The sequence below is a fragment of the Delphinus delphis genome, chromosome 3 (assembly GCF_949987515.2).
Source record: "Delphinus delphis chromosome 3, mDelDel1.2, whole genome shotgun sequence".
NCBI lineage: Eukaryota > Metazoa > Chordata > Mammalia > Artiodactyla > Delphinidae > Delphinus > Delphinus delphis.
This window is the reverse complement of record NC_082685.1, coordinates 152501889-153078604: the sequence shown is the minus strand read 5'-3', so window position 1 is coordinate 153078604 and position 576716 is coordinate 152501889. Positions and strand designations below refer to the sequence as shown.

The window sequence follows — 576716 nt, the reverse complement described above, 5'->3', positions numbered from 1 at the left end:
AGAGAGTCAGGTACCCAGCACCTCAGAAAGAAGTGCCATAATTCTGAGCCTCTTAGATTTATAGAGGTAACCTTTATCAAATACGTGTGTGTTGCTTTGAACCATTTACTGAGAAAGCCCATAACACAACTACTTTTGAGTAGGGACCAGAGCCATAAGTACTTGTTGATAGTTCAGTCTGCAGTGCGAGTCACTCCACCACTTGTGCTTTACTTTTTTTTTTTTTTTCTAATTTTTTTGTTTTTGTTTTTGCGGTACATGGGCCTCTCACTGTCGTGGCCTCTCCCTTTGCGGAGCACAGGCTCCGGACGCGCAGGCTCAGCGGCCATGGCTCACGGGCCCAGCCGCTCCGCGGCATGTGGGATCCTCCCGGACCGGGGCACGAACCCGTGTCCCCTGCATCGGCAGGCGGACTCTCAACCACTGCGCCACCAGGGAAGCCCTCTTGTTCCATTCTTGATGGACAGGAGTCAGTGGAAGAATACGGTCATGATAGATTCCATACTCACTCCTTCCTGACAGAAAATTTCATTGACTTGCACTCTCACCTTGTTCATTCTTTGTCTCTTGTTGCTTAACCACTGACAATAAGCCTTCAGAACAAAAAGAATAAATTCCTGACTTACTGCTTATTCTCATTCCTTAACTGTACTCACTCAACACACACACACACACGTGCACACATTTTCCTTCTCAGAGCTAGTAATTTTCCACCTCTCAACCAAGATATAAAGATATATAGATAGATATAGACATACAGATAGAGACATAAGTGGCTAAGAACAAGCTTTTTCAGGACTCAAATTAGGCTGCTAGATTTCCTACTAGCTAAGAGTTATGAAGTTTTTTTCAAGACTGACAGAAGAAATGTTCCTATAATAAATTCAATAATATGAAAGTCGTTCCAGTTCTATGATTAGCAGTAGAAATTTGTACAATGCATGTGCCAAATGTTTCCCAGAAAAAAATACATAAAATAATTGAGCAGAGTATTTTGTTTTGTTTTTGTTTTTGCATTCCCCAATTTGATTAACAAGAGAGTATAGTGTCTTATAATTCCTAAATCTCATAATACCACCACACATTTAAGTCAGTGTCAATATTTGAATGTTATTTGTGCATTGTAAATTAATTGCATTAGTTAAAATTAAAAATTATTGAAAATCTAGAGGCATATCCATGTAAATGGTTTAATGTTTTGTTAGCACTAACAATAAACTGTCTTTATTTCAAATAGATTTCTTTACCACATGCTGGAATCAATACAAATTCATTAATTCATGACTTAAAAGTAAACAAATTTTAATTTATTATTCTTTTTTGCGGTACGCGGGCCTCTCACTGTTGTGGCCCCTCCCGTTGCGGAGCACAGGCTCCGGACGAGCAGGCTCAGCGGCCATGGCTCACAGGCCCAGCCGTGGCATGTGGGATCTTCCCGGACCGGGTTACGAACCTGCATCCGCTGCATCGGCAGGCAGACTCCCAACCACTGCGCCACCAGGGAAGCCCAGTAAACAATTTTTAAAAGCTCTGTTTTGTGAAACAAGCCACCTGTTTTCCCATTTAATTAACATTTTCTTTCATGCACTACATTCAGCACACAATACCTAAGAACACATTAAAACTCCTGATTATAAAAACATGGAACTTTAAATCGTTAATGCAAATTGGGTTATTAATTTCATTTTACTTCATTTTTGTGGTATGTGTAATTTTTGTTTTGTGTTTCTAAACATTGTGCATGATCTTATTTCCTCTTAGAATGATTACAGTTGTAAGTAAATAATTTGTACAATTGTTGAAATCTATCACCATCCCGTGACAGCAGCAGAGTTTGTGTTTTGAAGACTGCTGTTATCACCAGCACAAAACAGTGTCTGGTAGAAACACTGTTTGTTGCTTGTGTACATGAAATAAAGGTTGATTCACAGGAGAGTAACACCACAAAACACATGTAGTAACGTTTAATTAGGTGAATCTTTTTGCCTACAACAGTCTCAGTTCTCAGTTTACCCTTTCTTTCTCAAGGCGTCCCTGTCTGGATGACAAAATAGTTTATCTCCCTAATCTATCTCTAAGCCATTCTGCATTCTATGTGTTTTATATTTATCAACTCATTTAATTTTTAACAGATCCTTCACAGCAGGGACTATTGGTATCCCTGACTAACAGGTGAGAAAGTTGTTAGAGAAGTTAGCTCATCCATACTTTTTGAACATGGAGGACCTCGGATTCAATCTCATGCTGTGTGGCACCAGAGCCCTTGCTCTTAAATCGCTACACAATGATGATCAAAATGTGTTATAGACATTATCCAGGGTACTGATATATAATGCCAATACAATCACAATGAAATTTTGAATTATGTTAGAACAAGAAGTGGCCTAGCCCCATAGAGGTGACATGTGGTTAGTCCACATGTGTGACATATTCCTTGCTGCCCATTCTTGTTATTCTAGCATTCCTCCAAGCTAGTGTATAATCTCCCTTATAGACTGTAAAGAAACAGTGTGTGTACGTTAGCATGCCAACCTCAAGAAAGGATTGTTTAAATTTCCTCACATCTCGTACTCAAAAATATCAAGTTCAAGAAAATAAACAAATTAAAATCACCCTACCTCCAAATAGACCATGATTTCCCTAAAAAAAGTGATGCACAAGCATCAGCCTTCTAATGCCTTAGTTAGCCTGCTTTCTATATGAAAGTCTTTAAAATACACCACTTTGATATCATTTTAGACAATCCTTTTTGATGCAAAACATTCGAGAATATATGTTTTACTGGAACTTTTTGCTGAAATTATTATGAGTTGACTTTTCAGTAATTAGCTTTGATTAAAAATATCAATTTTTTGTTGTTGGTGGTTGTGGATTATATCCAATGTTAACAGTCAGGGGGTCTGAAGGACAGTTGGAGCTTAAATTTCTGATCAAGAAAACTGGAATTTCTAATTTTCTAATGCCATCATTCATTAAATTGAAAGTTAGCTTAAAACTAAATTATGTTAAAGGTGGTATGATAGTACCATGCTAAATGTTTGGTAATTATGTCTGATAATTCTTTATTCTAGATTTTGATTAAATAATATCCTTCATCCTTATTGCTAACATTTTAGTTCATACATTCCTCTAATATCATATTGTCTTGAAAATGGTTATAGCTTCCTCATTGTTCTTTTATCACTCTGTATATACTCGCTCCAAGCCATTTCCTTTATTTACATAGTTATCATTCTGAAGTGCCAATCTGATTTTGTATTTTCATGCTTGAACTGTACATAGCCTGAGGATAAAGTTAAAAATGCTTAGCTTGTCAGAAAACCCTTCTGTGTCCTCCATTAAATTTCAGTAGCTTTTTCTCTGTGTACTTATTTAGTATTGTGTCCATATATCCTTTAGGGTGACCATATTCTGGATTGCCCAGGAGAATCCTAATTTGTGCCTGTTTTCCAAGTTTCCTGGCTGGTTTAGCATATCTCTTAATTTTTCTTTTTGTAAATGAAATATTATTTTGAAATTTGTATTAAAATAGCCTCAGTAGGTTAGAAAAACATTTAAATTTTATTTTCAGTTACTTCCAGGTAATCATCTAGTAGTAACTGAAATGCATATTCAGTAAACAGAGTATCACTAGAAAATGACTGGTGATAGCTCTGCTCTCTGGATCCATTCTGAAAGCAACATAACTAATGCTTCCCTTTCAAGGTCAGTATGTAGGGCATGTTACTAAAGCAAAATGCTCGGTTACACATGGTTAAGGACATCTTATCCCTTGCAGTAAGAGAGAATCTTCTGTTTTATTTCTGGCCATTTGATATATCAGCCTGCAATGCTCGGTTACAAATGGTTAAGGACATCTTACTCCTTGCAGTAAGAGACAGTCTTCTATTTTGTTTCTCTCCATTTAATATACCAGCCTGCAGTGCTATGGTTCATGGCATATCCAGCAAGATTCAAGAAGCCACTGAGTCACTAGGTGGCAAGGGTTGTCAGAATCATGGGGAATTATAAATTAGGTGTAAAAATAGGAAACTGTACTCACCTTGTCAAAGGTAACCCTACTTGAAAAATAAATTATATGGTTACTGGAACAGATTTCATTTTCTAAATATAAGTATTTTTCCATCTTCTTGAGTCTGGGCAGATTAAGAGACTGTTTTGACCCATAGTATATGGCATTTCAAGGCATACATTTTACATAGTCGGGTACTTTTCTGCTTCCTGGTTTTGGAATGCTCACTCTCAGAACCCAGCCTCCATGCTGTGAGAGGTCCAAGCCACATGGAGAGGCCGCACATTGGTGTGCTTGTCAACAGCTGCAGCTAAGCTCCCAGACAGCAACTCAGTACCAAATGCCATTTTGGATTTCCAGCCCAATTGAGCCTTCAGTTGATTCAGCCCCTTCCAATATCTGGCTGCAATTGTGTGAGAGAATCACTTACTTGATTCAAGTCAAACAAACAAGCAGAATAATGCTGCTGCTGCTGATGATAATAATAATAAAAATAAATTGTTTTTAACCACTAAGCTTAGGAGAAGTTTGTTACTCAACAACAAATAACCAGACTGGCTACTCTCTCTACAATAGCCCTTTCACATTTTACGTGCATTTTTGAATAAGCTTTTCTGTCCATTGGGCTGTAGGTTTTGTGAGAACAATCCATGTTCAGTTTATTCATCATTTGACCCCTCCCCCAAACCTGTGTAGCTAACTGGATGTTTGTTGAACAGGTGAATAAAGAAATTATGTGGAACTTGCATGCAACTCCAGATTTTTATTTGAAACATTTCTACCGCTTAACTCAGTGAACCATCAGTAGCATGCTTTTAAAGTTCTCTAAACACATAATACAGTCCCAGCCATGCCACTCCCATTGCCCGCATATCTTGTTTTTTCAAACTGCCTGGTGAATTCATCGCACTTTAGAAACAATAGTGTACAACTCCCTAAACATCAGTCAATGTAACCTCCTCCTTTTTAAGCGTACTGCTGCATGGTATACATAGATCCATTTTTTTTAACCCAACACATTATATTTTAAATGTTTATATTGTTATATCTCTTTTACTGTGTAGAGAGATTGAGACAGGTACTATATTTTAATAATTTTTAATAAACAAAATTCAAGTTAAGGGATGAATGAATACATAAAATATCCAAAAATCATCACCTTAAATATGTCAAGAGAGGTTCTCAGTACTTTAAAAGATTGTAGTAGAATGGTCCCTGAGAACTTGTCCCCAAAGACTGACACTTTATGAATCTGCTAATTAATACAATATTATTTATGTTGTTAAATATTTTAAGTTCTTTTTGGCCTCACAGTTTCACATAAAGTGAAGAAAGAGAAAAGAAAATTACTCCATTTCCATACATTTAATTTACACTTTAAGGGCTATGAAGGAGAAAGGAATTTCTATTCATTTAATAGAAATGCATTATAAGTTTTTTGATCCCTTATATTAGAATTTAATCTAAATTTCATGCAAAATGAAAAAATAATGAAAATGATCTACATACAAAGAAAAAAGTAGTAAGTTGCCTATCTCAAGATTCTGTTGCCATTTTATTTTGGAAACATGCACTTAGAAGTTTTTCTGAGGGTTTTTTTTTCCCCTTTTTAAAAAAAATGTTATCAATACACTTAAAACTGAATCATCATAAACAAAAAGTCAAGCTTTTCTGGATTTCTTTTTTTGTATTTTGATTTATTTTAGTGTTTCATTTAATTTGGTTTTAAACTTTTTTTTTTCCTTTGAGATACGGCAAGAATTTGTACTGTTGACTTGAAAAAAAATAGAATGCCAGGTATTTCTCCAACAAAGATGGGTTAATTGGGGATCAGCAGAGAATCATAATTCAGGGTCTGCAACCATAGTGTGCAATGTACAAGTCCCCACAGACAAGGGAAGGCAAACGCTAAAGAGGGGAAAAGGAAGTTGGGAGGACTATAGTAAACGAAGAGTCCGTGGCTTTTCATTGGTTGAGTCCTTGCCAGGAAAGAAGAGGAATCCTTCTTCCTATTAGACTCCACTATTGTCACAGGGTGTGAGAGCTCCCCCTGCTGGTCTCCCAAATCTTTAATTGAGGTTTCTGTTTATTAATTTTTTACAGTTCTTATACTGTGATAATCTTCCTGTTTAAATTTTAGTTTCTTGATGTAAACACATTAAAAGTGTGATGCAATCTCTGCATGTAAGTATGAATTGTTTTATGTATTAGCCAAATAAAAATTGCCATTTTAAATTTCATTAGCCTGTATTGAATCTTCATTTTTTTTTTTCTGGACTAGACCTCAGTTATCGTATATATTCTTTTTAGAATTTTGGGATCACAGTGAAGATATACAGAGTCTTTCATGGGACTAGCTTTGCAAGTTTACATTTTAAATGATACTAGCTTTTAAGTTTTCTGTCAAGAATATGTTTTCTCAAAAAGAATCAGCAATATGCAAACAGCTCTATTATGTTAAATGATACATTATGTTACTGGGGACAAAAAAAGGGCTCTAATACAAACATCTAAGGACTAGCTAAAAACATTATATAAAGGGAATTATTCTTTATGGGGGGACTATTCGTTAAAATATAGCATCTGTTAAATTATGTTTCTTTTGATTTCTTGTATAAATAAATACAATTTCCAAGTTCAAGATATTTTATTACTAATAAAATAACCCACTTAGAAAACAAAACTGCTACTTTATTTTGGATCATAAACATAGCTGGAATCTGAGGAACATCTTCAGAGACATCTGCTTTTGTCTAGTTTGTTACATTTTTGTGCCTGAGACAGAAAGCATTAGTTTATTGTAAATGAGTATGCTGCATTATAGGAAATTATAGCCCTTTCAGTGGCCAGAAATTCCAAAATACTGGAGGAAATAGAATGCTTTTATCAAGAAATATTAATGATAAGACAAATGAATTATGAACAAAAATTTAGGAAAAACATGTTCCAAGTAAAAATATACATATGCTAAAATATAACACATGATAATGTCGCAGAAGTTCATACAAGGTGACTATTTATAAGTAACTATATCCATGGAAGATATTTAGTTGGAAATAAGCAAAACAAAACTAAGAAAAATCCCTGAATTTATTTTTTTTAATCAATCTTTTCTTATAACCTTAGGGGAATTGTGTCATCAAGCTTTAAGGAAACTTTAGTAATATTTTAATCAATTCAGGGTATACAATGAAATGAATGAGATTTACTTTTATCAAAACCAAAAGTAAATTTTTAAGTTTTACTTATTTATGACAGTTTGTGTCAATGTGTCACATTTGTGTCACATTTGTGACAATATGAGTCAATTTATAATTATTTTACTGTACTACATAAGATAAATGCTTTGATATAGTTCACAAGCATTTATCAAGGACCTACTATAGTCTAAGCATATATATTTTCATTCAGTGACATTTAATTAGCACCTAATATGAATCAGGAAATGTTCTAGTTCCTTAGGATACAGCTATGAACAAAGCACACACACACACACACACACACACACACACACACACACACACAACTGCCTTCATGTCACATATTCTAATGAAGGAAGGCAGACAAATAATAAGTAAAATACATAGGATGCCAGATATTAATAAGTATATGAAGCTAAGTAAGGATGAGGGGGTACAGGAAAATGGGTTTACTTACTACTCATTGAGATTCAGGAGATTTAGAAGCTGTGAATAAAGAGCATCCCAGAAACCCTGAGTTTCTTGTGATAGACAGAAATAAATGGCATGATGAATGACGTGGACCTTCTGGTTTCTCAGTCTGAAACTTTGAATGAGGTGGGAGGGTAGAATATTTCCAGGCCATCTAGAGTTTGACGCCCCCTCTTCTGACAGTGGTGATTCAGGAGCAAGGGAAATGATGGGTCTTCCCTGACTCATACCGATGGAGGCATGAATACAAAGGAAGGTAGTTGTATAGAACAGCAATATAATAATAATAAAACTAGATCCCTATGGTTCAAAAGTACAGTAGACAAAGATTTCAAATAGTAATCTATAAAAACTAGTAAAATAAACTTTCATGATATAATAAGAGAACACAAACAGAGGAAAAAAGAAGTGTTCCTAGGGATGTTTGGAAGATTTCAAAGAGAAGGCAATGTTTGAGGTGGACCTCTGTAGATGTCTAGTCATTAGTCAACAAGATGAAGGCAATTCCCAGAGGGAAGAACAGAGAGTCATAGAAGCCTGAAATATCCTGATTTGTTCTCTAAAAAAGAACTCTTGATGCCTATTGTAAGTGACAGAGGGAGGGCCTAATTTTTAGGAGGAGGCTGCAGTATGTCCCATATTCTACATACCCCAGGGTCTGGCAAAAGGGTTTTATTCACTGCAGTTTACTATTATTTCAAACCCTTAATCTTTTTTTATCTTGTAACCTCTTCAGTATTTACGTCTTTCCTTCTATGCATACCAGTCACCCTGGGGAGAAAAGGTATAAGGCATCTCAATTAAAGGACAGGGTTGGATTTTAGCAAAGACATTGGAATTTAAAAAGCCAAAGAGAATTTCCTTCAGCGGCCACACTGTATGGGTATACATTAATTTTGGAATGTTGATATTACTCAAAACAAATAGGAAATTCTGATTTTCGAGTCGTCTTTCAAGTCAACTTACAAACCAGACCAAACTTTGTTCATTTAGTTGTTCATTCTTTCATTCATTCTGTTCTTCGACAAAACATTTGTAAACCCTTTATCTGCAAACATGGTGCTTCTTGCTAAGAGTCTGTCAATAAAATAGAGCTATTGTTTTCCTTTGAGCTGGAAAATAAAAAAGATTTATGTCTCTCAAGTAAGATGCTCTCTTCACCTATGTGTTCTTGTAATCAGCATACTTCCTGGAAAACCGTTCCTCAGCCCAGCCCTACCCTTTCCCCCAAACTCTCAATGAATCTAACCTCATCAGAGTGGAAAGCACATTTTACTGTATTTACTTAGATAACGTTTTTGATTGTTCTAATTCTGTAAACTCTTTTAGAAAGCATTCAGTGTCGCCAGTTTTAATCTGTCTGATTATACCAGGAAGCACAGTGATTTTAATACTATCTGTCTTCAAAAGCTGTGGAAAATGCTTTTATTTGTGATAGGTTGTGTGATTTAATAATCCATAACAAATTAAAAAATACATAAAGGTATTTGCATTCCAGGCAAAACTTCCTCAGAAGGCTACCACCATTATCCCCCACTCCCTCCCCAAGCCCTTCACTTTGTTAGTCTGGGCAAGTCCCAACTTTCCCTAAGGTTTCTATGAATTCTCACAGAGTTTCAGAATCTCCTTTTATTTCCAGTCCTAGAGTTTCCATCTGCTATCTCTACTTTCTCTGTCATTTAGCTGAATAACTCATCCTCTCTTTATTATTTTATGCAAGAATAGTTTCACCAAACATTTTGTTATTTAAAAGTTTTTAATAAAAGAGATTAGTCAAAATGCAAACTTTTTGAATCTTTGTCCTTGTTTTTGGACTATCAAGGAATCATCACAGATTTCTTTTAAAATAAATTATCAAATGAACTAAGAAATATATATATTTAATTTCCTCTATATTTTTATATAATTGAGAAAGTGGGGAAATAAGAACTGAACAGTTATTGATGAAAAAGTTCTTATAAAGGTCCAGAAAAGAATGATCATAGTATATTTACATCTATGAACTCAAATATAATTTGGAAGATGGATGTTATAATATATATTAATGTACTTTACCATCTATGATGGACTGAGATGTGGTCCGCCAAATTCATGTGTTGAAGATCTAACCTTACCCAGTAGTTCAAACTATGACTATATTTGGAGACAGAACTTTTAAAATGTAGTTAAGTTAAAATGAGGGTACCATTAGTGTACATCCCAATCCAATCTGACCAGTCTTTTTATAAGAAGAGGAGAATAGAACAGAAAGACTCCAGAGGCCTGAGTACACAGAGGGACAACTGTGTATGTTGCAGCTTATACAGTAAAGATGCTACAAAGGCTGACCATGTGCAAATCAAGAGGGAGGCCTGAGAGGAAGCCAGCCATGCTGGCACCCTGACCTTGGACTTCTAGCCTCCAGAACTGTTAGAAAGTAAATTTCTATTGTTTAAGCCATTCAGTTTGTAGTTATTATTTTTTTTTAATGGCAGCCCTAACAAACTAATACACCATATAAATTGTTTTTTTCTCTAAAGGTATCTGTGCTAAAATCACAGTTTATCCATGAACTATTTTCAAAAATCTTTGCAGAAGAGAAGAGAGAAGTCAAGTTAAATATTTCCAAGTATAATCCAAATACGTTTATATGAAAAAAATATAATTTGATAGAAAATGTTCAGCCTTTATTAGCCATCCAGTTTTTGTAATGATTGTAGACCATGAGTTAAAACTATATGACGTTTAATTATTTATTACTGAATATTGGTTTTCTAAATTTAAAAAATTGTGGCAATTAGTTTTCTTACTTGTCCCTAGGATTAATATTTCCATTAATATATAAAGAAAAGTGACACCTATATTTAAAAGGTTGAAGGACATTTGCGGATTGGAGTCAATAATTTATATTTGTAAAATTTTATTGAAAAAGGATGGGGAGAATAACAGTGTTTTTAGAATGATAGATTCTAAAGAAATGATATTTTTATCCTTTATAATAGTAACAGTTCTTTTTTCCAATATACCTTTTTGAATTAACAGAATTCATACAGGTCCTTGTACTAATTTCCTATTTCTATTACAACAGATTACCACAAAGTGACTTATAACAGCACAAATTTATTATTCTGCCGTTCTCTGGTTCAGAAGTACAAAATCAGTCTTAGTAGATGAACATCAAGGTGTTGGCAGTGCTGTGATCTTTTTTGGAGACTCTAGGGGAGGATTTTTCTTGTCTTTTCTAGCTTCTACAAGATACCTGCATTCTTTGGCTCATGGCCCTACATCAATCCAACCTCTGCTTCCATTGTCACATCTCCCTTTCTCCCTCTGTTTCTGTCATCACATCACCTCTTCAGAGAGCATTCTGTGTGATTGAACACTCCAGCATTTTGACACTTTGGAGACACTATCTAAAGATTAAGTGTCTCTCAAGACAACACTTTTCTGACAGTTAATCTTTTCATTTTAGAGGCCTTGGCAATTTGAATAGGCTCACAATTTCCCAAATCATTAAAGTCTGGTTCCTTTCTGCTTAACGGTTCTTCCCTCAATTCCTCTCTTTCCTCTAGAATTTTATTCTAAGCAGTAAGAAGAAACGATACATCTTCAACACTTGGAAATCTCATCTAAATACACAAGTTCATTACGGAAATGTTCTGCTTTCCACGTATCCTTACCATGCAATTCAACTAAGTTTTCTGCCACTGTATAACAAGGATCACCTTTCCTCCAGTTTCTGGTAACATTTTCCTCTTTTCTTTTTGAACCCTCACTTCCAAAAGTCTTGATAAGATGATTTAGGTATTCTCTATGATGAAACAAGTTTTCTCTATCATGCTCAATTCCTTCTGAGCCCTCACTCACAATGCCTTTAATGTCCGTATTTCTACTAGTAATCTGATCAAATAAATCCAGGATTATCAAAATTATTCTATCTTTCATCAACTTCCAAATCCTGAAGCTGTTTCCATATTTTCGGGAATTCTTTTGGTGCAGTACTCCACTCTAGGTACCAAAATCTGTATCAGTCAGGGCTCAACCAGAGAAACCAAACGAATAAGAGAAATATATTGAGAGATCTATTGCAAAAAAACTGGCTTCTTTCTGTAGAGGCCAAATAGTTAGGCTGAATGGGAATATGTTAGTATCACTGCTCCCGAATCTTTGAAATGATAGTGCTAATCTCTGCAGTCCTTCCAGAAATGCAGCATTGCTTTGGGTTACCGTTTTTGAAGGGAGAGGCTGTTCTAATGGCTTGCACTTGAGCTCTCCTACCATAAAAGCCCAGAAAGGATTACTTTTTAATTGGGCAAAAATGGCTTTACAAATAAACATGAACTTTTACCTAAAGCCTATGAATGCCGGAATTTTATCCCAGATGTTATTCTGAGTCACCAAAAAATAATAAGTATAGTAAAAAGTGTATCTTGTCACAGTGTGAAAATGAACTAAGTTCAACTCACATAATTATTAGTCCCTCTCTACCTTTCCTTTCCTACCATAAAATCCCCAAAAGAGGTCAGAGAATCATGTGGGAATTATGCTAGTTGCTGTATATGTCTATTCCAGTTATACATTCTGTAACTGAAGAAATATCATACGTTAGGCTCATGGGATTCACTGAACCCACTGTGAGATGGAGCTGAGCTAAAACTCTATTGAGCACCTGACCTCCATAAACCCCTTCTCTGACTGGTGGACCACAATAAGTTCTGAGGTGTCCTGGAATTAGTGTCATTTCAGTGCCAGTGTTCAGGAATCCCTAAAAAGACTGATTTCCCAATGTAAAATTGTCCTGGCAAATTGTCATATGTCCCTCTAGAGAATACTGGGAGAAATATAAGTAGTATAAACATTTACCAGTGTTGCAAGTTTCTTTTTCAAGTGGACTCAGCCTCCCCTTCATTCAAGGGATTCTAGGTCTATAAACTGGCCCAAGTCTGAGAATTTATTGAGGGTCTATGATTCTCTGTTTTGGTGATTCACGTTAGAATTCTGCTCACATAACCTAGAACTCTTCTGCGTGTAGGAATCAAGTAAGAGATTAGTGAACTGTTCATCTACTTATTTTCTAAAAATACTATGATCAATTAGCTGTTTTCTTTAAATCTGTCCCTATCCCTACACTGGCTTCTACAAATGTTAAGTGCCTGACGTTTTTTGTTTTTTTTTTTTCTGGATGAGAGCCTCGACTAAAGGCCAGGGGTTACCTTGTGTACAGAATGTGATCTTGCCAAAGAGAAGATCTGGTCTCTGCACAGAAAACAGAGAAATCAGTTTTAGAGAATGACAGTGGATTATTATAAACTTAAACAGGTGGTGGCTCCAATTGCAGCTGCTGTTTCAGGTTTGTTTTATTGCTTGAGCAGATTTACCTGCCCATACTCTGATTTGGATATGCAACTAGTGATCTAAAAAATTTTTTTTCTTGGTAGCTGCTTCTAAAGACCAGCAGAAGCAGTTTTCTTTCAGCTGGTTTGAGCAGTAATCCTACCTCAAGGGTACATCAACTCTCAAGCCCTACACAAGGAAATTGATCACCTCTTTTTTTCCACGAGATATGCTGGTCCATTACATGGATGACATCATGCTGATTGGACATAGTGAGCTAGAAGTAGCAACTACTCTAGACATATTGGTAAGATATTTGTGTATCAGAGGATATGAAATAAACTTAACTAACCTTCAGAGGCCTTACACTTGAATGAAATTTTTAGGGGCCCAGTGATGTGAAATTTTTAGGGGCCAACATATTTTTCTAGAGTGAAGGATAAGCTATTGCATTAGATCCCCTATTCCAACGGAAGTAGAGACACACAAGTCTAGCTGGGATGCTTTGGATTTTGGAGGCAACATATTCCTCATGTGTGTTTGACACTGTGGCTCATTTACGTAGTGACCTGAAAGACTGATAGTTTTTTGTTTTTTTGTTTTTAATTAATTAATTAATTTATTTATTTATTTATTTTTGGCTGCATTGGGTCTTCGTTGAGGCAAGCAGGGGCTACTCTTCGTTGTGGTGCATGGGCTTCTCATTGCAGTGGCTTCTCTTGGTGTGGATCACGGGCTCTAGGCATGTGGGCTTCAGTAGTTGTGGGACACAGGCTCAGTAGTTGTGGCTCGTGGGCTCTAGAGCTCAGGCTCAGTAGTTGTGGTTCACGGACTTAGTTGCTTCTCGGGATGTGGGATCTTCCTGGACCAGGGGTCGAACCCGTGTCACCTGCATTGGCAGGCGGATTCTTAACCACTGCACCACCAGGGAAGCCCAAGACTAATAGTTTTGAGTGGGGCCCAGAATATGAAAAAGCTCTACAGCAGGTCACCTCGCTACCACGTATCCTTAGTTGCCCATTTGGTATAGATATCACAGTCTACAGGTTTATTTAATGCAAAAGAAATGAGATCTAACAAGCTCATGCTAAAAGCAAAACAGGAAATTTTAATATGCATTTTTTGGTGAAAAGTTAAGAACAATATCAACGATTATGTATTCTTGAGCCACGGGGAACAAGTTTAAGAACCACATAGGTTTAAGCCAATGATTTAATCCAAATATAAGTTTATATTAACAGTGCAATAAGCCCTTGATTATTTCTAGTTTTATTTGTTCACATTTAATAGTTTGATCAACATCCTCCCTCAAGGTTATTACCATGAGAGAATATTAAGCCCTTTAATTGCATTTTATTGCCTCTCACTGAGCTGGCAACATTGAAGATGGCTTGGCAGATAAATCATATATATTTTTTTCTTCATAAAACAGTTGAGGACAAAAATTTTAATCTAGCCTATTTTTCCCCTGTTTTAATTTCATTTGGTTAGTATATCAGGCAGAAACCATTAAAAGCAAATAGGGTCATTATCTATTAGTTAGACACAGGGTAAGTAATATCATATCGAATAATCAGATAATTGCAGAAAATAATTTTTTCAGTTCTATAATTGGGAGAATGAATTATCATGCAATATATGGAAATATATTGTTAACATTTTATCTCTGATATGGAATTGGTATCCCCTTCAATAAAGGGTTTGTGAAAGATTTAGAAGATAAATTAACTTCTGTTACGCACTCTGTGCCCAAATAGCAAATAAAATAGTTTAAAACCTTTGCCAAATATCATATTACACAGTTATTAGCAATTATTAATGTGTAATTCATGGCAAAGTGTAATGGTCAAAATGTTTAACCTAAGGTACAGTAAAATTTGGTGATTTTGTTTTTGCTTTAAATTGTGTATTAACTTACTTATGGTACATAAAGTATTTGTGTAATCAGACACTATGGGATTTTTTACTGCTTTATTACCTAAGTTTATTGTTCAATCAAAAAAAACATATATTTTAGGGCCCTTGTTGACAGGAAGTAATTCCAAGTCCTTCATGCTGAACTTCCTCTTCATATTTTCTCCTCCTGCCCTTAGTAAAAGAGAGAGGAGCCAGTCAGCAGTTTTTATCTTTTCTCAGTTCATTTTCTCTTTTCACTTTATCTAAGCTGGGTCGATATTATGCACATGCATAATGTTTTGACTATTCTGAACATAAGGAGAGAATTATTCAGCAAATGTAAATATTGTAGAATTTTGTGTGAGGTACACATTTTGAAATCTCTGACTACATTTACAAATTAGAAGTGAGAAAATGTAAACTACAGAAAATTGAACGGAGAGAAATATGAAGTTTCTTTGCACCAGAGTCATTTCTCAATAATGTAAAATACAAGCAAGGTTAATTCACCTTTATGTTTCAGTAAATCAAGAAGATTAAAGTTTGAAAATTATGTGTGTTTGTTAAAATTATATTACACTTTAAGTTCACCTTCACATTAAAATCTATCATGTAGTTATTAGAGAAGGTATTTTTATGAATGAGAAAATAACAGTTTTTAATAGATAAAGTGTTATTTATCCTTCTCATTGTTTTACTAAGAAATTTTTTAAAAGGTTATTATGTTATCTGGTAAATTCTGATTCACGTTCATCAAACAGTCATTCATTGAGCACTGAGGGTCTGAAGCCATATATTGCCCAGTAGATATGGCCAGGTAATTGTCATGACAATAACTGTAATAATGAAATCTCAGTGGCATACCACACACAGAAAAAACCTTTATATTTTTCATGTGCTAATGCAATACAGATCAGCTGGGAGATTTTATATCATGCATCTGGTCTTTCAGTGACCTAAGCTCCTTTGCCAGTAAAACCAAGATTAAGACAGTAAAAATCAACAATGTGATAAAACATATCACAGTTTAAATTATATATAGCATATAGTTAAAATCACTTTATGATCAGAATTTACCATTTTATAGCCATAATTATTTCTCCTCATTAAATCTTTGCAAACAGATTAGATAATAAAACAATCAGAGGGAAAAATCAGAACACTTTTTAAAGATTAAGTTTTCAATATTTTGACTAGCAATTATTACTCATCAATACTGGAAAGTTAAATCACCATTCAGATATATCACTTATTTCTTATGATGCAAAAACTCCACTAACTTATTCTTTAAGCCGTCTTTTGAAAACTCTATAATGAGTTCCATATTTCTCAGATCAAAATTAGGTATATTCATGTACGTCAATGTGCAGCGTGGGGAACACAGCCACCAATAATGTGATATCTTTGTATGGTGACAGGTGGTAACTAGACTTATTGTAGTGATCATTTGTAATGTATAGAAATATTGAATCACTATGTTGTGTACCAGGAAGTAGATAGAAAATGAAAGAATGAAAGGAAGGAAGGGAGGGAGGGAGAAAAACAGTCAGGTATATTCAGACATGTTACACATTCTCTGCAATGTTTACTAGATTTTCTCATTCTTTTTGCATTCAATTAGACTTTGTTTCGCTCAAAAATATGCCTGTCACACATCAGTGTGTATAGTTGGCCACATTTATTTGACTGCTCCATTTCCCTGTGTGGCCATTGCCTATCCATGCTGGCCTTAATATCACTCAGGCCCTTTATACCATCCTGCAATATCTAACTTACTGCTTCTTGTCACTCTATCGTTAACCAATATGGTGACTTTATGTTAATCAAAGCACTTTACTGGTTTTGCAAGGAAGGGTTTCTAATAGCTATCTGTACCCATGTTGACTACAATGAGAATAGTATCCCCTGAAGTGGCAAGAAGCACAACATGCACAGTCATACTTGCACTAGCTCCACTGATGTCCTTCTGGATTCCCATTTGATAGCTAAACCTCTGTCATACTCAATTTTCACACTTCTGTCCCCTCTGTCTCTACCTTTAGTCTCATTAGAAGTAATGTTGCTTAGCTTCAAAAGATCTCTAATCTTACAATTATTTTTTCTTCTTTAAAATTTCTGTCCAGTATTCGAAGAAGGGCCAATTACCCAATGTCTTTCTAAAAGTCTTTATTATAAGAAATGATTTACATTTTCTCTCTCTTGTAAGGCAGTCTGCAGTCTCTCTCCTTTCAAAGTCTCTAACCATTAATCTCAAAGATTCTGCTGGCTCTTTTTCTTTTGGCTTCAAACATATTCAAACATTTGGTAAAGCAAATATTTTCAAAAATACAAAAGTAGAAAGAATCATACAATCCTGACTTCTCCTACAATTAAAATGATATATTTGTCTTTTTTCTCCATATTTCAAAGCTCTGTGATCTATAACCACAGCTTTATCACTGTACCTACTCACTATTCAGTCTCTAATTTAACATGAAAAAACACCCTGAATAACCAAATGAGAATATTATAACCTTTGAGTAACTGACATGTTAATTAGAGAAATATTACACTTCAGTGTTTTGCCACCAATTTTTGAGTATAATCTTTGGAATCAGCAAAAACGAGAACACCTTAGAAAAGTCTGTGGTTAATCATAAACACATGTTTAATAAACAATTTATAGAAAAAAGGCATTAAATGAGCTATTCGTTTTTAAGGTTGAAGTATATTTTTATTGAATTAATTATGATATTCTTGGCTCCTATTTCCTGAAGTTATTATTTTCTTTTTCCTCTTTAATAATGTCTGATCATGCTCTTTTCTGAATCTTCTTTATACTTTTATATTCCTTTACAGAAAATGGAATATCCCAACTGTATATAAATGTATTAATATTTTTTCTTATATTGGTCACATATTGCTAGCACGAACTATGATTGGATCTTATTAGTGTTGCCCATAGAATACTTCATATAGTTGATACTCAATTAATGTTTGTATATACATATATTTCTCCACTAAATTAATCAAGATTTAAAAAGTTGTACTAATTCTTCCCTTTCTTTAAGTAGATGGAAACAGCTTATTTTATGCACAGGCTCAGAGAATTTATAAGCGACCAAAGCTTGCTATTCTCGATTTGAGCTTTTAAATGGTTAAATGTAAGTGAAATTAGTGAAGTGTTACAATATATCCTTTAAGTTAAGGACTTTTGTTAAGGGATTGAGATGGTAGATCTGTGAGACAAAGTTTTATATTACAAGACCTGTATCTGACATAAACTGTAAACTGATATAGAATTAGAAATATGAAAAATATCTCCATATCTAAGCTCCAGTTCCTATGACTGTATTATACCAGATGGAAATATGGATGTCTGTTTATTTAAGAGTGAGAAAGAAGTAGTACACTTTCTTAGTTGTTACTTTTTAATACTAACTCATCTGTCTTCCTATCTCTAGAGAGCTATCAATTTAATGTAAAGACTAAGTATAGGACAAATTTAATAACAGAGAAATTAGGTTCTAGGTTACCAGACAGCTGCATATCATATTTAAAATATATATTTTATAGTATAGCACTTTGAATAAGCAAACATTCATGTTACTGAATTCAAATATTGTAGCTACCTATGAGGTGCCCCATCCCTAACTTATCTCTGTTAGATGAAGATACCTGTCAAGATGGTCTGATAATTGGTGTTTTAATAAATTTTGCAGATGATTCATATGCTCAAAATTTTTTTTAATCAAATTTTTAAAAATATAATTTACATGGACTAAAATGCACACATTTTAGGTCTACAGTTCACCAGTGATGGATATTTGGGTTGTTACCAATTGGAAGTTACTATGAATTTAAGCTTCAGTGAACATCAGCATACATGTTTTTGTCTAGCCATATCTTTTCATACCTTTTGGTTAAATATCTAGGAGCAAGAGTGTTGCTACATGTGGTAAATATATGTTAACTTGATAAGGAGCTACCAAATAATTTCCAAAAATAATTACACCTTATATCACTGCCTGGAATGTAAGAAACTCTCTGTTACTCCACATACTTGTCAACACTTGAAATAGTCAGACTTTTAATTTTTGGCCTTTTTAGTGCATGTATAGTATTCTAGTCCATTTGGGCTTAAATAACAAACATTTATTTTGAGAGCCTGCATCCTAGATCATTGATGGCCTTTTTCTCACTGTGTCCTCACATGATGACAGAAAAAGGGCGAGAGAGATCTTTGGGGTCTCTTTTATAAGGACACTAAACCCATTCATGAAGACACCCACCCCCCCAGCACCTAATCACCTCCAAAAGGCCTTACTTCCTAATACCATCACATTGGGGGTTAGCATTTCAACATATGAACTTCAGGGGGACGCAAACATTCATTCCATAACATAAATTCTTACATTTTTGTGATTTTAGTTTGAATTCAACTGAGGACTAATGCTTTTGATTATCCATTCATGCATTTGTTTTATTTAATAACAGTTTTTTTTTTTTTTTTGGAAAGTTTCTCTTCTCTTTTATTTTCTGGAGGAGTTTACTAGAATTAGAATTATTTCTTCCTTACATGTTTGGTAGAATTCATCACTGAAGCCATTCAGGCCTAAATATATATATATATATATATATATATATATATATATAATTTTTTTTTGATGGCTTTAAGTCAAAATCTCAATTTATTTAATGAATTTAGAATTTCAGTTTTTTTCTTGGGTTAATGTTGGTCTTTCAACAAATTGTCATCTCATAAAAATATTGAAGTTAATTGGCAAAAAGCTTTATAAGACTCCAGTGATTTCATTTGAATACCAGTAGTATTTTTACTGATATCTCCTTTTTCACTCCTGATAGTGATAATTAATCTTTCTCTCTTCTTTTTCTGTATCACTCTAGATAGAGATTGGTCAATTTCATTGGTATTTTCAAATAACTGAGTGTGGTTTCGTTGTTTTTCTCTGTGCTTTTTCCCTCCCATGTTCTCTTTCACTGATTTACCCTCTTATAATTAATATGTCCTTCCTCTCTGCACCCTTACACTTCCAGGATTTCCAATACACTGATATTTAGACAGCTTAAAATTTCACACAGGTAACTTAGTCTCTGTTCATTATTGTTGTACCTTTCTTCTTTGTGTGATTCAGGTAGAATAGCTTTCCTTCCCTTATCTTCAAGTTTACTGATCTTTTATGCTGCAGTATCAATCTGCTATTAGAGCCATCTCGTAAAATTTATTTCAGATTTAAATATTTCACCATTAGAGACTAGTTTGGTTATTTTTTCATAGTTACCATTTCTCTCATTATTATGTCCATATTTTTTTTCAATTCTGAAATATATTTATAATAGCAGTTTTGAAATTTGTCTGCTAATTACATCATCTCTGTCATTTTTGTTTCTATTGATTGATTTTTTTTTTCTCCTGTTATGTGCCACATTTTCATTGTGTGGCAGAAATTACGTGTTACATTGATTGTCAGATTTCGTTGTCTTCTTTTAAACAATGTTGATGTTTTTCTGGTAGGCACTTACTCTATCTGTAGATCAAGTAAATTTTTGTGGGACTAGAGTAGCTTTTACTTTAGGGCTCATTTACTTGTTCACCTAAGGAATGGTCTTTCTAAAATGTCTACTGAAATACCCAGGGACTCAGCAAATTCAATACAGTCTGGATGTTTGGATATCAGACTTCCCCCTTGTTGGGGAAGCTAGTAAAGTAGTCTTGTTCAGGCTTCAGAGGCAGCACTAGGCCTGTCTCTGACCGGACAATGACAATGGCAATAAAGCTGGCTGCATGCCAAACTGCTGAGCTACACTGAGGCGGGCAGGGGTGGCGCCAGCACACCTTGTAAAGCCTTAGATAAGATAGGGAGTAAGTCATGGAACTTCTTGCACCTTGAGGGCCTGGCCAGCCCCTGGGGATCAAGAACATTCCAAAACTTATGAGTTAAGACCAAGGCATTTATGACAATAACCAGAGCTGCAAACTTGCAAGTAGGCTGATTGTTACCAGCTTGTGGCCTGGTGCTAAAAGCTGGGCTCCTTTGCGTGGCAAACTGAAGTCTCACCCATGGGGTGGATGCACCACCGGAACCTTCCCAACTGGGACTCCAGATTGCCGTTCAAGGGACTTCTCAGAGCTGCTTGGATCTGGACGTAGGAGCTTCCCCAATTCAGTGATGTATAAACCTGTCTTTACTATTCTTTCTTAGTTATATGATTCTTTTCTTAATTAGTATACTGTAATCTTTGTTGATTCAATAAACTCTCTCTAAATTCTTGTTTAACTGAGTATAGAGTGGTTATTTTGCCAGAGAATCCTAACCTTGAAACCGAAAGTAAGGCTTTTGGCAAAACACCCCCTATATAGTGTACCTTGCTGTCATTGTTTAGTTTAGAGCTACCTGAAGTTCTTCGTTCCCTGGTAGTTGTTCTTTACTCAGCTTTATGAAGTCTTAGCCTAAATATGAGACCTTAGTCATTACCCAGGGACTCTGGTGGTCCCTTATGGAGATTTCTGTAGCTCCTTTTCTGCATAGTGTTAAAATGCAAATTTGTGACACATTAAAAATGTATTTTAAAATTTATTTGAGCAAGCAACTGTTGGAATGGGAAAGCACCAAACCAAATGTGGTTATGAGCTCTCTGGGCAAGGGCTAGAGCAGAGAAATTTATTGGCACACAGGGAAGCAAAGCAATTAGTCAATTGGCTATAACTTATTTGTTTGCTTTATTTGGAAACATTTAGTTTTTGGCTGCTGTGAAATCTGTTTGTCATTTTCTCAGAATGAAGAGAATCTAGTTAACTCTTCATGAGTAGTTATTCTTGAGTTGCATTTTCTCAGATTCAAGAAGGCCTTAGCTAACTGGGTTTAGTTTGTTTACATATGTTACCAAAGGCACTACAGTTGCCCCAGTCTAATGACCCTCTTGCTTAACTACATTATCCACAGACGACTCCTATCTGCTATTGCACCCAATAGATTCCATCTGTCTTAGTTCCACGAATACTGGTCTATGACTCTTCAGCTCAGTAAGAGTAGCATGCTCTGCTGGGTTTCCCCTCCCTAAAGATAGAGGGTGCCTCCACTCAGACCTCACAATGCCATGTGTCCTGTTGTCTAATGTCTGAAAACAGTTACTTCTCTCATCCCGCCCAGTTTTCTAGTTGTTTACAGTGGGAGGGCTTTCTGGTACCATCAGTCCTTCATAGCTAAAAGCAGAAGGCCCTTGTTCACTGAACTTTGAAAACTATTAACTTAAAAGAAAAAACCCCAGTAACAAATTCGGTATTGTTATCACACTCTTTCCAGTCACTTTGTCTCTGCAATTGCATTTACTATTCTTGACCACACTTTCCCTTTTTTCATAGACTTTCTCTTTTCTTTTCCATAATTTATCAGAATGGCATGCTACAAACCTAGGTTAAATTATCTCTTGAATCCCTTCTCTGACTCCAGTCTTTAACTTTCCAATCCATTAAGAATTCAATGTTTAGATAGATTATTCTTAAAAATATTTTGATTGATCTTCTGATCAAAGCTTTAAACGGTCTCATCTTTCTAACTTCAAGAAGTTATATTTCTCTGCCTAATATTTAATGCTGCTCAGATCTGGATTTCTATCTCTCTAAGTGTATGTTTCTCTGTTTACAACATATACCTTCACCCCAATATCTATGTGACATGTTTATCACACCTAACTTTACTGTTGTGGTTTTCCTTGTTGGGCTGCTAATTTCCTTTAAATCTCGGGTTGCCAGATAAAAATACAAGCTATTCAGTTGCATTTGAATTTTAGATAAATGATGGGTAAGTTTTAGTATAAAAATATACAAAATATTGGGACTTCCCTGGCGGTCCAGTGGTTAAGACTTCGCCTTCCAATGCAGGGGTTGCAGGTTCAATCCTTGATCAGGGAGCTAAGACCCCACATAAAACATAAGCAATATTGTTACAAATTCAAAAAAGACTTTAAAAATGGTCCACGTCAAAAAAAACACACACACACACACTGAAATATTATGTGGGATATACTTATAGTAATAAATTATCCATTATTAATCTGAATTCATACTTAACTTTTTTTTTTTTTTTTGCCAAGCCTGGCAACACTATTTAAATTGCTTCCTATTTTCAAGTCCAGACTTATGTTATAGATCATATGAAAACTTTCCACTTCTCTAATAATCACTTTTTCATCTCTGAACATCTACCTATGTTGGCTACCTATGTTCTATCCCATCTGACTGTGCAATCGATATGTACAAAATATACATGCAACATTAAATAACTGTATTTTTAATTTTCATTTATTTAATTCCTACTTACAGGCAGAAATTTTAACTTATATTTATTATGTATTCTTTCAGCAGTTGCAATATAAATCTTTTTTTTTTTTTTTTTTTGCTATACGCGGGCCTCTCACTGCTGTGGCCTCTCCCGTTGCGGAGCACAGGCGCCGGACGCGCAGGCGCAGCGGCCATGGCTCACGGGCCCAGCCGCTCTGTAGCATATGGGATCTTCCCAGACCGGGGCACGAACCCGTGTCCCCTGCATCGGCAGGTGGACTCTCAACCACTGCACCACCAGGGAAGCCCGCAATATAAATCTTAACTATTACCAATTGCTTATTCATATTGTTACAGTGTGCTAATATGTTACCCTACATATTGCTTTTAATTCTACTTCAAATGAATAATTTCCAGAAGGAACATTTTCTGTGACCTAATGCTTCAGTTTTAAAGTGATAAATGTTACACTTAAACAAAACATGAAAACGGAGTACAAAGACCTCATGTCCCTTTCATAGAATAAATTTCCAAATTCTCCTTTCTGCGTATGCAGTTTTCTACCTCAGTCCCTACCCTCTGTTTCCTTCACAGCTGTCATTGATCTAATTTATGCTTTCATTATCTGGGTTGTTGCAAGTCTTCCAAATGGTCCTTTAACTCTAGTCTTTCATAATTTTAATCTATTTTTTTTCTTAGAGCAGACAGTGGCATCTGTCCAAAACTATACCTGATTATTCAATAGAACGGCTTAAAATTTTAGTGATTTTGTACAGCCTTCATGAGAATTTCAGTCTACTCAACACTTTTTCTAAGACCCACTATGACAACCACTTGCCTTTCAACCACATCTTCCACTATTCCTTCCTTACTGTTTACCTTTTGAAACTGATCTGAATTGGGCACTGCACTTGAGAACATTTTATCTGTGTAAAGGAATCCATTCCAGATAACAAGAAGAAATGAAAGAGAAAGAGTAGAGTCTAGTCTCTATGTGGATCACAAGCTTTGGTCACTTTTACTAAAAAACAACATCCCAAGAGAATATTGAGGGTAGAATAAGTTGTAGACATAGGTATAAAGCAATCTTGTTTTTAATGAGCAATATATAAAAAACATTAGAATGAAATATATCACTAGGTCACTTAATGAGAGTTACTCCTTGAGAATCTATTCATTATATATATGCTTATTAAAATTTGCATTTTCTACAAATAAAGGATAAAAAATTTATACCATTTCCTTTTTCCAACAATTTGAAATACAAAGTTGTAATTTCAAAAGAAGAGGGCATATTTTAGGAATAACATAACTTTTAATTATGATAAATTCTTTTCTCTTAAATGATCAAACCCATAAGTTAAAATAAAAATCAAATCAGTGGAACTAAAAGATCTCTTAATGGTCTTGAGAGCTTCAGGTTAGTGATCTCAAACTGATTATTATTAAATATTTATTTCTCAGGCATTAGAGCTTCTGGAAGCATACATGTATATGTGAATGTTACTTTCATGCTCAATAAAAGTATAAATACTTGAAAAAGATATGGAATTTTAAAAATTTGCCTTAGAGGTGTAAAAAAAGAAATAATAGTTTCTTCCATCCTGTCAAAAATCCCCTTGTAGCACATGTATTGAATACACTTTCTGTGCCAGATATCTTCAAACATGATTTTATAGCACATGTACAGTAAATCTAACCACTTTTTTTCTTACTAAACTGAGACAGCAGATTGACAGAACTGTGTTTGAATGCAGCTGTGTCTAGTGTCAAAGACAAGCTGATGCTCTTTACACATCACCATCCTGACTCCCATACGTCATATTCTAAAAAGGAAACACCTGGGAGTTTCCTGTTGGATATCTAGATAAATCTTAGACTTTTAAATTCAACATGATGTAAACTAAATTTTTTCTACTACCTGGTCAGTATCAACCAAAACTCGTTTTGAATCTTCTCTTACGCTGTTTCAGCATTTTTCTCGTGTAAAGAAATCTCTTTTCATCCAGCTTTATTCCATTTTTGAATGATCGAATCAGGAAAATAAATGTTGTTTATGTAACTCAGATCTCCGTTATGATGAATTCCCATCAGCAATTTTCAAAAGCTATCTTCATTTACTCCTCCAAGTGCTTCTAAAACTCCCAAAATGGTCATTGATTTCCTTAGTCACTAACAGTAATCTAGGCAATGTGTCTTTTCCAATTGCCAATAATGCGGATTTATATGTTCTGTTTGGAGTTTTCCTTGTTACAATCAAATAGCAATTTTATTTAACTGAACAGTAACTTGCTGAAAATTAATAGAATTTGCATACACTTATCCTTGTATAACATTACATACTTTAAGCAAGAATGTGTTTGAAAGGAGAAAAATATATTTTACTTACCAACCTGCATTCAGTCAGTTTGTGAGACTAATACTATCACCCTGATTAACTTGAAAATCTATTAGCCTCATTAGTGTAGAAGTAAGACTTTTTAGTGTGACAGGTAGATGGTGGGTGTTGATGTCCGTACCATTTTTTTAAAACATGAAACTTTATGTCTGTGACAATCCACAGGTCACAGTTATCTTGGAATAATGTATATGAATCGATACAACTGGGCTTGAGAAAAGTGCAAGAATTCCGTATTTTTCACTACTAAGAATACTGTACATTTGTTCTGAGAACTTATAAGTAGGTTTTCCCCATAAGGATGTTAACAAATTCAGAAATAATTCCATGAAGAAGAATTTCCTCCAAATAATTTCTAAATGTGATAAGGTTTAATGTGCCAGGAAATGTATATATTTTGGCCTCAAGTCCTGATGAGATGTTGATGGCAGTTGGGAGAGATCCTTATGGCAAGTCAGGTACATTTTAGTACTCAAATAATTATCCTCTCACTGTGAAATATGTGGGGAAATATTGGGGGGTGGGGAAAAAGTATAGTTCTTAAAAATTCAGAGTGAAAATTTCAGTAATATAAAAGAAATATTTTTCTTTTTAGTGAAGACTTAGTTTACAATTATGGAAAATAAATTTGATTTTCAAAGTCACTAATTGCTTTCCATAGAATACAATTAAATCAAGTATGCAAAAATCCAAAGACCATATGTGACTATGATTATTGGCCATAGCAGGGCTCACCTAGTGTGCATTTGCAATCAGAGGATAAGTAATGGGAAAGACTTAGACGTCACCAAAAGCAAATAACCTGCCATCTCTCCCTCTTTGTCATCTAATCAGGGAAAGGACTCCTTGCCCCCTGCAACTGAATACTGTGGGGCATGTACTATATTGGATTTTATGTCAGGTCATGCAGAGCTGGTAATGAACTCTGAGCAAGTACTACTGACACGACAGAGAACATAGCTTCACATCATTAAATTAGTTTTCTGTCATCGAAACCCATACTCAGTGACACTTGTTTTTTCAAAGTCTTTAAATAATTGATAGTCTTGTATAAAATACACAGAAGGAAGTGTAACTCCTCTAATTGACTACATGTATTAGAAATAACATGTTTTCTCTCTCTCTCTTAATAAACACTGAACGTGTGACACTGGAAAATTACACGTTACATATATGTCAAAACATTGGATTTAAGAACCTCACCACTATGAAAGCAGCTATTATTTATTCTATGTACTAACTATGGATACTTATACTGTACATGTTCTATACTATAGGTAAATCATAAAATAATCTGAAGAACTTTAAATTTTTTATTATAAAATTATTTTCAAAAACAAAGAAAAACATAAAGAATTATACTGTGAACACTCAAGTATACCAATGCCTACGTTCAATAAGTTTTCAATTTTGCTAATTTGCTTCATCTGCACACACATAAAAATGAATACTGAAGAGCTAAAATACCTAAAGTTATTTACAGGTGCCATAACACTTTATCTTTAAACTTGTGAACAAATATGCTCAAATCGTAAGGAAAACTTTGCATACTTCACTGCAATTTAATTTTCATGCTAACAAAATTAATATTATCTATTATACATTCCATTTCTAATTTCTCCAACTCTTTTTGAAAATTTCTTTAGTAGCTGTTTTTTGCCCCCAAACAAAATATATAACCAATGCCCACACATTTCATTTTCTTGTTATGTCTCATCGATCTATTTAATTTAATATAATGCCTGCCTTCATCCTTTTAAAGAGCTTGCCTCTTTAATACCAATTTTCAGACTAAGAAGCTGATTTATTAGAGACATCTAATTGTGATACGTGTTTTTTTTTTAATTTGTTAGGTTTTTGTCTTTCTTTTATTGGAGTCTTCCTGTGGAGTCATCGATTTTTATTTATTCAATCTGTTCCAATCAATTAAAATAATTAAAATTTTGATGCTCCAATTTTTACAAATTTAAAAAGTAATGGAGGGCTTCCCTGGTGGCGCAGTGGTTGGGAGTCCGCCTGCCGAAGCAGGGGACACGGGTTCGTGCCCCGGTCCGGGAAGATCCCACATACCGCGCAGCGGCTGGGCCCGTGAGCCATGGCCGCTGAGCCTGCGCGTCCGGAGCCTGTGCTCTGCGGCAGGAGAGGCCACAGCAGTGAGAGGCCCGCGTGCCGCAGAGAAAAAAAAAAAAAAAAAGTAATGGAATCTTCAGGTTGACTTCTATAGAAGTCAAGGCTAAGTGAATCATTAGCCTTGGAATTTCTTTACTTCTGGTGCATCATAAAATATGATGCACAACTTGTACTTGACTTGAGCCAGGTCTAGCATTAGCTATCATCCACACATTTAGTGGGAGCCCCAGTAGGTTGTGGTCAGAGTGATCATTGTTACTGGGATATCAGTGCTTTAAAATACCTTTATGGGAGAGATATAAATTAAGTATTGATAAAATTGTGACTTTGTTTTAATATTTGAAATTTCCAATGCGTATTTAGTGTTGCAGACAATTTATATAAGATTTTTTAAAATATTCTATTTCACTTAAACATCAGTTTTTAACCTTAGTTTTCACCTGAATATATGCCAGAAAAAATATTTCTAAAGCATTAAAAATGACTGAATAAAGTTTGTTTATTTATAGTAGTTCTTATCCAGTACAAATAGTAGCAGAATAGTCCTCTCTCTGTCTCTCTCATATACACACCAGCATTGTGTATGTCGTATTTTAAATATTTTACTTTAAGGATATGTTTGCAGAAAGATTCTTTGGTTAAGTATATCGGAATTCATTATATACCAGATTCTATTAAATGTTAAGAATACTATTTTTGGACTTCCCTGGTGGCACAGTGGTTAAGAATGCACCTGCCAGTGCAGGGCACACAAGTTCGTGCCCTGGTCCAGGAAGCTTCCACATGACGCGGAGCAACTAAGCCCATGCACCACAAATACTGAGCCTGCACTCTGGAGCCCACGAGCCACAACTACTGAGCCCACATGCCACAACTAATGAAGCCCACGCACCTAGAGCCCATGCTCCACAAGAGAAGCCACCACAATGAGAAGCCCATGCACCACAACAAAGAGTAGCCCCGGCTCGCCACAACTAGAGAAAAGCCTGTGCACAGCAACGAAGACCCAGTGCAGCCAAAAATTAATTAATTAATTAATTAATTTAAAAAAGAATACTATTTTGAGCATTATCTTTGTTGATAGGGCTGCCATAACAAAATGTTATGAACTAGGTAGTTTAAACAACAGAAACTTATTTTCTCACAATTCTAGAGGCTAGAAATCCAAGATCAAGGTGTTGGCACGTTTGGTTTCTCTTGAGGCGTCTCTCTTTGGCTTGCAGACTGCTGTCTTCTGACTGTGTCCTCACATGGCTTTTCCTCTGTGCATGCATCCCTGCTGTCTCTTTCTCATCATATATGGACACCACCATATATGATCTCATTTAACTTTAATTACTTCTTTTAAGGTTCATCTCCAATATAGTTAAATTCTGAGGTACTGGGCTTTGGGACCTCAACATATGAACTTGTGAGGAGCACAATCCATCCCATAATAAGCAAGCTGAATTACATAGTGAAAGATTCACTGTGTGTGGCCCGGTAGGCTGCAGGTGAAATTCTGGGTGTGGCGTTTGTTGACCTGTGATAAGTAATTTAATTCTTTAACCCAGGTTTTTCTCTTGTCTAAGGGGATGTAAGTGGAATTGTAATAAATGGCTTGTTCTGAAAATTAGAGATAGTATTTGTGGTGTGCCGGGCACATAATATGTCAGTAAATATGTTCTCTGTTGCAAAAATTAACATTCCTCTTGTTTCATGGAGAACAAATTCAATAATATGTATTATTTTCTTGCTATAATTTTGAAAACAATATCTAATTCTATTAAAATTTTAATATTTGTGTTTACATCTAACATTGAGCATCTCCACTGGTGTGCCAAGGATGACTTTCAGGTTTCTGACAGATTGAGCCCCTCAGTTCCAAGCCTTGGACAACCCCCTTTTTCTCTCTTTATCATTTTTTGTGGGTTTGCTTTGTCGTATAAAAGTTTAAGAAGCTATGTGTTCACAACACATACACACACTTAAGATGATGTCAAAGGGCACATCATATTAAATTAGTGGTTTCTTTCACCATCATATACAAATTACAAGCAATGAGATATTTTTAAAAGTAATTTTCATAATAATTTTAAGAGGCTCCTCTCCTGTATTTTGTTTAAACTTTTGATAATAATAATGAACCTAAGATAATCCTTAATTTTGATATGTGGAATTATTTTCTCATTGAAATACATTTGTGACAGTATTTTACATAAAATTGAATTAAATATGTTTTTGCATTATTAGCATAAACAAAAATACTTGCATGGAAGTATATAGAGAGAGAAAAAGCAAAAAGATAACTTTAGTAGGTAGAATCTATACTTATAATTTATGAAGGCAGAACAAAGGTTTTTAATTTTATAATAGCCAACAAACTGTAAATAACATGATACAAAATTCGTTAATACACTTTATCTTTTGAATAAAAGCCTATTTTAACTTTCTCCAGCTGCAGTTCATTAATTTCTGAATTTATAACAGAGAAACAGCAGCAACTGTTTTAGCCTTTTGCTCTTCTGATTACACAGGAGTGCCATCTAGTGTCAAAACAGTAACTGCATCCTTTCTGTCCTATGGAGACTCCTGGTTGCTTATGGAGTGGAAATAATACATTTTATACTACCTTTCTGTAAAATACGCTTTAAAGAAATATATCACAATGAATAGTTGGGGACTACCTCTGTATAAATTAACAGAAGAATGTCATCCAAGTAGCCTTTAGCTATTTTTGGTTTTTTCCTATCATAAAGTGAAAATTTAATTTAATGCAAAGCAAATTCATTAAGGCATTCTTTATAAGCAGTTGTATTAAGGAAAGAAATTCAGAAAGGTAATTACTACCCAAAAAGCTCAATGATATATCAATTTATTTTTAAATTTTAAGTTAAATTAAATTCAGAAATGCATAAAATATACTCTTTTTTGTTGTTCACAATTAATCTGTTATAATTAAAATCTACTGAAAATGAGGAAAACACTGAATGCAAATCCAGTTGAAAGATTGTCTGAGATTATAGTAATTTTATCTATTGCTGTTTATTAAATGCTTATTATAAAAACGATAACTTATCTATAAAATTTTAACATAAACTTCTCGTGCTCTACTAGTTTGCTATTGAAAATTCTTCTTGAATTTCACTTAAATTGAGTACTGAGATAATCCAAATGAAAGTGAAAAACAAGTTTATTAAATTGTTTTATTAGCTTCTGCCTTTGTAGTTGAGTTTTATTATAAATAAGAGAATTTTCAGTTATTTCATTTCTTCTCTAGGAAGACAGTTTCGTTTTACAAGTGCAATGAAATATCACCTTATCAATTAATTTTCTATCATGTAGAACAGTGCTATACAAATGGTAGGAGGCACTTGAGTGGAATTCGGTAATAAAAAGTAGAAGATAAAAGTGCAAGTAGAAGGGAACTTGGTTGAATGAGAGAAGTTGTGGAAGAAGAGGACAAGAGGCAGTAGATACTGTGGTGATTCAATTCCAGCAGCCACAGTGGCTTATTTTTCTGGATCTGGATGACACACTCGCATATACCATCAGTGGAGGTCTGGCTATCAACTCGTGGCCCACACAAGGCTTCCTACTCTAGCTCCAACATTGGGCTGCTGCAAAAAGGAGCAGCCTCAAGCCCTGGCACCTTAAGAGAACCTAGCCCACAGTTAAAGCCAGTTAGCACCATGCATCCTGAGACTGACATTTATATTTTTCAACAGATCTGAAAAGTAGAATCATTGTTTCAAAGCACACATAGTAACTAGCGTCTGTACTTCTGACTACCAGTTCCAGCTTAACTCAACCTGACATATCAGAAGGCAGGGTTAAAGCTCAGTTGTGAAATCAAGCATACCTGGTTGTTATTTGTGTCTTTCCTATGTCCTATGTGTAATCTGAAGTAATCAGTCTACCTTTCAGATTTGTTGGAAAAAATTAAATGACTTTACTATCACATTCAGGGGTAAGTGTTATTATAACAAAGAATCTTAGATGAATTCATGTATGAATAGGAGAAAAAAAAAACAGGATCAAGCCTCGGTCTGACTGGTTTTAAAATCCACACTTTTGCTGTTGTAACACGATACATCTCTAAACCAAGTTCTGTCAGTAACTAATGACATATACATTTGAGAAAATCACGTTAGTCATCGTCCTTGTTGGCAGAATATGCTGGTGGTATTGTCTATGTATTTTTTAACTCAAATAGTTTTGCTTGCAAAACAAAATGTTTGTTATGATTTATTCCATCGTCATATTGCTAAAAGTTCAGTAGGGAGGTGAATGATTTAAAAAATATTTTAATAAAGCTTTAGAGCTTTTATTAATGGTGGGGAGTAAGTTAACACTAACATCTGAAGTGGCAGCAGAACATATAATAGAGGAGGTAATAAATGAACAGAGCCTTGGAGGATAAGTCGATATTCACACAGCAGACAAGAGGAGGGGGATGCCACAGCATGTGGAGGAAACAATAAGAAATTGAGGCACTTGCATTAGCTAAATACACTCAGTGTATTGCCAGTAGTTTATTAGGCTTGTAAGCGTGTGAGGATTACATGAAGTAACCCGTGTAAATCAACAACTTGGACACTTCCTCTACTGGTAAATAGCAAGCAGTCCACAAATGTTAGTTATGCTATATAATAATGGTCTCATGTAGGAAAAATAGAGCAAGAGAGAAGGCCAGCAACATAAGCAAGAGAATGATCCCCAAGTACCTGTTACATGGCACCATAAGTACTTTTTTTCTGTAGATGATGGAAAGCCACAGAAGAATACTAAGTTTGGAAGAGTCAGGATGACGTTTTAATATTAGGATGACCACTCTATTAGCTAATATGTGAAGGATTGATTAAAAAATAATATGAGGGAGTCAAATTTAAAGAATGATGCTCATGGCAAGAACATAGGCGATAGTAGAGGGATAAAGAGGACACACTCATAATTGAAACTTTACACGGCAGTGTAGATAGGACTTTGCCAATGGCAAGGTACAGGGGGAAGTCCAGGATGACTCCCAAATTTCTGACCTGGTTACTCTGGTGATGGTGTTTCCAAAAAATTTAGATCCAGAGCAACAGTGTTCATGAGACACCGACTTGAAAATACTACCATCATTTCAGTACTCAACAAAAATCTCATTCCTCCCAAGAGGAAGCACCTTGTCAAAATTCGTTTTTCAAAGCTGCCAACTGTTGCAGGTTAGCTTCCCAGGGACACAGACTCCATGACAGAGAGGAAGATACTGGAATTTCATTAGGGAGTGTGCTTAGGATTTGTGGAAGAACGGGAGAAGAGCGGCGTACATGGAGACAGAGGTTTGTGATTCAGTCAGTAAAGGCTTCACAGCTCTATGTGGATCTCTGAGGCTGAGATAACTCTTCAGGTTTTCACTCGTTCTGGCAACTTTATGTCTTTATATATTACTGTACAAATTGGGCAATAGTTTGGGCTGCACCAGAAAGGTCCATGACTTCACACCAGGCAGCTTCCAGCCAAGGCACCTCCCCAAGAGAGCTGACAGGTGAGGGATATCAGGGGCCAGCATCCCCAGGACCAAGGGGGAAATTGTCTTTATTCCTGAAGGGGGGTCTCTGTGGTGCATGACAGCATCTCTTCCACGAGCTTTTTGAATCTCACATTCTTTCAATTGTAGAAACCATTTTAACTAAGCTCTTGTCTTTATTGCTTATTGTCACTTAGTGCTCAAACTCAGTCATTTTTCCCTTGACTGCAACTTTTTTTATCCCCCCCTTTCTGTCCCAATACTACTAATTAGGAACACTCCTTCCCTGCCCTACTTGGAGTACATTCTCTATCCATCTCTAAGAGCTACGTTAAAATCTATCTGTAGCTCGAGAAGAAAGCTTAGTTTCCCCAAAGATGTTTCTGCCTCCTAATATGTCTTATATCTTAGTGGGTCGTGATTGGCTGATTTTGAAGGTGATTCTTACACAATACTGTCTCAACTTACGGCTTTGCAGTTCTTGCAGCCGTCTCTTCTTGTTTTGAATATAAATGTGTTTAAGCAGCCTATAACTATCTTTAGAGCTTCTCTATCCCACATTGGTTTCACTCATCTTTAAATTCTGGTAGACTTACACAGGGTACCATGGAGAGGCTAACTATTAGAGAGGCAGTTAAGAATACTTGCACAAATGCCTAGGTTTAAAGATTGGCTCTTTCCTTTACTAGATCTCTGAAATTGATTTTTTACTCATTATTCCTTGGTTCACCAATTTTTAAAGTAAAAAGATAGTGTTGGTACCTGTTTATAGGCTTGCTATAAAGTTCTGAGTGACAGGATTTCATGTGGAAGAATTTTAAATAGTGCTGCCTCTTAGTAAGTACTCAGTACATTTTAACTATTATTTTTATATTACTCCTCCTAAATAGATGGATCAGACTTACTTTTTCACAGTTATATCCCCCCCAAAATTTGCATGATTTGTATTGTATTTGAACAAATAGATATAATACAATGTGGCAGGCACACATCATATAATATAAGCAATATATATTTGAAACAATGTGTTCTTACTATGTGTATGCTAAAAGTGAGTGATTTAATTTAACAAAATATGCTGTGTGTTATTTAGTTATAACTTCTCAGGCTACAAAATTACTGGGGCCATAAATATTCGATAAACTTTTAAAAGGTATTTTTAAAACTTTTTAATTTTGAGATAATTGTAGATAGACATGCAGTTGTAATAAAAAATACAGAAATATCTGATATCTTTTGACCCAGTTTCCCCAATGGCAACATCTTGCATAACCATATTACAACACCATGTCCGGAACATTGACACCAAGGCAACCTGCTGACTTATTAAGATTTTACCAGTGTACATGCACTCATGTGTCTGTGTGTCTGCACATGTGTGATTTATTTTTATGAAATTTTATCACATGTGTAGATTCCTGCGACCACCAAGGCACAGAACAGGTCATCACAAGTATCTGTCATAGCCACAGCCACCTTCCTTTCTCCCCTGCAACCACTAATGTGCTTCTCTCTAATCCCTGGCAACCTCTAATATGTTCTCCATTTCTGTAGTTCTGCCATATCAAGCATGATACATAAATGAATTCATAAAGCATGTAAACCTTTTAGACTGATTTTGTTTCCCATTCAGAATAACTCTCTTAAGAACCATCCAAGTTGTTGTGTGCATCAACAGTCTGTTCCTTTTTATTGGTGAACAGGACTACACAGTATGTATGGACCACAGTTTATTGAACCATCGCCTGTTGATTATTAAGAATAAAGCTGCTATGGACATTCACATACAGTTTTTTGTACATTTACAGGTTTTTGTGTGAACATATATTTTCATTTTTATGACATAAGCACTTAAAAGTGCAATTGTTGAGCCATATATGAACACATGTTTAGTTTTGTAAGAAACTTTTCAGCTACTTTCCAGAGTGACTGTTGCATTTTAAATCTTTACCATCAATGTATGACTGGTTTAGTTTCTCTGCATCTTTGCCAACATATGGTGTTTTTATTATGAATTTTATTTAGCCATTCTAATAAATGTGTAATGATAGCTCATTGTGGTTTTAGCTTACATTTCCCTGATGGCTAATGATGTTGTAATAAATACTTGTGTTTTATTTTAAACTAGTTTTGCTAAAATAACCACTACCTTATTATATATAAGGTGTCATATAATAATTGTGCAAGCATGCTTATATCTAAATCTATATAGCTAAACTTACATTTAAGGGAGATCACTGCATGACAACAGTGTCACTGGTCATGTATCGTGGATGAGCAAAGAAATAAACTGTTGTTTGTTTGAAGCCAAAAAAAAAGTTTTCAAAACTTACTAAGAAGCTATAGTAAATAAGTTAACATGGTGTCAACATAAGAAAAGACAAGGGGAGGACCTTCAAGATGGCGGAGGAGTAAGATGTGGAGATCACCTTCCTCCCCTCAAATCAAAAATACATCTACATGTGGAACAACTCCTACAGAACACCTACTGTATGCTGGCAGAAGACCTCAGACTTCCCAAAAGGCAAGAAACTCTCCACGTACCTGGGTAGGGCAAAAGAAAAAAAAAAAAGAGACAAAAGAATAGGGACGGGGGCTTCCCTGGTGGCGCAGTGGTTGAGAGTCCGCCTGCCGATGCAGGGGACACGGGTTCGTGCCCTGGTCCGGGAAGATCCCACATGCCGCTGAGCTGCTAGGCCCGTGAGCCATGGCCACTGAGCCTGCGCGTCCGGAGCCTGTGCTCCGCAACGGGAGAGGCCACAACAGTGAGAGGCCCCGCGTACTGCAAAAAAAAAAAGAATAGGGACGGGACCTGCACCTCTGGGAGGGAGCTGTAAAGGAGGAAAGGTTTCCACACACTAGAAGCCCCTTCACTGGCGGGGACAGGGGGTGGCGGGGGGAAGCTTCGGAGCCACGGAGGAGAGCGCAGCCACAGGGGTGCGGAGGGCAAAGCGGAGAGATTCCCGCACAGAGGATCTGTGCCGACCAGCACTCACCAGCCCGAGAGGCTTGTCTGCTCACCCGCTGGGGCGGGCGGGGGGCTGGGAGCTGAGGCTCGGGCTTCGGAGGTCGGATCCCAGGGAGAGGACTGGGGTTGGCTGCGTGAATACAGCCTGAAGGGGGCTAACGTGCCACAGCTAGCCAAGAGGGAGTCCGGGAAAAACTCTGGACCTAAGAGTCAAGAGACCGTTGTTTCAGGGTGCATGAGGAGAGGAGATTCAGAACACTGCCTAAACGAGTTTCAGAGACAGGTGCGAGCTGCAGCTCTCAGCGCGGACACAAGAGATGGGCATGAAACGCTAAGGATGCTGCTGCAGCCACCAAGAAGCCTGTGTGTAAGCATAGGTCACTCTCCACACCTCCCCTCCTGGGAGCCTGTGCAGCCCACCACTGCCAGGGTCCCATGATCCAGGGGCAACATCCGCGGGAGAACACATGGCGGACCTCAGGCTGTGGCAATATCATACTGGCCTCTGCCACCACAGGCTCACCCCGCATTCTGTACCCTTCCCTCCCCCTGGCCTGAGTGAGCCAGAGCCCCGTAATCAGCCGCTCCTTTAACCCTCTCCTGTCTGGGCAGAGACAGACGCCCTCAGGCAACCTACAAGCAGAGGCAGGGCCAAATCCAAAGCTGAACCCCAGGAGCTGTGCAAACAAAGAAGAGAAAGGGAAATTTCTCCCAGCAGCCTCAGGAGCAGCAGATTAAATCTCCACAGTCAACTTAATGTACCCTGCCTCTGTGGAATACCTGAATAGACAATGAGTCATCCCAAAACTGAGATGGTGGACTTTGGGAGCAACTATAGACTTGGAGTATGCTATCTGCAACTGACTAATTTCTGATTTATATGTTTATCTTAGTTTAGTTTTTAGCACTTGTTATCACTGGTGGATTTGTTTATTGGTTTGGTAGCTCTCTTCTTTTTTTTTATTACTTTTAAAATTTTTTATTTTAATAATTTTTTTAATTTTTTAAATTTTAATAACTTTTAATTTTTTCTTTCCCCTTTTTTTATGAGTTGTGTGGCTGACAGGGGCTTGGTTCTCCAGGTGGGTGTCAGGCTTGCGCCTCGGAGGTAAGAGAGCCGAGTTCAGGATATTGGACCATGAAAGACCACCTGGCCCCACGTAATATCCATCAACGATAACTCTCCCAGAGATCTCCGTCTCAACGCTAAGACCCAGCTCCACTCAACGACCAGCAAGCTCCAGAGCTGGACACCCCATGCCAAACAACTAGCAAGACAGGAATACAGCCCCCACCCATTAGCAGAGAGGCTGCCTAAAATCATAAGTTCACAGACACTCCAAAACACACCATCGGACTCAGTCCTGCCCACCAGAAAGACAAGATCCAGCCTCATCCATCAGAACACAGGCACCAGTCCCCTCCACTAGGAAGCCTACACAACCCACTGAACAAACCTTATGCACTGGGGGCAGACATCAAAAACAACGGGAAATATGAACCTGCAGCCTGTGAAAAGGAGACCCCAAACACAGTAAGTTAAGCAAAATGAGCAGACAGAGAAATACACAGCAGATGAGCAAGCAAGATAAAAACCCAGGCAGGATAGGGAGTGGTGATGGAGACGCAAGAGGCAGGGGATGTGGGGATATATGTATACGTGTAACAGATTCAGTTTGTTATATAGCAGAAACTAACACAAAAATGTAAAGCAATTATACTCCAATAAAATGTTAAAAAAAGAGCCATGTCCAGCCACAGAATAGAATAAAAATATAGAAAGAGACATGCATATATGGTCCCTTGATTTTAAATGAGAATGCCAAAGTAATTCAGAGGGGAAGGTTGGTCTTTTCAACAGATAGTACTGGAACAAGGAAACCCATCTGCAAAACCAAACCAGAACCTCATTTCCCAGTTAATACCTTAAAATTAGCTCTAAACGGAGCACAAAAATAATTGTAAAGGTTAAAACAATAAAACCTTTTAAGAAAACCTTGGTGAATATCTTCTGTAACTTTGGGCTAGGTAAGGAGTTCTTAGATATGACAATAAAAGGAAATGATTAATTAGTCTTCATCAAAATTTTAAAAATTTTCTCTTCAAAAGACAACATTAAGAAAATGAAAAATCCAGCCATAGCTGAGGGGAAAACAATTTGAAAAGATGTGTTCGATAAAGGAGTTGTATCCAGAATATTTTTTAAATGTCTAAAACTCAATATGGAAGACAAACAGCCCAATAAAAATAAAACTGTGCAAAGAATTTGAATAGATACTTTTTCAAAGAATGTTAAGTAAGCACATGAGTCTGATGTACACTACAGTGAATATAGTAGTGTATTATATAGTTGAAAGTTGCAAGGAGCGTAGATCTTAAATGTTCTCACCACAAACAAGGAATGTATTATGTGATGTGATGGAAATGTTAGCTAAGGCTATGGTAAGAATCATGTTACAATATATAAGTGTATCAAATCGGCACATTGTTTACCTTAAATTAATACAAAATTATATGTCAATTATCTCTCAATAAAGCTGGAAATAAAGAGGCTCAACATCATTAGTCATTTTGGAAATGCAAACAAAACCACTAAACATCCACTACAATGTCTAAAATTTTTAGAAGTGTTAGCAAAGATGTAGCCAGTGGAGATGTAAAATGCTATAGTCATATTGGAGAACGCTTGGACAGTTTCTCAGTAAGTTAAACATACATTCGCATTAAAACTCTGCACTTTCTCTCCTAGATAGCTATTTAAAGATATAAAAACATGTCCAAACACTTATACACCTATGTTCATAGAGGCATTATTCAAAATAGACAAAAATTGGAAACAAGCCAAATGTTCATCAACTGGTTAAAAGATGTACAAAATGTAGTATATCCATAGGATGGAATAGTACTCAGAAACAGAAAGGAATGAACTACCGATAAATGCAGCAACATGGGTGAATCTCAGAAACATCGTGCTAAATGAAAGAAGTCAGACACAGAAGATAACATATTATACAATTCTGTACATTTGGGATTTCTTGGAAAGGCAAAACTATATATAGAGAAGGCTGATCAGTGATTGTGTTAAAGAGAGGCAGCAGGGATCTACTGTGAATGTGCACAAGGAAACTTCTGGGGAATGGAAATATTCTAAAACTAGACTGTGTTGATAGCCACACACTGAATAAGTGTACTAAATCTAATCATTTCTACTCCTAAATGGGCATGTTTTACCATAATTTGAAAAGATACATGCACCCCAATGTTCGTTGCAGTACTATTTACAATAGCCGTGGCATGGAAGCAACCTAAATGCCCACCATCAACAGAGGAATGGATAAAGAAGATGTGGTACATATACACAATGGAATGTTACTCAGCCATAAAAAGGAACAATATTGTATCATTTGCAGAGACGTGGATGGACCTAGAGACTGTAATACAGAGTGAAGAGAAAAACAAATATATTAATGTGTATATGTGGAATCTAGAAAAATAGTATAGATGAACTTATTTTCAAAGCAGAAATAGAGACACAGACATAGAGAACAAATGTATGGATACCAAGGTGGGGGGATGAACTGGGAGATTGGGATTGACATATATATACTACTATGTATAAAATAGATAACTAATGAGAACCTACTGGGAACTCTACTCGGTGCTCTGTGGTGACCTAAGTGAGAAGGGAATCCAAAAAAGAAGGGATATATGTATACGTGTGGCTGATTCACTTTGCTGTACAGCAGAAAGTAACTCAACAGTGTAAAGCAACTATACTCCAATACAAAAATTAAAAAATAATAAAATAAAATCAACCTACATTTGACCTCACATTCATTAGGATGGCTATCATAAAAAATAAAAATAAAAAACAGAAAATAACAAGTGTTAGCAATGATGTGGAGAAATTGAAATCCTCGAACACTGTGCAACCACTATGGAAACAGTCTAGTGGTTACTCAAAAAATTAAAAATAGAAATAGCATATGATTAAGCAATCCTGCCTCTGGGTATTCATCCAAAAGACTTGAAAGCAGGGTCTTGAAAAGATATTTGCAGAGTCGTGTTCATAGAAGCATTGTTCAAGATAACCAAAAGGTAGGGGCAACCCAAGTGTCCATGGATGTATGAGTTAATAAGCAAACTGTAGTATATACATACAATGAATATGATTCAGCCTTAAAAGGGAAGGAAATCCTGTCAGACTACAACGTAGATGAACCTGGAGGACATGATGCTAAAAGAACAAACACTGCATGATTCCATTTATATGAGGTATTTAAAATAGTCAAACTCATAGAAACAGGAAGTAAAGTGGTATTTGTCAGAGTATGAGGGAAAGGGGGAAAGGGGAATTGCTGTTTAATAGCTATAGAATTTCAGTTTTGCAAGATGAAAAAGCTCTGTTGCACAGCAGTGTGAATCTACTTAAGACTATTATGCTGTACACTTAAAACGGTTACAATGGTAAATTTTGTGTTATGTGTTTTTCACTACAATTAAAACTTTTTAAAGGAAAAAAATAGGGGTGTTTTAAAATATTAAAAGAAGTTAAAAAACAAACAAAAGAATGAATGTATGGTGTGGTAATTGACACTAAGTAAGGAGAATTATACCAAAAACTATGGTTGTAAAAAGAGAGATTGTTTAAAGCCAGTCAGAGGAACAGAAAGATTTAAGAAAAAGTCTTTTTCTTTGCTTATTTTTTTCACTAGAGGTGTAACAGACTTTTCTTACAGCCACACTGAGACAGCTCTAGGCTTATTTCCAAGAATACCTCAAGGTCAATACCAAACATTATACCATAAGGACAAGATGGGCTGTCTTGGGATGTATACCATGCTCTTTAGAGTCTGAAACTCTTCAGCATCAGCTGACTTAGATTAGTTAGACATGTATATAGATTAGTGCCCTAAGCCTGCTGTAACCTGGTTTTGTCTGCTTTGTGATCAGGGAGATATAAAAGACCCTCTGGAAAATTTTGCCTGGGGTCTCCTGAAACCAAGACTTCTCTTACAGACTCTGGGAGTTCATAATCCAGAGACAAAGCACATTCTCTGCAACTGAGAAGGAAACTTGGGGAGCTGTACCTGGGAATCTAGTTGGTCCCCCAGACATGCTTATGGCTTCTTACTCTTACTGTATCGTATCCTGTATCTGTCTTAAAGACTTGTGTGAACACCCTGAAGGGTCTTGTGAGTCCTTTCAGTTTTCTGATCCTATGTAGTCAATGCAGAGAAGACGTAAAGATTGAGACATTTTGCATTTATTTTATAAAAATTTAAATCATATGATTTAAAGGTTTTCTTTTAATCTTACATATAGACTACTTTATAGCAGTGGCTCTCAACAGGCATGATTCTGCCCCCAGGAGATATTTGGCTATGTCCGGAGGTACTTTTGGATGTCGTGAGTCATTTTTGGTTGTCACACGTGGGAATGGGTGCTACTGGCATGTAATGAAAATAAGCTGAGGTGCTGCTGAATATTCTGCCTTGCACACAACAACCACTGACCACAAAGGATTGTCTGGCCCAAACTGTCAATAATGACAAGGTTGAGAAAACCTGTTTGGCAGAGTGTAGGAGTTCAATAACCAAAATGTTTAACATTACTGATGCAGAAAACTTCATGATCCAGTATTATAGCAATGTTTAAGTCTAAGAAACAGAGTTTGACCAATGCAATTTCAAACAACCAAAGATTTATTTAAATATAATACAGGTACTTTTCTGTGTTTCTTGAACACCAATGCACAGAAACACTACTTCAAATTGCTTTTATTTTTCCAACTACTTGCATTACAACTCACAGCTACTGTTGTGCTTTCTCTTCAAGTAGTTTTTCAGCCTATTTGAGAGTTAAAAGGTAATTAATAATTAATAAATAATTGATGATTTATTGAAATTGATAACAAAATATATTTGGGAAATCCCCAAATTTGGTGATTAAACAATATGATTCTAAATAACCCACATGTCAAAGAGGAAGACTTAAAATGAAATAAAAATATTTTTATGTGAATAAAATGAAAACACAATATATTAAAATTAGTTGAATGTATCAAAAATAGCAACTCAGGGGAAATTTGTAACATTAAGTGTTTTTACTAGAAAAAATATGGCTTCAAATAAGTAATCTATATTTCCATCTACGAAAGTAGAAAAAAGAGCACATTAAATGCAAAGCAAGTAGAAAGAAGGAAATAAAAATATAAGAATAGGCATCTATTAAATTAAAAACAGCAAAATAATACACAAATTCAATGAAAGCGAAAGCTACTTTGGGGAAAGGGTTTTTAAAAATTTAATCACTCTCTAGTGATTAAATCACTCTCTAGTCAGATCAATCAAAAAAAGAGAAATGACGCAAATTAGCAATATCATAAATGAAAGAGGGGACATCACTACACGCCATGTAGAAAGGAAAAGGAAGAAAATATAATACTTTATGATCATAAATTTGAATCATTGAATAAAATTAGCACTGTCTCATATACACAGACTAAGAAATCTCATTAAAAATATATTCTCTTGGGCTTCCCTGGTGGCGCAGTGGTTGAGAGTCTGCCTGCCAATGCAGGGGACACAGGTTCATGCCCTGGTCTGGGAAGATCCCACATGCCAAGGGGCGGCTGGGCCCGTGAGCCATGGCCGCTGAGCCTGCGCGTCCAGAGCCTGTGCTCTGCAATAGGAGAGGCCACAACAGTGAGAGGCCCACATACCGCAAAAAAAAGAAATAAATTATATATATATATATATATATATATATATATTCTCTTTACAACCATAGTTTTTGAAATATTTTTACTTGTTGTCTTAATTACCATGCCACACATTCATTATTTTTGTTTTTTAACTTATTTTAATGTTTTAAATATCTTTTGTCAGGTATACTTTGTTAGATGTGGTTTGCAAATATTCTATCTCAATCTGTGGACCTGTAGATATGTATTTACCTAAAAGAAAATATAAGCAATAGTATGAAGTCAAAAATTTCAACACACAATTCACCAGAGAAGATATACAGATGGCAAATAAGCACATGAAAAGATATTCAGCATCATTAGTCATCAGGGAAATGCAAAGTAAAACCCAAATGAAATACTCTTACCCTATACACATCTACTAGAATGGCTACAATCAAAGAAAAGAGAAAAAATAAAAACTTGCCAATTCCAAGTGCTGCCAAGATGCAGAATGGCTGGCACTCTGATACATTGCTATGGAAATGTACAACAGGACAGCCATTTTTGACAGTGTTGGAAGTTTCATATAACATTGACCATACATTTATATGACCCAGAAATCTCACTCCTCAGTATTTATCTAAGGGAAATATAAAATTATGTTCATACAAAGTCTGTATAGGAATGTAGCATCTTAATTAATAATCATCAAAATCTGGAAACAAAGCCCAAATAATTTTCATCCAGTAAATGGCTTGAAATAAACAACAAATCCATACTGTTCAGCAATATAAAATAATGAAATATTGGTACACACAACATCATGAAGTCCTCTCAAATACATTTTACTAAGTAAAAGAAGCCAGAGGCAACATGCTATATATTTCCATTCATGTGGCATTTTGGGAGGGGCACATAAGTGGTTGCCTATGGAAGAAGATTGACTAAAAGGGGCAGTATGAGGGAATTTTGTGGTTGTAGATACATGAATTTTGCATATATCCAAACTCATAACACTCTATACCATAAAGTGAAATTTAACCTATATAAATTAAAACGTAAATTATTTTTGTTTTTTATTAATGTGACTAGGCGTAGGTGTACTAAACAAATTATCCATGTTTAAACGGGTTAATGTCATTTCTGTAAGGCATTCTGCAGTGGGCCTTTAGTGTTTTTTATTTCTCTTATGCAAATTTTAGTACAGTTTTTATCTTCCTCTTTGTCATTGTATTCTTTTTCTCAATACTTCCAGGTATGTTCGTAATATATTATATCTTTCAATTTTCTATTCTCTTTCTTAGATAAATGCATTCATTCATTCAGACTTACCATCAGGCAATTTGAAGTTTTCTCTTCTTTATTTTTCTTTGTTTTAATTTCACCCCTGCTTTTTAATTACTTTGCTGTTGTTGCTGCTGTTGCTGTACTTCTGTTTGATTCTTTGTTTATTGTAATGATCTAAATCATTTTATTTTGATTTCTTGAATTATTTGTTTAATCTCTTCTGAGAATAATAATTAAAATGTATTTTGCTTTCCAAATCAAAAATAACAAAGTAATTCTAGCCAAGAATATGCAAGTGTATTTATCTTTAGAAAACATGTTGTCTCAAATAATTATATTAGAGGTTAATGTTAAAAATTTCATAATTCAAAATGATTCTCTAAAATCTTCTTGCCTAAAATTTTCCCCAAGTATTAATTAAACACTTTAATGAAATTTTAAGTAATATAAGTAGTCTAAAGGGTTTTATTACCCCAATTGATTTCTTTATTATCTAAAAATATATATAATAAAATGGATAAATATGCATATAACAAGAAAGAGTTGTTACTGTTGACCTTACCTCTTTCATGTGTTCTAGGTTTCCTTTAAATGTCCTTCTGAGAGTTTTCTCAGATAGTTCTGCTTCCCTCTGATTTCCCTTGTGATTCAATTTTATTTGATTAAGCAATAGCACTCATTTACCAAAAGATACTAAAGATGCATAATTTTCTTTATCATCCTCTCTTCCTTAGGCAATGTTTTAAGTTCTATAATCTCATTAACTGGAGTACAAAAAAAGATGCAAAACTCTTCAAATAACTCCTTTAGCAGTTATTAGAGGACATCATTTTCAAAACAAATGTGTCAACTCTTATTTTCAACAGCATATCAGATCTATTTATTTTGTTGTTGCAATTTAGTTTTGCAGTTTGGTCTCTGGTTTATTATCCCTGCCAAGCCCCATCCCTCTATTCTGTTCTATTTTGCTAAGGCCCTCTTTTGTTAATATTTCTTACAAGCCCAATTTATGAAACATACTTTAACTTCCCAGCAGTGAATGACTCAATTCAATACCTTTCAAAATGTGAGTCAAACACAGGCCATAGAATTTGAATTATTTAATAAAAATGATTAGATTCCTCTGTATCCCAAGGCATGATTGATCATGTCTGTGATGAGTTTCAGTGCATGTAAAAATACCTTCAGCACTTGTTATTTCTCTGATCTCTTGCAAAAGGAACAATCCACATCTGTGCCAATGGCTCTTTTCATTAGCCTCTCAGTGATCTGACTCTAATCACTCTCTTCTGCTGGGTAAATTATATTTACTATAGATAAAAGCTGACATTTTATAATGTCTACCAGTTACATTTCTGTAACTGCACTAAGGCAGCGTTTGAAATCATTTGCCACACTTTTTCTATATTTGCAATTCTCTTTCTAAATCCCATTCTTTTTATCATAAGTAGGACAAGTTGGAAAATTATGTAAATGTATGATTACTTTCATGATAAAATTAAGTTGTATAATTTTGCTGAAGCTGTGTAATATTCAATATATGTTTCAGGTCATGAAATTAATTTTGCCCTTGAAAATAAGAATATTGATATTTCATCTGAGGATGTATGGAGAATCAATAGCTATAATATTTGTATCTACTTGTTCCTTTTTATAGTTAACAAATGTTTTAACATCAAAAGACTCTGATCATTTTTAATAATGTTGGACATAGATGAAAGATCAAAAATATGTTGGAAAGAGAAGGGGGAAAGTGAAAATTTTATCTTGATACTGTTGAAACAGAAACTCCCAAAGTAGTTTTATTGGTAAAATTTTCAATCATATTTTGATGCCCAAACCATTATAATAACTTTTCTTCTTTTCATCCAACATGATATTTTTACTGTGATACTGATAATATTAATCATATCCCATCATTAACTGTAAGTTCCTAAGGCTGATCACCTACAAATTAACATTCAATGACAAGAGTGTTTTCAATCTATAACAGAAACACTTACTTAAAAATATTATTACAGAATAAAATACTCATTGTTAATGAGAGTATCACATTCAGTAGTTCCTTCTGACCTGACCTAGGTTTATTTATATCAGTTTATCACTTAATAAAGCAAAACTGATAATGCAGTTTGTCTCTGTTCCCTAGATGAACTTTTATACTTCTCCATGACCAAAAGGGTCCAAGAACCCTCAAACGATAAACTGTCATTGGCCCAGAAGATGGGATGCATGATAAGTCACAAATTAATGCCAGATATTTCAAAAGATACAGTGAAAGTAATATTTTGTAATATTCTGTAAAAAAAATAAACAGAAAATGGTTTTGGGTGGCCAAGCTCTGGCAAAAACTGGTAAAAATGAGACTATTGAAAAAAATTAAGAGCAACAAAATTGGTAGTTTTATTTAAACATGTCTTCTGTGTGCAAAATAGAGCTAGATGAAAATTTTTGTAACACTCTGAAGTCACTATACGTGCCTTGCTGCTGATATACTTTGCATTCAATAATTATTGTTTTGGATTTTATGTACATACTTGATCTTTAGTGCCATCAGAATTATGTTTTGTGTGAGGGCAATTCTCTCACACTGAGCAACTGTGTCATCCTCACTCTGCTATTAGGGGTGCTCTCAACAGATATTTGGAGGTATTTGTTTAAGAAAAAGTTTGAAAATTACAGAATTTGGCTATTAACTCAAGAAGCTAGCAAAATAAGTGTATATCCCTTTAAAATAATAATGATAATAGCATAAAACAATGGAATGGAAAGCAAAGAGAAAATAGAGAGGTTATATAACAGCTATTCTTTCAGAAGGCTACAAAACAAAAACATATCTAACTTGAAAAAGAAGAAACCAAAAAATAAATATGAAAAAAATTACATTAGTAATGGCAAAGATTACTAATATAATTTGTAACTAAGTCAAATATGTGGATTCTATGAAAACCTTTGTGCCAATAAATTTGAAATATATTTGGGGAAATTTAAAAACAATTAATACTACCAAGTAACCGTAACAGAAAACAAAATTTTAATAAACCAATAACTCAAAATGTATATGGTAGACAGTAAATAGGGGTGAAGCATTCAGTGCTTCACTGTAAATTATGATATTAATCATGGATTTTTCATAGATGCCTTTTATTGTGTTGAGGAGTTTCTCTTCCATACCTAGTTTGCTGAGTATCTTTATGATGAAAGGGTACTGCATTTTGTCAGATACTTTTTTTCCAAATCTGTTGAGGTGATCATGTGATTTTTGCCCTTTATTCTGTTGGTATGATCTATTGCATTTGTTGATTTCTTTACACTAATCTTCATTCTAGGGATAATTCCTTCTTGGTCATGGTGCATAATCTCTTTTATATACTGCTAGATTCAGTTTGCTAGTATTTTGTTGAGATTTTTTTTGTTTCTATGCATAGGAAATATCAGTCTGTAATTTTCTTTTTTTGTCATGTCTTCCTCTGGTTATGGTATTAGGGTAATACTAGCCTCATAGAATGTGTTTGTAAGTGTTCCTTCCTCGAATATTTTTCAGAAGAGTTTGTGAAGTATTGGTATTAATTCTTTAAATGTTTGGTAGAAATCACCAATGAAGCCATATAGGCTTGGGTTTTCTTTGTGGATAGTTTTGTTTCATTATTATTAATCTAATACCAATTAAATGCAGACTCTTTTGCAGGGCTTGTTCTTGAGACAAATCTCTGAGGTGTTGTGTTTTGGTTTTTTTCCCACCCCAGGAAGGCTTTTCTTAGCTGTTTCTCCATATTTCTTTCTGGAAAATTACATGGGCTGTGGTTTAACTTGTATCTTTCGTGAAGCTCCCAACCTCTTCTTAGTTACATACCACCAAATTCTCCTTCATTTTTTAGAGCACATTTAGACTTGAACTTCTCCACAATCTGTTTTAAATAAAGCCAATTCCATTGGGAAATTTTCAAAGCTATCTTATGGCCTGGCTTTTCCCCTAGGAAAAACTTCTAAGCCATAGTTCTGGAGCTGTGGGCAGAAACAGTGGCCTACTTCTCTCTAAGTGACATCCCTGCTTTAGGAGCAGGGCACTCAGTCGGTGTGTAGCCTCTGGCCTTTTCAGCCTGTGTTTGCCAGCATAGATGCTCTACCCAGCAAGCAAGCTGTAGGGATGTGGTGGTAGAAGCTCCAGTATTCTTTATTCTCAACAGCTGTGCCTGAAGAGTGTATATATATATATATATATATATATATATATATATATATATATATATATATATGTGTGTGTGTGTGTGTGTGTGTGTATGTGTTTTATGAATATATATGATAGATAATGGTATTTCAACTGTTCTAACATTGTATATGGGAATTCCATGTCCAGAAAGGTACTGCGAGATGTTCTGTGGAGTGAAACAAGCAAAGGTGGTCAGATTTCAATAAAAAACCATTTGAAGTCTCTGGAAACTCTTCTAAGGTCATACAACAAATAAAGAAACGTATATTTTAGAAAATCTACTAAAACTTGGTAGGAACAGCAAAAGTCAGTGTAATATGAACCACAACTCCCTCCCCTCCCCAGCCCAACCCCCAAGTTCAGCTTGACTGAATCTCCACTCCAGACAGGTATACCCTCTCTCCCCTATTTCTGATATCTTTCTGGGAGGATTGGACTTATTATTAGATCTTTCTCTACATATTTTTGGTTCTGTTTTAATTAAAAACTAAATATGTTTTTTGCACTTTCTATGCTTTAAAGTCCATTACATTATTATATCTTTGTGTGTTTTACATTATATATCTAATTATTCTTGTAGAATACTGTATGTGTATATATTTATGTATATACACGTATACAGATATATATATATATAACCTGATTTGCATTCTCATTCCATATTTAATTCCTTTCATTTTAGATGTTTTTATTTTACCTTATTTTACACATGATTGTCTTGGTAATATTTTTATTTTGTGTTTCCTTTGAGTCAAATTGGTAGTAGATAGAAAGTATTACCCTTTATGTGGTAAATTGCATTTTGCTGAGATACCAGCTTTAAAAATTAGGTCTCCCATTAGCAGTTAATATGTGTGAAATACTTTCCCACAAGGTCTGGCAAGAGAAGGTCAATATACAGAAATGAGTTTTTGGCCATGATAATATGTTATACATCTTTAATTCACTGATTAGTTGTTACTCTACAGCCTTTTCTGAAACTGACTTTCTATCACCTCCCATTCACTAGAATCATAGGTGATGAGTATGAGGTTCAGCCACTAGCAATGACTCTATGTATGAATTGAATTAAGGTAATAGTGATATTTGGAAATGCTATTCACTGAAGATTCTATTAACTCTCCAAAATGTTCTTATTGATTTAATCATTAGTGGTTTTATTGCTTCTAAAAGTAAATTCTCTGTAGAGCAGAAGAGGAAAACTTTAGTCAGATATTTGATGCGTTTTTCTACCTCCATTTTTTCTAGAGAGTGTTGAGTGTTTTCAAATGCTTTCCTTTTACATAAGAAATAATTTTGAAAACAGAGACATCATTTGTTTATAAAATTCTATCTGAAGCACTATATATTGTATCACAGGGAAAACTTTGCAGACAAAAATTCTTCTCTGAAATGTACTTAAGGTTTTCATTCTTTTTAATTTATCAGATTACCTATGCTCACTTTAACTTTCAATAGTTGATAATGGCTTTAGTTGCATTTATAGCTAAATAACTCATATTTCACAATTTTTAGAGGCAGGTAGGGCTAGCACATAAAACATTGTTATTAAGAGTTGTCTACTGTATGTACCTACTTTGATTGATTTTCTCCCTCATCTCTACCTGTCAAAATTCTATATCTGGTGAAAGACAATGTTACAGAGGGAAAACTTATGTACATCCCTACCCCCAAGATTCATATGTTGAAGCCTTAATGTCCAATGTGATGATATTTGGAGGTTGGGCTCTTGTGAGTTAATTGGGTCATAAGGGTGGAGCCCTAATTATGGGATTAGTGCCCTTATAAGAAGAGACATGAGAGAGATGATCTCTTTCTCTCCACCATGTGAAGACATAGAAAGATGGCCCTCTGCTAGCCAGAAATGAGCTCTCACCAGGTACTGAATAGGTCAGCACCTTGATCTTGGACTCCCCAGCATTCAGAACTATGAGAAATAAATGTCTGTTCTTTAAGCCACACAGTTTATGGAATTCTGTTATAGCTGCCTAAGCAGACAAAGTCAGACAACTTAAATATAATATCACAAGAAATCTTAACTAATTCTTTCTCAAATTAATCAGGGACATTGATCACATTCTTCCTTCTTTTGCATTTATTTGTAAACATGTCTCCTCTCTCTTACAAGATGGTATATTCTTTTATGTTGAGAAGTTTTTAACTGACCCTTTATTACACTAGAGTTCTAGAATAGTGTTTTGCACATATTAGATGTGACAATTATGTTGTTGAATTCAATTAGGAAGAATAATTTCAATATGACTTATGCAAACAGTATTATAGCAAAGTTAAATTCTGATTAGTTTTATTCCCTCTGTTTTTCCAGTTAGTTAAAAAATTTAAAAAGTTTTTTAAATGATATAGTTTTAATAAAGATAGAAAACATAGTATATTGGATTTCATTTTTGATAAGAGATCTGATGAAGAGAGTTGATAATTCATGGTAGCTAGATGAAATATTCTCAATTAAATATACTTTATTATATATAACTTATTATAGATAAAAATGTTATAAACTACACAGGATTATAAACATCTTTGAGTTACCACATAACTTCTCATAATATTCTAAGGCTGCCCTTTAGGATGTCTGTCTTATGGCTTTCTCAATGGAAGAGACTATAATAAAGAAAGGGTGTACCGAATTTTCTTTCAGGAGCTCTAAGCCTTCAAGCATTTTAAGAGATTTATGTTAAAGAAAATGTATGTCATACATATAAAAAATGTAGATTATAGATTATATATCAATATTAAGTATTCATACATATGAAGTATAAATGCAAATTTTGAGATCCCTGTCCAGTGAATTATCTTAATAGAAAATATGTATAGGAAAGCAAAATGAAATAGAAGATTGCTTAGCTAACATTTAATTGGAGCAAATAATTTTAGTATGGTGATCAATGTAAAAAATTATAACACAAGCACATAGTTTGATTTTTCTTCTAAAAATCTACAGAAATGTGAAAGCATATGTTATATAACGCCTCCTCTATACACACGTTTGGGTAATTCTCTTCCAGTCTGACTCTGGGCTTGGCCATATGACTTTCCTTGTTCAATTGGTTATCTGCAAACATAAGGAAAGCAGAGAAATGTAAAGTAATTGTATGTTGGGGCATTTCCTCTCTTGCTTATAGAATGTCTTCTTCTACCATGCGAACTAGCCATGACAGATTAGCTGAACGAGAGACCAAGTAGAGAGTGGTTCCAGACATCCCTGTTACTCCACCTTTTTCAGCTGAGAACCCACATATGTGAGTCAGATAAGTTAGCCCCTACTAGATCAGCCAGCCCCAGGTTGGCCAACTCAGGCTAGAAGCATGCACAGGCAACACACAGAAATATGAAAGTGATAAATGCTTTTAGGGGGCAGGGCACTAGGTTTTGCAGTGATTTGTTACAACTGATATTTACATTCCCCATCATTATTAATTTTATTCTGCCTAACTGTATTCTACCTCGATTGTTATTTTGCATGATGTGACATAAACAGGACAAACACATAACCTAGATTCCAAGATCAGGCATTCCTGATATGGGTTGGCCAGTGACTAAATTAGTCACTTAGGCATCATTTATGATTTAACTGTAATTTTAAATTTATTTTTTATTTATTTTATTTTTGGCTGCGTTGGGTCTTCGTTTCTGTGCACAGGCTTTCTCTAGTTGCAGCAAGCGGGGGCTACTCTTCATTGCGGTGCGCAGGCTTCTCATTGCAGTGTCTTCTCTTGTTACGGAGCATGGGCTCTAGGTGTGTGGGCTTCAGTAGTTGTGGTGCACAGGCTTAGTTGCTCCGCGGCATGTGGGATCTTCCCGGACCAGGGCTCGAACCTGTGTCCCCTGCATTGGCAGTCAGACTCTTAACCACTGCACTACCAGGGAAGCCCTTAACTGTAACTTTTAGATTGTTGTTTTCTTTGTCTGTCAACATATAATCAGGCCAAAAAAATCTGACTAGTTAAAATTTACCATTTGCTGAAAGCAGTACTGGGAGTGAATAAAAAAAGACAGAAGGTGTTTCAGCAGCAACAACCCTAAAGTGATAGTAAGTGTTAATATTATTCATTCATAATGGATTCCTTTCATACTGAGAGAATGTTTCCTAATCTGTCAATAAATACTGTTTATTGTAACTGTTCATATGCGAACAGTTATTCTAATGGTGTGGATTTACAGTGCCATATTTAAGGAGCTAGCCATACAGAATGTATTAATATAAACTTGTTAAAAGTTATGATAAAACAATCTTTAAATTTTAAGTTGATACCATAATCAGGTAACAGTTCCTTTGATAGTCTCCATTCCTAAGAAGATATTTTTATCAATGGCACCATTAGCACATGAGTATTATTAACAAAAAGACTATTGCTGAAAAGATTCTGGAGGAATGAATGCAGCAACAGAAAAGGTTCAATTGCCAAAAAAAAACGAAAGCCATTCTAGTTATTTTTAACCAAGAGATATTTTGATGCATGGAGCTGGATGCTTATAAACTTTGCTTTCATTTCTAGATATTTTATTTGTTTCTTTATCAAAATGATCTGTTCTTTTAAAAATGCGATCCCATTTTATTCCGGGGCGGGGAGAGGGACTTTTGTATAACTTAAAACTACATGTACTTATGCTAGTTTTCAGTTTGTTATTTAATTTTTATTTCTTTAAGTAAAGTTTTTCTGTGTTCTGTCTATAATTTTTCATCACAATGCTGCTTTTTCTTTCTCTTGATATGTGTTATTTTTTTTAGCAAGTGTGGTTTACATGAATTTGTTTGGTTGCCTGCCATTTGTTTTGATGGGGTCTTCTACGTTTAATGGACAAAACTTTTTTTCCTGTAGAGTAGATGTAGATTTTCTTTGTACTCTCACAGGAGATTTTTAACAACTCTGGACCACTTTTTGTTAATTTCTCATCATTTGAATCCTGCACCTGGGGGTGGCATAAATTTTGGTTCACTACCTCCTGCACAGATTTGAGATTTTTACTCCACACAAAGGAATTTTTTTTCTGTTTTTTTTTCTTTTTTTTCCCGGAGTTCTGTGTGTATGATATACCTTCTTCATCCTTCACCAGATCCACTGAGTAGGGGTATTTTAGTTCCTATTAAATGGATGGTAGTGCATTTTGGAGATCCAACTTTTATGGAGGATGTAATTTGTTCTGTGACTTATCCTGACCATTAGCTGAATCTATAGTCTCTGTGCTCAAAATTCCTACTCCCAGTTATCAGCTCCTCGGCACTGTGGTGTCAGCTTCTCACTTATTCATCTCTGAGTTCCCAATTTAATTTTATACCTAAAATTTTTAATTATAAATTATCTTAAATAGTATTTCTATTTGCTTGTGGATAGAGATGGCATGCTGCATCACTTTATTTTTCCATTTTACAGAAAATTTTCTTACTTGCTCTGAAAATATTATGTAAATGTAAAACATGTAAGTGTATAACATTTTTTCTAAATCCTCAGTGTATAATTTTTATACACAAATTATAAAACTCTATATAAAGTTCCAATAGAATCAATACAAATTGATTAAATGCACATTAAAGAAATTCAAATCTGTGTCTAGAGTGTTGAACAATCAATGACAATACGTAATATATTAACCCTGACCTCAAAGTGATAAAGATAAATTAACCAAATATAGCAGATAAAACATAAACATAAATCAAAGTATTTTTATGTATACCTTTTGATCTTTACCACTTCTCAATGTGAAAATTTTCAAATCACACAGAGTAAAATTTCAAAATAAGTCTTCTTCACAGTCCATAGAATGAATTGACCTTATTTGAACATTTTTTAGTAAAAGAAAATTCACTATTCTGCTATGTTATGCATTTTATTGTTGGTTAGCTCTCATTTTAGAATTCTCAGAATAAGTTTTTATATACCTCCCTACAACAGTCATCCTAATTCTGCCTTGTGGATAAAAAAGGAACGAGTCTGTTTCTTTCCCACATAAAGATTATTCAAAAATTTGGAGAAAACTATCCTTATTCTAAATATTAAGTTCCCTAACCCTCTCATAATTCCTCAGATAAAATTGTTTCCAAAGTTTTATCCATCTGCTCACTTGTCCAGTTTCTTGAGTTAATTTTAAATTGCAGTATCTAAAATTAATAAATAAATTTAAAATAAAATAAAATTAATGCAGTTCTCTGTAGGTAGCTCAGTCTACACAGAAAGTAATTTTACCTCCTTTGAAGTAGACACTATTATATCAAATTACATTAAATTTGCATTTTCTCTTTCAATGACTTTTCATTTGAGCAAGCTATCTTCACACAGGCCTTCTTATTCTCTCTTGCTATTGATCCTAATGCTGAAATCCCTCTCTCACTCTCTGTCTCTGTCTAGTGCTTATTTTGTGCTTCATCAGATGAAAGAATGAGTAAAACATAATTTATTTCTTATAATTCTGGCTATCTTCTCTAGTATGTCTTCCATTATATTTTTAATTGAACTTTTATTTGCAACCTTCTTCTACCTACTCTTAGCTTTTATTTTTTCAAAATGATTTAAACCTACTTAAAATAATTATTTCAATAAATATTATTTATTTTCTTTTTTGGCTGCTGAAATTGATTTTGTAAGGATAATAATAAAGTAAAATGATACCATTATACTTATAATCCCATATTATTGGGCAGAAATTATGTCTAGAAGCTAGTTTTATGACCTCCTAATCTGCCCTTGCAATTATTTCAGTTTGTTATTATTAACATTATTATTTTCACTACCATTACTAATTGTATTATCTTTATCAGGAAATATCTATAATTTTACCATGTTGGAAAAAGTCATTATTTTGTTATACATTAAGTCTTTACATTTTTCCCCATTTAACATATGTTAAATAAACTACTGTTGAAGTTTTTCTCAGTAATAGATTATAAGTGGCATATTTGGGGCTATGTATGTCTTGATACATGAATTTTTTCACTTTATGTTATCTCACGCTCTTTTAGGTTTCAGTTCTATATAAATGCCTGATAAGTCCATATGTGAAAAAGACTCAAAATATGTATCATATATGTTCATGTATCCTGTAATAACCTGAATTTTTAGTTTTTCCTTCTAAAAGTGCTAAGTATGAGAGTTGTAATTAGATAGAAAACATTTTACTCAAGTAGATTACATTTCTATACAAAATATAGTCTCACATATGTGCTTTTTCTAAATCATGTTGACTCTAAGAACTTAAATCACAACTGAGATATGATTACATTTCTTGATGTGATTTTTGACAAAGGCTGTGGCTCTTCCCACAAGCTAGGATTTGGTCTTTGCTGCATTTGTCTGGTTTCTTTTCACTGAAAGTAACAGAATACCAATACAACCAGAAGAAGGAGCAGGAGACACAATGTTATTTTTTGTACATATTTAGAGTGCATTGTTGGATAAATAGATAGAGTGATTCTAAGATTGCAAACAGATATTGCTAAAGAGGAGCAACTAAAGAGGAATATTAAAAAGCAGGCTGCAAGTTGACATTGTGCAGTGAAGGGCACTTTTGAGCTCTCCCTTGTTGAAATTCCACTACTGTTATACCCAAACATTACATTTTCTAGGTCTTCTTTGTAATCATTTTACCATTTTAATCAATCTTCTCATTGTTTCCACTTCATTCTGGACTTGGTCCATTTCTTCTTTCAATCTAATATTATCCTAGAGTAATGTAATTGATGTTCCACCCATATACTGATGAATCTTCATAAATGTTTAGATCCTTGAAAGCAGAGATGATTTCCTCTTAGTCTTTCCATCTCTCTTTCTTTGACTAGAATATTCTACTTGCTCAGTAATATTCATTAAATTAAACTAAATGGAATTGAAATATGACTCATAGACCCTTTTCTCTCCCTCTGCTTCAGACATACATTCAATTGTGTGTCGTACACATCCATATAAATATTCAACAGACATTTCAATCTAAACTTACTCAAAGCATCTACTTCTATCCAGTCTTTCAAATCACACTCCAGCCTTTTTATGTTTGCATCTCCTCTCTCAGTTAAATTTAACATCACCTGCACAATCATCCTTCATCCCTTACTTATTTTCTGTACCTGATAAGACATCGATTCCTAGAAATTTTAATCCCTGTATCTGAAATACATTCCCCTTTCTGTTCACAGCTGTATCTATCGTAAGTCAGACCCTGACATATTTCACACACAATTATCTCTAAATGATTTCCCAACCTCTAGTCCTAAATCATCTTAAAATTCCCCAGCACAAGACTATCAGATCTTAAGTCTCTGCCTTACTGTGTTGTATTAATACCAACTTTAACAAAATGTTAAATGACTAAATGAAATAATTAGGATAAGGTGAATTTACTCAGTTCACCATTACCTGTTTATTAATATGCTAAGAGTGTTGGCTCAGGATTCAGGTTGCCTGGGTTTTCAATCCATCTCTTCTGCCATTAGCTTTGTGATGCTGTGCAAGTTACATGACTACTCTGAGCTTTGGTCTTCCCATCTGTAAAATTGGTATAATAATAGGACCACCTCATAGAGTTGTTTTGAGGATTTAATTAATGCTTCATGTAAAGTGCTTAGAAGAATGTCAACCACAGAAAGCAATGAATAAATGTTAGTTTTTATGATAGTCACTCTTTGATTAGGTAGTGGCCTTTCTAACTTATACTCATCTTCAAAGGCTCAGACATGTATTAATTTCACAAAGACTAAAAACGTTTGTATTCTCTACATGTAACATTATACAAACAGCAATATCTTTAAACAGCTGTCTATACTATTGGAGGAACAGGGGATGAGTCTATTTAATCTCAGTGTTTCTCACACCCACAAGAGTGCCTAGTGAATTGTGGCTTTTTATTTAATGCTTCCTGAACAGAACTAAAATGATTTTATATTTCCCAGTCCTCAACAGCTTAAAGATAAAAATAGAGCCATGAAATAATCACTAACATTTTGAACTTCCAGTCTCACTTACTCTTCAAAAGTTCCAGCCTCTTTCAAGTCAATATGAAATACAAGATATTATCTTTTCCTTTGAAAAATTGTTCTTTTTAGATATTTAATGATATCGGCCACTTTCCTGTATCCATCTGTATCATTATCTGGTGGCATTTTCAGTCACTACAATTACCCAAAGCAACATCTATGCTGCTGAAACCAATGTTACTGCAGATAAATTATGGAATTCACACTGAGTTTTTAATGTTTGATATAGAGAGTACTGATATTTCCCCCCAAAATGGTATAATACTTGATCTTCTTGCCTTGTCAATTATTTGACACGAATATGCGCTGACTGGTATTCTTCCTGCCTTTGACATGTGTCTGTAAGTAGCTGTTGGCTAATATCAACAGAATTGCTGCATATGTCAAAGTTTTGGTGTCCAATTTTTATTGAAGCTATTGCTGACACTACTGCTGATGCTTTGAACTCATGATGCCATGGAAATTCTAGAAAATTCCCTTTCATTATTTTGTGTGTGTGTGTGCACGCACGCACGTGCATGTGAGTATGTGTGTGTAATTGCAACCCACATGCCATTTTACCACATTATGAATCATTGGGGACTGGACAGAAAATAAATACATGAGAGGCATATAGCAATGATGCAGACATATTTATAACTTCCCCTAAAACCTGGTCCATGTTCCTTGAGCCAAACTGAAATATTTTACTATGCCTCTACAGTTTTTTATGCAAACACAGCATTGTTGTGTCAACCACCCGTTTCAATCAGGTGTGTACTGATTGTATCTCAGAATAAATAAAACTTTTGTTTAGATGATAGACATTAATAATTAATAGATAACAGGTAATTAAAACTATCATATGTGTATTCCAAGCTCAATATTTAGCTAGAAATAGACTATTAAGAAATTAGGGATATAGTTATTTGTACAAATTCTAAAAGCAAACCATGGTCTTTGTCAGTTTGTGAGACACAAAGAAATAAAGAATAATATCTATATAGAATTAACATATTTTGGAAGAAAACAAATGTGTAAGATGTAGAACTAACAATTTAATGTTGTCTGTGATAAGAACTAAAGCAATGAGTACAGTAAGTGGTATAGAACTTGAGAAGGGGAAAATTTCTGAAGAGCATATATAAGTAATAATAGGTAGTATAACATGTTACATTCATAAATCTAGGAAAAAACATAATGTAGTTATATAAAGTCTATAAACTATTGCTGTTTTATTCTGAGGAGCCCAATGCATTGTCAAAAATGATCCCAATTATTATGTCAGAAACGTTCATATTTTAACTAAGGAGAGAAAATATCTAACTTTCAAAGAAATATACATACTTCTAGTTAGCAAACATATCAGAATAAGTTAAAATTCACAAATTGTTTTCTGGTATAACAATTTTCAGACACATTCAAATACACTTTAATAGGAAGTGTTTCCAACTCATTCTAACTAAGTTTTTCATTTGCAAATAAATTTGAGTCTTTTCAGCCTTGACTTAAATTGTAGATAAAAGAGATTTGTGCAGCATATAATAAAGGGCTTTTAAGAGGTTTAGAATATTTACAGATCAAAAATATCTCATGCAGAACACTGTCATGTCCCCATCTCAAAAGCTAATCTCTCCCACTTGTACCCTGCGTCTGAGAACTCACATCTGCTCAAGGTTTACCCGCTCATTGAGCCCCTTTCTCTCCAGCTGTATTATTTCCATCAATAGGCAACTATGTTGTAGAATTCTTATCCTAAAGCAACAACAAAAATCCTCCCATTACTTACATTCTGTTTTATATCCTACCTCATTTTTCAGCTCTTCTTGGGAGCTTTCCTTTGCTGTCAAAATGTTTAAAAAATAAGAGATAATTTCTTCCCTCACTAATGTATATTTTTTTAAAAAGAATTGTATTTCCTCCAGTTCTTCATTTACCACCCACTTATCAACCCACTTCTATCTGGATTCCACTCCCGGAAGTTCACTGAAACTACTTTTTTTAAGGATACTAGAGGAGTTTGAATTGGAGTTTGATACAGCTGATCACTCCTTCCTTCTCTGAAATTTACATGCTCCTGACTCTTAAATAGTTGGCTTCTCCTTCACAGTCTCCTTTGCTGAATCCTTCTCCCTCACTAAACCCCTAAATGATAGACTCCTTCAGATCTTACACTCTTTCTGATGTCTTCTCTTTCTCTGCTCTTTCTAGTTTATCTCATAATCCCCATGGTGTAGCTTCTACAGGTGTGCTGTCAACTCCCATATCTATATTTCCAGAGAGACTTCTCCACTAAGTGCCAGACTTACATCGTATCCAATTTCTTCCCTGACATCTCAACCTGAATATCTTACCAACATTTCGAATTTAAAATGTTCAAAACATGAAATGAAATGAAACCTGGTTCTCACCTACAGCCCAAGGCTTCCCTGTCTCAGAAAATGAAATTACAATATACCCAATAGCTCACATCAAAAACTCTGAGTCATAATTGATTTCTCCCTTACCCATACTCTCTATATCCAATCTATTCTTCCTCTAAGATAGATCATCACCCTTCCCACCTCTCCATATTCCTCTATTATAAATAATCTATTATAGTGACTTGTGGAATTATAGTCTCATTCAGTTACACTGTGATGTTTATAAATATAATCCCATGTAATCTTCATAATAATCACATGATGTGGAGTAGAGAGAAAATGGACTCTTATTCAAGGTAATTAATTTGACCAAGTTCCCACAGTAAGTGGTAGTGGTGCAGATGAAACACAAAACTAGCATTTACAAGTATGTGAACAAATGATAACTAACATTTAATTACCTGCTGTGTGTTAAGCATTTTCCATATTTTGTCTCATTTAGTGCTTAGAAAAAGAAGGTATAATTGTTATCATTTCTTAAATAAAATTCAGATGCATTACAAAAAAACAAACAAAGAAAAAACAAAACATTGTCATGAGATAAGTGTAAAGAATTCGGTACCATATGGATTAATTTTCCTTTAAAATACAAACTGAATATGGAAACTTGAGAAAAGCCACTTAGAGTAAAAGTAGATCACAAAAATATTAAAAAGTATTTTCAAATACTTCCATATGTTGCTCTTAATGACTTAAATGGATTCATCTAAACATGTACTTTATTTTAATGTCTCTTAGTCACAAATGATAATTTCTTTTTATAATATAAACGTGTTTCTCAAATAATTACAATCAATTTTGCAAATTTTTTATGGTCTAAAATTTGCATAAACATTTCCCACAAGCCTTGGTTATTTTCCAAATATCTAAACACAAAGACTAAGTGAAAACAAAACATTAAAACAAAAGATTAAACACAGATAGAAAGCAATGTGCTAGGATGGTTTCTTTTTGGTTAATAAAAGCATAGTGGCAGGCCATTCTACCTTGTTCTGTTGATTTTTTCTTCCTTTATATCCTCCCATCACCTCCTTAAAATATGTCTCTCCAATCTATGTTGAATGTACTCATATTTCTTTGCTATTAGGGAAAATGTGCTCGCCACCAACCAGATGCACTACTCAGCTATATTCAAGCTCTGTACTTTATCTTCCCACATTCTCCACAAAGAAATAGCTTGAAAGAATAAACCACAGCTATTGTCCATACTTTCTCTATATTCCAATTTAATTTCACTTCTACCCCATACACCCGTCCTAAATTTAAATATAAAATAATTTCAAAAACAAATCACTTTTATAAATGATTTACAAATGTATTTATTATTACTGGCCATTCTTGTATTCTTAAGATGCTATCATCTGCACCTATCCCTAAGTAACAGCAATTCTTAAGTTTTGATTCTAACTCTCTTCCATTTTCTACTGTGCTCTCCCATAGCAATCTCATCCACCGTCGTATTGTCAAAAGTCATCTGTGTAATATGATTTGTAAATTAATGTTTCTTGACTAGATTTTATTCTTGAGATTTTCTCGTATAACCAGTTTTTTTACCTTGCTCCTTCATCTGCTGAGTATTTCTCTGTCTTCTCATTTTGCTTAACTTACTGTGTTTGGTGTCTCCTTTTCGCAGGCTGCAGGTTCATAGTTCCCGTTGTTTTTGGTGTCTGCCCCCAGTGGCTAAGGTTGGTTCAGTGGGTTGTGTAGGTTTCCTGGTGGAGGGGTCTGGTGCCTCTGTTCTGGTGGATGAGGCTGGATCTTGTCTTTCTGGTGGGCAGGACCATGTCCGGTGTGTGTTTTGGGGTGTCTGTGAACTCAGTATGATTTTAGGCAGCCTCTCTGCTGATGGTTGGGGTTGTGTTCCTGTCTTGCTACGTTTTTGGCATGGGGTGTCCAGCACTGGAGCTTGCTGGTTATTGAGTGGAGCTGGGTCTTAGCACTGAGAGAGAGACCTCTGGTAGAGCTCTTGCCGATTGATATTACGTGGGGCCGGGAAGTCTCTGGTGGTCCCATTTCCTGAACTTGGCTCTCCCACCTCAGAGGCTCAGGCCTGATACCCGGCCAGAGCACCAAGATCCTTTCAGCTGCATGGCCGTGAATGTGGCAGTCTCCATTATGAAGTCAGATTATGAGGGTGTACAATAGCTGTTCAGCTAGAGCAGGCTGACTTGGGAGCACTTCGTCTACAAGGCTGTCTCCAGCAGCCAGTGGCTGAAAGAACAGGTCTCCGCATGTGCTGCCAGAATCTTAAACGTTTATATAGAGGTCTTCACTGGGTTCAGTCACAGTTTCGGTACAGATGGTCTGAAGAACACCTTACTCTCTCAAGGTTGTGTGTGTAGACCCTAAACCTGAGGGTCTACAAGCTGCAGGAAGGCGAGACCTCTTGGCGCGGCCTGCAATCCATGATTCTTGCCATGAACCCTGCTGCTGCCATCGTGGAATCTGGCTTTCCCCACCACTCTGCAATGAGTTTTCAGTGAAGCTTTCTCTCTGTGCTGATGAGATTCATACTACCTGAGTTGCCCAAAGCCGCAGTGCTCTTAAATGCTGGGGCTTGGGTACAAACCCAGCAAATCCGGCTCCAAGGTCTGTGTTACGTCACCCAACGAAAGTGGGGAGGCCATGCACCTAAATGCCTCACCTCCGCGAACCATCTCCTGAAACCCGCACCACCACAGGAAGTGTCACCCACGCCGGAGCTTCTGCACAGCCGCACAAACCCCTCTCAGCCTTAGAGACTCATGTTTTCAACACTATATACTCTTTTAAAAACACTACTAGAGAGACCAAAGTAGATACACTTTGATGATTAGGTGTCCACATGGTCTCCATTATTTCAAAGGAAAAAGGGATTTGGAATGCAAAATGCAGTGGCTATCAACTATGTTAATGAGAATTTTTTACCTACACATAACATTCAAGGGGCATAGAGACCTGATTGCTCTAAGGCAAATAATTGATTAGAGACTTTGTTATAAATTCTCAAGGTAACTTAAAATAAAGCAGGTTGTGGGACTTCTGTTTGGGCATAGAATGATTTAGACTTTGACGTGGAAATGCCTTTCTAATATTTTGAAATTATATTTGAAACATGTTTTTCAGTGATGTTACAACCCACAAAGATTACAGTCTCCTGCACAATAATTATTAATATTCATAGATTAAGTAACCATATAAGTGTGGGCTTATTTCTTGGCCTTCATTGATGTATGTATCTGTTTTTCTGCCAGTACCATACTGTTTTGATTACTGTAGCTTTGAGTATAGTTTGAAATCAGGGAGTGTGATACCTCCAGCTTTGTTCTTTCTTGTTAAAATTGCTTTGGCTATTCAGGGTCTTTTTTGGCTCCAAACAAATTTTAGGATTATGTGTTCTAGTTCTGTCAAAAATGCCTTTGGTATTTTCATAGAAATTGCATTAAATCTGTGGATTGCCTTGGGTACTATGCACATTTTGGCATTATTAATTATTCCAATCCATGAGCAGAATATATCTTTCCATTTGTTTGCACCATCTTCACTTTCTTTCATCAGTGGCTTGTAGTTTTCATAGCATGGGTCTTTGACCCCCTTGGTTAGATTTATTTCTATGTATTGTATTCTTTTTGATGCAGTTGTAATAGGGATTGTTTTCTTACTTTCCCTTTCTGATAGTTCATTATAGTGTATAGAAATGCAACAGACTTCTGCATATTAATTTTGTATCCTGAAACTTTACTGAATTTATTTATCAGTTCTAATAGTTTTTTGGTGGAGTCTTTAGGGTTTTCTGTATATTGTACATCAATTATATTTTAACAACAAAAAAGAACTATTAATATTTTTGCACACTTAACTTCGGACTTTGCCTCTTCCTCTAACTCAGCAGTCTTCTTATACTTCTAACATCTCAAAAATTTTGGTCTGTAAAGGTATTTCCCTTTCCTGCTCACATATGCAAAGAAATTAGTTTGAAATTTGATTTTTTTTCCTTTTTCTAAATTATTGAGTTTTATCATCATTTTACTTGAATCTGAGCAGTAAGCTAGAAATGAATATATCAGCCACTGCTTTATTATTAATGCATTTTTCAATACTTGTTTTCTTTTTTCCCATGTAGTCAGATACGTTTTCCCTTAATTTTTAACATACATTGATGTTTGTCTAAACACACATTTTAGATCTGTTAAGGTTCTCAGCTCTCATGAAATTGATTTTTATACAAGATTTATAAATAAGCTCTTGGGCTTTCTTTCAAGGTTTTCCCTGACTTCAGAGTATATTTTTCATATTGTAAATTAGTTGAAATGAGCTATGCATTATAAAAATAAAAGTAAGCATTTCTTTAGATATATTCCCATTTTAACTTTCACATAATAGGTGACCAACAAACAGAAATCTCTTATTTACACATTCTTGACCTGTGTTAAGAATGCAGCTTCTCAAAACACAGACAAACAAAAGACAATAATAGACATCTCATTCGGAAGATAGAACAATCCATTCACAGCATAGCCAAGGGTTATTCTTGAGGGAGTAGGCTCTGAGGACTTGCCAGTTCAGGTTTCTACAATAGCGTCCTTACATAATGAAGGACATATGTTAGAAATTCTACAGAATTCTCCAATCTCTCAAGCTAATATTGAACCTTACCTACCTATTATCTCTGCTCCCAGACAGCCTCTGTGCAGTGCATTTAGTGATGTCTTACTAAGAGCTTTGGAGTGATTTCTCTCATCCCTCATTTGATATCAATTACCAAGTTAATTATTATTTTGTAATTCGAATTCAGTACTTTCTTAGATGTCATCCTTTTTTCAGCCATGTTGTTCATCTTTCTCTTTATTTTCATTAACATTAATTATAATTATTTTTAAATCCATTTCTTTCAATTCCAATATCTAGAACATTTGTCACTCTTCTCCTATTGTCTCTTTGATTATTATCCACACCTTGCATTTTAGATGTACCCTGTTACTCTATTTTATATAAAAGGACCTAAGAATGTCGGTGATGTTAATGAGAGATGGTTAGCTGTGTTATAATTTGAAGAACTGAACTTTTCAATGTGGTCAGTAAAAGAACTGGATTTGTACTGGTTTGAGAAGATAAAAGTAGACTTTAAACAGAAAAAAGAAACAGAATAATAAGAGTATAAGAGAATTATTTGTAGAAATCTAAGAAAGTCTATCTTTATATAAAGATGAAGTGCACGATTTCCTAGGAAAATACAATTTAGCAAAATTGACCCTGTTCAACATACAAAAATTAAACAAAACTATATCAGTAGAAAACTTAGAAAAAGTTATCAATCAGTTATCTCCTGTGAACACATTTGTATATCACTTGGGTATAGGAAAATGCATTCTAACTATGTGTCAAAATTCAGATGCAATAACAAAAAATGTTTATACATTAGACAACCAAAAATTCATATGAAAAACAAAAGCTTTAAGCAAACCAAAAGATATAAAACAAACTGGGTAGAAAATGTTTGTGGAATGTATTACATATAAATAAATAATACCCCCTAAATCTTTTAAAGCTCCCTCATACCTGTTTACAATTAATCACATATATACACATACACACATGCACACACACACACACACACACACACACATATATATCTCACCATATATAACATAATATATATTATATATATGTAATATAATATATATAACCTCCTGTTTGTTTTGTTTCTCTAGAGAACCCTAATAAAATTCCTCCTAGCTTTCTACTGGTAAGAAATTCACTGAAAGTTCACTCAAAGGGCATATTTCTCAATATAATTTTCACAACTGGTCAAGGACAGTCAAGGAGGGTTATGGAAAAGAAATGGATATCCTATAGGACAGAGCCAAGAGTCATTTTGTCCAGTGAAGTGGGGAGTTAATCTCAGGGAGCGGAAGCAGGGTCTATTCAGGAGATACATCCTACCATTGGTGTACCACATGTGGCAACAATTGCCCAGTGGCATTGAAAAATTGCTATTGAACAATGTTGCTATGTACCTACCATTCTTCTATGTTTCAAACAAGAGAGTTTATTACAGTTGTTCACCACTGCTTGCTGCATGTTGAAGAGGACATCTTGTCCTTTTAGTTTGTAGATCTCCAAATCAAGAGAGACTGTACCTGTAGCTGATGTAGATCATACCCAGACTGTGACATTGATGAGTGATGGATGAGATCATTGGGGCCTCTGAAATACGGAAAGACTATTTTGCGGTGTGGGAGGGGCATGGATAATTTCAGCTGAGGTCTGACTGTGGTATTTTAATGTCCCTAAATTTCACCCTCCCTGCAATCATACCACTTGCCTTGTAAATGTGTGGTGCTCTTCCACTTTGACTCTGGCCTGCTCTTGTGACCTGCTTTGGGCAATGGACTATTGGTCAGATGTGTTCTAAGCACAGACTTTTTAAAGGGCTTGCACATTTGTGCTTGTGCAATTACTGTCTGCCATTGTTATGATATGGGTGTTCTCAAAATATCCCAGTGGTGCCAGGAAGGAGGAAGATAACAGAACTGAGTTTCCCCAATTCTCTGAGCCATCACCATCCTAGATTACTTGTCAGCCAGCCAATTTCTAGACTTGATCAAATCCATTCAAGTTCAGCAGAGCCATCTAGCTGATCTCCCTAGATGTGTTCCCAGTACATTCTTATTTCTTAAAAAACTGAGGTTTTGATACTATTTGTTAATGGTCATCATCATATATTTATGTACAGAACCACCTTACTCTTAGATCATATTGCATTATTGGAAAAGCGAGTAACTTTGTCATTATTCTAAGTATATATAAGTAGTTCATTCATGAACGGTTGTTCTATTTCAGTTTAATTAGCTTGTATCATATATTGACTTTACAAAATAACCAATATTTTAAATGACTGCTAGTTTTTAGACAGTACATTTCTTGCCATTTAAGTGTACAAAGTAATGAATTTTGAATAGAAAAATACTTACCCAAGCATGAAACTATTTAGCAAAATATTTATATAACCATAGATATTTTTGTTTCCTAGGAAAGGTCACGACTATAAATATGACATTTTGAAAAGTGTGACTGTGGTGAAACAAAATCAATTTTAATCCATATATCACACAGTAATAAAAGTCCATGTTTATTCTCATTATCAGTTAATTCAGTCATGTCTGTTACATCTGAATATGACCTTCTTACTTTTCCAGGCAATTAACTTTTTTTCTGTGTACTTGTGCATGAGATGTGGACCTTTTAAAAAATATACGTTGAAATGCATATTATTTTAGGAAAAATTCTATAGTCTATGTTTAGCATATAAAGCATATTTCTTTGTTTGCATTTAATTAATGAATATTGTTATGAGTTTTTATTTTGCCTTTCAGAGCATGGATTCATGACATATTTATTGCATACTTTCTGTAGACCAAGGCCAACTCTAATGGTATTTCTGATGAAAAAATGCAGTCTCTGCTATCATAGTCTTACTTTTTCTGCTTCTGTTTTAACCAAAAAACTCATTATTATTACTTCATGGGAAGCCCTGAGGTTTCTTTCTTTCTGTACCCATTTCTACCCTCACATTCTATCCAGCTGAGGAACACCAAGTAATAATCCTCCTGCCATCAGGAATGTCCAGGAGGAAACGGAGATTACACTCTGTTCGCAAAAGGTCTGTGACTTAAAGGGAGCTGTATCAAGTTCTGAAAAATTCCTTTGAAAATGCTGTCCCAAAGATGGAATGTTTAGTTTCTGCAACTCACCACACAGGTAGTAGAAAGGAACACTAGTGTCTCCTTCAGACACCACAAATCTTTATCCATGAGTTTCTTGATTATTACAATGGGAGGCATATCTCCTATCCTCAGCTCTGTATCCTAGTTGCCAATTTTGGAGCAAGAAGAAAATTCTCTCACCATGCATGCTTGTGTAAAAAGCTGAAATTCCATGCAGTGTTTACTGTAAAGATAAGATGGATACTGATGTTAGGGTTTTTTTGGTTTTTAATACAAACTAAGAGATCCAACTAAAAATAAACATGATAGTTGTTAAAGTGAAGTAATATATAGATTAGAAAGACAGCATATTAGTTTTCTATTGCTGCTGTTACAAATTACCACAAATTTAGTAGTTTAAAACAACACACATTTAATAACTTACAGTTGTGGAGGTTAGAAGGATAACACAGATCTCACTGGGCTAAAAGCAATGAGCAGGCAGGCCTGCATTCCTTTCTGGAGGCTTTATGGGAAAATTCATTTCTTTGCCTTTTCCAGTTTCTTGAAGTCACCTCATTCCTTAGTTTGTCCCGCCCCATCATCTTCAAAGTCAGTCATGATTAAATTAATAAATCCCACTGACTTCCTAACAAAGTCACAGCTCCCTCTGACTATATGACCACAGCTCCCTCTGGCAGTTCTCTGCTTTTAAAAACTCATGTGATTAGGTTGGACCCAACTGGGTAATTCAGAATAATTTTCCTATTTCAGTCTCAATCTTAACCTTAATCTCAATCTTAATCACATCTACTTAAGTCTCTTTAACATGTAAAGTAACACACTCACAGTTTTAGGGAATTAAGACATTGGCCTTTCGGAGGGCCATTATTCTGCCTACCACAGACTATTAAAGAAAGCACTGGTTTTCCACACAGTGCATCAAAATACACTACAGGGCTTCCCTGGTGGCACAGTGGTTGAGAGTCCGCCTGCCGATGCAGGGGACACGGGTTCGTGTCCCGGTCCGGGAAGATCCCACATGCCACGGAGCGGCTGGGCCCGGGAGCCATGGCCGCTGAGCCTGCGCGTCCGGAGCCTGTGCTGCGCAACGGGAGAGGCCACAACAGTGAGAGGCCCGCGTACCGCAAAAAACAAAACAAAACAAAACAAAAACACTACAGAGCTTTAAACGTGTATATATAGAGAGGGGAGGGATCTCTGCCTTAGGATTTTCAGTGATGAGTCCTTCCATGTTCATTTTACATATTACTGAGCTTCTGCCATTGACAAGCATAGGTGCAGAAGTATGATAATGTTTAAAGAAAGACAGTGTTTTTAAGAGAAAGCACATAATGAATATATCACATTAACTCACTCAAAATATTAGTCCACTCTAAATTGCTACAAAAAATCATATGTGGCCACAAAATACCCATATACGTATCCCTGAACTTAACATATGTGCATGGGTATTAAAACATGAATTCAGTGACACTTGCAAAAATGCAGATTTGTCACATGTGTAGAGATGTACACATGTAACAGGAGCTGTCCTGGCAATCTAAGAGAAACTTGGACTTGCCCATGGGTATAGATGAAATATTAACATCCGGACACCCACTTCAGTGAGGTTACTTGCACTAGAACTTCAGTTTTTCAGTGAAATATGGAGGAGTGATTGGACCTAAAGAAATCCATAGCAAGAATTGATGAGGATTATGAGGGAATGTAATAAAATCTGTTCCAGTTCTGTGCTGTATAGATGGATATTTGAACCCTGACAGAGAGAAGTGCTATGGGCAGAAGATAAAGGGCCTGAGGAACAGTAGAGCAGGAAATACTATCTTTAGGAAAATGGCTGCGTTTAAATCTTAGCCTCAAAACCACTAGCTGTGGAACACAAGATACGTTATATAACCTATAGTTTGTGCCTCATTATTTGCATCTATGCATGGGATAATAACTCATCTGTAGGAAAGGAAGCTGCTAGCTACAGTGTAGCCTCAACAGTTAGAAAAATCAGTGCTTCCTTCACTCTGAAGAGAGAAAATAAATTGAAAAAAAATTGTGTACAGCAGCCAATTAAGAATCATCCCTGTGACAAAAATATTAAGAGTATTTCCCCCACAGGGCTTCCCTGGTGGCGCAGTGGTTAAGAATCCATCTGCCAATGCAGGGGGCACGGGTTCGAGCCCTGGTCCGGGAGGGAGGATCCCACATTCTGCAGAGCAACTAAGCCCATGTGCCACAACTACTGAGCCTGCACTCTAGAGCCTGCGAGACACAACTACTGAGCCCACAAGCCACAACTACTGAAGCTCGCGTGCCTAGAGCCCGTGCTCCACAACAAGAGAAGCCACCGCAATGAGAAGCCCACGCACCACAATGGAGATAGCCCCCGCTCACCACAACTAGAGAAAGTCTGTGCACAGCAACAAAGACCCAACACAGCCAAAAATAAATAAATAAATTTAAATTTTTTAAAAAAAAGAGTATTTCCCCCACAAATCTGGATTGTCTCAAGGTAGCAGTAATTTGTTTGGAAAAGAATTAGAAAGAAATCAAAACAAGGAAATGAATTGTATTTCAGAAATTTGTCTAATACAGAATTTCAGTATGGTTACTGGTGTAAGCTACTGACTAGAAACAAATCAGAAGCATACTATTCTTATGAGGGGATTATAATACCAACAAAACTAGCAACTAGAACTAAAATATATTTTGACTACACAGGTTTTAAAGGTACTCTCAAGTTCTCAAATTTTCATGCATAGTCTGTGGAAATCTTACATCCCACAAGAGGCAGCCTTCTGCCTCAATACTCACTTTATGTGCTCTCGAAAAGGGCAAAGTCTGTCCCAGAAAGCTGAGCAAGGGACTCCAAAAGACAACAGACAAGAAATTTTTATCCAGAGAGTAGAATTAGGTTGTAATCAAGGGTCTTCCTCCACTTTTCACTACATCATTGCTCCTGGTACATAGTCTCCATACTTCATTTTCAGAATAGGGAAGTTGATTATGATGATATTACTTCTGCCCCACCTTTGTCTATTGTATAAGCTGAGAGTGAATTACTTGCCTTTTTGGTTCATATGTTCTAGTGCCACAGCTTCATCTAATGGGGTGAAGAAACTTGATGGAAACACCTTGGATCTTCATCAGGGAAAGAATGAGAATATTTTATATGTTGAAAGAATGGTGAAAATGTTATTTGATGAATAGAGAGACAAACTGTGGTAGAGACTGGTAGCACAAAAAAATACCATTTTCCCTGTGCTAATAAGGTTCCCTGTTTCTGAAGCCTTAACGTGTGACATATTTAGATGGCTCTAAATGGAATGTGAACAGAGTCTGGCTCATCATAACCTCCTGTGTGTGATTCTCTCACTTTTCCCCATCTGCTGACTGGATGTCAATCCCCATGGCAATATTGTGTTAAAGTGGGAAGAGCTCCTATCAACCTGGTTCCCTGAATGACTGAGTGGAATTGGATCCTAATCAGGAAACCCTCATTTAGACTTCACATGAGTAAGAAGTCAAATTCTATTTGTGCTAACTAAGCTATTGATACTCAGGCCCTGATATCTTACAGAAGCTCGCATTTTTAAACTAATCACTGCCTCATGGGACTGTTGAGAGAATTACCTGAGCTAATTTATGTAAATCCTCAATAAATGTTAGCTCTTACACTTTTACTAAAATGTGTGTGATATTTTAAACCTTGGGGCACATGCTGTGCTGCTTTGGTTTTTCAATGAAATATAAAGACTTTATTAAAGTCATATGTAATCTACAATTAATAAAATAAGGAAAAATAACATTTCTATCTAGCAAAAAATATGAACTCATGAATCTAGCAAGAATTCGTTAGACATTAAATTGTGATGACGGCCAATTTTGGAATTAGCCCATTTACATTACTTCTGGTTTCTGAGCATCTCTATAGCACAAGAATAAATAAAGTTGAAACTATCAATTCACAAATTATAAATTCTTCCTATACTTTTAGTATAAAATTTCTTTTCTCCTATTTATGTATTATTAATATATCAGTAATTATTCACTGGAACAGGAACATCTGATTTTCCAAATATATGAAAATAAGGTTGAATTTTGCAAAAGAAATTTTATATATACACTCTAAGAATATGTGTTCACAAATATCATGTAAATAGGCAAATGTGATTGTAGAAAAATATTCTCAAATATTAAGCAATTTTCTACATGTAAAACTTGATTGTCCTTTAAAACACTTCAGAGGGTATGTTATGAGTAACATGTTAGCTTATTTAATCAAAATAAGTGTAGCTTAGGTATATTAATATTATGCTCCAAGAGAACACCGTAGAGTGAGATTTATTGCTTAAACTGTGAAAAGGTCACACATTTATAGCATATTATCATGCTTCAAAAATAATTACATTTCCCTTGTCAGTTGGGAAAGTAGAAAGATAAGATCTATAATACATGCAATTAAATTTGACCTTCTTAATGGAATATTAGTGATCTGGGATTTACTTTCAATCTTTATTAAAAAGGTATACCTTATATACATATTTGTCAAAATTATTCAATGTGAGAGAAAGATTGTGACCCATTTCTTGAGTTCTGGACATCAGTTATCACATGCTTTTCAGATAGGTCCATGTGAATTTCCAAATGTCAACTTATACATAACACATAAAAATGGAAATTCATTAGTTTCCTCTTTACATTATTGATTGCATTTACCTTCCCATTCACAATCGTTTTTAACACATCTCTTTCTTGCAAAATGTCTTTTTCTTGGATGATGTATATGGACTGGAGAGAAAGGCACAGTTCAAATGAACCGTCCACCACAACTGTATTAGTGTAATTGCACTTGACCTGGTCAAAATCTTATTTCCATTTATCAAATGTATCTTAAGAAAGATAAAATAGTTTAACTCAAAATACTTAGTTACCTCTATCTACAACTACATTCCCAGAGAAAGTCAATCCACCAGAAGTTATCCTTGAGAAAAATACAATGGTGAGAATTGATCTGCAGAAATAGAAGGGCTCTTGAATGTTTAAAGATTCACTCAACCCTACTTGCAATGTGGTTATCCCCACTAACTCCAATAGGGTTTCACTTAAAAACAATACAAAAGAAGAAAAAATAATTAAAGAGGACCTTTATTCTGTACTTCTGTTTCCACTCTGCCTTGAAACAAATGTGTCAATAATATTAGCTATACTAGAAAGTGCAGTTAAAACAATTGACTGAAATAACTACCTGAACTATATGAAAATGATGGCATTGCTACATAAACTTTGAGTGTCATTGATACTGACAGTTTTTATATTGGCATTTCTATCCTGGGAGGCCAAAGTATTACTACATTCAATGAATTGAGAGTATAATACCTGCCTTAAGCTTTCAGAATTGCATTTCAACACTACTGTGCAAAACTCCGTAACTACTCCAATGTAGAATTTGATATGGCAAAAATTAGCTGAAGGAAGAATGAAATGTGTTAGAAGAAACTAAACTCAGAGGCCGCATATACAAGATTAAATTTTATGTCAGTGTGAGTATGGTATAACGAGCTGTAAACTGGCTGTGGAAGGTGTACTTTAGATAGCATAATATTACATGAGGGCATCTTCAGAGGAGTAGTTTCAACTAGCACTAAAATGATTTGATAGAAGATGATCTTGTACGAGTAGAAGTGAATAGAGTAAGATCTGATTCCTTTCAAAAGACTAGAACTTTGTGATTGTTTGTTTGGCATTACACCTCCATGCCACAACATGATACTCTGAACATCTTCTCCATATCTTTTCCATCCCTGAGAAAGAAGAGGTGGAAGATGAAAGGAAGTCCTTGCTGTAGAGTTAACATTTGTGAATGTTCCATGTGTGCTTGAAAAACTTGTGTGTTCTACAGCAAGGTCACTTAATGTTACATGATAAGATTATCAATGTCTCTATACAGTTGTACATCTTATATAATTTCTATTGTCCTCACAACCTTCTAATACTGTTTTCTGTCAAACTTTGCATAATGTTGTTCATGGTATTGTGTAACTTAATATTGGAATGCAGGTTGAAAGAAACAGTTTTGGGGATCTTCCTACTTGTACAACTAACTTATTTGGTTAATTGTCCCTCAAATTCTAGGTGCCTCAAGAACCCCAATCTCTGATCTTTATTTATTTTACCCATTAAGAACATTGCTTTGTGATTGAGTTTCATTTCCTTTGCTGTGATTTGAAAAGTGCCCCCAGGCATAATATTGTGTGGCGCTTACTTCTTGTGATTCCTATCCCTCTAGGATCACAATCTTCTACCTTCTATTGCCTGAGGGCTGAAGCCAGTGGATGCATAAATTTTATACAGTATTGTGGTTGATACTTTTGTAGGAAAATAAGTCACTTGCCTATTTACTTCTCCATGGTCAAAGCTGGAACTAGCTTAAGCCTTGCTTTCCTTTCCATTGGAAAAGCAAAAGCATGTGAATTTTGTGTATTAGGATTCTCTAGAGAAACAGAATCAATAGGAGGGGTGTGTGTGTGTGTGTGTGTGTGTGTGTGTGTGTGTGTGTGTGTATGTGTGTGTGTGAGAAAGAGAGAGAGAGAGATTTATTCTAAGGAAATGATTCAAGCAGTTGTGGAAACTGGCAAGTTCAAATATGTAGCATGGGCCCATGGGCTGAAGACCCAAGAGAGTTGATAGTAAAGTTCCAACCTGAAGGTCAGCAGACACAGACCCAGAAGAGTCAACAGTCCACATGAACTCCAAAGGCTGGAGAATGCCCCTCTTACTCCAGGAAGGGTCATTTTTTTGTTGTTCTCTTCAGGTCTTCAACTGACTGAACGAGTCCCACTCACATTATGGAGGATAATCTGCTTTATTCAACTGATTAAATTGTTAGTCTCATCCAAAAACTTCTTTGCAGAAACACCAAGAATAATGTTTGACCAAATATCTGGGTACTACATGTCATTAAATTGATACATAAAATTAACCATCCCCTTTCATAAGTCTATACATTGTTTTGTTGTAAGTTTCTATTTATATTTATTGAAATTTTTGTTTTCAATGTGACTTTCACCTTGTAATGTTTTTATTTTCCTATTCTATTTGTTTTCTTGAAAACTTCCACCTTCCTATCGATCTCCCTCTTCCTCTCTCTCTCCCTCCCCCTCCCCCTCCTCTTCTCCTCCTCCCTCTCCTTCTTTTTCCTACTGCAATATCTTCTCCAGATTATTGTATCTCTTACTTTACCTCTTATTTAGGTTTAGTAAAATGGTCTGTACTGTCTTGATTTTGTAGAAAAGTATTTTTTTAGTTTATGCTTTTTTGATGCTCAGTTTCTATTTTCCAAGTGTCTTTTGATTTTTTCCTTTTCTCTTTGTTTTGTATCATCTCTTTTTTAACAAACAACTTTTTGTCTTGTAACTTTTTTGTAAAATTTTGTAGCTGTGAACTCTTATTTATCACAGTTCAATTCTATCCATTTGCCTTTTATATGAGCTAGGTTGTAAGCAACAAAAGTGAAATGTCAGACTCATTTCTCCTTTAGCATCTTTTCCACTCTTATTCTTTACAACCTAACTGGGTGGTAATAGGGAAATTTGCTCGCAGACCCCTAGATCACACATCTCAAATTAAAAGACCTGTGACATTTACTTTTTGGAAAATCCATGTGCTTCTCCTGGGTTCAGTGGCCAGTTTTAAACCACCAGCAAGACCTTCTTATCTCAGTCCACTTTATAATATCTGGCTGTTATGATTTAGGTTTTATGTGTAATATTTATGGTTCTGTTTTGTCCATTTTGAACAGTAAGTACCCTTCTCTTTTTGAAGACTTACTGAACATCATAGAACATCTATTCTAAACTTTCCCAACCCTGCTAAATTTGTCAATTTTATTTGATTATCTACCATTCTATAAGTATTATCTTATTTTCCATTTTACCATCAAAATCATTGCATCTTTGATGATAGATGTTAACTAAATCTATTGTGGTAATCATTTCACTTTATTGTGGTAATATATGTAAATCAAACCATCATGCTGCACACCTTAAACTTATGCAGTGATGTATACTAGTTATTTCTCCATAAAACTGGAAAAAATATCTGCCAGGTACATGAGAAAAAGTTAATATCCATAGTCTATACATAATCCCTTCATATCAAGATTAAATTGATGACTGACCAAAGAACATGAAAAGACAAATCATGAAATGCAAATAGCCAATAAACTCCTGGCATAACTATCTTCTCATCACTAATACACTTAAAATGACATGTCATTTGTCACCTAAGATTAGCACTATTAAAAATAACCACTGTTGGCAAGAGCATGGAGAAATAAGCACTGTAATACACTTAGGTGGAAGTGTGAAATAGTAGAATTTTTGACCTTTTTAGAATGTAGTTTGCCAACGTTTATCATAATTTAAAATATGAATTCTAGGGACTTCCCTGGTGGTGCAGTGGTTAAGAATCCGCCTGCCAATGTAGGGGACATGGGTTCGAGCCCTGGTCTGGGAAGATCTCACGTGCCATGGAGCAACTAAATCTGTGTGCCACAACTACTGAGCCTGCGCTCTAGAGCCTGTGAGACACAACTACTGAGCCCACATACTACAACTACTGAAGCCTGTGTGCCTAGAGCCCATGCTCCACAACAAGAGAAGACACCGCAATGAGAAGCCCATGCACTACAATGAAGAGTAGCCCCCACTCGCCACAACTAGAGAAAGCCCGCACGCAGCAACAAAGACCCAACACAGCCAAAAATAAATAAATAAGAAATAAAAATAAACTAAAATATGAGTTCTAGCAATTCTATTTCTAGAAATTTATCCTAAAGAATTACATAATTGCCTATAATGGGATAAAACTAGAAACAACCTAAATGTCCAACTAGAGGGGAATGTTAAATAAATTATGATACATCCATATGGAGGATGCTTACTGTATTGATACGTTATCACTGTATAACAAAATTATTGAAAACTTATGGCTTAAAACAACAATGAACGTTTATTATCCTTATCAAAAAATTGCATCTTTTAAGAAATATTCCTTAAAATCAACATCTCTCACACTACTGTGTTCTACAATTAAAAATGTCTGTTTTCTTCAGACATAATCTCAGCAGTTTTCTCAATGAGACACACAGCTTTTCTCCCACATTCCCAAATTAACTGTTTCTTTGAGAGGCAAATTAGAGCCCTGGGTAAGCAAAAAGACTCTGTAGTCACATTCTGTATTGTCACATCCTTGACTTATTACTTGTGTAATTTTGGATAAATTACCTTATATCTCTTTGCCCAATCCTCAAGAAGAAAATTTAACAATAGTGCTCGTCATTCAGTGGTTTTTCATTATTAATTAAATTAATTAATTAATGGAAAATACTTAGAACCAGGTTTAGCATATATTAAATACTCAGTATATGTGAGGTATTTTACAATAACTATTTTCTAATTTCACTCTGTTGATTGTTTCCTTTTCTGTGCAAAAGCTTTTTAGTCTGTGTGGTCTCACTTGTCTATTTTTGCCTTTGTATCTTGTTTCATGACCAATGTCATGAACTTTTTTCCCTTATGTTTTCTTTTAGGAGTTTTACACTTTCACTTCTTACAGTTAAGTCTTTAATCTATTTTGAATTAATTTCTGTGTATGGTGTAAGATAAGCATCCAGTTTCATTCTTTTGCATATTAATATCCAATTTTCTTAACACCGTTTGTTCTTCAGAGTATAAAGTCTCCATTGTGTATTTTTGACACCCTTGTCAAAGATTAGTTGACAGTATACACGTCACTATTTTCTGGGTTCTTTATTCTGTTGCATTGGTCTTTAAGTCTGACTTTATGCCAATATCATACTGTTTTAATTACTGTAACTTTGTAATATATTTTGAAATCAGGAAATGTGATGCCACCAGTTTTGTTCTTGCTGAAGATTGCTTTGGCTATTCAGGGTCCTTGTATTTCCATATGACTTTTAAGATTTTCTCTATGTAAATTATGCCATTGGGATTTTGATAGGTATTGCATCGAATCTATAGATAGGTTTGGTTAGAGGAAACATTTTAACAATGCTAAGTCTTCTGTTCCATGGACACAGGTGTCTTTCCATTGATTTGTACCTTCTTTAATTTGTTTCATCAGTGTTTGGTTGTTTTCATTTATACAAGTCTTTAATGTCCTTGGTAAATTGTATCCCTAAGTAATTTATTCTTTTTGGTGCTATTGCCTAATTGATTTTCATATGTTGACCTGTTCTTGCATCCCAGTAATAAATCCCACTTGGTTATGGTTCTGACCTTCTCCCTTAAAAGCTCACCTGACAGTCTCATTCAGAATCATCTCTCTTTTGATTAACTTACTATCAAATGCTTAAGAACATTTATTGCATCAGCAAAATCCATTTATCTTTTTTTTTTTTTTTTCCTGTATGTGGGCCTCTCACTGCTGTGGCCTCTCCCGTTGCAGAGCACAGGCTCCGGACGTGCAAGCTCAGCGACCATGGCTCACGGGCCCAGCCACTCTGCGGCATGTGGGATCTTCCCTGATAGGGGCACGAACCCGTGTCCCCTGCATCGTCAGGCGGACTCTCAGCCACTGCGCCACCAGGGAAGCCCAAAATCTATTTATCTTTAACCTAACCATGAACATGAGTCCATCACATTCACTGGCCCCAACCTCACTTAAAGAGAGAGGATTATACAGGGAATGTACACCATCTGAGCTTTCTGCCTTCCACACTCAGATACAACATTTTTTGTTAAAAAATATAAACATCGTGTAGTCAATTTCACTTCATAAATTTTGCTGAAATAAATGACTACTATTATCGTAATTTTGCTAGGATCAAAATTGTAATGGGTTATTATTTTTTTCTTTTAGTAAATTATAGCATCAAGAATTCCAATAGTGATTGAAAGATGTAATAAGTTTACATTTCCTTTAGAATCTAACCTTCTGTGATTCTAATCACATGAACTGTGGATTTTACTCAGACTTGTGCTGTCCAAAACAATAGCCATTGGCCACATATGGATTTTTAACTTTAAATAAATTAAAATTAAATAATATTAAAAATTAGTTTCTGGGGACTTCCCTGGTGGCACAGTGGTTAAGATTCTGCCTGCCAGTGCAGGGAACACGAGTTCAATTCCTTGTTCGGGAAGATCCCACGTGCCACGGAATAACTAAGCCTGTGCGCCACAACTACTGACCCTGTGCTCTAGAGCTCGCGTGCCACACTACTGAAGCCCATGCGCCTAGAGCCCGTGCTCCACAACAAGATAAACCACTGCAATGAGAAGCCTGCACACCACAACGAAGAGTAGCCCCCACTTGCTGCAATTAGAGAAAGCCGGTACGCAGCAATGAAGACCCAATGCAGACAAAAAAAAAAAAAAAATTAGTTTCTGGTCATACTAGCCATTTACTGGCATAGGTAGCTACTGGATACTGCATTGGAAAGTGCAGATATAGAACAGTTCCATCATCAAAGAAATTTCTATTACACAACCCTGACTTCTCGACCTTCAGTATGCTCCAGAATCACCCGAAAGGCTTCTAAAACAGTGTGCTAAGACTAAAGTGAGGTCTGTGAATTTGCATTTCTATTAAGTTCCAAGACTGAAGTTACTCCTCTGGGAACCACAATTTAAGAGCCATTAATTTAGCGTTATTGACCCATTTGCATAAACTTACAGAAAAAAAAAGTAACTCTATCCTAAGGAATAGACAAATCTTGCATCTAAGCATGTATTTTATAGTAAAAGTCCTGATAGCAAAGAAGATAATTGTTCCCAGTTAATTGTATTTTGCTACTACCTGCAGGTAAGAATAGATATAAACTATTATAATAATTTCAGTCTTTTAGACAAACTGAATACTATGGTCAGGAAAATGTGTTAAAAAAATAAAAATCAGTGTGTAGAAAATAGTTGTATTCCTTGTCAAGAATTTCCTGTGATAAGAGAATGGTAGAGTAATAATAAACAATGGTATTTAATTATAATCTATTTTCTATCTCATAGAAGAGATAATTACCTAAAATGATATTTATTCAAATACAATATAGTTTCTGTTTTAGGAACAGAAACCATAATGGATAGTAATATTCCTTTTCATTTTAATTATGTTCTGCTTATTGTTAAAACTAATTTACCTTTAATTAGCAGTCAGACGTGCTACCATTACGCCACGAGGTCCTGCGGGTAATTTGCTTTAATCAAATAAAAATTTGAAAGACAGAAATTAAAAGTATTCTATAAAAAGTATTTAATAAAAAGAGTAGATATCCGTGGCTTAATAGTGTCTTTTTGAAGGAAAGTCTGGAGATATTATTCTGAATTTGAACTAAGTATGACATATATGTACCAGCTGCGTGTATGATCTTATTTAAGGATAACCCTAGAAATTATAATATGTATATCTATAAAATTTTAAAGTTTTTTTTTAACTTTTTTCTTTCAGACAGTATAAACCATGTGAGAAAGATAATGTAAGAGTGAAATTCCTCATGACATATTTTCAACATATTTCCCTATTGCCTAGCTTAGAGCTTTCATTGATGTGTGAGCCCCTTCATCTATCTTGATTAAAAACAATCAACCCAACCATTCAGTTTCTTCCCCTCAGCTTTGAGTTGGCTAAACAGTATAGGTAATAACATTCTAATTGATAGGATCTCACCCCAAAAGCCCTACATATTATTGCCTTCAATCCCCACTTCCCCCCAGTATTTGGGTTTACTACTGTTTGTAGGTAACTCAAAACTACTCTGTTACATCTAAGGTTCCTTACTTTTCTGACTTTCTTTTCACTTTCAGTAATAAACTTGTTTTGCAGAAAAATGTAAAAACATCAGGTGTGATTCCGTCAATTTATTGCAATATCAATTACAAATTGCTTACACCTGCACACACTCATAATTTCATTCTTTCTTCTCAGGATGGAAGAAAGAGTCGCCTCCAACTCTCATGACCAAACTCTTCACTCATATCACAGGTTTGCTCTCATCTCTTCTCTTCAAGTATATTATCTTCCCATTCAGATTCAGTCTCTCTCCCTCTCTCTGTCTCTCTCCCTCTCTCTCTATCTCCACACATATATCTTTTCAATGAATATTTAAACCTCTGAAATGTCTTCCACTACAAAAAGAAACCAACAAAGCTAGATTGACCACACATCTTTCAACTTACCTGTAGTGTCAGGATTCTTACCAAAATATTCTAAACCTGCTATCATTAACTCCTTGCTGTTCTATGATGTACTAGTGAAGATTTAGCAACTGGTTCTTTGAGTTTTAGTGTAAGTGTTGGTTGCTATTACTGTCTATGTTGGTGAGTAAAACAAAACATAATGCCAATCTATGTTGGAAATTCACTCACTTGTCAATGATGCAAGTGACTACTCTGTTGAATCAGAAGTGTTTGAATACGGGATTACTATTTTCTCAATTTTTTTTTTGTTATTTACAAAGTAACTGCAGACAAAACATATTTAAGTGTGTTATCTCAATCACACTCTTTAGTCTAGAGATTTAACAAAACCATAAGCAAAGTCCTGATTAGTATTGTTTGCTAATGTATGTGGGGTAAATATGCTTATCATGGTCAGTTTCCAGTTACCATTATGATGTCCCTAAGTACAAAGTTGGAAAGAGATGTGCAGCAACACATCATTAGTATTATGTAGTATTTCCACCACATAGATAATATAGAGGCAAATAACTCAAGAGCATGAACAGTAGGAAAATGCAGTAAAACAATTAGGAAGCAATGAGTTTTGTGTGTATATTAAATATATTTGTTAAGCTTGTATGACTTAGTGTTAGTACAAACTGTGTATAGCAGTTAACTCTCAAAATTCTTAAAAATGTAACAAAAATGTAACTTTGGCTCTTGTGAGCTGGTACAAACTGGCTCCAGCCTGCCATTGTGATGATCCCAAGAGTTCTGCAAACTACATTCTTTCCATGTGTGGCAACTTTGAGGGATCCAAATAAATAATAAATATCTTTTTCTACATGAATTCTGAACAAATTGAGAAGTGGAAAATATATTTACGGGAGCCAAAAGTAAACCATTTTGATGACAATAACTAAATTGGAGAATATGGCTTCAGGTTTGATGGCTAAAACTGAGCACCAACATTAGGAAGACTTCCCACAGTTATGAGTTGAATCATCCTCCCAAAAGATGTTGAAGTCCAAACCCCCAGTACCTGTGAATGTGACTTTATATGGAAATAGAATCTTTGTATATGATCAAGTGAAGTTAAGGACGTTAGAGTAGACCCTAGTCCTGTATGAGTGGTATCCTTATAAAAGGGGAAATTTGGACACAGAGATACACAATTACAGAGGCAAGACTATGTGAAGTCTCCAGTAGATGGGAGAACACCATCTACTAGCCAAGGAAAACCTGAGATTACCAGAAGCTGGGAAAGAGGCACGGGACAAATTCTATCTCAGAGCCCTCAGAAGGAACCAACTCTGCTTACATCTTGATTTCAACTTCTAACTTCCAGAATTATAAGTCAATAAATTTCTGTTGCCACTCAGTTTGTGGATTTTCCTTTTTTTTTTTTTTTCTTTTCATTTTTTTTAACATCTTTATTGGGGTATAATTGCTTTACAATGGTGTGTTAGTTTCTGCTTTATAACAAAGTGAATCAGTTATACATATACATATGTTCCCATATCTCTTCCCTCTTGCATTTCCCTCCCTCCCACCCTCCCTATCCCACCCCTCCAGGCGGTTACAAAGCACCGAGCTGATCTCCCTGTGCTATGCGGCTGCTTCCCACTAGCTATCTACCTTACGTTTGGTAGTGTATATATGTCCATGCCTCTCTCTCGCTTTGTCACAGCTCACCCTTCCCCCTCCCTATATCCTCAAGTCCATTCTCCAGTAGGTCTGTGTCTTTATTCCTGTCTTACCCCTACGTTCTTCATGACATTTTTTTCCCTTAAATTCCATATATATGTGTTAGCATACAGTGTTTGTCTTTCTCTTTCTGACTTACTTCACTCTGTAAATCTGTAAGTATGCCAGACTCTAGGTCTATCCACCTCATTACAAATAGCTCAATTTCGTTTCTTTTTATGGCTGAGTAATATTCCATTGTATACATGTGCCACATCTTCTTTATCCATTCATCCGATGATGGGCACTTAGGTTGTTTCCATCTCCAGGCTATTGTAAATAGAGCTGCAATGAACATTTTGGTACATGACTCTTTTTGAATTATGGTTTTCTCAGTGTATATGCCCTGTAGTGGGATTGCTGGGTCATATGGTAGTTCTATTTGTAGTTTTTTAAGGAACCTCCATACTGTTCTCCATAGTGGCTGTACCAATTCACAGCAGTCCCAGTAAACTAATGCACCCGTCCCATCATGGTGTCATTTGATAAGGGTAGCACTCTCCCTCTTGAGGAGGAAGCACCACTACGTAAGAGCACTGGAAAGTCATATGAAAGTCACTCATTCTCAAAGTGAAGAAGGGCATAGGTAAGCTAAAGCTCAATTACTCATTCCAAATGTAATAATCAAATAAGTCACTGTATAGTCTTATGCAGAGTGAATAAAGGTGTGAAAGACAATAAGTGTGCTTAGGAAAAAACAATTATTATCACATAAACTATGAATGCTTCTTTAACACCCCAAAATCCATGAGAAATTCTCTTGCATAGATAAAAAAAAAAAAAAAACTTCTATAGACACATTTTTTTAGTTAATTTTTATTGGAGTATAGTTGATTTACAATGTGTTAGTTTCTACTGTACAACAAAGTGAATCAGTTATACATATACATATATCCACTCTTTTTTACATTCTTTTCCCATATAGGCCATTACAGAGTATCAAGTAGAGTTCCCTGTGCTATACAGAAGGTTCTTATTAGTTATCTATTTTATATATCATAGTGTGTATATGTTAATCCCAGTCTCCCAATGTATCCCTCTTCCCCCTTCCCCCTTGGTAACCATAAGTTTGTTTTCTACATCTGTGACTCTATTTCTGTTTTGTAAATAAGTACATTTGTACCTACAGACACATTTTGACCCAATGTTACCTGAGTGTCCACAACCTTGGGCACTTTTAAATATTTCCTCTCATAAATTATTTTTCAGATATTTCATAGTACTAATTTTCCTTCTTCTCTCATTTTGCAATTGGTATCTTATAAGGACATCTCTCTTTAGCTATCCTGTTACCCATGATGCTCCCTTCATTTATATATCTCCAATATGCTCTCTGGATGACCTTGTTTGTTCCCTTGTGTTCAGTTAGCAAACAAAATGGACGTAATTCTCTGTATCTGAGGTCCAGATGGTTTTAATGAGCTCATAAGCATGATGTTGCTGACATTTGATCCTTTCTCCTCATATATACAGAGGAAATATCAACTTTAACAGTATCTACAGCAGGCATTATCAACAGTATGTATCTCCAACTCTATATTTTCATAATTGAATGATCAAATTTCTCCCTAATATTTTCCTTTTCTCTCTTCTCTAACTTATTTTAGGGTACCATTGTCTGTGTACGGAGGACTCATATCTAAGGATCATTCTCTCTCCCCTCTTCCTAAATCAACCATCAAGCAAAAATTGCCAACAGACCTTAATAATTCCCCAAATAGACTCTTCACTGGTTCTTTCTCCCAGACTGCTTCCCTTCATTCAAATTTCTATACTGGAAAAGAGGATCTTCATGAAACAAAAATTTTATCATGCTCTTCCCCTGCTTAAACATCTTTAAAGGCTCCTGAAGGACCTCAAAGAAAAGTCTAAATTTCTAAGAATCTTGTTTAAATTTTTGCTTATGCCTAGATCTCATTTTATCATATATATATTGATACATTGTATTGAGATTTACTATAAATTATCTTCCCTTTGGGCCTGTACACTGGCTAGTCTCTTCTCCCCAACTTTCCTCTGTAAATTATTTTCCTTTTTAACATTTGACCTTTTATCAGAAAATAATATTTGGAGACAGAATCAGCAATCCAAAGAACCCCTGTGCTCAGACATTCACATCTAAGTTAGGGAAATGGGGGGCTAGGCCCTCAAATCTGATGCTAATAACCCTCAACCCAAAGAATTAAGGTCGCACTTTACATTTTTAACAATTTCAACTTTTCTTGTTTTTCAACTCTATTGAGGTATAATTGACATATGATATTGTGTAACTTTAAGGTGTACACCTGTTGACATGCTTACATAATACAATATGATTACCACCCTAGTGTTACTAACACCTCTATCATGTCGTAACATTACCATCTCTTTTTTGTGGTGAGAACATTTAAAATCTACTCTTATAGCAACTTTAAAGTATATAGTACAGTATTGATAACTATAATCACAATGCTTTACATTAGATTCCCAGAAATTTTTTATCTTCTAACTAGAAGTTTGCACCCTTTCACCAACATCTCCCATCTCCCCCACCTACCAGCTCCTGGTAACCAGAATTATACTCTCTGTTTCTATGAATTCAACTTTTTAGATTTCACATGAAAGTGGTATATATCATACAATATCTGTCCTTCAGTGCCTGCACTGTTCAGCACAGTCAGAGCTGAAAAAGAAGTAAGAGAGTTGGGTTGATCTAAAGTTAACTTTTTAATCAAGGTAGATGAAGGGACTCCCATATCATTGAGAACACTAAGGAGGCAGTGCTCAAAGGGCAACGTCCTACTGTCCAGCCTGAGGAGGAAATAAACTAACAACAGAAGATGACTAATGACTGGAAGAAAGGTGAGGGCCAGCCATAGGGCACAGAAGAAAGTGAAAAAGTATTTGTTGGGGAAATGACAAAGTGAATAAAAATAAAATATTTTATTAATTATATTCTTGATGTTACCTATCTTTCTAATCTTTGTATCTTGGTTTTTCCTTTTAATTTCCTTAGCTTTTCTTACAACTCTCTTTGAGCTAAAGAATAAAGATATTACAAATTTACTCCTTTTATTGGCAAATGTAAAATTAAATCACTAGAATTATATTTCAGTTGAAAACATAACAATATTGCAAGGCACACAATATCCTTGAATACTTTCTTCCTGTTAAGGCTAATTATCAGTGAGATAAGGAAACGGTAAAATAACTTTCTTTTAGCTATTGGAGTTTGGGGGAATCATTTATTGGAGTTTGCCTTTTCAGATGAGAGCATTGACTGTACATATTGATATTATGTCTCTTTTCTGATTTATATTTTAATGAAATGTTCAAGTTATGAAATGCTTTTTTCTCCACTTAGGATACTTTATGTACTGACAATGGCTATGGAAGGATGAAATCAATAAGATCAGAATTATATTCTCTTATTGATTATGTTCTAAAGAATTTATACTTGGATTATAATTCAATATTCAAATTAATGTATACAAAAATGCTTATATTTTATTAACATATTATTTCTAGTATCTCCAATTGTCACTTTTAAAAGTAAAGGTAGAAGCTTCGTAATATGCAGTATACACATATGATGTTTAATATGTTAGGTATCTGTTTAAGAGAACCTGTGTATTGCATCTTCTAAAACAATTATGGAATTTGTATAATCCAGAAGATGGTGCTGTTTACATTTCTACTGCATTTTGAAACTGCAGAGAAACAATTTATTTCCAATTCAGCCATTGATGGGTTGTAAATTATTGAGCATACCTTCACAATAGGAACAGTTAATGTAGCTTTGCTCTTGAGGGTTTTACATTTACAAATAATTTGCATAACATTTCCACGCGAGATATTAGAAAATGTACTACTTTACAAGCAATCTCACGTTAATGGAACCTGATCAGTTGCACCTCTCCCAGTTATCTTCTGCCAGGAGTACATTCAAATGTGAAAATATGTATTAGATAAAAGACCTATTTAATTTTCTGGTTACTTATATGGCTATTAAAAAGCAACATGTAGACCATTAAAGTGGTGATTATCCTTATTTAATGGAATATGAATTTATTCTTCTAAGTAGTGAACAGTTTTATACTAAGTTTTTGTGACATGTTAATTATGTACTATACAGATACAAAGCTTTAGTCAGTTAACATAGATAAATGAGATACGAGATATTTACAGTATATTGGAACTATTATTCCACTTCATCCGAAGTTTGGTAATGGATCTTGCAAGCAGCCTTATCACTGCTTGTAGTGCTTTGGGAAATAGATAGGAAGGTTCACCACATGCATCTACCAAGACTGACACTTGCAATACTTAATTATGATTAATTACTTACATTGTCCCTTATTGCTACTTGATTTTTTAAAACATATTATTATATTTTGTGAAAAGTAAAAGGTATACCCGGGAAAACCAGTACAAAGACTTCAAAGATTGTATTTCAAACATATGAGAATCATTTTGAGTGTCTTTTGTTTCTCTTTGTTTTGTAGCTGTTGTTCTTTGTTATTTTTAGAGTAGCTTTTTCTGGTTTCCCCTCAGAGCTGCTGAATCAGACTTTTAGAGTTGGGCCTTGAGAGCCTGGATCATTTATAAACTTCTCAAATAACTGATACATAGCAAAGTTTGCAGACTCTTCAAAGTCTGAAGCTGGAGAGGAGTTGTACAGTGGGAGGAGAATGAAAAAGATGAGTTCTCAATAAACACAGGACAACATTATGAAGTAAACAAGCAACATTATTAAATAAAACAAGAAAGTACATAGAAGATTTATGGATATGATCCCTTAGAACTTAGATAATACAGACTTTTAGTGGAACATGCCCTCTTACTAAATGACTTTGTAATTTTTCTTTTTCCTGTGCTACAATAAGCTTAATGCAACAATTAGTTCTTATTTCATTTTCTTGGATCACCTTCCCAAAAGTAGTTCTAAGATTTAAATTGCCTACAGCAAAAATCTGAGGAGTATAGTTGCAGCTGGTGTTCCTGATGATGGTAATTTAGGTAAATAGTCAGTGCTTCCGGAAATATAATTGGTTTTTTTGTTGTTGTCTTTGTCAAGGTCTTTGCTGAACTAATTTGCAGATGCTATGCCTTTTCTAAAATTTTTAAATTAAAAGTTTTTGGAGATCTTATATACTACTTTTGAATGTGGAATATTTTTTAAAAACTGTTCTTTTGAGCAGGATGATATTCTGTCTCCAGTGGTCAAAAAATATTTGCAGAGAGGAAATAGTTTGAAAGAAAGTTCTTGATCCTATCAACTTTTTCCTTGTGCAGGATATGCTTTTCTTTATTGAGTGTATGCTTTTTTATATTACCAAATGTTCGTACCATTTTAAACAAACCAAAAGACATTTTTTCTAGAAATTTCTGTCACATGGGAATGTTGCCAAAGTAGTTGTATTAAATAATTCAGTTTCTACTGAACTATTTTGTGATGCAATCCCATAGAGAATGGACTTGAGGACACGGGGAGGGGGAAGGGTAAGCTGGGACAAAGTGAGAGAGTGGCATAGACTTATATATGCTACCAAATGTAAAATAGATAGCTAGTGGGAAGCAGCCACATAGCACAGGGAGATCAGCTTGGTGCTTTGTGACCACTTAGGGGGGTGGGATAAAGGAGGGTGGGAAGGAGATGCAAGAGGGAAGAGATATGGGGATATATGTATATGTATAGCTGATTCACTTTGTTATAAAGCAGAAACTAACACACCATTGTAAAGCAATTATACTCCAATAAAGATGTTAAAAAGAATAAAAAATAAATAAAAGCGTTCACTTACTAAATAATAATCCTATTCTTACATTGGAGAGTTTTCACACAAGCGGTGCTTCAACATGTAGCCTCTTAGCTATCGAATGTAATACTGAGACAGGTGACACACATAGAAAATATAATTCTTGGAATTTATGAACTGAATCTATACTCACAAAGTAGTATGAAAAACACTATTATATGTAGGAAATCAAATTAGATTTTGACTGTACTTTTTAAAATATTTTTTATTGAAGTATAGTTGATTTACAAAGTTGTGTTAATTTCTACTATACAGCAAAGTGATTCAGTTATACATATGTATACCTTCTTTCTTTTAATATTCTTTTCCATTATGGTTTATCATAGGATATTGAATATAGTTCTCCATGCTATACAGTAGGACCTTGTTTATCCATTCTATATATAATAGCTTATATCTGCTCAGCCCAACCTCCCACTCCAACCCTCCCCCCACCCCTCCCGCTTGGCAACGACAAGTCTCTTCTCTATGTTCGTGAGTGTGTTTCTGTTTCATAGATAAGTTCATTTGTGTCATATTTTAGATTCCACATAATAGCGATATCATATGTTATTTGTCTATTTCTGACTTACTTCAGTTAGTTTGATCATCTCCAGGTCCATCCATGTTGCTGCAAATGGCATTATTTCGTTCTTTTTTATGGCTTTTCTATGGTATTCCACTGTATTATATGTACTACATCTTCTTTATCTATTCATCTGTTTATAGACATTTAGGTTGTTTCCATGTCGTGGCTATTGTGAATAGTGCTACAATGAACATAGGGATACATGTTTTTTTTTTTTTACATCTTTTTTGGAGTATAATTGCTTTACAATGGTGTGTTAGCCTCTGCTTTATAACAAAGTGAATCAGTTATACATATACATATGTTCCCATATCTCTTCCCTCTTGTGTCTCCCTCCCTCCCACTCTCCATATCCCACCCCTGCAGGCGGTCACAAAGCACCGAGCTGATCTCCCTGTGCTATGCGGCTGCTTCCCACTGGCTATCTACCTTACGTTTAGTAGTGTATATATGTCCATGCCTCTCTCTCGCTTTGTCACAGCTTACCCTTCCCCCTCCCCATATCCTCAAGTCCATTCTCCAGTAGGTCTGTGTCTTTATTCCTGTCTTACCCCTAGGTTCTTCATGACATTTTTTTTCTTAAATTCCATATATATGTGTTGGCATACAGTATTTGTCTTTCCCTTTCTGACTTACCTCACTCTGTATGACAGACTCTAGGTCCATCCACCTCATTACAAATAGCTCAATTTCGTTTCTTTTTATGACTAAGTAATATTCCATTGTATACATGTGCCACATATTCTTTATCCATTCATCCAATGATGGGCACTTAGGTTGTTTCCATCTCCGGGCTATTGTAAATAGAGCTGCAATGAACATTTTGGTACATGGCTCTTTTTGAATTTTGGTTTTCTCAGGGTATATGCCCAGTAGTGGGATTGCTGGGTCATATGGTAGTTCTATTTGTAGTTTTTTAAGGAACCTCCATACTGTTCTCCATAGTGGCTGAACCAATTCACATTCCCACCAGCAGTGCAAGAGTGTTCCCTTTTCTCCACACACTCTCCAGCATTTATTATTTCTAGATGTTTTGATGATGGCCATTCTGACTGGTGTGAGATGATATCTCATTGTAGTTTTGATTTGCATTTCTCTAATGATTAATGATGTTGAGCATTCTTTCATGTGTTTGTTGGCAGTCTGTATATCTTCTTTGGAGAAATGTCTATTTAGGTCTTCTGCCCATTTTTGCATTGGGTTGTTTGTTTTTTTGTTATTGAGCTGCGTGAGCTACTTATAAATTTTAGAGATTAATCCTTTGTCAGTTGCTTCATTTGCAAATATTTTCTCCCATTTTGAGGGTCGTCTTTTGGTCTTGTTTATGGTTTCCTTTGTTGTGCAAAAGCTTTGAAGTTTCATTAGGTCCCATTTGTTTATTTTTGTTTTTATTTCCATTACTCTAGGAGGTGGGTCAGAAAGGATATTGCTGTGATTTATGTCATAGAGTGTTCTGCCTATGTTTTCCTATAAGAGTTTGATAGTTTCTGGCCTTACATTTAGATCTTTAATCCATTTTGAGCTTATTTTTGTGTATGGTGTTAGGGAGTGATCTAATCTCATACTTTTACATGTACCTGTCCAGTTTTCCCAGCACCACTTATTGAAGAGGCTGTCCTTTATCCACTGTACATTCCTGCCTCCTTTATCAAAGATAAGGTGACCATATGTGCATGGGTTTATCTCTGGGCTTTCTATCCAGTTCCATTGATCTATCTTTCTGTTTCTGTGCCAGTACTATACTGTCTTGATTACTGTAGCTTTGTAGTATAGTCTGAAGTCAGGGAGCCTGATTCCTCCAGCTCCGTTTTTCGTTCTCAACATTGCTTTGGCTATTTGGGGTCTTTTGTGTTTCCATACAAATTGTGAAATTTTTTGTTCTAGTTCTGTGAAAAATGCCCGTGGTAGTTTGATACAGATTGCATTGAATCTGTAGATTGCTTTGGGTAGTAGAGTCATTTTCACAATATTGATTCTTCCAATCCAAGGACATGGTATATCTCTCCATCTGTTTGTATCATCTTTAATTTCTTTCATCAGTGTCTTATAGTTTTCTGCATACAGGTCTTTTGTCTCCTTAGGTAGGTTTATTCCTAGATATTTTATTCTTTTTGTTGCAATGGTAAATGGGAGTGTTTTCTTGATTTCCCTTTCAGATTTTTCATCCTTAGTGTATAGGAATGCCAGAGATTTTGGTGCATTAATTTTATATCCTGCTAGTTTACCAAATTCATTAATTAGCTCTAGTAGTTTTCTGGTAACATCTTTAGGATTCTCTATGTATAGTATCATGTCATTTGCAAACAGTGACAGCTTTACTTCTTCTTTCCGACTTGGATTTCTTTTATTTCCTTTTCTTCTCTGATTGCTGTGGCTAAAACTTCCAAAACTATGTTGAATAAGAGTAGTAAGAGTGGGCAACCTTGTCTTGTTTCTGAACTTAGTGGAAATGCTTTCAGTTTTTCACTATTGAGGACGATGTTGGGTGTGGGTTTGTCATATATAGCCTTTATTATGTTGAGGAAAGTTCCTCCTATGCCTACTTTCTGCAGGGTTTTTATCATAAATCGGTGTTGAATTTTGTCAAAAGCTTTCTCTGCATCTATTGGGATGATCAAATCGTTTTTCTCCTTCAATTTGTTAATATGGTGTATCACGTTGATTGATTTGCATATATCGAAGAATCCTTGCATTCCTGGAATAAACCCCACTTGATCATGGTGTATGATCCTTTTAATGTGCTGTTGGATTCTGTTTGCTAGTATTTTGTTGAGGATTTTTGCATCTATGTTCATCAGTGATATTGACCTTTAATTTTCTTTCTTTGTGACATCCTTGTCTGGTTTTGGTATCAAGGTGATGGTGGCCTCGTAGAATGAGTTTGGGAGTGTTCCTCCCTCTGCTATATTTTGGAAGAGTTTGAAAAGGATAGGTGTTACATCTTCTCTAAATGTTTGATAGAATTCACCTGTGAAGCCATCTGGTCCTGGGCTTTTGTTTGTTGGAAGATTTTTAATCACAGTTTCAATTTCAGTGCTTGTGATTGGTCTGTTTCTATTTTTTCCTGATTCAGTCTTGGCAGGTTGTGCATTTCTAAGAATTTGTCCATTTCTTCCAGGTTGTCCATTTTATTGGCATAGAGTTGCTTATAGTAATCTCTCATGATCTTTTGTATTTTTGCAGTGTCAGTTGTTACTTCTCCTTTTTCATTTCTAATTCTATTGATTTGAGTCTTCTCCCTTTTGATAAGTCTGGCTAATGGTTTATCAATTTTGTTTATCTTCTCAAAGAACCAGCTTTTAGCTTTATTGATCTTTGCTATTGTTTCCTTCATTTCTTTTTCATTTATTTCTGATGAGATTTTTATGATTTCTTTCCTTCTGCTAACTTTGGGGGTTTTTCGTTCTTCTTTCTCTAATTGCTTTAGGTGCAAGTTTAGGTTGTTTATTCGAAATGTTTCCTGTTTCTTAAGGTAGGATTGTATTGCTATAAATTTCCCTCTTAGAACTGCTTTTGCTACAACCCATAGGTTTTGGTTCATTGTGTCTCCATTGTCATTTGTTTCTAGGTATTTTTTTATTTCCTCTTTGATTTCTTCAGTGATCACTTCTTTGTTAAGTAGTGTATTGTTTAGCATCCATGTGTTTGTATTTTTTACAAATCTTTTCCAGTAATTGATATCTCGTGTCATAGCGTTGTGTTCGGAAAAGATGCTTGATACAATTTCAATTTCCTTAAATTTACCAAGGCTTGATTTGTGACCCAAGATATGATCTATCCTGGAGAATGTTCCATGAACACTTGAGAAAAATGTGTATTCTGTTGTTTTTGGCTGGAATGTCTTATAAATATCAATTAAGTCCATCTTGTTTAATGTATCATTTAAAGCTTGTTTTCCTTATTTATTTTCATTTTGGATGATCTGTCCATGGGTGAAAGTGGGGTGTTAAAGTCCCCTACTATGAATGTATTACTGTCGATTTCCCCTTTTATGGCTGTTAGTATTTGCCTTATGTATTGAGGTGCTCCTATGTTGGGTGCATAAATATTTACAATTGTTATATCTTCTTCTTAGATCGATCCCTTGATCATTATATAGTGTCCTTCTTTGTCTCTTCTAATAGTCTTTATTTTAAAGTCTATTTTGTCTGATATGAGAATTGCTACTCCAGCTTTCTTTTGGTTTCCATTTGCATGGAAAATCTTTTTCCATCCCCTTACTTTCAGTCTGTATGTGTGTCTACGTCTGAAGTGGGTCTCTTGTAGACAGCATATATATGGTTCTTATTTTTGTATCCACTCAACCAATCTGTGTCTTTTGGTGGGAGTGTTTAGTCTATTTACATTTAAGGTAATTATTGATATGTATGTTCCTATTCCCATTTTCTTAATTGTTTTGGCTTCGTTATTGTAGGTCTTTTCCTTCTCTTGTGTTTCTTGCCTAGAGAAGTTCCTTTAGCATTTGTTGTAAAGCTAGTTTGGTGGTGCTGAACTCTCTCAGCTTTTGCTTGTCTGTAAAGGTTTTAATTTCTCCATCAAATCTGAATGAGATCCTTGCTGGGTAGAGTAATCTTGGTTGAAGGTTTTTCTCCTCCATCACTTTAAATATGTCCTGGCAGTCCCTTTTGACTTGCAGAGTTTCTGCTGAAAGATCAGCTGTTAACCTTATGGGGATTCCCTGTGTCTTATTTGTTGTTTTTCCCTTGCTGCTTTTAATATGTTTTCTTTGTATTTAATTTTTGACAGTTTGATTAATATGTGTCTTGGCGTATTTCTCCTTGGATTTATCCTGTACGGGACTTGCTGTGCTTCCTGGACTTGATTAACTATTTCCTTTCCCATATTAGGGAAGTTTTCAACTATAATCTCTTCATATATTTTCTCAGTCCCTTTCTTTTTCTCTTCTTCTTCTGGAACCCCTATAATTCAAATGTTGGTGTGTTTAATGTTATCCCAGAGGTCTCTGAGACTGTCCTCAGTTCTTTTCATTCTTTTTCCTTTATTCTGCTCTGCAGTAGTTATTTCCACTATTTTATCTTCCAGGTCACTTATCCACTCTTCTGCCTCATTTATTCTGGTATTGATCCCATCTAGAGTACTTTTAATTTCATTTATTGTGTTGTTCATCGTTGTTTGTTTCATCTTTATTTCTTCTAGGTCCTTGTTAAATGTTTCTTGCATTTTCTCTATTCTATTTCCAATATTTTGGATCATCTTTACTATCATTATTCTGAATTCTTTTTCAGGTAGACTGCCTATTTCCTCTTCATTTGTTAGGTCTGGTGGGTTTTTATCTTGCTCCTTCATCTGCTGTGTGTTTTTCTGTCTTCTCATTTTGCTTATCTTACTGTGTTTTGGGTCTCCTTTTTTCAGGCTGCAGGTTCATAGTTCTCTTTGTTTGTGGTGTCTGTCCCCAGTGGCTAAGGTTGGTTCAGTGGGTTGTGTAGGATTCCTGGTGGAGAGGACTAATACCTGTGTTCTGGTGGATGAGGCTGGATCTTATCTTTCTGGTGGGCAGGTCCACATCTGGTGGTGTGTTTTAAGGTGTCTGTGGACTTACGATTTTAGGCAGCCTCTCTGCTAATGGGTGGGGTTGTGTTCCTGTCGTGCTAGTTGTTTGGCATAGGGTGTCCAGCACTGTAGCTTTCTTGTCGTTGAGTGAAGCTGGGTGTTGGTGTTGAGATGGAGATCCCTGGGAGATTTTCGCTGTTTGATATTATGTGTAGCTGGGAGGTCTCTTGTGGACCAGTGTCCTGAAGTTGTCTTTCACACCTCAAAGGCACAGCACTGACTCCTGGCTGCAGTACCAAGAGCCTTTCATCCACACAGCTCATGACATACTCTCCTCACTGGACCGACCCTGCAGGTCGGTCCAGCCACCAGCATCCACACAACATCTCCGGGGCCAATGTCAAACCATCACTGGGTTCTCACGCACACCACATCACCGCATGTATCTTTTTGAATTAGGGTTTTGTCTGGATTTAGCTTTATTCTTAAATGTTATTTGCAAACTTATGTGGACTTGCTGTAGCAAAATGTGTGATTTAATGTACTACATCATATATTATGATTAATCACTATACACTACACAGTATTTAATTGTTCTCTTTTAATGTGACTTTATGGGAGGAGTGAAGAATCATGTAATTGATGCCTCATCTCTGATATCCTGATATTTTAACCTGTGAATTGATTTCCTGCATACATTATATAACTTAGCATTTTTTCTATCTGTAAATTTTCACTCCCTATTTTATATTTCCTCTATCTTTACTATGATATAACTATATTAAATGCATAGTTTTCTCTTAGTTTTTAAGCATCAATGTACATAATAATTTAAAATGAAATGTTTGAAAAATGTAATGGTAATGATAAACACACTAGGCCTGTTGGTACTATTTGCATGTGTGTGTGTATGCGTGTGTGTGCATGTGTGTGTGTGTGTATGTGTGTGTGTTTCTGTCTATCAATATATGGGCAGGACCTTCTATCCTACTCTCCCACAAAATGACTTTTAAATAAACATTGCACTGCCTTCATGTTTTTTATTTGTTTAGGCTTCTGGATAAAGCTTTGTTTGAAGAGATTGTTTCAAGGCTATAAAAAAAAGAGAAAATTCTTGCTCTAAGATATTAATACAAATGGAATGTCTCAAGTGCATTCAAGTGTTTCTTATTCAGCATTGTAAAAAATTATTTCTGAACACTGGCCTGCTTTTCTTTTTTATTGTATGCCTTATCTTTCCTTTTCAATTATTCATAGTCTCCTAAGGACCACTTTCAATATAAAATAGTATCTATGGGAGATAAAAACAGCAAGAAATGTACTTCTGAATGGATTACAGGGAAAAGGTCTATTTAGAAATTTAAATGTATGTTGTCAACATTGAAGAAGATATGCACACCTGCTTAATAACTGTTTTACCCAACAGTTTTCTGGTTATAGCCTATTTTAACCTTCTGATTTTCTTTCTGGGAAGTGTGTGTTTCTGTGTGTTTTTTTCCATTTTATTTCCTTTTATGTTTAATTTTATGTTCTCTAATTTGATGTGAATTGAAGGGCATTGTTTCTGAGTATATTTGGTTTTTTGTATTATATTTAACAATACTCTGAAATGACTTAAAATACGTGTAGCCCCTGTTTATTTTTTGACCATCCATTGAAAAAATGTGTTACTACCCTGCTCTTTCTTCCTAATCCATAAAAATATTTTTAGTGTTTGTAGCTCTTTACCCAGCTATTCTTAAAATATAATTCTGCCCTTATATGTTCATAGTCTACTTTTTCAAAATTTTAAGTTGTATTTTTATTTGTAAATAATTTCAAACATACAAAGAAATACAGAAAATAGTATAACAGAAATTTATTTACACTCAAAGTATAGTTTAGACATACACCAAATTGATTTTATTCACAGATAACACTGATATAGGAAACATTCCCCCATTGCAATATTCAAATGTTATAGACAACTATCTTTTTTTTTTTTTTTTTTTTTTTTTTTTTGTGGTATGCGGGCCTCTCACTGTTGTGGCCTCTCCCGTTGCGGAGCACAGGCTCCGGACGCGCAGGCTCAGCGGCCATGGCTCACGGGCCCAGCCGCTCCGCAGCATGTGGGATCTTCTGGGACTGGGGCACGAACCCGTGTCCCCTGCATCGGCAGGCGGACTCTCAACCACTGCGCCACCAGGGAAGCCCTAGACAACTATCTTTTAATAAAGTTTCATTATTTTTAAAATTTATTATGGAATTAAATCTCTCCTCAAATCAAAATTTAAATTAAAAGAAAAGTTTATGAAAAATCCCACAGAGAACATCATATACACAGGCTCTCTACTGTAAGTTTGCTTTCACCAAATAAAGCCTGTATTCAAGTATCTAGCTAATACAAAACTACAAAATGTTTTGTTTGTCTGCTTGTTTTGTTTTTCCTAAAGCCTTATAAGAAAAGTCAGTGATTTTTTGTATATCTATGAAGCAGTCCTAAATAATCCAAAATGTGTATGGCTTGAACTAAAAATAACTTTAAAGTTTGTGTAGTTCAAACACCTTATTTTAATAGAAGAATCTGAATCTCAGTGAACTTAATTCTTCAACTCCAAGGTGAGACCTTTATTCATAATGTAAGTAAGGTGACTGCACACAATTACACCATTTCTGAGGATGTATCTTCTCTCAAAATAATAGAACAGTTTAGAGAACCACAATGTAAGGAAATTGGGAACTGATCCTCAGTCTAGTATGTGTTGTGGATTTCCTGAGAACTAATCAGGAAAACCTAAATATAAATTATAGGTCACTGGGATGTTTTTGAAGTATATCATCCAATGATGGATGGGTCAATGCTGACACTGGCCCTGAAAGATTTCCTTTTATTCTGGAAAGACGAAACCTTCAAATAGAAAGGAAAGGGTTATGTGACCTTTTGCAGGCATCTTGATGCATCTCTTGAAATACACAGTACCTAAAGAGAGGTAGAAGGAAAAATTGGAAAAGCTTCCAAGGAACAAGGTATTGGTGAAACAGAAACTAAAATTGGGAAGTATGTAAAAAGGCATGCATTTCTCTCATAAATATTGATCCCGCAGACAGAGTACAGCTATTAAGAACACTGAAATTCCAATCCCAGCTAGAATTCAATCCCAGGTATGCAACTGCCTATCTTTGGAATCATTTGCAAACTGTTCGGTCTCAGTGATTCAGCACTTTAAAAATAGGCTCCCGCCTAAATTTTTTATGGATATTCAATGGGTTAAAAATATAGAGTTTGGGTAATAATTGGCTGCTGGAAGTTACTTAACAGTTTAAATATTATCCAAATACAATGTTTTGGAGACGAGATCAAAGTCTATGTCCATGACTCCTCTGTTCAGCTATGATCTTGTCAAGGTGCAGGCTTAGCATGTTCACATCACTGGGAACTTTAAAAAGAAAATAAGAGCCTAAAGCATAAAAGGTAGGACATGGGGGCTTCTTAATAGGATGCTTCCCTGCCTTCTGCTTTTCTTGCATCATGTGGCAAAAACCAGTGTACTTCCAAGCACCAGGAAAGCTCCACATTACTCCTACCTCACTGGCCCTGACTGATGGGCCTGATTTCTTAACATTCAGATAGAAATCACTTTCCCTTTAATGCCATCTATTCATGTTCAAAGTTCTTATTCCTTACCTCAGAAGCTTATCTCTTCTCACAGGAAGAGGGCTGAATCATCTATCAATTTAAAAACTATTTTTGCCCACAGGATTTGTTATCTAGCTTTTGGCCCTGGGTAGGACCATTACAATATATTAAATCCATTCCGGGAAATATTGAATGATCTAGATTTCAGGCCAAGGAGCTCTCTGGATATTGGCCATATGTCAATGCTTTCTTTGCCTACAAAGAGAAAGGATTGATATACTGTCACTAGTAGTTCTGAGGTTTAGAACTGAGGGTGACCACACCTTCTCCGGGAAAAAGAGATACATGTGAGAACAAGGAAAGGAAAGCAGTGCACGCAGTTTTTAGAGGATCCACATGATACTTCTCTTTCTCTGAAACAGATATGCTTTTTACATTTTAATATTTTGACAGCAAAGTAAAAGTCCTCCTCTCAGTGTTTAGTAGGGTAAGAAAATGTATAAATGGATATTGGCATTATTGATCATTACCATTTCCAGAAAAAGATATAAAATGAGGTCAACATATTTTCCTCTTTGAAAAATTCTTCCTATTTTCTGAAAGAACTTGGTTGTAAAGAAAAATAATTTTGCATATTCTCTACCTGCCCCACAACTGCGGAGATAAAGGAATAAAAGAAGAAAGACAGAAATGAGAAGAGGGAGAAAGATATGAAAGAAGGAAGGAAGAAAGAAATAGGATGAAAAAAATCTAAAAATCTCATTAGCAGAGTACAGAAACAAGTTTAAAACATGAAAGATTATTTTAAATAAAGATTAAAGGGACACTAGAAAAGGTTTGTTACCAGTCTCTTTTTTGGTGTCCTAAAATTTACCTCATTGCCCTTTTTGTAATAAATTCAACCTAGTTCAAAGAACAGAGTTAATTCCCTTTATGAAATATGCTAAAATCAATAGCAAATAATATGAGACAGAGAAATACATGTCCAGCCAGTTCAACGACCAAAAAAACACCCAAATAGATGTTGACTTGGAAAAGTTTCCATTATAGAAACAAAGCAGACATTACTAGTCTGCTAATATTGGTACCACCTCATTTATTTGTCAGTAACCCACAGCTAATCTGCAAACAACATACCTTTGCTGGAACTTGACAAATTGGGCATTTGAAACAGAAAACAGAGGCAAATAACTCTTAGCTTGTCTGATTACACGATTAAAGTAGCAAATTCATTTACTCTTCTCAGAAAGAAGAGCTGTTTCATAATGTACTGAGTCAGAGAATTTCCAGAACCCCAGTTTTTAATGTCCTCTTGCCAGTTATCTCTGAAATAGGGGCTTTTTCTTTCCCCAGGATCTTCTAATAACACCTTCAGCGCAGGTTTTCGTTGTTTTTGCTTTTGTTGCTTCTTATTATTTTTTAACTTCCTCTGTAAGGGTGGCAGCTCACCAGTAAGCCAATATAATGTATTGTCTCCCATGAAACACACACACAGACACACACACAAACATACACACATCCTTGACCTCACTATTCTGGCTATCTACCACTTCCTTCTGCTTCCCTTTAAAACAAAAATGTCACAAGAGATGTCATTACTCAATGTATTTACTTTCATTCTCTGTTGAACACTGAAATTAGCCCTTAACTGCCACACAAGACTGAACCTTTTATTACAAATTTTTTAATCAATTACTATCAATAACTTCAGTGTACCACATATAAATGTCAATTCTCAGTATTCATCTCCCTCAACCTGTCTGAATTTGGTGGAGATGCCCACTCTTCCTTACAATACTTATTTTTCCTGGATCTGAAAGAACACTCTCTTTTGGTTCTCCTAATACCTTTTAGGTTTTCCCTCTCACATAACTCTGTTAATTTCTCTTCTGTTACCAATTTCTTGATTTTTGGAGTACTCCAGGAGTCAGTTCTTACAATTCTTGTTTCTATCTATAGTCATCTTCAAATGTGCCTTCTTCAGTCTCATGGCTTTAAATATAATTGTATAACTTTTCAACAAATTACCCCCAAATGGGTGGCTTAAAGCAATATAAATGTATTCTCTCACAGTTCTGAAGGCCAGAGGTCTGAAATTAGGATGTTGGCATGGTTATACTTCATCTCTTCTAGCTTCTGGCCGTTGTCACCATTCTGTGACTTATGGCTGCATGACTCCACTCCCTGCCTCTGGAGTCATTTCACCTCTCTCTGCATGTCTATTCTCTGTGTGTCTCTTATAAGGACACTTGTCATTAGATTTTTGGCTCATTTTGATAATCAATGATACTCTCTGTATCTTAAGATTTGTAACTTAAGTCCATCTGTAAAGACCTTCTTTTTTCCAAATAAGTTATTATTCACAGGTTCCAGTGGATATTTTTTGCAGGATCATATTTTAGCCTAACTCAGTGATATGTAGACTAATAACTCCAACATATAGTTCTCCAGCCTACACATCTTCCATGATATTTTGATTTTGTTTTCTGATATTTGGCTGATATCTTCATTTGTGAGATTCATAGGTATCTCAAGATAAAAAGCAAGCAAACAAACAAACAAAAAAAAACCCACTGTGTAGCTTTATCAGTCAGGGATCAACCAGAGAAGCAAACCAGAAGATATACATGAAGAGACATACTGCAAGGAATTGGCTTATATAATTGGCTTATATAAGCTAGCTAGGACAATTTCCAAATTGTAGTGCAAGCTGTAGGGGCAGGCTAAAATTCCAGAACTCAAGCTGAAGTTGCTGTCCAGAAGTAGAGTTTCTTCATCAGGGAAGACTTAGCTCTGCTTTTAAGGGCTTTCAATGAATTGAATCAGACTCACCCAAATTATCCAGGATATTGTCACTTCTTTAAAGTCAACTGATTATGGACTGTAATCACATCTTCAAATTACCCTCACAGCAACACCTAGATTCCTGTAGTCCAGCTCAATTGATTCATCAAAGAAAGCACCACATCACCCTTCAGTCTGTTCATTATTAAATCCACTCAATCTCAAGTTTTAGAACTCTTTCTGTTTCTAAAAAAGGTGGTATCATGCTTGTCACTTGTCTTTCTCTCAATCCCACATCTGTAATTAGCAAATGCAAAACATATGTAGAAATATTCAACTTCTCAGCATCCCCATCAATACCTCTCTAGTTCAGCACACCATGATTACTCTCTTGAATTATTTCTGTGCCTTTTAAATGATCTACAAGCTCCCACAGATTCTACTACACTCAGCAGCTATTGTGCTTCTTTCCATTGATTTTTATCTGTTGGTTTAAGAACCTCTAAGTGTGTCCCATTTCACTCAAAACTAGATCTCTGACTGACCTCCTGCTCCTCTTATCCTCCCCAAACCAAATAAATCTGAACAATATTCTGTTAAGCATTTTTCATTCCTTCATATTAATTTCTTATCTGATACTTCTTTCATATACATTTTTTCTGACACTTTACTTATAAAATTGCTTGCTTCATATGTCTCAGATCTAGAATATAATCATGATAACATCTGGGTCATGCATGCTTTGGGTAAAAAAATATTAAGAGGCATTAGCTGTTTTTTGACCTGAATTTTAAAACCAAACCATGGTTGATTAATTTAAACTTCCCTTTGAATTTACAAGACATTTTAATATCCACGATGACTTTAGGCATTATTGACTTTTTAATACTGCCTTCTGCATTATGTTTTGCACCTTAGACATTTTTAAGCAAGAAATTGAAAGTAGTCAATAGCTAATTTGTGTAACATTTAAACATATATATCTAAGTAGAAAATTACAATACTATAACTACTCCTTTAAAATTAAATTGAAAAATAGAACCTAAGACACATTCATCTATTCATCAAAGAGTCATTGACTGTGTATAAAAATTCTCTTCATGGATAACTCTGTACACCCCTATCCATGGTTTGAGACAGATGAAATGAATGATGTAAGTGCTGTGATGAACATCAGATACCATGTTGTGGTTAAAAGTAAAAATGATAGGCGACATAAACTGTCCAATTGGGGTTGTTATTTTATGCAAAATGATCAGGGAAGACATCTCAGATATAGTGACTTGTGATCAGGAACCTCAAGGAAGTGAAGGATTGAACCATCACGTATCTGGGGTCAGGAACAGTCATGAGATCAGTGTAACTGGAGGGAATGTTCAATCACAATTAGGTGTACTGAGACATTTATTAAACACCCACGTTGCTGTCTTTAATAAACCTTCTCTGTCTGTATATATTAGTAGGTTAATAACTCAAAATAATAGTTATACAGAATCAGGAACAATTTGAAATATTACATTCTATAGCAACAGAATAGCAGATTTATTATGACAGACTGCTTAGTAGAGAGTGAAATCATATTGCCACTACATTCGATGTTATAAATTATTTTCACTATACTTTAAATGAGTACATCCAAATGATTAGAGTGACTAGTGGAGTAAATTGATAAATGAGGGAATTTCTCCACCATCACCAAAGTTCCTCCTTATGCTTCAGTACTTAGAGGTCTCTAAGCAGTGTACACTCTTTTGTAATCATAACTTAATTGACTCTGTTGAAGGTTCACTTTGGTTTCCAAAAATACTAAGATTGAACAAAAGAAATATTACTCACATCCTTCCAGTATATGAGGTACTCCTTGAAAATATATAAATATATTTACAAGTTGTTTTCAAATATTTGAGTTAAGAGGACATCATTAAAAATAATTGTGTAAGTGCAGAAATGTTATCTTTATGCTTGAGAGAATTAAGCTATCTCTTAAACCATTAACCTTTCTGACGGGAAGTGACTCATAACCAGAAAAAAAAAATACTCTGACTGAAATAAAGTACCTTATAAAGAGATTTTAAATTAATTGAATATACACTCCATTTTTTTTTGTTTGTTTCTTGCACATTATCCTTAAGGATAAATATAAGATATTGAGAGTCTATTACTACTAGTAATGACAATAACTATAGTATCAATTATTATGATGTTCATTATTAGTACATGTACCAGATATGATGGTAAGCAATACATACATATGCCTGTGTGTGTGTATACATGTTAAAAACATGTTTAATTCTCACAGAATTGAATGAGGCCCTATACTATCTTTATATTAAGATAAGAAAAATGGTTGAATCCTGTGATTTGCCCAAGACCATAACTTTAATAATTGGCAGCTCTCTAGATGGATCAACTTTATCTGATTCAAAAATTCTTCTTCTGAGCACTGTCTAAAATGTATTGCATGGAAATTGGAAAGACATTTCTGAATATCTTCTTTTTCTAAGGTCAAACCCTTAATTGGTGACCTACCTGAGAATATAAACTATCTATTTTTAAAAAGAACAAATGATTAAACTTTTATAAACTGCAGTGAAGGAGCTTGCTCCTAATAACTTATCTATGAGGGACATTGGGCTAAAGATACTTAGGAAGGGCAAATAGTGTTTCTTAAAACTTGAAGGTTTTCTCAAGATTTCTCTCTGAAGAAACTGTTCTAAAATTGCTTATGCAAGTGAGCTGAGTTAGTAAAATGGATTATCATTTGCACCAACAAGGATACATAAATACTAGGTTTATTATAGTTGCCAATAAATAATTGTATTAAAAAGATCTTACCTGACTCTAAAGTATACTGAATCATTTACTTATAAACATTTAGCCTATTGAGCAGCCTATAAGAAATCCTTGATCTAGATATAGAGGTTACATGTGAAAAATAATCTGTGAAATATTAAAATGTGTGCACTGCTTTCTGAAGATTTGGATTATAATCATAGCCTTTTTCTTCTCCATGCTTTGTTGCTTATCAAAGGAATATCTTCTTAGCTGGATACCTAAGCAAGAAGAAATTTATGCTACTTTTGAACCACTAGGGAAAATATGAAACTTTCAAGCTCTCAGAAACAATAACATTCATTGGAACTTGGCACATTTGTCATCTATGATTGGAACTTTGAATATATAAGAATTTAAGTTACAGGGAATAACAAAGTAGTCTATAGTCTAATTATTAAACATTGAAATTAGCAAATTTTTTTGAAGTATCTTTTTACTTGTACTTGATAAATTGTCTAAAATGTAGTCTTAAAAATAATTTGAGAAAAAATTTTATCTTATACTAACTCCTTATGAATGTAGGTATACTTTCTTGATATGATGAGGAAAAAACCCTTTGGATTTTAACTTTTTAGAAGAATCTTGTTCTCATTGGTTTTGTTTTGGAAGAGGATCTCCACTAGTTTAAAAGGGACAATATAAATAGCAAAATAATAATTTCAGTGGGTTGATAAGCATGAAAATAAAAATTCATAACTTCATGATGATATAAAAAATATTTGAAGGCTACTAGGGAACCATTTTCTGCAAATAGATAAGTATGAATAAGAGAAATAATTAGGTATGTATCATGTCTTTACTGACTGTATCTAAGGGAACAAAACATTTGATAAGAGATAGTTGCTTTATATTTAAAAGAAGAATCATGAATTATAAATTTAGGAAAATTGATTAGAAAGGTAATATTTTACAACCCTTGATAAAAATTAATGGAACCAGGCAACGGTCATCAACATTTGCCATATCATTTGGTGAAAGGTTGAGCTGAACATTTTAATGAATAGATTGGACAAACATCACCAGAACTCCATATTCTGGGATATGTTTCAGATAAACCTTTGGATTTAAAATCTTGATGATCAAACACTCTTTTCTCCAGAAATTACCAAAATAAGAGAAAACTAAGGAAAAAAATCTAACATCACTATTTAACAAACTGGGAAATATCTAAAACCAGTGGTCCAATATGTCATGAATGAATGAATGAATGAATGAGCAAATAAATAAATAAATCCCAAATGAAGTAATAGTAAAGCATGAGGAGAAGGAGTGTTTCATTTTTATACCCAGCAGCAAGCATGGTTGCCCTCCCAGGAATTTATTTGGATGTCAAGAGAGATGACACAACCCACTCATCCATGAATATGAATAAAGTATATTTAGTACTGACAAACTGGAAACTCCCTGTAGGTGAAGGGCTCATGCAGGGGGCAGATTAAAAAGGAGAACAAGAAGCACCTGGCTGGGGGAGTTCCCACAAACAGTTTGGAGTTTGCAATTAGTTGAAATCTCCACAGATGAGCAAAAGCAAAGGACATGTGTAGGGCTTCTTTCCTGTATTGCCCAGATGTGGAACATGCAGGGGATTTGAAAGCTATTCATGGTAAAATATCAAAAATAGAGTAAGCCTCTTAATTATAAGGAAATTCCCTAGAATACCTCTTAATACTCTCATGGCTTATGACTAGAGTCAAGAGAAAAGTACAACAACCCAACAATCAAGGCAGGACAAATAATGGCCTTTAGGAACGAATGTTTCAGTAACCTTACCAGGCAATAAATCACAGCCAACTGAGGAATTGCTAAGTGTGTAAGAACTATGAAAGGAATAGGATGGACATTAGTTATAATGTGAATTATGTAACCAGTTCTAGAAACCAAGACTATAATAGTTATAAGCACTTTTTAAAATTTTGATTTGAATGTATGTGTGTGTTCTTTCCTTCTCCTTCATCTTATTATATAATATGCTTAGTAGTTAACTTTGTATCATGATATTTATATTACAGGAAATCAAAATGAATCAGCTGATAACAAAGAAAATCACCCAAAGATTAAAAGGGATTTGTATTCTCCTTTGGGAACAAAAAAGAATAGTTTATAATTTTTGTTTGTATATGGGATTTGTGTATCATGTTAGGTGAAAGCATGACATTGTTATTGTCCTTATTTGGTTATTAAGTATAGTTTGAGATGTTTATGGGTGCTGTTGGCAAGGGGTGGGACATAGTATCTTTGCAATATGTTTGCTTGCAAGGCTGGGCTAGGTTTCCCAGATTTCTCATCCATGTATGTTTCTGGTTAGAGTGGGCTACCATGAAAAAATTGCTTTGTGAGATTTGGAGTGTGGAAGTGAAACAGCAGCCTTTTTTGTAGCACATGAAAGCATGTTGTCATTTGTCTGCTGGCTCACCCTCACTGGCATGAAGCAGTGGCCAGGGCTGCAACTATCCATCTCCCCAGGATACACCTTCAGTTTCTCCAAATCTTCAACCAGGTGTATGTGTTTATCTCCATATTGTAGTTCTCTGGATTCTGTAGGATGCACATGCCACATAGGCCAGAGGCAACAAGAATTGACATGAATTTCAGTCCATACTCACAAACTTCAGCTTATACTGTGGGTTCCAGGTTTTCCTTGCTCTCCTGAACTTAACAGCAGTCTTCCTTTCTGACTGGCTTATCTGTGGATTTGAAGTTTTGGCAGCACATGCTAAGAAAGACCAAGATCTAAATGTAAATGCTAAATCTATATTTCAAAAAGAAAACATGGGAAAAAATTCTTCAGTAACTTGGGATAAGCAAAGAATTCTTAGATGTCACAACTCTTAGGCAAACTATTAAAAATTTTTAAAGTGACTTTAGTGTAGTTAGTCAAACATGCTGCTTGTTAAAAAGCACCATTGATAAAGAAAAAGGCAACTAAATACTGGGAGAAAATAATTGTAACACATATATTTTATAAAAACTCCATCTCAAAAATACATAAAGGAGACTTGCAACTCAATAATGAGAAGACAGCCCAACTAAATTAAAAAGAGCAAAATATTTCAATAAATAATTCACAAAGAAGACAGAAAGCCAGTAGTTATAGAAAAAAGATACGTAAAATAGTTATTTAAAAAATACATTTTAAAACCACTAGATACCACTACACATTCACTACAATGGCTAAAATTTAAAAAGAGCAACAATACCAAATGTTGGCAAAATATTGGTCGCAAACAGTTCCTAGAAATGTAAAATAGTATAGGCACTTTGGAAAACAATTTGGTACTTTCTTGTGAGTTACACATATACATACCTTGTGACCCAGCAACTATTTCTAGATATTTATTCAAGAAAAAAGAAAAAGTTCACAGATCTGTATGCAATTTATAAAAACAAAGTTCCATTGTCCATTGGTCAAGAAAGTGAGTTAATTTTTTTTAATTTTTAAATTTAATTTAATTTATTTATTTCTATACAGCAGGTTCTTATTAGTCATCAATTTTATACACATCAGTGTATACATGTCAATCCCAATCACCCAATTCATCACCCCACCACAACCAACCCCCCACCACTTTCCCCCCTTGGTGTCCACACATTTGTTCTCTACATCTGTGTTTCAACTTCTGTCCTGCAAACAGGTTCATCTGTAAAATTTTTCTATGTTCCACATATAAGCGTTAATTTACGATATTTGTTTTTCTCTTTCTGACTTACTTCACTCTGTATGACAGTCTCTAGATCCATCTCAACAAATGACCCAATTTCGTTCCTTTTTATGGCTGAATAATATTCCATTGTATATATGTACCACATCTTCTTTATCCATTTGTCTGTCAATGGGCATTTAGGTTGTTTCCATGACCTGGCTATTGTAAATAGTGCTGCAGTGTACATTGAGGTGCATGTGTCTTTTTTAATTATGGTTTTCTCTGGGTATATGCCAGTGGGATTGCTGGATCATATGGTAATTCTATTTTTAGGTTTTTAAGGAACCTCCATACTGTTCTCCATAGTGGCTGTATCAATTTACATTCCCACCACCACTGCAAGAGGGTTCCCTTTTCCCCACACCCTCTCCAGCATTTGTTGTTTGTAGATGAAGAAAGTGAGTTAAGGGGCTCACCTGGTGGCACAGTGGTTGAGAGTCCGCCTCCTGATGCAGGGGACACGGGTTCGTGCCCCGGTCCGGGAAGATCCCACATGCCGTAGAGTGGCTGGGCTCGTGAGCCATGGCTAGTGAGCCTGCGTGTCCGGAGCCTGTGCTCCACAACGGGAGAGGCCACAACAGTGAGAGGCCCGTGTACCACAAAAAAAATAAAGAAAGTGAGTTAAATTAGTTGTAGTAAGGGCGTGGCATCCCAGGGCACTCAAAGTTGATGGCTCCTTTCATATTTCAGCTGGTTAAGGCCAGTTTTGATAAAACAATACAGTAAAGTTTTCATATTCCTTGGACAAGTGCTCCTATAATGGGAAATTTTCCTTTACAAGATAATCTTAATTTTGTACTGAAAATTTGTTTCAGAAAAGGTTTTGTGTAATTTGAAATTGATTTAGTCAAACATAATACCCATTAAAATTCTTTACTTATAACACTTTGTTCTTATTAACTTTTTTTTTAATATATCTTTATTGGAGTATAACTGCTTCACAATACTGTGCTAGCCTCTGTCCCACAAAAGAGTGAATCAGCCACATGCATACATACATCCACATATCCCTTCCCTCTTGAACCTCTCTCCCACCCTCCCTGTCCTACCCCTCTATGTCACTGCAAAGCACCAAGCTCATCTCCCTGTGCTATGCTGCTGCTTCCCACAAGCTAACTATTTTACCTTTGGTAGTGTATATATGTCCATGCTACTCTCACTTTTCCCCAGCTTCCCCATCACCTCCGTGTCCTCAAGTCCATTCTCTATGTCTACCTCTTTATTCCTGCCCTGCCACTAGGTTCATCAATACCATTTTTTTTTTTTTTAGATTCCATATATATGCATTAGCATATGGTATTTGTTTTTCTCTTTCTGACTTACTTCACTCTGTATGACAGACTCTAGGTCCATCCACCTCACTACAAATAACTCAATTTCATTTATTTTTATAGCTGAGTAATATTCCATTGTATATATGTGCCACATCTTCTTTATCCATTCATCTGTCTGTGGACATTTAGGTTGCGTCCATGTCCTGGCTATTGTAAATAGTGCTGCAATGAGTACTGTGGTACATAACTCCTTTTGAATTGTGGTTTTCTCAGGGTATATGCTCAGTAGTGGGGTTGCTGAGTCATATGGTAATTCTATTTTTTAGTTTTTTAAAGAAACTCCATACTATCCTCCGTAGTGGCTGTATCAATTTACATTCCCACCAACAGTGCAGAGGGTTCCCTTTTCACCACACCCTTTCCAGCGTTTATTGTTTCTAGATTTTCTGATGGTGGCCATTCTGACCAGTATGAGGTGATACCTTATTGTAGTTTTGATTTGCATTTCTCTAATAATTAGCAATGTTGAGCATCTTTTTATGTGCATCTTGGCCATCTGTATGTCTTCTTTGGAGAAATGTCTATATAGGTCTTCTGTCCATTTTTTAATTGGATTGTTTGTTCTTCTGATATTGAGCTCCATGAAATGTTTCTATATTTTGGACTTTAATCCTTTGTCTGTGGTTTCATTTGGAAATATTTTCTCCCATTCTGAGGGTTGTCTTTTCATATTGTTTATGGTTTCCTTTGCTGTGCAAAAACATTTAAGTTTAATTAGGTCCCATTTGTTTATTTGTTTTCATTTTCATTACTCTAAGAGGTGGGTCATAAAAGATTTTCCTGGTTTATGCCAAAGAGTGTACTTCCTATGTTTTCCTCTAAGAGTTTTGTAGTGTCTGGTCTTACGTTTAGTTCTTTTAATCCATTTGTGTTTATTTTTGTGTATGGTGTTAGGGAGTGTTCTAGTTTCTTTCTTTTACACGTAGCTGTCCAGTTTTCCCAGCACCACTTATTGAAGAGGCTGTCTTTTCTCCGTTGTATGTTCTTGCCTCCTTTGTCATAAATTAGGTGGCCGTGTGTGTGGGTTTATCTCGGGACTTTCTGTCCTGTACCATTGATCTATATTTCTGTTTTTGTGGCAGTACCATGCTGTCTTGATTACTGTAGCTTTGTAGTATAATTTGAAGTCAAGGAGCCTGATTCCTCCAGCTCTGTTTTTCTTTCTCAAAATTGCTTTGGCTATTCGTGGTCTTTTGTGTCTCCATACGAATTGTAAAATTTTTTGTTCTAATTCTGTGAAGAATGCCATTGGTAATTTGTTAGGGATTGTATTGAATCTGTAGATTGCTTTGGGTAATACAGTCATTTTCACAATATTGCTTCTTCCAATCCAAGAACATGGTATATTTCTCCATCTGTTTATGTCATCTTTGATTTCTTTCATTAGTATTTTATAGTTTTCCGAGTACAAGTCTTTCGCCCCCTTAGGTAGGTTTATTCCTAAGTATTTTATTCTTTTTGTTGCGATGGTAAATAGGATTGCTTCCTCAATTTCTCTTTCTAATTTTTCATTGTTAGTGTATAGGAGTGCCAGAGATTTCTGTGCATTAATTTTGTATCCTGCAACCTTACCAAATTCATTGATTAGTTCTAGTAGTTTCCTGGTGGCATCTTTAGGGTATTCTATGTATAATAACATGTCATCTGCAAACAGTGACAATTTTACTTCTTCTTTCCCAATTTATATTCCTTTTATTTCTTTTTCTTCTCTGATTGCCATGGCTAGGATTTCCAAAACTATGTTGGATAAGAATGGCAAGAGTGGACATCCTTGTCTTGTTCCTGATCTTAGTGGAAATGCTTGTTCTGTTTTTCACCATTGAGTATGATGCTTTTTGTGGGTTTGTCATATATTGCCTTCATTTTGTAGAGGTAGTTTCCCATAGAGCCCATTTTCTGGAGAGTTTTTATCATAAATGAGTGTTGAATTTTGTCAAAAGCTTTTTCTGCATCTGTTGAGATGATTATATGATTTTTATTCCTTAACTTGTAAATATGGTGTATCACATTGATTGATTTGCGAATATTGAAGCATCCTTGCATACTGGGTTAAATCCCACTTGATCATCGTGTATGATCCTTTTAATGTGTTGTTGGATTCTGTTTGCTATATTTTGTTCAGGAATTTTGCATCTATGTTCATCAGTGATGTTGGTCTATAATTTTCTTTTCCTGTGATATCTTTTTCTGGTTTTGGTATCAGGGTGATTGTGGTTTCGTAGAATGAACTTGGGAATGTTCTTCCCTCTGCAATTTTTTGGAAGAGTTTGAGAAGGATCAGTGTTAGCTCTTCTCTAAATGTTTGATAGAATTTGCCTGTGAAGCCATCTGGTCCTGGACTCTTGTTTGTTGGAAAATTTTTAATCACAGTTTCGATTTCATTACTTGTGATAGGTCTGTTTATATTTTCTAATTCTTCTTGGTTCAGTCTTGGAAAATTGTACCTTTTCAAGAATTTGTCCATTTCTTTCTGGTTGTCCATTTTTTTGGATATAGTTGTCTGTAGTAGTCCTTTATAATCCTTTGTATTTCTGCAGTGTCATTTGTGATTTCTCCTTTTTCATTTCTAATTTTATTGATTTGCATCCTCTCCCTTTTTTCTTGATGAGGCTGGCTAAGGGTTAATCAATTTTGTTATCTTCTCAAAGAACTACCTTTTATTTTTATTGATCTTTGCTATTGTTTTCTTCATTTCTGTTTCATTTGTTTCTGCTCTGATCTTTATGATTTCTTTCCTTCTACTGACTTGTAGTTTTCTTCATTCTTCTTTCTCTAGTTGCTTTAGGTAGGGTTAGATTGTTTATTTGAGATTTTTCTTGTTTCTTGATGTGAGATTGAATTGCTATAAACTGCCCTCTTAGAACTGATTTTACTGCATCCCATAGGTTTTGGGTTATCGTATTTTCATTGTCATTTGTTTCTAAGTATTTTTTAATTCTTCTTTAATTTCTTCAGTGATCTCTAAGTTATTTAGTAGCACACTGTTTAGCTTCTTTGTATTTGTGTTTTTTTACAGTATTTTTCCTGTAACTGATTTCCAGTCCCATAGCATTGTGTTCAGAAAAGATTCTTGATACAATCTCAATTTTCTTAAATTTTCTGAGGCTTGATTTGTGACCCAAGATGTGATCTATCCTGGAGAATGTTCCATGTGCACTTGAGAAGAGATTGTATTCTGCCACTTTAGGGTGGAATGTCCTATAAGTATCAATTAAATCTATCTGGTCTATTGTGTCATTTATAAGGAAACTTGTGTTTCCTTATTTATTTTCTGCCTTGAGGTTCTGTCCATTGGTGTAAGTGGGATGTTAAAGTCCCCTACTATTATTGTGTTACTGTCAATTTCCCCTTTCATGGTTGTTACAATTGGCCTTATGTACTGAGGTGCTTCTATGTTGGGTGCATAAACATTTATAATTGTTATATCTTCTTCTTGGATTGATCCCTTGATCATTATGTAGTATCCTTACTTATCTCTTGTAACACTCTTTATTTTAAAGTCTATTTTATCTGATACGAGTGTTGCTACTCCAGCTTTCTTTTGATTTCCATTTGCTTGGAATATCTTTTTCCATCCCTTCACTTTCAGTCTATATATGTCCCTAGGTCTGAAGTGGGTCTCTTGTAGACAGCATATATATGGGTCTTGTTTTCGTATCCATTCAGCCAGTCTGTGTCTTTTGGTTGGGGCTTTGAATCCATTTACATTCAAGGTTTTTATCGATATGTATATTCCTATTACCATTTTCTTAATTGTTTTGGGTTTGTTTTGTGGGTCTTTTACTTCTCTTGTGTTTCCTGCATAGAGAAGTTTCTTTAGCATTTGTTGTAAAGCTGGTTTGGTGGTGCTGAATTCTCTTCACTTTTCCTTGTCTGATTTCTCCATTGAATCTGAATGAGATCCTTGCTGGGTAGAGTAATCTTGGTTGTAGTGTTTTCTCTTTCATCACTTTAAGTATATCCTTCCACTCCCTTCTGGCCTGCAGAGTTTCTGCTGAAAAGTCAGCTGATAACCTTATGGGATTTCCTTTGTGTGTTATTTTTTGTTTTTCCCTTGCTGCTTCCCTGAGGGCACCTTAGTTGTGGGGAGACGCAAACTCCACGTCTTTCCACACCGTCATCTTGACACCACCCAACAATCTCTTTTCTTATTAACTTTAAAACAAATGATTAAACAAATTAAATTAAGAAAAAAATACTGCTACTTAAATGACTCCTAGGGCAATTTATAAATTATTATCTAAAATATTTACTATTTCATTTAGTGTTTATTATTCTTTCTAAATGTACAAAAACTTGAGCTTAAATTTAAATATTGAGCATAGATGTATACAGTTAGAGCCAGGTAGATATATGTTGATAGTTTTTCTAAATATTCTATTAAGTGACATTGTATAAGCAAAAGGAAAATAAATATACCTAGTTTTCCCTTTGTTACCTATTTGATTTCTTAGATTTAGCTTATTTATGAGTATATATTAAGCTTGACTGAGAAACATAAAATGGAGCAATATTTCCAATTTTTACTTATAGCATTAAAAATAGGCCATCATGCAGTACCCATATTTGAATATTGGTTCAAATACCTCTAAGTGTATCATTTGGAACTTATCGAATTCTCACAAAGTTTAGTTCACTACTTAGATATTCTGAACAGATTAAAATGACAAACTATAACCAAAAGTTCATTGTATATTTAAATGTAAAGTTAAATTAAATGCAAGATTTTTTTTAAATTTGGAAATGTCATACGCTCTTAAGATAGTACATAAGAATTAAAATGTTTAATGTATCAGGTATAATCAGAATGTATAATGAATGAGTTGGAAGGAGTTATAATTGATTTAATTAGATTTTTGTAAGAATCTGTATTTGAAGATCATTTGTACACTATTTTAATTTCAAAGCAAGAGGCTATATTTGGAGTTGTCTATATGCTTTTGTGTTTTCATACCAAGGGTACCTGTATAGATAAGAGGGAAATATCCAGGTTTTGACACAGTACCATTGTGCTCCTTTTCATGTTTCTCCACTCTTTCTTCCCTGGGAGGGTTCTGAGAGTATGTATATTTCACTCCCATCTATGACAAAATGCACATGATAGCTCACAGGTCACCAGGGTGAAGTTACTCACAGGGCAGTCTTAGTAGTCATGACAGGGGTGCCACTTCTCTTGAGCAATTGGAGAATAAAATTAATGGACTCAGCTCATCAGGAATGAGATTCAGGAACTTATGTGGTGGAAAAATAAATAGGTAGTGAAACTTCAAGGAGAAGTAACCACTCAGTCTATGTACATTTTCTGTACTTCATATGTATTTTTCTCAAGGCACTAGTGATGGTACATTACCCTCTCTATTTAAGTGTCTATCTATGCCTAATGATCAGTGAGAAGCTAGAGAATAGTCTTCTTGTTGGTGGTTTTTATTTTATTTTATTTCATTTCATTTTTTTAGTTTTAACCTTTCCTTGTAATGCAGTGCCTGGCCTATAGTTATACTCAATATATCCTTTGTTAATTAAATAAAAATTTAGGTAACTGAATAAATACACAGGTTCTCCTTCAATCTAAATACAAATTTTACCTATTGAATAATTTTTAAAAGTGATTTGCTCTACTACTTCATTTGTAGGACTTCAAAAATTACAGAAATATTTTCTCTTAAAAAGTAACTTTATAATAAGTAATTTTAACTAGTGTTAGTATATTTAAGTTTTATAAAAGTATCTGAAATCAGGCTTAGCTGTTTGCTAAATATTGTCTCTTACAATTTCTGTGGGGTTGGAATGAAATTAGAAATATACATCCCCCGGATTTATATTTATCTTAAAAATTTCTATTTAATTATTTTGTAAATTTAAGTATCGATTCTGAAATGCTTTGGGATATCATGCAAACACGATAGTTTATGCTGCAATATATACCATGAACATATAATTACTTGAAAGGATGTTTTTATATATGTTGTACAAATGCCATCACGGTTGGACATTAAAACAAATTATTTGGGCTTCCCTGGTGGCGCAGTGGTTAAGAGTCCGCCTGCCGATATGGGGGACGCGGGTTCATGCCCCGGTCTGGGAGGATCCCGCGTGCCGCGGAGCGTTTGGGCCTGTGAGCCATGGCTGCTGGGCCTGCGCGTGCGAAGCCTGTGCTCCACGGTGGGAGAGGTCACAGCAGTGAGAGGCCCGCGTACTGCAAAACAAAACCCCAAAAACAAAAAAAAAAAAAAACAAATTATTTAATTTTTAGGCAATTGAGGGTAATTAGGGATATTAAAAGAAAAAAAGTTTCTTTTAAAGACATATATTAAACCTCTGATTATACTTACATAATCACTTCCTGTTTTATGTATACTGCAAATTTCTAAAAACTCATTTTTCAGGCACCCTGATGCTCTATTATAGTTATCTTTGCAATCAAAAGAGTTTTTTAGACTATGAGAGCTGTAGTTGATCACATAATGACTACTCCATGAACCCACATATTCACTGTGTTGTCAAGTATAACATGCAAATCTGTAAGTAAATAGATTATAGCACTCAAAATAATGTAACTGACAAGATGTCAAATCTGTTTTGTATATCTGGAAATGTGTAAGATGCCTTCAAATAGTTTTTTTGGTGAAAGTTTTGTTTTAACAGATTGTCGTTATAAATACAGATGTGATGCAAACCATTAGATTTATGTATAAATAATAAAACTGAATTTTCTGACCACATTTAAGGTTTATGAAATGTCAAAAATTTCAATTGTTTTATTTATGAACTTAAGGTGAAAACAATCCAACATCTAATACAAACTCATGAATAAATAGAGTCAAGTACCCAGAACTCAAACCTTTAGTGTAGCATCAATCAATCAATCAATCCAAACATTGATAGAAATATAGAATGAGAGATTTATGTGTGAGGGCTTCTAACATATAGAGAATCAAGAATAAGGGCCACGATGGATTTCTCGACAGAAACCATGCAAATAAAAATAGAGTAGAATAAAATATTGAAAGTATTGAAAGTGAAACCGATAAGGACCCTATGGGGCTCCTCAGCATGGAAGCCTTTTTGTCCCCCGTTTCTTGTAGCAAGACTCCAGCCTCCATGACCTTCCCTGGGTTCCAAAGGTCAGATTCAAAAGTTGCTAATCAAGGGAGGAGCATCCAAGAAACCCCCTGAGGCGAGATTAAAGGGACCAGAAGAAGCTCATCAAGATTAGGAAACCAACCACCTGAGACTAGATTAAAGGAGTGCAGGCCCTGCAAACACCCTAATCTTGTCAGCAACCGCACCCTTGAACTATAAATCTCATCAAATCCTCCTGGGTGGGGACACATAGTTTTCGAGGGCAGGAGCCCGCTGTGTCCCCCTTTGCCTGGCAAAGCAATAAAGCTATCCTTTTCTACTTCACCCAAAACTCTGTCTCCGAGGTTTGATGCGGCACCAGTGCAGAGAGGCCAAGCTTTCAGCATTAAAAGAAAACAACAACAAAACCCTAGAATTCTTTAGCTAGCAAAATTATCCTTCAGGAGTAAAGGAGAAATCAAAACTATCCATATCTTGAGTTTAAACTCCATGAAACAAGAAATCAAGTCATGTGGTCCAATAAAACTCCAGTGTATAGAATTGTACACACAATGCATACTTTGCTCTAAAAGTTGCTTCTGGAAGGAAGGAGGTATTCAAGGTGACAAGGAAGGAAGGAATGAAGGAAGGGGGGAAGGGGGAGATGGAGGGAGGAAGGGAAAAAATATAACCATACAAACGAGCTCTCTTGAATTATGACCTCTCCTTTGTTTTAGCCACGGGGAATCATCAGCTAGAGATCAGAGGATGAAAGAACAGAATTTGAGATAATTATTCCATAACTTTTCTCCTTACAGGTCCATAGGTTGGTGGGAGTTCCTCTTTCAAAGTCCTCAAATCATTTGCATTGGTTCTTTTTTACAGCTATAGCTCTTACTAGTTCCAGTATCACTGCCTTATCTAACTCTTCAGGCCTTGGAGTGGGAATTTCTTCCTGCTGTTGCTAGCCCCAGAATGCTTCATTATCCCTAGCTGATTTTCATTACCCTTCTCACTCCTTGGTACATAGTCTGTTCTGTATTATTCTATTTGAGTATGCATTCTGTTTCTACCTTAATGCCCTAAATAATATTATATTTCAAGATTTAAATAGCAATGTATAGTGATAAACAGGAGTTTCCTGCTAGAAAATCTAATAAGGAAATATCTAGAGAAAAAATATCAGGAAGAAAGAAAAATTGACATGATATGAAAGAAAAATTGATACACAAATACATTTAGAAACTTTTTGTAAATCCTCTGGATAAAGCCTAGTGTCTGTAACAAAATAATAACAATATTAATAACAATATTAACAAGAACACTCAATATTTTTATGAAGGTAGAATAACTCAAACACTGGCTGAAAATACTAAGGTATTTGGATAAATATGATCATAGTTAAAATATTCCAACATTTTTATAACTAAGGAGAGGGGTTTAGCTTTGTTAATTTAAATAAACATGACAAAAGTCTGCCTTTATTACTAGACATATTATGTACAAACTATAAACAGTAGCTATAAATAAATAAACAAAAAGAAAAAAAATACCTGCAAGGTTCAATCATCTCAATAAAATGAAAGGAGGAAAAAGAAGTATAGACAAAGGATGGCAAATAAGCCAGTAACAAAAAGACATAAAGTTTTAAAAGTTATATATTATCTAAACAGATATTAAACAAAATAGAAATAATTCAATAAATTCACTATATATTAAAGAATATAAAGCAGAACTTAAAATCAACTCAGACTGAAAATACCAGTTGTGGATAGTATGAACGGGGTCCTTTATGGAAAAGTAACAGAGAGAGGGAGGGGATGTTACTTTTTTTTTTCTGACAACATTAGATAGAGTCAGAAGTTAAAAATGATAAACTAGATATGTAGTAAGTATTCTCTAAAAAAAGAAAAAGAAACAAGAAACTTTATTTTGGACAGAAGATATCAAAGATGTAAAGAGATTGTCAGGATTCCACGGATTGTAAATATGGATTCAGTCAAATGGGAGGATGTACCTGAGAGGAATATGATTCATCTTTATTAGTCTTCAACAACCTGACTCCCTGAGTCCTCTTTATTTTTCTGGAAAACTAGATTGGACACAGGTAACCCCCATATTCAGTGGGCTAGAAAGGTGACTGTCTTCATTTTGTCAGGCAGTCAGCAAAGGGGCAGTGTGCCTGTATTGGTGGAGGCGAACACAGAGCGGCTATGATTCTTAGAAAGTCTCACTACTGAATCTTAAGCAAAATAATCATTCCACAGATCTTGACCAATACTGATGTTTATCCTTACGTTGCAGATGTGTCTGCGTTAACTACCTTGTAGACTCAGCTTTAGAGTTAATTCAGAGTCTCTGAAGGCAGAGAAGCAAGAAAAGATATGGAGACTTACTGTTGGACTCACAAAACACATAAATTATGTTTCACACACCACAGCTGGAAACCTTTAAACAATTCAAGAGGAGTGAATATCCTTAACTTAAAGAAATGAAAACTTAACTAGACAAGTTATTCTTGGGCAGGTTCTCTATGTACTAGTTTGCTGATATAATCAAAGACATGATTGCAAATTCAAGCAGTACTTATTTTAACCCTAATCCTCTGAAGTATTTAAAGTACCCAGGAATTGCTTATGTAGGTCGTGCAGATAATTCAAAATCTATATGGCAGAAACTTTAAATTGCTCACTTTAATTTTTTCCCTTGTTTATTATACCTGCCTCATTCTAAAAAGAATTTGAGGCAGCAATGTATTGTTCGGTTACTAGTATTTTAAGTTCTGAATGACAGTTCAGCTGCTGGGGACTTTACAATAATAGCAAACCAAGAAATGAATGGTAAGGATTTTCCTCCACACATGTACCCATAAATAATTGTTTCTAATCCACTTGGGTGAAATGAGAACTTTTAAAGAGCAAAAACACAGTTCTATTTTTATGATCTTTTAAACACTGATTTTGACTTTTTAAATATCTCCTTTATATATACTAATAAAATTGAGTCAAAATTCTATTATCTGCAGTAATAGATATTTACAATGGCACTACTTTTTACAGTGCATTTCCATGTATTAGATTTTAAAAAGTATAAATTTTTCTCAAGGACTCTAAAGAGGTAAATAAATATTTTATATGACATATATCTTACAAAATAACTTTCTTAAAATTTCATGTTTTTTACCTAATATCCTATTTATAAGATATATATGTATATATATAAAGCTCTTTTGAATGTTTTTATTAAAATTTTTTATATTAAACTAATTGCTATTTTGTCTCATTAATGTGTGTTATTTTATTGATATGATGTAGTTGTAATTATCATATTACACTTACCGTAGTGTCTTAAGAGCTAGTTGTTGGCTTTACAATATCAGAAACTCAGCTTTATCTGTTTAGCCAGAATTATCAATCTCTATAAAAGAGGAAATACACCAGTGAAATTAATTTGAGACTGGCTGATAAGTCAGAATGGCAATTTGTCCACTTACAATATGTTACAAGTATCATCTGATCACTAGAATCGAGAGGTAGTAAATTTATGATCCCCAAAAGTAGAATAAGTAAGAAGATATTTTAGTATTCATTGGGAAGAAGAAACAAATGTGATTTATCTTAAGGCAAATTTCCATTGACTTATATACATTTGGTGAATTTCCCTTCTCTATGTCAGGGAGAAAATCTGTTGCCGAAAGGACAAACTTGTGGGTGTAAGGTATCAAAGAAACCTTATTTGAGACACAAAGACTAATACATGATTTTTTAGCTTACCTTTTCTGATACATTAGAAAGCCCATTATTTTTCTCTCTGTAGGGGTAAAAAGTATATTAGAGTTTTCAGGATTATATATTATTTTGCCTCAGTTATAGTTAGCTGTATAATTCTATTTTAGAAAAACATATGCTAAAAAAAAAACATAGCTAAAGATATATTAATTTCGGAGAACTAATTTAGAGCTTTGTTGTGTCTGGGACTTAAAGTTAATAATGATTTAACTTCATTCATATTTACTTGATCTTTTAGCTTTACAATGAGACAGAAAAGTTGTACAATTATTTTTCATCTTAAGGCACGTAGATTACCTCAATTTATAACTGGTTTATTGCTATGCAGACAGCTAGATTTTTGTAAGTTGATAATATGGTGAATTACACCTGTAGAGAGAGTAAGCAAAATTAAATGAAATGCAGTCTCTGTAGGCTTATTCATGGCTTTAGTGATGGATATGTTTTTTAGGTTGAGAGGGATGATTATTTCACAATATAATGTATATGAAAACATCACATTTGATACTTGCACACCTTAAATACATACATTTTTACCTATCATTTTACCTCAGTAACAATGAGGGGAAAAAATATAGGATATCTTTAGAAGAGTCATAGAAGGCATCCTCATGGAATCTCTCCCTTTGGTATTAGTTCAGATGTGAATAAAATACTTAATTGGTACAAACTACCAATTGATGACTTTCAATTTCTTCAAACCCAACGTTGTAAAACTGAATAGTAGAAAGTTTCAAATTAATGTTGTATATTTACAATGCTTTCTTCCTCTGCGGGCATTTTTTTTTTTAATCCAAATATTTTACTCAGCTATAGGTTTAAAATCATTTAACATTTGTCACTACAGCTAGGAAACTGTCTTTTCTCATCAATAATAATTTTAAATTGTGTGATTCTCTAAAGAGAGCTATGACCAGCTATGATGAGGTAAATCAAATGATAGCATGAATTGCATAGGTTAGTTACATCTGCGAAGGAAGATGTAACGCACTTTTATTCTGAAATGTAGTCAAATAAGCATGGTCTGTCCTAGACCATTCTTTGGAATAGGAAAAGAAAGTTTTATTGTATTTCTATTTTAAACTCTGGCTTAACGAGTCTCAAGGAAAAAAACCAAAAAAACCAGACTGTCTTCAGCTGATAAAAACTGATGCAAAACAACATATTTTTTAAAGTAATACCTTCTAATACTTTTCAGAAATAAAGATAAAGCATGGAGAGATGAATAGGATCCTTTGAGTAGGAAAGAACCTGTTAAACAGATTTTTAAATAATGATTCATCATCTATCACATTTCCACTAAGTTATAACCCTTCCTCTACTCAGTGTTTTCTATATTGATGTAGCCCATTCCCGTTCCAAGGCAAATTATTTCCCATGTAGAATCTTCAGACTATTTAAAGAGATTAACTAATTTACAAAAGATCCAAAAGGAAAATTAGTATTAGAATTATTACATATTAATCCTAAATAATTCATTTCAATAAAGAGTAATTATGGAAAGTTAATTTTTAATACTTTAATTTCACATACTGTATTTACTTGGAAGATGTAATAATTTAGCTTTGGACTGAATAAAGATAAAGCAATTAATTATTTTAATAAAACCTCAAAGTATACATAGTCTAGTCATTTTATGTGAAAAAGGATTTTAAAAATAATCTTGAAACTTCTCAGACCATTAGCTGTACTACCAAAAAAAGCATCTTTTATCTATTTTCACAGATGCTTGCCCTTTCATTTAAACATAGTGTTGTTTTTATCAAAGTTACTATTTACAACCTTGCTGACTGAGCAGTAAATCTTTAATTTTAAGTTAGAGCAGCTTTCTGTTGATGCAATGTATCACCTTATATTGAAAACCTTAATGTGTTACTGTAACCTGTCTTCTGCATTATTTGTATATAATTCTAGAGTTTCATGAGGGAACAAGCTATGTCTATTACTACTCATGAAACTCTGCATACATTCTGTCGTGTGGATATAGGCTGCTATCATCTTGGATAACAGTTCTGTTAATAATCATCATCACTTGATAAATAACAGTTGAAAAGTAATTCTGGTAAAACTAAGCAAGAAGTCACCTGTAGTGATGATCCCACAGCCATAAATTTTCCATGATTCTCTAACTCTCTCTCTCTTTCTGTTTCTCTTCCCCCTCTCTATCTTTCTCCCTCAGCAAGACTGATTTATTTGCCGATACAAACTCTACATTAAATAAAATTACATACTTCTACAAGTACAGATGCGGTCTTGAAAAAAATAAGGTAAATAAATGAAGGACAGAAAAAAAAGATAATTAAAAACCATGTGATAAACCAGAATTCTTAAGGATTTTAGATATGGATAACTAGTGTCTTGAATTTATATTGAAGTCAGAGATCAATTCTTTGGTTCATGTTATATTTTTATTTGGAACTGAGATGCCTGGTTAATGTTTGAAACTTCAAATGAAAATGTCTGTGCATTTTTTTCAGATGAGTTAGACTGGAAAAAAATCTTTCCATTGGTAAATTGAGTAGACAAATATTTAATCTATTAATAATAAGAGGGAAAATCAGTGGCTTCTCAGAATTCTTAATTTTGGATCTTTCCATCCACTACCTTGGGTTCAAATACACTTATGCCAGTGAGGTAAAAAATGAAATAAATAAAATATTATCTTAGGAAAGCATTACCTGTGTTTTCCAGGCAGAAACAAATGCAAAATCCTTTCAGGAAAGATGCAAATTTGAGTCAAAATTTTTAAAACCCACATATAAAGCTTCTCAAAAAATGAGCTCACAATTCAGAACTAAAAATATGATAGTAATTATTACATAATAAATGAGAGTCAACATCTACCAAAAAAAAAGTGAGATTCAATTCTTTTGCATCTTTACATAATAAAACTATTACATAGACCTTCTAGGAAAATTCTGTTTAAAATATGGTTACCTAGGACACTATTAAAATAGTCAAGAAAGCATCAAAAAGAACCAGTAAGAACTCCTATAAATGATACATATAGTTCATTTAATTTTTAAAGTAAATGTTACATTTTAAATGTTCTAAATTAAACTTTGAGAAGTTTAATGAACTGGAACATCAATTTAAGAAAAGTACCCACAATGCACCATGCAGAGAAAAAGAGATACAAAATATAAAACAGGTGATGAGACTTGGAGGATCAAATGAGAAGTTGCAACATATGTCTAATATGAGTTCTAAAAGACAGAATAAGGTGAGGTGTAATAATCTAAAAAGTAAGGCTAAAATTTTTCAGAGGTGATAAAATCACAAGACCTTTGAGTTCCAAACATTTCAACCATTTTTATAGAGCTAGAAAAAGGGAAAAGATTTCAGACATTATTTTTTTTTTTAGTTTAAAGGAAGCAAACAAACCAAGACCAGGACAATTTTCTTAGGGGGTGGGGGGCAGGTAGCAGTAAAACTTTTTGAAATAAGTACTACAGCATCTATTTCAAGTAGAAATAAATTGAACCCAGAAGAAAAAGTGAGCTCAAGGAAGGTCATTTATCAGGTATAGGCAAACATGTTGGTGGTGGTTCTTTATAACAATTGTTAGAATATTATTAATACTCCTGTGTTCTAATCAAGAATACATTTGCATGAACATATGATAACTCTAGCTAGGGTGTCTGAGCCTGCACATCACAGCATAAAATTATTTTGGGGTGGAGTTAATGCTTGACAACTCAGATTTTCATTCAGAATCTAACCTTAGGTGTATGCATGTTGGCATCTTGGTGAAATACCTCAGTTATCCTACCCTGAGCACTGGCAACAACCCTTTCCGTACACAAGGAAAATATATAAATATAGAAACCACAGCAAATTTCAGATGCTAAGGCTAATGTTTTTCCTCAGATTCAAGAGCTTGCTTTTATATTAATAAGATTTTTCTGGTTTCCTGCTTTGGGCATGTGCCCCTTGTTTACCTTCTGGTTATCCCAGAACTTCTGGGAATAAAACTGCAGAGAACCAACTGAACATTCTAGAATTAGACATTGGCCATCCTATTATTAAACTAGATATCTCTCTCTCACACAAACACACACATTTACAAACTCTTTTGCCCTTCTTCACCCACCTATGTAATATTGATAATATCCTTGTCTCCATTTTTCCTGATAGCCAATGTCAGACAAGACTGTAGCTAGACACCCTCTCCACCACATTCACAGCTTCCTGTTAGACCTCTGTGACATCTACCATCCTGATAGCTGAGTATGTCCATAATTACCTTTGAATACACAAACCACATACATGTACAGCTTATCCCTATTTTGTGTTGGTAGGAGTCTCCTGGAATCATTCCTCACACCCTGATTAATGTCAGCCTGTAACTCTCTGCCATCCTTGAGCTGTCTAAGCTTTTGCCAGTGGTGCCCTAGGTCTGTCAATATTATAGAAACACTGACTTAATTCCAGAAGTAAGAACGGGGAAACATTTTGAAAAACAAACATCAAGAAGAGTCTGGAGGAAAGGAGTTGGTGAATTCATGCATAGTACTCCCTACTCATTTTATTCCTAATCTTATAAATGGACCTCATTTGTGTCCTTATTTTAAAAAAGGAGTAGCTCCAGTTAGATGGGTGAAAGAAGAGTATGTTAAACATTATGAAAATGGAGATTGATGTGTTCTCTTTTAGGTTTGCTATGTTGATAGATATATATTCGTACCTTGTAGCTAGAAGGAAAAAAGAATAGCCCAGGCTTTTAACTAATTGTAAAGTTGTGCACTTCCCTCCCACCCTAGAAAACAAATCAGGGATAAGACAGGGAAAATGAATGCACTGAAGGAAAACTTAGGTTAATATCTCTAGTACAAAGAAATGTTCATTTTCCCTCAATGTGCCTAACTTTGAGGATGAATCTCCTTGTCTTATAGCTAATATTATAATAACTGAGGTTGTAATGTGGACTGGGTAGCACACCCTAGGAGGACTCTGGGCCTGTTTAGGCTCAGTCTTACATCTAGGCCACCAGATGAGTGTTTGTAATCACAGTGGTCTAGCCTGTTTATTAGGAATAAAAATATAGTAGTTTGAGGGCATAACCCAAATAGTTAAATCGTAGATTGTATCATTGCCTAGAATGCCATCTGGTTATCCTAGGATGGTAGCAGATAACAAACCAAGGATTCAATATTTGGAATTAAAGGTAAATACCTTTCATCACTGGACTTCTAAGCAGAATTACTTTTTTAAAAAGTACTTAAAGCCAGTGCTATTTTGACTGTTGGAAGACACATCAGAGAGATCATTGGAAAAACAAATGGAAGCTTTTTCTCATTTGTTTTTTGTTGCTATGCCAAATATTGCCTTCCTGGAAAAAAACTAAGTCTAATTGTACCAGAATAGGCAATCCAATTGACATTTTTATAGACATTTACTCAGCAATATCTACTTAAGAAATCACTTTTGAAAATGAAAAAACTAATTTGCATATGTAAATTTCATATATGATAAAGCTGCAGGCTCAAATTAGTAATGGAAAGGGTGGTATTTTACATAAGTGGTTCTGGAATAACTACAGAATCATGTAGAGAAACTTAAAATTGGATCTGTTCCTTGTAACATACATCAAGATATGTAGTTCAAGTGGATCAAAGATTTTAATTTGAAAATAAAGCCCGACAAATGATGGAAGAAACTGTGAGGGAATCCCACACCAAGTGGGGAATATATGCTATTACTCAAACTTCTAGGTGATTAAAAAGAAAATATGGATACATTTAATCATATATAATTTAAAAAACTGTATGTTAAAAAAAATTATAACTGAGTAAAAACGCAAACCGCCCACTGGGAAAGTATTTGCAAAGCATATTCTAAATATGTAAGAGATTCTTAAAGCTAGAAAATAAAATCAAAAAATATGCTGCAGCTATGAACAAACATTTCATAGAAAAATAAATTGTTATACATATATACATATCTATATATTCACACTTGGAATAACATAAATTCATATTAAAACAACACCGAAATAATCTAAGATAACTACAAATGCATTGATTTTGGCAGAAAATGAATTAACTCAAAGAGAAATTTAGAAAGTTTTGAGCAACATTAATCACAATAAGACCTCCCTTTAATAGACATTTTGAAAATTAAATCTCTTTGACAATTACTAGCAGAGCAGTGAATAAATGAAAATGGAACAGGTTTTAGACATACTACATATCCATAGTAGGAAGACTTCACCATGCAAAGCACTGGAAGTATTTAAGAATGTAGTTTTGGGACTTCCCTGGTGGGGAAGTGGTTCCTGCCATTGCAGGGGACACGAGTTCGATCCCTGGTCCAGGAAGATCCCATGTGCCGCGGAGCAACTAAGTCCTTGCGCCACAACTACTGAGCCTATGCTCTAGAGCCCTTGAGCCACAAATACTGAAGCCCGCACACCTAGAGCCCATGTTTCACAAGAGAAGGCACTGCAGTGAGAGGACCGCATGCCACAACTAGAGAAAGCCCGCATACAGCAGCAGAGACCAGTGCAGCCATAAATAAATAAATTTATTTTTTAAAAATGTAGTCTTAAAAGATTTATACTAGCATAAATAATTCCAGTATATATTTATGTCAAAACTCTAACATGATAATAGACATTATATATTATTTTCTAATTTAAAAAACACCTAAGAAACTGACCACAGTCTTCTTGAAAATACATTCACTATGACTGCAGCATTCACACTTAAATATTCATTAGAAGAAAAAGTATAACTTGCCTCTTATATTTGAATTTTTATTTTACTGTAGAGCAAAAAGGGATTTAAATATAAGTTGCATCCAATTATTTTAAATTATCTGGTACCCAGAGAACAGCTTGTTTAAATTTCCACAAAGAAACATTTGCTAAATTCGGATTAAGGCATCCTAGCCCTGTGGATTCCTTCTGTCTTCCTCTTCATTACCTAGCTTGCTTCCTTTCATTATCTACTTGCTTATGTATCCTTAAACTCATTTTGATATATTGTGTTAGTCATATGTATCTCTTGTGCTTTTGTGGTAAAGCTCTTCTGAAAAAGTTCTTGTCTAGTGATATCACCATTTGAGTTTGCACATAATTGCCCCTTTTCTATAAACAAAATTTAATATCAGTAGAACATTACTACATTAATTCCATCCTTCTCCCATGAAATTGATACTTTTTCATTGATATTTTTCTCAAAGGTACAACATGTGAAGTCATAGCAAATTTTGAAAATTACCACAATACTTATAATAGTATGAAGCAAAGATTCACTGAGTGCCATCCGATGGATATTCGGTTTTTGGAACATTGAACTGGAGCACATAGGATGACAACATCCAAAAGGAAACAGTGTAAGACTGAGATCACTCATCTTAAGTTCAATTGCAAATGATTTATTCTCAACTATATTTTTCTTAAGATTTTTTCTTTCTTCTTCAGTGACAAACATGAATCTTAATGTCTTTCATTTATTAGTATATGTTTAAATAAATACCATATTAAACAAATTCTCAAATAAAAATCAGGGGGCTAATAAAAGATTTGCCTACTTTCCTTATTTGAAACTCAGGCTATATAATAAAAATCTCCTGCCACATTTCATATATCAAAAGTCAATGAGATTCTTAGAATTGATGACAAAACACCACGATATTAATTCTGACATCAACTGCTGCCTTTAAGCAATGAATTTCCACTTAGCCAACCATTACCTCTACTTAATCAAAATAATTACCTCTGCAAATCCCAAATACTAGAACTGGTTGGAAGGAAACAGAACAGGATTTTTTTTAACTTTTATTACAGCAGATCTTAAAGATATTTTAAAAGTAAGGAGAATTTTAAAAGTAAAGATATTTTAAAATATCTTTGAGGATCTTAAAGATATTTTAAAATATCTTTGAGGATCTTAAAGATATTTTAAAAGTAAAGATATTTTAAAATATCTTTAAGGATCCTTAAAGATATTTTAAAAGTAAGGGCTACATATAGTCAGTACATATGTAGCAATTTACTGTTTTCTGCAATTATCAACTCATGATCAATTTTGTTTTATTTATACTCCACATATTTCTTCTAACATCCTGATGGATTATTTTGAAGCAAATTCCAGAATCATATAATTTCATTTATAAACATGTTAGTATATATCTGTAAAAACAAGGACTCATGAAATACATACCTAAACACTATTAATAAACCTAAAACAAAAAGGATAACTTCCTAATATTATCAAAATCCACCCTCATTATTTATATCCATCACAATTTATTTATTGAATAAACTATGTACAGCATTACCCACATTCTGGATTTCTTCTGATTGCATCCCTGTAGAATTGTTAAACAATTGCCCTTGTCATCATATTACTTCTAAATTGGCAATTGTATTTAGAGAACTCGTTGGATTTTCTCTCTCTCTCTCTCTCTCTCTCTCTCTTTCAGCAACAATATTTCATAGATATTCTTTTTTTCTCAGGAGGCACATATAGTTTATTTTTCTTTTATTTGTGATATCAGAAGCTATTGATTATCATACTTTAGTTCTTTTATCTTTTTAGTGATTGCACAATGATGATATTCTAATTCTAATTTTTTTAATTTATGAGCTGAAATAATACCATAAGGATAGGCTTATTGATCTAAAGTATCTATGCATTTCAATCATTTGCATTATTACTCTTATTGATTCTCAAAATGTCCCATTGTTGACCTGTTAGAACTTCTTCAAACTGACTCCTGAGTCCTTTATAAACAAATCTGGTAGTCTTTGATAATTTCTTTGCTTTCTTCTAGAATATTTGTAGGGATCTAAGCAGTCTGGAACATTTTAATATTAAAATTTACATTATTAGTAATTAAGTCAGGAGAAGAGACATAAATCAGAAGTCTCCTGAGCTATCCAAGATTGTCACTCTTACAATCACAATCACATTAACTTTTCTAATTTTTTATATCTTTGTTATGACCTCAATGTTTTTCAATTTGTTTAAGTGTTCTTTATTTCTATATTTTTTTCCCCTAACATCATCTTTGGCATGTGAGGGACTATATATCTGGGTTGTAAATACATTCACAACATACTCAGAATAAGCAAAGGGAATATCTTTTTCCTTTTTTATAATTTATTATCATAAGCGTCTGCCCAGTGGGTAATGGAAAAGAAACTGACTTTATACCTATCAACTTCAAAACTGGGTCTGATGATTTAAATAGTTCTTTAAGTAATAGTCTCTCCAATTTATACCTGCCCTTCATCTACTGAGCCCTTCTCTGAGATAATGCTGGTTTTCAGAGACTGTGCAATACATAGTAAAGGGCTTCCTGATTCATATGACATACAGCTCTGGCCTCCATCACTTTTTGATCCTGAGACCCTGCTATAGACTAGATTGTGCCACCGCCCCATCCCCCCAAAGTTCACACGTTGAAGCTTTCACCCCCAAGGTCACAATAGCTAGAGATAGGCTCTTTAAGAGATAATTAAGGTTAAATGAGTTAATAAAGGTGGGGCCCTACTCTTACAGAAGCATGGCCTTATAAGAAGAGGAAAAGAAAGAGAGAGTAAAAGAGAGGGAAATTTCTCTCTCCCTGTCTCTTTGTCTCTCTCTCCCATGTAAGAACATGGTGAGAATGTGGCCCTCTGAAAGCCAGGATGAGAGCCCCCAACAGAAATGAAACTCTGAGAGACCTTGGACTTGGAATTTTCAGTCTTCAGAACGGTGAGAAAACAAATTTAAGTTGTTTAATCCACTCAGTCTATGGTAAAGTCCATCTGCAGTTTGGGAACTGTAATCAAATTGAGAACTAAGCATCATCCCACTGTCCCATTGCAGAGTTAAAAATATGAGGATTATTACAAAAAAAAAAAGAAAAAAAAAGGGAGACAGCAGGATCCAGCTGCTCAAATAACTTAGCCTCACTCATGAAAACACTGTGTGAATAGTCCTATCATAATTCCAGAATAATAAAGATACATTTTCATGTGGTCTTTAAAAAATAACTTTAGAACCAAACAAAAGGATGAATATTTAGAAGAGTCAGATCAATGTAATATATTCTTGAGTAAAATACAAATGATCTACAAAAGATTTAGCATTCTTATCAAAGAATGTGACTCTATAAAACAGTAACAGGGTGAGTTGAAATTGCATCAAGGTGAAAAGAAAAGAAAGATAGAAAAGAAAAAATAAATTTAAAAAATAGAATTAAGAATTAAATAAAACCAATGAAGAGCAGAATTGGGGTATAAAACAAGATTGGAACAAAGTTCCAAAAGGGAAGACATAATATGATTTTTAAAAATCAATTTTCCAAAATTAAATATATTAAGGCAATATAATTTAAATGGAATTCCAATAAAGTTTATTTGAGGGACTGAATACAATGATTTTAATGTCCATATGAAATTATCTGAGAGTAATTTTTAAATATCTTGAAAACAATAACAAGGCCTATTCTAAAACAGATATTGAAAAAAATCTTGTAAGACAATTCCAATAACAAGATTTCAGTAATAACTCAGAAACAGACAAACAGATCAATGGAAAATAATAAAATACTCAAAAACATACACTACTTTATAGGGCCTGGTTATATGACCATAAGTGTTTTATTTTTTTCTCCATTTGGGAAAAAAGTTAAAATGTGATTATACCTTTAATTCACTTTATAAATTCCAGGAGATTAAAATTCAGAATGTAAAACATAAAACAGGGCTTCCCTGGTGGCGCAGTGGTTGATAGTCCGCCTGCCGATGCAGGGTACACGGGTTCGTGCCCCGGTCTGGGAAGATCCCGCGTGCTGCGGAGCAACGGCCCGTGAGCCATGGACGCTGAGCCTGCGCGTCCGGAGCTTGTGCTCCGCAATGGGAGAGGCCACAACAGTGAGAGGCCCGCGTACCGAAAAAAAAAAAAAAAAAAACCATGAAACAATATAACACTTAGCAAAGGATATAGAAGATTATGCATACAGGCATACTTCGGGGATATTGCAGGTTTGGTTCTAGACCATTGCAGTAAAGCAAATATCATAAAAAAGTGAGTCACATGCATTTTTTGGTTTCTCAATTCATATAAAAGTCTACATTATACTGTAGTCTATTACATGTTCAATAGCATTATGGCTAAAAAATGCACATATCTTAGTTTAAAAACACTTTAACGTTAAAAATTGCTAAACACCATCTGAGTCTTCAGAGAGTCATAATCTTTTTGCAACAGTAGCATCAAACTTCACTGATCACAGATCACCAGAACAATATAATAATAATGAAAAAATTTGAAATATTGCAAGTTACCAAACTGTGACACAGAGAAACAAAGTGAGCCAATGCTGTTGGAAAAATGGCACAGATAGTCTTTTTGAAATGATGAACTATATCTGAACTGCCCAATATAATAGCTAATAGCCACATTTTGAACACTTCAATTGTCACTGTGGCTAGGAAACCACATCTGGCCAACAACTGCACTATTGGAAAACTTGGCCTATGGACAATACTACTGCTATATTAATAGGAAACAATCACATGGCATATTGTCTATCTAGAATCAATGAATATTCATTTAAATTGGTAACAAAATTTACAATGAAATATGGTTAATGCCAGTTATTTGAAAAGAGAAATCTCAGAAAAGCAAATCTAGGTGGCAAATAAAAAAATGAAAAGAGGATGAACCTTTCTAGGACTCACGTACATCAAATTAATTATTAAACATCATTTCTTACCCAGCAAACTGGGGAATAAGAAAATAGTATTTATGGTAATATCCATAATCAACTGGGATTGGAAGAAAGTTTGTACTCTCAGTTATTTATTTTTCAGATGGTAATTCTTTCAACTTCTTAGAAAACAGCACGTTGTTGTTTAACATAAACAGGAATGTAACCTTGACCCAGGATTCTCACCAATCCCACACTCAGGAATCCATCTCGAAAGGAAAAACATCAGGTATAGTGGCAAATACAGAGCTGTCTCTAGCATCAAGAGGTCAAATCAAAACAAAATAAAATTTTAAGAGTGAATATTCATGTTACCTAAGTTTTGAACTAAGGGTACATTAATATAATTTAAAATTGAGGTTAATCTATGCCATTTGAATTGGGAGAATGTCCATTGGGAAACCAATTAAAGAAGAAAAAGTAAGACTCAAAGTAGTATATAAAACACATTCCTAGTTTTTGAAACAAACACTGGTGAAAATAAAATGGCTACAGTAGGCTCTTCAGAGCCCAGCTTAAAAACTACTCTCTGCAAGATATAAAATAACCCCAACCCGGAATTTGTGCTTCTCACAAGACTCTCTTGCACTCCCCCCTCCAAAATCTCCTTCTTTCACTATTACCATTGACCAAAAGTTGTCTCCAGAATAAGACCAATTATCAGAATTTTCAAAAACACTATCAGGAGAAATCTCATTACATCCTACAGATGTGTTTTTCTTTTTTTTTTTTTTATTAATTAATTTATTTATTTATTTTTGGCTGCCTTTGGGCATTGCTGTGCGCGGGCTTTCTCTAGTTGTGGCGAGCAGGGGCTACTCTTCATTGCAGTGCACAGGCTTCTTATCGCGGTGGCTTCTCATGTTGCGGAGCACAGGCTCTAGGCGCGTGGGCTTCAGTAGTTGTGGCATGTGGGCTCAGTAGTTGTGGCTCGCAGGCTCTAGAGCGCAGGCTCAGTAGTTGTGGTGCACAGGCTTAGTTGCTCCGCGGCATGTGGGATCTTCCCGGACCAGGGCTCGAACCCATGTCTCCTGCATTGGCAGGCAGATTCCTAACCACTGCGCCAACAGGGAAGCCCAAATGTGTTTTTCTTAATCATTGAAGTAGTCTCCATCTCACAGGACTTTCGCATCAAGTGACTTTGCACATCCCTTATTCTGACACTAACTAATTCTCATCCCTCCCTGACATTCCACCCTCAAGACCACCCAATGTGATCTCTGAAATTCAAGTTCTGTAACTAGAGAAATCCCCATCTCCTCAAATCCTTCTTTTAAAATATTCTTCACTTTCTTGCCTTAAATGTCAGAATTAAAAAAAAACCTTTCAAGAGGTAGCTGTTAGTATGCGTGTGTGTCTGTATGTGCTTTGGCAAATCCCACAACACACTGAACCTCTCCTGAGAACCTCTATCTCAGTTACAGAATTTCCATTTTATTCTTTTTTTCTTAATAATTTTCATTTTTATGCTCAGATTCTCAGTCCTTCCATTCATCACATTCATCCCCTTTGTTAAATATTTGTTTTAAAACTTTTTCATTTTATAATTATGTAACATCTTCATCATCTATGAATTTTCCCCTTTGGTTATGGAACACATCTTCCTGTGTTTTTATGTATCTAGTACTTTTTATCATATACTGGAAATTGTCAACGTTACATTGCTTAGTGTATAGATTTAGTGTTGATTTTAGCTCTAGGGGTCAGTTAATTTACTGGCAGATCAGCTTGATCTATTAGATGCTTGGATTTGTCTTTTGTAGGCCTGTCTAGAGTAACTCTTACCATACGGATAGAGTAGCCGTGCAAGTAAGGCAGAGCCATTCTTGTGTATGAACTGAATTCCTTGAGTGTTCAGTGAGGTGACTTCATTCTGGCTGATTGATTGTCTCCCCTCTTTGTGCAGCATCTGGACCTCTGTGGAGTACACCTTTTATGTGTAACTTACTCCAACAATCACAGACTAGGGCTGCTGTTGTCCAAATCTTGAAAACAGTTGCTTCATATATTTTCTATGATTTTAAATTTATTCTCAATCAGGAGGATAGTTTGATACCCATGAATCCATCGTGGTAGTCTATTATTATACAGAGAAACTTTTGAAACAAAGTAAAATAATAATTACTATAATAAATAAGATCATTTTCATTTGTAAAATGAAAATTAATATCTCATATACATTTTAATAAGGTAAATGTTGCTTTTTATTTTTAAACCATGTATTTTTATCCAATGGACATTTATTTTAGTACTATGATATTTCTAGTAAGTTCAAGTTTCTATTCAAAACTTGTCATCTGTTATCTATTCTTAGCACTAGTATCATTGTTTTTGCAGAATGAAAAACTTGATGAAATGTCAAATACAGCTTGGTTTCAGAGTAACTTAAAATACCAAGTATAGTACAATTAATATACACTTCAATCTTTTATTTTTATTAGCAAATTTTTTTCTATTCCATGCAGTGACAGGAATGTATCAGGTGTCTATTTAAATAATCAAATTTCTGACAACATAACACAATAATTAATTTTAGTTCATCACAAAGAGATACAGTTCACAGTTTACTGTTTCCTTCTAATTCTCTTAAAAACTTTAATTTCTTTAATTTTAATATAAGTATAATTATCAATTTTCCCTACAGCATGCATGGATTATCTAAAATATATTATGAAAAATGTAAATCCCTAAATTAATTGTATTTAAACTACATAATTATTGTATAGAAAAGCACTTTTTAAGAATTGAGATTAATCTACAATATGTCTAAAGAACTAATATATATTATCTGATCTTTAAGGACTATCACTACTTCTGGGTCCTAGAAATCCTTAAGTAGCTGAGGCATTTATTTATAAGAGATATATAGAGATATAAGGAAATACATTACAGATTAGAGCTTTCTTATTTAGTAGTTCATGATAGATGAGTTTAAATTTAGCCATACTTTAAAATTCTTAGGATAATATGATTTGTCCCTCATTCTGTGTAGCAATAAACAGTAGTCACCACACATATGTTACATTTTTAATTTATATACCATATGTCTCTGAAAGAAAAATAAAATTGTTTGGTCATGCACATTCTCTAAACTTTACTGTTATGTAGTGATTTTTTGCATAACCATAAAATAACTTAAAATATATTCTAAAATTTTCTCTCGCTATGTGGGTTGTAGAAAAAATATTTTAAAATTTTAAATGCTTGAACAAGTTGTCCTACATTTTATATTTCCTTACTCTGTGTTCTGTTAAATAATTTATCATTAGTTACTTCATATTTCACGAAGTTTCTTAAATCCTAACAAAATAGAAAACTTGTCGAAGAAGTTTAGCTAATGAATTCAAATACATTTGCCCTTATGGTGGATACTTCTACTGGATCATGTCAATTAGCTGGATATGGACTTGGGTTTACTTTTATGTTCTATGGCTACCCTAATTATAGTTACTATTGCAGGTCATATTTAAAAGTAAAAGATGTCCTGAGTTATTTATTTTAGTAATTATTTTCTCAGTATTTTGATTATTAACTAATTTTGAATTAGTTGATTTGAGTATATGATAACAGTTGATTGTTTATCTTTTAAGTTTGAATCAATTATAGAATATTTGTAGTTTTAAGTAATTAACATTATAATAGGAGGCATTATAATTCATTAGGTTTGAGAAATAAACTATAGAATGGAAGCCATTAATTTTATTAAATAAAAATAAATCTGGTAAGAGGGAACTAGAGCATATTAGGAGGAAAAGAGAAAGAGAAAGGTATCTTTGGGGTTGAATTAACATAATCTATGGAAAGCCAGAGAACTTTGAAATATGCACTTGATACTTGATCCAGAATTGTGAAAATAGAAAAGGAGAAATTCAGGTCCAAATTGCTTGAGGCTATGGATTTCTACTATTTTACTGACAACAAAGTATAGAGACAATTGCAAGAGAGTATAGATTTTATTATTAGTACAGATTTTTTCTTCTCTCTAGCTATTATAATTATTAAAAGAACTAATTTTGACAGCAAGTCCAGTTATAAACTAGTTTCTAATTTCTATACTTCTGGTCCCAGAAAGATGACATAGATTCACTCGTCTCTTTTTCTATCCTCTAAATACAGCAAAATGCTTTAGGAATAATTTAACAATCATAAAAGTACTTTGAAAGGTGGAAAGAAGACAGACTGGCTAGGGTCCTTAAGTCTTGAAGAAATACTTTGGTGAGTTCCCTGAGTTTTAGTTTTACCCAGAACTCCCAGCAGGCATTGGAAACACACACAGAGAAAAAAACCTGCTCCCTGACCAAAAGACTAGAAAGGGTGAGCTCAGTAGAGCCCTGGTAGGGAGATTCATCAACTGACTCACACCCAGTGGCAATGACAGCACCCAGTGAGTCAAGCAGATGGACTCATCCATCACCCAACACCTCTGGCAGCCGCAGAACTGATTTGCCCATATCCAAGCTCCAAAAAGTCAGGTGTTTTGTGGTTTCTCCACACAAAAGCAGAAAACTGAACTAGTCGCAGGATTTCCTGATTTTCATCAAGTGACAGAAGGCTAACCAGACAGATATTTCCTTACCCCAATAGCACTAGCAAAGATAAACTAGAAGCTTATGGCACCAGGTATGTGGTGAACAGTCCAGAGGAAACATTCTCCACCCAGCTTCCTCACCACCTACATAGCAACATGGGCAGCACTGGCAAGGGTAGAGAGTGAGCTTTCCTGGAGCCAGAAGAACAAAGACCAGACCAGCACTACAAGGGCTGAGCGAGATAAGATGTCAGTGGAACCACAGTTTACAAATTTAGGGCAGAACCTACATGCTAAACCTCAGTAGGGCAAATGCTTGATGAAATAGAAGATTTAAATAGGATCCTAATACAATATCCAAAGCAATAACAATCAAAAATCACTCCTTATACCTAGAACCAGAAAAAATCACAACTAAAAAGCAAGTGATGCCAAGTCTGAGATAAATACAGATGTTGAACTACTTGACAAAGATTTTTAAACATCCCTCATAATGATGTTTTAACAAAGTGATTAGTTTCATTTTTACTGAGTAGCTCTCTTACGTGATGTTCTTTTGTGTTTCAATAATTATATAGAAACTGGGAGTTTTGAAGAGACCTTAACTCACATCTTCTCTTTTTAATAATCTCACTGAAATTCCAGTTCACAAATAGATCTCCCTTGTATTGGGGTAATGGATAGAAAATCTTATTATCTAGTAAATGTTAATTTCAAATACCAAACCTGGCCATTTGATTTTAATTCTAGGCAGTTCTCAAACTTGTCTGTACACTTGAATTATCTAATGAGTTTTTAATATAGCACAAATGCCTAGATCTACCCCCAGATGAATTAGAGCAAAATCTGGCAGTTTTTTTCAATATCTATATTACTTTCAAAATTCACCCAAGTGATTCTAATGTTCAACTATGATACAAAAAGATAACAAATTATTGTAAAAGCAGCACTAAGACAGAAAGTATATCTTGTTCCACTGAATTTCTGACATGGAAAATCTAGAGAATGAAACACAATATTTAGAGCTTGAATATTTAGATTACAAACCCTACTTTAAAAGTAAGAATATTTTAGCATAAAGCTTTTCTTCTGTTTGATAAAGGAATAATTTGCAGATCTGCTTCCCCAAACTAGTATCTTTTACTGCTGACAATACTTTCAAAAGGGAAACTTTCTTAGGTATCTCACCACCATAACATATTTTGGTGCAGTAATTTTTTAAAATATATGAATTGAATTGTGAAAATACTCCCTAATATAATCCCTCTTTCCTAATCTTTTGTTTGTTTGTTTGTTTGTTTTTTTAGGAAAACAAAAAATTAAAGAGCAAGGGATGTCTGTCCATCCATCTGTCTGTCCATATATCTGTCTGTCCATCGACCAATCCAGGATAGGGAGGACAGTTTGAGGCTGGAGGATAGCAAAAGACACTCCAAATTTATCTTTAATGCTCTTTTATTTTAATTAACTAAAAAAGTTGTGATACAAAATTCAAAAACTATTCAGTAAACTAGAAAATTCAATAAACTAGAAAGTTTACCTTTCTCTGGGAGATAAGGTACTTTACTATTATACTATTCTCTATATATGATTTTTGGAACCTGTAACAAAATTCATCATGAAGAATATGTACTAATCGCTTAGGGAAGAAGAGTTGGGTCATAGTGGAAGTAGATTCTAGCCCTTTATTCAATTCTGTAATTTCTTATTTCATACATTTTTCATTATTCTTGTCCTTTTTTGTTAAAAAAATGAGAACCAGTTGTTTCATTTTTAAAAATCTTTCATTTTAAAAATAGTGCTTCACTGATTATAAGATTTTGATATATGAAGCATATACATTTCTCCTAGTGGCCTTCTTGGGAGGGAACAGGATTTGCTTCCTTTTCACCTGAATCTTCGATTTAGATAATGCTATGCTGTTAGATAGAAGAGTTACATTTTATATTGGACATGTATTAATATAATGTACTCTAACATTAGGTGTAATATTTTGCAATCTATTGTCTTGTATGTTCAGGTTGTGTACTGATATTCAGAAAAATCCTGCTAAGTGTTGCTCTCTTCAGCATTATGCTTTTATTTATTTTTCACTTACAACACAGTTTACAACTGTCAGCAAGCTGTTCAATAACAGGCATAGTGCACAGTGAGGCCTTGTTCATCTTTTTGACATTAATGGAAGGTTTTATCTCTGTAATATTTCTGTAGATTTATTCTGTTCCTAGGAATGCAAATCTATGAAATTCATCTTCTATTTTTAGGTTTCTAAGTCTTTATTCAGGAATAGATTTTGAAATTTAATCAACTTTTTGTCATCAACTGAGAATAATATATGGAGTTGAAATAATGAATAGCCTTAACAAACCAAGTACTTAGTTGGGTATGATTTTTCAGGCACTTTGAATAGATTTCTCCACCTTTATTAATAAGGGAGATGAAAGATTTCAGTAACGTCTTTTACTTTCCTTTGCTTTTTTCTTCTTTTTAGTCATATTAATTTTTTAAGTGTTTGGGGATTATCTTATCTTTCACTGTACTTCAAAACAATGTATATGATAACAGATGAAATTCAGTAAATTTTAAAAGAGACATAGATCTCAATATATTTTAATTCTTACAGTGACATTATGGACAATTCAAATTTTTAGTCACTTCTTGAGTTAATTTTATCAAATTATATTTCATTCAAATTATCAAGCTTATATTGTATTTCAAATGAACTCTGTGTTTGTGTGTACATAAACCTACCCAGTGTATGCAGTTATTATTTTAATTTCTAATGAGTTTACTTGTGTGTTCCTTATTTGAGGCTTCACTATACTTGTCAAATGTTCATTGCATTGTTGGTATTTTCAAAGAAATAATTCTTGGTTTTAGTAATAAAGTTTGACATTTTCCTATTTCTTTTTTATTACTTCTCATATATTTAATAATTTCACCTGTAGGGTAGCTGATTACTCCAATATGATTATCTATCATTCTTCAAAATTTATAAATAAGTAAAAATTGCCACAAATATAAAAACTAATCTGCATAAATTATGATATCTATTTTATAAATATATTAAAACATAGAGACTCTGGCAATATTGATATTAACTTTTAAGGAAAAACTTGAATTCTGTTTAACTATTTTAATACTTAAATGCCTAAGCCTATTGCAGATGATACCATTTTACGTATAATACATATTAGTGGAATCTAGTTTAGTATATATAATATATACATATCCATTTATCTATCTCTCATTCTCTGTGTGTGTATGTTTTACATACATTATACAGCAAGCAAAAACTCATCAATTTTTATGCACAATTCAAGTAAAATCAGTGGAAAATAATCTCTCAGTAAATAAAGAAAAGAATAAATTATGCTTTTCTTGGATCTGGTTTAAATTGAAATGACTGGCTAGTTATTCAGGGCTGCTAAATATTTTTAATGATAGTAGGAATTTCATCCAAAGAGTTTATATTAACTAAAATCTTTCTCTAGGTATTACCACAAAAATGTGTGCTTTTATGTCATTTTAAAAACATAAGAGGGGAAAAACAGAGCTTATTTAGAGATAAAGAGATTAGAGGAAATAGAATAATAATGAAGTGGAGGATTTAGGTGAAAGATGATAAATTAAAAGTCTAAGTTCTTCATGTTATAGGCAAAAAAGGATCAACGCATATAAAGGCCATTTAACACATAAAAGAGTGGGAAATCAAAGTTTGAAATAAAGGAATAATAATGTCAGCTAGTTTAGAAGAGAATTCATGTTGAGCTATGATAACAATATTGTCATCCAAAATTCGCATTTAAAAGAGAGGAAAGTTTAATACATTATATAATTTAAAACTAGAAAAAATATATGAATACATCAGGAGAATCTATTTGAAACTCAATTTCTCATCTAATCATAAAGTGGAAAACGTCCTTTTGTTTGAAATGTTCTTCACTTGGTATACCAAGATATTATAAGAAGCTAAAGGCAAAAAATATTTAAGGGATTATGGTAATAGCATTTGAAATAGAATGAAGAAATGGTAGAATTATCATGAATAAAAAATGTCGTGAACTGTACTTGGAATTCTATTTCTTATTTTTTGCGAGTGTTGAGTGTTTTATAATAACGAAGTATACTTTGAGTGGAATATTTAAGGAACTGCACGTGATTGGAATCGTTACAGAGAATTGTTTGACAGATCCTGTTTTTGAATACTGATTCCTTCCATTTTCAGTTATATTTATGCATATATTTTTGCTTCAAACCTATTCTTTAGCTATCAACTGAGCAATTTTTGTTGTGTATTATAGCAGTCTCAAATGATTGGGATAAAAATCAAATGTGTTAGGTAAAAATATAAAGAAACCAAATCAATTAGGCTTTATCCATGTTTGTGATTGAGTTAAAGAAAATAGATTAAGATCTTAAAATGGAAAGACTCATTTTATTTTTTCTCATGTATATGCATAAGGTATATGTATATATATGAATTCTGAAACAAATGTATGGTTAACTATTTATTTTCCATTGACATAAGTCTTTTATTTTCTAAAACCCTTAAAAAATTAACTTTTTAGAAAATTGGTGTGAATTTATTCTTGGTTTGTGGGAAGATATGATTTACAGATGAATCTTATATATTATTATATTATTGTTAATAATAATTTTACTAGCTGGTGAGAGGTGGAAAGGCCCTCACACATTTTGGGAAGATAATCCATCCATGCTACTTAGTATCTGATATCTCTGAGCCAAAGTAAGAATAAATAATATCATTATGTCTAATAAGTGTGTCACTTCTGAACATGTGAGCCAAGAGCTATGTTAAACATAAAGTGTGACTTGCAAATATTGAATTTGCATTATTTGTAGAAAATCACTATTTTTAGGGTTAATAAAGCTTTAAAATTTTCACTTAAAGGTAAATATCTACTAAAGAGAGCTGAAAGTGACTGATATAAGATGGTTGGCTAAAACATGGAAAAAAGTGAACTATACATCCATTTTTTAAAAATATGTTGAAATAGAAGTAACTTCAATGCCAGATACAAAGATGTGTATTGGGAAAACCCAGATAAATATGACATATCAATTGCCCTCCCAGATCTCATTGTCGAAGAGTAGTTACAGATTTTTAAAATAATACTTTCTATATTGTAGAAGCCTTAAGAAGATTTAAGGAATGAGTCAAATTCTGACCACAAACCTAAAATTATAAAAACAAGGGGTTGAAAACAGAAAAGGGGCACCCCATCACAGACCAGAGTTGAACACACAGATTTGGATACAAGAGAATCTGGAAGATAGAAAATGAAACACGAATATGTCACCGTAGACATTTATTTTAGCTATAATCAATTATTTCCACAATGGCATATTGGAGAAAATTAAAAATAAAAATTTTAATATGTGTTAATTTAGTAAAAAATATTTATATAAATACTATTACATGTTCTCTGTGTTAAATAATACTTCTAGTTTTTAAGGATGCCTCTGGCTATCAAAAGTGGATGAAACTTGCTCACAACCAATACTATGTTTCTCAGATCAAATAAAATTAAGAACTTAAAGAATGCTGCTTAAATAAAGGTTATTTGTTCCTGGGATGCTAAATTATGCATTGTACATACTAGATTGAAAATGATTATGTGAAGTGATATTGCTAAAATATATAATGAAAAAAGTGCGTATGTGTATATGTGTGTATACATGAAAACAGTTACCTTCATACACACACTCCCTTAACGCCATCTCCTCTTCAATTGTGACAATACTGCGTTCCTCTACTTCACAGCCAAGATTTTTGAAAAATATTATTTATGCCTTTCTTGTTGTTGTTTTATTTCTCCTTTCCAGGAGACCTGTGTCATGCTCTTTTGACCATGCTTATCAAACCAACAGACATTCTCCCATCCCCTTCTTATTAATAGGATACTAAATAACATGTTTTTAAGTACTGGGTGAAGACACTTTGATTTCAAGAAGTTCTTAGCTCCTTTTGCAGTATCAAGCATTGTCCATGAAAAACTAGGGAAATTCTTCTGGAAGCTTACAGAGAATTTCCCCCCTTATAAAAGGGACATGCATGAGAGAAGTGTTCACATTTGCCACTGTGTTTCTGTCCTCCTGTCATGAATGTAACAGTAGATCTGAGGCTGTAGCAGCTATCTTGTGAACAAACGCAAGCAATGAACAAAAGGGTAAAGTGCCAAGACACCGAAGACAAGAGAGCAAGTGGAAGTTGTTAAATTGTTGCTGATATTGATAACCTGCCAATCCTGAGACCACCTATCTCCAGACGACAGGTTGACTAGCTCTGAATCTTTCTCTAGAAAGCATTTCTAACTGTTGTAGAGTACATTCAAATGCATACGTTTTAGTGTTGTTTTAATGAGTTGGATTTAGATAAGCAAGTCACTCAGAAATAATTATAAGTAAAAATAGAAAGAATATATCTAAACCAAAATTAAAGATTTGTTTACCAACACAGGGCAGAACTGTGGCTGAATATCAGAGACTAAATTATGAGCTAGGAGGAAGCTAGGTTGAAAATGGAATGTAAGCAGTGTACATTTAAGATTTGGGGTGTGTGGAGGAATTCCTTAAGTTGCTTTTGCATGTCACCAAACTAATCTTCAGCCATATCATTAATCCTTCAATTGATTTACATTTGTATTACCCCTATTTGTTTGTGTGTTTGTTTTGAGAATTTTGTTCTAGTTTGTTGCCTATCTAACATAGTAATTTTTCTTAAATTTTTGATGACTTTAGACTACTTGTTTATATTTCGAAAATATGTTCAAGGTGACTCAATATTCATTGCTTGGATTGGTTCCTTCACTCATGTAAAATCACAGTTCCTCCAGAGTGAACACAGATGAGTACAGGAGTCCTGGTCACCATGAGTGTTTGGGGATTCACAGTCAAGCTGTCTGTTCTCTGTTTGTAGAATGGTTACCTTCCAGCTTTAGAAGACCTCTGTCTCAGTATCACATAATATTATATGTGGCATTGTTCTTTTTTTTTTTCCATAACCAAATGCCCAGAGTAGAGTCTTCCTACACTAAAATGTTCCCACAAATTTTATTGATAAAGCTTTTCTTTCTTCCTATTGGACATTATTTTAGAGAAAAATGCTGCAGCCATTCAGCTGCCAGCTAGGGATGGGTCATTATTCTATATTCCTACTGCTAATCATTTCAACAGTTTTCCTACTAGTTGACCCTGAACCACAGCTCTTTCTATTTCTGATCTTGACAATATTTTTCTGTGTTTCTAAGAAAACAACAAAAAAGCACTTGTCAGATTTTCACTCATTTATGCTGCAATGGGATTATTTGTTTGTTTGTTACTTATTCTATCTTGCCATGGAATTTTGTCGGGAAAGAAAGATGCCATGGACTGAATGCTTGTGTGCCCCTAAAATTCATATGTTGAAGCCCTACCCCCCCAACCATGTGATGATATTTAGAGATGGGGTTTTTAGGAGGTAATTACATTTAGGTTTAGATGAAGTCATGAGGATAGGGAATTCATGATGAGATGAGTGCCCTTATAAAAAGAGATATTAGAATGCTCTCTCTCTGTCTTCCTCCTTCTCTTTCACTTTCTCTTCCTCTCTGTGTGTACACAGAAGACAGGTCATGTGAGCACACAGAGACACGCAGCTATCTAAAAGCCAGGAAGAAAGTTCTCACCAGAACCTGTCCATGCTGGCACTATGATCATGGTGTTCCAGCCTCCAGAATAGTGAAAAAATAAATCTTTGTTACTTAAGCCATCCAGTCTATGGTATCTTGTTATGGCAGCCTGACTGAGCTGACTGACACAAAATATAAATTGTTTAGTCAGTCATCTTGTTCTAGAAGCCACAAAGGATTTTTACACCAACCACCATTTCTTTCTTAAAATACAGTTGCTGCTGCCACCTTCTCCATCTCTTTCTCCTGTTCCACCTCCTTATTCTTCTCCATAAAAATATCCTTTTGTGTTTCCTTCTTAACTCTATTGGTTTTCTTACTCATTGTCCTTCCACAGTATTTCTTATAATCACATTTTTAATGTTAATACATTTAAGAATATTCATTGCTTACAAGTCACTCTTTCTGTAGCCAAACACGTTCATTAACCTGGCTTCTCTACTGACTTGTTCTGAATCTAACCCATATGATCATTTTTCGCCAAAGTAAAGTGTTCATATTTTATTCTCAGTCTACTGGGAAGGCACTAAAGAATCCTACGCATCCGAGTGCTGTGATCTATCCTTTATTTTGTAGACCATTACTCTGATTTTTAGGTGGTACAACAATAATAAGTGCTATAAAAATAGGAATAGAAGAGCACTCCGCAGAAAACAAAACTCACAAAATTCTACTTTCTCTACATCTTAACCATATTCCCAGGATGAAAACTCACTGGTTCTGATTTGCAGAATTGTACTCATTCACTGACCTTTAAACAAACCCTGCCCTATGGGAGTGTGATAGTCTGAATTTTATTAAGCCAAGTAGACCTCCATCTTTAAATGGGATTGGCATTAATGTGGGAGCGGCTGGGCCCGTGAGTCATGGCCGCTGAGCCTGCGCGTCCAGAGCCTGTGCTCCACAATGGGAGAGGCCACAACAGTGAGAGGCCCGCGTACTGCAAAAATAAATAAATAAATAAATAAAATAATAAAAAAAATAAAAGAACAATCTTTAAGATTTTTGTCTATGCAACAGAATTATGAGGCAATTGTCACGCTAACTTGAGAGTGGTGAGGACTGAGTTTTCTGTTCATTGTATGATAAAAGAGTATGAAATAAATTTCTATGATGATTCAGCAGAGTGAGAAATGCAGAGATACTTTCTATCATATAGACAGTTGGCTTTTCATTCTTCAAGTGTGTAGTGTCTGAGAGAGTTAAGTACCACCGAGTAATAAGGCCAGGTCATTAAATATCCTGTCCAGAGACTGCTAAAAAGCAAATGAATTACATGGCAATGTAAGCTTCTTGGCACAAAATCTACTGAAGGATCCTGTTGAAATGCAAATGCCTTTATTATGGTGAATCACCTTAAACTTCGTAAATAGTATAATGCACATAAATCCCATGAAAACTGTGTTGAGAAAATAAAATATATTAGTATGAGCATGCATACATTAGATAGTGCCCATAAAGGCAGCTTTATAAAAATACTGCATTTTATTTGCCATTTAATATTTGCATTTTCCTAGTTTCTTATAAAATACTCTATTCTAGGGACATGAACTAGCAATGGTCAGGTTCAGTCTGTATTCAGACATGAGTAGGTAAGAGTGCTTAGGTTGATGTTGTGTGAAATCCCTTATGTTCAACAGGAGAATACCAAAGCCTAGCTGTGAGTGCCAGACCAGTTCATAGCAATGCCAACTCGGAGCTAAAACTACCAGGCTGTCTCCTTTCTAAAGGCTGATAGGAAATAACTACTCATGACTAGCTCCTCTATAAATCTAATAAATAGTTGACAAATATATATACATATATATGTGTGTGTGTGTGTGTGTATATATATATATATATATATGTATATAGAAAATGATCAAGATAGCAACCATGATCAACAGCAAAAGGTGCCATTAGAGTGAGAAAATGTAAAGAATCACCTGTGATCAGTATGATTGAGAAATAGACTAAAACTCACTAAAACGAAACACTGCAGCAGAGAGAGTGACAGTAAAAGAAAGGCAACATCGGAGACACTGAGGTAATCGGGAAAATTAATTGAAGAATTTGAGGTACTTGAGGTAAAATTGACAAGTTATTTTTAATATTTGTGGAAATGCAAAACAACAGAATAAACAGAACAATCCTGAAAAAAATACAGCTATTTCTAGACATTATAATTATTAAAAAGTTACAATAGCTAAAACAATATGCTGTTGGAACAATGACAGGAAAATAGACAAATGGAACACAATGAAGTCCAGGAATAGTCCCATCTGTGTACGTGTGGCACTGTCATGCAATGTGGAGACAATGGTCGTTTCCTGAATGTCACTGGACCAACTGACTATCCAAATGGAAAAAAAAAAAAAGATATATACATATATCTGTGTGTGTATATAGATATATACATATGAATATACTTATATATGTATATATATGTAATGCTATATATATTTATATCTTGACTTATAACTCACAATATACACAAAAATACATTTCAAATGTAATCTAGAGCCTACATGAAATTTAAATAATAAACATCATAGAAAATAACATAGGAGAATATCTTTGGGGTCTTTACATATTTTTTTAATGACACACAGGCACTAAGATAAAGGATATAGTAGTGATATTAAGGTATATTACAACTATTAACTTTTTTATACATTGCTCTTTGGAATTTGAATTTTTGCAACTACTTAGGATGACTGGAAGTTTTTAAGGAAGCTGGATATATACATACCCTGTAAATCAGCAATTCCACTTTTTTTTTTTTTTTTTTTGGTGGTACTCAGGCCTCTTACTGTTGTGGCCTATCCCGTTACGGAGCACAGGCTCCGGATGCGCAGGCTCAGCGGCCATGGCTCACGGGCCCAGCCGCTCCGCGGCATGTGGGAGCTTCCCGGACCGGGGCACGAACCCGTGTGCCCTGCATCGGCAGGCGGACCCTCAACCACCGCGCCACGAGGTAAGCCCAGCAATTCCACTTTTAAGTATAAACTCAAGAAAAACATGCACATATTTCCCCAAAACAGCGTACAAGATTGTTCCTAGAAGTTTGTTTCATAATAGCTAAAAACTAAACTCAATTACGCCTCTACTTTAAGATGGATAAGCCAACAGTGATATACTCGTATAGTGGATGCCGTAGGCAGCCTCTAAGATGGCCACCAATGACTCCTGACTCCTGGTATTTACATTCTGCATAATCACTTCCCTTTCAGTGTGGACTGGAACTAATGACTCACTTCTAACCAATAGAATAAATGAAAAGTGATAGGATTTCTCTTTTGAGATTAAGGAACAAAAAAACTAAGGCTTCTGTTTTAAGTGTTCTCTCACTCACATTGAGGGAAGCCAGCTGCCATGGTATGAGTTACCCAAAGAAGGGGCTCACAAGGCACCAAACCCAAACCTCTATGCAACAGGCAGAGGGGACCATGTGAGTTAGCTTGGAAGCAGATTTTCCTTCTTTAAATCTTTGAGTTGATTGTCACCCTGGCTCCTACCTCCCGGTTCAGGGCAGACCCTGAGCCAGGATTACTCAGCTAAATTCTGTCTGGATTCCTGACACACGGAAACTGTAATATAGTAAATGTTTGTTTCTTTAAGCTTTGATATTTGGGGGTAATTTATAGCAATAGATAACTAATTCAGTGAAACATGAGAGAGCCATGAGAATGAACAAGCCTCAATTACATGAAAAAAATTGGGTAAGTTTTGAAAACAAATATTGGAACAATATAACCAGACACAAATGGTACATACTATGTGACTCCATTTATAAACAGTTCAAAAACAGGCAAAGTGAATTCATATCATTGGAAGCTCAAATAATATATCCTTGGGGAAAGAGGGTGGCTGAAAGTTCTCATGAGGGAGATTTGTGGGTCTATTTCTTCTTTTTATAGAAATGTATCAAGCTGTATACTTTTGATTTGTATATTCTTCTGCATGTATGTTATATTTGGATATTGATTACATTAAAACATCACTTTCATGTTTTTTTCTTTTCTTTATTTGACCCACTTTTTCTATAATTTTATGTTAAGATTTCCATGTCTTGTATTTTTAAATGTGCCTGTGGAAATAATATATTGAATTATTTTTAAATCAAATTGTAGTTTCTCTACTTTTAATCAATTACTTTAAACCTTTGCATTTATTGTAATTACTGATAATTTAGGATTTGTTTCTACCATCTTGCTGCTTGTTTTCTAATTACCATATTGTCTTTTGTTTTCTTCTACTGACCGGATCAATTTTCTTTTGTTCAGCATCTCTGCCAATATGAATGTTATAACTTTTATATTGATACTTGGTGTTGACCCATAGTACTAAAAATTTATCTCCCATATCCTAGTCCAAAGCTTGGTAAATTAGCAAGATTAATCAGTGGGAGACTATTGATGGTAAGATATTGGTCAAAAGAATGGAACATATATATTCAAAAAATTTTAAATGCAAAACTAGTAAGCTATGTAAAAGTATAGAAGTCAGGAATATCCTGTGGATATATACATATATGCAATTGTGGGCTTCTTTGCCTTTTTTATAACCGTAAATGTGAGTGGGCCACAAATTCAGCATTTGAATAAGTAGACTTGAAGTTCTATAAAAGGCTGCACTGTGCAGATATCACTTCCATTTACCCTGATAATGGGTTTGCAACCCATGCATTGACAATATAAAGAGAAAATCCATTTGCAAGTGAAGTAAATAGCTCTTGGAAATGTAGCCACATGTGGTAGAGCTAAAATCTATTCAGGGAAAGTCTGTAGATGATTTTAGGACTAAAGTGAGGAGTAAAACGGACCATAAACATACTAATGTATTCAAGTTCAATTTTTAAAAAATATATAACCAGGGCTTCCCTGGTGGCGCAGTGGTTGAGGGTCCGCCTGCCGATGCAGGGGACACGGGTTCGTGCCCCGGCCTGGGAGGATCCCACGTGCCGCAGAGCGGCTGGGCCCGTGAGCCATGGCCGCTGGGCCTGCGCTTCCGGAGCCTGTGCTGTGCAACGGGAGAGGCCACAACAGTGAGAGGCCCGCGTACCGAGAAAAAAAATAAAATAAAAAAATAAAATAAAAATACATACATATATATATATATATATATATATATATATATATATATATCCGTAGTTATTTATAAAACTAAAAAAATTAAAAACATAACCAAGTTCCTAAGGGCAGTGAAAACAATAAACAGATGGGTCAGTTTGACATTAACTGGTGTACATAAGAGATAATAGAAAGTAATTGCTTGATACTTTGAAAAATTTGCACCAGGGAAACTTAAGATGGTTGTACCACACTGAGAAGAAAATCAGGTAACTTTAGACTTATCATCCAGGAAAGACTTCCCAGTTGCTGTTACCCACATAGATTCTCTATATTACAGTGGGAATGTAATGAAGGGAGATGAGTTTAAGAGCCTGATTTAAGTACAGAAATGGAAAGTTTATAGAATTGTTCTGGGGTAGCACATTCTCTCTGGGGTGTTATTGTGAATCAGCAGGGGAAACAAATGATGGAGGGTGACTGTGTTTAGCAAAATTGGATGTATGAAAACATCTAGTGGTACGTTAGACCTTGTTCTCTTTTGGGTCTGTGTTAATATATCAGTGTTAAAAGATTTCAATTACTTTGCCACCTCTTCTTCTATTAGCAAGCTAATTTTCCTTCTTCCATGAAATAGGAAAATCCTTTCAATCCTGGATCTTGTAAATTAAATTAGTTGTTAATTAGGATTTCAGCCGTTTATTGTAACCAAATTATTCTCTCTATCCCTTAAGCTCAAAAAAAAAGCAGGTGCCCACCAACGGGGAAAGAGTATTGAGAGGGTTTAGTTTAAAAAGAACAAGGTCTACTGAGGTCAGAGGATTAAATTACAATGGAATACCTGTATATATGGTGTTAAATATACATATATATGTTTGCGTGAGTTTTTTTGAAATAAGTATGTATGCAAATGTGTGTGTTGGTGTGTGTATGTGTGTGTGTGTGTGTGTATATATATATATATATATATATATATATATATATATATATATACAATTGAGTCTTAAATTAGCTTGTTACTTGTACCTGATGTTCTGATGTTTCTCTCACTTAATTTGGTCAGCATCATTCTACTGCTTTATCTTATTGCATAGTCACATTGTTTTAGAGTTTTTAGCAACTGATATCTAAGAAAGAAAACTGATACCTTTATGGGAAAACTGCAGAGGTTGATACTCTTTGATCAGAAACATTTTTAGCAGACTAGCTCTTTCCTAGGGTAAGTTATAAAATGGAAGAGGGATCCCCTAATACTCATTAATATCTATATTGTCCCCTAAATACAAGCTTGGCATATTGTAACTTTCCTTAGGTCTCTGAAATACCCCCTGCTTATCATGTGGTGTTTTAACAGACATCTTTAAGGTCTTTTTTGACATCACTAAGGTTCTTTCCAGCAAGAAGCTGGCTGGCATCCCTGGGTTAATTCACCATTTGGGCCAAAACCAGTAGCCTGCTTGTATACTTTGTTGTTAACTGCAAATTGTTTGTAAGTGATTAAATAGTTAAATAAAGGGACTCTTTTTTTTTTTTTTTACCGTATAGACTTCCTAACTTTATCTATGTGGCTAGAGTTAGTAACTTTAGCAAGCTATACAGTTCACATTCCTTATAAAATGGTTGTAGCCATTTTTATAATATGATGATGATGGTGATGATAGAAAGCAAATGCACAAAATATACGATGCTATCATGTGCCAGACACTGCCCTATATACTTCCCATATATTAATTCATTTAAACACCGCAACAAAACTTAGAGGTAGGTACTAGTCTAATGACATCTGGGAGGTGAAGTACCAGGAACATAAGAAAAACTAGGGTCTCATAACTGTTAAATGATAGAACCAGGACACACACCCAGGCAGTCTAATTCCAGTAACCATGATCTTAAACCCTACTTATTCTGCCATTCTTTGTCTATTATTACATGATATTAATCCCTACATTATCCTGTTTCTTATTATGCACTTCTATGTAGTATGAAAAATGTTAAATCACCCACCAATGTTTTAGTTATAAATTAACACACTATGTGTATCAAAATTTTAGATATTTTAGTTTTGAATTTTTGTTACTAAAATTTAGTGAGACATAAACAAGTGTGTGTGTGTTGTATGTGTAAGATAAAGATGAAATAGTCTATAAATAACTTTACCTTAATATTTCACAAACTAGTGGAGGAAAAGTGTAAATCTATGAATATTTTTTCTATTTCTTTTTCCTATGATCTTACTGAGGAAACAATAATACGTACCATGAATGTTGAACTCATAAATTTTTAAATTATAGCTTATACTTTATAATCTAGATGATACAAATATGATTTTAACTTTCACATTCAACTTATAATTGTTTTTCAGAGGGAAAATGAATACTTTTTACACTTCTGAAACCATGATTATATTGAATTATTTTACTGAAATTAACTCAATACCTGTTTGTAATTATCAACAAAATAATTACTTTTAAATGGAAATTTTTTCTTTTGGATGAGCTTGGATTGGGCTTTTGGTTTGCGAGTAATAACCCATGTATCTGTTACATGAGTTGGTTGCTCATTAGCATAAATCCGTGAGTTTGAAAATATACTTTTACTACATTGTTATCTACATATATATATATGTCTACATATCTATCATCTGTCATCATCTGTAGTCTTTAAGCATATAACAACACTTAACCCCTTTGTATTGCACAAGAGTAGAAATATCAATAATTGAGAAAGATATTTACATAAATTAGCTCCTAAATATCGTTTTGACTACTTTATGTTCACCATCTGAAGGTCAAGTAAAAAATTAACCAAAAGGCAAAAAAGAAAATGGGACAAATTTGTTGCTTCAGTTACAACTTCATGTGACCCTATAGCTCTTATTAATGGAATAATTTGGTAGTTAGATTAGCATATTAAAATATAAACTGGAGAAAGTAGTTGTTTAAATGGTATATAATGAAACAAATTGTTTTTTGAAAAGCTTTTGTACAAAATGGTTTCAAAGAGATGCTTCTTTCTGATGGCAGGGGATTGGCCTTATTAAGATGCCTGGCTAGACTGAATGCCTATATATTTCCAACCTAATTCTCTAAATGATTTTGTGCGATGGCAGTTAGGAAAATATAAAGACCACAGGGGGCTTGATCTTGTGACCTCAACTTCATTAGCTGAATACATTGAATGAACTGAGTTAGCAGGATCCTAGGAGTCGATGGAACACTTGTCATCATTACTCATCATTCCATATATAGACATTTCACCATGATGAAAGAAAAAGCCACTTTGGTGATTATGTCCCTGAGTTTAAAAAGGATAGCTTGCCTCTGCCTCTTTTACTTTATTTTTCGATTTATATGAAACTATCACCAACATCCTCTGGTCTTTTTCAGCTGATTCTTATCTCATTATTTCATAAGTCACAAATATGTAGCCTTTAATGACCCATAAATGGAGTATACACACTGAAGTAGAGTGTTTTATCAGCTCTTTCAGATTCTTTCTTTGTATGATATGAAAAGATACAAGTTGTGCTGTCCTCATTTTGATATCCAGACATCAAAAAGTTTGTGTTATCCTACCATCACAATATTGTCAATGTTAAGTTCAAGTTATTATATAGAATGTCTTCATCAGATAGAGTCTTCTCAGATATAAACTATCAAAACCCCAAATGCCTTGAAACATATCCTATGTGACCAATTCAGATAGTCATTGCCAGATAGTAAATATAGTATGACCATTTTTGAAATTTAATTCCTTTTGTACTGTGAGAATGAAAATCTGCTATATAATATTAACCAAGCAAAAGCAAACTATAGGCCTATGATATCACCAAGTTCAAAGGTTCCTGACAAGTTACATTCATTTTTTTAAATAAACGTTTAATTTTCAGATAATGCTAGTATTTAAGCAACACCTTAAAGGATCTACTTTTCAGACATAGTACTTCATACTTACACTGTGTAGCAAACCAATTTCTCCTTCATAGCTAAAATCAATCTCCCCCACAAGTACAGTAAGTAACCCCCTTCTTTGGCTGTTAATTCAATGGCATCCCTAAGAGAATCCCTAAGAGGCTACAGTTTCAACTTGTAGTTCAAGGGAATCATTTTTCTGTTCCCTGGTGGAATAGTCCTCCCTTTGGAACAAAGACCTCTAGACCAGTCAAGCTTAACATAATGGGGACAGAAAGCAAAAAATTTTGTTAGTGGATCAATCTTACTTCTATAAATGGGTTTTCTGTCATATTTGATGGACTTACATTTTTACATCATTAATTTTTGTTCCCTTGGATCAGATGAATTGAGACATATAGGTATCGCCAGAGGGACGATAGGCAGTCCCTCTGAAAGACAAAAAACACATTTTGTCAATGGAATGATTATAGTTGCTGAGCTTTCGCTATCTTTCCTTTTACTCACTAAGGAAGACATCTCTTCCTCAACCTGCATTGTTTGGGTAAAGATAGGGGTGAACATTTCTACTCAGAATAATTACAACAGTCGTTATGGGTTGTGGCAGAAACTCATATCCAGCAACAGGTTTGAGCATTGATCGCTAATCTCTAAATTGTCAGTCTTAGATATTATCTTTTTTTTTTTTTTTTTTGCGGTACGCGGGCCTCTCACTGTTGTGGCCTCTCACGTTGCGTAGCACAGGCTCCGGACACGCAGGCTCAGCGGCCATGGCTCACGGGCCCAGCCGCTCCACGGCATGTGGGATCTTCCTGGACCGGGGCACGATCCCCTGTCCCCTGCATCGGCAGGCGGACTCTCAACCACTGCGCCACCAGGGAAGCCCTTAGATATTGTCTTTGATGGTGCCAGAGATGTTTTTGAGGATGTACCATACCACTTCAGCTTCCTAGCAGAGCTATAATCTTGACTGTCACTCCACAGACCAGAATTAGAGGAATAAGTAAACACTGCATGGATGAATTGGAGCAGAGTTCTTCAGCTGCTTAAGGTAGAAGTACAACACCCAGTTATTACTACAAGGCGGGCATAGCTGTTTTCAGGCAGTGGAGTTACTGGAATCAGCCACATGAGGCTCATGATGGTTTTGGCTTTTGCAAGAGTTCTTTGTGATACTCATCCTTTGAACAGAGGTTAGGGAACTGAGCCTCTAAACGATAATATGAAGCCATATCATGTGTTGCACAGTGGAACACAGCTGACTCTGGCAGGAAGGATGGAAGAGGAAAATTAAAGGCTTTCTGAAGCAGGTGTGAATAAAGGATTATTGAGTTGGGCCTTCACTGGAGTCTGTTCTGTAAGCCTGAAGTAGCTGAGTTATATGGAAGCAGAAACAGTGGGTCAATCCTCATCAGTTTGGTAAGCACGTGAAGACATTATCACTCTCTCTGGTGGTGGCTCTGATGATTGTTCTTCCTTCCAGAAAGGGTTAGATGTCTTTTGTGTATAGATCTGATTTCTTCTTCTAGAAGAAGTATTGAGCAAAGCATCCTCCATTTGCTCCTTGTCTATGTTGACATTACTGGAGATCCAACTGTCACTGCAAGTGGGACAGACACTCAAGTTCTTCCTGCCCCAGTTTAAGGGGTAGGATCCAGTCCTTTAGCTCATAACAGGCCATAGTGTACCAGGAGCTCTACATCTGAGTATTTTCACAGGGCAGCTTTTTGTAGGACAATGTACTAGGTAGTTGGACCTTCAAGGGGCTTCTGACACTCAGGGATCCCAGAGCCCAGGAAGTCCAGAATTGCTCTAACCAGTGGTTGGAACTTGAGATGATCCTCCAAAACCCTCTTGCTATTTCAGGAGGATCATCTTGGTGGTACTGCGTGTCCTGTAGGAGGTGGCTTACTATTCAATTGCTTGCCCATCTCCAGAATAGCCTTACCGCTGTGCTGATAAAGAAACCAAGATCATTCTATTTCTGTTGCCTTCGACCTGTCCTCCTGAACAGGGATAATCCAGCCTTACTTGTGGCTTTTCCTTTTTCTGCCTTTCCTTTACTTGCCTCCCTTCCTTCTGTTCCCCACAATATTTCCGTGTGAAGTCCCTTTTCACATGCGCATGTAAGTAAAACTATGCATGTAGGAACTTGCTGTTTTATACCAGAATCACTTATTGTATGTGACTCTCTACACTGCAAACAGTTTTCAGGAAGTTGACTAGTTACTAAGGCTACTTATGGGAAAATTATACAGGGTTTAACATTTTTATAAGGAAAATTAAGGTTTATATCTTCTGTTTTGGTTGGATTATATTTTTACTGTTTTGATTCAAAAAAAGAATTGCATTTTTAAAAAACCAACAAGAGAAAATTTGTAAAATTTAATGATAAAAAATTTGGGAAAGTGGAACTTCATATTACTATAAATGATAAATACACTTTTTACCATAATTCTAAAATATCTCTAAAGTTGTATTATTTTGAATACATATATCAACAAGTTTTATTAATATTCTGGTTTCTTTTCTATAATGCCACATAACATGCGTTATCCTACAAGTCTGCCCTTTCAGAGGATTTTATCTCTTGTTAGCTTTCAAGGATTTCCAGGTTCACAGCAGCTGACTTTTTACTACAAGTTTTATGACTCTAAAACCTTTAGAAGAACATCAGTGCTTACCTAAATTGTTTTTTTGGAGAAAATGTAATATGTTTGATGAATTAAAATAAAAAATGGAAACATAACAGCATATTGGATTACTTGTTAATTTTTCTGTCTCATGTTTTATATTGAAGGGGATTGATTTGTGGAATACATTTTCAAACCAATTTCACCTTTGTTTCTAGAAAAACTACACTTTGTCCTAGAAAGCTATTGACATTTCATCAGAGGAAATAGATTCAGAATTGCTGCCCAGTAAAATCTTTTTTAGTGACAGTTTCTATCTTTCACCAAAGACAATGCAATTGACCTTGGGTCAGAGGATTAAAAAGCTACCATTATGAAGTGACAGAATAACTGGTTGTCTTCCTGTACTAAATTTTTGCCATCACAGAGTTATTTGAGTCATGCTTTCATATAGAGAAGGAATTAATCCAATAACGACAACAACCTAAATTATGCAATTAGTTTGTCTTTGTCAATTTAAATTGGTAATTTTTTCAGAAATAAAAGCAGAACTTCAAACATATTCAGAGATCATAAACGTGAATGAAATAGGACTTAAAAGTATCTTGCCATCTAAAATGTCACAAGTCAATTTCATATACCTCAAATTGTTTATCTTTTGGCTCTGCCTTATTTAAGAATAGAAGGCTAGAATCCATTTAAATTATAATCGTCTCCCAATAGCAATTCAAAAACAAATCCATTAATTGTCTCTTTCCAAATAATTATTTGAAATAAGCTTCTTAAATGGAAAACATCTGACACCAAGTAACCATTTAGTTCCTTCAAAGGGGGAGAAACTGTTGTTTTAAATACAATTATTTCTATTATCACATTATATTAAATAGTTAAGATCATGCAAATGTCTTGAAAGTTCTTATCTCCTTTTTAGGAAAGTACAGACGTAAGATAATCTTATAGGAAAATTCACAGTAACACAGATTGATAAAAGGAAAGTGTTAGGAGCTAAGGGTATTGAGATATTTTCTATTTATTCTTTGGAGGCTACTAAGTAGCTAGATTAAAAGACACCACCTCAGACATTAAAGATAGAAATGAGCCATCGTTCTTGTTTCAATTGTGTCATTGATTAATTGTGCAATCATAGACAGGCCACTTATTTTTCTGAATCTTTGCTTTCCGGGCATTACAATGGAGGATTTAAACTATTTTTTCCTCCAAAGAGTCTTCTAGTAGTAATTATATCATTACCTATGTTATTTGTATTATATGAAGCAATTGAAATTTCCAGGTTTATTTTATTTGAAAAATTTGTACTATTTGATCACTAGAAAAAAGTTCTCTGAAATGAATATTACTATTTGATTTAGCACATTCACCATGCATCAGGGACACCATTAGTACTTATACCCAGCCGTTAGAGGTGACAGTTTTGTGGAATTCTGCCTGGTGTCTATCTTTCACTCAATGAGATGGCTTATTGTATTGGGGCAGAAAATCATGGTAGAATCCCAAGGATGTCCATGTCCTAATCCCAGGAATTTGTGAATATGTTACCTTACATGTCAAAAGAGACTTTGAGGCTTCCCTGGTGGCGCAGTGGTTGAGAGTCCGCCTGCCAATGCAGGGGACGTGGGTTCGTGCCCCGGTCCGGGAAGATCCCACATGCCGCGGAGCGGCTGGGCCCATGAGCCATGGTCGCTGAGCCTGTGCGTCCGGAGCCTGTGCTCCGCAACAGGAGAGGCCACAACAGTGAGAGGCCCACGTACTGCGAAAAAAAAAAAAAGAGAGACTTTGAAGATGTGATTAATTTGAGGATCCTAAGATGGGGATATACCCTGGATTATGCAGGTGTGGCCAATGTAATCAACAGTGTCCTTATAAGTGAAGGGGGGAGCTGAAGGATCAGAGAGGGATACATGATGATGGAAGGAGAGGTCCGAGTGATGTGATTGTTGGCTTGGAGGATGGAAAGGGGCCACAGGCCAAGGAATATGGGCAGCCCCTAGAAACTCAAAAAGACAAGAATATAGATTCACCCTTCGAGCTTCCAGAAAGAACCTGGAGGGTCAATAACCTGTTGGCACATTTATTTTAGCCATGTGAGACCAATTTGGGTCCTCTTACTTCCAGAACTGTAAGATAAGAAATGTGTACTGTTTTAAGTCATGGTGTTTGTGGTAATTTTTTTTTTTTTTGCAACAATAGGAAGCTTACTGTTATATTTTCATCTCTACCTCTTTTTTTCTCACCTGGAAGCAATAAAATATATCGTGAAACTTCTATTACGTTTCACTGTATGATTGCTTAGTTTTTATAACATAGTATTTCATTATTACAAAGTCTTCCTAATTCATATGTAAACAGACACTGGATGTATTTTTAAGGTGGGGCCTACAGGATTTGCTGATGGTTTAAATGTATGATAAGTCAAATACCAATCTGAGGATTTGTTTTTGGTTTTAGCCTTATCAATAGTAAGAATGGGGTTCTTGGGTTTGGTGGAGTAGAAGAAGACTGAGATGGAAAGATCCTTAGTGCAGTGAAGCATATTATAAGTTTGAAATGCCTAGTAGATGCCCACATGAAAGTGTTTTCTGAGTAGTTGTATTCATCTGGATTTTAAAGGATCAACATATAAACTTGGAACTCATGAGATACAAGGATTATTTAAAACTATAGAACATGATAAGGTCACCTAAGAAGTAAGTGTAGAATGGAAGAGAAGGGGTTTCTTGAGCTTGCTTGGCAATATGAAGAGGAAATAGAAAAGGAGAGGAGAATGAGTAGTTAGTGAAACAGGTGATATGCTAATTGAATGAACTGTTTCAAAATACTGTAGTAATCAACTGTGCCAAATGTTGTTGATGGGTTACACGAGAACTGAGACTTGAACATTTAATAGAACAAGGTAGAAATTATTGTTGACTTTGGCAAAAATGGCATTAGAGGCAAACAACAACAACAAAAAACTTTTGGAGTATATTCAAGACAAAATGAAAAAAAGTATGGATAAACACTTAATTGGAAAGAGATGTGGGTCAAAGGAGTTTTGTTCCTTTTTCTTTTGAATATGGATAAATTACAGTTTGGTGCTATAAGAATGTTTCCAATTGGTGATCTGAGAGATGAAGGGGATGATCACTGGAGTGAAGTCACTGAATAGGTCAGAGGAGATGGGATCTACAGCACAACTAAAAGAATTAGTATAAAGCATAGTTAGTCCAATAATTACAGAAAGGAAGAAAGACTCATGGATAGAGTTGGTCATTTTGTTCCTCTTTGCTCTGGTGTTTCCTGGTCTCACTGAAACCCCCTATCAGGAGTCTATTTCCCTGATATCCCATCAAGTGCCAATATTCTAGGAAATGTCCCACAGTTTAGACTCTCCTTCTAGAAATACCCCATTGTGAAAGAAAGTTTTTTCTGCAATTCTCTTTCACCAAAGCTGTCATATAGGAAGATTGTATCCCACTGTGGTTAAGGCCAAAGGTCCAAAGGTTGTTTTTGTTTAATTACTTTATGCATTAGACTTCTTACCGAATGCAGGTTGACGTGCCCAATGCACTGTGAGGTCAAACAAACCGAAAGCAAAACGTTAGAGTTTGGAGCACAGAAAGGTTTTTTGCAGGGCCATGCAAGGAGACGGGTGGCTCACACCCAAAAGTTGTTGCAAACTTCTTGGTAGAGGAATCCTTTGTCCTTTCAGCTGTCCAGGTAGGTCAGGTCACGATGTTCCCATAAAGCTCCAACAGGACAAATGTTATTCTCTGTTCTGCAACTTTTTATCTCTATATGAATGGACTTTTAAAGGTTGGAGCCCAGAGAATAAGCTATTCTGTATATTTCAAGCTATAGACAGCATTCTTTTACAGAAGGCGCAGAGCCAGCATGACTAAGCACAGGAAACAGAGCACAAAAGTCAAAATAAAAGGAACAGATCTAACATGGAGTCATATTTGTTCTTCTCTTTTCCAGTTTCTTAATGCTTAGAAGTATATTTTGAATCTAGTGAGATCTATATAAATGTTAGTTTTTCTTAGCTACTATAATCTGTTAAGTACAACAACATACATAAATAGACTTTAGAAGAATTAAATATTTATCAACACATTTCATATCTAATGTTTGATAATTTTTTTTTCTCTTCTTCTCTTTGTAATTTTGATGTTAGTTATATGATTTAATTCAAATGCTTGGTTTTTCTCCTCTATCCAACCTATAAATATTCTGTATTTCACAGCTAATTTTTGCTCCTCTTCTCTTTCTAGATTTTTTTCCCCAAGTGATATCACCAATTCCTATGGATTTAAATATTGCCCTAGCACAATGACTCCCAAAAGTATAGATCCAGAGTAGAATGCTCCTCTAAAACCAGACCCACACATGCAACTTTGCACTGACATTTCTATATCGATACCTCATGGCTTTCTCAAAATTAACTTGTGCAAAAAGTATCTCTTACTCTCCCACTCCAATTTTCCCTTTGCCTGAGCCTACTATGTCTCAGTAAAGAACAACACAGTCTCCTTAGTTACTCAGTCTCAAAACCTAGAAATCATTTGTACTTTTCCATTCCCTTCATAACCATCCTATTATTCAGAAGCCTTATCAATTCCATCTCCTAAGTGCAGCAACATAATCTTTTCCTTCTTTTTTCATCTCATGACATTTTCATGATAACACCTCAGTCTTAACTGCAGTCATCTCTCACCTCTATTAATAACAGCCTTCTAACCAGATTAACTGGTTTACTCCTTCTCAGGCATTTATTCTCACCCCTTACAGAATAATAATCCTCCTTAAAATGCATGTTTAATCACATTCGGTGCTTCTTAAAGCATGCTAATGGTTTTTCACTGCTGCTAAAATAAACTCTAAACCCTGCCATAGTCCTTTGACTATCTCCGATCTCTCTCTTTATTACTCTGCTACAGCCAAAGAAGATATTCTCAGTTCTTCATAAACAAAAAAAATTCTTTCCTTCCTCAAGGCTTTTGCACATGGTGTTTTCTCAACCTGTATTGTTCCTTCCCCCAATCCTCACATGACCAGCACCTCATTCCTTGGGTCTTGGTTTAAAGGGCATCTCTTCAGTAAGATGGCTTCCTTCAATATCCTGTTTCCCACACCTACTGTTCATCTTGACCCTTTATGTGTTCCCTTTAAAGTGTTAATACAACAAGCAAAATATATTAATAGTCTATTTGTAAAAAAAGAAAAAAAAAAGAGGGGGGAGGATATCTGAGATTCTGTTTTCCTGGCACAATGACTAGCACCATTTCTGCTGCAGAGTAGGTATTCAATTTTAAAATAATAATAAATTCTACTTTAAAATTTTATTAATGCGTTTTGTTGTAATTTTATAAAACAAAGCTGATTTAAGAAATGAATTAATAAACTTTATTTAACTGAGAATATCTACATTTATATGTTACTTAGCCTATGAAATATTTTATTCCATTTATATGACTAAGGATAAAATGGCATAAATAGAATTAGTGAAATTATGCTTATGTGTTATAAATTGAAAGTCTTCATTTAATCAAAATTATAAAATTAAAATATAAATAGATTTATCTGATGTCATACACTTCAGTGGCTTTACTGGAATGAAAATAGTGCTTGAAGCAGAAGAACAGACTGTCTTACATCTTGAATTTTCAAGTTTTGACCAATGTCTGTGTGGCTTGAGGCTGCTAGACATCTGGTAAATTTCATTCCTGTATTTTGGCATATATTTCTTTGTTATGTTTGGGAAAAAAATAAATGCTTGCAATGGGTGACTGAAATATTTGTGAAAAATTCATCCTTGCATATTTTACTTTACCTCTTTTAATAGTTTACTAATTCTCATGTTTTAAACTGATGAAAACACAGGTAAAATGAAAACCATTTAATTGTGGTGATCAGTGCCCAAATATTGACAAAGGAATTTTGTAAACAATTTACTAATAAAAAAAATAATTAGCAAACTATGTGATTTAAACTGGTATTTTTTCTGTAGTTTTGTTGTTTCATTCTTATATTTCCTTTCAATTACAACAAGATGGAAAGAGTGAAAGAAGTCAGATTTGAGATTTAACTCCAATTTCACAAATTGAATCATCTTTATTTCCCTTCTCTCTAATGTTTCTTCTGATTTTACCTTTAATATATGGATTTCTATGTCACATAGAGCACTAAGCATAGTCTCTTTCAAGAAATTCACAAGTGTGTTGAAAATGAGACCTATGGAGATGTAACCAGGAAGACAATTCAGGAAGTGATGAATGCCAGGGAAGCAGTTGTTCCCCATAGCTCTGACAGTGCTGAAAGGTCCAAGGACACAGAACTCAAGTCCTGAATAAATAGATGAACTGTGTTCTCCATGTCCTGAACATTCCAGCTGATGCATGCAAAAATTGCCTTAATGATAGTGTGCCCATACATCCCAATTTACACCCATTGTCCAGCCTAATTATTAATAGCATTTCTTTTCACTCCCAAAATAGCTGGTTTAAATGAGTTGATCCTCCTATTTAATGCTCTCATGAGTGCGAGGGGTACAGCAGCAAAATAGGTTAAATTACTCTCCCTTCCTCCCTTTTCCCACCACTCTATGAAGTACACACACTTATTCCCTTCTCCACCTCCTGATTCCACCAGACCTAGCTTGACTCAAGGTGCAGACTGGATTGGAAGAACTGATCTTCATTTCAGGAATTCACTCAATACATTAAAGGAAACTTTTCTTTACAGAAGATCAAGATCCAGGCTTGTAATTTTATCTTTTATATAAATCTGACCTTTGAAAACAATTTTTTAATGCTATGTTGTAGAGTCTGAAATGATTCCTTTGAACCGCAGCTCCTGCCATCCTGGGAACATGCACAATTGCAACTTCAGCATTATCATAATCTCTATGCATGGCCTCTCTGGACTCATTGTGAAGACTTCTGATCCTTCTAATACATGCCCACCTTCTAAACTCATCACGTATGTGTGAGAGCTATTGAGTCATGAGTCATTGTCCTCACACATTATGCATGCTTCTCAACTATGACCATAGCTCCTCTTCCGAAATAATCTAGGCTGTTTCCACATGTACATACCCTTATGTGTAAGTTGTTGGACCAGCCTCTGGGAACCCCTATTGTCCTATTCTGTCCAGTTTCCTCTGAAGTATGGGGTGATTCAGTACTCTGTGAACAAATCAGACCCATTATAAAATTCTTTTACTTACCAGAAGTTTCTGAAAAGTATTGCTTCTCCTCCCTCCTCCAAAATAAAAAACAACTAATGAGCCTAGGAGAAATCTAAGCCTCCTTTCAAATTAAAGTGTTGGGAAATGCAAGATAAGAGCCTTTGTTCAGAATCCTTTTGGATTCATTCCCAAATATCTAAATGCAAATATCCATTGCCAGTCTATTTATCTATCAAAATATGTCATTTCACCATGGTTTCCATGGCAATTAATCTTTGTTTCTGAGTATCACGGAGAACATAAGGAAGGACTCAGATGCAAGCATTTTGAAAAGAAATATTCACAGCCGACATTAGCAGTTAGCACCAACCACAGATGCTGCAGTAATAGCTGTCACTTTTATATGGTCCCAAGACAAAAGCAACTTTATTCTTTGTGATTTCCACTGGAAAAAAACTCTCATCTACACTCCCTGTATGGCTTCTACCATGGACCAAACTCCTTTGCTCCACTGCTTCGTTAATCTCCTTTCTCCTCTTGCCTCTGCTGAAGGGTGATTTGTCTGAGGAAGCCATCATAACCACAAACGCCAGCAGAACTGTCCAGGTTCTCAGGTGTTCTGAGGCACCACTGAACTTATAACTCACAGTCATAATTCACAAATGCACCCACCTCATCCAAAGGTTTCCTCTGAATCAAAACCTGTGTCCCTCTTATTTCACTTACGTTATCTCATTTCCTGTTATGTCTATATGCCAGTGTGTATTATGCAGGTAACCAAGGAGTTATACATACACTAAAATGAGGTTGTGGTTAAATCATAGTGTCACAATGGACTTTTCAATTTAATTTTAATTAAAGATTTAACATTTTCATTTGTATTCATTTACTTATTTTCTGACTCCCTTCTCTTATATCTTCTGAATGAAGGGAACCATTTCTTCTACCTACCTAGGCATAACTTGATTTATAATACAGGTTTAATAGATTGCTTCTTTTCTTTATTAAAATTGGCTTATAATTACAAAAATGTTGCAAATGTGTAATCAGACTCAGATTAAGAAACAGAACCTGACCAATCCCAGCCATAAAAGTAACCAACTTCTAACACCATAAATTCATTTGGAACATTCTCATTTTACAGATGTAGGAACTGAAGCTCTGTTCTTCTGACCACAACTCAATGTTTCAGTGCACTCTTTCTAAGAAGCACTAACAAGAAGAAAAAAATAGTTACTGTCTTAGGCCTGTGACTTCATCAGGGAGGAATGGGCAGGGAGAGGAAGGGGGAGGAAGGAAGTGTGTATTTTTATTATATTACACTCTTGTGAAATAGCTCAGTTGGGAGTGTGTTAGACTAAAATCCAAAGGTCCTTGCTTTGTTTTCAGATTTCACAGAGACCACTTGTCAATCACTCCAGTTGGGCCTCCCTAACTTTATTCTAATTCTTCACATCTCATTGGCCCTCACCAGCACCATGGTCCAGGCCAAAGTTCTAAAAGTTTGATATGATATTAAGTTAATATTCAAACATTTGGGAAAGATACGTGCCCGAGAGAAGATGAAGCATCTTAAAAATGTGTCTGATGCTTGACCTTTTAAAAAGCCAAGCTAGCTCATAATTTATATATAAAAATATTCAATGCATTATTTCCTAGTTACCCAATATTGTTTTTATGAGATGAATGCTTTTGAAATAAAAAAATAAACTTTCTATGACAAAAAAATGAATCCAAACCTGCTTGTTTAAATAAGAAAATGAATAACTGTCCAAATTCAAATGACTGCATCATCAATTCATTGCTCTTAGCTAGTTTGTCTCATTTTTGAAATCCAGGTCTTCCTTGGCCCCTAGGCAAAGATGGAGCAGCTGTTGATGCAAGTTGTTGTCCAGCTGGGAGAAAATTGAAACTGTTACAGTTTCATTCCTGTCCAGGAAGTTGTTTACATCACAAGAGTTTGATTGTCATCTGGAAGATATTACAGCAGTCACTTCTAATTTTAAGGAAATGCAAAAATCTTCTGTTACTCTACATTTTAAAATGTTTACAGGATTCTGTACACTTAACCCTACAATTTAAGGAAATTAATAGTTCTCATATTTCTATTTGCAATAAAGATATATTAATTTGTGAAAATTTCAAGTAAATACTATTGGCATTAACTTTAAAAGAAACGTTTTAAAGCTATGACATTTGATTTTCTATCAAAGACTCAAATGGATTTAGAAAATAGCAAAAAGACTGAAAAACATTTTTAGTTATGAAAACTAGAGCATTTAAAACTTTCACCTAAATTAGAGTTTAGATAAGAAATTTTAAGTATACCTTCTGTTTGAAATAGACTACATTCCTTTGTCCATCAAAGGTTATTTAGAAATCTGATTAATATATGTAATAAATGTTAACCCAGAATTCGTTTAAAATTTTACCTGCTACTTTTAAAGACAATACCTGTAAAAAAAAATTAGTAAAGCACACAAAAACATCTAAGGGTTCTTTCAAGTAGTCTTAGTCATTCAAAATTTTAAAAATATATGTCCCCTTCAACTTGCCCCTTAAGTACTCGTTACTAGGCATTAATCCACCATAAAAGAAAAAGAACTACTGAAAGATTTCAAAATACCATAGCGAACAAGGCATTTGATATTTTTACATTTCCTATATTAGGCAAAAGATAAAATTTTAAAGTTACCTTTTATCATCTTAAATAACCCTTTTAGTAAAATCCTTTACTGAAACTCCTTATAAAAACAGTCCACAATTTGCCATGACTATATGTATATTTTCTGATGTATATTACAAGAGAAACTAGAATATTTCCTTCATTTGAATCCTGATTGTTAATGAAGGTCATAAAATATTTCTTCCCCAAACGAACAAAATATTATTTTGTATTTTGGGTTTTTTAGAGTAAAATATGTTCTGTTGGTAGAAACAAATACATGCATTTCCAAAAATAGGTACTATGTTATATTCATTCTAGAATGTCTGATTATTAAAAGTCATCTGGCAAAAACTGTACACTATTAATTTTAAAAATAATTAGAAAGATAATTCAGCATTTCTGTATAGTTTGTATTAGCAGTTCTCAATGTGGTACCAAACTGGACTCATAGCCATTGAATTCTTCACCATTACCCACTCAGTTAAGAATGTATATATATATTTCACTTCAAATTACTCTTGACAAAGTCCTAAAAATTACTAATTTTGTTTAATCTTGACACTTGAATACACATACTTTTCACTATTTTGCATGAAGAAATGAGGAGGCTTCCATAAGGCACCACAGCTGTCTCAAGGAAGCCAGTTGTGTCAGTTGCAAGCTCAACTATCAACTCTTTTCAAGGAAGAGCATTCTTATTTGAAAGGCTGTCTAATAGAAAATTTATGGTTATTCAGGCTTGATTGTTTGGCAGATTTTCTTAAAAATGCATGCAATGAGCATGAAATTTCTTTCATTTCAAAGAAATCAATTCACACTATCTGATGCCAATGATGAAATTCAAGTTCCGAAAAGAAAATGGTAAATTTGGAAAACTTGTACCTGTAGCTATGAACTTGACACCCTCCTGACACTTACAGGCTTTCTAATGAAGTCAGAGCTGAAATTAAAAATATGATATGATATACAGAAATTTTACACAATGTGTTAAATTTTGGAAAATCTGCACAATGCAATAGACAAATATTTTCAAAATGAACAATGCATGGTATTACAAAATCTTGTGTGGTAAAAGATACATTCAAAGTACAAGATAAGCCATGAGATTTTCATATAACAAAGTGAAATAAAAGGGTCAATATGCTTCTAGATTCCACATTACAACTAACCTTCCTTGACAAGTGTTGGGCTACATCCCGCAGGCCTATAAGTCCTGCACTTGCCCAGCTTTAAGACCAAAGAAGGAGCCCAGAATCAACAACAGAGACATCAATGGTTTAATGGATGGGGGAGCTTACACGGAGTGACCCCCCCCACCGTGTGCAGCTGATGGCGGAGGGGGGAGATTGCCAGTTATAAGGGGAATTGACATCAAGTTGGCTCATGAGTTACCAAGGAAACTAGCAGAGGGACGACCCTCACTGCCTCTTTGATAAGAACAATCACTAACTGGGGCCTGGGGCCAGGATGTAGGAAGGTCAGTCATGTGCCTAAGGTATAGGTGAAGCAGGCACTGGTGGATCAGCAGATGTACAGAGAGCAAGAGAGCAGCTATCTTGAGTGGCCTGACCATACAAGTATTGGTGTAATATCAAAAAACGACAGCCATAGTTACATGGAAAAGCTATTAAAATCCTCTTCACTTTTAAAACTCCTACTTCTTCACAAAAAATGTGTGAGGCCCAATTTTCTTTATCTATGACAACTCAAGCTTCATACTGAAACAGCTTAAATACAAAAACAAATACAGGAATCCAGCTGCCTTCTATGAAGCCAGATATTAAAGTCATTTGCCAAAATGTAAAATAAAACCACTTTTTTCCATAAAGTGCTTTAAATTTTGTTAAACATAGTTTCATAAAATATGTTAACATGCAATGATTTACCATTGTTTTCACAAGCAAGTTATTGAATAAATATTCTAACAGTTGCTCAGATTCAGTTTCTAAAATAGTAAACATTAATAAACATTGCCACATTAAAAAAAGCTTCTTAGGTTATCCAATAACTTTTTCTCTAATTTTTTAAAAAAATTTTAAACATGGAAAGGAAATCTGAAGCCAAACCTGTAAGAACTACCCGTCTATACAATTATATTTATACCAATTTATATACACCAGATTTTCTAGGGGTGTGTGTGTGTGTGTGTGTGTGTGTGTGTGTGTGTGTGTGTGTGTGAAATGAGAGCATATACAAAATACATGTTTGTGTTTTAACAAAAGGATACGTGAACATCAAGAGCTTCTTAACATAATGGATATAGAAGCATGACATAATATAAAAGTCAGAAAAAGACTGAAGATTTTTTGCTGTTTTTTTGTGACAGTTTGAGAAAAAGTATCTCACTCTCCTACTTGAAACTCTTGGATTTGTTCCATAGTCCCTTAGAATAAAAATTCAAAGTTTTACCATGCAAAGCTCTTTAACATGAATTTCTTATTTATTGGTCCATTACCATTTTTTTGCTTAACTTTTTAAATTGCTTTTGTATTACTGATAAATCAAATTATTTAAGGGAAAATGTAACTTTCCTTTGCTAATCCCATATTCACTCCTATAAAGTGACTATTATTTCCAACTTGTTTAGCTAATACTTTGTATACTTATGATGATACCTCCAAGTACCAAGTTCAAACAACATTTTGATTTTTAAAATATATGCATTATGAATTGACTTGCCATTATGAAAATGAATATTTGGTTCTGTTACGTCTCCATGCACATCACATGTGGACACTCCTGTGATTCTCTCATGCTCTCATATTTACATCAAAATTTAAAATCAATATTCATTTTTAATTTTATGACTAAATTTAATTCAGCCATGTTTCCATAGTTTTCTTTTCCCTATAAAATATTTGTCTATTTGTTCACTTTGCTTGCTCTATACTTGTCACTGTTCCAACCTCATTGATGCCAACATGCCCATTTATCTTCTCAAGACAATTGAAAATTTCAACTCTTCTATTAATTTTTCTACTTAGAGATATTGCTCCCAGAGTTTATGATCTGTGTCAATGTAGACTCGTCCATCTCTAAGAATGAGATCTTCTTTCTCCATACTCCAGGAGATTAATTTTATCTTTTGCAGTGAATGTTCTATGTCCTGCCTCAAATTTCTGATTCCATCATTTTTGGTGTAAAAGTTTTCTGACTATGTGCATTGGGGAAAAAAATGTCTTTATTTTATCCTAAATTTAACAATTGTTAGATGGTTTGATTGGGTGTAGAATAAGAGATTGGAAATAATTTTAATGATATTTAATGCATTGTTGAACTGATTCTAGATTTCAATGTTACCCTGAAAAATCTGCAGCAATCCTAATTCTAGATCTTTTCAATATGGTCCACTTGCTCCAGAAACTTGCGGGATTTTCTCCTTGTCCATAGTGTTCTAAACTTTCAAAACAATATGCCTTCCGTAAAGAAGGTAAACAACACAAGAATAATATCCCTGTCCAGAGCACAAATCCATAGTGTATCTCTGGGCATACCCAGACCTGGCCTTTTTGTTGGATAAGAGAATGGAGAACTATGCACATGACTGTGCTGGCATTTGACTTGTAAGCTTTCCTAATAAACTCCATTCACTTAACTCTTTCTCCAAAAAATAATGTGCCTTTGTTGGACCTAATTCCATCAATTTATTCTTCATTGGGCTTTTTACCCTAGAAAACCATTTCATATCTGGGAATCTACTTCTTTTTCAATTTTCTCCAAAACTTTATTCCTCGCAACTTTTTTAGTTTTGTTTCTGGAACTTGATATGCTACATGTTAGACTTTTTGTACAGGCCTTCTGATTTTCTTAGATGTTATTTCCTGTTCTTTATCTACTTTTCTTTTCTCAATTTTATTTTCCTTTCCTCTATTACTATTTTGTAAAAATTCTATTGCATTTTTATTCTGATAACTTTAATTTTGAGAAATTTTTTATTCTCTATATTTTCAAATTTTATAACAGCATCTGAATCTTGCTTTACTGTTACAAAATCTTCTACTATATCAGTGATATTATCGTTTTTAATTTTCTTCTTTCTGTATTGATTTTGTCACATCCCAGATGCTTTTGTTTTTTGTTTGTTTTAATTTATTTTAGTTTAGATTACTAAAATTTCAGCTTATTTTTGGTTATATTTTCCTATTTAGTCATCACAGAGACTAAAATATTGTTTGGAAACTTTAAGTACATTGATGTGGCTTGTTGACTGTAAGTTTCATTGTAAGAAAATCTGGCTGGGTCCATGTTTTAGAACATGCTTAAAGTATGATTTCATGTTTTTCTTTTTCTGGGTTAAAATTTTTAAAGCAGAATTTTCTAGAAGTCTCTAGGTGGCAGAAGAAAGCTATTGGAATCAGCATCCAATTTGCGTGTGCATACTTAATTCCTTTGCTTCCAGTATTTTATTCCATGGCTCTCTTTCCCCAACAATGAGCCTCCAGTCTTTTCCCAATGAATGGAATAGTAAGTTGCTATTGATTTTAAATAATCAAGGTAACTCTGGTACACATTTCATCATATTGTATGTTTCATTATCACTCTGTTACTTCAAGATAATTAAAATATAGTAATACTAATAAAATATTTTCTTGGAATAATGGCCAATGTATAAATACATAAAGCAAAGCTTGTTTCTAAAGCCTCAGAATGAAATGACTTTCAATCTTCTTGATTTTCATATAACAAGAGAAAAATGATCATTGGAGGATCAAATTAATAAAATATACACTTGTGTTAAACGTGTGGAAGGAAGATATGAGTGCATGAAAATATTTGCTCCAAAGGTCTTATTAAAAAGCTTAATAAAGCATTCTTTACCTCTGCCAAACAAATTTTAATGCAGAGTTTGGAGAAATAAGGCCTGTGGGCCAAACACAGTGAGCTGTCTCTTTTTAAAAATAAATGTTTATTGGAATACAGCTATGCTCATCATTTATATATTGTCGATAGCTGCTTTTGTCCACAAGGGCAGAGTTAATTAATTTCTACAGAGACTACATGTGGACCTCTGTGAGTAAACTACTAACTGATCCCTTACAAAAAATATCCAGACCCCCTTTCTAGTGAAGTATCTTTAAGTGAAACACTTTATAGCTTTAGTTCAATATCACATATTTGCAAACATCCAAAGACTGAAATGGTATGTAGTTTGATACTAATAAAACTTAAAGCAAAAATAAATTCTAAAATAGTTAGTAAGTGTGCTGCCTGACAAAAGTATTCATGTATAATAATTATTAATCAAAAAATTCAAAGTGCTTTTTGGAAGCATTTCAGCTAACAAATCCTAATCAGTAATCAAATGTATAATTACTAGAAATCAGTGTCTTCCCAGAGGCATTTGTGACATGATCAGAAGGTAGTCAGGCTCCTATCCAGTAAATCCTGTGGAAGATATAGTTTCAGAATTACATGGCTGCATATATAGTTTTATATGTATAAGTGCAATGATATTAGAGAACAAACCCACTACCAGTGGCCTTCCAGTGTTAGAAATTTTTTTTTTGAAAATGTGCTTATTTACTCAACTGTGGTAGATTATCCTAGCCTAAACCATTTGAGATTAGTTTAATGGCCTACAATTTCAAGTCAAAAGTAAAGTATTCACACAATGACGAGGTGAAAATATCAGAAGTTCTCGTGTTTGAAACCTTGCTTCCTCCACGACTGACTACCTTGACATATCCAGCACTTTAGTTCGTCTGCAGACTCAGTTTTCCCAGCTGCAAAATGCAAGTGAGAGCGATGCCTCTAGACCAGTTTTGCTTCATGGACTCAGCAGTGGTAAAAGCACTAGCACCAGGTCCAGTTGGAAGTGGGGGCTTGGACTTTAATCCATTGGAACATTTTCCTGTGGATAGTGTGAGCTCTGTGGCTGACAGGGTCTTGGTGCTCTGGCCGGGTGTCAGGCCTGTGCCTCTGAGGTGGGAGAGCCAAGTTCAGGACATTGGTCCACCAGAGACCTGGCTCCATGTAATATCAATTGGTGAGAGCTCTCCCAGAGATCTCCATCTCAATGATAAGACCCAGATCTACTCAACGACCAGCAAGCCACAGTGCTGGACACCCTATGACAAACAACTAGCAAGACAGGAACACAACCCCACCCATTAGCAGAGAGGCTGCCTAAAATCATACTAAGGTCACAGACACCCACAAACACACAGCCAGATGTGGTCCTGCTCACAAGAAAGACAGGATCCAGCCTCATCCACCAGAACACAGGCACTAGTCCCCTTTACCAGGAAGCCCACACAACCCAATGAACCTACCTTAGCTACTGGGGGCAGAGGGCAAAAACAACGGGAACTACAAACCTGCAGCTTGTAAAAAGGAGACCCCAAACACAGTAAGTTAAGCAAAATGAGAAGACAGAGAAACACAGCAGATGAAGGAGCAAATTAAAAACCCATCAGACCAAAGAAATGAAGAGAAAATAAGTAGTTTACCTGAAAAAGAATTCAGAGAAATGATAGTAAAGATTATCCAAAATCTTGGAAATAGAATGCAGAAAATACAAGAAACATTTAATAAGGACCTAGAAGAACTAAAGAGCAAGCAAAGAATGATGAACAACACAAAAAATGAAATTAAAAATTATCTAGAAGGAATCAATAGCAGAATAACTGAGGCAGAAGAACGGATAGGTGACTTGGAAGATAAAAGAGTGGAAATTACTACCACAGAGCAGAATAAAAAAAAAAGAATGAAATGAGGACAGTCTCAAGAGACCTCTGAGACAACATTAAATGCACCAACATTTGAATTATAGGGGTCCCAAAAGAAGACGAGAAAAAGAAAGGGACTGAGAAAATATTTGAAGAGATTAGAGTTGAAAACCTCCCTAATATGGGAAAGGAAATAGTTAGTCAAGTCCAGGAAGCACAGAGAGTCCCATACAGGATAAATCCAAGGAGAAGCTTGCCAACACACATATTAATCAAACTATTAAAAAATAAATGCAAAGAAAAAATATTAAAAGCAGCAAGGGGAAACAACAAATAACATACAAGGAAATCCCCATAAGGTTAAGAGCTGACCTGTCAGCAGAAACTCTGCAAGCCAGAAGGGAGTGGCAGGACAAATTTACAGTGATGAAAGGGAAAAACCTACGACCAAGATTACTCTACCAAGCAAGGATCTCATTCATATCTGACAGAGAAATTAAAACCTTTACAGACAAGCAAAAGCTAAGAGAATTCAGCACCACCAAACCAGCTTTACAACAACTGCTAAAGGAACATCTCTAGGAAGGAAACACAGAGAAGGAAAAGACCTACGATAACAAACCCAAAGCAATTAAGAGAATGGTAATAGGAACATACATATTGATAATTGCCTTAAATGTAAATGGATTAAATGCTCCAACCAAAAGACATAGACTGGCTGAATGGATACAAAAACAAGAGCCGTACATATGCTGTGTACAAGAGACCCACTTCAGGCCTAGGGACACATACAGACTGAAAGTGAGGGGATGAAAAAGATATTCCATGCAAATTGAAATCAAAAGAAAACTGGAGTAGAAAATCTCATATCAGACAAAATAGATTTTAAAATAAAGACTATTCCAAGAGACAAAGAAGGACACTACATAATGATCAAGGGATCAATCCAAGAAGAAAATATAACAATTATAAATATTTATGCACCCAACATTGGAGCACCTTAATACATAAGGCAAATGCTAACAGCCATAAAAGGGGAAATCGACAGTAACACAATCATAGTAGGGGACTTTAAAACCCCACTTCACCAATGGACAGATCATCCAAAATTAAAATAAATAAGGAAATACAAGCTTTAAATGATACATTAAACAAGATGGACTTAATTGATATTTATAGGGCATTCTATCTAAAAACAACAGAATACACTTTCTTCTCAAGGGCTCATGGAAAATTCTCCAGGAAAGATCATATCTTGTGTCACAAATCAAGCTGTGATAAATTTAAGGAAATTGAAATCGTATCAAGTATCTTTTCCGACCACAACGCTATGAGACTAGATATCAATTACTGGAAAAAATCTGTAAAAAATACAAACACATGGAGGCTAAACAATACACTACTTAATAACCAACAGATCACTGAAGAAATCAAAGAGGAAATTAAAAAAAAACCTAGAAACAAATGACAATGAAATCACGATGACCCAAAACCTATGGGATGCAGGAAAGGCAGTTCTAAGAGGGAAGTTTATAGCAATACAATCCTACCTCAAGACACAAGAAACATCTCAAATAAACAACCTAACCTTATACCTAAAGCAATTAGAGAAATAAGAATAAAAAAAACCCCAAAGTTAGCAGAAGGAAAGAAATCATAAAGATCAGATCAGAAATAATTGAAAAAGAAATGAATGAAACGATAGCAAAGATCAATAAAATTAAAACCTGGTTCTTTGAGAAGATAAACAAAACTGATAAACCATTAGTCAGACTCATCAAGAAAAAATGGGAGAAGACTCAAATCAATAGAATTAGAAATGAAAAAGGAGAAGTAACAACTGACACTGCAGAAATACAAAGGGTCATGAGAGATTACTACAGGCAACTATATGCCAATACAATGGAAAACCTGGTAGAATGGACAAATTCTTAGAAAATCACAACCTTCCGAGGCTGAACCAGAAAGAAATAGAACATATAAACAGACCAGTCACAAGCACTGAAATTGAAACAGTGATTAAATTCTTCCAACAAACAAAAGCTCAGGACCAGATGGCTTCACAGGCAAATTCTATCAAACATTTAGAGAAGAGCTAACACGTATCCTTCTTAAACTCTTCCTAAGTATAACAGAGGGACGAACACTCCTAAACTTATTCTACGAGGCCACCATCACCCTGATACCAAAACCAGAAAAATGTCACAAAGAAAGAAAACTGCAGGCTAATATCACTGATGAACATAGGTGCAAAAATCCTCAAAAAATACTAACAAACAGAATCCAACAGCACAGTAAAAGGATCCTACACAATGATCAAGTGGGGTTTATCCCAGGAATGCAAAGATTCTTCAATAAATGCAAATGAATCAATGTGATACACCATATTAACTAACTGAAGGATAAAAACCATATGATAACCTCGATAGATGCAGACAAAGCTTTTGACAAAACTCAACACCGAATTATGATAAAAACCCTCCAGAAAGCAGTCATAGAGGGAACTTACCTCAACATAATAAAGGCCATATATGACAAACCCACAGGCAACATTGTTCTCAATGGTGAAAAACTGAAACCATTTCCACTAAGATCAGGAACAAGAGAAGGTTGCCCACTCTCACCACTATTATTCAACATAGTTTTGGAAGTTTTAGCCAAAGCAATCAGAGAAGAACAAGAAATAAAAGGAATCCAAATCGGAAAAGAAGTAATAAAGCTGTCACTCTTTGCAGATGACATGATACTATATATTGAGAATCCTAAAGATGCTACCAGAAAACTACTAGAGCTAATCAATGAATTTGGTAAAGTAGCAGGATACAAAATTAATGCACCGAAATCTCTGGCATTCCTATACACTAATGGTGAAAAATCTGAAAGAGAAATTAAGAAAACACTCCCATTTACCATTGAAACAAAAAGAATAAAATACCTTGGAATAAACCTACCTAAGGAGACAAAAGACCTATATGCAGAAAACTATGAGACACTGATGAAACAAATTAAAGATGATACAAACAGATGGAGAGATATACCATGTTCTTGGATTGGAAGAATCAACATTGTGAACATGACTGTACTACCCAAAGCAATCTACAGATTCAATGCAGTCCCTTTCAAATTACCAATTACATTTTTCAAAGAACTAGAACAAAAATTTTCACAATTTGTGTGGAAACATAAAAGACCCCGAATAGCCAAAGCAATCCTGAGAACGAAAAATGGAGCTGGAGGAATCAGACTCCCTGACTTCAGACTATACTTCAAAGCTACAGTAATCAAGACAGTATGGTGCTGTCACAAAAACAGAAATATAGATCAATGGAACAGGATAGAAAGCCCAGAGGTAAACTCACAAACATATGATCACCTTATTTTTGTTAAAGGAGGCAAGAATATACAATGGTGAAAAGAGAGCCTCTTCAATCAGTGGTGCTGGGAAAACTGGACAGCTACATGTAAAAGAAGGAAATTAGAACACTCCCTAAAACCATACACAAAAATAAACTCAAAATGGATTAAAAACCTAAATGTAAGGCCATGCACTATAAAACTCTTAGGGTAAGCATAAGCAGAACACTCTATGACATAAATCACAGCAAGATCCTTTTTGACCCACTTCCTAGAGAAATGGAAATAAAAACAAAAATAAACAAATGGGACCTAATTTAACATAAAAGCTTTTGCACAGCAAAGGAAACCATAAACTAGATGAGAAGACAATTCTCAGAATGGAAGAAAATATTTGCTAATGAAGCAATGACAAAGGATTAATATCCAAAATTTACAAGCAGCTCATGCAGCTCAGTATCAAAAAAACAAACAACCCAATCCAAAAATGGGCAGAAGACCTAAATAAACATTTCTCCAAAGAAATATACAGATTGCCCACAAACACATGAAAGAATGCTCAACATCACTAATCATTAGAGAAATGTAAATCAAAACTACAATGAGGTATCGCCTCACACCAGTCAGAATGGCCATCATGAAAAAAATCTACAAACAATAAATGATGGAGAGGGTGTGGAGAAAAGGGAACCCTCTTACACTTTTGGTGGGAATGTAAATTGATACAGCCACTATGGAGTAGAGTATAGAGGTTCCTTAAAAAAGTAAAAATAGACGTAACCTACATCCCAGGAATCCCACTATTGGGCATATAACCTGAGAAAACCATAATTCAAAAAGAGTCATGTACCACAATGTTCATTGCAGCTCTATTTCCAATAGTCAGGACATGGAAGCAACCTAAGTGTCCATCAACAGATGAATGAATAAAGAAGATGTGGCACATATATACAATGGAATATTACTCAGCCATAAAAAAAACGAAATTGAATTATTTGTAATGAGGTGGGTGGACCTAGAGTCTGTCATACAGAGTGTAGTAAGTCAGAAAGAGAAAAACAAATACCGTATCCTAACACATATATATGGAATAAAAAAAAATGGTTTTGAAGCACCTAGGGGCAGGACAGGAATAAAGACACAGATGTAGAGAATAGACTTGAGGACACGGGAGGGGGAAGGGTAAGCTGGGATGAAGTGAAAGAGTGGCATGGACATATATACACTACAAAATGTAAAATAGCTAGCTAGTGGGAAGCAGCCACATAGCAGAGGGAGATCAGCTTGGTGCTCTGTGACCACCTAGAGTGGTGCGATAGGGAGCGTGGGAGGGAAACGCAAGAGGGAGGAGATATGGGGGTATATGTATAGGTGATTCACTTTGTTATAAAGCAGAAACTAAAACACCATTGTAAAGCAGTTATACTCCAATAAAGATGTTAGAAAAAAAAAATGATGTATTCATGGGTAGAGAAGTTAGAAATTACTTCTAGCTTCTTATTAAATTTTTACTTGAACTCATACAAACATATCTACCATTAGCAGCAGTTATTCTTAATATTACAAATACTCTGTGGATAATAAAATTGAATGTTTATTAGAAATAATAAAAAAATATAAGCTTAGTTTTATCAAAATGTAAACAATTATTTTGTAAGAGAAGTGAAATTATTTCATTCAATTCTTATTAATATTAAAAGAAAAACTATATATGTCACCTCAGAATTTAAATTACTTTCTATGTTTTAATATTAAAACTAAAATAAAATTTTATTCTATTTAATTCATTCCTATGAATGAAGAAAAATACAATCCGTAAAACACTACAAAACCTAATGGGAGTATTGAATGTTTTATCTGTAGTTAGTTCTCTTCTGACATTGATTCTTCTTTCATTTACAAATTGATTGATGCTTTTTTTTTTTTTAGTACATATTCTCTTAAAGAACTGTTGATTAGAGGCCCAGTAGCCACAGGGTTTTAAAATATGCCAAGTGCTCTATCAATAAATAAATTGAGGTAATACTGCAAGAATAATGTGTCTCACTGAAAACCACAAGTTTTTGTATTAATTGTGAGGAGCCGATTATTTTTTAGTGAAACTGTGAAGTATCTTCCCCAATCAACAGAAAAAAAGAATATTTACTGTTTAATCTTAAAATCTATGATTTTAAGCCTTATATTTGTCATGAATATCTGCAATAATCACTTATTTTAATGTCAGTCATGACCAGAATCTTGAGATATGGCTATTTGTACAGAAATAGGTAATGCAAGGTCAATTACTTAATAGGAGGGTGAATGATAGAAGCAACTCTCTAATCATTATGCCTTTCTTAAAATGAATTGTCCAGTTTTATCTTTTACCTCTTGGAGGAATACCCTGCAACAATTCTTTCATTTTTGTTGTGGCAAAGTGTTTCAATGGTTTCTCAGGTACCAAGAAGGGCAATGCCTTTGGGGAGTTCAGGAATTTCCATCGACCCCTTCAAAAATCTACAGATCCCTGAATTTCAGAGGACAGAAAATAGAACCCTCTCTGAGGCACATCTCTTTGTTTTCCCTGAACTGGTTATTTCCACTCCTCACAAAGGTGTTGTCACTTGGATGAGTGTCAGAAACTGAGAAAACTCTTCTGTTAGATAAAACCTCACAGAAACTTTCTCTCCATTTGTATCTTAAGTGTTTTGTTCTGACAAGAGTTCTAATATGAAGTAGTTTCCTGTGACTCCCTCCATTTTGCAGGCTAGTTACTGTGCAAATCAGGTCCCAGTGAGTTCCAAAACCTCAGGAAAACTCTAAGAGATTATATTGGCTGTGTAGCATTTGTCTGTAGTATATCACAGCAAACTAACACTCATCTTCCCCAAGGAGCAGAAGGTCAAGACAGATTGACTTTCACCAAAGTATTATCCGTAAATAGCTTATAGGATAAGAAGAAAGGAAGTGAATTGCTTCATAGGAAGTTATTGATAAATCATGAGGCCACGTTTTGTGCTTTGGGGCTCTGAAATAATGGTTTAGTTGGGGAGACCTGTGAGAATGCAATTTTCTTTGGATTCTCCCGAAGGCCAGATTTGGGTGCAGCTGTGAATTTCTGGACACTTTTATGTATGTAGCTTTAGTCCAGCTAATCTTTAGGGCATGAATAAAATATTTCAAATCTCCACTTTTGTGGATTATCAAAATCAATCTTAGAACTGATTTGCCATTACTTAGGGGTAACATAAAGTTTAATTTTATGCTATTTAATATGTTTAATAACTCAGGAGAAGGGAGGGACACAGTCAAGAAAAAGATATTAAAAATTTACAACACAAAAGGAATTTATAGGTTTCCACTCAAGAGTCATTTCATGCCTTAATGTGTCCTGAGTGCGTTCCGTGTATATTTTTTCTAATGAAGAAAAGCCCATTTCTTAAAAAATTAAAATTATCCACATTATGGATATTCTTTACTTTTATTATAAAACTTTTTATCCATATAGGAGAGATCGTAAAATCTAAATGTAAGTTACGTTAAATTATTTATAACAAAATGATATTCTGACCCAATAACATGAATTCTAATATAAAACATTATTAAAACTCTGATACCTGTTGTTCTGTTGTTGTTTCTTAATGTAGCCACTATTTTTATTTTTTATTCTTCTTTGATTCTCATGATAATATCACATATTTAGTTATTCCTAAACAGTAGATCGTTATTGTTGTTGCTATCGATCTTGTTAAAAAATACTGTTGAGATAGATCCATGTATTTCCCAAATAGCCAGATGTTCACCCACATTTCCCCATACCCCTGACTATTTCTGACCAATGGCTGGATGTCATGTGTCCCAGACCAGAGCATAGAAGAGTAAGCTATCTATGTGCATTTGCCCTTTTTGTGGCAATAATGAATACCACATTTTGAGTAGTAAATCCATAAATTAGAAACAGCTGAGATTTCTGAGTCACTGCATGGAGAAGAGATGCTCTAATGCATTGCTTGACTCACATAGGACTCTGTACAAGAAGAAATAAACCTTTGTTTTGTTAAGTGATTTTTGTTTCAGGACAAATTTATCATCATGGCCTCTCCTCACATGTGCAAGTATTATGCTAAATGTGCTTTTCTGTGCTTTATTTCTTTTCTCCTCAATACTATTTTCTAGTATCCACCTACAGTAATGTTGTAGCTAAAATTCATACCCTCACCCTGCTTCACATTATCCTCTTGCTATTCTGAACAATGTTGCTGTAAACTGCCTTATAAGGTCTGCTGGTCCTTGTGTACATCTGGGAACAGTACACAGGGTTGTGGGGCATGGGAATGTTCAACACTACAACATAGTGCCTGAATGTCCTCAGGGTTATGGCAATTCATCTCCATACCGGTTGTGTATGTGTCCCCCATTTGCTCCAAATACTCACCATTAATGGGATTGCTAGATGTTTTAATGCAGGGTATGTAAAATAGAATCTCAGTATGATTTTAGTTTTCATTTTCTTCATTACAAAGAGATTGGACATGTCTTTGTATGTTCAATTCATCAAATGTTTAATTGGACCAATATGATACTTCTATGAAATACTCATTTATAGGACTTTCTTGGTGGTCCAGTGGCTAAGACTCGTGCTCCCAATGCAGGGAACCCTGGTTTGATCCCTGGTCTGGAAACTAGATCCCACATGCTGCAACTAAGAGTTCATATGCCACAACTAAAGATCCTGCATGCCACAACTAAAGACCTAAATAATTTTTAAAAATACTCATTTATGTAATTGGCTCATTTTTCTATTGGATTTTTTTCTTATACATTTATAAGATTCTTCACATATTCTGAATGCCAGCTTTCTCTTGATTATATGTTCAGCAAGTGTCTTCTATTTTGTGGCATATGCTTTCATTCCATTTATTATATTATTTGATCAAAAAATATTAACTTTAGAATGGTTGACTATTTCAATATTTTCCTGTATGTTTGGAGCTTTCATATATTATATTTTTAATACTGGCTTAATTAAGGTGATGAAAATATTGTCGTGTTTTTCTAAGTTTTGTAATTTTTCTTTTCCTATTATGCCTTTAATTTTTCTGGTATTAACTTTTGTCTGTGATGTGTGGTAACAATCAATTACATTTGTGTATGTGGATAATCAGTTTTCTGTCTTATTTCTATAGAATCCACTATTCTATACTTAACCTAAGTGCAACATCTATCATGTATCAATGTTTTTATAAACAGGTTTCTTTTATGGCCTTTACTCTGTACACTTGGCCTACATATTATTTTGTGTGTTATTATAAAAAAACTTCTTAATTACTGTAAATTTATAATAATTCTGGACACCTGACAGGGCAAATTCACTCACCTAGTTCTTCATTCAGAACATTTTGAGAAACTCTTTGCTTTTACTCTATGTAACTTTTAGAATCAGACTGTTAAATTTCATGGAAAATGTTGGTTTATTTATTTATTTAGGATTTGCATGTAATTTATCACCCAATTCATGGAGACTTTACTTTTTTTCTACATACCCTTTTTGTTGTTATTATAAATAATATTTAAAAATATATTTTAAATACTTTTATGCTTTTGTATATAGATGTAATTTGTTTTCAGTATTCATTTTTACCTAGTAACTTTGATAAACTCTTATTCTTTTTTTTTTTTTTAAGTAATACAGCTAATTTCTCAAACTATCTTTGGTGGAATTGTTATCTCTTAAGTTTAAATAAGCATAACTGCATGTTCAGATAAGAAATTTGAATTCTGAAAAGGTTGGGCAATTGTAGCATCACATGCTTGTAAGCAGTCTATCTGGGTCCAGATTCCCAGTCTTCAGACACCTAGATCATTGCTCTTTCACCTAGAGAAAGGCAAGATGGAAAGTATCAGCTTATCACAAATTCCAGAGATTCTTGTTTTTGTCAGATGGTAGTGTGCTTGTTATATTTCCTAATGTTTACATTTTACCTGAAACAGAAATAAGAAAATTTAAAACCACAAGTTGGCATTAACATGGGAGCAAAGGGGCAATTTGAAGAACGGTTGATTTAAGAAAACAAAAAAGTATCTTTATGAAATTGGTCAGTGTTCAGTAAAGTGACAGAGACTATTATTATTAAAACTCTTATTTGAAATAGGTTTACGTTTGCGGAAGAGTTATAAAGAGTTTACGGAGTTCCTGTATATCCCTCATCCTGCTTCCCCTAAAGTTAACATCTTACCTCACTGTGGCACATTTGTCAAAACTAAGAAATTAACTTTAATACAATAGGATTAACTAAACTACAGACTTATTCATATTTCTCCAGTTTTTACACTAATATCCTTTTTTTTCTCTTCTAAGTTTAGTCCAGAATATTGTGTTGCATTTAGTTGTCACAGTGTCCTTAGAAACCTCGTATCTGTGATTTCTGAGTGTTTCCTTGCTTTTCATATTCTTGAAATTTTGAAGGAACTAGCCCAATATTTTCTTGAATGTCTTTCAATTTGGGTTTGTCTGATATTTTTTCATGGTTAGATAATGTTATGAATATTGGAGACAATGCCAGAGAGGTGAGGTGCCCTTCTAATTGCAGTCTATCAGGAGGTAGATGATATTGAATATCATCTGTGATATTAACTTAGACCATTTGTTTTACAGTGGTGTCTGCCAGGTTTTTCTATTGTAAAATTATATTTTAAAAATTATTTTGCCTCTATCGTTCATTACAAGGAATTTAATAAGTCCAACTTACACTCAAAGGGGGGACAATTAAACCTATCTCCTGAGGGAAGAGTAGCAAAGAATTTGTGAACATATGTTAAAATCACCAGAGTAATTAAGAAGTATTTTTGGTGAGATATTTTAGGAGACTCTCGATTTGTACCTCATGCTCTTCATCTCAAAATATATTTGTGTGACTGAACCACTTGCAATCCAAATTTTCTAAAGGCAAGTGACGATTGTAATTGTTAAGCATATTTTTGTTACTTCAAGTTTACAATGCTGATAAATAGACAAAAATAACAACAGTAAACTAAAACAGCCACAAGTTTGAGTGCTCCAGGTAGGACACAACTTATGCCAAGAGATATAAGAAATCATGGAATTCTGTGGGTATATGAGAAGTTTGTTTTTTTAATTCTGTCCTGAAAGAAATTGCAACATGAAAATGGCAGACCTCTATGAGGTTAAAGGTTGGAGTCATTCTTTATACTTATGTTACCCAACATAGGGTCTGACACAAGCTAAGTTGTCAAAATGTTGAATGAAAGGGAAAATGCAAGAACAAAACAAAACAAAAACAAAACCCAAAAAACTTCTGATACAGAAATAATAAACTCAACACATTACGGATTTAGTACCTTGAAGATTAAACAGAGAAAACAGATAACCAAGAAAAATAAAATTCAGAAGGAATGAACTTTATTCTGAAAGAATAAAATTCAGAAAGGCAAGGTTGTTAGAATTCCCCCTCCCCACACAAAATCAGTGTTTTCTTTTTAACATAGAAACTATGTGCTTTCTCTTATTAAAATCAAGCTTACCAGCAGATTACAATAGCCCTGAATAATGTGTGCAGGACATTGTGAGTATCTATGTGCATGCGTGTTCCTGCCTTGGAAGGAGGGAGTTGGTTAAGAATCCTTGGTGTCAGTAAAACAGTGGTTTTCAAATGTCCATTTCTTCACCATATATTTATTGAACATTCATGATGCAAAATATTCCATATGGTATAGAAATGATAGTAAATAACAGGGTACAGCCCAGCCCAGGATTTCATAGAACTTCATTTCCCATTTACTTCAATATAGTTGGTTAACATCTAAGTTAAAAATAAAATGTCATTGCTTTTCCAAGCATAACATTAAGTTTGTAATGCTTTAACTAAAATTGGTTTGTGTGAATACTCTTCAAGACTTTCGGTTGTTGTGCTCATCTACCACGGCTACGGTAAAAGATAGAATGATATTTCCATTGTTAAAGAGTTTGAGGTAGTTAATTTTTTTTTTTTTTTTTGCGGTACGCGGGCCTCTCACTGCTGTGGCCTCTCCCGCTGCGGAGCACAGGCTCCGGACGCGCAGGCTCAACAGCCATGGCTCACGGGCCCAGCCGCTCCACGGCATATGGGATCTTCCCGGACCAGGGCACGAACCCGTGTCCCCTGCATCGGCAGGCGGACTCTCAACTACTGCACCACCAGGGAACCCCAGAGGTAGTTAAATTTTAAAATTACAAATTATTTGGCTTTAAGCAAACTATGTCTATGTTCCGTTCCTCAGATTCTTGGGCTAGAAAATGTTAATCACAATGGAGAAAAACTTGCAGATGAGTTGGTCCCTTAGTTCAAGCAGTCTTAGTACCTATGCCTAGATAGAAAGATGTTTAAAAAAAAAAAAGCCGTCCTTTTTTGGAAAACATTGATCTTTGGCGAAGAGACCTTCTTCTGGCATTCTTGGCTTCTTGGAGGAAAAGATGAAAAACAAAAACCAAATCTAGAGTATTACAAGCTCTCTAAACACAAACATTAAAAAAAAAAGATTTTTATTCTATTATTTCCTGGAGTTTAAAACAGCACGAAAGACTGAAAACAGTGATTCTTAAAGCTGGTCGGGATGGAGATGGAGGCTGTACTCCTGAAACCCGAGGTGCCTTTGGGAATTTTTGCCATAGGCAGCCACTGCTGCGTATTAAATACTTAATGAGAGCCTGAATATACAAGTGGGCAGTGACCAGACCATCTATGACAGGAGAACTCTGACCCACAGTCTCTGCAGCAACCAGCCCAGGAAGCCAAACCACAGCCTCGGAAGCCACCCGTCCAAATTTGTCAGGACACGGTCAGTGTCTGCCAGCTTCCCTCCTCCCTTTTCGTGTTTTTGCCCCACTTTCAACTTCGGACCGACAACAAAAAGTCAAATATGCCTCCCAAACCTACCACAAAAGATGCCCCCGCTTCTCGTTAGCCCCTTTCCAACTTCTGTGTGACAATACCTTTCATTCAGAGCATAAGCAGAACTCTGTCCTTATCTTCCCCTGTAAAGCTTTCCCACCCCCTGCCTGCCTTTGAATCTCGGACAAACTCAAAGGATCACAGCTGACTTTTCGCCATAGAAGACTCAGTAAATAGCCTGTTTGATCTCCTTTGGGAGGTCTGCATTTATTTCAACATTAAGGTACTTTGGGGTAGGGAATAAAACAACAACTGTAGATTAAGAGAAACAACAAAATATTGTAGTAATGGCATTATCATCTTATTTCAAGATAGTTTGAAATTAGTGGTTTGCAGAAGTCATTTGTGAGCAAAAATACATCAATTGACTCATTCATTCTGTACACATGACACCCAAGTATGCATACTGATATATATATATATGAGAGAGGGAGAGAAAGAAAGAGAGAGAGAGACAGAGAGACAGATTTTACTTAGAAGAATCACTTTTACACAGCTCCCACAGCAGTTTTCAGCCAAGGGGGCAAGTGATGGCTGAAATTTTGCTTGTGCTCTAGTGTGGAGCCATCTCCTAATTCCTTCTATCCAGAGAGGCGATTTTATGCAATTCTAACAAAAACAAGTACGTGCCAGCAGTGCCTCTGCACATTAGCATACTGCATTGCCACCAGCAAAGAAAATATTACATCTTAATTAAGAAGGTATGTTCAGAGTAAATTCATAAAAAGAAAATATACAAAATACATTTTTAAATGTAAAAAATTCTTTATAAGCCACTGTTTCATGTGTGGGCTTCTCTGCTTTGGTGTGTGGGGGGGATATTAGTTGTGGTGATGTAAAGCGTCCAATATTGAAATGCCTGAACACTTGAAAATATATTACTTTGGAAACTTTGTAATATTACCTGTGTCCTCATCTCCATAAAATAGCAATGACCATTTGGGAAACACTGTAAAAGCTGATGTTCCATACTGTTCTCTCTACACTAAAGTCCTCCCCTGGGGGCTAAATAGATTTGCTAAACCACATGTTGTTTACCCAATTTTTGTGCCAAAGCATTAATGAGACTCCTATGGGTAACGATGCTTTGCCAAAATATTGGTTCTTTAGTTCAATATCACCTTTCTTCTTGGCAATATATTTATTTGTTGAATATACATTTTTTAAAAATCCAGGATATAATTCAACATACCACAAAATACTTAGATGGTCTTGTTGGATTGCATCACTTTACATGTAATTTACGAAAAAATCTATTTCAGAGACACTATACTAAGGGAAAAAATATATAAACATGGTAAACTTTGACCCATTATATTCAGTGTGGATGAGAAAAAATAACCTGACACCTTTGTCTAGATTCTATATATTTTTTAAATGTATAAAGGAATTTAAATTGCCTGTATATTTGGATTACAGAGAATGTTTACTTAAGTTTGAATGATCAAACATCACTTTAAATGGTAAGAAAAGAGGGAGTCTAATAAAGTTTAAATCTCCTTTTTAATAATACATCTCTCAATATCCTATTAGTAATTCCACAAGGTGTAACGATTCATGTTTTCAGTAATAGGAGAAATTTGATTACAGACTTTAGCCCTGGATCTTGATACATCTGTGATATACAGGCTACTTATTTATGTTAAAATCCAAAACCAATCTGCATTCTGAAACATATGTGACCACAAAAGTTTGGAGAAGGAATTGATAAGGAATTCTTAGAATGTAATAGAGATGTAACTGGACAAAGGAATTAAACAAACTAACAAAAGATAATGATCTCCAGGGACTTCCTTAGACCTACAGGAAAGTAATTTTTAAGGCTAACTTTCCATGAAGAGACACCAATAGGAAAGAAGTCCTGCCTAAGAATGTGATATTGTTGACTGTGTTGGGCTGACTTATAATCTCCTTTAATAAGTGCCAAATCCTCTTCATCTGACGGAAATGATTTGGAAAATGTAACTCTGTATATTCACAGGGATAGTAGAAGAAGAGGAAGGTTACCACAAGACTGGGAATGAGTACCCATGACATTGTATCTGTTTTTGAAAGAAAGTTAAAAAAAGTCATTTGATCAGCAATTCCTGAAAAGTTCCAAATGTTATTTTGACATACAAAGAGAAGCACTTAGCAAGACATTAATTTTTTAAAAGAGGGGGAAAAAGCCTTTAAACTGGGAGTGATAAATAAGATTTATCTAATTTGAGTAATTAAGGGGGCTATCTGGAGTACTGCACACCATATTTAGTTTCTGACGCCATATTTAGGCTCAACCAGAAGGAAAACAAGCATCATCAGAGCAAGAGGAGATAGTGTTGGCACTTATACATGTGATTGCTGACATTTTTTTTTCTCAGTTGACGTTCTTCTCTAGTTCTTCTTTTCTACTTATTTCTTTTCTGTTTCTACCCCCCACCCTGTAGTGTGTACATTCTTCCATTTCCTTTGTCCATTGTTTTTCCTTTCTCCTGTAGCTGCCTTAACTCCACGTCACTAGCAAAGACTTCTCATTGGTCCACTTACAAAGTAGAAAGAGGAATGCAACAGAAGGGTCAAAAGCACCACTATAAGTTTAATTATTTCTATATATAAGGCAAGATGTTATGATCCCCCAATGCACATTTTTAAAGGCTACACAATATTGACTCACTCTACTGCCTCCATAAAGTAAGCTTCATTTCTTTATGATTTGAATTTACTTTAAGAATATCCAGGATAGTTCCCTTTTTCTACAATTCCCTCAAAAAGTTTTAAGTAGCAGTTCTATTTGGCATAGTTGATGTGATGTGAACACTCGAAGGCCAAGTATCAATTTGATGTCTCTTTGATTGCTTACATTCTAAATAAAACTCATTGTCTTTGCTCTCTGTACACTGCAAATATGAATTCTATTCATGTCACCAAAAATAAATTTGCCCTTCCTTTTTGTCTTAACACAGAAGAAGATTCAAATGATGAAAAATAGTGGAAAGTTTAAAATATTGCATTTCTTTTGGATAGAGGAGCATATTATAGCAATGTAATATTGGGTTATATGATACTGAGGCAAAATTAGCTCTCAGAATTTTGGTGTTTCTGAATAAATGATTTCAAGCTACTATACTATATATTCTTATATCAATGTACATTTTAAAGGGGCCTATTTATTGGTCACTAAGACCTGTGAATGGAGTTAGCATGCCCTAATGATTTAGAGCCTGCCATAAATATCACACAGGCCAGTTTTTGCAGTATATTGATTTTGTAATTCAAGATAAATACTTACTTAGTCTATGCTTAATCTGGGTTTCCTTATCTAAATATTGGTTATAACCTCATCTATCTCACTGCTTTTTGTAAATATTAAATATATACATTTATAAATATTATATATGTAGTATTTAGCGCAATGCCAGAGTATGTAGTTAACATTAAAAACGTGGTCACTGCAATTAATATTATTTTTCATATTATGAATTTGCTATACTGACATCTTATAGGATAAATAAGAAAAATATTATTGTTGAGTATAATCTAGCCCAACAATTTTAAATGAGTAAAATGTAAATTAAAAAGACAGACTGTGTATAAAGAAATCAAGAAATAAAAAGACACAAGAATTAACAATTTTTCTGATATTTGGCTTATACTGAAAATTAAAGTCTGTGAAATTTTGCCATTAAGGAAATTACATATCATAATGATACTGAGAGCTGCAGAAGACAATATTTCTAAAAGACATAAAAAGGTGAAAGACAAAGTATGACCTTAATGTTGAAGAGAAATAAACATTGAGTTTTCAAGTTTTTATGAATTAGAGTATTAAACAAAGAACATCTATTTAAAAATTCAATTTAGCAAAAATGTTCTTGTAATTTAAGACAAGAGATGTGAAAGAAGAGGAGAGTTAAGAGAAAAATACACGAAAACACATACAACTCATGTTAGAAGTGAAACAAAGTCTTAGTTATTCAGCATCTTCATGGTGACATTATTGCAGATCTTTTTAAAAAATGGTGAAAAGTAACATTGCCATAATTCCCTTATAATGGAAACCTGATCAGACCAAGATGACCTCTAGTTTTTGCAACTGGCTCCTCCTGTTTGATAAAGAATATGCTCATCAAGCTAGTGCTACTGTTACAAAGGGATGACATTGAACCTCACCTCCAAAAGCCTGGATATAATGGAATTTAGGTTGAGCTCTGGAAGTCAAAATAGAAAAACCCAAACCAATGGATGTGCTTAACCATCTGTGTGATTACCTCAAGCAATTCTCTGTAAAGATGTGAATGAAGATAGTCTCTCCTCCCATGATTCCATACTCACAAAGAATCTTTGTAATTTGAGTGCGGCTTCCAAGGTAGCCTAACTTCAGAAAGAAAATACACTAAACAACTGAAGAAAGAATGTGATCCGTTTGGCAGTCACATTCTTCATGTTGATAAATAAACAGGCAATGCTTTAAATAGGCCAGTTGAATCTACTATTATCTACCTGTTTGAATCTATATCTATATTCTTATCTCTGTATCTAATATTAATCTATCCATCCTCATTGTGGATAGAACTATCTATCACAGTAGATAGTTCTCTTTCCACTCATTTGCCCTTACTTCTATTTATCCAGGTTCATATGTATGACTTGGCTAATGTGAGATTGGATCCCAAAGTTGGAATCATTTATTTTCTGTGCAGGTAAAGTTGAGAATTAATGACCATTCAGTGGTTAAATTACCAAAGTGATTAACACTTCAAGCACTTTCTGGATCATCAGTCTAATGGTTGTGTTCATACAGAAAACTCCACTGAGTCAAACAAGACACACAAATCTGATTTTTTAGAAAGAGTATCTTGAGAGATGACCATAGTATTCACAAAAGGTGTTCTTTGGATCTCCCTTGCATTTGAAATAGAACTTTATATGGTAGCCAAATAAAAGTTTCGGCACAGAACCATTTAAATGGGAATTTTTGCCATTTATATTTGGGGTTTTATTTTAAGGAATGTCTTTAAATTGCTAATGCAGGTACCATGTATAAGTACCAGCAGGGTTGGAGTATCTGTTATTGGCTCCAGGAACACTGTTCCAACAAGAAGTTATATCCTTGGCCCAAGTCCTCATCAAAAGCTGGAAGTGGCTGCAGGACCCTTGGGGACTCCCCCAAAGGGAGAAAGGAGAGGAAAAAGGAAAAGCAAAAAAGAGAGAAAAAGAATTTGACGATTCACACTGGAAGCCAGAGGCAGGTCTTTACCAAGGAAAAGATGAGGAGAAGAACCTAATCACTGTTATCCTTTCTGGGATGTAGAGAAGGTACCTGACCCTGTGCCAGCAGCTCTATTTATATTATTTCATTTATTATTCTTCACAGCTCCTTGAAGTGATTATTGTTATTACCTCCTGCAGAAACCCTGTCTGAGTTTTCTTAGGCTCAACCAATCAATTAGACTTGTAAGACCCAAAGAGACAGTACTTGGCACTGGCTTCACCTAGAAGGTTGGAAGGACGTATGTCATCAGGGGCTTTTCATCGGAGAGTTCTCTTGGGAGACCACACAACCCTCCAGCAATTTTCTTGTGGGCCCATATGATAACCTAGGTGCAAGAAAAGTAGACCACAAAGGGTGAGACCTTCTTGGCTTGGCAGCCCCATGTCTCAAATAAGAATCAATAGCTCCTCTGACACTATCATGTGTAAGGCTTTCAGGATCCTAACAAGGGCAATGCCCAGTTACAGGATTCACTGCCCTTGGGGCAATCCCAATGCTTCGGCTTTCCACTAATTATTTATGGTCCATTCATAGCTTTCTTGTTCAGATGTCATTTACCTATTTGAGGTCATGTTTACTATAAACAATGCTACCTAGTAATACAGCTGGCATCCCACCTTTATAGGATAAGCACGATAAGGATAGGAACATATCTGTCTATAGAGTAAGAAAAAGGATTTTGTTAACTCTTTACTCAACATTCCCATAGAGCAATGAGGAAGTTGAAGGTCAAGGGGAGCAGTGCCTTTCCCAAGATCACACAGCTACTATGTGGCAGAGAATTATTTAATTCTTTATCAGATCCTCAAACCTCTGCTGAGATTAAAACCTGTTTGTCTCAACTCCCTGCCTGTCTCAACTCCCTGCCTGTCTCCACTTGCCCACCCCAGAGTGTATGAGTTAAAATTGCATCACTTTCACATAGGCTCAAATGTCTTATCCCTCATAGGGAATTAATGTTTTTGTGAATTTATGAATAAGTCCTACCTATTCCCTATGGAACTGGACAGAGTTATTGAAGACTCTGCCACCATCCATGATATGTCAACATTTATAATATACATAGCATTTTAATCAGTAGTATCTACTCCAAGGAATTCATCTTAAGGAATTAATCAGATTAAAGCAGAAAAATTATTTTAAAAAATAACAAAAGTTAGAGAAGCACCGATTATCCAGCAAATTATACATAAAAGAATAATTTTAAAATAAGAGTCCCATGGAGTTGTTATTCCAATAATCTTCAAACCATATTATTTTCTGTGAAAATGTATATTACCCCAAAAAAGAAATGCTAAAGCTGAACACTTTATAAATATAAAACTAACTAGAGCCAAACATACTACAAATAAAAAGGAACAACAAGAATATTATGTTTGTATCCTAGGGTGAAGGAAGATTTCCAAGTATACAAAATTTGTAAAGAAAAATACTGATATGTTTGTCTAGATCAAAATTGAGACTAAAAGCCAAAGTCATACACATTAGAAAAAAATCCACAAATGACTGATGAACATCAGAAATTGTTTTCCATCATAATAATACATGAATAACAAGTTACAAAAATAAACAGTTTTGCCAACCATTAGATGGACATCATTTTAACATTTTGATCAAATCATTTGTCCAAAGAATTAGAAAACAAGCACAGTCATTTACTGCTGTAGGAGTATAATGCTATGGCTAATTTGGAAGGCAATTTGGTAGTAATATCCAAAAAAAAAATGGGAAAAAAGAACAACAGCAAAGCATACTCCCTCAAGAACCAAATGAAAAAATGTACAAAAATGCACTAATCAATGAATTGTTTATAATAATTATAGCAATTAAATTGAAAAAAAATCTTATATGTACACAGTAAAAACTGACTAATTAAACTTAGTTCAATTTATATTTGTAAATACAATATGGAAGTTAAAAGAAAATTTAAATCTATAGGTACTTGTCTTAGTCTGTTCAAGATTCTCTAACAGAATATCATAGAAAGTGTGGCTTATAAACAACAGAAATTGATTTCTCACAGTTCTAGAGGCTGGGAAGCCCAAGATCAATGCACTGACTGATTCGATGTCTGATGAGATCTGACTTCCTGGTTCAAAGACCAGCATTGTTGCTGTCTTCACATGGTGGAGAGGTTCTCTGGGGTCTCATAAAGAACACGAACCTTCTTGATGAGGGCTCTGCCCTTGTGACCTAGGTACCTCCCAAAGGCCCCTCATCCAAATACAATCACATTAGAGGTTAAGTTTCAACATACGAGATGTGGGGTGACACAATCATTCAGTCTATAGCAGTACTGAAATAGATTAGCTTTAAGATGAATAACTTATTGAAAAAAAATTAGACAAATACTGTATATAATATCAAAACAACCACATGATGCTACTAAATAGTTCTTTATCAACTAAAAGTAAAAACTAAATTGTCAGAGATGGAAAAGCATAAAAAAAATTACATATATGTACACTCTGTGAAATACTGACTGTGAAATACACATTTCAAATGAAACAAATAAATCAAACAAAATATCTATTTATAATAGAATCTTAAATTTAAGGTGTTATATGTATATCTATATCAATATGAAAAATATATATACATGCTACAGAAAAACGTATTATTAATCTGTCTCTAAAATTCTAGATTTTATGAAATTAGGGAAACAGGTTAAAATACAGCTTACTAAAATAAAGCTAAAATCATTTCCTTAGCATTTATAAAATGAAAAAGCAGATATATTTTCAAACCTTAAAATGTAATTGGTAAAATAAATATACTTTCTCTAAGTAGCAGCAAATAAGCCATTTTTTTAAAAGAGGAACAGACAAATATTATTATGTAAATAAATAAATGTCAAGAATAAAGAAAATTGTCTGCCACACTTGTGTTACTTTTGTGCCTCAAAAATGAAACTTTAGGAGCTTCCCTGGTGGCGCAGTGGTTGAGAATCCGCCTGCCAATGCAAGGGACACGGGTTCGAGCCCTGGTCCAGGAAGATCCCACGTGCCACAGAGCAACTAAGCCCGTGCACCATAGCTACTGAGTCTGCACTCTAGAGCCCGCGAGCTACAACTACTGAAGCCCGCGCACCTAGAGCCCGTGCTCCGCAACAAGAGACGCCACCGCAATGAGAAGCCCACGCACCGCTGCTCGCCACAACGAGAGAAAAGCCCGTGCGCAGCAACGAAGACCCAACTCTGGCAAAAATAAATTAATTAATTTTTTAAAAAATGAAACTTTAGATATTTTTATCCTTTAAGAATTTTATGTTCTATGTGGTTTATCTTACAATTGATCTATAAATTTTTTATGATCGATTTCCTATATAAAACTTTCCATATTTGTTCCAAAGAAATATTACTTTAGTACTGTAAACCAGGGCACATTGTTAGAAATTTCCACTTTGTTATAATATTAAATTTTATTGTCTATTGAATATTAAGTATTATTTATTTAATTCTTCAGAAACCTTCTCTTCATATCTGTATTCCCCAAAATAAAATACTGTAACTTTTTAATTACTTTTTCAAAATGAGATTTATATCTGTAACATAAACGTACTAAGTTTCACACAAGAAATGCAGTGTTCAAGCTATGAATGGTTTAATATAGCATCTTGCAAAATACAAATAACTGGTAAATTTTTAGAATATTATGCAAGGTAATATGTATTAGGATACTCAAAGATACAGACGGACTATTTAAGAAATTAAATGCTCATTTTAAATTAAAAATAGAAAGAGTATTTCAACATTGTGGCAAATTAAACAAATGAGATAATAAAGATAGAGAGGACAATTTTTAGAGAAAAGAAGGAAAATATATATATTTGTAGAAACAATTATAATAGAACTGATACAATTATAGACTGATGAAAGCATTAGCTTTCACAATACTTTGGTAGCCAATGTGATATGAAATATACTTTTTACATATTAAGCTCTTTTCTGTAAGTGCATCTAAGCAAATTTATTCCACAGATGAAAAAATATATGAAATATTATATACCAGCAAAAATTTTAAGTAAGCCTATATATTTGGATATATGCAGCAAGTTATATTATAATAACTCAACTGGATGGAATTACCTATAGTCGTGTAAAATGGTAATAATAAATGTAATTTAGAAGCATAAGTATGTATGATATAGTAAGAATACAGAATATAAAACTACCTTTCCTTTGATAATAAAAATATCTTGACTGTTATATAATATTTAACCATAAAACAATATTTTGAATTGCATGTGTGTGTGTGTTTTTAAGAAATGTCTCACAGTATTTTTAATATGGGAAAATATTCAACTACTTCATGGTGACAAAAAATTTTGGTATCAATTCCCTTTTGTAACTTAAGAGCAATATTTTGATAAATTTATATCTAATATGTGATAAAATTCTAACATTTTAATAAGCATGTATATAATTTATGTATAATCAAAGAATAAGGATACTAAAACAACTTATTTGTAAGAATGCTTGGAGTTCTAAAAACACACTAATAATGAAAGGAAATTGAGAAGTGAAAATAATGATTTTTTAAAATAAAAATAAATATGAATACATTGAATTATATGAAGGGTAATAATAATTTCATTTTTGTGATTATTTCATTAAATTATAATTCATACACAATAAACTAGATGTTGATTATGATCTAAACATTTGATTATAATTACTCTCAAATTCTATAAAAATGAAGACCTATAAAAATGCCTTTTCTGCATAATAGAAGATTGTATCTATAGTAAACATGAGAAAACCAGACATGAAAAAATATGCACAGAAACTAAATTTTTTAAAAATCACATATAACTTGGAATTGCTAATATCTCATTGTAAGACAATAATTAGAAATATCTATTGAAGTTATTTTCATCATTTTTAAGTGATAAGAACAATAACTGTCAGTAATCAGCAAGATATAAGTGAAGACAATTTTCACCCAGAGCCACATTTCCTGTAAATGACTTAATTCAGCATGATGTCATTATTCATCACTTGAATTTTAACAAACCATATATAATTTATTCTCTTCATTGTTACATCATTTGAAATATTTTACTCTAGAAATTTGTAATAAGGAAAACAAGTAGGCCCCTAGATCTTTCTCACTTGGCAGGGATTAGGAGTCATATTGCTAAATCTTTGATGTGAAATTTATTTTTCCATTTTAGATCCTCAGCTCAGTTCAAGTGCACAGTTTTTATTAATTATTTAGCCATCTTTTTTTTTTTAACTTTATATAGCCAGTAAAGGGAGTTCATAATAGTTGTCTTAATAGTTAAAGACAACTGAGTTCACCCATTTTCATACTCCAAATTAAATTTATAATCTAATAACTTGACCAATGAATCATGGACTTATTGAACTTTGGGTTTAGAAGGTGATGGTGGCATTATTGTCTGAAGACATTCCTTTAGCTTCTTCAACATGTTTAGATTCCTTCAACATCCTTCTGTAAAGGATGTTGCTATACAATGGGGACCCATTTGTTTATCAATGAGTATTTATAAGGAGGTGACTTAGTTGGTTTCCCCTGAAAACAGAGAGAAATTTGGGTGCAGGCAGGTGGAGGTGAACCCAGCAAACTAGAGCAACACATAAGGGAGTGGAGGTAAGGGAAGAAGAAAAGGCATCTTAGGAGGGTATTTTTACTGTGTAGTTGCTATTGACAGCACAAATTTGGGTCCTCTTTGACTTTCTGAGAAGCATAATGAAAATGCCTCCTAGAATTATACATTTCACAAGAGAATTGTAATATCTATTCACTAGCTCCCTTCCCCAATTGTTTGAGCACTCTCCCCACTGACACTAACTCTTCCACAATCCAGAGGATGCTTTTCCAGGCTGAGTGAGTTCCTGTAGTTTTGGAGAAGACGCCAGGGCAGACAGCAGAGAGTTAGGGCATATGTATCACAACAGCAGGTAAAATCAAAGGGGCCAGAGGATGTGAACTCTGGGCTCCAGAGGTGCATCCTACAACGGAGCTACTGCATGTCACGCACAGTTCTAGGGCTTTGGAATTCATTGAACAGCTGAATTCTGTGGTTAAAAGTACAGAGATGTAAAGTACAGGTACTAACCTTGATGAGTTGATTATCAAGTGTATGATTGAGTGAAAGGCAGGCCTCCATAAATAGCAATGCAAGATATCTGACTTAGATAAGGTTGGTAGGACCTAATTTGCTTAAAATCTACCTCCTAGGGGCTTCCCTGGTGGTGCAGTGGTTGAGAATCTGCCTGCCAATGCAGGGGACACGGGTTTGAGCCCCGGTCTGGGAAGATCCCACATGCCGCGCAGCAACTGGGCCCGTGAGCCACAATTACTGAGCCTGCACGTCTGGAGCCTGTGCTCCACAACAACAGAGGCCGCTATAGTGAGAGCCCCGTGCACTGCGATGAAGAGTGGCCCCCGCTTGCCACAACTAGAGAAAGTCCACACACAGAAACGAAGACCCAACACAGCCATAAATAAATAAATAAAAATTTAAAAAAAAAAAAAAAAAAAAATCTACCTCCTAACCAGACTAAAGCCTTCTTGTAGGCAGGGGGCATTTACAGCTTGGTATTATAAAGGTCAAGTACATGGGATGTACTCAGTATATAAATATATATTCCAAATGAAAGAATAAAGAATAGAGGAATACAATGGAAAAAAAAGAGCCAGTGAAGTTTAGAGCAGTTCAGGAAAACGTGCTTTGGAAAGGAGCTATTTGTGATGGGCTTTGCAACACATAAAATACTGGAAATTTATCTGTTATGTTTATGACTGTCTGTTAGCTTGATATACTGTCACCTAACATAACATTTTAGAAGAGAAAATTGTTCAAAATATTACTGAATGGACATGAAATAATTTAACTACCTGAATACAAATTAATAAAACTACCTGAACTTTTTAATCATATTTGGAAAAAATTGTAATAGGTTAAATAATCTTATCAATTTCAGACCTAGATCTTGATTACTGAAAACAAAATTTATTATAAAAAATTGTTCAAGGTTATTACAAGGAGACAGGTATTGTTTGTTTCTTTTTCTTTAATTTCTTCTTTTACTGTTTAAAATGCTACAATGTGCATTCTCTGGGTTTTCTCTATGACATTGGTCCTGACAATTAGCAAATCCTACAATAAAAGTTAACAGCATGAACTGTATCTGAGTGACTATTCTTGAAGTATTTTATTTGGCAGGTAAGCCAGAGACATTTTACCTCATGGACAACTAGATCTGTAAAATCACAGTCTGTGTCAAGTGCTTTACAATTTCCAAAGAATGAATATTTTATAAATACCCTTAAAGATCAAGAGCTATAAAAGTAAAAGTTTACAAAATTCAGGCCAATAAAATAAATGTCTGATTTGGGACAGGTACACAACAATAGGATCTGATTGGCTCTTGAGTTAAATGAAAGATGCATGCCTTTCTAAGTACATCCTTTCAAATCACATTTTTTTAATCTTATGCTGGTCAAAAACAAAACAAAAACAAACAAAAATAACCTTGTTCATTTGTGCATTAGTTACCTACTACCACAATTATGCTAGCTGGCCTGACCTTCAAATAACCTAAAATAACCTCTTCTGGGAAGACTCTGTGGTCTGTCATCCTCCAGTGGGTAAACGTGGGCATATTCTTATGTCATTCCAAGAGAAACAAGAGGGAAAATGAACACACATTTTCAAGCCTCTTTATGCATCACATATTTTAACATCCCGTTGGCCTAAGTGAGTTACATGACTGAACTCAGAATTCGGGACTGGGCAAATAGACTCAAGGTTTTTAGTAAGAGAAACTGCAAAGTCATATAGCAAATAACGTGGATATGAGGAAGAAGAGTGAAGAATGTTGGCCATCATTGCAATCAATCTACTATACCTTGCATGTTATCTCTAATAAAAGTACATCCATCCTTGCCCTCTGCTATAGACTATAATTGTATATATTGAAGAATCACTTATATTTGCATCTTATGGCTGGGTGAAAATAGAAAAATTAGTCAAATTTTTCATAGACGAATGATCATGAAGTTCCTGGCTCTGTTGCTGATAAAAACAAACAAGCAAACAAACAAAAACAAATTATGAAGTTAAATTGACATTTTAGCTCATGTAATTTTAAATTTCACAGCACCCACAATGGATATCTATATGAGATTTATCTCACTACCCTACCATTTGTGATTAAGAATTGCATCTTTATATTGCGTCCTCCTTAACACCCAACAGTACTCATTAGTTCCTCAGTGTTTGCTGAACTGAGCGGGATGAAATTTTGACAATGTAAGTTCATTAGTAATTCTCTGGTGCTTTATATTTTTCTAAAGTCTTAGCTGAAGGAAAAGGAGAGTGTGCCTAATCCCTTCCTTTTAATCCATGATTCAATTTGGCAGTTCCTGCTCAGATTTTATCAAAGATTATGGTGAAAAGCTAAGAAGATAAAATGAGATTAAAATATAAAAGCTAAGAAGACCAATTCTTTCTGGAATTCCGACATAGAAGAGAATTGGCTAACCCCCATTTCAGGGGTTCAAATGTATGTGAATACATTTGAACATATCAGCTGGCTCTTATTTTTCTATTTGACTGTGTGCATGTGTGTGTTTAATTTAATTATTTTAATATCAAGATTTTGACTAACCGTGAGGGTCGTCTGTAAATCTGAGGGTAGACGATTCCACTCTCAGGCTAGTCTAACCTTCTCACATGACATATTCAACCCCAAAGAAACATATATTTCTTTTTACTCAGAATGATTATTAAGATTGTTACTCTCATGAACTTAATATTCTGGTTACCATAATATTGTCATCTCTAACAAATTTGTAGGAGAATCTTGATATATTTAAATGTAATAAAATGTAAAACATAAATAAGGTATCATTTAATGATTGAAAGGCATTCAGTTCTTACAATTCCTCAGGATCATTATAATAGTAAGGTATAATAAACTAAGCAAAGTCTATATCATTTTCATATATATTGTTAAATACCTGTTAGAATGAACCTCTATTATCTTATTTTTAATACGTTATTATCATCACCAGCATAAGGAGTTTATACATTAAGATTAGAAATATAACTTCAATCCACAGAGAAGAAAATTTTGTGAATGCTTTCTTGCACTAACTGTATGTTTACAAAAAAGATTCTTATTAATAATTCAGTATATAAAACTGTTTAGTAGATTTCTAAAATACAGTTAAGTTCTGAGGAATTCTTCATTTCACATAGGGTTCCAAGTCCAGCAAACACCTTTTTTATCACCATTTCTACAGAGGAAAGAAACACTTTGCTTAAAAAATAATTCATACTGAGGAGAAAAGGATTAAGAAAGTGGCTACATTTTCCCTGTTGAGAGCTGCTTTGACCTGTTACTATTGCTAATACTGATCAACCATTGCACACTTAACCTTCAACACATTGATACACTGCTGAGTTTATATCCATGCAACATGTGCATGCAGGTGTCAATTTATTGAATTTTATATTCTTCTTGTTATATTATTATAATTGTAGAGCAAAAGTTGTAAAACGTTATGAAAGCACTGCAGAGTTTAAACAGATCACTGATGAAATAATACACTAGTGTGACATCATTCAACAGATATGCACAAGTGGAGTTCCTGGCCTCCTGATACAATTTTTCCAACATACGCACTAGAGAGTCATCAAACGTTCTTTTTCCAAACTATGTGACTAAATTTAAAAGACCTTTCAAGGACCTAACTGCTTACTTAGCCTGATTGCATTTATACTCTAAGCGCATTTGCTTTTGTGATGGCCACAAGTAACAGTGAAATATCGAGGATGTTTAAGTTATTCAAAAGAAAGGTATTGCTGTGGCATCCATTCAAATACATTCACAGGGGATGTATTTTGAGAAAGGGCAGATGGTAACATTTCCCAGAACATCTGTTACCCATCATTCTTTCACCGAGCGACCCAGATGCTGTTGACAACTTGTATGTAAATCATGCTGACAATTTGTTCAGTGTCTCTCCTGCTGAGACTGAGGTTGTCCTGGTCATACCATTTATCAGATATAGGAGATACTGCAGTCCTACAAGTACAGTTCCAGCTGTGTCTGGGCCAGAAAATAAAACAGCCATTAAATCAATGGAACGATTTATCTACCTTGAAGTTATCTCCATATTACAGCAAAGATTTCCTACCTCAACTTTCCTAGTCTTATCTGAAGGTGTACATTAGATATTAAATGCTCTACAGAATAGGAGAATGCCATATTGCTTCCTGATTCTCATCCTTAACTTCTCTTATTATTTGTTAGGGGTAATCATTTCTTTGACCTTGCATTTTAAAATTACTTTCATCTCAGGGAAATGACATATAAGAGGGAAATTATGCATGCACTGCTATATAAATGTCAGATTTTTTAGTTTGCAAATGCCTGCTATAAAATATTCACAGTACAGTAGTTGATTTACAATCCATTTCAGTCTGTAATCTATCTTATTCTAATTTTATACCTTGTATCAAGTGCATTTTTCACATTGATGAAAAGAAAACAAATAGAAAAAAAATCATATCTTTAATTAATATACCTATGCAAAGGATAAACTAAAACAACCATTGGCATTTATTAAATGATTATAGCTTTTCTAAACAAACTTAACTAGGTCATAATATAGGTTGTAAAGAGGGAAAGTGCATAGTTAAATTTCAAAATACCTAAACCTATAAAGGCATTATATATAACCAAACTTCCTATTATAATAATGAAGATAAAAAAATAAAAATTGAGTTAAATAACTTTAATATAAATTTGCACATCAAAATACCCATTTAATTTGTAAAGTAAATAAACTTTACTTTGGAATGTTGATTAATCTCCTTCAAAAGTAATTGATTTTATCGCAAGCATTTTTGTTATACAATTATAGGTTAACTGGGACAACTGGGAAAAATACATTGAGCTATAAAATATCACAAGTATGTTTTATAAATAGCTTTAAACTTATTATATATATAAAAATTCCAAAGTAAAACCAGTAACTGTTAGATTGGCCCTCTACCTTATTAAAACGTGCTCTGAACAGAACAATAATTTTTGCACTCTAAATGGAGGTAAAGATACTTTCACATGCATTCTCTTTCAGGTAACCAGCCTATTAAATTATAATTGTTTTAGACAAAAAGCAATGTTAAATCTCAGTTGCACCTAAGACTGAGTTTCCTGGACACATAATTTGGGATACCTAATCTACGTAAAATGTCATAGAATTTTAACCAACTTCTTGGATGAGGATTTCTTTTTATATATATATATATAAATTTATTTATTTAATTTTATTTATTTTTGGCTGCATTGGGTCTTCATTGCTGCACGCGGGCTTTTCTCTATTTGTGGCGAGCGGGGGCTACTCTTCGTTGCGGTGCATGGACTTATTGCTGTGGCTTCTCTTGTTGCGGAGCATGGGCTCTAGGTGCACGGGCTTCAGTAGTTGTGGCACGCAGACTCAGTAGTTGTGATGCACGGGCTTAGTTGCTCTGCGGCATGTGGGATCTTCCCGGACCAGGGCTCGAACCCGTGTCTCCTGCATTGGCAGGTGGATTCTTAACCATTGCACCACCATGGAAGCCCAGATGGGGATTTCTTTAAAAAAATCTTTTGGCAATGGGTGGTAGAAGTAAAAGATTCATCTATAATTTAGGTTTATATGCACTAGAATTTGTGCATATGTGTAACATCTGGAAATAGTACTCATTATTTGTCACTTGCTTAAATATAAATAGTATGATAAAATCAAGTTTAGCAAAACAGTATTTTTATATTATTATAATATATTTGGAACAATATAAATTTTCTAACAAAACATCCCAAATATTATGGCACCATAACAAAGTATTTATTAAGCAATATTAATGTGTGTTCCCATATAGGTCAATTAGTTAAGTTAGTTACGTTAGTTAAGTGGATCATAGAGTTAAGAAGTGCCACGTCTGGGGTTTTAATTTCTTACTAATCAAGTAGTTTCAGAACAAGAAAATCTCTGCTCATTACTGTATGTGTATCTACTAATTAACATACACATGTGCATGCACACACACACACTTTTACACTACTGGATCAAACCAAATAGATCTAAGAAGAATCTAAGGGGCAAACATAGTCTTGTATACTCTGAGTAGCCAAGTTTGTCCAAGTTAATCTGTATTGAGTAGCTCCAGCACTGTACCTATAGGACAAGATCATGTTGTAAAAGTAACTTTGACCTAAAACTCTTGATCTGAGTTATATTTCTTCAAGACCTTATGGATCTGTCCGTTGAAACACTAAGCTCATCAGAGACCTCGTCCTATTGACAGATTTCGTGAAGTCACAAACTAGTGAGCATATATTATAGTTTGCCTAAGACATTTCCATTATGGTTGTTTTCCTGAACAGTTAATAATGCCCCCATTCTCTCCAAAATGTTCAGGTTTGGGTGATAAATTGTGTGGTCACAACACTTACTAACTGTCCAAGTGCATCATGGTGCTGAAACAAATCTCTATCAGTTCATATCTGGGAATCTTTTGAAGCAGCTTTGTTTCTGATTTATGAATTATGCATCCTGAGTGTTTGGGTCAGTTTCCCCACAACACATTTAAGTGGTTCCTTGTTAGGTGTCTTTAAAAGGAACTGTAGCATAGTCCAGTTAATATTAACTTTCACACTGTGATTCTAAAAGAAAACTATAGTTAGCTCCTCATATACTGGCAAGCAGGGATACTTACTGTTTTTAGCACCCTAGAAAGCATTACATAAAGGGAAGTCTGTTTTCATCTGTGGCTGACAACTTGACTAGTCTCAGACACAGAGAGAAAATAACAAATGTGAAAAGTGTTTAAGTGGGAGATGCTTCTCTGCATTCCAATTTGTCAGGACCTTTCACTAATAAAAATGCAAGACTCCAGGAAACTCAGGGGACAAGTTATTGTTCATAGTTGGTCCCCAAATGTATTCTGATATGAAGAGCAAATCACCTTCTTAAAACGTGGTCAGGTGCACATCCTCTGTCTTACGTATATATTAGAGCAATAGATCTTATTTCATTCAATACAGAAATACATTTGTCTTGCTGGCTCAAAAGTACAAAATACATTTGCTTTAAGTCGAACATAAAAAAGTCAAGATCCTCTGAAAAGCATAGATGTCAATAATTAAGTCAACTAGCTATGAAAAGAATAAACTCTTTTTAATTGGTAATTTCTCTCTTTCCAACCAAGATTACATCCATGGACATTAGTGCTATATGAAATTCAGCAACATCACTTTGTACTACAAAACACACCTCTGCTGAGTCAACTTGAGAGTGTGTTAAAATACCAAGAGATGGAGCTGGTGACAAGATGCCTCTGAAATGATAGGCTCAGGATAAAACCAGATTAAAACTGGTTTTAACACATACCTATCCCAATCCAAGCAGTCATAGTTTATGACATTCATCAAATTCTGGAATCTTTCTAGGAATTATTATTTTCAGAAAGGTGAGCTGAGTATACATTATCTCTCCTTTGTGCATCAAATCCAATACATTTCTGAAATATTAAAAATTAATAAAAATATAAAATATATATCTATATTCAAAAGCGAGAAGGAAGAAATTTGTTTGATCAGAAACTGTGAGAAATGCCTCAAAGTTTAAATATAAAGAGGAACAGAATAAAGATCAGAATTATAGTTTGGGAGGCCTGCAAGGATATTTCTATATCCTTTATAACCCTTTATATTCTTTCCCCTTCTACCAGGTCTAAATATATTTTTTGACCAAAGTAAAAATGGGTAAATCACATCAATTTCTTTGAATGCCAGGGAGATGATCTCTGAGACTGTTCATAAAATAGAATCTGATTTCTCAAAATTTTGGATACATGTTCTAATACAATGGAGAACAATATGCTGTAACATTCATGGTTTCCTCAGAACTTGCATGAAATCATTTTAGTTGCCTGACTTTAAACTGGAAATCTTTCAATGTCTGTAGAGTCTATGCACCCAACAACTGATACTTCAGCAGCAGAACCCTAGATGTACATAGCTTTTCAGAGTTTCATCCATATATAATCCAAATTAACAGGATCCTTCCACTGTGTGGCACTGCTTAAGTACTTCCTGGTCAAATTATTTTATGATCAGATTCGTGAGTCAAATCTAGAGGGAAATTTCCTTATATTCCCTAAGGATGATACTATTGGTGACTTAATGTTTGGTATTTCCTAACCTGTAAGCATTCTTGACAGAAAAGTACTAGAACATTTGAAGATGATCACACTGTTTCCCTCTCCAAGCATATTTATTTATGCAACTACAATGTTAAATAAGAGGCAAAAAAAATTAATAACTCCTCTATATCCCAAGCAATATTCTATTACCTAAAAAACAGATAATGCCTCCATCTGAATTGTTCCTTCTGTAAGTTACAAAAACAAACAGATATTAAGTACAATTTCATTACCACTTACCACTGTTATTTTTTGTTTTACCTCCATTCTTATGCTAATATAATCATATATTCAACAGATATTTAATAAGGAACTAATAGGTAATTTTATAGAAAAATCAAAGAATAAACTACATTTGTCTTTGTTTTAACAGAAATAATTTATAAGTAGACCATATCAGATATGACTATTTACTAATCTTTGTCAGCCTAAGAATTAGTATAAGAGAAATGGCTTCTTGACAAAGCATGTCATGATCTGAAACATTTTAAAGAGGATTGTGGGGATTTTGTGTGATATCTTTTCATGTAAGAACATGAATTCAGGCATTTTAAAGACTGAATTAAATACAAACATCAGCGAAAAAGGAAGACATGGATTCTCTATTCTACTCATGTGCTTTTATTATAATGGAACAAGAACCAACACAAAAAGCAATCTTCCTAGGAATGTAACTAGCATAAAAGAATAAAAGTCCCGGGCTTCCCTGGTGGCGCAGTGGTTGAGAGTCCGCCTGCCGATGCAGGGGACACGGGTTTGTGACCTGATCCGGGAAGATCCCACATGCCGTGGAGAGGCTGGGCCCGTGAGCCATGGCCGCTGAGCCTGCGCGTCCGGAGCCTGTGCTCCACAACAGGGGGGGCCACAACAGTGAGAGGCCCACGTACCGCAAAAAATTAGTTTTAATTAAGTGAACATATCCTTAGCCAGAAATATTAGTTTCTTAGTGCTGCCGTAATAAAATTCCACAAACTAAGTGGCTTAAGCAATGTAAAAGTGTTGTCCTACAGTTTTGGAGCCTGGAAGCCTGAAACTCTGGTGTCAGCAGGGCCATGCTCGCTCTAAAATCTGCAGGGACTCTTCTGGCTTCTGTTGGTTTGCCAGCCGTCATCGGTGTTCCTTGTTGCAGCTGCATAACTCCAATCTTTGTGTTTATCATCATGTGGCATTCTCCCAGCGTTTCTCTGTCTTCACATAGTGGTCTTATAAAACACTTGTCATATTGGATTAAGAGCCCACTTTATTCCTTAACCAACTACACGTTCAAAGACCCTATTTCAAAATAAGATGAGAGGTACTTGGGGTTAGGACTTCAATACATCTTTTTGATGGAATGCAATCCAACCCATAACATTTGATATTCTTTATTATTAACAACAACAACAACATAAACTAACTCAATTTATCTAGAATATTTTGGATACATTTGCCTGCAAACTTTTTTGCTGGAGAATCAACCAAGCATCTCTGCCATCCAGGGATATTATTGAATTGTTATAAGGGTAAAGAGCATGAATGCTCTGAAAATTTTGCAAATTAAATTGTATTGCCATAGGCAATGATTTATAATTATGGTATTTCAATCAAACGTTTGCCCAAGTTGAGGGGTATGTATAACTACTTGAAGAAAACCCTGGTATGCTCTACTAATGCTGGAACTTTTCTCTGAGTAGAGAAGAGAAAACTCTGCAACTGAAAGAAAATATAGCTTTCCCTTTCTAACCTTCAAAACACAATGATTTAACTCATGCCTTCTTTTGGATCTGAGATAACTCAATGGCGTTGACCATAAAACACGGAATGCCGTCATGAACACAGTTGTCTTGACTTAAGTGTAAATTCTCCTTATGTGGTAAAGAGAACTGTCCCCCGAGTTGATCACAGTACAAAGCCACTGACAGACTCAGTGATTATCTTCTTGAACTAGCAGGAGATGGGAGCCTACATGATGGAATTCAAAATGAAATACAGATGAAAACATCTCTAACATTTCATGGTAATAGCCAAATTCAGCAAAGATATTCAAAATATTTAACAACCATTCAAGAAGAAGCACAGGCCAATCAGAATAAATACTGCCCTTAAATAAACAGTATGTCTTTACCAATGCAGACCAGCTGAATGTCTCTCCTAGGCAACAATAGCAATTGTATTTGTTATTTCTGTGACTTTATATAACATTCTTCTGCAATAGGGATTTCTTGAATAGATTAGTAGATTAATAAGAAAATCTATTAAAATTTTAATTTTAATACATGATTAGTGATTCTTTTTGAAAATGTTTGTATTATTGGATGCTTTTAATTTGTTAGAAATTTTAGAATACCTTAAAATAGGAACTGTAAGACACTTGCAAAATTAGTATCATATGAATCTTGTAGGGGAGCAAAATCTGCCATGCCAAAATGTGTCTCTTTGTCGCAAGCATTATTTTAGGGTGATTTTTTTTTAAATTTATTTTATTTTATTTATTTATTTTTGGCTGCATTGGGTCTTCGTTGCTGCACACGGGCTTTCTCTAGTTGTGGCGAGTGGGGGCTACTCTTCATTACAGTGCACAGACTTCTCATTGCAGTGGCTTGTCTTGTTGCAGAGCACAGGCTCTAGGCATGCAGGCTTCAGTATTGTGGCATGCAGGTTCAGTAGTTGTGGCTCACAGGCTCTAGAGCACAGTCTCAGTAGTTGTAGTGCACGGGCTTAGTTGCTCCGCGGCATGTGGAATCTTCCCAGACCAGGGATCAAACCCGTGTACCCTGCATTGGCAGGTGGATTCTTAACCACTGCGCCACCAGGGAAACCTCTAGGCTGATTATTTTTCAGAAACTGAAGACTCTGGAAGTTTTTCTTTTTACCTTCCCCCTTAACTGCCTACAAGAATTTAGATAGAGGAAGAGAGTTATCACCAAAGATAACTACAAAGATTATGAGCTGCTTTTGGTAACCTCGGTAGAATTTAGCAAGGATTCTTTGTTCAAAGTCTTCTCTGTGTGCCATTATCTCTGCATGGAAGGAAAGCATTTCTTTACCAAACATTTGCTCTTCACATCTTCCTGCCAGTTATCTTCCTTCCCTTTGAAGACCCAAGCCCTGCCCCCTTCTTAGCTCAGGATGGCATATAAACCTCAATTGTCTGTCCTTGAGCCTCTTATCTTCAGGGTTTCTGTATGTACAAAATTAAATTAAATTCATTTTTCTTTTGTTAATGTGTCTTGTATCACTTAATTATTAGAGCAGCAAAAGAACCTAGAAGAGAAGAAAGAAAAAGTTTTCATTCCTTACAATCTCTATTACATTCTTGAGCTTTTCCAAGATAATGCCAGGACATGATTTCAAGTTAGTCATATTCTAATACATTCAATGAAATTTACATTATTTGTAATTTGAATATTAAAGGCAATTATTATGTGTTTATATAATATATTATATATATTATATCAATTGCACTGTAGTTTGCCAAGGTAGTTTTTCTTCCTTTGATTGGTCCTTACTAAGTCTATTAAACATCCTCACAGTTAGCAATAAACTGTGAGATATAGGCAATACTATCTTCCTAATTAAAGGAAAGAAAGTATTCCTTGTCCTTTTTCCTGCGTTTTTCTTAAAGGAGTATTACTCAAGAATAAAGATACAATAATGTCATTGTTTGTTTTAAAATCAGTTTAATGTATGACTAAGGTACGAAAATGGAGATTTTTTTCTTTTTGTATAAGGTATTTTTCCTAAAGGTATTTATTTGGTCCATCTAATCTGCTTATTTCTCTAAGCCCAATTATGCCACCTTTAGTGATAAAATATTTAAATATTTATTGGGTGCCTTTATCATGAGCTTATAAAAACATTTTGTTGTTATTGTTGTCATTATTGTTTGAAAGTAATATCACTCATTGCTTTGGGGAAAAAAGAGTCAGTTTTAAATAAAATGAACATGTAACAGAATCTAGATCTTATTTCTAAAACACAGAAGAACTACCTATTTTCTAAGTTTGTATTTATACATTATTGTTGTGCTAAAACATTGAGTGCTACTCTAGTAGAATTTGGAGCATTACAAAAATCCTAAATCATGCCAGACAATGGTTTGTTCTCAAAGTTGCACACATGGTTAGTAAACAAAATCCTATTTAATCCACTGCACCGAGTAAGAAAAAGTGTGTGAGTGTTTTGTTGTTTTCTGCTCTGGTTATTACTGGCATTGCTTTTGCTCCAGGAAGCTTTTCACCCAGTTTTAGTATTTTATTTTATTTTATTTTTTGACTTGTGGATTCTTTTTTATTGTATTTACTTTGATGACGTGGTATAGACCAGTTCTAGTATTTTAAAATGAGCTGTTACTAGATTACAGGAGCAGTTGTGTCTTTCCATTCAAGGTTAGCAGGACATCCTAGCCTCTATCCTCCTTCTTTCATCTCTAAGGATATTCAAACCAACAGAGGTGGATTTAAAAGAGAGCATGATGCTGCCAGAAAACTAATAGAGCTAATAAATGAATTTGATAAAGTAGCAGGATACAAAATTCATGCACAGCAATGTCTTGCATTCCTATACACTAATGATTAAAATTCTGAAAGAGAAATTAAGAAAACATTCCCATTTACTATTGCAATAAAAAGAATAAAACACCTAGGAATAAACCTACCTAAGGAGACAAAAGACCTGTATGGAGAAAACAATAGACATTGATGAAAGAAATTAAAGATGATACAAACAGATGCAGAGATATACCATGTTCTTGGATTGGAAGAATCAACATTGTGAAAATGTCTATACTACCCAAAGCAATCTACAGATTCAATGCAATCCATATCAAACTACCACTGGCATTTTGCACAAACTAGAACAGAAAATTTCAAAATTTGTATGGAAACACAAAAGATCCCAAATAACCAAAGCAATCTTGAGAAAGAAAAATGGAGCTGGAGGAATCAGGCTCTCTGACTTCAGACTATACTACAAAGCTACAGTAATAAAGACAGTATAATACTGGCAGAAAAACAGAAATATAGATGAATGGAACAGGATAGAAAGCCCAGAGATAAACCCATGCACATATGGTCACCTTATTTTTGATAAAGGAGGCAAGAATATACAGTGGAGAAAAGACAGCCTCTTCAATAAGTGGTGCTGGGAAAACTGGACAGCTACATGCAAGAGAATGAAATTAGAACAGTCCCTAACACCATACACAAAAATAAACTCAAAATGGATTAAAGACCTAAATGTAAGGCTAGATACTATAAAACCCTTAGAGGAAAACAGGCAGAACACTCTATGACATAAATCACAGCAAGATCCTTTTTGATCCATCTCCTAGAAAAATGGAAATAAAAACAAAAATAAACAAATGAGACCTAATGAAACTTAAAAGCTTTTGCACAGCAAAGGAAACCATAAACAAGATGAAAAGACAACCCTCAGAATGGGAGAAAATATTTGCAAATGAAGCAACTGACAAAGGATTAATCTCCAAAATTTACAAGCACCACATGCAGCTCAACATCAAAAAAACAAACAACCCAATCCAAGAATGGACGGAAGACCTAAATAGACATTTCTTCAAAGAAGATATACAGATTGCCAACAAACACATGAAAGAATGCTCAACATCACTAATCATTAGAGAAATGCAAATCAAAACTACAATGAGGTATCATCTCACACCAGTCAGAATGGCCATCATCAAAAAATCTACAAACAATAAATGCTGGAGAGGGTGTGGAGAAAATGGAACCCTCTTACACTGTTGGTGGGAATGTAAATTGATACAGCCACTATGGAGAACAGTATAGAGGTTCCTTAAAAAACTAAAAATAGAACTACCATACAACCCAGCAATCTCACTACTGGGCATATACCCTGAGAAAACCATAATTCAAAAAGAATCTAATAAGAACCTGCGGTATAAAAAAAATAAACAAAATAAAATTCGAAAAAAAATATTGATCACTTAGACTTGTCACTATGAGCCACAAAGGTTTTTAAACCCTATGAATAAGTGTCTGTTGGTCTCCTTGTACATGACCAAATTTCATAGGGTTTGTGTGCCCTTTAACAAGCTCCTGGGAGGAGGTGGGTTCTTGGTGTCAGATTGTAGAGCTATTGCAAAAAAAAAGAGGTATATACCACAATGTTCATTGCAGCTCTATTTACAATAGCCAGGACATGGAGGCAACCTAAGTATCCATCGAAAGATGAATGGATAAAGAAGATGTGGCACATATATACAATGGAATGTTACTCAGCCATAAAAAGAAACAAAATTGAGTTATTTGTAGTGAGGTTGATGGACCTAGAGTCTGTCATACAGAGTGAAGTAAGTCAGAAATAGTAAAACAAATACCATATGCTAACACATATATATGGAATTAAAAAAAAAGAATGGTTCTGAAGAATCTAGGGGCAGAACAGGAATAAAGACATAGACGTAGAGAATGAACCTGAGGACACGGGGAGTGGGAAGGGTAAGCTGGGATGAAGTGAGAGAGTGGCATGGACATATATACACTACCAAATGTAAAATAGATAGCTAGTGGGAAACAGCCACATAGCAAAGGGAGATCAGCTCGATGCTTTGTGACCACCTAGAGGGGTGGGATAGGGAGGGTGGGAAGGAGATGCAAGGGGAAGGAGATATGGGGATGTATGTATATGTATATGTATAGCTGATTCACTTTGTTATAAAGCAGAAACTAACACACCATTGTGAAGCAATTATACTCCAATAAAATGTTAAAAAAAATAATAAAATGAAAAAAAATAAAAGAGATCATGAGATATTTTCCTGTATGAATTTTAAAAAGTATGTTGGTTTATGTTGATATGTTTAAAAATATCCTGGCTAATACAAATTAATTTCTCCAAATATTTTGTTTCATTTATTTATTTTTGATTCACTAGGCATATAATTTAAGTTGTTGATTCCTAAATAACAACTCAATGTACTTTTAGTACATTCTTTCAAGGTGATAACTAACAGTATTGATTGTTTCACTTAAGGCAATTATCAATTCTTAAATGATTTAAGAAGATTAGCACTGACTCCACCCATGATCTTGCCCTGGGAGTCCCAATGTCACCAAATGCTAAGACTGACATTATCTTAGAAAAAAATTCCCTCAGCCTCTCCGCCACCTGTCTTTGTGTCTTGTTATCCACTTTACCATTCTACCATCTGCTGCACCACTGAAGTGACCTATAATTAAGAACTTTGAAGAAAATCCACTCTGAATTATGATTGGACACAGTCTTTCATGGCCCTTAAAATATAACATTGTTTCTGTTTTTGCTATTAGTCAAGAATTCCCTTGCATGGGAACATCGAGAAGACTGGCATGTGTATGGAATAACCTTACTGTCTTAATGACCACTAATTATGCATTTTGTTTTTCAAACAATACAGATATATGAAAACACACAGCTGCTTCTCCAAGAAAGAAGATGAAAGATTTTATCTGGTGGAGATATTTTATTATATTTCCCTGCTGGGAATATGATATGTATTTTTGGTTTTTCTTAAATAATTTCTGTACCATGAAGATACTTTTAATTTTCTTTAAAAGCTGTATTATAATTCTCTTATTAGTATATTTTAAATATAATATAGAATGTTTTGGCCATATAAAATATGTGTTTTGCAAGGAAAACAAGAACAGCTAATCTGGAAAACCTGCTTTAAGAGATCAATTATGTAATGTGCATAATATTGTAAAATTTCATGAATTTTATTTTAATATCTGCATTCCAAGTGCCAGATGTTCCCATAATGATAAATCCTGTGAGAAGAGGAAACTTTCTCACTTTATTTTTAATGATTTCAAAATTTATTCAACTCACAGATTTGCAAAACACACTGCAGATATGTTCTTGAATTTCCATATTTTCTGCTTCTTAAGACAACACATTGCCATTTGGAGTAACTTTTATGGCAAATTAAACTATATCATTTGGAAGTATAATGTCAAACATTACTAAGTAAAAGGGAGATGAAAAAAGTGTTTAGATTATTAAAAACAATTGAGTGAATTCACTCTTATAAACCCTTCTCATCTAGAAATATCATGGCAGATATTCTTAACAGATCTCTAAACATGTTCAACTATGTAGGTGCTGTTTGAAGCCTCACCACAGTCTCCAGGCATGTCCTTCAACACCTCTAGGCTTACATCCCAAGCCCTTCATCCACTGTTGGATAACTATCACTGCTAGGGTGATCTTACATACCAGCGAATCAAAAACTCTTTCCAAACTCCTATTTCTTATGTTGAAGTTTTAGACCTTTGGGAAATACATCGCGAACCAAACTCTCCTTCACCTCCCAGTCCATCAACAATGTGAACATAAGAACATAAGTTCTGCTTTCCAAACTAAATATTTCTTTTTTTTTTTTTGGTACGCGGGCCTCTCACTGCTGTGGCCTCTCCCGTTGCGGAGCACAGGCTCCGGACGCGCGCAGGCTCAGCGGCCATGGCTCACGGGCCCAGCCGCTCCGCGGCATGTGGGATCTTCCCAGACCGGGGCACGAACCCATGTCCCCTGCATCGGCAGGCGGACTCTCAACCACTGCGCCACCAGGGAAGCCCCAAACTAAATATTTCTAACTCTTTTTTATAGATCCTGAAATAACAAGAATTTTGTAATACTTTTAACATCCTAGTGGTACTCTAAGACATACAATACTTATTTTAATATGCTGATGAATTGTCATGTTGTATGAAATAAATGGATCTTTACCCTCTTTAAGCCATTACTGCTGATCATCTGAGTGAATAATGAAGAATGTTATGGTCAATAAGGCATATGAGGAGTGGAGAGATAACTTAGTGGACGCATCTAATTCCTCAGTGCCTTAAATATGTATATGTGTTTTTATATATGGTATTAAAATCATGTTGACAGACAGCTATCATAGTTATTTACCAGCATCTGTGCATATAGTTATGCTATGTAATCTTGCTATATAGTCAAGAGGGACAGACAGTAAATTATACATTTAATAGATTGTCTCTACTTTTCAAAATAATTGTAACAAAATATATGTGTATGTATGTATACACATATACAAAATATATACATATATAAAATAATTGTAACAAAATATATGTGTATGTACACAGGTGCACTTATATGCATATACAAACACACACAATTACACACACATACATACATTCATATAGTACATGATATATGAAGACTGTTGTCTGAGGAAGTTTCTGAGATATGGTCCAAAATATTCACTATGATATTCAAATTTACTGATCTTTGAATGACAAAAATAATTAAATTTAACCCCAGTAGAGTGAAAACACTATAAAGATACTATTGTCCTCCTTTTCTTATTGTTTATTCTTCCTCACTCATTTTAGATAAATCAATGAGCAGAAATGAAACGAATATGTGAGACTTTTTTTTTGCGATACTCAGGCCTCTCACTGTTGTGGCCTCTCCCCTTGCAGAGCACAGGCTCCAGACACGCAGGCCCAGCGGGCATGGCTCACTGGCCCAGCCGCCCCGTGGCATGTGGGATCTTCCCGGACCAGGGCACGAACCCAGGGGACTCTCAACCACTGCGCCACCAGGGAAGCCCAACATGTGAGACTTTTAAAGGCCAGCTGCTACTGTTGGCATGTATTTGAAGCTAATGGCTCATCTTCAAGTACAGTGCCTATTTTGCTAAAACTGAATCCTCTTTCATTCTGATAGCCTATGTTTCTGAGCCAAAATCAGGGGACAGTTCTTGGATTCCAGAATCTCTTATTTGAGAGCATTGCAGGATAAACAGATGCAGTGTAGGGGAGAAGGAACATGTTTTTATCCTCATTCAGATCTGAATGATGCTTCATCTTTAGTTCATGCTATTATTTTAAAAGAAAATTACAGGAAAATGTTACCTATAAATTATCAAAGATATGCTCTATGTTTAAATACTGTATACATTTTTACTTTATTATTTTATAACTGAACCAGAAATATTTGAAATTAAATATACTTACACCACTCTAAAACATTTCAATTATATGTATATAATATTTGCTTGTTGATGTAATTTGGCATTCTAGCATTTTGCCTATTGATATTTGTGTTATTTTTCAATAATTTCCAAATGGCATAATTCACAAAATGTAACAGGGAGCTTCATTTTAGGACAGTGCAAGCGATACTTTGCCAGTTACAAAACTGATGTCTTTTATTTTGTTAAAATGGTGATTTGACCTTCGTTTCCAATTTTTCTGAATTTTAGAAAACATCCATTTAACAGTGTTCAAATGAACAAACTGAAATAAACAAATTGGACAATTTAGTGACAATGTAGTTAAATAAACTGCTCAAAGTGATGGCTTCTTTAATTGAACAGCAATCAATTTGATGAATTATGTCATTATGTTAGACTGTTTCACAGTCGACCTGTCGTTTTACTTCTCTTGAGGATTTACATCACTTGCCAAAACTAATTAAGAAATACAGGTTTTGTATTAATTACACATATATTATATATATTATATATACATGCACACACATATTTATGTCCACTTAAGTGTCTCTACATATGTACATGTAAACATATATGTCTATGTATTTGCACCACATATAAAAAGAGTTGACAACAATAGAGAAGGAGGACATACTGCATAGTTCACACACACATATGTATTCATACACATTTACATATGTATTCATATATAAAATTATACATATATAATTTATGTGGTGAGAAAATGTAAAAACTATTCTAATTCTTTAAATTAGTCCTCAATCTATTCCATCATAAGTCTTTTCTGACTATTCATTTCCCAGACACAATAACACATTATGAAATTAATGTATAGATAAGTCTGAATAAATTTTTCTCCTTATTAAAAATAATAAAAAACATAATGAAATGTGATTGGAATACACATGAAACATTAGAGTAGATGCATTTCTATTAAGGCCATCAGGTATATAATTATGATGATAATGATGATGATGGTGATTTTTCAGTACAGTTAGTCCAGAGAGATGTAGAAGATATAAGACAACTGGAAAGAAATATGCAGAAGTATGATTTTTTTCACAAAATTTAATTTCATATCTGTAAAACCCATGAGAATAATTCAAGAAAATTAACAATTAGAAACTTAATGAGACAGCCTTCCTCTGTCCTCCAAACCCTTCTATCATGCTTGGTTACTTCATCCACAGAGATGAATCAACCAAACTCCTAGACAATCAGTTCCCTCATCTGCTTATTTACCTTCTCCCAACTCCTTAGCATCTCCTAATGTGACACTGAACTCTCCCCAGAAATCTCAGTTTACTCCTTCCTTTTCTTCTAGGTCAATTACATTCACAGAAATTCTTTTTATCTCTTTGAGACTCGAATCCACTTTCATGTTCTATCTTCCTCCATCTCCCTGTAAACTTAATTCTATTTTTCATAATTAGAACTTGTCACATTAATATTTTCTACTGCTTTTTCCTTCCCTTTTTCTAACATACTCACTTGGCAAACTACCAAACTTGGATCTATCTTGTAATCCAGGCCTACATGCAAACTTTGAGAAATTTCTGGAATAAATTGCACAACCAAATTGAATGAATACAGTAATTTTAAAATAAAAATAAACACTCTAACTAGCACTCAATACCAACAATTACCTTTTAAAAGAATGTAGTATAGAAAAGAAACATTTATAATAACAATAGTTAAGGAAATGACAAACAACTAGGGTACGCAAGATTTGTTAGATAATTATAAAGTTGAACTGGAAATGAAAAACAACTTCAAAGAATGGAAACACATAATTTTTTTCTTGAATATATATACTCAATGTTGTAAGTATTATAAATAGAAAAAATTCTTTTAGCTATTATTTAAGCTCAAAGCATCTATAAGATGATCATTAAATTAGGAAAAATTCTAAATATTACACAAATAATAAATTATAATTGGCTATCTGAGAAAATTATTTAAAAATGAATAGCAAAATGATTAAAGTTATAATAATTAGACGTTTGACTTTAATTTACAATTATGCAGATTAATGGAATTTAGTGAATAGTAATAGACACAAATATAATGGATATTTAGTATATAAAAAGGACCCATTGAAAAGCAATACAGAAAAATAAACTACTAATTAATAGTGTTGATACATAAGCCCAACTATTTTTAAAAAATAATCTAAATACTAACATAAGCATTCATCAAAATAAATTCTCAAGATATCAGAGATTTAAATTTTAAAAAGTGAAGCCAGAGGAGTATGTGAAAAGGAAGGCAAGAATAAGACAAAAAATAAGATTACAGGACAAATCCAAACATCAAATTTGTCTATCATTATTGTGAATTAATTAAATCACCTTTCAAGTAAAATATTAAACATGAAATTTTAAAATATCAAAATACATCTATGTGCTATTTATTTTTAAAAGAACTGAAAAAATTATGCAGTGAAATTGCATCTGAGAAGCTTTAATATAGAATGCTCTTAAAGACAGATTTTTTTGACATGGAGAAACCAAGTCAAAATATAAGCAAAATACAGAGGATTTGAGTAGCTTAATATAATAAGTAAATTTGTACTCAACAAAACTATAACTGATTTTCTTTCCAAAGACATGTAAACCATAAAGAAAATTTGATGGTGTATGAGGTTGCAAAATAAAGGCCAAAACTTTTAAAATCCACCTTCTTACAGATCATGCTCCCTAAAGACAATGCAATAAAACCAGACATCTACAAAAAATGAATGTTAAATTATAAGTATATCTTCTTGTAATAATGAAATGAAAGTGAGATGAAAGACCATTCTTTTAAAGAGAGCATATCCAAGAAACAGAAAAGCTGTTTTGCCAGAAAATGTACAAAACTGAAAATGTATCAGTTAAGTTTTCTCCTCAGGAAGTTATTTAAAAAATGGAAGAAGTAAATTACTAAGCATTAAATATGAATTATAAAATTGAAAAAAATGGTAAAATTTTTGAATAACATGTACAAAACTTAGGCAATCCAAATCAAGAAAAAATGTGTAGGCATCCATTTTAAAAGCATACATAAAAGAATATAACTAGATAAATTATAACTTCTTATCTCAGTAAATATTAAAATGACAAGATGTAAAAATCCCTCCCAAAATGTGTTGACAATTTTCTTGCAGAATCACAAAAACCTATAAAATAATCATAAAAATAGTCAAAGGTTACCCTATAGTAAGGAACATAGCCAAGGTGGTCTTTTAGCTTTTAGCTTCCTCTCTGTCTTATAGCTTTCCCACAGCCTATACCCTCTCCTAGGATTTGTCATTTTCCCCTCAGATCGGCAACGGATTGCCCAACATCATAAATGTTTTGTCCCACGACTGGGCTCACTGTGGATATTCGCATCTGTAACAGGTGTTGGGGGTGAACTGGCATATGTTGGCTTTTATTCCTTCAGTGAATGTGGTCTCATCAAGGCCTTCAAAGACAGGCGCATAGACAGCCAGTCTCATTCCCAACTCCCTAAGAGTTTTTGTACCTCCTTTATAGATTTATAGGGCCCCATGTACCCAGGGAGATCCCCCTCATTGGGCCCAAACTCCCAGAGGCTAGAATAATCAAATCTATGAGGCGGTGAGAACCTTGAGCTCCCAAGCACCATGTAGGCACTGCTGGAGGGCAGGGTGTGTGGTGATGTTGCTTATTTTCTGTGCCTCCTGCCCAAATCAGAGAACTGCCATCACCACCCCACCCCACCCCCGCCCAGTATCCTATAGCCTCACAAATGATGCCTGGATACTTTCCCTGACCTTTTACTGAAAGCTGGCAGGTATATCAACAAGCTCAGTGTGAGTATATTCTCTCATCATGAACGTTTCCTGAATTGGGGACTGCCCCACTTGCTGGGGTTGTTGTTGCTGTGTTTTAGTTTTCCTTTGTATTAGGGGTATTTTGTCCATTTCACTGTCAATCATCACAACATCTTCCTCTTTGCTTTCCTCACTTTCCCAGGGATCCCACCTCTTAGGGTCTCACAGGCTTTGCAACAGTGCTCAGACCTTAATTCGAGGCAGCTTGTACTCTCCTAACTTTGCAAAACGGCAAGCTGAGGTCTCCAACTTATTATCCTGCTCTCCCATCTTGTTTGCCAGCCCTGAAGCTAGCAGAGTAGTGGACCTCTGCACTTTCTTCTCTAATCTCATCTCTTCTTCCAAATTTCTAACTCAAGCTTCAACCTCCAGTTGGGGATCGGTGGCCAGCTGACTGCCCATGGCAGAGGCCAGCCCACTGTGCAGCCCTTCGTTTCCTTGCTTTGTTGCAGTACACTATGCACAGTTCCTCACACAAGGCCATCAAACCAACCGGCGTTTTCAGGGCATTCCCATAGTCTACAAGCATTTCTTATGGGTCACACCTCCCCACGAAGAGGTTGATGGCCTCTTTGGGATTTCCCCTGTGGATGCCTCTTTCCTAAGACCCATTTCTTTGGTCTCCTGGCTAACTTGTCAACTGTTGGGTGAAATTTGAAACTGGCCGCTGTACAAGGAGAGGAAGAGAGACCAATGGAAGAGGCAGACCATTCCAGATTAGTAAATGGCAGATTTAATAAGCAAGGGAACTTACATATGGGGCTTGTTTTGGTAGCCACAAGACAAGTGGATCTCTGAACACGCCCGTCAGAATCTTAAAAGTTTATTCAGAGGCCTTAACTGGGTTTGGGCACATGTTCAGTCCAGATGGTCTCAACAGCACTTTACTCTCTCAAAGCTGTGTCCTTTAAATAGCTCCTAGCATTGGAATGATGGGCAGAACATACATTTCGAGGACAAGGGATGGGTTGAGAAATCTCTGATCACCTGGGTCCAGCCTGCAGGTCAGCCAGCAGTCAAGTCCTCTTGATGACCTCCTCCAACAAGAAGTTTTGAAAATGATGAAGAAACCGAGGAAGTAGGAACTCCAGAAGATAACATTTAAAATGAATACAAGTAGTTCAAAAATGTGCAATTGGTGCAGAAATAAATTAAACATAAATGAAACAGAATATAGAGCCCCAAACCAGTATAATGTTCATTAACTAACGTTCATTAGTTTATTCATTAATTAATATTCTAACTTAAAATGTCAAACCTGTGTCTTTGTTCATAGCATGTTATCATCAGTGGGCCAAAACTGGACAATTCCTTTCTTTCATTTTTTTTCCCCTCTATGCTGAATCTCCACTGCTATTTCCCTAACTCCAGTAGATATGCTACTAAAATAATGTTACATGTCCTTGAGTATAGGCATTGAACACATACATTTAGTTGTGTTTTTTAGCCTGTGTACATAACATTTAATTTACATGAATATTTTGCCAGGTACCTTTTTCATTTTTCACTTCTTGATTTTTCTCACTCATCATTATGTGTGTTAGTTCAACCTATGCTGCTGTGTATACATCTAGTTTGTTGTTGACTATATTCCATAGTGTGTGTCTGATAGTTCCATATAATGAAAACTTAGGTTATTTCTAAACGCTCTTGATACCCTCAAATACACTACAGTTACCAATGTGAAGTGTTTTTATGTACCTTTGCAATAACTTCTCTTGTATGTATACAATGGAGATAGATAGATACATAGATACGTAGATAGATAACCTAGGTGAGTCTTGTGGTATACAAATAATTACTTTCATCATGTACTTCCAGATGGCTTTCCAGGTTTGTTGACAAATTTACACTCCCATCAGAGATGCAGAATACTTTCTGCTTTCCAAATCCACATCAAACTTTTGTATTACTTAACTTTTTAGTGTTTGGTCAATGTCATGAGTGTAAAGTCTTCTCTTTTCTTAAATTTGCATTTCTCTGATTACTTGTGAGTTTAAAGAGTTTTTATACTCTTCATCTATTCATAAATGATGAGATACCAAACAATTTAAGACCCACTTCTCCATTAATTATGTACAGCTTAAACAGTCTGTCAATTAAATCACATGAAACAATAACTGTAAGCTACATGCAAATTCCAGAGATGATAAAAAGTAAAAATAATAATTTCATATCCTTTAAGTCTGATATGTTTTACTTATTAATTATCTGTTTCCCCATCAATGAATTGCTTAATTATATCTGTGACCATATTTCTATTTGTTGTCCTGTATTTATCTTACTGAATTTTAAGTTTGCCTTTGATGATCTAAATTGTATGCCTTTGTTGGTAAAAGATGATAATACAAATAATAAAACTTAAACTAATAGATCACATTTTAATGCATATTAATATCTATATTTATTTAAATGTTATTATATTCCATGCATTGTTTTCATCTTATTCTGTGTATGAACTTGATTAATCTTCATAAAAATGCAATGATCAAAATAACACTGGAACAAAAAAACAAAAAAACCTGATACACAAAGACATTAAGAAATATGCCATTGACAAAAAAAAAAAACCAACAACACAACAAAAACCAGATATGTGCCAGTATTTGAAAACAGGAAATCTTGACTCTATAGTCTGTGCCCCTATGCCCTCCCTTCCAATTATTCGTAAGCATCATACAGATGCTTTCTATACCATATAAATTGTGTGAATATCTGGCTTTAATTAACATCCTATAGAATTATACATTGAATACAATCACTGGTTTTTATACACTCAAATCATTATGTTTTCCCTTTATGAATTATCCCTTTTATCTTTCTAAAGATCTATTTACCTGACTCAAGATTACACAGTTATTTATCAATTTATCATCTGGCATTTTCTATAATTAGCTTCACAATCTTAATTCATTTTATGTATTTTTATAACAAAATATGGGCCATTTTTTTTCTTGCATGTGGTGTGCCAGATTTTTCTAAACCAGCTCCTAAATATTCCACCCCTTCTCATTTATTTCAGGTACCATCATTGTCATATCTGCCTATGTATATCTATTTATGAGCTTTCTAGTGTGTTCCATTAGTCTTTTATTTTCCTGATTTTTTGGCAAAAAAAAAAAAAGGTTTTAAAATATATGGCTTTATAGTATATTTGTATACCTGCTAAGTTGATTTCTACTTTTATGCTCTTAAGAAATTAATTAGTAATGGACTTTTACTCTTTTAAAATTACAAGTATGTAGAGTTGCTAAAAATACATAGATAAGTTTTTTCCCTTGAATGTAAACATATTTATCTATTACTGGAAGAAAGAGTGATTAAAAACTTTACAGTACTAAAATTTGTAATTCATGAGCTGATTTAGCTCTTTATTTTTATTCAGATCTTCTTTATGTTGTTTATTGACGTAATTTTTTGTATTGTCTTGTGACTTGTTTATGTATTAATGCTTAGAAAATTTACTTTCTTGATTTCTAATTAGTAATGTTTTTGGTTTTTATACTAAGTACTGTTCTAAATAAAAATTCTTAAATTTTGTAAATTGATATTATATTTAGCAATTATGATGAAGTCTTATCAGTTTTTAGTTTCAGATTCTGATGTACTTTTTAAGACTTTTTTTTAAAAGATAAGTTTAGTTTTACAACAAAATTGGAAGATACAGAAATTTCCCATATAACCCCTGCACCCACACACATACATAGCCTTCTCCATTATCAACATCACTCACCACAGTGTTAATTTTTTACCAAAGATTAACCTACATTGACATGTAATTATCACCCAAAAAACATTAGGGTTCACTCTTGGTATTGTACATTCTGTCGGCTTGGATGAATGTATAAGGACATATATCCGTCATTATAATATGAAACAGAGTATTTTCACTGCCTTAAATATCCTCTGTCCTCTACCCATTCATTTCCCCACTCCTCCACCCATGGCAACCATTGATCTTTTTATTATCTCCATAGCTTTGCCTTTTCCAGAGTGCCATATAATTGGTATCATACCATACGTAGCCTTTTCAGATTGGCTTCTTTCACTTGGTAATATACATTTAAGGTTCCTCCATGTCTTTCCATAACTTCATAGCTCATTTCTTTTTAGTGCTGAATAATATTCCATTGTCTGGATGTACCACAGTTTATCTATCCATTCACTTACTGAAGGATATCTTGGTTGCTTCCAAGTTCTGGCAGTTATAAATAAAGCTGCTATAAACATCCACGTGCAGGTTTTTGTATGGACACAATTTTTAACTCCTTTGGGTACATATAAAAGAGCTGATTGCTTAATTGTATGGCAAGTATGTTTAGTTGGTAAACAAACAAATAGACACCAAACTGTTTTCCAGGGTAACTGTGCCATTTTTCATTCCTACCAGCAAAGAGAGTTCCTGTTGTTCTACATCCTCACCAGCATTTTGTGTTGCCAGTGTTCTGGCTCTGAACTATTCCGATAGTGCTATCTCATTGTTGTTTTAATTTGCATTTCCTTGATGGCACGATGTGGAACATCTTTTTTTGTGCTTATTTGCCACCTGTACATATTCTTCGGTGAGATATATGTTGAGATTTTTAACCTGTGTTTAATGATTTGTTTTCTTAGTTGATTTTGAGTTCTTGTATATTTTGGATAACAGCCCTTACCAGATGTGTCTTCTGTAAATATTTTCTCCCAGTCTTGGCTTGTCTTCTTATTCTCTTGATATTGTCTTTCACAGAGTAGAAGTTTTTAATTTCAGTGAAGCCCATCTTATTATTTCTTTCATGGATGATGTCTTTGGTATTGTATCTAAAAAGGCATCCTCATACCCCAAGTCATCTAGGTTTTCTCTGTGTTATTACTTTCTAGGAATTTTAGAGTTTTGTGTTTTACATTTAGGTCTGTGCTTAATTTCAAGTTAATTTGTGAAGGGTGTAAGGTATGTGTCTACATTTATTTTTTTCATGTGGAGGTCCAGTTATTCCAGAACTATTTGTTGAAGAGACTGTCTTTGTTCCATTTCATTACCTTTGCTACTTTGTCAAAAATCAGCTGACTATATTTATGTGGATCTAATTCTGGGGTCTTTATTTTGTGACATTGACTAATTTGCCTGTTCTTTCATCAGTGCTACACCATCTTAATTACTATAGCTTTAAAGTACATCTGGAAGTAGGCTGGCACATGTCCTCCAACTTTGTTCTCCTTCAATATTGTATTGGCTATTCTGGGTCTTTTCCTTCTCCATGTAAACTTTAGAATCAGTTTGTCAATATCCACAAAATAAATTGCTGGGACTGATGGATTTTTAATGTGGCTGAAAAAATTTTCAAATAATAAAAAAGTTAACTCTCTTCTCATTCTAACAGAAATCACAGCATTCTCTTACAGCATTTTTTTTTCTTGTTTTAAAGCAGTCACAGGTTTTAACTTAAACAACAGCAGTAGTGGCAGAAGTGTTTTATAAATTGTTTTTTCAAAACAATTTTTTTAAAAGAAATGAATTTTGGTTACTCCATGAATTTTGATGATTGTTTTAAGTGTGTGTAATATAGGCATCATAAGGTAGAATGTTCCTTTCCATTCCTTACTATAGAGTATATTTTTTAAAGTCACATATATGAAATGAAATTTATCAAAATATTTTCTGAATGTATTGAGTTTATTATCACTCCAATATTCAATTAATGTAACAAAATAAATAAAAGATTACAAGTGGCAATAGAACAGTCCAAGATTTAAACAGTGTATAAAAGATTTTCCATTATCTATTACCTTCCTTTGATAGTCCCTCAAACACATATACTATATCCTGGGATGATATTTTTTTCTAAAATGTCTTCTATTTCTAAACAGTTTTCACACAGATTTTTATGTCAGCTTTCTAGATCTACAAACTCCTCTCTCTTCTCACGTCTGAAGTATCCCCATTTTTGGGAGGGAGCCAACAACTCATATAGTTATTCTATTTTTCCCCACATGGAAATTTATTATTATCATAAATCTGACATTTAAAATCTGTGGGGTACATATTAGCTATTCAAAAATTTATGTGTAGTAGCTTCTGCACATAGGAAATTGCACTTAGATTTTGCATACACGAAAGTTAATCAATTAAAGAGCTAATAATCATAAACAGCAAAACTCAAAATGTACTGGAAAAAATGTGCTGATAAACACATCCCAAAATTAACTATATCAATATTAAAATAACAGTATAAAACAAAGGACTTACATATTCAAAGATTTAAAAATCTATACTGGAAGAAATAATTTGCAACATATATAGTATTGACAAAGGATTACTATCTTGGCCAAAGGTAAAAAAAGGAAAATATATCATGAGTCATATATTAGTAACTCTAATAAGTAACAGAGTTAAACTCCCAATAGCTACAGATTATAGATGTATTTGATAGCCTTTTAAGCAAGAATGTTTCATTGATTTAAAATAAATTAATTAAACATACAAGAAAATCAAACATATAAAAATCCAAAAGAGAAAAGATCATTTTAAAATTATTTATGACCTCTCTAAGCGTGTTACTGAGCTTAAAACTTAGACACTTATTAAATTTTAATCAGCAGATTCAACTCAGCTGAAAAAATAGAAAGACCTGAGATTGTGATGTATATTAACGTACAGACCCATAGAAGGAAAAATATAAAACAGACTATAATGAACCAGGGAATAATCTAGCAAGTGTTATTGGAATTGGAAGTGGAAGGAAATAGAAAGAATGGAGAGAAGGCAAAGGAATAACTTGTTGAAAGAAATGACTTCTCAGATTCAAAAGGCATAAGAATTCAATAGGATAAATCTGCATGTGGGTACATCTTAGTGAAACTGCAGGTAATGAAATATGAGAAGTTTTTAAAAGCTGTTAGATCCTGGTATATCAATATGTAGAGTAGTTATTGAAACATTAATAAAGTAGCTTAGGGATAGCTGAGGATCCCTAAGATCAACTGTATTGTATCCACATCTGTGCTGCCCTGGAGTAGATTATTTTGGATTGTACATATTATTTTTGAAATTTGTTAACTCTAGGACACAGAATAAAATTTCAAAATTAGAAAAAGAATAAGAGAAAAGAATGAGTATATAAATTTTAAACCAGTATGTGAATGGGTGGGAAAATAAACATCCAAATCCAAAGATATTAGAAAAAAAAGCTTAAATGACCGAGTAAAGGAACGTGCAAATTATGATGGTAGAAATTAGTCCTAATATATGTACTGAAAAGTATAATCAGTAAAATGGTCTAAACTGCCCCATAGAAGATAGAGTTATTTTAAAAATATGATACCAGCAAAATTCTAAGTAAGGACACTTGGCATGGTTATAATATCATTAGAAAAAGCAACTTTAAAGAAAAATCTGTTAAAAGGTAAACTGAGCAATATTAGAATTTATAAGATTTTATAATATGGAGAATCTTAAAATATAAGATTTTATTTATGGAGAAGACAAGAAGGCAAAGCAAATAAATTATTTGATTAGCTATTGCTTAAGCAGTTGCCTTATTTAGGAAGGTCTAGTTAGCTGTTTGTATTAGTTGTTCTTAAGTTTTGTGTGCTGAGATTTGAGTGTATTGACTCTGGCTTAGGTTTTGTTTACATAAACTACCAAGGGATAAGAACCACTTCAGCTTAATGGCCTCCTTGTTTAATTACCTTAACATGCATTATTAGGCAAAAGAGTATTGTATTCTATTAATAAACCAGACTGGAATATGAATAGGAAAGAAAAATAATGATTTAATCTCACTTATGAATTCTGATACAAAAGTCTTAACAATAGTTAAAAAACAAACACCATCTTATTGCGAGAACAATTTAACACTAAACAAACTTGTAATGCAAATTACCACATTAACCGATCTCTAGGAAAAAATAACTTATGATCATCTCAAAATATGTAGAGAAGGCATTAAAAATATCCAAGCAATGAGTTATATTAAAATATCTTATGAGCTAGGAATAGAAGGGAAATTCATTACCTTGATAAGGAGAATCTACCAAACCTTACAGCAGACAGTTAATGGTGAACATTTGTAAGTTTTTCCCTGTTTAGAGTAATCGGTGACACTATTCAGGTGCCCTCTCTCATCATTTCTGTTCACAATGGTAGTGGACATCTTGGCAGTGCTGTTAGATACCCCCTGTGTCAGCACCTCCTTACAAGCATCCCACACATTCACATATATACCCCAATGACACCTAAGAATTAGAAACAAATAACCCAAGCTGTCTTTTTGATAGACTATATCAATACATTGGATACAATCAGCAAACCATTAAATATAACCAGAGTCCCATATATATTTATTATAGGAAAACCAATTTTATTCCTATATATCAGTAATATACAATTAAAATGTGAGCTGAAAAGAATACCATTTCAAATAATATTTAGAAATATTTCAAACAAAAGCTAGTGGACAAAATAAGATAGAAACAGGGTGTTAACAATCTTTACAGTTAGAAGGAGTTTTTTATGTACAGGCAGACACTGACAATTTAAGAGAAGAGATAATATGTAACTAGAATTTACATGCACAGTGAGTAAATCAAATTTATTCAAAAAAAGAAGACAATGTAGGGTTAGAAATTAGAAATTCAGATGAGAGTAATGTCATGAATGGTTTGTTATATCAAGTTACAGAAATGGACTTTATTTTCCTGTCAGTACTGAAGGAAATGGAACTTCAGCAACTCAGAAGACTGATTTAATACATTCAAAGCAATATCTTAGGAAGAAGAGGATTCTAGTAGACAGACTGAAGCAGAGAGAGCCTGATGACAGGGAGACCATTTAAGTATATCTTCTCTGTATCATTTTAACTTTAAATTTATTAGACACTAAAATTTTCCAGTGAAATTAATTTTGTAATCCATAACCATTCAGGCAGTGCCACTCTTGGAATATGCATTATGACAGTGTTTTCCTTCAGCATATTTATTTCTTTCATAGCCTATAAATTTCTTCATATATCTTCTTAAAATGGCAATCACCACTATGAAAATTCTTTCATACCCTATTAATATTGCAATAACCATAAGACTATGCAACATATATTCCAGTAATATAGGAATAACCATTAGCTTATTTTAATGCTAATAAAACATATAAACATGTCACTGTAATATATACTGCTAAGTTCATACACATTCATTGGTTGATGACTTTAATAGTATAATGGAATAGAAGATAAGTCCTAGAGGGAAAGGCATGGCCTTTGGAGTCAGGCCTGAACTTAATTCCTGACTCTACAGTTGAGAACCTGAGTGAGTTTTTTTCTTCTCAGATTTAGCTTTTAATCTTTTTACAAACAAGGATGGTAATGTTAACCAGTGTGTTGGGAGGACTAGATGAGATGACACATATGAGATTCCTAGCCCAGTTACAACACATTATAGGCCCCAAATAAAATGAGTTCCTTTCAAACTTCCCTTAACCTTACATAATACAGTGAGAGGGAACAGAATGTATGATAACAAAGACTCTGCTTCTGCATGTGTGTGTGCATGTGTGTGTGTGTGTGTGGGAGTAAGAAACTTCTGTAGGCTGGATAATGAAAAATATTAAAATGAGAACAAAAATTAATTATTCATGCCCAATATATTCTAATAATTGAAAGCATACCAATGATTGACTAAAGGTTTTAGCAGTTTTATAAATCATCATTAATATCACTGTGGATTAAATGAAGTTCCTAAAAATAAAATCTGCAAAAGGATACAAATACTGAAAGAAGTTGTAATTTTTCATGCCTATATTACTCACATGGTAATATACAATCAATAAAGTATATATCCACTTTTGTGTAGCACCTGATTTTTATGGTAAATACAGTATTTATCTTTAGAATCATCTTTGTTTAAATTCCACAGAAACTTTAAGAGAATACATGCTGTGATTTTTTTTAACATGTTTATTGGAGCATACTTGCTTTACAATGGTGTGTTAGTTTCTGCTTTATAATAAAGTGAATCAGCTATATGTATACATATATCCCCATATCTCCTCCCTCTTGTGTCTACCTCCCACACTCCTTATCCCACCCCTCTAGTTGGACATAAAGCACTGAGCTGTTCTCCCTGTGCTATGCAGCTGCTCCCCACTAGCTATCTGTTTTACATTTGGTAGTGTATATGTGTCCATGCCACTCTCTCACTTCGTCCCAGCTTATACTTCCCCCTACCCGTGTCCTCAAGCCCATTCTCTACGTCTGTGTCTTTATTCCTATCCTGCCCCTAGGTTCTTCAAAACCAGTTTTTCCTTTTGGATTCCATATATATGAGTTAGCATACGGTATTTGTTTTCCTCTTTCTGACTTAATTCACACTGTATGACAGTCTCTAGATCCATCCACATCACTACAAATAACTCAATTTTGTTTCTTTTGATGGCTAAGTAAAATTCCATTGTATATATATGCCACATCTTCTCTATCCATTCATCTGTTTATGGACACTTAGGTTACTTCCATGTCCTAGTTATTGTAAATAGAACTGCAATGAACAGTGGGGTACATGACTCTTTTTGAATTATGGTTTTCTCAGGGTATATGCCCAGTAGTGGGATTGCTGGGTCATATGGTAGTTCTATTTTTAGTTTTTTAAGGAACCTCTATACTGTTCTCCATAGTGGCTGTATCAATTTACATTCTCACCAACAGTGCAAGAGGGTTCCCTTTTCTCCACACCCTCTCCAGCATTTATTGTTTGTAGATTTTTTGATGATGGCCATTCTGACTGGTGTGAGGTGATACCTCACTGTAGTTTTGATTTGCATTTCTCCAGTGATTAGTGATGTTGAGCATCTTTTCATGTGTTTGTTGGCAATCTGTATATCTTCTTTGAAGAAATGTCTGTTTAGGTCTGCCCATTTTTGGATTGGATTGCTTGTTTTTTTGATATTGAGCTGCATGAGCTGCTTATATATTTTGGAAAGTAATCCTTTGTCAGTTGCTTCGTTTGCAAGAATTTTCTCCCATTCTGAAGATTGTCTTTTTGTCTTGTTTATGATTTCCTTTGCTATGCAAAAGCTTTGAAGTTTCATTAGGTCCCATTTGTTTATTTTTGTTTTTATTTCCATTTCTCTAGGAGGTGGGTCAAAAAGTATCTTGCTGAGATTTATGTCATTGAGTGTTCTGCCTATGTTTTCCTCTAAGAGTTTGATAGTGTCTGGCCTTACATTTAGGTCTTTAATTCATTTTGAGTTTATTTTTGTGTATGGTGTTAGGGAGTGTTCTAATTTCATCCTTTTACATGTAGCTGTCCAGTTTTCTCAGCACCACTTATTGAATAGTCTGTCTTTTCTCCATTGTATATTCTTGCCTCCTTTATCAAAGATAAGGTGACCATATATGCATGGGTTTATTTCTTGGCTTTCTATCCTGTTTCATTGATGTATATTTCTGTTTTTGTGCCAGTACCATACTGTCTTGATTACTGTAACTTTGTAGTATAGTCTGAAGTCAGGGATTCAGATCCCTCCAGCTCTGTTTTTCTTTAACAGGATTGCTTTGGCTATTTGGGGTCTTTTGTGTTTCCATACAAATTGTGTGATTGCTTTTTCTTGTTCTGTGAAAAATGCCATTGGTAGTTTGATAAGGATTGCATTGTAACTGTAGATTGCTTTGGGTAGTATAATCATTTTCACAATGTTGAGTCTTCCATCCAAGAACATGGTATCTCTCCATCTCTTTGTGTCATCTTAAATTTCTTTCAGTAGTGTCTTATAGATTTCTGCATACAGGTCTTTTGTCTCCTTAGGTAGGTTTAATCCTAGGTATTTTATTCTTTTTGTTGCAATGGTAGATGGGAGTGTTTCCTTAATTTCTCCCTCAGATTTTTCATCATTAGTGTATAGGAATGCAAGAGATTTCTCTACATTAATTTTGTATACTTTACCAAATTCATCAATTAGCTCTAGTGGTATTCTGGTAGCATCTTTAGGATTCTCTATATATAGTATATGTCATCTGCAAACAGTGACAGTTTTACTTCTTCTTTGCTGATTTGGATTCCTTTTATTTGTTTTTCTTCTCTGGTTGCCATGGCTAAAACTTCCAAAACTATGTTGAATAGTATTGGTCAGAGTGGGTAACCTTGTCTTGTTCCTGATCTTAGAGGAAATGGTTTCAGTTTCTTACCAGTGAGAATGATGTTGGCTGTGGGTTTGTCATATATGGCCTTTATTATGTTGAGGAAGATTCCCTCTATTCCTACTTTATGAAGAGTTTTTATCATAAATGGGTGTTGAATTTTGTTGAAAGCTTTTTCTATATCTATTGAGATTATCATATGGTTTTTCTCCTTCAGTTTGTTAATATGGTGTATCACATTGATTAATTTGCATATATTGAAGAATCCTTGCATTCCTGGGATAAACACCACGTGATCATGGTGTATGATGTTTTTAATGTGCTGTTGGATTCTGATTGCTAGTATTTTGTTGAGGATTCTTCCATCTAAGTTCATCAGTGATGTTAGACTGTAGTTTTCTATTTTTGTGACATCTTTGTCTGGTTTTGGTATCAGGGTGATGGTGGCCTTGTAGAATGAGTTTGGGAGTGTTCCTCCCTCTGCTATATTTTGGAAGAGTTTGAGAAGGACAGGTGTTAGCTCTTCTCTAAATGTTTGATAGAAATCGCCTGTGAAGCCATCTGGTTCTGGCCTTTGTTTGTTGGGAGATTTTTAATCACAGTTTCAATTTCAGTGCTTGTGATTGGTCTGTTTATATTTTCTATTTCTCCCTGGTTCAGTCTTGGAAGGTTGTGCTTTTCTAAGAATCTGTCCATTCTTTCAGGTTGTCCATTGTATTGGCATATAGTTGCTTATAGTAATCTCTCACGACCCTTTGTATTTCTGCAGTGTCAGTTGTTACTTCTCCTTTCTCATTTCTAATTCTGTTGATTTGAGTCTTCTCCCATTTTTTCTTGATGAGTCTGACTAATGGTTTATCAATTTTGTTTATCTTCTCAAAGAAACAGCTTTTAGCTATATTGATCTTTGTTATCATTTCCTGCATCTTTTTCATTAATTTCTGATCTGATCTTTATGATTTCTTTCCTTCTGCTAACTTTGGGATTATTTTTGTTCTTCTTTCTCTAATTGCTTTAGGTGTAAGGTTAGGTTGTTTATTTCAGAATTTTCTTGTTTCTTGAGGTAAGATTGTATTGCTATATACTTCCCTCTTAGAACTGCTTTTGCTTCATCCTGTAGGTTTTGGGTCATCGTGTTTTCATTGTCATTTCTTTTTAGGTGTTTTTTTATTTCCCCTTTGAGTTCTTCAGTGATCTCTTGGTCATTTAGTAGAGTATTGTTTAGCCTCCATGTGTTTGTCTTTTTACAGATTTTTTTCCTATAATTGATAACTAGTCTCATAGCATTGTGGTTGCAAAAGATACTTGCCACAATTACAATTTTTTAAAATTTACCAAGGCTTGATTTGTGACACAAGATATGGTCTATCCTGGAGAAGTTTCCATGATCACTTGAGAAGAAAGTGTATTCTGCTGTTTTTTGGATGGAATGTCCTATAAATATTTATTAAGTCTATGTTGTTTAATGTATCATTTAATGCTTGTGTTTCCTCATTTATTTTCATTTTGGTTGATCTGTCCTTTAGTGAAAGTGGGGTGTCAACGTCCCCTACTATTATTTTGTTACTGTCAGTTTCCTATTTTATGGCTGTTAGCATTTGCCTTATTGAGGTGCTCCTATGTTGGATGCATAAATATTTACAATTGTTATATCTTCTCTTGGATCTATCCCTTGATCATTATGTAGTGTCCTTCTTTGTCTCTTTTAATAGTCTATTTTAAAGTCTATTTTGTCTGATATGAGATTTGCTACTCTATCTTTCTTTTGATTTCCATTTGCATGGAATATCTTTTTCCATACGCTCACTTTCAATCTGTATGTGTCCCTAGGTCTGAAATGGGTCTCTGGTAGATAGCATATAGATGGGTCTTGTTTTTGTATCCATTCAGCTGGTCTATGTCTTTTGGTTGGAGCATTTAATCCATTTACATTTAAGGTAATTATTATTATTATTATTATTTTTTGCAGTACACAGGCCTCTCACTGTTGTGGCCTCTCCCGTTGAGGAGCACAGGCTCCAGACGTGCAGGCTCAGTGGCCATGGCTCACGGGCCCAGCCGCTCCACGGCATGTGGGATCCTCCCAGACCGGGGCATGAACCCGTGTCCCCTGCATCGGCAGGCGGACTCTCAACCACTGCGCCACCAGGGAAGCCCTAAGGTAATTATTGATATGTATGTTCCTATTACCAATTCCTTAATTGTTTTTTGTTCCTTTTTGTAGGTTTTCCTCTCTTGTGTTTCCTGCCTAGAGAAGTTCCTTTAGCATTTGTTGTAAATCTGCTTTGGTGGTGCTGAATTCTGTTAGCTTTTGCTTGTCTGTAAAGGTTTTATTTTCTCCATCGAATCTGAATGATATCCTTGCTAGGTAGAGTAATATTGGTTGTAGTTTTTTCCCTTTCATCACTTTTAATATGCCTTGCCACACCCTTCTCGTTTTCAGAGTTTCTGCTGAAAGATCAGCTGTTAACTTTATGGGGATTCCCTTGTATGTTATTTGTTGCTTTTCCCTTGATGCTTTTAATATTTTTTCTTTGTATTTAATTTTTGATAGTTTGATTAATGTGTGTCTTGGTGTGTTTCTCCTTGGAATTATCCTGTATGGGACTCTCTGCACTTCCTGGACTTGATTATTTCCTTTCCCATATTAGGGAAGTTTTCAACTATAATCTTCTCAAATATTTTCTCAGACCCTTTCGTTTTCTCTTCTTCTTCTGGGACCCTTATAATTTGAATGTTGGTGTATTTAATGTTGTCCCACAGTTCTCTGAGTTTGTCCTCAATTCTTTTCATTCTTTTTTCTTTATTCTGCTCTGCAGTAGTTATTTCCACTATTTTATCTTCCAGGTCACTTATCCATTCTTCTACCTCAGTTATTCTGCTATTGATTTCTTCTAGAGAATTTTAAAATTTCATTTATTGTGTTGTTCATCATTGTTTGTTTGTTGTTTAATTCTTCTAGGTTCTTGTTAAATGTTTCTTGTATTTTCTCCATTCTATTTCCAAGATTTTGGATCATCTTTACTATCATTACCCTGAATTGTTTCATCTGGTGTGTTTTTACCTTGCTCCTTCATCTGCTGTTTATTTCTCTGTCTTCTCATTTTCCTTAACTTACTGCATTTCGGGTTTCCTTTTCACAAGCTGCAGGTTCATAGTTCCCATTGTTTTTGGTGTCTGCTGCCAGTGGGTGAGGTTGGTTCAGTGAGTTGTTTGCACTTCCCGGTGGAGGGGACTGGTGCCTGTATTCCGGTGGATGAGGCTGGATCTTGTCTTTCTGGTGGCAGAACCGAGTCCAGTTGTGTGTTTTGGGGTGTCTGTGAGCTTATTATGATTTTAGGCAGCCTCTCTGCTAATGGGTGGGGTGTGTTCCTGTCTTGCTAGTTGTTTTGCAAAGGGTGTCAGCACTAAAGCTTGTTGGTCATTGAATGGAGCTGGATCTTAGCAATGAGTTGGAGATCTGGGAGAGCTTATTCCATTTGATATTACATGGGGCCGGGAGGTCTGTAGTGGACCAATGTCCTGAACTCAGCTCTCCCACCTAAGAGGTTTAGGCCTGACAACCAGCTGGAGCACCAGTACCCTGTCAACCACATGGCTCAGAAGAAAAGTGAGGAAAAAAAAGAAAGAAAGAAAAATAAAATAAAGGTATTAAAATAAAAAAAAATTTTAAATTATTAAAAATAAAAATATTTAGGGCTTCCCTGGTGGTGCAGTGGTTGAGAGTCTGCCTGCCGATGCAGGGGACACAGGTTCGTGCCCCGGTCCGGGAAGATCCCACATGCCACAGAGTGGCCGGGCCTGTGAGCCATGGCTGCTGAGTTTGCGCATCTGGTGCCTGTGTTCCACAACGGGAGAGGCTGCAACAGTGAGAGGCCCGCTTACCGCAAAAAAGAAAAAAATAAAATAAAATAAATAATTTAAAAAAAGAAAGAAAGAAAGAGGATAGCAACCAAACCAATAAACAAATCCACCAATGATAAGAAGAACTAAAAACTATCCTAAAAAGAGAAAAGAAAACAGACTGACAGAACCCTAGGACAAATGGTAAAAGCTAAGCTACAGAGACAAATGCACACAAAGAAGCATACACATACACACTCACAAAAAGAATAAAAGGAAAAAATATGTATATATATAAAAAGGAAGAGAGCAACCAAATCAATAAACAAATCTACCAATGATAATAAGCTCTAAATACTAAACTAAGATAAACATAAAACCAGAAACAAATTAGATGCAGAAAGCAAACCCCAAGTCTACAGTTGGTCCCAAAGTCCACTGCCTCAATTTTGGGGTGATTCGTTGTCTATTCAGGTATTCCACAGATGCAGGTACACCAAGTTGAATGTGGAGATTTAATCCACTGCTCCTGAGGCTCCACAGAGAAATTTCCATTTCTCTTCTTTGTTTGCACAGCTCCTGGGTTTTGGCTTTGGATTTGGCCCTGCCTCTGCATGTAGGTCACTTGAGGGTGTCTGTTCCCTTTTGGGAAATCTGAGGTCTTCTGCTAGTGTTCAGTATGTGTTCTGTAGGAGTTGTTCCACATATAGATGTATTTTTGATGTATTTGTGGGGAGGAAGGTGATCTCCATGTCTTACTCCTCTGCCATCTTGAAGGTCCCCCCAATGTGACTTTTTAAAAAGAGGGTGCTTGAGCCTGAGTGTGTGCATGTGTGTTTCCATTCAGAAGATAAGAAGAATGAAGTTGGAAAAGAAGACCATTGCAGTTAACAAATAAGATGGTAGTGTGGAATAGTGGCAATAGAGATAACAATAATAAGTAAAACTACTGACTTTTGTTCTAAGCAAGGCTTGCAGGGTAAGGGGACCAGTGAGACAGTGAAATCCTGTGTTCACCAAGCTCATTCCTACATACTGCTTTATGCCCCCGTTCTATGTAGCCTTACTTTCCTGCTGGTCAGGAGTAGTCACCACTCCATGACAGTGATTCCTATTTTCACCTGCTGGTTCCTGGACACAAGAAGTCCAAAGTGTTCCAGCAGCAGCCATTGTTTATAGTCTAATGAGACCCTTGCTTTGTCTTTTGCTAATATTATGTCCTTCTTGGGGACCAGAGTCTCCAACCTGGCGGCGAATACAATTCCAGTTACACAGAGCACAGAACACCCCAGAGTTATGGTAAATGGAACCACTGCTGTTTCTCCCCTTTGGTTCTAGGACCTGTGCATTCTTCCTACTGGTGGCACATTAAGGTTTCCGATTTAATGCATTTACTACATCCTAAAGGATGGTAGCACATCTATTCATAGTATGGAGTTTTAGCTTTAGAAGTTTGCTCTAGGTCTCTATGAGGCAGGCTTCTTCTGGACAGTTCCATATATGCATTGACCAGTGGAGGCAATTTCCATCACTCCTTTGCTGTCAAGTAGTCCCCCAGGTCAGATGCTACACTGTGTGGGATTATATGAGTATGGACCAGGCAATTTCTAAGCCCCTAAGTAGTCAACTAGTGCAAGCTCTTTAGGCAGGATACACAAAACCTATGTAAAGACAAACATTTGTCTTGTCCAGGTCAGATGGAGCCCAAAGTAGTCAACTTGCAGCATGTGGCTGGTTGGTCTCTCCTGTTTTAAAGAGGTACTGCTTTCATTTTTGGAGTTTTTATTCATCTCACAGTGAAGGTATGAACATATACCCTTAAATAAACATTTTTCTCAATTAATTTTAGCCAGTTAAATTCAGCATTGCTAAAAAATAATTTAGTAAAACATTATTTGAGGTGTGTGTCCATATCAGCACTTTGAGATAAACGGACTTCAAAAATAAAAGTGCAGTCACTTTGAAATAAACCACTTTTAAAATGTTAGTCTTTTTTCTCTTTTTTTGGTCAATATTTTATCTAAACCAAATTATCTATCACACTTTTTTTTTTATTTGCACAGAATAGTCTTTGTTAGTGCTTATCTAGTAAAGAACTGTGATCTACCATATGTAATCATGCTGGGATCTTCATATTAAATCACTCTTAAATATTGTGTTTGTTTTCATTCTAAAGGCAATATTTCCAACTTCAAAAAGATAAAATAGGCATATTTAGAAAGTTTAATATTATGGGTTTCAGTTGAATATGAATGCTATCATATGATCTACAGTAGGGTACATAAATAGGTGTTTTTTAAAATAATTTTGTGATTGACCTTTTTTCAGTAAATTTATTAAATTATACAGTGTCTACAGAAAAAAATGCACATGTCATCTTTTTCCAGGCTTCACAAAGTGAACTTACCACTGTAACCAGCACTCAGACATAAAAATATTACCAGTCTCGGGTTTCCCTGGTGGCTCAGTTGTTGGAAGTCCGCCTGCTGATGCAGGGGACACAGGTTCATGCCCTGGTCCGGGAAGATCCCACATGCCGCGGAGCGGCTGGGCCTGTGAGCCATGGCCGCTGAGCTTGAGCGTCCGGAGCCTGTGCTCCGCAATGGGCCTGCGTACCACACACACAAAATATATATATATATATATATATATTTATATATATATATAAAACCAGTCTCCCAAGGACTCTGCTCTTGCTTCCTTATCGTGGTCACTCCCTATCTCAACAAGTTTTACCACTATTCTCTCTTAAACAATATTGTTTAATTTTGCATTGCTTTTCAACTTCAGATAAATTAAATAGTGCATGATGTATTCCTTTGTGCTGGGTTGTTAACTCAACATTATGTCTGTGAGGTTTATCCAAGTTGTTCTGTATAGTTATATGTTATTTATTTGCATCTCTGGTAAGTATTTAATCATATAAATATACTGCAATTTATTTATCCATTCAATAGTTGATAGACATTTATTAATTTCCAGTTGGGAACTATTAAGAATAAGTTCCAAAGCAATTATACCCCAATAAAGATGTTAAAAAAAAAAAAAGAATAAGTTCCTATGAACATTTAGGTTCAAGTTTTTTAGTGAACACATATTTACATTTGGGGAGTATAAGCCTAGAATTAGAATTACTGAATTGATGTTCAGCATTATTAGATACTGCCTATGGAGATTTACAAAAATTATAACTATGAAGATTTATCAAATGTTTTAATCTTTCCAAAAGAAGTGATTTTTCTCTGCCATATGTTTTTATTTATTTGATGGGTTCTTTATCTTTATTTCTTTCTACTCTCCTTGTGTTATATTTATTTTTCCTGTACTTTTATGAGAATAGAATGTTAGATCACTGATTTTTAGTTTTCCTCCTTTTTTAATATATTCATTTATAACAGTAACCTTCCTGTTAAGCACTACTTTACTTGCATCTCCAAATTTTTATATGTCATATCTTTACGGTCATGCAGTTCAAATTATTTTCAACCTCCTTTGTGATACATTCTTTTATCCAATGCTTATTTAGAGCTCTGTCACTTTATTTTCAGACAGAAAATATCTAGTAATTATTAAATCCACCAAGATTAGAGAACAACCTCTAATAGATATTGAATCTTAAAAAAATAATTTATGGGGCTTCCCTGGTGGCTCAGTCGTTAAGAATCCACCTGCCAATGCAGGGGACACGGGTTTGAGCCCTGGTCCGGGAAGGTCCCACATTGCCACGGAGCAACTAAGCCTGTGAGCCACAACTACTTAGCCTGCACTCTAGAGCCCATGTGCAGCAATGAAGACACAATGCAGCCAAAAAAGAAAATAAATAAGTAAATTTATATAAAAAAGAGCTATATCTTCTACATTTATTTCAATTATTCATAAAAAAATAAGTTATGTTAATCTATCATATGATCAATTTTGGTAAATATTTTATTTTCACATGAAAATAATGTGCATTCTGTCACTATTGGGCACAATGTTTTATATCTGAATTGTAGCTCAAGTTAATTATGTTGTGCTAATCTTCTATATCGTTACTGATTGTTTTTGTCTGCTGGATCTGTAAATTAATGAGAATTAATGTTTCCTGCATTTATAATGGATTAGGTTATTTTTCTTTTAGTTATACCAATTAATGCTTTATAAATTTTGAAGTAGTGCATATAGATTTTAAATCAATACATCCTTCTGGTAGATTCTTTCACTGTATAACACACCCTAAAGAAGTTAGTTCCTTCTCAAAACGTCCCTTTCTCGCATTTTCTATCAACCGTTGTGTTTATATGGCCCTTTCTTTCTTACCTCAACTCCTGCAATGGTTTCTTTAACTTCTCTAGTCTTCCTTATTCCCTTCAGTTCATCCCAAACATTACTTCCTAAGGTTTATCTCTACTTAAATTGTTTCTGCTCAAAGCTCCCTCAGTGGCCCCCCTCCTTCCCATGGGATAGCATCTTGATTCCTATGTGGGGCATTCAAGACCTTCCACTTTGGGGACCTATGATAAAGCAGGTGCTCCGTTAAAACCAGATTGTCCTTTCACCTACAAATTGTCATGCGTGTTCCTGCCCAAGTATTTGCTTTTACTGTTTCCTTTCCCTAGAATGCTAGCTGAATCCCATCCCTGCTCAAAATCCAGTCTCTATCAAAGGCCTGAAGAACAACAACTTTTATCTTCATTCCTTTCCGTAACTGGTGATTTTGATCACACATTGCCTTGTGTTATGGTTATTTGGTCCATTTTCACTCATGCCATAGTATTTTCTTCCTTAAAGGTGTGTATGTGTGAGTGTGTGTGTGTATATGTATATATATAAATGACACCACATCCAGGAATATGCCATTCATAAAGGAACTCAAAAATCAAAAACTTTGTTAATGACTTAATATTTACAAAGTAACAAAGAAAATGAATCTCCATTTACTTTAGGGCTGTTGCACGTACACTGACTGAAGGTTAAAAAGCAGTATTAACAGGACAGGTGACCTGAGAATAACTTCTCTGCATTTTACTGATGAAAACACTGTCTGACTGGAATAAAAGGAGCAGTGAAGTGAGTTCTCCACAGCTGAACTGAAGCTCACCCACCCAACCCTGGCAGGCGCTTATGGCTCCACCCTAACACCCAAATTGGGAAGAAAGACTTTTAAGTTGGCCTCTCCAGAGATCAGAGAGCCAGGCTCAGGACTGGAGACCAGAGGGGCTCCCTCAGAGAGGAAGGTTTCTCGACCCTTCCCGGGAACACAAGGCAGAACCGCTCCTAAACTTGCACAGGCGCAGAGTCCCTGGATTCCGTGCCTCCCCCCCTCCCATCGTCACTGTGTCCTGATCCCCTTATCTTGAAGGCAAGAAATATTGTTCTATTTAACTAAAACATCAGGGCCAGGAGATGCTTTAAAGATTACTTGGTAATAGATCATGTTTGGAAATAGATCCACATATAACATAAATGGTAAATGCCACCTTATTTGGAACGGATTTACAGGAAGATTTAGTAACATATGTTCACAATTCAATCAATATAAAATATAAAATTCAATATAAAGGTTGAAACTTATGAGAGAACTCTCCAAATTTGGACTCAATTAGTATTTGGTATGCTGTAATGGACATTAATCTAATCCAATTCTTATTAAAATAACTGATGATAATTATATTCTGTAAGCACAATAATATTCTATATAGTCTGTTTAGAGTACTGAGCAACTTTTTCTTTTTAATAGCAGAGTACTGGAATTTATTGAGAAAAACAGACAAGCAATGTTTTAAAATAACCCATTTTGCTTATTTCTAGTTTGAATCAGAATCTATGATTACTTCACAGACCACTGAAAGTGTTATATGGTGGAAATTTCTGTGCATAGGAAGGGATTGGACAAGTTTAAATTTGATATGGTTACCATATCCAAAATGCTTCCAGATTGCTGTGACAATATTAATCCACAATATTGTTAAGGTGAAAATGATCTTTGACATTCATATTTAGGTTTCACACATTGAAATTGATTTATTAGTCTAAGAAAATTTGGTTTTCTGTTTGTTTTGTTTTATTCAATCTCCCTGTCTTATATTTTTTAAAATATAGATAACTATTAAATGTAAAAATTATATTGGGTCAGATCTGGTTGACAAATAGGAAAGGTGATAAGTGGACAAGGGAAAACATTTTAATACTTAAAGGAATAAACTCTGCTCAAACATCATCTTTTCTTCAGCAGTGCGTGTTAACGTTCATTCAAATGTATAACAAATATACTCAATATTTTATTATTCTTTTCTGAAGTCTTCAATTTTTGACACTTGACTATAATTTCTTCATCCAGATTTGTGAGAGAATGGCAATGGAGTTAGGTTACTGCAGTGATTCAAGACACATGCCAAGTGTATGTCTTATGAGACATATTCTCCATAGAGAGAATCACAGAAGCATGGAGCATGGTGATATACATGAGTGTGGCACCAAAGTTCTACAGATGGATGCAGATATATAGGGTTAAGCACTTAAAGCAATTGCTTTCAGTCATCTCAGTGATAAGCAGTCACAGATGAGATGTGTGCATTTGAGATGAAAGAGCTTGGTGTAAATTTAAATCAAATCCAAACTCTGACATTTACCTCATTTTGGTTGGAGAGGAAAAGCATATACTTAGGGCTGAGAAACAAATTTAAATACTCAAGATGAGTTGAACAGAGTTAGAAATTCTGCCACAGAATCTTCACTTAGATTCACTGTAGAAAAATAGTTGATGACTGCCTCATACATTTGTAGTTAGTTAAATAAAAGACTTCTTTGATTATGGACGGATGTAAGATTAATGTGTGAAGATAAAGGGCAGTCATTTGATTGCTTAATTATGAAAGACAATCAAGAAGGGGGTCCATGTTTATAAAGAAATATGCATAGTGTTCTAGGTCCATTCAATATAAATCACAAAACACACAGAGTAGAGAGAACACTGTGATCATAAAAAAAAAAAAATACTGAATCCTACTGAACATAATATATAACAAAACATAAGCTTCTGCTCATCATAAACCACTTAAAGGATACTGGTGACATTTTATATGAAAGGGTCGCATTTACAATTTAAAAAATACAAATTCTTTTGCAAAGGTAAATTTAGACTTTGCAAAATAATTTGTATTTTTTTAAATTATAAATGTGCCCCTTTCATACAAAATGTCACTGGTATCCTTTAATAGGTAAATCAGAAAAAAGCAGGCCAATGAAACAAGAAATAATCAGAAATATTGATGTAACATTTTAGTTGGCTATTGAATAATTTTGAAGATTTTTGTCTAACCCAAAAATGTGCCATTAGGAATGATTACTCAATATCAGAATGATTATTTACTCAAAAAATTTTAAATACTAAAAAATAGATGGGGTGGAGTTCTTTCTATTATTCACAGCACCTAAGGAAGGACTTACAGTTAATATCCAACCAACTTCTTCCATAGGGCAGAAGGCTTTCAGGGTCTGGACATTGACCTTCATGATGAATGTGGCTAGAGACAGAGGAGATGATAATGACCAATACTCAGCAGTAGTTTTGACCAACACTGGGAACTCTTCTTCAGCTGTTTGTTCGAAATGCGAAATAAGGGAGAAATTTTGATTTAAGATGTTATCTGAAACAGCGGACTCTGCAGCAATCCCTGAAAATCATCCGTTTAATTTTAGCTTAGGTTTCCTACAGTAAAGGACACCCCTCACCTTATTAGAAAAACAGAGGTCTATTCATTTTTGGCCATTGACAAACATTGTCCCTTCAAAAGTAGATACTTTTTGTTATCTTGTTTAGCCAAAATACCTCTTATTTAAAAACAAGGACTTTCTTACTCAAAGAGGATATTTTTGAAATATTTAATATAACATTCTTCAGTTACATTCAAAAGGCTATTACTTCTGCTTTATGTCATTGAGTTTGCAGGTTTTAAATGGACCCTGTATGTGTTCTACTTCCTGTGATTCCTCAAAATGAATAATCACAAAAAGAATTTGCCATTACAAATGTAAAGAACTGTGAAGTGAATCTGCCACAGTTTCACAGATTCCGGCAGAGGACATGTGACTCCTGGGCCACAAATAAGGAAGTTTATCATTCACTGAACAATAGGCAGCATGATTTTATATTTACATTGGCTTCTACTTGCCTCCGAAGTCCCATTACGGCAACTGGGAAGTAAGCTCAGTTGTATGCTGCACACAGTGGATTTGTGCGGTAGCTGAGGAACCCCAAGCTTAACAAACTACCAATATTAGGCTTCCCTGGTGGTGCAGTGGTTGAGAGTCCGCCTGCCGATGCAGGGGACACGGGTTCGTGCCCCGGTCCGGGAAGATCCCACATGCCGCGGAGCAGCTGGGCCCGTGAGCCATGGCCACTGAGCCTGCGCGTCCGGAGCCTGTGCTCCGCAACGGGAGAGGCCACAACAGTGAGAGGCCCGCGTACCGCAAAACAAAACAAAACAAAACAATATCATGAGGAGGTTGCTAGCAAACGTTCCAAAACTAGCCCCAGATGGAGTCATTATCTTTATCAGACTCAGGAAACATATCTACGGGCTACCCACAAAGGGTATTTCTATCTATTTCTATCTTCTAAGTCTCTTTGCTGTACAAACATCCTTGAAAATAGAATAGGCAACAATAGCTATCACAAGATATGTAAAAACACCAGTGAGAATTGCCTTCAAAATAAACAAAAATCAAAATATTTGAGAATTAGCTAAGAGATAAAGCAGTAGAGGTAACAGCTCAGAAAAAAACAATGTGAAATTAGAATGAGAAAGCTAAACGCTCTTTAGTATTGCAAGTGCCAGTTAACACTGGATGGTAATCATTATCTTCTCAGTAGCAGGCTTTTTCTTATGCCTTTTTCAAAAAAGTGCTCCTGCTTCTTCTCCATTGCCAGAATATCTGAGGGAGGTTTATTCTGCACTGTTGACCTTTTGTTTAATTCATTAATCATATTTTTCAACAGACACCATTTATCACCATTGAAATATTTTGTGACTAATACATGCATGGTAATGGTGTAGATGTTGTAAACCAAAAAAATACTAATCTAAATCATTTTTCAAAGGAACTTTATTTTCCTTAAAAAAATAAAACACAGTTACAGGTATAAAGACATAAACATTATAGAATATACACAGAATAGAAGATTCAGATACAACAGAAGCAACAGAAAATAAGTTCTCATTAAGTCACAGATTTCCTCACTTTTTAAAAAGATTTTATCTTTTACAATAATACAAAACAAGCTCTTTTTTTTCTTTTCAATGGGAGACATTACCTGTTTTTCTTGGCTTGAGTTTGCTATAGATTTGTAGCCCCGACAAAAATATATGGTCTATTTAACTTTCATCAGCCTTATTGCAACTTGTCCCCATGGTGCCCCAGAATAGATTTTCTAAAACTTACAGCCACTGTGCTCTTGGTGTATTGAAATTGGCACAGTGTACAATATCTCAAACTGTAATTCCCTTTACCTAACAGTACAGACCTAAAGTAAAACAAATCCATTGTCCCAACTGGGCAAGACCTCTCAGGCAGCTCATGACTAACTGACAGTTCCTGGGGCTTCATGTTTCTCCCCACCATGGCCAACATTTGTAACAGTATTCTACTCCCTTTTTTTAAAACTGACTGTACAATCAGCAAAAGAAAAATATTTGCTTTTTACATCTTAAGAGGTTCTGTTGGAGAATTTATAGTACGTCATTTATTTTAACATTTGGCACAAATATTTTTTGTCCTTAAATAGCAAGCTAGCACATTCAATAAATTCCACTTACTACTCTTGTTACACTGTGTGCTTGTTTGTTTTTTTTCCCTTAGTAGTTAATTGATCTTTATGTTGTCTTGCTCTTTGCTCTCTTGACTCTCATCCGGAGTGTAGAATACAAAAGTATTTTGTATTTCAATTTCTGAAAACAAATATTGATATAATTTTTGGTGGATTGATTTCTATATTGCTAAAATAACTATATTATCTACATGGTATGAGTTTACAAGATACTAGATCTACTTTTATTTTCTGTTGTCTCAATCTGATTTTGAGGGACTTTATTAATAATCCCTGAAAATCTTTTATAGATATCTCAAATGTCTACGTCTACACTGCTTTAGATTAAAGACAAAATAGAAAAACAAAGCAGCCCAATTTATTAACCAGTAATTCTATTTGAAAGTAATGTCAACCATCTAGATTTTTTCTTTTTCTCTTATTTCCCATTTTCCATCTACTCCATTTTTGCTTGATTTGCATATTCTTCCTAAATTGTTGATTTTAAAATATTGATTAATTACTTCCAATATGTCAGACAATGTGCTACATAGTGAGCATACAATCTGGGCAACAGAGACATGATCCTTTCCTTTTTCCAGCTTATACTACAGTGGAGAAAAAAGACAATAATAAAATAAACAAATTCAATGCAGTGAAGCATATGCTAGTGGTTATATAGTAGCATGTACCAGTTTTTAAAAGATCAGGAAAGAGAGGTCTAGGCTGAGACCTGAAGACTGAAAAATTCAGTCTCTCCCTCATCTACTCTTTCTCCTTTATCATCAAATAATCCTCTTAATATTTATTACCATTGACATAGTGTTTATATGTCGGTCTCTACAATGGAGTTATGAGCTTATCATTATTTTTAATTTTATTTAAGTATATTTATTCATGTCTCATTCATACTCAACTCCTGATACTTTCAGCAAAAGAAAAATTATACAATTATTAAATTGTGATTAGTTTTAAAATAATAATAGAAAAACTCAAATTTTTCTATTAGAACATTTGTCATGGTGGATACTGCAAACATTTAATTTCATGTATCCTAATTGGATATAACTACATGCAAGCAATCTATAGTGCTTCAACATTTATGTAATACAGGAATTCTTTACTGCAAACATCAAGGGAAATTGGCTTTCCATTTGATGACATACTTCATACTCATGTAGTACCTCTCTCCACATAACTTTATTTATAAGAGTAACCTTTCTATTATGCAAGCTTATTGTAAAGGTTTTGAAATTAGAGTTTGAAAAATATTACACAAAATTATGCTTCCCAGAAATAAATATAGACAACAGTCTGATATTTTAGAGTTGCACTTAGTTTATAATGAATATATGTGTGTTTATATACGTAAATTTGTATATATATAAGTATATAAATACATATAATTTACATGTGACTTTTTTCATGCAATTTTCCCACAATACAACTTAATAGTTGTATAGAATTTCACTCAAGGAATTTTTCTATAAAATTAGTAAATAATTTTGTGCACACCAAACCTTATTATTTCTAACAATTCTCTTTAACAATATTGCCACAATAAATGTTTTTACATGACTCTTTAATTTTGTTATGATATATTCTTCAGATTGGTGAATGAAATAAATAAACTTAAACGATATGATGTAGCCAAAGATCCCAATTTTAAACATTCTACTTTTGATCCAATTTTGCTAAGTTTCACTTTACTTAGACAAGTATTTGTATTAATACAAAGAATCTTGTTTCTGATGAGTTAAAATTGTAGTTGAATTAAGCAGTTACAAGTGACACCACCACTTCTTATACAATAACCTGAAGGAAAAGAGACCAGTGAAGAGATGATATCTGGTTCTGAGATCTCTGGTCAGAAACACTAGTCTAAATATCCTGAAACCAAGATCCAGTCTAAGACTACTTCACTGTATGTCCTTTATCTTAGTTTGGACTGACATCACAAAATACCAAAGATCGGGTGGCTTGAACAACTGATATTTATTTCTCGCAGTTCTAGAGGCTCTAAGTCCAAGATGAGGGTGCCAGCATGATTGGGTTCTGGTGAGGGCTTTCTTCCTGGCATGGAGATGCCCACCTTCTCATTGTGTTCTCACATGGCAGAACAAGAGATTGAAAACAATCTTTCTGGTCTCCTCTTATAGGGACACATACCCCATTCATGAGGACACCACCCTCATGACCTCCTCTGAACCTAATTACATCCCCAAAGCCCCATCTCCAAATGCTGTCACATTGGGAATTAGGGCTTCAACATAGGAACTGGGGGAAGGGAGGACACAATTCAGTCCATAGCCTCCTGCTTCCTCAAATCATCCAGCTGAAAATCGAGTTTTCATCCTCCCAGTTGCCTGTGACAGGAGGAGCCACTGCCAACATATTATGAGCCACATGTATCCCAAGAAGGAAGGTTGGACTGTTCTTAAGAATTAGTTGCCCAAAGAAAAGGTGTGGAGGAATGGGCAGAAGATTACTTGAAGACACTGCTTCTTTCTTCATTTCTTCACCTTCTGTTTTAAGAATCTGAATGAAAATATCAAGAAAAGCCATTTGTTTGCCTTTATTCTTCAGCTTTATTCAAGAATCATCTGCAACATCAAACTCAATCCCATATCTTGTCTCTGAATTTGTCAAGAAGGCTTGAATTGAGATGTCACCTTTCTCTAGCACAAGTGACTTGCACTCTCTCTCTCTCTGAGTCCTGTTACCTTATCAGGATTCCTTTAAAATGAATCTTAAAAATATGATACAAATGAACTTATTTACAAAGCAGAAATAGACTCACAGATGTAGAAAACAAATTTATGGTTACCAAAGGGAAGGGGAGGGATAAATTAGGAATTTGGGATTAAAATATACACACTACTAGATATAAATAGATAACCAACAAGGACCTACTGTAGAGCACAGGGAACTATACTCAATATCTTATAATAACCTATAATGGAAGAGAAGATAAAAACAGAATTCAGTTATATGTATGTATAACTGAATCACTTTGCTGTATACCTGAAACTAACACAACATTGTAAATCAACTATATTCCAATAAAGATTTCTTTAAAAATGTACTGCTTCAGCCTCAGCCTTCTGCAGAGTTGTTTGGTGATATTTGGATTAAATCAGCTCATCTGAGGAATTTATGACTTGTTCTCCTCCTCAAAAAAGTCTTTCCTCCAAGCATACTTTTCACAATACCATTCTCAAAATTTAGCATAGTATATACTTCTAAACCCAAGTTTAAAAAAAAACAACACATTTTTCAGGGAAATTCAATAAATGTTCTTTTTTTCATGATTTTTTCATCCCTTATACTTCACTTTTTTGGGGATAAGTACTCTGGGATAATATCCTATTTTTTAACAAAAATCATAGAAATTACATTGTTAATAACATTAGCAATATAAATGTAGTGTTTCATTATTTTCAAAGCACTTTCATAGGGATTAATATTTTGACATTCATATCAGCTCTGTGAGATTTGAAAATAATTATTCTCATCCTTGTATTACAGATTATGAAATAGAGGCATATTAAGGACATAGTGTAAGCCTTAAGCCCAGAAATACCAAAGGAAAGGGTCAGAAACTGAATTTGGGATATTTAAATTAAAACTTAAAAAAAATCATACTCTTGACAATACTCCATAGGGCTTTCCTTTATTATTAGTGGTTCCATGCATTTATATTTTCACTAATCAATTGAAATTAAAAGAAAATTAGCAGTTTATTTGCCTGCAGAATCTCAAATCACTATGCACATTCATACCCCCCAAAATGTGCATTTTTCCACATGTAAGAGGGTTTTAATTTGTGTCATATGAAGAAGTAACCAAAGTTGTCAGACTTTACATGCTGACGTTCTGTTTGATAACAACCTGTATTTCATACTTTCTTTTATAACTGCTATGGAGTCCTTATATTTGCACAAATCCATTTCCACTTTTTGGAATAACTAGGCTTACATAAAGTAGCTCATTAGTATCTGAATTTTATGCTTATATAATATAATTGACTCACTGTATTTAGTGGGATGCTTATTTTTGCCTGAAGTTAGACATTTTCATTTTTCTTCCTTTTGACTCTTGGGTCAGAGATACAAAGCTAAGTAGAAATTTGTATAATTATCCTGTGTATTTCAAAAGTTCTAGAATGTCTAATCAATTTAAGTCATGAAATAGTTTTTCTCTTTCTTCAAAATCTGTAAATTCCAGAAAATATAAAGCCCTTCAGATGTAATTCAATCAGGAAATCATATTTTATTTCACTTTACCTACCTAGTTCTCGTTATCAACGTTCTTAGCTTATACATTATAAAAATTAATCAAAATTTTATTTTAATTATTACATTGCTGGCATTTTAAAAAACAAGACTTTTTTTTTTAACTTTACACCTTTTGTTCCCAAACTCACTTCATTCCTGCATTCATTTATCAAATGTTCATTCTATGTGTCAGATATTCCACTGTGTAATTGAATAGAAAGATAAATAGAGCATGTCCTTGTTTTGACTTTATATATTACAGATTCTAAAGGATCAGGAAAAAATACCTTCAGTAGAATATAATAAATGCCATAATAGAGGTGTATATGTGTTACTTCCATAACACAGAGGAAGCAGAGGACGCACTCCATCTTCAGGTAGATTGGTTGTCAGGGGAGCTTTCCAAGAGAAGGTTGCTTTTAATCAGAATTCTACAGTGTTTGAAATAGTTTGCCAGATGTACCAGATAGGAAAGAGAGAAAAAGCACAAAAAATCAGATATCTTAAAGTGCATGGATTTTTCAAGCAGGGTGAGTAAAATATTTTTTGAAGAAAAGGAAAGTGAAGGGTATGGACCAAGTGGAGAAAGACTTTTAAAAGTTAAATTTGAAAGGGGCATTGAAGTATGGATGAATTGTGGGCAATGGAGTAGGCAGAATTTGGCTTGAATCCTGCTTCTACCCCATAATAACTGTGTCACCTTGGACAAATTACTTGACAGCTCTAAGACTTGGTTTCCATATTTGAAATATGGGGATAAATAAATATATACATATACTTTTTGTGGGTTTGTCAGGTTTAAATAAAATAATAAAATTCATGTGATGAACATAGTGCCCAATTTTACTCAATTATCAATGCTGTTGTTACCTGTTTTCCTATTAATATTATTAAGGCTTTTTTTCCATAGGGAGATCATTCCTGCAGCTGTGTAGAGGACTCACTGGGAGAGGAAGACACTGCAGGCTAAGGAACCTCTTCATAGAATCTTTTCATAGAGTGCAAACATCCAGTGTACAGAACAAAGTTGGCAGAATAATAATATTGATAACAAAAAGAAAAACATTATCTGAATTTATTTAGTGCCTCATACTAGAAAAACAGGACCAATAGAATGTATATATATATATATATATATATATACAGTATAATATATATAGGTACTGTATTTTATGTATAAATTTAGAGAGACAGAGAGAGACAGAAAAACAGAGAAAGACAGAGGCAGAGAAAGAGACACAGATACAGACAGATAGAAAGGGACAAATAGAGGACAGAGACAGAGAGGAAGGGAGAGAGAAATTTAATTTAAGGAATTGGCTCTCCTGATTGTAGGGGCTAGAAAGTCTGCATCTGTAGGGTAGCAAGCAAGCTAGAAATGCAGGAAGAACTTCTGTTACAGTTTCTGGCAGAATTCCTTCTCCTTCAGAAAACCTGCTTTGGCTCCCAGGTCTTTAACTGATTGGCCTTCACATTATGCAGGATATTCTGCTCTATTCAAAATCTACTGATTATAGGGCTTCGCTGGTGGTGCGGTGGTTAAGAATTCACCTGCTAAGGCAGGGGACACGGGTTCGAGGCCTGGTTCGGGAAGATCCACATGCACCGGAGCAACTAAGCCAGTGCGCCACAACTACTGAGCCTGCGCTCTAGAGCCCGCAAGCCACAGCTACTGAGCCCACAAGCCACTACTACTGAAGCCTGTGTGCCTAGAGCCGGTGCTCCGCAACAAGAGAAGCCACGGCAATGAGAAGCCCATGCACCAGAACGAAGATCAGCCCCCACTCGCCTCAACTAAAGAAAGCCTTTGAACAGCAAAAACCCAACGCAGCCAAAAATAAAATAAATAAATAAATTTATAAAAATTATCTACTGATTATAAATGTTAATCACATCTAAAAAAATGACTTCACAGCAACATCTAGACTGGTACTTGACCAAAAAACTGGGCAACACAGTCTAGCCAAGTTGGCACATAAAATTAACCATCACAATAGGGCTGATGAAACCAAGATCATTACACTTAATTGATAACATATGAATGTCTGAGAGGTTCTGGAAGGTGAAGTTAGCATTCAAGCACCAGGATATCTGATTCCATACTCGAATGTGTCACCCATATGTGGTAACATCTCCTAATAGAAAAAGATGTGACGGAGAGGAAACATGTGAGAGCCATGTCTATATGTGGGAAATGCCTCACGATATGTGGGAAAGAAGAGGGACGATAAAAGTGTTTCCTTTAGTTTATTTTAAATCATTAAGCAGCTGGTAGAGAGATTCTGTTAAGAAGTGATTGTGTAGGATGAAGAAATGGTCTATTTTGAATCAGGTAAGTTTTAGTTTTCAGGACATTAAGCAAAGATCAACATGTTACTTCCCTGAGTAAAAATTTTCCGTAAAAAAAAAAAAAATCATTGTTCCTTGCCTCCTTCCTTTTCAAATGTCATCCATGCTGCGTGAAATGTCTTTCCACATTTATTCACTCACAACACCCAACTCCTCCAAGTTTTAAATGGACTAGCGTCTTCCTTGTGAAGCCTTCTGTGAGTTTCCAGGCACCTGTAGTCATCATTCCCTGTGCTTTACAGGACACACTCTACAAAGAACTTGAGGTGAGAACCCTGGTCTGACCCAGCTTCAAATACTCAGAAACTAACAAAGTACTTGGACTCCATCACTGGGCAATAAGTTACTGCTGAATGAATATAATCGCTTCATTTTATTAGTATCAATATGCCTGTGGTTCTTCTGGAGTATAAGATACTGTGACAGCTTTATGGACCCTTTTAAATATCCAGCTTAAGGATGAACCAACAAGTGAACTGTCTTGTAAAGTAAAATTGACTTTGTGAAATGTTGTTCCTGGACTCATCCATATCTTTCTCTGTTTGGTTTGTCTTGATGTTGACTCCAAATTATATATCATTCTTATGCCTATGTATTCATCTGATTAGATGTGTCAGAAAAAATACCATTGATATATGTCAGTGCTGATTATGGTATAACTTGAACTCAGCCTAAAAAAAACAATTAAGGGGGTAAAAGAATAAGTATATACCACATTACTATATCAACTTTATTTTTTTTTTGGATTCATCAATTTTATTCATTTACTAATTATTATTAATGACTGATTCATCTATATCAAAAAGTCAGAAAAAATTTTTTCCAGTGAAGAATACAAGTTTAAGGATTTTTTGGCAAAGAACAAGAAACCAGTATGTTTCAGTATTTTAGAACTATGAGGAATCCAATATCAGTAAAACATAAAACATGGATGACTTTCAGAAATGCATTACAAATATTTGCTTCAGTCTTTGAATATCATATTAAATAACTGATCTTGAGACTGTGGAAAATATTATTTAACAAGTGATTGTTTAATATATGTATTTAAGGAATCTCAAACAGATCAGATTCTACATTAAAAAAAATTACTGTATGGATTTCTAGATTAGCTCTCTTTTCTGAGTTTCATTGGAATTTTCAGTAGGAAAAGAAGTCAGTAGTATCTCATTCTGCAGTCAGTTCACAGGACCACCCTGGAACTTGTCTCTCAAGGCAGCTGGAACCCCCTCCCGATGTTTCCCAGGTGTTTCAGGAAGTGATATATATCAATAGCTTTGGTTCTTCCTCACGATAAGGTCCTGGTGGTCTGGGAAAATATGTCTTGCTTGTTGGCCCCTTGCTCTGTATCTTCTTCTGTCATCTCTACCTACTTTTCCTTTCTCCTGGCATTAATGATAAATAATACATTACAAATGCATTTTGATATGCACTGTTTCTCATCACGTTCTCAGTAAATTAAATGCTCATGACAGACTAAACTTGATATTCCAAGACGTGACACATAGGGCCCAGGAGTGGCTTGACTTCTGAATAAAGAGGCCTTTGGTTGCTGATGAGTTTCAGACAGACAGTAGGCTTTTTTTTTTTTTTGGCGTTACGCAGGCCCCTCACTGCTGTGGCCCCTCCCGTTGCGGAGCACAGGCTCCGGACGCGCAGGCTCAGCGGCCATGGCTCTCGGGCCCAGCCACTCCGTGGCATGTGGGATCTTCCCGGACCGGGGCACGAACCCGTGTCCCCTGCATCGGCAGGCGGACTCTCAACCACTGCGCCACCAGGGAAGCCCCAGACAGTAGGCTTTAATTTCTCTCATATTGAAACAGGCAATAAAATTAGCCTTATGTATTTTCCTTTTTCTGGCTTCTAACCCATGTATTCATTCACTGTATTTCTGTTCTTTTTTGGGGGGTGGGGGCAATCAAGCCATTTTATTGAGGGGCTTCAGGGGAGGGTCGAAGACTTGGGAGGACAATGAGATCTCCTGGCCAGGACCTCCCCCGTCTCACAGTTCCTGAAAGCCCTTCATTGTATTTCTTTAATTCAGGAAAATAAAGTGACTCTCTAATACCGTGATATAGTTATATAACACTGTGCTACAACTTAAAATTTTATAATCATATAATTGATGCCAATTCTCATAATTGAAATTTAGTACTGATGGCAAATTTAGAAATATATACTTTGCTCAAACTATAATGTACATGAATTTATTTTGAAGGAAGAACAAGTGCATATGAAAGCTGGTTTATATTCACTTTGAGACCCTGAAATCCCACCTTCCTGTGCGGCATTGGGCCACATCATAAGTAGGTCAGACTCTTTCAGGGGCACATATGTGTTTAGTTAAATTGTGCCTGGTAGGCTGCACACCCAGTACACACATCAATGACTGAACACAGGTCTCTTCCCTCAGTTAGAGCCAACTTCTTATTCGTGTTTGCATCTGTATATAGTTTCAGGCCAAAAATGAATAGGTGAGCAGTGACTATGACTAATGAAGACACATTAGGTGTAGGTATAGGATTATCTTTTGTATTATCTTAAATTTGAATAATGCTGGCATACAAAATCCAAGAAAAAGAAATACAATAAAATCCTCTCTTTCATTAAAAAATCAATTCATTTTAAATAATAAAAATGCACAGATATGTTAATTTATGACAACTTACTTTAAAGAGGCATAAAAAGTCCTTTTTTCAGATAGAAGGATGTTTTTAATTTAAAATAGCATGCAGCATATTCTAGCGTTAAGATCTATATTGACCTAGTCACACTTGACCTAAACTGATATAGGTGAAATATTTGTGTCTGTATTCTTCTGTTCTTTCACTGATCCCTTGTGTAGCATGAGTGTACTCGATTTTAAGTCTCTAAATAAAATGCATTGCTAACTTAATAACAAGCTATGAAATACAAGATATTTTCTATTCAGATCAAAACCTCACATTTGCTCTATTATGCTAAATCATTAAATTATGTGGAAAAATTACAAATTAATTAGGTTATTTTACCTACTTCTTAAAATGAATGTGACATTTGGATTAGCAGGTCGTATTCTTAATCTCCTTTCAGTTTTAAAGAGTCAAGAAATTTGTAATAACCTCTAGGAGAATGTTCTTAAAGAGTGCCTTCAGGAAGCTTCTAAGGTGCCAGCCCCTTCTGTCATTCTCAGCTACAGCTTTAAGCATTTTAAGGTGCTTTACGTACTCTGCTGATGCTGCCTTGATTTCTTTCTCTCCTTTAGTTTCACAACGTAATTTAACAAGCATTTAGTGAGTGTCCACTAGGTGTCAGACAATCCCCTAATATTTGCAATAGAAATGATCTTTACACTTGTGGAAAGAATGACATAGGAAGAAGACAGTATGAGAAAGAGGTGATTTTCTGCTATTTTCTCTTAGAAAATGTTGAAGTAGCCTACTTCATAAATACTTTCCAATTGGAGCTGACTTCACAATTGATTTGATTATAACAGTATTTCTTTAAAAAATGGTTTCGAGTAACAAATTAGCACAATAAGATAATTATTCCCTCAAAGTCTCATTTGTAGATGGTGTTGTATTGCTCACACAGGAGAAAATATTTTGAAGAAGTTTGTAAATAATCATTGTTTTCATTCATTCATAAAACATTGTTGGAATATACACAAAAAGGTAGATTCTGTGCACAATTTCTGTGAAAAAACGCAAATGAAAAATGATTCCTATCCTCAAGGAATTTACACTTAGCGAAAGAGAAATTAACAACATAATCATATTCAGAGATGCAAGTTGGAATGTGAACTCTCCATACTCAATCAGCAAAGACAGAAATTAGGTGCCAATATAAAGCTTAATATTCCGTTCTTACACTTTTGCGCAATTTTCACATCAAAAAGATCAACAGGGCTTCCCTGGTGGTGCAGTGGTTGAGAGTCCGCCTGCCGATGCAGGGGACACAGGTTCGTGCCCCGGTCCGGGAAGGTCCCACATGCCGCGGAGCGGCTGGGCCCGTGAGCCATGGCCGCTGAGCCTGCGCGTCCAGAGCCTGTGCTCCACAACAGGAGAGGCTACAACAGTGAAAGGCCTGCATACCGCAAAAAAAAAAAAAAAAAGATCAACAGCATGAACTACAAGATTTTGTTCATTTTAACTAAGCACATGTAATCTTAAAACAAAATAAAACTTCAAATTAAAAAAACTGTTAGGTGTCTTGACATTGTATTATAAAGAAGGTCCATTTCTTAGCCTTATGCAACATTGTTTTGAAAATACTTAGGCATGCTCCTAACTGAAAATTAGCTTCAAGAAAATATAAGGTAAAAGCAACCACTTTATAAAGTAATTTATAAATGTTGTCCATTAAAAGAAGATGATGATTTTAAACTGAACAAAATGCTATATATAATGGGAATCTGCATTATTTTGGAAATAAGAATGCAACCTCCAAGTTCATTGTTTTCTTCTTTTTATATATGCAATATCCAAAGACATCTCCTTGAGGATTTTTTTTATTATATCCATCTTAAAATTTCCTATTTTCTATCTTCTTTCTGTTTAATTCAATTTGTTTAATTTGTTGCTTTAGTCTCATTGTAAAAGTTTTTTCAATATTTGCTGACTCATTTAATTTATTATTATGATTATTGTTATTATTATTTATTACTATTTGAAAATCCTGTTCCAGCTGTAATTTGCTGTGGTCGTTCCCAGGTGTCATATAAAATGGACATTATGTACCGCTACTACTGAGAGGTATATGCCAGAGTCATTTCATTTCGATATGAGCCCTTCACTCTCTCCTGGGTATAATGGGCTCCCAAGAACATTTCTCTGTCTCTTCATTCTCAAGGCTGACACTCACTTCTCCAGCTCAAAATCAAGTGGCATTACTGCTAGTTCTGAGCAGAAATGGGAGGAACTTGAACAGTCTAGCTCTTCCAAATCCATTTTTCCCATTAGTCGCCTTGACAACAAACGTTTCCAAGTTCATTGCTGCATCTTGTGTGCATTGCCTCAGCTTGGCACTCTGATGCTGCTCCTACTTTTTTTTTTTTTTTTGCCGTACGAGGGCCTCTCACTGTTGTGGCCTCTCCCGTTGCAGAGCACAGGCTCCGGACGCGCAGGCTCAGCGGCCATGGCTCACGGGCCCAGCCGCTCCGCGACATGTAGGATCTTCCAGCACAGGGCCACGAACCCATGTTCCCTGCATCAGCAGGCAGACTCTCAACCACTGTGCCACCAGGGAAGCCCCTGCTCCTACTTTTGAAGCAATTATCTGCTGTACAAGTTCTGGGAAGTGGTTTCTTCAGGTTTGAGATCTGAGCCTCTCTACTTTCTAAGTTTTAGGCTTCCCTTCCATATTTCTGTCAAGGAACATCACTTTTTCTTGTCTTTTTGAACATCTATATATTTATTCTTATTTATGAAATAATCTTTTTGGTCCATTCATGGGATATTAAGTGAAAGACAGAGTGTATGTTTTTCTCACTTCATTATTTTGTCCCAATATTTTAACAATCTCCACTGTTCTATTGTCCATGCTGTAAGCTCATATTTATCTTTCAATACCTTAAATAATTTACTCTTTTTTACACAATTTGTTACTTTAAAAGAGAGATTTTTATTTGAAAATGTGTTTCTTTCCTTGATTTTTGTTTCTTTTCCCCAGGGAATGGCAACAACATACCCTCATTTCTTACACAAAACTGCAAAGTCTTCTTTGCTTTCTCTTTTAAACCTATTCCCTCCATGTAAACTATCCACTGAGGCTTTCTTAATCTATTTATTTTAACTGTTTTTTTTCCCTGATACTTTATACTAAATATTTTCAAATTTCCCTCACTCTTTATTTCCACTACCACTTTTGGTTCCACATCCATCATTTCTTGACTGGCCAATTGCATTCACCTCAGTGGCCATTGCCTTTCTTTTTTTTTTTTTTTTTTTTTTTGCAGTACGTGGGCCTCTCACTGTTGTGGCCTCTCCCGTTGCGGAGTACAAGCTCCGGACGCGCAGGCTCAGCGGCCATGGCTCACGGGCCCAGCCGCTCCGTGGCATGTGGGATCTTCCCAGACCGGGGCACGAACCCGTGTCCCCTGCATCGGCAGGCGGACTCTCAACCACTGCGCCACCAGGGAAGCCCACCGTTGCCTTTCTTTACCATGCCTAACTAATCAATTTATTTCACAGCAGATAAAATTACTTCTAAAGCATAAATCAGATCTATTTTCCCACGAATTCCCAATCCTTCTGAAGAATGACCTATCATCCTAGATGGAGCATAAGAGTCTTCATGATTTTCTGCTCATCTCTCTCTGATTCTTGGGATACATTAAATTTGGAGTCCTTTTTTTCCTCTGGCTCCCTATGTTCTTTCTAGTATCTTTGTGCATAAGTCTCAATTGAGACATCTCATAACCCTAGTGTGTAAAAGGGTGCCTCTTCAGAAAGATATTCTCTAAATATTGATTACAGAAATCAAATGCTGAACCACTGGATTCTTGGTGCCATAATCTAAACGCTTCCTCTATTTTAATTTTTCAAGAATTTCACCTCTGGCCTCAGTCTTCCATATACTTCTCAGTAATCAAAACCAAAACCAAACAAAACCAAAAAAAACTCTCTCATCAAAGGACAAATAGTCCACGGGACTCATCCTTCTTTGAACCATTTTATTGACCACCTAGAGAAATCACATTGGTGCTTCACCCTCCTATAAAAACACAAATCAACATTAACTTGCCAATATTAGATTGTGCCACATGAAATTAAATTTTTTTCTTGGTCAAAAAAGTCAGATTTGAGCAACTTTTTGTGATTTAACCTAATATATACAGTATTACATTCTAGAAAATACTAGCAAATATATTTTTCTCTACCTTGTTACATTTCCAGTGATGATGTGGTACTGCTCAGGACTTGGTATATCAGACAACTAACATGCTGATCCACCCCTACATGTGATATTTTCTCTGGCTGAAATGGCTTTACCATGTTTTAAAGAAAAATAGACTTAATTTTTTAGAGTAGTTTCAAATTCACAGCAAAATTGAGCGGACGGTACAGAGGTCCCATATACCCCTTTATTCCATACAGCACAGCTTCCCCCATTGTCAACATCTTTTGACCAGAGTGGGACATTTGTTACAATCAATAACACTACATTGACACATCAAAATTGCACAAAGTCCACAGTTTACATTGTGTTTCACTCTTGACGCTGTAAGTTCTATGGGTTTTTGACAAGTGTATAATGACGTGTATCTACCATTATAGTAACATATGGAAATATTTCACTGTCCTAAAGATCTTCGGTGCTCCACCTTTTCATCCCTCCCTCCCTCATTCCAATCCCTGGCAACTGCTTATCTTTTTACTGTCTCAATGGTTTTGCCTTTTGTCATATAGAGTCACACAGTATGTAGCCTTTTTGGAGTGGCTTCTTTCACTTAGTAATATGCACTTAAAACTTTTCTATGTCTTTTCATGACTTGATAGCTCATTTCTTTTTAGTGCTTAATAATATTCCATTGTCCAAATGTACCACAGTTTATTTTTTCATTTACCTACTGAAGGACATCTTGGTTGCTTTCAAGTTTTGGCAATTATAAATAAAGCCTCTGTTAATTTCCATGTGCAGGTTTTTGTATGGACATAGGTTTTCAACTCACTTGGATAAATATCAAGGGCATGATTGTAGTACTGTATGGTAAGAATATATTTAGTTTTATAAGAAAATGCCAAACTGTCTTCCAAAGTGGTAGTGCCATTTTGCATTCCCAGCAGGCTTTACAACTTCTCATTGCTGAGAGGATCTTACCCACTATTCAGATGGAGGACAATTCTCATTTTCTTTATGAAACCCTCCTCATCTCCTTTAAAACTAGAAGAAGTTTTGCTCTCCACTTTACCATAAGTCTTAATGTCTTAAAGCATATGTTAAGTAGACTCCAAATGTGGCCAAATCTAGGAAAGAAGGACATGTGTCCTTCCAAGGGTCAACTCACGTTGCAAAAGGTTATGGTATGTGATGGTGACTCAAGTCAAACACTGGAGCTGAGCAATCGGAGAAGATATGTTTTAGAGCAGAAAAAATGTGAGTATTGCTGGTGTCTTTCTAGACTCTACCATACGGCTTCATAAAATGAATTTAATTACAGGTTGCTTAGAGCTTTGACCGTGGGAACCCCGATCTCCTTTGGCATGAAGCTCCTGTCTGAGCACCACACTGGGAAGAGAGACTTACTCCTTTTAACACTGAAGTAGGATTTGGCAGATTAGAACAGCAGAGTGCTCTAACACATGGTGCTTCCTGTTGGGGACAGGACTGCATAGATGACAGAAATCTGTAGGGGTCAGGATTCTGACTGGAGGAAGGGACTCCCTCATCTCAATTTTATCCTGTCTTTGAAACTATGACCTTAAGGGAATTGAAAAGAACTTAGTGGTGTCTAGAAATCAGGTGATTTATAAAGGATTAAGGATTGACAAAAATTACTTAGGAAAGGGAATCAGTACGGGAATAAACACCTCAAAATCAGAATAAGGCAGATGCCACTGAAATATGACTAATAAAATAAGTATGATATAGGATCTACCAGTTATAGGAATAGAGATCAAATAAAATAATGCATATTATTGTACTTTGGAATAACATGCTATACAAGGTAAAGTTTTATTTATCATAGAAATAAGTATCTTTTAACTCTCCTGTGAAAATAATAATTTAAATAACTGCATTTTAATTCTGTTACTATTCTTTATTAGGTGAGATTGATTTCATTTAGTATGAAAATACAAATGTATTTATTTCAATTTTGTATTTTCTGTAATATTCTGATGTTTTTTAAAGGAAAACATGTGTTCACAAACTAAAGAATTCAATGAAAGTCCTCAAGAGGGCTGACCTGTTACAATTTTTAACTTTCCATGTTGAAAAAATGATTAACATCAGGTTTTAAAAATGTATTCACGTGTTTAAATGCTTGCCAAACTGACAGTGAGTCTTTAAATATTATTGTTTTTCTCATCATTAAACCAAGTGAAGTTGACAGGAATGAGGATCTCTGCCAAGAAGGGACATTTGTTTTTTCTTGCTTAAGAATGTTAATAGTGATTAGCCATCTTAATTCTCTAAATACTCATATTTAGAGGAGATTTTAAAAAGATTTTGGCCTTTAGTGTATTGTTGTATTATTTGAGTTTTCAAAATGCTTATATATTTTTATTTGTAATATAGATTGGTATCATATATATTTCCTATAAGAGTATTAAGTGAATGTATTCAAGTGGCTGATTAGAAAAGATTATTGTTAAATATAGTAATGGCTAAGAGCATAGATTCAGGTGTTAAACTTACAGCGTCAAACCTTATTATGACAAATTATTATCTGAGCGACCTTGGGTAAATTAATAAGAGCTCTCTCACTGAGGTGTTATAAGGATTGAACAAGTTGACATCTGTAAATGACTTAGAATGATGTGTTTGACATTCAAAATTAACCAGAGTAATTTACAGCATTAAAAGAATAAAAAATAAAATCGATATAATCATCTTAATACATGTACAAAAATTATTTGACAAAATTCAATATCCAGTCCTGAGAAACATCTTCAGTGACTTAGGTATAGAAGGGAACATCTTTAATATAATGAAAGATCTCCATGGAAACCCATAACTAACTTAATACTTAGTGTATGGACCACACATTTCTTAAGATGGGAAAAAGGCAAGGATGTCTGCTCTCAGTATTATTTAACATTTTGTTGGAGTTCCTAGCCAATGCAAAAGGGAAAGAAAAAAATTTGTTTAGTAAAGAATGGAAGAAGAAATTATTTTGTTTTCAGAAAATACAGTTGCCTTTATATAAAATATAAGTTAATCAGGAAAAAAACCTAAGATTACTAATAAATAAATTTAACAACATTATAAGACTCAAGTCAACATAAAAGAATTAATTGTATTTTAGTACACTAGTAACAAACTATTGAAAATTAAAGCCATTTAAAAGCAATGCCATTCACAGCCACTTCAAATGAAAAAATACTTGCAATAAATATGGCAAGCTTAATACAATGAAAATTATAAAATAGAGCAGACAGATATTAAAGATTTGAATAAATGGAGAGATAGCTCATGTCATAAGTTTAAAGAATTTAAACAATATATTATGTAAATCCTTCCAAAAATAATACACAATTCAAGGTCATCCCTGTAAATAGTCCAACAGGTTTTCTTGGTAGAAATTGATAAGTTGATTCTAAAATGGACATAAAAATGCAGAGGACCCAGACAGAAGGCTTATACAGCTTGACTTTAATATCACAGTTACTATTAATCTATTGTTATTAGGAGAATGTAAGGGTACACAAAAGATCAACGGGACAGAATATAAAGCCCTGGGGTAGACATAACCATACATGAACAATTAGATTTTGATTCAAGTACTAAGGTAATTAACTGGGGAAAGGCTTTTCTCTTCAAGAAATGTTCTAAAACAACTTGGTATCTGCATAAGGGAAAATGAGAATCAATATCCCTACCTCAAATGATTTACAACCATTAAATTGAAATGGATAATTGAATTGAGCATAAATATTCAAACTATGATATCTTAGTTGAAAATTTAGGATTATATCTTTGTGGCCTCTAAGTAAAGATTCCTTATTAAATGCATTAAAATCATTAAATATAGAAAAAAATGGATAAATTAGACTTTATTGAAATTATACATTTCAACTCCTCAAAATAAATATTGAGAAAATAAGAGGGCAAGTTAAAATTTATACAAAACACTTAATAAATGTAAAAGCTGTCTAAAGACTTGTATCCAGAATATTTATGTATGTGTGTCTATGCTTGTATGCATATCTAATAATTCAATAATAATAATAACAGTTTATAAAATGTGTAAAAGCTTCACAATCACATGAAATGATTCTCAACATATTATCCTTCAGGGAAACATAAATTAAAGTCACCAAGAAAAATTACTTCATACTCAATTTTATTGACTAAAATTAAAGTCTGATAGTATCAAATGTTAGCTAGTATGTGGAGCAATTAGATCTTACACACATTCCTTCTAGGAGTATATGATGCTACAATCACTTCAGATCACAGTTTTGCAGGGGTTTTTTGTTTGTTTTATTAAACAAGACCTAAGCTATGAACCATCAATTCCAATCCCCTAAATATATGTCTCAGCAATTACTCTCAAGAAAATATTCACAAAAACTTCTTTCATAGTAATCAAAAGGGGAAAATGACACTAATATAATAATTTATTAATCCATTAATAGATAAAGAAATTATGGCATTCATACAATTCATATCCAGCAATAAAAGGGACAAACAATTGATGCATGCAATGACATGGATGAATTTCACAATTTCATGATAAGTGAAAGAAGCCAGTTACAAGATAATACACATTGTATAATTCCATCCATATTAAGTATTAGACCAACAGAACAAATTGATGGTGATAGAAGTCAGGAACCTGTTTTGCCTTGGGGGACTTGGGAGTATAGCTTTACTAAAAGAGGACATGAGAAATCTACGACAATGACGAAATGTTCTATAGGTTAATTGAGGTGGGGATTATACTTTGTACATATTTGGTAAAAATTTTGATACTTAAATTACACCTTATTTAAAAAAAAATCGCCTACCTCAAAGCAAAATAATGGATTTAACCTACGAATACTGATCTATTAACAACAAAAATAACTGCTACAAAGAAGTATTATGTGTAAAATCACATACATAATATCTGTGTAATTATACAGATATATACAATTACATGTGTGCATATAGCAATTTTATATGTATACATATAACAGCATTAAATATGTGTTTAAAACTGTTATATGCATATATGTAATTGTATGTATATACATATATAAAAGTGTGTGTAACATATGTATGTATTTCTCAGGATATATCAATAAATGTAAAAAGATTTTTAAGAATAAACAATTCAGTATATATTTAAATACATTTTAAAGCCTGGATATTCTCCAGTTATTCGACCACATGTTGAAAAGTTCATTTGAATATCAATATATTCAACTACATCTTAAAAAACATGTTTACATGTTTAAATATTATAGTCATTATTCCTCCACAGCTAGGTCAGCCCTTTCTAATTATATAAATTAAAGCTTATTATTAATACTTGGTGATTTTGTTTATGCAGATAATTTTAAGAGACTTGGTTTTAACTCTTAATTTAATATTTTTCAAGAAGCAATTTCTCTTTTTTTTGCTCTTTATTATAATAACAGAATAATAGTTTTTTCCTCCCTTGTGAAACAATCCTAAAATAGTCTTAATAATTATAGTCTTAATCATAAACATACTTAAAAACTTGGTGGGTGGACTTCCCTGGTGGCACACTGGTTTAGAATCCACCTGCCAATGCAGGGAACACAGGTTTGATCCCTGGTCCAGAAAGATCCCTCATGCTGTGGAGCAACTAAGCCCAGCCACCACAACTACAGAGCCTGTGCTCTAGAGCCTGCAAGCCACAACTACTGAGACCACGTGCCACAACTACTGAAGCCCATGCACCTAGAGCCCGTGCTTCACAACAAGAGAAGCCACTGCAATGAGAAGCCCGTGCACCACAACGTAGAGTAGCCCCTGCTCTCTGCAAGTAGAGAAAGCCTGTGCACAGCAAAGAAGACCCAACACAACCAAAAATAAATAAATAAATAAACATTTAAAAAAAAAACTTGGTGGGTAAATGTAAGTCTTTGCTTCTTAGTCTCTTTTTTTTGCAAAACAAAAGAGAGGATTGACTAATATTTCCTTTAATCTTATTTTCCTATAATTTAAAATCCATTTTTCTCAAATAATTGAGAAGATATGAGCCAAGATAAAAGATGATAAAATGTGAAAATTAAGAAATACTTGAGCCAGCCCTGACGATTCTGACCAAATGTAAAACAAGCATCAGCTCCTGAACTCCACCCTGAACCCATGAGAAAGAGGGGGATTGAAGGAACTGGAGTTCACAAGTACATGAATTCTGAAAACTCTCTGGGACTACATAGGGATCCTATGTGGGAAGAACGGGAGGAATGGAACCCAGCACTGGAGAAATCACTGCCCTGAACTGGGACAGAACAAGAGGCTACACATTAATGTTAAAACAGGTTGGAGAAATACTTGTTTGCAGGTCACAAAATCATCTTAGTGGGCCACAATGAGTGTGTTTAAATGAAATTAAAGTGGATTGAAACATCAAGATGTATCCCATGAGCGATGCTAAGTATGTTTTCTTAAAATATTTGTAAGTTAAACCTTTGAAATGCGTGTATATCTACAATATCTATATATCTATTTCTATCTATATATCTGTGTGTATGTGTGTGTGTATGGATAGGCCACCATATATTTATTTTCTTTTTCTTGTGTAAAATGTTACCTCCCTGAGGACACAGCTATTGGTCTGTTTTATTCAATCCTGACACCTTGAGTCAGATTGCTCCAATACCTGATATTTAATAGGCAGTCAATAAACATTTTTAAAATAAATACAAGTATGTACAACTTTATTAGAATACACCATGAAAAATATATTTCCATGGTAGTTTGCAATAAAACAAAAGTTTGAAACAAGATAGGACTTAGACTTTGACGCTTCCTCCAGCCCCAGTTAGATATTATTAGCTAGAGTAAAACATGAGCATTAAGATGGGCACATGACATATGAGAAAGACAGCCACAGTGAAACACCATGAATAATGTAAATCACCAATAAAAGAGAATCAAAACTAATGTGTGTGTGTATGTGTGTACTATTGAAAAGAAAAAGGAAAAAGAACATATTGAAAACATGAAGCAGGAATAAAAAGCAATTCTAGTAATAGAAAGCAACCAAAGATATTGAGTATAAAACTACAATTATTGAAATAGAGATCATCTAGTTCAAAGCCTTTATTTAGAGATAAATTGGGACTAGAACGTGAGATAGAAAATAATTATTTCATGTCTCTGCATGACATTTTGATTAATATATGAAAATATGAATTTGCATATGACATATTTTGTTTTGCCTTTTTGCTGTTTTTGAGATATTCTAGTAATAGCAATTTTATTTAGTTCTAAAAACCATATTTTTGCTTTCCTAAATAATTTTATTTTAGTTTTATTTTAGCCAGTCTTATGTCTCAACAATTATTTAAAGGTTACAAAAATAAAAGGTAACAACATAGAAGGATTTGTCCCTTAGAAAACATTAAAAACCCTGTTAAGATTCATCTTTACTAGTATACTGTAGTTTTAAGCAAAGAGATGCATGGCATATATACTTTATCAGACAGAATGCTAGCTTTTTAGCTGTAAAGAATAGCACACAAGAGAACTTCGACTCTGAAAGACAGTAGTGTTTGCTTGAATCTGATTTTCTCTATGCATTCTTCCCCATACACACTTTGGCCATACCTTAAGCATTACTAAGAAACAGAGCATACCATAAAAAACTGTATTACCTGTGAGTAAAGATATAACCACTAAGTTTTCATAGCGCTCTCACTTTGCTGCAAGCCTGCTGGTAAACAGAGAGAAGGTAGCTATGTGGGGAGAGGAAATTTAAGAGACGTCTTGAAAAATTAGAAGGGAAAGAGGAGAACAACAAAATCATAAACTAAATTACCTTCAGTTAGAGAAATTCCAGTACTAAAACCCAAAAGACTGAACACATATCTGGGATTTGGTAGCTCATACCAGCTACAGCAAGGTAGCTTGAAACAGAACAGGACCAGAAGTGAGAGACATGCAGAAACATTTCCCTGGAGGAAAAGATAATAAATCAAGAAGAGGAAAAAGAAATGGAGGGGTGGAATATTAAGAATCCTACAGAAATAAATAGAAACAAGACTCACTAACTGCTCACCTTCACCTGCTACATCCAACATTGACAACATCATCACTTGAATAATATATAGTTCACTAAACTGACAGAAGTGGATGCTTTTGAACTTGAAACCTGTGTAGGCAGAATAATGGCACCCTTAAGGTTAAAACATCCTAATCCTGAAAACTGTGCATTATGTTTCTTTACATGACAAGACGGAGTCAAGGAGGCAGATGGAAATGAGGTTGCAAATCAGTTGACCTTAAAATAAGAGTTTATCCTAGATTTTCTAGTTGAACTCAAAGTAATCATTAGGTTCCTTAGCAACGGTGATAGAAGAGAAAGTCAGAGTCATGTGATGTAAGGACTTAACCCACCACTGAGGGATTTTAAAATACAGAAAGGGGACTCTGACAAAGGACTGCAAGTGACCTCTAGAAGTTGAAAAAGGCAAGGAAATGGATGCCAGATGCCATAAAGGAACTGAATCTGGTAGACACATTGATTTTAGCCTTGTAAGACCAGTGTCAGACTACTGAACTACTGAACTGCAAGGTAATAAACACTTGCTGTTTTTAAGCCACTGAATTTGTGGTAATTTGTAACAGTAACAATAGAAAACTAATACAAACTTTTCCCATGTAATGCTTAAGGTTAGAAAATATGTCACACAAGCTCTATATAGAGCTATGGTAAAAAGAGAAAATACAAATCAAAATATATTTCATCGAATGATTATTTTACACCTAAAAGAACACACACACACAGAGCAGAAGTAAATTTTATTACTGCTAATTGAAGTAAATATCCAAAATAAGCATTCTGAGATTTTAAAAAGTAACACTAAATCCCCTAAAGCTAGATATCCAAAAATTAAGAATAATAGATATAAAAAGGGGTAGCAATAAATGCAAAGGAATTTGACTGGAGTCAGGAAGTTACATGAAAGGAAAATATCAGAAATAAAAAACAAATTACAAAGTTGTCAAGTGAAAATAGATAAGAATAAAATCTAATAAAGCAAATTTATGAAAGAAAATAAAATGACAAAGAGAAATGAAAAATTGGGCTATGAAAAATCAATCCTGAGGTATATTTCAGTAAAAATTTTAGACTTTAAGACAAAGAAAAAAATTCCTGGAGACTTTAAGAAAAATTATCAAACTACTTAGAAGTGAATGAAAACTATGCTGTCATTCATTAGATTTCTCAGATGCTGTGTACAAAACTGGCAATGGGGTAGTAGACCTTTTTAAGAAACTCAGGAAACAAAGTGCATGCCAAGGATTTTATATTCTGCAATAATGTCCTTCAAATATAAAAATTCAAAAGAAACATGTTGAAAGGACAAAAACTCAAGGATTGCCCATTTTTAAGAGTTAAGCTAAACTACTCCATAATATTGCTGTCTCAAAGTCTATTTTGTGTGACCAAATGTCTTACTGGTACCTTGAATTGAAATTAACCCCTGAGGGGGCAGAGTCAAGATGGTGTACTAGGAGGACATCTCCTCACAACTAAGGCACCTACCAGGCACCGGTGGGGGACCACGGACACCTAAGGGGATGGGAAGAATCCTCAGTGACCAGGTGGGATGTGGGGCATAGCGGGAGTGAAAAGGAAGGAGAAGTGGAGGCAAGACAGGACTTCTCGCTGCCTCAGGGGCAGCTGAGCGGGGAGAAGGGATTCCATGCCCGAAGGGGAAAATTGGGAAACCATTGGGAGAACAGAGGATCAGAAGGGTGCATGGCCAAGTTTCCCCTGCCCACTTGGGTCCCCAGGAGACTGTTGAGATCCCGGGCCTGATCTCTTGCCCACCAAGGCCCCCTCCAGCCACACGGGTCCTGAGGGAGTGGGAGGGAGGGAAGGGGGAGCAAAAGTAAAGGCCGGACCACCAGGACTGGCACCCCTGAGGAGTGGCTGGGGGAGGGGAGGAGTTCCTACACCCAGCAGGACCCATCCACGGTTAGGGGTCCAGCAGGGATGGGAGAGACCCTGGGAAATATGGTGGGGGGGCCATGGAAGAATGGAAGGGAAGCGGACAGCGCTTTCACTGTCCGCTTAGGCAGCAGGGAGCCTGTTGGGCTCCCGGACCTAATCCTCTGTCCTCAGAGCCTCCCTCCTGCCGCACAGAGCCCAAGCCCCACCCCTATACCCCCACCCAGGCCCCTACCTCTACAAACGGAGACGCACTCTGAGACCCCCTCAGACTGCGCTGGGCCTAAACCCGACCCACACACCCTCACCCAGGGCCTTACCTCGAAACTCTGAACACCACACTCGGAGGCCCCCCTTTGGATGTGCTTCCTCTCGCCTTCTGCACAGGTCCTAAGCAGAGGCCCAGCCCCACACTTGAACGTAGCCTGGCCTAGGCCCCGCCCCCAGGGTCTTCTCCTGCTACATGGGTCTTGAGCCTAGGCACAGCCCCATGCTCAAATGTCACCCCCTTCACCTGCCTAGGTCCCGCCCCATGCTAAACCCTGCCCCTGCCTATTTCAACCCCCCCAAACTCCACCCCTATAGCCAAACTCTTTTTCTTTTTCCTCTTTTAGATTGGGGTTCTGTTTTACCTTGTTGATTCTTTTATATTTTTATTTTTCCTAATAAATCTTTTATTTTTCTAATTTTATTTTATTCTTCATATTTGTTATTTTTCTCTCCTTTTGTCTTGTTCCCCTACCATTTTTTTTTTCTTTTTTCTGTTGTGGTTTTATTTTACCTTGTTGCAGTTGTTTCAATTATACTTTTATTTTTCCTAATACATTTTTTAACTTTCTAATTTTGTTTTGTTTTTTATTCTTTGATATTATACTGCTCCTTTTTTTCTTGCTTTTTTTTTTTTTTTTACCACACCACGAAGCTTGTGGGATCTTGGTTACCAGGTTGGAGGTCAGGCCCGAGCTCCTGTGGTGGGAGCTCCAAGTCCAAACTGCTGAACTAACAGAGAACCTCAGAACCCAAGGAATATTAATTGGAGTGAGGCCTCCCAGAGGGCCTCATCTCAGCACAAAGAACCAACTCTATCCAACTGCCTGCAAACTCCAGTGCTGGAAGTCTCAGGCCAAACAACCAGTAAGACAGGAATACAGCACCACTCAAAATGAAAAAAATAAATAAACAAATGACAAAAAAGTATGTCACAGATGAAGGAGCAAAGTAAAAACCTATAAGACCAAATAAATGAAGACAAAATAGGCAACCTACCTGGAAAAGAATTCAGAGTAATTATAGTAAAGAGGATCCAAAATCTTGGAAACAGAATGGAGAAAATACAAGAAACATTTAACAAGGATCTACAAGAACTAAAGAACAAACAAACAATGATGATCAACACAATAAAAGAAATTAAAAATACTCTAAAAGGAATCAGTAGCAGAATAACTGAGGCAGAAGAACGGATAAGTGACCTGGAAGAAAAAATGGTGGAAATAACTGCCAGGGAACAGAATAAAGAAAAAACAATGAAAAGAATTAAGGACAGTTTCAGAGACCTCTGGGACAATTAAAATTATAGGGGTCGAATTCTAGGTGTCCCAGAAGAAGAAGAGAAAAAGAAATGGTCTTAGAAAATACTTGAAGAGGTTATAGTCGAAAACTTCCCTAACATGGGAAAGGAAATAGTCAGTCAAGTCGAGGAAGCAGAGAGAGTATCATACAGGATAAACCCAAAGAGAAACACACTGAGACACATATTAATCAAACTATCAAAAATTAAATAAAAAGAAAAATTATTAAAAGCAGCAAGGGAAAAAAAACAAATAACATACAAGGGAATCCCCATAAGGTTAACAGCTGATTTTTCAGCAAACACTCTACAAGCCAGAAGGGAGTGGCAGGACATATTTAAAGGGATGAAAGGGGAAAAGCTACAACCAAGATTACACTACCCAGCAAGGATCTCATTCAGAATTGATGGAGAAATTTAAAACTTTACAGACTAGCAAAAGCTAAGAGAATTCAGCACCACCAAACCAACTTTACAACAAACACTAAAGGAACTGCTCTAGGCAGGAAACACAAGAGAAGGAAAAGACCTACAAAAACAAACTGAAAACAATTAAGAAAGTGGTAATAAGAACTTACATATCAATAATTACCTTAAGTGTAAATGGATTAAATGCTCCAACCAAAAGACATAGACTGGCTGAATGGATACAAAAATAAGACTTCTATATATGCTGTCTACAAGAGACCTACTTCAGACCCTGGGACACATACAGACTGAAAGTGAGGGGATGGAAAAAGATATTCCATGTAAAAGGAAATCAAAAGAAAGATGGAGTAGAATTCCCATATCAGACAAAATAGGCTTTAAAATAAAGACTATTCCAATAGACAAAGAAGGACAGTACACAATGACCAAGGGATCAATGCAAGAAGAAGATACAACAATTGTGAATATTTATGCACCCAACATAGGAGCACCCAATACATAAGGTAAATGCTAACAGCCATAAAAGGGGAAATTGACAGTAACATGATAATAGTAGGGGATTCTAACACCCCACTTTCACCAATGGACAGATCATCCAAAATGAAAATAAATAAGGAAACACAAGTTTTAAATGACACATTAAACAAGATGGACTTAAGTGATATATACAGGACATTCCACCCAAAAACAACAGAATTCACTTTCTTTTCAAGTGCTCATGGAACATTCTCCAGGATAGACCATATCTTGAGTCACAAATCAAGCCTTGGTAAATTTAAGAAAATTGAAATCATATCAAGTATCTTTTCCAACCACAACAAGTATCTTTTCCAACCACCACTCTATGAGACTAGATATCAATTACAGGAAAAAAACTGTAAAAAAAAAATACAAACATGGAGGCTAAACAATACACTACTAAATAACCAAGAGATCACTGAAGAAATCAAAGAGAAAATCAGAAAGACCTAGAAACAAATGACAGTGAAAGAAGATGACCCAAAACCTGTGGGATGCAGCAAAAGCAGTTCTAACTGGGAAGTTTAGAGCCATACAATTCTACCTCAAGAAACAAGAAACATCTCAAATAAACAATCTAAACTTACACCTAAAGCAATTAGAGAAAGAAGAACAAAAAGTACCTAAAGTTAGCAGAAGGAAAGAAATCATGAAGATCAGATCAGAAATGAAGGAAACAATAGCAAAGATCAATAAATATAAAAGCTGGTTCTTTGAGAAAATACAGAAAATTGATAAACCATTAGCCAGACTCATCAAGAAAAAAAGGGAGAAGACGGAAATCAATAGAATTAGAAATGAAAAAGTAGTAACAACTGACACTGCAGAAATACAAAGGATCATGAGAGATTACTACAAGCATTTATATGCCAATAAAATGGACAACCTGAAAGAAATGGACAAATTCTTAGAAAAGCACAACATACCGAAACTGCACCAGGAAGAAATAGAAAATATAAACAGACCAATCACAAGCACTGAAATTGAAACTGTGATTAAAAATCTTCCAACAAACAAAAGCCCAGGACCAGATGGCTTCACAGGCAAATTCTATCAAATATTTAGAGAAGAGCTAACACCTATCCTTCTCAAACTCTTCTAAAATACAGCAGACTCCCAAATTCATTCTACAAGGCCACCATCACCCTGATAACAAAACCAGACAAAGATGAAACAAAAAAAGAAAACTGCAGATCCATATCTCTGATGAACTTAGATGGAAGAATCCTCAACAAAATACTAGCAAAAGGAATCCGAAAGCAGATTAGAAGGATCATACAACATCCTCAAGTGGGGTTTATCCCAGGAATGCAAGAATTCTTCAATATATGCAAATCAATAAATGTGATACACCATATTAACAAATTGAAGGTTAAAAACCATATGATAATCTCAATAGATGCAGAAAAAGCTTTAGACAAAATTCAACACCAATTTATGATAAAAACTCTCCAGAAAATAGGCATAGAGGGAACCTACCTCAATATAATAAAGGCCATATATGACAAACCCACAGCCAACATCGTCCTCAATGGTGAAAAACTGAAACCAATTCCTCTCAGGAAGAAGACAAGGTTGTCCACTCTCACCACTATTATTCAACATAGTTTTGGAAGTTTTAGCCACAGCAATCAGAGAAGAACAAGAAATAAGTGGGATCCAAACTGGAAAGGAAGAAGTAAAGCTGTCACTGTTTGCACATGATATGATACTATACATAGAGAGTCCTAAAGATGCTACCAGAAAACTGCTAGAGCTAATTAATGAATTTGGTAGAGCAGCAGGATACAAAATTAATGCACAGAAATCTCTTGCATTCATATACACTAATGATGAAAAATCTGAAAGAAAAATTAAGAAAACACTCTCATTTACCATTGTAATAAAAAGAATAAAATATCTAGGAATGAGACAAAAGACCTGTATGCAGAAAACCATGACACTGATGAAAGAAATTAGAGATGATACAAACAGTTGTAGAGATCTACCATATTCTTGTATTGGAAGAATCAACATTGTGAAAATGATTATACTACCCAAAGCAATCTACAGTTACAATGCAATCCTTATCAAACTACCAATGGCATTTTTCACAGAACTAGAACAAAAATTTTCACAATTTGTATGGAAACACGAAAGACTCCAAATAGCCAAAGCAATCTTGAGAAAGAAAAACAGAGCTGGAGGAATCAGGCTCCCTGACTTCAGGCTCTATTACAAAACTACAGTAATCAAGACAGTACGGTACTGGCACAAAAACAGAAATATGATCAATGGAACAGGATAGAAAGCCAAGAGATAAACCCATGCACATATGGTTACCTTATCTTTGATAAAGGAGGCAAGAGTATACAAGGGATAAAAGACAGCCTCTTCAGTAAGAGGTGTTGGGAAAACTGGACAGCTACATATAAAAGAATGAAATTGGAACACTTCCTAACACCGTACACAAAACTAAACTCAAAATGGATTAAAGAACTAAATGTAAGGCCAGACACTATAAAACTCTTAGAAGAAAGCATAGGCAGAACACTCTGACATAAATCACAGCAAGATCCTTTTTGATCCATCTCCTAGAGAAATGGAAATAAAAACCAAAATAAACAAATGGGACCTAATGAAACTTCAAAGCTTTTGTACATCAAAGGAAACCATAAACAAGATGAAAAGACAACCCTCAAAATGGGAGAAAATATTTGCAAATGAAGCAACTGACAAAGGATTATCTCCAAAATATACAAGCAGCACATTGAGCTCAATAACAAAGAAACAAAAACCCAATCCAAAAATGGATAGAAGACCTAAATAGACATTTCTCTAAAGAAGATATACAGATTGCCAACAAACCCATGAAAGGATGCTCAACATCACTAATCATTAGAGAAATGCAAATCAAAACTACGATGCGGTATCACTTCACACTGGTCAGAATGGCCAACATCAAAAAATGTACAAACAATAAATGCTGGAGAGGGTGTGGAGAAAATGGAACCCTCTTGCACTGTTGGTGACAATGTAAATTGATAGTCACTATGGAGAACAGTATGGAGTTTCTTTAAAAAACTAAAAATAGAACTACTGTATGACACGGCAATCCCACTACTGAGCATATACCCTGAGAAAACCATAATTCAAAGAGTCATGTATCAGAATGTTCATTGCAGCACAATTTACAATAACCAGGAAATGGAAGCAACCTAAGTGTCCATCAACAGACGAATGGATAAAGAAGATGTGGCACATATATACAATGGAATATTACTCTGTCATAAAAAGAAAGAAATTGGGTTATTTGTAGTGAGGTGGATGGACCTAGAGTCTGTCATACAGAGTGAAGTAAGTCAGAAAGAGAAAAACAAATACCATATGCTAACACATATATATTGAATCTAAAAAGAAAAATGGTTCTGATAAGTCTAGGGGCAGGACAGGAATAACAACAGAGATGTAGAAAATGGACTTGAGGACGTGGGGAGGGGGAAGGGTAAGCTGGGGCAAAGTGAGAGAGTGGCATTGACGTATATACACTACAAAATATAAATTAGAAAGCTAGCAGGAAGCAATTGCATAGCACAGGGAGATCAACTCAGTGCTTTGCAACCACCTAGAGGGGTGGGATAAGGAGGGCGGGAGGGAGACACAAGAGGGAGAGGATATGTGGAAATACGTATGCATATAGCTGATTCACTCTGTTACACAGCAGAAACTAACACAACATTGTTAAGCAATTATACTCCAATAAATATGTTTAAAAAAAAAATTAACCCCTCCTATGAGTACATGCCTTATATAACAGCTCCCAGAGTCACAAGTAAATGTATGTTTCTAACTACCCCCTACTTCCCTTGGGATAAGCATTCCCCCTGTTCCCAGGGCCTTCCTCTTGTGCACCCTTAGGTAAGACCCTCTCAGAAGCATATCAAAACCCTGTTCCTTTTAGTTTGAATTGACCAATACTTGCTTAGCCTAGGAACCCAAAGCACTCCACCTATGACCTTAATAAGTGCATGGGCACAGGTCCTGCCCTACTCTCTCTACTTGTAACCTGCCATGAGCCTGTGTGGCCCCTCAGGGCATGCTATTTACTTTTTTCATGACCTATGTGTAATGAATTTCTCTATTTCACTTCCCTGGTTGAAGCGTGGCTCACCACCCAATTCCCTAGGGCTTTTAGCAAAGTCACAATTGGCTTTATGAATGGGATGGATTGTAACTGACTTGCTATAACTGTTAGAAATGCCATTTAGCTGCAAATGGCTTACTGACTGGCTCTCCCAGGTGGGTAATTCTATCTGGAAAAAGTCTACCACATACTAACCTACAGTTGTGCTATTTTTCACTGCATTGTATTGATTCTGTTGAGTTTTACCTTGGCTTCCCTTTCCAAAGTGCAAGCTCTGAAAAAATCACCAGAATCCTCCTGAACCTCAGAGCGTTGATAACTGGAGCTGACTTGAGGTGCTACAGATGTGTTTTCTACCTAGAAATACCCCACAGGAAGGGGAGCAAATTCCCCCAGCAGGTATTAGGCTTTGGGTGTGTTTCCCAACTATAAACATGAACCCAGCTACCGACTCTTAGGAGAGTTGGCTAAGTTTTCACAAGGTCCAGTCATGTTAGTTAATGGCCAGGAGAGGAAAGCGACAGCCCCCACCCGGGTGTGGTCTACTGTATAAATGTGCCAGGCAGTGACCTTAGAAAGAGGAGGGAGAGGCTCTCCTTCCCAGGCCATTGTGTTTTCAGGCTGCATCAGGACACTGAGCTCTAAACCATGTGGTTGGGACATTGTCATTGGGAAAGTCATGGCCCAGGGCAAAGGCACATGTGGCTGGGGCCCAGGTCCTTCTGATGCTGCATACCTTGCTGCTGTCCCATCTCAAGTCTTCTGATCCCATGAATATCATCTGTCCCACTCTAGGCTTGAGGTGGCACAAGATCAAATGGTTCAATACAAATGTCCAGAACACCTATTACTGCCCCCACTATAATGCCCAAGGAAATTAAACTCCTTACTATGCCCATAGAAATGCCCATAGAAGCAGCCTTGGCACTGCTCAACACCCAGGCATACCAACATACCAAAGCCCCGGTTCTTCACTCTCATGGTCTAGGTCTGAATGATCCTGGTACCATTGCTCTAGCAAAGGCTGACCCCATCTCAGTGAGGTCTATTAGAACACGCTTCAGAGGGAACTGACTACTTGTCCCACCACCAGGGGATGTCAACTGCATATCTTTTAAGGGACAATTCATTAGGTCAAATCAGTGGCAGATATAGAGAATTAGAAACTGAAACTCAAAATTTTATCTGTCTTCAGATTCAAAATATTTTAAAAGACTTGATGCAGCAGGAGAGAAAAAAAGTGTGGGGGAGTGCTGACTGACTCTTCATAGTGTTTAATAATAGCTCTGAGCTATTACTCACTGCCCCAGAAATGAGGCAACTAGCTGGTTTTTCCAAGAACTGGAAAACATATAACCTTTTAAAAGACTCCCAGAGCCTGAGGCCAAATTCTTAAGAGACACTGGTGATGCCATCCCCCCACCCATGAGGGGCCACACCAGGATCAAGCCAACCTTAAAGCAAAGGCTGCTGCCACCAATAATCCCAATGCTATAACCAAGGCTTCGATGGAGGAGGGAGAGGCCAAACCCAAAAGCACAAGCCCTAAGCATATAGAGGGAAAATCCCTTCCCCTGCTTACTAGGATTTTTATGGCTTGCATGAAGCTCACTCTTCTATTGCAGTTATTACCTCCAAGGCTCAAGGCCAAAGGAAGACACTAGATGAAGCCTGACTCTCCTTGGATTGGTATGGTCCAGTGGATCTTTCACTTCTTTTAAGATAGCAACCCAGATGAACTGGATTTCACCTCCAATGCTGAGGAGGCCCCAACTGACTTTAAATCCAAAGAATTCTTCTTACAGGAAGCCCTCCTTCCAAGTTACAGAGCTTGTAATCCTCCACTTTGTGGGGACTTCCTACTGTATTCAATGAGGCCATGGAGAGAATAGACAAGGTGGCCCTCCGTGAAGGAGGCGTTCACCTAGACTTTCAGATTGTATAGTACCAAGGATTGTATAGTACCAACCCACAACCTCAAGGTCAACCCTGGGTGCCAGGCCCCACATCCCACCTTGAAAAGCACCCTTCTCACCTCCTGGTCCTGGAGCCTCCATGCCAGCCCTGTTGGGATTTAATGCCTGGAACAATTCCAAACAGCTGAGTATCTTATACTACATCTCCACCAATTGGGGGTCCCCAGTGAGCTTACATCTTCAGGATCCCTGCTAGAGAGTCCAACCTCAATGGCCCAGAGGCCTTCAGAGGGTCCTGGGACTCCCTCTGCCCTAAACAACCTCTCTAGAACATTACCCTAACAAATGGGCAGCTCCCTGGAGCTTGTCCCACCTTCCAGTGATAATTGCCCATTGACGACTCTGGTGGTCCACTGGGACAAAAGCAAAGATAACCAGAGATTCTTGGTTCTATGAGCACAGGAATGCACGTCACAGTGACTCCAGGCAACCCTTCCAAATTCTTCAAGGGAACTTTCTGCAGCCTATAAGACACAGCAGGTAAAACTATAAAAGGAGTACGAGTTAAGCTAGGTGTGCCTATTGGCACCATGTTTCTAAAACAGTTGCCAGTGTTGGTGGTCCCCTGACTCTCTCTTTTCCTAATATGGGCATGGAGGCCCTTACTCAGCTATACACTAGGTGGAATAAACCCAAATTCCTGGCCTTTTCCGTGGGAGCTGTGAAATGAGAACCTGTCCAACAGCCTTCTCCAGTGAAAACAGTAAATACACCACAGTATTGACTGAAACAAGGTACAGAGGGCCTCCAGCCCATCATTAGAAATATGCTTGACACTGGGGTCATTAGGTCCATGGTCTCACCTATTAATAGCCCCACCTAGCCAGTGTTAAAACTGGCCACCAATAGATGGAAACTAACAATTGACTATCAAAATTTCAATGCACCATTAAGGTTTCCACCATTAAGGCCTCCATTCCCAACGTTATAGAGATGATAGATGATATCCAAAAAGCCTGGCCGCCCATGGGTTATCTGAATGGAACATAACGAGGTAGCAAGATCTAGATTCACTCACACTAACCACTGCCACCCTTGCAATTACATGGATGACACTCTACTAGGGGGATCTCTGAGGATGCAGCCCAAGAAGATTTACATCTAGAAATACAATATTTACAGCAGAGAGGATGGACCATTGCCCCACATAAGATCCAAGGACCAGCCTCTGAAGTCAGCTGAGGGCCTCAAAATTCCTATCGCTGTAAAACCTCAACTTACAATCAAGCCTCCTGTCACATTACGACAGGCCCAGCACATGTTAGTTCTGTTCACATTTTGGAGGCAACACGCTTGTTCATTCTACTTAAGGCTATTTATGCTGTTACATGCAAATCAGCTTCTTCCCACTGAGGAGCGCCTCAACAGACTTCCTTGCAGCTGGCCCAGCAAACCAGACAGCAGCTCCTTCCTGTAGTCCCTCTACAGCTCAGAATTCCTAGTTGAGTCACTGCAACACCCCGTGGGGTCTCTAGACTCAGCATGGCTCTACCTGGGGTTCTGGGCATGGGACCTTGGACCAAACGCCTGCCCTAGACAGCAGCCTGGGACATGACACTCACATGTCAAATGTTGGCAGCCTCCTGGGCTCTTTTAGAGACAGAGGAATCATAGGGCTCACAGTCCGAACTACTTCACACAAAAGTCCTTGAGTCAGGGATTCAATCCAGCAGAGTCTTGGCATGGCCTCTGAGGCCTCACTGTTAAAAAGAAATGCGGCACCTTCAGGAAAGGACTAAACTGACGTCAAGGGCCTTTCCCTTGCAGGAAAATGAGGCAGCCCCCATGCTCAGCCTCTTGCCCACTGACACTGAGGTACAGCTACTGGTACCTCCACTGATGGGCCCTCTAGCAATTTGGGGATCCCCTTGGGACCAACTGCATGGAAAGAGAGTGGGTGTTCTTCCTGAATGGCAGTGCCCATTGTATGTGGTGCAGCCCACTGGAAGGCCGCAGAATTTCATCCTTCTGGCAGCATATCCCTAGACCAGGAGGGCTCTCCTGGCTTGGGTCAGCTGGCAGACATGGTGGCAGCCCCCCTGGCTCTACAACAGGCCATAAAAATGGGACTCCCAAGGGCACACATTTTTACTGGCTCCAGGATCGTAGCCAATGGGCTCGTCCAGTCTGGTCTGGACAAAGGCAAATGGATAATTTCAAGATTCAGAAAAAGCTTCTGTGGAGTGTTTCCATTTGGAAAGAGAGAGCCGACTCACATAGGCTGATTACGGTCACTCATGTCTCTGTGCACAAATGCCAACAAGCACATTATAACATTGCGACTCCTTATCCAAATGGCATGCTTGTTCCAAGGCCCCACATGAGCTACCTCCTAGAGTACCACACACAACTATTCTCCAGAGGTGCCATGCACACTAGCAGGGTGGGCCCGTATTACACCCCAGCACAGGGGAGTGACAACACTCACAGATGGAGCGTACAGGTGCGAATTCCCCCTCACCACAGGTCTAGCCAAAGTAGTGGTAAATAGTTGCCCTCTTTGCTTCCAAATAAAACTCTGGAAGGCTCCCAGGTGGGGACATGTGCCCCTAGGTGACAGATCCTATTCAGGAAGGCAAATTAATTTTATCTGACCACTGCTGCCCTCTGCTGGAGCTAGTAGGTATGATACTTACAGAGGACTACTGCTGGCGGCTTTCCCCAGAAATGCTGCGTCTCATCACGAAATCTCCTTCTTAACCAGGTGCGTGCTCATCCCCTTGGGTCCACCAGATAGTGTAGATGCAGATCAAGGGACTCATTTAACCTCCCAAGCTGTTTAGTCATGGGCTCTAGACCATGGACTCTTGTGGAATTTCCACCTAGCTTACAGGTCCCAAGTGTCCAGACTTATAGAGAAGCACAGCAGTTTACTCAAAGATATGCTCCTCAAGCTTTTAAACCATAAGTGGTCCCCCAAATGGACAGATACTTTACACTAAGCTCTAATACTGCTTAATTCCTGGCCCTCAGCTCTCCAGCTCCCTCACACCTAAGACCAGTCTTATCCAGGGACTCCCTTGTTGGTACTTAAAGGGAACCCCCATTCCATCGACATTAGAGAGGACATCATTCACATCCACTCACCAGAGAAATGCTCCCTTTACCATTTTGATATTTTGATCATCTCCCCATCTTCCACACACTCGTGGCCCAGTAGAGGGTAGATTATACAATATGACCCTCACGTTAGAGAGTCCAAGGAGACAATCCCCAACCAAACTGAGAGACCAGGATTACACAAATTCTACTGACCTAGATGATAACCCAGTACCAACTGTGAAGCTAAGGCCAAATGTGTGTTTTAAATACAACTACATATTTTTTAATTAAAAAATTCATTCTCTATAAGCAACTCTGTTGATAGAGGTCTCCTCACTATCATTACTAACCCTGAGATATAAAGATTTGTTGTTTTATTCTTACCAGGAGTAGGCTTGGATTACAGAGCATTAACCTTATAGCTGAGCAAATTGTGTTTCCGAACTCCTTTGTGAAGAAAGAGTAGAAACTTGGACAATTTTATTTAATCCTCACTTGTATTTCCTCATATGTAAAATGGAGATAATAATAGTATTTACCTTACAGAGTCATTGTGACTATTAAATGTATTAGTATATGTAAGACTTTGAACAAACCCTGGAATATTAGGCACATAAATGTTACTTATAATCATCACCATCATCATCTCTATCATCTTACTCAACACTATTATCATAAATTAGATATAGCCTTACCATGCTGTGTATAAGAACACACATTAAAGTTATTGCTAATCAGTGATATTTTAGGTACTTACGTTTACTACTTAAAAGATGCATCATTATATTTTAAGTGATTTGGAGAATAACTTTGGTGTTTGTCTTCATTTTTTTTACTTTTCAATAAAATTGAAAAATTTATACTAATGAAAGTATCTAGGCACAAAATTAATTGTGTTCAATGTTTTGTGTTAATAAAGCACTGAGATATTAGTTTCACAGATAGGGAAATTGAGACATAATATGATTACTTTTAAATAAATTACTCATTTTGACAATGAATAAACCAGTAATTGAATTTTACTTTTTCTATTCTTATCTCAAAAATAAGTTTATAAAAGTGTGCATCGAGTTTGCATATCCTTCCATCCAATCACCTAAACTCTGTCTACCAGGCTATCACTTTTGGGAAGATGATGTAAGAAAGTTTCAAAATATAACTGGCATAATTGTGCATAGCTACTGTCAAGAATTCCTAGGCAGAGACTGTCATCTTAAAAGGTTACTGTGACATTTCTAGAATATGCCTTTTCAAATATGAATGAAACATGTTGCCTTTTTGGTTGAGGGTAAGGAAGGCATGGAACCTGAAATTTTCCACAGTGCCAAAATTAGAAAACAAAGTATTAGAATGCCAAGATTAATCAATCACTCAACAAGTATTTATGTAATACCTACTTAGGTGTCCAATGCATTGCTTGGAACCAGCATTTTATCAGGTTTAAGTGTTTAACCAAATGCAACCTAAAAATTAAGGAGCTGCCTTAATCTAAATTATATAGGTCTGCCAATAGAATGTTCCATGTGTTGGTGCTACTAAAGTACCTACACGCTTTTGAATGAATATTTTCTATGCTCAGAGTTATTACAAAGGCAGAGACAAATTCTACGTGTAATAAAATTTAACTCTTTGAAGAAACAAATATGAAAGTTATGTAGTTAAGATGTATACATATATCATCATGTTGTACACGTTAAACTTATACAGTGTTATATATCAATTATATCTCAATAAAGATGGGAAATGATAAATAATAATTTCAAACAAATAACTTTGTAGTGCTAAAGTCCTGCTCTTCTAAAAGAAAAGTTGAATATGCCAGAAGCAGAGTCAATCACTGGCTGCTTTTCACAAAGGTTCATTGACATTAACAACATCATTTAGGAAAGATTTAATTTAAGCTATATTAATAGTGGGGATAATGGAAGTAAATGTAAACTGTAACACAGTGGCATAGATTTTACGTATTGATTAAAAAGTCATTTAAATTCCTCTTGACTGTAAAAGGAGAGAGGCAAAGATCATGGAAAGAATCTTAAGAATGCTTCTAAATATTTCACATTGTGCAGGTGGTTTCAGATAAATTTGGGAATGAAGTTGCTGTGCTATCCTTCCTGGGGAGTTGTAAATATCATGTTCCAAATTCAGGATAATTCCACAGCTGGAAAAGAGCTTTCACATAGTGTCTACCAGTTTTCTGTTATGCTCTTATTAATCATTAATTCTTTCCTATATAAATCATTTAATTTAATAAAGAATGTTCACTGTGCTACTAATGTATTAATAACTTAAAATAATCCATTTATAATAATAGTAGAAAATAAGGTTAAACAAAGTAACTTTATTTGCCTTTTTTTTGTTTTTGCCCTTACTAATTAGAGTTGTGAAACATGCCTTTTCTCCTCTTTTTTTGCTTAGCTGGTTTCCAGATCTTCAAATGACTTAGCTAGCTCAGCACGGGAGTAAGTATTATATTTGTAGCATTAAAGAAATAAAGAGATTTTCAGGGAAATTGGACGCAAAATGTAATACGTATAAAAAAATGTTAGAGTGGATGAAAATAAATTATAGATAGATAGATAGATAGATAGATATAGTTTTGCTGGCTTTCCTTTTTTTGGAGCCCATATTTGCTTCTGTTTTTATTTTTTTAATTTTTATTATTTTCTAATTTTGTCTGCGTTGGGTCTTCATTGCTGCATGCAGGCTTTCTCTAGTTGCAGTGAGCGGGAGCTACTGTTTGTCACAGTGCACGGGCTTCTCATTGCAGTGGCTTCTCTTGTTGTAGAGCACAGGCTCTAGGTGCGAGGGCTTCAGTAGTTTTAGCTCACAGGCTCTAGAGCACAGACTCAGTAGTTGTGGTGCACGAGCTTGGTTGCTGCATGGCATGTGGGATCTTCCTGGACCAGGGATCAAACCTCTGTCACCTGCATTGGCAGGTGGATTCTTAACCACTGAGCCAATGAGAAGTCCCTTGTTGTTGTTTTTAACCATCAGTGTACCTTTTGGCTCCAAGAATCTTTGCTCATTCACATCAATTCTCTCAGCTCGTTTCCTTTTTTTTTTTTTTTTGTGGGTTCTTGATTCAAGGTTGTCTCTAGAGTCCATGCATAGGTAAATATGCAGGCTGTTCTCTTTGCATATCAATATCTTCATATATTTGGCAATCTCAACAAGTCAGGCTTTTTAAAAGTAATCAAGAAAATACACATGGGGCGGGAGGGAGGGAGACGCAAGAGGGAAGAGATATGGGAACATATGTATATGTATAACTGATTCACTTTGTTATAAAGCAGAAACTAACACACCATTGTAAAGCAATTATACCCCAATAAAGATGTTAAAAAAAAAAGAAAGAAAATATACATCAAACTCTTTATACCCAGTTATCACAGCCTGTAAGGAAGAAAACAAGAAAAGAATACAAGAAGGACATCAATTCAAACATTGAACCCCAATGTTCTTGGAATGGAAGAGTCAACATTGTGAAAATGACTATACTACCCAAAGCAATCTACAGATTCAATGCATCCTTATCAAACTACCATTGGCACTGTTCACAGAACTAGAACAAAAAATTTCACAATTTGTATGGAAACACAACAGACTCCAAATAGCCAAATCAATCTTGAGAAAGAAAAACGGAGCTGGAGGAATCAGGCTCCCTGACTTCAGACTATACTACAAAGCTACAGTAATCAAGACAGTATGGTACTGGCACAAAAACAGAAATATAGATCAATGGAACAGGATAGAAAGCCCAGAGATAAACCCATGCAAATATCGTTACCTTATCTTTGATAAAGGAGGCAAGAGTATACAATGGAGAAAAGACAGCCTCTTCAGTAAGTGGTGCTGGGAAAACTGAACAGCTATATGTAAAACAATGAAATTAGAACACTCCCTAACACCATACACAAAAATAAACTCAAAATGGATTAAAGACCTAAATATAAGGCCACACACTATAAAACTCTTAGAGGAAAACATAGGCAAAACACTCTATGACATAAATCACAGCAACATCCTTTTGGACCCACCTCCTAGAGAAATGGAAATAAATATAAACAAATGGGACCTAAAGAAACTTAAAAGCTTTTGAACAGCAAAGGAAAGCATAAACAAGATGAAAAGACAACCCTCAGAATGGGAGAAAATATTTGCAAATGAAGCAACTGATGAAGGCTTAATTTACAAGCAGCTCATGCAGTTCAATACCAAGAAAACAAACAACCCAATCCAAAAATGGGCAGAAGACCTGAATAGACATTTCTCCAAAGATGGCCAACAAACACATGAAAGAATGCTCAACATCACTAATCATTAGACAAATGCAAATCAAAACTACAATGAGGTATCACCTCACAGCGGTCAGAATGGCCATCATGAAAAAAATCTACAAACAGTAAATGCTGGAGAGGGTGTGGTGAAAAGGGAACCCTCCTGCACTGTTGGTGGGAATGTAAATTGATACAGCCACTATGGAGAACAGTATGGAGATTCCTTAGAAAACCAAAAATAGAACTACCATACAACCCAGCAATCCCATTACTGGGCATATACCCTGAGAAAACCATAATTCAAAAAGAGTCATGTACCACAATGTTCATTGCAGGTCTATTTACAATAGCCAGAACATGGAAGCAACCTAAGTGTCCATTGACAGATGAATGGATAAAGAAGATGTGGTACATATATACAATGGAATATTGCTCAGCCATAAAAAGAAACAAAATTGATTTATTTGTAATGAAGTGGATGGACCTAGAGTCTGTCATACAGAGTGAAATAAGTCGGAAAGAGAAAAACAAATACCTTATGCTAACACATATATATGGAATCTTAAAAAAAAAAAAAAAAAGAAATGGTTTTGAAGAACCTAGAGGCAGGACAGGAATAAAGACACAGATGTAGAGAATGGACTTGAGGACACGGGGAGGGGGAAGGGTAAGCTGGGCCTAAGTGAGAGAGTGCCATGGAGTAATATATACTACCAAATGTAAAATAGATAGCTAGTGGGAAGCAGTCGCATAGCACAGGGAGATCAGCTCGGTGCTTTGTGACCACCGGGTGGGATAAGGAGGGTGGGAGGGAGACGCAAGAGGGAGGAGATATGAGGATATATGGATATGTATAGCTGATTCACTTTGTTATAAAGCAGAAACTAACACACTATTGTAAAGCAATTATACTACAATAAAGATGTTTAAAAAAAAAAGAACGAAAAGAAAAATAAATATTTAAAACAATAAATAAACCCTCAAAAAAAAAAAATTGAACCCTAGTGCCTTTTGGCAAGGAAGCAGGAGCATCTTCCTTGGGGCTCTGGTCTTCTGTTCCCTTTCATCATAATCTTTTTCAAAACTTTCCCTGATCAACTGCCCCTTTATCTGACCTTTTTGCAATATTAAATTCCCATCATGACCCAGACCCCAACCACACCAGAACAGAACCTGAAAAGTTAGTCATTCTCTGACTGTAGTATTTATTTTATGTCAATTCCCACTATTATAATTTTCAACACTTTGTAAATATTCTAAGCACATTTACTATGTAACTTCGTTTAAATCATCGTTTTGACTTTCTCAGATTTGTGTGCCCTTCAGAATATATCTCTAATTTCCTAAAGCAATTAGTCAAAATAATTTTTGGCTAATTAACATTTATCCTTAAAACAATACCCAAGTACTATATCAGTCTGGAAGTAAAATCGTTCCTGGTAAATGAGCAAAATAATCACTAAGATATAACTTTGAGTAGTTCACTATCTGAATAAAGGAAGAAGCAGAAATATCATATGCATAATATGTATACATACATATTTAAAATTAAGTATAATATGTGATAAATCCAAAAGTACAATATTTATGAATTCTTCCAATACGTGTTTGTTGAATACCTAAACAGATAGACATGATTCTGTGTATTGGACATCACAATGAAAAAACACAAAATCCATGCTCTCATGAATTTTACACTCTATTTGAGGGAGAGAGAAAATAATCACAGTAAACAAATAAGTCATATAACATGTTAAAACTGTGGTAGTGTTAGGGAGAAAACAAATGCAGTGTAAGAGCAACGGGTTAGTCTAGGGAAATTCTATAAGTAAGGTGGACAGTGTGGACTGTAATTAAAATAGCATTTTATAGAGAACTTATAAAATAGCATTTTATAAAGAAATGAGGACATGGCTGGAGATAGAAGGAATGGTCAGTATAAACACATGAAGTCAGAGGGGAACAGTAAAGGGTGAGAAGTTGGAGCAGAGTAAATGGGAGAAGAGGTCAAAGCGTTCTGGACAGGCCTTCAGGATATTATAAGGAGTTTGCCTTCTACTCTTGAGTAAAATGAGGAAGTAGAGTTTAGAACCAGGGAGCAATCAGATGGGAAATTCGTTTTGAAAATATTTCTCTGACCTCAGTGCTGACGGTGGAGTATAAGTGGGGCAAGGTGCAAGAGAAAGGCCAGTTAGGGAGTTAATTGCGCCTAACAATGGAGAAAACAGGTGTTGATGGTTTGAGTTGGGTAATGGAAATGGTGAGAAGAGGTGGGATTCTGTGTATGGTTTTTTTTTTTTTTTTTCCGGTACGTGGGCCTCTCACTGTTGTGGCTTCTGCCGTTGTGGAGCACAGGCTCAGCGGCCATGGCTCACGGGCCCAGTCGCTCCACGGCATGTGGGATCTTCCTGGACCGGGGCACGAACCCGTGTCCCCTGCATCGGCAGGTGGACTCTCAACCACTGCGCCACCAGGGAAGCCCTCTGTGTATGTTTTAAAGATGAAATGAATCCAATTGCTTGCATGGGGGATTTGCTAGGAATAGTATGGTCACAACAGTTAAAAAGTCTTGGTGTTGGGCTTCCTTGGTGGCGCAGTGGTTGAGAATCTGCCTGCTAATGCAGGGGACACGGGTTCGAGCCCTGGTCTGGGAGGATCCCACATGTCGCGGAGCAACTAGGCCCGTGAGCCACAACTACTGAGCCTGCGCGTCTGGAGCCTGTGCTCCGCAAAAAGAGAGACTGCGATAGTGAGAGGCCTGCGCACCGCGATGAAGAGTGGCCTCCGCTTGCCACAGCTAGAGAAAGCCCTCGCACAGAAACGAAGACCCAACACAGCAAAAATAAATAAATAAATTAATAAAGTCCTACCCCCAACATCTTCTTAAAAAAGAAAAAAAAAAGTCTTGGTGTTGAGCAAAACATTGGAGTAAAAAAGGAAAGACTCGGCTCTCTCCTGCACCCTCAGCAAAAGTAACTAGATGCTTCTATCTTACACTATTTTCAACTTATAGGATGTCCAAGCAGGAGCCCTGTACCCCTCTCTGTGGGTGAAACCTGCACTTTTTCAGAGCAATGGGAAGGTCCAGCAGCCAGGTGCAAAAGGACACCAACAGTCTACTTTATTTCAAGCTTGGGAACAGAGGGCATTTCTAATAGATCTGTAGTAGATTTGTAGTAGATCTGGAGGGGCAGCATGGGAGTCAGGGAGGTTCCCTTTGCAGCCACCAGCAGCTGCAGCTTACTTAGTCCTGCAGCACTGCCCAGGGGTGCCCAACCATGTGCAAGGCCACTGGACAGGGAGCTGCAGCACAGGGTCAGCACTGCCAGCAGGGAGGGGGGTGCAGCTGGTGAAAGCATGGTGAAGCCATTATATATAGATACTTAGGTAGATGTGTTGATAAATGAACCCAAATATGTAGATATCCCTAAGTCTCAATTCTACACCTTAAGTTTATTTATTTTAGAGTATCCTAAACATCTAATTACTCATAGTTTATGTCTGGAACTCTTGCAGTTGTGTGACAGTATCTACTTAACATATACAGAGAAACCTCAGTCTAAGAGCATTACTTTATCATTATATAAACGTTCTTTGATATTTCATTGAAAATAGAACCAATGAGAATTGATTAACTTAATCACCATTTCTAATGACCGAAGGTTTATAAATCATTTTATTTCCCTTATCTGAATATTTAAAACATAAAAAAGGGGCTTCCCTGGTGGCGCAGTGGTTGAGAGTCCGCCTGCTGACGCAGGGGATACGGGTTCGTGACCCGGGCCGGGAGGATCCCACATGCCACGGAACGGCTGGGCCCGTGAGCCATGGCCGCTGAGCCTGCGTGTCCAGAGCCTGTGCTCTGCAACAGGAGAGGCCACAACAGGGAGAGGCCCGCATACCACAAAACAAACAAAGAAAAAAAAAAACATAAAAAAAGGATGGCAGAATAATTTCTTTTCACTGTACTTTAAAAAGTTAGTACAAGTTAGGTATTTTGTTACAAATTCTGAGAGTTTTGGTAATTATTTTGCCTTTCCCCCCCCCATTGTCACTAATAGAATAATTATGTACATATATATAAATTATATATGATTTATTATTACATCTCTAGGATCTAGAATATTCTTTGATTTTTATAATAACTGCTCAAAATAATTGATAAATGAATACATGGATGCATAAATGAAAAGTCCATGGTTGTATGATAAAATCAACATGTTACTGAGTGACATTTTTCCCCACTCCACATATAATAGAAATTGTGGACATAGAATAATCTATATATTGGGCCTGCTTTTGGGAGAGTATAATGTAAGGGAAACTTACAGTCTGAGCAGGTCCTTATAGGTGTATTTTTAATTTCAGGATCTCCAAAAAATTAATTATATAACATATCACCGTCATTATCAAAAAATATTAGGATATCTGATACCAAGGACTGTTTCAGTACTCTGAAAAATGATTTCTGTACAATATAGATTTTATATTGCCAAAGAAGCCTGCTAATCAATCTCTTTAAGGAGAATTTTTGGAAACCTGATTTGAATAATGCAAAAGCTCACTGATTCTTTAAATATCTAAAAGTTGGATGACAAAATAAACGATAGAGCAAGTTAATGCCAGTCTAAAATTATCTGTATGAGGATAATTAAAAATATTTAAATAAGAATTCCAATTACTGACATCTAATATTAATAAAAATAACTAATGCTGGAAAATTTTTAACTAATTTTTACTCAAATGAATATTATAGTTTTTTTTTGTTGTTTGTTTGTTTTTTGCGGTACGCGGGCCTCTCAGTTGTGGCCTCTCCCATTGCGGAGCACAGGCTCCGGATGCGCAGGCTCAGCGACCATGGCTTACAGGCCCAGCCGCTCCGCGGCATGTGGGATCTTCCCGGACCGGGGCATGAGCCCGTGTCTCCTGCATCGGCGCGCGGACTCTCAACCACTGCGCCACCAGGGAAGCCCGAATGTTATAGCTTGAATCATAACTAATGTGAAATGCTCGTGAGATATACCTTCTTTTATCTTTTCCATTTGTTGATGATTTTATTTGAATAAATAAACCTTCTAGCATACTGAGGGTTTTCTCAATCTTTTGGGTGGGTGCATGGGTTCTTGGAATATACGAAGTTGACCAAGTTAGGTTTTACTGTGGTCTGATGTGTCAGCCTTGTAACGTGACTGTAATTTTAATTAGACCACATGGGTTGTTTTTCTTTCATGACTAGATTACTATGCAAACTTAAATGTCTGTGGTCAGAGGGATATGTGTCTTGCAGCCTGGAAGCTGGGGAACAAAAAGCATTCAAGAAGATTGAAATAATTAATTCTGCATTAAGGATATGTCAATATTGCCCTCTGACTCACTCCAAGAGCATACCATTTTCACTAATTGGAAAGTACACAAATCTTTGGTATTGTTTACGATAAACTCAGCAGGGAATGTGACTTCCTAGTGTAGGCCCAACAAAGTGCTCCATTTATGAATAAATCATGTTTGGATCTTGAGAAAAGAGGCATCAGTTAGTGGCAGTTGGCTTCCCTGAATATCAGGAACTCTGGATAATTAACTGCCAGTACTTTTTTATTCCTTTCTATTGAAACATTCATTGACAGAAAAACAGACTTTGTTACCAATATGCAATATGTAATGCATTTTGGGAAACATTACATAATTCCATTGCTGTATCTTAATGGAATATTCAGCATTATTACTGTCATTACTAGGCATTTCAAAGTCACCATGGGAGGTAAGCCTATTTTCCATTAAAAGATTATTTCAGTATGAAATCTGTCTGAACTATTATTGCCCATAAACCTGAATAGCACAAATGCCATACAAAAAAAGAAAACGTTTTATTCTTTCAGATATTATTTTAGTGAATAAAGACAAAATGAAATTACTGCATTGCTGGTGTTTGGGGATATTTAGCATAAGGCTGGTCATGTTTTACATTTGCTTATATGGTAAATTTTTAGGTGATCTGTAAATGACTATCCCTCTTAATGTGAAGAGTTTTTCACATATCACAGCATAGCAAGACTCATTGGAAAAATAATTCTTCCTTAAATCATATTAATTTGGTTAGAGCTCTCAATAGTAATGATAATGATTTTGTGTTCTTACCTGTATTCAGTGGAATTTTGTACCAAGATATTTAGTCTGTGGAGAAACTTTTTCTCCCTAGAGAAAAAAGAAGCTAGAGACAAGGTAGTTGTAAAAACTGGTTTATTTTTTTTAAAAAATAAATACAAAAATATAAATATAAAACATTAGCAGATAGAATTTGATGAAATGAAATTGCACAAACGTTTGTATACCAGGTTGCATATCACACCTACTAACACCACATGTACATTTTATTTTTTAATTTAACATACAGAACAGGATATACCTTAAATTTTTTCTTCACCTTTAAGAAACGGAAGTGGCTTGTTTGTGAGGCTGCTTAAGGGAGAACTATCCTGTTCATGTTTCTGAAATTATCTTTTATTTCCTAAGAAGGACAACACTGAATTTCCATAGCTTTGGCTCTTGGAAGTGATTAAATAAAATGTCGTATATATTCCATGAGACATCCTACAGGGAAGAATTAATGTAATTAATGAACAAATTAAAAAGGAAATGGGAAAAAAAATTGTGCTGAGTGGCAGGAAAATTTTCCTGAATATCAAATATTATGAAGTGGAGACGGTGTCGGTAAAGTTACTTCCTCTTGCTTGAGCAGAACATATATCCTAGGTTAAGAGTCTTTGTCACTTTCCCCGCCACCGTACATTTCCGCCAGCTTATTAAACCGAGGCCCCCATTCTCGGAGGTAATCGTAGTTTTGGTCTCCGTCAGTGGTACCTGATTCTAAAGAACTCAGAGATTCCGCGATGGAATCGTTTCCTTCGTAGGCATACGTTGCAAGTGAGTCGTAGGGCGGTGCGGTGGGATCCAGATCGTGCTCTTTTAGCCTTTCATTAATGAAATCCCGGACATCCGTGTTATCCGGAGCTGTCGGAGTCCTCCGTGGGATAAATAAAGTTTCCGGAATAATATCTCGCCGCAGCTTTTTTTCCTCGATAGCTGCAGGATTCCTCAGGGTGCCGATATCAAAGGCCTGGGTGTCCTCCTCTCCGCCACCTTCATCGTTATAGCTCACAATGTTGTCTCTGATATCTTCTTTAGACAAGATCAGAGGCTCTTTTTTCCGCTGTCTTTTCAGAGCTGCAAACAGTACTACTATAACTTGAAAAAAGAAAAAAGATGCATTAGAGGTCCATCTGAAACACATATTAATAAATAACGAGTGGAAGTACTATAAACGAGTTTGTTATTTAGGTTTTCTGGAACTGGTTAGAATTTAGGGTTAATTTTGTATTTCCATAATTTTTTTTTTTTTTTTGCAGGGCTTGTGGGGAGGGGGAGGCGTGAGAGGAGAGGGGAGTGTTGAAGGATTTAGCCAGGATGGTTAGAGTTTAAGAACAGTGGTTCTAATTTACTTTTAAAGCAATGTGAAAGGTTTTTTCAAATACAGTGACTTATTTTATCTATTTTTCTAAGAACTGTTTAAAGATAGTTCCTGATTGTACAGACGTTATTTATACTTTGCATTAAATAATGACATAAGATGTTGTTTAAAAAATAGACACAAATCAAATTCAGCTTCAAATAAAACAATGAAGAAGGGCAAAAATACGCCCATATTTTTACATCCTTATGCAATATTAAAAAGGCAGCTTTCTTCACAAGATATGGAGTATCCATATCTGTTAAATAGCTTTGTGGATGGATTTACATATTTTTTTTCCTTACATTGTTACTAGAAGGTCTTAATTACTGGGAAAAAAGATCACATTATTTAGACATTATTAGTTTAGAAATTTATGAGGTTTTCCATGGAAATATATATCACTCATGAGATCAAAAAAAAAATTGCTGGATCACATGATGGCAAAGAGTAAATTCAAATTACTACACTGAATTAACTACAAAAATTATGTATGAATTTCAGCTATATGTATCTTAATGAGTATAGATCCACAAGTAGAAATGTGTATCATTCAGACAGGACATTTCCCTACTTCCATGGGAAGATATCAGTAATAATAATAATATGCTTATTATTTTAGTAATCATAATAATGGTAATAGCATAAAAGATAGGAGAAAGCTAAAATCATTTTCCCTCTGGTTGTATTAGTTTTCCACCCTCATTCTTTATCCCCAAACATTTTGGTCATAATCCTTTAAAAATGATGATTTAGAGAAACAGATGTGAATTCAGTTAGATGAGGAAAGGAAGGGAAAATATCTTACCAGGTATATGTATGAAGAAATATCTATATTTATTTAGCCTCATTAGAACAAACATTTAAAGGATATGGGATTTATTACTGGTCTTGACTGAATGTGTCCCCTAAAAATTCATATGCTAAAGCCTAAATAAATTCCCAATGTGATGGTGTGTGGAAGTGGAGTCTTGGGGAAGTAATTAGGTCATGGAGGTGGAAGCCTCATGAATGGGATTAGTGCTCTCTTGACATGACACAGGAGAGAGGATTGCTTTCTGCCCCTTGAGGATACAAGAGAAGACAGCCGTCTGTGAAATAGGAAGTATGCCCTTGCAAAACATGAAATCCACCAGTGCCTTGATCTTGGACTTACCTGTCTCCACACTGTGAGAAATAAATTTCTGTGGTTTAAACTACCAGTCTATGATATTTTGTTACAGCAGCCTGAATGAAGGCAATTATGTTATTATGTAGAGTGGTATTATGTTTTCTGTTTTATTAACTCAGAACAGTAAGACTTCTTGCCCTCAAGCTTGTGTGAGAGGGCAGACAAGGGACTTTTTTTTTTTTTTTTTTTTCTGCTGTACGCGGGCCTCTCACTGTTGTGGCCTCTCCCATTGCGGAGCACAGGCTCCTGACGCGCAGGCTCAGCGGCCATGGCTCACGGGCCCAGCTGATCCACGGCATGTGGGATCTTCCCGGACCGGGGCAAGAACCCGCGTCCCCTGCATCGGCAGGCAGACTCTCAACCACTGCGCCACCAGGGAAGCCCGGGACTTTTATTAATGCAACAAAAAAGAAAGTTTTAATCCATTGACAACTGTTCTTGACCTTCAAACTGATTAAAAAATAAATAGGCCACCACGAAGAGAAAGAAAATGTTTATTCTTCAAGTTTTTAAGAAAATGTGACCTTTTCTTTTGGCTAAATTCATGATTTGTGCACACACATAAACTTGTGATGTAACGATTTTAAACCTCAGATTGCTTATGATCAGCTAAAGGATCTTAGCCAGTAAAAAATGTGCTAATAATGAGGATAATGAAACTTACTAAGATTGGCTTCAAAATCCCAGTTCATTTCACTGCTTCTTAAAATATCAGATACAGTGTTTTTTGATTGGAGTCACAAGAATACTCCCAATAGTTTTAAGATAATGCAACTAGAGAGTAAACAATCTGATTTTTAACTCAAAAGCAGTTAAAAAGCAATTTGTTCTGGGTTATAAAATCAAGTATTGTTTTCGGGACAAGTGAACGAGGTAAAGGGCTATGTTAACATTACATAAGTGAAGAGGTAAGATAGTGAGGCCATTGTCTAGCTGTAATAAGAACCAAAAACAGTGGAAATACTTTAGATTTACTGGAAAACTACATATAAAGACTGACAGCAAGGTGCCTTGCCTTAGCTCAGCCACTCAGAAATTGTGTAACCTTGGAAAACGTTTAGAACATCTCTAACTTTCAGTTTCATTATTTAAAAAGGGAAGGTAATGACTCTGTCTGATCAGATAAAATATTTTAATACAAACAACATTCCACTGTTAATTGATGTCTGTCTTAAATTTGGGGGTTAGTTTTAGGGGAAGTATTTTAATAGTAACATTTCCACTTACAAACACTGTGAAGTAACCATCTAGGAAATAATCACGGTTTCTTACCCAGCAGAATAATGATGCAGAGGAGAATGGCGACCAAGGCCCCTGTGCTGAGGCCGGCGGGAAGGAGCAGGGCCTCAGCGCTGCAGGACTGCATGTTGCCTTGGCTGTCACATGCGCACACTCTGATGGTGAGTGTGCCAGTGCTGCTCTGAATCGGGTAATCGTTGTCCGATATCACCACAGGCAAGAGATAGGTGCTTATTTCATGTCTACTGAAGCCATTTTTTCTGGTTAAAATTCTGGCAGTATTATCTAAAATAAATTTTAACATATTACAAATGGCTTTGGGGACAATACATTTGTCTCATCCTGATCAACGTGGTTTGACACAAAAATAAAGAGTTGTTTGTGTAAAATACAAAATTGATATCAATTTCCCTATCAAATATATACAAGGCAATTCAAATATAGATAAGATAAATAAGACAGTTTGAAGAATCTAATACCATTATTACTTATTAGATTTTTAACTAATTTTCAGATGCTTTCAAAATGGTGATTTTTTTATAAGTGAATCATTTATCAAGACTATAGAGATGGTAGCATATTGTTTACCACAGTTTTCGAAAAACATAAATATTACGCATACCAAAGAAAAAATTATAGTAAATGTTTTTTATTTACAAATGTATGTGTGTGCACATACACAAAACACACATTAATCCAATATTCATGAAGAAAAATATGATTGGGTAAATTTTAACTATAGTTGTATTTTTAAAATCAATTAAGCATTCAAAAACCTTCAAGAGTCCCGATGTATGAAGAACAGTTAGCAAGTTACTTAATATTTTTGAACTTTGATTTCCACCAATTAAAATGAATACAGTGTGTAACTCAAAGTATTGGTGGAAGACACTAATGTGGAGTGCCTAACAGACACACAGAAAGAAGTAGGGACTTAATCAAGGCTAGCATCCTCCTACCTAGAATATTGCTACTGATATTTCCTTTATCCAATAACTCACCCAGTATCCTTAAATGTGGGTTGTGCATCTATATAATGATATTGAAAAATAAAATCAATATATACTTGGATGATAATTTCCTATTCTGTTTGTCCAATGTGCTGGGTCTTGTTTAGCCAATCCCATAAGGATGCTTAAAATGCCAATGTAGGGAAGGGAGTGAGTTAGGCAATTGCTAAATCAAACCAACAGGATAGCAAAATTTAAAAAAAAGAAAAGAAAATGACAATCTTTTTGCAGGTGTAGTGGTTGAACATAAAGTAATCATTTCCTAAATTTTAGCAAGAAGTTAAATCTTAGTATATCAGTTAACTACCACATAATCTAGAATAGTAAATTAGCAAAATAGAAGATGTGCATAAGCAAATTTAAAAAATAAAATGTAATCCTGATAATGTTGCAATTCTGACTTTTCTTCCAAGGAGTATTAGGATACAATTCTTCCTTTCTCAAACCTACACTAAAACAAACATTTACATGCATATGGGTATTTTCAGAATCTTCTTGCCTTACTTTTAACTTTTCAAAAATTTCTAAATCTTAATTTTGCCTGCAATAGCTTTGATACATTGAAGAGCCAAAAGAAGTTTTACCCTAAACTAACAATTCTGTTTGAATCATTTTATTAAATATTCAGAAAGTCATCATATAATTATGCTTTTGACCTGTAAGTTAGTGAAAAGTGAGGCATCTTTAACAATGTGATACTAACTGTGGTATCACAGAAGCAGGAAATGTATTTGAAGAAAGATGTAGAATTAAAGATTTTTAAGATGAACATATAGACAAATGCGAGGGTATTTTCTCAAGAAGGTCAACTTTAAGGTGATGTCTATGTCATTGGAATTTCTTTCAAAATTCACCCAATAACAGAAAATAGTGAATTTATGAAAGATTAGATCAAATATTCCATCAGACTTTACTGGTAGTCTATTTAGTGTATGTTCAGGTTTGTATTCATATGGCTTCAGTCCTTGCTTTGAGTAACTTATGTAGGATCAGGAACTCTACCCAGTATAGGAAATTGCTACTATTTATCAAAAATTAATTAAGATTAGCTTGAGTTGTTTCCCCAGTAACTGTGAAGTGCGGTGATAAGATAGTACTATTTCAAGTCTCTATTACTTTTTAAAATTGAGAGGTGGTTGTTGAGATCCGGGGCTCAGTTTAACAAGAACATAAAACAAATTAAAATACAATTAGAAAGTGGTACAATACAATACGATATTTCAGCTCAGTACTAAGAATGTCCTGTCTAAATTCTATGTTTAGGTTACCAGATTCAGCGAATTAAAGTGATGGGTCCTTTTCTAATATTCAGATATTACATCTGATATTGGGCATTTTGTATTTTATTTGCCAATTCTACGTTAATATTTCTAATCACAACTATTTTAGGTGTCCAGAGGGACAGAAAAGATAGACATTTCAGAAGCTCATTAGTAAATAGATGTTACCAACCGATGCCTCCCTTCAGCTGATGTGTGCAAAGATCATACTATATCAAATATCTCAAGTAGTAGTTGCTCAGTGTAAAACTATCCATTATCTTAAACTGCTTTCTGACATTCTGAAATCCACCTAGATATGCTATAGCAACCTGGCTCTGCCAGTGTACATACACAGTTAGGAAGGTGTTGTAAATATGCCAATGTAGTTATTAGATTTATTTTAAGAATAATTACATCTATAGTAGCTCTAAAACAACTATGCCTTTTTACCAAAAACTACCTTATATAATTAGTTTTAACATAAATTTGTTGAAGACAGAAAACTCTGATTACATACTTTTGTTTAGCCTAGAATAATTACCATACATATTTTCCAAAGAATAAAGCTCTTTGACTTTTTGAAAATAGTGACCCATTTTTGTATTTTTCCTCAAAAATATGTTTCTTCTTTTTTTGAGAATGCAAGAAATATGTTTAGTATTTTTGATCACAGAGTCATTATAAGATTCATATGTTACACAGAAGAATAGTGCATCTTGTCATTGAAACTATGTTTTTGCACCCAATCCCCTCATAGGCTAATGTGGCTACTTTTATTTTTTCTTTGTCTCTTCTATGCCTTTTTGGCTTTGGTGAATCTGCTGCTGCTAAATCTCACTGAAGTTTACACAAGAGTCTCATTGAGCCATTCATTTCTCTGTGTGTCCTACTATTTTGTTATAGGAACTGATTATTCCGGCCTTTCTAATGTTTGCAAGATTCAGTCTTTGCATTAGAACCCATATAGAGTCTTCTTTCACATATTTTATAATCTTAAAATTCAAGAAAGTAACCACTGTTAAGAAATTACCATAATAGCGCATTAAAAATATAATGAAGCCAAAATTTTGTAACACAGATCTATAAATGAATATATCATGTATATGGTAATTGTTACTTTGGGGAAAATTTCTTGTTAATGTCACCTTAAATCATAATGAACACGTTCTAAAATTTACCTTCATTGTCTTGTACTGTGAAGTTTGGATTGACAGCTGCTAAACTGAAGAAAAATTTTTGTCCACCTAAGGGATCATCTTTGTCTACTGCACTTATAGTCTGTATTAGCTGCAGAAGAGAGAAAAATGTATATTTATCAAACTTCCATGGGTAGAATCTGCTTTACAATATATAATTTTTTAATATCCAATTTTGTCTAACATTTTTTAAAGGACAATTGATTTTCTTCCTTGTGCATGTACCTTTGTTTGAGTTATTCCATCTTTTTATTATTACTTAGATTTAAACAAAGTCTCTCTCTCTCCCTCCCACTAGTAATTAATTTAATACTAAATCAATTAAAGTTAATTATAATTAAAATAATAAATAGTAACATTGTATTCTTTACAGTTTTATTAGATATAGCATTTGAAATAAGTAGGTATTTCATGTATATTTAAACATTTATCTAGAAGATAAATGTATCTAATGTAGGAAAATTTAGAAAATTATTGTGATTAGGGCTTTCCTCTTCATTAAAAGTAAAGTGAAAACTATTCAAAGAATTTAGAGATTTTATAGACAATTACATATAACTTTATAAAGGAAAGACAAACATTACAGTATTATCTAATTTAACAGTAACTGTTCACTTCATTTGCACTGTCAACAGAATTATATATTTTTAAATTCAACATATACGTATAATACTACAGGGATTGGTTATTTTAAAAAGGTCAACTCTGATTTATTTTAGGGTAAGAGAATATAAGAAGCTATCTAGTAACAAAGTAGAAAATTTAACACCTTATACTATAAACAGATGACTGCTTTGAACATATTATACAATTAATTAATATTATACAAATATATATGTAACAGATAGCTATGTATTTTTTGCATATATATACATTTTGTCCTTAACATATTTATACAATACCATTTTATGTATTTTTGCATATTTTAATTTTGCAAGAAGATTTCAGAAGTTGTTAAATATGTGTTTCAATGCCTAGTAAATGGTCAAATTTATGTTTAACTGAAAGGAATATACTTTTTACTGCATTAACTCAATTTTATATTGTCTGGATATTTGATGTAAGTATTTGTTACTGATGTTTTATTAATTTAGAAAAGATTCTTAAGTTTAAAACACTATGTAAAATAATTAGAAAAAATTAAGGAAATATTTTAAGTATTCCATATTAAATTATTTTTCTTTTAAAGTGTTCTATAAAAATTTAAATGTGGGGTTCCCTGGTGGCGCAGTGGTTGAGAGTCCGCCTGCCGATGCAGGGGACACGGATTCGTGCCCCGGTCCGGGAAGATCCCACATGCCGCGGAGCGGCTGGGCCCGTGAGCCATGGTCACTGAGCCTGCACGTCCGGAGCCTGTGCTCCGCAACAGGAGAGGCCACAACAGTGAGAGGCCCGCGTACAGCAAAAAAAAAAAAAAAAAAAAAAAATTAAAATTAAAATGTGGTAAAGTTGCGGTACTCCTTAATCATTTATTTCAAAATGATACAAGAAATATAATTGGACCAAACAAAGATAAATGTTAATCGTCTAGAAATAAGTAGCAAAACAATCATTTAAAACTTTAAATAATTTAAAATATATATTTAAAAATCTAACATTATGAAATTTTAGTGGTTATTTAAGATTAAATATAAGCAAGAATTTATGGCTAATGGCTTATCCAGTCAATCAAAAACAAAAAGGTGGTATATATATAAAGGAATTCAAGAGAAAAATGTTAAAATAATTTTAACTAATACCCTTTAAGATGTATCTATTCAGTTACAAATATATTTCTTGACTGACTCGTTTGAGGAGCAGTCTAAAAGATTTTATTTTCAAATAGTGATTTATAGAAATAAGTTGAAGAGGAAAAAAATGGCATAAATGAAATAACATATCAAGAAAGATAGTAGACTAATAGAAATTCTTATGTCTATATATATCAATATTAATATATTAACTCACATACAGATGCATAAAATTATAGAAATGTAAAAGTAGAGCTAATGGTCTTTTAAAATAAAAACTACAATGTCTCATAATAAATTTACATTTGCAACTGTGATTACAAATTACAATTCCAGTTCATTTTTATGGACAAAATAACATAGTTCAGAGAATGAAATGGCCACATCTTTACATATAACTATAAGAAATTATAAAGGTTTACATAAAAATTCTCAATTAAGATGTATTATTTTAATAAAAGACAGTAGCACTGTATATGGTAACAATACTTCAGCGATTTGCTAATGTATCTTCATTAAATGTTATAAAGGGAATAAGTAAACTCATTTAACAATGCAGACAAAATAGAATGACATGCTGCAAATCAATATCATATCACAACATACTTTTATGACCAGAAGACTTCTCTATGCAGATGGAGACACTTACTTCCTTTACAAGATAGATTTTTTTTCTCTTTGAGATATAACTTGGCTTCTAGCATTCAACTTCCCCATATTCAGCATTTACCTTTTAATACAGTCTTCCTTTGCATTTCCAGTCATACGTTAAAAAGTCACATTTTACTTCGGTATTTGTACCATAAAGAGTTGCAATAGAAATCAGAAGATGGCAACAAGAAGGAGGTAAAACTGCTTCTCCTGTCTCTCCCTATAAGACCTCACTATTTTATTTCGACTAGAGACAAATTCATTTTGATCCACTGCCAATAAAAGAAGTTGCCACAGTTAGGAAAAAAAAAAAAAAAAGGTGATGTCCAGTATCCATTTTGAGCATATGAAAACTAGACACAGACAAGTCATTTATATTTTATCTCCTTAGCAATTATATAATTGGCTTGCATGTTCACTGAGCTATTCTAAAATAATCTTAAATGAACTTGAAGGGTGTTTCAGGGATAAGATAATGAAGTTTGGAATGACAAATGGATTTTAAGATGTTTAGTTAGAAAACTGGTCACTGAGTTTTAACATTTTAGTTTTTTTGGTGAAAAGACTAGTAGTTTCCACTGATGCGAAAATTCCCTTTGCTCTGGTAAAAAAGCACCCTTTTTAGTTGTTAGGGAAGTAACTAAACACTGTTCTATGGAAAATATGTAATAGGATTTTGGGGGTTGATAAGGGCCTGGAGCTTAGATACTATCAATGGGTAAATATAAGCAGCCTGTCTCCCTGGAGAGACTCCCTGGGAAATCTCTTGTGAGACTGAAATGCTATTGCCCCCTCATAGAAATTAAAAATTATTAAAATATATTTTATTGACTAAAGGAGTAAAGCCTGTGTGAGAGAAAATGGAAGAAAGAGAAATAGCCAGTCCTCTCTTCTGCCCTTTCCCAAGGTCCCTTGACTCTGTCTGAGATGGAAAAGATGGGAGTCTAGTTGCCTAGTTCAAGCATAAGACAGGACTATTCATACTACATCACTTGTAAATTGCATCCCTTTCCCCGGGGGAAAATCTTCTACCCTTAGGCCAGGGAAAAGGCAAGAAAGGTGGAGAGGGTGGCAATTAGCTTTATTTCTGTCTCATTGAGTCCACACACCAAATGAATCAGAATTAAGTTCTATGTTGTTCTAAGTGCTGCTCTTAAAGAGCACTTAATTCAGAGGAGTACTGGGTGGACTAAACTACTCTATAAATAACTAAAGCACACTCAGAAGTTCCAAAAAGCTCCTATTTCCCGGGAAGGAGGGAAGACAGACTTAACAAATTAATTTCAAGAAAGGCTCAGTGAAGAAGGACTTTATCAAATAACTATTTTGATTTTGCCTGCTAGGATGTCATAACCTAGAATTCCATCAGTGAGTATATTACAGTTCAGTTCAAGCAACAATTTTTCAGCATATGAGACCAAAATGACATCTAACAAACGAGTCTTATTAAAAATAACTACTATGGGAGGCTTTTGCACATGCCGCCAATTAGACAAAAATTATTAATCATGTTCTTCTTGTCAAATTTGTCAAAATAGACTACTTTTTTTAATTAAAATCAACTTTGATTTGATTATTTTCCCTCAATATACTAACTTGTTTTTAAAAGTTCAAAAAATATGAAATTACTGAGCAAGATATAGGTTAAAAGAAAAAAGGCATAAGAAAAATAAACAAACATAATCCCTTATTTTGTGTATTTTGAATACATTTGGGAATGAGTATTTATAATGACTCAAATGCTCTGAAAAGATATCTCTTGAAAATCAAATAGAATAACCATAGAGCGAGCAATATATGCAGCAGTTGCAAAGTGGGTAATTCATCTCCTAGAGAAAAGGCTTCAACTCATATCATGCTGAGCCTGCCAAGCAGAGGACTATTTGGAATTGTATTTTTAGGGCACACTGTTTCATTAAGAAGTAGGTTGGAAGCCGCTTAGTCCTTTAAATATTCCAAATTAAACATTTCCATAACACTTTCAAATAAAAAAATGAATCCAATTGCAGCAATTTTACCATTTCGAACAATAGACAGGCTATTGAATTCCTGTTAGAATCTTCTGAAGGAAGAATTTGAGCTATTTCACAATCTAATTTGCATAAAAATGTACCAATCACATCGATGTTTATAAAGAGCATCAAATGATGTCAAAACGCAATACAGTTTCGCGATGGCTTCTCTTTCTTGAATAAAACACATTTGATTCCCAATTATTATTTATAACATGCAGCTTCCTTCTGTGAAGATGGCATTCAAACCAATTAAGAGCATCTCTTTCAGCCATACAGGCTGGGGCTCTTCAAACAACAAAATGAGTCCACTGAGGAAAAGACTTATAAACAAATCTGGTATAGGAAGAATGTTTTAAAGGACGAAAACGAAGTCATTAAGCACTTTATGTGTTGCTACGATGATGAAATGCAAGTATAAGTCTTAAGAGTGAACTCTGCGGTCCTGCTTCAAAACCGTATTTGCATACATTGGAATATTGATGGAATGCTTTGATGATCCCAAGTATTTGTCTCTGTTTTCCCCAACTTTCATTTCCCATCTTGTGAGCTGTTACCAATATTTATCTAATGGCACAGCAGGATTTATTTTTTCTTTTGTTCGTTTATTTTTGTTTTTGAAAGTTTAAGAAGTTATTTCTTCTTACACTTTAACTTTTGTGGCGACAGTAAAATCTCATATTTACATTAGAACTTTACGAAGGACATATGAAATGTGTTTACACTATTATTTAAAACATTTTTAACCCTAAAATCATCAGCCTTTGCTTTTGTTTTTTGTTTGCTTTTAATCATACTACTGGGACTTTATATGAGTGATTTTATCTCTGTTCACTCACTCCTCTCAAGATTGGGAAAAGAAAATACTTAACGTCCCTGTTAAAATCTTCCTACACTTTAAAATTCTATGGGTGCTTACCTGTCCTGGTCTGGCATTTTCACATACAAAAGTGTCATAGAACACAGCAAATTGTGGGGCATTGTCATTAACATCCAAAATTCTCACAAAAACAGCCACCCGAGTCATCTCTTTGGGATTGTCTAGAAAAAGGAAAGGAAAAAATCTGTTTAGGAAGACACATTTGTACACCAGATTTAATTTATATAAGCCTCTTGTGGATATTAAGTGCTCACATACAAATAAGCATCACCTTCATTCTACTAACGTAATGAGCAAATGCGATAAAGAAAATTACTGCAGAGCCTAATTAGGTAGTCATGAATTCAGTTATTAATGGGCCCAAGAGTACTATTAATATTTTGAAAAATCTTTTTAAAAGCACAATCCAGTATAATTGAGTTCATATTATATTTGTGTCCTTATTCTCCAAATACACAATATAAGAACAAATATTTATTAAATCTTTATTATATTTCATTATATTTCTTAATTTATACCATTTTTTTTGGATGAAGAGTGGTTTTAAATAAATTAGTAACTTGCCCGAGGTCATCTACGTGGTAGTTGTTATATTACAACCTACCCTTCTGACTACTTCTATCACTAAAATGTATTCCAACAGCTACTCTCATCCCTCCTTTTGGAAATTTTAATATATAGCTACTAACTTTACAAACTGGATGGAAATTTACAATGAAATACAAGATTTTAAATGTTTCATTAATACAATTGTTACTGGTACCATTTCAACAATCCAGGTTCAATTTTGTATAACAAAATTAGTTCAATAGTAACATGTAGTGTAATAATAATGATTTTTTTTTGGCTAAAATCAAGGGCATCAAAGTTTTCACATAAAATATGCATTTAAAAATATGTTTTGATTTGTAAATGGAATTTTAAAATATATCTTAGCCTTGGGTAACAACCGCATATTAGTCATAATTGCATTATCTCCACCAAGAATTTTTCTAGGCACTTGCACTGATATCTGAGGTGTTTGGAGATCTTAAATTCAGGTTTATATTCATCAGCCTTTGTGATGTCAAAACCTCAGTCTCTGGATATAGTTTAACTTCTTTGTGAACTTCGGTAAAGTCAAGGTCAAGATCAATATAAAAGGAGAAAGGAGATAATTCACTAAAAATAAAGCAAAAAAAAAAATAGCAGATAAGCTGAGGGACAGTAGCCATCGTACTAAATGGCCTCTACCAACTTTGGTTATGAATAATATGATTTACCCTTGTGAAATTTATATGATTTTCTTATTTTATCTAAATAATTTTCAGATACAAGTGTTAAAAAATATTGTCAGGTACAAACAGGGAGTATATCACTACTCAAGAGAATTTATTTCTCCTCCCTTCTCTCCATGTAATTGTAATGTTACTAAAATAATTAAATCAGCATTTTAAAAAAATAACATGTAAGAACTGATTACTTGGCAGGGGCGTTTACAAGACTGAGTAGTATGAAGCAAGGCAGGCACTTCCACCTGAAGTGTATTTACCTTACTGTACTCTTTTCAAGGGAAACTTTAAAGTGCATCTCCTCTTTAACACTCTTGTTTAGTCTTCCTTCAGTCTTCTTAACCCATATGTGTTCAGTTCTCAGGCTCTGATTTCATATTTGCTAAGCTATTGCTGCATATTATTCACTTCTTAGTATGTCAGGTGGTTAGAGTTTAGATCCTGGAGTCAAACAGAATTGACCTGATTCCCAGGTCTACCACTTATTCATTGTGTGACTTTGGCCAGTTTACACTCTGTCTCTAATGCCTCAGTTTACTCAAAATGAATCAAAATAGAACTTCTGATCTTATACAGTTATTTGAATAATTAGGTGAGCTAATGCATGGAAACTTCTTATTGAAGTATCAGTTTGTTGGTATACACACAAAACAAATACATGTTGACTATTGTTATTAGGATCCTTTATTATCATTGTCATATCTTCCTTTTTTGAAATTTATCTATTATTTATTTTTGTCTGCATTGGGTCTTTGTTGCTGCGTGCAGGTTTTCTCTAGTTGCAGCGAGCAGGGGCTACTCTTCGTTGTGGTGTGTGGGTTTCTCATTGCGGTGGTTTGTCTTCGTTGTGTAGCACGGGCTCTAGGTGTGCAGGCTTCAGTAGTTGTGGCACGTGGGCTCAGTAGTTGTGGTTCACAGGCTCTAGAGCGCAGGCTCAGTAGTTGTGGCGCATGAGCTTAGTTGCTCCGAGGCATGTGGGATCTTCCTGGACCAGGGCTCAAACCTGTGTCCCCTGCATTGACAGGGAGATTCTTAACCACTGCGCCAACAGGGACGTACCACTGTCATATCTTATTTCCTTACATTACTTAAAATCTTAAGCTATCTTTCTCCACACAAAGCATGTACACAATAAAAATGTGTTAACTAGCTTTCCTGCAATTCATGTGGGTCTCAAGAGGAGTACATTTGGGAAAAAGTGAGGAGAGGAGAAAAAAATGAGAAAAATGTTATTCTGCTATTTTCCTACCTCCCTCACTCCTAAACAACTTGCTAAAACCCAGAGGCATAGTCTTCACCTCCAAATGAATCCTCAACTGCCCCGAGTTACTTGATGCTATGGGGAAGAGTGGGAAGGCATGATTCTTCTGTATTTTCTAGAATGTGCTCTTTAACCTTTTATAGTTAATGGACATAATCTAAATGTTTTCCTTCAATACAAAGTCTTGACATAAAAATAACTCTTGGGCTTCCCTGGTGGCGCAGTGGTTGAGAGTCCGCCTGCCGATGCAGGGGACGCGGGTTCGTGCCCCGGTCCGGGAAGGTCCCACATGCCGCGGAGCGGCTGGGCCTGTGAGCCATGGCCGCTGAGCCTGCGCGTCCGGAGCCTGTGCTCCGCAATGGGAGAGGCCACAACAGTGAGAGGCCCGCATACCGCAAAAAAAACCAAAAAAAAAACTCTTTTGTTGGTAGCAATTCAGTTTCTACCTGTGCCACAGAAGCCAAGAAAGACAAAAGTTTCACATCTAAAAAACTGCATTGTCAGTCCCTTCCCTAGCACAATATGGAGATTCTCCAGCCTCTTTACACATAACTCAAGGCTCTTCAAATCAAAAGCTAAATCCACCGGGATAAACACGTTTTGTAAAGCATCAGGCCTGGAGTCACCTATTCAAAAAACAGTGCTTACACTAATCTTTTTACTGGCAGATGCGGCTGCTTAGGTAGAAATAAGAATATAAAGCCTTCCAAGTAAGCATCCTACTGAATAGGAGCTGGCATATATTTACCACCTGAGACTCTTGGTCATCCAGCAAACTCTACTGTAGTGAGAATGTGTGAGCAGCAAAGGATCTTAAAATGTATGTCCTAAGGTAAAACCACGCCACGTATTCACAGGCTTTTCCATACCTCCAGGAAGAAGAAAGTATAAATCGTTATCTAGAAATCCCAGGCTTTAGAAAGAGATATCTTTTCTACCTACTTAAGGCAAGGATTTCTACTAATGAGGAAGCAGGTATAGAAAATGGAGTCCTTCAGTCATAAACTTTGCTCTACTGTTGTCAGAATATATTGCAATGCTTATAATTTAATCTTCAGATGTGGTTATAGGAACTCATTGGTTTCTACATCAAAGTGTTTTACAATCCCTGATTATGACCTTAATTTTAGATTTTATATTCTCCACATGGGATTTTAAAATACTTTTTAAAGAAGAAAAAGAGAAGTTATTCCATGGTATAGTGCATTAAATGATTACCTGGAGTAATACTTTCCATACGATGGGATACACTGATATGAATGTAGAATTAAACTGTTAGAGGCAGAGCCTGGAAACATTGGTAAGAAGTACATTTCCAGGCCATTCTGCACTACTCTGGGCTTGGTGTATGGCATGCTTACCACAAACCCAGTGTTTAAAATCTAGTGAAAACTATTCCTTACATGCTGTTTCCCTCTCCCCCTCATTCCATTCGATAATCGGAACAGTATGATGGGCCCCTGACTGTTTGTGGCTTTGCAGGTAGGCATTTCCAGCAGTTACTCCATAGATTGATTTTATTTACGGGCAGAAAGTAGGTTTAATTCTTAAAAAGAAGAACATAATTGACTTAGCTTTTTACAGAATTGTCATTACTTCAACTAGCTTTAGAAGTTAAATTTCTCAAAGGATCTGAAATGGAAAATGCAATTCCGAGGTCATTAGGCTTGAATAAGGACCTTGAATAGAGCCTAGAGCACAAACAATCATGATTCTGGAGTAATCAGACTGGATCCTGTCGGGCACATCTAAACACTGTGATATGGATACAGATAGAGAAATAAAACTTTCCTTGAGAAAAACTAAACAATTCTTCAGTTCACCCTGAGAGACACAGCTATTTATATCTCATTATGGAAAAACTGGATTGTTTGGATGGTGGGGTTAATCTATATTTCAGAGGCAGATTTAAGAAAAAATTAAATCTAGTACTTTCTCTTGAGGCATTAAGTTCATTGCTGATGGTCAGTCTAGCCCGGTTCCATCCTTCTGAGACTCTTCGTAATTCAGCCCCAATGCCCTGCTTTCCAAATCTTGGAATGATTACTTCGAATAACTTGACCTTGATATATGTTTGTGGATTCAGCTTAGTTTTTCAGATCTGAAATGTATAGGCTTAGTTTTTTTTTGTTTTTTTTACCGTGATTCAGTCCCTAATTTATGCTTCTTTTTAAAACAAAGAGTTGCTCTATTCCATGCACATATCATAATGCGGGAATCAGAAACCATGAACAGGTTTGTGTGTGTGGGCAGGGCTGGCTCATGGCCATGTCTAACTGAGCAGGGCCTCACACTCAGAAGGGCCCCACACACCCTTATTTAATGCTCTGCTGTGGCCATCTTTTTTTTTTTTTAAACATCTTTATTGGAATATAATTGTTTTACAATGGTGTGATAGTTTCTGCTTTATAACAAAGTGAATCAGCTATACGTATACATATATCCTCATATCTCCTCCCTCTTGCGTCTCCCTCCCACCCTCCCTATCCCACCCCTCTAGGTGGTCACAAAGCACCGAGCTGATCTCCCTGTGCTATGCGGCTGCTTCCCACTAGCTAGCTATTTTACATTTGGTAGTGTGTATATGTCCATGCTACTCTCTCACTTCATCTCAGCTTACCCTTTCCCCTCCCCGTGTCCTCAAGTCCATTCTCTACGTCGGCGTCTTTATTCCTGTCCTGCCCCTAGGTTCTTCAGAACCTTTTTTTTTTTTTTTTTAGATTCCATATATATGTGTTAGCATACGGTATTTGTTTTTCTCTTTCTGACTTACTTCTCTCTGTATGACAGACTGTAGGTCCATCCACCTCACTACAAATAGTGCAATTTTGTTTCATTTTATGGCTGAGCAATATTCCATTGTATATATGTGCCATATCTTCTTTATCCATTCATCTGTCGATGGACACCTAGGTTGCTTCTATGTCCTGGCTATTGTAAATAGAGCTGCAGTGAACATTGTGGTACATGTCTCTTTTTGAATTATGGTTTTCTCAGGGTATATGCCCAGTAGTGGGATTGCTGGGTCGTATGGTAGTTCTATTTTTAGTTTTTTAAGGAACCTCCATACTGTTCTCCATAGTGGCTGTATCACTTTACATTCCCACCAACAGTGCAAGAGGATTCCCTTTTCTCCACACCCTTTCCAGCATTTATTGTTTGTAGGTTTTATGATGATGGCCATTTTTACAGCTGTGAGGTGATACCTCATTATAGTTTTGATTTGCATTTCTTTAATGATTAGTGATGTTGCGCATCCTTTCATGTGTTTGTTGGCAATCTGTATATCTTCCTTGGAGAAATGTCTATTTAGGTCTTCTGCCCATTTTTGGATTGGGTTTGTTGTTTTTTTGATATTGAGCTGCATGAGCTGCTTATAAATTTTAGAGATTAATCCTTTGTCAGTTGCTTCATTTGCAAATAATTTTCTCCCATTCTGAAGGTTGCCTGTTCGTCTTGTTTACGTTCTCCTTTGCTGTGCAAAAGCTTTTAGTTTCATTAGGTCCCATTTGTTTATTTTTGTTTTTATTTCCATTTCTCTAGGAGGTGGGTCAAAAGGATCTTGCTGTGATTTATGTCATAGAGTGTTTGGCCTATGTTTTCCTCTAAGAGTTTTATAATGTTGCCATCTTAAATTTCTTAATCATGTTTTAACATGAGGCCTGATACTTTCATTTTATAATAGGCTCTAAAAATTATGTAACCAGTCCTGTGTATGGACAAGAACTTTTGCAATTAGAGACAGATATGATTTTGAATGCTGGCTTTGTCTGTTACTAGCTGGATGAAATTTTGTAAATTTGGTATAGAATTAAGTCATTCTAGAAACAGAATGACTAGTTTAAAATCCCAGTTTTACTACTTCTGGCATTGTGACTTTGGACAAGTTACTAATATCCCTGGAGTCTTATTTCCTTCTCTGTTAACTAAGGTCAAGAAAAATATTAGGAGGAAAGAATTAATTTAAAATTCTTAGAATAATACCTTCACCGAGTGTTTAATGTTAGCTCTTATTACTAATACCTTTGTTTCTTCACCTGTAAAAAGGAAGTAATAATATCTATCTCTGTGTTTATTGTTAAATAATGGACTCCCAGCATTTTAGCATAGATTTTAATTCATGGCATCCAAGCAACAATTTTAATACATTTCCCTTTCTCCCAAAGAGAATATCTTTAGTTTCCAATTCTAGATCATTTTTATGAGTTAATATTAAATGTAGATTTGTGGATGCCTACAGCTATTTCTCAGTATATATAGAAACTATTGAAAAAAATTATAGGTGTAGAGAAGCCTTTTAAAACCTTAGATTGAAATTACAACTCATGTGTGCAATGAGAAGAAATTATTCTTAATACAAAATAAAACCTAAAATTATGCTAAATATGATATACATAAAACTCATCTTACTGATTTCAGCAGCGATAACAGTAAGATTGTGCCACTGAGATAGTTCACGGTCAAGTGGCTTTGATGTATAAAGGGATCCATTTCCAGAATGTATGTTAAAAATCCTGTCGAGGTCAGTGTGGCGATCCAAGGAAAATCTGAACATCGAGGGCAGAGAAAAACACATGGCAGCATTACTGATGGTTTGCAGGAGAAAATGGTGAAATGTAAAGACACATATATAGTGATATATAATAATTTCAGGAAAGTACATAGTACTGATCCAGGATGCAGACTGTCTCATGGATTTATCACAAACACACACACACACAAACTGACCCTCTCCCACCCTCCCAAAACCTCTTCCCAAGACCTGAATTGACCTTTGTTCTGCATTCAAATGCTGGTCTTCTGAATGTTTGTTTAATTAAATCATTGTCTATTGCATATTCAAGTAACCTTGAGGTATTTTTCCACAAAACTTGGAATTACAATTTTACATTACCAACGGACATTACCTAGTGATTGAGAACTCTGTTGAAGAATTATTACAAGGATCAAATGCAAAATATCATTCCCACTAGTAAAATCTTTTAGTAAGAATACTGGAGACAGCATTAGTTCCCTCAGAGTAGTAGATCATCAATTTATGATGGTGTTCAGCAGCTTCGAAGTATGATACCCAGGTAGCTTTGGTTTCTTACCCACATGTATCATTATAAAATGTATACATTTTAACTAGAAATGTTTTAAAAATAGAAAAGTTTGGGATAGGAGTTCTTATATGTTTGTATCAAATTAAATCTTAGTATATATATTACAAAACCAACTATTCTGCAAATTGATTAAAGGCATTGTGTCGGGTGTCATTCCAAAGCCCAACTACAGGTTTATCAATCAGGATGATGTAGTTGGGATAAGTTCCATTATTTGGGGGGTTGTCAGCCAAGGTTTAAAAGAGCTGTACATTGGTGGTTCCTGCCACTTCACAAGCCTAGCTGTTTACAAACGTTTCATAATTCTTGAGTTAGCAAGCATAATCCCTCAAGTTATCTTTAATGTTCCCTATTTAAAAACTTAAAAAACAAATCAAAATAAACATGACAAAACTAGGAGTAATATCTAGTTATGGCATATATTTTCCTAAGCCACAACTGTCATTTATTTGAAGGAACAAGATATGAAATATTATTTTTAAATAGTATTTTGTAAGTAATAACACAAAATAATTTTGAAAGTGCCGTAAAACTTTTTTCTTTTAGTGTTCCAAACTTGTATAATATTTCCAAAAATCAATTGAAATTTATGATCTTTTTGTGGGGTTTTTAATAAATTACACTAGAAGAATAACTTAACATTTTGATACAGTTAATATGATTTTATTTTTGAGGATTGCTTATTTTAGATTTTTATTTTAAATCAGTTCTAAGTAGAATCGACCAGTAATTTGCAAATTTCCTTAATAAACCCCATCCCTCTCTATTAACACAATATAGATTTAGTTTTGTATTCAAACTACATGCTTTAGCCATTCACAAATAAAGCAAAACATTGTATCTCTATATCTGGAATAATTCACAAATTACATCCCAAGTTGACATAATTATTTTACTACTGAAAGAGTCAACGTAAATTTTACCTCCTCCTTGGACTGTTCCATGATTACCTGAAGGAGAAGCTATTTGTCCCCTTCCATCCTAAAGCACCTTGTACCATCATCTCTGCCATTTACCACATTGTATTAGGAATTCATCTCATCTCACATCTCAAACAGGAAATCAAGCATGAAAACAGCAAGCATCATACTTGGAATCTAGTAGATACTCAATGAATCTTATTTCTCATACTGAATCTTCTTTCCTAACAGACTGAGAATTCCCTGAGAAACAAATTAGTAACTGACATGGTGACCTACAAATATTTGTTGAATGACTTCTTTGGCATTTTGGCAAATGATAAGTATCCTTATTTCTACAGAAATATGACAGGAAGTTGCATTATGTAAATCAATATAGAGCATCATTGTCTTTTCCAAATCCATTTTATGTGTGTTTTGTCTTTTTTCTTGTAGTTCAGTTTAAAAGCTAGTGACAAAATTTAAAGGATTATGTGAAATTATCTTGAAGATACAGAGAGATCCTGGTTCTTTTTCAAACCTGATATAATTATAGTTGACACTTGAACAACATGGGTTTGAATTTCCTGGGTCTACTTATATGCAGATATTTTCAGAAAATATAAACTAGAGTCTGTGTTTATTGAATAAATAAATGTGAGGTTGAATCCTTGGACATGGAACCGCGGATGCAGAGGGCCAACTATAAAGTTACACTCAGATTTTTGACTGTGGGGAGGGGGCGAGGGGAGATTTGCACCCCTAATCCCTGAGTTGTTCAAGGGGCAACCGTTTATTTTTCAATTCTCTATCGGTAAATTATGTTTATTACCTAACATTTTCATTTAAAAAAATCAGTTCCAAAAGACATATTTTAGGTAAATACCTTTGATTATTGCATTAACATCTACAATACATGACACGGACAGTTTATAACATGACCAGTATTATCCGATTATCCATCTGTAAATACATTGCTTTAGTAAAACTACTTTACCTCTTTGATTATATATATACATCTTTTTAATCTGCATGGCCTATCAAGATTAACATCCAAAAATATTCATTTTCTTTTTCTACATCAAGTTAGTATAAATTCAAATATACAACAACGATCTTAGCTAGACTCTGTCATTAATAAGCAATGAAGTCATTAATTCTGTTGCTTAGTACACATAAATGGATTCTTTTCTCCTGGTCCTGACATTTGCATCCTGATGAAAAATTTAACTTAAGAAAGAATCCACAGACATATTTTAACATGTAATAACCATTAGTCTATGAGAATATTTAGAATCTATCTCACTGTGTGGACAAATATATTGCCTCTTAATAATGCCACGATTTAAACTGAACTTTTTTTAAATATTATTTTATTTTATTTTAAGAAGGCCATTTTAAAACCAGGAACACAGAACACAGGCTATTAAAATCAGTTAGGAGCTCTGCCAAGGGAATGCTTGGTAGTATGCAATGGGGAAGAATAAGAGTGTATGTTCAATAAATGTCTACCGAAGGAATGACAAGAAAAAAAAAAAGCTTTAAAGGAAAAAAATCCAAAGAATGCAGCAATTTCAATGAAGATAAATGGATGGGAGAGGCATTTATGGGAAAATCATGCTGACAGATGGGAGCTGTACTTGACTACCATATGCAGGTTTTGTCTGCCAATATGTAACCTGTCATGTATGTGACATGTATGTGACTATAAGAAAATATTTAGGTAAAATTATATAAATCAAATAATAATTTTAATATATATGCATATAAATATAATATGAAGTCACTTGGTGATACGGCAGAACCTACAGAATTTTAAACTTTGAGCTAGAGTCACATGGTGCATAAAAGTAGAGGTTCTGACATTCCACTGCTGCATAGTTAGGAGTCAGAGAAGTGTGTACTTGGAAATTGTACAACCACTTGAACTCCTACTAGACTGGCCCACATTGTAAAAAGGATAAGCAAAATCAGTCTGCTGAGGATAAGGAAACAAGTGAAATCCAAAATAATTGATGGACTAACAGTTTAAAGTGAGCAGTAATTTTGATCCTGAATATTGTATATAGATATTTGTACTTTTTTAAAATGAGAGAACAAATGTCAGTGAAAACTTTGTCTTTCTCATTTGTATGTTTTTGTCACATCTTATATGTTTTTAGGTGCCATAAGAAAACAAAGCAAAACAAAAATTTGAAATGACTCTGATCTTTCTGGAATGTTCTAAACTTTTTGATATAGCCAAAAGAACACCAAAAAAACTTCCCCCTTTGCTGGTAGGATATAGAAGTTTGTAAAATCATAACTACATTGTAACATTGTTATGATTATATAATTTTTAATTATCAAAACTCCTCTCAACCTCATATTATTTAAGAACCCAAAAGCACAGAGAAATTGATTTTGTTACATTGCAGATGCACAGCTGAAATAGTCCCCTTTATCTGTACCAGGCGTCAGAACAACAAATATCTTAAAGAGCCAGGCAGATGATACAAGCCAAGTTTCAGTAACTGGCATGATTAAAATGGAATCAAACTATGAAATGTGTGCATACCCTGCCACAGAACACAGACAATTTATTTTAAATACTTGTGCTCACCCAACATATGCACAGCTCTATCCTTTTTTTTTTTTTTTTTTTTTTTTGCTGTATGCGGGCCTCTCACTGTTGTGGCCTTTCCCATTGCGGAGGACAGGTTCCAGATGCACAGGCTCAGTGGCCATGGCTCACGGGGCTAGCCACTCCGCGGCATGTGGGATCTTCCCGGACCGGGGCACGAACCCATGTCCCCTCGTGTCCCCTGCATCGACAGGCGGACTCTCAACCACTGCGCCACCAGGGAAGCCCAGCACAGCTCTATCTTTTAATGCATTAAACGCTTTAAATAGAATCTCATGCTCTCTACATTTACTTCAATTCCCTTTCTTTTCATCCTAAGCATAAGCATAATTACCTAATGGGGCTAGAAGTAGAATCTGGGTCCCTTGCCATCACAGTACCAATGATTGTACCCACTTCAATATCTTCATGAACCTCAAACAGATAGGAGGATCTGCTGAAAACAGGTGGTTCGTCCACATCTTCAATAGAGATTTTCACAATTGCCGTATCTTTAAATGGTCCTAGGTAATAAAAACGTGGATCCACATGGGTATTTTCTGCTTCAACCTTCAGAGTGTAAAGCCTTCGGCTCTCATAGTCAAGTGGCTGTATTAAAAATAATTAAGTAAATAAATCATCAAATTAGATTGAGGGAAATTGAATTATATGTTCCTTCCAAGTTACAGTATGATTTTTAAAGCCTAGTTGTCAAGTTGTTTATAAACTGTAAATAATTAAAATTAATAAAAATATATAATCTTTACACATCAGGTAGAATTCAATTTTTACTTCTTATATACTTAAAATGTAGTACTTCAGAACAAGGAAAATGAGATTTTAAATCTTAGAAAAATTGAAAAGGATATTAAGACCTGTCTCATATAGTGGAAACTCATTACAAAACATGGCCTGGTGGATTGTGTGTGTGTTGTGTGTACGTATGTGTGCTGAGCTGTTGGCTACTGCTAAGCTTTTCTAAGTAAAAAATTCAGCAATCTTTTAAAATATATGTTGTGATACATCCATTCCATTCAACAGGCTCATGGCACTACATAAACTTGATGAAATTTTGAAGACTAATACAAAACTTTTCAGCAGTTATATGAAACATTGAAAATAAGAAAAACCTTGGGTAAAGAGAAAAATTTTGATAGCTAATTGGGAATTAGGTTACATTATGAAACAAAAAGGAACTTAAATATTCAGTAGGTCACTCCTTTGCTTGTCATTGTCTGTTTAAAAGTGGTTGTGTACCTTGAACTTCGCAATAGACTCTGAGGAGAGTTCCGTGATTAAGTGACGGTTACTTCATGCAAATAGAGTGTTCAGGACATTTCATTAGGACATACATTTTACTGGGCCTTATTTTTTCTTATAAGGATGGTACTGAATGTACAATAAAAAACTAGTTACCTTTAAATCATATCACTGAGCATATGTTAGCAGAAAAGTTTAATTTATGTAGCAGAAGGGAAAATGTGAACAATGAAATTATTTTCCAATCCATGCTGTCTCTTTTTATTAGCAACTCTAATTATTGCTTCATACATCTGGATAGATGGCATGTTACCTTTTATGCCTCCAACTGTGATGATATATTACTATTATTAGTTATTAACTATTTTTTAAGGAAACGATGTTAATAAGGGGATTTTATTAACGTGGCTCAGAAATACAATCACATGTATATTAACTTGCCTTTTAAATTTTGTAAAATGTCAGGTTTCATGTTTTAATTAACAAAAACATTTGGTCAAAACATTCAAGGAGATCTTTGGCTTTATGTCTCTCATACTTATGCTTTTTTTTTTTTTTTTTTTGCGGTACTCGGGTCTCTCACTCTTGTGGCCTCTCCCGTTGCGGAGCACAGGCTCCGGACGCGCGCAGGCTCAGCGGCCATGGCTCACGGGCCCAGCCGCTCCGCGGCATGTGGGATCTTCCCAGACCGGGGCACGAACCCGTGTCCGCTGCATTGGCAGGCGGACTCTCAACCACTGTGCCACCACGGAAGCCCTACTTATGCATTTACATTGGAACATGGTAGAGATATTTCTTAATGGACAGAGCATGAGTGGATAATACATATCGAAATCCCTACTTCCTAAACAGTCAGATGATTATTTCTATTGATGTTCTGCACCTTTTTCACAGTGATGATGCCTTCCTGTGTGTCCTTCTCAGTTCTGATGTCAAACATATCAATCCCATCACCATCAATAATTCGGTATTCTACTTCAGCATTTTTCCCAGTATCAGCATCAGTTGCTTTTACACTTCCAATGGATGTGCCAACTGGGGAGGATTCAAGAACTCGAAGATGGATGGTGTCTGTAAAGATTACAGAAAAGAAGAGAGAGAGAAAGAGATTTCTCCATAGAGTATTCTAAGGTAAAATGTGTATGAGAGAATATTATAAACCTTAAACTCTACATTAGATGTTGACTAATAAGTTGAATACACACAACATGGATAATATAAAGTCTAGGAACAGAAAAAGTGGAAATCTGGGGGATTTGGTCTGTGCCTATTATAAATAGTGAGACCAAATCTCTAATTGTATCAAGAGTTCTGTTTTTAAAAATGAGCATGTTGTCTGTTTTTGCATTTGCACAAGTAACTAGATATCAGCTTTGAGTGCACATATGTACCTGTGTGTGTTTATACAATCACAACAAATCACAGAATATACTGTGAATATTTATATGTTGCAGTGAACATATTTGAAAATTGTTTTTCTTTTGTTGTTTTTAGTTATTTACTACTCAGTTTATTTCAGCTGCAGGGCAGAACATTACAAAATTCCATGAAATCAGCCATAGTGGGGAAGAATCCCACTTCTATTTGTGACAGGAGACACAAAGGATACTCTGTGGGAGAAATACAAAGATGCCCTTCACAGTGTCAGTGTAAAAACACTAAATTCTGACCAATTCCCTTACATTTCAGAGCAAAACAAGAATTTATCTAAGCCCCTGGTACACCTACTCGTGCTTCAGCATGAACAACCTCTCCTGCTAATGAGATTTATATTTTAGTACCTGATCATAAACTACATGCTACTGACAGATTAATCGACCTGAGGGACACTTCTGGTTAGAGCACCTTCTTGCTCATAAACCTTAAGTAATTCTCTTTAATATACATAAAAAAGTCCAGACCTCTTAGCTAGTCATGCTCTTGCCTGACTATATCTTTCCTAATGTGTCTTTCTGTTAGCCACTTCCAGGAAAGATCTGCACCAAACTGGACTTTTCAAAGCCTTCTTGTCAAAAATTAATTTCCTATATCTCTATAGTTCACATACTATTTCCCTCACATAAAATTCTTCCCCCCTCCACGAACCTCAAATAACCATGACCCAATTTATCAAATCTGAGAAAGTGGGTCTATTATGTGCTGAGTGTTTAGGGGGCTATGGCCCTCAAAATTCCTATGTTGAATCCCTAACCCCCATTCACTACCTCAAAATATGACTGTACTAGAAGATAACGTCTTTAGAGAGGTAATTAAGGTTAAATGAGAACATTAGGGTGAGCCCTAATCTAACATGACTAGTGTCCTAATTTGGACACAGACAGGCACAGAGGAAAGCCCATGTGAAGACAGGGAGAAGATGGCCATCTACATGCCAATGAGAGGCCTCAGAAGAAACCACCTTGATCTTGGGCTTCCAGCTTCCAGAACTGTGAGAAAAGAAATGTCTATTGTTTAAACCATACAGTATGTGGTACTTTGTTATGGCAACCCTAACAAACTAATACAGGCATCTATATCTGCTCAGTTTGAAAAGTCCTCTTCTAGGAGACATCATTAAGACTCAGTTTCTACCACATTCTGGTTAGTCACTTAATGCGTACTTTTTAATTCTTTTTGTACATTTTTTCTCTCCATTAATCTCTGGTAACACATTGTTGAATGCAGCTCTCAATTCGTTCCTTAGCTACTGTCTTGTTGGCTCTCTTTGCCTTTGCTATTTCTTCTGCTAGAAACAGCTGTTCCTAGATATTCAGATGGCTCATTCACTTTCTTCCTGCAGATGATTGCTCAACTCTGACCCCTCAACTCTGACCCCTCACCAATAACCTTACTGAAAACAACTTTATTGAGAAGACCACTCCCAATAACTTTTCATATCCCTTGTCACTGTTAGGCATTATATTATTTACTTGTTTATTTGTATGTACCATGAGGATGTTGTATTGATACATGACAGGGAGGACTTTGTATTTTTTCACCTTTATATTCCCATTGTATTTCTTTGAATGTAGCAGCCTCTACATACTTATTCTTTTTTTTTTTTTTTTTTTTTTTTTTGCGGTACGCTGGCCTCTCACTGCTGTGGCCTCTCCTGTTGCGGAGCACAGGCTCCGGACGTGCAGGCTCAGCGGCCATGGCTCACTGGCCCAGCCGTTCCGCGGCATGTGGGATCTTCCCGGACCGGGGCACGAACCCTTTTCCCCGTGCATCGGCAGGTGGACTCGCAACCAGTGCACCACCAGGGAAGCCCCATACTTATTCTTATATTGGATAACTGAGAAGCTTCCGAACTAGTCTACCAGGTGCTATTCTTAGCCAAATCCACTCAAATCTCAGCTACTCTCAGTACACACTGCATCCTGCATCCATATTATCCCTTCGAAAACAATAATTAAATCAATAATTATTCAGAACTTCAAAACCATTTGATAGCTCTCTTTGTACTTAAAACATACAGAGGCTGGCCCTCCACAGATTGGCTCCTTTTTATTGTCATTCCCTCCCTTAATTAATAGTCTCCATAACACTCCTTTAGGTTTAGGTCTCCTTTAGGTTTTTAAAATATGCTTTTCTTCTTCAATTTAATACACTTTTCTCCCTCATGAAAGATTTTCTACACAATGCGTTGCCTGGCAACCTCTAGCTCTTTCTTTTGATATACATTTATTTTCACTATGCTTCTACCTCAGAACATCATCAACTCTAGCCTACTTACTTCAACAACTTTCTTTTAAATATTAAATGTTAGAGAAGTAGCATCTCAATGAATTGATTTATTACACTGGAGCCGAAGTAGCCTTTCTAAAAGACAGAAATGATTTAACTTCTCTACTGAAAGCACTTTTTATTGATGTTAGAATAAATTCTTAATTTCTTCATTTGGTTTATAATGTCTTATAAAATCCGGGTTTTAAAAAAAAATCTTTAGTACCATGCTTATCTATTCTCAAACCTAAAGTATATGTGGAATACAGCCAAAAATAAGTTTTTTCAATAAATGATCAGTCAACCAGACTAGAAACATTATAAATACATGGAATACTTAACAAAATAAATGCAAATAATATGGACGTTTCAACTGACATTTATATATATAAAACCTGTATGCACCATCTAGAGAATATAGATTCTTTTCAAGCAGGCATGAAACATTGAACCCAATTTGATCAAGTATTAAGTTATTAGACAAATTTGAATACATTTTAATAAATCAGTATCTACTAAATTCTCTGACCAGGATACAATTAAGATAGAGGTTAAAACAAAAAAGATAATCCCCCAAATACTCATATTCTTGAAAATTTAGAAGAATTAAGAAAAACTTCAATGCAACTGATGGTTCAAATAAAATACAAATTGGGAGACAAAAAAATTGGAAAAAAAATTAAAAGGAACTCAAATATGTGGTGAAGAGAAAATGATTCTACTTAAAGAAAGTAACTTACAGCTTTATGTGCAAAGTCTTCTGGAGAAAAGAAAAATGAGGACTGTTTTCCAACTCATTATGTGAGATCAGTACTGTATGCCCTTGATACCAAAACCAGACAAGAAAAGTCCAGTGGTTATATAGTGTGGGTTAAAACTCAAGCTGTACCATACCTGACTGTATAATATTTAGCAAGTTCATTTTAAATTTTTAATTCATAATCTCCTATATAGTATAAAGTTTATATGTGAGAAACACTATTCTAATCACTTTACTATTAACAAAATCCAGACTTTGTTTTAATTTCACCAGCTATTCCATTAAAGTCTTTTCAGAGATCCTACTTTGTATTTAGTTGTCATGCCTATTTATTTTCCTCCAATCTGTGAGAGTTCTTCAGTATTTCCGTGCTTCCTATGACCTTGACACCTTTAAAGAATACTGGTCAGTTATTTTATAAATAATCTTTAAAATTAGGTCTGTCTCATATTTTCTCATGATTAGATCGAGGTCATGCATTTCTTTTTTTTTGTCAAGGATATCATAAGAGTGATCTGTTTTCAGTGTAGCATTGGATGCAAATATGTCTTATGACTGTTGATATTAACCTTGATCTCTTGGTTAAGAAGGTGTTTCTGCCAGTCTTTTTCATTTGTTAAGTAAATATTTTTTCTTTATAATTAGTATATATTTTGGGAAATATACTTCAAGATTATGCAAATATCCTATTTTTCCTCAAAAGTCTGCTCATTAGTTTTATAATCAATCAATGATCTTCCTTGCAATAATTAATGGTACAATTATTCTAATGCACCATTAATGGTGATCTTCTATTTTCTTTCTAATGGTGCTTCTAATGGTGATCTTCTATTTTCTTCATTATTTCCACATATATTAATTGGAATTCTTCTGTAAGGAAAAGCTGCCCTTTCTCCCTTACTTATTTATTTATATCAGTAAGGACATTTATTTTATTCTATGTGTTATAATCTAATAATATGGCTATTTATTATTTTGTGCAAGTTCTTACAGGCTTGGTCATTGGGTGATCTTCTAGGTTGGTTCTGGTGTCTTTTCAACATGCCTCCATTATTTATTTACTTTTTGGGGGGGGGGGAAGTACTTCCTTAATTCCCAGCATCACAAAATGTTGTGGGTTCATCTTATATTTTCCCTGCCCAAGCCCTGAAATCAACCATGTCTCCAAGTTGAGCCCTGACTTCTTTTAGTGAAGAAAGAACCATGATTTTTTTAATATAGTGTAGTATTCAAAATTTTAGTAAATGGAGCAACTCTTCTTTCATAACATGCAAATATGTCAAAAAAGGCAAAAGGAAGCTATTTGTATTTGAAATGTAAGTCTAATTATGTTTTTGATATAAAAATTTAAATAACAGTAAGTTATTGCCTGTTAACATATTAATTGATCTTTGTTTTAGAAATAAAATATCTGTAAACTTCAAAGCAATTTAGAGTGTTATGATTTAAAATATTAGTATTTAAGGCTTTTCAGCATAAGAGAAAACCCTGTAGTACAATAGAATAAAAATATTTAAATAGAAACACTGTAATATTAGAACTGAATACACAAATCTTTATTTATAAATTCATACTTGTAAAGTAGTTGCACATTTTTGTTTTAATCACAGTCACTGAAAAAGGCCTAGAATTCCATTCCACTAGAAAAAAACAAAACCCTAATGGCCAAACACTGGTCACTAATACAGTGTTTTTCTATAATATAAACAAATTCTTCTTGGAGATTTACTGTCTGAGGAATAGAAAGGAAAGTGAAATTAGAATTCCTTGAGATAGAAGTTAAATGAGGTATCAGACATTATTGGGATCATAGAAAAGTACAAAGAACCCAATCAACTTGCTTCTACTGTACAGCATTTTGAAAATTTGATCCTTGATAAGAAAATAATTATTTAGTTGATTAAAACACATAAAATCAGATTAGGTTTCTGGAAATATAACTTAATTCAGTTGAACTTTTTAGCTGAAAAACAATATTATCTCTGTGGATCACAGAGATAGAGATACACATTTGAAGGTATTAAAAAAGTATAAGCTCCAAATTGAATGGAAAATGAGAACCTAGAGAAGTAAGTAGAAAACTGAAGCTCACTTTTGGTCTGAAGATATTTGCCATTTTCAAAAATTGATCCTTATTTTTATGGCCTCTTGAAGCAAGAAGAATACATATCAAACTCCAAGCTATCTGCAGGGTAGTTACACAACAGCAAATAGTCTCCACAATAAGTGTTTTGCATTCAGTGGAAGGGTGATCTAGACACAAGCCATGTTTTATGACATTTTGCATTCATTGTGTGGATTTGGATGATCTGGAAGAACTCTATTTTTACAGATATAAGCAACTTTAACCACTAGGGGAGAAAGATGACACTGTGGCCTCCACAACACAAGGGGTGAAGGCTCACAAGGCAGGCTACAATTATTTGGCCAAAAAGTTCGTTCATGTTTTTCCCTAAGATCTTACAGAAAAACCCGAACGAAATTTTTGGCCAAGCCAATACTTCATGGAGAATCTATGTGGACAAGAAAACCACTGAGATTATGATACTGGGAGGACCCTTCCTCACTACCTCTCCTCATACCTTTCTCCCTCAAGTGCCTTTTCCAAAAGTGAGAGACATTAATAGCCCTGGAAAGATGTATTACATAGCTCAATGAAAATACAGTTGTAAATACTTGGCTCATAAAGACACAAAGGAAGAAAAATGATGGAGTCAGGTGCTATAAGATACAGAACAACATGCCAAATGCCTGTTGGAGTATACACACACATATACATACATACAGATGTATGCATATAAGCTAGTAGAAAATTTAGTCAAGGATGTAAATGGAAAAGGGTTTACAGTAGAATAAACAAGAAAGACAAATAAACATAGAGAAATATACTGGATCTTAAGCAATGCAAATTAAATTAAGGACATGATGTGATATCATTTTACACCTACTAAACTAACAAAAATAAAGACTGACAAAACCAACTGTAAAAAGTATGTGGTCTAAGAGGAACTATTATGCAGAGCTGATTGGTGTTAAATTTGACACAATGATTTTGGGAAATTTTCATTTCCTGGGTTACTATGACAAAGTACAAAAATCTAGGTGGCTTTAAAGAGTAGAAATTTATTGTCTTACAGTTTTGAAGGCTAGAAGTCTGAAATCTATGTATCTGGCAGGGCCATTCTCTCCTTGACAGCTCTAGAGAAGATCCTTCTTTCCGTTCTATAGGTTCTAGTGTTTGCCAGCAATCCTTGGTATTCCTTGACTTGTAGATGCATCATTCTAGTTATATGGCCATTTTTTTCCCTGTATGTTCACATTATACTCCCTTAGTGTGTGTCTCTCTGTGTATCCAAATTGCCCCCTTTTTTTAAGGATATCAGTCATATTGGAAAAGGGTCCCAACCCTAATGATCTCCTTTTAACTTGATCACCTCTAAAGACCCTATTTCCACATAAGGTCACATTCTGAAATACTGTGGGTTAGGACTTAAAAGCATATTTTGTGGGGACTCAATTCAACCCATAACAGGATTATATGTTATTAAATATTAGCATAAATAAAATCCAGCAATGTGCATGAGGAAAATAGCTGCAGAAATGCCATTGTTTGTAAAGTTATGTAAAGTTAAACATGGAATTATTGTTTGTAAAGTTAAAAAAAAAAAAAAAGAGGAAGGGAACCAAATGTCAAACAGCACGAGAATAGGTAAATAAATTGTTACATTATCACACATCCCAACATAATCCAAAATTGAAAACCATGAGCTATAGTTACATCAGAAAAAATGTGGATGAATCTTAGTTGTATCATATTAAGTGGAAAAAGACAAATTTCAGAAAATTATATATGGTGTGATACTATTTTTATAAACCATAAACAAGAACTCAACAATATTTTGTTTAGAAAAACATAAATACTATGTATATATATTTATATATGTGAATAATCTCTCTTGAACATGTACATATATGAGCACAAAATTCAAGGATCATGCATGTGAATGCAAAATATTTTTAAAGTCCTTGTAATGTGTTAAAGTGGTACAACTTATATTTTCTTGTTGTTATTGCATACTTCATGAAAACGTAAAACAAACAAGCAAACCGATATACCTCATAAATAATTGTCAAATTAAGCATTACTTAAAAGTGTTTTTAGTGTTCCTGGTACTTGATGGAAGTAAACATCTTCTGTTTAAAATTCAACTTCAGGAAGAACCCTCTAAGTAGGGCACCTGCCACCTGCGGTGGGAGACCCTGAAGCCCAAGGAGACAGGAGGAAACACCAAGTGAACTGGTAAGACGTGGGGGACTGAGGGGGGAGGAGAAGTGGAGGTCAGACAGGATTGATGCCCCTGAGACCAGGGACATCAGGTGGGAGGGGCCCTCTGGGAGGAGTGGGAGAGGAGTAGAGGGCATTTACCCTGCCCACTCAAGCCCAGGAAGCCTGTTGGGCTCCAAGGTAAGGTGCCCTGTCCTCTGAGACCAGGGGTGGGGGGCACACCTGGGCCCCTTCTGTTCCTTGAGCCTAAGCTCCACCTCCCACAACCCCAGGGCCTTTCCTAGTTTGTGGGTCCTAAGCATAGGCCCTGCCCACTGCCCAAACCTCGCCTTTGCTTAGGCCCCACCCTCCACAGCCAAGGTCTCCCCCTCACTTTTTTTTCTTTTCCCTCCTCCTCTTTTTTACTATTGTGGTACTGTTGTACCCTCCAGTTGTTTCATCTATATTTTTATTTTCATATTCTTTCTAACATATCTGTTAGTTTCCTAGTCTAATTTTATTTTTTACTTTGTTATTGTTCTCTTTTTTTTTTTTTATTGCCACCCCACATTGCTTGTGGGATTTTGGTTCATGAGCCAGGGGTCAGGCCAAAGCTCCTGCAGTGGGAGCTCTGAGTCTGAAACACTGGACTAACAGAGAACCTCAGACCAGAGGGAATATTCATCGAAGTGAGGTCTCACGGTGGTCCTCATCTCAGCACCATGACCCAACTCTACCCAACAACCAACAAACTCCAGTGTTGGAAGCCTCAGACCAAACAACCAGTAAGACAGGAACACATCCCACTCGTAAAAAAAGAAAAAAAATCACATGGCAAAAAAGTATGTCACAGATGAAGAAGCAAGGTAAAACCTACAAGACTAAATAAATGAAGAGGAAATAGGCAATCTACTTGAAAAAGAATTCAGAGTAATGATAGTAAAGATGATCTGGAATCTCGGAAATAGAATGGAGGCATGGATTGAGAAAATACAACAAATGTCTAACAAAGATCAAGAAGAAATAAACAACAAACAGAGATGAACAACACAATAACTGAAATGAAAAATACATTAGAAGGAATCAATAAAAGAATAACTGAGGCAGAAGAATGAATAAGTGAGCTGGAAGACAAAATGATGGAAATAACTGCCAAGGAGCAGAATAAAGAAAAAAGAATGAAAAGAATTGAAGATAATCTCAGAGACCTCTGGGACAACACTAAACGCACCAACATTTGAATTATAGGGGTGCCAGAAGAAGAAGAGAAAAAGAAAGAGTCTGAGAAAATATTTGAAGAGATTATAGTTGAAAACTCCCCTAATAGGGGAAAGGAAATAGTCACCCAAGTCCAGTAAGCACAGGGAGTCCCAAACAGGATAAACCCTAGGAAAAACATACCAAGATACATTTTAATCAAACTAACATAAATTAATTACAAAAGAAAATATTAAAAGCAGCAAGGGAAAAACAAAAATAACATACAAAGGAATCCCCATAAGGTTATCAGCTGATTTTTCAGCAGAAACTCTGAAGGCCAGAAGGGAGTGGCAGGATAAAGTGATGAAAGAGAAAAACCTACAACCAAGATTACTCTACCCAGCAAGGATATCATTCAGTTTCGACAGAGAAATCAAAAGCTTTTCAGACAAGCAAAAGCTAAGAGAATTCAGCACCACCAAACCGGCTTTACAACAAATGCTAAAGAAACTTCTCTAGGCGGGAAACACAAGAGAAGAAAAAGACCCACAAGATAAACCCAAGGCAATTAAGAAAATGGTAATAGGAACATACATATCAATAATAACCATGAATGTAAATGGATTAAAAGCCCCAACCAAAAGACACAGACTGGCTGAATGGATACAAAAAGAAAACCCATATATATGCTGTCTACAAGAGACCCACTTCAGACCTAGGGATCCATACAGACTGAAAGTGAATGCATGGAAAAAGATATTCCAGGCAAATGGAAATCGAAAGAACGCTGGAGTAGCAATACTCATGTCAGAAAAAATAGACTTTAAAATAAGACTGTTACAAGAGATAAGGAGGGACACTACATAATGATCAAAGGATCAATTCAAGAAGAAGATATAACAATTATAAATGTTTATGCACCCAACATAGGAGCACCTCAATACATAGAGCAAATGCTAACAACCATGAAAGGAGAAATCAACAGTAACACAATAATAGTAGAGGACTTTAACACCCCGCTTACACCAATGGACAGATCATCCAAACAGAAAATAAATAAGGAAACACAAGCTTTAAATGATGCAATAGAACAGATAGATTTAATTGATATTTATAGAACATTCCACCCAAAAGTGGCAGAATACACTTTCTTCTCAAGTGCACATGGAACATTCTCCAGGATAGATCACATCTTGGGTCACAGTCAAGCCTTGGAAAATTTAAGAAAATTGAAATCATATCAAGCATCTTTTCTGATCACAATGCTATGAGATTGGAAATCAATTACAGGAAAAAAAACTAGAAAAACTCACAAATACATGGAAGCTAAACAGTGTGCTACTAAATAACCAAGAGATCACTGAAGAAATCAAAGAAGAAATAAAAAAAATACATAGAAACAATTGACAACAAAAACACAACAATGCAAAACTTATGGGAATCAGGAAAAGCAGTTCTAAGAGGGTAGTTTGTAGCAATTCAATCTCACATCAAGAAACAAGAAAAATCTCAAATAAACAATCTAACCGTAACTTAAAACAACTAGAGAAACAGGAACAAAGAAAACCCAAAGTCAGCAGAAGGAAAGAACTCATAAAGGTCAGAGCAGAAATAAATGAAATAGAAATGAAGAAAAAACAACAGAAAAGATCAATAAAATTAAAAGCTGGTTTTTGAGAAGATAAACAAAATTGATAAACCCTTACCCAGACTCATGAAGAAAAAAGGGAGAGAAGGCAAATCAATAAAATTAGAAGTGAAAAAAGAGAAATCACAACTGACACCGCAGAAATACAAAGGATTATAAGAGACTACTACAAACAACTATATGCCAATAAAATGGACAATCATGAAGAAATGGACAAATTCTTGGAAAGGTACAATTTTCCAAGACTGAACCAGGAAGAATTAGAAAATATAAACAGACCTATTACAAGTAATGAAATTGAAACTGTGATTAAAATCTTCCAACAAACAAAATTCCAGGACCAGATGACTTAACAGGCGAATTCTATCAAATATTTAGAGAAGATCTAACACCAATCCTTCTCAAACTCTTCCAAAACATTGCAGAGGGAGAAGCACTCCCAAATTCATTCTACGAAGCCACCACCACCCTGATCCCCAAACCAGAAAAAGAATCACAAAAAAGAAAATTTAGACCAATATCACTGATGAAGATAGATGCAAAAATCCTCAACAAAATACTAGCAAACAGAATCCAATAGTACATTAAAAGGATCATACACCATGATCAAGTGGGATTTATCCCAGAGATGCAAGGATTCTTCAATATATGCAAATCAATCAATGTGATACACCACATTAACAAATTAAGGAAAAAAAAACATATGATCAACTCAATAGATGTAGAAAAAGCTTTTGACAAAATTGAACACCAATTTATGATAAAAACTCTCCAGAAAATGGGCCTAGAGGGAACCTGCCTCAATAGAATAAAGGCCATATATTTCAAACCCACAGCAAGCATCATACTCAAGGGTGAAAAATTGAAAGCATTTCTACTAAGATCAGGAAGAAGACAAGGATGTCCACTCTTGCCACTCTTATTCAACATAGTTTTAGAAGTCCTAGCCACAGCAATCAGAGAAGAAAAATAAATAAAAGGCATACGAATTGGAAAAGAAGAAGTAAAACTGTCACTGTTTGCAGATTACATGATACTATACATAGAAAGTCCTAAAGATGCCACCAGAAACTACTCGAACTAATCAATGAATTTGGTAAGGTTGCAGGATACAAAATTAATGCACAGAAATCTCTGACATTCCTATACACCAACAATGAAAAATCAGAAAGAGAAATTAAGGAAACACTCTTATTTACTATTGCAACAAAAAGAATAAAATACCTAGGAATAAACCTACCTAAGGAGGTGAAAGACTTGTACTCAGAAAACTATAAAACAATGATGAAAGAAATCAAAGATGACATAGCAGATGGAGAAATATATCATGTTCTTGGATTGGAAGAATCAATATTGCAAAAATGACTATGCTACCCAAAGCAATCTAAAGATTTAGTGCAATCCCTATCAAACTACCAATGACTTTCTTCACAGAATTAGAACAAAAAATTTTACAATTTGTATGGAAACACTAAAGACCCCGAATAGCCAAAGCAATATTGAGAAAGAAAAATGGAGGTGGAGGAATCAGGCTCCCTGACTTTGAACTATATCACAAAGCTACAGTATTCAAGACAGTATGGTACTGGCACAAAAACAGAAATATAGATCAGTAGTACAGGATAGAATGCCCAGAGATAAACCTATGTACACATGGTCACCTAATTTATGACAAAGGAGGCAAGAACATACAATGGAGAAAAGACAGCCTTTTCAATAAGTGGTGCTGGGAAAACTGGACAGCTACATGTGAAAGAATTAAATTAGAATACTCCCTAACACCATACACAAAAATAAACTCCAAATAGATTAAAGACCTAAATGTAAGACCAGACACTGTAGAACTCTTAGAGGAAAACATAACAAAAACACTCTTTGACATAAACCACAGCAAGATCTTTTTTGACCCACCTTCTAGAGTAAGGAAAATAAAAACAAAAATAAACAAATGGGACTTAATTAAACTTAAAATCTTTTGCACAGCAAAGGAAATCATAAACAAGACAAAAAGACAACACTCAGAATGGGAGAAAATATTTACAAATGAAATAACAGACAAAGGATTAATCTCCAAAATATACAAACAGCTCATGGAGCTCAATATCAAAAAAACAAACAACCCATTTAAAAAATGGGTGGAAGGCCTAAACAGACATTTCACCAAAGAAGAGGTACAGATGGCCAAAAGGTACATGTAAAGATGCTCAACGTCACTAATTTTTAGAGAAATGCAAATCAAATCTACAATGAGGTATCACCTTGTGCCAGTCTGAATGGCCATTATCAAAATATCTAGAAAGAATAAATGCTGGAAAGTGTGTGGTGAAAAGGGAACCCTCCTGCACTGTTGGTGGGAATGTAAATTGATACAACCACTTTGGAAAATAGTATGGATGTTCCTTAAAAAACTAAAAATAAAACTACCATATGACAAAGCAATCCCACTACTGGGCATATACTCTGAGAAAACCATAATTCAAAAAGAGACATGTACCACAGTGTTCACTGCAGCTCTTTTTACAAGAGCCAAGGACATGGAAGCAACCTAAATGTCCATCAACAGATGAATGGATAAAGAAGATGTGGCATATATATAATAGAATATTACTCAGCCATAAAAAGATACAAAATGGAGTTATTTATAGTGAGGTGGATGGACTTAGAGCCTATCATACAGAGCGAAGTTAGTCAGAAAGAGAAAAATAAATACTGTATACTAACGCATATATATGGAATCTAAAAAACAAAAGTACTGATGAACCTAGTTGCAGGGCAGGAATAAAAATGTAGACATAGAGAATGGACTTGTGGACACAGTGTGGGAGGGGGAACCTGGGGCAAGGTGAGAGTAGCATCGACATGTATACTCTATTGAATGTAAAATAGTTAGCTAGTGGGAAGCAGCAGCAGAGCACAGGGAGATCAGCTCGGTGCTTTGCAATGACCATGTAGGTGGGGTCAGTGAGCCTGTAGGTGTGGGATAGGGTGGGTGGGAGGGAGGCTCAAGAGGGAGGGGAGATGGGGATATGTGTATGCATGTGGCTGATTCGCTTTGTTGTGCAACAGAAACTAACACAGTATTGTGAAGCAATTATATTCCAATAAAGATTTATTTAAAAATATAAAGTAAAATTCAACTTCAGGTCTCACAAATTTCAATGATTATTAATTAAATATATATATATATATATATATATACACATAATAACAACAAAAGGAAATATAAGTGAGTGTCAGCAGGAAAACAAAACACTGAAAAGCAACAATAAAATAAAATTCAAAAGCACAAAACAAAACAAATTAAGCATTTTAGCTGAATCATATCAACAAAACAACTAATGTGGAGTCATCACATGAAGAATATTTTAAAAATATATTCATTATGTTTTAAGGAGTAAAAGTTATAATATTTTTACTAGACAATGAAAAGTGGCTGGCTATATTGATATGAAGCCAAATACAAAACATAGATATTAACAATATAATAGTTGAAGTCAAAACAGTTAAAAAATAATGGATGGGTTAAACAGAAAATTAAAATCACCAAAGGACAGAATTGGTGAACTAGAGGACAATGGAAGGAAGTACACACAATTAAAAATTAATATATAATTGTGTGGTTGGAAAAAATAAAAGGCACGGATCAAAATGTCAATGGACCTTTCAAGGTAACCTCTGATCCTAGAAAGATATTGAGCAATGTCATCAAAATTTGATGATAAAGTTATTTTGAACCTTGAATATTCACTATAGGCACCATATTAATCAAGTATGATAGCCCAATAAAGATAATTTTAGACTCAGCAAATTTCTCTGCCTTTGGGCTTTTTAAAAGAAACTAATGAATGTATTCCAGGAAAATAATGGGCTAAATCAAGATACAGGAATACAGGAGATCTACAGAGCTACGTATCCAAGTTACAAAAGTGAAAAAGAAATGTCTGGGATGGCAGATTTTCTTGAGCTATAGAGATTAGCCAGCCCATACTGGAAGGGGAATACTGAGGAATCTAGGTTTGCAACTCTGAATGTTGCCAAAATGAAGCTAAGTGCTATAGAGTTTTTCACTAACAAATTTTGAACAGCTGTACCCACTGCACATCTAAAGCACAAACCTGTAACATCTCAGAAAATACAACTTTGCTAAAGAGGATCTTTAATAGTCAGTAGTTGAAATCATTACATTGGAAATAAAATGTCTGGCTTTTCTCCTCTAAGACTTTTGAGAGCCAGTGTATGCTTTTGTATACATTTTTGGACTAAAGATCAAACTTTTACAGGTAATAGTATAGTACTTTGAAAAGTGTATTTTAAAAATTGTAGAGCTTTTTCTTAAGACAGTTAAACGGTTCTTAAATACATTTAGTGCTTCAGTGAGAATGCCGTTGGGACAGAAAGACAGAGAGGAAGGCTGAGAATGGTGGATATAAAAGAAATTTCATAACAATTAAATTTTCTAAGAAAACCAATAGAGAAATTTTTAAAAGTGTTATAATTATATTAAGGGGAGCATAGACTGAGATGCTACTGAACTCCATTTTCATGAATAATGAAATGTAAAAAATATTTTAAAAATAACAAGAAAATATTACTTAGAGAATTACAGCTTAACCTAGATGAACTAAAAAGAGTAAGAGTTTAAAGTTGTTTTCTGTGATGATTAGAGCTATGGGTGAGGAAGAATGGAATGGGTGGCTTATTTTTCATTTAAAAATTTTATCTATGAATTTAATACTTTGAAGAAAATTATTTATTATTATTATTATTTATTTATTTTTTGTTTGGCCAGGGTACACAGCACATGGGATCTTAGTTTGCCGACCAGGGACTGAACCCACGCCCTCGGCAGTGAAAGCACCGAGTCCTAACCACTGGACCACCAGGGAATTCCCTGAAGCAAATTATTTTTTAAAAAATTAAATAGAAAATTGACCTGATATTATTGGAGATTATCAGGTTATGGTAAAAAGTTTCTGTATCATGGATCTTTTTAACATGGAGAGAGAGAGAACAAAAGAAAAAAAAACAGTTTTTTGGTTTCATTAATTTTACTGTACATAGATTTCACTGGGAGAATTCTCTGGGAATTTGTTCTCCCACTTTTTATTTTTAGCTTGGACTTTTATGAGACTACTTGGATTTCTAGACACAGGCTTAGATTCTGAAAATATGTCTGCTTTGAACTTGTCATAATAGTTCTGGTCAAGGATCCAAAATCACTTATTACTTCATTTTATTTCTTGGTTGGCGCAGAGACGATCTCCATCACAAAGTTTATATCATTTTGATGACAGTAAGCATTATCCATGTTAATTTTCAGTACTTTCTGAGGTTTACCAGGGAAGGGATCATGCTCCATTGATTCACATTATAATAAGCCTAAATCATTTTATAGATAAGGGATACACACACACACACACACACACACACACACACACAGTGAGTGTGTGTATATACATGCACAAAAGTATATTTATTTTTCCTTGAAATACTAATAAAAGTGTTTTCAAGGAGTTCCATACTTTGCAGAACAGCAATGATTAAGATTGAGGTCATTCATCAAAATAGCATAGATTTAGTTCTTCTGTTAAATAATTCAGATAGCTATATTAAAGGTATATATGTTGTATACACATATAGAACACACATATTCATGATCGTTTTGATTATATGGTAACTTCAGTAGTTAAGTCATCCAATAAATATTTATTCAGTGCCCAAGATATATAATTGGATAATGCTTTCTCTGGAACTGCGTTTATGCTCAGAAACCTATTCAGGGACGAGATTTAGTGGGTTTACTTCAAAGTTTAAAAACTGCATTTCTATATTTTAAAGGTATGAAAGAGCTATTCACTCATGCTTTTAAATTTTTTTCCAAGACTCGTCTGTTGAACACAAGTATCTTAGTTTGTCAAGCAAAGTGAAATTGCTTTCATTAAGAGCATGCAAGGGTGTTTACCATGTAGGGGGAGGGGATCCAGAAAGGAGACAGATTGTACTGCACACACTGACAAAGGCAAAGTAGCACCTGTCACCCATCTTACGTGTCATGTTTCCTTAAAGACGTCTATTTGTATGCTCCTTATTTTTTATCTTACAGTTGATGAAGCTTTAATTATGTGGTATGCTTTCCTGTCAATTCCAATTTATAGTTGTTTGAAATTCATTCCCAGGTGTCTGATTGAACCATTTGCTTCTCTTTTAATGTTTAGGGCAGATAAATATTTCTTCCCAGTTGGTATGTTCTTGGTTTGGTTATCGACTTAAGTGCAAGGCACAAATGCAAGGAGGAGAAAGGTAATTGCCACTTCCATATCACCTATGAAAAATTGTATTAGAAATAAAAATCTAAATGGTAATATTGCAAAGAATACTTCCTAAGGACTGGCCAAAAGATAAGACTACTTAAGTAAGTGTATTCTGAGACTATTAACGACAACCTCACATAACATCTAAATATTCATTATTAAAGACTTAAAACAATTTTAATGCATTTGTTTTCTTTTGTTTTTTTTTTTTTTTTGATTCAAGATTAAGTATTCCAGGTCACTTTTTCCACCAAAAATTTGATCAATAGGACCTTTGCACTTGAGTATTAAAAACACTGCAGATTTGTGTACTGGAAACAGAAGTAACTGACAGCTCAATGTAAGAGACTTTGGAGGAAAGGCATAAGATGGGCACAGTAAGAGATGTGACAGCGTGATTTCCTCAGGAACAACAAAATAGATGCCAGAAAACAAATGGGAGAGCTAAGAGGGCAAACATAGCTTTGGAAGCTTGACAACAGATAGCTGCCGTTTTGTTTTGTTGATAAAAAACAGTAAGGTTCCAGGAAATATAATTGGACTCTTTCCTTTGTTCCCTGTCCTTGTTTCTATTCACATTTACATTAACTCTCTACTTTTCCAGAGTTGTGAGAAAAAAAGCACCACATATGTGAATAACAAAATAATTTAACATTAGTTTAATTTTTTTATTTGCTTTTTGTGTAATCTTATTGTCACATCTCTACGCTGCATAATAATCTCAAACAACACTTGCTCTAAGAAAAATGACACAATTATGCACGTTTATAAACCATTCCATTGTATAATGTTTAAAAGATGTTTTTTAATGAGCTTAACAGGAAGAAATTAAAAACAAGATAAAGCTCCTGAGAGGAAACTGCGGAGCAGTTAAGGAAATTATGCAATGCTAAATGGGCATTTAGGAAAAGGAGCGGAGAGCTGAAAGTCACACCAGAGACTGACGGAGGATTGAGGGTTTGGAATTGAAGACTCCCACCAGAGGAGAGGCAGAAACCTATTCTGTGAGCACTGGAGACATGATCACCAACTTAGCTTTGGGCATTTAAGTTAAATTAGAGCAAAATGAGATGCTGCAAGATGTCTTAGTTTCCTGTTCATGCCATTGAAGAAAGCAAGAGGACAAAGCTTTTAGAGAAGCTGCCATTGATTCCCAGAGACTAGGGAATCCATCGTGATTCATTTCTTTGAAATTGTCTCGAAGTTAACTGGCATCAATAAATACACACAATTGCAATGTGTAAGAACATAAAAAGTATATAGAATCAGGGGAGGTTAAGATAACCTTAGAGTCATTCATAAACATATTACATTGTACTAGGTACTCAGTCTCTGCAATGCGTCTTCCCTGGAATTGTAGGCTTACTAAAAACTCTGTAACAGCGGCTTAACTGAGTCTAAATATATTTGCACAGCTAGTTCTGTTTCTATATATCTCTCTCTATACTTACCCAGGGGTATTTTCCAAGTGTGTTCTAGAGGATACCATAACACAAAGGGACTTCGAATCCCCTGATGCAAAAATGCTAAATCGTTTAGTCTAAGGCAACTTTCCATGGGAATAACTGGAGAGCTCCAAGTGGATTTTTGTATAATTTCTATTTTTCTTAGAGAAGTATATATTTCATCATACTTGGGAATCGTACATTTCCTCAGTTATGTCACTCTAAACGTTTAGCTTAGCTGAGATCATCATGTCTGTTCTCACTTATATATCGTGTTGTGTACATCAGATCAACATAGTTCACCGTCTCCTAGGTATTTAAAACCACTATCTTTCTGCAAGAATCTTAATTTAAAACGTTCGAATCAAACTGAAATCCCTGTCTCTCTTCAAACAAGCTCTTCTGGTAGAAAACTAGAAAGTATCTTTTGCTCTCTTTCTCCCTCGAACCTTTTATCGACCTAATTACTACGTCCTACGGCTCAACTACTTAACTATATCTCAAATCCCTCCTCTCCTCAGCTTCAGTTCAGACTCTCATCAACCTTTGCTCTTCCGATCCAAGCAATGTGCTTCGCTGCTGCCAGAATAATTAGACAAAATGAAGAACTGTGCCTGGTGCTCTCCTAAAAAATACTCCCTTACATAATATATGTAGCATTTTATTTTTGTATCCAACCCTTTTCATGATGCTGACTCTGCTACATTTCCATTCTCATCTCTCACAACACCTGCTTCAAGCCCTGGGATCCAGCCACACCAAATCACACGCATTTCTCTGAATGTCACCTGTGTTCATTCCGTCCTCCCTAACAAAAATGCTCTCCCCCTCAATGCCTGTTTTCCTGCCTGGAAAACACTTAAATGTTTTTCTCTTTCTTGGTCCCCTTACCTCTGAAGGGTTGATCATTTTATGATTTAGGCTTTAATTGACAATTATAGTGTGAATGTTATTATATCATTCTCCAGTTATATGTGTGTGTATAAGTTTACATGCATATGTGCATATATGTGTGTATATGTACATACATGTGCATATATACTTACATTTATGCAACCTATATACAAACTCCGCCTATATACAAAAGCAAGCAAAAGAGTGAAGGAGACTATGTGTGAGGGAAACTACAATATAATAAAATAAAAGTGTATATATGTTTATTTGTGTGTGTGTATGTGTGTGTGAGAGAGACAGAGAGAGAGAGGTGTTGTGTTTTATAATCTTTCAAACGGCAGACCATTTATGTATGTATTCTGTTTTTTATTTCTCTCTATAAAATTATTACTTTATTATTATTTCCTATCATACATCCTTCCACATAGTACGGCTTCAATCAGTGTTTAAAAAATCAAAGAATGCTTCAGTAACATTCTTTCTTTATAATTCTTACAAATTCTAAGTACTAGGACCATGGGGAAAAATCCTACAAATATTTGAGGCTATTTTTGTGATCACGGTAAAAATCAGAGCTATATCTAACCTATGTAAATTGTAGAACAGTGCCTTTGAATATAAGAATATTCATTTTCTTTAGATTAAAAAAGGGAGAAAAGAAACATTTTTAATTTCATTCCCTTCTTTCTCAGGCTAAAGCATCTTCCTTGGGACATACCTGACTGTTTCTCTACTTGAAATGTGCTTGATAATTTTAAAATATGCAGATCAGCCTGGGGCCTACATTACCTTAGAATTCCCAGTAGAGGCAAGGTTGACTCTATTTACAAAGCGAAAATCAGCACTTATTAAATCAAACCTCCCTTGTACCAGGCAGGGATAATGGTAGTCTCACAGCTCACTGAAAGTACGTGTCTTAAATCCCTGTGTACATCATATAGACATCTCCTTGAATGACCTTGTTTCATGTAAACTTGTTTATCTATCCGCCAAGCAGCATGAGGATCCCAGCAAAGCAGTCACTCATGTTTGGTCCTTGGGTAATGCAAAAGCACTAACAAATAAAGCTTTGATTTTCCCGGGTTTGTATGAAAATGCATGGACATTGTAAGAATTCAGTATGTCCTATTTAAAGTTGTTTCTGTAATCTATATACAAGTAGTGAATCACCGAATTAACTAAAGGCAAGATGTACCACGGAAGATAAAGAGAGTCTTTGATGTACCAATTTCTTTCTTGGTGTAGTGGTTAGAAGCACAGATTTTTGAATCATCGAACCTGGATCCTCAACCTGGCTGTTATTTCTTTTCCAACTGTAGAATCATAAACAAGTGATTTAAGTTTCATGTTTCAGTTTTTCTTGAACTAATATAAAGGGGTAAATAAATATATGTTATATTATAATTATACAGGTATGAAGATTGAGTTAATTTTATATTTTACCGTGTTTAGTCCATGCTGTAACACTGTGCCTGTTACTATTATTTTTATACTGTTGCTTTATTTTATTTAAATGTGGGCAAATCAGACAATCCATATTTATGTAATTTAATGAGCTAAATAAAGTTAGTAGCGAATAAAGGTCATGCAGTTAAAACAAACAAACAAACCTAGGCACTGAGTGATTCTACAATTGCATAGTATGGCATCTGAATTAGCTATATTTGTGTATAATCTTTAAATATAATTTGATGGAAATATAAAGTGTTGGCATCAAAATACTCAGGAAATTAGAGTCTCATTTAATTTATTTGTAAACCCAAGTGCCCATCATCTATAATTTATCTTAAAAAAATACTTTCCTATAAGTGAGAAATTCTGTGTTAATTTTCGGAACTGAAAACCAAATGATGAAAAACGGATTTTTGTTACCATTCTCAATAAGTCATGGCGAAAAGATATAGTAAGCAGCAATAACTTCACTCTTCTGAGTGCACTTGGGCTAGATCTGTAATCTTGCATAATAAATATCATATCAAATTCTCATAAATTTGATATTGATTACCTATATACATAATATTCTGAAACATCTTAAGAGGTCAAAGATAAATAAATACAAATAAGACCACCACTCAATCATATTATATTTTTTAGCAGTTTATAAATTTTCTCTCCTCATGAAATCCCAGCTCAGCTATTATGTAAATGTGTTCGTTACTGCTTCCTGACTTCCACTTGTCCACCTAAGCTGTCTGCAAACATGTTTGTGACTCAGTACTAAGTAGATCAGGGGCATGGTTCTATGAGAGCTGGATTTCTCTGGAGGCCATACTCACTGTTAAGTAGGATGAGAAAAATAATCTCCTCTCTCTTTTCTGTGATACAATGTGTGGGAGAGCAGCTACATTTGAATAACAAGCTGTGGTCTTCTCAAACTATGTTCTAGAGTTGGCTCTTTTTGTGGGTTGGAATTTTTTGCCTGATCTCAGATGTTTAGTCTTTCTTTCTTCTTGAGTCCTAGTAACTGTCCCATCCAAGTACTAGAGCCAAGTCCTAGGCACCAGCTGGTTGACTGGGACCCTGACCATCGACATAACCGCTTTCATAAACTCTTTTATTCTAGGCCTGGACCTTCCTTTCTGATGTCTATTTTTTGTTTTGTCTTTCTTTTTCTTTTCTTCTTTTTTAGGAACAGATTTGAGAGAGTCTTACCATACAACATTCTCTTCTGTATTGAGACAAAGATGTTGGGAGCTGCTATTCAGTGCTCATCTCTGCAGATCAGCTATTCCTTAATCACTGATTCTTGTCTAGATGAAAATTAGTATCATAGCATTTTTCCAGAGCCACTTTTTTAAAAGGCCATTTGGGCACAAATTCCATTGTTCCAGGTGTTTTTGCCAAGCCCTACAACGATCAGGTTCCAGTAATTTAATCTCTTCATAGACCTTTTCCATGGAGCCTATTTTGTTTTTCTGATGTTAGGGAAAGAAGGAAGGATGTGACGTAAAAGAGACTAAAATATTCAAGTGAAAATACCAGGTGGATAGAATACAGGTGATGGAGTATAACTTTTGTCTCTGTTAGCACAATGAAACATAGTGAAATTCAAGGACCATTGAACATTGACTGCTTGGAGAGCAGGAACATTTGCTCTGGAGTCCTCATCCATGGATGTTCATTTGTTCATATGAGGTACATCGCCGAGATTATAGGTATCTCCTGGCTTAAGGCACTTTTATCTCATCTCTTGTGGGCCATTAATGAATAGCAGCACAGCATCAGAGCAATAAAGACAAGATTTGAAACACTGGTCATACTCCTTGAGAAGGAAGAAGGAAGGGGAGAAAAACCCTTGTGTATGGAGAACCTTTATATGTTACAGTTACTACTGAAAACATTTTATATATGACCTTATTTCTTAATTGTAGCATTCTAAGTACTGTACATATAGAAACTGATGTCTAGAGGAGCTGAATTGTCTAATTTTATGCATTTTCAGTTTTTAAAATTATTCAGGCCTCCTTCGAGAAGTCTCCCCTATTCATGCTTCCTAAAATAGCACCCCTGTCATTCTCTAGTCCTTTATTCTGCTTTCTATTCTGCATGCACTTACCCCATTGCCAGACATCATATTATGTATTCATGTGATTGTCACTTTATCTTCTACACCTTCCTCCGGTAGTCCATGTCCTTGGTTGGCCACTGAAGCCCTAATTCCTGCTTTGAGCCTGGACAAAGGAGGCTCTCAAAATTATCTACTGAACCACGCTTAATCCAGGATTTATTTTTAACTATTACAATATATTCCTTTTCTATTTAATTTTCTTGTTCACCTCAGCTTCTTAAAGTGCAGGCATTATTTCTTTGATCGTCTTCCTGACTTTCTTTTATTCCTCAATTTACTACCCTCCAGCTTCTTTGAAATGATTTCTACTAAAACCGATTGGGAAAGATCATCCACAATTACCCCCATTTTGCTATTCAGCACTCATTTTATCTGACTTCGAAGCAATTGTCACATTTGTCCTTTTCTATCCTTTGTTATTCTGGTTTTCTTGTATCAAGTTACAAAAATAGATAAAAAATAGAAAAGCAAACATTAAAGGCATCACCAAAGATAACCCTCACGACCGCTTTGAAGCAGTCCTTTACCATTTTTTTTTTTACCTGCACAGAATATGCCCTTTGCATATCCTACATTGGTAATTTTGCTAATTCCCAATTTCATGAACTTTCCTTCCTTTCCTGCCTTTATTGCTTTTAGTAGTCTGAAGAAAGGATTTATATCAAAAGAGAAATTCTCCAGAAAACCTTTCACTGCAAAAGATGCACTCAATCCTCCTTCCCCATATTTAGAAAAGTGCTGCTCTTCCATACACCCATTAAATTCTGTCAGACATGTCATTTCATATTGAAATATTCTCTCCCCTCCTCGACAGTAAGCCACTTGTAATCAGGAATCAAGATGTTAGGGAACTGTTGACGGAAACTGCCCGCCCTGTCCAGGCACAATAATAACTGCTTGCATTGGTTGTTTCACAACAGGAGATCTCAGTAAGGAACAAGGTGCTGCCACTGAAAACTAAGTGGGAGAATTCAAGAGGGGCCGAAAGGAAGGAGGAGATGTCAGCCCATAATATGTCCTGCCAACCTCCCAGAAACCCTCATACTAAAACCCATCTTTGTTGAGATGCGCGCACCACCAGGAAGTACCCTGAGTCAGAGCAAATATGGGCACAAGCAAGATGATTGACCAGAGGCAACCGGGAAAGCTAACCCCATTACCATGAAACCTGAGACAGCAAGCCACATGGCAGAGCAGTTCTCCTGGGTTCTCTTACCCTGCTGCTCTCCGCCCGGATGCCCCTTCCCAATAAAGTCTTTTGCTTTGTCGGTATGTGTGTCTCCTCGGACAATTCATTTCAGAGTGTTAGACAAAGCCCATTCTTGGGCCCTGAAAAGTAGCCCCTTCTGGTAACAAAACTTATTAACCTTCATGGGCTTAATTGCAAGCACAGTGCTTATCAGTGGAAGGTAAGCAATAGATTTTTGTCTTCACTAATTGTTTTTAAAATTAAAGTCACTTGAAATAATCCAAGATTCTGAAATAATTTCAACAGAGATATTGTTTTGGTAGTGAAAATACAATTTAATACCTGGAGCAAAAGAACCTAAAAGACTTTTGGAACTCAGTTTTCAGGTGCACCCCAGCCTTCTAATCCATTACCTCTCTTTTAGAATCATACTAAGGTGTACATGTCCTATTAGTGTTCACATACTTATATACCTCTAAAATCACAAGAGTATGATGGTAACTTAAGCACACAGTTATGCGTTTGTTAATTCCAACAATAATTGACTATTGCCAATGTTCCTGTGAGTGTAGGGCTCCCTGATCTAATCTCCCACTAACCTCCTTTTTGTTTGGTAAGATCCAACCACTCTGGTCTTCATTTCTTGATATTCAACTTCTATTCAACATCATTCAACTTCCAACTCAGGGTTTCCCATATTCTGTTCCCTCTGCTTGAAGGACTTTCCCATCTCTTTGTATGGTGAGCCTATTCCATCTTGCAGTGTTTGGATTTAGTATCCCTTCTTGAGCAAGACCTTCCCTTATCCTCTTCCTTGGAACACTTGTGTTCCTCTTTTTAACCAGAACTGAGCCAATACCTTGTATGTATAGAATTGTTTTCTTATGTGTCATCTGCCTCCCCTGCTTTAATGAAAGGTCATAGGGACAAAAAAAAGTTGTTTTTTTTTTTTTAACAATATTCATATGTCTTTTTTCTAAAATAATGTTTGGTGCAAGAGTGTTCTCAATAAATATTTTTAGATAAAAAAATTTCTGATTTCACTTGAACAGTTCCTCAGATAATATCAAAGTTTCTCAACCTCACCTCTGATGACATCTTGGGCCAGGTAATTCTCTGTCATGTGAATTGTAGGGATGTTTAGCAGCATGCTTGCTTACACCCAATAGATGCCAGTAGTACCCACCAGTTGAGACAAACAAACATGTCTCAAGACCTTGCTAAATGTCCTTTGGGGGACAAAACTGTCCCTGATTGAGAATGATTGTTATAGACCCACACAATAAATAAGCTAAACAATGAAGGAGGACATGTGGGCTTTCACTTGTCCTTGTCCCCTCCAAATGATGGAGATTTTTGTCTTCCGCAGATGTACCATATTGGGAAATGTGGAATTTGGATCAATCTGTATGAAAGTTTAAGTTTTGACTCTACTTTTATAATATTGAAAAATAATAATAATACAGCAGTACTTGCACAAATCAATATTACTGAGCACATAAATACACTAGTGCCAGCCACTGAGTCAAGCATTTCATATAACTTAAATCAGCGGTCTCCAACATTTTTGGCACCAGGGACCGGTTTCATGGAAGACGATTTTTCCACGGATGGGGTCGGGGGGATGGTTGAGGCAGTCATGCGAACGATGGGGAGCAGTGGGGGGCGGCAAATGAAGCTTTTCTCGCTCACCCAATGCTCACCTCTTGCTGTGCGGCCTGGTTCCTAACAGGCTGCGCACTGGTAGGGGGTTGGGGACCCTGATTTAAATTATTTAGTCTTACCACTCCATGGGGTAGGCACTGCCATCCAGTTTTACTGAAAGGCACTGAAATGGCACCTTTCTACTAAAAGGTCAGTTTAATGGAGCAAGGTGAAAAAGCTACTAAGTGAAGAAGACAGCATTGGGATTCAAGAGGATGACTCCACAGTCTGTCCTGAACTGTCCCATATGGCAGCCACTAGCCAAGCCACTAACCCTCATGCAGCTATTGACTAGAAGTGTCATTAGTCTGACTTGAGCCTTGATGTAACTGGAAAATACTTAATGAAAGAGGATATTTCAAAGAATTATGGAACAAGAGAATGTAAAACATCTGAATAAGTTTTATATTGATGATATGTTTAAAGAATAATATTGGGTTAAAATATATGATTAAAATAAATGTCTCTCCTGCTTATTTTATTTTTTTAATATGGCTTATAGAAAATTTACAATTACTATTGTGGCACACATTTTTGTTTTGCATATTTCTATTAGGCAGTACTAGTTTGTCTTCTTTATTATTTCCACTCTGAACCTCCTTTACTTCTTCCGTATATTGGGTATAAGGATAATAACAATGAGTCTACACGAGTTAGTTGCAAGTTTCAGTGATATGCTACATATGAAGGTCTTCATAAACTGTGGAACTCCCTCCAAACCTCGGCTATTTAATGAAATGATATGAGAAATTAAAAACTAGTTTTCCGCATGTTAGGTGACTTAGACTATCAAGTAACATTTTAATTGCCATGACTGAGTGTTCCCAACAGTAAGATATGGTTGCAAATGTTCATAGGAGAAAAGATAATTGAGAAAACAAAGATCCATAAATTATGTTTCCATCTATAATTAAACAATAATGAGACAAGATACAGGATGCTCTAAAACTTTTCATAATATATTGTGTTGTGCATCTGGAGTTGGTCATGGACTTCAAACCACCTCTGCTATTACTTGCTGTTGGCCTTAATGTCTATAATGTTCGTTTTCTCATCTGTAGAATGGAGATCAGAATACTGACCTCAATGAGTTGTTTTGATAAAATAAAGTAGGTCAGTAAATAACTGATACCGGGTGACATAAAAACGCCATTCAGAAAACATGTTATGCTATTGCTGTTTCTTTTTTTAATTATTATTACTATTATTATTATGTCAGGCTTGTGTAATATGCCTACCAGATACCAACCACAAATTCTGACTTAACAAAAGAAAAGAAAGTAATTAGTGAATGAATTAATAAAGGTGTTACAGTAGAAGAAAAATGATAAAATGAATTTTTATCAGATATTTTCATCTTTCAAATGTCTAGTTTTTCCATTTAATTAGAATCTATTAATTTGCTTATCAAATGCATAATTTTTAAATGGACTGTATTTTGGACACATGTATATATGTTCCTGAGAATTTAAACTATAATAATCCTCTTAATGGTCATTTATTACTCATAAAATACTTTTTTCACAAATAGTTTTGCTCATTGTGGATTATGCAACCACTTAACAGTTTGTTCTCCTATATTTGCATGTCCATTCTCCTGGTAACAGGATCATGCTAAGAGGTGGTTAGAAATACATATAAAATGTGAAATTTAAATTGTAGTGCAACGAGGCATGTCTTTAGACCTGTTCTAAAAGAACTATAAAGATTTATTATTGGTTTGCCTTTCCCTGCTGATGCTAAAGGTAACCTGAAGTTGAAACTTGATAATTTGAAAACAGCATAAGCAAACACCCTTCTCTGTGTTTTGGGCCAAACACCACAGTAGCAATCCTGAGGAGCATGTACCTTAAATATCTAACAAAATATCATAAAAACACATAAGCATATGATTAGTCCACTCAAGAATATTCTCTCTGAATTTTGTAATCTTTCCACACATGTGATTTTAAACAATTCAACTAAAATCATGCACTATTAATAAAGTTAGATAAAAATAGTACAAGAAAAGAGGTGAAATGCTTTTAAAGAGTCAAAATAATACAGTGAATTCTTAGACTGTAATTCTTTCTGTGTAATGGTCTTTAGTATAAAGATATAAATATCACGAAAAGCTATTGCTTTTTACACTTTAATACTTTATCACAAAGTTATTTAAGGCAAAAAACAAATAAACTAAAATTGGGGGATCAATTTAGAAGTTAATACACAGCAAATGTTAAAAATTAAAAACACAGATCATACTAAAGCCTGTGTTTTATGCCACATTTCCTAACAACGTGAGATTCCATCTTGAAGTAAAGGGTCTTTTAGATTAGCAGGAAATTGGCTGAGTCTTGGCGGTGTCCATTGAGACCCAATATCATCCTCTCTAGCTGCATGTCTACCAAATTTGTATAAGAAAGGAGAATAAATAAATGTAATTATATGGTCAGAAGCTAATGGTTCTTAACCTCTTCTTGACTTATTTTGAGAATTTGAAGGTTTCATTCTAAACCACAAAATAAATCTATAAATAAATCAAAAATACAAAATGCTTTAGTATGACTGCCATTCCAAACACAGATATTACATGCAAGTCTGACACAGTGATATTAAATGGAAGTCTGATTAGTTTGTAAGGTTCCCCCTATGTAGTTCTTTCTGGCTAAGTTCTTACAATATGGCAACTTAGTTATTTTATTGAAAAATTTTACCCTTGGGTTAGAATCTTCCTTATTAAATTCTAAGTAGAAATAAACACATTCATTGTAGAAGTATAATTTAGTTTTTATTTTAATAAAACATTTCCTTTGCTGACAGAAATAGTTCTTAGATGATAGACTATATATATGTATATATATATATAGAGAGAGAGAGACAGTACATATGTAAACTTGCATGTGTATATATATATATATATATATAGAGAGAGAGAGAGAGAGAGAGAGAGAGAGAGAGAGAGAGAGTGGTTTTGTGATCATAGATCCCTCTGTCTCTGAATGAACTATGTTTGAAATATTTAACTTCTATCTTTTGATAACAGTGAATTCATTAGCATATACATCTATTTTTTTTCTTCATTTTTGTAGCACAGTTTTGGTCTGTTTTAAATGAAATGATTGACAATTGCTTTTTCTCCTCTTTTCTGTTTTTACTCTAAAGCTTTTGCCCTGCAGAAACACCATTAAAGACAGCTTACTCTGGGGGAAGCGTGGTGGATTGTCATTGACGTCTGTCAGCGTGATGTTGACCGTGGTGGTCCCTGATAAGCCTCCCATCTGGCCACCCATGTCTTTGGCCTGGATTACCACTTGATATTGCTCCCTGTTTTCTCTGTTCATGTTTGGTAAAGCAGTCCTGATGATACCTTGAAGAAAATGGAAAAACTTTTATTATGCTCATTAAAATCTCAATTATTAGTTGATTAAGCTCACAATTGTAAATCCAAAATAGTAGTGATTTTTGAAAGATGAAAACGCTTTTGCTATTAATTTTTATTGTCTAGAAATTGTAAAAATGATTCTATGTAAATATTTGATGATTTGTGTTGTTTTTCTATTTCCTAAAGAATATCGTATGCACTGTCTACTGCCCTAAACCCAGATGCAAAAACATAAAAGCAGGTATATTCCCATTAGCTCGCTCGATCATTCAACTCTGAGTTCTTAAATCTTTAACTGTGGCATCATCATTCTTCTGTGAGTATTAATGTTAGGATTTTGTTATTTTCCCACTTTTTTTTTTTTTTTTTGCAGTACACGGACCTCTCACTGTTGTGGCCCCATGTCCCCTGCATCGGCAGGCGCACTCTCAACCACTGTGCCACCAGGGAAGCCCTTTATTTATTTTTTACTTATAAATATCATAAAGACTACTAAATGAACAAACACTGATTCATGATTCCTGACCTGTTTCAGGTTCCACAGAGAAATATGGCTGCCCTTGAAGTATGCTGTAAATGACTCTGGCGCTGTTCCCATAGGAAGGGTCATCGGCATCTGTAGCTGTGACTTGCACCACAGAAGTACCTGAAGTATCCAAATTCAGCTTAGTTCTGCACAGTACCAGAAGGAGGAGCAAAAGCACTGGTTTTCATGGAAGACTTCAATGATTTTTGGCTTTAATAATGACCTCTTAAAGAAACATTCATATATAATTTAGATGAAAATAATATATATATAGTGTATTGTAGGTAAACTTTGAATTCAACAACATATTTTATTTAGCCAACAGGTGTATTTTCATACATGCAATAGATAATGCTACAGTGTATCAGATTATAATAAATGCAGACACTTTACAAATGCTCGGGTTTGATATTTAAATTCATTTTCACATAACAGATTTGTGTAAAGGGCATATCTAATCACAAAGGAGTAAGTATGCTCTTTTCTCTCTCTCTCCACTAATTAACTATAAAAATAATTAACATCTGTTCTAGAATACGATTTTATGAATAGATTAAATTCTAAATTTAGAAACAATCCAAGATGATCCCAAGTCCCAAGAACTATTAGAAGCTATTTAATAAAGTTCAAAATATATAAAAGGGCTTTATATTAAGGTGATTGCCAAAAGTCCTTGGGATTTAGTGAAGTAAATATTAAATAATAATCTCTGAGCAATGCTTTTGAGAACTGCAGTTGGAAATTTTCTATTAAAATTGTTACAAGGAAAAAAATGTATCAGAATTTTTTCATCAGTTTATACTTCTCCCACATTTGAGAAATGATCTATTCTACTAAATCCAAATACATTATCTCTAAAAATGTTATTGTTTTTTGATGTTTAATTTTCTGTGATTCTCTATTTAGCAAAAACATGAAATCAATTTTAACTTTCTTTGCCTACAAATACACCCTCCATTTATTTACATCGAAAAAGGAATTCTATTTTCTTGAATGTTATACTTCCAGTTTTTTCACGCCTTCTGTCTTACTGCTTCTGCAACCTAACTTTAAATTCTGTATCAGTTTGTGATTAGCTGTTGATTTTTAACTGGTTTATTTGAATAAGAGATTTATATCAGCAGAGTTTTATATATAATGGTTAAATTGAAAGGATGTTTTAAAATATTTAATATGAAGTAATAGAAAATCTAATTAATTCCAATGTTTATAACATCTAGATAATCCAGACAAACTCTTTAGGCAGATTACGACTAGAGTATATATGTAGACTCTAGATTACATTTATGGTGTTCTAAGTGTACTTATAATATATTTGGAGTCAGGACTTTACACAGCTGTTCTCCAAATCCATGTGACAAAAATTTGCATTTTCATAGTTTTCTACTGAAGGTCAATGGTATTTTCTTGGATTTTTGAAGGAAGTGTCTATTTATTGTACTGTAGAAACTTACAAACCCATAGGAAATTAGAAATGCATTAATCCTTTTTTTTTCCTGACTCGTTTCATAATTCAGAAAATTAAACACGTACTCTTAGCAGGGAATCAAATATGATTTCAAGTAATTGATTATAATATTTTAAGAATTTCTTGATAATTATTTTTTATACTTTTTGAATACCGTCATAAACACTGTAAATGAACTTACCTACAACAGACATTTCAGGAACACTCGCCGTATAAATTTCCTCTGGGAATGTTGGCTCATTGTCATTGATATCATGGATTTTGATCACAAACTCAGACTCCGGTTCTACCGGCCTCAAAGTTCTTCTGTTTATAGCTTGTGCGCGTAGAGTATAAAAGGCCTTTTCTTCCCTATCAATTCTTCTTGTGGCATGAATGTCACCTGTTTTTTCATCAATAATGAAAAGAGTACCAGCTCCATCTCCAGACAAAATATATTTGAGGGATCCATCTCCTTTATCTTGGTCTGAATGAAGCTAGGGGGAATAAAAATGAGCATATCCATAATAATGTCTAAAGATACATAATGCAGAAAGAATTCAAAGAAGGTCTCTCAGGTCATATCTTTGAAAAATGGGGTCAGTTATCTTAGTTCTTGAAATGAGAGTTGAATAAGTATGATCACACTCATCTATATACTTTAAACAATAGGACTAGCCTTTTACATATCAGTGTGATTTTTATTCTAAATGGAAAAAAGTAATAAAAATAAACCAAACACAGCTCCTTTCTTTGCTTTGCTCGGTAAATAACAATTTCCGTAGGCAAATAACTCCTGACAAAGACATAAGTCATTAGTCTTGATATGCTGGTGTAAACATTGCTTCTCTCATCTCTTTCTTTGAGTGGAAAATACTTTTACTCTCATATTATGCAAGAAATTTATTTCCTGTAAACTTATTTTTAATTATTGTATTTCTGTTGGGGAATTAGCAATATTTTAAGAACTGTAAGACAGGCAAAGTTGCATGAGACATGGCTTCTATGTTAGAAGCCCTACCCATCATTCTCTGATTCACACAAACGACAACAACTGCCCCAGAAATATTTGTGGGGTTCAGAATAGACGTCGATATAACACCTGCCTATATATTTTAAGTTATAAATCAAATTAGTAAACTATAAAATAAAATATGCTCTATCTAGTCTCCTACCTTGTCAAATCTATCTTCTTAACAACTGCAAACAACAAGTTCTGTGTAGAAACAATGCAATGTAGGGCAAGCCTTTTTCTTGCCCCCTTGCTTATGCCCACAACACTAATCTTCCACAATCTAGTCATCATGTCAAAGAGCTTGGCATGCATTCATGTGGATATATCAGCCTAGCCCACATCCCATCCCAGTGCTAATGCTTGCCCAGGAGCCCATGTGTCATGGGCAAATTCCATCTACAATTGCCCTGTGGTATCTGTGGGGGATTGGTCCCAGGACCCCCGTGGATGCCAAAATCTGAGGATGCTTGAATCCCTTACATAAAATGGCATAGTGTAGTAAGCCCTCAGTATCCATGGGTTCAGCATCCATGGATTCAACCACCCATGGATTGTGCACTATGTTTACCACCTGTGGTTGGTTGAATCTACAGACACTGAGCCCACAGATGTGGCGGGGTGATTGTATATAGTTTTTTAACAGATGCACACTAGGCCAGCCCTCAGGATTAAGGGTACATATAACAATGGGTAAATCTGGCCGTTGGTAGACTGACTTGGAGAAGAGACTCTCCCGGACCTAGAAGCAAGTTCAAGGATGTTTGGGGGGGAAATAATGGGTCCCAAGTACTTCAAGGATCGTCTGGAAATGGATGTGCAGGTTCCAGATGTGAATATCCCCATGCCTGTCATGGAATTCATACCCTGAGGGAGAGACTTAGCCATAGGAGGAACAGAGCATGGCTTTGTAAAACACAAGGATTGTAAGTTTTTCTCTAATTGTACCATCACACCAATAAATTTTTTTTTAATGCTAAAATCATGTTTCCTTATTTGCAGTAAGAGATTATGCTTTAAAATTTTTATTTTGCTTTTTATCTGATAAGAAATAGAAAAAGAATGTGTAGATTTTCCAAGTTTTGATAAAGCATGTATTATAACTTAGATATCATCATGCACATGTTGTCTTTTTTAAATTTGAGGTATAGTTTTACAATATTGTGTTAGTTTCAGGTATACAGCAAAGTGATTTTGTTATATATTCTTTTTTAAAATTCTTTTCCATTATAGGTTATTCCAAGATATTGAATAAAGTTTCCTGTGCTATACAGTAAACTCTCATTGTTTATGTATTTTATATAGAGTAATGTGTATCTGTTAACCCCATACTCCTAATTTATCCCTCTTCCTCCTTCCCCTTTGGTAATAAGTTTGTTTTTTATGTCTGTAAGTCTGTTTCTGTTTTGTAAATAAGTTCATTTGTAGCATGTTGTCTTTTTTAATATTCATACAAAATATAGTCATAAATTGGAATAGGCATACTGACCTGTAGCCTAGAAAAATAAAAACTGGAGACAATGTCCTTCCAGTATGCAAAATGTTATAGAGTTAGATATTTATCTGAGTAGGTTTGACTTTTGCTCTTTAGATTATTTAAATCAACAAAAATTTTCATCTATTTACCTGTAGAAGTATTACCCTGATTATATTCTCTTTAAAGTAGAATTTTGTTTCTTTATTTGAAAGTTTCTTTTTTCTTTATAGGTGCTTATATCAATGAACTTGGCTGTGAGAACAGTTTTATGTGGATATCAAAAATGTTTAACTGAAATAAATATTTAACCCCTCCCCAATATATTTTATTACTGGGTAGGTAATACAATATATAGGTAATACAATATATTATATACAACTGCTGGGTTTACAAAAGCAGTCTATATTTTTGTTAATGGTTTGTAATAATCAGCATTTAGCCATTAAATTTGGATCAAACTCCATTTTTCTGATTTTTGGATAAATAACTCAGTATTACAGATATAATAGGAAAAAAAACCTCCAAATAGATATGTACTTTGGAGAAAAAGATATAGAAGTCAGGCAACAAATAATTTTTTACTGCATTTTTAGTTATTCATAAACAACAAAGTAAGGTTGAGAAACAAGAAATATCTGCTTTTAACTAAACAGCTCTCAGAAGTAACATATGACTGTGTTGTCCAGGGAACTACTCTCAAAAAGTCACAAGAGGGGCTTTCTTGGTGGCGCAGTGGTTGAGAGTCCACCTGCCGATGCAGGGGACACGGGTTCGTGCCCCGGTCTGGGAAGATCCCACATGCCGCGGAGCGGCTGGGCCTGTGAGCCATGGCCGCTGAGCCTGCACGTTCGGAGCCTGCGCGTCCGGAGCCTGTGATCCGCAACAGGAGAGGCCACAGCAGTGAGAGGCCTTCAGTCTTGTGACTTTTTTTTTTTTTTTTTTGCGGTACGCGGGCCTCTCACCGTCGTGGCTTCTCCCGTTGCGGAGCACAGGCTCCGGATGCGCAGGCTCAGCGGCCATGGCTCACGGGCCCAGCCGCTCCGCGGCATGCGGGATCCTCTGGGACCGGGGCACGAACCCGTGTCCCCTGCCTTGGCAGGCGGACTCTCAACCACTGCGCCACCAGGGAAGCCCAAGATAGAAGCTTTTTAGTCACTGAAATGCACATAGTTGCTGGGAAATTTTCCAATTATATAAATGTACAATAATGTGGCAATTTTCCAAATGACAGATATAAGCATTGCATATTTCTTATTCTGTCCAGGAATCAAAATAGTTCAAGAAAAGATTATTGATATTATCAATCATCTGATCATATAACTTTGTGATTTGTACTGGACAGTTATGATGTTTATTGTCTATTCATTCAACAATTTTAATTGAGAAATATTTATTTACTCTCATAAGAATCAGGTAGTTCTAAAAGTAAATGAACAATTCCATCCTAGTGCTATGGAAGATTCAAACACAGTGTGTAATGGAATTTCACAGGATAGTCCCTAAACTAGCCTACAGGAATGAGTGAGGATTTCCTTAAGCATATATCACCTAAGTTACGTGATAAAGAAGGAGTAGAGGTTAAAACCTGGGAATTTTTTTTTGCATTTTACAAATTTTACACCTCATAAAGGACACTGGATGAATATAGAAGGTAGATTCAGAGTGGAGAAGGAAATAAGACAAGATGGGAATCATTAAGACCAGTTCTCTTCTAGTCGGTTAGACATGCAAAAAAAAAAGTTGCTAGTATAGTGATATTTTAATTTTTATAAAGCTCTGTTTTGGAATATGAATCACAGCAGGATTTTTACCTTCACTTATACTACAGAGAGTGAAAATTAAATCTTGTAATTGGACCACATAGGGTGGCAGTTTCCGTTGGATTAGAAAATTGAACATGATAGTTGGAAATCAAAGTGATGAGGGTTGGAAACTGGACTGTTGGTTTCGTGAGTCGGAAATGAAAAGATTTCTACCTTATAATTAAGAGAAACAAATTAGATCTATGAATTTATGTGTTTCTTTTAAGAAATCAGACGTAATAATTTTTTCTTGAACTGTGTGAGAGCCTGCATAAAAGAAAAGAAAAAGCATTTTCTTTTCTTACAGAGGAAACAATGGAACACTAACACTAGAATAAAAGGACAAAAATGACCATATTTGGGGGCTTGACATTAGTCTATGTTTATTGAAATATTATTTAAATAAACATATTTGAGAATTGGACAAGGAAAGAGACTGCAATAGATATGTACTATGAGGCAGAGACATGCATTTCTAGATGTCCTAAGACTTGGGAAGTTGCTTTCTGCCCTAGATGAACCTGATGGGAGACAGAGTTAACTACTAAGGGGTATGATGATGATGTTGATTTTCTAAAAGTTACAGAAAGAGAGCAATGGACAAAGTTCTTTAATTATAGTCCTCCACCTAAGCTCCCTCTCTCTTTTTCAAGTTTCTCTTTATTATTGTAATTATTTCTTCTTTTGCATACTCTTCCCTCCTTATCCTGTTATTGTCTCTCGCCGTCATTCCTTGTGTGTGTGATAAAATTTTATTTTACATTCCAACTCATTTACTAAGCAATGATCAGACAGGGGTTAGTCCTTATAACTGTAGCTTTCTCACTATTCTTCCTTTTTTCATTTGGATATTAGTTATCAATACTTGGATTTATTAAATATTTAATTAAACAAAATCAGCTGTTTGTGTTATTGAGAAGTGGGATTATGGATCAAGTGCTAAATGACTTAAAGCGTCTACTCTGAAATAAATTTTATATTGATTTGACCTTGTGCTATTTTATTATGTGAGATATTAAGGTTTCTTTAAACATAGAAAAAAATATCAGATTATTGTGGCTTTAGTTCCTCAGTAACCCCTGTTCTCCTGTGTGAAACATTTGGGCCACAAATCCTCAAGAAGAATTTTATGTTAATACTGACCTTTTCTTTCCTTCAAGAAAGCCTATTAAAAATTCACAACCTGCTGTGTTCCTTGTAAATTCACAAGCAGATAAAGGACATGGCAAGGTACATGACAATTAATGAAAACAGAACAACTGGTACTATGCTGAACATTTAAAAGTCATTTTCCTATTATTTAACTTTTTAAATTTGGATGTGGTTAGTTGTAACTCATTTGCTTATATTGATTAGTTTAATAATTAAAACTAAACAATCCACTGAATTTAAATAAATATTTTAACAACAAATTATTTAATGAAAGCCTAGTAATTTTAAATCTGGCAAGTTTTTATAACATTTCATGTAAAGCATTCATTTAAATATATTTGTCTAAAACGAAGTTTGTAAGCTAAAAGGGGTCTTGTGTCTTATATAGTCTAAGGCCATCTTTACTTTTAAGAGGAAGAAACTGAGATTCAATCAATTTTTTATCACACAGGAGTTAAATTAAGATTACACTTGAGGATCAGTGCTTTGTTGGTGGAACTTTTTCTTCTAAATATCAGTTCATTTTTATTTTTCAGTTTCTCACATTAAGTTTGGAAATACTATAAAAGCAATCAAAGTATTGATCTATGAAGTACAGGGAATTTAAGTAATTTGTTACCAAAAGGATAACTGATAAAAGATTTTATCTTATACTTTCCCCCTTGGCTGGAAGAAAAATGAACAAGTTTTAAAACGTAAAAAAACGTATCAATACTGCCAGTAAAAGTCTGATTACTAGTTCAGAGGAATTTATGTTGCTGTGTGAGATTCTTTCTCATTCAGAATACTGATACACTTTTAGATATTGGTCATCGTTGGTATTTGGTTTGATCCCCAACACTGGGAAAAGACAGTAGAAAAATCAGAATTATATTTGTAGAATTATATTAGGATTGTATTTATAATGGTTAGACTAGTTCTTTGAAGGATACATTTTGATAAATGAATCCAAATAACTATAAGATACACAATCTGAGTTTAACAATATCTGGTTTGTGTGTGTTCATTAACTTCAGAATATCAGAAATTGTTGAATAGATTTTCTAATGTACAGTGATAATTTTATGCCTGCTGTTATTTCAAACAGCCAATATAGTCTGTATTTGTTTTTTTTAAAAATCCAGAAAATGGCTAATATGCTATGCTATTCTGATACCATCATCATTAGTATTTTGCTCTAATTGCTCTAGTGACTAACATAATATCAAATGGAAAATAAGGCATTGAATCAAGTAACTTTAAGTTTGCATCCAATAAAAAAATACCAGTGAAGATGGTCTAGCACCAGAAAACAGCTGAAAGCATGTAAAAGCAAATAAACACAATCTGGTCAGAAATACATAAGCAGTTACTCATTTTGTTGAGACTAGAGGAAAAAAGGGAGGGGGGGCAAAACTTGAATTGGAGTGTGTGACATTTACACAGTAAGATGGAGCATTATTTTAATATTAATGATATAGAAAAATATACATCATTTTTTATGAATTGGAGAAAGTAGGCACAGACGGAACTTTCCTCAACATAATAAAGGCCATTTATGACAAACCCACAGCCAACATCATCCTCAGTGGTGAAAAACTGAAAGCATTTACACTAAGATCAGGAAAAAGACAAGGTTGCCCACTCTCACCACTCTTATTCAACATAGTTTTGGAAGTTTTAGCCACAACAATCAGAGAAGAAAAGGAAATAAAAGGAATCCAATCAGAAAAGAAGAAGTAAAGCTGTCACTGTTTGCAGATGACATGATACTATACATAGAGAATCCTAAAGATGCCACCAGAAAACTACTAGAACTAATCAATGAATTTGGTAAAGTAGCAGGATACAAAATTAATGAACAGAAATCTCTAGCATTCCTATACACTAATGATGAAAAATCTGAAAGGGAAATCAAGAAAACACTCCCATTTACCATTGCAACAAAAAGAATAAAATATCTAGGAATAAACCTACCTAAGGAGACAAAAGACCTGTATGCAGAAAATTATAAGACACTGATTAAGGAAATTAAAGATGATACAAATAGATGGAGAGATATACCATGTTCTTGCATTGGAAGAACCAACATTGTAAAAATGACTCTACTACCCAAAACAATCTACAGATTCAATGCAAACCCTATCAACCTACCACTGGCACTTTTCACAGAACTAGAACAAAAAATTTCACAATTTGTATGGAAACACAAAAGACCCAGAATAGCCAAAGCAATCTTGAGAACGAAAAACGGAGCTGGAGGAATCAGGCTCCCTGACTTCAGACTATACTACAAAGCTACAGTAATCAAGACAGTATGGTACTGGCACAAAAACAGAAAGATAGATCAATGGAACAGGATAGAAAGCCCAGAGATAAACCTACGCACATATGGTCACCTTATCTTTGATAAAGGAGGCAGGAATGTACAGTGGAGAAAGGACAGCCTCTTCAATAAGTGGTGCTGGGAAAAATGGACAGGCACATGTAAAAGTATGAGATTAAATCACTCCCTAACACCATACACAAAAATAAGCTCAAAATGGATTAAAGACCTAAATGTAAGGCCAGAAACTATCCAACTCTTAGAGGAAAACAGGCAGAACACTCTATGACATAAATCACAGCAAGATCCTTTTTGACCCACCTCCTAGAGAAATGGAAATAAAAACAAAAATAAACAAATGGGACCTAATGAAACTTCAAAGCTTTTGCACAGCAAAGGAAACCATAAACAAGACCAAAAGACAACCCTCAGAATGGGAGAAAGTGTTTGCAAATGAGGCAACTGACAAAGGATTAATCTCCAAAATTTATAAGCAGCACATGCAGCTCAATAATAAAAAAGCAAAAAATCCAATCCAAAAATGGGCAGAAGACCTAAATAGACATTTCTCCAAAGAAGATATACAGACTGCCAACAAACACGTGAAAGAATGCTCAACATCATTAATCATTAGAGAAATGCAAATCAAAACTGCAATGAGATATCACCTCACATCGGTCAGAATGGCCATCATCAAAAAATCTGGAAACAATAAATGCTGGAGAGGGTGTGGAGAAAAGGGAACCCTCTTGCACTGTTGGTGGGAATGTCAATTGATACAGCCACTGTGGAGAACAGTATGGAGGTTCCTTAGAAAACTACAAATAGAACTACCATATGACCCAGCAATCCCACTACTGGGCATATACCCTGAGAAAACCATAATTCAAAAATAGAATAGAACAAAAATGTTCATTGCAGCTCTATTTACAATAGCCCAGAGATGGAAACAACCTAAGTGTCCATCATCGGATGAATGGATAAAGAAGATGTGGCACATATATATACAATGGAATATTACTCAGCCATAAAAAGAAACGAAATTGAGCTATTTGTAATGAAGTGGATAGACCTAGAGTCTGTCATACAGAGTGAAGTAAGTCAGAAAGAGAAAGACAAATATTGTATGCTAACACATATATATGGAATTTAAGAAAAAAAATGTCATGAAGAACTTAGGGGTAAGACAGGAATAAAGACACAGACCTACTAGAGAATGGACTTGAGGATATGGGGAGGGGGAAGGGTAAGCTGTGACAAAGCGCGAGAGAGGCATGGACATATATACACTACCAAACGTAAGGTAGATAGCTAGTGGGAAGCAGCCGCAGAGCACAGGGAGTTCAGCTCGGTGCTTTGTGACCGACTGGAGGGGTGGGATAGGGAGGGTGGGAGGGATGCAGACACAAGAGGGAAGAGATATGGGAACTGTATATGTATAACTGATTCACTTTGTTATAAAACAGAAACTAACACACCATTGTAAAGCAATTATACTCCAATAAAGATGTAAAAATAAATAAATAAATAAAGACATCTCCTGCTAGAACTGCTGCTAATTCACATCTTACAGTGTCTCAACTCATACATTTCTTTTCTGGTACTGTAAAGATACCAAGACTACATTGAAGGCATTTATTTAAGCTTTCCATAAACACAGTTTTATAGGGCATTATCTGCTTCTCGACCATAAATGGTATGCATAATACACAGTAGACACATTCTTTCTAATTATTGTATTAGTTTTCCTTTCCAAAGAGAGTTATTGGGGAAATATTTTAGAGAAGGTTCATATTCTTTTAGAAGCCTGGCATCTTCCTTCTATAGTTTTGAAGATCACTAAATTATGCAGAGTATTCCCTTGCAGTGTGAAAATGACATTGAACATTTCACACCTTATTTTCCCCCAACTTGAAGTCTTTTTAAGCATCTTGGATTTATAATATGGGATTATGCGTAAATACATGTCTAAAAATTGTTAAGTAAATGCAAAATATTTAAAATCAAGAGATTCATTTTTGATTAATAAGGTCTACAGAAATCAGAGAAGAAAAAATAAAGGGTGATCATCTCTTTTTATGGGCTTCACAGGCAGCTGAGAATCCTTCCTTCCTTCTTTTAATCAAGAAAGGTATAATGATAGGAGGTATGAAAGGAAGGAGAGGGCTAGGGATATGTATTCACTGAAGGAGTTTATTTAAATAAGCATTTTTTGAATTGGATTGAACTAAACTAAATTGAGGAGGGTAATGAGAATTCTGTGTGCCATTTTAGGACTTAGAAGTTTCGGAGATTTTGCTACAGAGGAAGTATTTGAAGCTGTTGGGTTTCTAAGTCTTATTCATAAAGATGCTTCTATCTTGAAAACTATAGACAGACAAGTACATAATTGGATGCCCAAAGGAGAAGGACTAAGCAGCTGCCTGCTGTCGCTAGGGGTTATGGTCAAGACGGGGAAAATGAAAAGAGGTTTGGATCTTTACATTTGTTGGATTTTTTTAAGACACTGGCTGAAATGGGAATCTGAAAAAGGGCTATGAACGCTACCCACCCCACCCCGCTCCAAATCGTGCGTGTGTGTAAAATACAAAAAGAATGTTACTATGCGGTATCAGGGAGTACAAATATAGCCCTAGACCACTAAATTAAAAACTTCTATTCTAGGTAGATTTTATATGTTTTTCCATATACTCACACACACACATACAAAAGGAATTGAGAAATCAAGGTAGATGTTCTTCTTATGAAAGGGGATTGCTCATTTGGTGGAGGAATGTTCATATCTTCATCAAATAAGGAAACATAGCCCCCAAACTTATCTGACAATATCATGCCCCTACAACTTGTGTCCTTCCCCACTACCTTGATTTATCCACCCTGAAAATTCTTACTCATCGATAAAGATCCTATTTATATCTTATCTCCTATATGAGGCATTTTTTCAAACTCCTTTGTAAGGCTGAATTGACCTCTTTTTCCTTAGTGCCCCAATTATCATGTGCGTCTGTTTGTATGAATGTGTATATAGGTATTATATATATGTATATACATATAAAATTTTATAACCACTTCAAATTTTGAACTATTATTTTCATAAGTCTTTATGGAACTACAAATATATTTTGAGGATGAGAACCGAGTTTTCTATTCTTATGGACTCCTAACATTTCACAGTACATAATAAGGAATTATTTACTTGTAAAAGGAAATGGACATCAGAGTCAAATACCACAGACATGAGGAATAAAGAGTTCATTTTGTGCTACTTCTTTGGAAAGAAGTGAAATTCTTCTGAATGGAGTGAAATGGAATTAGAAGTCCGTAATGAAAAGTGGGGATCAGCGTTACTCTACAGTGAAAGTATAAATGTACATAAATAAAATCTTATTCTTCATACTGAAAAAGATTGGGGCTATAAATTAGCTATAAATTCCACTTAACTATGAGATGGTATCAGTGGGATATGATATATACATGGATTACCAGGAGACATATTTACATTTTTCAGTGAAGAGCCAGGGATAGAAATGCAAATCCAAATTTATCTCTAAAACCATATGGTAAGTCATTGTAGACGTCTGTAATTTAATTAAGAGTAGGATAAGGTAGTTAGGTAATAATAGCAGGATGACATTCCCACTGACAACATATAGAACATCCAGCTGGACTACAAAAAAAGAAAAAACTCACATTGCTAATGCCAAATTGCTGTGTAAACAATAGGAACTGAATGGATTAAAACCTGGGAGGAGAGGATTGTTCAGAGGTGAAGAGAAGACTTGCAGCTGCATTTTCCCCAGGGGAATATGCCAGTTCCGAGCCTGGGTTTGGAGGTAAGAATCTGTGATTGTCCCAAGAGGAAGGTAGTTCTGGAACACGAGAAGTCAGAAAAGAGTTTAGAGTTCACATGGTAGTGGAGTGAAAATACTGGGGAAGTGAAGGTCCCCAAATGCATTGCCAGTCTTTCCATAAAACATTTGTTGAATTATGAGTCTGTAGATGGCTAAGGGCCAGGCTGAAAGCTTCTGAAAGCTAGAATGTAATTGTCACATTCCCAGAGACTGGTGGTTCTTAGGTTCAAAAAAAAAAAAGACTCATGAGGAGGTGAAATTTGAAAGCCCTCCAGGGAATGTCAGACTGAACCTGAGGATCTACAGGGACTTTGCACCTAGGAGTGTTCAACAATTCTTAGTGCCTCTATAGGCTAAAAATACAGACTCACAGACTTGGTCCCTTGAAAAACGGTCACTGCCAGAGAGAAAAGAAAGCAAGAAATGTGTTGTTCTTCATGCAAAGTAGCAAAACATACAGATTATTCCCTGCTGGAGAATTCTGTCAATTGTTGAAGGAGCATCAAGCAAACGATTAAAGATCTAAACTGAGAATTTCTGAAGGGCAAAACTAAATATCCTGAGGAATTGGGGGGCAAAAGAGACAGGACCCACTCTCACTGGGAGGATTCACCTTCTTGGTAAAGGGGTAAACAGTGGTAGACGTAGGCTTACCAAATGGCAATTCAATCTGATCTTCCTCAATCCTTGATTGAACTGTAGTGATATATCATTTGTCTTCTAACCAAAGAAACAGAACCAATAGGAAATCTATATTTTTATATATATTATATATATATATATATATATATATATCCATCTATTTTTCTACATATCTATGTATTGTTTGGAGAATTTTAAGGAATTGGCTCATGGGATTGTGGAAGATGCAAAGTCTGAAATCCATCGGGAAGGACAGCAATCTCAAAATTTGTAAGAGTATATGTTGCAATTTTGAGTCATAAATCCACAGGGCAGGCCAGTAAGCTAGAAACTCAGGCTGGGTTTCTTTGTTACAGTTCTGAGGCAGAAGTCATTTTTCTTTGGGAAACTTCATGTTTTGCTCTTAAGGTCTTCAGTTGATTGGATGAGGCCCACCCACGTTATGGAGAGCAATCTGCTTTAATTATAGTTTACTGATTATAAAGGTTAATCACATCCAAAAAAAAAAAAGCCTCCATAGCAACATCTAGATTACTGTTTGACCAAACAACTGGTCATCATGTCCTACTTAAGTTGACACATAAAATTAATGATCACAGATGATAAGCAAATAATCCAAAAAACAATCAAAAAATTCTTTCCAGGGCTTCCCTGGTGGCACAGTGGTTGAGAATCTGCCTGCCAATGCAGGGGACATGGGTTTGAGCCCTGGTCTGGGAAGATCCCACATGCCGCGGAGCAACTAGACCCGTGAGCCACAACTACTGAGCCTGCGCATCTGGAGCCTGTGCTCTGCAACAAGAGAGGCCGCGACAGTGAGAGGCCCGTGCACCGCGATGAAGAGTGACCCCTGCTCACCACAACTAGAGAGAGCCCTTGCACAGAAACGAAGACCCAACACAGCCAAAAATAAATAAATAAATTTATTTAAAAAAATTTCTTTCCAGTGAAAAATAACCCATTATACATAATGTATGGTAGGAAAGGTTACTATTCATGCAAAAAGGCAAGATCGTATAACCAATATGAGAGTAAAAACAGAATAGAAACAGACTGTATATGATTAATATATTGTATTTAGCAGACAAAATTGAAAGATAACTATGCATAATATATTAGAAAATGTAAGGAAATAGTGGAAAGAGCAGATGAAAAATGGAGATTGAGAAAAAAATCAAAAGAACATTCTAAACCAAAAATACAATGCCTGGGGCTTCCCTGGTGGCGCAGTGGTTGAGAATCTGCCTGCTAATGCAGGGGACACGGGTTCGAGCCCTGGTCTGGGAAGATCCCACATGCCGCGGAGCAACTAAGCCCGTGTGTCACAGCTACTGAGCCTGCACGTCTGGAGCCTGTGCTCCGCAACAAGAGAGGCCGCGACAGTGAGAGGCCTGCACACCGCGATGAAGAGTGGCCCCCGCTCGCCATAACTAGAGAAAGCCCACGCACAGAAACGAAGACCCAACACAGCCAAAAATAAATAAATTAATTAATTAAGTAAAAAAAATACAATGCCTGACATTCATAAATCTATAGATAGTTTTTACAGCAGATTGGATATATAGTAAAACACAAGGTTAGTCTGTTGAAAAGTAAGCAGAGATTGCCATCAAGGAGTTAGGTATATAGAAAATACAAATCTGAAATGCAGAGAGAAAAAATTATGAGAAAAAATAAATAAGATCACTGGATACCTGTGAAACAGAATCAAAAGTTGCAACACACATGAAATTGGATTCCCAGAAAGAAAGGAGAATGGAATGCAAATTATATTTGAAGGAAAAAATGGGTAAGAATTTTTAAAAACTGATGAAAGATACCAAGAAACAGATTCAGTAAAATCTGAGAAACTCCAAAAGCATAAATAAAAGTAAAACAACAAATAATCCCATTATAGTCATATTTTTGAAATTTGAAAACATAGAGAAAACTGTAAAAGTATTTGGGAACAAAAAAGATACATTAACTTCAAAACAGCAAGTCTGCCTGTTTCTGAAAAGATATGATGGAAGCCAAAACATGATGGAAAGACATCTTAAAGCAGTGATGGAAAATAATGAGCTACCTGAAATTCTACACTGTGCAAAAATAGGCTTCTCAAAGGAAGTTGAAATAAGTATGTTTCTGGACAAAAACTAAGGGTATTTACCCCAACAGGTATTCAGTAAAAGGAATATTAAATTGGAGTTTTCACAGAAGAAAATGATCCCAAATAAAATTTGTGGAGGGAATGAAAACACCAGAACTATAATTGTGTGGTAAATATAAATAATTACTGAATATACAAAACAATAATAGTAATACCTTTGGATGCTAGAATAAAGTACATGACAATAACATAATAGAAATAAAGAAGAGGGAATAAAATTTTAAAGGATTCTAAATTTAAACTGGTTTGTGAAAATACATTGAAATGTGCAGTTCTGATATGCACACTTTTCTGTATGATTATTATTCCTCAATACAAAGTTAGCATAATTTATCTTGATGTCTTCCCACCTTCCATCGGACCCCACCACCTTCACCCACTACAACGTTAGGCTTGTAAATCTGGCTATAATTCCCAAAGGAAATGGATGCCAATATAATGGAATATAAAGAAAAACAGAGAATAATAAAACAAACAAGTGAGTACCAGAGTTCCATAAATGTCAATATTTTGTAAATTTATGTTGGATCTTTTTGCTTTAAGAAAGAAAATAAAATTAAAATAAACTGTGATTCATTAGTTGAAGTCTTCTTTGCCCTTTCATTCCTTTCCTTACATCTTTATACACATCATCATCTTGAAGACTGTGTGCCTCTTTTCCTTCCGTATTTTATGTTTTTGCAATGTGAGTAATAGCACTTATCCTAAACAGAATGCTTCATCTCCACCTTTCCCACAAATCAACTCTTATTTTAGTAAACTGCATGATTATCAAGCCAGTTTTTCAAGCTAAAATCCTAGGGGCCATTGATTCCCCCACCCCAACTCTACCTATTTATTCCATAAGCAAATCTTTTGGACTTCAAATGTTTTTCCAACTACTTCTCACAGCCTCCACTGCTGTCATTCCAATACAAGTCACTGTAATCTGTCACTTAAGTTTCCACCTAGTCTCCCCACCTCTATTTCCATCCTTCCATGGTTACTCTCCACCCACTAGTCAGAGTGATCATTTAAAAATGCAGATCGGTACAGCCACTACTCTGCTCAAAATCCGCCTGTGGCTTCCCATTACATTTAGAACACAGTCTGAACAACGCCTTACCCTCATTTACAACATTCATTGTGAAGTAGTCCTGGCCTGTCATGCTGGCCTCAACTCTTTCCATTCTTCCTTTAACCACTTGAACTCACACTGACCTTCCTATTTCTTGAACATGCTAAGTTTATTTCTACCTCTCGCTTTAGCACTTGCTATTTCTTTGAATGATACACACTTCCTCACTTAATATTTATAGGTGATTTTGTGTATTGCTTTTGTGCTTTCATATCTTTTTTCCCTTTGTTTCTCTCGCTCTGTCATTTTCTTCTCAATTTGTTAGAAATTCTTTATATATCTGAATATTAATAATCTGTTGTTATATCATTGCATGTTTCTTCTTTTAGTCTGGGATGTTTCTTTTAACATAGGTAATAGTTTCTTTTGTCCTAGAGAATGTTTAATTTCAATGTAGTTAAATTTATCAATAATTTTATGCTTATTCCTTTTTGTACCTTATTCAAGAATTATTACCTAACCCAAAGTCATACTTATGTTTTCATATAATCTGTTCACTTTTAATATTTTTAAAGCTTTTCTTTGACATGTAGCTCACTTTTACCATATACACACATTGTTGTGTGTATGTATGTTTGTGTGTGTGTGTGTGTGTGTGTGTGTGTGTGTGTGTGTGTGTGTGTGTGGTGTTAGGAACAGTTCAACTTTTTCTAGTAAGGATTTACAACAGATATTTATTAAACCACTGATCTTAATTCCAACTCATCTAAAATTTTTCTATATAAGCACAGGTGTGTTTTATTATTTATTTATTTTGACCATTATGTCGACAAGAAGAGCATGGCCAAGGCCTAGCGCAGGCTGCATCACGCTGCTAATGGTGACTGCCTCCCAGCTGAAGACCATCATGGAGCAGGGCCTCAGTTCACTTTCTCCAACTGCCTAGTGCTGCAGACTTGCATGGGCACGGTATTCATCTTCCTCGTCAAGTACGACCTCAACAACCTGGCTACTGGCCTGGTCTTCAGCATTGTCGTGGTCAACTCTCCCTCATGGCCTTTGGTGTCTAGAAGCCCATGATGGATGTGGTACCCCTGGATCATGCTGGGCCATAGACATCCAGTCCCCAGAAGCTGCCTCGTCCTTGGGGCCAACCTCTCTGCCCGACAGTCTCCAAACCCCCAGAGCCAGGCAGGCTCCCACTGGACTGCACCCCAGGATGAGCCACATGTGTCCGGCCACCCCAGGCAGCACAGGCCTGATCCGGACCTTGGTTGTTCCTCCTGGATCATGGTGAGGTGAGGCCCAGAGGCGGGACTGGAGAGCCCCTGAGAAAGGTTTTGGCCACTCACAGATATGCTGCAGGTTCCAAGATGGGCCGCCAGGGATCCACGGCTGGCCTGGGTCTCAGGACATTTCCAGAGGGATGAGAGACAAACAAAAATTTCTATATAACCACGGGTATACTTTAGAGCCTTCTATTTTGTTCCATCTGTCTAATGTCACAAATATAGCATTATTACTAATAACACATTCAATTTCTGAAGCTCTGCAATGATTGTTAATACCCATTCAAATAAGTACCCTTCCTTATCTGTCCTTTAAAAAATTGTCTTGAGAGTTCTTGGTCCTTACCACATGTAGTTTTATATCAGCATGTTACTTTCTACTAAAAAAATAAAGAACAAAAGTCTTGCTAAAAATCTGATTGGAATTGCAATGAATTTACAGATTAAATTGGAGAGAGTATCATCTTAAACATGAACACCTCCTATTCTCAAAAATTGTGTATATGTCCAGAGCCTTAGCTGCACAGTAGAAATACCTGATGGAGTTTTTAAAAACCCTGATGCCTGTACCATACCCTAAGTCAATTAAATAAAAATTTCTGGGACCTTTCCATGGGTCCTGAAGTTAACATGGCAAGCTTCAGCTTCTTCGGATACCTGGGCTGGGGGGCTATAATAATTACCATACTAATCTCTGATTGCTGATCTCTTAGGTGCTTTAATACCTCACTGAAACTACAAGCTCATGTCCACAGTGGTTTCATGTTGACAGACTGTATATTTCCGAAAGCTTAAGGTATTTTATAAAGAAAAATGCCATGTGGGAACTTTGAAGCATAAATCTGCCAAACATCTGAATAAAGAATTCCTCACCTGGTATGTAAGGGAACTCCTCACCACCACTATGACAAACCAGGAAAAATGGTTCCACCTCAGCCCCTCAGAATTTTCCCGGCTTCAGAAATATGCTGACTGGGGGTGACTTGTACTCGGTTTTCAACGCTTCACTTGTGTCTGCTGTTTCTTAAAAACAACCAGCTTAAAATAATCAACAAGCCAATGAGGTATATTTTGGGGTTGTACATTTTGTTCCTATTCAGCTCCCTTCTAAAACTCAACTTTCATTTCCTTTAAATGAAAGGTATGTGACAATGACCTCCAAATGTATATATGTAACCCAATCCTCTCCCCTCAACTTCAGCTCTAAATATGCAGCTGTCTAGTTGACATCTTCAGTGGGATGGCTTATTGATATTTCACATTTAACAGATCCAAAACAGAATTCTTGTTTCCCTTCTGTTCCATCAAAATAAAACAAAAATTAAATTAAAACACATTTATGTTACTCCCTTAAAGAAAAAAAATTTTATATATCTCCATTTATTAAGGACATATAGCTGCCCTTCAGTATAATTTTATATTTGTTTTGATATCTAGCTCACTTTTTCCATCTGAATTTGTGGGACTCATTGTTTGGTCTCTAGAGACCTAAGGGCACTAGTTGGACAAGTCTATAAAGCCTTTGGAACTAAACTTCGATGGGTACAAACAAGTGTTATCCACTAAAGACATGAGATTGAGATATGGGGCATTCAAATGCTCACCCCAAAGCTCCTTGAGTCCATTTTGTCCATCCCTCTCCCCCAAACGAAAAAAGTTACATAAATTTCTAGGAGTAACTGGTTACTACAGCCAATGGATTCTTGATTTTGCTGCCCTTGCCAAACGTCTGATGCCCTCCTTCCAGACACCACCCAGAGCCAATTTCCTGAGTTTCAGAGGCATTAACCTCCTTTGAAGCCTTAAAATTAACGTTATCCACACCCCTAGCTCTCAGCTTACCTAATTTTGACAAACCTTTTCATCTTTACTGCCATGAAACTAATGGGATTTTAAGACAATCTTTTGCCTCTCAGATACATCCTATATTTCTCATGCCAGTTAGACCCTGTGGCATCAGGTGTCCAAACATGATTTCAAAAGGGGTCAATCCATGTCACCTATTTGGAGTATTTTGGAATTTTATAAGGGCCAGGAGTAATGCTTCTGGCTATTTAAGTCCAGTTTCATGACAGATCTTTCCTAAAGTCCTTTATATGCCTAAATTTTTATGCTTACTGGCATCACTAAACCTTCTATTCCTGGGTTAAGTGAATATTGTGGGAATTTACATGAATGATCTGATGCTGTGACCAGCTAATAGAAGAACTAACTAGTATCTTGGAGCATACGGCCAACAGGTGAAAGGGGCATGATCTCCACCGACTGATAAGCCTTCCATTCCTCTCAACCAGGAGACCAAGTGTACATCAAGGTATTTAGAGGAAAACACTCACTGTCGACCAGCTGGGAAGGACCTTACAAGGTATTGCTAACCACCTAATCTGCCAACAAAATAAAAGAAAAATCCTCCTGGATTCAGACAAGCCACACCAAAAAATACCCCATATCACCTGACAATTGGGAGACAAACCCTACAGGTGATCGATCTTAAAGTAAAGCTTTTCTAGAACCAATCCCCAGTCTCCAGAAGCAGGTGGCATTATGAAGTAGACAACTTTCCCCTAGATCAGGGATCAAGAAACTTCACTTTTACCTATTCCCCACCTTTAAAGACTCCCCATACACAAACCAAAAAAATAAATAAAACAAAGAAAAATCACTTTTTCTTATTAATGAACATTTTTTTCTTCTACATTAATTAACCATTTATTAGAAGGCTGACTAGAGGTTGCTTATTTCTATCTACTGTCCCTCTACGCTTCCACTATGGCTCTCTTTCAACCTATGTCTTGCTCTTATTAGCACTTACTTTTTCAACAGGTCAGGGGCAAACCAGACACTCCCTTATGCCAGTTTACCAAACCCTGGTCATGTTAACTAATCAAGCTGACTGTTGGTTATGTCAGCATCTATAGTGCAAAAGAATCTGAACTAGTTTTCATTCCTTCCAGTATGGAAGGTGGAGGAACAGGGTATGGTATCCCATCAGTCTGCCTCTTCTTCTAGTGAGTTATTTGGGCCCAGGAAAACCTCTCTAGAAACTCAAGGACTGTTTCTTGCCCTGATAAAGACAATAGGTGAAATCTTTTCCCTTGGTATTGAAAACAGATGTGCCGCTGGACCTTTCCTGGTGACATATCAGGGCAATATTGCAGTCAAACTCTGTGGTTTGATTCCATGGATGGCATATTCAAACCTATCAAGGAGATGAAAAGTGGCTCCAGCACTACCTTTTATGGCACAGATGTTTGCCAAATCACCCTTGCACGAGTTGGGGGTATCTCAGCTCCTCCTCTGATTAGACTGTCCAATACCCCAAACTATACATGGATAGACCAAAAATCTGGATGAACTTGGCCAGATGACAAAACTAAGCTTTATAGTTGCCAAAGCCAAACTGCAGGCCTCCTCTATCAAATATTCCACAGCTTGTTCTGCTCTTATGAACTGACAGGAGTACATGGAAAGTAGAGATATGCGGATGCTAATTGTCCTAGTAGCATGTAATCCCCTGATCTAGGAAATTATAGATTCCACTCTTGCTTTTGAAGCACACTGATCTTTTCATCTTATGTGGTGATAAGATATGTAAAAGGTTCCCACCTAAATGGTCAGGATGTTATGGACTCAGATACTTAGCTTTTTCTGCCACCAGAAAACTCTACCTTAAATACCAGCCAAATTACAAACTTGAGCTCCTTTGTCCATAAAGGTATGCCACATAAATGGATTAGATGAGAAATCATAGAAAATCTGCTTGTGTATCAACAATCCAAGTTCTTTGTAGTGCTGAGGACCTTATTCCCAAGCTTTGGAACTCATGCATTGGAAAAGACGACCTTAAAACTTTTTACAGTAACAGAACCAGAGTTCAATACCACTACGTGAACTTTAGCACTGCTCCAGTCAGTAGTGAACCGCTTAGCCTCTGTTGATCTCCAAATCACCATGCCCATAATAGATACACTGACTGCCCAGCAAGGAGGGAATTATGGGGGAAAATGCTGCTTCTATTAATTCAAACGGGACAAATAGTATCTAACTTACATCTGTTGAAAGATAAGATTAACACTTTCCATCAGATAAATGAAGCAGAGCCATTTTATTGGACTGATCTATTCCTAGCATTGGGAAGCTGGTTTAATGGGGTGTGAGGAAATGTGCTTCCATTGGATCCTTTTTGTTTTTTCATTCTCATTTTAATCTATGTTCTTTTCTCCCTTTGCAGATCTCTTACCTTTCAGCTACTAAACCAATTCTGCTCTCCACAGTCATCAGCTAAGCTTTAAATATGTGAAACTTCCAGGGAAGTTTCAGAGGAGGGGCCTGATGGGGGTCAGGGCAGGCTGCTCCCAAATATGTCACTTTGGTATATTGATTATTCTGAATTAAAGTTACTCAAGAAACAGTTGTTGCAAGAAGGACACTCGGGCCCTCCGTTGTCCCCCTGAAAGCTGGAAATAAATCCCGCATGTGAAGCCTGCCCTCCCTGAACCTGGAGGGTAGAAGGCATCCTTACTGCCAGAGATAAGGAATTCAGGACCAAGAAGGCTGTGTAAACAAACCTTGTTACTTCTTCATTAATTTACTACCCAGAGCCCAAGCCCCTTTGTTTTTGCCAATTCTTCACAAATTATTGTTTCTTTGTCTAAAAAGTATAAAAGCTGTTTGCTTCAGTCACATCTGTGAGCCTCATATCTTTAGGACTCTGGTACATCCAAAATTAAACTTGTTTTTCTCTCGTTAATCTGTTATATGTCAATTTAGTAATTAGGCCAAAGATCCTAGGAGGGAAGAAGGGAAATGTTTTCTTACCCTAAATATTAGTTTCAAACTTTCTTTGTAAATATAATTAAGGTAGTCTTTTAAAAACACAGAGTTGATTTTGGTTCTATTCCTCCAGCCCCACAATGATTAATTTTCCTTTCCAACACAATATCTTTGACCCCACTCTTACTTTCTCCTTTCTTCACAAACACGAATTGTCTAAATTCGTTATTTTCTGTGTGTTTTTTTAATTCAACCACAAACTCTTCCACAACTGCCTTAATTTCCTCTCAAGCTGCTAACATTAAACAGCTTTCATCTTTCTGAAGACAATCTCCCAGAACCTTCTGACATGTTCCAAAAGGAACTGTTTGAGATTCAAACTTTGCTTACAGCTGTTAGCCTCTGATTTTTCATCAGAATCCTTTGCCTCTCCAGTCTTTAGTATGTTTTCTTTTTTTGGTTGTTTTTCACTCTGATTTTTGATGTGAAATCCAAATACTGAATTGTACATGTATTCTCTTGTTGGACAATAATATCCAAGGCTGGATATTATTTTTCTTGAGGATATGGAATACAATACTCCATCATCTTCTTCATATTAATATTGCTGTTAAGAAATCTGTAGTCTTTCTGATGCCTGATCTTCTTATAAGATCCATGGATCTATTTTTCTCTGGGAGCTTGTAGAATCTTTTGTTTGTCCAGATTTCTGAAAATGCATGGTATCGTTCTTTGGTGTTTGTATATTTCTATCAAAATTGCAGGTTACACACCAGGCCTTTTCATTCTTCAATCCCATACCATTCTATTCTAGAATATTTGAATGAACTTTTCATTGATATGCCCTCTCTTCCATTTTTCTTATTCTGGAACTATTATTATTCAGATATTGATCCTCATTGTTTTTCCCTTTAATTTCATTATCCTTTAGCTCTGATTTTCCGTCTCTTTGCCTTCTTGCTTTACCTTCTAACTTACGTTCTGAATGTTATTCTCCACATCATCTATTGAGATTTTTATATTTATCATCCCTTTAAATTCCAAATACAATTTTTTTCTTCTATGTAAATTCATTTTTTTAAAAAAATTCTTTGTATGTAGCTGATAGTATTTTCCACAGGTGATTACAACAATATTTCCATTCTATATCCTATTCTAAGAACTTGCTACTCCCTAATCCAGAGGAAGTGCCCAATAGCCTTCCTCTTGAAGCCCCAACAAGAGGTAGAATCTAGTTCCTTGCCTCTTGAATCTTGTAATAGACAGAATGTAGCCAAGGTGATAATACATGATTTTCGAGACTGAGTCAGAAAATGTGAAGAGACATCTGCTTTGTGAGCTATAACACTTGGACTATACCCCTGAGCCACTGAGTAAGCAGTCCAGCTGTTCTGAAGTTACTAGACTCTGAGGAACCCCTCAGAGTAGAGGAGAGACCACATGGAGAAACACAGAGACTAACAGAGAGAGAGAGAAAGGTCCAGCCCACTCAAGTACTCTATTTTTCCACCTACCATTTGCCTGGAACTTCACAAGAAACTCTAAGCCAGACACACCAAGCCAAGTCCTTCTGAACATCCTGAACCACAGGAACTATACCAAATAATAAGATCACCGTTGTTGTGGTAAGTCATTAAATTTTATGGTGTTAGGCAGCAATGGCTAGCCAGAAAGGTAATCTATTTTATCAGTGAAACATATGTTAATTAATATTGAATTTTATATTAATCCTACATACCTGGAAACTGGTGCTTGTTCATGAGTTTTTTCACTACATATTCTCTAATTCCTTCAAACTGCTTTTTCTCCCTATTTTTCTGTGATTTATAGTAACAGCTTTCTTCAAATGTCTTGACTGATACTTCAACTAGATATATAATGTTTTGTACAAATAATTTTTCTCTCAGAAAATTTTAGAAATTTTGACATTCTTTTAACACCCAATATTGTTATTGAAAAGTCTACTCAGAACCTGATTTTCATTTGGTTATAGTAAAAAAAAAAAAAAAATCTGGTTATATAGTATTTACACTGAAGATCTTGTCCTTGCAGTTTTAAAGGCTTGTGATAATAATTCTAGAAATTAAGCTCCTTCACTTTAATGTTTTATGGAGTCCTTTCAGTCTGATCATTGATGTTTTTCCTCAGCTTGGGGAAAAAAATATTATATTGTTTAATATTTGATTATCTCTACATTTTCTGATTTCTTTCTCTCTCTCTTTCTGTCTCCCTCCTTCCTTTTCTTCCTCTTTTTCTACGTTTTCTATGAGAAGCTTATTAGACATTCTGGATTAATCTTTGAGTGTTTGATTCAGATACAAATTTTAAATCTGCTTTGATTATTTATAATTTGAAATAAAATTTTTGTTTCAAGTAAGTCTTTTTTTTTTTTTTTTTTTTGCAGTACGCGGGCCTCTCACTGTTGTGGCCTCTCCCGTTGCAGAGCACAGGCTCTGGAAACGCAGGCTCAGTGGCCATGGCTCACAGGCCCAGCCGCTCTGTGGCATGTGGGATCTTCCCAGACTGGGACACAAACCCGTGTCCCCTGCATTGGCAGGTGGACTCTCAACCACTGCGCCACCAGGAAAGCCCTCAAGTAAGTCTTTTTATAAAAATGTCCTACTTTTTTTCACTTTCTTAGAAGATATAATTTCATATCCTAAAGTTCTTTACTTTTCTCTGACTTATTTCTTGTTCCCCAGAGAGTGATGCTCTATTTATTAAATGAAGTTCTTCTCTTTTCCGTGTGCTGTGGGATTTTCTAAAGTGCTAGTGACATTTTGTTATTCTCTTAAATTTGTGTAAAATGTTCATTAGAAGCTTAAATGACTTTTCTTCTTCCTTACAAGCCTAACTATTAAATGACCCTGAGGACTACACGTTGTCCAAATGGGATTGTCAAGCAGCCAAGCAGTTGGTTGCTGCTAGGCTGACTTGCCCCACTTCCATAGATTTGTCCACTAAAGACATAATAAGCCAAAATTGATTTAGACAGTTTATTACTGTAAGCAGAGCAGGCACCTTAAGCTTCATGATTGTATGGTTTCCCTTGCTTCCCAGATCCCAAGGGCTGATGCAGCATCACAGATCCACTGTGTGTATTGTGGATCTATGTCACAGGAAATCCCCAAGGGAATTTCTAGCACTACCTTAATTTCCCTGGGATGCAAGCTAACCCTCATCAGGAATCAAAGGGAGAGGTTTTCAATCTACTGTCCTGGAACATTGCTGGTGAGTGAGCTATTTTCTATTTGTACTATTCTGGAATGTAAATTAACCTAAGCAAATTGGCTGTTAATACCTGAAAGTGAAGAAATGTGAGAGATTTATGAAAAACTGTCTTCCAACAAGGATAGGATCTGTCTATGGGGATTGAGAACTTCAAAATAAACTGTGCAAATGAGATGCATGATGATGATAAGCTCCCATTTCCACTACTGTACCCAAATACTGGATATTAGTAACACCCAATATGAGAGCCATAATCACTTCTAGGAAGATATCTGATTGGATGTTTTGCTTATACTTAGTCGAGGTGGGAGGTGGAGGAGTAGGAAGGAGAAGATATCAAGGTGGTAGATTGTTGAGGAGGAAGTAAACTAAACAACCAATGTGTACGAATTAAAGTTGAAAATAATACAGACTTGCAAATAATACTCACTTTCATCTCAGCTTTCTCCCATACTACTCTCATTAATGTCCACATCTATTCTGTCAATGGGTGGAACTATCACCGTGACCCACTGCACTTTTAGTTGCCCGTAAAATCTTCATAATTTTTGTTCATCTGAAATCTCATCAGTTTGTTCCCTGTGCTTCTTATCTATACATATCATTTTCTTCTTCTTTATATGGTAAAGGAAATAATCAAGAGTGAGCTCCCTCATATGTAGGGGACTTACTGTATTAAATAAAATATAACTGTGAAGTTGTGTTTTTATTCTTTTGCTGTAGAATCTCCAAATTTCAAGGATATTTAAAATCTACAAAATGTAGTAGTTGTTTTGTATGATTAGATCAAGAGGTCTTTTTCATAAGGTTTAATTAAAATCACTATGCTCCATACTTGCTGAAAAATCTCTCAAAGGTCCCTTAACCACTAACGGTTAAAAAACATTTTGATTGAACTACCCATTAAATGTAATTACTTGGATGATTTTTTTAATTTAATGAATAGAAAATTATAAGGAATAGATTTAAAATATTAATACAATTTAATAGAATATTTAATACATCTTTATTACAAAGCAGCCCACTGGTCTATAATAGAGATCAATGAATGACAGTATGTATGACAATCTATTAATAATTGAACATAATTTCTTATTATTATTATGCATTGATAATTACTACACAAATTACTATTTTGTTGTTTGCAAAAATATTTTTATATATGCTTTCATATTCGAAATGATTTAAAACCAAGTTGATAAGTTTTTTTGTGTGTTTGTGGGTTTGTCGTATATGGCCTTTATTATGCTGAGGTAGGTTCCCTCTTTGCCCACTTTCTGGAGAGTTTTTATCATAAATGGATGTTGAATTTTGTCAAAAGCTTTTTCTGCATCTGTTGAGATGATCATATGGTTTTTATTCTTCAATTTGTTAATATGGTATATATCACATTGATTGATTTGCATATATGAAGAATCCTTGCATCTGTGGGATAAATTCCACTTGATCATAGTGTACGACCCTTTTAATGTGTTGTTGGATTCTGTTTGCTAGTATTTTGTTGAGGATTTTTGCATCTATATTCATCAGTGATATTGGTCTGTAATTTTCTTTTTTTGTAGTATCTTTGTCTGGTTTTGGTATCAGGGTGATGGTGGCCTCATAGAATGAGTTTGGGAGTGTTCCTTCCTCTGCAATTTTTTGGAAGAGTTTGAGAAGGATAGGTGTTAACTCGTCTCTAAATGTTTGATAGAATTCACCTGTGAAGCCATCTGGTCTTGGACTTTTGTTGGAAGATTTTTAATCACAGTTTCAATTTCTTTACTTGTGATTGGTCTGTTCATATTTTCTATTTCTTCCTGGTTCAGTCTTGGAAGGTTATACCTTCCTAAGAATTTGTCCATTTCTTCCAGGTTGTCCCTTTTATTGGCATAGAGTTGATTGTAGTAGTCTCTTAGAATGCTTTGTACTTCTGTGGTATCTGTTGTAACTTCTCCTTTTCCGTTTCTAATTTTATTGATTTGAGTCCTCTCCCTCTTTTTCTTGATGAGTCTGGCTAATGGTTTATCAATTTTGTTTATCTTCTCAAAGAACCAGCTTTTAGTTTCATTGATCTTTGCTATTGTTTTCTTTGTTTCTATTTCATTTATTTCTGCTCTGATCGTTATTTCTCTCTTTCCTTCTACTAACTTTGGGTTTTGTTTGTTCTTCTTTCTCTAGTTCCTTTAGGTGTAAGGTTAGATTGTTTATTTGAGATTTTTCTTGTTTCTTGAGGTAGGCTTGTATTACTATAAACTTTCCTCTTAGAACTGCTTTTGCTGCAACCCATAGGTTTTGGATAGTCGTGTTTTCACTGTAATTTGTCTCTAGGTATTTTTTTATTTCCTCTTTGCTTTCTTCAGTGATCTCTTGGTATTTAGTAACGTATTGTTTACCCTCCATGTGTTTGTTTTTTACGTTTTTTTCCCCCGCAATTGATTTCTAATCTCATAGTGTTGTGATCAGAAAAGATGCTGGATATGATTTCAATTTTCTTAAATTTACTAAGGCGTGATTTGTGACCCAAGATGTGATCTATCCTGCAGAATGTTCCATGTTCACTTGAGAAGAAAGTATAATCTGCTGTTTCTGGATGGAATGCCCTATAAATATCAATTAAATCTATCTGGTCTATTGTGTCATTTAAAGCTTATGTTTCCTTATTAATTTTCTGTTTGGATGATCTATCCATTGGTGTAAGTGAGGTGTTAAAGTCCCCCACTATTATTGTGTTACTGTCGATTTCCTCTTTTATAGCTGTTAGCAGTTGTCTTACATATTGAGGTGCTCCTATGTTGGGTGCATATATATTTATAATTGTTATACCTTCTTCTTGGATTGATCCCTTGATCATTATGTAGTGTCCTTCCTTGTCTCTTGTAATATTCTTTATTTTAAAGTCTATTTTATCTGATATGAGTACTGCTACTCCAGCTTTCTTTCAATTTCCATTTGCATAGAATATCTTTTTCCATCCCCTCACTTTCAGTCTGTATGTGACCCTATGTGTGAAGAGGGTCTCTTAGAGACAGCATATATATGGGTCTTGTTTTTGTATCCATTCAGCTAGCCTGTGTCTTTTGGTTGGAGCATTTAATCCATTCATGTTTAAGGTAATTATCAATATGTATGTCCCTAGGACCATTTTCTTAATTGTTATGGGTTTGTTTTTGTAGGTCCTTTTCTTCTCTTATGTTTCCCACTTAGAGAAGTTCCTTTAGCATTTGTTGTAGAGCTGGTTTGGTGGTGCTGAATTCTCTTACCTTTTGCTTGTCTGTAAAGCTTTTGATTTCTCCATCAAATCTGAATGTAGAGTAATCTTGGTTGTAGGTTCTTCCTTTTCATCACTTTAAATATCATGACACTCCTTTCTGGATTGTAGAGTTTCTGCTGAGAAATCAGCTGTTCACTTTATGGGAGTTCCCTTGTATGTTATTTGTCGTTTTTCCCTTCTTGCTTTCAATAATTTTTCTTTGATTTTTGTCAATTTGATTGCTATGTGTCTCAGCATGTTTCTCCTTGGGTTTTTCCTGCTTGGGACTCTCTGCACTTCCTGGACTTCGGTGGCTATTTCCTTTCCCATGTTAGGGAAGTTTTCAAATATAACCTCTTCAAATATTTTCTCCGGCCCTTTCTCTCTCTCTTCTCCTTCTGGGAGCCCTATAATGCAAATATTGTTGCATTTAATGTTGTCCCAGAGGTCTCTGAGGCTGTCTTCATTTCTTTTTATTCTTTTTTCTTTATTCTGTTCTGCAGCAGTGAATTCCACCATTCGGTCTTCCAGGTCACTTCACTTATCCGTTCTTCTGCCTCAGTTATCCTGCTATTGATTCCTTCTGGTGCTTTTTTCATTTCAGTGATTGTATTGTTCATCTCTGTTTGTTTGTTCTTTAATTCTTCTAGATGTTTGTTCTTTAATTCTTCTAGGTCTTTGTCAAACATTTCTTGCATCTTCTCGACCTTTGCCTCCATTCTTTTTCTGAGGTCCTGGATCATCTTCACTATCATTATTCTGAATTCTTTTTCTCGAAGGTTGCCTATCTCCACTTCATTTAGTTGTTTTTCTGGGGTTTTATCTTGTTTATTCATCTGGTACATAGCCCTCTGCCTTTTCATCTTGTCTGTCTTTCTGTTTATGTGGTTTTTGTTCCACAGGCTGCAAGATTGTAGTTCTTCTTGCTTCTGCTGTCTCAAGTTGATAAGTTTTTAATCTCAAGATTTTTTCATGTCTTTACTTTAAAAGCATTAATATAAACTATATTTGAAGGTATTCTTATTTTCAAGTTTGCCTAAATCACCTCATTTCCTTTGCCTAGATTCTATGAAAAATATTAATGTGTATGTGTGGTGGTGATGTTGCGACAGAATGGATAGCTTTCTGTTGTTAGTACTATATACTACAACTCTGAACACAGACAAAAATGGGGTTATTAAAATCTATTCCTTTTTTATTTTGTATTTACTATTTTATTTTCTATACTTCAATTTAGATGCTTTCCATTTACCACTAATATCCTGAAAATTTTTTAAGTTGAAATTTTCTGCTCTTTTTGCATTACTTGTAATTTTATTTTATTGCCAACTGTGAAAGTCTTAATATTTTCCTCCTATTTTAATACCTTAAAATAATCATTCTTATTTCCCATCGTATCATTTTCAATTCAGAGCCATTCTGTTTTTAGTAAAATAGAACTGAATGCTGGTTGAAAAAAAAAAAGGTTCAATATATGTCCATGTAATTTTGTGTTTAATTTCATTTGTGATCCTCTTCACATAAAAATAAAGACAACACATCATTAAAATTCCATAGCTTAATTTCATTCTTCAGCTAAATTGTTTGCTTGCATCCTTTAGTCATTAGTCAAGGGAAAAGAAAATGAGATAATTTCACAGAGCTTATTTCCAGTCAGTTAATAAAGAAAATAAAAAAGACCCGAGGATGCCAATAAATATCTCTGTCTATAAAAACAAATAACGACTTCTACTTCTGCAGCAACTAGATGATGTTCCAACTAAACCCTCCCTGATGAATTGAACAATTACTTAAAAATTGTTATAGTCACTAAACAAAATAAGGTGAATGGAATGGATTGAAGATGCAACTAATGATGCTTAGCAATTTTCTCAAGCAATAATTTAATTTGTTTTTAACTCCTGTGAGAAATCATTACATAAATTTTATATTTTGCTTAAAACTTAACCAACCCTAGAATTCAAGTTTTTTGAAACAAGAGGGAAAGTATAAAAATAAAATACTTTTGTGCTTATTAAAATTTTATGTGATATTAAGCAAAATAAGCATAGGAAAAAGAAAAAAATACAAATTATATTTTTAAACTGAGAGTAAAAAATACTGAGTATAACCAAAGATTATTTAAGTGTTGAAAGTCTGTAAGACTTTTATTAAGTAACGTTGAGAATTACTTATGTTCTTGGGCAAACTTTCTGTAATTGAAGCTCTTTAATACAATGCCAGTATATTTTATCATTTCAGGATATTTGTTTATACATCAATAACATACAATTTACATCACTAATTTTGTTTGAAACTTCACTGTTATAAGCTATGGTTGGGATTCTGAATTTCCCAGAACATTCAAAATTTCAAATATTCTTTCAAATTTTTATTTATGTTTAGCAAGCAAGGACACTATAGCAAAATAATTACAAGAATTTAAGTAAAGTAATAAAATCTATTGGGATGAAAAATTTAAAAATCATAATTAGTCTGGAGGAGTAATTTAGAGAAATATATTTTTATTTTAGATGACCACACTTTATAGGGACAACTCTATTCAATCCCCAAATGGAGTAAGTATATATTTTAAGAGATATGAAAATTCATAACCCTTCTCAGGGTATGCTTCTAAGATTGAACAACAACAAATCAGCGTCAAGAAATAAAGGTGTCAGCATAAAAATTGGAAGAGAAAAAAGGAGCAGAGAAGAAAAAAATCAAAGAAATACTGTGAGAAGGGATATCCCGATTATTACAATTTATATCAGTTTGGTTCAAAAAAACACATGTGTGTGCAATGTTAGAATCCAGGTGTTCAATGACAGAGAAGACTTTATTTTTACCTTGCAGTGACCTGTCAATATGAAATTTAACATATATTAGTTATTAAAATATTTTACATTTATGTATTTTAAGATCCAGTGTATTTTCTCATGAGCCTAGTTCTACCTCATTCAGCACCCTTCTTTTATTTAACTTTTTTTAAGCAATATTTTAATCTTATCCTTTAAAAGCAAATATTTTGCTTAGGGTGTGTGGTTGGGAGGGTTTGCCTAGTATGAATTATTTGTTTTAACTGGTCTTTTTAGCAGGACAATTCTCACAAAAACATACATTTGATTCCTTATTTTGTTTTATTAGTGCACACAAATAAACATGCTGTTAGGTATTAATGGAATTATTTTTCTCTTGTTTAGTAGAAATAAACAGGTAAAGAAAAAAAGCTGTGGTCATTTTACTCTTCAGGCACATCATCCTACAAACCTACTTTAACCAAGGTATATATCACAGCCAATTTTAATAATAAATAGACATCTTTTGAAATTTATTATTTAGTCATGACATTTCTTATTAATTTGTGTATACAAAGGTATATCTGAGCACATAAAAGAAACTATCTAACTTTTTAAAAAAATCAACTGAATGTAGAGCTATACAATATGCATAAATTGACCCTAGATCAATATCCAGTCAACAACCCTTCCTTCAGACATTTCACTATTGGTCTGATCACACTGGAGTACTTTTTTTATCTTGAGAAATGTGTTTATTGGAAGAGAAAACTAAGAAGGTTTCTGATTGACTGAAAACATATTAGGGGTAGGAAAGAGAAAGTGTGTTCTTAAAATTTGGGTTAATATATTACAAAAAATGGATGCATCTGAAAATGAAACAGATTATAAAACAGTAAATTGAAGGGTTTTAAAGAAAAAGAAACTGGTTGCAAAGTGAGGCTTTGAGAACAAGGTCCATATTTCATAAGAAAGAACTATTACAATCTAGTTTTAAATTATTCAAAACAGGGAGAATGGAAATTTCCATTAGAAACCGCTTTAACTGATTAAAAATGAAAAAAAAAATCAGTTTATCTTATAGGTCAGATTAGAGTTGCTATATTGCTTTTGGCCAGAGAACAAATTAAATGTACAGTCATACATTTATTTCATGCTTTTAAAGTGTGTTTTAACATATGTTTAAAGTCACGTTTTAAAGTATGACTTTTTAATACTTTGTTACTTTCTTTACATTGATGTTAAAGGACTTACCAGTTTTCATCACTTTATCTCCAAATTTGTGACCAAATGACTATTTCTGTCTTGCCTTTAACTTAACTCTTTTGGATGATTTTACTTTAGCAATCCATGATCCCAGCTGCTCAACTAAAAGCAAGATGTTCTTTACTTTCTGTTGATTAAATTAAAAAAAGATTATGTTTCATTCGGAAATATTTCCAATTCTGTGTGTGTGTGAATATTCTTCACATTTCTTTTGGTTCCCATGTTTCCGGCATGTTAAACAGGCCAGTAAAAAATTATATTGGGAAGAAAGCCCATCCACCAACATAGCACATGGCCAACATGTAATTAACTACTTATGCTGCCACTTCCATTTCTGAGTATTTCCTTTCGATTCCTCTTTTCATTTATGTAATTAAAACTGCACTGAATTAAATATTCTTTTTGTTAGAATCTGTTGTGCGTTTTCATTGACGTGTGCCCTAAATTGCAATAATGCTATGCACTTGGAAGGGGCTTGATAGATTTTAAAGAGTTTGCATATTCATCTCTTAATTTTGATTTCCAAAATTACAACTTGCATAAATAGATGTTATTATTTCCTTTAAAAATATGGAAACTGAGACTCTGGGAGATTAGGTTATATTTTCAAGGAATCTTGGCTGCTAATGTGCCCTGAAGTTGAAACTCCAGGGTTCTTTCCTCTATAAATGGTTGTCACTATTTTAAGAGTAAAGCAATTTCAGGCTGAAATTTATTGCTGATAGATTTGTGCATTCAATAAGAACTCTACTCACAGAAACAAAATAAAATGATGTTGTGTTTTCTCTCTGATGTTTTACATCTATTTACTGATAGCTAGTACACTATAGTGAATTAATCCAAGTTTCCTGATAAGATAGTTCTGAATCTTAGCTGTGAAATTTATTAGCTAAGTAAAACTAGATATAATAACTAGTCTCTCTAAGCTTCAGCTTCCTCTTGGTAAAGTAGGAATAGCAACCCCTGTATTGCAATATTACAGCATCTAAATTGCTTAGCAATAACTGGCACACATTATGCCTTCAATAAATGGTAATTTGTACTACTTTTATTATTTAATGTTTAAAAGCATTACATATATTTCATTTTTTGTAAATATAGTGCTAATATTATGTTTATATGCATATAGTAAAAACCTGAATAGAACAGAATATTTATGTTATTTTAAAGTAGAAATCTCAGGGGGATTAAGATAAATTTCATACCATATATTAGTCACTTCAGAAATATGTGTTTGATATAAATTTGTATTTGATTAAGATGGATCACAGACCTAAGTGTAAAACACAAAACACTTATAGAAGACAGCACAGAAGAAAATGTAAAGAAACTTGGGTATGTTAACATTAAGGTACAATAGCAAAGGCATGATCCATGAAAGAAAAAAATAAATAAGCTGGACTTCATTAAAATCAAAGATTTCTGCTCTGCAAAAGACAACGGCAAGAGAATCAGAGGCCAGACCACAGACTGGAAGAAAATATTTGCAAAAGACACATCTGATTAAATATAAAATGATCTCAAAATCAACAATAAGAAAACAAACAACTTGATTAAAAAATGGATTAAATTAAGAGATTCCTCACTAAAGAAGATACAAAGATGGCAAAAGGCACATGAAAACATCCTCTACTTCATATGTTATCAGGAAATGCAAATTAAAATAACAGTGAGATACCACTATACACCTATTTGAATGCCCCAAATCTGGAACACTAACAACACCCTTGCTGGTGAGGATGTGGGGCAATAAGAACTCTTATTCATTGCTGATGGGAATGCAAAATGGTGCAGCCACTTGAAAGACAGTTGAAGGTTACTACACATACTTTCACCATATAATCCAGTAAACATGCTCCTTGGTATTAACCCAAAGGAGCTGAAAATTATGTCCACATAATAACCTGCACATGGATGCTTATGGAAGCTTCATTTGTAATTGCCAAAACTTGGAAGCAACCAGATGTCCTTCCGTACGTGAATGGATAAATAAACTCTGGTATATCCAGACAATGGAATATTATTTAGCACTAAAAAGAAATGAACTATGAAGCCATGAAAAGAGGAGAGAAAGAAGCCAAACTGGAAAAGGCTACATAATGTTAGATTTCAACTGTATAACATTCTGGAAAAAGCAAAATTATGGAGAAAGTAAAAAGATCATGGCTGTCAGGGGTTGGGGGTGGTGGGCATGACTAGGTGAAGCATAGAGAATTTTAAGGCAGCAAAAATACTCTGTATGATAACATAATGATGAACACATGTCATACTTTTGTCTGAACCCACAGAATGTACAACACCAAGGGTAATTATAATGTAACCTTGACCTCTGATGATTATGATGTGTTAATGTAGGTTCATCAGTTCTAACAGTTGTAACACTTTGCGAGTGGTTTTGATAATGATGAAGCTATGCATGTATCAGGGTAGGGGGTATGTGGGAAATCTGTACACTTTACCCTCAATTTTCTGTGAACCTAAAACTGCTGTAAAAATATAAAGTCTTAAGTTAAATAAATAAATGGACAAGTGATAAACAATTCTATAAGGAAGTTATGAAGACAAATTTCAGTGGAAAGAGAAAAAAACAATACTATATACACTTTTAGTGGTGTTACAGTAAGTTTACTCTGAATTTAAAGGTAATTTGGTGATCAGCTCAAAACATGCCATAGTAAGTAACCCTACTGCATTCTTCTTTTCCCTTATCTCTCGCTGTGAAATTTAGTAGGCTTGTCTCAACTTTTATTCATCCCCTCTCTAATAATTAGGTGGAGATGAAAGAATATACCTATGTTTTTTAATGAATAAAGCTGTGGTGGTATATGAGAAGTTAACATTTTTAGAAAGTTCCTACATTTTGAGAGTAAATGAAGATTGTTTGGCATGATGGAAAATTAAAGCAAATTAAAACCACAGCGTAAAACAACTGACATTATGATCAGTTCACCTCTAAAACATCCTGAAGGAGCTTAAGCTTGGAGCAACAAATCGTCATATTTTAAACAAGTCATGAGACAATGACCACAGTAATTAATTAAAAACAGAGATTCAAAACTTTTGGGGAGGCCAGGCTCATGCTTCTATTCCCATGCTCAGGACCATGCACAGGAATTTAAAAAATAAAAACAAAAAATGCATCTGGCTCTTAATGTTGACCAATTGAATTGAAATCTTTCTGAGTAGGACTGATTGTTTCTTTTTATTTTTGTTTATAATTTGGTAGATGCATATAATGAAATACTGTGCAACAGTTAAATTCAACACTGTAAGTATAGAAATAATATTATAAATCTTTAAAATACATAGTGTTAAAAAGAAAAAAGAGAAATGGAATTAGTTTAGCAAAATATCATTCATATAAGTTTTAAAAATACACAGTATTTTTAAATACACTATATTAACAATTTTTATAAGGAAACATACCATATGTAAATTATACCTCAACAATTTAAAAATTCTTTTCTTGAAAAGATTTATAGAGAAACGTTAAATAAGTCATTATCTCCTCTTCTTATACCTATGAATGTATTTTTTCTTTTTATATTATTAGTCATGTTAATTTAGAAATACAGAATGTAAGGGTGTCTCAAATTTAACCTCACCCAACTATTTTGCTTTTAGTCATGATACAACAAGAAATCCAAGGGGTTAAATGATTTGCCCATAGTCATAATGATAATTATGGCAGAAGCATGGTATACAACATTTCCTAATATACTCTCCAGGAAAATATCTACAAAACTGTTAGCCTTAACTGTGTGTTTTTATTTTATTTTTTCATCATAAGCAACTTCAAACCTTATTTTCTACTTATTCTGCAAAATTCCTGTGGTTAATGTCATATAAAAGGTAAAAAGGCATAATGATTTCCTTGTAAGGTCAAAAGAGGAGAAGATTTTCCATTCTCATAATTTCCATTTAACATAACACTGGCAATCTTAACCATTACAACTAGTAAATAAAAATACAATCACAGGTGTACTAATTGCAATGGGAGAAATAAACTCGTTAAAAAATTTTAAACACTTACAAACTTATAGAAAGTTGGAACTACAATATAAAAACCTTCTTTTTCTCTTAGCCATTTGAGGGTAAGTTGTCAACTTGAGGTACCATGATTCCTGAGTTCTCTAGTTGCCATTTCCTACCAACAAGTGAATTCTCTTGCATATCTCAAATTATCTATCAAATCACTAAGGTGGCACTGATATAATATTACAATTCTCAGGCTCCATTTAAATTTCACCAATTTTTCCAATAACATCTTTTGTAGTAAAAGTATTCATCTCAAATTATGTGCTGCACTTAAGCATTATGCACTTTTAAGACATACTAAGAACTAACAGTTCCAGCTTCCGTCTTTGAGACTGGAACAGTCAGTTTTTCCTTAACTTGATGATTTGAACAATGAAATCATCACCCATGAGTTATTTTGTCGTATCTTCCTCTTTACGTTTGTCTGAAATTTCCTTGTGTTGTGATTTAGGTTAGGCATTTTTGTTTGGATTATTTCAGAAGAGGTCTTATGTTCTTATTGTATCCTGTCAATAAGGATAAATTTCAATTTATCTCTTTACTGATGATTTTTGCTTTGATCAACTGACTCAGTCTTCTCAACTGGAAAATTATAAATTTTCCCTTTGCATTAATACATGTTTTATGGGAAGCTTTTTAAAAAAGCTATGTAAATATTCCACTCCTCATAACATTTTCTAATCAAGTAATTAATAAATTATATCTTCATGAACTAATACTTTCCATCTTCTCCAAGGGGTATAATCCTTTACTAACATTACTTATTTTGATGTTCAAATAGCCCCCAGTTTGTCCGGTGGGATCCTATTCAAGCTGCTTCTGTGTCCTTTACATGTTTCCTTCATTCTTTGAGAACTTACTTGCTTTCTGACACAACAAGATGGGTTAGGTTTGTCTTGTACACACCCTGCTCCAGCTGTATAATCATCCATCTGTTCCTCTTCATCAAAATTGGTATTTAGAAACAAATATCTGGGGTATTTGGTACACTCACTGTTATTGGGATATTGCTTTCCCCAGGCTCTTTCATTGGATACAACTAAGGAATATTTGTATACTACTATACTGTACACACTATAATGCATACTATCTATTTATCTATCTATCTATATTTCTAATCAATACATATCCATGTATTAAAAACCATGAGTTCCCACCAATATTTCTAATTGCAATCCAACAGCATAGAAGTGATTCTAGTTTTATTCCTTTCCCTTATTTGTAACTCCTCTCTATTAGAGAAAGAATATTTGCTATGATGAACCTTAATATATTTACATATTTGGTCAATCCTCCTATAACAAATCTCTCATATCTGCCACCATCACTTCTCTCTCAGGGGAGTTCAGCTATGTAACCAGGCTCGGATACATCATACTGGTCTTTCCCGTGAAGAGATGCCCTCCTCAGCCCACACTCTGACTCTCACACTGGGTTACTCCACAGTGAATATGCCCACCTCATCCTTTTCTGACTCTGTCTGCCCACACCAGTCCAAAGCCCTATATAATTTTCTTTACTATGCTCAATCTCTGACACTCCACCTCTGGCTGCCATCTCTTAGAATACCTACTTACTCTGATTTTGTTTGAAAACCTCAATGTGTGCAACTGAGACTTTTTTCAGTCCCAAAGTTGATGTTACTTTGCTCTGTCCCCAAAAGATTTCACTGAACAGTCCAGCATGGGAATGAAAGGGAAGGAAAGGAGAAGAGGAAAGGAAGGTGTGTAAAATTATCTTTATTCACACAACTTGATTGTGTAGGAAGTCCTAATCAATCTATTTTTTTAAATGTTAGTTCTGCTAAATAAATTAATCAAGGCCACAGTATGCAAGGTCAAAATATAATTTGTATTTCTACATACTAGCAAAATACACTTGGGAAATGAACTCTAAAATTCATGCCTTTCACAACAACATTAAAGAACTTAAAACAATGAGGTAAAAATCATAACAGAATACATGTAAGATCTCTACACTTCAATTTGCAAAAAATTATTGAGAGATTTAAAGAAGTCCTAAACAGATAGAAAGATATAACATGTTCATAGATTGGAAGATGTATTATGGACTGAATATTTGTGTGTCCCCCTCAAATACATATATTGAAACCCTAATCCTCATTTTGGCTGTATTTGGAAAGGGGGCCTCTAAGAAAGTAAAGTTAAATGAGGTAATAAGTGTGGGGCCTTGATCCTACAGGATTAGTGCCTTTATAAGAAGAGGTACTAGAGAGAGTGGACATGCGCTCTCTCTCTCTCTCTCTTTCTCTCTCCTACCTCAACCCGCCTCCATGGGACAACAGACACCAAGGAAACGCCATATGAGGACATAGTGAGAAACTGACCACCTGCAAGCCAGAAGTGGAGCTCTCAAAATAAACCAAACCTGCTGGACCTTGATTTGGAAACTTTAGCCTCAAGAACCATAAGAAAATAAATTTCTGTTATCTAAGCCATTAGCCTATGTTATTTTGTTATGGCAGCCCAATCATATTAATATGTCTATTCTCTCCAACTTGATTTATATATTTAATAAAATCCAAACCATAACCCAGTATATTTAAATATATTTTGATGAAGCTAATATTTATATAAAAATGCAAATGACATAGAATTATCAAAAATACTTGTAAAAATCAAAGTTGGTGCACTTAGTTGATTTCAAAACTTACTCTGAAGCTACAATAAGCAAGATAACATACACAATATACAAATAGATCAATGGAACAGAATCAATGATTCATAATTAGAATACAATATAAATGTTCAATTGATTTTTGACTAAGGCATATGACATTTCAAACAGGAAAGCGTTTTCACAAACTATGCTAGCACAACTGGTTCACTATATGGATCTCCATATGGAAAAAAGAACAATAGTAAAGAAAAACACTTTTCACATGTTACGCTATACACAAAAATGTATGAAAGATCTAGATGGAAAATATAAAACTATAAATTTACCAGAAGAAAATATGGGGGAAGAATAACCTTATATGGTCTTAAGGTAAACAACATTTTGTTAGACAAGACCCAGAAAGCACTAACCATAAAAAGAGAAAAACAAAACGCAAAAATGGACTTCATTAAAATTAAAAACTTCTCCTCAACATAAAGAAAATGAATGAGCCAGTCAGAAACTGGGAGAAAATTATTTGCAATAAAGAGAGATAAAAAACTTATATCCAAATATAAACAACTCCTACGACTCAATTATAAAATCTCAATAACCTAATAAAATATTGTGCAAAAGTCAAAAAGACACTGCATAAAGGGATTATATATATGTTTATATACATATATATATATGTTATATATCATTAACCATTTTATTAAACTATAGTAAAGATGCTCAACATCCTTAGTCACGAGGGAAATGGAAATAAAGAATATATTGCAATTTTACTATGCACTCTATAGAATGGCTCAATATAAAGACACTACCAACACCAATGTTATCCAGAACATTGAATAATAGGAGCTCTCATACATTAGTGGTAAAAGTTTAAAATGGTACCACATCAGAAAATCAGAATTTTCTCACTAAATTAACCGTATACCTAATCCATGACTGGAAACTTCACTCTGTGCATTTGCCAAACACACACACACACACACACACACACACACACACACACACACACATATGTACACAAAAGGACCCAAATACCTATCAACAGGAGATTGGATTAACAAGTTGTGGCATACTAATACAATGAACACCACTCAGCAATAACAAAGAATAAACCACTGATAAATACAACAGCATGCAAAAACCTCAAAAAATATTATGCTGACGAAAGAAGTTACGTGCAAAAGAATACATGCTCTGTAAATTCATTTTCATGAAATTCTAAATGAGGAAATACCAATCTCTGTTGAAAGAAGTCACAACAGTGGTTGCCTGTTGTGGGTAGGAGGTTGACTAAGAACGAACACAGGGAACTTTCCAGGGTGATGGATATTTTATATCTTCGTGTGATTGCAGAGGTAGATGCATTTGTCAAAACTTATCAGATCATACTTAAGATCAGTGTGTTTTGCTATAGGTAAGTAAATTATACTTTAAAATTTAAAAATGCTTTTCTTGAAGAGATTTATTGAGAAAGTTTAAATATGCCAACAAATATTATCTCCCCATTCCTATAACCATGTAACTATGTATACATTTCTTTCTTTCTTTGCTTTTAATTTATCAGCTATGTTAATATAGAATTATAGAGTGTAATGGTATCTCAAATTTGATCTCACCCAAATACTCCATTTTTAGTGATAATAAAACCAGAAACCCAGGGAATTAAATGATTTTCCCAAGTCTTATGATCTACTCTCTCTAAAAATATCTACAAGACTGTTTACTTAACTGTATATTTTTAATTTTGTATTTAGCATGAGCAATTTCAAAAAACTTTTAAAAAGTAGGCTTGTTACAAAAATAAAGAATATAGAATACAAATCAAAGGGAAAATATTAATATATTGAGTGTACTTCTATAAAGAAATATTGGGCATAGAGAACATATTCTTAATTCACATGGAAAATCATTCAAAATAAAATAACTTTAATCATTCCAATTAAAAATGGGCAAAGAACTTGAATAGACATTTCTCCAAAGAAGACATACAAACAGCCAATAAGCCTATGAGAGAATGTTTAACATCACTAGTCCTTAGGGGAATTCAAATCAAAACCATGTGAGATCCCATTAGGATGCCTATTATCAACAACACAGGAAAAAAAAAAAACTGTTGGCAAAGATGTGGAGAAACTGGAACCATTTTGCATTGCTGGTGGGAATGTAAAATGATGCAGCCCCTGTGGAAATACTATGTTGGTTCCTCAAAAAATTAAATATAGAATTACCATATGATCAAGAAATTCCACATCTGGGTATATACACAGGAGTACTGACAGCTGGGACTCAAACATATATTTGTACAACAGAATTATTCCCAATAGCCAAAAGTGGTAACAAACCAACGTCCATCAACAGATGAATGGATAAACAAAATATGGTACGTACATACAACAGAATATTATTCAGCCTTTAAAAAGAATGGATACCTGATACGTACTATCAATACAATACGACTGAAACTTGAAAACATTATGTTAAGTGAAATAAGCCAGACAATGAAAGACAAATATTGTGTGACTCATATGAGGTACCTAGTAGATAGGCAAATTCATAGGCAGAAAATAGAATAGTGCTTACTAGGGGCTCAGGTGAGGGGGTAAAGGCAAATTATTGTTTAATAGATACAGAATTTCAGTTTGGGCTGATGGGAATTCTCTGAATGGATACTGGTGATGGTTGCTCAAAAATATGAATGTTTCTAATGTCACTGGATTAGAAACTTAAAAATGTCACTTAAAATGATTAAAATGGTAAATTTTATGTTATGTATATTTTACCACAATAATAAAATAATTTTACAAACTTTATTATTTTAATATAGTTGATGTGTAAAGCCTTTTATACTTATGTGAAAAGAAATGCAATAAATGCATGCCTCTAAAGATTTATTATTTTGAAAATAATTTTTATTGTCATAAACATAGCTTTGCCTCAGAATCATTAAGGTAATTTTGAAAACAATTTGTGCACATTTATATTGTTTAAAATGACTCCATACTTTTCTTAATTTAAATTATTTATTTTTTTACAAAATTTTAGTAGATTTAGTAAATGTACTTCAAATATATAAAGTTTTCAAATTGCTATTCTTTATTGGGGAGATATTGTCATCTGTGTGTGTTTGTATGGGCAGGTGTGTATTTTCTTTGAAATATATTTTTGTCTGAAAATGATCCAATTTTTTGTTGCATGGTGAATCCGTTATTTTCTTAGAGATATTAAATTATAGAAAATTTTGCTATGTTTTTAACAGTGATAAAAATCTTTGTATAAATTTTGTTTTCATTGAAAACAACAAGGCTAAAAATATTTATTTGTGGTTTGGGTAGAGTTGTCAGCCCCAGTTCTGCCTTGAAGAACAGAATGTTGCTCCAGTTGTGTGAAACCCCTTCACAGATTGTCTCAACTCCAGAGAGCTGTCTCACCCAAAGTCACCATTTCTGAGGGAAGCTCACATCCAGAATCTGATGGAGGTAGAGGTGTAAGGGGTTAGCCATTTCAATGTAATGAAAGAAGATTCTGATGGGATATTTATACTCCAGAGACCCCATGAGGTGGGCTGAGGCCATTGGGTCTGCATCACTGACTAACTCTCTCTTCATTCAATCCAAATTCTCACATCTCCCTTCCACAGGTGTTTATGTCAAAAAAAACTCCTTATATGTGTTGTGAAAGGCTACATCGTGGAACACCCAAAATATACACTGCTGAAATTTATACTAGTAAAATGCTGTCTGCATTTTTATCTAATCAGATCCAAAATTTAAAAACTATTGCTACAGAATATCTACAAAATATATGCTTGTGGTACGCTTGTGCTCCATATTTTTAATCAAATTTGCTTTGGAACCATTTAAATGTTACCAATAAGGAAAAAGTCTACTTTTGTGAATGCTTTGAAATAGTGTTGATTTTTCCAAAGGAAGTTATGATCTGACCAAACTCGCTGTAGTGTGAGATTAAGAATTTATTAGTAGCTGCTGATTTTGAAGTCCTACTGGCTTCTTACCTATTTTAATAAAGATTTGTTCCTGACACAGTCTTTTTCCAAAGTTTATTCTAAAAGAAAGAAGAGAAACAGTGTCCATTGGCTCCTTCCTTCTCTTAGAAGTTGCAAATTACCCAAAATGGAATTCTGCATCAGTAAAGATCCAGTTTAAGAGTTTTGGAGGAGAACCAATCTTTTCTCACTTTATTGTGGCGCTCATCATAATCAGCATCTCAGTGGTCAGTTGTGGGTTGTATATGAAGGGTAAATATATTAATAATTTATATGCTTCAGCACATTTTAATAGTGAGATTCATGATGAACCTTGAAGTTGTAGAGACACAGGGAAAGATTTTAGGAAGTTGGACCAAAAAAAAAAAAAAAGATGTAAGTAATAAAAGGAACAGCTTCAATTAAACTAAGAAGAGATTAATTAATGCTAAAGGTCACAGGGGTCAGCAGTAAGAAAATGCCTCAGAGAATGAGTGAAGAATGATGTGACAGAAAAATAAATTAATTTAAGTCAGAGGCCAGGAAAGCATTATTATTCAGTTCTGAGTCAAGGTCAGTATAAGATGAAAAAATTAAGAAGAAATTCCATGAGATCCATGAGAACTGAAGTTAAGACACTGGTTAGCAAGCAAGAAAGAAATCAATAACATTTATTGAGCATTTACAATATGCCAGAAAACATACTTAATGTAGTCCATAAATTATTATATTCAATTCTAGCAATACCCTCATGAAAAGAATGCTACTGTACAGTGGTAAACTGGCAAAACTTTAACAACTAACTCTCCAGGGGAAGGAGGCCTGATTTGTACTGTCTGACAATTTCTGTGGTGTAAATACCGCACCATACTCAACTTAAAACTATCACCATGGCATTAATTGACATGGGAACACCCTGAAAAATTTTAAATGGGCTCTTGCAAGCAGGCATGAACTAGCTCCAGCACACTACTACTGTTATGTCTGGTTTAAAAATGAAAACACTAACACAAATCATAAATCCAGGCAAGGGTGGACTTAAATTTACGTAAAGCTTTTCTGATTCAAAGCTCCATGATATTTTTACTAAACCAGTTTTCAGGAAAAACAAAACAAAGCAAACAAAAAACATGTTGTCTGGATGACTTTGGGGAAGTCAATATTGTCCTAGTGCTGTGCCTGGGCTAGAAATTAAAATTAATTAAGAGCTTAAAAGGACCTGAGAAACCCAAGAGATGGAGTTAGAAGAATAAAATTATCTATCCTCTGGGCATCCAGAAGGGAGCTTTGGAAACTTCCGTTACAACTTCTAGTTTAAAAATAACAATATGTAGAGATTTCCCTCTTCCTCTTCTTTAAAACACATAAAATAATTTGGGAGATCAATAAGAAAAAATGCTTGCCTTATCCTTGAAGAAACTAAGGAACTCCCTAAAGTTACCTGTATGCAGTGAATTTTTAAAGGCAGAAAGAAAAGACACTAAGAAAGAATACATGGAGCTGAGTATCTAAGACAACTTTAGCAGAGTTGAATTTGACAAAATATTTAATATTACATGGCAAGAAAAAAATCAAGACCATTTTATTTAGAAAAAAGGTAATGGTTATGTGGGCTGATGACAGGAGTAAAGGGGATCAGTTTGGGCACAGAAACGACAGGTAAAATGAATCAAACAGGAAAGTCATATTTGCAGAAAACTATGTTAGCATAAGACTGAAAGAGAAAAAAATTTATATTTTGAAAAGTCCAAGAGCCACTAATTTGAGCTGGCTGCAAAGAAGTATAAAATCAAACAAATGAAAGCCTTGCCTCTTATTCACACCACATTCACATTTAGCTCACATCATATTCACATATACAGAGAATTCCTGTCTTGCACTCTTACCTCTGCTTCACATATTACCTGTAAATAACTGGACTAGGGCAAACATTGTATTCAATAATTACTAAAAAGGGACCAGATTGGAATTTGTATAATTGTACTAGAATAAGAAAAAAAGAGCAAAAGAATAGAATCAATAGATCAATACAAAATGTGGTTATCAGGAAATTATGATGAAACAGACATGAACTGTTTTCTTTTACAGTGTAAAACAATTTTTATGGAACTCCAAAATACCATACAGATAATGATCTATGTAGTAAGTTGTTTTAAACCACATAAGAATGATGAGCACGACATGCAGGATAACAGCATGAACTGTTAAAAAAAATAACAAGAAAATGGGTTTCATACGATGTGTCCAAATATTGACCTAAGGGTTGATATAAGATAATCTAATAACAGAGGAAGGGGTTAAAATATAAACAGACAGGATTAATGGGGGGGAAAAGTGAGGAGAGTAAAATGAAACGAACAGAAAGGCAAAATTGGAAACAACAAAAGAGAAAGTACAACTTGCTATAAACATAGTAGATAAAAGAGAAGACTAGACCCAGAAGAGCAAGCAAAATGAGTTAGAAAGATAGAGCCAAAAAGATTTAGAGAGAATAGGCTGAAAAAGAAAAATCACATGATCATATCAATAGATGCACAAACACTTGACAAAATCCAGCACCCATTCATGTTAAAAATTTTAAGTACACAAAGAAGAGAGGGGAACTTCAACTTGATAACGAATATCTACAAAAAACCTACAGCTGGGCTTCCCTGGTGGCGCAGTGGTTGAGAGTCCACCTGCCGATGCAGGGGACACGGGTTCGTGCCCCGGTCCAGGAAGGTCCCACATGCCACGGAGCGGCTGGGCTCGTGAGCCATGGCCGCTGAGCCTGCGCGTCCGGAGCCTGTGCTCCACAACGGGTGAGGCCACAACAGTGAGAGGCCTGCGTACCGCAAAAAAAAAAAAAAAAACCCAGGGCTTCCCTGGTGGCGCAGTGGTTGGGAGACCGCCTGCCAATGCAGGGGACAGGGGTTCGAGCCCCGGTCCGGGAGGATCCCACGTGCCGCGGAGTGGCTGGGCCCGTGAGCCATGGCCGCTGGGCCTGCGCGTCCGGAGCCTGTGCTTCGCGGCGGGAGGCGCCACGCCAGTGAGAGGCCCGCGTACCGCAAAAAAAAAAAAAAAAAAAAAAACCCAAAAACCTACAGCTTACATCATACTTAAAGGTGAGAAATTTGAAGCCTTCCTACTAGGATCAGGTACAATGAGAGGATAACCATCTCACCACTGCTTTTCAACATGATACTGGAAGTTTTAGCTAGTGCAATAGGACAAAAGAAGGAAATAAAAAGTATACATATTGAGAAAGAAGAAATAAAACAGCCTTGTTCACAGATGACATGACCATCTATGTAGAAAATCTGAAGGAATCAACAAAAAACCTCTTGGAACTTATAAGTGATTATGGCAAGGTTGCAGGATACATGGTTAATACACAGAAGTCAAGCATTTTCCTATATACAAGCAATGAACAAGTAAAATCTGAAAGTAAGAACACAATATCATTATATAGGACCCCCCCAAAATGAAATACCTATGTATAAATCTAGAAAGGATGTACAAGATCTATATAAGGAAAACTACAAAATTCTGAAGAATGAAATCAAATAAGAACTAAATAAACGAAGAGAAATTCTATGCCCATGAATAGAAACGGTCAATATTGTCAAGATGTCAGTTCTCCCCAACTTGATCTATAGATTCAATGCAATCCCAATTAAAATCTCAGCACGTTATTTTGTGGATAATGACAGATTGATTCTAATAGTTATATAGAGGGGCAAAAGACCTAGAATAGCCAAAACAAAATTGAAGGAGAAGAATGAGATTGGAGGACTGATACTACCCAACTTCATGACATTATAAAGTTACAGTAATCAGGACAGGGTGGCGTTGGAGAAAGATTAGACAGATCAATGGAGCAGAATAAAGAGCCCACAAATAGACTTATGTTTATATATTTAACTGGTCATTGACAAGGAGCAAAGGCATACAGTGGAGCTAAGTCAGTCATTACATTAAATGGTGCTGGAATAACTGGATATCCACATGCAAAAATCAATCCAGACACAAAATGACATCCTTCACAGAAACAAACTCAAAATGGATCACAGACTTCATTGCAAAATGCAAAACCATAAATCTCCTAGAAATTAGCATAGGAGAAAACCTAGATGACCTTGGATACGGTGATACCGTTTTAGATACAATACCAAAGGCACATGTATGAAATAAATAAGCTGGACTCCATCAAAATAAAAAACTTCTGCTCTGTGAAAGACAATGGCAATTGAATGAAAAGCCAGGCCACAGACCAGAAGAAAATATTTGGAAAAATGATACTTCTATAATAAAGGACTATTATCCAAAATACACAAAGAACACTTAAAAATCAAAAATAAAAAAGCAAAAAACTTAATTATAAAATAGGTCAAAAACCTTAAAAGATCAAAGAAGATATACAGATGGCAACATATGAAACATATGAAAAGAGTCCCACATCATATGTCATCGGGAAAATGCAAATTTAAATGACAATGAGATATCACTACACACCTATTAGAATAGCCAAAATCTAGGGCACTGACAATTCCCAATTTTTGGTGAGGATGTGGAAAAACAGGAACTCTCATACATTGCTCATGGGAATGCAAAATAGTATAGCGGTACGCGGGCTTCTCACTGTTGTGGCCTCTCCCGTTGCGGAGCACAAGCTCCGGACGTACAGGCTCAGCGGCCATGGCTCACGGGCCCAGCCGCTCCGCGGCATGTGGGATCTTCCTGGACCGGGGCACGAACCCGTGTCCCCTGCATCGGCAGGTGGACTCTCAACCACTGCGCCACCAGGGAAGCCCTGGAAGGGAATTTGTTGGTTTCTTACAAAAGACTCTCACCATTACGATCCAGCAATAGCGCTCCTGGGTATTTAATGAAATGAGTTGAAAACATGTTTACAAAAGACCTGGACATGGATGTTTACAAAGGCTTTCTCCTATAATTGTCAAAACTCAGAAGCAACCAAGATATCCTTCAGTAGGTGAATGGATAAAACTGTGGTACATCCAGACAATGAAATATCATTCAGCACTAAAAAAAAAAAAAAAAAGAGCTAAGAAGCCATGAAAACACACAGAATAACCTTAAATGCATATTACTAAATGAAGTAAACCAACTTGAAAAGCTACATACTGTGTGATTCCAATGATATGACATTCTGGAAAAGACAAAACTATGGAGACAGTAAAAGATTATTGGTTGTCAGGGTTAGAGGATGGGGAGGGATGAATAGGTAGAGTACAGAAGAAGTTTATGTCAGTGACATAGTCCCTATGATTCCATCATAATGATACATGTCATTATACTTTGCCCAAACACATAGCATGCACAACATGTACAGTGAACTGTAAAGTAAACTATGGACTTTGAGTAATTATGATGTATCATTGTAGGTTCATCACTTACAACAAATGCACCACTCTGGTGGGGGATCTTGATAACGGGGAGGGTATGCATGTGTAAAGGCAAGGGATATATGAAAAATATCTGTACCTTCCTTTCCATCTTTCTGTTAACTTAAAACTGCTCTGAACAAAGTCTTAAAAAGCAATTTTAAACAAAAAGAGAAAAAGTTACGAGAATAATTTTACAGAAGATGCCATTTTAATCCAATAATCATAGTGATTACCAGTAATGGCACAAATTGAAGTCTTCCACCCTCGATAGGATGCAATAAGAACAGCATCACTTGTGTGATTTCCTGCTGAAGATTCATAACCCAAATCTAATCATGAGGAATCATCAGACACACACAAATTGAGGAACATTTCAGAAGACAAGCAGCCTGTAATCTTCAAAAGTGTCAGGATCATGAAATCAAAGAAATATTGATTATCAGAAGACAGAAAGAAACCAGAGGCATGACAACTAAATGCAATGTATGATTGTGAACTGCCTTGCTTTTCTGTAAAGGATGATATTGGGATAAGTGGCAAAATTTGAATGGGGTCTGAGGTAGATGTTTATAATCCATCAATGTTAATTTCCTGATTTTGATGGTGTGTTGTGGTTATATAGGAGAATATCTTTGTTTGAAGGAAATAAACACTAAATTATTTGGTTGTGGAATAAAATGATTTAGAGAGAAAATAAGAGAATGAAAGGAGTTGTTTCCAAGAAGAGATCAGAACAATGAGGGAAACAACTTAGAAGACAAAAAGAAATAAATAATTTAACTTCATACAAATAGTCGAATAATCTGTTTACAGATACATGCTCAAATGGTAAAATACAACATATACTAGGGAAAATATATTTGCAACTCATAATAAAACTCATAGGAAGAGACTCCATTTTCAGACACGGTAGAGAAGTTATTTAGAAAAACTTACGTTCAAAACAATTGAAAATGCTGGAGAGAATATAAACAACAGCTCCTTTAAAGTAATAAAGACAAGATGTCAGAACAAAATGTAACAGGAATTAAACACCTAGGTCAGTAAGTAGAACAGCAGATCGTAAAGCTGTGTTTTCTATGAGAATATGTTTATAGGAGAAAACTTGCTTTTCAGCATTGTTGCACTTCTTGGGTAAGAGGTACACATATCAAGGCCAAAGATGTAGACTCAACATTCAAACATTAAACAGTTAAAACAAGTTGCTCATGCTATGAAACTGGCGAGAAAATTACCTTACCGTAAGCAAAACTAGAGGAATAAAGGAAAGAAAATACATAAGTAATTAAAGGTAAAGAAAAAATAACTGGCCCTCGCCAGTAAGAAGCTGGCCCTCGCCAAGATTTTGAGCCAGATTAAAAATCTGCAAGTAAACCAGGGAACCCTAGATTCAAGATAAAACTTGAAAGCAGTCAGACAAAAAGGAGCTAAATATCTTCAAAGGAGAAGCAGATTGTCAGCTGATTTCTCAGTAACAACAATCCATTCATAATCCAGGGGACAGAAAAATGTTCCTTGACGTGGCTGTCACTCTCACATTCTATACCCACAAAAATTAACTTTTTAACACAAAGCCAAAAATATCCTCAGATAAACAAAGCTGAAGATATCATCACCAGCATATATACTAATGAATATACTTATTTCATAACAAAGGCAAATGATCTCTAATTGAAAGTTGATATGTAAGAAGGAATAGTGAAGAAAATGTAAAATGTGTGAACGAATCTGAACAAACAAGGAACATAAAAGACAATGACAGTATAAGTCATGTTGGAGGAAAACAGCGTTAAAATATTCTGTGATACTTTTACAGACCAGCATCCAGGTAACGTAATAGATTAAGGGAACTCTTAAAAAGATATTTCACAGCAACAAACTTATAAAGGAGTATGAGAACTTGACGAAGGCATTAAAAAAATCATGTATATGATGAAAAGAATGTAAGCGTGACTCAAACTACTGTAATCTATTTTTATAAAATAAATGATTTAATTATCAATATTTCTAATCTTTTAAATTACAGCACACTCAATAATATTAGTTTTACCTTTTTTATTTCCTGTAAACTAATAGCAAGAATTAGAAGGGTTTTGGAGCTTTGACAAAAAAAAATTCTAAGGTAACAGAACAGTTTTAATTTTCCCCAATGATTATTAAGATGATGTGGCACGGTTTCAGCATGCAAAGACATTTTTATGGTCCCATATGAACCCACAAAAAGAGGACTTTCTGTACTGTTACTCCTAAAGAAGCCACCAACACAGGCTCACTGTACTTTTCTTGTGCGTGTAAAGGGCAGAAAGTAAATATTTTAACATTGAGGGCCACAAACAGCCTCTGCACCATATTCTTCCTCTTTTTCCTTTTTTTCTTAAATCCAGTCTTAAAAACATATACAAATTCTCTTTAGACCATGAGCTAAGAAGCCTTCTGAATTTAGCCCACCAGCTTATTTCAAAAAATATTTAACAGATGCCAAAAATACAATTTACAAAAACTAAGTCAAGAAGGAAAGAGAAACTGAGTAGCCCTATAACCATTAAAGAAAATAAGTCAATAGCCGACGTTTCCCTATAATAAAACTATTGTATCAGAAGGTATTTTTAACGAATTCTAGACAACATTCGTGAAAGCATTAATTCAATTACACACACAAATTATATAAAGTAATAGAAAAAGTGGTAATATTTCCTATCTCATTTTATGTGACTATCATAACTTTGATGTCTAAATACAGTAAAACAGTTAAAAGAGTTTAAAAAGTAATTTTACTGAGTGATATCTTGTATGAAAATGAATGATTTTATAAAAGTAGAAATTGTAAGCAAAGAAAGAGCAAGTGGAATACGATAATGTAAAGTTTTATATCATTACCAAGGTGAACTCTTTCAAAATCTGCAAGTTTAGTTCAAATAGGAAAAATCATTTAAGGTAATTGCTTGGATTAACATATTGAAGGGAAAATAAACAGTTCATTATACGCATACATATATTTGACAATATTTCATATTCACTTATGATTAAAAAACATAAAACACTAGGATTAAAAGGAAATCCCTTAGTCTGATAAAAATACCTTTAAAAACAAACTTAAGAAACTTCACAATTAATGATAAAATGTCGATCATTTAAAAAAACTAAGAAAAAAATAAAGAGATCCCTCTCATGTCATCTATTCAATATTCTATTGGAGTTTTTAATCAATGCAGAAAGACAAGTAAAAAAAAAATGTTTGTTTTTCTTGATCCCGCTCACACTCCTCCCATCAGAGAGTGCTACAAACATCTGCTTCCTTTGCAGCAAGACTCTAATGCTGCCTGTGTGTACTTGCTCCAATTTCTCTCTCTCCATTCCCTCTGAAATGCACTGCAATAAGAATTCTGGGCCCACCACAGCACTGAAACCATAAACACCAAATTCACCTAGAATCTCCATGAAACTAAAGTCAGTGGTCAAATCAGAACTCTCTACCTCCTTGACTTAGTAGCTTTTGACTCAGTTAACACGCTCTGTTCTCCAAACATTTTCTTCACCTGTCTTCTAAGACACCCCCAGCTCTTAGGTTCCCTTGCAGTTCAAGGAATATTCATTCTCAGTTGTATATGTTGGTTTTTCTTCTTTCCTCCCATATCATCTGCCACTTCACACATGTCTGAATGTGAGTTTGCTTCTAAATACAGCCCTATTTCCACTTCTCACGACATTCACATTCTTAATATCTAACAGTCCCATGACTTTAAATACCAGCTATATGCTGATGGCCTCTAAGAAGTTCCATATAAGTTTTCCTGAACTTGTATTTGGGCTGGCCAAAAAAGTTCCTTCGGGTGTCCGTAACACCTTAATGGAAAAGCCTGAACGAACTTTTTGGCCAACCCAATACAATCTCAAAACTCCCTTTATCTTAATACATCTGAAGACGAACTCGAGCTCTTACTCCTAATGCTCTCTAAATAAAAACAATCAATTTTTCAGTTGCTCAGACCAAAATGTTTTGAGTCATCTGTAACAATGCTTCCTAACATCCATGCATGAATACTACATAGATTTCTATTGTACCAACTTTAAAGCCAGAAGTCAGACTGATATTTTTAAAACTTATTTCATATAACGTCAGTCTTCTGCTAAAAAGTCTACAATATCTTCCATCTTAGAGTAAAAGTCAAAATCCAATGTCTTGTGTATTAGTTTCCTATTGCTACTGTAAAAATTATGACCAGCTTAGTGACAGAACACCACAAGTTTATTCTCTTGTAGTTCTGGAGGTCAGAAGTCTAAATACAAGGTGTTGGCAGGGCTCTGCTACTTCTGGAGGCTTCAGATGAGACTGTTTCTTTGCTGTTTCCAGCTTCCAGAGGATGTCTGCATTCCTTGGTTCCTGTTTCTTTCTTCCATCTTCAAAGCTTGTTACTCTAACCTCTGGTTGCATTGTGATATCTCTTTTTTTCTGACTTTAACCCTCTTGCCTCACTCCTATAGGGACCCGTGTGATCAAATGGGGATTGCATAGGAAATCCAGGGTATAATCTCCCCCATCTCAAGATCCTCAATTTAATTACAGCTGCAATAGTCTCTTCTTGCTATTTAAAATAACATATAATGAATTCTGAGAATTAGGATGTGGATATCTTTGGGGCAATTATTTTGTCTACCACACTTTGTAGGATCTGGGGATCCTGTTATCTTTCTGCCCTTCCCTTCTACCACCTGCCCCTTGCCCCCTTTGCTCTAGGCACATGTACCTCCCTGCCCTTTCTTGAATATTCATGAGGAATTTCCTGATTTAGAGCATTTGCAGTAACTATTTCTTCCTGATGCAAAAAATATTCCTCTAACAGCTGCTTAGTTATCCCTTTCACTTCCTCCAAATCCTTTGCTTAAATATCACCTTCTCAGTAAGAAAGTACTGACTACCACCACCTGCTCTGCTCTATTCCTCAATATTCCTTACCTTGCTTTCTCTCTTCTTTTCTGATAGTAACCATCATCATCTAACATACCATAAGATACCATAAGAGTAATATATTTATTATGTTTATATTTAAGTTTTTGCATTTCCCACTAAAACTGTGAGCTTCGTGACACAGGGTGTGTTGTGACTGGTCACCTAGAGAGTGCCTGAAAAATAATTGGTGCTCCATACCTATTATGGGTTTGGGAATGAAGCAATCAATAAGCAAAAAATAGATGACCTGAAGAAACAGTTGATAAAACACTTGAAAAACTTGTTCACAGTAATGAAACTTCATTGTTATTTAGGAAAATACAAATTAAATCACCAGTTTTGAAAAAAAAAATTCTAAAAATATCAAGCTTGGGTCTCTTTGTTGTTTTTTTGTGTGTGTGTGGTACGCGGGCTTCTCACTGTTGTGGCCTCTCCCGTTGCGGAGCACAGGCTCCGGACGCGCAGGCTCAGCGGCCATGGCTCACGGGCCCAGCCGCTCCGCGGCATGTGGGATCTTCCCGGACCGGGGCACGAACCCGTGTCCCCTGCATCGGCAGGCGGACTCTCAACCACTGTGCCACCAGGGAAGTCCGGTGCTAAGCTTTTGATGGTTTGTATATACTGACAGAATTGGTATCAAGGAAAATTGAAAAATTCAGTGGTCTTGGAGTTTTGGGGGGTATTTGGAAGACACAACACTGAACTGAGGAGTTCACTAATGGAATTTAAGCTAAACATCACCCAAAATAGGAAATGTTCCTTTAGATAAAAGGTTATAATAGTACACATTCTTACAGCTCAATTTCCTACTTGGTAAAACAATTTTAATCCTGGGCTGAGATTTAAGACCTTCATTTAAAATTCTAAATTTAATAGTTTTATGTAATCTATAAATGCTTAAAGTATAGCTCTAAAAGTGAGGTTAGTGAAAGAATTTTACTAAAGAGAGTCTGAAATTTGCATAAAGTGCTTTTCGTCTTGTCGATTAGAGTTCTAAGGAGAGAACCAAAAGTTTGTATATTATATCCCAACAAAATCACTGTTCCCTTCTCTAAACTTAGTCCATTTTCCTGGCAACTTTTATGTTTTCTTTATTTTAACTTTTATTTACAATTACCAGGAGCCATGGAATGCAGTTACCCAATTAGCAACACAATAATAATACCAACAACAACAATAATGATAATAATAAAAAAATAAGATTAAATAATATTCTTTGACAAAACAAAAGTAGAAATTTAACTACATTATGTGAATATTTAATAATTCACTTCAGAAAATTTATTGAAGTGCTCCCTTCTTTTCTATTCATGCTTTCATAAGAAGCAACTGAGAATTTGAATATTTGAACATATTCTAAGTATGAGACATTGATGAGCAAACATAATAACATACATCCACTTTCATTTTCTTTACTGAAAAGAACATTATTCTTTAGTACAAAGGGGACAAAATTTAATTGAATATATAATTGTATATTGTCTCCAAGAAAGAAAATAAGAGGTCTTTGGTAGAAATACATAATACCATAATAATAATTTCCCATGCTTCATGACCATTACACACTCACCTGTTATTGATAAATTATATTAAGATACTTTTTGCAGAGCAAATTTTTATGACATTTCAATACATTTTTCATCTACAGAGATTTCTCTCGAGCTTTACCTAAAAGTCTGGCTCAATTTTCACATAATCTTCATTCAGAGATGACTGTATTTCTTAAAAGTTCTATACTTGAAAAATGATGGGTTAAATTGTAGATTTAGTATTTTTGAACTTTAATATTTTTAAATAATAGGTAAAGTTTTTAAAAGCTTATTCATCATAGAAAAATTCTTTGAGTTGTTTTTTTATTATTATCAATTATTATCATCAAAGTCCTTTCATCTACTTCCAACTATTACTACTCTATGTGAATTAATTGGCCTAAAACCACAGAAATAATACTTTTTAGAAAATAAATTCATAATTATCTCTTATCTAAAACATAATCCAATAAAACTAAATTCAAGGGATATAACATAGAGAGGTAGATTTTAAAAGATGCTGTGTGACAAACTGAAGAAGGAAGAAAAAGAGATGAAGAAGCCTTCTGTGTGGAAGGGATTATAAAATGGTGAGTACAAGAGAGGGATATACAAAAATAAGACTATAATGGGAAAGAAAAGATGGGTTACTAATTCAAGAGTGAAAAAAGAGTGGACGGGTGGACTTCCCACAAATCACTAGAGTACAGTAAGGGCAGTGAGTGTGGTAAATGTGTTTAGGTGGTGCGGGTGTACTGTTGTTTCATGAAGGTTATACAGTGACAACACGTTATGTAAATAACTTCATGGAAGAGTTTAGTAAACATATGTTATCACTACTACCAGTAAGAACTTTTAAGTAAAATGATGATTGTAGTTATTTATATATGAGTATCCCATACTTAATTCCATTTATCTTTTTAAAAAGAGTTCAATATTTGACACTTTGCTTGAAAATGCTAACAAGAAGTCTATTTCCCATTAGTTTAAACTGGAAAAACTAGAATGCTTACACATTAAACCCAAATTCAAAACTAATTTCCTAAAAAAGTAACTAAAACATATAAAATCTCTATATATGAATAACACACTATAATGTTAGTATAGAAAACGCTTAAACCAGTGTTACTTGAACACTTACAGGTTAACATGAATTAGCAAGGCTTCTCGAAGGGCTTACAAAATCTTAGATGCACGTTCTCTATTACAGCCTCTGTTAGTTTCAAAACATCTATCGGTGGTTCTGATGTTCTATCAAGTGTATCTGGAATGCAACTTAAGATCTTCCTGAATACTGCTTTGCTAAAATGTTATAGTGAACTTTGAGGAGGTGAGCATACTTTTCCAATATAACCTCTGGCTGAAACATTGAGAGATACAGACATTGTATGCATTCTGAGAGTTAAAAACCAAGAGGTGTTCTCCCTGGAAAACATTATCAGGGTTATGCAGGACATGCCTCTATTTAAAAATGCTTTAATTACCTCTTGCTTGAGGATTACTATAAAAAGTCTTTATAAATTCTAATTCAGGATCATCTTTTTTTTGTTGTGGTCTTTACCTATTAGGGAAATAATGTCTATATTCACCCCAAAAGTTCAAATGTCTCCTCATCAGGAAGGTCTTTATTAATCATTTAATCTAAAGGACTTTCTGTTGATGTCTACCAAATCATCCTGATTTATTTTCTTTTAGGACATTTTCTAACTAAAATCACTCACTGTATTAATTTGTTTTGTGCTCAGTCCTTTTATGGTTGTCATTAATAGGGTTCAAATAGAAAATAACTATATACCAAGCCCTCTTCTACTCCCATTTCACCACTAAAGCAGGCCTATCTGTGTGTGTGTGTGTGTGTGTGTGTGTGTGTGTGTGTGTTTGTGTTTTATGTAGATTCTCTTCATCATGTTTGTATTAAAAAAAAGTCACCTGGAAACTTTTAGTCTCAACAACATTACAGTTTTTAAAAGGTCCCAGAGAGTGTTCCCAGCTCTCTAAACTCTAATAAAACATAAAGTTCTTCCATGAGTTCACTTGAGATTTCCTTCCCCTGTAGGAAAACTGCAGTGGGGAGGTCAGGACAGCTTCTTCTGTCTTAGTTCCAACTACTCCTTCCCCTGTTGCAACCAGGTTTGACTTGATTGTAACTACATTATTAAGGGCAAAATGCATACAATTGGTATTGCCAGACTTTGTGAATGTTTAAAGTCAAGTTACTCTCTCATGTATAAGGTTTTTTCAGTTTCTGGAAGATATCTCTTCTAGAAATTTCCAAGAATCACTTCATTATAAAGCATTGCACATTAAAAAACTCTTCCGAAGAAATAAATAAATAAGAACTTGACTCTCCAGTTTCAACATTTAATAACATACAGATTCGTGTAATACGAATCCCCAAACTATTTTATTTCCACCTATTTACAAGTACTGCAGAAATGAAACATGGCAATATTTGGCACTTACTGTTTTGTTCGAGGCTTTTGGGATCTGTGCTGTGTCTGAGACAAAAAGAGTCCCATAACTTCCTGTTATCCTTACATATTATTCTCTCCTTCTCTTAAAGGCACATATTTTGTGAGTAGAGAAATTATATTTTCACCACAGTACTTAATATCAGAATAGTACCTGAGTAGTAACAGGTCTTCTAGATATTTGTTGACAGAATGAATAAATCATTTATTCATAGTGGGTGTGTGCAGCTCACAAGTCTACAGAGAAGAATGACCAAGAGACTGGAGCCAAACATATGCTTTAAGGATTAGACAGAATATGAATAGGAAAGTAAGTCTTGAGAGAAATCCAAGTTAGGGAAAGCAAATTCTTACAGCAACTCCAAAGGGAAGAAACATGATGATAATTGAGAGCATATTCAGAAACAAGAACCCAGAAAGAAGTAAAATAAAGACTGAGCTGTTGAGGAAATGTAAAAGGCTCTGGCAAACTAAGGAAGTTGAGGACAGGGCTTCTCAGTCTCAGCATATTGACATTTAGGACTGGAGGTCTGCCCTATACATTGTAGGATATTAAGCAGCATCCCTGGTCCCTGCCAACTTGAGGCCGGTAGCTACTCCCTCTACCTAGTTGTGAAAACAAATAATGTCTCCATATATAGATGAATTTCCCCTGGATGGCAAAATAACCCCCAATTAGAATCATTAATTTAGGGTATTTTGAACTCATCATGCTCATTAAGGGGCCATGAGGGCAAATAAGACAGTACTAAAGGTATAGAGTTGAGATAGACCAGAAAAATATATGGCTCATTCTATCATTTTCAATCATGGAACAGGTTAGAGTCAGAAAATGAAATATTTAATAGTGGATTGAAATATTGAAAAGTCAAGTGACCAGCAAGATACTTGTTCAAATAAAAGCAGTTGGTTCCAAAGAGAAAAACCTGTTAGGGACAGGGAGAAAGTTTCTATTGGCTATTCAGGAAGGGGGATGAAGGTTCATATTGGGTTATAAACTATGGGAGGACAAAGCCATGGTAGACTATGGGGAACCGTGTATCCCTTGGTAGAGGTGAGCTTAAGTAATCATCTAAGGACAGAAGAACTATAAATACCTATAGTATTCTTAATCTGCTAAAATAGAGAGCACCATTATTGCTCTAGCTCTTTGAAGCCATTAACTCTTCAGGAAAAGGGATATGAAATTAAGAAATAATTAAACGTGGTTTCTGTTTTTCAAGAATGCTAAACAACTGAGAACCCAAAAAGACTTACAGACAACAATATCATATGATATCGATTATACCTGGACTCTAAAACATGATACAAATTAACTTATGTACAAAACAGAAATAGACTCACAGACATTGAAAAAAAACTTATGGTTACCAAAGGGGAAAGGAGGAGGGGAGGAATAAATTAGGAGTTAGGAATTAACATATACACACTACTATATATAAAATAGATAACCAACAAGGACCTACTATATAGCACAGGGAATTATACTCAATATTTTGTAATAACCTATAAGGGAAAAGAATCTGAAAAAGAATATATATATGTATTATATATATGTATAACTGAATCACTTTGCTGTACACCTGAAACTAACACAACATTATACATCAACTACACTTCAATTTTTAAAAAAAGAACCTATCATTGGGAAAAAAAAAAAAAGAATTTATGTGTCAAATGTATTCTGCATTTAGAGAAGGATGATATCAGTGAGGTACTATGAGGTCTGAATGGCCTGGAGGCCCCAAGAATCTCTTTCATGTCTCCAGATGGTACATGTTTTCATTATCCCAAGAAGATATAGACAGTTGCCTTGATTATTTACTAAGATTATTATTATGTTTTTACTTCCTGGAGTGAATTATTTTACTATGCTGGCTCAGAATCAGGTTTATCATTGTTCAATTACATTATTAATTTTTTGGTGTTTTTTCTTAATCTCTGGCTTTGATTAAAAATCCATTTTTAACATGTTTTTCTCCACTTGAGAATAATTATTAAAGTGCAAAGTTTGTACAGTAAATAAAATTAGTAATTCACTTAGAACTGTATGTTTGTTAACGGCTAAAAGTAAATTCAAGAATATCTAGTTTATTGTCATTATTTATTTGAATATTTGGAAGCCTAAAATTTTGAAATTATCTAGGCAACTGAATCAGGCAATGGGAAACTGTGATAAGAAGCTACATTAGGACATTAATAAAAATAGTTTATAATCACAATGTTTCTCAAATCTTAAATTGGTAAATTTAAAGATGTTTATAGAAGGTTGAGATATAAAAGCAACATAGGGCAAAAGTAGATACTTGAAGTTTAAGTTTTAAACCTCTTGCTTTGGAAGGTAAAAAAGGTTAGCACGCATTGTCCTATATAGGAAATTTCTTAAAGGTCAATATTGTGATTATCTCACTGAAAAGAAAAAAAAGAACTTACACCAAATATATTTTGGTTTAGAATACATTTGATTGAATCATTTAGAGGAAAATATTTTTTTGCTCATTGAGAGATGAACAAAGAAATGCTTTGAGTTCACTGCTGGTTAGCTAGTTTCTTCATAATAGCCATGGCAGTGACAATTCTGCCACTAGCTTTCTTTCTCTTTTTCTCTTTCTGTCTCTCTATACTTCTTCTTATTCTTTATTTTTATATATAAATGGGTTTTTAAATGCTCAAACACTTCACATTTAAAATGTAATCATATAAAAATTATATATATAAGTACATTAAATATATATATATAAAATGACTGACATGATCATACTATAGATGAGAAAATGAAGGCCAAGAGAAGTTAATTGATTTCACTACTGAAAGCAAAAACAGTGGCAGAAGGAAGTTTACATATAGGTATTCTGATTGGCAGTTATATGCTTTTCCTAAGCTTTCCTCTACTTTAATCCAATGAGAAGTAAGGGGATTTTCCCTTTGTTTCAACCCCTCAAGCAGTATTGGGTTTTTAATCTAAGAAATTATATGCCATCCATTCTTTGTAGGATTTATTGGCTAATTGTTTGGTATTTAAAAAATTTTCCCCCTCTTCATGCATGTGCTTTTCAGTCTTGTCCCCACTCAACCAGTGTAATTCTCTCCATTGTTCCTACTCTGAGCTCCCACCATGTTTTCCACAACAATGGAGAGTTTATCAGTGTCTTCCCATAAGTCTAGTAATTGGGACATGTATTATTCCTACCTGTGAACTAACCTAGAGACATTGAATCTCTCAGCATCAATATCACATGCCTACTTTAAATGAAGTAAAAACTGAAAGTAGAATTTCTGAAAGGATGAATATGTAATAAATTTATTATAAGTAATGTTGGAAAGAATACCCAGGGAATTTAAAATTTTTTATGTTTCATGAAGAAAATATATCTTAGCCCACAATTATATTCGTTAAAACGCATGTTTATAAAAATATTCTATATCTCATAATTGCCTTTTCGCATATACAAATCTATATGTTTAAAAAAATCTGTATGTTTACTTCTAATATAAGATCTTTTTAATATTGTTTTTGTTTGTTTGTTTTTGCGGTACGCGGGCCTCTCACCACCGCGGCCTCTCCCGTTGCGGAGCGCAGGCTCCGGACGCGCAGGCTCAGCGGCCATGGCTCACGGGCCCAGCCGCTCCGGGGCATGTGGTATCCTCCCGGACCGGGGCACGAACCCGTGTCCCCTGCATCGGCAGGCGGACTCTCAACCACTGCGCCACCAGGGAAGCCCTAATATAAGATCTTTAATTGTATAAGTAATTAATACAATATAAATACTTAATAAAAAGTAACACACATATGTACTACAGACAAGGGAAATTTAAAAATAACTATTTCACAGGTCATGACATGAATAAATGATAGAAATACAAAATTGACTTGAAATACAAGCAAAAAAACAGATGCTTTGGGTATTAGAAGTAAACTCAGAGCTACAGCATCTAATATATATCTGTTGATCTGGTAGTTCAGGACATACTTATAGAAGAAACTGGTGAACACATTCCATAAATTCCTTATGCCTCTCCTCATTAAAGAGTTTTCTGGCTTGCTTTTATAGAGCAGAGTAAGGAAGAATAAAATTTGAGTTGCATATCAAGATGCATGTATCTTAAGTATTTACCAGCTTTAATAGCCCACAGTAATTTAAACTCTACATTAGTTTTCCCTACCAAAGAACTAAGTGTTACCAGATGACTCTGGGAATTCAGTTCAATACAACTCAGGTTAATTCAACCAACTAAATATTAAAATCTACTCTAAGAGCTAGAAACAAAGAAAGATACGAAGTAAAGTTCTTGATTTCAAGTTATTGATATTCTTTGGGGAAAGAACAAATGAAAGTACATAGAAGTACCTTGATTATCACAACAGAGCACATAATGCAATGATAATTCAATTTACCAACATTTATTAAATCCTCATTAAGGACTAGGTGAAGGAAAATCTATGCAAATAAACACATAACTGCTATGTCCAGGAAGAGCCAAATAAAACTATTTATAGTTTCTATGGCTCAGGTTTCAGTTATTATATTTTCATGTGGTTGGTTTCATAAACTGAAAGTTGTCTATTGCAGCAACCATAAAATTTACCTTAACCCTCTGAGCTCAGGAATTCTATCAGATGACCCTGTGATAAGTCCACTACTGCATACTTTCTGGTAAAATTGCTTAGGTTGCTGGCTTTTTTCTTCACCTTACAGTCAATATGACATTTAACCTTTAATGCTATCTTTCTCATACTGCCAGACATTTTTTTAAAAAACTGAAATAACTGGAACATGAAAAAACCTATCAAAGTATTTTAAAAATCAATGAACATGTATTTTCTCAAAAATAGTTCTTCTTAGAAGACAAAAACTTTAAAAGCCCAGTTTTAATTATGTGAAAGAAGCTATTAAAGTTGAGGCTGATGCAAAAGTTGCCAACACAATCATGGATCTATCATAATTTTGTACTGTTGACATGTGATATATGAACATGTGATTATATCTATTTTCCTTTTGTGTGTTTAACGTTTTTTCTTTGATATAGTTTCATAAACTGTCCATAAAAATAACACTATTAAAATGATTTTTTTCTTTAAGATATTACCTAATTTCGACTAGATTCAGATAGTGCCAAGAAAGAAAACTGGAAATTAATACAATCTAGTGTATAAAAGCATCCATTGTAACTTTTATGTAACTTTTATGTCGTCCATTGTAACTTTTATTCCAGTCCTAACCAAAGCTCATTTTCCTCACTATCTTTTATAACTGAATAGCATGAAATCTCCTCATGTCATCATATCCCGACAAGTAGACTACTTTTTCCTGCTTGTCTTCCCATTTATTCTTCCCTTATTTAAATGTACCCATGGTAGGACTTTAGAAAAATAAGTAACGCTCATATCTGGAATAAGTTTTCTTATAAGTAAGCATTATTTTGACCTTAGGTCATATTTTAATGACATTTGTTTTCTCATTCTGTAGAATATTAAACAACTTTTAAATATATCTTTTCTTCCTCACCGAATTCAACAGCAATGTGAAATATATATAGGTATATATATATATGTATTATATACAAGCATTGTTATTTTAAATACTAGATTGCCAGATAGTTTTCTCTTGATCATTGATTTCTAACTACAAATTCTGAAATTGCAATTTTTAGTACCTCTTTAATACATGAGGTAGTAGGCAGAATTAATTCTAGTAAATGAATTCATACACTTATAATGCTATGTTCATTACATAGTTTTTCAAATTCTAATTTGTATTCCATAAACAAAAACTGCTTTAGGGATATTTAGAGAATCAAATTTGTAAGAATGGCAATCTTGATAACCTTCAAATTTTCTTTACAAGACATATGAAAAACTGGAATGTAAATATTTGCCATTTCAACACAGACTTACCTTGCCTACGTATTGATAATCAGATCCTGTATATTCCTCCAGTAAGAAAAATTGATTCCACATCCAACCACGCTTCTGACGGTGCAGAATTTTGCCATCACTTCTAGGTATGCGTGCACCTAAAATTCTTTTCTGGGGCATAGAAGTCCTTCTGAACATTATCTCTGGAGAACAGAAATGTGGCAGGCATACCCAGAGTAGAAACAGTAGCAAAAATTGATATATTGTCATAGTTCACTTCTTGACAATTCCCAACGTGGATGAAGAAAAAGCAGTCCTATATTATTGGGTTGAATTTTACTGTGTTTCAACTCGTTTCCAGCATTTCATCAATGTTTTGGACATGTTTCCAAAAGCTTCAAACAAATAAACAAATAAAAAAAAGTCAGTTGACAACATTATGAATGTTACCTGTCGCTGTAAATTTAACATAACAAATATTAATTAATAATAGTAACCAAAATATTTGCTTCCCCTCTTTTACATAAAATAATTATTAGTTTGGAAACATTATTTACCTAGTAACATGTCTACAATTTAAGAAAAGATAATTGTAAATAATTTCTTTCAAACAAATTCTAAAGAAAGGACATATTTAGCTATTATTTCTTTTTTTCTTTTGGCACTTTACCAGTTTTCAGGAATTATAAACCCTATATAGAGTGGATATGCAGTTAATTTTGCACGTCAACATTTCCAGAGTAACTTAACATAATTAAAATTTTGAAAATAAAATAGTGATTTTAATAAACTACAGGAACTATGCATCTGTCATGCAGTGTAATGATATTTAAATGATTTTTAAACAGCAGCACAGTTTCTTCAAATTTAATCCAGCTCAAAGGTAAAAAAAGTAAAGCCAAAAACAAAACCAAAAAAACTTAGTGTCTTCAGCTGAAGACCTCTCCTCTCTCCCCTCTTAGGTCGGTCTGTGGAACACCTAGAGCTTCATAGAGTAGAAAAAAAAAATCTCTACTACAGTAAATCAACATATGACATAATTTACACTATTATATAGAAAAATTTAATCATGTTGTCAGCTATACTTTTGATACATTTGCACAATGTGTCCACTTCTGACCACCTCCCTGACCCTATGCTGACCTAGAACTCCATGATGCCCCAGGCTCCTCACTGCTCTCCACCTGCAATTATTTCTTCTCAACAATGTATCTGAGGTAATCCCACTAAAATGGGATTACTCTGATGGCTTCTTACCTCACTTTGATTAAACCTAGCATCTCACAAATACCTACAATTCTGTATTCCATTTCATGACAGCTGGTCACTTCTCTGACTTCATGCTATACTTCGATCCCCCAGGCCACTCCTCAAAATTGACTCCTTTCCAGCCAGTGTCCTTCTTGTTTCAGACTGCAACACACTTCATACGCTCCTCTCTTCAACCAGGACCTCTTTACTTCTTCCCTCCACATGGAAGGCTTTTCCATGTAGTTATCCACGTAGGTAGATCCCCTGCTTCCTTCGGTTCTTTCTTGAAACCTCCCCTAATTTGCACATCCCAATACACTCCATGTGTTTTATTTATTTATTGTGCATATATTCTGTCTCCCTACCATCATCCCATGAAAGAAGGGAAGTTTGCTCTTTTTTTTGCTACTGTTTTCACATGTCTATAACAGAACCTTGCACATAGTAGATGCTCATTAAACAGTTTGAATGAATGAATTGTAAATTGATTCAAACATCTGAGTATCATTACCTCCTCTATGTAGTTAAACTCAAACATTTATGCATGAAAATAGTATTTTTAAATCATAATTACTTTCATTTTATTATTTATTTATATTACTGTTAGAATATTTTTATTTTAAAAATTTCTCTGTATTTTTTTTGTTTTGTTTTCTGTTAGCTATGAATTTTATTTCAGGATATGATAAAATACTATAAAAAAGTGGTTGGAGGACCAAAAGGATTGAGTTTCATTTCTCAAATATGACAATGTATTCTAAGTACTCGAGCATTTATATTTATGCTTTCATTTACAAAGATTTCTAAGCAATCTGTTTACTTTTTTGTGTGTTTGTTTTATTATTAGGACGATTTTAAGGTTAATACAAACATGCTTTAGAAATAAGATTAATGGCGAAGCAGTATTTCCCCAGAGTGTACTAAATGACAGTGGAGCTCTCCACAGCACATGAAGCATTCAATGTGACAGATGTAACCTGTATTAAAATCTGTCATGTAAAATGCTGTACTTGGAGTATAGAAATTATCTGATACATAAAATGGTTTTACATCACAAGGCACTGACTTTACAGAAACTCAAATTGATTGGATTCTAAGTAATAGGAACATTTACTAAAATGATATCTGACTTTTAAAATGTATCAGGACATGCTAGACAGTATTCTCCAGAAAAATATACTGTTCCTAAAAGTTAAAAGAGAGTTTGCATAATTGAGGGTTTCTGCTAAAAGCTTTAAAACTTATCGAAGCAACATTCTCATTTCAATTCTTTTTTCAATTTAGAAATATTTGCAAGCAATTGTTTGCTATATTGGTGATCATTTTCAATACAATTACAACCTTACCTTACCTTACAACTTTAGAAGCTTAAGTACCAATATTTTTAGGAAGGAGTAGGTGGAGATTGCATCTGTAAAAGTTGTTAGTAAATAATTGGAGCATCACGAAAATATAGAATCATTTTTCTTCATTATTGTTTTAGTTTCTATTATTTCATAATGAAGTTTATGAAGTCTATCGTTAAATGCATTTTAATACTGATTTAAGATAATTAAAATGTTTAAAATATATTTTACATAAATATTATTTGATAAAACCATTTCAAACAATGACAAGATTAAATTAAAATAAGAAATTTAATCTTGATTAATTAGATTTTTGAATTTATTTCTTTAATAGATTGGGCTTTTTGTCTCGTGTCTAAAAATCTCTGCCTAACTCAAGGACAAAAACGTTTCCTCTATGTTTTCTTTTAGAAGTTTTATAGTTTTGGTTCTTACAATGTAGGTCTATGGTCCAATTTGAATCAAGATTTGTATATGGTGCAAGATATGAATTGAAGTTCTATGTTTTACTTATGAATATTCAATTGCTCTAGCACCATTTGTTGAAAACTCATCCTTTCTCCACTGAATTGCCTTTACACCTTTGTAAAAAATCAGTTGTCTATATAGGTGTGTCTATATATTTTTGGACTCGCTAGTCTATTACATTCGTCTATTTGTTCATCTTTACACCAATAGCACACTGTCTTGATTCCTATAATTTATAAGTCTGGAAATCAGATAATGTTAGTCCCCCAAATTTGGTCTTCTTTTAAAAATTTTTTTGGTTATTTCAGAACTTTTTGCATTTTCCATTTAAATTTTATAGTTACTTTGCAACTTATATATAAAAGTCTGTGGGGATTTTGATGGGGATTGCATTGAATCTTTAGATAAATTTGGGGAAAATGGACATCATAGCAACATTGACTCTCCTGACCTATGAACACTGTATGTCTCTCCATTATTGAGTTCTCCTCAGTCATGTTTTGTAGATTTCCATGTATAAGCCTTGTTCACCTTTTGTCAAATATATCCTGAGTATTTTCATTTTTTCATGCTATCACTTTATTTTATTTTTGTTTTCAACCACTTTATTGAGGTATGATTGAAATACACAGAGCTGTACATATTTAATGTATACAACTTGATGAGCTTGGACGTTGATCTTTTACACTGTTGATGGGACTGTCAAATGATATAAACTCTTTGAAGACAGTGTAGTAAGTTGAATAATGGCTCCTCAAAGATGCTTATATCCTGAATCCTGACACTTGTGAATATGCTACCTTACATGGTAAAAAGGGACTTTGCAGATGTGACTAACTTGGGGATTTAGGAGATTACCCTGGATCATTTAAGTAAAACCAATGTAATCACAAGGGGCCTCATAAGAGGGAGGCAGGAGATCAGAGTCAGTAAAAGAGATGCTCACAGAAACAAGTGGTTAGAGTTTCCTGAGGAAGAGGGTAGTAGCCAAGGAATGCAGGCAGCCTGGAAGCTGAAAAAACTAAGCAATGGATGTTCCCCTGGAGCCGCCACAGGGAACACAGCTCAGTGGAAAATTTGATGTTAGACTTTTGACCTCTAGAAATGTAATAGATAAATTTGTATTGTTTTAAGCCACTCAGTTTGTGGTAAGTTGTTACAGCAGCAATAGGATAAGCAGATTTTTTTCAGTATTAAAAATATATCTATAATGTAACTTAGGCTTCTACTCCTAGACATTTATGCAAGAGAAATGAAAGTATACTCATCTAAAATATGAATGTTTATAGCAATGCATGGATATAGGGAAAGCCTGGAGACAAGCCAATGTCACAGGTGAATGGATAAACAAATAATGCTATATCCATACAATGGAATGCTACTGAGCAGTTAAAAAAGAATGACATTTTCAGTTCACATGTAAGGAGCTTGGAAGCTAACACTCCATCCTGACAACAACAAAAAGCTGAATGGACTAAAAAATATTAACAGCTCTTCTTGGATTCGTAACAGAGGAGAGGACTCAAGGCAAACTACTGCTCCCAAGATTGGAGAGACAGGTGAATAGAAGGAAGCACAGCTTACCAGACCAGAGACTCATGAGCAGAAACCATCCAGAACCAGTAATGGAGTTAATAAAACTGAACTGTAATTGATACATTTCTGGACATTCAGTGTGCACAACTCTGAGAATTAAAAACTCCAGGGGGAAGGTCCTTGACATTGTGAGATTTACCTCCAGGAGCTCGACAAAGTCCCCACAGTAAATATCTGAGAAAAATCCCCTTGTGGTTTCACTCTGTACTTAACAAGGCCTGCCCTCAGGGGAAACTACTTAACCAGAGCCTAACCTGCTGGAGTATTATCAGAGCCTAATTTACCTGGGGGAAGAGAAAATCCAATCCAGCCCACAGTAACCATCCAGTCCCTTCTAAGAAGTGAGAAAATCTTGAGAAACATTTGTGACTTCAGTCCAGAGGAATAGGCTCACTGAAAGACTGAGAACTCATCATAGGCTATAGAATGCTTCCCCTCCCCCATCCCTACTATCACATTATTAAGGATTATTTACAGCAGCTCCATTTCCCAGTACATCACATCCTGCTATCAAGAGAAAAATTACAAGGCATGCCAAAAGGCAAAAAGCATAAACTGAAGAGATAGAGCAAGCATCAGAATGAGACATAACAGGAGTGTTGGGATTATCAAACCAGGAATTGAAAGCAACTTTGATTAATATGTTGAGGGCTCTAAAGAAGAAAGTAGACAGCATGTAAGAACAGATGGGCTATGTAAGCAGAGAGATGGAAATCCTCAGGAACAACTAAAATGAAATGTGAGAGATGAAAAATACTGTAAATGAAGAATACCTTTGATGGGCTTACTGGTAGACTGGGTATGGCTGAGGAAAGAATCTCTGAGCAAGAGGATGTATCAGTAGGATCCTCAAAAAACTCAGACATTTGTCCCTAAACATTCGTTCAGATCCATAAGATGTACAACACCAACTGTGAACTCTAAGGACTTTGAGTGATAGTTTAGAGTAGGTTCATCCTTAGTAAAAAATGTACCATTCTGGTTATGGATGTTGATAATGAGTGGGGATACACATGTGTGGGGGCAGTAGGTATCTCGGAAGTCTTTGTATCTTCTCAATTTTCTTGGAAATATAAAACAGTTCCAAAAACAAATGAACAATTGATAAACACTCACAATAAGAAATAAAACTAGGAAATTATGCAAAACAAACCAATAGTTAATTTGCTCAATGATAATTCTTCCTAGGTATGTTCTATGTTGCTAGAAGCCTACTTATTAACCTTTTCAAGATATTGCTCCTTCAGTATAAAAACCACAAATAATCATACTTCCAGTAACCTGACTCAAAATATAGAACATCTTTGACACTTCCATTTAACCAAGTACACCTCTTACATGGTCAGACAATATATTCCCTTGCTTTTGTTTTCTTTCTCCATGGCTCTCAGCTCTTTTCCCCCAACACTGCACTCACCATTTAATGTGCCACCACACTGTTTTAAGTCATCATTTCATGCAACCGAGTGAACAATATCTACTAACAGGTTTCTTAACCTTAATTTTTCTTATTTAAAATATATCATAGAGGGCATTATTAATATATAAATTAATTTTTAAAAACCCACTTCATCAAGACCCAAATCAATTAAAAATTTTAAACCTGTCTATTACTGGGAAGATAACATCTATACTTGATAACTCATTGCAATATCTCGAACCAGATGATTTTTAAAATTTATTTCATGTTATTTCCAGTTGTTTAATTTCAAGTCTGACATGTAACTTCTTATGTGTATAACCTACTCCTCCACTAATATATAATTCTCAATCATGTCTAAGTAATTATATTTTATCGACTTTCCCTCACTGGCGAATAGCATGTTGCTATGTATATATATATGTGTGTATGTGTGTATCAGTAAACCTTTCTTGAATTAAGTAATTAATATGTTTATAAAGGAGGCTTTCTGAATAGGTTGGACTATTTACAGTGAAAAACAGAAGCTAAATTTTAGAGTATAAAAATAAAAATAGTATGTAAAGAAGCTGTACTTGTAAACAGTTATAATTAGAAGGAATCAAGTGGGTTGAGACCACAGTTAAACTATCTCCTGGAATGAAAATGCCACAAATTAATGAAATTCTATAATGTCATTTTCAGTTAATAAATTTCATTTTCAAGAACTTCTTACAAAACCACATTTCTTTATTTTACTCTTAAAAATAATTTAATACGAATACCACATGAAGTTTAAGATTATTAAATCATCCCTTAGCATTCTGCATTCCCATAATTCCAGTGCTTCCCAAACTTTAATGTATATTCACATCTCCTGGGGCTTTTGTTAAATGTCTGTTCTCATTCAGCAAGTCTTGGGTGAGGTGCAGATTCTGCATTTCTAACAAACTCGCCTGTAATGTCAACATAGCTGAATCACTTGGAGGTTCATCTTCAGAACATGTTTATGACTTTTTCCTATTTAGTACCTCACAGCCCTAGTATGTTGCTTATTACACTGATGGGAAAATAATATATAAGGTGACTACTGTAGGAAGATCAGAACATTTTTTTCTAAATAATCAGTCATTTTCTAGATTTTTTTTAACTAGAAGAATCTGTTTGATTCGAGTCAGCACACACCACAGCAATTATTCTCATGATCATACTACAAACTATGTTTTCCTTTATATGTACATTTTAAAGCATCTGTCCCACTGAACCTTATTCCTTGTCTGTAATCACAGAGTCTTCATTATTCTTCTGAAATATTTATCACTACCATTATTTTCTCTATAGCATGTTAATTTTATTATATAGGAATCCAAGAAGAGCAGATCACAAAATACAATATAATAGTCATTTTGACACATCTCAATTATTAATTAGGTCTCCACACATAACAGGTGATCAATTAAGCTGTAATCCATTCTCAATAAAAGGAATTAGTCATTCTTCAAGTTGGTTGTCTATGTTGATTAGAATCTTAATGTTCCAGCTTTTATTCCCTTTAATTTTACCATTTATAATTATAATAGAAAGTGCTAAAGATTACTGAGACCATACCCAAGCCTCTATGGATGAACAATTTTAAACCTTTTAGAGTTTCATAGCACCAATACAATCTAATGAAATTTCAACACTGAGAAAAAAGGAACATTTTTCAGGTGTCTTTATACAATTAAAATGAGCCAGTGCATACTAAATACTTCCTTTTTATGCATCTGATACCATTTTATGCATCTAGTATAAAGCACTTTGTGAGATAATTGAATCAAAGCCTTACACTAAGGACTCAAATAATATGAGTCCATATGCTTGATCATATTTTTCCAAGAGTTCATTACACATTACCTACTGTGCTCTAATGTCATAGAAAATATATAATTCTACAATGAATATTTATCACTCTCTTTTAAGTATGCATTTGCATATGTATCTCTGTTTAGACTGTAAGCTTAAAGCAGGGCCTATGTCTTGCATCCAAAGTTGCTAATATAAGGATTGCACAAATTGTTCAGTAAATATTTTTAAACTGTATTGAATATTATTATTTTTTCTAAAATATTTCAGTGAGAAGGAAACTTGGTCCCTTCCCCTAAAAAAGCACAACAACATGTCGAGGATCATTTAGTGCTTATATCCTATTTATACATAACATCACAACACTCACACAAGACATTAGTCAAATAGGCAATCAATATATCATTGTTGAATGAAATATGAAACATAAAGGTTTGCTAGTCTCAGATAAGTTATCAAACATTGTTAGGATTGTTGCCAATACAGACAGAATTCCAAGAAGCTTTGATCCTTGCTATTCTCAGATTCAAATCCCCCTTCAAGAGAGACCTTTTGAAATTAATTTTATTCTCCAGGAATGTGACCTGCACATAAAACAGAAATACACTTCTCTAGCTATACTACATGCTAACGTCTTAACAAGATAATTTGCAAAACCAGATATAACCCATATAAAGTCTGGGCAGTGGGTGGATAAAGCATATGGCAGGTGTAAAGAGAAGCATTGCTGAGTGAGACACATAACTTGGTGTGGCCACTTTTCTCTACGATTCTTGCTAATAAGCTAAAGAAGAGCACCTAAGAGTTCTTGCTACTCTCTCAGCAGCCTTTTTAACTCTAGCAGCCAGTGTGACAGTCCCAGATGTAACTTGATCCATGCTAATACAGCTCTGACATTACACCTGCTGCTTCCTGGAAGTCTCATCCTGCTGTAGTAGGATTTATTTCATTACGTGGAAACTGATAGCAAGAATGCTCTTAGGGTAATTTACAGATGTTAGGATAAAAGCCATCTGGTACCCAGTTTTCTTTGATCCAAGACTTGAACTGTTTCTAAAAAGCAATGAGTGAAGAGATACGGAGAGTTTGGGAGTTTGATTAGGAATTCCTACCCAAGATGGGGTCATTCCTCACTTACACATTATTAGTAGAACATCAAGAAAAAATATCCGTAGCTGGAAAAAAGAACCCGTTAAACATTATTCCCATTCAAAGTTTTTTCTATGAAGACCTTCTGTGCATGTACTAATAGTGTATAAACAATCACTGCACGCTTTAGCTTGTTCTACTATGTGAATGTGTGAAATATGCAGTAAATTGGGCATTGCAAAATGAGTTCTTGCTATTATACCTGAAAATGCAAAAACTATACCTGATACTCGTTTGTGAAAATTAGTCAAAGGTGCAAACATGGAGCTATATTATTGGTCATTAAAAATATACTTAAAGGTATAGTTATTACATGAGAATAAGCACAGTGATCATAAGACAGATCTTTGTGGCATTGATGAGATAGTCAGGCTTAAATAAAAGCACTAAATTTTATCAGCACTACTTTTTTTTTAATTAAGTAATTAATTAATTTATTTTTGGCTGCTTTGGTTTGCCCGTGCAGTGCATGGCTTTCTCTACTTGCGGCGAGTGGGGGCCACTCTTCGTTGTGGTGCACAGGCTTCTCACCACGGTGGCTTCTCTTGTTGTGGAGCACGGGCTCTAGGCGTGCAGGCTTCAGTAGTTGTGGCACGTGGGCTCAGTAGTTGTGGCTTGCAGTTCTACAGCACAGGCTCAGTAGTTGTGGTGCACGGGCTTAGTTGCTCCGCGGCATGTGGGATCTTCCCAGACCAGGGCTTGAACCCGTGTCCCCTGCATTGGCAGGTAAATTCTTAACCACTGCACCATCAGGGAAGCCCTCAGCACTACTTTTTAACTCTATGCTTCAATATTTGCACAATACTAGAAAGCCCACTTGTAGATAGCCTACGTTACGTGGAAGCCCATTACATAAAAAAGGATTAGCTCCAAAATTATGTATCTGTAGCTGAAATATACAGCTGGCATAGCATTGCATTAGTTAAATTTCAACTTCTGAGGGCAGAAAGAGACTAGATTGTCATTTATTTCCATTTTTCATAATGCTTAGCTCAATGCTAAGTGGTACTTTCATCACAGTTTTCAACTGAACTAAAAAGAGAATACAAGGTTTCTTTATTTTCTAATTTTTACTTATTAAACTTTTAAAAAAGTATCAGTGCCTAAGTATAGACTCTAGACTAAAACATACTATTGGCTTTGTAAATATTTGGAGTAGTAAGGTATATTATATTAAGCTCCCCAATGAACTAGTCATACAAATTGGTGTGCATGTGTTTTTACTCATCTCAGTAGAGTGTGTTTAGAATTTTCATTCTATAAATGGGACTACTAAGGTTTAGAATTATTCTCTTGGCAATGTTTATGGAGTATTGTCTCTGTGCCTTACATTTGGCAATACGAAAGTTGTTAAATTTTGGTGAAAAGCAAGATGGTTCTCACCATCCAAGAATGAACAGTGTGGATGGGTGAAAAGAGCACCTAATCCAAACATGGGTGGGCTGAGACATCTTTTTGGAGGAAATCATGTCCTAGCTGACACAGGGAAGAGGAAACAGGGTGTCATTGTGTGTGTACGTGTGTGCATGTTGTATGTGCATACATATGCACAAGGTTGCACATAAGCGCAGGTATTAAACTGAGTTGTGGCAATGCAGTGGGATGGAATTGTGTTCCATGAATTGGAAAAATGAGTCATGAGTACATTACGGGTCATGAACAGGGGAAAAAAATGTGCAAAGCTCAGAGGAAAAAGAAGCATATGCACTGATGGAATGAAATGATATCACTTTGATTGTATGATACAATTCTAAGATGACTAAGTTCAAATCTAAATTTAGCTCTAGGCCTGTTACAATGTTAAGTCCAAATCTTCTAACCCTTCAGCCACAATTTTCTCAACCATAGCCAGGGCTATATTATGACTTTTATGGGCTCTAGACAGTTTGCCTTCGTGGGTTTTTTTGTTGATAAAACAATATTAGAAAATGTTTTACAACTGCATTCATATAAAGACACATATATTAATATTATATATTAAATCATTGTCTTTGACCTAAAAATTCAATGTTTTCTCTTACTTAAAAAAAAAAAAAACATTTTCATGGGCCCCTTCCTTAAAAATCATGAGGGTCCTAAGCCCACTGTGCCTACTCTGCCTCATGGAGAAATCCACACTGACCTTAGCAACAAAACATATGATCAAGTACTTTTAAACTGGGCTTCAGAGATAAGTTTTTCTTCCTATAACTCAAGCTGACAGATATGGGAACAGTTTCAAGAGTAATGTTATGTGATGTGCTCAGTCTCAAACAGTTAGTGTCATAACCAGAACTATAACTCGGGTCACCAGATTCCCCTTGCACTGTTCTGAAAGGTCCTCCATAATTTAATAATGAATAGATGTTACTATGATTAAAACTTACACTTTAATCCTCTTATCTAGAAGACATCCTGGCTAGCTTCCAGTGTGCTGAGCACAAATAAGACAGACCCACTGGGAATGGGAGATTTCTGATACCACAGGAAGTGGGTGAACTACAGACCACAGAAGTACTGGGACACATACAGTAAGATTCTGGGTAAAGAATATTATTTAAAATGTTAATAATAATGTATTTAGACAAGTAAATTCCACAGATTGCTTTCAACTTGAAAGACATCATTGACATGTTGAATTTTATATATAAATGTGCTATTCAAGTCCCCTTGAGAACAAAGATTCAGTAGCAAATATTTTTTCAAGAATTATGTCTCTGGAAGGAATGTTGGGATTGGCTAAGATTGTAAATTATCTAATAAAATGGGGATTTTCCATTGCTCAAATGCATTTTGAGCATTTCAAATGCAAGCAACAGATTGATTTTTTCATTTGATTAGGTCGAATTATCCCAGGGGAAAAAAATGGATAATAAAAATATGATAAACTATAGTAAGCTTACAATAAATTGCATTGTATATTTAATTAGAGTTAATTACTAGGAAAAGTAAATTGTTTCCAAATACTAGGAAGCTTAGTATCCTAGTTTGTAGGCTATCACAATGGGTAATAATGTAAAATCTGAAAATATACTATGTAAAAGAAATTCATTTGGAATAGAAAGAGATAGGTTGAAAGAAAGTAAAAGAATGAAAAATATTTATTGTGAAAATACTGACTATAAAAGTGTGGATTGGCTAAATTAATATCAGATAAAGTAGACTTCAGAACAAGGAATATTGCTAGAGATACAGGCTTTACATTATGAAAAACAGCCAAATCACATAGAAAAGACATCATAAACATGTAGCAGAGCATTTTGAAGCAGAGCTTCAAAATACATTAAGCAAAAACTGATAGAACTGAAAGGAAATAAAAAGTAAAAAAATACACAATTATGGTAGGAACCATCAGCATTCCTCCCAACAATATCAGGATAAACATTTGTTCAAGTACACATATGAAGTACAGTAAGAAGACCATACTCTGGGTATAATACAAGTCATAGTATATTTAAGAAGACTGAAATTATATAACACATCTCTGAGTACAACAGATTTAAATTAGTAACTAATAAGAGGAAGAGAGATCTGAAAATCCATAATAGTTGAAAATTAAACAAAAACTTTTTTTTTTATGGGCCCATGGACTATATTTTTGAGTAGCACTAATCTCAAAATCACATTTCCCTAGTAGGTGACCACTGTGTTCTTTAGTATTTTTAATCCAGAATCCAACCAAGGATCACACATTACATTTGGTTGACATTTCTCTTTGATCTTTTTTTTTTTTTTTCACACACACACACTGTATTTTATTTTACAAGAGATAAATAAACTGACATCAAACATTGTAAATAGATGACCACAACAAAAGCAACAATGATTGCAATTACCAAACATGAAATATACTCATACTATGTCATAATATTGCCATTCAGTCCAGTAATCCTCCACTGTAACAGCTCCTTTACTTTAATCAACAACTTTTTAAAATCCCATGGGTTAAGAAGGAAGTCTCAAAAGAAATTAGAGTATATTGTGAATTGAATAAAAATGGAAAAAATCCTATATATTTCACATTTTGTGGGGTGTAGCTAAAAATTGCTTAGAGGGAAATTTATAGTATTAAATATCAACTTCAGTAAAGAGAAACATGTCAAATCAATTATCTAAGCTTCTCTTTTAATAGACTGCTAAAAGAAGAAATTAATACCCAAATCAAAAAGACAAAGTCAATAATACGTGTGTGTATGTACACACACATGCATATATATACATACACACACATATGCACATATATGTAACCATGAGTGAGACTAGAAACAGAAACAATAGAGAAAATTAATGAAACCAACAGTAGAAGAGTAAAATGGGTTATCACTACAGATACTACAGATATTAAAAGATTATTTAAGAACCATTTCTAAAAGTTCCACACTCATAAATTTTAAAAAGTAGATGGAATACACAAATTCCATGAAGACTCAGACAACCAATCTCAGTCAAAAAGAAAAAGATAACATCAATAGGTCCATAAATATTTAAAGATTGAATCTATATGCTCCAGACGCAGAAGGTTTCACTGGCAAATTCAAGCAAACATTTAAGACATTTACCAGCTCTACACAAAGTATTTCAGAAAGTACTAGACTGGAAGAACACTTTCCAATACATTTTACTAAGGCATCATTACTCTGACTCCAAAATGATAAAAGCCATTACAAGAGGGAAAACAAAACAAAACAAAACAAAAACAAAGAAGAAGAGCAATAACCTTCATGAAGATAGAATACAAATTCTTACCAAGATATTAGCACATGAAACTCAATGATATGTAAAATTATATCTTGATTTTACCCCAGTAAAGTAAGTTCAACATTTGAAAACCAGCCACTGTAATCATATTAAATGATTTTTTAAAAGCTGTGATCATTTCAGTTGACAAAGAATATTTGACAAAATCCAGCCTCCCGCATGATAAAAATTCTCAGTAAACTAGGAATAAAAGATAACTTCTTCAACTCATATAAAGCACTTACAAAATCCTAACATATTATCATTCTTAGTTATGAGAGACTAAATGTTTTTCCCCATGTGTTTAGGAGCAAGTTGTGGAGATGTGCTCTTACCACTTACATTCAACTTTAAACTGGTGGTCCTAGCCAAAGAAGCAAAGCAAGAAAAAGAAATAAAAAGCATACATAGAGAAAAGTAAGAAATAAAACTGTCTTCATTTGCAAATGGTATGATTCTGAACATGTGAAATCACAGGCAATTTATTTAAAAAGCTACTAAAACTGGTCAATGAGTTAAGCAAGTTCACAGGAATACAAGGTCAAACAAACAAAAATCAATGGCATTTTTACATATTAACAATTAGCAATTATAAACTGAAATAAAATTTAAAATCATACCATTTACAAAAGTACAAAAAAAATGAAATATTAGGTAGAAATCAAACAAAATCTATGTAAGATTAATCTACTGTTATTTACAACAGCCAAGACATGAAAACAACCTAAGTGTCCATGGATGGATTAATGGATGAAGAAGTTGTGATACATATACATAAAATGTAATATTAAGCCACAAAAGTGAGGAAATCCTACCATTTGCAACAACATGGAGGGACCTTGAAGGCATTATGGTAGGTGAAATAAGTCACAGAGAGAAAGAAAAATACTATATGATCTCATCTATATGTGGAATCTTAAAAACAAAACAAACACAAAACTCATAGAAAAAGAGATCAGATTTGTGTTTACCAGAGGCAGTAGTTGGAGGAGAGGGAATTAGAGGAAGGTGGTCAAAAGGTACAAACTTACAGTTATAAGACAAATGAGTACTAGGATTGTAATATACAACATGATGACTATGGTTAACACTGCTGTATGATATATAGGAAAGTTGTTAAGAGAGTAGATCCTAAGAGTTCTTTTCACAAGGAGAATACTTTTTTCTTTCTTTGTATTTATATGAGGTGATGGATATTAACTAAACCTCCTGTGGTAATTATTTCACAATATATGTAAGTCAAACCATCATGCTGTACATCTTAAACTTACACAGTGATGCATATCAATCATTTCTCAATAAAGCTGAATAAAATATGTTCACAAATGTTTTGACACTCCTCCTTTCAAAGGTAGAATAATTCTCCTCCTCTTGAATGTGGGCCAGCCTTAGTGACTTGCTTGTAGCAAATAGAATGTGGTGGAAGTGATGGTATATGACTTCTGAGGTTATAGAAAGAATACAACTTCCTCCTGGTACTTTCTTACTTTTATGTCACTCCCGCAGGGGAAGCCATGCCACATTGTGAGGTCACTCAAGAACCCTTGTGGTAAAGAACTGAGACCTTCCCCAAACAGCCAGCATCAAGTTGCCAGCCCTTGGAGGAAGGTACCTTGAAAGTGGGTCCTCCAGCCCTAATCAGACCTTCACATGACTACAGCTCGGGCTGACATCTGACTGCAACCTCATGAGAAGGCCAGAACCACTGAGCCTAGTTGCTCTCTGTGATTATTGTTGTTTTAAGCCTCTAAGTTCTGGGGTAATTTGTTATGCAGCAATAGATAACTAATACACTAGGTTTTCAGTAAATACATAATGAATAAATTTTTTAAAAAAAGATCTGTATGCTGAAAATTACAAAGTCTCACAGGAGAAACTGTAAATAAATAAATAAATAAATAAAATTTATTTATGATCTGGATAGAAATATTGTTCAAATGTTAATTTTCCCTAAATTGATCTGTAGAGTCAAAAAAATTCCAGAAGAATATTCCTGTCGATGTTGACAAACTGCTTCTAAAATTTATATGTAAAATCAAAGGAAATAAAATAGCCAAAGCAATCTGAGAAAGAGAAACAGAGTTGCAGAACTCATACTATATTGTTTTAAGACTTATCATAAAGCTACACTAATCAGCAGAGTAAGATACTGTTGAAACATTATGTACATAGACCAATGGAAGAGATCAGAGAGTCCAGAAATAGACTCATGCACATGATTTCCTAGAAAGCTCTAAATATCATTCAATGGATAAAAAATAATCATTTCAATGAATAGAGCTGAATCAATTTAAATGCAAGCCATATTTTATTCCATTTATAACAAATAAATTGAAGTGGACTATCAATCTAATGTAAAAATCTAAACTATAGAACTTATAGAAGAAATCATAGGAGAAAAACTTGCGTTTTTTAATTCATAAAGATTTCTTAGAGATGATACCTAAATCTTGATTGATAAAAGAAAAATAATTGACAAATTTGTTTTTATCAAAATTAAAAGCACTATCTCTTCAGAAGACATCATTAATAAAATGAAAAGACAAGTCATAAACTTGGAGAAAATAATTGCAAAAAACATATCTGATAAAGCATTTATCCATGCTATATTAATTAATATCAGAAGTCAATAATTAGAAACAAACATTCCAATTAAAAATGGGCAAAAGACTTGAACAGACATTTCAACAAAAAATATACAGATGACAAATAAGCACATAAAATGATGTTTAACATCTTTTTTCGTTAGAAATGAAAATTTGAAAATTGAAACCATAATGGGTACTACTATACTACATTAAAATTGCTAAAATAAAATTTTAAAAAGACATTACCAAGTGTTGGCAAGGATGCAGAACAAATGACACTGCTATTCCCTGCTGGTAGGAATGCAAAATATTATAGCCATTTAGAAAACAAACTGCAGTTTGTTAAAATATTACACATGCACTTAGCAATTGATATAATATTCCTATCCTAGATACTTGTCCAGGAGAAACAAAAACATTTGTTCACATAAAACTATATGTAAACGGTTACACCCACTGCATTCATTATTCATTATCATAACAAACTGGAAACTACCCAAATGGCCTCAAACGGGTTAGCAGACAAACAAACTTTGTTGTATCCATACAATGTCTTGCTCTTCATCAATCAAAATGTCTGAACTATTTATATATGCAGCAACATGGATGTATCTCAAATGCATTATGTTAAGTGGAAGAAACCAGGCTCAAAAATCATATATAGTATATGATTCCATTTATATCACATTCTTGAAAAAGTAAAAGTATAGGGATAAAAAACACAGCAGATTAGTGGTTGCTAGGGCCTAGTCACCACAAACTAACATACAGAAACTTTTGGGGGAGATGGTAGTGTTCTCTATCTTATCTGTGCTACTTGTTATAAGTCTGTATATATTTGTCAAAATTCATAGAACTTTACATTAAAAAGGATGAATTTTACTGTATGTAAATTACACCTTTGTACAAATGGCCAACAGGTACATGAAAAGATGCTCAACATTACTAAACATCAGGGAAATGGAAATCAAAACCACAACTGAAATCTCACCTCGCACCTGTCAAGATGGCTATTATGTAAAAGGATAAATGCCATTTTTAAAGGATATTTACTTTCATTGCACTTTCCTTTAATAAGTATTAAATCATTTAATAATTAAAATAATTTAAGAATGTGTACTTTTATAAATTATACAGGAAACAAAAATTACTGCATACTATTTACACATCTAAATATGGAGTATCGAGAAAAGTTTTATCCCTTTGAAATTTTATTCAGATAATGGATCCTTTATTTTACTCTGAGACACTGGTGTCCAAAAAAAAGATGCCCTAAATGATATGCCCTGTCTTGTTTCCTGTTATTCTTTTACTCTGGCTAGTTATCAGTTGTCAAAACAACAGGCCAAACCTAACACCTAACAGTGTGCCGAATATCTTTTGAAAAAATCCTCCATAATCTCATCAGGACTTTATATCCTCAGCTTGGCCTGGATACTCAAAGTTTCTGAAAACAGGGAGTCCGTGCAATAGTGCATAAAATATGAGGGTTCTGAAAGCCCGTGCCCGCCTAGGGGAGTGTGTAATTTAATAAAGTGTTCATTGATGTCAGCACACTGACTCATCACACTTGTGTTGATGTCGCAGCCTGCAGCACAGAGACTCCTACTGCTAATTAGATGACTGAAGTCAGATTACATTTCCCTCGGAGATATACAGACACAAAGGTGGGAGAGTTATTCTCAAAGGGATTTTTGATTTACAAGTATCTGATGGAACAGAACAAAAATAGGGTAGGGCACACTTTAGGGACAGCCAACAAGGGAAATGAACTCAACAGAGTTGCATTATTTACAAAAGCGAAAGTTATAAAAGACACCATCAGGCTTCTATAGTTCCTACTTTATTCAGACACAAATTTCTAACATAAATTATAAATAAGGAATAATATTTTTATGACTTACATGCTAAGCTTTTGAACAATCCCTTATAAATCCCAGAGAAATTCAAGAGCTATGAGTTGAACTTCCACATGTTGGATTTTACGCTTTATTGTCTAGGGATGTCCGTTAATTTTACCTTTTATAATTACATTCAAAAAAGTCAAATGAATGATTTCTCCAAAAAAGTTGAATTATGTATCAGTCACAGAGCTACGAAGGACTTTGCATTTAAGATCATACATATGAAAGTTTTGCTCATATTGAAACAAAAGCAAATATTCTATGATGAATTTCCTAAAAGGGTTATAATACTTTAAATATTTTATCTCATAGCCTTACCTAAATATAAAAAGATTATCTGGTGATGAAAATTTATTAATTTAGTATAGTTGTAAAGATAATTTTATATATTTTAAGCAAGCCCTCTATTTTTGTTCACTTTTTATTTGATAACCTCAAAAACGACATTTGTGGCATGTGGGATCCTCCCGGACCAGGGCATGAACGCGTGTCCCCTGCATCGGCAGGCGGACTCTCAACCACTGTGCCACCAGGGAAGCCCCCAAAAGGACATTTTAGCTGCCTGACAATGTTTTGAATCCTCAGTTTGCTGTTGAAATACCTTGACAAGAAATGTTACTGTTAGAAGAAAGGACACTACTAAACATTGTGTGTGAGGCAATTTTTTGTATTTTTGTAACACTAACCTAGACACATTCTTACAAAATAAAGTAGATTGCAAACAGAATTATCCAATTTTAAACTGGTGGTAATGAAAAAAGGTATGGAATAGTAATGGATTTGTTAGCAAACTGAGCCATCTCTTTTGACTTTTCTTACTTGTCAATACAACATGTGTTGCTCTTTAATGGCTTGATTTACTTATGTTTCGAATATTTTAGCAAAATATTTTAAAATATAACATAAGAGTGCATTTTGTATTGTTCCGATCTTTCTGTGAAAAGAAACCATTAAATTTTTTATCATCCCATCACTTAATTAATCCATTTAATGAACAATTTATCACAGTATCACTAAAACAGATACTGTGATAAATAATCAGGATTTAAAGATACAACAATACTCTTTTAAATAAGCTTAAAACTTATCAGGGAAAAAAGACATATTAACATTACAAACTGAATAAGCAGTATTTTTGAAATTATTAAAATTTGTGCATATAAAAAAATTCCCATTACACGTTTCTCATTGCTACACCCCAACTGACTTATCATTATTCTTTGGATTAGAGGTTTCAGATGTTAGGTGCCAAGGGTGTGGAAAGAATAAGATTGTGATTACTTAGCATGAAATTTAAAATTGTATTTTCTTCAGCAAAAGTATCTGTATTTGAAGAATAAATGCCTTGAAAGTCAGTAATTTGTGAATTTGTAAAGCTATACTAAGAACCTCAGTTTGGAGAGAACTAAGGATCTAATGTAGGAGAATTCCCATACCACTGGAAAGGGAGAAATCACTATGTATTCTGAAGAAGGGCTCTCAGAAAAATAATAGAACAGCCAGTGGTCAAACAGAGTCAGTCTCCCGGCTCCTGGAACTTTTTTCCTCTTCTATGCCTTTAGTCAACATCCTTAAGGCTTGGCTGAGGGGTGGGGAAGAAAACTTAGAAGCACAGACTGGGTAGTAGATAAAAGATAACTGATGAATGCATCTAGCCTCACAGAGCCTCATGTAATCGAGCATGTTGTGAGAAGGCAACTCTTAACCCGGTTAAGACATAGAAAACTCTTTAACTCTATATTAAGGCAAGATTCTGGAGGGCGGGAGTGGAGATCCACTCATCTTTTGGCTGCCCAAGACAAGCCTCATATATAAGTTCCCTTCCTTATTAAAACTATTACCTACCAATCTGGAGTTATCTGCCTCTATCTTCCACCTCTGCTTGCCCTCTGTGTACAGGGGCCAGTTTGAAATTTCACCTGGTAAACTCTCAAGGTTGCGAACCCACAGAACCAGAACAAAAACTGGATGGCAGAGATGAAAGATGAGAAAGCAGGGCCACAGATTTCAGCAGCAGATTACAACAGGGCACTACTAGATGCCAGCACAGCTCTGGGGGCATCGACCAAAATGATTACCCCTCAAATGATTACAGTGTAGGTTTTTAGTGACTAGCTAATTTGCAACAGAAAGAAATAGGAATCCAAAAGACCATGTGCCACCACCGGGAGGCTACCTATCTGAGTTTCCTTGCAATGATACGATTCCTGCTCTTCCCTGCTAGATCTCTCCCTGCATACACATTTCCCAGCCTGGCTTGAGCCATCTATACCAGTACCAGCAGTCCCCTAAATCCACCAATCAGCTGATTCACCTCTATGGTCAGGCACCCACCAGAATTACTGATCACCATGCTCACTGTCTGTCAGATATCTGGTCATCTCTTCCCCACCAGTCTTAGAATTCAGGCAATAGGCTTCCGGGAAGATGGCGGAAGAGTAAGACGCGGAGATCACCTTCCTCCCCACAGATACACCAGAAATACATCTACACGTGGAACAACTCCTACAGAACACCTACTGAATGCTGACAGAAGACCTCAGACCTCCCAAAAGGCAAGAAAGCCTCCAAATACCTGGGTAGACCAAAAGAAAAAACAGAGACAAAAGAATAGGAACGGGACCTGCACCAGTGGGAGGGAGCTGTGAAGGAGGAAAGGTTTCCACACACTAGGAAGCCCCTTCGCGGGCGGACACTGCAGGTGGTGGAGGGAGAAGGCTTCAGAGCCGCAGAGAAGAGCACAGCAACAGGGGTGCGGAGGGCAAAGCGGAGAGATTCCCGCACAGAGGATCAGGGCCGACCGACACTCACCAGTCTGAGAAGCTTGTCTGCTCCCCCGCTGGGGGGGGTGGGCGGGGCTGAGAGTTGAGGCTCGGGCTTCGGTCGGAGCGCCGGGAGAGGACTGGGGTTGGCGGCGTGAACAAAGCCTGCAGGGGGTTAGTGCACAACGGCTAGCCGGGAGGGAGTCCGGGGAAAAGTCTGGACCTGCCGAAGAGGCAAGAGACTTTTTTTTCCCTCTTTGTTTCCTGGTGCGCAAGGAGAGGGGATTAAGAGCGCTGCTTAAAGGAGCTCCAGAGACGGGCGTGAGCCGCGGCTAAAAGTGCGGACCCCAGAGATGGGCATGAGATGATAAGGCTGCTGCTGCCACCACCAAGAAGCCTGTGTGAGAGCACAGGTCACTATCCACACCTCCCCTTCCGGGGAACCTGTGCAGCCCGCCACTGCCAGGGTCCCGGGATCCAGGGACAACTTCCCCGGGAGAACGCACGGCGCGCCTCAGACTGCTGCAAGGTCATGCAGGCCTCTGCCGCTGCAGACCCGCCCCGCACTCCGTGCCCCTCCCTCCCCCCCGACCTGAGTGATCCAGAACCCCCGATCAGCGGCTCCTTTAACCCCGTCCTGTCTGAGCGAAGAACAGACGCCCTCCAGAGACCTACATGCAGAGACGGGGCCAAATCCAAAGCTGAGCCCCTGGGAGCTGTGAGAACAAAGAAGAGAAAGGGAAATCTCTCCCAACAGCCTCAGAAGCAGCAAATTAAAGCTCCACAATCAAATTGACGTACCCTGCATCTGTGGAATACATGAATAGACAATGAATCATCCCAAATTAAGGAGGTGGACTTTGAGAGCAAGATTTATGATTTTTTTCCCCTTTTCCTCTTTTTGCGAGTGTGTATGTGTATGCTTCTGTGTGAGATTTTGTCTGTATAGCTTTACTTCCACCATTTGTCCTAGGGTTCTATCTGTCCGTTTTTTCTTTTTAATTTTTTTTCTTAACAATTATTTTTTATTTTAATAACTTTATTTTACTTTATCTTCTTTCTTTCTTTTTTCCCTTCCTTTCTTCCTTCCTCCCTCCCTCCCTCCTTTCTTTCCTTCTTTCTTTCTTTCTTTCTACTTCTAATAATTCTTTCTTTCTACTTTTTCTCCATTTTATTCTGAGCCGTGTGGATGAAAGGATCTTGGTGCTCCAGCCAGGAGTCAGTGCTGTGTCTCTGAGGTGGGAGAGCCAACTTCAGGACACTGGTCCACAAGAGACCTCCCAGCTCCACATAATATCAAACGGTGAAAATCTACCAGAGATCTCCATCTCAACACCAGCACCCAGCTTCACTCAACGACCAGCAAGCTACAGTGCTGGACATCCTATGCCAAACAACTAGCAAGACAGGAACACAACCCCACCCATTAGCAGAGAGGCTGCCTAAAATCATAATAAGTCCATAGACAACCCAAAACACACCACCAGACGTGGACCTGCCCACAGAAAGACAAGATCCAGCCTCATCCAGCAGAACACAGGCACTAGTCCCCTCCACCAGGAAGCCTACACAACCCACTGAACCAAATTTAGCCACTGGGGACAGACACCAAAAACAACAGGAACTATGAACCTGCAGCCTGCAAAAAGGAGACCCAAAACACAGTAAGATAAGCAAAATGAGAAGACAAAAACATGCAGCAGATGAAGGCGCAAGATAAAAACCCACCAGACCTAACAAATGAAGAGAAAATAGGCAGTCTACCCTAAAAAGAATTCAGAGTAATGATAGTAAAGATGATCCAAAATCTTGGAAATAGAATAGAGAAAATACAAGAAATGTTTAACAAGGACCTAGAAGAACTAAAGATGAAACAAACAATGATGAACAACACAATAAATGAAATTAAAAATACTCTAGATGGGATTAATAGCAGAATAACTGAGGCAGAAAAACGGGTAAGTGACCTGGAAGATAAAATAGTGGAAATAACTACTGCAGAGCAGAATAAAGAAAAAAGAATGAAAAGAACTGAGGACAGTCTCAGAGACCTCTGGGAAAACATTAAACGCACCAACATTCGAATTATAGGGGTTCCAGAAGAAGAAGAGAAAAAGAAAGGGACTGAGAAAATATTTGAAGAGATTATAGTTGAAAACTTCCCTAATATGGGAAAGCAAATAGTTAATCAAGTCCAGGAAGCACAGAGAGTCCCATACAGGATAAATCCAAGGAGAAACACGCCAAGACACATATGAATCAAACTGTCAAAAATTAGATACAAAGAAAACATATTAAAAGCAGCAAGGGAAAAACAACAAATAACACACAAGGGAATCCCCATAAGGTTAAGAGCTGATCTTTCAGCAGAAACTCTGCAAGCCAGAAGGGACTGGCAGGACATATTTAAAGTGATGTAGGAGAAAAACCTGCAACCAAGATTACTCTACCCAGCAAGGATCTCATTCAGATTTGATGGAGAAATTAAAACCTTTACAGACAAGCAAAAGCTGAGAGAGTTCAGCACCACCAAACCAGCTTTACAACAACTGCTAAAGGAACTTCTCTAGGCAAGAAATACAAGAGAAGGAAAAGACCTACAATAACAAACCCAAAACAATTAAGAAAATGGGAATAGGAACATACATATTGATAATTACCTTATGTAAATGGACTAAATGCTCCCACCAAAAGACAAAGACTGGATGAATGGATACAAAAACAAGACCCATATATAGGCTGTCTACAAGAGACTGACTTCAGACCTAGAGACACATACAGACTGAAAGTAAGGGGATGGAAAAAGATATTCCATGCAAATGGAAACCAAAAGAAACCTGGAGTAGCAATTCTCATATCAGACATAATAGACTTTAAAATAAAGACTATTAGAAGAGACAAACAAGGACATTACATAATGATCAAGGGATCGATCCAAGAAGAAGATATAACAATTGTAAATATTTATGCACCCAACATAGGAGCATCTTAATACATAAGGCAAATGCTAACTGCCATAAAAGGGGAAATCAACAGTAACACATTCACAGTAGGGGACTTTAACACCCCACTTTCACCAATGGACAGAACATCCAAAATGAAAATAAATAAGGAAACACAAGCTTTAAATGATACATTAAATAAGATGGACTTAATTGATATTTATAGGACACTCCATCCAAAAACAATAGAATACACATTTTTCTCAAGTGCTCATGGAACATTCTCCAGGATAGATCATATCTTGGGTCACAAATCAAGCCTCGGTAGATTTAAGAAAATTGAAATTGTATCAAGTATCTTTTCGGACCACAACGCTATGAGACTAGATATCAATTACAGGAAAATATCTGTAAAAAATACAATCACATGGAGGTTACACAATACATTACTTAATAACGAAGTGATCACTGAAGAAATCAAAGAGGAAATTAAAAAATACCTAGAAACAAATGACAATGGAGACACGATGACCCAAAACCTATGGGATGCAGCAAAAGCAGTTCTAAGAGGGAAGTTTATAGCAATACAATCCTACCTTAAGAAACAGGAAACATCTCGAATAAACAACCTAAACTTGCACCTAAAGCAATTAGAGAAAGAAGAACAAAACCCCCACAAAGTTAGCAGAAGGAAAGAAATCATAAAATCACATCAGAAATAAATGAAAAAGAAATGAAGGAAACAAGAGCAAAGATCAATAAAAATAAAAGCTGGTTCTTTGAGAAGATAAACAAAATTGATAAACCATTAGCCAGACTCATCAAGAAAAAAAGGGAGAAGACTGAAATCAATAGAATTAGAAATGAAAAAGGAGAAGTAACAACTGACACTGCAAAAATACAAAAGATCATGAGAGATTACTACAAGCAACTGTATGCCAATAAAATGGAAAACCTCTAAGAAATGGACACATTCTTAGAAATGCACAATCTGCCAAGACTGAATCAGGAAGAAATAGAAAATATGAACAGACCAATCACAAGCACTGAAATTGAAACTGTGATTAAAAATCTTCCAACAAAGAAAAGCCCAGGACCGGATGGCTTCACAGGTGAATTCTATCAAACATTTAGAGAAGAGCTAACACTTATCCTTCTCAAACTCTTCCACAATATAGCAGAGGGATGAACACTCCCAAACTCATTCTATGAGGCCACCATCACCCTGATACGAAAACCAGACAAGGATGTCACAAAGAAAGAAAACTACAGGCCAATATCACTGATAAACATAGATGCAAAAATCCTCAACAAAATACTAGCAAACAGAATCCAACAGCACATTAAAAGGATCAAACACCATGATCAAGTGGGGTTTATTCCAGGAATGGAAGGATTCTTCAATATATGCAAATCAATCAACTTGATACACCATACTAACAAACTGAAGGAGAAAAACCATATGATCATGTCAATAGATGCAGAGAAAGCTTTTGACAAACTTCAACACCCATTTATGATAAAAACCCTGGGGAAAGTAGGCATAGAGGGAAATTTCCTCAACATAATAAAGGCCATATATGACAAACCCAAGGCCAACATCATCCTCAATGGTGAAAAACTGAAAGCATTTCCACTAAGATCAGGAAAAAGACAAGGTTGCCCACTCTCACCACTCTTATTCAACATAGTTTTGGAAGTTTTAGCCACAGCAATCAGAGAAGAAAAGGAAGTAAAAGGAACCCAAATCAGAAAAAAAGAAGTAAAGCTGTCACTGATTTCAGATGACATGATCCTATACATAGAGAATCCTAAAGATGCTACCAGAAAATTACTAGAGCTAATCAATGAATTTAGTAAAGTAGCAGGATACAAAATTAATGCACAGAAATCTCTGGCATTCCTATACACTAATGATGAAAAATCTGAAAGGGAAATCAAGAAAACACTCCCATTTACCATTGCAACAAAAAGAATAAAATATCTAGGAATAAACCTACCTAAGGAGACAAAAGACCTGTATGCAGAAAATTATAAGACACTGATGAAAGAAATTAAAGATGATACAAATAGATGGAGAGATATACCATGTTCTTGGATTGGAAGAATCAACATTGTGAAAATGACTCTACTACCCAAAGCAATCTACAGATTCAATGCAATCCCTATCAAACTACCACTGGCACTTTTCACAGAACTAGAACAAAAAATTTCACAATTTGTATGGAAATACAAAAGACCCAGAATAGCCAAAGCAACCTTGAGAATGAAAAACGGAGCTGGAGGAATCAGGCTCCCTGACTTCAGACTATACTACAAAGCTACAGTAATCAAGACAGTATGGTACTGGCACAAAAAACAGAAAGATAGATCAATGGAACAGGATAGAAAGCCCACAGATAAACCCAGGCACATATGGTCACCTTAACTTTGATAAAGGTGGCAGGAATGTACAGTGGAGAAAGGACAGCCTCTTCAATAAGTGGTGCTGGGAAAACTGGACAGGTACATGTAAAAGTATGAGATTAGATCACTCCCTAACACCATACACAAAAATAAGCTCAAAACGGATTAAAGACCGAAATGTAAGGCCAGAAACTATCAAAATCTTAGAGGAAAACATAGGCAGAACACTCTATGATATAAATCACAGCAAGGTCCTTTTTGACCCACCTCCTAGAGAAATGGAAATAAAAACAAAAATAAACAAATGGGACCTAATGAAACTTCAAAGCTTTTGCACAGCAAAGGAAGCCATAAACAAGACCAAAAGACAACCCTCAGAATGGGAGAAAATATTTTCAAATGAAGCAACTGACAAAGGATTAATCTCCAAAATTTATAAGCAGCTCATGCAGCTCAATAACAAAAAAACAACCCAATCCAAAAATGGGCAGAAGACCTAAATAGACATTTCTCCAAAGAAGATATACAGACTGCAAACAAACACGTGAAAGAATGCTCAACATCATTAATCATTAGAGAAATGCAAATCAAAACTACAATGAGATATCATCTCACACCAGTCAGAATGGCCATCATCAAAAAATCTAGAAACAATAAATGCTGGAGAGGGTGTGGAGAAAAGGGAACCCTCTTGCACTGTTGGTGGGAATGTTAATTGATACAGCCACTGTGGAGAACAGTATGGAGGTTCCTTAAAAAAACTAAAAATAGAACTACCATATGACCCAGCAATCCCACTACTGGGCATAGACTCTGAGAAAACCATAATTCAAAAATAGTCACATACCAAAATGTTCATTGCAGCTCTATTTACAATAGCCCGGAGATGGAAACAACCTAAGTGTCCATCATTGGCTGAATGGATAAAGAAGATGTGGCACATATATACAATGGAATATTACTCAGCCATAAAAGGAAACGAAATTGAGCTATTTGTAATGAGGTGGATAGACCTAGAGTCTGTCATACCGAGTGAAGTAAGTCAGAAAGAGAAAGACAAATACCGTATGCTAACACATATATATGGAATTTAAGAAAAAAAAATGTCATGAAGAACATAGGGGTAAGACAGGAATAAAGACACAGACCTACTAGAGAATGGACTTGAGGATATGGGGAGAGGGAAGGGTTAGCTGTGACAAAGCGAGAGAGAGGCATGGACATTTATACACTACCAAACGTAAGGTAGATAGCTAGTGGGAAGCAGCCGCATACCATAGGGCGATCAGCTCGGTGCTTTGTGACCGCCTGGAGGGGTGGGATGGGGGGGTGGGAGGGAGGGAGACGCAAGAGGGAAGAGATATGCGAACATATGTATATGTATAACTGATTCACTTTGTTATAAAGCAGAAACTAACACACCATTGTAAAGCAATTATACTCCAATAAAGATGTATATAAAAAAAAAAACGAATTCAGGCAATAATGTCTGGTTACCATTATAATGCAAGATGAGGGTACAGAACAGAGGAACAGAGAGAGAAACCCAGTAAAAGTTACCCACCTTATTTTAAGGGGCCAATGGAGCCAGAAATATTCCATATTAATATAATGCACTGGATATTTTTACCTAGTTGATCCTTGTTTGCAAGACCTAATTTTATCTGAAAAGTTCTGAAAAATCAACTTTTATATGACCAATTATCATGTGCCAACCATTGAAAAAGGTACTTTCACAAATACTAAGTTCATTCTTAAAATTCTGTAAATTAGATTTCTAATTATATAAATCGGAAAAATAAGGCAAGGAATCCTCAAGAAGCATGAGTTGGGCTATAGAAAGTAGCATCATATTAAATAGCTTCTTAAACATAAATTGAATTTTGTAGTCTTAATTTCAATAAATAGTCATTTTATGGTCCATTTAAAAACTATTGACTATGGTCATCTGTATTTTTGCTTCAATTGTGCTAATTGTATTTGATTAAATTTAGAGATATTTAAATATTAATACGTTTTTTTTCATATTATGAATACGAATGTTTGGTCTCTATTTCAAAAACACTTATGAATAAAACATTACTTTTCCTCAGAATGGAAAAGTGAAATAGATCTACCGAGTGGAATTATGATCCCTGAATATAGAGATTTTATATTGATTTAATTTATTTCTGGTGAAATCTTCATACTAAAATCAATAAATATTTCCTGGCAATATTCTCATCCTCAATGTTTTATTTTCCTCAGTCCAAAACCCCAAGATTTTAAGTGCCTTGTACTTACTTTCATTTATTGTGTGGGGAAGAAAGATGGGACATGATAAAGAGGTAAAGAAATGCAAATTAAGCGGTGAGATTGCTGAGGAAGTAGGGTTGCTGCCCCTTTAATTGATCTCCCTCTTAAGAGTATAATAATTGTTCCTCTACTGTCAGTGAAGGATCAACAATCAGTGTTTAGTAAAAGAAAATAGAAAAAGTACAAAAAATCTTCTTCAGAGCCAACACTGGCTGAGTGACTATTACATACCAGACATGTTTCTATATAGTTTAAATATTCCTTCATCTAATTTACTGTTCCGATTTTCATCCCTAGGATCTAGCGTGGATCCTTGGGTATACAGTCACTCAATAAATTCTTGGAAAATAAATTTTAATTTTTCCCTAACAGGATACCTACAACTAGGTTATATTAAATATTGATCTGATTAACTTGATAAATCAAAGAGGCTGAGGAATTAAGTAACATATCTAACGCAATAGAACTAGTAAGTGGCTAAACTCAGATTTTGAAACAAACTTTCTTTCCTGTTTATTATACTATCTTCTAATGATAGAGTGTTCATAGCTTATAAAACAGCATGAATACAGTTATAAGAGCGAGAATAAACAGGATCATTAGAAAAGTTATTAAATTCCTGTCTATTTTTAGAGTAGATTTTTTGTTTGCAGTTGCAGTAGGTATATATCTAAATCGTTTCCAATGATCCCTTCCTCTTGGTATTCACACCCATATGTAGTCCCTTCCTCTTGAATGTAAGCTGCCCTAGTGATTTGCTTTTAAAAAGTACAATGCAGGAAATGTGAAGGGATATTATTTTCAAAACTTGCGACCTACTAGGAGACTCTACTGCCTTCTCTGCTTGCATGTTTGCATCAATAAGCTGCCTTGGGGGAGAGGATCATGTGGCAAGGAACTGACCCTGGCCCATGGCCCACAGCTATCAAAAAACTGGGATCCTCAGTTCAATAACCGGTAAGGCACTGAGTCCTGAGAACAACCACCTATTCAGTTGCTTATGATCATACAAACATATATAGGAAAGAGACAAAGGGTCCTAGTGGCCCACTGGAAGTAAAAATAGTTTCTTAAACCACAATAAAGGCTATAATTATTGTGGTTCCAACTGCAATAAGGTATTGTAAAAAGGAAGTTTTTAAAAAGCTTAAAAAAATTTTTTGGTGTAAACCCCATTTCTTATGACCTTATCTGGACAATTCAAAGATGCATTTTTTTTCACATTTTACCATCTCTGAATATAGAAAATGTCTTTTAATTGATGATAGCTGAATTGAAAGAAGTTTATTCTCATTTTTTAAAAAAAATTATTGTAGTATAGTTGATTTAAAACGTTGTGTTAGTTTCTACTGTACAGCAAAGTGATTCTGTTTTACATATAAATATATCCACTCTTTTTTATATATTTTCCCATATGGGTCATTACAAAGTATTAAGTAGAGTTCACTGTGCTACACAGTAGGTCCTTATTAGATATCTATTTTATACATAGTAGTGTGTATATGTCAGTCCCAATCTCTCAATTTATCCCTCCCCCCATTCTCCTACTGACACAATGTATCAGTGCTCATACAACTGATGAACCATAATAACTTACAAATGTGTTAATGATATACATTGTCAATATTCTTTTTTTGTTCTATAATATTGATATAAAAAACAAAGTTCATGAAAACAGTGGCCCTTAGAAATTCAAAAGTCAACTTCTGAAACTATACAGCCCTCAACTCTATACACATATTTCTTACAGCAGTTTAAATATTTTTTTTTGTTCAAATTTATTGGTGTTGTCCCATTTAATCAACATAGTGAAATTGATATGACACAAATTGAACTTTGGGAAAAGTAAGGTACGTTTTTAGTCCATCAAAAAATGTATATGGTAATGACAGCCTCTAATGGAATATTACTATTACATTTTTGAGTCTTTTTTAAAGGATGATTGGATTTCTTTATCATGATTTTGCAGTACCTGTTTGGAGAGCATGAAGACACATCCCTCTGAGAGATGTAACTCACATCTACCGTTTCTAGACAAACTGCAAATAACTGATTGTCAGAATCATTGTCATCATCTAGGATAATCCTAGAGTACTTCCATATAGAAAAAATGTTAAAGAGTGCAAAGTAATGATTTTCATTCTACCTTTACTGGAGACATCTGTTTCTCAAAACTGAAAATGGTTAACTGAAGTGCAAATCAGCAGTAGAAAATGCATGGAGAGTGGCTTAGGTATCAACATTGAACCTTTACCACTTCATGTTTTGTTTGACTATAGCTGTAGTTAGTGAAAGTACCTTTAAAAAACTCAGGAGAAACAATGTATTTGTACTTTCTGCTGTTAATACATATATGAGCAAGTATAAATAAATGGGTGGTTAAATAAGACTCACTTTCACAGCAGCATGATTCACTTTTATAGCCTTTCTACCAAAAAGAGAAACTAAATCATCTTTATTTTCTATGTGTTCTCTTTCTTTAGTTTCCAAAATTTTGTTCATCGTTTTCATTGTATTCTTTGCTGTACGGTTTGGCTTGCAAGCATCCTCTTCACTGAAAAAAAGGAAATGACAGCTTTCATTTACCATAAAAATGAAAGACTATCCCTGGAAATATTTGGGGCAGCTGATGAGGACATTCTTGGTAATTAGGAATTGGACAGTGTTGCAACATAGGACATCCCGGTGAATATCTCAAGCTTTAAATAAATTAATTTGGGGGCACATAATTTATTGGTCATTAAAGAACCAGTCTCTTATGAAGATACAATACATAGCACAGATGAAGTTTTTTCACCATTTTTTGACATTTGCAGAAGCCAACAAAATGGGTCCAGGATCAATCTCACCATATTTTCTCTGCTGTTGCTTTGCCACAACCTGATGAAGCTAGAATTTAGTTTTGTTTTCCAGACAAGGTAAACAGAGAACCAAGCACAACCAGAACCAGGAGGCTAATGGTGTCGACAATAATTCTCTCTGCCTATCAGATTAAAATGTGGTATTTGGGGCTGAATCCTGGAGACCTGTTTAAACTGGGGTGTAGCACGAAACCTATGTTTATCTTAATTTTCATTTTTCATTTTGCACCTGCTTGTTCTGTGAAAATCGAAGAGAATAGGACTTATTTTCTTATGTAGCACCCCCCTGCTTTCCTACTGCCTAGAACAGTAGCTGAAGAAGATGTGCAGGCTTTGACTTCAACCATCAAGCCATCTTCAACAGCAGGAGTCAAGTACTTGGAGGTATTTGCATCTTCTGATATCACTGGTGCATGTGACACCTCCCCAATTCATTAACATACATTCTTAACTAGGCTTTCTTTCTTTTTAATTAACTTTGTTGAAGTATACTTAGTATACAGAAAATTGCACATATCTAACATATACATTTTGATGAGTTTGGACATATGCATAAACCTGTGATATCCTTACCACATACAAGGTAATAAACCTATCCATCACCTCCAAAAGATTTTTTGTGTCTCCTTGCTTTTTTTGTGTATGTAGTAAGAACGTGAGATCTGCCTCCCTAGCAAGCTTTTAAATGCACAACAGAGTACTGTTAACTGTAGGCCCTATGTTGTACAGCACATATCTAGAACTTATTCCACTTTATAAATGTAACTTTAGACCCATTAAACAACTCAGTTCCTCCTCCCTACATCTTCACAAGTTGCACAAGTACTCACAATGCATTATAATACAGTTTCTGCCTATTGCTCTATATTCATCTCTCCTCTATTTGTGTTGATTGATTTTCTTTTGGTACACTGGCCTCCATGCATTTCACCCAATACCTCAAGCCCATTTTTGTATCAGGATATTTACATTTGCTGTTCCTCCTGCACGGAGAGCTCTTCTGCTCACATTTCACATATTTCATATTTCACATATTTCACATTTCTTAAATCTCAACTCAAATATAACCTTCTTAAAAATTTCTGATTATTCTACTTAAAACTAGCCCTCAAAGACATTTTCTTTCACTTCATGTCATTCATTACTTTCACAGATTTCATCACAGTGTAATATTTTTGTTATTTTTGTCTATTATTTAACTATCATCTGTCCCCCTAAAATATATTCTACAGGAATACAGGAAACTAATATTTATGTTTTTTTCTTTTTGCAGCCCCAATGCAGTCTTGGCACGTTTGTAGAATAATGTTCTGTTAGCAAACATATCAAATGAAACAAAGAAATGAAGAATAACAAGTCTTTTCTAAGACCAAGGAGCTTCCCTGAAACCTTCTATATTTATCAGGGATGGTGCTTCCTCTGGTCAATATAATGCCCCAAATAATATGAACAGACCTCTCTAACCTTCACTTGATTTCCAGGTAAAGTTTGAATTCACTTACAAGTCTACCCATTAGACTGACTCTTTTTATACTGATGATGTCATAAATTAATTCATTATGTAATTCAACAAAGTGATCAAAGTTGAGCATGCCATATCTTTTGGAAATTATGCCTTGAAGCATGAAGTGGTCCTTACTGTGATCAGCCATAGCAGATATTCACTACTCAAATTTCTTGGCAATTAGAGATTATGATTTTTTTCTTAACATCTTCATTGGAGTATAATTGCTTTACAGAAGTGCATTTATTTCTGCTTTATAACAAAGTGAATCAGCTATACATATACATATATCCCCATATCTCCTCCCTCTTGCATCTCCCTCCCAACCCCCCATCCCACCCCTCTAGGTGGTCACAAAGCACTGAGCTGATCTCTCTGTGCTATGAGGCTGCTTCCCACTAACTACCTATTTTACATTTGGTAGTATATATAAGTCCATGCCCCTCTCTCACTTTGGCCCAGCTTATCCTTCCCCCTTCCCGTATCCTCAAGTCCATTCTTTACATCGGCATCTTTATTCCTGTCCTGCCCCTAGGTTCTTCAGCACCACTTTTTGTTTTTTAGATTCCATATATATGTGTTAGCATATGGTATTTGTTTTTCTCTTTCTGACTTACTTCACTCTCTATACAGACTCTAGGTCCATCCACCTCACTACAAATAACTCAATTTTGTTTCTTTCTATGGCTGAGTAATATTCCACTGTATACATGTGCCACATCTTCTTTATCCATTCTTCTGTCGATGGATACCTAGGTTGCTTCCATGTCCTGGTTATTGTAAATAGAGCTGCAATGAACATTGTGGTACATGACTCTTTTTGAATTATGGGTTTCTCAGGGTATATGCCCAGTAGTGGGATTGTGGGTCATATGGTAGTTCTATTTGTAGTTTTAAGGAACCTCCATACTGTTCTCCATAGTGGCTGTATCAATTTACATTCCCACCAACAGTGCAAGAGGGCTCCCTTTTCTCCACACCCTCTCCAGCATTTATTGTTTCTAGATTTTTTTATGATGGCCATTCTGACTGGTATGAGATGATACCTCATTGTAGTTTTGATTTGCATTTCTCTAATGATTAGTGATGTTGAGCATCCTTTCATGTGTTTGTTGGCAATCTGTATATCTTTGGAGAAATGTCTATTAGAGATTATGATTTGACTACAGAATTTTTCATTTATCTTTTCACATTGCCAAGGTACTAGCATGCTTTCTCTTTTAATTACTCCAAACCATATCCATGAGAACTATACTTTTTAATGCAGTGTTACCTATAATTATTTTATCTGTTATGCTTTTTCAAACAAAAGTATATATTCCATTACAATGCATGGACTTAGTCTTTTTTTTTTTTTTTGCCAAGTTTAAAAAAAATATGGGGGAGTCTATTTGTAGTAATTTTTAATAGGTATCCAGGTTTAGTAAAAAGGTAGACTTTAGTTATCTCAAGATCAAATAATATTTAAATGTTCACTATTTAAGTCATTAAAAGAAGAATGACTTTTTGTGTTTCCTGAGGCTAACGAGAATCAGAAATTTGTTTTTTCAGCAATAAATTTGTATTATGGTTTTCAAGACTGTTTGCATTTTAAGAGAAGAACACTGAATATGGGTTCTACACTTGGGGATTTCTTAAAGCTGAATGACAAAACAAAGGAGAAGAAAGTACAAAATTAATCAGTATAAAAAGAAATCTAGCACTCATGAATATCAATGAAGTCAGTACAAAGTAAAAGCTATTCCTAGATTGGAATTACTTTGGAAAATCTGAACAAAACTAATGCTTTCCATATTAATAAATATTGTACAATCAATTGTTCCTATTCTGTGAGAATTTAGATGTGGAACAAAATGAAATTTGTTCTCCAGAATACTTTGGTAGGCACTCAGATGTTTTCATTGATTCCAGATAAATAGGAGTATCAAATTCATATATCCAGTAGACCACTGGACTAAGGCCAAAGTCTTGTGTTTACCAATTTGTATGTCAGCTAAATTCACTCTGTGGTATGACCATAGATTACACTGGTGCTCAGACTGTATGCACTATTTTTTCCTCTAGCAGCTGTCTTATGCATATACCTTCCTTTTTTTTCAAGAATATCTAAGCAAGACATGTGATTTTAGAAAAACACAAATCTCTCATATTATGATTCCATTTAATTTAATATCTCATCCTTTTAAAACACATATCCCTTTAGTCAATCTTTGCATCAGTCATTCCTGAAAAAGAATGACAAATCCAGCCCCTAGCAAATGCATCAAGTTGTGTATTCCTAGTGCATTTATGACAGAGTTTTTTAACAGTAGCACTGTTGATATGTTGAACTGAATAATTCTTGGCTGTGGGAGGCCATCCTGTGAAACGTAGGATGTTTAGCAGCCAACATCCCTGGCCATCATCCCCCAATGCCAGTAGCAATGCCCCCTGCTTAGTTGTGACAGACAAAAATGTCTCCAGACAGTGCCAAATGTTCTCTGGGGGAGGAGGAGGAAAATTGCCAACAGTTAAGAACCACAAGATTGCAACATTGCCTAGAGTATTTATATTTAGGTGAATAATTTAATTAAGCACTGAAAGCAAACCCTAAGAAAATGTGCGCGTTTAAAGAAAAAAGGAAGGCTGAAATCAGCACATGGCTAAAGTCCTGAAAAGAAGTAGGCCTTAAGCATATGTTTGCTAATTAATTTGTATGAAGGCTTACAATGGAAGTCAGTATTATTATAGGATATTTTTCCGTTTTTCCATTTCTAAGTTATTTTCATAAAACCTTGAAGTTCAAAATGACCTCAGAGTTAATCTAATCCAAATCAGTAGTTGTAGAAATGCAAAAAATGAGTCACTATTCCCCAAGGGTTCATACTAGCATAGTTGATCCAATACCCCGAAACTCTAGACTCCAGTCTCACACCAAATTCTCCAAAACATTCTGTACACCCTCAAGCATAGACTTAGGCTCTCTCCAGCAGTACACTGAACCGAAACTCAAGAAAACATTGAAAAGCTCCTTTACACTAAAGTGTGTGTGTGGTTGATATGGCTTAGTAAGTAAGTTCCATTCTGTTTTAGTTGGTATAGAGACAAGCTGGAGAAATTGACACTTGAGGTTTTATGTGGGAGAAGGCAGAGGCAAGAATGCTTAAGTTAGGAGGAGCTCAAAAAGTCACTTTCAGTAAGCAACAGCATACAGTATATATTAGAGGTTGTATCCTGACTCTGTCTAACCATCTATCTTTATTTTCACCTTGGTTTTCATTGAAATGCATTAACTCAACATACCTTTTCTGAAGAAAAAATGTCTTATAATGACATTAAAATATAATTTGTGGTCTTTTTGATGACCACAAGTGATCTTAGCTTATTTGATATTTTTCAATACTAACAATACTCCCCCAAATTAAAAAAGAAACAGTTGATACTAACTTAAAACACAAAAAAATACATATGTTCATGTAAGTTGGCTAATGAAATTAGTTGATTAGTTGAAATAAAATTGGATCCTCATAGCCTAGGGATGTCAACATAAATCCCAAATGATTAAAGAGGAAACACACAAAAGTTACTAAGAGAGTAAATCCTAAGAGTTCTCATCACAAGGACAAATATTTGTTTCTTTTTCTTCTACTGTGTATCTATATGAGATGATGGATGCTCACCAAACTTATTGTGCTAATCATTTCATGATGTTTGTAAGTCAAATCATTATGCTGTACACCTAAAACTTACACAGTGCTGTATGTCACTTATATGTCAATAAAATTGGAAGGAAAAAATGAGTAAAAGTGAAAATAGTGTTTAATATTTTTTTCAGATTGCCTAATGAAAACAGAACAAAAGAATAGAGAAATATCTAACTATAAACCAGTGGAAGATGTTACAAAGGAATAATTAAACAACCATTTCTAAGTCTTCATTTGCTCCTTCTATTAAGATTATATATCTATACCCTTTGCCATGTACCACCAAAGAGAAGTTGTTGGGTTAATAACACTCACATCTGCACCCCACTCACTTTCATCCTGGCCATCTAACTTGTTTAGGCCAGCTGACTGGCAGACCCAGGAGCAAGAAAACTACTAGGATTTTGTTTTGTTTTGTTTACACAAAAGCTTCAAAGAAATAACTGACAAATGTAAGCTTTGGCTATATTTCCATATAGACATTACTTTCATTATCAATAGAAAAAAGATGACTTTGGTACTTTTAGGGAGACTTTTTTTTAACATCTTTATTGGAGTATAATTGCTTTACAATGGTGTGTTAGCTTCTGCTGTATAAAAAAGTGAATCAGCTATACGTATACATATATCCCCATAACCCCTCCCTCTTGTGTCTCCCTCCCACCCTCCCTGTCTCACCCCTCTAGGTGGTCACAAAGCACTGAGCTGATCTTAGGGAGACATTTGGAGAGAAAACATGAGACAACATAGGATCCGAATGGAATCAAAATCAAAATACCACAAATATATCTAAGGCATTTTAAAAAGGTCTTTAAAGAAAAATTTAATACATTAACTAGGGAGATAATAAATGTAAAAGCGATAATAATAACAAGCTTACACATTTTAAAGACAATGTGCATATTTGGAAAAAAATACATGCAAAATATATGATAAAGGATTAACTACCTCTAAGGGACTTTGTAATTTGTACAATGTACTTTGACAAATTAATAAGAAAAAAACCATGAGGACCACAATGAAAAAAATAAGTAAAAAAATGAACAGGCAATGCCCAAAGGAAAGATAAGAATCAGGGTATTATATATTTGTCATTTTATTTGCTGACAAGTCTATTTCAAATATCCTTCCAGTGTTGACTGAATGTCCTGCTTTATAATTCCTGACTCCCAAGGAAGAATTCCAAATAATAGATTTCTTAGCTTCCTTTGCAGTTAGGAAACCCACATGCGAATTTGGTTCCACAAACTTGATGCATCAATATCCTAAATGATATATAAATTGGTAGGAGGAGTGGCTGCAGGCAACAGAACTTCAGGGCAATAGAAGAAATGTTCACTTTATTATAAGGCAAGATACAGCTGAAAAAAGGCAAGATATAGCTCAAAAAAAATTCTAGCTGAAAAATGAAATTTTATCATCCCATGGTTTGCAGTAGCCAAATAGCTAATTAAATTATGACCTAGAGTAAAATGCCCACTGAGCCATGAGACTTTGAGAGATCAGGTGGCTGTTTTGAGAGAACAATATTAAAGGGCATGAGGAATGTGTAAACTGTGAAGGTGAGTTGATTGTTTCAAACTGTATTGACAGCTTGAAGGAAACAACAAGCGTGAAGCCCTAAGTCCTGGCTCAAGACACAGAGAGAAACCAGGGGAATTTTATGAATGATGAAATAATCTTGTATCATCTACAACTGTAGACTTAACTCAGAGCTCCAAACTCAAAAGTTTGATCATACCAATTATAAAATTTAAAAGTTTGTTACATACACAGTCTCATTACTACCACAGTATAGGAAAGCTAGTAAGTCGATTGATAACAAGAAAGATTCTGAATATTGGAGCAGGAAAATGTGGTAGGATCCAGATGGCTCAGTGTCCCCCAAACTCCCAAACATCTGAATCTCCCCTGTGAGAAGAAACAGCCCTTCCTTCCAAGTCCAAGAAGGCCTGTTTTGCTTTTGCTTAAAATCCAATAACAACCTCATCTGAGAGAGTTACCTTTCCAGAGAAAACTATTCTTATTATTCCCATCCTCCACCACTTCTAATTATCTCCTGATCTAAATTAGAATCAGAATTCAACATGTCCCAGGGAGACAATTACAAACTCAAATTCTAGAAGAGATGATTAAGCATGAAATCATTGTAATAATTTTGGATTTGTATCAGCAAAAATCTAGAAAATATGTATAGGAATAAATTTTGAAAGTACTAAAGCAAGGATTGCAGAACATAATTTTAGAATGCAACATTTATTAATATGGTTGCCCTTCCCATCAATTTAGAATTGTTGTGCTAACCTCAGCACATGATAATGGGGTTTGCTTTGTTGCTTGGTTTGCTAATTAAAACATGGACTTAACGATGACTCTGAGATACCCCAAACTCTTTGGTATTTTGTGTATAAAAAGATTCATCTAATTAAAGAAATGAGAATATTAGAGTGGTTTTATCATGTATAATTCATTCAACCTATTCTTTACATCTCTTAAGAGAGGATAGCAAATGCTTTCTCCCCTGTGTATTGAGAAATACATGGATGACAGCATACCAGCATCTTTAAAAACTATTGTTGAGGTTGTTCTCTGTTAGCTAGAACTGCTGCTAAGAGATTTTGCAGCAAATAGGCTCTCTTATTCCATAAGCAGAACGAGATCCTTGGGTGTTGAGACCAAATAATATCAATGAACCATCAGATGCAAAATGTAATTTCTGTAACTAATAGTGGTACCACAAGAGAGCATTTTTCAATGGCTAGTTGACCACAGAATCTCTAGAACTGAAATATAAGTACAGAGCTCTAAGGTCTACACGATTTATGTAACAGGAAAACCTTGTGGTTGGTCTGGTAGAAAAATGATACCCCCAACTACAACAGAGATGTATAGCTCTTCAGCCAAATTCTGGACCTGAGTCCAGACTGAGTCATTGCAAAGATTCAGGGCCCAGTGAATGATTAAGTATTTAAGTACACCTGAGTGATAAACATGATAACAGCACAAATATCTTTTCCCAGCTTTTCCAAATGAGACTGTGGATATTTTCTGGGCTAACTATGAACTATGGGGAGAGAAATAGCTGGACATTTTGAGAATATTGATAAAAGCTTCAAGCTCATGAAAATACCTAGGGCACAGTTTCTAGGCATGTTAATTGGAATAAACATGCTCAGAGACTGGAAGAAAATCCCCAAGAGCTAGCTAGCAGCATTCATTCCTTTACCACTTTCTTAATCTCAGATTTAGATTTTTATATTCCATTCCTACTTTCTCAGCTCATGTGCCTCAAGCATAAACTTTACCACATCCCAATTTATAAATTCCAGTAATCCCATGCCCCTCGCTTCTGACTGATTCAAGCATAGGATTCTGAAAGGATCTCATCAGTTCTTCTTAGTGATATCACTGGTTGATAGATCCTAGAGGTCTTATCACTGGAGGAATTCAAAACTGTGAATGGAAGAAAAGAGAGACAGAAGGAACCTGGGTCCTTGACTAGCACAGAATCCCTATACTAGGCAACTGTACAGCTGACCTATCTCTGGTCTTCTACTTTACTGAACCGATAGGTTTTCTTAAAGATCTAACAAGATTCACTAACTGGAGTTTTACTAAAATTTGCAAACAAAATCATTTTAACTTCCTGTGACAAGCTGTGGATGTATAACTGGAAATAAGATAGTCTTTTCTGGTTTAGCTCTATATAAAATAATGTATTTTTTATGTATGAATTTTTTTTCCTTTGTTTTCAAAAAATTCAACATTTTTTGTTGATAAGAAAGCAATTCTTTCATTAAGCAAAAAGAATGCTGGCTATCTTAACATAATACTTTGAGTTTTAAAAAACATCTTAATACCATTAATAACTTGGCAAGTGTGAGATTTTTCTAAATAAATTTCCAGCTATGATGACATTTAGTGTTCACTTCAGTGGGATTAATACTTTCTAAGAATTTGTCATTTGAATGCCTGAGGATGTGTTTTGATACAGGTAATATCTACCTCATTAGAACCAGTAGTATTAAGATTTATTCACAGGACATTTTGTGAAGGTTTTTAAATTTATCAGTACACATTTATTAATATTTTGTCATAGTTTTAACCTGTTATTTGAAGATTTTTAAAATAATTTTTAAAAAGGCATAAATAAGGATTGGAAACTTTGAATATTAAGTCTAAACCACAAATTTTATCCAGCCAACAGTTTAAATCCTACAACTTCAAACAGTTTAAATCCTACAACTTCATTAATATAATTCATATTTCTAATAAACACTAATAACTATTTTAAGTTAAATAATTTATGCCTATATTTGCTTCCTAAAATTAACATGCTCACACATAATTTATATTCAATTTCATAGAAGAGGGTTTAATTCACATCTTGCTAAAATGTGTAAATGGGTGCTTAGTTACCTTTCCTGTGTTCTTGCGCTTTCAATCTAAAGATACAAGATAACACTTACAAATATTTAAGAATTATAGAATTCCCATCACTATTTTATATAACTGATCTCACCAATTAAAAATAAACTCATGTTTTGAGTTATTTTTAAGTTTGACAATTTTAGTATATTACAGAACAATCCTATAGAACACACTAAAATAAAGAATAACAATTATAAAAATTAAAATTTTTACAGAGGCCTTTGAAATTTTCAAATAATTCAAAATTAAATAATCAAGTAATTATTTTATCAAATACATATTGAGTATGATTAAGACGACAGGAAATTTAACACTAACACCACAAAACGCCTCTAAATACTTCCAATTATTTCATTTAATTTCAGTATAAAATAACAGAGCAACAAGAAAACTAATTAAAGAAAAGGATATGTTCTTGTAGATACTGAGTTCCATGATTGTGACTAAACATTTGATTAAATTGCCGTAATACTCAAGCATTACTTAGATAACTACACAATATAATTTTTCTCCTCTATGATTCTATGAAGTGGCCAGCACTAGTTAATCAACCACTTGTTTAATAAGTTAGACAGTTATCAGTTAGATGGAACCAGTACCCCCTTAAAGTCATTATGTCAGAATAAAATTAGGCCAGAGTTTAAGAGATATAGTTAATACAATTTTAGAACTTTAATGAAAATATGAAGTTCAAAAAACTAAAGGTTTCTTACTTATCCACTTAATATTTGTGCATAAAAACAGTATAGTCATATGAGTTTTAACAGTGATATTTAAATTATTAATTAAATATCATGTTAATTGAAAGGATTTTAAAACGAGTGGAGATGAAGCACTCAGCAGCCAGCTTTACAGTTTGAACTTTAAAATGGTTTGAACTTTTGCTTCATAACTAATTACCCTTCAGTACACATTCCTCAGTGCAGTTTCCAGAGACCTAGAAATTATTGCCATCATGTCCATGTTAAATTACTTTAACCCAATATTATCCGAAATTATGCTTATAGTAATAGTTTATTTTTCTGAGATGTGCTCTTAAATGAACACATGATGCATCACCTCATTATGTACACATAATGGGGCAAACACACTGAGATTGAACACTGGTGAATTTCAGGGTGTAATCTACCCTTGCAGCAATTGAAGGAGATATAGGTAAAATCACAGAGCATTTCTGACAACGCTATACAAAATGGAGGTGGGGCTGGAGACAGCCTAATTGCTAAGATCCTGCCTTAGTCCTTCTGGGCTGCTATAACAAAAATGCCATATGGCTTAAACAACAGACATTTATCTCTTACAGTTCTGGATGCTGGGATGTCCAAGATCCAGGCACCAGCAGATCTGGTGTCTGGTGAGAACCCTCTTCTAGATGGCCATTTTCTCACTGTGTCTCAACATGGGGAAGGGGCAAGGGAATTCTCTGGTGTCTCTCAAATCCCATTCACGAGGGCTCTACTCTCATGACCTAGTCACTTCCCAAAGGCCACACTTGCAAATCCCTTCACATTAGGGATTAGGTTTCAACATAAATTTGAGGAAGATAAAAACATTCATTCTCTAGCAGCTCCCTTATAATTCTAAAACTGCATGGCTCTGTGATTAAAACCCCCTTTACAAGGTGGCCAACTTGGTTTATAGGTACATTGATGATGATGAAATAATGTAATGCCCTAATGAATCTTCTCAAAAAGTTTTAAATTCTCCTATAATCTGAATCATACTCAATTATTAAAAATACTTATATATATATATGCATATGCTTTTTAAAATTTATAATCATAAATTCATTGTAAAGGAATTCATTGTAATTTCTCACTTATCTTTTTATCTACCTCCACCTCCCCTCATCCCCACAGCTAAGACAGAATATTAGCTCAATAAGTGCCTTGGGATTGACTGACCCTTATCTCCTTAAAAACAAACAAAAAACAAACAAACAAACGAAGTGTAGCACACAGCAACTTGGGACTGTTTTCACACATCCTGACAGAAACTTTGATGTTTTGACTTCCACATCTAAAGAGAATAAGACTGATCATGTTAAATTCAAATAAATTTCACTAAATACAAAGGGCGTAATCTTCCATTGTCAATGACTTTAACCCCTACCCCTGCAAAACAAATAATAATAATTCATAAGAGGATTAATATTTTTAAGCATCTGGAATTCTTCCCAGATGAAAATTGTCCACAACTTTAAAAATTATAAATATTTCTCCTTTTATGTCTTTAAAAAGAAAGAAAGGTGTTAATATTAGAATGTATAAGAGGTTATAATATTGGTAATGTATGTTAAATATGGGATGTGCATTGGTATATAGAAAGTAAACTATTATATTTCTAGTAGAAATAAAATTTTATAATATACCTGTATATGTAATCATATGTACTTTGGAAAAAAGAGAATCTGGCATTTAATTTCTTCCTAACAATATGCACAGAGAGAAAGTTATACACATCTGGAATGCTTAAAAATGGTTTAAAATTTCAGAACAGTTTCTACAATGCCAATATGATATTGTCTATGAATTCAAGTATTGTTATGTTAATGCATGTATTTTAAATATAGCAAATACTGCAACAAAAATTCAAATAACCAAAAATCAGAGTTTAGACATGTTAGTAAAGCAGCATATTTGCTTCAGAAGTCTCTTTCTAATAAATCAAAATAAGCCTCATTCTAACTCTTCTTTTTCATCTCCTTCTACAAATAAACACCATCATTAAGTTGGTATGTGTGTGTCTGTATGCATTTTTTTTCTGTTTTCACCAAAATGTGTGTATCCAAAAACAACATATAATTTTATTTTGTATTCTTTCTACTTAAATAGTATCACACTGGGCTTATTTTTTTGCTCGTGTTTTTTAATCTTTGTTAGCACTGAGGTTTGTTCATTGAAAAGAACACTTTTAGCAATAAAATGAATACAGTATACTTACATGTATCAAATTAGATGCTTCTCCACAAGCATACTGTAAGTTCCTTCTTTTTCAATCTTATCTTACTACCTCAGACATATACCTTTTATTTCTCACAGATGTTAACATATTAATTTTTATCACAGTATACATAGCAATAGTTTTTCTAATATTCCTGAATTTAGATTTCTTTCCTGTTGTTTTTTTGTCAGACAGCTCAAAATGCAGTATTTAATTATTTATGCCTACCACATTTTAACAAAATTATGTACATTATAAGAAGATTCCACATTTCTACAAGATATAAATAATCCTTTTAAATAATCCAAATCTACTGAGAAAGAATAGTATTAAAAAGCACACTTCTGGGGCTTCCCTGGTGGCGCAGTGGTTGAGAGTCCGCCTGCGGATGCAGGGGACACAGGTTCGTGCCCCGGTCCGGGAGGATCCCACATGCCGCGGAGCGGCTGGGCCCGCGCGTCCGGAGCACAGCAATGGGAGAGGCCACAAGAGTGAGAGGCCCGCATACCGCCAAAAAAAAAAAGCAAACTTCTTCATTTTGTTTAAAATGAAGAAGGCTTATTTATGAACAAGTTAAAAAAACACCTTGCATAAGACACATAACATGATCATCTCAAAATCTGGCCTTTGAATAAAAAGGAAGGTCTCTAAAAATGAAGAAGCATATTAACACTGTATTTGATTTAAAATCATATAAATCCAACTATTTTTTAAGGCGAGTAGTAAGGACAAGACACATACTTGTCGAAGTTGTCAGACATATACTTGTCAGACATATACTTGTCTGACCTTTATATATTATTTAGAGTGACTACAGGTAATCAACTCTGAATGTGCCAGTTATATATTACCAGAGTTAAGGGACAAAGTAGGTTTTTTTCTCCTCTCATCGCCACAGCTTTGTAAATGGTCCCTGTACCAGTCCGTATTCATATTAGACATAAAGAATGTTGACAGAAGAGGCACAGACAAAATATACAAATCCCATAAAGCAGCAATTAATTCAACTGACTGACTAGCTCTGGACAGTTTGTTTCAACTTTTGAAGGTTTATGGAAAACTCTGTTTTAGTTTCATCCTATCGTCAAGGTCTAGCTGCCAGCATAATACACAAGACATTTGGACCTATTAGCATTTGACTTACTATTTTGAGGCTGAAACTGGAATATATCTGCCAGCATGCAGCAAACACTGGTAGCTCTGATGAATTCAATTCAGGAATGAGCTTCCTTCAGCAGCTGTCTACTCAACGACAGTCAGAACTTCCAGGTCAGGGGAGTCGCTCCTTAGAGGGTCCATAAGCGCCCTTGCCGCTCACCCTTCACCCAGAATACTGACATGTGTCAGAGAAGCAGTGGGGAGAAAGAAAACCAAACAAGGGATCTAGGGCTTCCCTGGTGGCGCAGTGGTTGAGAGTCCGCCTGCCGATGCAGGGGACGCGGGTTCGTGCCCCGGTCCGGGAGGATCCCACATGCCGCGGAGCGGCTGGGCCCGTGAGCCATGGCCGCTGAGCCTGCGCGTCCGGAGCCTGTGCTCCGCAGCGGGAGCGGCCACAACAGTGAGAGGCCCACGTACCGCAAAAAAAAAAAAAAAAAAGGGATCTAGTCTCCTTGAAATCTCCAGTATTGATTGCCATCTAGAAACAAAACAGAACCCCCATATCTGTTTGTTTATTTAAGCATTCAACCAATGCATATGGATTAAGAGGACACAGAGCTAAATAAATCAAACAGTATTCTGGGCCAGCACTGAGTTTACAATTTACTGGAAGGACTTAAACAATAAGCACAATAAGTAAATAACACAACAGAAACAAAACAAGCAAATTCACTGTCAGCAAGAAGTCTGATTTCATTGGGAGGATATCAACAATAAACATATGGAATAAGTAAAATATTGGTATGTTGAGTGTGGGAAGTGCTTAAGAAACACCAAAACTGGAAAATGGCACAGGGAGTGCTGAAGGATTTCTACTTGAATTAGGGAAGTCAGAGAAAGCCTTCCTGAAGGGTCATGTTTGAGTAAAGACCCGAGGGAAAGGAGGCATACATGTAAGTGTATGTGTATAGGTGTATACGGAAATATTTTCCTGCAGGAGAAACATCAAAATGCAAAGGCTTCACCTAAAGCAGGAACATGATAGAAAGTTAGATGATTAGCTAGAAACCAGGCTGGCAGAAGTGATGAGAGCCTTGGGAAAGCTGAAAGAGATGAGGTTGAAGAGGGAATGGGAACCAGAAGATAGAGAAGCCTCGCCAGCTCTTGCAAAGTCTTTGGCTTTTACACCAACTGAGATATTTGCACAGAACAATCTCACTTCCTTGGGCTGAGAACGGGTTGAGGTAGGGCAAGCACAGAAACAAGGAGACCTATTTGAAGGGTATTTAGATCTATCTGAAGGTTATTCGGTCAGGAGGAAGACTCCAGAAAAAGTCGGCACAAACTCAAACTCAGGAGTCACAGATGACCTTTGACAAAACATATTCACTTGATTTGGTGAATGATCAGTGACCCAGTTTCTTCGGTTTCTGGATGTTGTGGGCAAGAGTGCACAGAGTGGGTCAAGGAGATATTCATCATAAAGGGGCTGTGAGAATTTGCCAGGAGGGAGCGGATAGGAGTATGAGGGCAGAAGAGACATTCTCCTAGCTAAGCTACATCAGATTCATTAGCTCTGTTGATACTAAAGGATCTGTTCCAGTCGGGTGCAAAATTTGGAATACATTAGGGTGGATGAGAATGTGCAGAATCAGATATGTGCTTTAGCCAAATCACTCTAGCTTCTGAGTAGAGAATTGATCACCTTTTCAAACCTTTGCCAGTCTTGACAGTAATAATCATGATGTACTTTAAGTCCAATAATATCACCTTTTGGATACAGACTCTGTCTTACTCCTCTCCAGGTCCCCAGGACTTAAAAATTCTAAGACAGAAGAGGCATTTATGGAGGTGGCAGTATGGTATCTCTCAATATTTATGAGACACCAAACACTGCTTCATGTATTTTAATGACAAAGAAATAAAAATACAGGTAGTTAGGGAAAAAACCTTCTAAAGTCAGGTTTATATTTTACCCATATATTCTTAAAATAAAATATTTGCTTGGAATCATTTCATTTTGTAGAACTCAGAAAAAAACAAATCATCCAGTTTAGTTCTCTAATTTCTAAAAGAGGATTCTGAGACAAATAGAGTTAAGTGACTTACATATTTGACCTTAGTTCTGGCACTTTCTAGGCCATAAAAAATGTGAGATAGCTTCAAAGAGTGCTATGCTTATCGCCAAGTGTATGGAAAAGAAGAAGAAAAGCAAATGGTTATGCCTCTGCCAGAAATGAGTATTATTTCGCCTTTCCTTTGTGTCACACAGGAAGCAGGTATAGGACTGGGAAATAGAGCGACGGGCTCAGGGCAGCATCAGGGTTCATTCACAGCCAGCCCCCAAGCCAGCGGTTCCTAAAGATGCAGGGAAGCCAGTCAGGCACACTCCCGATGGGTGGACTAGTTTTATTTAACAGTTTTGAACAGCTGGAGAGCGCACAGTTAACGACCACTTGAGCATGAAAGTGTCTGATGATTGCATATAAAATATGGCATGCAATGAGGAGAAAAGGTAATAACAATATACAACAGAACAAATGTGCAGTGACAGTTCAAAACGCGTAAATTGCATAACAAATTTTAAAAGAGAACCCTCATTGTGATGTGCATCCTTATAGTAGGATATTTCTTTCAAATCAGAAATAATTTAAACAATTAGAGAAAATCTCTCTTTTCAATCACCTCAGAGCTACGTGAATGGAAAATAATGCAAAGTTAGCAATAGAGAATCAGAAAACCCCAAACAGGGAGATTTGTAGGTCTGGCAGGAGTTTTTCAACAGCGTTTAAGCATCATGTGAACAAAAATATTTATGAGAAGAAACAACCCTCTGGTCAGAGTACCTCTTACCTCGCAGAAAAGGAAAGCTATCAGCAACAAAGCAAGCAGAAGGCAACGCTGAATTCCAAATGCTATTGCAGGGTGAGCTGTACTTTTAAATAACCGCATATGTGCTTTTAGAGATTTGTCTCATGGCTCATGTCTTTTTTTTTTCCCTTCACACAACTGTCAACTATATCAATGATGAAAATGAAAAATGTATCACTCAAAACTATTTTTTTGCATTTTCTGAACTGTACCTTATCTAGTGAGAATGAAAGTTCTCTCTCCCTTTTCTTCCTAAGAAATACATTTCTGTAACATTTGTTCACTATCAAAGTACAGCAACAAGTTGAAGGGAAAAAACGGGACATAGACAGATAACCACATAGCAACCATTTTTTTGGGAGCTCACTAGGTGCTCCAAAGTATAGTAAGGGCAAAAATCCAACATAAAGAAGCAGCATCCTGTTTTGAGAAATAAATCACTTTGGGACTGATAACACCACCTTCTCTGCATTGTTTCCTCCATAGCACTTATTACAACTAGCCATATTAAATATTTCTGTTATTTAGATTTTTATTGTCTGATCCCCTCTCTAGAATGTAAACTCCATAAGGTAATAGATTTTAGTCTATCTTACATATGGATTTTTTCCCGCTGCTTCAATAATATTTAAATGGATCAATAAAAAATATCAAATATTGCTGAAAATTGTTTAATCAAATTGTGAGTAAACAACATAAACAAAGGGGGAGGAAAACATAAATTCTCTGAGACATTTAATGTCAGCTATGATGAGGTGGTCACAGAGGTATGAGGTTCCTTTGTCAGTACACGAAATTGCATTGGTATTTCCATATTAATCACCACACAATTTTCAGTCTGGAAACTCTGACATCTATTAAATCATGAAGAAGGTGGATAGTGTGAAAGCCAAATTCTCCACACACTTCAATTATACCAGGTCTGAGGGCACTCTTTGAAGTTTAAAACAGATAAATTTAGGACAAATAATGCGAAGTGCCATAGTACTTTGTTTATTAGGTGGAGCGCTCATGGCAGTAACACAGGCTGAGAATACAATAGGTTCATAAAAGCTTTAGATAAAAAACATAAAATAGGGCTTCCCTGGTGGCGCAGTGGTTGGGAGTCCGCCTGCCGATGCAGGGGACACGGGTTCGTGCCCCGGTCCGGGAAGATCCCACATGCCGCGGAGCGGCTGCGCTCGTGAACCACGGCCGCTGAGCCTGCGCGTCCGGAGCCTGTGCTCCGCAACGGGAGAGGCCACAACAGTGAGAGACCCGCGTACCGCAAAAAAAGAAAAAAAAAAAACCCACCATACAATAAATCAATTCTAGACTATTCAAGTGAAGTGGCCCAATATACCATTAGTACTGCTTTTATCTTTGCCAAAGTACAGGGCTCTCCTTGTTCTGTAGTTATATCTGAAGGGATTGAGTTTGAATATTTTCAGACTGAAATTAAAGAACCAGGTGTCTTGGTAACATGGGCTAAATAGCAAGAGTTGATGAAGTGTCATGCTCTACACATAACAAGGACCCAATGGCTGTTGAATAAATTAATTTCCTGCAGTCAGGGTAAAACTTCCAAATGAGCATTATGAAAATGGGGTTATATATATTCACAAATTCACAAACATGAAAACGTACCAAAGGCTATCTCAGCCAGAGAGGCATTCTAGATTTTGGTACACAGAGAGGTTTGTTTTGAAGCATCTTAGTCTTTTGGTTTTAGGGATCTATCTTCTCTCACATCATGATGTCCATCGCATTTTAAAACGTTAATCTTAGCTTTAGAATAAAATACCATCATTATGTATTACTCTCCCTCAGTAATGTTTTAACTGCAACATTTTTACTAAGTATTGAAAGATCACCTCAAATTTATCATGGGCGTTTATGTTGAATTGTGTTCTCTTATGATAGCTGCTGCTTCATTGATGTGAATGACTTGCAGAATAATGTTATTGGAACATGTATAAACTAAGCATAAGAGCTTATATATATATAGTAAAATGATAAATATTTGTGCCTATAATACAACATAAAAAGTAATATCTGCAAGCAAAAATCTCAAAACTAATAGCATTCAAATTAATGTTAATTTTATGTAACAGATTCTTTTGGTTCACCAAAACTAAGTGCTTGATAAGTGTGAATATGGCACCAAGAATGAAAATGAAAATTCTTTAGAGATTAATACACATAGAGCAAAGTAAACTCTTGGTTCACTTTTCTCTAGGTGGCAAAAGTTTCAAATAGTTCACATAATTCATTGCAACATCATTTGAAGCTCATTTGGCAAAAACCTATAAGATATAAAATATTGCCACCTCTGTTCTTTTTGCAGAAACCTAAAGGTGGTATGAAAGCAACAATGATCACAATAGAAAAGTGGATCCTGAAATAACATGAGAGTTACTTGTTACAAGATAGCTATTCACCTTAAATATATGACTATGTGAAGTATATTCACATTATCATATGAAAGCACACAGCTTTCAATTCATACAACCTGAATCAGGTTTGAGAAAAACTGGGCATTGTCACAACCTCAACATGAACTTTTTCAAAAATATAAAATCCTTCTTATGATTAGAGCCACGTGGGAAAGAAATGTTATTGAGTGTTTTTCTCATAATAATTACTCAGTTTACTAAAACTCAGTGAGTAGTGTGTCTGCATATACAAGGACTTGTTAGTTGTTGTTGTTTTTTTTCCTTTATATAAAGGGACAATGAGTGGGTCATCTTATGCTATGAAGACAAGTTTAAGAGTTTGGAATCTTTCATTTATCATATGCTCAATAGGAGTCATGATGAGTGACAATCTTTTTTAAAATTAAATTTTTTTTTCAAAAATTAATCCATATTTATGATAATACTTTCTAACGAAATTATGCATATACAATGAAAATGGTTCTCTGTCGACACATGAATCCCTTACTTCTGTTCCCAGAAGCAATCATTGTGACTATTTTCCTATGTATACTTGAAAAATATCTTATATACTTCAAAAATAGCATTATATATTTATTTCTCCAACAGGGAGCATTAAGAAAAAAAAAACTACTACATAATGCTAAGAGAATGATACGAAGTCCACTGAGGAATTTATGGCTACTTTGTAAGTTATGGTTACTTTAAGTTTTTAAGTTGTTTTAGTGAACCTTTTCCTACCTACAAGGCAAGTCTTTCTTCATCATTCACAAATTTTGACAACTCAATTGTGCATGTTACTAGAACAGGGCTTAAAATATGGCACATTTGTTGTACTTTTACATCCTAAAATCCTACTTATTTTTAGGCCAATGTTATCTCATTGAAAAAGAAATAATAAAAATAAGTCATTAATAAGTAGAAATTTTATAAAAAGGAAAACAGGAGTAGAAATAAATAGATGCTACATCTCCTCTCAGGAATGCACATATGACTTACATAAATATGGGTAAAGGTTAGGAACAGAAGGGCAGGGACAATATTATCAGAGTATGCATTCTGGGTCTCTCACTAGCTTTGTGATTTGTGAAAGTTATCTAACCTCTCTGTGCCTCAGTTCTCTCATTTATAAAACGGAGACAATAATATTACCCATTTCCTTTAACATGATGATTAAAAGAAATACTGGACAAATCATTCTGTATAGCGTCTAGCACTTAATAAGCTCTCAATAAATGATAGTTACCTTTATTATGTGTATTATCAATAATCATTTGCTTAAAACTTTGTAATAACATAACTAACATCTCTTACAAATAATCACTATTAGTGAAAGCAAAATGATAGCTTTAATTATCATATTAAGAGTATGTACTGTACACCACACAGCACTAGCATATTTCATGTATTATCTCAGTTAATTATAAAAAAAAAGTCATGACATTAATATTGTCTGAGTTTTCATTTTACAGTAAGGAAAGCTTTGATTATTCCTATAACATTGTAATAATAACACAGGAAAGGGAGTTTTAGGACATAAGTTCTACTTCGTATTTTGCCAATAACTAGCTATGAGATTAAGAGCAAGTTGTTTTCTCAGGAAAAAAACAAAACAGAATTTGAAATAAATAACCCCCAGTCACACAAATGAGCTTATACTAAAGGAGAATTTAAACAAAACTATCTGATACATCAAAGATGCTAATTCATTAGTGTGGCCATCAGTAGTTTTAATAGCTTTGGACACCAGAACACTATGACCATGCACAGACCAGAGAAAATTATACTTTCATTGATGGGAGAAAATGCTAGACAGAAATCAACCTTGAGGAACTATGTATGAAGTAGAGGAAAATGGCAGATATCAAATGCTAACTCACAGCATATATGTATTTGAAAGCACATATAAGAAAATTGCTGGGGATGGAGAATGGGCAGAATCAGACATGGTATTTATTAGGATAATTCCATTGGCACTCTCAGGTTGGTACCTCGGGGAGACAAGAGTTTGGGGTTGACTTTGAAGCATTTGGATTTACATTAACCCCACCATTGGAGGCATATAAAATGCTAAGAATAATGGTTGATTCTTTTTTTTAACCTTATTCATCCCAATGAGTTCGGGGTAAAATAAGAATTTTTAAATGGACTTTTAAAATAGTACCTTTTTATGAACTTTTTAATCATGTCTAAAACCCTTAGTATTCAAGTTTCTTCATAAATATAGCTTTCTCAGCATAAACCCAGCTTGGTTCCTTACTGACCAACCAAATCCCCATGTTCATTCCTGTCTCTGCTCACAGTGATATAAGTTCTGGAATACCTGCCCCCTTGCATACACTCTGTGTATCCTCCAAGCCAAGGTCAAGTAACAATTTCATCTCCCTCATGACTTCAGCTTTCTGACGTATACTAATGAATCCTAATACTTACTGGTTTAGAGTAATTTTAAGGCTTAACTACATACCACAGCCTGTGCTATTTTGCTTCTCAATAACATAATGTTTCTTACTTGTTCTATTATACTCATCTTAGTGTACAACATGAAGCTCTGTACATATGTGCTTAAACCAATAAATGGCTATAAAGCAAGACTCAAAAAAAGAATAACCTAAAAATATGCGTATTTCAAAATGAGTAATGTTCCCTTTAATGTACCTGCCTTCAAAAAAATAAATTTTAAATGTATTTATGAAACTTTCCTTTTAAAATTGATTTTAGAATCCATTTGTGGGTTCAGACATTGAAAACAGCATAGTAATTTCTAGTTACAGTTATTTATCTGATGTGCACATTCAAAGAACCCAGGAAAAAATTTTAAATATATACAGCCATTCCTTTAATAATTAGTGATGTTGAGCATATTTTCATGTGCCTCTCGGCCATCTGTATGTCTTCTTTGGAGAAATGTCTATTTAGATCGTCTGCCCATTTTTTGATTGGATTGTTTGTTTTCTTCATATTGAGCTGTATGAACTCTTGGTATATTTTAGAGATCAATCCCTTGTCGGTCGCATCATTTGCAAATATTTTCTCTCATTCTATAGGTTGTCATTTCTTTTTGTTTATGGTTTCCTTCACCATGCAAAAGCTTTTAAGTTTAATTAGGTCCCATTTGTTTATTTTTATTTCCATTACTCTAGGACACAGATCTAAAAAGATATTGTTGTGATTTATGTCAAAGAGTGTTCTGCCTACGTTTTCCTCTAGGAGTTTTATACTATCTCGTCTTACATTTAGGTCTTTAATCCATTTTGAGTTTATTTTTGTGTATGGTATTAGAGAATGTTCTAATTTCATTCTTTTACATGTAGCTGTTCAGTTTTCCTAGCACCACTTATGGAAAAGACTGTCTTCTCACCATAGTATATTCTTGCCATCTTTGTTGTAAATTAATTGACCTAGGTGTGTGTGTTTATTTCTGGACTTTCTATCCTGTTCCATTGATCCATATTTGTTTCTGTGCCAGTACCATACTATTTTGATTACTGTAGCTTTGTGGTATAGCTCAACATTGTTAATTATTAAAGAAATGCAAATCAAAACTACAATGAGGTATCACCTCACACTGGTCAGAATGGCCTTCATCAAAAAGTCTACAAATAGTTAATGCTGGAGAGGGTGTGGAGAAAAAGGAACCTTCCTACACTGTTGGTAGGAATGTAAATTGGTACAGCCACTATGGATAACAGTATGGAGGTTCCTTATAAAACCAAAAATAGAGCTACGATAAGATCCTGCAATCCCACTCCTGGGCACGTATAAAGAGAAAACCATAATTCAAAAAGATATATGCACTCCAATGTTCACTGCAGCACCATTTACAACAGCCAAGACATGGAAGCAACCTAAATGTCCATCAACAGATGAATGGGTAAGGAAGATGTGGTATATATGTATAATGGAATATTAGCCACAAAAAAAGAATGAAATAATGCCATTTGCAGCAACATGGATAGACCTAGAGATTATCATACTAAGTCAAATAAGCCAGACAAAGGCAAATATCATATGATATGGCTTATATGTGGAATATTAAAAAAAAGACACAAATGAACTTACATGCAAAACAATAATAGACCCATAGACATAGAAAACAAACTTACGGTTACCAAAGGGGAAAAGAGGGAGGATAAATTAGGAGTTTGTGATTAACAGATACACATTACTATATATAAAATAGATAACCAACAAGGATCTACTGTATAGCACAGGGAACTATATTTAATATTTTGTAATAACTTACAAGGGAAAAGAATCTGAAAAAGAATATATATATACACACACACATATATATCAATATGTGTGTGTGTATATATATATATGCCATATAACTGAATCACTTTGCTGTACACCTGAAACTAACACATTGTAAATTAACTATACTTCCATAAAAAATAAATAAATAAAATAAAATATGTATGGCCATACCATAACTCCAAAAATTCTGATAAAGTAGGTCTGGGGTGAGCCAATTGTGAATGCTAAAGGAATAAGATAATAATCAGTCAATCAATCAATCAGGATGAGAAAAAAGCTGCTTTAGAGTTTGTATTTGTAAAAAAGAAAATTGCTTTAGGGTAAAGGAGAGATCCAGAATATTATCCAGTGAAAAGGAAGATGGCTTTTGTGTTTTTAACGGTTGTTTAATCTTTCAATTATTCTATGGTAATATGTCTATAAAATGTAAACCATAATATATGTTGTACTTATCTGACGCATGAATTTCCTTATCACACATCTGCTACTATGTGGGAGTTACTGAGCTAAGTGCTGGAGTTGTAGATAAAAATCAACATGATCCTGGTTTTAAGAAAGTAATTATATATTAAAAAAGAAATAAGACAAACACACAAAAAAAATTCAAGGCAGATGATTACTCATTATAAAGAGAGGTATGAATAAAAAGTTGTGAATTTTCCAAAGCTAAAGAACCCTTTTAGCAGGAGAATGCAAGGAACAACTTAAGGAAAAAATAACTTTTGAAGCCTACCTGAGTAGTATGAGTTTTACCAGGCAGAGTCTAGGGGCAAAGTGACAAATATAAACAAAGCTAGAGAGATAAAAAAATAATAATAATAAAATAATACACAAAGTAAGGACAATTCACCTGAAACTGAGAGCTGGTGAACTTGTCTTTACTAAGAGGCAAATTACAGGGGTTTGGGCAGAGGGACTTACAATGATTTAAAAGAAGAAGGAAGAATTAGATCATATTAGGTTAAAGAATTTGGATTTTACCCACAAGGAGTAATAATGCTGGGAATATTTATTAGGAATCTATTAATTACAAAACAAAAACAATTCTACTAAGTGCTTTATAAGTATAGTTTCATTTAATCCTTTCAGCAGGTTTAAGAAGTAGCCATATTATCTCATCTTCCAGACAAGACACTGAGGCTTAGCTAGATTAAACATCTTGGCCAAGATTCCCAAACTCCTTGGTGACAGAAGTAATACTCTATGTAGATCTGCCCAACTCTGGAGAACAATTTACCACTATGTAGCAATATCTCTCAAAATGGACTTGTGCAGAAAAATCTTTGAGTATATGAGTGACACAAAGTGTCACAGCTTTAAGGGTTTAGCTTTAATTTCATCCCTGAAGGAGTCTGTTCTTGGACTCAAACATTGGCATATGCCCACATCTTTAACGTCATAGTACCCTGTGCTGACACTGTTCCTTGCAATTATCAGACTATATTTTAATTTCTGTTTTGATTGTCTCCTGTAAAACACCAGAAGGCATTCGAGGTTTAAAAGTTTGAATATGACTTATTTTCCATCACATCATGGTCCCTAACATACTGCCTTCTCCATAATGGAAAATCGGTAAGTATTATTGAATGAATAATTATATGAAAAAATAAATTAAGAAAAATATATTTTAGGAAGGGTTAGAGGGGAAAGAGAGAAGATCAGCTAGGAGGATTTTGGATGTGCAGAAAGCTGTTTCTTATTTCATTAATTTCATCTCTTAATAACCAATGAAATAACACTCACCTTTCAAGCCCCCTTCAGCTCCCCCAGGATTAAATTGCCATGTTCTCCCGCCTACATTCCCCTAAAATTTCATTCATCCTACAAGCAAAACACTAATTTACAATGTATGTACCTTTAAATGTTGCTCTTTCCTACTATATTTTCATTTCATTGAGGAAGGGACCATGTTATCTACAACTGTATCTCAAGTTCCTAGCAAATTCTATAATATATATTAAGAACTCTAAAACATGATTGAACTGTGAAGGAAATGTAATTTTAATCCCTTCTGTAGTATTGAGTTGAAATTTTAAAAAGACCAATTTTATATTTGTTATACAGTTAGAATTAAAAGGATTTATCAAATAAGCATATTTGGGGGTGGAGAGTTAAGATTAGAGACAATGCATTTTTAGCTCTAGGACAGTGAAGAAATTTTTAAGAAGTTTAATAATGGTCTTAGGATGATGGTTAATTATGGAAATCTCCCTTATCACTTGAAGCTAAATTATCTTGGGTAAATAGGTATGCTACGTTTTAGACTAAAATTGAGAAGGAACTAGAAATTTCTAGGTAAGAGTGTCTTGAGTTATTTCTTGGTTTTACTCACCAGAGGAGAGATTTCTATATGTTTCTTTCAATATCTATGATTATCTGTTTACCATTCATTCTGCAAAAAAAGAGACTTTGCCCTAAACAATAGCACTAAATGTGAATATGACATCATTACAAGGCTTCTTCTAAATTTTAAACATTTCTAACCTCTTAAATACACCATTTCAATTTCTGTCTCCCTTTTGGAGTTGAAATATATACTTTACATATTTGTTTAAATTACACAGTGTGCACCACTGCATAGAATGAAAACCCTATCAGTCTTTTGAGAATAAAGGCAAATCAATAGTAATATCTCTTAGAATAGAAGCACTTTTGTTGACAGAGGGAACATGGTTTAATGCGAAGCAAAGTAGTCTTCGTTTTCAGTGAGACTGTTGGGCTGTGCATGAGAAATGACGTGCTCTGACCACCTGTTTTACATCAAGAGCCAGCCTGGCAAGTTCAGAACAGAGAGAAAATGATTTGCTTTATAAAGATGGGAAACTCAGGGCTTTAACACAGAACATACAGATAATCTTCACAAGACTTTTTGTTATTTTATAAATTTGTCTTCAGTTCCCAGTAAGTTCCATTCTTTTAAAATTAATCATCCCAGTGCCCCAAAGACAGGCAGTTCAGGAACTGTTGACAGTGAAGCCTGTAAGTATGACTAGGCATTTTCATGTCCAGTCTTGGAACTGAAGTCTTACTCAGGTTTTAATGATAATGATGATGAATGGTAATATTTTAGGATGGTAACATAAGTGTGCCATCCTAATAGGTAGGTAGGTAGAGATAGAGAGAAAGAGCTATAGATATATCAATAAATTAGAGAACTTCTTTTGCTCATCTATTGCTATGGGTGATGTACAAAGAAAATTCATTCTGATCAAATTTCTTTATTTTTACCCTCAGATAATAAACTAGATAATGAGGAAGAAAACCATATAAGAAATCAGTGAGGGTTCCGGACTTAAAAATCTAGAAGTCTTATTTTTGGTTTCAAGAAAATAATAGTATTGTTTTATTTTTAAATGCAGGTACTTCCTGGTAAAATTGTAAGAGAAGTAAACAATGGGCCCTACTCTCATGAAAGTGTGTTGTTAGGTTACAAAAAACTTAGTAAAAGAGACATTTGGTGAATATGTATATTACACTATGCAAATTATAAATTACTCGAATATTTACGAAAAAAATGAAAGCAAACAATTTGTCTCTCTGAATTTCCAGTGAGCCCCCTGAAAAACACATTCAATGACCAGGGGTTACTGGCAGTCGTTTCATGCTTTTCATGCAGGCTGCATATTTACATTTAAGTTTTACAAAATGCAAAAATCACAATAACGCAGCCCCGGGTTTCTTTGTGCGGCACACCAGAGGATACTGGAAGGAATTTTGCTTTGAGAACATTAAATGTTTAAGGAGTCATTAGTGTTGACTTGCAGCTGCACAGTAAAAGTATATTTTGGTTTAGAAATTATATCTTGCCTGAAAAGTGTTGTTTAAAATATTTTGTTTAGATTTTTGAAAAACAATATTTTTATAATTCATATAGACATGTAAATATTAAACATGAACCATCTATAATGCCATTGTATAACCCTTAACATAAGTTCACATTTGTTTCAATGCCCCCCAAGTGCAGCGTTCAGTTGGAAAAGAATCTGGAGTTTTCCCTAATATACTATATGATGGCCACAAGGGGGCGCCAAACACCTAAGTATGTTTTACCTCTTGTCGAATAGAATTTTACCAGAAATATTAGCAGCGATTTACCCTATAAATGGGTCAATACCTCAGAAACATAAACTCATTTCAACCTTCTGATTAAGTTTTGGAGTCGAATTTATATTATTTTAAAATGCAGACTTTCAAAACAACACATTAAATGGTTGAAAACCTTGAAGAATTTGATGGATTTTGAAAGGAAGTGATTTAATCTGCATATTTATTCAACGTTTCCTTTACTTAGGTTTCAAAATTAATTTCTCCTGTAGTTTCACACAATTTTATTCTCACTTGATTCCCAGTTAAATGAAAGTAAATATATATGCGAGTGAATGAACTTTTTCTCTAGCATAATTAAAGAATTTTAAAACTAAAGAGAAAGCATGACTAATTTTTAGCCCTCGGGAGGTCTAATTCTAAAAGTACATGCCTTTAGAAAGTCAAGTAAAATGAAGTATATATTATTATTAGAATATTTTTAATTAGCCATTCTAATCAATCAGCCATAAAGTTAAATCGCTTAGCCAAAACTATAGTGAAGCCATGACAAAAAAAGTATTATCAAATGATCATAGCATTAATAAACACGTTATGAAGAAGACTGTGACTTTGATTAAATAGTAAATAATTAAATAGATAATAAATGTAAATATATAGCTATGACCAAAAATGAGAATTATCTTCACTATGTTCACAAAATTATATTTGTTGGCTAGGATTAGTAGTCTCTATTATGACTCACCTCACCTCTATATGTGGGTGGGTAAGATAAACGGCTAAGTTTATTCTTTAAATATGTTTAATATGTTTAAATTTCTAAAACAAATATATTAATGAGTCCGGAATTATAAATAAAACTAGAAAATAAAAAATGTGATATAATTCTGGATTTTTAAAATGAAGTTTTACAAAGAAAGGAATTTATAGACTTTACATAATTCCATAGAATTCATTCCAGATGTTTTTTAATATACCATATAAATAGAGCCACAAAAAGGCAGAAAAAAACAGAAACAGTGATTTTTCATTGATTTTCATATTACCTTAAATGTGAAGAATGAAAAAATGAACTACCTAAGTAAAACCTGTTAAAATTTTCACATTTTGCAGCAGATTCTGTCTCCATCAGACGGTTTCTTGGACCTAGTCTTTCAGCTTGTAATAGAGACTTTCTGACCCACTGACCTTTCAGCTTGTAATACAGATGGCAGAACTATTCTTGAGATTTATAGGTATCAAAACTTTAATGGGATTATTTCTGTTAATGCACTGACTCTGTTCATCATCCTTGTTCCAATTTTCATTACTCTGACCTCAAGAAGGAGAATCTGTGAAAGGAACCATTACTGCAGTATATTCAGAAATGGTTCATGTTTCACCTGAGTGAGTTTATGTGGCTTACAGAACTCACAACACTTAGTGTCCATCTTTCTAATGTTTTCTCCCTCCTCTGTCCCCTTTTTAGGTCTTTCACATCATTTTCAAAATTTGAATCCATTAATTCCCTAGTTCATGTGATTAACTATATGTGATTCTGAGAATGTAGTTTAAGTTTTCAGGTTACATTCTCGCTTTACGCAACTGACATTTTCACAATGGTTAGGGAATGATTATATTTTAACAGTAATATATTGGGTCCTTTCCAGTTACAATAATAGGTTGTATTAGCCCTTTCCAATTGGAACAATAGATAAACTAACTGTGTCCTTGGAAATTATTTGGTTCAAACTCCCATTTTCACAAACAAACAAAAAATTTGGAATGAGAAATTTATGATGTTGGCAGTAGAATTAGTGACAAAATCAGACTTCAAACACCATGTAGTTGTCATCTCAACACAAAATTATTATTACATGATACAAATTGAATTTGGTAGCCCAAGTTGCATCATATGCTATGGTTAAAATAAAACACGCTCAATATTAATGAAAAAGCATAGGTCACATTAATTTACAAATAATAATACCAAAAAAAACCCCCAAGGTGACAATAACAATAATACGTAGCACTAGAACACCTATTGTGCGTCAAGAATTGTTAGTACTTTACAGTTATGGTTTCTTTCAGTCATGACAACTGCACTATCATATAAGTACAATTATTTAACCCCATTTTACAGATGAAAAACCTACCAGGAATATTAAATATTTGGTAAGTGACACAGCATTTGAACCCAGTTTGGTGCCACCTTCCATGCTTTCATCCTTGTGAGTAAACTTAGGTAAGAGTCACTACATTTATTAAGAAAGGCAATCTCAGTGCTTCTGGCATGTAGCCTTATCACTGTGTCATCTCCCTATTAAACATGACCTTTATCAGGTATTCTCACGAAATAATATTATATAGAAGAAACTTTTTGACGGAGTGACCAAGTTTGAAACTCAGTGGCTTCTATGCAGTGAATATTTTGCTTGTTGGGGTGTGGAAGCTTCTGTTCATAAGAATTTTTAGCAATAGAATTTGCCTGGTCTTCAGATATGTAGGCTTTTCATTTAGGCTTCTCGTTTGGGATTGGAATATTAGTCTCAAATTTGAGTCCTTGCTGCAGGATGACAATCGGTTACTGCACATGTGAAGTACAAACATGGATCACCAACCACTTGGCTGCTCCTAACTGAAGCACCAATTCAGAATCCACCCTCGGGCCCCCACTGACTGAACACTGACTGAATAAATATGCATCTTAAACTAATCTGCTAACTCATTTTGATAGGTTCTTGAACGATGTCATGTGGCCTTGAATACAATAATACAGCTTATGAAAATAGGTGAAATTAGAACCTCATGTTACTCATTTTAAAACTACCTGATACTCATCGTTCTTGTATTAATCAAAACTAGAATATAATAAAAAGTAATGTGATTAATTATTTAATGCCTCACTGCAGAAAAGGTTTTTGTTTTGTTTTGTCTTTCTCCCCCTTCATTCTCGTATCTGGCTGTTTGCACAGTGTCTGGCTCATGGCAGGCATTTAAAGAACAGTGAATAGAAAAATGAAAGATTTAATTAAACAAGATAGTGAGAAGTTTCTTTACATAATAGTTTACATAATAGGTAGTTTACATAATAGAAAATCAAAACCGAAGAATCTGTGTTAGGCAGAGGAATAGGTAACTGTCCAATGACATTCTGCTAATTTAATACTTTTCCGTGATAACTGAAATATTTAGAACATAACTACTAATATTTCTATTATAAATCATATGATATTTAATTGTGAATATCTCACATTAAAACCACTTCTCAAGCACAAAATTTATATTAGATACATCCTTATATCTCTGGGTGTAGCACTAAGGGAATGGCTCGTAGGAACCTCCCCCTAAATGAATAAAATTAATTAGAAGCTAAGAAAAAATTGAGCAAGTGATTGTTTAGATACCAGGAGATCATTTAAATTTATTGAGTAAAAAGCAAACGAAAAATATAACACATGCAAAATAATAAATATGTAGGTATACATGATAGCTTAAAATCAAAACACAATGATTGTGAATTTTGCATTATCATATCTTAATTTATTAGCACCATTAAAAGCCGAACATTTCCATAAGGATTTTGGGGGAGCAGTGGTTTATATTCAATGTTTCAGTTTGCTTCTAGAAAAGACGCGGCTCTTCTCATTCATACTTTGTTCATCTTGGACATACCTAGAAACTGGTTTGATCCAACCCCTACCTAAAAAGTGGTGAATTAATGTCTTTGCTCTGAAGTCAAAGACAAGTCTGTGGTCACCATTTCTCTAACTTCACATCTCCACGGGTCTAGATGCTCAGCAGAGGTTGTATGCCTAACACTGACATATCTTTGCCCTAAAATAGAAAACATGTTTTTCACCTACTTTGTTCAGATTTCATACTCAATTATGGAGGATAATCCAACTCAAAGAAAATAAGTCTAGCTAAGAAACCATTTTTCTTAACTTAGATTTTAGGGATATTTCATTCCCCCAGTATTTGTCTTTTTTCTTTTTTTTTTTAGTATTGAAAATACTTACTAGTGTCTCTTCCCAAGATAGTGACATTTTACAAATTGATAATAAGATAAGATTATGTAGAAGTATCTAGTTAAATATTGAAAAATCAGGGCATATTTTAAAGGGCACAGTAGCCAGAAGAGAATCTTCGAAAAATGTAGTTCTCTTTCAGATGCATCCATCCAAAACCTTGGTCAGTATGTTAAAATGTTGAAATTTTAGGTCAGTAGATTAAAATGTAGAAATTCTATAATAAATCTCCGTTCTTCACTCAATCAGGGGAAAAAAGAAGAAGGAAAAGAAGAGGAGAAAGGGAAGGGGTTTCTAAGTATTTGCCTGTGGTTGGCATTCAATGTTGAACAAATCTCCAAAAGACTCACTGAAGCCTTGTTGAAGGGAGTGGATAAAGAAATCAAGACTTTCCATAGGTACTTACTCACTGGGAAAGGATTTTATTCAAATTTAGGAAGCTAGATGCAGACAGAATAAATGTGCACTACACATTAAAAAGTCACCCTGGTGACAAAATACAGTTCAAGACTACAGAGCAGGAACCCCCAACTTAGAAGGCTTCAGAAAGAAGTAAAACAAAATATTATATTTTACTAGGCTATGGTTAGTCATTGTGTACTCAATTGCTGCTTATTTGATTAAATAAGTTGATATACACTTGGTTTTATTCTAATGGTTCCTTTTCTTTTTATGTCATTGCAAAAGCAAATAAATATCACACTGTTGGTATGAAAAGATTAGTAATTCACAGTCTTTATTTTATTAGCAATAGATTGAAACCAATGAGTTTGAAGGAATAAAATTTAAAATTTTTGGTCTATTTAAAGCAAATATTTTAAATAAAATAATTAAATTTAGATTTACATGGTAAACACAAAACTATTAAAGTCCCTCAGATAGTTCAAATGCTTTCAAGTCAACCTATATGTGAGGCTATTAGTTTAAAGCTGGTACTTAGAAGTCAAATTATCCAGAAACATTATGGTACTTCATCTAAATTTGAAGTCTGATCCAAGAATTATGGAAACATTCTTTACTTTTAAAAATCCCAGAAGTTACCATGGTTTTCACATGGGATTGATTGAACTTGATTTTATTAGGAGTAGAGTTACATAAAAAAGGAGAATCAGTCACATTTTTGAAACTTATGATACTAGCATTATGCAAAAAATGCACTCAATAACCTAGGCAAATATGTTGATTGCCCTTGATCTATTCATCTAACTCTTCCAAATTTCAACTTCAATTCTTGTATTTATAACTACCATACGAACATTGTAGAGAATTACCAGAATAACCCAAGTTAAAACATTGACTTTATTCAGTTTGTTGGTTATTTAAATTCCCCACATGTTCTGCTTGACTTGATTATTGTTACGGTTTTTGTTTCCCAAATTTTCAACTGGAAGCAAGGTAGGAGCAATGTAATTCTTTACTCTACAATATCTAGAATAGACGTTTGCTCATTTTAAATCAGTTTACATTTTTAGATTACACACTGGTAATATCTGTATTTTGCAACGAAGAAGAGTCAACAAGTCTAATGAAAGACTGCTTTCTGAAAACACACAATTTATGTTTAATGTATGTTTAAAATCAGGGCTCTGTCAAACTATTTCAATATTCTCTGTTCCAGTAAACCAAAAAAGATTCCCAATCAATAACTGATGTACTGAGTATAATAACTTATGTCTATGCATCTACATTCTGATACTTAGGAGAAGTCATTTCACTAATAAATGCTGAATTCCCATACTTTGCTTGCTAGTGCAGTAAACTACTTTGGTGCCAATTTCAATTCCTTAAAAGCCTAGGTGTTATAATGTTTATAAAAATTGCTTTCATTTGAAAGGACACGCTCTAGTCAACTGAACTCTCATATACTTTATGGTGTAATGCAAAGGATAATGTAATCAATCCAATGTACAATGTGGCAGATGATAGAATACTGGCCATAAACATCACAAGATTTACAGAAATATTATTTCATATAGGATAATATAAAAAAAGCACAAGAGAAAACTCATTCAAAGACGTCTGTGATTGTCATAAATGAAGAAGAGGAGAAGAAAGGAAGGGAGAAGGAATGAGAGAGGGAGAAGGAGGTGGGGGGCGGTAGAGGAAGGGAGGAAGGTCAGCAGGCCTCTGAAATGTTTAGACATGTCATTAATACTGAATTTTCTGTTATGAAGCAATGTTGTTGTATGATACCTTATAGCCTATTGCTTAATCCTGCCCGGAAAGTGGAAATGTTATTTAACTTTATATTTCTGCATCATATAGAGTATGTAGTATCAAGGCTTCTTTCTAAAAAGAACAAAGCAGGGGCGGGGGGTGGTGGTGGGGGGTGGATTTCAAATTGAGATCACATGGTTTGGTTAAGTGCTTTATAATGTTACTGACAAACTCTCTAAGGACATAATGTCCTCTGCTATAAGGGACTGCTATATGAAGGTACTTCAGCCTCCCACAGACAGTCATTATTTTCAAGGAACGCTACACTTTATTTCGTAAAATGCAGTACAATGGAATTCTATTTTATTCGTTCTTACTCAATTTTCAGTTTTCCCTTTCTTTAAATCCCTTTCTTTAAATATTACCACCAACAGGTAATATTTAACAAATGTCTCTTAGTGATATAGAGAAATTCACATACATTGCAAGAGAGAAAAAGTAAAAAGACTGGTGAAAACAAAGTACCTTTATTCTTTAAAAAAAATCAAGTTACTTTTTTGTGAGAAGTTGCATTGAGAATAAAGAGTTAATCAAAAGTTATACTGAAACATTTTTTTAAACTCAGACTATTTTAACCGATCAATGCCAATATTACATTAAAATAATGCATTCCCAGAAATCTACAACTTTTAATGTCATAGATATGATTTTCTTATGTTTGCCTCTTGAGTTAGTTGGACGAAGAAGGTATGGCAAAGGCAAAAATGCCATCACATGTTTTAGATACCCTTAAGAAAGACAGCATAACTGGATTATAAAAGGGCTTGCGGTCTCATACTAAAATATCAAGTGAGCTGAAGCTGCTCTAGGACAAGAAAGGAAGAGGAGAGAGGTGACCCTGAGCTGATTTTGTTATCTTAGAAAACAGGCATTCCTTGTAGACTTGTTTGAAATTTTCTCATTCAGATGTGTGATCAAAAAAAATCTGTAATTCTGAGTGTGGAACTTACTGGAGGTAAAAGCAGGGATTGCTATATCACTGCTCTGTAGACATAATTCAAATGCTTTAATTAGAAAAAAAAAGGCAGATTTAAAAATGCTTAAATTCAGAACTTTTTTTCTATCTGCATATTTTAGGTTATTGCAATTATGAAAAAAATAAAATTTTCTCCATGAACTCACTGGTCCGAATTAAGTGTGAAGAAAAGGAAAAAGATTTTTTTATGTTAACTTTCATTTCTCAACTATGAATTCATAATGCTATTCTTTGGACTCTGATTATTTTTTCAAAATATTCATAAGAGGGACAATACACACCTAGTACAAGGCTTAATCTATGCCACCATTTTTCAGTATAAGCCTAACAAGAATGAGGGCACCTTTCTTGCTACTTGGGTTTTAACTTCAGCCTATTTCAGGCATGACTGTTAAATATAATATGGTTAGTGAAGTGACTTTTCTGAAACCCTATTCCAGATAATACTTTAGTTTAATCAGAAGTTGAGTTTTCAAAAACAGACCTGGAATCTGGAGACCAAATAGCTGTATAAAATTACTTATGACTGGCATAAATAAGTTTTATTTCTCTACTTAATACTTTGTTGTTTCAGTATTTTATGAGAACTTCTGTGTGGCAACAGTATTAGAATGTAATTTGCATGGTAGAAATAAGAATATATTATGGTCAATGCTTTTGAAACCCAAGGGCTAGACTAGAGGTAGTTGGTTTTACAGCCCCGCTTTGTACTAATTGTTTACTCTGCAATGCTATTTCTGATAATAACATTTAACAGAAATATTGTTCACTTTGCTGCTGAATCAGCATCGTCAGAGCGAATGCTGTTCCCGTGCTGCAGCCTAGCGGAATGATTTGGTATAAAAATAACATATTCCAGGAGCACTGGTTCTATCACTTGCTGCAAAGTAGGTTAAGAAACATATGAAATAAGTCATATGCCCAGAAACTCCCAGATCATATATACTCTGTCTCAGTCATTTGTTTATATGTGAAATTAAATGAAGACCAAAAAACGCATCCTAGACTCTGAACAGGGTTCACACATGTTGGAATTAACCTTTCAGTTTCAAATATTCTCTTTTTCAACACGGGAAAAAAAAAAAAAGCATACCTCTTTCAGATACACTAACTTTCTTAATATTGTGCCAGAAATGCATATCTCGCTAAACAGAAGAACAATTTTCTATCCCTTTTTTCTATCCCTTTTTTCTTTAAGAAAATCTTAGTGTAACAGAACAATATTAAATTCAATACCTGTATAGTACTGTTCTTATCAACAAACAGCTAGGTTCTATAAACATGTAGGAATATCACCTGAAGCATTAACCAGGTAGCAAGCAATCTAACCACACATATACATGTGCATACGGATGTCATACAGGTTATGTGCGCCTCTCCTATGTCCCTGGGTCTTTTTTTCTCTCTTTTTTTTCCTTTTTCAGGCGTCTAAGTGTATGGAATTCTATGCTTTGATTGGAGTCAGGGAAGGCATACACATTCACAAGGGAAGTCAATATGTTAGCAGCAAGTATTTGAAACCAAAGAAGTATCTGATTTAATGAAAGCAGACGTTGACTCACACTTTAAAAACACATCCAAAAAAAAAAAAGTGAAAGCAAATGAAAGAAGCATTTCTTTGTTTTCATCATGAGAATGGATTTGTATTTGATGTGTTCCTAAGCCACAAACACACTCTGCTTAGATTTGTGCACTTTCTAACACCTTTGCTCCACACCCGCCCACCAATAAACCACTCTTTCCTTATGCATTACACATTGAATACGTATGTGCCACCTTTACTATGCTACGGGGAAGGGGGGCAAGCAGATTATCTATGCAATTTACCATTTACCTATTTCCCTATGACACAGACCTCTTCCTATTTTCTTCATACTTTAACTAAAAATGAACCTAGAGCTCTTGTCCATGACATAATGTTTTCCTGAAAGTTCTACTAATTAAAAATCCTCACCATACCAGACCTAAAAAATGAGCACACTCTTGCCAAGTGTTATTCACCACAGAGAAGCTCTTGTAGCCACATTTTAAAGCAGGATAGACAGGGGGATGCTATGGAGGGAGAAACTCTACTAACATATATATTGAAGTATACCAGTTGTCAGCATCAGAGGGACAGATTATTTTTAATATAGATCCTTCAAGAAAAACACAGCAAGAAAAAAGCATGCATCTCCAAACAGCTGAGAGTAATGCATGTGCCCTTTTGGATAACAGAAGCTCTTACTGGAATGAAGAACAACAATTATAGGAAACAGATCTGCTTTTTGGAAGCAAAAGACAAGAGGTCAATTCTAAAATGACGTTTGCCTGTGACTGCACCTGTAGACTCCCCCTTTTTAATGATAAGAAGATGGTAGGTTTTTATTGCAGTGGCATAAAAACACTTTCAGACTACCGCTTTTTCCCACACTTACAGGGCTATCAATAGTTACTTGTTGGGGACATGCATTTAGTCTTGCAATGTGCTGCATTAATTTAACACCACATAAAATATGGATTTTATTGCAGCAGAGACAATAAATACTGCAACTGCTGACTACATGCATTTAATCTCCCCTCTTCATCTTTCCCCTCTCATACTTCTGACTCAGATACAAAATGCGAATCTAGGAATTATGCCTATTCTATTTCTGATAAATGCCAATCTATCTTATTTATGTAGATGCTTAGTGACCATTGACAGGTTCAAGGCATCTGTCTTCTGCCTGTCATTTCTCCTTATATTGAACTTACAATGAACTACGACTATAAATAAGTGCAGAGTGGACCCATTCATATGGAATGCAAAGTAATGTTCGGTGATAGAGTTCATAGCAACAATGTTCTTTTCAACGGATTTTTAAAAATTAAGATGAACAAGTATGAGCGTGACAAATTACACTCCATAATATATTTTTAGCATTTGCTCACAGTGAATGAATTCATAAACTCTAACATAATGACCCACTGTTGAGCATAATATGTAATTTATCCAGTTTTAGATTACCTCTTCAGATATTCAAAGCAGTTGTTTCTAGAATACAATATATAGTTTTATGCTTAGTAATTTTCTATGTATTAAAGATAATTATTTGAAAATAACTGCTGAATACAACTTAAAAACAAACATTTTCCCCCAGGGAAAGAAAATAAGAGACCTTAAGGGAGTTAGGGGGAAAAAAAGAGAGAGAGATTGACAGAGAGAGAGAGAGCGAGATGAAGTCTTCCTACCTTTTTTTATCAGCTTCTGGATAATGGAAGTTGGTTCCAGCCAAAATAACCCTGGAGAAATTGTCACTATGTCCCCTTTTTGTTTGTTTTCGGCTGTTATTTTCTATCACTGATTCTACTTCAATCTAACTCAAGCTTTCTCTCAGCATCACTTTTAACTCTGGACGGCAGGGAACCGAAAAAAACGGGGGCGAGCTCTCTCTGATTGGCTTTCATTCAGTGCTTCTGATTAAGGGAGCAAAAAGAAAGAAAAGAAAAGAAAAGAAAAGGAAGGAGGGGGGGAAAACCCTTCCTCACTCGGAGAGAAAGGTTCTGCTGATAGAGCTGCAGCACTCGCCATGGGAAGGTTAGAAGTGCTGGCTTTTGCAAGCACACAGCGATTTGCAAGTGAATGCGAGGGGAGGGCGCAGCGCAGAGGAGAGCTTTGGATGAAAGGCGTCCCCTCCCCCGCAGGGCAGAAAGACTCTCTGTTTCAAGGCTAAGGTAATCAACCCAATCTAATCCGGCTGTGTCCGTAATACAATCTCAGAACAGGACTGCTTCTTGCAATTCCTTTTAATAGATACTTCTTCATCTGATATATCTATTCGGGCACCATCCTTACGCCAGACTACCGAAATACATGAACCGAGTGCCAAGTCACACTGCAACGAGATCTGACACGTTACCAGAGTGATTTTTGGTGCGGTTTAAATGATTTATTTTTGCTTTCAGGGAACTTTCTTTCTTTGATTCTCCAAACACCTTATTTTTGTTGCTTATTTTCATACTAGAACATACCTTGCTCATCGTTTGGGGATGTCCGTGAGCCAGTCTCGTCTGCTTAATCTTACCTGCTTTGCCTTTTTATATTTTATAGATAAACTATTTTATTCATAATGTAAATATTCAATTAACCCTATTAAAATATTTAAATTTGGGGCGTAACAGCATCTTTCTTTTTTTTTTCTTTTAACTTTTTTTCTCGGAAACTTAACTGTCATGCCCAAACGTGTGGGGGGCGGGGGGGAGGGGGGAGGTAATAAATACATTTGGGTGGTTCTGTTTACTTAACCATCTAACTGTTCATCTCCCTATTTATCTCTACATTAAGTTGGAATGAACCAAAATCTTACCAAAGGATGTCAGTATAGCTCCACAAAATAATGAGCGTCCTTATATTTTTCTGGCTACATGTAGATTCCTTTTTAAATAAATAAATTACATAAACATGCCATAAAATAATAATATACTATAAATATAATCGTAAAGCTGGAGGAGGAATTATGAAGATAGTAACTTTTTTAGAATACATGATTCTGCTCAGAAATGTTAAATGATTTAATTAAGGTCACAGAGCTAACTAGAGTTAAAACTAGAATGACATTTATATTTTATATTTATATAAACATGTTTATTAAATATATAACATATATAATTATGTATAGTCATAATTCCAGTTTAGTACTGTTTCTGAGATGTCATACTACCTCCTGGTAGACGATTTTATTATTCTAACCCCAGCAGACCCCGTATATAATCAGCATAATGGGACAACTCAATCTGGGGGAGAAAAAGGGTGTGGGGATCCTAAATTAGATTTCAAATAAGTTTTAGTATACGCAAGGTTATTATATGACCAATGTTACCAGCTAGTTTAATATTTTAAAATATCAAATATTTCGGTTCAACAAAATGATATTTAGAGCCAAAAGGGACTTTTTTTTTTTTTTTTTTTTTTTTTTGCGGTACGCGGGCCTCTCACTGTTGTGGCCTCTCCCGTTGCGGAGCACAGGCTCCGGACGCGCAGGCTCAGCGGCCATGGCTCACAGGCCTAGCCGCTCCGTGGCATGTGGTATCTTCCTGGACCGGGGCACGAATCCGTGTCCCCTGCATCGGCAGGCGGACTCCCAACCACTGCGCTACCAGGGAAACTCTCAAAAGAGCCTTTTGAAACAATTTTCCAGATGAGGGCATCTGGAAAATTGTGATCACCCTACTAAAGTTGTGTGATAATAGAGCAAGAATTCTTACACTTGTCTCTAGTTCACTTACCCATAGTTTTTTTGTTTTTGCTTTTGAACAGAGGACCTTAACTTTAGAATCGGATAAAAATAAATATTCCATTTTTTTCTGTAATATATTTGTGTTAATATGATGTATGTATGTGTTCAATATAATACTGCCATTGACATATTAAAGTTGGTTGTCAAGAGAAATTATAGAATGTCATAGTCTATATATAAATTGTATAGCGTTTAATTAAATGCAACAGGTCAGGTGCATACATGTATGATGGCACTTTACTAGATTAATTATTTTTGTATGTTTGTTGTTAGTTTCAGAATAAATGGCTGTATAGTATGAGGAGTTGCTTATATTACATTTTCATTGGTCCAGTTGAGAAAATAACCAAAGGCTGATATCATATGTAAAATGCTGTTTTACTAATGAAAATACATGTTGCAATGATGTATTCCCCAAATACTGATAACAGTTTTCTTTAACGAGATAGAAGTTTACTCTTCTCTTGCATAAATTTCGGAATTGATATGATTTCTGTGCTCTGTGTAGTCATCAGAAACTTGGGTTCCTTTTCTCTTGATGGTTCCTTTTCTCCTAGTCCTGAGGAGTTGAACTCACATATATGATATAATAGCAATCACCCCCACATCCACTTTCTAGAAAGAGGAATAAAATAAAGAAGGAAAGGATGCCCTCTTTCATTAGAATCTTCTATGGTTTCCTTAGCTGGAAATGAGACACTTGGCCACAAATTGTTTCAAGGGATGCTTGGAAATGTAGTATTTACTCTGGAAAGCTATTTGCCCAGCTAAAACCACTCATACTATTAGAGAAGATGACAGAATTGGATAAAAATAGCGGTAGTGTCACCATATCTATGTATCATATAGCAGCATATTTTATTAGTTTTAAGAGAAAAAACAAAATTTTGTTCTGTTTAAAATTAAAATTTTGTTATAATGTTACAGAATGGTATCCATGCAATATAAATTTTACTAGCATTTAAAAACTTTGAAGTATGAAACAGTGGTATCACCAGTTATTGCATTTTCTGTTTTATGATCAGATATGTATTAAGTAAATAGTAAACAAAACATCCATGTATCCTAAAATTCAGAATGTGTAGATACAGATATGAGAGAGACAGAGACAGAGAATTTGAACGAGTGCATTAAAATGTATCCCATTTTTCTTAATGCCCTCCTTGTGCAAGAGAGACTCGTATGGTATCCTGTTGAGTAAAAGCTTTAGTAATAAAAATTAAAGTATAAACGAAATGTTGGCTAAAAATTAAAGCTTCTGATAATTTTTGTTTTATTAAGCAATATCATTTTTCAGTTCCTTGTCTGTTTCACTCTATACATGGTTTAACTTGGGATTCTGCAAATTTCTCTATTTCTTTTGTTTTCTCTGGAAATCTTACGTAAACTAGTCCTGCGCATTAGGTAAATCTTCCCTATGGTCACGAATGTTAGGAAATGTTACCCCATGGAAAGTCAGAAAAAGGAACAGTAAACTCTGTATAAATGGGACAAATGGGTCAGCGCCTCACAAAAGTGTCCCTCGATGTAAGGAAAGGCCACATGACCATTATAAGCAAATAAAAGCTGATGAAAACTTTAAAAAATATATTTCCATAATTTAAAAACTAAATGTGAAATTGCACAGAAAATGCCTTACTATAGTAATAAAACACTCAAGAAATTGAAGAGCATGCTGTCATTATAATAAGGGACCCTCTGAAGGCTGACCCTCTTCATTGCAAATGTAAAAGACCCAATTTGGTTAAAATCAGTTAACTAAAACAACCTTCCATTCCATGTGGAATTATATGCCTAAAAGTTGTCTCACTGTTGCTAAACAATAAGCATCAATCCTTAAGGTGTCACCTGCTAAACAGCTACATACTTGTTTTAAAACAACAGCTTCTCAGCTACCTTTCCAGGGTTCCTTTTTCTTTTTTTTTTTTTTTTAGAAGCAAGTTAATTTCACATGCATTTTTTTCTTTTCTTGTCTTTTCTTTTTGAATCAAGCTCACAGCTAATTTGATAGCTTACGTGTAGGGTAAAATGTCACAAAATTAACATTTATTGACAAATAATAAGTGAAGGAAAGGAAGAGGAGGAATGAAATATTTTAAGAGAGAAGATGTTGGCAGAAGACATGAGACTCCTAAGTCAGAGACTAAAGGCAACGGAAGCAGCATGGCTATCATATCTGTGTCCATGTTCTTGGTCTCCACATCTCATTTGGGCAATGCCTGAGATGGGCAGGTGGATGTTGCACAGGCAGTGGGTTTGCATTGTAACTGAGGGACACCAAGGTTAGGGAGCACTGCTTTTTTTTTTTTGGCGGTACGCGGGCCTCTCACTGTTGTGGCCTCTCCCGTTGCGGAGCACAGGCTCCGGACGCGCAGGCTCAGCGGCCATGGCTCACGGGCCCAGCCGCTCCGCGGCATGTGTGATGTTCCCAGACCGGGGCACGAACCCATGTCCCCTGCATCGGCAGGCGGACTCTCAACCACTGCGCCACCAGGGAAGCCCAGCACTGCTTTTTATATAATGGATTGTGAACAAAACTGCCTGAACTCCAAAGGGAGATATTATGTTTACGTTATTGAAAAACATGCAAATCCCTCCACCCTGCTGGAAACAATAACTCATCATTCAAGGGTGTTTCTATACACATGTCTTTAAAGAGATAGCTCAAAGAAAAGGGAGTTTAGTACAAAAATCTGAGAGAGACACATGGAAAATTGTCTCCCCAGATTATTATTTGTTGTTCCAATGAGAAATGTCAGCTGGAAACTCACCTATTTGCAGCATGTGGTCACCCTAGTCTTTAGGAAAATTCTTCACATAACTGGGCATTCAACCTATAGAACCAAATATGTGGCCTGTGACAAAGAGTCCCTCATTGATCAAACTTTACTCAGGCTCCCCTGAACTCTTTTACAACTAGGCCTGACATTTGGACTTCCATGTTCAACTCTGCATTGTTCAATTTTAGCAAGAATCCCGCTGAGTCAATTTAATTAAAATCCCCACCCTCAATATCTGATCACCTTCAATTTTTGATCAAGTTCCTCATGCTCTATCATCCCCCAGGTGATGTCTGATTACTCTGTTCTGCCTTTAGCAAGAGTCTGATTAGGTCAATTTAACCAGAATCCCCCCTTACCGCTGATGTTTCCTATCAGTAATTTTCCATCCACTGGCCCCATCCTGCTCCTTGGCTATAATTCCCGCTTACCCATGCTGTATTCAGAGTTAAGCCCAACCTTTCTACTCCATCGCAGACCCCACTGCAGTGGTCCCTATACCCATCTCGATGACCCCTTTGAATAAAGACTTCCTTACCATGCTTTAGCAAGTATCACTGAATATTTTTTTTCTGTAAAAACTTTCATTTATAAGATAAATAAGTATTAGGGATGTGTAATGTATAACATGATAAATATAATTAACACTGCTCTGTGTTATATATGAAAGTTGAGAGAGTAAATCCTGTGTTCTCATCACAAGAAAAAATACTTTTTTCTCTTTCTTTAATTTTGCATCTACATGAGATGATGGAGGTTCATCAGACTTAATATGCTAATCATTTCATGATGTATGTAAATCACATCATTATGCCCTACACCTTAAACTTAGACAGTGCTGTATGTCAATTATATCTCAATAGAACTGCAGGAAAAGTAGTAATGTTTTCTTTAAATGTGTGGAACAATGTTCACAAATGCAGTCTATGGACCAACAACATTAGCATCATCTGAAACCTTGTTATAAATGCAGATTCTCATCTTCTCAGACCTACTGACTCAGAAACTAAGGGGGTGGTCAGCACTCTGTGTTTTCAGATGTCTCAAATTGATCCTGAGAGCTGAAATCTGAGACTCACTGGCCTACAGTTGCTGTAAAGCAATCTAGGAAAGGAAGAAACCCCAACTTAAAACTCACGATTTACAATTGAGAGAACTGTTTATGCAGTCACTCATTATTTTTAACACATATATATTACATGCAGAAGCACTGCAAAACATTGTGCTATTTATGAGATTGTAGGGGAGAGCTATAATCATGATCCCGGCTAAATGAGGACGTAACCGTCTAATGAGAGAGACAGAAATGAAGACAAGTGATACACGAAAGTAAATGAAGGGAAAGAAGGGGGAATTTGCCAAGTGTGTGATGAATGTGGAAGTAGTTACTCTCGGGCTTCCAAAATATAGTGTTACAACTCCTATAAATGTCAGTTTTGGTTTTAATTTCAGCAGTCAACATGTTAGAGGGAGGACAGCAGTGAAAATGCCTGGCGATGATACTCTATCCCAGCAGCATGTTGATTAAACAGAGTCCCACCAGAATTACCAGGAGAACAAACAGAAGAAGGAGGGGTTCTGAACTCCTTTCTTACAATCTCCAGTGATGATGGTAGCTTGCTTGGCATGCAAATGTCTGTTCTTACCCGATACCCTCTTGGGATTACGCTCAGTCCTGTGTAATCCTTCATGTGATAATATGGAAGAGCTAGAGGTAATGAAACGAGGAGAGGAAACAGGGGAAGGAGGAGGAGTTTCATAGATTCCAAAACTAAAGGAAACTGAAAATATCTTCTTCCTTATAGATAGGGCTGGCTTTGTGGGCCTGCATCCTGTGTAGTCACACAGGGCCCCATGCTCAGAAGGAGCCCACTCCTGGTTTAATGTACTGCTGGTGCAGTCTTGAGTTTCTTAGTAATTTTTGAACAAGGGGTTCCACATTTTCATTTTGCTCTGGAACCCATGATTTTGTAGCTGAACTACTTATAATACTAATGCATTATGATGTCATTCATAGACTGAAAAGTTCCCATGATAGGTGAGTCTTTGAACAGTAATCAGTGTTGACATTTAACAGACAAACACATCGATAAATCTATTTGTCAATAGTAAACAAGGACAATAAAGTGTATTTGACTCCTGTTAAGCTGGGCTTGACTCTATAACATCTGATCTCTAGTGTCAAGTCACTGGCATCAGGCCTCAATGATATGAGTAGGTAAAGTTTCATTCATCCTTGTATTCAGTTATTCATTTTCCAGCTACTTATTTAGCTGCTACAATGCGTCATACATTTTGCTCATCACTGGGGATGTGATGTAATCAATAGCTCACTTAGCTCTCAACTGCACAGAGCTCACTCTCTAGTAGGAGAAAAGAATAATTATTTAATTTCATAAATGATTATATTATTATTCACCATGATAAGTACTGTGAAAGAAGACACCATTCTATTGCATCTCATAAGGGTCTTGACCTAACTGGGGAGGGGCTAGGAAGAGGGTCAAAGAAGTTTCCTAGATGAGGTTGAGGCTTGAGGTGGAATTAGAAACATGATGGAATGCCCTTTACTCCAGTGACTGTTAGAAGAAATCATTGTGTGTGTTGCCTGGTAACACTTAAATCATGCCCTCCTGGCACCTAATTGGCCAAAGTAGTTTCCTTACTGCAGATATATGTAACCACTACAACAATGGATTCCTCATTTACCAGACATATTATGCATATATGTATCCTTTTTGTTGCCCTAAGAACATCTTGCTCATGCTATATAGGTCATTGAAATAGAGCAAAACACACTTCAACTCCTACAATGTAGCCCGTGCAAAAGTACTTTAATCTTTGCCAACTTTTCAACCACTTTTCAGCACAAGCAAAACAAATCAAAAACAAAAGCAAAACAACACAAAAACAAAAGCAAAACAACACCTATTGAACCACATGTATTTTAAGAAAATCATGGAGAAAAAGAATCTGTGTTGGTGCAAGTCATTTATATAGTGACTACACCATTGTTTAATTTTATGTAAAGATTTATTTAATTTTGATATCATGGTCCCTGCATCAAGATATCCTTTGGCTGAAAAGTCACCAAGATTTATCAAGTATTTAGATTTCTTTAAACACAATCTGATACAGCCGACAGTTAGACCAAGGGCCAAAATAAATGCACCCTCAAGAGAAGAGTTTTATTTTTAGATAAAGGTTTATATTTCATAAATTTCTTCATTTAACTGATACTGCAGCTATTCAGCTAGATACAAGATCTCAAGCTACGTACAGTTGCTTAACATTTTGCATTTTTTATCCTAACTTAATTAATGCAAATGATTCAAATTCTTTGCAAAAAATACAAAATCAATTTCTAGCTGATTTGTTAAAATTATTAGCAATTCAATTACTGCCTAGTTTAAATATTAAATTAAGAAATAGGGATTTCCCTGGTGGTGCAGTGGTTACGAATCTGCCTGCCAATGCAGGGGACATGGGTTCGAGCCCGGTCCAGGAAGATCCCACATGCCATGGAGCACCTAAGCCTGTGCACCACAACTACTGAGCCCACGTGCCACAGCTATTGAAGCCTGCGCACCTAGATCCCGTGCTCCACAACAAGAGAAGCCACCGTAAGGAGAAGCCGGAGCACCACAGAGACAAATAGCCCCCACTCACCGCAACTAGAGAAAGCCCGCACGCAGCAGTGAAGACCCAATGCAGACAAAAATAAATAAATTTAAGAAACAAAATAAATCAAAGCAAAAGAATGATCACTTGTGAAATTCCTTAGTTGGTTTCTGTAAATACTGCTCCAGGAGTGGAAATTTTTTAAGTGTGTTCTATATCAACTTTATTTTTGTTATTTGTCATCATTCTAGTATAGTAAAAGGGCTTTTCTGAAAAGTACAAATAAAGTAATCAGTATTTAAGAAAAACAAGAGAACAACATCATTTAACAAAATAAGTAGTGCTAAACATAGAATTCCAAAACAGGGGGGAAGATTTATGATGCAGAACTATCCGTGACTTTCAACATTAACTCATATCTAATAGCATCATAATAACCCAAAAAGTTTTAAAGTGTTTGTACAGACATGAGACTTATAGTATCATAATCATCAAAGTATGTTTAAACATTATTACTTTTTTTTATTTATCAAAAAGAATTCCTTCCTGTATCTTAATCCGGAGCTGCCTTTTCCTCTCTCTCGCAAACATCCCCCTTCGTAAGTCGTCCAGACCTATTGACATTTTTTTGAATAAGTTCCTGGTCAGTCCAGTATTAATCAATCTAGATGTTTTCAGCTCCTATATCTTACACTGGGGTTGGGAGAGGACAGCAGCAAGGAGAGAAGATCTGAACTGAGGAGCATATGCAGGGACCCAGAAGTGGGAAAGAACTGAGTTTGAATCAAAGCCCTAGGATAGGGAGGCCTCCAAGCTTGGCTTCATCACTGGAGGCTTCTGGTCCTAGCTTGGAACAGGTGGTTGTCACCACAACAAGGGGCTGTTCCCCCTCATTAAACCAGGATGTAGGATAAAGTGGACTAAGCTAAAATAACGGTTTAATCCTGGCATTTAGTATTAAAATTCTACATACATTCTTAAGTATCTCTGTCTTTGTCTCTCTGATCAATATATTCTGTCCTTTAATTAATTCTCCTTTTCTTTTGTTGTTAAGGGAGAAAATTATACATAAATAGAAGCCACTAAAATATTTATGAAATTGATAACCACATGCAGGTAAAAAATTTCAATCTTTGTGAATTATATTATATTATATTAGCAGTATTGAATTATATTATATTAGCAGTATTGAATTATATTATATTATATTAGCAGTATTGAAACAGCTAGGTGAACCATACAAAACATGTGGATGGATTCAAATTTAGCACAATATACAGTCACATATAAATGGCTATTTGATATCATAAAGAGAAATACATTCCAGATATCAATTATTAGAGCTTTGAAAATCTATCTTACGATATTATTACCTTTTATCCTCTGTGTTCTTATTAGCTTACCATGTACAGTGCAAATAAGATTACAAGCCCCCGTTTTTGAAGCCCATAGAAATAAATAAGTAGTTTTTGTTTACATGCAATCCCTCAAAAATATAACATTTTATATGCAATTCCTCAAAAAATAAAATGTAATCAAAAGTTAAATGATAAAATTTGAGATAGATTTATGACCGTAGCCAAAGGGAATAACTTCAGATGATAATTATTTTAATATGTGTTAACACTTTTCAAAGAAAAGACATTGATGTGCAGTACTCTTCGTACGAAATGTTTAGACTTCATTGTTTTCTCCAGTGACCCTACCACCTACCCACTTTGGAATCTTCGGGGTACCATCTAGCTTAGCGGTTAATATGCTATTGTGTGTTTTGTTTTTTTTACAGAATTAAAGTGTCATCTGGTAACAAACTTTCAATATGAGATTTGTTCATTTTTATATACTTAACCTACCACTCCTTGGATGGTCATGGAAGAAGTGGTCCTTTGCTGACAGACGGCTATGATGAAAACGTAAGACATATTATTTCACTATACCTGCAAATTCTGTTCTTATATTCAAATGAAATCACAGATTTGTTTAGTAATATTTCTTAATTTCAAAATCAAATCTACTATTCCTGCTCATAAGTATCTATTTTAGTTATTAAATGCACCTGACTTATTTATTCATTGAACAAATATTTCTGTAATGCCTCTAGTATCCCAGGGACTATTCTAGGACTTAGGGATAGAGCAGTAAAGAAAATATAGAAAGGTTCGTCTCAAGAAACTTGCATTCAAGTAAGGGGAGAAAGAAAGTAAGCAAATAAACAAGCATATACTAATGCCAAAGATGGTGATAAGTGCTATAGGTAAAAATAAAGCGGGTAAAGAGAGACGGTAGACAAAAGAATGGCACCCAAAGATGTCCACAATCCAATATTTGAAATTTGTGAATATATTACCTTACATAGTAAAAGGGACTTTGCAGATATGTTTAAGTTAAAGATCTTGAAATGAAATGTTTATCCTGTATGATTCTGGCAGACTCAATATAATTTCACGAACCTTTAAAAGCAGAGAACATTTCTCATCTCAAAAAGCGATGTGAAAATAGAAGGGTATCAGTGAGACGGTGGTATGAGAGGACGGAGGAGCCAAGGAATGTGGTCAGTCTCTGGAAGCTAGAAAACACAGGAGAACAGAGTCTATCCTAGAGAGAAAGGAACACAAAGCTTGTTGACATCTTGATTTTAGTCTAGTGAGACTCGTGTGGGAATGCTAACCTACAGAACTGTAAGATAATAAATTTATGTCATTTAAGTCACCAAATTTGACGTACTTAGTTCTAGGAGAAATAGAAACCTAATACAGGAGATCGAGAGAGATTGGTAAGTATATGCCTTTTCGCACAACACTGTTAGAAAAGGAGTCTTTGATGATGTGATGCTTGAGCAGAAGTGAATGAAGCAAAACCAGCCATCTGCCTACATGTGGGAAGAACTCACTAGGCAGAGGGAACAGCAAATGCAAATGCCCAGAGGCAGAAACTTGCTCAGTTATTTGAAGAATAGCATAGAGACCATCAGGACTGAAAAGCAGTAAATTGAAAGTAAATAATTCTGTAATGAGATGAGTGCTGGCATCAAGGAGTCAGCCTTGTGGGGCTGGTTACATCCAGGCATTTTATTCTAACTGAGATAGGGAGCTTTTGCAGGTTTGGGGCAGAGGAAAAGCATCATCTGATTTAGATTTTAAAATGGGTCATTTTGATCACACCATGGAGAACAGACTGAAGGAAGGGGAAGAGTAGGACTGGTCAAGCTGAGAGACCAAAAAAGAGACTTCGATGATGTTCAAGTAGAAGATGATGATATCATGGAGGAACAGTTATATTTTGTATATACTATAAAGATAAATATGATAGGACTTGATGATGAATTACATATTAGTGTTAGGAAAAATAAGAGAGGGATGACTCTGGCTGCCAAATAGAATCGCCATCCTGAGATGAGAACTGAGGGAAAAGTAGATTTGGAACCAACCGAAGTATTGGTTTGGTTGTCTGTTTTGTGATTTTTAAACATTTCTTCTCCACACCTCACATATGTTGTAGTTACCTGTCTTTTTCTCTGCCTTCAATATCACACATGACTATTATTGCTCAGTTATTTGCTCAGTTTTCATTAATTTAAAATTTTCAGAATAAATAATACTTTAGAAGAGACCATTAATATTTTCATGCTGGATGCACCACTTCTGTGTTGCTCACCTGAAAATTCATAGCTTCAGCGTTTTTTGCTTACCTATCTTCCTAACCATCCTGAAAATTATACATTTTTCATTTGAGTATTTTCTAGATAAAACCTAATTTGAAAATCGAAATAAAAATGATATTTTGAAGGTATATGCAAATTCATTGAGATGAAATTTCACAATTACAAAGTTCTACTCTTTGATTTTCTTAGCCATTGCAATTGGTTCCCAGGTGCTAGGATGTGGGAATGAGCACTTTTGTTCTATTAGGTGATAGGTTTCAAAAATTAAAAATAACTACTATCATTTTCATGAATTCAAAAATGTCAGCATCATATATTACAAAAACATTGTACTAGGAATGGTAGGCATAGATTTGTATACTTAATATTAAACAGTGAATTAAGAAGAATAAAGTTGAAAGTAATTTGTATTTAATTAAAACATCTACAAGAATTGCCAATTGTTGAAAAGTAGATCTCAATAATAAACTCTCTCCAGACCCATATGAAGTACCTAAACATGTAGATATGAAATTAAAAATTGTACACAAAATAAGATTTACTTCAATGTAACTGAAATGTGCATATCTCTCACTATATTTTAGCAAAGTAGTATTTTTAAACATTTACTGATCAACATAAACACCCATTAAATCATCAGTTGAGAAAATAATTTTAATGACAGGTAATGAAATTATTTTGATTATATATTTTGTAGATTATCATCAAGTATCTGAAGTATTACCAAGAGTTTAGATATTCTTAAAGAAAAAAAATATATATATATTCTTCCCTACCTGGGCATGTGAGCCTTCTTCAGGCTTATATGTGTTCCTGTATTCACTGAACTTTGATGATGTCATGTAAGCATACACATGTGGGTAAATTCTTATAAGTATATAGTGTGAAGAGCAACACATAGATGGAAAAAAAGAATATTCTATTAAATAACAAATAGTTTATAATAAATATTAGTACCAGCTGAGTCATGACCTAGGTACTGAATTAATAACATAATAATAAAATATGTTCACTAATTTTTGTCTAAATATAAAAATATAATTTTTACCAAAAATAATACCTCTTTCTGTTTCAGGATAAAACATAGATATTCTACAAAATTCAGAATTTTAAAAATAGTAGAATTAAGTTACTATTCTGCTAATTTATTGAAATAATCTAAAAATATACCAACCCAGAATAGCTTTCATTAATCTGATTGTTTTTTAAAAATTAATGTGAGATGTGATCAACAGCCATGCAAGGCAGACCACAATGTCATCCACCTTAAGATAATTGTTAGTCAACAGAATTTTTTTTTCCTTTTCCTGCAAATAAAATTTAGTGATGTCAAAATTAAAATGTCCAGGTTTGCTTTCCAAATGTTTAATTAATGATTGTTCTGTATAGGCCTTTTTTTTTCACCAAATTAAATCACAAAGTTACTAATTTTAATTTATTCCATACATTTGTTATAAGGTCTTTTAATTATAAGTCAAATCACCAGTTTTTATCTTAGTATTTGTCTATCACTTTAACTCAACAAAATTTTTCTGATGTCTTTTGAGAATGGACTAATTGTGCTATTTAAATATTCTCTGATTTCCTGCATGATGACTTTTTCTTTTAACTTTTATTCTTTGACTACATTATATGACCTGTTTTGTAACATATTAATTGTTAACTAACTCACTAATTCATAAAACCGTAGGTCGAGTGGCAAACTTGGGAGTGAGCCTCTCCAAAATCATTGTTTGAGAGTTGAGTAAGAGGTGTCAGAAAAATATTAATTCTTGCATGAGACTAAAATGCTGATTTTTAGCAAAGTCAAGACCTGTCAAACGACTGGATACTTAAGCACTTATTTATTCTTGTGCATGCTACCACAGAATTAGAAGCACACTAAATCACATGGCCTTTGGGTCTAAGGCACTTGCCAGCTTGGAGTTGCATGTTTGAAGCAGAGGATTAAATCTTCAAGAGCACGTGTGTGTGACAATAATGCACTCTTATGTAGAGTCCTTTGAGCGATACTCCTCATCAACCCCCTTTGCAGACTTTGCAGTTTTATCTCTATCGTTTTTTTACATAAAAGACTGGTGATCTATTTGCACACTTAACGTTTACCTCATTCCCAAAATCTAAGAAAATAAATATTCATGTTTTCAAGCTCACTTTCCAAGGTTAGGGTACCAAACTATGGCTGATGGATGGAATTAATAGGACAGTAGAAATCAAACAAATGACCTCGGCGTTTGTGTTTTGATTTAATGTGACCTCACCAATTGGAAAACCAGTTTTTATGTACTCTGTAGAATTATTGTGGCTCTGTAGGCTGTAACTTACCTGACAAAGGTTAAGGCACATGGGTCAATGTAGATTAGAAAGAAGCTTTCATCATGATAATTTTTCCCTGAAATAGAGTTTTGAAATATTATTTTTGGTGCAGGGTATGTTTCAATTCCCTAAAGAAGTTTTTATATTTTTATCTACAAAAAGTACAGTATGGCACAGAATAATAAGTCCATAAAGAAACAAAAAAAGTACAGAGTTTTATCTTAAGGTAATATATCTTTTTTTTCCAAAAAAAGCAAACTCACAAACAACAAAAACAAAGTGTTTAAGAGGCCAGTGGCCTCTATTTTTCATGTATAAACTGGAAAGTGGCCAAGGGTGTTTGATTCTAGTTTCTTTACTTGCACTGCTTTCCTAAGAAACCTCATCTAAATCTAGGTTCTGAAAGTTTCTAATGTGTTGGAGTGAATGAAGGTAGGAACTATAATTAAGACCTGTGGGAGGGGCTTCCCTGGTGGCGCAGTGGTTGGGAGTCCGCCTGCTGGTGCAGGGGACGCGGGTTCGTGCCCCGGTCCGGGAGGATCCCACCTGCCGCGGAGTGGCTGGGCCCGTGAGCCATGGCCGCTGGGCCTGCGCGTCCGGAGCCTGTGCTCCGCAACGGGAGAGGCCACAACAGTGAGGGCCCGCGTGCCGCAAAAAAAAAAAAGACCTGTGGGAGATTATTAGTTCAAGCTTGGGAATGTTTGTTTTTGTTTGTTTGTTTGTTTTCCCTATGTTTCAGTTTTTAAAACCCACACAAAGTTAGGAATTAAAGAGACTTACATGAAATTATTATTCAGTACCATATTCTTATAGCAGACCCATATTCAAGCATAGAGTTATTTCTAGGTGTTTGTGTACTCAATATTATTGTCATAATAAAAGTCCTACTCATTTTCTGAAGGGTTAATACCAATAAAATTTTTAAATATTTGTTCTGAGTAAAGTTTTAACAAAGGCAATTTGGAAAACGCTCCATATGCATGCACTCAGGAAAAATTTCTTCTAAGATAACTCTTCCAAATATTGTTTCATTTATAGAACTTTACATGGAAAAATTCCACTATAAATTGATCACCATCTGACAACATTTTATATTTTTTCTCTTATTTAAATTTTCATTACTGGTCAATTATAAATGTAAAACTGCCAAACAACCACTTACTCACTCAATAACACTTTTAAGGGACTGAAGAGATTATATAAAATAACACAATATGTAGAAAATGTAATGCTATATAAAGCTATGTTTTGCTGCTTTAAAATATACCAGCTTTTATATGTGGGGCTGTATCAACGAAAGAACACAACAACTACTTGAAATTTTTAAAAAAGCAGTCAACTTTTTTTTTTCAAAATGTTAAATAACATTTTTAACAGCTTTTGAAAAAACTCCACAGGATTTTAGTCCTGAGTTACACAAATTTTGATTTAATGTAGACACTGATTGGGTCTGTCTGGTGGACTAAGCATGGTTTCATTTAGAAAGGCCTATTTTGATTGAAGCATTTATATGTGTCTTTGGTGCTTAATTGATAATGTCTGAGCTGAGATATGTTTGTTTGGGAGATACGATATCAATCTCAGTATATCTGGAAAGCTAACTACGTTATGCAGAATCCTGTATGTTATTTTTCCATGTCTCTTTTTTCTGTCATCTTGGGATCAATGATAGCAATACAATGGTGGTGATTAGAGTTTATCTTATCGATGCGAAAACAGGTGAAATGTTTCACCATACTACCTTACATTAGAGGATGTGTGCAGTAGTTCTTAGCTTTAGGGCTCTGTCACTCAGTGGGTGTTTGACATTGTGCAAGTGACTTAAACTTCCTCTACCTCTGTTTCCTCATCTATAAAATGAAGGGAAAAAAATGTCCCTATCTCAATCTGTATTATTTCTGCAATTTTAATGCTTTAAAAATACAACAGCTGCTATGGAAAATAGTATGGAGGTTCCTCATAAAATTAAAAGAGTACCATATGAGCCAACAATCCCACTTCCGGGTATATATTCAAAAGAATTGAAATCAGGATATCAAAAAGATATCAGCATCCCCACATTCCATCACTATGCACCATAGCTAAGAAGTAGAAACAACCTAAATGTCCATCAACAGATGAATGGATACCAATAAAAATGGTATAAAGGTACAATGGAATATTATTATGACTTTAAAAAGAAAAAAATTCTGCAAAATGTGCCACCATAGACGAACCTGGAGGACGCTATGCTAAGTGAAATAAGCCTGTCACAGAAAGATAAGTACTTATCTGAGGTATCTAGAATAGCCAAATACATAGAAGTACATGTAGAATGGTGGTTGCCAGAGGCAAGAGGAGGGAGAAATGGGGGGTTTCTATTCAACAGGAATAAAGTTCCAGTTTTGCAAAATGAATAAGCTCTAGAGATCTGCCGTACTACATTGTACCTATAGTCAACAATAGTGTATTACACACTTAAAAATTTGTTGAGTGTAGATCTTATGTTGAGTGTTCTTACCACAGTAAAATACAACTTAAAAAATTACAACAGCCTGACAACATATTTGAATCATTAAAAGTTTTATGGGAATGAGCCCGGCAATCTTCCTCATCAGTGCATAACAGTGCTGCTTTCAGAATATGCTTGCTAATCTCAATCAGTCTTCCTGAAAATCAACTGCTTCAGTGGAATACAGCAAAACCTTTCTAATATTTTGGCTTACTTTAAAATATCTTCAAGTTCATTTCAAAAATTTCTGAAAATAAAACCTAGTATATTATTCGTACACACATAATTTTATTTCTGATTTCAAAAATGATGACATGAATATTAGCTATCAGTAAATCAAATGTAACTTTAATCAATGAAAATGAGTTACCATTAGTATGTTAAAAGGATTTTAGATTTGCTTCATTTTATGAAGGATAGGTAGACCTATCTGAAATCATTATTTCATTTAAATAAAATTAAAGATTTAATTAAAAGAATATAACCATAACAGTTTGCTTCTTAGAATTCTTGGAGGAAAAACCCTTAAATATCCATGATTAAATTATTTAGATTTAAGAATACTGTATTCATATATATTTCCTTGAAAAATAATTTTATATATTTACTATATATTCAATTTATGTTTACGTATCAATATTGCCAAATTTAATATTTTTAATGGTTAGTAATGCACTTCCTTCCAGGGAGGGAGCGAATTTTGTTGGATGATTATCATTGTAAACTAGTTCAGAGAGGCTTCTAATATGGTGGTTCAACTGGGAACTAGGTCTGAAGAAGCTGAGCATGAGCTAAATTGTATAGAAAAAAAATAGGCAATGGGCTTCCCTGGTGGTGCAGTGGTTGAGAGTCCGCCTGCCGACGCAGGGGACACGGGTTCATGCCCCGGTCTGGTAAGATCCCACATGCCGCGGAGCGGCTAGGCCCGTGAGCCATGGCCGCTGAGCCTGCGCGTCCGGAACCTGTGCTCCGCAACGGGAGAGGCCACAACAGTGAGAGGCCCGAGTACGGCAAAAAAAAAAAAAAAATAGGTAAGAACTCCCATTTAAATCTCTTTGGAGGAAGACTCCCTAGGCAGAGCTGGTATGAAGTGGATGTCTAATGAGATTTTAGATAGGAAATGCTCTTTTGTGTAGTAACACTCCATTCCCAGATACCCAGCAACACATTCACTCAAATCAACATTTTTCAATAATGACATGTACAATGGGTTTCATTTAGGAAAATGCTAAAGATGTACACTCCAGTGTTGGCTTAAAGCAGAAATAAGGGTTTTTCGAGAGAGGATAGCCATACCTGGCTCTCAGTGTGTGTGTGCACATGTGTGTGTATGTGTGCTTTCCTCATGCAGTTCAAAATCAGAGTGTATTTCTAAGATACAAAATAATTTATCAACAATTCTATGCTTTTAAATATATGTATTAAAACTAAACTAAACCTATAGTTCACAGAAATGTTTCTTAAACTACTATTTTCTCTCTCTTCCATGAACTACCCTCATACTCCGTAGCTATTCCTATATGACCTCAATTACCTTCTTAATCCACCCTATCCAAAAATGTCTTTCTTATTCTTCAGTTGAATGTATTGTTAATGCATTTTCTCTTTCTTTTTCCTTCTTCATTATGTAAACTGTATATATATTTTCACTTTAACTAGGGACATACCAGGTTAAAAAAAATTAGCCATGTATCTGTCTATCCTGGTGGTTAGGAGTTTTAGGCACACATAAACACATAGAAAGGATCAAATAACATTATTTTCTTTCAATCACTTTAGCACCCTAAAGTCTCCCAGAGCCTAATGAAAAAGGAAAGCAAGAGATTCTTCAATCCCACACATCATGGCCATTTCAACATTCAGCTTCCTGTCTGTTCATGCTTAGCAACCTGCACTTTTGGAGCTCCTGTCCGTGAAAGGACCACTTACTCTTAGGAAGCATAATTAAATGGTTAAAGACATGGATCCAGCAGCCAAAATTCCAGAGTCCAAATATTTGCTTTGTATCAACCAGCTATAAGATGCTAAGAAAGTTATTTATCTTTTCGGCAACTCATTTTTCCCATCCATAAAATGGGAGAATATAATAGTCCCTACTTCATAGCCTTGTTTTAAAAATTATGAGTCAGGGGCTTCCCTGGTGGCGCAGTGGTTGAGAGTCCGCCTGCTGATGCAGGGGACATGGGTTCGTGTCCCGGTCCGGGAGGATCCCTCATGCCGCGGAACGGCTGGGCCCGTGAGCCATGGCCTCTGAGCCTGTGCGTCCGGAGCCTGTGCTCCGCAACGGGAGAGGCCACAACAGTGAGAGGCCCACGTACCGTAAAAATTAAGAGTTAAATTATACTCAGAATTAGGTAATTAGTGGAAATAAAAAGGAAGTATGTAAATCCATTTTCACCACACACAAAATGTGAAAGAAAATTGCCTGTATATAGAACCAAAGATTAAAACTCAGCTTATGTGTTTTCAAATGCAACATCAGTAATCTATTGTCCAAAGAATAACGACAAAAGAAAAACAGTCCTTTACATTGTTTCCCACTTATACCATAGTATAATGTAGCACTCTTCAAATAAACTAACTGATAAAAATCGTATTTATCGCCATCATCATCACTGTCATCGTTATCTTCCTTAGAAAAATCCACTAAGCTCTTTCTGAGCTTAGAGAAAAGAAAAATGCGAACAAAGAAAAAAGAAGACAAGAAAAATATTCAGTCAATTTTTTATGTTCAGTAACAAAATATATCTTTTTTCTTTAAAATGAAAATAGAGGGAAAGTTTCTATATTTAATGACTTCAAATTAAAATGTGTTCTAACGTTATCAATTTTCCCCTACATGTTTTTTAATAGTTATGAATGCATTGATCGAAACCTAGTATATCTCCCTGAAGTTTTCATTTAGTTATATTCTGAATGCTTGCAAATCTCTGTGTTTGATTAGAATTTCACAGAATTACAGATGCACTAATCCAAAAAATATAATTTCATTATACCATTTCAGTAAGCACAAACATGATTATGAAAAATCTGTTTTATCTTTCCATAATTGTCAAGATATGGCCTACACATTTTTCCAGATTTGTTTTCACCTAAAAAAGATCAATAAGAAGGCTGCAATTAACAGAGAGCTATGGTAAAATATAGGAGGATATTATGACAACATAACTAAATCAATTGAATGTTTGAAACTTCTCATCTAAATCATAAGCTAAATGTAATATGGCATTTGTGCAAATTATTTCACTTTTCAGTTGCTGGGTAAGCCAGAGTCTAGGGATAAAGTGTATCATATATAAGCTTATTTATCATGGCACCATTTCATTTTCTCTGACTTTAATTATTATAGTTAGAGATTTTACAATTTAAACAATTTGCATAATAATTGTTGTTTTGGAAAAAAAAAAGAAGACTGCTTTTCTCTTCCCCACTTCCAGGCAAAATTTTCCTAAGGGAAAATTTCTAAATTTTCTAGTGCTCAAACTGCTTACTAAAAGGCAAACATTTCCATATATATGAGGTAAAGTAAAAAACTGATAAAGGCTGGTATAATTTCAGATCAAATTTAAAGTTTTAGAAATTGTGTTTCTCACCATCCTACTCATTTCACATTGAAATTTTTTAGCCACAGAGATATATCTAGTTTGGTTTCCTGTGCAGGTCTTAAAATAGCTATGCAATCTTTATTGTTGATATCAGGGGTATATCATTTAGGAATATTATTCAAAAAGTGGGAATCTTTGTTGTTCGAAAGTGTTGTAATAAATAGAAGCACACAAATCTTTTTAGCTTTTGGCACTCACAACACACTGAGAATAGAATTATCACTCGATCAGCAAAGATTATTGAAAGAAAAGTATGTTTGCAACATTAATACATGATCCTAGAAAAATAATAACATAGATAGACCAACTTACAATCTGCAGAACACTCTCAAGTATGTTTTTCAGAAGGGGAAACTGAGACCAGAAAAGTTAGAAAATGTGTCAAAGTTACAAAGCCAAGCGTTAAGCCAGAACTGCAACTTATATCTGTTTGAGAATAAATCTTAACCTCTTTTAATTCCTTTATGAACCGTTTAAAAAAATAGCCTTTAACTTTGTACTTATCATGAAGAGGTATGCTCTCAAGTTGAGGTAGCATGAGTAATATATGACTCAAAGAGTGAGAAAGCTAAGCCAGTATGAAAAGTAGTGCTAAATCATGTTTTAAATATCAGGAGTGTTAACAGTTGTTGAATTATTCTTTATTTAGCAGATAGAAATTGAATTAGATCATAAAGGAACAACCAATTTGAATAGTTTAAAACGCATGATTAGGCAAGGACCAACTGTACTTATTTTGAATAGAGGTAATTGAATGGCATATAATAATTTCAGTACTTCCTCTAAGTACAGTTGTATGACATTCCATTTCTACTAAAGAGGTGTGTGTGTATGTATGCATATGTATATATGAATACATATGCAAGTTTATGTGTGTGTATAGTTTGTGTACAAAATTCAACAAAATTAAATGAATTTCCAAATTTAGGGATAAACCACAATTCAAGAGTTATGATTATTTCTATTATTATCATAATCATCTAAATATTTGTTAGCATTTTAAATAAAATGTCAATAGGAGGTTGCTATCAGTAATAACAACACAGCTCAGTATCACCTGCTATCAGACAAATCTTCTCACAGAGAGAAATTATAACCTCTGGACAAAATATATTAAATGAGTAAACAGATAAAATTTAACTATTTGAAGGAAGGAAATAGAAAATCACTAAAAGGAAAGCACTGGAAGAGAAAGAAAATTAGATAGATATTTGAGTAAATGCAACCTTTTGGGAAAAAAAGGGAAATGTACAAAGTGAAATTCTTAAAATGCTTTAAATTTCAGTGAAATTCTCAGTCCCTGGGACACAAATTGACTAGAAATCAAGCAGAAAGTTGCAGTCTTAGTAATTTAAGATGTTAGAAGATAGAGTTCTCAGCTGCCAGATTGACTGGAAATTGAGAAAGGAAATCCTGTAAAGAAAGAAGCCACCCAAAAAGGAGCAATTCCACAATTTCCATACAAGTCTCTTTAAATCCTTAAATGAATCCTGACTTACACATGTAAAAGACAGACTTCAAGAAGCCCATCAGAAGGTAACCACTGGGGGACTTCCCTGGTGGTCCAGTGGTTAAGAATCCACCTTCCAATGCAGGGGACGTGGGTTCGATCCCTGGTCAGGGAACTAAGATCCCACATGCTACAGGGCAACTAAGCCCGCGTGCTCTAGAGCCTGCGTGCCACAACTAGAGAGCCCGTGTGCCACAACTACTGAGCATGCATGCTCTGGAGCCTGTGCAGTACAACTAGAGAGCCCATGTACCAAAACTACTGAGCCTGCACGCCGTAACTAGAGAGAAGCCTGCGTTCTGCAATGAAAGATCCCGCATGCCACAACAAAGATCCTGCATGCCTCAACTAAGACCCAATGCAGCCAAATAAATAAATAAAGATTAAGAAAAGAAAAAAAGAAGGTAATCACTGGAAGGCTAAAACTCTAAGCTGTAGGAGAGACAAAATATGGAGTGTGAGCCCCAAAACATTAGAAGGGACATGGTTAGCATTTCAGATTTATTATTTAAGACTCAGAGTTCCCACACCTTTAAAGTAAGACTATACTGCAGGACTAAAGGAGCAGTCCTAAAAAAAAAGCTTAATACTGAACTTCCATAAATTCAAGGTGACAGTCAGTAATATAATTTCATACTAGAAGCAAAACAAAACAAAACATATGTTCAGAGAAGATAATAGAATTCAGAGTCTCTACACCTTATCATACATACTATCCAGGTTATAGTGAAAAGTAACTATACATGAAATAACAGGAAATGTGATCAAAGATCAATAGAAAAAGCAGTCAATATAAATAGAATTGAGATAACGTGGGTTAGTTATCATGAACAGACAAGAACTTTAAATCATATAGTAGGTAGAATCCTAAAATGGCCCACCAAGATTTTCTGTTCTAATTCCTGAGAGTGTATATATGGTATGATATGATAAGATATCACAGCAATGATTATATCATGTAACATGGCAAAAGAGATTAAACAGATAAAGTTAAGGTTACTACTTGTAATTAATATTATGTGTCAATTTAGAGGGGGTGTTTGGATGAGATTAACATTTCAATCAGTGAATTTTGAGTAAAGCAGATTATCCTCCATAATATGGGTGGGCCTTGTCCAATCAGTTGAAAGCCTGACTAGAATGAAAAGACAGACCTCCAGGACAAAGGAGAATTATCTAGCAGACTGTCTTTGGACTTTATCCATACCACTGACTCTTCTTGGTTCCTAGGCTTCTGGCATTCATACTGATATAGCATCATCGACTCTACTGCAGGCCCACACTGCAGAATTGGACTTGCTAACCCCCATAATCATGTGAGACAGTTTCTTATAATGAATATATTCATGTTTGTGTGTTTACATCTATATATCCTATTGCTTGGACCTATTCTAAGCAAATTCACCCTTTAAAAGCAAGCAGTTGTCTCCTTGCTTGATTTGGAGCACAAGAAGGATCTGTCACATTATTGCTGGCTTTTAAGATGGAGAGGCCATATGTAAGGACTAGACCAACTTCCAGAATGTGAGAAGGGCCTCTAAAAGCTGAAAGTAGCCCTAGGCCAGGAGCTAGAAAAAAATGGGTACTTCTGTCCTACAACCACAAATAAATTTATTCTGCCAAAAATGGGAATGAACTTGGAAGTGAATTATTTCCTAAAGTCCTTGGGTAAGAGCCCAGCTCAGCAGACACCTTGATTTCAACCTTGTAAGACCCTATGCATTTAGTAGAAACTAATAGAGTACACCCAGGTTGATGACCTACAAAACTGTGAGATAATGAATAGGTGTTGGTTGAAGCAGCTAAATTTGTAGTAATTTGTTATGGAGCAATAGAAAAATAATACAAGGTAGGTATTATAAATTCTTAAGTCATAGACTTAAATGAAAATGTAGTAATAATAAACAAACAGACCATTTCATAAAAGAAGTAGAAATTATACCAAAGAATCAAATGAAAATTATAGAAATGAAAACTATAATAACTAAAAGTTTAAAAAAATGCATGGACTCAACAGTAGATTGGAGATGGCAAAAGTAAGGAATATGAACTTGAATGAAGATCCACTATGTAATAAAAAGAGAAACTCAAAACAAAAAGTAAAAAATAGAAAGGAACAGAACCTCAATGAGTTGTGAGAACTATCAACTGGACTAACATAAATCTAATTGGAGTAACAGCATAAGTAGAGTAAAAGAATGGGAAAGAAAAAAATTATTTGAAAAAATAATTACTGAAAGTCCTGCAAATTTTATGAAAACATTATATTAGAAATCTAAGAAGCTCAGTTAAACTCATATAGGATGAAGAAAGGACCATATAAACAAGCTACAGAAAACAAAAGCTAGAAAAATTTTGAAACTGATTTTTTAGAAAAAGCACATAATATATGAGAAGCAATGATAGGAAAGACAGTAGACTTTTAAAATCAGGAATAAACTAGTACATAATAGAACAAAACAAAAAAGTAACTCAAAATCCAATAAAGACATTCTTCAAAAATGAACACAATATAAAGACAATTTAGGAAAAACAAAGGTTGAGGAAATGCCTGCACTACAAAAAAATGCTAAAGAAAAATTTTCAGAATAAAAGGGAAATTGCACAAGATAGAAACTTGGATTTATAGAATTAAAATGAAGAACACCCAGAAAAGTAAATATATGGGTAAATATAAAAGACACAACTTTTTTTTTTTAGCATCTTTATTGGAGTATAATTGCTTTAAAATGGTGTGTTACTTTCTTCTTTGTAACAAAGTGAATCAGGACTTGAGGACACGGGAAGGGGAAGGGGAAGTTGGGAAGAAGTGAGAGAGTGGCATGGACATATATACACTACCAAATGTAAAAAAGACACTACTTTTGTTTCTTTTAAATTACTTTAAAAAATAAATGACTGTTAATGAAAACATTAAAACATTTTAAAGATTCTCTAATGACACTGCAGTATTGACCTAACATTTGTAAACTTCATCAATGAAGCAGAAGACAATCTAGAAATAGCCCACATTTATATAGACGATTGATTTTCAACAAAAGTGCAAGAAGTTCAGTATAAAAGAATGTCTTTTCAACAAATGATGCTTCATCAACTGTTGAAAAAATGATGATCCTAAATCCTTGCCTAATTCCACACAGAGCAATTAGTTTGACATAGGTGGCAAACTGCAATGTAAATGTTAAAACTATAAAATGTCTGAAAGAAAATGTAGGAAAGAATTTTCATGACCTTTGGATAGACAAAAATTTCTTAGACTAAAAAGAAAAAGTGTATAAATTTGGTTTTATAAAAATTAAAGTATTCATATTTTGGATTTCAGTTCCAATATGTAAAGAGTTTGAAAGCCATCATATCTGTGTTTATATCAAGAATTAAATTAACAAACTGAAAATAAATAACTTTTCTTGGACCCATCAGAGAACTAAGGTTGTAGTACAAACCGTCCACTCTGAAATGTGGAAAAGGAGGCAAATTGAGAGATTCACAGCTGAGATCTGCTTACTTGGAGAACAGTCACTGTAGCCATAATCTTGAAGGCCATTTAAAGGTAATTTTGATGAATTTTTGGAGTTTAAATGTGGACTACCTTGAGAGTGAGAAACACCTGGGGCTATGGTCTTGGGGGGTTTCCACAAGTTTGTGAACACTAGGTTCTCAAAGATTCCCTCATAACTCTGACAGTGGGGAAAGACTAGTCATTGTGAACTACGCCTAGAGCATTCTCCATTACAAAAAAATTCTCCAGGGTAAAAATGTTTTATCAGAGCCTTATTCCATTGAGAGAAGAGCTTGTCTTTCCTCCAAGTCCATCTCCCATAGACTTCCTGTCTCAGATAAGGGAAGAAAAATGCTATACCACCTAAAAAACCACTTGTTAAAGTCATTACCCAGACACAGAAGCCCACTAAAATGCTAAGATTTAATCATAAGATTTTAGAATGCTTCCCTTTCCCCACACTTGACCACCATACAACAGGGCTCCAGAATAATAATAGCGTATTGCTGCTGAAAGAGGGGCAAAAAGCAGACTGCCTATGAGGAGGAATATTGAGGGAAGCCCAATGTTAAGATAGCAACAAAAACACTAGAGGTGTTGGAATCTTCTGGCACCTACAGCTCTAGCAAACATTAAAAACAGTAACTCCTAACCAGAATACACAAATCCTCGTATTCAAGGCCTATTACCTCAGTTCCTAGAACCCATTAAACATGTATGGCTTTCAATGAATATTAGAAAACCTGCCAAAAGGCAAGAAAACATAAAATCTGAAGACACAGAACAAGTATCAGAACCAGACTTGGATATGACACAAATGTTGAAATTATCAGACAGGAAATTTAAAGTAACTATGAATATGTTAAAGGCTCTAATGGAAAAAATATAAAATCATGTAATAGATGGGTAATACAAGCAGAGAGATGGAAACTGAGAGAGAATCAGAAGGACATTCTAGAAACTACAAGCACTGAAACAGGTTGAAGAATGCTTTGGAGGTTCTCATTAGTGAACTGACTTAGCTAACGAAAGAATCAGTGAGTTTGAAGACAGTTCAATAGAAACTTTCTATACTGCAATGAAAGATAAAAAATGACAAAAAAGAAGAAAAAGAACAGAAGAGAACATCAAAGATATGTGGTCTAATCTTACATGGTGGAACATGTAATTGAAATACTAGAAAGAGAAACAAGACATTGGAGCAGAAAAAATATTTGAGTTAATGATGGCCAAGAACTTTCTAAGATTAAAGCAGACACCAAATTACAGTTTTAGGAAACTCAGGAAACATCAAGCAAAGTAAATTCAAACCAAATAATGAACCTAGGTAAGTATATTCAAACTGCAGAAAACTAATGACATAGAGAAAACCTTAAATCCCAGGGGAAAAAAAAAACCTTACCTGAAAAGGAACATTACAATGACCTCTTATCAAAAACTAAGCAACTATGCAAGCAAGAATAGAATGAATTAATATATTTAAACTGGGCTTCCCTGGTGGCGCAGTGGTTGAGAATCTGCCTGCTAATGCAGGGGACACGGGTTCGAGCCCTGGTCTGGGAGAATCCCACGTGCCGCAGAGCAACTAGGCCCGTGAGCCACAACTACTGAGCCTGTGCATTTGGAGCCTGTGCTCCGAAACGAGAGAGGCCACGACAGTGAGAGGCCTGCACACCGCGATGAAGAGTGGCTCCCGCTTGCCACAACTAGAGAAAGCCCTCGCACAGAAAGGAAGACCCACACAGCAAAAATAAATTGATTAATTAATAGACTCCTACCACCAACATCTTCTTTAAAATATATATATATATATATATATATATATATATATATATATATATATATATTTAAACTGTTGGATGACAAAACAAAAACAATAAACTGCCAACCAAGATTTCTGCCAAAATTTTTTTCTGTTCAAATGTGAAGGAGAGGGCTTCCCTGGTGGCGCAGTGGTTGAGAGTCCACCTGCCGATGCAGGGGACGCGGGTTCGTGCCCCGGTCCAGGAGGATCCCACATGCCGCGGAGCGGCTGGGCCCGTGAGCCATGGCCGCTGGGCCTGCGCTTCTGGAGGCTGTGCTCTGCAACGGGAGAGGCCACAACAGTGAGAGGCCCGTGTACAGCAAAAAAAAAAAAAAAAAAAGTGAAGGAGAAATAGACTTTCTCAGATAAACAAAAACTCAGAGATTTCATGGAGAGCAGACTTGCCATGAAAGAAGTGTTTTAAAAATTTCTTTAAGGGGGAGAGAAAACAAAGTAAGTCAGAAACTCAAATTTTCACAAAGAAAGGTAGAATGTCAGGGAAGGGATAAATGAAGATGAAATCTTTTATTCTTAATCTAAAAGATATTTGTTTAAGAGAATAATATATATTAACAATGTATTGGGTGATTACAGCATATATAAGTGAAATGAATGGCAGTAATGTCATAAGGGATTGGAGGAAGGAATTAAGAATTCCTGTTTTACTCTGTTATAAGGTACTTGTAATTTATATGAAGTGGAATAGTGCCAGTTGAAGGTATACTTATATTAGTTAAAAATGTATATTGGAAACTTTAGTGCAACTACTAAAATTAAATGGAACAATATAAAAAGCTCAATTAAATCCAGATAAGGCAGGAAATAAAGGGAAAAATGAACAAGATTAATGAATAGAAAGCAGTTACAACATGGTAGATATTAGTCCGACTATGTCAATAATTATTTTACATGTGAATTTTCTGAATACACCAAATAAAAGACAAATTATCAAAATGCATAAAAATAATAAGACCCAATGATTTGTTGTTTGTCTGTAACTCATAAATAAGTTAAAGTAATGGGATAAAGATATACCATGTTAACTCTAATAAGAAAGCTGGAATAGAAGAATAGCTATATTAATTTCAGACAAAGCAGACCTCAGAAGAAAATTATCAAAAAAACAATAAAAAAACACAAGACATTATATTATGATAAAAGGATCATTCTCCAATATGGCATAACAGTCTTTTTGCGGTACGCGGGCCTCTCACTGTTGTGGCCTCTACCGTTGCCGAGCACAGGCTCCGGACGCGCAGGCTCAGCGGCCATGGCTCACGGGCCCAGCCACTCCGCGGCATGTGGGATCTTCCCAGACCGGGGCACAAACCCGTGTTCCCTTCATCGACAGGCAGACTCTCAACTACTGCGCCACCAGGGAAGCCCAGGCATAACAGTCTTAAACATCTGTGCAACTAAAAGTAGGACACCAATAGCATGAGGCAAAAACTGATAGAACTGAGGGAGGCATAAAGAAATCTACTATTATAATCGGAGACTTCAACAGTCTTCTGCCAGTAATTGATATATAAAGTAGGCAGAACATCAATAAAGATATTGTTGACTTAACAGCACCATCAATCAACTAGATGTAATTGACACTTATAGAATATTTCATCCACCAACATTAGAATACACATTCTTCTAACAAACTGTACATCCATACAATGGACTGTTATTAACGATAAGTATAAGCTATCAAACCACAAAAAGCTTGCCTATTGGTAAGTAAAAGAAGTCAGTCTGAAAAGACTGCATTGGAGCCTGTATTATTCCAATTCTATGACATTCTGGAAAAGGCAATAATATCGAGATAGTAAAAAGAACAACAGTTTCTAGGAGTTTGGAGTGGACGTGAGGTTGAATTACTGAAGCACAGAGGACTTTTTAGAGAAATGAAACTATTCTGTGTGATACTGTAATGGTGGGTACATGACAGGGTACATTTTTCAAAATCACAGAACTTTACAGCACAAAGAGTAAAATGTTTATATATGCAAATTTTTTATATATGCAAATACAATATTTTTTAGAAGGTCTGAGTATATGAGAATGGAAACCAGGATGTGACCAAACAATCTACTTGTATTACAAATATATGAAACAACCTCACTGAAGGGAGTCAGGGAAGAAAACTACTAAGAAGTAATTCTGGAAATGAGTGAATTCTGTAACACTAAAGGCAAAACCAACTGTGCATTAGCATTTCCCTCTAGCTGATAAAGTTGTTTCACATGGGAGTAATGGTTAATAATTCTGATACCCCCTATACAGTATACTGTAATTGAACAAATAAGTATACTATTGCAGATTGTGGGAGCCAGGTTTCCTACTGATGAAGTGGGAAGTTAGAGTTAAACGAGGGTAGGAGGATACAATAATCTATGAACTCATGTTTAGCTTAATATAGATACAGAAGATTACATATAGCAATAAATATGGATGTGAATCTATACAGGTTAGTATAGACATATAAATGTCCTTGTTTTGTCAGCTGTGATGGCTTAGAAACAGTGACACCAGTAGTAACAAGCATGTCGTACACCCAGAGCTTGGTTTCTAATACCATTCTCCATTAAAAAGAACCAGGGTTCCTTGGAGAAATGGCTGATTCTAGGACATAGACAGAAAATATATAAGATAACCCTGAGACATTCTGTAGTGCCAGAAAGTAAGGCAGTGCTCAAAAAATGCATACATAAACATACAGAAAGATGTTCAGCATCGTATGTCATTTGGGAATTACAAATTAAAGCAACAGTGAAATACTACTACATACTTCTTAGAATAACTAAAATCCAAAACACTTATAAAACCAAATGCTAGAAAGGATATAGAGCAACAGGAACTCTTATTCATTGCTGGTCAGAATGAAAAATGTTACAGCCACTTTAGAAGCAGTTTGCTGTTTCTCATAAAGCTAAATATATAGGCTTAACATATGATACGGGCGTCATTCTTTCAGGTATTTATCCAAATGAATTGAAAATGTATGTCCACACAAAAACCTGCATTAAAAAACTTACAACAGGTTTCTTCATAACTGCCAAAATTTAGAAGCAACCAAGATGTTCTTCAATGAGTGAATGAATAAACAAACAGTTGTACACCCATACAATGGAATGCTATTCAGTGATAAAAAGAAAAGAGCTATCAAGTCAGAAAAGACACGAAGGAATCTTAAATGCATATTGGTAAGTGAGAGAAGAACATCTAGAAAGGCTACATACTGTATGATTCCAACTATATGATACTTTAGAAAGGGAAAAACTGTAGAGACAGGGGAACAGTCTGCCAGGGGTTCAGGTCAGAGAAGGCGACAAATAAATAGTTGGAGCACAGTGGATATTTAGGGTAGTAAAACTATGAAATTGTAATGATGAATACATGACATTATGCATTTGTCAAAACACATGGAATATACAACACAAAAAATGAACTCTATTGTAAACTAGATTAAATTTAGTTAATAATGTATCGATACTCTCATCAGTTATAACAATATACCTCAATAATGTAAAATATTAATAATAGAGGAGACTAGGTAAGGGAGGAAAAGAGAAATACAAGAACTCTTTATGCTTTCTGCACAATTTTTCTGTAACCCTAAAACTGATCTAAAAATAAACTCTATTAATTTTAAATAAATAAATAATAGACCATAAACACACACACACACACACACACACACACACACAAATAACGGAGCATGTCAAAGGGAGACAGAAGTCAACTGAAAGAGTTTCCGATAGCCAATGTCAACATTTTGAGCAACTAAATACATAAAGTATTGTTGTATTACAATCAAAAGTATTAAATATATGCCATGAGTCCATACTAATAAAAACAAATTATTGAATCAATAAATAATAAGGGAGAAGACACAAATCCCCAGTGCCAAAGAATGCCAAATAATTGATGTAGATACTCTACCCTCAGGGTGTTGCATAACTTTTCACCCCTTAAGTTTGGGCCGTGTATAGTGAGAGTGTTCCAAAAAATACAGTAAGGACCGAATAGGGGGAAGTGGTTAACTTGACAGGTGGGAAACCTGACGAATATTACCTCAGCCAGGTCATCAAGGTCACCATCAACAATAACAAGTCAGGTTGATACTATGTATCTTATGATGTGATAAAAATGGCACTTTATCTTCATGGTCTTCCTCTCACATATTCATAACTTCAGTCTATTTATGAGAAAAATACTAGAGAAATCCCACTTGAGGAACATTCTACAAAATCCTTGACCAGTGCGTCTCAAAATAGTCATGGACATCAAAAACACTTGAGAAACTATTACAACCAAGAGGAGCTTAAGGAGACATAGCTGCTACATGTACTGCATGGTATTTTGGAACAGAAAAAAAGATATTAGGAAAAAAAACTAAGGAAATAATAGTGTATTGATATTGTTTCCAATGGAAACAATATTTATCAGCATCGTATGTCATTTGGGAATTACAAATTAAAGCAACAGTGAAATGTTGCTTTATGGACCATACAAATATAAGACCATACAAATATAAGATGTTATTAACAGGGGAAACTGGATGTGGAATGTACGGGAATTCTTGTACTATCTTTGCAGTTTTTCTGTATATCTAAAGTTATTCTCAAATAAAAAGCTTATTTTAAAAAGTATTCACTGCTTTTCAAAACTCCTTTAAGTAAATGAATAAGCACACCAAAAATATATATGCCAGATTTTTATAGTCAGGATATATAAAGACTTCCTATAAGCTAATAATAATAATAGAAAACAATAAAGTTGCCCAAAAAACATAAAGGAAATTATATGAAAGGCCAGAAGATTATATGAAAGACCAATAAGCAACTGAAAAAGTACTCAACATCATTAGTCATCAGAGAAATGCATATTAAACTATCTCACACCCAATAAAAAGGGTAAAATTTAAAATACTGTATGCGCCAAATTTTTATGAGGCTTGGAGCAACTAAATCTCACAAACATTGCTGATGAGAATGTAAAATGTTGCAACAACTTTGGAAATGTTCAGCAATATCTTATAAAGTTAAAAGTACACCTACCTCATAATGCAGCAAAAACCCTTCAAGGTATTTAACCAAGTGAAATAAACACCTAGGTCCACCAAAATGACTTATTCATGTGTATTTATAGCAGATTTATTAATAATGGACAAAAACTGACAGCTCAAAATTCCTTCAACATGGTAATGAATGAATAATTGGGGTATATTCATGACACAATGGAATAATCCTCTGCAATGAAAGGAATGGACCTTTGGAACATGTAAAGCATGGCTGAATCTCAAAACATCATGGTGAACAAAAATTGGGAACAAAATAATACATACTCTACTATTCAACTTATATGAAGTTCAGGAACAAGCAGTTTATTGTATGTAAAATTTATCTTAATATACCATTTGTCATATTGGATGAAGAGCTACTAGACTATGTGTTGTTTATAGATAACTATGGTTAATATTGAGAAACAATTTATTTTTGCCACACTTTATTTGATTATTTTATAAGTTGATAACAGATTCCTTTTTTGTTTGAAGTTTGTAAGACATGGCATGCTCACTTACTTTTATAAACCATGAATTCACAAGGGATGGCGTTTAAAATACCTATATATGTATACATTTTGGGTTTTGAATTATTACCCTCTATTTATGCAATAGCAGTACCTGAAATGTGCCATGTTTTTCCTAAAAAAAATTCTTGCAATTCACACTGAGAAACTGAAGGCACAAGAAAATAATGGGTGAGATGTTCTAAGTTCCCTATTCACAAGAATAGTGCTTGTTGCATTCTGGGGAAAGAAATGTCAAAGTATATACAATAGAAAAAATGTACTATAGAAATAAGGGCAGCAAAAGGACAGAAGGTCTAGAATGACAACCACAATTCGTAGGTTGCAGTACAATCTACACATTAGTAAGAGCTTACCTGGGTGATATGGTTATGTCCCTCAGGCAAAGAGATCCTATGGAGGGCAGATGGCATGCTATTTCCCTGGTGTCAGAATCTAGGAATGTCTGTTTTAATGAGTTTATTTTAAATAAACATTTCTCCTTCTATTGAAGTATTATACTATATACTGCAGAAAGCAGAAGGGATGATGATGCAGCATAAAAATTTAAAACAGCAATAAGAAGCCAGGGCAGCAGGTGCGCTTGGCTGAAGGATGCGAAAGACACAGTGTGGCACAGACAGCAGGATATTAGAAGAAATACACAGGCATTTTATAGGGAGAAAAAGTTGGTAACAAATAGGTTGGAAAAGAGAACACATCAATATGATCTTGGATTGGGGTCTGAGAACAGAAGTAATACAGAAGTAATATTTATGTATTTTATGTAGGGTAGAAAATCAAGTGTAACAAAAGCAAAGCAAAAGATAAAAGAGTTGGAGATAGAATCTCATTATAATTATGCAATTACAGAAATAATTGTAACTACTGGTATACTAATGCAGAGGTGGGCCAACTATGACCCACAGGCCAAATCTGGCTAGTGACCTATTTAGTATGGCTTAGGAAATAGGAATGTTTGTTACATTTTTAAATGACTAAAAAAGCAAACAGAGAGACAAACAAGCAAAATCCAAAGAAGAATATACAGCAGAAAACGTGGCTGCAAAACCTAAAATATTTATTTCCTAGCCCTTTACTGAGAAAATTGTTCTCCCTATGGACTAGTCAATTATTCAATATTTAATTAATCCAGTCATTGCTTTGACTTATTTTCTTGGACTCATTAATAAATATTTTTAGTGCCTACCATGGGCCAGACCGATAGTATGTCATATGCTGGGGGAAACATGAGGAAGGAGACAGTCTAGAATACTGTCCTCCTGCAGGTAAAAGGACCAAAAGTTAACAAATATTTAGAATATAAGTAATTACAATAATGACAAATTCTGGATAAATACATTTTTTAGCAGGGAGCATGTGTCACAGGATTTTGCCTAAGCTAGAAAACCATCCATGGCTTCCATGAGAAAGTAATCACTAAATTGCTGGCTGATGGATAAATATCCTTCATCCTAGTAAGGATGAAGAGAATAGAAGAAGGAAGAACATTCCAGATAGAGTAGCATGTGTAAAAGTGTTTTGGAGTGAATGAGCTTTGACGCATTTAGGAAAAAAATAAGGTCACTCTATTTGGAACACAGATCATGAGGAAATAGAAAGAGTTGAGGTGGGATGTGACCAAAGAAAGTAGGAATGAGATTTTGCAGTGTCTTGTGACTATGAGTGGTTGACAGTGCTTGTTTGTTTATTTTTTTGTCTACCCAGCTTGTGGGTGGGGCTAATCTTACCCTGACTTTCTGTCTCCAGCCCAGAGATCAGCAGGAGACCCAGGCTTAGCAGTCCAGGGGTTGGTTCAGGGATGTGCACATAAAAAATATTGAGATCATCTTATTTCTCTTTGGACATTTATCAGCGTGATGTATTGGGAATATAATTTCTCTTTCTCTGAAAACTCAAGCTATAATATCATGAAAGTCTGGAGATGTTACTGGCATCTTGAATCCATATGCGGATGTCTGCCTGAGAATAAAGTCAATGAAAAGAAAAATATCACTGAGAGGGAAAAAAATAATTGACTCAGATCCCTGAGGACATAATAGGAGCATCTATTCAACCATGTCTGAGAAATATATCATTGGGTTTTTGTCATCTTTGTGAAACAATAATTTAGTTGCTTATTAAATCTTTTGAGTTGGATTTTTGTTACTGACAGCTGGAAGAATCCTTAAACATTCTGGATTTTATAAACCCATAGTTGTGGTAATTTTACCCCATGTTTCCTAAAGTGTTCTTTTTTTTTTTTTTTTTTGCGTTACACGGGCCTCTCACTGCTGTGGCCTCTCCCATTGCGGAGCACAGGCTCCGGACGCCCAGACTCAGCGGCCATGGCTCACGGGCCCAGCCGCTCTACGGCATGTGGGATCTTCCCAGACCGGGGCACGAACCCGTGTCCCCTGCATCGGCAGGCGGACTCCCAACCACTGCGCCACCAGGGAAGCCCTAAAGTGTTCTTTTTAATTTTCTCATTTTGAGGCAATTGGGAAGAAATGAAACAAAGTGGAAATCTGTGCAAGAGAATTTTCTTCAGAATGCTGTTCAAACAACAATTTCTCCCTCTTCCTAATGGAAGAGGGAGAAAAGTACTTAGGTGTACTTTTTCACTCAACATACATTTATTAAACAACCATTATGTACCTGACATTTTTCTAGGTGCTAAGGATATAAAAGCAAGTAAATTAAAAAAAAAAAATCCCCTGCCCTCAGACTCCTTGTTTTAGAGAACTTAAGCTTAGTTATTGATAAGAGCTTAATTTAAAATACAAAATAAATCAGGAATAACACAATATAGTTCTGTATATATTGAATATTAAAACACTATAATTTACTAACTTTGCCACTATAATTCAATTCCAATTTCTATGATTGGGATTTAGAAGGAAATGAGCCAATTCATGTGAACTCTGGCTTCTGATATAACAACCTTTACAAGATACAAACACTGAGGTGATTATTCTGCTCTGATTTTTCCAAACTTGAGCTCCTACAATTTATATAATATTGCAAGACTTGAATGAATTGCTCTAATTCTCTTTGGACAAAAACTAAATGGGGACTTACATGGCTGAATCAGTAGTTGCAGAGGAGCCAGTGCCAATGTATCATTAGTTACCTCCTCCCTCAGGAACAATTCCTCCCCCAGCTGAATAATGGAGATATGGGTAGTTGGTGTCACTTCTTTCTTCATTCAGAGAATTGTTCATAGTGAGTCTATGCTGGCGCACTAGTGCTCTGATTCAGGGCACTTGAACCCCTGCGAAGGTTCTGGAGATGAAAGATATTTTGACACTGATGAAAGTAATTGAAGACGATACCAATAAATGAGATAGTCCATGCTCATGGAATGGAAGAGTTAATATTGTTAAAATGTCCTACTAGCCCAAGCAATCTACAGATTTTCATTGCAATCCCCATCAAAATACCATTGACAGCTTTGACAGAACTGGAACAAATAATCCTAAAATTTATATGGAATCACAAAGACCCCAAATAGCCAAAGCAGTTTTTTTTGTTGTTTGCTTTTTTTTTTTTTTTTTATGGTACGTGGGCCTCCCACTATTGCGGCCTCTCCCGCTGCGGAGCACAGGCTCCGGACGCATGGGCCCTGCGGCCATGGCTCATGGGCCCAGCTGCTCTGCGGCATGTGGGATCTTCCTGGACTGGGGCACGAACCCGTGTCCCCTGCATCGGCAGGCGGACTCTCAGCCACTGCACCACCAGGGAAGCCCGCCAAAGCAGTTTTAAGAAAGAACAAAGTTGGAGGCATCATGTTCCTTGATTTCAAACTATACTACAAAGCTAGAGTAATCAAAACTGTACTGACTCAAAAACAGACACAGACCAATGGAACAGAATAGAAATTCCAGAAATAAACCTATACTTATATGGTCATTTAATTTATGACAAAGGAGTCATCAATAAACAGTGGGGAAAAGACAGCCTCTTTAATGAATGGTGTTGGAAAAACTTGACAGCTACATGCAAAAGAATGAAACTGAACCACTTTCTTACACTATATACAAAAATAAACTCGAAAGAGACTAAAAACTTAAATGTAAGATCTGAAACCATAAAACTCCTAGAAGAAAACATAGGTAGTATGTGCTTTGACATAGGTCTTGGAAATATTTTTTTTGTATCTATCTCTTCAGGCAAGGGCAACAAAAGCAAAAATAAACAAATGGGACTACATCAAACTAAACACTTTTGCATAGTGAAAATCAACAAAATCAACAAAACAAAAAGGCAACCTACTGAAAGGGAGAAGGTATTTGCATATTATGTATCTGATAAGGTGTTATTATCCAGAATATATAAAGAACTCACATAATTCAATATAAAAGAATCCAATTGAAAAATGGCAGAAGACCTGAACAGACATTTTCCAAAAGAAAATATACAGATGGCACATGAAAAGATGCTCAATATCATTAATCATCAGGAAGATTTAAATCAAAACCATAATTAGATATAACCTCACACCTGTCAGAATGGCTATTATCAAAAAGACAACAAAAACAAGTGTTGGTCAGAATATGGAGAAAAGGGAACTGTTATGCACTGTTGTTGATGGGAATGTAAATTGGTGGAGCCACTATGGAAAACAGCATGGAGTTTCCTCAAAAAATTACAAAATAGAACTACCGTACAATCCAGCAATTTCACTTCTGGGTATTTATCCAAAGAAAATGAAAATACTAATTTAAGAAGATATATGTGCCCCATGTTCATTATAGCATTATTTATAATAGCTAAAATATGGAAGTAACCTAAGTATCCATTGACAGATAAATTGGATAAAGAAGATGTGAGATATATATATATATATATATATATATATACCACATGGTTGCAACAGCATGGTTGGATCTAGAGGGTATTATGTTAAGTGAAATAAGCTAGACAGAGAAAGACAAATACCATATAATTTCCTTATATGTGGAAACTAAACAAACAAATAAACAAAACAAAAGAGAAAAAGTTCATAGATACAAAGAACAAACTAGTGCTGGCCTGAGGGATTGGGGGTGGGAAGTTGTGCAAAATAATTAAAATGGATTAATAGGTACAAACTTCCAGACATAAAATAAAAAAAGTCATGGGGATGTAACATACAGATAGAAATATAATCAATAATATTTCAATAACTTAGTATGGTGAAAGAGGTTACCAGACTTATTGTGATCAATTCATGATGTACATAAATGTTGAATCACTATATTGTACACCTAAAACTAATATAATATTGTATGTCAACTATACTTCAATTTTTTAAAAAGGTGATTTTGAACTAGGTGAATATGAGATCTGAATTGAGTTAGGAACACTGAAATGGCCACACTAGTACAATTTCCTTTGAATTTGTTTGACCCTGCCCCTTTATTCTCTACCCCCCAAACCATTCTCAATAGGTTATAAGCCCCTAGAAGAAAGAGACTGAAATTTGTCCACTAGATGATGCCTAGTGTTTGGAAACAAACTTAACACCTTGTAGGTAACAGATGCATTTTTAAATTAAATGAATGAATGAATCAATGAATGAATGAGACCACCAAATGAGTAAGATTTGAAGGATATATCCAGATATATAGTTGAATGTTTAATAACATCATAATGTCTAATAAACATTCAACTATATATCTGTATACTTTGTTCTAGAAATAGTGTGTGTATAATTGTACCATTTTAGTTGGCAAATAATTGAAACCAGTAATCTTTTGTGGGAGTAGAATATGAATCCATGAATACAGTATGATCTGGCCTGGGATGGGAGGAGGAGATAGGAGTAGTAGAAGGCCTTATATCCAGAAACACCTCCCACTAAAATACCTGAATCAATATCTCTGCCATTAATATAATCATAGTGTGTTAACACAGCAAAGGCAGAGGCCTGATGAGGTTCCCCTTAAAATGCACATCTATCATCTGTAGGAAAAGAGAGTAACAAAGACCAGTGTTTTCCACGAATGTATCTATGGTCCCTGACATACTATCACAAATTCATCTATTATGAAAGCTCATCACCAGCTTAAAATGAGTGGAGTTTGGGTGGGAAAATATGGAAGGAGACAGAACAACAACAACAAAATGAGTAAACACAATCCAAGTTCAAGAAGTGTGAGAAAATACAAAAAGTTCAGCAAAACGCCTAGTATGGGACCTAAGTAGCACAAAAGTGTTCACTAAGCATTTGTCAACTCAACTGATACTCAAAGTGCTAAAGTATAGCTAGTGGGAAGCCGCCGCATGGCACAGGGATATTGGCTCCGTGCTTTGTGACCGCCTGGAGGGGTGGGAGAGGGAGGGTGGGAGGGAGGGAGACGCAAGAAGGAAGAGATATGGGAACATATGTATATGTATAACTGATTCATTTTGTTATAAAGCAGAAACTAACACACCATTGTAAAGCAATTATACCCCAATAAAGATGTCAAAAAGAAAAAAAAATACTGTGATAGCGATGCAATTATTCTTGGGGTTTTCCTTTGTTGTTGGGAAAAATAGGCTTTAACTGAAATGATGTAAAGATAATAAACAGTACATTGCATGTGCAAAAAAAAAAAAAGTGCTAAAGTTAATAATGTATTTAACCCCCCAATTAAGTATACTTTGAGTATATCTGCTGGGATATTCCTAGATAGCCAATGGAGCTTGTATGTTTCCATGTAGAGCACTAACAATAGCAAGAGTCTCAGTAGAGACTTGTCCCAGATCTTCCTCTGCTGAGCCAGTAAATGATCCAAAGCAGCTATGAAGAATACATGCACTGAAGGAATGCATTGACCAGGAGAGTCAGCTCTGTCATGGAAACCTGTGTGTCATGCTCAGAGGGGGCCAGGCATCGATCAGGAGCTACTGCCAATGGTTTAATGATCTTTTCATGTATTTCACATGAGCTGGAGTGGGGTTTTGCTCAGGGATGGAGTATAAATGGAGAGTGTAGGTCCCAGGAGATGATAATGGTCCTGCTTCAGGGTAAGCCGAGGCATGCATGCCCACTAGTTTAAAAGAATTCTATTTTGTTTCATGGCTTTGCAAAGCATTATAAATAATACACTCAGCAGATGTCGAATATTATATACAAAATTTAAAAGGAGATTTGGGTATATGAGACTCTGTATAAGAACAAGTAACTCTTTGTAAAGAACAAGTAACTCATGCTCTTGGTGTGTCTATCAAAACACCACTTAAAAAAAAAACAAAACACCACTTGACTGGCACAACACTGATTGTCAAATGTCTTTTCTTTGGCATTTATACTCTGTCCCCAACCAGGAATCATCCCTGTAACCTATTTACTCTTTTCTCAGCTCTCACTTTGCCGCCTTCTGCTCCTTATTCTCTGTCTCTTTTCATTTGTGGATTTGATCAGTTTACAGGGACAAACAGAATCAGTGTTCTCCACAGGTTAACGAACAAGACTAAAAGCTTATGGATTTAAAACAGCAGAGCTATTATGTAAATACTTACATATATGAAAAATATCCCTCTGTGAGAGGGAATAAGTTAAAAGCGTACAGCCTAAGTGTAAGGTGACCCTCGTATACTGCAAATAATATATCAAGGGAAATGCCACTTTTTTACATTCTATTTCACTGCTTGTGAGCACAGGTCAATTAAAGACAGGGACCAGTAAAAATTTTGTGTTGATAATCTAGGCTAAATGCTATGCTTGTGTATAGATTCTTTGTTGTATTAGCTCAACTGAACTTTATGCTTCCCCCTGACACCCCGTTGGTTTCCAGCATATGTGTGTGTATGTGACCTTTTACTATTTACCACTTAAATATCTGTTCCCTTGACTTTTGCCAGCTATATACGAAGTGATGTTCCCAGGTATATTTTTGGTCCTGTCAGCAGGTTAAGTATCAGAAAGAACATAGCTCTGGATTTCTCAAGAAATTCTCCTCTTTTTCCCTTTGAGTTAACCAGCTGACACAAATATAATTGATTACAAGTCTAATGTATGCTCTTACAATTATTTATATTTAAAATTTTTTCTTCAATTTAATTTCAGTATCCAAACCATGTATCTTCAAAGGGGATAGATCCTTGCAAAGAAAAGGGAGACATAAGATGCACATTAAATATTTGAGACAAATTGCTTTAAGACAGTGGCTTGGTAATTTCTTTGTTGTGTTTTCTGCTTATTTCTCACTTTGCCCAAAATAAAATAATCTGAACTAGCTGTAAAATGAGATAAATGGTGACATTAATGGGATTTGGGGGCCCTCATCAGGATGGAAAGGAAAGTCAGAAGTTCTTAAAGCCTTAAGTATGTCTCCTGTAAAACTAATTTCCTTTGGAAGCTATTTTAACTCCTTCTGCCACATGAGTATTATTTACTCTTGAGTTTGTTACTGCTCTCTTTATATATCCCTCCAGTGGTCCTAAATAGTGATAGAAGCCTTGAAATTTGTCTAAGTTGTTAAAGTATAAAAAAGAGTAATTTAGCTACATGAAGTATGTGGCCTTGAAAAAATTACAACAAGCATTTCTCTTCTTTCATGTTTAACTTTTTTTTTTTTCCAAAGACATTTTCCTGTTCCTTGAACAGGATAAATTTCAACTGGCAAAGCCACTAATACTCTCACCCTCTATCTAATGATAACTGTATTCAGATGCAATGGTCTTTGACAAATTGTATTCTGATGTTGAATGTATCCAGAACTTCTTTGTTCTGAATACAGGAAGATGAAATCATACCTAAGAACATTGTATACTGTGGTATTTTTATAGAAAACTATGTTTTTCTCTGTTTATTTTGGGCAGCATATTAACATTACCCATAGAATGACTTTGAAAACAATAATCCTAGAAATTCAGTAAGCTATGATTTGGGCTATTGTTGTAAAGTTCTCTGATATCAAGACCCATAGAGAATGATCATTTTGTTTGGCAAATAACCATTTAATTCCAAAGGGAATTAAAACTTGTCTCTAAAAATCAGATTTGTAATCCAGATAAGAAAAAGACAATGAAAAGAAATCCTTGGAGTATGTTCAAGTATGTTCATCTCACATATTTAAATTTTCCAGCTAAGCTATCATTGATTTCCTGAAATAAATTTTTACGTACAGGGGTAAACAGGGTTAAGTTTTTTAAACCATGAAAAGATGAAATTATAATTTTAAAAAATTACTTTTTAAATAGAACAAACTGCAAATTTTATTTCTGGAAGGAAAATTACCTCATCTCTAGTTTAACCTATTTCATCTATAGACAATGGTATAATCACTGTTTTTAATTATGCTAGTACTGGATATATATAAACACATATCTTTGTTTATTTTATATGTATATAATATGTATTTTGAAATAATATAAATAAAAATATTGAATATTTCCACTGCTATATAGTGTATTTAAAGATGTATTCATTAATATTAAAAAAATAGGTGTTTTCATGAGTGTTGAGTGAATTATACTCTTCTCATTAAATATTATCATATAGTAAACTAGTGACATTATGCAGATAGTTGTTTTATATATTTTCTCAGCAAGAAATTAGCACTAATTGAAGCAAAAATCTTATCTGTTGATTATATTTTTTAAAAAATTGTAGATGAGAAGATCCAAGAATAAACTTAAAGTCATTTATATTTGATGTAGTGCTTTCATATATATTTCTTCCTAAAGTGGATAAGTGATAATTATTTAGAGATTTTTGAGCCCACTGAAATATTTGCACCCAGTTATATCAGGAGAACTCAAATAAAATATATTTTTGCCAAAAACTTGTGCACTCCTCTTTATCCAGGATTAACTAAATTTGAATTTTTCCCCAACTTTTATCATTTAAGCTTAGGCTAATTGAATGAGTTATTAATCTTCCTAGTTGAATAGCAGGTATGTAGTGCTTTAACCCTTTTGTACTACAAATATAATCCAATAGGGTTTTTCACAATACCTGACAGGCACAAATCACTCTGCTTTGTTCTCTGAGCATCCAGTTTCTATAAATATGCTCTTCAAGTTCAGAGTCATGTACTAATCAGATCACAAGTAATCCAATATTTTAGCCATCTTTTATATTTTTTCAAAGATTTGTGGAAATTTAATAAATATTTCAATTTTACCAATAAAGAATTTAAATGTCATTTTACCAAAATCACTAGAATTAAGACAAATATCATTACATCAAAAGACAAAAAAGATTTTGACATTGCAATTAAGTGTTACTATGTTTTGTTACTATGTTACAAATATATTTCTAAACTCTTATAAAACAATGAGTGTAACAGCTAAAATGTTTCAGAAGAATTGTGAGACTTATCTTCTCTAGTGTAAAACCATAGAAGACACAGAATCATAATAGTGTAGCACTGTTGAAAATAGTTATGAGGAATCTGTGGAATAAAACAGAGTGATATAATTTAAAAATCATCATACATAAATGAGAGGGACAACTGTTTAAAAGTGGCTCTTGTTACATTGACTCTTTTTGTAATGAGTAATGGAATATTGCCTGCCATATCAGTAAACAAAGGATGTCACAGTCATCAGTGACTGCAGCTACAGCCAATGGTGAGCTGATGAGCGCTGAGGGGACTCAGGAAGGAAAAGGGTACCTGCCATATAGCAGCCATCAGACTACAGCCACTCCCCACAGCGAGCCTGAGGAAACTCAGGATGAGAAAACACAGGATACTGGCCCCAGATAGCTGAGGTACATTTCAAAGGAATGATTTCAGTTAGCCCAGACTCTTGCATCTTCCCATATATAGAGAAGAGGTAAATTCCTTAACTTGAGATATCTGGTTTTCTTTAGTTCACAATAATCTCTTGACTTCAGACTACCTGCCCTTTGTTGCAAAACTTCTATATATTCTGGCTCCCCGCCCCCCGCCGTCACCTCCTCGGAGCAGTTTTCTCAGGGTTACTTGAGATGCTGCCTCCCAGGCTTGAAGTCCTAAAAATTCCCGCTGAATAAAACATAACTCTCAACTTTTAAGTTGTGAATAGTTTTTTAGTCGACAGTAATATAATTTCTGTATTAAGCCTTCCCCAGTGTCTTAGCTCAGGCTGCTATAACAAATATCACAGACTGGATGGCTTGACCAGCAAACATTTATTTCTCACAATTATAGAGGCTGGAGTCCCAAGATCAAGGTGCCAGTCAATGTGGTTTCTAGTAAGAAACCTCTTCCCAGTTTGCAGACAGACACCTTCTTGCTGTATTCTCACATGCTGGAGAGAGAAATCATTTTTCTGCTGTTTTCTTATAAGAACACTAATCCCATCATGAAGGCTCCAACCTCATGAATGAATTACTTCCCAAAGGCCCCACCTCTAAATGGGGATTTAGGATTCAACATATAAATTTTAGGAGGTCACAAATAGTCCAAAGCACCCAACATCAAGTTAATAAATAAAGTTTATAAATGAACACTAAAGAGTTAAATGTAGCCAATGAAATGATAAAATATAATGTTCTGACCTCCATTAAAAATAAGTAAACTCTTCTAAACAGAACTTCAACAAACTCCCACTTGCCTGCAAAAAAGAGAAGCAAGACCAAGGGATAATTGTTGAATCTGACAATCTACAAAGGAAATACAACAGCATTACATATAAAACTAGGAAAAAATTTGCAAGAAAATATGAAAGGCAAAGTGTTAAAATTCATAGCATATGAACATTTTAAATTACCATCACCTAGGGAAAATGTACAGTTAGTCAATTCCAAGAATAAGAATCAAAGATATTCAACAAAACTTTAACTAAAGTAAGACATTAAAAAACTACCCTTTTTATAATTACGGCCTTTGGAAAGAATTTATTTTATATTTTAAAAATAAGATATAGCTTTAAGTTGGTGAAAGGTGAACATGGCAGTATTAAAATAATGTAGTGGGGCTTCCCTGGTGGCGCAGTGGTTGAGAGTCTGCCTGCCGATGCAGGGGACACGGGTTCGTGCCCCGGTCTGGGAAGATCCCACATGCCGCTGAGCGTCTGGGCCCGTCAGCCATGGCCGCTGAGCCTGCGCGTCCGGAGCCTGTGCTCCGCAATGGGAGAGGCCACTACAGTGAGAGGCCCGTGTACTGCTAGAAAAAAAAAAAAAAAATGTAGTAACCCATATTAATTGAGCATGCATTATGTGTAGGACATTTTTCTAGGACTTTAGTTATAATGTATTACCAATTAATCCTCCCAACATCTTAGAAATAGGCATCATCATTAACATTAAATAGAGGCACAGAGAGCTTCAAAACTTGTTTAGTTTTCATAATCTGTGGAGTGGAAGAACAAATATTCAATTTTAAGCTGTCTGGCTCCAGAGGACAAGTTCTCAACCACAAAGTTGTGCTTGTAAGTTTCAACAATATTTACCAGTTATGAGCACTACATTTTGCAAGACATTATGGTAATCACTTATACACAGCATGTCAAGAAATCTCTAGAGTTTATATTCTTCTTGGACTAGACAAGGAACTGAAGCTCAAATAGCTGACATAAATTTCCAAAGTTGACAGAGGTGCTAAACAACGCAACTGGGTGTGAAATCCGAAACTCTTGCAGTTTCATGCCCTTTCCATTTTGGTATATGGTCTTTCAATTTTTCTCTAAAGAAGAAGTAGACTATAAATAATTTTTAAAAATCAGTAATTTAGACCATGTTACTTCATTTGTAGGAAACTCTACTAGGGCAATAATAAGAAATGGAAATAGCATTTTATATTCATAAATGTATGGCAACCATGATTGCAAAAAGCTAGAAGCAATTCAAATATCTAACTATAGAGAATTACTAAGTCAAAACACTAGCTAATATGTAGCTATTGAAAATCAGGTGTTCAAAGAATATTTAAGGACATATACATGTGTTTTCTCTCTACATGTATGCACCAAGAAACAGTAATGGAGGAAAGTTCATAAAAACTATTAGCAGTGATTTACAAAATATTCTATCATGTAATTTAATTTTTTCTTTGTACTCTTTTTTTTTTAACTTTCCTGCTTCCTGTTATTTATTTTGGTTATGTGACCTAGGAAAGGAGAGGAATGCAAACATAATAGCAGTATGCCAAAAATAAAAGGAAAATAATTAAAGAAGTTAAAACTAAAAAGAAAAGGTGTATCTCTTCTCATATAATGAACATCTCAAGACAATTGGGCAATCCACTGAGTCTTTAAATTAGAGCAGATCTGGATGATTCTGACAGTGTTCAGACTTTGTTTTCATCCTGTGAGATACTGAGATTCACTAGGGAAACCTAGCATTCCAAATGTGTTAGAAAATACATAATGTGTCAACACATTGTGACATGGGAGTAATACTAGTAAAAGCTGTTTGGGTCTATTAATAACAGAAAGCCAGTTCATTCCAATAGCAGGAAAAATATGAGCACATTCCAGGTTTTAGTCTGTCTTTTTCTCATTTTTTTTGTGCTTATTTGCATCTGTAGCATTATTTTATAAATTAGAAGGAATGGTATATATTTTTTAAGACATCTATGATTTTTATGGAAATTTCTCCCTCATTTGAAGGGGGTTATTTCCAAATTATAGCCAGAATTATTTTATCTATAGTTTTTTTTCCCATTTATATTACCTCATTTTCTCTCTCTATTGCATCATCTCTAACACTACCATTCAAACAATAAATGAGAGAAGAATATTTTGCAAAATTCATGAATTGGCCTAATACTGGTTCATGAAATTTATTTGTTGACGGATTCACTATTTCTGACTCTACCTTTTCCCAAGTAATAGACAAAGGAGGAAACAAGAGCAATAGGTGGGTGAATCTGACCTTACCAATATGTGTCCAAAGGAGGCAATATCTACAGATGTAAGTAGATACATCTACATTCAGTAGGTTTCTTTTTGGTTAACAGGTGAAATAATTGACCTGCCTCTTCCAACTTTACCTCCACTACCTATGGGGACAAATTGCACAGAAAATACGCTTAATGTTTATTAGCTGTATTATATTAGTTATTATTAGTCACTTTTATTGCTATTTCTTAAGTTTAAATTTGCTTAGAAGCATCGAGTATATCTCTTTTTCTCTCTACTGATTGAATTCTGAAGGTTCTAATCTTGGCCAATACATTGATTTGCTTCCATTTTGTCAGTAAACATTTTGGAGAGATGACAGGGGAACCTGTCTGGATGTATACTGATTATTGCAGTTTCTACAGAACTGTGTGTAACTAACGTGATGTATGACAAGGTGACCCAGTGATAGTGATGGTAGTGATAACAAGTGGACTAGAGATCCCAGCACAGTTGTAACCTCAATTTAGTAAAGCAAAAGAAAGCTCTGCAGAATTTTTTTTCCCTTGGGTATCTTGTTTTTCACTTAGTTTGCTCTTTCATTATTATTATAAATTGAGATTAATTTATTTCCTCAATCTCATCGTTAATATGCTAAGACATGTCAAATATGTCTAATTACAATGAACAATTTGAATGCATTCTATTTTAATCTTATTGATTATATTGATCTGTTCTAATCCTCAAACAACACAGCCAAAAATGCGCCATCCATTTCAGCAAATGAAACTTCTAGGTGAAGGTTAATTACAAGGCTTCTAAATGAAACAACTGAAGAGAGACAATGATCAATTGAAAATAGACCCTAATAGAGTATGAGCATTTTTCCTTACAACATAAGGGTTGGAATTATAAGCCACAGATGCTGGTTCCCAGTTCCCTATGCCAGCTGGGGGTACATTTGATCCCACTCTTTCCCACTGGATCTGAAAACTGCTTAATTATCCTTGTATTCTAATGACTGTGTTTGAAGCAGGGCATCGAGATCTAAATCCTTTCTCTGATGCAAGGAAGGGTTCAGTTTATCTGGCTAAAGAGAAGATTATTTTTTTTTCTTATGCAGATACATATTAGATTTTGATATAGTAAAAAAAAAAGCATATTTACATTCTTCCAATTTAAAAAAATGCAGTAAATCTGCTGTGTGTGTGTATGTATGCTTGTGTAGGGGATGTTGGGGAGGGAGAAGCAAACTGGCACTTTTTCAGGGACAGTCTAGCTATTTGCTATTCCGCAGTTGCTTCAGGAGTCTGTGGTGGCAGCTGGTATTGCTTCTCTGATGGCCATGCTTCCAGGAAACAGCAGAGAGCTAAGACTTAACCTAAAACAATAAACTCAATCCTATTAACAAATTACTCCTCCTCCCCCTTTTATACTGATCCCTTTCCAGAAAACATCTGTCTTCTTGGTCTCCCTTTTGGATGCATAAAGTCACTTCTAAAGTTCACAGCTTCCTGAATATTTTTCTGTTCTCTATTTAAAACTGTGTTTTTCCCACCATTATCTGACAACCTTTCAGCAGCAGAAGTTAGTGCTGAATAATAGTGCCTACTATTTAGTTTTACTGTCTCTGGCAAGAATACTCTGCTCACATACTAAGCAATGAAGAAGATGCATGACTAATGAGGAGCAAACGTTATTTGGGGAAATGCTATGAAATAAGATAAAACCTTCAGAGAAATTTAACTTTACTAATCTCATCCACCTCCTAGAGCCCTTTTTCTAATTTCTTATTTTGTGCTAGGATAGTATTTTATTTTATTTTAGCTCCAGGGTATTAGTAGTTTTTCTCTTCTGTATGTTTTTTTTTTTTTCCCCTCAAGAACCCCGCTTTGCACTTATATTGCACATTTATCCATTTACAGTTAACTAAATACATTTCAAGACTCATTGATCTCCACCACTGCTTCCCCTCTCCTTTTATTTTCCCTGTTGAAATCCATGTTCTTAATTCAGATATATTTTGAATATATTTCTTTGAGGATTTTCTTCAGATAGAAAAAAGGTGCATTCTTTTAATTTTTGTTATTGTTCTAGATGCCTTTCTTTTGTCTGACACGTTTGGTATTTTGGTTGGGGACACGATAGTTGGATCACAGTCTGAACTTCTCCATAGGCTGTAGATGTTTTTCCTTTGTCTTCCACCTCCTGTTGCACATGAGAATTCCATTTATTTCTTTAATTTTTGCTCATGTGTAATCAGTTGTTATTGCCTGGAAGACTTTTCTTTTTTTTTTTCTTTTTTTAGTTTGTAAACGATAGGATTTTTACCAAGCTATTGCCTCTCTTTTCTCTGTTCATTCTCCAGTAACAGCTTGATACATAGCAGGTACATGAGAAACATTCAGAGCACATAAACAAATAATTGCTGAGTGCTTGCTAATGCTAGCTACTCTGCTAGTTAACAAAATAGGTAACCTCACCCCTGGCTCATTGAGTTTGGACTCTGATAAGGAAAAGTGAAGTTAATCATTTAGTTATGGTAGGAAATACCTAGTTGGAGCTGTTTAGGGATTCAGTTAAGTTTTCTCTGTAGAAGTAAATAAATGATTGTTTTAATGGACTGCGTAAAGTCATCTGGGCTTTTCCAAAAAACCTACAGTATTCTTTTCTCTGTTTACTTAAATCGTCATAACCACCAAATAAGAAAGAGGGTGCTATTCTCCTATTTTGCATCCTTGTTTCCTTCATCATTTGGGCATCTAGCTGGTTAGTTATTGCTAATACACACAGAAAGTGATTTTGCTGAACCTAAGCCAGCATTCGTGTCGATCTCCAGTCTAGGAAAGATCTTAGGGTTCATCCAGCTCATGTGAGGAGCTAGAGAGTTATTAGATTTAGGGGTGGGCAGGAGTCAGAAATACCTGTAGACAGAAGAAAGAACATATGTGTAAGACTAGAAACAAAAAAGAGAATGAAAAGCAGGTAAGATATCAGGAAGTACATACAGTCATATTAAAAGTATGAACTTGAATGCAAGGAGGAGGGGCTGGAATGGATTCATGATGTGAACTGACCTGAAAAATCACTCTAGGAGGTTCTGTGGACAAAAGCAATGCTGGACTGATCTGTTGTTACCTGATAAACACACATGGAAAACATACAACCCTTATTTTTATGAAATGCTTTCCACTTAATCCAAAACAATAGCAATAAGGACAGCTGTCTAAAAAATAGTCTAATAGTCATAATGGAGCCACTCACTTTTTGGAATGAAGGGAAATGTTCTCATATATTTTTGTACTTGATTCATATCTTGGCTGTCATAAAACATATTAGCCTTTGTTTAAGGTTTAGCTGCTTTTTCACATTTGCAAGAATCTCTTTGGAAAACAGTTGGGTGTGGGAGGTTTCCTGAGACTTGCAGGGTATCTGCTGACGTTCTAACTGATATTTCCTTAAAACATAAAATAAACCATGAGAACATTGGCCTGACCAAAATGGACAAATGTTCCTAACAAAATAGAAAAGCAGCTCTTTTTATTGATACACTTTAGCACAGTTGGCTAGGAAGAGGAGTATAATCAAATCTTATTTGAGTATTTGTGAAACTTGAAAAGCTAATATTTTCAGGTTATTTAGAAATTATCACTTAGAGTAGTAATTTAAATGTTCGTATTCAAATCTTTTAAATGTCAATTAATATTAAGATGTGTAATTCTAAAATATACAGCTGTTCCACAGAAAGCTTTTGGGGTTCTCTTTTCTTCATTGAGAAGATCACAGTCAAAATCTAGTGCAACACATCTGATTCTCTTCAAGCAATATACTCGTAAAGGCCAGAAAGTATATTCAACTTGTATATGGTTTGTGAGGATATGTGTGTATGTGTTTGTATGTGTGCAGGCATATGTCCTGCTGGATTACGTTGAAACCTTCTTCAATAAAAAATTCTACAACACAGAAATTTGGTATGCTCTTTTTCTTTTAACATGGACGCTTGAAAATAAAGGACAGCTGCTACTTTAATAATTGATTAGTTGACTGGCATATCTCCTAGTTCTAGTATCATCTAGCATTTTTTTTTCAGTTTTACTGGAATCCTGTTTCACTATTTTCTTTAATTTTAAAATAATATAGGCACTTTTTTTTTTTTCCAGAAAAAAAGGCAACTATCCTAGAATGGCTTAAAAGTAATTTCAAAGTTCTTTCTCTTCAAATATACAACACTCCCCAGAGGCAAAAACATTCAACAGTTTATTATTAATTCTTATAGATATTATTTCAATTACTCTTGAATTATTAATTTTAGGCATTACTGGCTATTTGACTCTTTCATCCAATATGTGATTAAATAGAATATTATTTCTAGTTCTTCTCTCCTCAAAATATGATTCTATTTTTTTTTAAATTTTGTGCTTATCAAGATAATTTCTTTTGACTTGAAACTATGTAAGATGAGGACATTTGTTGCTCAGACTTCTATTCACCTCTCCTTTTCCCCTTAAACCTCCAAACCTGCATCAGCGACATCTTCAGTTTTATTGTTTATTTAAACCTGTTTGCACTTCTAATCAGAGTTACGCATTCTCCCTCCCAGAGAACACTATCCTCAAAATCTGTGGGGAGTGACTCTTACCTCTATTAAATTGTTTTCATCTACATTATTCTATCTCCCCAATTCAATTCTTTTTCTGTCACAGCCACCCATACTAATATAAATAATGCAAGTTTTTCCAAAACTTATCTGAATGTTTCCCCTTTAATGTTCTTCATCTGGTTTTTATATCAGAGTAATGTTGTCCTCCTAAAATTAATTTGGATTTCTTCCTCCTCCATTTTCTCAAAAGATTTGCATAGGACTTGTAGTATTTCTTCTTTAAATGTTTGCTCAAATTCATAAGCAAAGCCATCTGTAGAAAACTACACATTTCTTCCTGTAGGAAGAAAGTGTTTTATTATGTTTAATTTTTTAATAAATACAGGACTATTCAGATTTACTGTTTCATCTGGAGTCAATTTTGATAATTTGTGTGGTCAAGGAATGCAACCATTTATTCTGTTTATTGGCATTAACATTTTCATAATATTCCCATGTTATTTTTTGTATCTCCAGGATTCCTAAAGATGTTTCCTTTTTCACTCCTGCTATTACTAATTTATACTTTTCTCTTTTTTCCCATGATGAATGTATCTACAGATTTATAAATTTTATTAATACAAAAAATAAACTTATTGTTTCATTGATTTTCTCTTGCTTCCTTTTTGTCTTATCTTTATTATTTCCTTTCTCCTACTTATTTGAATTTAATTTGATTTTTTATTTTGTATTTTTTCTTCTGTATGTCAGTAGGGAAAACAATTCTCTGAGCTTTCACTCATCTGAAATATAATTAATTTAAACAAAGTTTTTGTGGTACAGAATTCTAGATTGACACTTTTTCCACTTTAAAGATGTTATCCGATTGTCTTCTAACCTGTTTCTGATTAAAATGAAGCTATCATTAAAATTGCTGTTCCCCTATATTTAGTAAGCCTTATTCACTGTTTGCCTTTTCTTTTTTTAAAGTTGACTTCCAACATGTTAATTATTATATACCTAAGTATCATTTTTTTAAAAAAAATGATCCTTAGCAATTAGTCAAGATTTTAGATATGTAGGTTTATGTTTTTTTCCAAAAATGTGTGAATTTTTCAGCTAATATTTAAAAAAAAATTTTTCTGCACAATTTTATTTCTGGGATTCCACTTCTGTTACAAAGCTTAATATTGTCCAGAATGAAACAGTGTTCATTGCTTTCAAAAAATTTTATTTCTTGATTATGCTTCAGATTTGATAATTTCTATCAATCTAAATTTATTTTTTCTTCTGTAGTCTCCAATTTGCTATTATGCTCATTCAGTAAATGTTTCATATTCTACATTGTCATCTTCAATTTTGAAATTTTCAGTTGGTTCACTCATATTGATTCAGTTGCTCTGCTGAGATTGCCTTTCTCTTCAATCATTATGTCAGTCATTTTCTTCATATAACTGAACATGTTCACAACAGTTTTTTAAAGTCCTTGTCTGCTAATTCCAGTATCACACAGTTTGTTTTTTGAATTGATTATAATTTTTCTTACTTCTTCACATGAAAAATTATTTTTTCAACTTTATGCCGGACATTTATTATGACATGTTGGAAGTTATCTGAATAATGTGGTATCTCTATAAAAGGATTTAAGTTTTGTTCTGGCAATGAGTTGAATAACTGGTAAATTATTTTATTCTTCCACACTTGATTTTATTATTTGTTTGAAAATCCTATTTCTGATTTGACCTTATTGTTAGGATCTGACCTTTATCTAGCACATGGACTTTATTTCTAAGGCATGGATTACTGTGGTGCAAACTAATTTATCCTCAGCCAGGATTCCAACTTCTCCTAGCACTGTATGACCTTTAGTATCTTTATTCAGCTTGCAGCTCCAGTAGCAGTGCCTCTCTGTTAGCCTCATAAGGGTTTGGCACATAAAACCACAGATCAGCCTTAGGCAAAGCTTCATAGATATCTCCATGTAGACAGCTGGTGCTCACCTCTGTGTATCTTTCTCCTCTCTTTCCTCTTCAGCGTTCTGCCCTGAAAGTTTCTACCATTTCAATCTCTGCCTCTTCATGTCAGCAAGAGCACTGTGCTTGGCTTTACCTCTTTCTCCCTGTGCCCAATACTAGAAAGCACTCCCAAGTAGAAAAATGGAGGACAGATGGACTTCAACTTGAATGTTTCTCTTCTCTCAAGGATAGCACTCCTTTTGTCCAATATCTAAAAATAGTGTCCTTTCATTTTTAGCAAGGATGGTACCAGTTATCCCATCACCACTGGAAGTTGTATTTGAACTCTCATTAGGTAATTTGGTTAATACCAAAGTTTTAGCATTTGATTTTTTTCTAATAATGGAAGCTACAATCATAAATATAACTGATCCTTCAGATTAAATCTTTGTTTTCTGTTTTTAAATTTTCACTCTTCAAACCTGACAATGCTATAAGCTATCCAAAGACATTTCCTGGGTCTTTTTTTATTGCTAGATTTCTCTAATTTAAACTATAACTATAATAGATGTGTCATATTTTATATAGAGTAGAAATTAATTAAACATATTGCTAAATTACTTGCTGCATTTTAATATTCCTTATATCTATCTACTTCTCTCCATCTGTACTAACACCATCATACTTCACACCACATTTAGGTATGACTTTTTCTTGATTGCCATTTTATTTTCACTACAGTTGACTTTTTAACCACGCTAGTTCGTCAATAATGTATTCTTCACATTATAGTCATAGTGATTCTTTAAAATGTGTATATAATTATGCCATGTCCCCATTAGAAAACATTCAGTAATTATCTACTGTTTCTAATATAACATTCTATGATCTAGCATAACATTATAAATGATTATGAAATAATACCTCTTTAAAATCTCTCTTTTTTTTTTTTTTTTTTTTTTTTTTTTTTGCGGTATGCGGGCCTCTCACTGTTGTGGCCTCTCCCGCTGCGGAGCACAGGCTCTGGACGCGCAGGCTCAGCGGCCATGGCTCACGGGCCTAGCCACTCCGTGGCATGTGGGATCTTCCTGGACCGGGGCACGAACCTGTGTCCCCTGCATCGGCAGGCAGACTCTCAACCACTGTGCCACCAGGGAAGCCCAAAAATCTCTTTTTTTTAATATATCTAATTTCCTCTCTTATCATTTCTCTATTTCCTATCCAATTCACATTGTATGGAATAGGCATACTTGAATATTGGCAGTGATCCTTAAAGCTCTGTTCTTTCTTATTAAACTTATTTATCCTGTATTACTTTAACATAATATTATTTCACTGTTTTAAATGCCTGTTTACTCACATTTCTTTACTCATTGTATTCTAACCCATTTGAGGACAAGGGAAGAACAATACTTAGTATGGTTATTAGTCAGTAAAATTTTATCAGTGAATAAAATCTATTGCATCATCAAATAATGTTATTTAAAGCTTGTTGAACTCATTCAGAAGGTAAATGGGATGAATTAAAGGTGCATATTTTAAGATACTTATAATTTTCAAATTATTAATAAATAGCACCCAAGCACATTTAAAAAATATAAGTGATAGAATGGGAAGTCATTAACTTTTAAGCACTGAATGAAATTGTTTAGTACAATAATTAAAAATAAAATTAACGTTAACATCTTGGTGAACTGCATTGCAAGAAGTAATTGTCTGCTTTCATAGTGTAATATCTTCTATTTTTTTTACTGAATCTTATTTTTTAGTTATAGAAAGCATGAATACTGATGGTTAATTACACAGAACTAAAAGAAATATTGGTGAATTACTGATCCTTACTTGTGGATAAACACTGCATTTTAATAAGAGAAAATGAGAACAATAAAATTTCAGTCAGTTAGATATAGATAACTACAAGTACTAAAGAATTTTTGTTGAATGAATCAGATAATAAACCAGTGCATAAAGGTACTTATAAGATTTCTTCTCCAACATGAATCCTGACAAATGGATTTGAAGTACAGTTAATTTGGAGTGCTGTTTTCAGAAGGGACCCAGAAAAATATTGTTCAACTTGAGATCCAGGCAGTATAGATTCTGATGAAAGCAATAAAGTGACCTTCAATCAACACTATCTTTGTTTTCCTGTCTGATATTGTCAAAAATGTTGTGAGCAATAAGGGCAGAATGATCACACGAACAGATAAGAAATAGTAAGTTCTTAAAATAAACAACCATATGCTCCAGTTTTTGAGAAAGGAAGTAGAGTTTCCAGACAAAAATGGAGAAAATCTTTAGGGAAGTAGGCCAGGACAGAAAGAGATAAATAAAGAAAGAGGTATGGAATTACGAAAGCAAGTTTTTTAAGAAGTTTGATTAAAATAGTGGCATAATGAAAAAAGAAAAATTATGCATTATTATACAACATAATAGAATTTTTTTATCATCTCATACTCTGTGCAGAACAGTACTGTCTTAGCCAGCTCTGGATGCCGTAACAAAATGCCATACACTGTGTGGCTTAAACAACAGAAATTTATTTCCTCATCGTACTGAAGGCTGGAATTCCAAGATCAAGGTGTCGGTATGATCAGGTTCTGGTGAGATCTCTCTTCTTGGCTTGCAGATGGTAGACTTTTTATTGAGTGCTCCCGTGGCAGAAGAAAGATAGGAAGCAAGCTCTCTGGTATCTCTTGTTATAAAGGCTCTAAAATGCAATGAATTGTTTATCCCTCTGGAGTCCAAACATTACTGAGGTCAGGGTTCTGAGAGAAATAAAAGGAGCAGGTAGTGGTGGAATGGAATTCTTAATTTTGAATTTGTGGAGGATTATCAGTTATTGGTAAGAAAGGTCCAGCTGTGACCATGCATAATGTGGATGGAAGATAGTTATGTGATAATTCATTGGAGTAGAGAATATCAACTCCAGGATATTAGAAAGATCATCCATGGGAATATTAAAATCATCATGGTTCAGGACAGAAATATTGGAAAGAATGTCAGCAAACTAAGGGTCAAAATCTTCAAGAAATAAGAGCAAATGTAGATGACTCCAACATGATCAGGTAGTAAATGGAATAATCTGATAGCATTAGCTTCGAATATTGCTTTCATATTATGCTTAATCAGTGCTATATTCTATGTTGGGCATTATCAAACAGCAAGTGTCCAGAGAAATGTACTGAATAACATAAAGTACCTAGAGCCATATTCTTTCACTTATTTCATATATCCTCAGGGAGAAGAACTAGTTATAATGGATATAAGTTATAAGGTAAATGTCAGCTCTAAAAATTCAACATTTTAAACAATGGTTTAGTTTAAAAAGAATGAGCCACAAGTCACCGAATGTTCAAACAAAGTCTGTAGGACCATCTGTCAAGGATTCTGTAGAGATTACTTATTTTCATGGGAAGTCTTTTTTACCACTTCAGTATTTTACCCTTGTAATAGAAATAGTAGGAAAATACCACACATTCATCAAATAACACACACAGTCTCTCTCCCTCCCTCCCCATCTCCTACCCTCCCTTCTTTCTTTCTTTTCATCAAGTTCCCGGTAGTGTTCTAGCTGCAGTGGATAAAGAGTTAAAAATATGTTGTCATTCTAGGTACTATAATTTGCGTGTAGGACCAGGAAATCACAAAATGGGTATGCATATCTTCAAAGAGAGTTCTGTATATGGTGCGTGAAAGTACAGTCAAGGATGACTTTACAGAAGAGAAAATTCTAGAGCTGGCTCTATAGAATGAGGAAGATTTTGATGGTTTGAGAAAAGGAAAAGCAAATTATAGAAACCAGAAAAAGGATTTGCATAGATGTAGAGGCACGAAAGAGTAGATACTAGGAAAAAGCCATGTTAACTTTGATGGGGGATATTTGGGGTAGAGGAGGAGAGTCATGAGGATGAGTGGAAGGAGATGAGGCAGGGGCTTAGGCAGGAGCTTGATCATGAAGATCCTTACAGTTATATTCTGTAACCAGCAAGTTTATGCTTTGTTGGTTGGTTGATTGCTTATTTTTCTTAAAAATGTAAATGTCTTTAGTGGGACAGTGGGGTCCACCAAGCTCTTGTCCCAGTAATCCTCCTAAATTTCATCTGTACCGACTCTTTCTTATCCTTTTTGTTTGTTTGTTTTGCGGTACGCGGGCCTCTCACCGCTGCGGTCTCTCCTGTTGCGGAGCACAGGCTCCAGAAGCGCAGGCTCAGTGGCCATGGCTCACGGGCCCAGCCGCTCCGTGGCATGTGGGATCTTCCCGGACCGGGGCACGAACCCGTGTCCCCTGCATCGGCAGGCGGACTCTCAACCACTGCGCCACCAGGGAAGACCTCTTATCGTTTTTAATGAAGGTAAAATCCTTGTGCTCCACCCCGCCCCCCCCCCCCCCAATCAGGTTCTTCTAAAACTATATCTTCTCTTTTCCCTCAGAGTCTGGTTAATGCTATTCCCTCTATTTGGGACAATCATTTCACTCAATATTCTCCATGATATACTGCCTTTTTTCTTTTCACCCTCAATTGGAAAATTCATATGCAAGTTTCAAATTACGGTTGATTACAAAGCCTTTGCCTGACTGAAGCATTGCTGGGTCCTCAATTTATGGACCTATATAGGAACTTTGCTTCCATTTTTATGGCACACATTCATTCCACATGTCATTGTGAGCTAAACTTCAGTCTTCCATCTTTGACTATAAACTCCAGGAGCTCTGTATTCTCTTTATTGTTGGAACTCAGCCTAATGAATGGATGTATGAATGGGTGGGTGGCTGAATGGAAATACAAAACAATGCTGTGAGCGTATGGATTCTTTTCTGCAGGTGTTTCAAGAACAGTGGATCAAACAGGGAAGTGACTCCATCCAATGCGTGTTTTAGAAAATTGTCTTTAGTGAGCCTGGGAAGGAAATTTGGATGGAGACAGGATTAGAGGGCAACTATCAGCATATGAGTTAAGAAGATATTTTAATAGTTTAGGAAAGGAGATTGTCAAGAAATAGAGAGCATGAAGTGAAATAAATAGATTACAGAGATATTTGATGGTGTACAATAACTAATTGGATGTATAGAATGAGAGAAGAGTGATGGTGGTGGTGATGATGAGGATGACACAATCCTGGCTGATTAACTAAGCAGATGATGGTTTATTTCATCGGAACAAGTATTGAAATAAGAATAGTTGTTCAAGGCAATAGGTCCAGTTTTCAATAGGCTTAAGCTATTCATGTAGACAGAAAATTGACTTTACAATAGATCTCTCTACATAAGTTTAGACAGGAAATCTAAATTATAGAATCAGTATATAAGAGATAATTTTTAAGTACTGAAATGAATAAGGTTTTAGCAGGTAGAAGTATAAAATAAGAAGGGAATTGGGTAGGACATTACTTCGGGGAGCCTCAACCTAAAAGGATTGAAAAAAAAAAGCTGAGATAACAAATTTATAGGACAACATGGAGAAAATAAAATCTCCTGGAGCAACTGATCAAAAATATCAAATGTGACAGGGAAGTCAAATAAAATAGAGACTGAAAAGTGCCCATTAGATTTCATCTCACACAGGTTATTTCTGCCTATTTTCAGAGAGGTTTCAGTCAAATGGTAGGGCCAGCAACCAGACCACAAAGGCTGAGGAGTGATTGTGAGGAAAAAAGTTAATAAGAGGATTGGTTCCTCCATAAAGAAATGTATCTGTGTTAGGAAAGAGAAGGAAAACACCACAAGGCATTCACGCTGGTGAAAGGGTGTTTGTTAAAATGATATTAGCCTCAATTGCAGTGATATTCCAGAGCAAAAACAATTGTCTTGCATAATGGAACAATATCCACCAAATTCTATTACATACACAAAGCAAAGTGCTCATTCTAAAAATATTAATGCTTGCCCTGCTAAAATGTATATAGCATCCATATTTTTGTTTCAGTATGAATGTACCCGTATTTGTTATCTAATATTTTAACCTGAACCTTAAGGTGATAAAATCAGTTTGATAGGCACTAAAAAGTATTTTGTGACATTGAATGGATGTTGAAATCTAAAACATCTCTGATACTCTTTCATCAACAACTAGTTTGGGGTGCTGAATAGATAATGCGTGTCTATGGGAGTTTACTTTTAAATGTCTACATACCATTAGGAGACAGGATTTCTGTCTTGGTTCCTCAGTAGACAATTTATCATTGACAGTCACTTCCGTTAGGACAGCAGTCTAATTTTTAAACACTCCTTTCCTCACCTTCAACTAGTTACAATGTCACTTTGTGTATTGTCATAAATATTTCATGTTGGAAATTTGTCAGGAAGAGAAAAAAAAGCAATATGCACCTGGTTATTCCCCAAGGTCTATTCTCTAATACCTAAAGTCTCTTACAATAAAGAAATTAAGTAAATTATAGTACACTAACTTGGCAACATATTATTGTCTTTAAGATTATCGTGAAAAATTTTGTGACATATAAACATGATATAAAATTCCATTAAAAAGAAGACTATACAATGATTTGGTCATTACTATTTCAGCCATAAAATATGCATATCCCTATTGACAATATTTAAAAGACAATATGCAAATATAAAAATAATTGAGACATTTTTGATTTACAGGGTATTTTATTTTCTTCAGAATTCACTTTGTTTTTCAATAAAAGACTTTGTCTTAAGCTCTGTTGCTGCTATTCTCCCAATTTATCCAACTGCATGTAAGAAAGCTAGGCAAAAATTGTCAGCAATTAATCTATAACACCAGTAATCAAGAGGTTTCTTAGTTTTTTCTAAATGATATTAAGGTAACACCTTAATATTATTTTCTCCACAGTATATTCATCAAAGAGTCACCTTTCTCTACATGTAAATGGGCCATACAAATCTCTTTTTCCCTAGGATTCCACAAGTGATCTCAATGATTCTTTATCTATGACAGAAAATCCAAAGACATTTTGGTTTTCTTGAAGATTGCATTCTGCTCTTGGGTTAAAGAATTGTTGGGCACAAAGTTTCAACTTCACAGATGGTTATTAGACTTGAGTTGCCCTGAGACAGAATCCTTATGTTGTTCTGTGTTATTCTATATTTGGAACTAATTGTATTTTCATTCAACAAAGGATTCAAACACATGCAATTAAAAACAAAGTGCTATTCTTCCTTTGATCTAAATAGAACAAAAGTCATGAATTTTTTTGTTGTTGCTAGCTTTTAGAAATTTATTATTTAATTAATAGGCCTATAACTGGGCATCAAGCTAACATATATGAAAATGAATTGAGAGAGAAACATGCAGCCCATGTCCTGGGTGAAGTCATGGAGGCGGGCATGCATCAACGTCAGGTCCAGAGTGCCTTCAGACTGGTCCAGGCTGGTGGCCAGCAGGTGCAGGACTACAGGGCTCATGGTAGAATAGGGTCAGCAGGATGCCACTCACACTTCAGTTGGTTGCCCAGTAAGAGTTTCACCCCTTGTATATAATGGGACTTTTCTCACATGTTCACTTCTTTTAGCCTTTTGATTGCCATCCTCAATATCCTCCCAAAGGAATTCTGGAATAAACACATTGTGAAAAACTGGGCCTTTTTTTATTCCAGGATTCCCAAAGTCAACCCAGCAGCATATTAGGACTAGATGTGATTTCAAGTAAATCCTTTGAAGGATAGATAACATTGCCTCAGCCTTGCAGGGAAGCTGTGAAGACAGTGGAGGTTGCAGCATAGGAAACAAGAGAGCAGTGGTATTTACAGATACTGGTCAAAAGCCACTATGGGGTCTGTAAATTCCAAGATACTTCTGGGATATGCATATTCTCTGTGCATGTAGATAAACCAGGTTTTGGCAGACTGGGGGCAGCTGGCTGACAGAGATGCAAGTGCTGGCTGCTGGGAGAGCAAAAGGGCTGTGATAGTATCTGTTATGCCACAGTTTATATAACTGTAAGTATATACGCTTTTTTTTCAGTTGTCTTTTCAATAAATATATTTCCTTATTTAAAAAAATGGGCCGTGGTGACTTTGCTTGAAGAGCTATATACCGTGGTGACATTAATATGGCCTTCTTACGCTTACTACCTTTTTTACTACCTTTCTCTGTAGTCCTTCTTGATCTCACATTCATAATATTGAGAAACATATCTCAGGAGGCCTGATGATGGTTTTTTTTGTTTGTTTTTGGGGTTTTTTTTGCAGTACACGGGCCCCTCACTGTTGTGGCCTCTTTCGTTGCGGAGCACAGGCTCCGGACGTGCAGGCTCAGCGGCCATGGTGCACGGGCCCAGCCGCTCCGCGGCATGTGGGATCTTCCCAGACCGGGGCACGAACCCGTGTCCCCTGCATCGACAGGCAGACTCTCAACCACTGCGCCACCAGGGAAGCCCTGATGATGTTTTTTGATTTACTAGAAGATATCTTCCAATAACCCCGGGCACAAATACTGAACTAACATCTGGATGGATGGATGAGTTAACCTTTTTTTGACTAAAAGATCCAAAAGATAGGGCAGGATCAATGAGATAGGCTGATCATATCTAAAAGAGGCCCAGTAGTTTTATCAACATCATTTCCTTTCTTGGCAAATCTCACTAAGCTCTGATACAAATTATGTAAGGTTTAATACAATATCAAATTTAAGATTCTCCTCTAGAATATTAATTTATATGAAGTCACTGAATCATACAGTTTTGAAGTTAGAAGAAACTATGATGTTACTTAACTCAGTCCTCTCATTTTAAAATTGAAGAAGCCATAGTTGAAGAGATAAAATATCTTCCCAGGAAAGTGTAGATTTAAAAATAAGAAGGATGTTACTTTTGACTCTCTGCTCAATTATTTCCCTGACCCTTCTTCTCTACATGCTATTCAATTTTAATAGTGTTCCCCTCTGTCTTTCTGCAATGTGAATATGTTTTTATATAGTAGGCACTTATGGCTATATCAAAAAGAAAGTTCAAATCATGTTTCAAGTAGATGTGCATTATGTTGTAGCTTATACAGCTTTCTATAGTATATTTTAAAAATTCCTTCTTATTCCATAATTAGCTCATATGGTAGTATAAGATTGATCGTTTGATTTTCTAAGTGGATATAAAATTTTAAACATATACAGCGGTTCTAAGGAAAAGTACCTTTTTTTTTCCCCTTCAAAATTGTTCTTCATAGTGATATGTGATCAGGAAGGCAAAAAAATCTCAATTTTCTAAACAGCATACATGCACAAGAGGTCACAGTTAAGAACTACCTTGGGAGTTCTAATTCTGAATTTCCTGAATTTTGTGGGTTTAAATCATAATTTTAATGTTCCATTAATGCAATGTGCTTTTTTCTTACACTGAATTGTTCTATGTCTTTTATTCTGCACTAATGGACATTGTGTTGATTTCTGTGAATATCAAAGCGAGTTCAATATTCTGGTAAAACTCTTTTTAGTTCATGTTTAATTTTTTAAATCCTTTTGGTTGAGTTTGACTAAGACAATTTAAAAGCTGTTCTATCAATAACTATTTTTTTATTTTATAGAAAAAGACAGAGCAGTATGGTTTTGTATATTTAAAATTAAAATGTGCCTTCTGAAATCTTTGAAAAATGTATGATTTATTTTATTGCTTTAGTAGGTTTAAAATACCATTAAATCATTAGACCAGTATCTTTGTCATTCAAATTTAAAACCATCAGACTGTCCATCATAAAAAAAAAACAACAAATAACAAAAACTTCAATTGAACATGAATATGAATTACACTTATACTCACAGTGCAGCTCTTTAATTCTGAGATACTCTGTGAATTTCTTATAGAAGTGATCATGCTTTAGTATAGTTTTGTATAATCAATCAGAGTTCTGAGTTAGTTGCTCAATAAATATTTATTGAACTATAGTTCTCAAGTTCCTAAACTTATTATATTTATCTCTATTCCCTATCCAAAAATATGCCTCTTTATTTTAAATCAGAGGTGGTACACACCATTTCCAGTTAGCTCAATGATAGTTCTAGTACTGGGCATTATTCTGCAGCAAATTAAAAGGGAAGAAAGATGTAACTTGGTAATTATCTATAAACTTATTACATGAAGACAGACTCTAAACTTCGTGAAAGCAAGGACTGTGTTTTGTTTACCACTCTGAGCCAGTAGCTAAAATGTAACGCTATTTGAAATTGGCTCCCTAGATCTCAAAATGGTGTGTTTACTACATATGACAAATCTAAGGTATTTCCTATACATATTTTACTTATAATTTTTTCTTAGAATGCAAATACTCGACATATAAAGTATATGAGTTTTTGATGCATTAGAATTAATAGCAACAGACAGAATCATCAAAATAATTAATGTTGTATGAAAAATATGGAGAATATCTAAAGAGGTAAGCTACTTTCAAAGGGCTACATACTTCCAATGGGACAAACACAGATGACTCTTAATGTGCCACAGTATTTAATTCTCATGTTCACAAGGTTATTCTTTGTTTTTTCAGATGTGAAACAATATTTTGATAGGTTAAATATCTTGGCAAAGGATAAAGTGGGGAATCCAGGATATGGTAACATAAAAAACTAAATGCACAGCAAAAAAAAATACAGTTTTTGGCATTATCAAAGTTGAACATCTGTATATTCCTTGACTGACAGTTTTATTCCGAAGTGTACATTCAACAGAAATGTGTACTAATATTCACCAAAATTTATGTGCAAAAATGTCCATAGCCTTACTCATGATATCCAAAACTAAACTGCAAAATCTGCATATGTGAGTGTGTGTGTGTGTGTGTGTGTGTGTGTGTGTGTGTGTGTGTGTATATATATATATATATATAAACTGGGTAGGTTCATACATGGAATTATTATACAGTAATGCTAATGAACAAACTACACTTACATGCAATAAAAGAGAGAGATCTCAGAAACACAATGATGCACTGAAGAACGCAGATATAATTTTTTGCTATATGATTCCATTTATATAAATTTCAGAAACAAAGAAAATGAGTTTGTGATTTTGAAGTTAGGCAATGACTGGAAGGCGAACTTTTCAGGATAATTTTGACTGGTAATTTTGTTTCTTGCTCTGAGTTTTGGTTATACAATGTGATCAGTTTGTAAAATTCATTGAACTGTACATTTATGATTTGTGAATTTTCTTATAAAAATCTACACTAAAATTTCAGTTAACCAAAAAAATGCTAAAATGAAAGTGAAATATATTCTGGGGTTATGTAGATTTAGGTCCAAATGTATCTCTAGTTTTACTTTAAGTTGCTTTCCGATTTCAAGTGGGGAAATGAGGGTGGACCACCTACATTATAAAATTGCTTTAAAGATTAAGACCAATGATTATACTACTCATGGCATAAAATAAATATTTAGGTAATAACTATTAGGTATTTGTTTTTATGCAAAAGTTCAAATGCATAGTGAGCACAGAGCTGGAAATCATATTTACATCTGATTCTAAAGGCCACAGTTTTTCCTTCGGTCATATTATCTCTCCTACTATGACTTTTCTCTTAAGGAAGAATTACATGTTACAGAAATTAAGGAAAATCATTATAGCCTGGTATTTTTAAAAGCATGAATAGAAAAATATTCAACTATTATCAATCACTTTCAGCCTAAACTTTTTTTTTTTCGAGTCTAGGATGAAAAAGAAACATATTTCAAATTTAATTTGTTTGAACTCTCAGTGGCCTCAAAATGACTAGTCATGCCAGTACCAGACGTTCTCGACAGTGATTTTGATTTACCAGTTAGTATTTTCTTTCATTAGAGTTCAGGATCTGATGACTTGCAACTTAACTAAAAAAAAAAAAAGAAAAAGAAAAACAATTAAAGAGAGAAAAATTGAAAACGGTCTACATAGATCCCTTTATAATCTGTCACTGCACTCCCAGGTAACGCTGAGTTCTCTTGCATAGCAGCTTGTATATTTCTCTGTCTTCTGACAAAACAGAAAGATACTGACAATTTTTTTAGGGTACACTTTCTCATCTGTGCAAAATGTCATGATTTCTTGTCTGACTCACCAGGTCTCTTGCAGGTGGTCTTTGAATGACTACAATTTCTCCTCTACCAACTGATTTGTTGAAATTCAAAATAAGTGAGGTTCATTGAAGCTAGAATACAGAATATCTGCCTGTCATTTTACGAAAGTGTAAATAAACTTCCTTGGCATATCTTGGATGTAAGTTAAAACATACAAATTTAACTGCATAGCAATGAGGGGAAGACAGGTCAGGAGACAAATATGGAACCTAGTTCGAGAGCTGCCCACTAGTTCCCAGAAGGTTCTGAAAGGATTAATACAGATGTAGACACTGACCAATTAAAATGGTTTTGCGGGGATGAAGATTTCTCACACATAATTCATTGCAATGCCTACCAGAGAAACCAGGGTAGTGATGGTGGGGTGTCAGGATTATAACCACTGTGTGCATTTACTACCCTGGGCCATAAATGGTTGTCCACTGATGAAGGTGAGTATTTGACATTTAGGACATTTATCCATGAGAAAAAGGGACCTATTCTCTTACAGCTGTTCGTCCATGAAGGTGAGCATGTGACATTTAGGACATATATCCATTTAAAAAGAGAAACCTAGTTCCTCACATTGATTCCACCTAGAATTCGTCATATAGTAAAGCCTTGGGATTGTGGATAAGACAGAATTAATGAATAAGAATAAAGTCTAACCAGGGTTGAGTGAAAAATTAACAACTGCAGGGAAAATAGATGCCTAGAAGAGGTTTTTGTGACACTGGAACCATGTCTGATAAGCAGCAATGGAACACTGTAGAAATAAAATTTCATCTCTTTGTAGCCTAGTGCTGATAGTAAGACTATTCTAAGCAACAACAAATGAGGCCAGGCTCTTACAATACTTAGCATGCTTGTAAACGTTTTCTTTTCTGGGAATATAGGCAGGGCTGCTTCTCATGAAAGTTCAGATATTTGGAATTCAGGGCAACAGAATCAGGAATATGAAGTTCACTCGACACTTTCCTAAAATATTTTTTAAAACATAATTGTATTCATTTTTGGAATAGATATTTTTCCCCAGAAAAGTCAAGCATATAGAATAAGAGAATAAATTAATGGTTGCCTGGAGTTGAGTGTGGAAATAGGGAATGATTGAAAATCAACACAAGGCAGCTTTTGGAGTGAGGGAATTTTCTAAACCTGGTCTGTGATGATGGTTGCACAACTCTGTAAATTTACTTAAATTATTAAATTGTACAATTAAATGGACTTTAATGGTATGTAGATGGTACCTCAATAAACCTGTTTAAAACAATCTTTTAATTTAGACTTCTTTGGTTAACAAACTTCACTCCTCACTGTCTTTTCTTTATAATACACCATTTTCTTTACTTTTTCATTTTGTGTGATCCCTTATACTAAATAAAGACCCTCAAGAAAAAAAAAAATCCCAAACTAGACTTAAGATTCCTTGACATCACTAAAATTATCATTTTTTTCCCTTTTTTCATGGAAAGCAGAATAGAAAGACAGATTAAATCAGTGTCTGTTTGTCTTAAGCAAGACACAAAAGGTTTCTCTGGGCTTTTACCATAATATAAGCCTGTATTCTATAATGAAAGTGAGACTATGCAGTGCCTGCCAATATCCTTTTATAATCCTTTTTTATGTTAAAATCATACTAGCCTGTTTTTTCACAGTTCCATAAGAGAATAGGAAAAAAGCCACCCGTTTTTGCCTTTTGTGTATGAGAGAATTGATATGGAATGACTAACCTTGAAGGAAAATAGAAAAAGTGTCAGAACAACACTCACTCTCACTTGAAAGCCTTCCTTGGAAATAAGTTTCACAATATGCTTTCCCAAAATCCACTGTAGCCCACAGACGTAACTTTAACTTCTGCTCTACTTTTTCAAGTAAGCAAGGCCAATTCTTTGGGTCAAGACTATTTGATGATTAGACAATCCCACTTTCAGGCAGAGGGCTTAAAGCAGAGAAGATGACATTTGCATATACCATGCCCCTGAACTTGACAATATAGGAAAAGCCTATGGTAAAACACATGACACATCTTTATCTCTAAGATTTCTGCTTTTTCTTGTTACCAAGAGCAATAGAATTTAAATTATGGCCTGGATTTTGTGTGGGATGAAGTTCTAAATTTGGAAAAATTCAAGGGCAATTTGAAATATTCAAGAAACATTTTTCAAGAAGAGCTACATGAGTGAAACCTTGACAGAACAATTGCATAATTGCAAAAGCTTTTGGAGACACTTTCAAGATGGTGGAGGAGTAAGACGCAGAGATCACCTTCCTCCCCACAAACACATCAGAAATACATCTATATGTGGAACAACTCCTACAGAACACCTACTGAAGGCTGGCAGAAGACCTCAGACTTCCCAAAAGGCAAGAAACTCCTCATGTACCTGGGTAGAGCAAAAGAAAAAAGAAAAAACAGAGACAGAAGAATAGGGATGGGACCTACACCTGTGGGAGGGAGCTGAGAAGGAGGAAAGGTTTCCACACACCAGAAGCCCCTTCGTGGGCGGAGACTGCGGGTGGCAGAGGGGGAAAGCTTCAGAGCCACGGAGGAGAGCACAGCAACAGGGGTGCAGAAGGCACAGTGGAGAGATTCCCGAACAGAGGATCGGTGCCGACCAGCACTCACCAGCCCGAGAGGCTTGTCTGCTCACCCGCCAGGGCGGGCGGGGTCTGGGAGCTGAGGCTTGGGCTTCGCAGGTCAGATCCCAGGGAGAGGACTGGGCTTGGCTACGTGAAAACAGCCTGAAGGGGGCTAGTGCACCATAGCTAGCCGGGAGGGAGTCCAGGAAAAGTCTGGAATTGCCTAAGAGGCAAGAGACCATTGTTTCGGGGTGTACAAGGAGAAGGGATTCAGAGCACCACCTAAATGAGCTCCAGAGATGGGTGCGAGCCGCAGCTATCAGCAAGGACCCCAGAGACAGGCATGAAATGCTAAGGCTGCTGCTGCAGCCACCAAGAAGCCTGTGTGCAAGCACAGGTCACTATCCACACCTCCCCTCCTGGGAGCCTCTGTAGCCCACCACTGCCAGGGTCCCATGATCCAGGGACAACTTCCCCAGGAGAACACATAGCGTGCCTCAGGCTGCTGCAATGTCATGGTGGCCTCTGCCGCCGCAGGCTCGCCGCACATTGAGTACCCCTCCCTCCTCACCACCTGAGTGAGCCAGAGCCCCCTAATCAGCTGCTCCTTTAACCCCATCCTGTATGGGTGAAGAACAGACATCCTCAGGTGGCCTACACACAAAGGTGGGGCCAAATCCAAAGCTGAACTCCAGGAGCTGTGCAAACAAAGAAGAGAAAGGGAAATCTCTCCCAGCAGCCTCAGGAGCAGTGGATTACATCTCCACAATCAAACTGATGTAGTCTGCATCTGTGGAATACCTGAATAGACAATGAAGCATCCAAAAATTGACAGAGTGGACTTTGGGAGCAACTATAGACTTGGGGTTTGCTTTCTGCATCTAATTTGTCTCTGGTTTTATGCTTATTTTAGTTTAGTATTTAGAGATAATCATCATTGGTAGATTTATTGATTTGGTTGCTCTCTTCCTCCTTTTTCTTTTTATATAGATATATACATTTTTTTCTTTTTACGTCTTTATGAGTGTGTATGCATGTGTACGTTTCTTTCTGTGCTTTTGTCTGTATAGCTTTGCTTTTACCATTTGTCCTAGGGTTCTGTCTGTCCTTTTTTTTTTTTTTTTAAAAGTATAGATTTTAGCTCTTGTTATCATTGGTGGATTTGTTTTTTGGTTTGGTTGCTCACTTCTTTCTTTCTTTCTTTTTTAGTACTTTTTAACTTTTTTTATTTTTAATAATTTTTTAACTTTTTATTTTAATAACTTTTATTTTATTTTATTTTTTCTTTCCTTCTTTCATTTTTTTCTACCTTTTCTTCTGAGCAGTGTGGCTGACAGACTCTTGGGGCTTTGGCCAGGTGTCAGCCCTGGGCCTCTGAGGTGAGAAAGCTGAGTTCAGGACATTGGTCCACCAGAGACCTCTGGGCTCCATGTTATATCAAACAGTGAAAGCTCTCCCAGAAATCTCCATCTCAACGCTAAGACCCAGATCCACTCAACAATGAGCAAGCTACAGTGCTGGACACCTTACGCCAAACAACTAGCAAGGAACACAACCCAATCCATTAGCAAAGAGGCTGCCTAAAATCATAATAAGGTCACAGACACCCCAAAAACACCACCAGGCATGGTCCTGCCCAGAAAGATAAGATCCAGCTTCATCCACCAGAACAGAGGCACTAGTTCCCTCCACAAGGAAGCCTACACAACCCACTGAACCAACCTTAGCCACTGGGGACAGACACCAGAAACAACAGGAACTAAAAACCTGCAGCCTGCGAAAAGGAGACCCCAAACACAGTAAGTTAAGCAAAATGAGAAGACAGAGGAATACACATTAGATGAAGGAGCAAGGTAAAAACCCACCAGACCAAACAAATGAAGAGGAAATAGGCAGTCTACCTGGAAAAGAATTCAGAGAAATGATAGTTAAGATGATCCAAAATCTTGGAAATAAAATGGAGAAAATAAAAGACACATTTAACAAAGACCTAGAAGAACTAAAGAGCAAACAAACAATGATGAACAACACAATAAATGAAATTAAAAATTATCTAGAAGGAATCAATAGCAGAATAACTGAGGCAGAAGAACGGATAAGTGACCTGGAAGATAAAATAGTGGAAGTTGCTACTGCAGAGCAGAATAAAGAAAAAAAGAATGAAAAAAATTGAGGACAGTCTTAGAGACCTCTGGGACAATATTAAATGCACCAACATTCGAATTATAGGGGTTCCAGAAGAAGAAGAGAAAAAGAAAGGGACTGAGAAAATATTTGAAGAGATTGTAGTTGAAAACTTCCCTAATATGGGAAAGGAAATAGTCAATCAAGTCCAGGAAATGCAGAGAATCCCATACAGGATAAACCCAAGGAGAAACATGCCAAGACACATATTAATCAAACTAACAAAAATTAAATACAAAGAAAAAATATTAAAAGCAGCAAGGGAAAAACAACAAATAATATACAAGGGACTCCCCATAAGGTTAACAGCTGATCTTTCAGCAGAAACGCTGCAAGCCAGAAGGGGGTGGCAGGAAATATTTAAAGTGATGAAGGGGAAAAACCTAGAAGCAAGATTACTCTATCCAGCAAGGATCTCATTCAGATTCAATGCAGAAATTCAGATTCGATGGAGAAATTCAGATTCGATGGAGAAATTAAAATGATTACAGACAAGCAAAAGTTAAGAGAATTCAGCACCACTAAACCAGCTTTACAACAAATGCTAAAGGAACTTCTCTAGGCAGGAAATACAAGAGAAGGAAAAGATCTATAAAAACAAACCAAAAACAATTAAGAAAATGGTAATAGGAGCATACATATCAATAATTACCTTAATGTAAATGGATTACATACTCCAACCAAAAGACATAGACTGGCTGAATGGATACAACAAGACCCATATATATGCTGTCTACAAGAGACCCAGTTCAGACCTAGAGACACCTATGGACTGAAAGTGAGGGGATGGAAAAAGATATTCCAGGCAAATGAAAATCAAAAGAAAGCTGGAGTAGCAATTCTCATATCAGACAAAACAGACTTTAAAATAAAGACTATTACAGTAGACAAAGAAGGACACTACATAATGATCAAGGGATCAATCCAAGAAGAAGCTGTAACAATTGTAAATATTTATGCACCCAATATTGGAGCACCTCAATACATAAGGCAAATGTTAACAGCCATAAAAGGGGAAATCAACAGCAAAACAATCATAGTAGGGGACTTCAACACCCCACTTTCACCAATGGACAGATCACCAAAATGAAAATAAGTAAGGAAACACAAGCTTTAAATGACATATTAAACAAGATGGACTTAATTGATATTTATAGGACATTCCATCAAAAAACAACAGAATACACTTTCTTCTCAAGTGCTCATGGAACATTCTCCAGGATAGATCATATCTTGGGTCACAAAGCAAGCCTTGGTAAATTTAAGAAAATTGAAATCGTAACAAGTATCTTTTCCGACCACAATGCTATGAGACTAGATATCAATTACAGGAAAAAATCTGTAAAAAATACAAACATATGGAGGCTAAACAATACAGTACTAAATAACCAAGAGATCACTGAAGAATTCAAAGAGGAAATCAAAAAATACCTAGAAACAAATGACAATGAAAACACAAAAACCCAAAACCTATGGGATCAGCAAAAGCACTTCTAAGAGGGAAGTTTACAGCAATAAAATCCTACCTCAAGAAACAAGAAAAATGTCAAATAACCAACCTAACCTTACACCTAAAGCAATTAGACAGGGAAGAACAAACAACCTCCAAAGTTTGCAGAAGGAAAGAAATCATAAAGATCAGATCAAAAATAAATGAAAAAGAAATGAAGGAAACAATAGCAAAGATCAAAAACACTAAAAGCTGGTTCTTGGAGAAGGTAAACAGAGTTGATAAATAATTAGCCAAACTCATCAAAAAACTAAAAAAGGGGAGAAGACTCAAATCAATAGAATCAGAAATGAAAGAGAAGTAACAAGTGACACTGCAGAAATACAAAGGATCATGAGAGATTACTACAAGCAACACTATGCCAATAAAATGGACAACCTGGAAGAAATGGACAAATTCTTAGAAAAGCACAACTTCTGAGACTGAACCAGGAAGAAACAGAAAATATAAACAGACTAATCACAAGCACTGAAATTGAGACTGTGATTAAAAATATTCCAACAAACAAAAGTCCAGGACCAGATGGCTTCACAGGAGAATTCTATCAGACATTTAGAGAAGAGCTAACACCTATCCTTCTCAAACTCTTCCAAAATATAGCAGAGGTAGGAACACTCCCAAATTCATTCTACGAGTCCACCATCACCCTGATACCAAAACCAGACAAATATGTCACAAAGAAAGAAAACTACAGGCCTGTAGCACTTATGAATATAGATGCTAAAATCATCAACAGAATACTAGCAAACAGAATCCAACAGCACATTAAATGGATCATACACCATGATCAAGTGGAGTTTATCCCAGGAATGCAAGCATTCTTCAATATACAGGAATCAATCAATGTGATAAACCATATTAACAAATTGAAGGAGAAAAACCATATGATCATCTCAATAGATGTAGAAAAAGCTTTGAAAAAAATTCAACACCCATTTATGATAAAAAATCCTGCTGAAAGTAGGCATACAGGGAACTTTCCTCAACATAATAAAGGCCATATATGACAAACCCACAGCCAACATTGTTCTCAATGGTGAAAAACTGAAACCATTTCCTCTAAGATCAGGAACAAGACAAGGTTATCCACTCTCACTATTATTATTTAAATAGTTTTGGAAGTTTTAGCCACAGCAATCAGAGAAGAAAAAGAAATAAAAGGAATCCAAATCAGAAAAGAAGAAGTAAAGCTGTCACTGTTTGCAAATGACATGATACTATACATAGAGAATCCTAAAGATGCTACCAGAAAACTACTAGAGCTAATCAATGAATTTGGTAAAGTAGCAAGATACAAAATTAATGAAGAGAAATCTCTTGCATTCCTATACACGAATGATGAAAAATCTGAAAGAGAAGTTAAGGAAACACTCCCATTTACCATTGCAACAAAAAGAATAAAATATCTAGGAATAAACCTACCTAAGGAGACAAAAGACCTGTATGCAGAAAGCTATAGACACTGATGAAAGAAATGAAAGATGATACAAACAGATGGAGAGATATACCATGTTCTTAGACTGGAAGAATCAACATTGTGAAAATGACTATACTACCCAAAGCAATCAACAGATTCAATCCCTATCAAACTACCAATGGAATTTTTCACAGAACTAGAACAAAAACTTTTACAATTTGTATGGAAACACAAAAGACCCCAAATAGCCAAAGCAATCTTGAGAAAGAAATACGGAGCTAGAGGAATCAGGCTCCCCGTTTTCAGACTATACTACAAAGCTACAGTATTCAAGACAGAATAGGGGCTTCCCTGGTGGCGCAGTGGTTGAGAGTCCGCCTGTTGATGCAGGGGACACGGGTTTGTGACCTGGTCCGGGAGGATCCCACATGCCACGGAGCGGCTGGGCCTGTGGGCCATGGTCGCTGAGCCTGCTCATCAGGAGCCTGTGCTCTACAATGGGAGAGGCTGCAGCGGTGAGAGGCCCGCGTACCGCAAAAGGAAAAAAAAAGACAAAATGGTACTGGCACAAAAACAGAAATATAGATCAATGGAACAGGATAGAAAGCCCAGAGATAAACCCATGCACATATGGTCACCTTATTTTTGATAAAGGAGGCAAGAATACATAATGGAGAAAAGACAGCCTCTTCAATAAGTGCTGTTGGGAAAACTGGACAGCCACATGTAAAAGAATGAAATTAGAACACTTCCTAACACCATACCCAAAAATAAACTCAAAATGGATTAAAGACCTAAATGTAAGGCCAGACACTATAAAACTCTTAGAGGAAAACATACGGAGAACTCTCTATGACATAAATCACAGCAAGATCCTTTTTGACCCACCTCCTAGAGAAATGGAAATAAAAACAAAAATAAACAAATGGGACCTAATGAAACTTCAAAGCTTTTGCACAGCAAAGGAAACCATAAATAGGATGAAAAGAAAACCCTCAGAATGGGAGAATATATTTGCAAATGAAGCAGCACATGCAGCTCAATATCTGAATAACAAACAACCCAATCCAAAAATGGGCAGAAGACCTAAATAGACATTTCTCCAAAGAAGATATACAAATTGCCAACAAACACATGAAAGGATGCTCAACCTCACTACTCATTAGAGAAATGCAAATCAAAACTACAGTGAGGTACCACCTCACACCAGTCAGAGTGGCCATCATCAAAAACTGTATAAACAATAAATGCTGGAGAGGGTGTGGAGAAATGAAACCCTCTTGCACTGTTTGTGAGAATGTAAATTGATGCAGCCACTATGGAGAACAGTATGGAGGTTCCTTAAAAAACTAAAAGTAGAACTACCATATGACCCAGCAATCCCACTACTGGGCATATACCCTGAGAAAACCATAATTCAAAAAGAGTCATGGGCTTCCCTGGTGGCGCAGTGGTTGGGAGTCCACCTGCCGATGCAGGGGACGCGGGTTCGTGCCCCGGTCCGGGAAGATCCCACATGCCGCGGAACGGCTGGGCCTGTGAGCCGTGGCTGCTGAGCCTGCATGTCCGGAGCCTGTGCTCCACAGCGGGAGAGGCCATGGCAGTGAAAGGCCCGCATACCGGAAAAAAAAAAAAAAGTCATGTACCACAGTGTTCATTGCAGCTCTATTTACAATAGCCAGGACATGGAAGCAACCTAAGTGTCCACTAACAGATGAATGGATAAAGAAGATGTGGCACATATATACAATGGAATATTACTCATCCATAAAAAGAAACAATATTGAGTTATTTGTAGTGAGGTGGATGGACCTAGAGTCTGTCATACAGAGTGAAGTAAGTCAGAAAGAGAAAAACAAATACTGTATGCTAACACATATACATGGAATCTAAAAAAAACAAAAAAAAACCCTGTTTCTGAAGAACCTAGGGCCAGGACAGGAATAAAGACGCAGGCGTAGAGAATGGACTTGAGGACACAAGGAGGGGGAAGGGTAAGCTGGGACGAACTGAGAGAGTGGCATGGACTTACATATACTACCAAATGCAAAATAGATAGCTAGTGGGAAGCAGCTGCATAGCACAGGGAGATCAGCTGGGGGCTTTGTGACCACCTAGAGGGGTGGGATAGGGAGGGTGGGAAGGAGATGCAAGGCGGAGGAGATATGAGGATGTATGTATATGTATAGCTGATTCTCTTTGTTATAAAGCAGAAACTAACACACCATTGTAAAGCAATTATACTCTAATAAAGATGTTTAAAAAAAAGAAAAGAAAAGAAAAAAGCTTTCATTTAACCTTCATATAAGAAAGCAACCTGAACAGGTATACAATTCTTCAAATATCATTTTTTATTCTATATGCCCAGTACATGTGAGAAAGCACAAGTTTGAAACCCCAAATTTTTATTTCTTTTCAGGTTTCCTAAGAGGTTTTTAAAATTCTATTATTGTCGCAATAATTTGTAGTTATTTTAAAGCTATGACCCTCTTTAATTTATTTTCTAGAAATTTTCATGTACTCGGTTTTTCACAGGAAAATATTTCTTCATGAAAACTTTAATTTTAGGATCTGTTTTTCTTTTTCATTTTATTTCTTTTTAAATTAGTATCAATTATCTGAACGCTAGCTCTCTATTCTCTGTCCTCCATCATGTTATCCTTTTATTTAATCTTGTATATCCCTTTGGCCTTCTCATCTGTAATCTGAGAAGGTTTCTCCCTTTTTTCCCAGATCCGATTCCATTTTCTACAAAATAAATCCTGCGTTTACTTCCTGCAGTGTAGGTTTATTTTTAGTTTTGTGGTAAACATTTCTCATATCACTAATTTTCTTTAATCTCATGCTATTGTATATATATAAATATATATATAAATATATTAATCTGTTGGCTCCTCATGGTCTTCTGCCTCTTCAAGGGAACCATGTTTTTTTTTTATTGTAGTAAAAAAAAAAAACCTATAAAATTCACCACCTTGGGATTTCCCTGGTGGTGCAGTGGTTAAGAATCTGCCTGTCAATGCAGGCATCACGGATTTGATCCTTGGTCTGGGAAGATCCCACATGCCACGGAGCAACTAAGCCCGTGCACCACAACTACTGAGCCTGTGCTCTAGAGCCCGTGAGCCACAATTACTGAAGCCCGTGTGCTGCAGCTACTGAAGCCCGTGTGCCTAGAGCCTGTGCTCTGCAACAAGAGAAGCCACTGAAATGAAAAGCCCGTGCACCGCAACGAAGAGTAGCCCCCGCTCACCACAACTAGAGAAAGCCTGCACAGCAACGAAGACCCCACGCAGTCAAAAAAGAAAAAAAATTCACCATCTTTACCATTTCAAATGTACAATTCAGTAATGTTAAATATATTCACACTGTTATGAAACAGATCTCCAGAAATTTTTCATCTTGCAAATCTAAAAGCCTAAACCCATTAAACAACTACTGCTTTCCCCCTCCCCCCAGGCCCTGGTAACTACCATTCTGCCTTTTATTTCTATGAATTTGACTCCTTTATTTACCTCATATAAGTGGAATGAGACAGTATTTGTCTTTTTGTAACTGGCTTATTTCACTTAGCCTAATGTCTTCCAGGTTCCTCCATGGTGTAGGATGTAACAGGACTTCTCCTTTTTTTTCCCCCTCAGCTTTATTGAGGTATAACTGACAAAACTGTAAGATATTTGAAGTGTGCAGTGTGATAATTTGATATATATAAACATTGTGAAATAATTCTTTGCATTGAATAATTAAAGACATCCTATCACCTTTCATTTACTTTTTTTTTTTTGGTAAGAACATTAAAGTTTTACTCAGGAAATTTCAATTATACGATATGCTGTCTGTCATCAACTATAGTCACCATGTTATGCATTCGATCCTCATACCTTATCCATCTTATAACTGGAAGTTTGTATCCTTTTATCAATCTCTCCCTGGCTTTTTTTCACTTAGTATAATGCCCTCCAGGGTCATCCATATTGTTGCAAACGACAGGATTTTTTTTTTTTTTTAGGCTGAGTAAAATGGCTATAGTGAATACTGCTACTATACACATGGGAGTGCAGATATCTCTTAGAGATTCTGATTTCAATTATTTTGGATATACCCAGAAGTGGGATTGCTGGATCATACAGTATTTCTATTTTTAATGTCTTGAGGAACCTCCATGCTGTTTTCTATTACAGTTGCACCATTCTACAATTCCGCCAACAGTGCACAGGGATTCCCTTGTTTCCACATCCTTACCAACACTTGTTAATTTTTTTTTGGTAGAAGCCATCCTAATGGGTGTGAGGCAATATCTCATTGTAGTTTTGATTTGTGTTTCCCTGATGATTAGTGATGTTGTGCATCTTTACATATGCTTATTGGCCATCTGTATATCATTTTTGGAGAAATGACTCCTCAAGTCCTTAGCCCATTTTCTTAATTGGGTTATTCGATTTTTTTGTTCTTAACTTGTAGTAGTTCTTTATGTATCCTGGGTATTAACTCTTTGTTATGTCCATGATTTGTAAATATTTTCTCCAATTCCATAGGTTGTCTTTTCACTTTATTAATTTTGTTCTTTGATGCACAAAAGTTTTTAATTTTAATGTAATCTTACCCATTTTGCTTTTGTTTCCTATGCTTTTGGAATCATATCCAAGAGATCATTGCCAAATCCAATGTCATGAAGATTTTTCCCTGTGTTTATTTCTAGGAGTTTTATACTTTTAGGTCTTATATTTAGGTCTTTAATCTATTTTGAGTTAATTGTTGTATATGGTGTACTCAGTGTTATTCTTTTGCATATGGTTATCCAGTTTTCCTAACACCATTTGTTGAAAGAGATTGACCCTTCCCCATTGAGTGGTTTTGGTACCCCTCTTGAAGATATTTTGACCATGTATGCAAATGTTTATTTCTGAGGTCTCTATTACATTTACTGCTACCTGTACCCTTTAATTCACAGGATGAATTTATGATTGAATTGGACACCTGAGAGAGAAGACTGTATTGAGGAAGAAGCAAAAATACTCTGTACCTGGTAGAGATGACCTGCATCAGCAGGGAGTTTCTCTTCTATTACAAGGTCTGTGCTTTGGTCTAATTCTTGGCAATCTTAAAGTCACAGCCAAAGTATATTTTTTCTTAATTCTTTTTCATCAACCTTATCATTATAAAGTGATACTTTAAATAAAGTGATCATTTAAAATGTACATATTCCTCTAACTGCCTGGCATATTAATTTTGCATACATATTTATGTGAGTTATAACCTAGTTTTGTAGTCCTATAGGCATTTTAACCAAGAAAATGTTAAAGCAGTGATTGTTTAAAACATCTTGTTAGAATACTTTAAAATGACGAATACATGGTTACTTTATAGATTATTTTATAATCTGATGCACAATGAATCAACAACTCATTATCAGGAAACCAATCCTATATTTCTTTAGATGTCTTAAGTTTTTTCCTAGCTAACTATAAATATTAGGCCCTATTCAGTTATATTCCTAAGAAGATTAAAATTTGTATGACTCAACCCAGTCCAGATCTAGATCTAGATTGGAATACACATCCCATTTTTAGGAAAATGTCATGGTTTGTATCTCCATATGGCAAACATCTTTCTGGCTTCATCATCTTTCTGATCCTGCCTACATTCACTCTGGTATAACTCATTTTCTCTTTAAAATTTTTTGCTACAAGTTGCTCTTCAATGCCTTCACATTCCTCTTATCTAATCATTCCTGAAACAAGTTCATCATGATCCTCCACTCTTCTTATGAAAATGAGTCTCTAGGCCTTGGGGCCTGTTCAACTGCTTGTTGAACTACACTTACATGATTTTCCCCTATAACATGATTGAATTTCTAATGACCTTGTGCATAGCCCACCTCTTCCTCGGTGCTATCACAACCCTGACCACCCAGAAAGAATTTATCAATGCAATAGGTTTAGTGTTGTCTTCTATGGCTACATACATGGAATCCGGTCTTTTTATTCTAATGCTATATAATCACATTAATATTGATTTTGAAAAAGAATTTCAGGTTGTCTTTTATAAAAATTGTCTGATCTTTAGGTATGTAAAGACAGAAAGGTTAGATCCCAAAAAAAGTAATTACATTTCTCCAAATTTTCTCAATTCCTTTATATTCTTCACCTAAAACCACATATTAATAGGTAAGGAACTAACAAAGGAAGAAATATAACTTTTTATTATAATTTTTGCCTGTATTGTTTTTTATGAAGAAATGCTTCTAAACTCAATAAAAGAAAATTTCTTCACAAATATTTTGTTTATTATGCTAAAAAGTTTCACAACCATTTTGATGGTTCTACACAATTTAATGTCATGTATTAGGTGATAGGAATAGAAAACTAATGTACTATGACTTCAGTGGGCTTCTAATTTTGTGAAAACAGAAGATAAGTTCATAAAAATATGAGTAAAATTTATGCCAAAAGATGAGTAGTGAAACAGGCAATAATAAAAGCTAATTATCGGGATTACTTTTGCTTTGAAATAAAACATGGCCATTTATAGCACTGACTATAATTAAACAATTTCAGATAAAAATGTTATTCCTGTATCCATTAATCAACAATATTGCATTATGATTTAAAATTAAGTATTATTGCAGTCTCTATAGATTACTGCAATTCATTAACTTAAAGTGAAGTCTCCTCGTGAAGCATCAAGGTTAAACGAAAGTGTCCAAAAATATGCCTCTATTTTCATAATTTACTGTTGATTATAATTTAAGATTTATCTGAATTGTATTTAGGCCCAAATTAATATTTATAATTCAATGATAGGTCATGGTATGAAGAAATACAGTAAGATTATAAGGTTAGTGAATTTAAATACATATTTTGATTTAGTAGTTTAGGGAATGGCTTTGGAAAATGCATTCTAGTAAGCATCTTAGGGAATTCTGATGTGGGTGGTCAAAATCCTCACTTTTCAAAATTCTGACCTAGCAACTCATGGAAATAAAATTATAACAAAAGGTGTAGACTTTAGACGATTTGCCCGAATATCATTTAGCATTTCCAATAACTGCTAAGCTTCTTTGATCCGGGTGTTTTCATAGCATATAGATACAACATGTCCAAAATGGAGTCATCCATCTCCCAAGCATTCTATTTGTCCCTATTTCTTATGTCATTCGTAACACATTTATACTCACTGTACTCTTTCTTTTTCTCCAGGCTTATAGCCAATGCTCCGTTTCAACTCTCCTGAAACTCATTCCATTTCCCTGGACTACTGGATTAAATTTCCAGTGACTTCTTAACCCCCTGTTCTAATTCACATAGCAAAATGGTGTCAGACTAATTTTCCTTAAGCCACCCCAATCATGATACATTTTGAATAAAATCTTTTAAAGAATCTTCATTATATACCAAATGAAATATACCTTAATTTTTTATGTGAAACCTAGAATTATCTGTCCCCAAGCTGACTTTTCGGTTTTATCTATTCATATTTCTTGTTACATGATCTGTTTTATTTTGCTTCAAACTAGAAACCAATTGAACTGTTCACTATACACTACTTGAGTTACTCCACTTTCCCATTTTATGTTTATGAAAGCCCCAAGGTCAGAACAGTTCCTGATTTACCCACCTGAAAGCAGGTGTTCTAAAACCACATAATAACATTTGTTCTTTTCCCATTAATCTTATATTTAATATTATGTTAAATAATGACTTACATATAAGTCTAGTTTTCTTTTTTAGAGCATTTTTCTAAGAGTGTGGCATCTATTTCAACTTTATACACCCTCAGAACCTATTTAAAGCTCTCTAAAGGATAGCCACTAAAATTTTCAACAAATTTTTCTGGGTTCCCTATTTCAGCTTTTACTTCTTTTGAACCAGTGCCCACAAGCTAATACGTATTATTTCACATCAATAGAGTGTATAGAAATGCAGTCATTGCATTTAATGTTTAATAAACACTTGCATAGAACTTACTTTTGCCTGACATTCTTTGAATTATTAAAGATATTGCATATATTCCATGGGAAATTCTTAATGTTATTTTATACATAAGGTGACTATGTAAATCACAATATATTTTATTCAAAGCAATATTGAATATATCAGTACAATATAGAAAACTGAGCTTTATGTAAATTAGAAATATTCTTCCATCATATCAACTACAAAATAAAGCATGGGAATTTAAATCAACTGTAAAAACTAACATTTACTTTACAATGAAAATAGGTATAATATAGGTAATTTAAAGAGATATTTTCAGGTTATGAACTCTTGAGGTTTCCGTGAGATCTTTATACAGATATATTAGCTTTCTATACCTGGTCATGAAGAATTATATAACAGTCTATGTACTGCTAATTGATTTAAAATTATCATCTAATGTGGCTTTTCCTTTAGAAAGTCCCCTAAGTGTAAAAATAATTATGTGATGGGAATGATTATAATGATTATAATTTCTTGAACATCTATGGAATTTAATTTGCATGTAGATTCTCATTTTGAACTAAAACTAGGCTTTCTTTACCTATGGAGGATCATCAGTGTGAATTAGTCCTGTATTTATACTAGAACATTTTCATTCATACTTTTGATGCATACACAGAATTGGCAAAAAAAAAAAAAAAATTTTAAAGAAAAGAAAGTTTATAATTGCAAATTTCAAACCAAATATCCCCCAAATCAGGTGGTAGAGAACATAATTAATTAAAATTTGGATGGGGGGTGGGTGGGTGACAAGGGAATGTGAAAAATATTAAAATAACTTTTCCTCTGTAATTATTTTGTTTTATGAAATTGGTTTTAAAATATTTTTTTTCATTTAATGTCACTTTGACTCAGGTTTTAACAGTTTTAATAAGCTATTAGAAAATTTTGTGTAGATGTCATGTAGGTAATTAATTGTATGTGTTAGCTGTTTTTTAATAGGGTTCATCGTCATGTAGATAGTGTATAAAGACATGGGACTGGAAGTTATTCTAAAGGTGAGGACAACAGAGAAGAGCTGAGGCACTTTGTTCATTCTTGGGGCACTCCAACCTTTAGGGGTAAAGCAGTCAATCATTTCCTCCTCCATGACTTTACTTGCCTCAGGCAGATAAGACTTGGTACATTAATCATATTTTTAATGAAAACATTTTATGGATGTCCTTACAGCTATCTTACTTAATGGAGAAAGGTAAAAAAAAGAAAGAAAGAAAGAAAGAAAAGAAGTCAGAGAAATAGGAAATATCAAGTAGAATATGTGGTTAAAAGAATTAAAAAGAGAAGTCCAGCCCTCCATGCCAGCTCTAGGCACATGAGGCTACTACCTCCTAGGTACCTGCAATAATAAACAGAATAATACATGCATTGATTACTATATTCCAGGCACTGTTTTGAACAGTTTATTCACGTTCATATCCTTTAATCTTCACAAAAATGCCTTGAGGTGGGAACTACTATTAGTTTTACATTATAGATGAGGAAATTGCAATGCAGGGAGGTTGAGTAGTTGCTAAACACCACAGAGCCCTGTAAGTAGTGGGAGTCAGAAGTCAACCCAGGTAGTAAGAGACCAACTCAGGAAGGGTAGAAGCAACTCAGATAGTCTAGCTCCAGCATCAGCATCCAGGATTTTTTAATTCTCTTTTAGCTATGGGTTGAATCATGCCCCCTAAAAAGATATGTTGAAATCCTAACTCTCAATACCTCAGAATGTAATCTTTTTTGGAAAAAGGGTCATTGCAGATATAATTAGTAAAGTTAAGATGGGGTCATAATGAGTACAGTGGGCCCTTAATCCAACATGACTGGTGTTCTTTTAAGAAGAGGAAAGAGAGACAAAGGAGAACGCTATGTGAAGACACAAGACACACAGGGAGAAGACATCCATTTGACAACAGTGGATGAAGAAATTGGAGTGATGTGTCTATAAGCCAAGGAAAACCACCAGAAGCTAGGACAGAACCATGGAACAGCCTCTCTCACAAAGTCCTCCAGGAGCAACCAACCTTGTTAGCATCTTGATTTTTGACTTCTACCCTCTATAACTGTGAGAGAACACATTTCTGTTCATTTAAGTCACCCATATTGAGTTAACTTGTTAAGTCAATCTTGTTACTTGTACTTGTTACATCAGCCCTAGAAAAACTAGCACACTTTACAGACATTCTCTTTCTCAGAATTTTATTTTGACATTCAGTCCTTATTTTGCATTTTATTGTAACCCTTGCTTTCATTCAATATAAATAGCTAACTGTCTACTATACGCAAGAAAAACTGTTGGAAAATTGTGAGAAATGGCATAAGGTTGGAAAAGATAGAATATTTATTGGAAATAGTAATAGTTCACAAGGATGTAAGTAAAGAAGACACACATGTTCTGGTTTCTGAAGTAGGCTGCTATTGAGTGATAGAATAGGAAATTTAGACTTTGTTTTGCTTCAGAGTGTCATCGCAAGTGTCTGGCCTGAGGCATAATGGGACAAGAAGTGTGTTTTAAGAAGATCAACATAACAGCAAAAATTAGATCTTATGGAGTAGGAACAACTGGAGGCTGCATGAATAGTTCGGAGACTGCAAGTCCAGGAGGTGGTAGTGTAGGTAAGACACGTGAAGACAACTAGCACTTGAGAATAACCTTTGAAAAGGATTCTGGGGAAGGAGAACACAGAGGATATAAAAATTGCATTATGTAGAAACAGGGAAGACAAAGATAATTTCATGTTTCCATCCTGGGTGAGTGAGACTCTAGCCGTGGCATTACAAAGACAGTTTGTGGCAGAGATGTATTTTGTTTTATTCTGTACTTAACGTTGATCTTTTAAAGTTTGCATTACTGGTGACACAGCTTAAATTATAATATCTTAAAGGTAGCTAGACATGCATAACCTAATGTGGAAGAGAAACAGAAATAATAGCAGCTACCATCATTTGGCTGACTGTGTAGTCTGGGCCAATACTTCTGTGAACTGCAACCAATATTACACACACTTAACAGATAAGGAAAAATGAGGCGGAGGAAGGTAAAAATAATTTACCAGTTGTGCACTATTAGTAAGTGAAGAGCCAAGACTGGAACTCAGGTTATCATACTTTGGACTTTGGAGTCATCCTCATTTTAAAAATGATAGCTAAATTAGATAATTAGATGAGATTCATGGAAACTTAGAGAGAGTCAGAAGGGTCAGAATCATAGTGTTCAAGATATATGAAGTAACACACTCCAAAGGGAGTATTTTCAAGCTACTTAGAAGAGAGTGAAATCTTCCCTGCCTAGCCTTGGGTGTTTTTCTTTTTAAACCAGAGATTATTTTAGTTGAAATGACCATCAAATGACTCTAGTATCCATTTTACATCCATTAGATTATATATATATATATATCTTGAACTATTATTTATATTTAAAAATTTAAGAATTTTAAATAGAAAATACATAAAGGTCTTACGCTACAAGGTTAGTCAGAAATGTACACATAAGACTCAAGTCATTTAAAAGTATGTTATTCTTTTCCAGGATAGATGAGAAAAAAGTTTCAGTAAAATGTAAATAAAATAATAGTAGCAGTGTGCCAGAAATGGAGATAGTGTTCCTTGCATGTTATAGTTCCCTGGAGATTTTGACTGAATGGATTACCTTTTCTACTCCTCCCCTTAACCAGCTTTGACATGAGTGTGGTAGACTGTTAAGTTTCTATATTTAGCCTACAGCTGAGTGAATTTCACTGAAGTGTGAAGTAATTTCAAATATGTTTTGTACAAAAAATTTGCTTAATTTTAAAGCACTTTGACATCACAGTGAATAAAAATTGCTCAAAACAGCAATCAGTGTAGTTAAATACACTGACCATGTGTGCTTTTTAAAATATGGAATTATGCTATTATTTTGGGCCCATATGGGAAGCAACATTTGTTTAATTATAGTCAAAGCTAAATAATTTGTATAAAAAAGAAATATTTGGCATAGTAATACACAGTATTTAAACTAAGTCTCGTCACCATAACCTTAATAGATTCAATAGAAAAACAACGGTATAACGGTTAACTAAATGCTTTTTGAGCTTTCAGCTTTTGTAGAAAGCAGTGGTGGTCTTCAGTTCACTGCGAGTAAATTGACCTGATTTCTCTGCAAGGCTTAGTCTATCACAGGTATTTTTAGCTAAGCCAGTTTCTGTGAGAAATATATCATCATAATCTACTTTAGAATATTATTTGGTAAGGATTATAGCAGAAATAGAAATTATTTATAAAAGAAGGAAAATATTACTGCTGTGATTCTATGGCAATGATGGTTATTTCACTTTCTTTTCAGCTATCTGCAAACCCAAAGGTAATAACCAAGCACTAATGTTAAGACATGTCCATTAGAAAAAGGAAATTATACCTTGAGCAGTAAGTAGTTAATGAACAATGGAAATAATAACCTACTTCATTTGTGACTTGACTCTTCAATAACTAGCAATATACTGGAGAACATTATAGTGGAATCTCACTAAAAATGTTTGTATTGATAATTTTTTCAGCTTTACTGAGGTAAAATTGATACGTAGGAATTGTATATATTCAAGGTGCACAACTTTGTTCATGTATTGCTCTCCTGACCTCAGTGAGCATCTTTATGACAGTTAATATTAATTCTCCAGCTAGTAAATCACATACCTGCATATCATCATGGTCAGTTTCTGAAGATTATCTTATTCTTTTATTTGGAGCATATTTACTTGTTTCATTATTTTCCCTGACTCTCTCTCTGTGTTGGTTTCTGCACGTTAGATAAAACAGCCACTTCTCTCAGTCTCCACAACCTGCCATTGGAGAGGAGATGACCCCCACCAATCAGATTGGCCGGAGATTCTGGGTGCATCTGAAACATTTGTGCTCATCTAAACCACTGTCTTTGTTCTTACCAGTTCCCAGGAGACTAGAGTATGCCAAATCTTTTCAGTCCCTGAGACATGTGAGATAGCAGCCCATTCCCCAACAGAAGCCAGAAAACTTGGGGTGCTAGATATATGGTCCAATTCCTTCTCTCCTAAGGGAGAAGCAGTTTATCACCTGCTCACGCTTCACTGAACTGGGAAGAAGAGCTGTGGCATATGCTTGCACGCCCATTCAGACTACCTGATCTTCCAAACTGTTGCCGTACTCTCTGTCACACTTAGGGGCCTAGTGAATGCTGAGCCCCATCAGCTCTCAGGGACAGGTGTAGTAGAAGCCAGTCTTTGGGTAGCAGCCAGAAAAGCTGAGGGTCTCTACGTATAGTCCAAATCCCTGTAGGGAGAAGCTAGAGCCCTGGTTTTATTGCTGGAGTAAACCAGGGAGAGGAGCCCTGGGATGTACCCACATACCTGTTTAACTACCAAAGGACTTGTGATTGTCTGTCCATCATCTCCCAGTGATGGATAAGTTAGAAGCCAGTCCCTTGGGCAGCAGCCAGAGAAACCAGAGCGCTAGATGTGCAGTCTGACTCCTTCTAGGAAGAAGCTGGGAGCTGGGCTTTATTGTGACAGTGAGTGGGGAGAGGGGTCACAGGAAAAACCCACATGGCTGTTCAAAACCACTGCTTTGTTCTCTTTAGACCCCAGGAGACTAGTGAATGTCAGGCCTCATCAGCTCCCAGAGACAGTAGAGTTAGAAGCCAGAAACCTCAGGCAAAAGCTGGAGAAGTCAGAGTGCTGGATGTGTAGTCTAACTCCTTCCAAGGAGAAACTGTAGTCTTAGTTTTATTGCTGGAGTGATCTGGGGGAAGAAGCCACAGAGAGTACCCACAAGTTCCTTCAAACTAGGGAACTAGTTCCAGGGAACTAGTGACCAATTGCTTCATCAGCTCCAGAAGATAGGTGAGTTAGATGCTGGACTCTTGGACAGCCACTGGAGAGTTGGGATTTTTGATGTGCAGTCTAATTCCTTTCAGGAAGCACTTGGGAACTGGGTTTATTGCCTCCTTGCTCTGCACTGACCAGAGCGAGGAACTGCGGATGCACCCAATAAAAACCACCCTTTTCTCTCTGCAGTCCCAAGGGACTAGTGAATACTGGGCCGCTAGCTTCCAGAGTCAGGAAAGATAGGAGTCAGTCCCTTGGGTAGCAGTCAAAAAAGTTGGGGCAAAAAAGTTTCTCAAGGTTTGAGGGAAAAGGAGGCTACTTGGAATGTAGGCCACTTGAAGAGTTAGAAGAAGGGATACTGGCTACGCTTTCCTCACCCTGGGAATCCCCATGATCCAAAGCAGGCATTGAGGAGGATGGTTCCGGGGCAAGGGGGTGGACCTGTTATTGCAGCAAACTTGTGGATTAACCAGGTAAGTTTTCAAGATAACTGACAGGTTTTTCTACGGTGACTATATAATTTATAATCTAAATTATCCCACTTTTGAGAGCAAAGAGAGCTAAATCTTCACACCAGAACAACAGACGTAAACCAGGATTGACCTGGAAAAATTGGGATGTAATGTCACCCAGTTATGACCTAGCTATTAGAGAGCTCTGTTGTAAACATTTATTTTCTAAAACATTCTAAGCCATTAAAGGGGAATAAGAAATAATGCACATTTTAAATCCCTGCTTGTGTCATGTCTACTATATCCCTTTGGTCAAAGGAAGTCATATGGCCAAGTCCAAAATCAAGAGGCAGGGAAATATACTCTGCTCACAATGAAGCCATGGCAAGAGTGAGGATGCAGGAAGGGATGAAGTGTTGTGGCCAATAGTTCAATCTACTAAATCTTCTGTCACCTGGAGTTCTAGATGCTTTAGCCACCAAACTTAAATACAACGGTAGTTAAAGCTGAAAGAGACCTTAGACCTGGTTCCTCATTTTGAAGATTCCAAATTTGAAGCTCAGAGAGTAGAAATGACTTGCCCAAGATTGTATAGAAGCTGTGACTGTGTCCAGACTTAAATCCAGAGTGTGACTCCTAGGCCAGTGTTCTTTCCATTCTAGTTTTTGGCAGGATCTATGTTTATCAGTATGAACAAGAGGGCATAGATCAAGGAAAGTGGAGTAAAGTCTGATTGTTTGTGTATGAATATTCCTGACCCAGTCTTCTTCTGGAGTCACATCCTCAGCTCATTTTTTACTTGAATTCATGTAAAATCCTTAAAAGGATAGAAACTGAATTTTAGCAGTAGGAAAGCTAGAATCTTCTTCAGGCTCATTCTAGCTAATTGTTCCATATTCTAAATTTCTTCTTGAATTTTGAAAACAGATTTAGGAATATATTTAGCATTTTTCTTAGTAAGGGGAATAAGAAATCCGTATTCACTATTATTCAAAGATAGACTAATTCTAGAAAATTGAAGTTATTCGTCTGGTGTAGCTTAGTGCATATGGTACATTTTTAAAAACTTACACCATATCTCTATGCTGTCCTTCTTAAAAACAAAAAACAAAAAGTGTAAGATCATCACTCCTTCATATACTGGAAAAATAAATTATCTTCATACCCCCCAAAAAAGTTAGGGTCCTATACGTGTGGTCCAAAACCTTTTTTCCTTGGGGAAAAGCGGAGAGTTTGGTGTTGCCTCCTGATTGCATGGCATTGTGCCTGGAGAGGAGTTTATGGCAAGATTATGTGCCAACTTTTCCTACCCATTTTGTTGTGGGTAATTTCTCAACTACTCAGCATTCAGGAGTCTCTCACATGGTTTCTGAATTTCTTACAGATGAAATTGATCCATGTGTTTACTCAGTGCGTCCATACTGATAAATTTAATTTTAAAAATCTGGCAGCCATATAATTGTATTTTTATTGCACAGAAATATTTAAATTAGCATTCCTCCTTTCAGTCCAATGTTAAATATATGACTGGAGTATGTACTCAATAAATATGTGTTCACTGAATGAATGGATGAGCATGAAATATTACTTAAGCATGCTTTCCATTTATAGTAACTCTGATTTGACCTTTATTTTTCTTAAAAATAAAACAAAATTACTGAAAGAGGAAAAGAAAACAAATAATTGTATGATCTCTAAGATTCTCACAACATCTTCTGCTATAGGTCTAAACTCTTAGACTCAATATAACTCTCTTGATATGCATAAATATGTTTGAATTTCACATAGAAATTCTACTCTTGTGCTTCTGTTCTAGTATAATTTTAAAATGTAGATATGTGCTATGACTGATGACATATGAGATACTTCCTTCTAGTGCATAAATCATTTCTAAAAGAGAAGTCATCAAGTTTCTAACGCACTGTGCTCAATATTTCCTTTTCAACTGGAGATCAACAAATTCTCAGTAATGTGTAAATGAAGCAGACAGTTCTTCGGCTTGCCAGTAGAGACTTCAAACTCTGCAATTATATATGAAAGAAAGTCACTGGATAGTCTAACTAAAATATGGTTTAAAATTAGAAATGGAATTTTCTTTTCCAAACTTTTTTTTTTTATTAAAAGAGAAAATGGAGGCAAGTAGAGAGCCATGGTTTTTTTGTTTTGTTTTGTTTTTTCTTTGCGGTACACGGGTCTCTCACTGTTGTGGCATTTCCTGTTGCGGAGCACAGGCGCCGGACGCGCAGGCTCAGTGGCCATGGCACTCTGCGGCATGCGGGATCTTCCCAGACCGGGGCACGAACCCGCGTCCCCTGCATCGGCAGGCGGACTCTCAACCACTGCCCCACCAGGGAAGCCCGAGACCTGTGTTTTTATCTTAGAGGTCCCATCTGCAGCCAGAGTAGATTATTAATAGAATTCCATGAACTTAATAATATTTTAAAATGTTCACAGCTACTATTTATCTGTGATCGCTCTAGCTTCATATTACATTTGTGATAAAATAATGTGCTTCAGTAAATTGAAATTGATTATTTGCAACATTAATTCTCTTTGCATTTGCTTTGATGAAATATATATTAGCAATGCAAACTCTTGACTGTGCCTGTCTTGTATAAAGCTACTAGTACAAATAATTCTAACCTGGTACAAATAATCCTAATTCTAACCTTTTGGAGACTTACTACTTTGAAAATTATGTGATAGATAATTGTAGAGAAAACAATTGGTTCTAAAAATGGACTAGTATTTCTATAAATACAGTTATTGTTTGTATCTCCATTTCAATAATCAAATAAATTCTAATCGTAATTGCATTGTACATAGACCCTCAGGTTGTATTGTTTTCCTGAACTTTCCTTTTCCCCCAAGGTCTTCATTTTGTTTGCTACAAGTGAAGCATGTTATATATTTTTTAAATCTGCAATCAGAAAACTTGAGTTGGCAGGAATCTTTTGGATCATTTAGTCCAAATAATAACATTTCATAGGTGAGTGGGAAAAAAACACAAGTAGAAAAAGAGGAAATTTTTCTAAAATTATTTAAGTAGTTAGAATAGAACTCAGGTGTTCTGCTTTCTTAACAAAAACACACCTCTTTTATTTTCATTATGTTGTTTGATGAGCAGATATTAAAAAGTACATCTTCTATTCTACTGTGGTAGGTAGGATATACTTATTGATAATATCAAGCAAGTAATTTTGCAGTGTAGGAATAATAAACCATCTTTAAAATCTCATTTAACTCATTTTCATAAACAAAAATAATTCTAAGAAATTTTAACTGGGCAGAACAACTAAGCAACCAATACAACTATATAATACTTGAAATATAGTACATACCAATGCATGGATTATATTTTTTGAGCTCTACGGATAAGTAAAGATAAAAACATTAAAATGTTATACATGAAAATGGAATTCTCATTTAAAAAGTTCCTTAGAGGGGGCTTCCCTGGTCGCGCAGTGGTTGAGAGTCTGCCTGCCGATGCAGGGGACACAGGTTCGTGCCCCAGTCCGGGAAGATCCCACAAGCCGCGGAGCGTGAACCATGGCTGCTGAGCCTGCGTGTCTGGAGCCTGTGCTCTGCAACGGGAGAGGCCACAGCAGTGAGAAGCCCGCGTACAGCAAAAAAAAAAAAAAAAAAATGTTCCTTAGGGGTGTGTGTGTGTGTGTGTGTGTGTGTGTGTTTGAGAGAGAGACAGACAGACAGACAGACAGAGACAGAGACAGAGAGGGAGAGAGGTTTATTTTAATAGGAAATGGCTCACACAATCATGGAGGATGAGATAACCCAAGACCTGCAGTTGGCAAGCTGGAAGCCTAGGATGGTCAGTGTGTAGTTCTAATCCAAGTCTGAAGGCCTGAGAACCAGGAGAGCCAATGGTGTAAATTCTAGTCCAAAAGCCTTCAGTCTGGATATCTAAGAACAGATGTTTCATACTGAATCCAAAGGCCAGAAAAGACCATCATCCCAGCTCAAGCAATAAAGCAGGAGTTCCCTCTTAGCCATTTGCTCTATTCAGGTCTACAACTAATTGCATGAGACCCACATACATTAGGGAGAGCAATTTGCTTTACTGAGTCTACTGATTCAAATGTTAATTTCATCTGCTAACACCCTCACAGACACGCCCAGAATAATGTTTGACCAAATGAATGGGCACCCTGTGGTATAATCAAGTTGACACATAAAATTAAGCATTACACCAGGAAAATAAGGGTGGTTTGAACTCGGTTATTGTCATTGCACTGTAATTGGTGAAAGTGGGCAAATGACATTGAAGTCATGCAAGTGGATGGGAACACTTACAGAGAATACAGAGTGAGGGAAAAGTGAACCCTTGATAGAAACCTAAGGACTTTCAATATTAAAGTGTAAGAAAGAGGAGGAGAGGCCACAGGGAAGACTGACCTGGAGAAAGACAAACAGATAAAAGGAAAACAAGGAAGGCACCAACTGTAGAAGCTACTCAAGACAGAATCTTTAAAGGATAAAATGGTTAATGGTGTCAAATGTTTGTTTGGGTTAGGCAAAAAAAGGACTGAAATATATTCCGCAGGTTTAACTGCAAGAGTCATTGGAGACCTTATCAAGAAGAGTTTTTGTAGAGTGGTGGAACCAAAATCCAGATTGGAGTATGTTGAGCTGTAAATGGGATTTGATTAAAAAACAATAGAGAGCAAGAGAAAGGTGTTCATGGACCTTAGCAGTGATGTAAAGTTGAGACAACACATTTCAGTGTGAAAGAGCCATGGGGCAAAGGGGACAGTTAAAAGAGATGCAACTTTTAAGGAAGGAAATGCTGATTTTGACTGTACTCTGAATTTTTCAAAAGTAATCAGTTATCAGTTATCTGCATTTAAAATGAAGGTGCTACAGTTGAAATAAAATAAATATATAAACATTTCTAGAAGAGTTAGTCTGCATAAATTGCCCCCACAATTTCATCTATTGGGCGCTTTTCATTTCTGGGTTTCAAACCCAGAATGTACAGAAATTGTTCCTTAATTAGGAAAAATGTTGATATAATTGTGCCAAATCTCACCCTGTGTCATAGCATTGCTGGTTTTCTGTAATACAACTACAGGACCTTCATTCACTTTCTATAGCTCAGAAAACTCCTTCAGGTAATTTGCCCAAGATGCTCCCTCTTCCAGAAATAGTTTCCAGAACTCTGCTCCATTTTATCCTATCTTTTTTATCTAATTAATGCCTAGAGGTCTCAGATCAATCACCATTTACTTAGAGATAGTTTTCATGACCTCCCTTACTAAAACAGCTTTCTCTAATAAACACTGTTACCTCAATAAATGTCTCTTCTTTTGGAAATTTCCTGAGTTTTATTTTTATATTTATTTGGTGGGTCTTCAATTAATATATATCCAGCCACTAGAATATAATCTTTATTAAAATAAGGCCAACTGTATTTTTTCCTTAATTGTGTTCACAGTTCCCATGAGCCCCTCATAAGCATGAGATACTCAATAAGTATGAGTAGAATGATTGAATATACAAAACCAAGATAAGTGCATTTGGCTAAAACTTGGAAATATGTGTGAATAAGCAAACTAACATAATCGGTAACAGTCTTGACATGTAGCAACTATCAATATTGCATTTAAAAGATGAAAATAATTTTTCTAAAATGGGACACAAAACTTTTTTATATTTTATTTATTATTATATCAAATATAATATCGAATTTATATTTGATACTTATTTGGGTGATAACAACTTATACAAGTTTTCCTTCCTATGACCTTTTCTAAAGCATTTTAGAGCCATTAAAATTCTTTTGTGAGGAAAGTTGAATGAAAGACTCCCAGCTATAAAATGACATATAACCTGTAATACTTAATAATTCGTTTCAAGTAGTTTGAATCAACCTAATATATGGGGTGTATACTTATCTCTGAATTTATCAAGTTGCATGCATTACATATGTGCAGCTTTTTATTTGTCAACTGTACCTCAATAAAGTGGTTTAAAAATTGTGATAACCATTGGTTATAACCATGGTTTTATATATATGACCATATACATGATAATAAAAAATATGATTTAAGGATACCCTGTTAACATTTTTTGACTTCTAAAACCCTGTTAACAACTAATAATTTATTAAGTGCCTACTAAGTTCAAAGCAGGCAGTGCCCCTTGTGTTTACATGCATGAAATAATTTTATCCTCACAGCAACCCTGTGATTTGATGATGATAATGATGATGATGATGATAATGATAATAATAAACTACCATAGTTTACAGATGAGGAAACCAGAAAAAGACTATATGCCATGCTTATGTAGGCTAGGTTTTACCATAAGGCAGGACATGGTCATTTGGAACTTCTGGAAGTCTGTGAAATGGAGAAAAATTGCTTAAGTGAGTACTACTGTCTCTGCCACAAGTAGGAAGAGTCAGAAATTGAGCCCAGCTCTCTGGTTCTGAGTCTCAGTAGCTGAGCTCTCATACTCATTCCAAAAATAATTTTACCATGTATAGTGTGTGTGTGTGTGTGTGTGTGCGTGCAAGAGGGAGAGAAAAAAAGAAAGAGAGAGAGGGAGAGAGAGCACGCTGTAGTTATTGCCAATATTATATTTACTCTTCTTGAGCACACACTGAGGGTCCAGTTCTTTCCAATGAAATGTGAGAGGTGGTATGTGCTGCTTCTGGGCTAAAGCTTACAACAAACGTGTATGCTCCTTCATGCTTTCTTTCCCCTTCAGAGCACAGGATGCATCCCACAATGAAGCAGTAGTACAAGAGAGATCTACAGAACAGAAGCAGCTATGTTCCTGGTTCTTGAGGCATCACACAAAGCACAGGAGACGAGGGACAGCCAAGTTGGACTCTTTTTTGAAAACCTCTTATGAGTACTTATTTATATTTGAAACATTTCAAATTTGGATCTATTAGTCTCATTAATTTGCATACCATGAGTATTTTGCTGAACCATTTAAAATTGTTGATATTTGACTATTTTTAACATACAAAAGTAAAAATTCACAAAGTTTAACCTAATAATATCACTGTCAAACTTTTTAATTAAATAAATCTATTATTTTCTAATTAAAAGGTGGTACAATTTAATTTCTGCATTTTTAAATGCTATCTACTAATATCATAATTATATTGACTATGTAAAATGTTTCTTTCTTTTATTAAATTCAATTCCAGGAGTACATTTTCCCATTCTTCCCAGGCTTTCTGTATGTCTAAATCAATAACTATTTCTTACTTTTTCATTAGATTTTAGTTCAGAACAGCAGTTTCTCTCAGTACTTCCCTTACATATGAATTTAAACCAAGAAAGTACTAAGCCATACCTCCTTCCACACTTATTGTCTAGTCAGTAGAGTATTAATGCTCCATGTTTGTTTCATTTTTCCCCAAAATTCTTTCCATCATCCATATATCTATTCTTACGTTTATGATTTATTTTTCCAAATAGGTGGATACTTTTTTGGTATATGCAAATATATGGTTTCCTTCTTATTAGATATGAGTTTTTGAATAAAATTTATTTTAATACTCTGTGAAGTTATTATTTCCACACTATACAATTTTGGTATTATCCATGTGATATTTACATCCTGTGCTAAACTTTCATGTTAATTTTGTTTATTACTCATAATCTGTCACTATTTATATCCAAAAACACATTTTGTTGCAAGACCTGTAATATTTTCCTTGTGGATTATTAAAGAATGTTTTACTTTAATTTTATCAATCATCTTTTGGTTCCAAATTTGTTGTCTTCATTTATATCATTTTAAAATTCTTCTGGGGTATGTTCTTTTTCCCCATCATGTTCATGTTAAAATTCTCTTGATTAGAATGAAGGTTGCCATGCCAAAAGAGTGAGCTAACTTTATGTCACAGAACTTCTAGTTGTAGGCACAATTTCATAAAAACTGTTATTTGGCATATTAAATACAGCAAGCTGTTCATTTTCCTTGCTTCCTTTATTTTTTTTCAAATCAGACCTTTAACTGGAAGGAAAGAAAAAAACTCAACTTAAGACTTCTGGTCCTTCAGTCTCATTTCTATATTAAATAAAATAATTTTCTTTCCAAGGCAAAAATACAATCTCTTAGATAAAATTTTATTTGGTTACTCTTTAAAAAAATACTTAATTTTTTCTCAAAAAAATCTTTGTTCAAGGGAACATTGACTATGGCCTCTTCTTTTAATTTTCTGTAATTATTCCTCATAGAAGTATGGTACAGGCATCAAGCAATACAAAGTATCTTTAATTTAATTTATTATGTGATTTTTTCCTTGCTTATTAAGCTTTCATTAAATAAATAAAATGAAAATTCTCAGAAGCTTGTTTCATAAACCCAGATGGCCAGGGAGAGGATCTTACCAAAGGGAGGCATCTAGACGTTCTTCTACAGATTGCACACGTAATCATGATTACCCTTTAATCAACCATATCAGCGGGAGAACATTCTCAAAATGGCTACACAAGTCTAGCTCCTGAAGTATATTTTCTGAAATGAACTTGCCAAACTAAGCCATTTTCCCCTCAATGAAACCAGTTTTCATGTCCATCCATACCATCTGTTCCTCATGAAAATGGAAAATTAGCTTTGTATTGACTGGCATCAGTTAGTTCCATTGTCATCAACTGGTTCATTAAAAAATACTGGGGTTTCTTTTACCAGAAAATAACACTTCTATTATTTTTAATTCAAAATAATTATAATCACTATATTTGTGCTTCACCATGTTACTTCTCTTTTCAATATTTTATGAGATCAACTTGTTCAATTTTATGGTCTTATCTAATACTTGCTATACTGGTGACATTACAAACCCTAATTCCTGCTTTCTGGTAACTATGGACTCAACTTTCATCAAGCCACATTCAGTGAAAGCCCAACACATTCTTTTTATGTTAGAATTAGTTTACTGTCTAGGTATAGAGCATTACATTGAAAACAATTTAAGTTTGAAAATGGTTTCTAATTTTTTTCATAAAGTTAACTTAGGGAAAGCTACCCCCAAAATATAACAGATTGTAACAAAATGTCTAACATTTGTGAATGAATTAAATTATTTTTTCAGCTGCATCTAATCACTTAGAACTGAGTTTTAATTACCAGTCTTGAGGCTCCTGACAAGCTGGCAGAGTAGACATGAGCCCACCTCTTCTTATAGATACATCAAAATCACAACTAACTGATGAACAACCATCAACAAAAAACACTAGAACCTACCCAAAAAAAAGATACCCTACATCCAAAGACAAAGAAGAAGCCACAATGAGACAGTAGGAGGGGAACAATCGTGATAAAATCAAATCCCATACCCACTGGGCAGGTGGCCCATAAACTGGAAAATAATTATACCACAAAAGTTCTCCCACAGGAATGAAAGTTCTGAGTCCCACGTTAGGCTCCCCAGCCTGGGGGTGTCTGGCAATGGGAGGAGGAACCCCCAGAGAATCTGGCTTTGAAGGCCAGCAGGGTTTGATTGCAGGAATTCCACAAGACTGGGGGAAACAAAAACTCCACTCTTAGAGGGTGTATGTAGGATCTCTTGTGCACCAGGACCCAGAGAAAAAAGCGGTGACCTCATAAGAGACTGGGCCAGACTTACCTGCTAGTATTGGAGGGTCTCTTGCAGAGGCGGGTGGTGGCTGTGGTTCACTTAGGGGACAAAGACAATGGTGGCAGTAGTTCTATTGAGTACTCATTGGTGTTAAGCCCTCTTGGAGACATCGTTTTCTCACCAAGACCTGGCCCCACCAAACAGCCTGTAGGCTCCAGTGCTGTAATCCCTCAGGCCAAACAACCAAGAGGGTGGAAACTCAGCCCCACCATCAGCAGACAGGCTACTTAAAGTATTCCTGAGCACACAACTGCCTGATAAACACGTTTCCTGACATGGCCCTGCCCACTAGAGGGACAAGACCCGGCTCCACCCACCAGTGGGCAGTTACCAGTGTCTCCCACCAGGAAGCCTGCACAAGCCTCTTAGACAGCCTCATCCACCAGGGGGCAGACAGCAGAAGCAAGAAGAACTACAGCCATGCAGCCTGCGGAAGGGAAACCACAATCACCGAAATTCAGACAAAAGTGAGATGGCAGAGGAATATGTTGCAGATGAAGGAACAAGATAAAACCCCAGAAGAACAACTAAGTGAAGTGGAGATAGGCAAGCTACATGAAAAAGAATTCAGAATAATCATAATAAAGGCAATCCAAGATCTTGGGAAAAGAATGGACGCACAGATCGAGAAGATACAAGAAATGTTTAACCAAGACCTAGAAGAACTAAAGAACAAACAAAGAGATGAACAAAACAGTAACTGAAATGAAAAATACTCTAGAACGAAACAATAATAACCAGTCATACTAGAATGGGGAAATTGGTGACTCAAATAAAATATAAAATGCATAATTCTGTGAAAATATAAGTAAAGCATTGAGTATACAAAGGGATTATTAGCAGTTTAGTAGGAATTCCCACTATTTTTAATGACCTTTCAATAATGCATTTAAAATTATTTATTTTAGAAGAAATATATCTACACTATTCTTACTAATTATCAATAAATATTTGTTAAATATTTGGGGAATTTAAAAGAAAATTCTAAATGGCATGAGGACAACAATGAAACATATATAATCTATATTGAAATGGTCAGGTCCTAAAAGGTGAAAGAATTGTCGCTTATGGAAAAAGGGGAATTTATGCCAAGTTTATTCATAATTGCTGAAACTTGGAAGCACCCAAGATGTCCTTCAGTAGGTGAATGGATAAATAAACTGTGGTACAGCTAGACAATGGAATTTTGTTCAGCAATAAAAAGAAATGAGCTATCAAGCTATAAAAAGACATGCAGGAAGCTTAAATTTATACTACTAAGTGAAAGAAACCAATCTGAAATGCTACATACTGTATAATTCCACCTATGTGACATTCTGGAAAAGGCGAGACTATGGATGCAGTAAAACAGATCAGTGGTTGCCAGGGGCTGGGGCTAGGGAGAAGGAAGAGATAAATAGGCAGAGCACAGAGGATTTTTAGGGTAGTGAATGCTCTATATAATAATAATGGATATAAGTCATCATACATTTGTTCAAACTTGTAGAATGTACGACACCATGAGTGAACCACCATAATGTAAACATGGACTCTGGGTGATCATGATGTGTCAAGCAGGTGCATCAATTTTAACAAATGTACCACTCTGGTGAGTGATGTTGATAATGGGGAAGTTTGTAGATGTATAAAGGTAGGGGGTATATGGGAAATCTCTGTACTTTCTTCTCAATTTTGTTGGAAACCTAAAGGTGCTCTTAAAAATTAATTTTCAAACAAAACAAAACCAAAAAGTAAAGGGAGGGATGGGAGTTCACACTAGATCCATTTCTTAAGATGGAATTCATACTGACAGGTGATGTTTAGTCAGCAAAGTCAAGAACACAGGTGCCTAGGTAAGCAATCTCCATACATGTCCATCAACATTGTCATCAACATCAATAGCTCTGAGAATAAATAGCACATCTCAGAAATGCGCAGAGCTTGACAGCAAGAGACGGAGGCTAGCTCCTAGAATATACAGGCATACAGCCTCTCAAGTGCACGGGAAGACATACACAGTAGGTGTGGGAAGGTCACAGGTGAGGGGCAGGTGGAATACTGCTCAGGAGCCTGTGTTTTCAGAACAAAAGCACCAAGATTGCGATGAGGAGTGGAAAGGAAAATTTATAGCATTTTATTTGCCACTTGGAGAACAGAGCAAGAGATAAGAATGTCATGATTGTAAGTCATTCCACCTGTAATGATTGATTACTAGGTGCATGCCAGTTCTCTTAGGGTGATTTTTCTTTTTTCCTACTTAGCCTATCACAAATGTTTGAAGTTCCCTGATTTTTGTGATTTTATTTTTTAATCACAAAAGTAGTATCTACTCAATTTAGGACATTTAATTTGGACACTTAATTCAGAGAAGTTTAAATGAGCTTCATTATTTTCAAGCAATGACTATTCCAGAAAAAAAAAAAAAAATCAGAGGAAAAAACACGTCTCTTTAAAGATAATTTTATTTATACCCTTTTTTTTTTGTTCTCTGCAAATGCCTTACCAACAGGGCATTACCACTCTATCCCTAAAGATATTTATATTTTTGTATTTTATTTATATTTTTATATCTTTCTATTTATCTGGTTTGACATCTATTCAACTAAGCATGTGGCTGGGAGAACACTCCTATATTTTCTCAACTGGGCTTTTTTTTTTTTTTGCTGTACGCGGGCTGCAGCACCTCTCCCGTTGCGGAGCACAGGCTCCGGACGCGCAAGCTCAGCGGCCATGGCTCACGGGCCCAACCGCTCCGCGGCATGTGGGATCTTCCCAGACCGGGGCACGAACCCGTGTCCC

General features: G+C 35.1%; 1 protein-coding gene and 1 long non-coding RNA gene across 3 annotated transcripts; one reads left to right on the top strand and one right to left on the bottom strand.

Annotated features, from left to right (window-relative positions):
• Nucleotides 1-288294: 288294 nt before the first annotated feature.
• LOC132423657 (cadherin-10) lies at nt 288295-477339 on the bottom strand. 2 transcript variants are annotated; one of them, XM_060009642.1, is made up of 12 exons: nt 477204-477339; nt 408051-408406; nt 345347-345641; nt 343698-343817; nt 342989-343156; nt 314003-314190; nt 312215-312468; nt 307664-307800; nt 300761-300882; nt 295431-295539; nt 292014-292265; nt 288295-289308 (listed from the first exon to the last, which is right to left on the bottom strand). In XM_060009642.1, the coding sequence occupies exons 2-12, from the start codon at nt 408279-408281 to the stop codon at nt 288818-288820; spliced, it is 2367 nt and encodes a 788-aa protein (XP_059865625.1). In that variant the 5' UTR covers nt 408282-408406; nt 477204-477339; the 3' UTR covers nt 288295-288817. The 2 variants fall into 2 exon arrangements, with proteins under 2 accessions (XP_059865625.1, XP_059865626.1); XM_060009643.1 differs by having other exon boundaries at nt 288295-289302.
• A 155-nt stretch (nt 477340-477494) lies between these two features.
• On the top strand, nt 477495-555203 carry LOC132423660 (uncharacterized). Its single transcript, XR_009519025.1, has 3 exons — nt 477495-477686; nt 487436-487562; nt 555018-555203. It is a non-coding gene; the product is annotated as an uncharacterized lncRNA (long non-coding RNA).
• Nucleotides 555204-576716: the final 21513 nt, after the last annotated feature.

Coding starts and splice junctions, on each gene's coding strand:
- LOC132423657 (XM_060009642.1), bottom strand. CDS start 408,281: ATGACAATATATCAATTTTTGCTACTGTTTCTACTCTGGGTATGCCTG. Junction 345,642..408,050: donor ATTATCAATACGTAGGCAAG/GTAAGTCTGTGT, acceptor TATTCCCCCTAG/CTTCATTCAGACCAAGATAA. Junction 343,157..343,697: donor CTCTGTGGAACCTGAAACAG/GTCAGGAATCAT, acceptor ATTTTCTTCAAG/GTATCATCAGGACTGCTTTA.